The following is a 542,912-nucleotide window of genomic DNA, read 5'->3' on the forward strand; positions in this document are numbered from 1 at the left end:
TGTGGGCCCCGTTTGGGTAAATTGGTACATCAACTGTCCGGGGTTGTAACTTTGGCATACGATCTCTGTTTGGCTATCATAATACCTCGTTTCGAAGATCACGAAGAGAAGGCCGAAAATAAATTGTTCAATTGATTTGGGACTTTTCCAATCTCTCTATTTTACCTAAAAATGTCTTTTAGTCCCTCAAAACGGCTTTGGATGTTTAAGACCTGAAAAACTGTCAAAGTAGTAAGTTGTGCTACAATTAAGGAAACTAAAAAGAAACAACAATGGGGGTCCAAGTGGAATAAGCGGGTGGCCACCACTATCCACCTAGATCAACTTTGACAGGTTTCAATACAATTTTTATATTTCTTTTGGCTAAAATATTGGAAATGAGATTAGTGGTCCATTTTATATAAGGGAGAGAGACCATCCTAACAGGAGGAGATGAATCAGGATGGTTAGACTTAGACTCCGAAGTGGCTTGAAAGACTTTATTAATTTGGGAGGAGTAAACATTAGCTTTAAATGCTTGGATTAGATGGGCATTTTCGTTAGAAAGGAATTAGGGAGTAGAGATTTTTAGGGTGCATGAAATAAGAGTTTTTAAGACAACTGACATTTGGGAAGGGTGGTGGTGGGAATGGGCGTGAAGATATTAGTCAGTGTGGGTCTTTTTTCTATAGCCCTGATGGGTTAGGGATACATCAGGGAGGCAAGACATTGGTACATCAAGAAAGGTAAGGGAATTATTAGATTCAGTTTCCATGGTGAATTGAATGCCTAGAGAGATACTATTAAGATGGGTAAGAAAGGCACTGAGAGTGGGAAGGCCATGTTTTCAACAATATGATAAACTGTGAAAGTCTACATTAACTCACAACAAATAAATTTTATATATATATATATATATATATATATATATAAAGCAAAATTTACTTCTTATGTAGTATGGTAAAAAATTAAAAACATATACCAAAAAACAAATAAATTATTCAACAGAAGTACAAAGAATCAAAAGACATTAAAACAATGTTTACTTAACGTGTAGTGTGGTTAAAAATTAAATACACGGTGTAGCAAACAGAAAACAAATTATTCAAGAGAGTACAACGACAAATAATTATTCAAGTACAAAGTATTGTTTAAAGCAAATTTTACTCTATATATTATTAAAGGAGTTAAAGTTTCTAAAGTCGTTTGTATAACACACTTGTTCTATGTTGATGACATTCTTATCATTGTTGATGTTCAGTCTCAGAGTGGGAAGTATTCAATGGTGTTTTTCCTACATTTTGTTCTATTATACGCATGGTGGTAAGTCAGTGCAAATCTTTCTTTCTTCAGCATAATATGATGGACCAAACCATTGCTTCCATCATCTCTTTTCTGCCATAAAAACTGGCTCAATTAGCCAAGGTTTTAAATATTTAGGATTTTCCCTGAAGCCAAATTGTTGCCTTGTGGAGGATTGGTCTTGGCTTCACAAGTGTATTAAGCACCACATCAGTAATCGGTGCTACAGATGGCTCTCTCTTGGAGGGAGGATCACTTTGGTAAAGTCAATTCTTGAAAGTATTCTTATTTATTGGCTCAGTATTTCTAAGGCTGCTAAATCCACCATTAATAAGATCGGACAATGCATGTTTCACTTTCTCTAGGGGATTAAGAAAAATAATAGAGTCTCACTTCGTTAGATGGGAGGTGTTTTCCCAACCAAAAAGCTATGGAAGCTGGGGTTTTAAGAATATTCAATGGTTTGGGCTAGCACTGACTATGAAAAGTCTATGAAGGGTTTTAACTCGCTTATGTATATGAAGCAAGCTCATTGCTAATAAGTATCTAAACCATCATCCTTTTAATGAATGGTCATGGTTTATCCAGCCTCAAAAATACACTGTGGAATCAAATGTTTGGCGTGGTTTGTTGACTTCCCTTCCTTGGATTACATCCAGGATGGCCTAGAAGGTGGGTAAAGGAAATCATGCTTATACTATGGAAAGACCCTTTCATTTGGGGGTCATCTTTCTATATTTTATCTGTGGAGCTCATTGCATAGCTTAATGCATGTGGAGTATATAGGCTTCGTGAAGTTTTCAGTCCCTGTTTAAATGATATATTCAATGGTACGTGGAAGCATTCCTCTTATCTAGGGCTGCAGGACCTGCTAACGTATGAATGGGATGGATTTGTATCCAAATTAAATATCAGTGGTCTTACATTATTTGAGTAGGAAGTCACTATTGTGTGGTTAGGAAATTCCTTATCTGGCCAAGTAATTTCCACTCTTGCTTATGATGAGATGAATGCTACTTTTATTCAGTCCGGGAACAAATAGTGGTTCCAAAATACTTAACAGTGGCCCATTCCTCCTAAGCTCATATGTTTCATCTGGTTGTCTTTGGACAACAAAATCTTGACTTGGGATAACTTTATTCATCATGGTTTTATTGGCCCCAATGTCTACGTCCTGTGTTTGAAAGTCCAAATTTGACTAATCATCTCTTTTTCTACTGCGATTTCGCACAAGATCTGTAGTAGAATTCTCTTTCCACACCCAATATTTTAGATGGTGGTTCGATTATTTTTTTGGAAACTTGTCTCCAATGGTGGTATCATAGAATGGGCAAGTTTAAAGCTCTGCCTATTTTTGTTGCTTGGGTTATATGGAAGACTTGCAATAAGCTACTTTTTGAGGGTATGTTCCTCAATATCCCTCAAATTTTTCCTCATATCCTTGGCTTTTTCTTTGAACACATTTATTCTCAAAAGTCAAGGAAGCCTCGTCACCTTTCCTATCCCCTAGGCTCCATGTTAGACAGTGTTGGTTTCTTTTATGGAGCACAACAGGGTGGCTCCTATGGTGTTGGGGCATATATTATGCTACAAGGAAATATCTCTTATTACATTTGGTTGCATATTGGGGAAGGATCTAACTCGAAAGCTAAAGCCATTGCTTGTTGGGCTCTCTTATTTGTTGTTGCCTCCATTAAAATCGCTTCTTTGCGGGTCTATGGGGACTCGAAGTGTGTTATTCATTGGTTGAATGGGAGAAACCAACTTCAATCTCTCAACTTATAGTGTTCTTTCTAAGAAAAGTTTCATTACAGAGGAATGCTTCATCTTTTATGAAATGAGTTAGGGCACTCAGCTTATGAATAGGGGGAGATTTCATTTTTAGGCCATCAGATTCAATCTTGTTTATCACTACAACACTCATGTCTTTTCTGAATTCTTCCTTTTCCCTTTTATGCTTGGGAGATACGATTGGCAGATATATTTTGTTAGCCTGTGGACTTCTTTGTTGCTATCCATTTTCTTCTCATTTTTCTCACTTCTCTTATTGGTCAATGATAGTCTCTTTTGGACATTTTGTCTGGCTTAGTTTCTCAGAGCATTACTATCCCTGTCACGACAGTGGATATACGTATTCAATTTTTTACTGACTGGCCATTAATTTGTTTGACCAAAAATTAAATAGTAAAGTGTAATGTTAACATTATAAACTCAAAAACATTTTTTTTTAATATTTTAATCTCTTTTTTTAAGTTGTGATTGGCTAATTTAGGTTGGTTCTTATTTGGCAATGATGCCTATGTATTATGGAAAACTGTCAAAGCTGTCATCTGAATTACAAGTTTGTATGTGGCAATAGCTTCATGGTTGTCGTGCCATGGGTTTCAGGATGTATTTGATGGCCTACATAAAATTTTCCCTATCAGATTTGACGTCTCTTTAATATTTTCACCCTGTCAAACTGACATTTGATTTCATATTTAAACCATCAAAAATTATGATATCTCTGTTGTATGAGGGATTCCACTTAGCATAAGTTTAAATACAACTAGTCTACCACACTCTCAATCTCTCCAGCATGCCCGTATTAAATCCACAACCCCGCTATAAAGAAAAATTGCATTGAACATTTATAGAGGGGCATCCATGTTTCCAACAACTACTCTGCACCCTTAAGCTCTCTCGCGTGCCCTTATTAACTCCAATACGGTGAAATCTTATTAATGAATATTTAATGCCATATCACAATAATTTAGTGCACCCAAATTGTGTTCCAATGTAATATTTATAAAATATAGTCCTGCGGAAACTGGGTTCCCCAATCCCCATCTTCAACTATGCATCGCACCTTTCCCATGGGATTCTGGCACCACTACGACTCCATCTCATGCCGGGAAATTCTGTTTTGGCTGCAGGAATCGTTTCACGAGCCTTTGGATTGCAATCTACATAGTAAGTGTATATCACAACGTACCATCGAGCTTAGGTATATACACACAACATTTATGTGCTAATTCGTTGTTCATATGGAGGCAAATTTTGGCGAGGACGACGTGGGGGACTCCCTCGCCCTCCTCTACCATGGCCAAATGGAAGAGCAACAATTGGAGAGGTTTTTAGTATTGTCTGGACAAATCTACTTGCCACAAATTCGGTAGATGGTTTGGGCTTGCCATGTTGCAGGCCATTTATGTTGGGAGGGATTTTTTCATAGAGGGGTTTTACATAGTCTCTTATAGAGTGGGAATTTATATAATGAATTTATTGATAGGGTCATGGAGGGTCAATGGATGTTTACCAAACAGTCCGACCAATTCAGGCCGTGCATTCGGCACCTACCTGAGTTTAAATTCTGGTACTCTATAACAATGGCATTTTGTATTGCTTTCATAATTACATTCTTCTAGATATTTGACGTGCTGGTATTTTGGCCAATACTATTGTTCTATTGGATTGTGTTTTTCATGCTAACGATGAAGCAGTAGATATTGCACACGATCAAATACAAATATGTACCATTTATAATTGTGGAAACTCAGAAGTTTGAAGAAGACATAACCTTCCCTTTTAAATATGACATGCAATCTGTTTAAATGTCAACTAAATCTCCCTCCATGCTAGCAGGTTTTGTATTGATTGATTTTTCACTTTGTTATCTATATGTGAAGGTGCTCACTGATGTTGTTCACATTGTGGGTTTTGCAGATTTATGTTGTTCGCATCGTGGGTATTGCTGATTGAGATCTCTAAAAAGCCTCTTATGCTCGGCCCAATGTTTTTGGTGTTGTGGGTACTGTGTAGAAATGGAACGAGAGGAGGATATGACACCATTTTTTAAAATTGAGGTATGCCACCATTGTCAAAACATGATTTATTTTGTTAATGCAAATTGAAAATTAACGAGCTTGGTTTATTATGAATTGTTCAAATGGTTTTGTGAGTGGATTCATATCAATCCTTGTTCAAATATTTAAATATTATTAAGTACGTGAGCATCACTTCATTATCATAATCTTATGTTTCCAAACAGGATCACAGTTATCCCTTTCTAATGTTTTCTCTTTGAATTTTTCATCTTTCAAGTCAATTTTAATAATACAATATGTGGTCTAACATTTTACCATACTTTTTTACATACTTTTTTTGGAACACTAATAAAATTTTTGGTAAAATATTTCTATTCTTAGAAACCGGAATGCAATTGATCTTTTATCAAGATGATTCATGTCAATTTGTTGTGTAATTCAATGTCGTATAACACCCATAATTATTTCTAGTTAGAATTTGTATGTTTATAACTAGATTGGTTAAAGGTTCAAATTTTGTACAATCCCAATAGCCAAATTGTTGCCTCAACTAAAAACTTTATGGGATAATCCCTTAAGGAGGAAAACATATAATTATAAGTTTTAAAAATGGTTATTATATAATAACATGGTTGGTGAATATATCAAGTTCCAAATTTGATATGTTGTTTATTTGTGTGAACTTGTCATATGCATTTTAAAACTTCACATATCCATATTTAGATGGGTTGAGATAGCGTCCATACTAATTGTACTGAATGCACCCTAAACTTTGGATTTAGAGAATGCCCCTAAATTTTAGATTTATTGACGTAAGTGTGTTTATGCACTTCCTCAAGAGTTGATAGGCTATCTTGATCCCACTCCCACTCGCACTCCCAACTAGGCTTTAAAATGTCTATAGTTTACTTAGTTGTTATCGGTGCAGTAAAGCACTGAAGTATTTTGAGGTGTTTTTGACTTATGAAAGAAATGCTAGGATTTACTCCCAATGGGTTTGTACATTTGATTGAGCTAGCCAACTTTATGATTGTACATGGTTGAAGGCTAATGAAAATTTAGTTGTTTCATCCAGTGGTGGCAGCAGTGTCAAAATTTGAGATATAGCACTTTGACCTATAGAAAATCAATTTTGAAGGTTGGAAGAGTGTGCACCTGAGGGTGAGGTTGGACGTGTTTGTTATAACTTTTTTTTATCAAAATACTATTGTATTCTTTTTAAAATAATTTAATTTTTTTTAGGTTTAATGTTGATTTAATTAGTCCTAATATATTTTTGGTTGTTATATAAATTAATACTTGTATTGATTAAATGAAATTTAAGTTCAATTTAATAAAATTATAACACATAATTATTAAATAAGAGGTAAGGATTAGTTGTTTTTGCTTATAATTTCAAATAGTTTGTTTTCGTGTCAATGAATTAGATACCTTCTTTAAAAAAATGGAAATTCATTAAAAATAAATAAATATGACTTCAATCTCATAATCTTTTATACAAATGGAGTAACACTTGGGGCTGCAAAATCTGAGGAATCTATAATGCTTTGTATAAGTAAGAATCAGAATAAATCATGAATATCTCATTATTATAGATCTCTTAACCAAAAGCATTCAGTATAAGTCTTAGTAGTTTCTTTCTTCATCAATTCACACACACATATATACTAAATTAGAATCATATAAAATTTAAAGATACAAAATCAATGGAATTAAGATTTAATTATTTTTCATTATATAAATAGAAAGTTATCATATGAATAACAAAATATATATCCTTAAATCCACTTTGAAAATGAAAATAGTTTTTAATGTTGAAAATATTTTATAACATAAAATAAAATTGAGAATAAAATAACTTATTCTTTTAATTTGAAAATAAGAAAAAATAAATAAATAATAATAAATTAAACTGAAATAAAATAAAATTGCAATCAAACTATTTTACTTTTGGTAATTTTCGGTAAACAAATTTTGGTTAACTGTTTTTTTTAAATCCTAAATAAATAAATTCAGCATCATAAAAGTCTATCCAAATTATTCCAACTCCTAAATAAAGGGGATCTATTGTCCATTTCAATAATAAATTATACTTGAAAATATGACGATTTGTCGGATCTAACTAACTTTATACTGATACTGATACCATAGAACTGTTTTCCTATAGTCATATGTACTCTCAGATTCATTGTTTTCTTTGACAGTGAATCACAAGAAAAAACAACGTATTACAACCAAATTATCTTGATAAATCAAAAAAAAAGAATCCAACTTGACGTTGACAACGAGATGGCGCTGCACGATCAGCGACTTTCACAACTAATAGGTCCATGGCACTTATCAGTTAAAGGCACGACATGATTCCGTCATTTGCACGCAACTTGAAAGATGGAGAAGCCATGTTTTTGTCATTATTTACTCTACCTTTTTTAATCCAAGGGCAATAGAGTGCAATAATAATCCCGAAACATTCGCTTTATTCTTTATCTCTGCTCTTTCTTTCCTCTTAACTTCCTAGCACGATGAGGAACTGTAATTGACGTTTAAAGCTCTAGTTTCTCGTCGTTTCTTTCATCATTCTTCGTAATTGTTAATAATCTGATCAAGTAATGTCATCAAACTGCAACGCTGAGGGCAATTGTATTTTGTAAACATGCGACTAATGTCAGATGCTAGCACATGATGGCTTCACGTTTTTTTTTCAGCAAGAAAAAAGCCATATATATATATATATATATATATATATAATATATATATTTATAATGGATTAAATTATATATAGGATGATTCTAAAGTCTATATCAGATATAATATATTAATTCTGAGCTAGATTTCGCTACTCATTAAATTAAATTCATACATCATATAAATCTAACAGTTTCAGTTGAGATGGCCTAGAAAGTTTGGCCACAATATACAGTGAACAAAAAATATGTAACAATTATGAAGCCTGTTTTGTTTCACATGAGGGAAAAGCATATGTTCTACATACTCCATAATATAAACATCAATGCCACAGTAGTAAGAAAAAGACCAGGGATATGTACAAACATATATAAGATAAGCATATAATGTCAAAAATATCAAAAAACATAACAGCAATAGTCACCTAGGGAATGGAAACACTCCCGCGTCGAATGTAGTGTCTCCCATCTTGACCATAACCCTCCTTTGACAATCATTGACAATCGATCAGCTTGTTGATTGAATTCCCTACCTATATGCATAATCGAGGAATTCCAGAATAAAGTCCATAGATTGTCAATTTTCCTGAGCCATCCCCAAAGTGTATGTTGTTCAATTTTAGCATCACCCAGAACATGCTGAACAATGATTTTTGAGTCACCAAATATATGTATTTCAGGGATATTGAGAAGTGTGAAAACCATAACAGACCCCATAGAGCCATTGCTTCTGCCTTTGTATTCGAACCAGTGCCTGCCTGCCAATGTACACAAAATTCATGTTCTTTGGATATCCCAATCCAAAATCCACATCCACATGTATTCTTCTGTGTCGCCCCATCAAAAAAAAAGTGTGAAAGCCAACCGCCATTATCATGAGAAAAACCCATAGCATGTGAAGAGATAGTTCGTTCATAAACCAAACTAAAGTTGTCTTGTGAGTTCTCAAAAATATTTCTATTTCTCCATTTCTAGATCATCCAAAATATAGTAGGAGGAATACTTCTCCAATAAAGTTTCTGAGAACTCCACCATATCATGCAAGTCTCGACATTGGCAAAACTGATATATGGAAAACTAATTGTATGTGCCAATTTTTGTCATACCTGTTCGGTGTAGGGGCATTTGAGAAACAAATGAACATGATTCTCCTATGCATTACAGATGCTAGTGTCGTGCCAATAATCATTATCACTATTATGTTATTTTATTAATCTCGGGTTCCTATTTTATTAATATGAAAAAAATGCACCACATAATGATATACAAAAGAAAAAAAGTTATATACATAAATAAAAATAATTTAATTTGTCCATTTCAAAGTTCAATAATCATACTAAAAAATTGTATACATAAACAAATTTATTGTGAATTTCAAAGTTCAATAATCAAACTAAGTGACAAAAAACGCTAGTTATGCAACTATGTTTAATTTTTCAAATACATATATTATACCTCCTGATTTTCTAAAAATATTATTTAATTTTTCAAACCTCCTATTTTATCCTCTATTTATCATGTACTATTTTTTATTAAAACAAACAAACAAACATCAATTCTTTTGAAAAATGAATACCATGAATAAAATATTACTACAATCGACAACTTTCAATTGAGTGCGGGAGGCAGCGTAGCCGGAGCCGGAGTAGCCACACGAAACGATGACAAAGACTCTCTTGCGCAGGTGGCCAGAATTATCTATTTGGTTACGCCGGAGTAGCCACACGAAACGATGACAAAGACTCTCTTGCGCAGGTGGCCAGAATTATCTATTTGGTTACTTTCGGGTATTTCTAGTGGCATAACATCTGGCCATGCCTTACTCTTATTGTGGTCCTTTTCCGGGTGAGATTCCCTACAGTTGGCTGTAAACTAGATTCCTTCAAATTTGGAAAAGGGGGCAACTTGGAGTTCTCTTCTTATCCCCGTCCTCATTCTGTGGACTGCAGGCCTTCTCTAAATACACGAATCAGCTCACCCCAAATCAGTTCAGTTTTTAACCGTTGCCTTGCCCTTCATTATATTGCCTGTAGCGCTGTCCTAACACTATCGCGTTTGCCTGGGGTAGCCATGGCTGTTATCATTACATAGCTTTTCAACTATCTTTGTTGCTTAAATTTATAGTGGGTTGGGTTTGGATCAGATATTTGCAGACAGAAATAAGGATGGAAACCTTGCAGGTTTGCCAGCGCCAGACTGTTATTCTGCCTGTTTCTGTGAGTAAGAATAAAGTTACTCCATTTGTCGGAACTGACGCTAAGCTTGAATCCTCTAATCTATGGGGGCGTCTGCCCGGCTCGTCATGTAAAAAGAGATATTTAGGGAGAATCCGGGCAAAGTGTGTGCAATCTGAAGCTGGGTCGGATCCTGTTCCGGATGTCTTAGAGTGGAGAAGCGCTTCAGATGACAACCCAATGGCTGATGTGGTTGAGATTCGGCGGCAACAGAGCTTTGGGGGCTATGGGGATGGCGATTACGATGATGTATTGAGAGAAGAATGTGGTGTGGTCGGGATTTATGGAGATGACGAGGCCAGCCGATTATGCTACCTTGCAATTCATGCCCTTCAACACAGAGGGCAGGAAGGTGCAGGGATCGTGACTGCTCGTAGCGGGGTATTGAAAGCCGAGACGGGGATAGGGCTCGTTTCTGATGTATTTAATGAAGCGAAGTTGAGTCAGTTGAAGGGGGCCCTGGCGATTGGGCATGTCAGGTACGCCACGGCTGGGGCCTCCGAGGCGCGGAACGTGCAGCCTTTCGTGGCGGGGTATCGATTCGGTTCCGTGGCCGTGGCGCATAACGGAAATCTGGTGAATTATAAGGCCCTCCGTTCTGTGTTGGAGGAGAACGGTTCGATCTTCAATACGTCGTCGGATACTGAAGTCGTTCTGCACCTCATTGCTACTTCCACCGCCAGGCCGTTCATCTCGCGGCTCGTGGATGCGTGCGAGCAGCTGGAGGGAGCTTATTCGCTGGTCTTCTTGACAGAGGATAAGCTGGTAGCCGTCCGTGACCCGCACGGATTCCGCCCGCTCGTGATGGGGAGACGGTCGAACGGGGCCGTGGTGTTCGCGTCTGAGACCTGCGCGCTGGATCTGATTGAGGCCGAATACGAGCGCGAAGTGAATCCGGGCGAGGTCGTTGTGGTGGACAAAGACGGCATGAGCAGCCTGTGCCTGTTGCCGCAGAAGCAACGAAAAACCTGCGTGTTCGAGCACATATACTTCGCCTTGCCCAGTTCGGTCGTCTTCGGGCGCTCCGTCTACGAGTCCCGCTACGAGTTCGGGCAGATAATGGCGGAGGATGCGCCCGCGGACTGCGATGTCGTGATCGCGGTGCCCGACTCCGGCGTCGTGGCTGCGCTGGGTTACGCCGCCAAGGCCCGGCTGCCGTTTCAGCAGGGACTCATCCGTTCGCACTACGTGGGCAGGACCTTCATCGAGCCTTCCCAGAAAATACGGGACTTCGGCGTGAAGCTGAAGCTGTCGCCTGTTCATGCCGTACTGGAGGGAAAACGCGTCGTGGTCGTGGACGACTCCATTGTCAGAGGCACCACGTCTTCCAAGATTGTGAGACTGATCAAGGACGCCGGCGCGACAGAAGTGCATGTGAGAATAGCCAGTCCTCCCATCATCGGCTCCTGCTATTACGGCGTGGACACGCCCAGCAAAGAGCAGCTGATATCTTACAACATGACCGTCGAGCAGACCCGGAAGTTCATAGGAGCCGACTCTCTTGCCTTCCTTCCTCTGGTGAGGCTGAGAGGGATGCTGGGAGAAGAGGCGCCCTCCTACTGTGATGCCTGCTTTTCTGGCATCTACGCCGTTCCCCCTCGTGACGTCCTGTCCGCTGAAATGGCAGGGGCCGGACTTTCAGACGAGACCGTCAAGCTACCGAAGGCATTGAATGCCATTCCGGGGTCCTTAGATCCTTCAACTCCCCCGAGAGGAATCATTAATTCACATCCGAGAGAAGCTGCTTCTCTAACATGACTTCCCAACACTTACCTATAGCCAAAACCCAAAGCCTTTTGCTATGGGAATTGTATTCGATCAATCAAATAGATGACCCCAACAGCTAATTCCAGAACTCGAGTAATTACATCATTTATTTACTTTGAATTTGTTTAAGTTATTTGACACCTCATATAAGGTGTCAAGCCGCGAATCTTCGAGGTTGTACAAAGTATCAAATTATAAAATTTTGAATTTGTTTTAGTTTTGTATTAAAGTATCTATGCTTGGTTTACCTGGTTAGTGAGGAAAGTTGCGTTATGGTATCAAATCATAAAATTTTTGAATCTGTTTTAGTTTTGTATTAAACTATCTATGCTTGGTTTACATGGTTAGTAACATTTATATGTAATTGTGTTTTGAGCTAAATATTAGCGATTAAGGTGTAAATAGAGGTTTATACCATTGTCTTAAAAGTGTAAAAAGATGTTTATAGGATTATTAATTGTGTAAAAGGATGTTTATAAGACTATTAAATTGTTGTTGAATTGGAAAATTTGAATTTTGATTTGAAATAATAATTATTGTATTAGATTTAGGTTGTTTTGTGTTTTTTTGTTAAGTTGATAGTACACAATTAAAATAATAATTGAAATACTGAAATGATGAAGGTTGACCTTGATATAATCTACCACTTATTTTACCAATGAAAAATTTAAAACCACTATGAAGAAATATTTTTTTTTTAAATGAGCAATTTCTACTAAGAGAAAACCCCAAGTACAAAATACTTTTGCCTCATTTTAAACATACTATGTCATTTGATGAAGGACATTCAACAACTTGTTTTGTCATGTCGTTTGATGAAGGGAATTCAATAATTTGTTTCAATGCCCATGTTGATATGGTGGCATTTAAATTGTATGTCATATTCAAATTTCCATTTATATTCTCTATTATTGGTGATTATCTCATTTAGGAAATTATCTATATTTGTTGTAAATCAAAACAATATATTATTACCCCCGATCGGGGTGTGAGCTGGAGGGCAACCCCATTAAGACAGACTTAATGACAAGTACGTCAAGGTATACCACTGCCACCCCCCACACGCTCGAGGTGATGGGTGCGGTGGCTCCCGGCATGTATAAGGATATCAACACAGTGGAAGGTGGCAGAGTTATTATGTTACTGCTTTAGTTTGGTGGCAAGTGTTCCGAGACGTCTGTAGGTTGTTTTCACGCTCAAACGATTGTAGTGTAGCGATTCTGGAGGAGGGACTCCGCGAACAGTGAAGCGCAGCAATTCCAGAAGAGATGGTGGACTCTTTAGCTCCAGGTGAGGGTAATTCAGTATGTAAATTGTTTTTCTCCCCCTCCTCCATGCATCTAAGTGTTTGGTTTTGGGATTGGATTTTGCATGGGGAAAATTTGTCTGCGGGTGGGGGTAAATTAGGCTGGTGGAAGTGTCGGGCACCGGTAGTCTGGCAATTTGGGATCTAGGACAGGGGTGTCAACCTTGGGGAATTTTTTGTCTGGCTTGGTTTGACGACTAGGGGATCTGAGATTGTGTTGTTGTCAATTTTATATTTCCGGTATGCTTTACTGGTTTTCATGGGATTGAATGGGAGCTTGTATCCCTGCATAATTGGTGGTACCAGCATGGTAATGACTTGGTTGGCTGGTTTTCTTGGCTTTGCACCCATGGCCTCTATGATGAAGAGGAAAATTGCCCTAAGGCAATATCCCTTTCATTTCCAAAATATCGATCGTGGACATGTGGGTTATGGGCCCATGTTTCTATCAGAAGCGTTAATTGGCGCTTTTGCCTTAAAGACCAGGACAACAACAATCAGTGCAAATACACAGAAACACATGGAAACCCGACCATGAATGCTTAAGGTTAGATCTCAAATAGAATAAACTCGCATCCATAAACTTCTTGGGTCCGCTCTTTTCCAAGCCTTTCTGTTGTTCTTCAATCCCCATCGTTGATCAACTTCACGATCCAACGGTCGATGCTTTATCGCACGAGAAACTTGCGCGACGTTTAGCCTTCACGGACCTGATCAGAATTATCAGTCCTCGATCTATAAATGTTCGGGTCCAGTTTCTGGATTAACTTTCGTGCCTATTCCAACCCGATATCTGTCCGATCGTCCAACCAACGAACAGTCGATCATCCCCGGATCTCAACTGGATTATATTCCAGTTCAAGCATCCATCGGGTCCGTCTTTTGAAAAACCATTTACAGCCCTTAGGCCGCCCGATGAACCGCTTTCCTGTTGCAAAACTGCTTTCAATGATCTAACGACTCTTCTTCTGCACTTCTTCACATATGATGGAATCTACATCAACACTTAATTAACTCTGCCATTTCTACTCGACTTCTTTAACTTTGAATTGCCATTGATCCTCACAATGATCGATGGTCGATCAATAAACCCGTAACACATAAATTAACTCAACAACGCATATATACACAACATAACTTGAAAAGGCATAAGTACACAGATACACGGAATTCACACACACACGCAGATTTATATTATACAGAACTTGATTACATTCTAAGGCATTTCAGCCTTAGTCACACTTTCCCCTCTCGACTACATTGAATCCACACCTTGTTTACACAAATCTCTATCTGTCGCTCTATATCCTCACCTCCTTACACAGACTCTCTTATATAAGAAGTTACAAAAGGGAGGGATCGTTTACGATCCATGAATTTCTCCCACAATCGCTCAACAAACCCCTAAATCTCTCTATACGCATACATGGCAGATTAAATTACATTAAATAAGTCTTCTAGAGACTTTATCCATTCCATCATTTTAGCCCTGTTTTAACAGAATTTGCCTCCTGGTTTGCACGTTTGTCCACGTCTCCTCCTCAACTTTGGATTCCTCTTTTAATGAAGAGTGCTCGGATGCTCCTACATCAGACTCCTGAGGCACAAAAATTTATGACCTCCTGGTCATATGCTTCTCCTTAATCCCATAGCAATTCTACCCACTTCCTTAGTGGAACTGCCTTCATGATCTTCTGTGAGCTGCAACCAAACCTTTGCAGTAACAATCTTCTCTGCTACATGATACCTCACCAAGCTTTCTCCTCTGAGCTTAGTCTTTCAGCATCCTTCTGGTTCTCTCCTCTGAAACCAATTGAACACTCCTTGCTCTAGGTTGCTACAAGTCTTCTCACCTTCTGTTGTCGCTATCTGTACGACAGTAAAGACCATAAACTCGCCAAGCTTTAACACAACTATACCTCCTTCTCTTTCTGCTTGCACTCCTTCTTCTACATGAAATCTCTTTTATGCAGGAAAACCTTTCCCTGCTCTGATACCACTTGGTGAAGAGGAAAATTGCCCTAAGGCAATATCCCTTTCATTTCCAAAATATCAGTCATGGACTTGTGGGTTATGGGCCCATGTTTTTGTCGGAAGCGTTAATTGGCGCTTTTTGCCTTGAAAACCGAGACAACAACAGTCAGTGCAAATACACAAAAACACATGGAAACCCGACGATGAACGCCTAAGGCCAGATCTCAAATAGAATAAACTTGCATCCATAAACTTCTTGGGTCCGCTCTTTTCCAAGCCTTTCCGTTGTTCTTCAATCCCTGCCGTTAATCAGCGTCACAATCCAACGGTCGATGCTTCATCGCATGAGAAACTTATGTGATGTTTAGTGCCTTCACGGACCCGATGAGAATTATCAGTGCTCGATTTATAAATGTTTGGGTCCAGTTTCTGGATAAACTTCCGTGCCTATTCCAGCCTGGTATCTATCCGATCGTCCAACCAACGAACGGTTTGATCACCTCCGGATCTCAACTAGATTATATTCCAGTTCAAGCATCCATTGGGTCCGTCTTTTGAAAAACCATTTATATCCCTTAGGTTGCCCGGTGAACCGCCTTCCTGTTGCAAAACCGCCTTCAATGATCTAACAGCTCTTCTTCTGCACTTCTTCACATATGATGGAATCTACATCAACACTTAATTAACTCTGTCATTTCTACTCGACACTTCACACAACAATTGACTTCTTTAACTTTGAATCGCCATCGATCCTCACAGTGATCGATGGTCGATCAATAAACCCGTAACACAGAAATTAACTCAACAACGCATATATACATAGCATAACTTGAAAAGGCATAAATACACAGATACACGGAATTCACACACACACACACAGATTTATATTATACAGAACTTGATTACATTCTAAGGCATTTCAGCCTTAGTCACACTTTCCCCTCTCGACTACATTGAATCCACACCTTGTTTACACAAATCTCTATCTGTCGCTCTATATCCCTCACCTCCTTACACAAACTCTCTTATATAAGAAGTTACAAAAGGGAGGGATCATTTACGATCCATGAACTTCTCCCACAATCGCTCAACAAACCCCTAAATCTCTTTATATGCATACATGGCATATTAAATTACATTAAATAAGTCTTGTAGAGACTTTATCCATTCCATCATTTTAGCCCTGTTTTGACAAAATTTGCCTCCCGGTTTGCACGTTTGTCCACATCTCCTCCTTCTCAGCTTTAGATTCCTCTTTTAATGAAGAGTGCTTGGATGCTCTTGCATCACTTTGTCATATCGTCTGCGGGGTCACTTGTTGAAGTGTTGCGTCGCCCCTGGGTCTGGGAATTATTATAATGTTGTTGAAGTTGGCTATGATGGGCTCGCAAATTTTGTTTCTAGTTGTTATGCAAATGGGCTTGGGGGTCACGAGATTGGATGTCTGGGTGGGTTGGAGGACTTCGATTGGCTACAAGGTCTACAAGTGGCAGAGAAACAAAGTTTAATTTTAAGTCAATTACGGTTTCTTTCTCCCATGGCAGGTGCGCAAAGAGGTAGGTTCTCCTAGGTGCAAAGGGCTTCTGGGCTCGCACCCTCACCTGCACAGGGACCTGCCAACACCCATTTCGTTACCAAGCACCGAGATTGTGTTGTAATGGCAAGGGCAGTGAAGGTTAGGGGTTGAGGTAGAAGGCCTTAGGCAATTGAACAGAAGGAAGAGCCCAGTGCCTTAGGTGGGAGAGGTGGAAGGAAACCGGTTTCCAACCTCATTAATGAAGCAACCAATGTATACCGAGAGGGGACCAGTGAAAATATTAGAAGTTTGATTGAGGAATGGGAAGCTGACCTGAACCGCCAAGCAAGCGCGACAGAGATAGAGATGGAGGATTGATGCACGATGGTGTTGGACCCTGGGCATACTCGAGGGTGAGTGACCCAGTTCAAATAGACCCTGTATCTGTATTGGATTATGAAAAGCCTCCTGGGAAAGGCCCTGGAGAAAATTTCAGTGAGCATGGCGACAAAGGTGCAGGACTTCTCTGATTACAAACAGGGTTTTTAGAAGCTAAAATTCCAAATGCAAAAACATGATGGATGCCTCGATTGCATCGAGAAACACTTTCCATGTCTTTACTCACAGACAGTGTTTCCTCATTCCAATGCCAAGGATCTGGATCCGGTTGAATCTGCCTATGTTGAGCAAGATGATTATAATGTTAGCTAGTTTTTAATTTTTTATTAGTACTTATGCGGATAGCTTTTACTTTTCAGTTTGAAGTCATATATGTTTATAGGCAAATAGAGTATGGGCAAGGACATGATATACAAACTTATATAGCTTGGGTAGAAAGACTTATCATTTTTTTCTATTGGATGGCTTATCATGCAGTTAGGTGGCCAATAGACTTGGTTTCCCGTTGGGCAAGTTGAGGCCACCTAACCAGTTACAACCACATAAAACTGGTTAGGTGGCCTCAACTTGCCCAGCGGGAAACCAAATCTATTGGCCATATATATATATATATATATATATATGTATCAAGTTGAATTCAGCCCAAAAGCTTCCAAGTTTAGTCTAGGTTCCAAAAATCATTATGTTAGCAATACCTAAAACAGAATTGTGAAGGCATCTAGTCCTATCTAAAGATCCCCAAATGTGCTACATTTTATAAGTTGAAGATTTGTGACTGGCATAACTAATATGTCAACAAGTCGAGTTTCTCAAAAGCATTATACATAAAGCGCAACAATTTTCTCTTTGTTTAGGTTTTCTTTTAAGAAGGATTTGTGTAAATTTTGAAATCCATTGCTTTTAGTTATGGGGATTCTTTAAATTGGAATATAACTTGGTAAATCAGGTTAATAAATTAATTAACTCAGCGAAAGTTGATAGCAAACTTAGAAACCATTCTCCAAAACCAAAAGTCTACAAAAGAAACAATAGGGAAAATTATAAAAGGACAAAATTAGATTGTCAATTTTCTCTTTGTTTAAGTATTCTTCTGAGAAGGATTTGTGTAAATTTTGAAATTCATTACTTTCTAGCTACAGGGATTTTTAACTTGAGGAATATAACTTGCTAAATCAGGTTAATAAATTAATTAACTCAACAAAAGTTGATAGTAAACTTATAAATCAATGTCCAAAACTAGAAGTCTACAAAAGAAACACTAGGGAAAATTACCAAAGAACAAAATTAGTTTGTGTAATAAATCTTAAACCTTTTTTTGGATATATATATAACACACTTTCAACTCTTTTTTGGATATAATATAAATAATACTTTCAGTAGAAACTAAATATCCAATTTACCACTAGATTGCACTAGCTTTTTACTTAGTGTAACCAGAGAAGATAAAAGTCAGAATTAAATTAAAACATTCCTTACCTGAAATAGGGAAGTAGAGGTCTGAAGCATTTGCAGGCCTCTCTCTATTACAATAAAGACTAAAAAGACATGACAAAAACAACAAGAATGAGCATTGACAAACTTAATCTCATGATCAAGGTCAATTGGATGTCTCGTCAATAAAAAAATTGTCAATAACCTCTTGCAAGCAAAGATTACAAAAAAGCCCAAAAGAACTAAAAAGGAAGCAGAATTTGGAACCCAAAAACAACGACAACATGGGGTTTGTTTGCTTCCAATCCGTGAGCTAAGGTCTCATACAAGGCCGCCAACAGCAGCTTGGAGAGAGCTCTAAGACCAAAATCATATCTATGACAAAGTCCCATGGATACCTGGCACACAGTCCACCCCAGTCAATCCCCAATACCCTAATAACACCTGGTCTTTTTCGATTGTCTCGCATCGCCTTATTCATCGTCGTCAACAGACATTTGTTGTTATTGCAATGGATTTGGTAGATCATGAGATGCATGGGGATAAAGATGTCGGTTTCACCACCCGTGATGAGATAATCTGCAGTCTTAAACATCATTTCAAGCACATCTGCAACACCCTGTGGAGCAATGCCTGGGAAAGACAAAATCACAATCACAATATGGTTTCTCTAATAAGCAATTCTATCCATCTTGAGCACCTTCTTCCAGGGTTGAGTCGACAGAAGCACCAGGTCCCTCTCCTCCAAGACCTCAAAGCCGACACTGCTTGCTATCTCGAAAATCTACTTATAGTTCTAGATCTCGGCCAACACATCGTCGTGCTCGATGTCATGAATGATCTCATTTAAACCATAGTTACCAAGTTCGACCGAACAGGAAAATTTGAAAATATGCCAGTACGGTTCTGTTCGCATTAAAGTTCAATAATTCGAGTTCGATACAGATGATTACGAATTTAAATTTTAATATTTAAAAAAAATAAAAAGCAAAATTAAACTACAATGTAATTTGGTAAAGAATTTTGTTAATATAAAATTTAATATTTAAAAAATAAAAATAAAAATTTTCTACATTAAAATTTAAAAATATATATATAATTTTCATTTCATTGGGTAGATAATTTAGTTAATAAAAATTTAATATTAAAAATTTAAAAACTGAAACTTCTATATTAAAAAAGTATAATAAATAGTAAATTGCATACTAAAAAATTACATTGTGAAAAATAGTATATAAGAGATATTAAGTTTATAGTTGTTGAAAATAAGAAATTTTTATAAACAAAGAATAATAATTGAGAACCATAAATTAAGATTTGGGTGTGCTTCCCTCCTCTTGTCTATTTTGGGTTGAGTAAAATATGCACCCTTTAATTGTATGAATAATGTGCACTTTCAACGGGATGGAGAGACAAAATCTACAATGAGATATTTAGTTTTTAGGTATTAACTAATAATGAAGTCATTAATTATATTAAGATTTATGATTTAAGGTTTTTACGCGTTTCTAAAAATGATACAAATTTATGGTTTTTTTAATTAAATTATATAATATTAGATATATGTGTAATATTATTAATTGTTTTAATTTATAAATAATTAGTTAAGAAGATTCAAAGTAAAAATATATACTAATTTTTTAAATTTAAAAAAAAAAAAAAAAAAAAAAGAAGAAGAAGAAGTTTTGTAATATCTATACTTCTGATTTTTTCCCGTATTGAATTTTAGGTAGTCGATTTTTTTTTCTTTGCCATATTGAATCGAATTCGGATGTGGTAACTATGGCTTAAACTTGGCGTAGTCACCCATTCATAGGTAACATAGAGAAAATGATCATTTGAGAAAATTAGATTTCCTTAATACAAATCTCCAAAGAAAAAAAAAATCCTCAAAGTTATAAAGGAGACTCAACAGTCTACCTGCTCCCCCTGCGTAGCTAGACGTCATTCAAACTCTTCCATTACTTTCGCTAATATAGATTTCACACGCAGATAGAAAACCTTAGGAGTATTAAAGGAGATTAGTGAACATCACAGATATGCAAAGGCAATAGAAGTGAACAACTTGTTATATTAAAGAAGATCAATGAACATCACAGATATGCAGAGGTAATAGAAGTGAACAACTTGTTATTTTCAAAGTGTTGGCTTGTTGGGGCCTGACCCAGGTTCAGAAGTGATTTAGCCAAACAAATCCCGAAACGACCGGCCCTTTCGGCAACAGTCTGCGCTGCGTAGACTGAGGTCTCACCCGAGGTAGTATGGGAGGGTGTCGGAACCAGGTTTTCGCACCCTAGGGATGTCTTGATGAAGTCTAAGAAGTTCGCAAACCGAACATGCGCGCTTGCGCTGCTCCGCAAAGCCGTTTGTCCTTCGCAACTTGTGCGACTACTTCCGCGCAGCTCTGTAAAGAGCGCGAAGAGGTGTTGTCTAGATCCTTTATCCTTACTGTGCTTTTATTACAAATCTTGACTTAATTGTGTGGGCCCAATATTCTCATTAATCATTCAACATTCATAACAAGTGCACGCAATCATAAAACTGTAAAGAGATGCATAAATATAACAGAAGCATAAACACACAGTATTTCAAAATCAACTTATCTTTTATTAATCCTCTATTCAAGTACAATCCCAACTCCACCCTGCGCACTCAGCTGCAGGGATCTGCACACATAGCTGCGGACTCGACCAGGCCTCTGCGCACATAGCTGCAGATCCTCTTCCTACTACTACAACCCAAGACTCGAACTTACAGACTCAGAGCTAATTCATCATGCAAAAGAACATGTTATTTCTCCAAAACTAAGACTGCCTTTACACTTAGAGCCTCGCTCTATTTATACAATCCCATGGTCCGCAAACCATGGGTAGGTTGACCTTACAACATATTAATTTATATTTTCAAGGGCGAACAACCCTTTGACTTGACCATTTACTTCACGCTCCGCGCCCGCATTTCGCAGTGTCTTTACATTATACTTGACCAAAATCCGGGCTTCGAGCCCCAAAAACCCTCTATGGGGGGATCCACTGCCCAACACAAAGCATAAATCTAAGAAAAAATTGAAGAGCTTACTGTAGGCACTTCTAGTTTTTTTGTCAGACAGAATTCGCATAATAAGTTGATTAAGTGGTTGTAATGAAGGATCCTACTCAACATAATTCCCAAACATTTTCTCAGTGCGAACAAAAATAATGGTGCACATCATTACAAATCCTCTTAAGAGAACAAAATAAAAAGACATATTAATAAGGGATTCTCTTAAATACCATCCCATTTGAATTCAGGGGTTGATCCTGATTCAAATTCTCCCTCGCGAGATATCCTTCTGGTAAGTTTAAACCAAGATTATTTAGTAGAGTTCTTGAATCTGCAGGTGGCTGATAATTCTTCAATATAGACTGGATGAATGGATCACAATTTCTCCCCAGTTTAATGGGCGGTTTTCCCACACTAGGTGGCTTCAAGTTACCCTCACACTTCCAAAAAGCATTTCCACCAGTTTGCTTCCAATCACTGTATGATTTCAAAGATAAAAATGCAGTTCACAACTTTCGCCGATGATCCTGCCTAAAAGAAAGTTCAAGATAAGTGTATAAAGGATAAACCAAGGCAATCGGTTCATTACTTGCAAGATTTAGGCCTTCTTCCAACTGATTGTTTAAGATAAAATCATAGTAAAGGTGTGTAAGGTGACTGATTTGATCAAATTTTCCCCTTAACATTATGGTGTGCAGAAAGCAGCCGTGTTTATTCACTTGTAACAACTCTTACCTTTTCCAAGTTAGAGGCTTCGAAGGTTGGGAGGTTTAGTTCTTGAACTGCAATAAGGAAGTTCCTCACATTTTCAAAATACTGATAAGACAAGAGAGGAGCTCCGTCAAAAGAAGGTAATGTAAGAGTGAAACTCTCTACCACTTGGTACGAAAAACAGAAGCACATCCACATCATTTCACACCGAAAAATATTACTGATTGAAAATTAACAAAGGAATTGTTGATTTGGCTTACTGTTCAGGCTCTTCTGCTTTTCGATTTTCTACGAAGGTTATGTACAGAGGTTACATTGTGTGTTATATTTTGTAAACTCACTATTGAATTTTAAGCATCGACTTTAAGGCAAGATCAAACCTCCTCTTATGTAACTTTAATTCTAATAAATAAATATTTTCCTTTACGGTGAAAGTGTCAAAAATAATGGCAAGAATTACAGAGATCAAATTGTTGTGTTAATGCATCACCAAACTCCATCATGTTGTCGATAATTGGACTAATAACATAAATGTTACTGGTAACAAGTCAGAATAGTGATAAGATTGTTAGGATATTCTGACACATAGGAAATAATTAAGTATAACTTGGTCTAGTGTATAGTTAGGTAAAGTGTGTTCCTTTAATATATACTTTTTGTAACTTACAATCTGATGGTCACAATATGTTCTAGACATGAAGTGATCATGGTTCATTTTCTCCTCGGTATGACCGATACTTGATTCGTGGCTTAACACCCGATTAGTCCATGATCTCTATTTAAAGTGAGTGGAGGATCCTTTGTTTGTGACCGTTTATGAGAAAATCTTATGTAAATTTTCTTTTTTTATTAATAATATTGCCTGAAGTGGCCGTGATGGCTCAAGCTGTGGACTGTTTCCCTCTTTGAGGGTTTTAACCACGTGAATAATATTAGTGTATTGATCTGTGATCTGTTTATGAGCGGTGTCATTTGACGTTCAATCTAAGGAACTTACCTTGTAAATTCCTACATGGTATCAGAGCCATTTGAGGGTTGCATCTATTGATGAACCAAATCCGAAGCCAGCACAACTGCATCCGACTGTCGTTTCCTAGATCTATTGTTTTCGACCACTTTCGGGCCGAGAGGAATGCTCTATTGTGTTAGGAGCATCTGTTCCATTGAGGAACCTCTTTTGTTTCACACGAAAAGATTTTTGGCAGCCCTAGCTACATCATTTTTAATATCTAGAGGTATATAGTCTTTATTTGCAGTTATAGTTATTTATCTTTCTGTTTATTTTGGTTTATAGTCATCTATAAATTTTCTATTACCAAATCTATACCTTTCATTTATGTGTATGCTCCTTGCCATGCGACTCTTTGCAATCTGGGCAAACCAGAAACAGAAAGAAAGGATTTTCTTATGCTCTTTTCCACCGTGCCTTAGTGTGATCTTGGAAAATCAAAAACATTGAGAAAAATATCTAGTTTCTAACCCCAAATCTAACTTTAAGCCATAAGGCTTGCATAATTTTGATTGTTTGTTTGGTTTGTGTAGTTTTTTTTTTTGTTTTGTAGGCAAAAAGGGGTTTTTCAAGTAAGCACGCATCCCAAAGCCCCAAAGCTTCATCCTTCGTCATTTCCAACAATTACTATGTCTTTTAACTAGCTCACTTCGTCTAAAGTTACTTTATGAAAATAGAGGTCTTGGGTTCAAGTCTTTCTTTTTTGAGTTTTTTATCAAAAAGCACATGTAACTTATGTTTTAAAGTTACTTTATGTAAAAGTGTTTTCAACCATTATAAAAAGTGAGTCACTTATAATGTAAAAGTCACTTTATGTTTTTATTTAAGTTACAATTTAGTGAATAGTTCATAAAATACCATTCTAAAAGTGACTCTCACTTATTTATAAAAGTGGGTCACATAAAATAATATTTCTTTAAAGGTGAACTAATTAGATTAAGTTTGGAAAGAGGAGGGATTTTTTTAATATTATTATCAACTTCCAAACATTCACATGGTTTTTTAGCATCTTCAACAACTTTTTTAAAAAAATGCATAACTTTTTCATTTGGAAGCCATTTTTTTTTAATCAACCTAATTTTTCAAGATATTTCCATTAGAAAACTTAGTTTCAACATCTACAGCTTCAGTTTCTTTTAAAATGGAAAGTCCATGCCTAGTTATTCTTAACAACACCAACTACTTCCAATGGTTATCCTACAAGGTGGATTTACTTAGAAGTAAAGGTATTTATAGAATAACCTCAGGTCAAAAGTCTAAACCTAAAGATGAAGATAAGTTAGCCAAATGGGAAAATAAGCAAGATCAAACACATGGGTTGATAGGGATGTCTGTTTCCCCAAAACTTAGATTCCATATCGTAGAAATTGATACCCTCGATGAAGCAATGAAAAGCTCAATATCGTTTTTGGAATTAAAAATGAAATTAGAGCCCATCAACTCGAAAATGAGTTGCTTAGTTTGGACCCCAATAATTTTTTTTCCATTGAATATTTTTTGTCTAAGTTCAAGACCTTTAGACTTCTCTTGGAAGGTGTTGAAGTTAAGAAGGAAGTTGGTAGCCTTATCTATTCCATTCTTACCAAGTTAGGACCAACCTACTCTATGTTTATTTCCACCTTCTATTCCACTAGAGAAGCCTTTATTTCTCAAGTAAAAGACTACAAGTCCCCCTCTTTTGATGCCTTTTATGTTTATTTAATAAGAGAACAAGAAAAAATCTTACATATTGGTCTTCTTAATACTGAAAACTCTTATAAGAAAACCTTAGCAACCCAACAACAACCAAATTCAAATAATCCTAAGGAGCAACATCCTAAAAAGAATGGTCCTAAACCAAACAAGGGTCTTAAGCAATTTCAGTCTCAAAATGAAAAATCAACTCAACAAAATGATAAGGAAAATAAAAACAAAGGGAAGAAGATTGATAGACATTGCAACTTTTGTAATCGTGATGGCCACTTAGAATCCAAATGCTTTAAGAAGATGGAAGCTTTGGAAGCAGCAATGAAGAAGCATAACATCCATTTGGATCACTCTTCAACTTCAACTTCAACTTCATGAATAACACTTTCTGCATGTGGTTGTCAACCATCTCGTTCTGGTTATGCACTAAATGTATCTTCTTCTTCTCATTCTCATGAGTGGCTCATTGATTCTAAATCTTCTTATCACATGGAAAAAAACAAAGCCATGTTTTCTTCTTTAAATGATTGTAACACCAAAAATATATATGTTAGTGATGATAGATCTCTTAGTGTTGTAGGGTCTGGAACTATTCATCTAGACAATGGTTAATTTAATGATGTATTATGTGTTCCTACCTTATCCTGAAACCTTCTATCTGTATATCAGATAACTTATTCAGGTGAAGATAAAACCGTCAAATTTTCACCTCACGATGTTGTAATTAAGGACCTAAGAGATCCTAGACAGATTTTAGCTACTGACATTGTTGATGATTCTACAAGGTTGTATAAGTTTGACAACTTTGGGTCATCAACTCTTCCCTTGGTATTTGTTTTTCATAATGATGAAGTGAGAAAACTTTGGCATGAGTGATTTGGTCACTTAAACTATCGCTCCCTTCAAAATCTATGTAAAGAAAATATGGTGACAGGTCTTCCTATGGTATCTTGCAGAAATGGTGTTTGTTTTGGATGTGTATTCGGAAAACATCGTCGGGATAGTTTTGAAAATTGTACCTCTTGGCACGCTTGATGCAGGAGCATGAGGCTTGAAGATAAAAGGCTTCAAATTTTATTCCAAAAAATAAAAAAAAAAAGTTTACAAGCAAAGGAGTGGGATCCTTTAGCTGTCACTTTACAAAGCTTTCTAGATAGGATTTCAGCTAGAATTTAGGGATTTGGATTACCTTGTAATAAATTTAAGTAGTTAGGTTTAGTTGAGATTCTTGAGGAAAATATCATGCAGATTAGATAGGATTAGGAAGCTTCGATCCATTGATTGAGGATTTGGTTGTTGTATGTAATGGTATTTATGTAAGTTTTGAATTAATGTAAAAGGATTTGGCTGTGGAGGATTAGACTGTAAAATTTGAAGTCTCTTTGTATTTCTGTGTATTCTGTGCATGAATGGTCAATCTCGGAGGTTTTAAATTTCCTTTGAAATATTTTTGAGTGTTGTTGATTTCCAGTTTCGCCTTTAAAACTAGATTTTATATAATCTTATGTTATCGTGTTTAAATCTTCGTTCATTGTGTATTGAGTTAATCGGGATGTATTTCAAACCCATATAGTTTAGTTAGAGATATCCTGAATATAACTTAGACATAAGTTAAACTTGGCGGAAGCGCAAAAAACCTTGGCAGAATGAGGAAAACTTGATAAATTCGCAAGAAACCCAGGAAAAAGGTTTGAACCGTTCAATCGAAAGATCCAATAGATCTAACAGGTATCGCGTGCTAACAAGTGCAAAAGTTAAACAGAACAGAAAAGCGGTCTTCAAAGGTGAAAGTTATTTCTCACGCGGTCTCAAGGTGGTAAATTGTATTTTGAAAATTCACGCGATTCCACTTAGCGACCGACATGTAGCATGGGAAAACTTATTTTCTCGCGTGCTATCGGCTCGTTAAAATTCGCACAAGAATCCACGCGAGATTACGCGTCAACCATTGGATCAAGTGGGATTGATCAACAGTGGAGATCATCCGGCTAGTTTGCAAGCGGGGAAATCAATAATCGTCGGATTGAGTGTTGAGATCGACGACGAAGAATTAATGCGATAAAGGTTTATGGAATGACGGACACGACAAGGTTATAAACCAAAGTTTTAGTTCTTTTTTATTTCGTGGGAAAAGTGAAGGTTTTCCTTATTTAGGGTAAATTCAGCAATTCTGTTGTTTTAACAAAATATCTAAATTTAGAGGTTGATGACTAATATTCCAAAGGAAACCCGAGAAGAAGTCCCGCCTGAACTAGAAGAGATTGTTTCTGGTTTTGAATGATTATCCTTAACACCTGCAACTAGCCCACCATTAGTGGTATTAGAGCAGCTTATTGACACTGATCAGGATCTCAAAGATCAGAGAAAGAAGTCTAACATGGATTTCAGAGTTGGAGGAAGACGTGGTCAAAGAAGAGGAAGACCAGTTGCAAATGCTGAAGTGTTGGAAGCTATGCAAGAGATGCAAGCTAGACTAAAAGCAGTGGTAATGGGAAATCAAGGAGATGCAGATGTTGGAGATGTCAGCGAGCCTAAAGTTGAAGCTGCAGAAGAAGAGGAACATGTAGAAATTACTCCTGAAATGAGATTCTTTAAGTCAGTGTTAGGATCCACATCTAAACTCAGACTTGAGGGTACAGTTTATACAGGAGGTTTGAACCCTGAGGAGTTGATAGATTGGATTAATGACATGGATAAATTCTTTGATTGTGAAGAAATGGAAGAAGGAAAGAGAGTGAAATTTGTTGTCACACAATTGAAAGGACATGCAGCACTTTGGTGGGATGGAGTGCAGGCAAAAAGAAAAAGACTTGGTAAGCAACCAATAAAAAAATGGAACTGGATGGTGGCAAAGTTGAGAAGTAAGTTTTTGCCAAGTGATTATCAACGGTCATTATTTAGACAGATGCAGAATCCTAGACAAAGGTCTTTGACAATGAAAGAATACATAGAGGAATTTTACAAAGTGAGCATAAGAGCTGGACAAATTCAAGATACAGATGAGAAGGTTGCAAGATACATAAATGGTCTCAGAATGGAGATCCAAGATGAGATAAATTTGTTGTCTCCTAAAACAGTAGAAGAGGCTTATTAGATGGTATTGAAGGCTGAATATAAACTCACGACGAAGCAATTTGCCAAAAGTAAAGGTACTTTTCGAGGAAGGGGAAGTGAAGGTGGTAGAAGAAGATCTACAACACTTAGAGATTGAGCTAGCAGCAACTCAAGTCAGCAAGTGGCAAGTGGCAAAAGGATTTTTTTTCAGAGGAAGAGGAGGCAGAGGAAGAGAAATCAGATGTTACATATGTAATAAGCTGGGACACAGAGCCTATGAGTGCCCAGAGAACATAGGAACAAATCAGAGAAATGTAATTGTTGCTAAGACTGAAGAGGAAGCAACAAAGGTTCAAAAGAAGAAAATGTACCAGAGAAAGGGGAATCTTTGGTAGTTAACAAATTTTTGTTAAAGCCAACAAAGGAAGTTGTTGAGCTTGCACAAAGAAAGACTTTTTTGAGGACTGTGTACAAGGTTCAAGGAAAATGTTGTCAAATGATAATTGATAGTGGTAGTACTGGTAATTTGGTCTCTACAGAAGTGGTGGAAAAGTTGAAATTAAAGACAAAGAAACATCCAACACCTTACAAGGTGTCGTGGCTTCAAAAAGGACATCAGTTGTTAGTGAAGGAACAATGTGAAGTGGAGTTGTAGTTTGGTAGATACAAAGACAAAATTCTGTGTGATGTGATGCCTATGGATGTGTGTCACATATTGCTGGGAAGACCTTGGCAGTATGACAGAGGAGCTATGCATGATGGGAAAAAGAACACATACAAATTTGGTAAAGATGGTGTTAATCATACATTGCTGCCTATGGAAGAAGAGGATGCATCAAGAAAAATTGATCCAAAGACCTTATTGCTGAGTGGAAAAGAATACTTGCAGCAGATTGAAGAGGATGACGTAAAATTTGCATTGATTTGCAAACCCAAGGTAATAATGATTTCCACTAAAATTTCTGATTTTCCAATTGAAATTCAAGAGATGCTAGAGAATTATTGTGATATCATTGTAGATGATTTGCCTAATGAGTTACCACCCATTAGAAAAATCAGTCATCATATAGATTTAATTCCAGGGGCAAATCTACCAAATAAAGTAGCTTACAGTATGACTCCCATAGAAAATGAAGAAACCAGGAAACATGTTCAAGAATTGTTAGATAAAGGACTGGTTAGAGAGAGTTTGAGTCCTTGTGCAGTGCCAACTGTGCTGAGTCCAAAGAAAGATGGAGGGTGGAGAATGTGCACTGATTCAAGAGCAATCAACAAAATAACAATCAGCTACAAATTTCCTTTACTTAGAATTGAAGATTTGATGGATTGTTTAAGTGGAGCAAGATATTTTACAAAGCTGGATTTAAAAAGTGGGTATCATCAAATAAGGATTAGAGAAGGTGATGAATGGAAAACTGATTTTAAACAAATGAAGGACTGTATGAATGGATGGTAATGCCTTTTGGGTTATCAAATGCTCCTAGTACATTTATGAGGCTTATGAATAAAGTGTTGAAAGAATTTATTGATAAATTTATAATAGTATATCTGCATGATATATTAGTTTACAGCATATCTAAAGAGGAACATATGAGACATCTGAGTTATGTCTTACAGAAGTTGCAACAAGACAAGTTACTGATAAATTTAAAGAAATGTTCATCCATGAAGGAAGAGTTGGTATATTTGGGCTTTGTTGTTTTTGTTGATGGATTAAACATGGATCCAGAGAAGATAAATGAAATCATAGAGTGGCCTTCACCGAAAAGTGTTTTTGAGGTAAGAAGTTTTCATGGTCTTGCTAGTTTTTATAGAAAATTCATAAGGAATTTTAGTAAGATCAATGCTTCTATTATTGATACTATAAAGAAGGATAAACAACCATTTAAATGGACTGTTGAAGCAGAAAAGAACTTTCAGCTATTGAAAAGGAAGATCACTGAGAAACCTATTTTAATTTTGCCTGATTTTAATAAACCTTTTCAAGTGAAATGTGATGCTAGTGGAGAAGCTATTGGCGGTGTTTTAAGTCAGGAGGACAGACCTGTAGCTTATTTCAGTGAAAAACTGAATGAATCAAAGAAGAAATATTCTTCTTATGATAAGGAATTTTATGCAGTTGTACAGTCATTAAAGAAGTGGAGACATTACTTGATGTCTAAAGAGTTTATACTTTATTCAGACAATCATGCATTGTAGTACATTATACAACAACGAAAGCATAGTCAGAAACATGCAAAATGGGTAGAATATCTTTAAAGTTTTAATTTTGTATTAAAACATATAAATGGCCAATCAAACAAGGTAGCATATGCCTTAAGCAGAAAAAGTATTTTAGTTCAGGAAAGTCAAATTCAAGTGTTGGGTTTTGATTTTCTTAAGGAATTATATGAGAAAGATTTAGATTTTAAAGAGGCATTTGAAGCTTGTAAAAATCATGTTTTGTTAGACAGAAGTAAGTGGCTGGATTTTTTCTTGCAAGAAGGATTGTTGTTTAAAAGAAATCAGTTGTGCATACCAAATTGTTCTATGAGAGAAAATTTAATCAAGGAGAAACATAGTGGTGGACTTGGAGGACATTTTGGTGCAGACAAGACTTATGAGCAGTTGAACCGGTTTTATTTCTGGCCAAAGATGAGATCTGAAGTGGAAAAGTATGTGAGAAATTGTAAAGTCTGTCAGTATGCAAAGGGAAGGAGCCAAAACACAGGTTTGTATGTTCCATTACTTATTCTAGATAGACCTTGGGATATGGTAAGTATGGATTTTGTTTTGGGTTTACCAAAAACTCAAAGAGGAAATGATTCAATTTATGTTGTGGTAGACAAATTTTCTAAAATGGCAAATTTTATTCCATGTTATAAAACTAGTGATGCTACTGACATTGCTAATCTATTTTTTAAGAAGATTGTAAGATTGCATGGGTTACCTAAGAACATTGTTTTAGACAGAGACACCAGATTTGTTGGTCATTTCTGGAGGACCTTGTGGAAGAAACTTGGTACTAAACTTAGTTCCAGTCCAGTTTATCATCCTCAGACTAATGGATAGACTGAAGTTGTAAACAAAAGCTTGGGTAATCTTCTGAGAAGTCTTGCAAGTGAACATCCAAAACAGTGGGATCAAATTTTGGCACAGGTTGAATATGTTTATAATGATTCTCCTGATAGGAGTACAGGGCAGGGTCCATTCCATATAGTTTATGGAATGCACCCAAGAGGAGTGTCTGAATTAAGAGACTTGGGAAAATCTAAAATGAGAAGTGCTAAAGGAGAATATTTTGCTTCAGAGATTCAAGTAGTACATGAACAGGTAAAACCACAGTTACAGGATAGCAACATAAATTACGAGAGCAGAGCAGACTTGAGGAAGAGAGAAGTTAATTTTGAGGTTGGAGATTTGGTTTTAGCACACCTGAGGAAGGAAAGATTTCCAAAAAGGGAGTATAACAAGTTAAAATTTAAGAAAATTGGACCATGAAAAGTCTTGAGGAAATTTTATGCAAATGCATATGAAATTGAATTACCCCCTGATAATGAAATATCTCCAGATTTCATTGTTGTTGATTTGTACAAGTATGAAAGTGGAAATGCAGATGATACAATAGAAGATAAGGAAGAACAAGGGGTTGATTGGGTAAAACAGTTACCAACAGCAAAAGCATTGTAGCCAGAATAGATTTTAGACAAGAGACTGCTTAAAAGGACAAGGGGACATGAGTATTTTCAGTATTTGGTCAAGTGGAAGGATCAACCAATTGTTGATGCTACCTGGATGACAGATGCCATGTTACAGAAGTTGGATAGTTCTGTAGAAGAGCTCATGGACAAGAGCCCATGAATAAATTTGTCCTCGGGAGTCTGATGCAGGAGCATGAGGTTTGAAGACAAAAGGCTTCGAATTTTATTCCAAAAATACAAAAAAAAGTTTACAAGCAAAAGAGTGGGATCCTTTAGCTGTCACTTTACAAAGCTTTCTAGATAGGATTTGAGCTAGAATTCAAGGATCTGGATTATCTTGTAATAAATTCAAGTAGTTAGGGTTAGTTGAGATTCTCGAGGAGAATATCATGCATATTAGATAGGATTAGGCAGTTTCGATCCATTGATTGAGGATCTGATTGCCGTATGGAATGGTATTTATGTAAGTTTTGAATTAATGTAAAAGGATTTGGCTGTGGAGGATTAGACTGTGAAATTTGAAGTCTCTCTATGTTTCTGTGTATTCTGCGCATGAATACCCGGAGGTTTTAAATTTCCTTTGAAATATTTCTGAGCGTTGTTGATTTCTAGTTTGGCCTTTAAAACTAGATTTTATATAATCTTGTGTTATCGCATTTAAATCTTCGTTCATTGTGTATTGAGTTAATTGGGATGTATTTCGAACCCATAGAATTTAGTTAGTGATATCCTGAATATAACTTAGACATAAGTTAAACTTGGCGGAATGAGGAAAACTTGATAAATTCGCAAGAAACCTAGGAAAAAAGTCTAAATCGTTCGATCAACAGATCCAATAGATCTAACGGGTATCGCGTGCTAACAAGCACGAAAGTTAAATATAATAAAAAAGCGGTCTTCGAAGGTGAAAGTTGTTTCTCACGCGGTCTCAAGGTGGTAAGTTGTATTTTGAAAATTCACGCGATTGCACTTAGCGGCTGACACGTAGCATGGGAAAACTGCTTTTCTCGACACGTTAAACATTATGCAAGAATCCACGTGAGATTACGTGTCAATCGTTGGATCAAGCGGGATTGATCAACGGTGGAGATCATCCAGCTAGTTTGTGAGTGGGGAAAGCGATAACCATCGAATTGAGTGTGGAGATCGATGGCGAAGAATTAACGCGATAAAGGTTTATGGAATGACGGACACGGCAAGGTTATAAACCAAAGTTTTAATTCTTTTTGATTCTGTGGGAAAAGTGAAGGTTTGCCTTATTTCAGGTAAATTCAACGATTCCGTTGTTTTAGCAGAATATCTAAATTTAGAGGTTGATGACTGATATTCCAAAGGAAACCCGAGAAGAAATCCCACCTAAACTAGAAGAGATCGTTTTTTGTTTTGAACAATTTTCCTTAACACGTGCAACCAACCCACCGACGCCTCAGCCCCTTTACATCTTGTGCATAGTGATTTATGTGGTCCACTTCCAGTTGTTTCATTCTCTGGCTACAAGTATTTCTTAACTTTCATTGATAATTTCTCCAAACGCACTTGGTTATACTTCTTAAAACTCAGGAGTGAAGTCTTTAACATGTTCTTGGCCTTTAAAGCTTTTGTTGAGAAATAATATGGACATCAAATTCTTAAGCTAAGATCTGATAATGACGGAGAATATGTTAACAACAAATTCATAAACTTTTGCACTGAGCATGGAATACAATTGCAACATATTGTTTCATATACTCCACAGCAAAATGTTGTAGTTGAAAGGAAGAATCACACCTCAAAGGACATGGCTAATCGTATGCTTCAATCTAAAGGACTTAGTCTTAATTTTTGGGCAGAAGAAATTGATTGTGCAAATTACATAGTAAATCGCACTCCTACTAAGGTTTTAAAGAATATCACTTCAAAAGAAGCATGGAACTCAATTAAACCAGATGTAAGTCACTTTCGTGTTTTTGGAAGTGAAGCGTGGGCCCATATTCCAGATGAGAAACATAAAGCCTTAGAACCTGAGAGTGAAAAATGTATTTTTGTTGGATATTCTGAAGATGTCAAAGGATATAGACTTCTTCAACCTAACTCCAAAAATATTATCATTAGAAGAGATGTAAAGTTTGATATAAATATATCGGCCTACGAGCCTAGTTCGGCGGATGTGCCACCTCTCTCTATCTCTTTTACTTTTGAAAATATTCCTTCTTCAGATGATGATAGCAAGGATCTTCTCGAGATCTTCCTTAAGCTCCTCAACTTCCAAAATGGGTCCGCGCTACTCGGGATGCAGCAAGTGCTCTTGCAGGTGATCCTACTGATCAACGTCGTACACGTTCTAAATTCGATAGAGCCTATTCTTTATTGGCTCAAGTTTCAACGAATTATGATCCTGACACCTTTGCAGAAGCTACAGGCCATCTAGATTGGGACGCAGCTATGAATGAAGAATATCGTTCATTATTGGAAAATGATACATGAGGCCTTGTTCCTCTTCCAAAGGGATGAAAACTTGTTAGATGCAAATGGGTTTACAACACCAAGTTTGGACCAGATGGAAAAGTTGATAAACATAAAGGTCGTTTTGTTGCTAAGGGTTTTTCATAGGTTGAAGGCATTGACTATACCGAAACATTCTCCCTTATTGCCAAAATGAACTTTATCCACCTTGTTCTTTCCCATGTTGCCTCTTTCAAACAAGAAGTCCATCATATGGGTGTTAAATCTACATTCTTGCAAGGGGACTTGCATGAAGAAATCTATATGGAACAACCTCTTAGCTTTATACAAAAAGACTCTAGCCTCGTATGTCGGCTTAAGAAATCCATTTATGGTCTCAAACAAGCCCCTTGGGCTTGGTATGCCAAAATGGATAGCTTTCTTTTAGATATTGTCTTTTCTAGGTGTCATTCTGACAATACTGTCTACACCAAGAAAGTGGGTAAGTCCTTCATCATTCTTATTCTTTATGTTGATGATCTTATCATTACTAGTAATGATCCCAACCTTATAAGCCATGTAAATTCTAGCCTTAAAAAGAAGTTTGAAATGACAGACTTAGGACACTTGCAGTATTTTCTTGGTCTTCAAGTCTTGCAATCCAAAGAAGGTATTTCACTTTTTCACTCCAAGTATGCCTGTGATCTTCTATGCCACTTTCACATGGAAGACTGTAAGCCAACCCCTTCTCCCTTTTAGTCTGGAAACAAACTTTCAATAATTTGTACTTCCCATGAAGTTGATGCTACCTTATACCTTCAGCTTGTTGGAAAACTTTTGTATTTGACTCATACTCGTCCTGACCTTTCCTTTGTTGTTGGCCTTGTTGCTTGGTTTATGCACAAACCACATGAAAGTCATTGGAAAGCAACTAAAATAATACTTCATTATGTTCGAGGTACGGTTCAGTTTGGGATTCATTACAGTGCAGGAGCATCTCCTCTGTTGGTTAGTTTCTCTGATTTTGATTGGGGCGATGACCCTGATGATCAGAAGTCTACTGCAAGTTATGTTTTCATTCTTGGTTCCAGACCTATTACATGGGCTTGCAAGAAACAAAGTGCCATTTCTATTTCTTCAGCAGAAGCAGAGTATCGTGGCGGCGTTGATGCTAGTAAGAAAGTCCTATGGCTTCATCAGATCTTGTGAGAGTTTGGTTTTCAACAGTAACATCCGACTACACTTTGGTGTGATAATCAAAGTTCCATTCAACTATGCAAAGAGCCAGTCCAACATTAGCGCAACAAACACATTGAACTGTACATGCACTTCATTGGAAAGCTCATTCATGACCGTGTTATTGAAGTGCAATATTGTTCAACCGATGATCAAGTTGCAGACATCTTTACAAAGGCTCTCATAGAGGCGAAGTTTACTAAACTTCAATTTATGGTTGGAGTTCAGGAAGTTGTCATTACGGGGGGATAGGCTCTAATGCATCCTTCATTATCCTATTGTGTCATCTTTGTACATTCTTCAATCCTATCCAAAGTTGTTCTTACGGGGGGGTGTTAGGATATTCCGACACATAAGAAATAATTAAGTATAACTTGGTTTAGTGTATAGTTACGTAAAGTATTTTTCTTTAGTATGTACTTTTTGTAACTTACAATTCGACAGTCACGATATGTTCTAGACATGAAGTGATCCGACGGGTCATTTTCTCCTCGGCATTACCGATACTTGATCCGTGGCTTAACACCAGATTGGTCCATGATCTCTATTTAAAAAACATGGAAGTCACTTGTATGTGACAGTTTATGAGAGAAGTTTATGTAAATTTTCTTATTTTATTAATAATATTGCCTAAATTGGCCACGTTGGCTCAAGCCATGGATTGTTTCCCACTTTGAGGGTTTTAACCACGTCAAGAATACTGGTGTACTGATCTATGATCTGTTTATGAGTAGTGTCCTTTGGTGTTCAATCTAAAAAACTTACCCTGTAAATTTCTACAAAGATGCATCATTATGGATACATTTATCTCATTTTTATGCCTATGAATGATTAAGGTAAGGAATTTAATGGATTTGATGGCGTAATGAGAATTGATTTTTGTTTGTATACCTTTGGAACAGAACCTGGATGAATTTTGTTAATAACATCGCATAGAAGGATTTCATTTCAAAAGCCAATGCAAAATTCCTCCTCTGACGACTCGTTCGGTATATCCTTTGACGCAACCACTCCAACCATCCTCCTCAACCATCATGCGGCTTGGTATCTTCGAGACACTGCAAAAAAAAATCTGAATTAAACATGAAAAAACAAATCCGCAAGTGAAGCCCTGTCTAATATGTAAATTTCACAATAGAGCATTTAAGTTAAACGTAAAACAAAACCGAGTGAGAATCTTTATGTTATTCTTTGAATCAGCACCATTAATCAACCAATTGTGCTAGTATCAGGAGAAAGCAATTAATTATACACTTAAAGCCGAATGAATATTGCAATTTAAAGGTGAATAAAAAATAAACAATGCTATATACAGAGGCCGAGGATTCAATGTAGACGATATTAAGTAAATCTCAACTTGCTTCTTCGTCTCTCCTAGTTGCCAAATCCATATCATTATGTCTAACCGTCCCTTGCTTGTAGGCCGACATCGTCAATTACCCTGCCAACGTCCGCATAAATAGAAGAAGAATAATAATTGGTGCTGGAATTCAATGTCAGTACCAAGGCAACAAGACTCTTTCTCATAGCCATTAGAGGCTCAATCTCGGGACCTCTTAATGAGCTAATTCCTAGCCTCTATACAATTTGGTCGGAAGCAAATAGAGCTTCGGGGGCATGACAAGTGGCATCAATGGAACAGACAATGTCGACGCCCAAGTGCACTGAGATGGCCCACATTGGCCCACCGCCGCCACACGCAGTGTCAAGAACAATGTTGCTTGGGAGCGGGAGTGGGAGTGACCATTTTCAGAAGCTCCCGGTTTGGGAGCAAATCCGGAGCGATTTTTTAAATATATATATATATATATATATATATATATATATATATATTTTTTTTTTTTTTTTTTTTAATTTTTGATACATATATGTCAACAAAAACATGTAGAATGATGAATTAGACATAAAAAACATAAAAAAATTAAAAACATAGATTGATCTTTGAACTATACCACATCAATCATCTAGAAATTATAATCGTCATCAAGTTCATCAACCATGTCCACAAGTTAGTAAAATACATATTACAACTGCAACATATTGAGTCTCGTGAATCATGATTCATCAAATTCAATCTTAAAGTTTCAACTTCAAGCTTTCAAAATTGAAAATTCAATAACATTTATCATCATTGATCACCAAAGTTGTACTTGTAAGCTAAGTTTAACCATTACAAGAAGTAACATCTTAGATATTTCTAAGTCCTAACTTCTAACTGTTAACATGATATGAAATGTTATAAATTTATAAAATGAAACATGAATAATGAAATGAAATGAAACAACTTTAGTCTTTCATGAAGCATCATATTCATAATTCGCAATCATTACCAATGAGTTATAATTGCCAAGGCCCAACTTCAAACTTCAAATTTTCATTGTCACAGTGATATATTGTTTACAAAAAATATCATTATGATATGAAAGAGTCAAGGGTCAAGAGTCAAGGACTCAAAACTCAATAGTTATGAAAACTAAAGTCTAATAGAAACTAAAAAAGACAAGTAAATTGTAAATCTACATGTGGCCCTTGCCACGAGAGTCTCCAGGAGTATAAGCAGGTCGTGGTGGTCTTCTAGGAGTCTCCCGCACAGACCGACGACCAGAACTAGAACCTCCACGTGAGGGTGTAGATGGAGGTGGCGACAACAAAGGAACAAGACTCGGACTTTGCACTGCTACTGGATGGTGGAGGTGGAGGTGGCATGGCTGGTGCAGCTGCTTCATCTTCATCCCTTACAAGTTCCTCTTCCAGTTCTTCAAGATGTACAATGCCATCCTCCAAATTGTCATCATCTAGGTGATTGTCCCAAATTTTATATGTGGGATCCTCATAAGCCCGATCACAGTAATGACTCAACAACCTCAAGTTGTAGTGCACATAAACCAAGCTTTATGCTCGGTTTTCATTGAGTCTGTTTCTTTTCACATTATGTATGTAGCTGTAGGTGCTCCAACACCTCTCTGCAGAAGAAGTATTTACAACCTGTGAAAGAACTTTTTTTGCCAATTTTGGCAAAAGTCCCTGGCCGCCATATGTTTCCCACCATGTGAGAGTATCAAATTTATCTCTGTCGTCCATTGCATGGAAGTTACCATACAAACTAGTGCCACTGAAGTATCTGCCTATTTCAAGGCGCACAACTGCACATTCCTCCCTGTCAGGTATCAACTTTTCTAATGCTTCCAAATATCCTCTAGTTACCTCTGCATCTAAATGGGGTTTGGTCCTAATCCCACCCCCTTGTGTAGGTTGGCCCAACCAAGATGTAGAGTAGTATTTTGGCGTAAGGATATACGCCAAGCAATGTAGTGGAAGATTAAGTCTATTCCACCGTTCACACACATAATCGTGAATCAGGTTGTACAAGTCGGGATCTCTGTTATGAACAATATCTTTTATTTGCCCCAACATGGTATCCATCTGCTCATACACCTCGCCAATCACTGGTTTGTCTGTATCTGCAAACCGAATCATGTGATAAATGGGCTTGGTGAAATCCAATACTTGCCTCACACTTGTCCAAAACTGACCATCAAGAGCGGCCTCCTCCACTAGTTCAAAACCTCGCCTGTCAGCTGCATTTGTAGCCCTTTCCTTTAATACCTGCCAATGTGGACTTGATACCATGCTAGCCAATGACTCTCTTACCTTCAAAGGTGCCTGAAGGTGAGGTAATAGCTACCAAATCTAGTCTTCGCAATCTTCAACAACTCCAATCTCGAGTGATTGCAGAAAAGGCCATGGTATTGCTATGATTTGTAATAAATTTTATCATTTGTTTGCCTTTCTTGTACAAATCACCAATCCATTGGTATTGTGCATTTTTGTTTTTGACAACATCATGCATCAGAAGGTTCAATGTGTGAACCAAACATGCAGACCAAAATATGTTGGGGTATTTATCCTCAATAATTATTCTCGCTGCCTTACAATTAGGAGAATTATCTGTGATGACTTGGATGACATTGTATGGCCCAATACAGTCAATTGTTTCAAGTAATGCTTTTGCAATGTTGATGGCGGTCCTGAACTTGTCTGAGTAATCATGTGCAGTTAGAAAGATGGGACCACTAACAGACACAGCAATAACACTTATCAATGGCTTGCCTTTTACATTTTTCCATCCATCAGATACAATGGACACCCCATGGTCAATCCAAGAACTTTTCATTCTATTCAAAGAATGTGATATTTTTGCTTTTTCATGATCAAGGCCAACGGTTCTTGCCTTGTCATACCCAGGGCTCTTGTATCCTTTAGGGGCATCATTTATGGCAGAAACCATTTCGTGCCAATAAGGTGAGTGAAGAACATTGAATGGTATCCCACATGCATAGAGAAACCTGTAAACCTTTGAATCCACATCATTCCTACACCCCTCATCAAGGAAATCTGATATGGTTCTACGCCTTAAAGCTGATGAACCTGTGCCTCCATATCCACTACCTTGGGAGGATGCTGAAGGAGTTCTTTGTGATTGTGAGCTTGGTTCAAAGAAACCCCTTGATTTTTTTGATTTGTATTGGGCTTCCTCCTCTTCCCTTATGTATTTGCCTCTATTCGCTGCTGACACCGCTGGACAAGTTTTGATTCCTATTTGTTTGTCTCCATCCCATGGCCTTTTCCGGCAGAGGTGTCTTCTAGCACGGGTGTATGAACCTGTGTAATCATTGTTGCATGGGGCAATGAAATTTAGTGGTTCCACCCCCTCTCCCTGTTTCAGCCCTATTAACATATTTCCACAATGGGGTTTGGTCTTGTTTAGTTTTTTGAGGGTCATGTTCACCCTCCTCCAGCTCCTCCTCACCGGGGTTTTCATCAATTCAACTTTCTTCAGCTTCTTCATCCCCCTCTTCAGTTTGGCCCCTCTGTTTCCTACTCTCCAGCACCATAATAACCATAAAAGGGACCAAGAAGAGGAAAATGCCAAGAAATATAGCCATGTCCATGGTGTTTGATATTTGCAGGCTTTTGAATCTGCAAATTAATTTAATTTATTTAGATTAATAAATTTAATTTAGATTCATGATTTTTAAACTAAATAAGGTTAATAAACTAAATAAATAAAATTAAACTAACTATATTACTACCTATCTAAATTAAACTAACTAAACTAACTAAATTACTAAGTTACTTACCTCTTTGCAGGCTTGCTCCTTGCTCCTCGGTGCTTGCTCCTCGCTCCTTTGCTCTTGCTCTCCAGCTCTTCTCAACTCATTCAAGTGATAATGAAATGTTTTTTGGCCCATTGGGCTTTTAAAACATTTTTTATTATTTATTTATTTTATTTATTTTATTTTATTTTTTATTTTTATTTTTTTTTATTTTTTCGTCGGAACGCTCCCGGCTTCTGGCGCAGCCCGATTCGCTCCTGGAGCGATTTTTTAAAGGTCGGGAGTGATCACTCTCGGGCTTTTAATTTTGCTTCGGGAGCGACGCTCCCAACAACGCTCCCAAAATTGGCAGGGAGCGAATTTTTTTTAGTCGGGAGCGATTTCGTAAGCGTGCTCCCTAGCCGCTCTCGCCCGGAGCGCGGTTCAGGAGCGGGTTCAAGGGGGGGGGTGGCGCTCCCCCGCAACTCTGGTCAAGAACCTATTCCTCAAGCTTCATGCTCAACAGATATGCGACATGCTCCTCATGTAAGGAACTACCCTTCTGAAAATGCAGTGAGTGTAAATGTCAGTTGTAACTGCTTAAATAATTTGGACTGTGGACAAATGTCATGTGTGGAAGAAAAAGTAGACTGAGGTTGGCCTGACTATTTTCTAGAAGAGTTGCCTATTAGTGTAATTAATAAAATTAAAATTTGTAAATAGTTTTTTTATATATTTTTTATAATAAAATAATAAATATCATATAATTGGAAATGAATATGGTATATATTTCAAATCATATATATATATATAATATTAATTATTTTGTTAATAAATATACATGCTTTCTTAGGGCATTAACGACTTTTCAGGGTATTGAATTTATTTATGCATTCAAAAATATATTTTAAATAACAAAAAAGTCAAATTATATCATAAGATTCTAATGAAAAAACCATTTCATTTATAAGTTAAATTAAAATTTATTTTTATAAAAAATTAATAAAAATGATTTAAATTTTATCTTAAACTTTTATTTTATATTTTAAAATTCAATTTCACATTATAATTTTTTAATATTAAATGTTTTGTTATCCAACTACAACATTTATTGTAAATTATCTAACAAAAATTTAAATAAATAATATTATACTAGTATAATATATGTATTTATAAACCAATATATATATATATAAGTTTTCACAATTAAATATTTTGTTATCCAATTACAACATCTCTTCAAAGTTTATCCAACAAAAATTGAAATAAATAATATTATACTAGTATAATATATGCATTTATAAATGAAAATAGAGGTATAAAAAATATAAGATTAAAAATAATAATAACTACTATTAATTAATATATATTTATTTTAAAGAAGATTAGTTACATGTATTTTGAGATTAGTTACATGTATTTTGTATAAATTGGTTGGGAGAATTTGGTATTTGGGTAAATGAAAATAAAGGTATAAAAAAATATAAGATTAAAAATAATAATAATAACTATTAATTAATATATATTTATTTTAAAGAAGATTAGTTATATGTATTTTGTATAAATTGGTTGGGAGAATTTGGTATTTGGGTAGAATTCTTATGTTAGGTGTAAAGTTTATGATCATGAATATGGGCTAATTATAATATTTGAACAAGGTGGGTGGTGTTAATATTAGTCCCAACCATTTGGGAAACCTGCACAGGGATTTCATATCATTGACCAATATCTTACCATGTTCATTTATAAAAGGGGTTTAAAATTGTGTAAAATAAAGTTAATATATTGTAGGTATTGGGGGGTTGGCGAAGGAGGAGATGTAGGGTACCAAGGGGATTACAGGTATTGAGAGACATAAAAAAGAGTATCTAGTAAAAACAAGTGATCCATGGTAGCATAGTCCCTACCACATAAGTTTGAAATTCTTTTGTATGAATAATTTTATAATGGGTACATAGAATATATTTAATTAGGTTGAATGAGTATGTAACAGTTACATGCACGATTGGATTTGGGGATTATTTGGGGATTGTCTTCCTGTATACGTTGGTTGAATGGTCCAAAAGAAGATCCCATAATAAAGTGAGCTTAATTAGTCAAAGGGAAAATCGATTGTTGTAGTCTTGCTTTGATAGGGACTAATAAAGTAGATGTTCATTAAAATATTTGTTTTTTTTTTGTTTTTTGCCAAAGAAATGGATATGAAGATTTATATTAAAAAAGGGGGCCTGCGATCTGGACCAGAACCATTACAGTTCTTCAGAGTTGTCAATATCCCTTGAGGGTTTGAGAAGTTGAGCACATTGACTCAAACCAAACCCTCAAGCGAGTACTTCATATAAGACAAAAATTATATTCCCTTTCAAGCTAAAGATTTTCCAAAACACTACCAAAATCCAAATACATTTACATTCCATATCTTATTGCTTATCGATATGGATTTAATTGACTTCCCGTTTTCCTTTGTGAGAGGTTTTTGCCCTTTTTTCCAACTTGGATCCAACCCATGTTTTGTATTGACTTCGAGGATCATTTAAGTTGCCATTGTCGCTTTTTGAAGATTCTTCCTCATCTACCTAATCAACTAGAGAAATTTCATTTCCAATCTTGCTTCCTATGAATTCATAGGAGGATCCAATATTCGCAAGGGATTGATGAACATGGGCCTCCTTTGTAACTGATCTAATGGATCCTCTTTGACATGCACTTCTTCCTAACTGTCTTTTTCTTCCTTCAGTGGATCCTCTTTGACGTTCACTTCTTCCTTCAGTGGATCCTCTTTGACATGCACTTCTTCCTATTTGTTGTTTGCTTCCTCCTTATCTCTTGTCTTTTCTTCCTTGTATACAGTATATGTTCTCTTTGAGCACCTTCCCACCATTTGGGTCTTCGAATATTTTTCCGGACTCTATTGTTCTAAAATTGCTTGGGGCACTTTTTAATTACATGCCCTATTTCATAGCATGCTCGACAAAAAAATGAAACATTTTAATAATCAAGCTTCTGGACCCATACATGATCCAGAGCTGATAAGTTTATCTCAATAGGAAACCCTTTATTAAAATTCATCTCCACGCGTATTCGAGCATATGTAGGCTTAAGATAATGTTTAGTTTTTAAAATATGGTAGTCAAATTTCCCTATTGCATTTCCAATAGAAGTTAATAAAGAGACGTTCCAAAGATGCAGGGGAAGGTTCAAGAGCCTTACCCAAATAGGAGTCCAAGAGATCCATGCCAAAACTGAATCAAAAGAAGGAGATCGGGGCTGCATGAAGAGACCGACACTACCCCAGAACCAAGGTTTGGAATCACAAGCCAAACTTAGATTTGCAAAATATTTTTCACTGCTAATTAATTCATCCCCCAAGGGAACATTAAAGGTAGGAGCTTCTTGAACTATCAGAAGAGCAGATCCATATTTCAACATGGCATTGTAAGAAGCCTTAACTTATGCTACCTAAGAAGCAGATCTTGCAGAACTAACTGCCATTCCTTCAAGAGAAATTGTATTCTTAGTTGAATCATAGGAATTAACCATTATTCGTTAGGAAACTGCGCAATAGAGGAAGGGGCGACTAGCTAGGGTGAAATCCTAGTCGTCGCAGGGGGTTTACAAAGCCCAATCCATTAAGTTTTATAAATATTTGAATTTGTTAAGACTACACAATTTTGTAATTTCTTGAATTTTACAAAAAAAATTGTACATTACAGGATATGCACATTTGAATTTGTTAATATTACAAAGTCCTGTACATTGAAGAATGTGGCCATTAAACTATTTAATTTTGTTACATGGCATTGGTGTAAAAGATGAAGTTTGAAATTAGATATAGGTGGAAATTATATATTAATATTGTACCATACCACCTCACTCACAATTATAATTGTGACATTGATCATGAATGAGATTGATAAAAAAATTCCAATTTCAATGAGGAAATATGTGCATGCTAATTATGAAAAACACATTGTTCCAAATAATTCCATACTTATTTGATTTCATAACCATTCTTGGTTTCAAAAGAATTCATTTGATGGTGCTTACATTAATTCCAAAAAATAGAAAAGGTTACTTTGTTTGAGAGAACTGACGCAAAATGAAGAAATAGATTGTTCTTGGACATGTTTAATAATATAATCAACTATATTCTTTGAATTATAAATGTTCTATAATAGTATGTAGTGTTATTAGAAAAGGAAAATTTATACATGTCCATGTAAATTGGAAAATATTTTAAGTTAGTAAGACAAAATTATTCTTTGAAAAAATAACAAGGGGTAAAAAGAAACAACATGATCATAGCTCCGATAAGAGAGATTCCAAGTGTAGTTGCTCTGTTCCATTTTAACTAAGGTATAAAGAGTCCTTATAGGATCTCTTTGGCTTTAGGTTTTGCATATGCTAGCTCTCTAGAGTAATAACCAAACATTAAAAGTACGAGAAGTGCAATGAACAATTCCAATCTTCTGATCTAAAATGTCATAAATGATAGGATATGTATAATTTAGAAAACAAGCGAAAGATTAAAAAGCAAGAATAATTCACAATGTCAATGAAAATTCTAAAATATTATATAGAATGCCATGAATATAATTAGGTGGAAACAATAAAGCACCCCATATCTTTGCATTTCAAGGTGAAAAATTGTACCGAGTACAATTGGGAGAACACCGACCCATATAGGTATATGGAACAACATATTAAGAGTAGATGCACTACCTATTATTGTCATGAATACAATGAAGAAGAAACGGGAAATTACTGTTTAAATTAGATTAATATATTTTAAATTAACAAATCAAAATATAAACGATGTCATTCATATAAACTGCGAACCTTTGGGAATATTTGATGCTATAATAATCCATTTTGTTAGCACATAAGATGTAATTTATTTTCCTTTGGTGCTCTTTGCTCAGTTAGTGAAAGTCTGAACAAATTCATGGGTGGGCATCGTACTTGACAAAAATACTAATTCATTCCCATAATTGTTAAACAGAAGAAACATAGACGACATTGACCTGTGGTGACTCCAAAACTCACCACAAGGGATTGAATAATAAAGCCAAAGATTGATGCCACAAGAATTATCCATAGTAGCTACAAAGGATAATCTAAGTGCAACATCTCAGAGAAAAACAATTTATCATGATAAATTCTTGATTTCAATGAAGACCTAATCGACAATAATCTACATCACATATTTGTACTACGTGCCTAACTGCAAATTAGTCTCACTGAGATACATTGTGATATTACTTCAGGTAAATTCGATATGAATATATAGATAAAATTTATGAGTCATCTCTTTGAATAATAATTTATATTGCAATCCTTGTTCACCAAGGAAGACAAATTAGAGAGTTTAATTCACAAAGGTATTTGGACTAGGGAGTAGACTTTACACATGATTTCTAGGATCAAGATAGGCTATGCACACCATAAATCCAAGTTGGACATAAGCTAGAAATTTCTTCCACCCTGCCTTCGATAATATTTGATAGACACATTAAAAAGGCTAGATAATTGACTTTCCTTCTACTTTCATGCCATTTACTTCATACCTATAATATAGGTTATACTAAAAAATATGTTGAAAGTTAAAAACTTATAATTCAACAAGCTCAAAATGATAAGAATTCAAATAGAAGTTGAGTAAAAAAACTATAATGTTAAAGGTCACAAAACGTTTTCGTGGTAAGAGGCAATTACACTTAACAATCCTTTATTAATCCCTAACAACCTGGTGTAGTTGATAAGAATTAAGATATGAAACACTCAACCCCGTGGCAAGAATATTGAAATAGGCAATAATGCCACCTTTGACCTTGCTCGTAACTAGCGTCGACATCACAACATTTATGGATGAGGTTGGTATACAGATGTATAAATGACGTTATATCTTGGCAAGGCTATAATAAGACATTGAATTTATTGTTTAATCAGGTTTAAAAAAATAACTTTTAAAATTTCTTTAAAATATATTATTTATTTCTAAAGTTTAACATGATATTTTGTATAAGTCAAAGTTAAACTAATAATAGTCAAAGGGTAAATCGATTGCTAGGGGGTTTAAAAAAAGGGATCATGGGAGGTATTTATCAATACCAGACGAACTTAGAGATATTCTTTAATACTCCAAGAACCCACGTGACACGTCACAAGTTCGTCGAGTGAAGACCCCATGCTCCCTGTTGACTATAAATATTATATTGTATTTTATAAAAGTATTTAAATTTTGTAAAATATATAGGTAATAAGATTTTATCAAGGAAAAAGAAATAGTTGGCAATAACTTTTTATTTTTATTTTTTAAATAGGTAAAAATGAGAAAAAATATATTTACTAAGCTTCATGAGAATTCCTAAGAGGATCCTCAAGCTACATGTATGGAGGTTCACTTAAAGTTAATTAAGAACGAGGGCCATACACACAACATTTACCCAAATACATTTTAAGTGTCTAATGATAATAACCCATTGGAAATATTTCACTAGATTTTATTTGACCATAATGTTTCCCTAATCATGTTAGGTAATGGGTACTCCAACCAACCAAAAGCAATTTCACATCTTCCTCCAGGAAGAAAAAAAATGAAATGGAGATTGTGCCCCACAATAGTTTGATACTTTGTGGTTATTACACCTTCTTGAGTACTTTACCCTCTGCTTTACCAACTAACACCTCCTTAGAATCCCCTTAACTAAGAGAAAGGAAACTTCAACAAACCTCACAATTTGTGGCCCACCACTCTCATGACCCTAATTATGCAAGTTTTCACAGTTAATCATCGTGTTGTTAATGTGATTCTTTTGGAAGTCAATTGTGTAGGGTTTCTTGCAAAATTTTTGTTGTCCTCGATGATGGCTGGAGTGTACACTTGAAATGTTGGGCATTTTAGAAACCCTACATAATTGACTTCCAAAAGAATTGCATCAACCTCAATCTCATGATCCTTTTAATCACAAGAGGGAGCAAGCTTCAACTCTTGCAAATATACCCTGGGCACAACTCCTTGTTAGTCAAAATCAATCAAATAACAATTTATTGACCAAAAATAGTTTGGTTGAAGAGGGACGGGGGTATTTGGATAGTATTTTCCCAAAGATTGAATATAAAATAGAAAAATTATTAACACATTTGCTAATAGCTATACACTTAGTGTTTCTTTTTTTTTTGTGTAAGTGAGAAGATTATATTATATAACAAGTATAATACAAAAAGCTGCCGAAGCAGTGCGAGCAGGGATGTACAATATTCCTGGGCGAATCGCCTGCTCAGAGGAAGTGATACATATGGACCAAAAGAAAGCCCACCACGCAGGGTGGCGAGGAGCAGAGCAAAACATTACTATAACACTGGTACTACCGAAACTAGACAAGAGAAGTAACAACAAGCCAACAGACAAACACTAAGGCCGAGATAGCATAGTGAAAAAAAAACAGGGATAGCAAAAACCGAGACAGTAAGAGAGCCACCAGCATGTCCTTAGATGTATTTTCCCATCAGGCCGATGGTATCCAATCCTATGTCCTGGACGTGGCGATCAACCTTCGCCTGCATTTCTTCCAGGGAAGCAGGCTGGTTCGCAGCAGAAGTGGCTGGCTGAGCAGTAGGAGCTGTGTTGATGGAGTCTTTTAGTAGCCGGATGAGCAGCATTAGCATTCGGTTGAGGGTTTTGACAGCCTCATTCACAGAAGTAATCTTGCTGTCCAGGGCACTGTTGTAGTCTATAATCTTAGCCATTTGTTCTTCAGTGAGATTTACCTCTGTAACGATATGTTGCCTTTCCTTGTCAATGGAGTCCAGAGCCTTTGCAATCAGGGTTTTAGTGCGCCAGCTCTCCGCCTGGGTTCTCACGAATTGAGTAGCCCTCTTCGAGGGTGTGCCGGGGTCAGTCAACCAGTCGACCTCTGCAGCAATCTCCATATCCGTTCTGCCGCCCTCCTCATGCTTAGCCTGAGCTTCTAATTCTGCCATCTTGCGTTTTAATTTGGTAGCAGTCCTAGTCTCGTAACCACCTCTGGCTTCCTGAAGGTCACGGTTTGCTGCCTCGCAGCGACTGCCTCCCGCTTCCATAGCCAACCTCTCGTAACTTGCCCGAATTAAGCCAAACTTGTAAACAGAACCACTCTCAACGCACACTCGAAGAGCAATGAGGGGAACAGGGCAATAGCCCAAGCCTTTATAATGAAAACCTTGATGCTTCCTCATGAGAATGGAGTAAGTGCCTTTGAAGGTGGAGGTACTTTGCTGTTGAGTGTGCTGGAGAATCGCACAAGCGAGGCTGTCGCTGGTCGAATCGGAGCACATGATGTTACTTCCAGGCTGACGAGCCAGGCGCCAGGTGTGTGGTGAATTCCTTCTGATGGGGTGGTGGTGCGTGAAGATTGATATGCCCCGTATGCTGGCATGCTTGGTTCTGTTCCTTCGAGCCTTGTTCCACCTCCTTCCACTCAGAATTGCCATTAATGGCAATGAAATCTTGCTATACGGACCCTCACCATACGTACTGATAGGACGGTATCTGATGTAATGGATCCCGTCTCTTGAATCGTGATGATCGCCCATCTGCGAGAGCAGCTGCCGCCAGGAGCTCCACCTTTTCATATGTCCAATCATCCCATAGAGAGACTTGGGCTGATAATCCCTGCCGATTTCCTTGCGATTCCGAGACCGGGGCCAAGTGCCTTCCCCGATTAAGGTTGGGTAGCCTGGATTAAATCCTTCGCTGCCAGCTGTTCGCATGCTTCCTTTATGATTGGGTCGTCAATCTCCCGCCAGCACCTGTCCATGGCAATGTTTGGGTTGTCTGCTCCATAGTTTGCCAAATGGTCAGCTAGACCATTCGCCTTTCTCCTGATTGTCTGGAAGGTTAAACCTTTCATCTCCGTAATGAGCTCTGCTATGTTTTCCGTAGCTTTGGCGAGCCTCCAATGCTTGGTGGCTTTGCTGATGGGCGTTCCTGTCTGTAGGCGTTTAGCCGCCAATACACTTAGTGTTTCATATTCCATAATATATTTAAATAACTTATGTTCTTAACAGAGACCAATTGGTTCCATCCTACGTGACAACCAACCTATGCCCACGATTCAAAGCACAAGGAGGCTAATAGTAGTCACACACACACACACACACACATATATATAATTTTTTTTTTTTTAATTGGTTCCATCCTAAGTGACAACCAACCTATGCCCACGGTTCAAAGCATAAGGAGGCTAATAGTAGTCTCTCACACACACACACACACACATATATAAATTATTATTATTTTTTAATAGATTAGTCACATGCCTTTGCATTGCATAGCACTGGTTGCCAATGTAGAAAAATATACATACACACAATCATATTTTACAACTTTATTGTAGTATTGCCGAGGAGATGAAGAGATAAAAAAAATAAGGCGATGATTCATTACGATGAGATTTTCACACTTTGTAGTTGTGCACTTTTCTAATATACTTTTCATGTTAGCTCACTTGGTAACACTAGCTTCTTATAAACCTTTGATTTTTGGGAAGTTGTAGGTATCAATCAACTCTTGTTATATACTTCACCACTAAAAAGTGGTTAAGAGATTTTGACTTTCATATGGATATGGGTTAGGTTATAAAGACATGTTAGAGGATGTATACTTCACCACTAAAAAGTGATTAAGAGATTTTGACTTTCATATAAGTATGCGTTAGGTTATAAAGACACATTAGAGGATGTAGACCTTAACCAAGGGTTAAGTGGAAATTAAAATCTTAATTATAAATAAAAATAAATAATTAAAACCTTAAATTGTAAATAATAATGAATAAAGCACTTATATACATTTACTTTTATTATTCATCATATACCATGCTAAATTATATACTTATATTTAAGAAATTCTTGAAATAAATTATCATTAATACAATTCATTACCATTCCTTTAATCATAAACTTTGTTAACCTTTAACTTTCTTTATCAAGAATTAAGAATTTTAAGTTATTATTATTATTTTTTATTAAATTTTATAAATAAAGTATCAAATCCATTATATATATATATATGTATTTTTATGTATCTTTTTTTTTGATCAAGTAAGAGTGTAACCTTCTATTAATCAAGAGAAAATACATATTGTACAACACCAATACTAGCTATGTGAACCACTCAACAGACAACTGGGTTGACTAATCAAAACTACATAAGGACTATCTAACCGTCCTCAGAGTGGCACACGAAACCTTAAGCTCTTGATGTCAAAAATCTCGCTTATCACATAAACCTGCTAATCGCGCTATATTTCTATTATAATCCGTTTATAATAGAAATAACCACAAACACTCAATAACTAACCTTTTCGCCCTTTTCCTCGGTCCTTGCCAGACTTCAAAAAAAAAACCCGCGTTAATAACTTCATAGGGTCTGCTCCATTGCTATCGGTGCATCGCTTAACAACATTCCAACGCACCTTCACTTAACCTTCCTCCAATCGCCAATTAAACCGATCTCTACCATCTATTTCTTTCCGCAATCCAATGGTCAATAGCTTTTCCCGCTCAATCAAACTGCACGACACTCCTCCGTCGTTGATCTGCGCTTAATGGATCCGACGGTCCATAACGATTTCGGGTCGACAAACGTCACGGAGAAAACCCGCCTGAAAAGTGGTTTTATTATTTTCCTCTGCTGCTACATGTCGCTGGATTAATAGAATCAGGCGAATACCCAACAAAACCACTTACCATCCCACCTCCGCATATCTTCTTTTATTTATCTAAAAGTTAAACCTTTTCTTTATTTTAAAATATGGACTTTAATAATATAAATTTAGATTGGGAAAAAATTATCACTTAATTGTACTTTTAAAATTTTTCTAATTTAATTAATCTTCTTCGATGGAAGAACTTGCTACCTACACAATAGCAAGCTAATAAAAAGCTTTTAGTTATGTGCATCAAAACTTATCAATGCAAAATCAACAAAGATCTAAAATAGATTTAGATCTTATGCATATAAAGAATGCAGTATTAAATCCCCCATTTATTTGTTTTTGTGCCTTATTTATCTACCCAGTGATGTGTTGGTTTGCCTTGCTAATAATGCCAAAGTAATAATTAAAAATACTTTCATGTTGAAAAGACAATGAAATGGAAATCATCTCATGGGGTAAATGTAGATTTAAATCTTATGCATATAAAGAATGCAGTATTAAATTTCCCATTTATTGATTTTTGTGCCTTATTTATCTATTTATCTACCAAGTGATGTGTTGGTTTGCCTGGCTAATAATGCCAAAGTAATAATTAAAATACTTTCAAATTGAAAAAAGAAAATGAAAGTGGAAATCACCTCATGGGGTAAATACGCTATTTGACTTCTATTAATTAGAAAAAGTACACCAGTTTATTCAGTCATTTCACCCCTGTCATGGTCATGGTATTTGAAGGGTGCAATCAAATCCTGCGCTATTTGATCCCGCGAAACGATCCGTGTTTTTGGGAGCGGAGAGCAACGGGGAGTGGTCTTTCATGGGTTTTGAGCAGACGAGAGGAGGCGGAGGAGGAGGTGCGAAGATGACGCAGCATCAGGTGGTAACTACGGAATTGGTACGGCAGGCAACTGAGCGCTTACGAAAGCTTTGCAGGACGGGAGTCAAAGTCGAACTCAGAGATTTTTTCCAACTCTGCATCGTGCTCGCCAAGTAAGCAAGTTGATTTAATTCCGCCATTTCGAATGCCTTAATTATTATAAGAATGTATGGCTGGAACCAGAACTTGAAGTTGCAAATTTTTTGTTCTCAATTTGTTATTCAATTTTATTCTTAAAACATAGGCCTTCATATTTTTCCTTTTGCGCGAAGCATGGGCGGCATGAATTCATTGTTGATATATTCAGAAGGTTCACCTTGATGGTTGTTCTGCAAGAACCATAACGACCATGAAAATGGCTGAGAGAGAGAAAATAAATAACGTGCAGCCTACGCATGAACTTATCAATGAATTGGTCTTCGGGTCTTGTGACATTCATTACGATAGTGAACTATCTCCTAGGGTTTCGAACTTGTCACTTGCCTTGGCAAAACTCCCCTGCATAGTGTGAATTTGCAAAACTCAACAAAATTAGGGCTTAATGTGAAATTGTAAAGGTCGACTAAACCTCTTGAAGCTAACTGTTGGAAATTAGTGTATTTGATAGTACACTCTCTGACATTAGTTGGAAACTGTTAATGTTTTTCCAAAGGCTTTCGATACAAGTCCTATGTGAACTCTCTCAGGCCTCAACTTTCATATGCAAAAGAGGAATACGAGACCGACCATGCAATCTATATGCTGTCCAGGGAGCTGGGGTCTGTTTCTTGAGCTTTGAGTATTATAGTTAGGGCGTGTTAATCTCCAGAGGTCGAGGGAATGTGCAGAAGAGGAGATAATCAGATAGTTTGCTTCTGAGATAGTTCTCGGAATTGGATATCTGTTTTACTTATGAGGACAGAAATATAAAATTAAAATTTAATATCCTCTTGGTTCTGGTTTCGTAGAAATTATAAGGGAAAATAACTTATCGAGTGGATCTCGTTTAGTGGAGTGGATTGTCCAAATTTTTGCTGCACATATCTACTTCTTGCCTATTTCACATGCCTCTTCTCGTATCCTATTTCTGTTAAAATGTTTTAACTTTAGTCACTACGTTCACCAAAATTTCCCCCCAAAAAAGTCAAAATTCTAAACTTAAGCACCGGTGAATTTAATGACAGATTTAATAATAAGTTTTGAATCTAATGGTGAATTTTGAATTTTTTTCCATATCCTATTTCTGTTAAAATGTTATAACATTAGTCACCACGTTCAGCAAAATTTTCCCCAAAAAAAGTCAAAATTCCAATCTTAAGCACCGGTGAATTTAGTGACAGACTTAATAATAAGTTTTGAATCTAATGGTGAATTTTGAATTTTTTTTCCATGGAATTCATACCAATGTTATTTTGATCCACTTTTTTTCATTAAACAGAGAAAGAGAGAGAGATTTGAGCTATTCATTACGTTTAACAAGCCTTCAAGAAGTTATAACAAAAATTAATTAATTCTCTTGGCCTAAGTTAATGATGAATTTTCTTCATTGTTTTGCACTGGTGATTTTTTTACAAATTTCATTGTTGTCAAATTTGAACATGATCATGGATCACGTGACTTAGGTTTCAACTCTGTGATGCATTAGTTGATGATAATTCAAATTCCGTCTGTGAAAGTCGTTTCACAAGGAACATACAATTTATTTTATTAGAAAAGAAATCTGAGATAGGATCTGGCAAATTGACTTGCAAATAAAGGGAATGAAATTTGAAAAAATGCTAAACCTAACTGATAATAGCGAAATAATAGCAGCATATAGATCTACTACAGTGGTGTCACGAGCATTTACACCAAAATGCGTAATTGGGGGCACACAAATACCCAATGATGGAATGCACATGCAACTCCAGAAGCTAGGAAGCACTCCCCATTATGAGATTTGTATTAAGTGTGAATAGTAATAGTTTTTTTCTCGGTAAAGACTAAATCTATTAAGAAAAATCAATATAGTACAAACAGGAAAGGCAAAAGACCGTCAGACCGGAAATGATGGACACATCAACCTCGGTCCCGGAAGAGAGAAACAATCCCAGAGCTACAGGAAAGACAAAAGACCGACAGACCGGCAATGATAGAATCATCAACCTCGGTCTCGGAAGGAGGATAACAAACTCATCTACATCAGAAGAATTGATAGCAAATACTAACTGTCAAGCTGTTACCCCAGCGGGACAGTGATTTCACCACAATGTTTTTTCCCTTTCTTTTTGTTAACTTTTGTCCAGCCCTCATGAGGAGGATGGGCAAGAACAACTTGGAGACTGGAGTTCTCTATCATTGGGGACTCCTTCTCTGAATCAGAGGAAGAAGTCTCATGGGGACGTTTCTGGGAACTTGCTGTAACATGGGTGTGCTCCATATTGTTCATGGGCGGATCCATCGTCTGCGGCGTCTGATCTGGTTCTGACTCTCTTTCCTCCTTTTCCATGCTTGGATCCTTTTCCATACCAGGTGGGCAGGAGCTTCCGGATGGCGGCGGTGGGCAGGGGGCCCAACGCTTGGGCTTGGTATGAGAAAAGAGGCCCTTTTTTGCTCTTGCAGACAGAGATGGGCAAGAGTGATGCAGGTGCCCTGTTTGGTGACAATGGCGGCATCTGAAGGCAGTGTTCTCGTATTCTAGAAACTGGGTCCAAATGGCGTCCTTGATCTTGAGATTGATGAACTCTGGCAATCCCTTGCTTAAATCTAGCTCCACACAAACTCTGGCGTATGTATAGAGACCCTGCATCTCTCTCTTGTAATCTCCCTTCAGGAAGCTGCCCAAGGCATTGCCAATTTGCCTGTATACTTCTGTACGCCACAGGTGAATGGGGAGATTAGGCAGCCTGATCCATACCGGAGCCTTGGTGATGACTGCTGTAGCTGGGTCAAAGTCGGAGAACCAAGGAGTTAGGAAGAGACCAGCTGAACCCATGAACCAAGGGCCTTCGTCTAGGGCGAAGTAGCAATGCTCTAGGTCCTCGAACAGTACTATGAAATATCCTTTTGCGCAGAAATAGACCTTACATCGATCAGTCCAGTTGTCTTTGATCCATTCATAAAGATCCTGTGAGCGCGGCCAGAGTCCATTGAATCTGCAGATGATGGCTCTTTCAGCAAATTTCTGGGTTTCGTCTTCAAGATCAGGGTAGGAGATTTCAACAGATGGGATCTCCTCCACTTTGTCAACCAAAAAAGGCTTAGGAGAAGTCTGCATTGGTGGCTCTGTCTTTTCAGTCTGCTTGCCATGGACTGCATCTTTGTACGAAAAATCCTTAGCTGAGGAAGGCTTTCCCACAGCACCTCCTCTAAGACGAAGGGAAAGGATAATGGATGCATCTTTCTCAATGCCATAAAAAGAAATAGGAAAGAGATCCTCAAGATGTTTACCTTGGTAGAGAAGCCGTTGTTCGGCCGAGGGGATCCCCAGTTTAATGTCCAATGCATGCTTGAGATTCCTCACTGGATCCTCCTGGCAGACCCATTGAAGCATAGTTTTGCCTGAAAGGAGCCTGATTTGAATCTGGAAGGCTGCGGATGATTCTGAAGTCCTTTTTCCCCAACCGAACTGAGGAGCGGGAAGGCAAATGCCTTGAGAGAGATTCGAGTCCGGCTTTGGTCTAGCGAGCAGGGGCGGCATGCAACTGAATAGTGCCGTTCCTTCTTTTCTGGAAGGGCTGGTTCGAGGATAGGCTAAGGGAGCCGCCCATATTTCCTTGTTCACTGCTTCCGAAATCAGAAGGGAGCTACTCCGTCGCGCTGTGAATGCAGGGGAACGGGGCCATGCTTTCTCGAAGCTCTCCGATAAGAGGGTAGCAGGCACTACACCTCCTGAGATCTTGGCATGGAGATCTTGTATACCTGCCGTTGAGAGAAGACCCCATGATCTTTGCCCTGAACTTTTTAATCCCTTCGCGGCCGGAGCATTTTGTGACTCAACGGTCGCCTGGGGTCTGGAAGCGTCAAAGCTGGGGTACGAGCCAGTGCAAATGGCGTGAATTTGTTGCTGATCTGCAGCAGAGAGACTGCCCTGGAGTCTATGCGCAGGTCTCTCAAACCCTATCTTACCCAGCGCAGTCCAGGAGCCGACGGCGGCCGAGGGCAAGGAGATGGGGGAGCTAGGGTTCGCCATCTTTCAATCTTTCCCTTGTAATTTATTTAAAAAGGTAGTGGGCTTGGCCCGGTTTAGACTAACTACTCGCACGACGAGCTACGACCTTGCTCGGGATTGAACACAAGACCGGTCCGTCATGACGAGGCCGACTTTACCACTACGCCGCCTCCACGACCTTAAAAGGTAGTGGGCTTGGCCCGGTTTAGACTAACTACTCGCACGACGAGCTACGACCTTGCTCGGGATTGAACACAAGACCGATCCGTCATGACGAGGCCGACTTTACCACTACGCCGCCTTCACGACCTTGTGTGAATAGTAATAGTTGAGATACAAAGTTGGGGAATATCCCTATTTATACATGAGGAGGGGTGAAACGCTTTCATAGGGCTCAAGCAACCATTAATCCCCTTTTTACTTTAATAATGATAATAATGTACCTTATGATGCCCTTAGGCCTTAATAAAATATATTTGACATTTACGAAATCACATAGAATATTGGATCAGAGATCTTGATCCATGATACAAAATAACCAACTATTACAGATTTGTTTTTTGTTCAAGGGCACAACATGTCCTCCTCCTTAAGGGAGTTTTGCTTGAAAAGAATCAAATGGTTACCTTTTCCATGTCGCTTCTTTGCTATTGGTTATAGTGTTGAAACTATAGCTCGGTAGGTGATTCTGCATTGGTCAAGTGCCATGACATGCAGTGAATCACCAAAATTCTCTCACAACAAAATTATTTAATTATTTCCTAAGTTTGGACCTTAGGCATAAAGTCACTAATTAATTTTTTGACTTTATTGGCCAACTTTTATAAAGTTAAAAAGGTTAACAAAAGATTATATTGTGATTGTAGATCTCAAGTGTGGAGATGCAATCTCAACCCTCCATCACTTTGGAGATTAGGTCAGAAATTATAAAGAGGGAAATACGCTGTTGGAGAGGCATATCGATTTGGCACAAGTGACTAGGCTTTCAGCTAAGAAACAAGAGGTCAAACTGACAGCAAGAGAATACAACGAACATGTCAAGTTTCAGGGGCAACAAACAGACCAAGTTTGGATAGCAAGTAGACTGAGTTTATTTGTGTTAAAATTGGCAACTAGGGCCAAACTCCATGTGGGTCATCTTATTTATGGCAACTGATATTTTTTTTTGGATTCTTCTCTTCGAGAGGTGTTGTTATGAAACCAGCTCACAAAAAGATAGAAAAGATAGATCAACGACTTAAAAATCAGCCCCTTCGAGGGGGCAACCTCTTTTACATTACACAAATGAACAATTCTTGGATGATACAAATGACAAAACCTCCTTTTTATATATAGGAGTCTAAGGGGTCCCAATACAATCAGAGCTTACATAACAATAATATTGTAGGGACACAACAATAACAATAGTGGGCTTCTATGGGGCATAATAATAACAACATGGGGACTATATGGGCACAATAATACAATAAGGGGGTTGCACTAATAACAATAAGGGGTTACACTAATAGTATAGGGACCTAACACGCCCCTCCTTCAAAAAGTGTTGTCCTCAATGCTTGAGTAGTTCTGGATGTTTCTGTATAAAATTCTCATCCTCCCATGTGGAATCTTCAGCGGGTAAGTTCTTCCACTTGATGAGATACTCTAAAATTGATCGATTCCATAGCTGTCGATTTCTTGTTTTTGTGACTACTTCCGGTTCCAATATGATTTTTCCTTCCTCGTCAAGTTCTGACAATATTGTTTGAACTGGGATCTTCTCACCTATAACCTTCGTTAAGCATGAAACATGGAAAACTGGGTGCACTCGAGAAGATGCAGGAAGCTCCAATTTGTATGCCATAGTAACAATCTTTTGTAACACCTTGTATGGACCATAATACTTTGGTGATAATTTATTATCCTTCTTAGCTTGCTTGAGGGACATTTGTTTGTATGGTTGTAGTCGTAGAAATACCCAGTCACCTACATCAAAACTTCTTTCGCTGCAATGTTGATTTGCCTGTTGTTTCATTTTATTCTGCGCCAAAGTGAGGTTATCCTTTAAGAGTTTGAGAACTTGTTTTTGATGCTTGATGTGATCTTCCACTGCTTGAAAGTTAGAGTTTTCTTTTAAAGATGATGTGATGGACGGTGGATGATATCCATAAAGTGCCATAAATGGGGTCATTTTTGCTGCGGTATGGAAGGAAGTGTTACACCACTATTCAGCAAGAGGCAACCACTTGACCCATTGTATCTGTTTATCAGATACAAAGCAACGAAGATATCCTTCCAAACATTTTTTCACTATCTCAGTTTGCCCATCAGATTGAAGATGATAAGATGAGCTACGAGCTAACTGAGTACCCAAATATTCCACCTCTTGTACTCCCAAGAAACATTTGGAACTTTTTGCATATAATTGTTTCTCCTCCAATAGTTTGAGCGCCTTGTCAACATGTTGAACGTGATCCTTCCACGACTTGTTGTAGATTAGTCTATCATCAAAAAATACCAACACAAATTTTCTAAGGAAGGGTTTGAAAATGGAATTCATCAAACCTTGAAATGTAGAAGGTGCATTGGTAAGGCCAAAATGCATGACCAAAAATTCATAATGGCCCTCATGAGTTCTAAATGCTGTTTTTGGAATGTCTTCAGTCTTCATTCTGATTTGATGATATCCCGAACGAAGATCCAACTTGGTTATGTAAATTGCTCCATGTAATTCATCAATGACAGGAATGGGAAATTTATCGTTAATAGTAAGCTTGTTGAGCTCCCTATAATCCGGACACATCTGCCATGATCCATCCTTCTTGTGTACCAATACTACTGGAGCAGAGAAAGAACTTTGACTAGGTTGAATAGCATTTCTGCAACCATATGTTCAACTTCACTCTTTTAGGAATATGGATATCTGTAAGGCTTGATGTTTGGGGGAACACATCCTGGAATCAAATGAATAGCATGATCATGATTACGAATAGGTGGGAGGCCTTTGGGAGTCTCAAATACTTTGGAATGGTTGTCCAAAATGTTTTGGAGATCTAGAGAAATAGATGATTTCGATGTGGGAACCTATAGTGAACATAATTGTGCAATTACACCCCGTTGTTATTTCTTTAGAAGCTTTGTCATGCTGTTAGAGCTGATTATCTTTCTCGGTTTCCCTTCGATACCCCTTAATTCAACTTCCTTTCCTTCCCAATTTTTTTTTCAAGAAAAGTTCTTGAAAATTAAAAGCTATCGTACCCAAAGATTGTAGCCATTGGACTCCTAGTACAATATCTGCACCACCCATTGGAATGGAAAGCATTGGACTATTCAAGACATATTCTCCCATGGATAGCTTGATATTATGGCACTTTCCAGAGCAATTTATGGTTCCTCCATTTGCAACCATTACTTGACATTCTGGTGCTGGATATAGGAAGCAATTCAATTCCTTGGCTATCTTATACTGAATAAAGTTATGGGTACTACTTGAATCAATCAACACTATTACCTTTTTCTTCTTGATATGCCCTTCTATCTTGAGAGTTTGAGGAGTGGTAATTCCTGTCAATGCATTACAAGATATGGTCAGATTCATTTCTTCTTTCTCTGGGATTGGTTCCTGGTGTATATCCTCTTCTTTTGACATTTCTTGTTCATTTTCTTGCTCCTCTTCCCCATCTATGTAAATTAATTTCTTCTCAGCACACTTATGACCTTTAGTGTATTTTCTATCACAATTGTAACAAAGCCCTTTTGCTCTTTTTTCTTCCAATTGTTGTGGTGTCAACCTTGTAGGTGGTGAAAGGCTAGGAGAAACAACACTTCCATCTTTATAGTTGTGAGTGGTAGGCTTCTTTGTTTCCATAATTTTGCTTTTCATTTTTCTTGCCAACCTGAATGCCTTTTCCAATAAATTTGGTTCCCAAAGGCGAAACTCATGTTGAATGTTATCCTTTAAAGTCCCTATGAAGACATCAATCCTATGCTTCTCTGGAATATCATTTACCCTTATATTCAATTTTTGGAAGTCCTCAATGTGCTCTACCATTGAACCCTTTTGTTTGAGATTTATCAATTGGCTAAAGAAGGTGTTGCTCTTTGTATCCTCATAATGTGCTATCATTTCCTCCGTGAAAATTGACCAAGTGACAAGTGGTTTACGAGAACAAATCCCTTTATACCATAAAAATTGATTCGGTTCTAAATATAAAGATGCAATACGTACCTTTTGTAATAGTTGCACATCATGTAGATCAAAATATTTCTCCATCTATAGTATCCATGTTATGGGATCCTTGCCATCAAACTTCGTCATATCGATCTTTGGAATATGGTGGGTCTTCAATCCAATGTTAGATTCACGAAATCATGATTAACATTTATTTTTTCCTCATCATGAGTTTCCTTTGCTACCTTTTCGTCATTAGGAGGCCTCTCTTGTAGCAACTTTGTCCCAGCTTCCTTCAAACCGTACATGTCTTTCTTCAAATCTTCCATGCCTTTCTTCAAATCTTCTTCCATACCATCGATATTAGCTTCCATGGCACATATAAAACTATTTATCTTAGCTTCGATCGCATTCTTCAAATCATCCATCCAATTTTGCTTACTAGGTGTTTCTATTTTCTTGATTCGAGTCATTATTTTTCTTGCTTTTAGGAGCTCGATATTTAAACAACTGTAACTCTGTAATTTTAGATCTTCAAGTTCTAAAATTTTGGCTTGTGGTAGCCCTTTGAGTCCTCTTTCTAACCCCACCAGTCTGATCAATATTGGATTCTTCAATAAAGAGTTATGTCAAATCTCCTACGATGACCTGATTATAGACTGGTTCAATAGAGCAAACTTGTACGACCTACCACGTGTCACTGTTTCGACCTTCGGACTTGAAACAAATACATAGAAAAGTACAGTCCGTTCTCTTTCTGTAACTTCTTACGAAATTTCAATATGATGCTCAGAGAGAAAGTTATGACGATTTTCCCAAGGTCACCTGTTTGGAATGTAATTCAGGAGTCTGCAAAAACCCTAAATGTCTTGGATCGTATCTTCGAAAATATAGTGAAACAAGATTTGAAATTTGGGCTTGAGCTTCACCAAGATTTTGGCTCAAACGGGTTTTAATTTTAGAGTCTGAACCTTTGTAGAACAGAAATATATAGAGAAAATGCCACGATGACCTGTTTGAGATGGAATTATGGATCTTGCGAAAACCCTAACTTCCTCGGATCATATCTCCGAAAATATAGTGAGACAAGATCTGAAATTTGGATCCGAGGTTCAGAACGATTTCGGCTCAAATGAGGTTTTTTTTTAGCTTCTGAAACTTCATAGGGAAAAAGTTATAGCGAAAATGCCACGATAACCTGTTTGGAGTAGCGAAACCCTAGAATTCAAAGCTCTGATACCAAATATTATGAAACCAACTCACAAAAAGATAGAAAAGATAGATAAACGATTAAAAATCAGCCTCTTCGAGGGGGAAACCTCCTTTACATTAAACAAATGAACAATTCTTGGATGATACAAATGACAAGGCCTCCTTTCTATATATAGGAGTTTAAGGGGTCCCAATACAATCAGAGCCTACATAACAATAATATTGTAAGGGAACAACAATAACAATTGTGGGCTTCTATGAGGCATAATAATAACAACATGGGGACTATATGGGCACAATAATACAATAAGAGGGTTGCACTAATAATAATAAGGTGTTACACTAGTAGTATAGGGACCTAACAGGTGTAGGATTGATCTAAAGATTATCCGATTCCGACATGTATTTATGGAGATATGAATTTATTTATATTATTTTGACAATTTTTCAAGGTCGGCCAGCAAGCAAATTATCCCCAGCGCATCCTCAATGTTGCATTTAAATAGAGGAGACCTCAAGTCATTTGTGACACACATCACTCTTGATTTCTCTCTCCACTCGTTTGGGTTGTCCTCTCACAAAGAGGACGTGGTGGAAAGAAAGGTCAAGAGAGAAACCTAGTTGCAGTCTTAAAGGAGACATAGCCGCAGTCATAAAGGTGCCCTAGCTGCAGTTAAAGGTACCCTAGCCGGAGTCAAGGAGGAGGCTTGATCAGCAGTCAAGTGCAAGCCCTATACGCAGTCATGAAGGAGATCTGGCCACAGATCTAAAAGCCCCTATACGCAGTTAGAGGAGGAGCCCTAGCCGCAGTCAGTAGGAGCTCTAATACGTAGCAAGAGGAGGCCCTTATTCACAACAAGAGGGAGGCCCTAAGCCGCAGCAAGAGGAGCCTTATTTGCAGCAAAAGAAGAGCCCTATCCGCAACAAGATGAGCCCTAGCCGCAGTCAAGAGGGAGCCTTAACATAAGCTGAAGAAGCCTAGATGGACAGCGTGAAAATCTATGTGTTGTAGGTGACAGCGTGGCAAATGAGGCTGTTCCTAGGCATGCCTTAAGGACTGTTAGCAAGGTTTTGAATCCACAGTCATAAGGAGAAGTAGTATGTTGAAGAAGACTGCCCTCAAGACTTAGATCAGATCAACATAGGGCTAGATACATATGCGGATTGGGTGCTAACATTAAGCCGAGTTCTTGTAGTCTAATATCGCTGCGTTGATGATGTTTGTATAACTGTTTTGAGGACATTTGCTACAGGAGTTGCTATGTGCTAGGCCGCAGGCCATAGCACCATAGCAAGGGCTGCATAGGGCAGTCTAGAATGTGCCACAGTTTCACAGCAAAGGGAGGACTTACTCAAGCATATGCTGCAACTCTCTTAGGATTGTTTTGGGATCAACAAATCAACACTGTCAAGGGAGTTTAGGGCTGTTGCAAGTGCCCTAACCAGAACAACAATCTACTGCAGAATGAAATCAGAATTATGAGCAGTGTTTGGGCTGATTGTGTTTACAGTTGAAGGCCGAAGATCATTGGACTTGTCCAAGCCACTTAGAGAAAGATTTCCATCCAGTTTGACCAACATTGACTTCTCTGGTCAAGGCTTTACTACTGCTATTATGAAACACCAGATTTGTATATTTGTACTATCTCCATCTCTCTGTTGAACTATTGAAGAATATAAGAAGAATTGATCAAGGGTTTCGCCACATTGGGGTTTGTCCCTGGCTGGTGCCACATCTTGTGTCCTCTTATCTTGGCTTGTCTTCTACTATTTATGTTTATGTTCTATCTGCATTTTACTATCATGCAAATGTGATTGCTAAACTGGACATTAATATTGGGCTAACCAGAAAATTGAAGTAAATTTCTTAAGCATAGAACATACCAAAAGTAACATGGTATCAAAGCTAAGGTGAAGACAAAGCCCAAGCAAGAGTGAAAGAGCAATCACCAAAGACAGTTGGAAAGGACAAAAGGCTCAATGGTTTCCTCATCCCACTTCCTGGTTGAAGACAAGCTTCGTGAAAAGTCTGACTATCACGGATGGAAGATGTCCATTGATCTGACATTGGAAGAATAAGAAGTGCTAGATTACGTGAAGGGTAAAATCCTTGAGCCTTCATCAAATGCACCGATTGCTATAAAGAGCAATTACACCAAGGGTGAAGTCAAAGCGAAGAAGATTATCAGAGATTCCATTGACAAGCATTTGGTGGCCTACATCTTCGATTTGAACACCTCTAAGGAGATCTACGACAGATTGGTAAGCATGTTCAAGGTTAGTGATGCAAATCAAATTTTATTTCTCAAAAATAAGCTGAAGGATATTAAGAAGGGAAAAGACAAGGATATTCAATCCTACTTCTTAAGGGTCACTAAGATCAAGAATGATCTTCTATGGATTGGAGAAATCATATCTGACAGGAAAGTTACTATCACTACCCTTGGAGGGCTCCCACCCGAGTGGTATATATTTAGAACCATTATTCTCAATAATGATCGAATTCCGAGATATGAAGAATTGATGTCAAGATGCATTCAAGAAGAACTAATAACGATGGAGCAGAAATGCCTTCTAATAGAGACAACCCCACTGCTTTCTCCGCTTATGCCAAGAGGAGAAATAATGCAGGGTCTAAAGGTCACTTTAATGGAAAGCCCAGATCTAAGGGTGGAAGGAAGGGCAAGTGTTTTGTTTGCAATAAGTTTGGCCATTATGCGAGGGAGTGTCCAAATAGAAGGGACACATCACATGATGATGATCACAATCATTCCAGGGGAAACTTCAACAACAATGATTGAAGGAATGACAGGTACAATGGCGAAGGAAAAAGAAATGCGGGACATCAAGGAAATGGTCGACCTCCAAGAAAGCAAGGAACTCCAGGTATGAAGAATCAAATGTTGTTAACAATAAGCAAAAGGAGTATTATCTTATATCGATCCTCTCTACTACCTCTCCTCCGGGAACTTTGGGGAATTGGCTTATTGATAGTGGTGCTTCAAGGTGCTTCACTGGATTCAAGGAAGCTTTCTCTAATCTGATAGAGAAGGAAACAAACTTGGAGATTATTCTTGGAGACGATGCCACCTATCCTGTAAAGGGTATAGGGAATGTTACCCTTCAATTGAATCAGGGTAACACGATTCATTTACAAGAAGTTCTATATGTACCTGATCTCAAGAAGAACTCGGTGTCCATTTTGGCAATGGAAGACAAAGGTTACAAGGTGGCATTCATCGATGGAAAGGTACCTGTTTGGAAAAGTGATCCGAATCGGATCCACAAAAGACTGTCAAGAACCTTGACTGTATCGAGTTGAACAAATCCTTGAAAGTTCCAAAATAGTGATTGAAAACACCCTAAACCAGTGGCCATGGCAGCCGACGTGGAACGACGAGGACCTCGGTCAAAGCGCGCTGACCGAGGCCCATGGAGACTGCGCGGGATGCCAAAATAGTCCTTGGGAGCCCCAGATCGGAAAAAGGAGCTTATTTTCGATGCGCGATGGGTGAACAGGGCCAAAATGGAAAACCCTGAGCACTCGGTCGCGCGGGGGGGGGGGGACCAGAGGACCGCGGGCAGAGAAACGAAAAGCGCCAACGTACGAAGGTGGGACCCACAAGCTGGAAACCGGCGGTTTTGATTGGGGCACCCTTGAACAGTAAGAGGTTTTGGAGGAGAGCGGAGCGATCCCACTCAGCGATCGACGCGTGGCAACGGAGGTGAGAGAAAAAACCGCCGTGATTGCGCGCTATCGGTCGAGCAAGTCAACCGCGCTCGACGTGCATATGACGTTGGATTTGTAGGAGCCCAGATCGAACAACTGAGATTGCGCCCGATGGAGGAAGCGGAATCGACAGGGGATTAAGCCGCGTTCTAAAGGGATTTGGAGTGCGTTTGACCGCCACGGTGGAGAAAGAACGCATACTCGGCGTAACGGAAGAAATGAATTGACGAGCAGGCTGGCGCTGTTCCGATGGGGACACGTGGCTACTTCCCGAGCGTTCATGCTGACGCCGAACAGGGAACTCCAAGCGCAGCTGCAGTAGGCGAATCAACGTAGGCGGGAGAGGAACCGAACATGCATAGGGATCGAATGACTAAAGCCATGAACAGAGACAGTCGAATTCAGATTCAGAGAGGAGGAATAGAGAGGAGTCCAAGCGACCAAGAGAGACAGTGAACAATGAACCCTGAGAGGAACACTGAACACAGAGAACAGTAAAGCCAAGCAGAGGAGATAGAGGGCCGAGCTGACCACAGACAGCGTCAAGCACCAAAGAGCTTGAAGATTCAAGCCTTTCCTTGGAGGAACCTGTCCGGACTGAGTATCACATTTGGATCTTTCCACTGTAGACCGAGGGTCACAGAGCTGGTAGGAAGAAAAAGAGTCTGTGAACTCCGAGTGGCTTGGGGAATCCAAGAACCACCCTACCAAGCAAAATCTGCTTCAGGAGAACTCACATTGAGTCCCTGTATTGTAATTTCTCTGCTGTAAGACACAATAAAACAAGGCCACCACTGAAGCTGGACCGGAGACGTAGCCCTGGAGAATAGGGTGAACTCCTTATTAAAAACTGTTTGTGTCTTTGTGTTGTTTACTGTATTTCTCTGCTGTCTTTCCATTTATTTTCTGTGTATTGGCAATCTGATTGATCCGTTGCTTAAATAACACAGAACACACACCATCACATGAGTCTGTAATACCTTTTGTTTAATAAATCTTTAACTGAGGTCACTCATAGGGTGATTATCAGATCAAGTGGTATTAGAGCTCTAGGCTGTAAGGTTAGACAAGCTTGTGTTGGTTTAGCTGTGAATGCTCACTAGATCAAAGCTCAAATTAGGAGAAGGAGAGTTGGTGGAAACTAATCCTGAAATTGGGAGAGTCTATTCTCGGAAGACAATGTCAGAGGAAGGTTCTATAGGGCCAGACCCTCAATTCATAGAAAGTTTCCTAGCTATAAAGTCTATGGTAGAAGAAATGTATAGGGACTTTAGAAAGCATAAGGATGAAGATTCATGAGGCTCTAAGCAAGATAAAGAAGAAGATGAATCTCATTCCCATGACCACTCCAAAGGGAAGGGGAAAGAGAAAAGCTTTCTCACACCTCCTAATAGCCCTGTGCATAATAAGAAAGCATCTTTGATTAAGTTAGATGTTAAATTTGATTTGCCTATATATGATGGAGAGCTAAATGCTGAAAATTTGGACAATTGGATAAGACAAATTGATGTGTATTGCAGGGTACAAAACATAGACTTAGACAAGAGTAAGATTCAACTGGCAAGCCTACGCCTAGGAGGCACTGCCTTGGTTTGGTGGGAAGGCAGAACCCAAGCTGATATGAAGAAACATGGTAAGACCATCTCTGTCTGGAGTGAATTTTTTGCTGCAATCAAAAAGCAGTTCTATCCATTGGCCTACATGCAACAAGCCATGATGAGTTGGCAAACTCTTCGGCAGTTGAAAGGGCAAAGTGTACAAGGGTATACTCAAGAATTCAGAAAGAGAACATTGATGTTGGGTATCTCATTAGACTCACCAGAGACTCTTTTGAAGTACATTGGTGGTCTACACAGCTACATGAGGCATACCATCCTCATGTTTAATCCCACTAGTATAGATGAGGTATCTGTACAAGCTACTCATCTAGAAGCCAAAGGAAAGAATGGAAATCCAGAAGTTGGGGGACCATCCCAACCCACTGTAAGCAAGAGCAAGGAGAAAAAGAAGCAGAAGTGGAAAGCGAGGAAGGCTAACACTACACAAAAAGGCAAAGCTTCATGCACTCACTGTAAAAAGGAGGGGCATGATGATGAGCACTGTTGGATTCTGCATCCAGAGCTGAGACCTAAGAAGTCCGAGGGCAAGAAGAAGAAGACTGCTGCAGCTATTCAGAAAGATTTGGGGTCAGACTCGGCAGATGAAACAATCATTGCAACCATAGGTATAAAAGGTTATTTGCTTTAGAGAATGCTGAAATCAAGAAGCAGGTGCAGGACTTGCTCGAGAAAGGGTTCATCAGGCCTAGCACATCACCATGTGGGTCACCAATCGTTTTAGTGAGAAAGAAAGATGGCTCGTGGAGAATGTGCATTGACTACCAAGCACTAAATAAGATAACAATAAAAAATCGTTATCCCCTTCCTGGCATAGATGATCTTTTAGACCAATTGAAGGAAGCTGTTTATTTCACCAAGTTGGATTTGCACAGTGGATACCATCAGGTCAGAGTTGCTGAGCAAGATGCATGGAAGACTGCTTTCAAAACAAAGCAGGGATTGTATGAATGGCTGGTTATGCCTTTTGGCCTAACTAATGCTCCTGCTACTTTCATGAGATTAATGAATGATGTACTTAGACCTTTTCTTGATGATTTTGTTATTGTGTATATGGATGACATTCTGATTTTTAGTAAAATGCGGGAAGAACATTTAAAGCATGTTAAGCAAACATTAGATGTTTTGAAAAGAGAAAAACTTTATGTTAAACTCTCCAAATGTGAATTTGGCAAAACCTCTCTAAATTATTTGGGTCATATAGTAGGGGGAGGTGAATTGAAAATAGATCCCTCTAAAGTGGCAGTCATTGTAAACTGGCCTAAACCCAAGTCTGCTACAGAAGTGAGAAGCTTCTTAGGAGCAGCACAATATTGGAGGAAGTTCATTTCAAATTTTTCCTCAATTACAGCTCCCTTACATGCTTTGACAGGATTGAACAAGGTGTGTCAGTGGGGAGGCAAACAACAAAAAGCCTTCGACACCTTGAAAGAAAAAATTAGTACAACACTTGTACTAGCACTGCCAGATCTACAAAGACCATTTGAGATCCAAACTGATGCCAGTGACTATGCCATGGGAGCAGTGTTAACACAGCATGGTAAACCCATATGTTATCATTCTAAGACTTTTAATCTTGCAGTAGTTAACTATCCTACCTATGATAAAGAATTGTATGCATTAGTTCAGAGTGTGAAAAAGTGGAAACATTACTTAATGGGCAAAGAAACAATAATATATACTGATCATCGGCCACTTCAATATCTACACTCCCAAACTAAGTTGCAACAATCAAGACATTACAGATGGATGGGTTTTCTACAACAGTTTCATTTAGTCATTAGATATAAAAAGGGCATACATAACAAGGTTGCAGATATGTTATCTAGACCCATTATAAATGCATCTACCATACCTAAGCATAATTTTGTGCTGCATGAAAGCTACATAGAAGAGTATGCTTAGGATATGGACTTTAAGGATGTATATGCAACTTTGAGTCAAGGCAAAAGAGTAGAAGAATTGGACTATCATGTGAAGGACCGACTCTTATATCATTGTGGGAAACTTTGCATTCCACAAACTGAGAGAGTAAAGATAATTAGGGAAGCACATACTTCTCTGATATCAGGGCACTTTGGGGTAAGTAAAACAGTTTCACAACTGCAAAGGTTCTGCTATTGGCCGAAAATGAATGAAACAATTTCTAGATATGTGAAGGGATGTGCTATGTGTGCTAAAAGCAAGCCCAACAACAGAAAACTAGGGTTATACACTCCATTACCAGTTCCTTCTCACCCTTGGGAAAGCATTTCCATGGATTTTGTTGGAGGACTACCCAGATCTAGGAAAGGTCATGATTATTTGTATGTTGTTGTGGATAGGTTCAGCAAAATGTGTATTTTGGTACCCTGTACTAAACAGATTACAGCTGAACAAACTGCAAAATTATTCTTTGAACATGTATGGGTTTATTTTGGAATCTTGGATTACCCACTTATATTATATCTGATCGAAACACCCGATTTGTGGGAAAGTTTTGGTCCAGTTTGTGGGAACTAATGGACACCAAATTAAAGAAAAGCACAGCGTTTCATCCACAAACAGATGGCCAGACAGAAGTAGTTAACAGGACAGTGATCCAGTTACTGAGAGGATATTGCAGCAAACATTCTAAGCTTTGGGATGAGCACTTGTGCTATGTGCAGCATGCTTATAATAGAGCCAAACACTCTTCTACACAGAGATCTCCTTTTGAGGCCTGATTTGGTTTCATACCAAGGTCTCCTTTGGATTTTGTCTTTGGTAAAGATACCATGGTTGATAGACACAGTGATGTGGACAAGGCAACTAGGTTCATTGAACAGATCCAGGAGATCCACCAGGCAGTACAGGAACAACTGGAAAAGAGCCAGGCCAAGTACAAGGCTAGGCATGATAAGCATCGGATGGAGCATAGTTTTCAAGTTGGAGACCAAGTCTGGCTGTATATCAGCAAGGACAGGATGCAAGGTGAAGGTAAAAAGCTAAAACCTATCAGGTATGGACCCTTCAGGATACTTGAGAAGATTGGTGAAAATTCTTTTCACCTTGATCTGCCAGCTTACATGCACATCTACTCAGTCGTGAACGCAGATTGCTTGAGGTTGTTTGAACCTTCAATGATTGAGGACCTTGAAGAGTAGAGTCAATTACCTTCTGTTGATGACCTGCTACCTGAATATCTTAATGAGTTACGGGAAGACATAGTGCTGGACAGGAAGGTAAGGATGACGCGTAGTGGACAAGTGGAATACCTCAGGATTGGGCTTAAAGGTTCGAAGCCGAGCAACGCGAAGTGGATTGAGATTGGATAAGTGAGACAACAGTTTCCTCACTTAGTCCATGCTTAAAGAAAACCAACTTTTGGTGGTCCAAAAGCTTTTTCAGTAGGGAAGCCGTGATCCAAATTGGATCCACAAAAGACTATCAAGAACCTTGACTGTATCGAGTTGAACAAATCCTTGAAAATTCCAAAACAGCGATCGAAAACACCCTGAACGAGTGGCCATGGCAGCGGCGTGGAACGACGAACGCGCTGATCGAGGCCCATGGATACTGCGTGGGATGCCAAAATAGCCCTTGGGAGCCCCGGATCGGGAGAAGGCGCTGATTTTCGATGCGCGATTAGCGGCGCATTGCTGGGCGAACAAGGCCAAAATGGGAAAGCCTGAGCACCCGGTTGCGTGGGGGGGAGACCAGAGGACCGCGGACGGAGAAACGAAAAGCGCCAACGTACGAAGGTGGGACCCACGCCCTGGAAACCAACGGTGTTGATCGGGGCACCCTTGAACGGTAAGAGGTTTTGGAGGAGAGCGGAGTGATCCCACTTAGCGATCGATGCGTGGCAGCGGAGGTGAGAGAAAAAACCGCTGTGATCGCGCGCTATCGGTCGAGCAAGTCAACCACGCTCTACGTGCGTATGACGTTGGATCTGGAGGAGCCCAGATCGGACGGCTGAGATTGCGCCCGATGGAGGAAGCGGAATCGACAAGGGATTAAGCCGCGTTCTAAAGGGATTTGAAGTCCGTTTGACCGCCAGGGTGGAGAATGAACGCATACCTGGCGTAACGGAAGAAACGAATCGACGAGCAGGCTGGCACTGTTTCGATGGGGACGCGTGGCTACTTCCCGAGCATTCATGCTGACGCCGAACAAGGAACTCCAAACGCAGCTGCAGTAGGCGAATCGACATAGGCGGGAGAGGAACCGAATAGGGATAGGGATCGAATGACTAAAACCATGAATAGAGACAGTCGAATTCAGATTCAGGGAGGAGGAATAGAGAGGAGTCCAAGCGACCAAGAGAGAGAGTGAACAGTGAACACTGAGAAGAGGACTGAACACAGAGAACAGTAAAGCCAAGCAGAGGAGACAGAGGGCCGAGCTGATCACAGGCAGCGTCGAGCACCAGAGAGCTTGAAGATTCAAGCCTTTCCCTAGAGGAATATGTCCGAACTGAGCATCACATTTGGCTCTTTCCACTGTAGACCAAGGGTCACAGAGCTGGTAGGAAGAAAAAGAGTCTGTGAACTCCGAGTGGCTTGGGGAATCCAAGAACCACCCTACCAAGCAAAATTTGCTTCAGGAGAACTCACATTGAGTCCCTGTATTGTAATTTCTCTGTTGTAAGACACAACAAAACAAGGCCACCACTGAAGCTGGACCGAAGATGTAGCCCTGGAGAATAGGGTGAACTCCTTATTAAAAACTGTTTGTGTCTTTGTGTTGCTTACTGTATTTCTCTGCTGTCTTTCCACTTATTTTCTGTGTATTGGCAATCTGATCGATCCGTTGCTTAAATAACACAGAACACACACCATCACATGAGTCTGTAATACCTTTTGTTTAATGAATTTTTAACTGAGGTCACTCATAGGGTGATTATCAGATTAAAAGGGAATTTTAAAGATGCTTTTACTCTTGGGTTCAGGGTTGGCACTTTATATCAAGTTGCTGGAAGTCCATTGGGGACCATGTCTTGCCCATCTTCATTTCAAGGCCCTACCCGATATGAGATAGATGGTGACAGGGATGCCTGAGTTCAAAGAAGAGCATGAAGGTATATGTCCGGGATGTACCGAGGGAAAGCTTACAAGAGGACCATCCCCTCATGTAATAGCAAGACCACAAATGTGGAACAACCCGAGGGGTTTGAGGTTCATGACCAGGAATCTCATATATGTAGGTTGAAGAAAGCTCTCTATGGTTTGAAGCAAGCACCTCGGGTGTGGTATGAGAGGTTCGATAGCTATCTGATGAAGCTGGGATTCACTAGGAGTGAAGCTGATCCGAACCTTCACTTTAAGGTTGAAGATGATAGACCTCTCATACTGGTGCTTTATATGGATGATCTCTTTCTGACAGGTGCAGACCTTCTCATTTACAAACTTAAGAGGGAGTTGGATTTCAAATTTGAGATGAAGGACCTAGGACTAATGCACTACTTCCTAGGGTTGGAGATTTGGCAAAAGCCAGGAGAAATTTTCCTATCTCAAGGAAAATATGTTGTGAAGATATTGGAAAGATTTGGGATGTTGGACTGCAAGCATGTGACTACTTTGATGGAACTTAACTTGAAGAAGTTATGTGGTAGTGTTGCCGGACCCATATTGGGAAATGCCTCCAAGTATCGTCAACTCATAGGAGCACTGATGTTCTTGGTGAACTCCCATCCAGATATATGTTTTGCAGTTAATACGTTGAGCCAATATATGGTTGAACCTCATCGCACACATTAGATTGGTGCCAAAATTCTTCTGAGATATCTTCGGGGCACAATCACTCATGAACTGAGATACACTGCTGGAGATGTAAGGTGGCATGGTTATTCTGATGCTGATTGGGCAGGCAATATGGTGGATCGCAAAAGCACTTCTGTGTGTTGTTTCTCTTTGGGTTCTACTTCGATATCCTGGATGAGTAGGAAGCAAAAGTTGGTTTCTTTGAGCACTGCTGAGGCCAAATACATAGCTGCAAGTATGGCCTCCTGTGAAGCTATCTGGTTGAGGAAGCTCTTCAGTGAGTTGTTTGGACATACGCTGGATACCACCATGATCCTTTGTGACAACCAGAGTGGGATCCGATTACTAGAGAATCTCGTAATTCATGATCGCTCCAAGCACATAAACAATCAGGTACCACTTTATTCAGGATATGGTACAACAAGGAGCAATAAGGCTCCATCACATTGGGACTGATGTGCAGGTCGGCGATATTTTGACGAAGCCCTTGGGAAAGGTCAAATTCTTGACTTTTCGAGAATGACTAGGAATCATGGAGAGACCCTCTCTTGAGTGTCCTGTATGATATGGATATTGAGCTCTGGGAGCTTCAGGGGGCTTGGGGTACTTCTTGGAGCGATGAGCAACCATAGGGTGAGTGGTTCAGCCTTCCCCTAGTGGTTTGCTATGTAGGTAGGATGAGTGGTTCATCCTTCTCCTGTCGAGACACTATCATAGGGTGAGTGGTTCAACCTTCACCTAGTGATTTGTTGTGTACAGGGTGAGTCGTTTAGCCTTCCCCTGGGATACCCTATGGCGACATGTAGCTAATATGAGTGGTTCATCCTTCTCCTGCTTTGTAGCTAAGATGAGTGGTTCATCCTTCTCCTGCTGAGACATCCTACCCATGAAGCCTGGGACTCATGGGAAGTACATCTCATCTGGCCAATGAGTAGGGAAATGAGGATAGGGACCATAGTACTAATGATGGATGCATCATATACTATCGTACTCCCTATGCTAGGATGACTGATATTGATCTGGGATCAATTGGAACTGACTTCAGGTCAGTAAGAGTGGTATGAGACACTCTCTTTATTTGGAACTAATTTCAGATCAGTAAGAGTGGTATGAGGCACTCTCTTTATTTGGGACTGACTTCGGGTCAATAGAGAATGGTATGATACATTCTCGATCACTTCATCTTCTTCATAGTTCAGTAGAGCAGAGCAGTGCATTGATGGCAAAGATAGTACCGACTGACAGATGGATTAGCAGATGGAGTTCTCCCTAATTGGGAGGGAGTGTTAAAATTGGCGACTAGGGCCAAACTCCATTTGGGTCACCTTATTTATGGCAGTTAATATTTTTCTTGGATTCCTCTCTTCGAGTGGTGTAGGATTGATCTAAAGATCATCCGATTTCGACATTTATTTATGGAGATATGAATTTATTTATATTATTGACAATTTGTCAAGGTCAGCCAACAAGCAAATTACCCCCAGCTCAACCTCAACGTTGCATTTAAATAGAGGAGACCTCAAGTCATTTGTGACACACATCACTCTTGATTTCTCTCTCCACTCGTTTGGGTTTGTCCTCTCACAAAGAGTATGTGGTGGAAAGAAAGGTCAAGAGGGAAACCTAGCTGTAGTCTTAAAGGAGACATAGCCTCAATCATAAAGGTGCCCTAGCTGCAGTCAAGGAGGAGGCTTGATCAACAGTGAAGTGCAAGCCCTATACGCAATCATGAAGGAGATCTGGCCGCAAATCTAAGGAGCCCCTATACATAGTTAGAGCAGGAGCCCTAGCCGCAGTCAACAGGAGCTCCAATACACAACAGGAGGAGGCCCTTATCCGCAACAAGAGGAAGGCCCTAAGCTGCAACAAGAGGAGCCTTATCCGCAACACAAGAAGAGCCCTATCCGCAGCAAGATGCGCCCTATTCGCAGTCAAGAGGAAGCCTTAACATAAGCGTGAAGAAGCCTAGATGGACAATGTGAAAATCTATGTGTCCTGTAGGTGACAGCGTGGCAAATGAGGCTGTTCCTAGGCATGCCTTAAGGATTGTTAGCAAGGTTTTGAATCCGTATTCATAAGGAGAAGCAGTACGTTGAAGAAGACTTCCCTCAAGACTTAGATGAAATCAACGTAGGGCTAGTTACATATGCAGTTTGGGTGCTAACATTAAGCCGAGTTCTTGTAGTCTAATACTTCTGCGTTGATGATGTTTGTATAATTGTTTTCAGGACATTTGCTACAAGAGTTGCCATGTGCTAGGCCGCAGACCATAGCACCATAGCAAGGGCTGCATAGGGCAGTCTAGAATGTGCCACAGTTTTACAACAAAGTTAGGACTTACTCAAGCATATGCCGCAACTCTCTTAGGACTTTTTTGGGATCAACAAATCAACACTGTCAAGGGAGTTTAGGGCTGCGACAAGTGCCCTAACCAGAACATCAATCGACTGTAGAATGAAATTAGAATTATGAGCAGTGTTTGGGCTGATTATGTTTATAGTTGAAAGCCGAAGATCATTGGACTTTTCTAAGCCACTTAGAGAAAGATTTCCATCCAGTTTGACCAGTATTGACTTCTCTGGTCAAGGCTTTACTATTGCTGTCATAAAACACCAGATTTGTATATTTGTATTATTTCGATTCTCCATATCTCTGCTGAACTATTGAAGAATATAAGAAGAATTGATCAAGGGTTTCCCCACATTGGGGTTTGTCCTTGGTTGGTGCCACATCTTGTGTCCTCTTGTCTTGGCTTGTTTTCTACTGTTTATGTTTATGTTCTGTCTGCATTTTACTATCATGCTAATGTGATTGCTAAACTGGACATTGATATTGGGCTAACCAAAAAATTGAAGTAAATTGCTCTTAAGCATAGAACATACCAAAATTAATAGTTTGGGTTGTACAGACCGAAATTACTAGGGCCGTACATGCTGAAATAGCTGGGCCATATTTCTTGAAGCCGTACAACAGTATTTTCTAGGTTGAATAGGCTGGATAGAGCAGGCCGTGATAGGGAAATTGCCGAGTATTTTTGCTACCATAATTTTCTGAATTGTACACTTGTAATAAAAATTTCCAAGCTGAATAGAAGCTGAAACTTTGCTGGCTTTCCCCACATTGGGGTTTTTGGGGTAAAACTGTATCAAAACTTTTCTTATATGCTTGGTTTTTCTAGCTATTTTTTTCAATGTTCCACCAAGACTCTGGAACCGGGAGATGCGGGTGCGGGGAGACGCACAAGGGGGACGTGTGGGAGTACCCTCAAATTTTATTGAAATTTAGGGGGGACGTCGGGGTATATAATTTTTTTCATATATATATATATATTTCAAATTCATATTCAATAATGAAAGCATAAATAGAATGATACATGCATAATTGAATTAAATAATGAAATACATTGATCCATACTTGTCATCCTTACTAATAAATACATGATTCATCCATAAACCACAAAATTCAATAATGAAATACTCTGATCCATATTCATTATTCATTATTCACCATTCTAGAATCTACATTGATTTAAAAATTAAATTAAGCATTCATCATTCATCATTCTAGATTCTAAATTGATTTAAAATTAAAATTCATCATTCTAGAATCTAATTAGTACTAAGCAAAATATGACTATAATAGACATTGAAATAATAAATTGATATAACTAAAACTCAAAAACAATGGAGTGATGAGTTTAAAAGTCACTCTAAAGTACACAGAGGGCTTGGTGCTCTTAATTAAATACTAATTCCATACCCTTGTACATGACAAAATGCAATGGAAACATTACAATCCATCGAATCTTAAATTCTGAAAAACTGTTAAGTCTGCTGGATTTTGGGTGAGATCTAAAATTCTACTTTCTCCATATGAAATCCAATGAGGTCAAAACCACTCTCAAACATCCTGAGTCATTTCATGGTAATGTTAAAAATTTAAGTAAAAAGATGAAATGAAAGATAAAGGAGAATGTCACTTTTATTTTAAGAATTTAACATTACCATGAATTGCATAGCATTAATAGGGAAATATGCTCAAATACTAGGTTTTCCTTGTCATAAATCATTGTTTACAAGCAAATTTAAGGGGGGACACATAGCCCATTTTGAGGGGGGACGCCTAGGCATCCCCCTTTTTGGGAGTCACATCCCCCACATTGGGGAAACGTCCCCCCTGCGTCTCCCCAAAAGGGGGACGTGGGGAAATGTTCCCCAGACGTCCCCTCATCCCGGGTGTGTGGGGGGCGAGGGGTGCGCGCACCTGACCCTAGGAGACGCGTCCCCGTGGAAAACTGATTTTTTTTTGGCTATGCATGTTGAGTTATGAGCCCAATGTATTTGGTGTCATAAAATTCAAATCTGAAAGTTAATTTTTATTTTTGTTCTGAGTATAATTTTATTGGGCATAAAATTTGACCTGGGTTCAAGAAATCTAACATGGTATCAAAGCAATAGTCTCTGAGTATGAAAACCAAGGGCATTTGACATAGGTACTAGCTCAAAGGAGTTGAAGCTTTCAACAAACAAGTGATTCAAAGGTTTAATCCACCATGGCTACCAACATTCGATATGAAGACAAACTAGAAGGGTCCTTGAACTATCTTTAGTGGAGGGTTCAAATCACAACTGTTCTCAAGGAGAATAAACTGTGGAACTTTGTCAACACCACAATAGTTCCACCAATTTCAGATTCAATTGCCCTAGACCTTCATGAGGTGAAAGAAGCAAGGGCACAAAGGATTATTCTGGATGGGGTTAAAGGCCACTTGATTCCACATATGTCCAAGAAGAAGACAACTAAAGAAATGTGGGATGTGATCACCAAGTTGTTCCAAAGAAACTTCCAAAGTTGAAAAATGGTACTAAGGGACTAGTTACATAGCGTAAGAATGTCCAAGGGACCAGTTACATAGCGTAAGAATGTCCAAGGGTGAGGGTGTAGCTTCCTACTTGACCAGGATCAATCAACTACGAGATGAGATGGTGCTTATAGGGGAGAATAATCCTTGAACGAGAACTGGTGTGTATAACCTTAAATGGCTTTAAGAAACTGTGGAATGTGTTTGTGAAATGCATCATGGGTTGAGAGCACCTTCCCACTTGGGAAAGAATGTGGGATGACTTCATACAAGAAGAGATTAGAGAAGGAGCTCAACGCGGTGACAAGAAGAAGTTTGAGGAGGAAGAAAATCTCGCTCTAGGTGGTAAGGGCAAACTAAGGGAAAAGAAAAGGCCAAGTGATGGGTCAACTTCTAAAGGACAGAAGAATAAAGACTGTAGCAACATAAAATGTTATGCTTGTCACCAGTTAGGACACTTTGCCAGCCATTGCCCTAACAAGAAAAGGGGCAAACAAAATAAGAAGGTTGCTGAAATAGCTGAAATGGATGAATTTGCAGCCAAATTTGAAATGATTTTTCACTCATTTCCTATCTCTCGAGTTTAATAACCACTAGCATGTGGTACAATGATAGTGGGGCTTTTTTGCCACATGATGGGAGTTAAGGAGTATTTCACCAGTCTGAAAAAGAAGGAAATAGACTTCTATATAGAACTTGGGGACAATGCCAAGTACAAGGCAGTTGGAATTGGCACTGTCAAGTTTTAGAGGGAGTTTGGTAAGCCCTTGGTAGTGGAAGATATCTTGTATGTGCTACGAATGACCAAAAATTTGATTTTTGTTGTAACCTAGGGTTACGTTGTGATGACAAGGTGTACATTTTGCCTAAAGATTCTGGGACAACCAAGGTGATAGGAGTTAGAAAGGGTAATTTATTCATACTTCAGTTTGAGTTAGCGTAGGTATCGGTGGGTTGCAGCCGAGAGTTGGGGGAGTTATGGCATAGGATGATGGTCCATCTGCATCATGGAGCAATTAATGTGCTCAACGAGATTGTGATAGGACTGCTAGAGTTCAAGGTTGAGTAGCATGGCGTGTGCAAGGAATGCGCATTGGGCAAGTATGTCAAGACCACCTTTCTGAGTAGCAATATTAGGGCCAAGGGCATTTTGGACCTAATTCATTCAGATGTGTGTGGGCCCATGTTAGTAGTGTCCTTAAGTGGATACCATTATTATGTGACCTTCATAGATGACTTCTCTAGGAAGACTTGGATATACTTCATGAAGAATAAGGACGAGGTTTTTTGTTGGTTTAAGGAGTTCAAAACCCTCGTAGAAAACCAGATCGGGAGAAAGATCAAGACACTCAGGTTCGATAATGGAGGCAAGTGACCCGCAAATGCTTTCAAGAACTTTTGTGCAAGTGAGGGTATCAGAAAAGAGTTGACAGTTCCTTACAACCCTCAATAGAATGGGGTTGCAAAACGAAAGAATAGGGCCATTATTGGAGTGGCCAAGGCTATGCTACACGACTAGGAATTGCCTATGTTTTTATGGGTAGAGGCTTGCAACACTACTGTTTATTTGTAGAATAGAAGTCCACATATGTTGTTGGGCAGATTGACACCTTAGGAAGCTTTCACAGGAAAGAAACCAGATTTGGCACACATCCGCATCTTCAGGTGTTTGATATACTACCATGTTCCATCAGAAACATAGTTTTAAAAATTGGAACTGGGTTTTGAACCAACCACCCATGTAAGGGATTCAAACTAAAACCAGATCAAATCGGATCAAACTGAATTCAATAAACTGGAGATGAAAAAAATACATAAAATATTTAATTTTAATGAAAAAATTATTTTAAGATTTCAAACCATGATTCCAAACCATTAGAGACAAAATATGCAAAGTTTTCTCATCTATATACCATGTAAGGGTGAATATATCAAAATGGCACAGAGTGCAATACATATCAACAACAAAATACATAATCAATGAGGCTCTAAGTGGCCTTTAGAGTCCAAAAATAATGCTACAAGTTATTGGGCCAATGACCTACTACATCAAGGTACAAAAAGGACTTCATGCTCTTGATCAATGCCAATCCCATACCCGCACACATGACAAAATCAAAAGGAAACATTACAATCCCCCAAATTGTGAAATTTGAAAACTATTAAGTCTGCTAGATTTTGAGTGAGATCTAAAATTTGAGTTTCTCGATATGAAATCCAATGAGGTCGGAACCACTCTCAAACATCTCGAATCAATTCATGGTAACATTAAAAATTTAAGTAAAAGGATGGAAAAGATAAAGGAAATGCCACTTTTACTTTGAGAATTTAACGTTACCATTTATTGCTAGTATTGCTAGGGTTGAGTTAGGTTTTTTGTTGAGGTTTAGGGTTTAGTAGGAGTAGGGTTGGTTTTATGGCCAAGGGGGGGTGTTTTGGAAGGAAAACAACCCCAAGTTTCCTTCAAAACCACCTAAAAAACCACCATCGGTGGTCCTAGACTCCCCCACAAATGTGAGATCTAATCGGGTCGGTTAGGGTTGGAACTAGCTGGTTAGGGTTGATTTCTACTGATTAGGTACCAAACCAGCCTTCTAATCGAGTTTTTGTATCGGTTTGTTACTTGGGCCTATTTGACCGGCCGGTTTGACTGATTTTCGGTTTAGACTGGCTAGTTTTCAAAACTATGATCAGAAAAGAGGACAAAGCTAGAACCTATTGTAGAGAAGGGGATTCTTGTGGAATACAATGAGACCTCGAAAGCCTACAGAATTTACATTCTTGCAGTAAGGAAAATAGTGATATGCAGGGATGTGAGATTTGAGGAGCAAAGGGCTCTTAGGAGGTCTTGTAACACATATCCTTCCATAATGGAGGTTTAGGAGCAAGAGACACTGAAGATAGAAGCAGTGCAAACACCTCAGGATACTGTGACACAAAGTGGTGAGCAGAATGAGTAGGCCAAGTAGGAGGAACAAGACGAGGGGCAGAGGGATCCTCTCACTCAGGCTCAGACTCCCAACACATGGAGGAAGAGGGCCAAGTGAGCAAAGCAGACATTCATAGATGCTCAGTAGTATGTGGGTACTCCTAGATATCCATTTAGACAAAGCAAGGCAGCACAACGATATTCCAACTATATGGTGTTGATGAGTGAGTTGATTGAGGCCTAGCCTTCCAACGTTCGGGAAGCATCCGAGCATCAAGTTTGGATGGATGCTATGGTGGAAGAGTACTCTTCCATCATGAAAAATAGTGTCTAGGAGGTTGTACGTTGACCAAAGTTCAAATGTGTGGTTGGATCTATATGGGTTTACAAGATTAAGCATGCTGCTGATGGTAGTGTGGATAAGTTCAAAGTCTGATTTGTGGCTAAGGGGTTTTCTTAGAAGGAGGGGATTGACCATGATGAGACCTTCGCCCCAGTAGCCAAATACTCATCCATTAGGGCAGTAATTTCTGGTGTAGCGTAGATGGGTTGGAGGATTCACCAAATGGACGTGAAGCCAACCTTCCTCAATGGTGTGGTTGAAGAAGAGATTTACATTGAGCAACTAGAGGGATTTAAGATGCATGGGAGGGATCTCCATGTTGAAAATCTAGGGAATCTTCTATACAAATAATTGCTTCTTATGATTTTCATTAGTTTAGTCCTTTTTAGTTGAGAAAAGGTACCAAGGAGGTGTTTCCTAGTGATTTTGCCTTTTGCCTAGGAAAGCACATGAAAACAACTTTTTATTAAGTGACTTTATCAGTTATTATAGTCGCATGACTTAAAAATCACTTTATGAGGTACTTTAGTACTATGTAGAATGTACTTTATATTATTAAAGTCATTTTATGTTTTTAAGGTGACTTTATGAGAAAAAGGTACAAGATAAACTTAAAGTTATAAAGTGACCAGGGAACTCATTAATGAGGGGGGACACATGAAAAAGTGGGTCAAGTGAAGATTAGATCTCCACCATTGATCTATGACAGTTGAGATATAATCTCAGCCATAAACCAAAAGGGTTAGGGTTTTTCGTCATTATGTGAGACTGAAAAGGCAAAAAGGCAAAGGAGCTCTTTATTTTTCATGTGCATTTGAAGAGAAGAGCAAGGAGAGCAAGGAGAAGAGAAGGAGATTTGCTGAAGGAGAAGAGAACTCGCAGCAAGGAGAAGTCACCCATCAGGCTTGAATTTTCAGGCAAGGAAACAAGCACGCAGTCCAAGGTGAAGGCAGAGGTTAAGTGCAAATTTCTAGGCTAGATTCTAGTGCGGTTCAAGGAGATTTTAGACCTGAATTTAAGGTCTGATAGCAGAGAAACAAACCCGAGTTATAAGGTTTGTTTCTGCTCTAAATTTAAAGGAATATCAGGCATGAAATTTAAGGAGGAGAAGGGTTTGACAGGCACACAGTACAAGGCTAAGTTAGTTGACTGCAAGGACGATTTCGCAGGTGCATATATTGCAATGGAGTGGCCCGAATTCTAAGGAGGGTTTTCTGGGTTGTGGCATGAAAATCAGAGCTGTTAATTGCTGGAAAGTGTCACGCTGTTCAAAGAATAGAGATTGCAGAACAATGGCTCAATTTTCTAGCGAGCTGGGTGCATTTTCCAAGGGAGAGATAAGTATATTTAATGCTGTGTAAATTTCCCGAGAAAAACATAATGAAAATCCTCTTCTAGACTGGTTTTCCCCTTGTGGGTTTTTCCAGGGTCAAAGATTGACCAAAAATATTGTCTGTAAATTTGTGCATGTGCTTATTATTTTTTCTATCAGCTGAAAAGTGAATGTGTAGAGGTAGCCTAGCAATGTTTTTGTTCTAATGCATATGAAGCTTATATATCAGCCATCAATATGTTGGTTTGTGGGCATTAAACTATATACAAACAAACTGAAACTGGGGAGGGCTACAAGAAACCAAAAATTTCTACTTTTTCCTGTGATCCTTTTAATCATAAAGCAATTACATAGAGGAGCTCAACAGTAAAAACAAAATGCCATAAAGATCGTAAAGAGACAACCACACAATAACACAAGAGTTTACCTTGGGAAAGCCCACATGGGGGGAAAACCTAGCAATCCTTTCCTTATAGAATTAATTCAACAAGAGAGACATCAAAGTCAGGACTGTGGACAAACTAACTAGCAAGGTTGACCACCAAGTGTCCAAGTCAGCCCTCCTCAATATGCCCGCAATAGAGAGAATTCAGGCCTCTTTCCACAGAGTGAATGCCACAAAACTTTGGCCTATAACCACAGAGATAAATCACAAAATCTTGGCCCCTTTCCGCAGTGATGAGTCACAGAATCCTCAGTCCCTTTCCTCAAAAATTAGCCACAGAGTCTCGACCTTCTTGCATAGAGATAAATCACAAAAGTTCGACCTTCTTGTACAAAGATAAACCACAGATAAACTTGGCCCTTTCCAAGAGATTCAACTTGCCTTTGATCTTCGTTCTGCTCATTTACTTGCTTCGTATGGCTAGAAGTTATTACTTGTTCCTCAGATCAAATGGTGATGGAGATGAGGATGAGTGGCACCAATATATAGAGATCCATTGGACGAATGGGTGCCTTGAATAGCTGGGCCAACTTGAAGAGTAGAGAGCCGACTTGGACAACTTGTGCCGCTAAAACAAAAATTCAAAATTCAAAATTCTTCTTTTGCAAATGTCATGAAGAACATGCCTTTCATATTTTCTTTTGATAAAATAATGAGCATTAAGAACATGCTTACAATAAATACGTAATGATGAAAAATGTACATTTGTGAAGACCTACAATAGTTACAAAATTCAACACCCCATGTGTGCAAATTGAAGAGAGCGCCATATGGACTCAAGTAGGCTCCCAAGACATGATATGCCAGGATTGGCAGTTACTTGCAGGGCAGACTCAAACCTGTACTACATTTAGGTTAGGGGAGTGTTATTTTTTCTCATAGGGCTATATTGTTCTTTGCTTTGATAATTGCATTCCATCATTTACACATTGAATTCACCCCATAAAATTATAACATCATTACTTCACATGCAATTATGTAGAAAGAACAACATCATCAGAAATGCAATGGAACATAAAGAAACAACTGCAAAAAAGCAAGTACTCTTAGAGACACCAAGGTTGGTCGGAGACCAGGATAAAGGAACAACAGCAGAAAAGCAAGTACTCTTAGAGACACCAAGGTTGGTCGGAGACCAAGGCAAAACCCCACAAGGAAGAAAACCCTCAATCAATTCTTCTTCTTCTATTAGATTTCATCAATAGTTCAACTGAGATACAAAGTACATCCTTAATAAGATTCATCAATTACATCAGGCCACCTATGGCCAACCTAGGTCAGTTCACAGCTTCGATTGTGAACTGACATCCGATAAACAAATAAGATCAAGACAACTGCTGCCATAATACTGTCATACAAAATCATATCTGATAAAGAGATATTGTCACATTTGTCAACCATTATTACTGCAGTGCCGGGGTCACTGTTACATGGTTATTGTTAACAAAGGATTCCTTTCATATCCATCAAGATCATGGTTATTAAGTAAGCAAGGTCATTGCATCAAGAAAACTCCCACAAGAGAATTGTTGAATACAACAAATGGTGTCATATAAGAGCAAGATCCATGTCACTCATTACTGAAGTATTAGGGTTACTACATCATCCAAGATCCTAATGCAAACTATTGTAGAATGGATTCATCTTTAAGGTCACTGATATGTATATATAGGGTTTCAATTATCTAGATAACAAAGTCTCAAGGTCACCAAAGGTTGTCATCATCTCACTAACATCATAATAGAATGATAGCAAGGGTACTACCACTATAAGGGTTACTAGTTAATTCAAGATATTGCACCAACCAAGATTGAGAACGAATCACGGAAATCATGTCAAACAACCAACTGAGATGCAATATATATTAGACACTCTAAAGGATAACCACCTGAATGAAAAGTGCGGGCCACTAGTTTACAAAAATTCAATCCTTTGAAATATAATTATCTGTGATGAGGACTGCAGAACTAACATCAAGCTATAAGTTGCGATCTCCAGAATTGTAAGAATGAGCCTCTGTATTTGAGTATATACGAACAGATGTACGAGCTACCGAATACAAGAGAGCTACAGGAGCAAGATATGAGCCATGGTCGTATCTTGCGAGCCATGGTCAGCCAAGAGCCACCATAAAACATATATTGCGAGCCACTTGAAATAGTGAGCTCCTTGAGGCAGCCATAATGCATAGCGAGCCACCAAAATCAAAGCCAAACTTCTGATATTTGATGAGAGCCACAAATAAATAAGACAAGCAAGCCATTACTCTAAGTCATGGTGCTTCATATGAACTTGTGCGAGCCACATCATAATTGAACCTCAGAATCATCGACACATCTCTTTTGGATGAATGATAATAATTTATATTTGACTTTGGTTGTGAAAGGACACGTCCAATAGAAGAAGCTGACATGAGCAAATTTGAATTTTTGAATTAATTTTTTTTCCCTCCAAATTGAGGACCAATAAAATTCCTTTTATTTTGATACTTGAAGCATACTTAAATTGTGGGCTAGGGAATTTCTCCTTAGCTACCCAATTTAACACACCCTCTCAACTAGGGAGGAATTTCCATCAACATCATAAGCCTTATTTCATCTTTGCTCTGCTTGGCTTCTTTTCAGAATAATTTCATCTCATAGAAGAAGAATAATGCACAATCAAAGGTAGGGAGATCAATCCTCAAACCCTACTAGACTTCAAGTCAAATGACATGACCTGCAACTCAGCTATATCAACAAAATATCCACCTCATCTTGTTCTTTGATCATCAGCTGAACAATCTCGATCTAAAGAAGAAGAAGAATATGATCATCTCAACCCACATCATCATCATAGGGGAGCATTCGACTTCCACCCTATATACAATAATCCATACGATTATCTGAAGTAGAATCATCATCGTCATCAAGTCATATCTTGTCTCAACTCATCTCTGCTCTTCTCCAACTGCTGAACAATCTTGAATCTGAAGAAGAATGTGACATCACAGGGGAACGAAAGCTAGCACCCTCTACCCACCCATTGGGGAGCTATTGCTACCACCTAGAATCGTTGTTGTTGGGGAGCCACTACTACCACCCGGACTCACTGCTAGCGAGGAGCCAATGCTTCAACCTGGAATCTCGTCATCAGGGGGCCAATGCTACCACCCAGAATCCACAGACAATAGGAGGGATGCCACTTATCTTATGAGGTAAGGATCGCTCCTATCCCACTGCCTGGTGATAATAGGAGGGATACCACTTACTATAAATGGTAAGGATCGTGCCTATCCTATTATCTACTAATCTTCCCAACATGACCCTCAAGAGTCAGTGGTAGAACACCTGCATCTGTAGCTTGAGCAGGTTGCCACTTACCATGAATGGTAAGGATCGCGCCTAACTCAAGTAGCCAACACCGATTGGCGAGATGAGTGAGAAAGACAGATGCCAACTAGGGTATACTCTATCAAATCTAGAGGTCCTTCAACCCCAGGAGCTCTAAGGCTTAATCCCTCACCCTGGGAGCTCAAACAAGGGGGAAGTGCATAGCTTAGTCTACTCGATCAACCTAGAGCCTTACCTAGGAGGGTCACATCCATCAATCCATGCTACTCTCTAAAGATTAGAGACATATTAGAGTACTCATATCCAGTACCGGATTAAACAACTCACTAAGGAGTTCAATCACACTGCCTCATGCATTATCAAGAGCAACAATCCTCTGTTTTCCTGTTCATATAGGATATCAAGTGTTAGAGCAAATATATGACCTAAAGAAAAGAATACCTTATTCATCTTTTTTCCCTCTTATGGAGGGAGGTAGTAACCACAAGCCTAAGCTTGTCTCATATAGCAGCATCATCTCAATCCATGAAGATGTCTTTGTCCCAGCTATATACGATCAGACTCTGTCTGGCTTAGAGTGCATACAAGGGTACTGCCATGCATCAACAAAACTGTCAAATCACAAAGTTAAACTATATTAGGTTCTCATACATATGTAATTCATGGTCATGACAAGTCATAATCAGCTGCTTCAATGTCACATATGTGAATGTCATTAAACATCCAACAAAGGCTAATTCACTTCATCACTATACAGATATTTCATCAGAGTCCTATCATCAAGTTAGGGTATCCATTTGTCACATTGTTAAATTTGTTAGGACATTATAGCAGTTACAACTTATCAAGGCCTTATCAAGATCAACAAGAAAATGGTCAGTAGATCAATCTTACAATCACACTATTGCCATCAAGGTCACCATACTCATCATTGACAATAGTATCTAGTACCGCACATCAAGTCAAAGTTTCTAGCCAGCTTTATAAAATCAGAAAATTCACCATGATCACATGATAGGTATTATCTAATATACTTAAATGTGAGATACTTGCCAAATATAGATAATTATATTTCAAAGGATCAGATGGTTAGTATTATAAGTTTGTGTTTCAATCTTTTTCAAAAAAATATTAGGGATTTAATGTAGAAAATCTTATTATCTTTTCATGTGTATGTGCTCTAATAAGCCTACATGATCCACATAAATGTTCAAAATTGTTTGTAGTGAAGAACATGACATTTATCGCATTTATCAATGAACAACTAAGTAACTTGACACGAGGATTCGGGATTCGTAGGATACGGGATTTGAGTGTCAGATTCAGACACGTTGACCCCCGGGAACAGGGCACGTAGGATTCATTATATATTTTATTAATATATATATATATATATATATATATATTAAAAAATAGATATTTCTTACACAAATTCTCATTAATGATACAAATTCATTGATTTCAGACATAGATCTTCATCTAGATGTAAGTTTTACTGTTTACAATGTAAGTTAGTAACATTATAGCATGCATAGTATGATAGTACATACAAAATTCAAATACATGTCACATAAATAATAAATGATAAATCAATGAATCATAAATTCTAAATTCATAAATGATAATACATATTCAATTCGTCAATGATCCAATAGGAGAAAGACAAGATAGTAAGATAAAGACACTGACAGCTGTAGTTTTCTCATTAAGTTATCAAATCAAAAATGTGTTACATAGGTAGTGCAATGCCAATGGCAAATAGAAATAGAAAATACAAAACAACTACAGGCATACAAGCCTCAAGGTAGTAGGTAGCCCATGACTCATGAGTCATCAATCCTCATAGTCATCACAGAATCAACATCATTGTCCTTATCATCATGGTCATCACTGCTCTCCTCTGCATCCTTCTCCTCCCCTGCATCCTAAGTCACCAGGTTCGAGTTCGAGTTCGAGTTCGAGGACCATGAAATTCGAATAAAGTTCGGCAACTCAAATTTTGTCGATAAAATTCGACATATAGAAATTCGAAAAAAAAATGTATATTAAAGATAGATATATCAATCAAGGCATGAAAAACAAGCCAAACCATCTTCCTATTATTTAGATATACTATTAAGCTACCTAATTGTTCTCGCATAAAAATAGTGATCCAATCCCTCTCACCTCCATCAAATCCTCCATCAAATTATTAATCATCTCCATCCTAAAAATACTAAAATATTTTTAAATATATTTCTTATAAAATAATATACTTAATTTCTCCAAATTTTTTAAAATTATAATTTTATTATTTTTTTTTCACATTAATATTAAAATTTAAAATCTAACTGTAAACCCATTAAAAAGGTGAATTCATAGCCATTAAATTTATTATTATATGACCTTTTCTTTTTATACGTGATATCTATATAGAACATATATTACAATCTTTTCGATTCTAAGAATGCAATATATAAATTACATATGCAATCTTTTCGATAATACACTTCATTCGATCTTAGATTCTGGAATACGGTTTATTATTTTTATTTCTATTACATTATATATTTTGGTGAAATGTTTATAATTATATATTTTTAACAAGTTTATAAAACGAAAACATTAAAACGCTACTATCCTTTGCTGCAAAGCGCGGGGAATATCTGTGGAAAAAGTGCTCGCTGCAAAGCGCGGGGACCATCTGTGGAAAAAGTGCTCTAACAATTTTATTTAAGTAACCTTAATAAGATTAGGGCAATGAAAAGATTGGATTTGATCGTGAAATTTAGATAAAATAATTGACATATTAAATATGTTTTATTTGAAAAATGGATATACGTTGCTGCAGAACGTGGCGGGCAAGTGGAAACACGACTGATACTTTGAACCAATAAACAAATAGGTTCGCCATTTGATTCACGCTACGCAGCAACAAAAGCCCACGGTTTATGGATTGAATGTGGGCGAACATATGCAGGAACGCATCAAATACTATACACTCTCGCGGGCGTTCTGCCAGACGTACTCGCAGATTTAAGTAACACTCATATGTCCTACTGCAAATTGTATCCATAATATCATTGCCCTCGGTTTTTGCGAACACATGGAGAAGGCCCACTGGTTTTGGGTTCTTTAGTTACACCTCACGCCTATTTCTATCGTGAAACAATGAAACCCGAGTCAATGAAACAGTCAATGAAACCTAAAACTAAAACCCGCGGGCGAAAAAAAAACGAATTTAATCATCAGCAGTCGAATTTCAACGTATTCAAACGAATTTAATGGCGATTTTATTCGTCTCAAATTCGAATTCGACATGAAATTCGAATTCGCCGAATTTAATGGCGAACTCGAACGAATATGTTCGTTTGGCCTTCAAATTCGCCGAATTTCGAATTTTATGGATAAAAAACGGCGAATCCGGTGACTAAGCCTGTATCCATAGTCGCCTCTGCATCTGTTGGTGTGGAGGATGACCCCTCTACAATATCACCGTCATCAAATCTAATAGGCTCTAGCACTGGATCATTGAGATCCATGTTGGCCAATGCCAACTCAACACTGCTGCCCAGACCCATATCACCAGGAAAGACATCCCACATCTTTGTCTTTCCCTTCAACCACTCTTCCCTCTGCCTGTAAATAAGACGAAGGTTGGTGTGCACATACACCATTGTCTCTGCCCTAGACTGCTCAAGCCTACTCTTCTTCACACTATACAAATTCCCATATGTGCTCCAATTCCTCTCGCAACAAGAGGATGAAGTCACCTGAGAGAGGAGCCTCATGGCTAACTGTTGAAGAGGAGGGCTGGTTGCCTCATGATTTTCCCACCAAGGATAGGGCTTCTTAGCCCCCCTGTCTCTATTCACGTCATATCTTGCAAATCGACCAGTGCCAGTGGAAAACTTTGCAAAGGCATCCTCCACCTCACCAAGCAATGCTCTATCCTCAAAAACCCACCTGGATGCATCTTTCCTCTCCCTGAGATTTCACCATCCATGTGAGGAGGGAATCTGCGGGAAGGTCCACCATTCAGCCACTCATGGCTGTAGTATTTTGGGTTCAATGAGTGAGCCAAACAATGTAAAGGTGTGCAATTCATGTCCCATCTGCTGACAAGAATATTGTTATGCTCTTAACCTGCAAAATGATACCCAAATAAAGAATATGCGAAGAGAAGATACCCATAACACAGAACAACAATGATTTTATTATTCAGAGAGTAATGTTCACTTGCCTCTTCGAGGGGGCAACCTCCGATAGAGCAGAGCTCGATTACAAAATAAGACACGATGCTCCTCGCAGGGAGTCTCTATCCTTTATATATGACTCATACATGCAATACCACGGATCAATACCGTGGGTTTTATTAATACCATCTATCTAATACTACGACCCATTTGCAACTAACTGTGGTCCCGTCATTAATTGCGGGTTAACCACTTACAATTATTAATATGGGCTTTATTGACTCTTGACTATGACGTGATCCCATTACATAAATAAGGGGGTTAGGGTGGGACCCTAACATGCCCTCCCCCTTAAGACTAGCCTTGTCCTCAAGGCTGAAGCTGCGGAAACTGCTGAAGAATAGTGGCTGGTTCCCAGGTTGTATCTTCCGGAGAGGTGTCTTTCCATTTGACGAGGACTTCCTTAATCATGCAGCCACGCAGTTGCTTGTCTCGTGTGTCTAGGACCTGTTCGGGTTGAAGCCAGATGGACCCTTCTTCGTCCAATTCAGGTAAACTGGGCTGAATTCTGCAATTGTTCCCAATCACTTTCTTGAGGCATGAGACATGGAAAACTAGATGGATTTTTGCAGTAGGTGGCAAGGCCAACTTGTAAGCTACTGCTCCAAATGCGCTGAAGTACTTGATATGGTTCGTAGAATTTGGGAGATAGTTTCTGACACCCCTTGTCTTTGAGTGATGTTTGCTTATATGGTTGTAGCCGTAAAAAGACCTGATCCCCTTCTTGAAATTGGCGCTCTGAGCGATGCTGGTCTACCTGTTGCTTCATGTGGTTCTGAGCTTGATGAAGATTCTCTCTAAGATGGGCGAGCATGGTTGCGCGGTGTTGTAGGAGTTGATCCACTGCTTGTACTTTTGAGCACCCCTTGAGATACGAAGTAGGTGAAGGCGGGAGTTGACCATATACTGCTTCATAGGGAGTCATTTTGGTGGTGGCATGATAGTTGGTGTTATACCACCATTCAGCCAGAGGTAACCACTGTACCCAAAGGTGTTGCTTTTCTGAAGTGAAACACCTAAGGTAGGTTTCTAGACATTTGTTGACTGCTTCGGTTTGACCATCCGTTTGCGGATGATAGGAAGTACTGAGTTTTAGTTGAGTGCCTTGTATCCTGAAGAGTTCCTGCCAAAAATTACTGGTGAAGATCGGGTCGCGGTCGGACACAATAGAAGTGGGCATGCCATGCAATTTGAAGATCTGATCCATGAAAGATCGAGCGACCAAAGTTGGTGTAAACGGGTGGGGTAGGGCGCAGAAATGAACATACTTCGACAGTCGGTCCACAACCACCACGATGACTGACTTGTTCCCTGACTTTGGAAGACTTGTAATGAAATCCATAGAAACCTCCGTCCAAATTGATACCGGAATGGGCAATGGTTGTAATGTGCCTGGTGTGTTGACGGTTTCCCCTTTGTGGCGTTGACAGACATCGCATTCTGCTACGAAAGTAAGGATGTCCTTTTTCATGCCTGTCCAAAAAAATGATCTTCTGGTGCGAGCATACATCTTCTGAAAGCCCGAATGTCTTGCAATGGGAGATGAGTGCAATTCTGCCAAAATGCGACTTTTGAGGGTGGATGTTGGTGATATTACGACTCTGTCCCTGTAGCGAAGAATATCATCCTGCCACGAGTAGCCCTTGGTGGAATTTGGATCTACCTGCAATTGAGAAATGAGTTGGGAGAGCCCAGGGTGTGAAAACCATTCCCTGCGAGCCTCTTCAATCCATTCTGGAATGGGGAGGGAAATTGCTAGCAGAGTACTTTCCTCCTCAAATTGGCGAGATAATGCATCTGCTACACTATTGTCTTTCCCTTTCTTGTAAATGATCTCATAATCATATCCTAGCATTTTGGCGACCCATTTATTTTGTTGTGGGGAGGATAGGCGTTGCTCCAAAAGATATTTAAGACTGTGATGATCTGTGCGGATTTGGAAACGTCGCCCCAATAAGTAAGGTCGCCAGGTCTCGACTGCATGTAAGATGGCCATCATTTCTTTTTCGTAGGTAGATTGGCCCAGATTCCTCCCACTTAGTTGTTGGATTGTGAAGGCCAAAGGTCGCACTTCCTGCATTAAGACCGCCCTGATACCTGTACCCGAAGCATCACATTCAATGACAAAAGATTTGGTGAAGTCAGGTAGTGCTAAGACTGGAGTGGAACACATGGCATTTTTTAGAGCTCTAAAGGCCTGTTGTGCTTCCTCATTCCAGAAGAATGAATTTTTCTTTAGGAGTTGGGTGAGGGGCTTCGCTATGCGACCATAGTTGCAGACAAATTTACGATAATAGCCTGTGAGACCCAAAAATCCTCTCAAGCTCTTCAAGGTCTTAGGTTGAGGCCATTCCTGCATTGCCTGGATCTTTTTGGGGTCCACCTTGACACCTTCACGCCCCACAATGTGGCCCAAATACTCTACTTCTGCCATGCCAAACGAACACTTGGACAACTTGACAAATAATTTATGCTTGTGGAGCAGTTGCAAGAGTAGATCTACATGCTGAAGATGTGCGGCCCAAGTGCAACTATAGATGAGGATGTCATCGAAGAAGACAAGGACAAATTTCTTGAGATATGGTTTGAGAATGTGGTTCATAAGGCTCTGAAAAGTAGAGGGGGCATTACAAAGACCAAATGGTATGACCAGGAACTCATAATGGCCTTCATGAGTTCTGAAAGCAGTCTTGGGAATGTTGACTTCCTTCATGCGAATTTGGTGGTAGCCTGAGTGAAGATCCAGCTTAGTGAAGAATTGAGCCCCATTGAGTTCATCCAGCAAATCATCAACCACCGGGATGGGAAATTTATCTTTGACTGTCAACTTATTGAGGGCCCTGAAGTCAGGACACATCCACCACTCCCCATCTTTCTTGAGCACCATGACCACTGGGGATGAATAAGGACTAATGCTGGGACGAATGACACCTGCTTCCAAAAGTTCCTTGATTATTTTTTCTATTTCATTCTTTTGGGTGAACGGATATCTGTATGGGCGCACATTTGGGGGTTGGGCCCCTGGAACCAAGGTGATGCTATGATCATGTTCCCCTCGCGAGGGTGGAAGCTCATGAGGCTTGTCAAAGACCGGCAGATGGTTATTTAAAATCTGTTGCATCTTAGGATGAATTGGCAGAGGCTTGGTTTCGACTGCCTGGATGGCATTAAATTGAGCTACAACTCCATGATTGCCCTTTTTTAACAAGTTTTCCATCCTATGCGAGTTGATGATAGAGGGGGCTCTCGCCTGGAGTCCACGAAGGGTATGTGGGTAGTTGTTCTGCTTAAAACTCATATATAACTCCTGGAAATCCATTGTGATTGGCCCAAGGGTGCGGAGCCATTCAGCGGCGAGGACAATGTCGCAACCCCCCATGTGTATGGCAAACATGTGGGTTTTCAACTGATAATCCCCCATTTGAAGTTTGACATTTTCACAGCGGCCTTCACATTTCATTGTGCCTCCATCTGCAATTTGGACTTGGAAGTTAGAAACTGCTCCTACAAAACAATGCACTGCTTCTGCGGCTTTTTGATGGATGAAATTATGTGTACTTCCACTATCAATCAAGACTACTACTGGGCGATGTTTAATAAAACCTCTGATTTTGAGAGTTTGAGGGGAGGAAATCCCTGCCAAAGCATGCAACGAAATAACTGGTTCGTCAGAGACATTGTCCTTTTGGTTGTCTTCTTCTAGCGGCTCATGTTCCTCAAGTGGTGGATCTTCCTCTGTTGAGCTGTAGTCAGTGGCATCAATTTGAAAAAATTTGGGCTCCTTGCATTTATGACTTGGGGAGTATTTTTCATCACAATAGTAACATAGGCCTTGCTTTCTTCTTTCGGCCATTTCCGCAGGTGACACCTTTTGGACCTTAAGTGTTTGAGTCGTGTTGTGAGCCTGTGGGGGGCGACCTTTAGCGGAGAAATTTGGGCGACTGTATTGGGCTGCTAATGCACGTTCCACATTACGAGCTACCTTGCAAGCCTCCGTCCATGTGGGAGGGTGGTGCAGTAGGACTTGGGCTTTGATAGCTTCTTTAAGACCGCTGATAAAACATTCTGTGTAGAACACATCTGAGAGACCCCAAGTGCGGAAGGCTAAGGCTTCAAAAGCTGTAATATATTCATCCACTGTACCAGTCTGTCGGAGCTTAGTAAGACGACCCAAAAAAGAAGATTCCTGGTCAAAGCGGTCTTGAAGAGCTTTTGTGAATTTGGTCCAAGTCCTAAAAGGTCCATTGCAACGTTGATGCCATTCCCACCATTGCCACCTTTCATTGTCCAAGTACATGCTCCCCACCATAAGCTGAGTCTCATCATCTAAGATGTGATTCAGATTGAAATACTGCTCCATTTGGGCTATCCATGCCGATGGGTGAGAACCGTCAAATTTATGCATATCCAACTTGGGAGGTCGCTGACGGGGTTGTTGGTGGGTGTGCCAGACGTGAGGAGAGTGGCTAGACTCACCCTCATTGTGTCCATTGCCATTATACACCTCCTCGTGGGCTTGCTCCTTGCCCTTCTGGATCATGCCCTCGACCAGGCTACTTAGTCGGTTAAGCTGAACGTGGACGGTTTGCATGGATTCTTCAAGTTTGTCCATCCTTTCATTGGCCATCGCTTGAGCTCTAGTTTCTACCATACACCAACCTGATTTTTTTGAAAGTTGGGACCGCCTAAAAAATTTTCACTAAGAATTGAATGGTACCACTGTGCTCAGCTCGTCGTCCTGATTCTGATGGGCTAGATCACCAATAAGCGCCCCGGAAGATCTCAGACTTTTTTTTTTTTTGAAAACTCCTAACGGAGTTTTACTCCTTCCTTATCAATACTGCAGTTGCCAATTCCTCAAAATGTCAATGCGGCCAAAAGTCCTGCGAAAATTATACCCCGGTATAGGAACCCTTCACAACGATTCCGATCTGGTGGATCTGAGATATCTGAATGGCGGATCGGATAGCTCTGGGCGGCGGAACAGACTGCTGCTGCTGATCTGATGGATCTAATAGATCAGAATGGCTGATCTGCGAACTCGAGACTGCGGGACTGATGTCTGCTGCTGCTGCACCCCTTTGCACAAGCAGATCTGGAAGAGATGATGTGTGATCCCCTGATAGAAAAGGGAACTATGGTCTTGAGGAGTGTCAGGTGCTACAGATCGCAATATACATAAGGGTCTGGCAGTAGTACTCGGCCCAATGTTTTAGGGCTCTAACTAAGGAGGATCGACCGTACCCTTAGTCGTACAACCCGACTACCCTATCGTACGGGTGAGTAATCTCTCTGAGTGCTGTTCTTGGTGTATTGTAGCCGCAAGACGGCTGACGGTTTATCTATGGCGAGGTTTCAAGGGAGCCTAGGGGGCTTCCGATATACCCAGAGGGTACGTGGAAGACAGTCCGTGCGCGGTTCTGTCTAATGCGCTACTACTCGAAGGGGTACCCACAGGGGTTACAAGGGAGTCCAACAGACGTGACCACCTCTTGTATTTCTTGCATGCATGCCTCCCCAAATCCGCAGGTTTATGCGCTCAACGACAGATCCCGTGGTTTAAAGACGCCGGAACACGTCTCTAGCCAAATTTTTTTTTTGCTAAGAAATGGAGATCCCACCGGCCCTGGAAAGTGCTCTGATACCACTTGTTATGCTCTTAACCTGCAAAACGATACCCAAATACAGAATATGCGAAGAGAAGATACCCAGAACACAGAACAGCAATGATTTTATTATTCAGAGATTAATGTTCACTTGCCTCTTCGAGGGGGCAACCTCCGATAGAGTAGAGCTCGATTACAAAATAAGACACAATGCTCCTCGCAGGGAGTCTCTATACTTTATATATGACTCATACATGCAATACCACAGATCAATACCGTGGGTTTTATTAATACCATCTATCTAATACTACGGCCAATTTGCAACTAACTGTGGTCCCGTCATTAATTGCGGGTTAACCACTTACAATTATTAATATGGGCTTTATTGACTCTTGACTATGACGTGATCCCATTACATAAATAAGGGGGTTAGGGTGGGACCCTAACAAATATCTTGTATGGTACCACAGAAGGCCTTTAGTGATGTCTCATACTCGGGGCACTCACTCTGTAGAATAATGCTCCTCACAGACTCAATCATGGAATCCCATCCCTCATAAACCTCTCCTAGGATGGGTTGTCTGTATTTGCAAATCGAAGCAAAGAAATGATAGGGTCCATGATCTGAATAATTAGATGTACCCTCTCCCACCAAGCATCATCTAGCACTGTGTTTTTCACTCTTTTAGATGTTAGTTGGTCTGTCTTTCTCCAAAGAGACCAAAACTCAGAAATAACCATGGCCCCAAGAGCGGTCTTGACCTCCCTCAACCTCTTCAACATGATGAATGAAGAGCCAAACCGTGTATCAACAATCTGCAACAATGATAGATTGTTGTACTCCTTGTAGATAGTGAGGGCTTTTGTATGATTTTGCACAAAGTTACGGATATTTCGAGCATCCTCAATAATGTTACCAATCCAAAGCACATCAGAAGCAATGGATTTCAGTGCTAAGTTCAATGAATGGACAATGCAAGGTGTCCAAAACACTCGTGGATATTTAGCTTCTACAATAATGCTAGCAACCTTGCAAATAGGTGCATTATCTGTAATGATTTGCACACAAGAATCAACACCTATATCTTCAATAACTTTAATAAACAACTCACCAATAAGTTGTGCATCCTTGTATTCTCTAAGTGTATCCACTGCTTTCAAGAAAACTGGACCATTCAAGGAAGACACCATGAAGTTGATGAATGAGTGTCATGCTGGATCTGTCCATCCATCAGAAATAATGCTAACCCCAGATGTTGGCCATGATGCTTTAATAGGCTCAAGCATTTTTTGCACCTCTTTTTTTGCCTTCGTCAACAATGTGGTTCTAAGCTTCTTTGAACCAGGAGGCACATACCATGATGGAGACCCATGAGTTAGAGCTCGACACATCTCAATAAATAGAGTTGAGCATGCAACATTAAAGGGTATGAAGTTTTGATAGAAAAAAAGGCAATGGTGAAATCAAGCTCTTCCTGTTTCTCTTTTTGAAAAATCTTGTCCATTGGACCAAGTGAAATTGCTTTTCTTTTTGCTGCTTGTCTCCCAATAGAACTCTCAAATGGAAATTTGGTGGTGTCTTTCCTAAAAAATGGAAGGGGGTCATCATTCTTGGTTTTTCTTGATTTTGTAACCACATTTGCCATACCAACATTGAACTCTTTTTCCATTTCTTTCCTCTTTTGTAAAGGAACTTGTGTACAATTTCTAACTCCACAACCTAGTAAAGCTAGCAAATGGCTTTTCACACGAAAATATGTGCTTGTGAAAGTACCGTGGCAAAAGTTGCATCTCCAATGCACATTGCCTTCTCCCTTCCCCTTGCTGCTTGGTCCAACCTCTCTTGTGACATATTTCCACAAGGGATATTTCTCAATGTTACCTTTAGGAGGGAGTTTTGCTTCAACATTACTTGCAACAGACTCTGATGATATTGTGGGAGGAGGGGCATCTTCAATGGGGACATTCTTCCCCTTCCTTTGCCCCCTATCTGCTGCCCTTGATTGAGCCATGAATACTAAAAAAAAAAAAAACAAAACATGCACAAATTTGTAAAAGAAATGCATATACAAATTGCTGTAATACAAATGCAAAAAAATAGAGATGAAATGCACTTACCTGGAGCTTGAATCTCTTTGAAAGCGCTCCAAACCCTTGGCTCCTTGCTCCAAACTTCTAATAGCAAACCCACAACTCACTATTTGCAAAAGCAATGAGAGAAAATGGTAAAGAAAAATAGGAATGCACCCTTTTTAATGGCCCGCGGGTTCCTTTTCGCCGGATTCGAATCCGGTTTTCGGGACACAATGTGTCCTAACGAGACACTATCCGGATTCGATTGTGTCCCGTTAGGACACGTCGTGTCCCGAAAATTGGATTCGAATTAGGTCGAATCGAATCTGATTTGTAAGATTCAAACACTTGGGGAAAAATCAACGAATCCGGTTTCATAGATGAACAGTAAAGAAGATTCATCAGAGGGAAGATGATATTCATCAAAAGGAATTCTAAAGAAGTTATCGTCATCATGCTAAACGATTCATTTCTTTGCATATTTAAAAGTAATTTCAATGATTTCTTTTTGCTTCTCTTCCTTTCCCTCATTTAGCATTTCCTTGTGTCATTCATCAAATTTATTGTCTAGATCCAACTACTATTGAAAAGTGTAGCTCAAGCAGGAACTTTTTGCACAAGTTCAGTGTGAACGTGCAGGTGTGGTTCGAGACATTTTATTACTGACCACTTAGGAAAAGTGGTAAATTTTGTTTTTCTTGTAATTTCACTTTAAAATAAAAGAAAAGTGCATGCCTATTGTTTTGAAGTGCTAGAACATTAGTGACTTAGATTAGGATTTAATCTTACCCATACATCTCATGATTGAGATAGGTGGCAGCTAGAATTGAGGAGATTAATTGCTAGGATTAAGGAGATTAGTTATCTTCTCTCAAAGCATAATTAGGATAGGATAGGAGAGGCCAAAACCACACATGAGAAGACACTAAGAGAGCTAGAAGAGGGCAGAGAATATTCAAGGAGAAAAAGAGCAGTAGATTGTTGGAAGGATCAACGAGTACAACAGGCCATATAGGCTGTACCAATGTTGCAGCTGTCCCCTTTTCATATGTACGCCATACACTATTGTTTGAGGTGATTTACCACTAGTTTCAAAGCAGGTTGCAGAGGACACTTTGAAAGCTTTGATCAAAGGAATGCAAAGTTGATTAGAAGGAGAAATCTTTTCTTTTTTCGAGGGAAATCACCTTCTCTCTCAGACCGAGGGTGAGAGAGTGAGGATACAACAATATTCATAGGCGCATAGTCATTACAACAATATTTCTCTTCATCATGTCACTCATAGGGAATTGAACCTTGGGGGGGGGGGATAACAACCATTTTGCCCAACCACCCGAGATAACCCCAATTGACTAGAAGGAGAAATCCTTGTTTATGTATGTGTTTCATTTTTATTTTTGCTGTTCATTTTTCAACTGTTCTGTGACTGATGCAATGTTCAAAAATTTAATTTTCTGCCTTTAAATAAATTTTGTTTTGAGTTATTTAATGAGAGAACATTAGGACTGTGACCCAGCAATGTGGGGCAACTTTGGAAAAACATGGAATCAATCTGTGAGACAGGAATGGCATTTACTGACTGGTGTAAATTTGGAGATCTTAATGCACACTGCAAATGTCAGAGGTGCATCAGTGTTTACATTTATAACTTATCTTGAACGCTGAACTGCTGATACACATAGCAGACATTGACCTCATCACTGTGTCCTAAAGCTACAAATTTGGATAGGACTATCAATGTGTTGTCGAGATAAGGATCAAACAATGTGTTTTAAAACCAGATGGTTGAGGTTCAAGCTGAAGCTATTGCAACTGTGGTGTTTGGCATGGTTTTTCTGGAGTAGCTTTGGGATAATCTAGTCATTATATAGTAGATCTGAAGCTGGACTACAGGTAATTATTAGTGGATTGTAGCACTGTTGATAAAACCGCCGATTTTTCAGCGATGTGCCAAAAAATCATGTTTTCTTTGGCCGGCCGATTTTTCGTTCTGAAAAAATCTCGATTTTTTCCATCAATTACTTTCCAATTTTTTCCGATTTTTTCCAATTTTGAAAAACTGCATATATTTTGTATTTTTTTATTGTTTGTTGCGGTTTGCTAATTTTTGCAGAAGTTGCTGAGAAGATGTTTTCTGCACCTTGTTGAAAATGTAGCGAGTAAAGGTCTTCTGGCTTGTGCCTTAGCCAATGAAGACTTCAATTTGTCTTTCTCTCAGTATGAGTGCGAGCTCATGAGTTAGACTTTAGTTAGGATGAGTATCTTTTCAGTTTATCGGAATGATCATCAAGATGACGTGCGTAGAGTTGGAGCTTCAGTTATGTGGAGTCTTCTTCAGATTGACTACAGAACGAAGTGGCAGTTACAAGTTCAGTTAGAGCGAGTTAGTCTTCAGTCTTGATTGAAGGAAGAATGGGTTAAGACTTGAAGTGTTGATTGGAGAGAGAAAGAGTATCACTCTCAGTTAACTCGCTATCAGAACTCAACTTCTAAAATTGAACTAGGGCTTCCTTGCATGCTCAAATTGGGTCTATAAAGAGGAGGACAAAGGCACATAATTTACACAAGGTTGTGAGATCATCTTTGATTGTGGAGAGCGCAAAATTGAGAGATTGTGTCCTAAGAAATAGGAGATCACAAGTGCGCAAGGATTTGGGAGATTGTGCATACATTTAAGAAGCTTGTATCTTAAGAAATAGGAAGTCACAAGTGCGCAAGAGAATAGGAGCCACAAGTGCGCTAAGAAATAGGAGACTTGTGTGCTAGAAAATAGGAGATTTGTGCAAGAGAATAGGGGCTGATGTGCGCTAGGAAATGGGGACCTAGTGCACAAGGATTAAGGAGTTTTCAGTGAGCAAAGATCAAGGAGTAGGGATTAGGGATTTGCAGGGCGAGTCAGGCTAGTTCATTACGGGATCAATTGTGTGTTAGAGGTGTTGACCTCTACTGGTCAACTTCCCATGCAGTACACCCTCTTTTCTTGGCAGAAAGGGGTAGCACCTGAACGACGTGTCCGTGCCAGCCTACAGTCATCAGCAGCTTGATCATTTCAATTGTAAACCCAGTCTGCATGTATGAATTGTAAATAATCTAAGCAGATCAGAGTCATGTATGTAAAATTGCCTAGGTGGACCTAACTTTCTATGATAATCTATATGTCCCGGAAGGTTTTTTCGTCTCACCGATCCATGGATCGGCAGAGTTTTCCTTCAAACCTAACCCCAAAGCCGGATGGATTTTGTCATTAGAACTTTAGGAGAATCCTAGTGTGTTAATCTGCTAGATTATAGTTGTGTCGCAGAACTGGGTGATTTATGAGGGTCTGTGTTAAGTGGGCTTGTCCCCTTGAGATGTAAGTTGTAAAAGTCATCATGAAATGTGTCTTGAGGGTTGAAAATGTTTTAAATCCCCTCGTGAGTCCTAAGTCCTAGGTCCTAGGTGATGTTTCCAAAGGCTTAGTTCGATGATCCATTTAAAAAAATGAAATAAAATAATAAAATAAATAAAAATTTAAAAATTTTAAAAATAATAATAAAAATTTTAAAAATTTAAAAAATAATAATAAAAAATTTTAAAATTTTAAAATTTTAAAAATAATAATAAAAATTTTAAAATTTTAAAATTTAAAAAATAATAAAAATAAAATAATAAAATAAATAAAAATTAAGAAATTTAAAAAAATATATATAATAAAAAATTTAAAAATTTAAAAAATAATAATAAAAAATTTAAAAATTTAAAAAATAATAATAAAAAATTTAAAAATTTAAAAAATAAAATAAAATAATAAATAATAAAAAATAAAAAAAATTTAAGGGAATAAATCGACGGATGAGATCAAGAGATGTCTTGATCCTCATCAACGGTCGAGATCATTTCTACATGGATCAATCGAACTAGCCGTTGGAGTCATTTCCTTTAAATAGGGTGCTAGGAGTCATTGTCGATTCATTCGATCTGTGAGTCTAAGACTGAAGAAGCTCTCTTGTAAATCTGTTTCTGGTAATAAAGGAAGACTTTGGGGTCCATATCTTGCTGGTGTTACTCTCTTGGAATGCTGTGAGATCATTTCATTTTTTGCATATGTTATTTTCAGCCATTAATATTAGCTTCTTATAGAGTATTGTGAGCACAGGTATCTTGTTCACTTGCTGGGGTTTGGGTGTTGTTAGGGTTTCTGAAGTAATGGCAGGTATCTCCATTACTGTTTGAGATCTAGCAACATTTTTGCCCTCTTTGTTGACGGTTGTTTTGAGCTGTGCAGAAAACATTTTCTGAAGGAATTTTGTGGGCGTTCGGGGAAGTTCTCGGCTGAACCAGCCAACTCCCGCAAGCATTTTTTGCTGAGCCCAGTTGGATTTGATCCTGGGTCTATCATTCGGTTTATTTATTTGATTTGCATGAGAAATTTTCTGAAGTTCTTCACAGTGACAAATCTGAAATTTTCGTTTCGTTAAAATATTTCCGTTCTTATTGCTGAATCTGGCTGTTAAGGGGCCAAATCTGTAAATTAATTAGCTGATCTAGGGTTTTAATTTTTGCTTTATGCAGTTTTTTATTAGGGTTTAGGGTTTTTTTTTTTTTTTGGTTTCATTTTAGCACATTCATCTTTTCGAAGTTTTTTTTAATCGCTGGATATCGTTTTGGTCATGTGATTTAGCTGATGATAGATGGTTGCTGTCCATGGTCCATGTTCCTATATCATTTAACAAGTAATCATTTCTACATCAATCTCTTAAGGCACTGGTCTGCTCAATTAATCAAATCCATCGCGTCCTTTTTATAGCGTATCTCGTGTCTCCCAACCAACTGGTCGACAGTTGGTCTCATCATCTCACAGGGACTACCCCCCTTAGCCGTGGGAGACAGGCTTAAACGGAGGGATCGGGGATCAGAGTGACAGCCCCCGGTCTGAGCGTTGTCGTGTCAATCCGCGCGACAACATTTTTTGGCGCCGTTGCCGGGGATAGAGTTTTTCTGTCCTTGGTGTTTCAACGACTTTTCATCATTCATCGTTCATCTTTTTATCATTCATTTGAGCCGGCAACGCCAACATTTTTTTGGCGCCGTTGCCGGGGATAGAGTTTTTCTGTTCCTGGAGTTTCATCGACATTCACCTTATCATCTTTCTCATCTCTCATTTTGAGCTGGCAAATTCAACCTTTTGGGTTATCATTTGGATCTTTTATTGCTTTATTTTTCGCCATATCAGTAGCATCTCTTCGGTCTGTTTTTTGTTTGGGTGGCGACTCCACTTTCTCATTTTTCCCAGACAAGAAGCTTTCCTCATATCTGCTTGTGGTTACTTTTTGGATCCTAGAATCAGATTTATTGTTCAAGTGGCGACTCCACTTCTCTCATCTCTTAATTTTCTTGAGCAGAAATCTCTTTCTATCATCCATTTGATCCTTCATTGTTCATCATGGATTATTCATTTAAACCATGTCATTTTACTGATAATCTCCATGATCTTCCGAAAGAGGCCGTTGGTAAATTATTTAAGTTCTCGGGTGGTGATTCGGTCACTGTTGAACAACATTTAAACAGGTTTACTTGTGTAATGATCTTATATTGTAGATTTCCTCAATATAATCATGAAGATTTCAAGATGCGTCTATTTGTCCATTCTTTAGAGGGTGATGCCTTGAATTGGTTTAATAATTTTCCTAATGATTTTTCACTTCTTTACAAGACATTCTCAATGCTTTTAAAGATAGATATGATAGTCCAAACAGCTTGCCTTCTGCCTCTAAAATTGTGCAACAGAATGAAAGTAATTTGATAAGAGGTCCAGCTGAAAGATCCCAAGATGATTCATCATGTCAGAACGTGTCATCCACCGAAATATTGCAGATCAAGTTCATGATAGTGAAAAATCAGGGACAAATGACAATGAAAGGGAAGAGAAAAAGCAAATTTTACGAAATCTAATGATGCTGGTAAGGAATATGGAAATCAACCAAACTAATTATGTCAATGATGTGAAAACTTTATGCGCCCACCTGGAAAAACGTAATAGGGAGATTGAGGTCACACAAAGTCAACATGCTAAAGAAATTGAGGCCATGAAAACTAAATATGAAACAGAAATTGGAAACATGCGTAGCAAGATGTCAGTCTTAGAAGAGAATATGGTGACCATTAAAGCTGATCATGATAGGGAAATTGACTCTATGCAAAACAATTTATTAACTATGGATGAGGAAATGACTATCATAACGTTCAATCATAACAATCAAGTGGCTGACATGCAAGCGAATCATAAAGAAGAAATAAATTTTATGCAGCATTGCTTGATGGACATAAAGGAAAAGAATGTTAAAGTAATAAAGGACATGCAGGAACACCATGCCAGACAAATGAATGCTTTGAAAGTTGAACACTCTAGTCGGATGGATGCCATTAGAATACAGGTTCAAAGGTTTCAGCAATTGGAAAATGAGAGAAACCAGGGAACATCAACAGACCAGGAGCCTTCTCATTTGTTGCAACAAGCTTCATCTTATTATGAGGAGGTTATTGATTCGATTGAAAGATGGTTAATTGAAGGTGACCCGGATAAATTTAAGAATGATAAAGATCAGATGCGGGCTAAAGAAAGACATATCACGCATACTTCATCTGATAGTTTTGAAACAGAAAGTTCCAGGTCATCAGTAATTCAACCTTCCAGAAAGAAAAAACGTAAGAGAAAGAAAATAAGAAGAAGATTTGATGCATCAGACGGCCGTGAGCAGCTTGATTTTCGGATAGGAAAGAGTCCTACCATATGCAAAATTGGACATGGAACATCCGACAAGCAGCTGACAGATTTGCCTGAAAGCAGGCAAATGCTCAGTATGCACTATATTGAACACATCTGATGCCGTAGGGCATCCTTTGTATCGTATTTCTAACCCTACTCCTTGTTTTTTCCCGCATTTTCGTTTCTGCTTTAGATAGTTAATAAATGAAGAGCTTGTATCTTTATTGTGCTTAATGTATATGATGATTTTGGATGGACGCTACTTATTTTTGTGTTGTATGGATGCAGATTCTGGATTCTCACATTCCTGCAAGCAGCAACGTGTCCCCAAGTAGAGCCAGATGTTGACCTCTACTGGTCAACTTCCCATGCAGTACACCCTCTTTTCTTGGCAGAAAGGGGTAGCACCTGAACGACGTGTCCGTGCCAGCCTACAATCATCAGCAGCTTGATCATTTCAATTGTAAACCCAGTCTGCATGTATGAATTGTAAATAATCTAAGCAGATCAGAGTCATGTATGTAAAATTGCCTAGGTGGACCTAACTTTCTATGATAATCTATGTCCCGGAAGGTTTTTCGTCTCACCGATCCATGGATCGGCAGAGTTTTCCTTCAAACCTAACCCCAAAGCCGGGATGGATTTTGTCATTAGAACTTTAGGAGAATCCTAGTGTGTTAATCTGCTAGATTATAGTTGTGTCGCAGAACTGGGTGATTTATGAGGGTCTGTGTTAAGTGGGCTTGTCCCCTTGAGATGTAAGTTGTAAAAGTCATCATGAAATGTGTCTTGAGGGTTGAAAATGTTTTAAATCCCCTCGTGAGTCCTAAGTCCTAGGTCCTAGGTGATGTTTCCAAAGGCTTAGTTCGATGATCCATTTAAAAAAATGAAATAAAATAATAAAATAAAAAAAATTTAAAAATTTTAAAAATAATAATAAAAATTTTAAAAATTTAAAAAATAATAATAAAAAATTTTAAAATTTTAAAATTTAAAAATAATAATAAAAATTTTTTAAATTTTAAAAATTTAAAAAATAATAATAAAATAATAAAATAAATAAAAATTAAGAAATTTAAAAAAATATATATAATAAAAAATTTAAAAATTTAAAAAATAATAATAAAAAATTTAAAAATTTAAAAAATAATAATAAAAAATTTAAAAATTTAAAAAATAAAATAAAATAATAAATAATAAAAAATTAAAAAAAATTTAAGGGAATAAATCGACGGATGAGATCAAGAGATGTCTTGATCCTCATCAACGGTCGAGATCATTTCTACATGGATCAATCGAACTAGCCGTTGGAGTCATTTCCTTTAAATAGGGTGCTAGGAGTCATTGTCGATTCATTCGATCTGTGAGTCTAAGACTGAAGAAGCTCTCTTGTAAATCTGTTTCTGGTTAATAAAGGAAGACTTTGGGGTCCATATCTTGCTGGTGTTACTCTCTTGGAATGCTGTGAGATCATTTCATTTTTTGCATATGTTATTTTCAGCCATTAATATTAGCTTCTTATAGAGTATTGTGAGCACAGGTATCTTGTTCACTTGCTGGGGTTTGGGTGTTGTTAGGGTTTCTGAAGTAATGGAAGGTATCTCCATTACTGTTTGAGATCTAGCAACATTTTTGCCCTCTTTGTTGACGGTTGTTTTGAGCTATGCAGAAAACATTTTCTGAAGGAATTTTGTGGGCGTTCGGGAAGTTCTCGGCTGAACCAGCCAACTCCCGCAAGCATTTTTTGCTGAGCCCAGTTGGATTTGATCCTGGGTCTATCATTCGGTTTATTTATTTGATTTGCATGAGAAATTTTCTGAAGTTCTTCACAGTGACAAATCTGAAATTTTCGTTTCGTTAAAATGTTTTACGTGCTTATTGCTGAATCTGGCTGTTAAGGGGCCAAATCTGTAAATTAATTAGCTGATCTAGGGTTTTAATTTTTGCTTTATGCAGTTTTTTATTAGGGTTTAGGTTTTTTTTTTTTTTTGGTTTCATTTTAGCACATTCATCTTTTCGAAGTTTTTTTTTAATCGCTGGATATCGTTTTGGTCATGTGATTTAGCTGATGATAGATGGTTGCTGTCCATGGTCCATGTTCCTATATCATTTAACAAGTAATCGTTTCTACATCAATCTCTTAAGGCACTGGTCTGCTCAATTAATCAAATCCATCGCGTCCTTTTTATAGCGTATCTCGTGTCTCCCAACCAACTGGTCGACAGTTGGTCTCATCATCTCACAGGGACTACCCCCCTTAGCCGCGGGAGACAGGCTTAAACGGAGGGATCGGGGATCAGAGTGACAGCCCCCGGTCTGAGCGTTGTCGTGTCAATCCGCGCGACAACATTTTTTGGCGCCGTTGCCGGGGATAGAGTTTTTCTGTCCTTGGTGTTTCAACGACTTTTCATCATTCATCGTTCATCTTTTTATCATTCATTTGAGCCGGCAACGCCAACATTTTTTGGCGCCGTTGCCGGGGATAGAGTTTTTCTGTTCCTGGAGTTTCATCGACATTCACCTTATCATCTTTCTCATCTCTCATTTTGAGCTGGCAAATTCAACCTTTTGGGTTATCATTTGGATCTTTTATTGCTTTATTTTTCGCCATATCAGTAGCATCTCTTCGGTCTGTTTTTTGTTTGGGTGGCGACTCCACTTTCTCATTTTTCCCAGACAAGAAGCTTTCCTCATATCTGCTTGTGGTTACTTTTTGGATCCTAGAATCAGATTCATTGTTCAAGTGGCGACTCCACTTCTCTCATCTCTTAATTTTCTTGAGCAGAAATCTCTTTCTATCATCCATTTGATCCTTCATTGTTCATCATGGATTATTCATTTAAACCATGTCATTTTACTGATAATCTCCATGATCTTCCGAAAGAGGCCGTTGGTAAATTATTTAAGTTCTCGGGTGGTGATTCGGTCACTGTTGAACAGCATTTAAACAGGTTTACTTGTGTAATGATCTTATATTGTAGATTTCCTCAATATAATCATGAAGATTTCAAGATGCGTCTATTTGTCCATTCTTTAGAGGGTGATGCCTTGAATTGGTTTAATAATTTTCCTAATGATTTTTTCACTTCTTTACAAGACATTCTCAATGCTTTTAAAGATAGATATGATAGTCCAAACAGCTTGCCTTCTGCCTCTAAAATTGTGCAACAGAATGAAAGTAATTTGATAAGAGGTCCAGCTGAAAGATCCCAAATGATTCATCATGTCAGAACGTGTCATCCACCGGAAATATTGCAGATCAAGTTCATGATAGTGAAAAATCAGGGACAAATGACAATGAAAGGGAAGAGAAAAAGCAAATTTTACGAAATCTAATGATGCTGGTAAGGAATATGGAAATCAACCAAACTAATTATGTCAATGATGTGAAAACTTTATGCGCCCACCTGGAAAAACGTAATAGGGAGATTGAGGTCACACAAAGTCAACATGCTAAAGAAATTGAGGCCATGAAAACTAAATATGAAACAGAAATTGGAAACATGCGTAGCAAGATGTCAGTCTTAGAAGAGAATATGGTGACCATTAAAGCTGATCATGATAGGGAAATTGACTCTATGCAAAACAATTTATTAACTATGGATGAGGAAATGACTATCATAACGTTCAATCATAACAATCAAGTGGCTGACATGCAAGCGAATCATAAAGAAGAAATAAATTTTATGCAGCATTGCTTGATGGACATAAAGGAAAAGAATGTTAAAGTAATAAAGGACATGCAGGAACACCATGCCAGACAAATGAATGCTTAAAGTTGAACACTCTAGTCGGATGGATGCCATTAGAATACAGGTTCAAAGGTTTCAGCAATTGGAAAATGAGAGAAACCAGGGAACATCAACAGACCAGGAGCCTTCTCATTTGTTGCAACAAGCTTCATCTTATTATGAGGAGGTTATTGATTCGATTGAAAGATGGTTAATTGAAGGTGACCCGGATAAATTAAGAATGATAAAGATCAGATGCGGGCTAAAGAAAGACATATCACGCATACTTCATCTGATAGTTTTTGAAACAGAAAGTTCCAGGTCATCAGTAATTCAACCTTCCAGAAAGAAAAAACGTAAGAGAAAAGAAAATAAGAAGAAGATTTGATGCATCAGACGGCCGTGAGCAGCTTGATTTTCGGATAGGAAAGAGTCCTACCATATGCAAAATTGGACATGGAACATCCGACAAGCAGCTGACAGATTTGCCTGAAAGCAGGCAAATGCTCAGTATGCACTATATTGAACACATCTGATGCCGTAGGGCATCCTTTGTATCGTATTTCTAACCCTACTCCTTGTTTTTTCCGCATTTTCGTTTCTGCTTTAGATAGTTAATAAATGAAGAGCTTGTATCTTTATTGTGCTTAATGTATATGATGATTTTGGATGGACGCTACTTATTTTTGTGTTGTATGGATGCAGATTCTGGATTCTCACATTCCTGCAAGCAGCAACGTGTCCCCAAGTAGAGCCAGATGTTGACCTCTACTGGTCAACTTCCCATGCAGTACACCCTCTTTTCTTGGCAGAAAGGGTAGCACCTGAACGACGTGTCCGTGCCAGCCTACAATCATCAGCAGCTTGATCATTTCAATTGTAAACCCAGTCTGCATGTATGAATTGTAAATAATCTAAGCAGATCAGAGTCATGTATGTAAAATTGCCTAGGTGGACCTAACTTTCTATGATAATCTATGTCCCGGAAGGTTTTTCGTCTCACCGATCCATGGATCGGCAGAGTTTTCCTTCAAACCTAACCCCAAAGCCGGGATGGATTTTGTCATTAGAACTTTAGGAGAATCCTAGTGTGTTAATCTGCTAGATTATAGTTGTGTCGCAGAACTGGGTGATTTATGAGGGTCTGTGTTAAGTGGGGCTTGTCCCCTTGAGATGTAAGTTGTAAAAGTCATCATGAAATGTGTCTTGAGGGTTGAAAATGTTTTAAATCCCCTCGTGAGTCCTAAGTCCTAGGTCCTAGGTGATGTTTCCAAAGGCTTAGTTCGATGATCCATTTAAAAAAATGAAATAAAATAATAAAATAAATAAAAATTTAAAAATTTTAAAAATAATAAATAAAATTTTAAAAATTTAAAAAATAATAATAAAAATTTTAAAATTTTAAAAAATTTTAAAAATAATAATAAAAATTTTTAAAATTTTAAAAATTTAAAAAATAATAATAAAATAATAAAATAAATAAAAATTAAGAAATTTAAAAAAATATATATATAAAAAATTTAAAAATTTAAAAAATAATAATAAAAAATTTAAAAATTTAAAAAATAATAATAAAAAATTTAAAAAATTAAAAAATAAAATAAAATAATAAATAATAAAAAATTAAAAAAAATTTAAGGGAATAAATCGACGGATGAGATCAAGAGATGTCTTGATCCTCATCAACGGTCGAGATCATTTCTACATGGATCAATCGAACTAGCCGTTGGAGTCATTTCCTTTAAATAGGGTGCTAGGAGTCATTGTCGATTCATTCGATCTGTGAGTCTAAGACTGAAGAAGCTCTCTTGTAAATCTGTTTCTGGTTAATAAAGGAAGACTTTGGGGTCCATATCTTGCTGGTGTTACTCTCTTGGAATGCTGTGAGATCATTTCATTTTTTGCATATGTTATTTTCAGCCATTAATATTAGCTTCTTATAGAGTATTGTGAGCACAGGTATCTTGTTCACTTGCTGGGGTTTGGGTGTTGTTAGGGTTTCTGAAGTAATGGAAGGTATCTCCATTACTGTTTGAGATCTAGCAACATTTTTGCCCTCTTTGTTGACGGTTGTTTTGAGCTATGCAGAAAACATTTTCTGAAGGAATTTTGTGGGCGTTCGGGGAAGTTCTCGGCTGAACCAGCCAACTCCCGCAAGCATTTTTTGCTGAGCCCAGTTGGATTTGATCCTGGGTCTATCATTCGGTTTATTTATTTGATTTGCATGAGAAATTTTCTGAAGTTCTTCACAGTGACAAATCTGAAATTTTCGTTTCGTTAAAATGTTTTACGTGCTTATTGCTGAATCTGGCTGTTAAGGGGCCAAATCTGTAAATTAATTAGCTGATCTAGGGTTTTAATTTTTGCTTTATGCAGTTTTTTATTAGGGTTTAGGGTTTTTTTTTTTTTTGTTTTCATTTTAGCACATTCATCTTTTCGAAGTTTTTTTTTAATCGCTGGATATCGTTTTGGTCATGTGATTTAGCTGATGATAGATGGTTGCTGTCCATGGTCCATGTTCCTATATCATTTAACAAGTAATCGTTTCTACATCAATCTCTTAAGGCACTGGTCTGCTCAATTAATCAAATCCATCGCGTCCTTTTTATAGCGTATCTCGTGTCTCCCAACCAACTGGTCGACAGTTGGTCTCATCACCTGAGAGGGTCTACCCCCTTAGCCGCGGGAGACAGGCTTAAACGGAGGGATCGGGGATCAGAGTGACAGCCCCCGGTCTGAGCGTTGTCGTGTCAATCCGCGCGACAACATTTTTTGGCGCCGTTGCCGGGGATATTGTTTTCTCGGCGTTTCAACGACAATCATCCTTCTCTTTTCATCTGGCCCGGCAACGCCAACATTTTTTGGCGCCGTTGCCGGGGATAGAGTTTTTCTGTCCTTGGTGTTTCAACGACTTTTCATCATTCATCGTTCATCTTTTTATCATTCATTTGAGCCGGCAACGCCAACATTTTTTGGCGCCGTTGCCGGGGACAGAGTTTTTCTGTTCCTGGAGTTTCATCGACATTCACCTTATCATCTTTCTCATCTCTCATTTTGAGCTGGCAAATTCAACCTTTTGGGTTATCATTTGGATCTTTTATTGCTTTATTTTTCGCCATATCAGTAGCATCTCTTCGGTCTGTTTTTTGTTTGGGTGGCGACTCCACTTTCTCATTTTTCCCAGACAAGAAGCTTTCCTCATATCTGCTTGTGGTTACTTTTGGATCCTAGAATCAGATTTATTGTTCAAGTGGCGACTCCACTTCTCTCATCTCTTAATTTTCTTGAGCAGAAATCTCTTTCTATCATCCATTTGATCCTTCATTGTTCATCATGGATTATTCATTTAAACCATGTCATTTTACTGATAATCTCCATGATCTTCCGAAAGAGGCCGTTGGTAAATTATTTAAGTTCTCGGTGGTGATTCGGTCACTGTTGAACAGCATTTAAACAGGTTTACTTGTGTAATGATCTTATATTGTAGATTTCCTCAATATAATCATGAAGATTTCAAGATGCGTCTATTTGTCCATTCTTTAGAGGGTGATGCCTTGAATTGGTTTAATAATTTTCCTAATGATTTTTTCACTTCTTTACAAGACATTCTCAATGCTTTTAAAGATAGATATGATAGTCCAAACAGCTTGCCTTCTGCCTCTAAAATTGTGCAACAGAATGAAAGTAATTTGATAAGAGGTCCAGCTGAAAGATCCCAAGATGATTCATCATGTCAGAACGTGTCATCCACCGGAAATATTGCAGATCAAGTTCATGATAGTGAAAAATCAGGGACAAATGACAATGAAAGGGAAGAGAAAAAGCAAATTTTACGAAATCTAATGATGCTGGTAAGGAATATGGAAATCAACCAAACTAATTATGTCAATGATGTGAAAACTTTATGCGCCCACCTGGAAAAACGTAATAGGGAGATTGAGGTCACACAAAGTCAACATGCTAAAGAAATTGAGGCCATGAAAACTAAATATGAAACAGAAATTGGAAACATGCGTAGCAAGATGTCAGTCTTAGAAGAGAATATGGTGACCATTAAAGCTGATCATGATAGGGAAATTGACTCTATGCAAAACAATTTATTAACTATGGATGAGGAAATGACTATCATAACGTTCAATCATAACAATCAAGTGGCTGACATGCAAGCGAATCATAAAGAAGAAATAAATTTTATGCAGCATTGCTTGATGGACATAAAGGAAAAGAATGTTAAAGTAATAAAGGACATGCAGGAACACCATGCCAGACAAATGAATGCTTTGAAAGTTGAACACTCTAGTCGGATGGATGCCATTAGAATACAGGTTCAAAGGTTTCAGCAATTGGAAAATGAGAGAAACCAGGGAACATCAACAGACCAGGAGCCTTCTCATTTGTTGCAACAAGCTTCATCTTATTATGAGGAGGTTATTGATTCGATTGAAAGATGGTTAATTGAAGGTGACCCGGATAGATTTAAGAATGATAAAGATCAGATGCGGGCTAAAGAAAGACATATCACGCATACTTCATCTGATAGTTTTGAAACAGAAAGTTCCAGGTCATCAGTAATTCAACCTTCCAGAAAGAAAAAACGTAAGAGAAAGAAAATAAGAAGAAGATTTGATGCATCAGACGGCCGTGAGCAGCTTGATTTTCGGATAGGAAAGAGTCCTACCATATGCAAAATTGGACATGGAACATCCGACAAGCAGCTGACAGATTTGCCTGAAAGCAGGCAAATGCTCAGTATGCACTATATTGAACACATCTGATGCCGTAGGGCATCCTTTGTATCGTATTTCTAACCCTACTCCTTGTTTTTTTTCCGCATTTTCGTTTCTGCTTTAGATAGTTAATAAATGAAGAGCTTTTATCTTTATTGTGCTTAATGTATATGATGATTTTGGATGGACGCTACTTATTTTTGTGTTGTATGGATGCAGATTCTGGATTCTCACATTCCTGCAAGCAGCAACGTGTCCCCAAGTAGAGCCAGATGTTGACTTCTACTGGTCAACTTCCCATGCAGTACACCCTCTTTTCTTGGCAGAAAGGGGTAGCACCTGAACGACGTGTCCGTGCCAGCCTACAATCATCAGCAGCTTGATCATTTCAATTGTAAACCCAGTCTGCATGTATGAATTGTAAATAATCTAAGCAGATCAGAGTCATGTATGTAAAATTGCCTAGGTGGACCTAACTTTCTATGATAATCTATGTCCCGGAAGGTTTTTCGTCTCACCGATCCATGGATCGGCAGAGTTTTCCTTCAAACCTGACCCCAAAGCCGGGATGGATTTTGTCATTAGAACTTTAGGAGAATCCTAGTGTGTTAATCTGCTAGATTATAGTTGTGTCGCAGAACTGGGTGATTTATGAGGGTCTGTGTTAAGTGGGCTTGTCCCCTTGAGATGTAAGTTGTAAAAGTCATCATGAAATGTGTCTTGAGGGTTGAAAATGTTTTAAATCCCCTCGTGAGTCCTAAGTCCTAGGTCCTAGGTGATGTTTCCAAAGGCTTAGTTCGATGATCCATTTAAAAAATGAAATAAAATAATAAAATAAATAAAAATTTAAAAATTTTAAAAATAATAATAAAAATTTTAAAAATTTAAAAAATAATAATAAAAAATTTTAAAATTTTAAATTTTAAAAATAATAATAAAAATTTTTAAAATTTTAAAAATTTAAAAAATAATAATAAAATAATAAAATAAATAAAAATTAAGAAATTTAAAAAAATATATATGATAAAAAATTTAAAAATTTAAAAAATAATAATAAAAAATTTAAAAATTTAAAAAATAATAATAAAAAAATTTAAAAATTTAAAAAATAAAATAAAATAATAAATAATAAAAAATTAAAAAAAATTAAGGGAATAAATCGACGGATGAGATCAAGAGATGTCTTGATCCTCATCAACGGTCGAGATCATTTCTACATGGATCAATCGAACTAGCCGTTGGAGTCATTTCCTTTAAATAGGGTGCTAGGAGTCATTGTCGATTCATTCGATCTGTGAGTCTAAGACTGAAGAAGCTCTCTTGTAAATCTGTTTCTGGTTAATAAAGGAAGACTTTGGGGTCCATATCTTGCTGGTGTTACTCTCTTGGAATGCTGTGAGATCATTTCATTTTTTGCATATGTTATTTTCAGCCATTAATATTAGCTTCTTATAGAGTATTGTGAGCACAGGTATCTTGTTCACTTGCTGGGGTTTGGGTGTTGTTAGGGTTTCTGAAGTAATGGAAGGTATCTCCATTACTGTTTGAGATCTAGCAACATTTTTGCCCTCTTTGTTGACGGTTGTTTTGAGCTATGCAGAAAACATTTTCTGAAGGAATTTTGTGGGCGTTCGGGGAAGTTCTCGGCTGAACCAGCCAACTCCCGCAAGCATTTTTTGCTGAGCCCAGTTGGATTTGATCCTGGGTCTATCATTCGGTTTATTTATTTGATTTGCATGAGAAATTTTCTGAAGTTCTTCACAGTGACAAATCTGAAATTTTCGTTTCGTTAAAATGTTTTACGTGCTTATTGCTGAATCTGGCTGTTAAGGGGCCAAATCTGTAAATTAATTAGCTGATCTAGGGTTTTAATTTTTGCTTTATGCAGTTTTTTATTAGGGTTTAGGTTTTTTTTTTTTTTTTGTTTCATTTTAGCACATTCATCTTTTCGAAGTTTTTTTTAATCGCTGGATATCGTTTTGGTCATGTGATTTAGCTGATGATAGATGGTTGCTGTCCATGGTCCATGTTCCTATATCATTTAACAAGTAATCATTTCTACATCAATCTCTTAAGGCACTGGTCTGCTCAATTAATCAAATCCATCGCGTCCTTTTTATAGCGTATCTCGTGTCTCCCAACCAACTGGTCGACAGTTGGTCTCATCATCTCACAGGGACTACCCCCCTTAGCCGTGGGAGACAGGCTTAAACGGAGGGATCGGGGATCAGAGTGACAGCCCCCGGTCTGAGCGTTGTCGTGTCAATCCGCGCGACAACATTTTTTGGCGCCGTTGCTGGGGATATTGTTTTCTCGGCGTTTCAACGACAATCATCCTTCTCTTTTCATCTGGCCCGGCAACGCCAACATTTTTTGGCGCCGTTGCCGGGGATAGAGTTTTTCTGTCCTTGGTGTTTCAACGACTTTTCATCATTCATCGTTCATCTTTTTATCATTCATTTGAGCCGGCAACGCCAACATTTTTTGGCGCCGTTGCCGGGGATAGAGTTTTTCTGTTCCTGGAGTTTCATCGACATTCACCTTATCATCTTTCTCATCTCTCATTTTGAGCTGGCAAATTCAACCTTTTGGGTTATCATTTGGATCTTTTATTGCTTTATTTTTCGCCATATCAGTAGCATCTCTTCGGTCTGTTTTTTGTTTGGGTGGCGACTCCACTTTCTCATTTTTCCCAGACAAGAAGCTTTCCTCATATCTGCTTGTGGTTACTTTTTGGATCCTAGAATCAGATTTATTGTTCAAGTGGCGACTCCACTTCTCTCATCTCTTAATTTTCTTGAGCAGAAATCTCTTTCTATCATCCATTTGATCCTTCATTGTTCATCATGGATTATTCATTTAAACCATGTCATTTTACTGATAATCTCCATGATCTTCCGAAAGAGGCCGTTGGTAAATTATTTAAGTTCTCGGGTGGTGATTCGGTCACTGTTGAACAGCATTTAAACAGGTTTACTTGTGTAATGATCTTATATTGTAGATTTCCTCAATATAATCATGAAGATTTCAAGATGCGTCTATTTGTCCATTCTTTAGAGGGTGATGCCTTGAATTGGTTTAATAATTTTCCTAATGATTTTTTCACTTCTTTACAAGACATTCTCAATGCTTTTAAAGATAGATATGATAGTCCAAACAGCTTGCCTTCTGCCTCTAAAATTGTGCAACAGAATGAAAGTAATTTGATAAGAGGTCCAGCTGAAAGATCCCAAGATGATTCATCATGTCAGAACGTGTCATCCACCGGAAATATTGCAGATCAAGTTCATGATAGTGAAAAATCAGGGACAAATGACAATGAAAGGGAAGAGAAAAAGCAAATTTTACGAAATCTAATGATGCTGGTAAGGAATATGGAAATCAACCAAACTAATTATGTCAATGATGTGAAAACTTTATGCGCCCACCTGGAAAAACGTAATAGGGAGATTGAGGTCACACAAAGTCAACATGCTAAAGAAATTGAGGCCATGAAAACTAAATATGAAACAGAAATTGGAAACATGCGTAGCAAGATGTCAGTCTTAGAAGAGAATATGGTGACCATTAAAGCTGATCATGATAGGGAAATTGACTCTATGCAAAACAATTTATTAACTATGGATGAGGAAATGACTATCATAACGTTCAATCATAACAATCAAGTGGCTGACATGCAAGCGAATCATAAAGAAGAAATAAATTTTATGCAGCATTGCTTGATGGACATAAAGGAAAAGAATGTTAAAGTAATAAAGGACATGCAGGAACACCATGCCAGACAAATGAATGCTTTGAAAGTTGAACACTCTAGTCGGATGGATGCCATTAGAATACAGGTTCAAAGGTTTCAGCAATTGGAAAATGAGAGAAACCAGGGAACATCAACAGACCAGGAGCCTTCTCATTTGTTGCAACAAGCTTCATCTTATTATGAGGAGGTTATTGATTCGATTGAAAGATGGTTAATTGAAGGTGACCCGGATAGATTTAAGAATGATAAAGATCAGATGCGGGCTAAAGAAAGACATATCACGCATACTTCATCTGATAGTTTTGAAACAGAAAGTTCCAGGTCATCAGTAATTCAACCTTCCAGAAAGAAAGAACGTAAGAGAAAGAAAATAAGAAGAAGATTTGATGCATCAGACGGCCGTGAGCAGCTTGATTTTCGGATAGGAAAGAGTCCTACCATATGCAAAATTGGACATGGAACATCCGACAAGCAGCTGACAGATTTGCCTGAAAGCAGGCAAATGCTCAGTATGCACTATATTGAACACATCTGATGCCGTAGGGCATCCTTTGTATCGTATTTCTAACCCTACTCCTTGTTTTTTCCGCATTTTCGTTTCTGCTTTAGATAGTTAATAAATGAAGAGCTTGTATCTTTATTGTGCTTAATGTATATGATGATTTTGGATGGACGCTACTTATTTTTGTGTTGTATGGATGCAGATTCTGGATTCTCACATTCCTGCAAGCAGCAACGTGTCCCCAAGTAGAGCCAGATGTTGACCTCTACTGGTCAACTTCCCATGCAGTACACCCTCTTTTCTTGGCAGAAAGGGGTAGCACCTGAACGACGTGTCCGTGCCAGCCTACAATCATCAGCAGCTTGATCATTTCAATTGTAAACCCAGTCTGCATGTATGAATTGTAAATAATCTAAGCAGATCAGAGTCATGTATGTAAAATTGCCTAGGTGGACCTAACTTTCTATGATAATCTATGTCCCGGAAGGTTTTTCGTCTCACCGATCCATGGATCGGCAGAGTTTTCCTTCAAACCTAACCCCAAAGCCGGGATGGATTTTGTCATTAGAACTTTAGGAGAATCCTAGTGTGTTAATCTGCTAGATTATAGTTGTGTCGCAGAACTGGGTGATTTATGAGGGTCTGTGTTAAGTGGGCTTGTCCCCTTGAGATGTAAGTTGTAAAAGTCATCATGAAATGTGTCTTGAGGGTTGAAAATGTTTTAAATCCCCTCGTGAGTCCTAAGTCCTAGGTCCTAGGTGATGTTTCCAAAGGCTTAGTTCGATGATCCATTTAAAAAAATGAAATAAAATAATAAAATAAATAAAAATTTAAAAATTTAAAAATAATAATAAAAAATTTAAAAATTTTAAAAAATAATAATAAAAATTTTTAAAAATAATAATAAAAATTTTAAAAATTTTAAAAATTTAAAAAATAATAATAAAAAATTTAAAAATTTAAAAAATAATAATAAAAAATTTAAAAATTTAAAAAATAAAATAAAATAATAAATAATAAAAAATTAAAAAAAATTTAAGGGAATAAATCGACGGATGAGATCAAGAGATGTCTTGATCCTCATCAACGGTCGAGATCATTTCTACATGGATCAATCGAACTAGCCGTTGGAGTCATTTCCTTTAAATAGGGTGCTAGGAGTCATTGTCGATTCATTCGATCTGTGAGTCTAAGACTGAAGAAGCTCTCTTGTAAATCTGTTTCTGGTTAATAAAGGAAGACTTTGGGGTCCATATCTTGCTGGTGTTACTCTCTTGGAATGCTGTGAGATCATTTCATTTTTTGCATATGTTATTTTCAGCCATTAATATTAGCTTCTTATAGAGTATTGTGAGCACAGGTATCTTGTTCACTTGCTGGGGTTTGGGTGTTGTTAGGGTTTCTGAAGTAATGGAAGGTATCTCCATTACTGTTTGAGATCTAGCAACATTTTTGCCCTCTTTGTTGACGGTTGTTTTGAGCTATGCAGAAAACATTTTCTGAAGGAATTTTGTGGGCGTTTGGGGAAGTTCTCGGCTGAACCAGCCAACTCCCGCAAGCATTTTTTGCTGAGTCCCAGTTGGATTTGATCCTGGGTCTATCATTCGGTTTATTTATTTGATTTGCATGAGAAATTTTCTGAAGTTCTTCACAGTGACAAATCTGAAATTTTCGTTTCGTTAAAATGTTTTACGTGCTTATTGCTGAATCTGGCTGTTAAGGGGCCAAATCTGTAAATTAATTAGCTGATCTAGGGTTTTAATTTTTGCTTTATGCAGTTTTTTATTAGGGTTTAGGGTTTTTTTTTTTTTTGGTTTCATTTTAGCACATTCATCTTTTCGAAGTTTTTTTTTAATCGCTGGATATCGTTTTGGTCATGTGATTTAGCTGATGATAGATGGTTGCTGTCCATGGTCCATGTTCCTATATCATTTAACAAGTAATCATTTCTACATCAATCTCTTAAGGCACTGGTCTGCTCAATTAATCAAATCCATCGCGTCCTTTTTATAGCGTATCTCGTGTCTCCCAACCAACTGGTCGACAGTTGGTCTCATCATCTCACAGGGACTACCCCCCTTAGCCGTGGGAGACAGGCTTAAACGGAGGGATCGGGGATCAGAGTGACAGCCCCCGGTCTGAGCGTTGTCGTGTCAATCCGCGCGACAACATTTTTTGGCGCCGTTGCCGGGGATATTGTTTTCTCGGCGTTTCAACGACAATCATCCTTCTCTTTTCATCTGGCCCGGCAACGCCAACATTTTTTGGCGCCGTTGCCGGGGATAGAGTTTTTCTGTTCCTGGAGTTTCATCGACATTCACCTTATCATCTTTCTCATCTCTCATTTTGAGCTGGCAAATTCAACCTTTTGGGTTATCATTTGGATCTTTTATTGCTTTATTTTTCGCCATATCAGTAGCATCTCTTCGGTCTGTCTTTTGTTTGGGTGGCGACTCCACTTTCTCATTTTTCCCAGACAAGAAGCTTTCCTCATATCTGCTTGTGGTTACTTTTTGGATCCTAGAATCAGATTTATTGTTCAAGTGGCGACTCCACTTCTCTCATCTCTTAATTTTCTTGAGCAGAAATCTCTTTCTATCATCCATTTGATCCTTCATTGTTCATCATGGATTATTCATTTAAACCATGTCATTTTACTGATAATCTCCATGATCTTCCGAAAGAGGCCGTTGGTAAATTATTTAAGTTCTCGGGTGGTGATTCGGTCACTGTTGAACAGCATTTAAACAGGTTTACTTGTGTAATGATCTTATATTGTAGATTTCCTCAATATAATCATGAAGATTTCAAGATGCGTCTATTTGTCCATTCTTTAGAGGGTGATGCCTTGAATTGGTTTAATAATTTTCCTAATGATTTTTTCACTTCTTTACAAGACATTCTCAATGCTTTTAAAGATAGATATGATAGTCCAAACAGCTTGCCTTCTGCCTCTAAAATTGTGCAACAGAATGAAAGTAATTTGATAAGAGGTCCAGCTGAAAGATCCCAAGATGATTCATCATGTCAGAACGTGTCATCCACCGGAAATATTGCAGATCAAGTTCATGATAGTGAAAAATCAGGGACAAATGACAATGAAAGGGAAGAGAAAAAACAAATTTTACGAAATCTAATGATGCTGGTAAGGAATATGGAAATCAACCAAACTAATTATGTCAATGATGTGAAAACTTTATGCGCCCACCTGGAAAAACGTAATAGGGAGATTGAGGTCACACAAAGTCAACATGCTACAGAAATTGAGGCCATGAAAACTAAATATGAAACAGAAATTGGAAACATGCATAGCAAGATGTCAGTCTTAGAAGAGAATATGGTGACCATTAAAGCTGATCATGATAGGGAAATTGACTCTATGCAAAACAATTTATTAACTATGGATGAGGAAATGACTATCATAACGTTCAATCATAACAATCAAGTGGCTGACATGCAAGCGAATCATAAAGAAGAAATAAATTTTATGCAGCATTGCTTGATGGACATAAAGGGAGGGAACAATAAAGTGATAAAAGACATGGAAGAACACCATGCCAGACAAATCAATGCTTTGAAAGTTGAACACTCTAGTCGGATGGATGCCATTAGAATACAGGTTCAAAGGTTTCAGCAATTGGAAAATGAGAGAAACCAGGGAACATCAACAGACCAGGAGCCTTCTCATTTGTTGCAACAAGCTCCATCTTATTATGAGGAGGTTATTGATTCGATTGAAAGATGGTTAATTGAAGGTGATCCGGATAGATTTAAGAATGATAAAGATCAGATGCGGGCTAAAGAAAGACATATCACGCATACTTCATCTGATAGTTTTGAAACAGAAAGTTCCAGGTCATCAGTAATTCAACCTGCCAGAAAGAAAAAACGTAAGAGAAAGAAAATAAGAAGAAGATTTGATGCATCAGACGGCCGTGAGCAGCTTGATTTTCGGATAGGAAAGAGTCCTACCATATGCAAAATTGGACATGGTACATCCGACAAGCAGCCGACAGATTTGCCTGAAAGCAGGCAAATGCTCAGTATGCACTATATTGAACACATCTGATGCCGTAGGGCATCCTTTGTATCGTATTTCTAACCCTACTCCTTGTTTTTTCCGCATTTTCGTTTCTGCTTTAGATAGTTAATAAATGAAGAGCTTGTATCTTTATTGTGCTTAATGTATATGATGATTTTGGATGGACGCTACTTATTTTTGTGTTGTATGGATGCAGATTCTGGATTCTCACATTCCTGCAAGCAGCAACGTGTCCCCAAGTAGAGCCAGATGTTGACCTCTACTGGTCAACTCCCCATGCAGTACACCCTCTTTTCTTGGCAGAAAGGGGTAGCACCTGAACGACGTGTCCGTGCCAGCCTACAGTCATCAGCAGCTTGATCATTTCAATTGTAAACCCAGTCTGCATGTATGAATTGTAAATAATCTAAGCAGATCAGAGTCATGTATGTAAAATTGCCTAGGTGGACCTAACTTTCTATGATAATCTATGTCCCGGAAGGTTTTTCGTCTCACCGATCCATGGATCGGCAGAGTTTTCCTTCAAACCTAACCCCAAATCCGGGATGGATTTTGTCATTAGAACTTTAGGAGAATCCTAGTGTGTTAATCTGCTAGATTATAGTTGTGTCGCAGAACTGGGTGATTTATGAGGGTCTGTGTTAAGTGGGCTTGTCCCCTTGAGATGTAAGTTGTAAAAGTCATCATGAAATGTGTCTTGAGGGTTGAAAATGTTTTAAATCCCCTCGTGAGTCCTAAGTCCTAGGTCCTAGGTGATGTTTCCAAAGGCTTAGTTCGATGATCCATTTAAAAAAATGAAATAAAATAATAAAATAAATAAAAATTTAAAAATTTTAAAAATAATAATAAAAAATTTAAAAATTTAAAAAATAATAATAAAAAATTTTAAAATTTTAAAAATAATAATAAAAAATTTTAAAATTTTAAAAATTTAAAAAATAATAATAAAATAATAAAATAAATAAAAATTAAGAAATTTAAAAAAATATATATAATAAAAAATTTAAAAATTTAAAAAATAATAATAAAAAATTTAAAAATTTAAAAAATAATAATAAAAAATTTAAAAATTTAAAAAATAAAATAAAATAATAAATAATAAAAAATTAAAAAAAATTTAAGGGAATAAATCGACGGATGAGATCAAGAGATGTCTTGATCCTCATCAACGGTCGAGATCATTTCTACATGGATCAATCGAACTAGCCGTTGGAGTCATTTCCTTTAAATAGGGTGCTAGGAGTCATTGTCGATTCATTCGATCTGTGAGTCTAAGACTGAAGAAGCTCTCTTGTAAATCTGTTTCTGGTTAATAAAGGAAGACTTTGGGGTCCATATCTTGCTGGTGTTACTCTCTTGGAATGCTGTGAGATCATTTCATTTTTTGCATATGTTATTTTCAGCCATTAATATTAGCTTCTTATAGAGTATTGTGAGCACAGGTATCTTGTTCACTTGCTGGGGTTTGGGTGTTGTTAGGGTTTCTGAAGTAATGGAAGGTATCTCCATTACTGTTTGAGATCTAGCAACATTTTTGCCCTCTTTGTTGACGGTTGTTTTGAGCTATGCAGAAAACATTTTCTGAAGGAATTTTGTGGGCGTTCGGGGAAGTTCTCGGCTGAACCAGCCAACTCCCGCAAGCATTTTTTGCTGAGCCCAGTTGGATTTGATCCTGGGTCTATCATTCGGTTTATTTATTTGATTTGCATGAGAAATTTTCTGAAGTTCTTCACAGTGACAAATCTGAAATTTTCGTTTCGTTAAAATGTTTTACGTGCTTATTGCTGAATCTGGCTGTTAAGGGGCCAAATCTGTAAATTAATTAGCTGATCTAGGGTTTTAATTTTTGCTTTATGCAGTTTTTTATTAGGGTTTAGGGTTTTTTTTTTTTTGGTTTCATTTTAGCACATTCATCTTTTCGAAGTTTTTTTTTAATCGCTGGATATCGTTTTGGTCATGTGATTTAGCTGATGATAGATGGTTGCTGTCCATGGTCCATGTTCCTATATCATTTAACAAGTAATCATTTCTACATCAATCTCTTAAGGCACTGGTCTGCTCAATTAATCAAATCCATCGCGTCCTTTTTATAGCGTATCTCGTGTCTCCCAACCAACTGGTCGACAGTTGGTCTCATCATCTCACAGGGACTACCCCCCTTAGCCGTGGGAGACAGGCTTAAACAGAGGGATCGGGGATCAGAGTGACAGCCCCCGGTCTGAGCGTTGTCGTGTCAATCCGCGCGACAACATTTTTTGGCGCCGTTGCCGGGGATATTGTTTTCTCGGCGTTTCAACGACAATCATCCTTCTCTTTTCATCTGGCCCGCAACGCCAACATTTTTTGGCGCCGTTGCCGGGGATAGAGTTTTTCTGTTCCTGGAGTTTCATCGACATTCACCTTATCATCTTTCTCATCTCTCATTTTGAGCTGGCAAATTCAACCTTTTGGGTTATCATTTGGATCTTTTATTGCTTTATTTTTCGCCATATCAGTAGCATCTCTTCGGTCTGTTTTTTGTTTGGGTGGCGACTCCACTTTCTCATTTTTCCCAGACAGGAAGCTTTCCTCATATCTGCTTGTGGTTACTTTTTGGATCCTAGAATCAGATTTATTGTTCAAGTGGCGACTCCACTTCTCTCATCTCTTAATTTTCTTGAGCAGAAATCTCTTTCTATCATCCATTTGATCCTTCATTGTTCATCATGGATTATTCATTTAAACCATGTCATTTTACTGATAATCTCCATGATCTTCCGAAAGAGGCCGTTGGTAAATTATTTAAGTTCTCGGGTGGTGATTCGGTCACTGTTGAACAGCATTTAAACAGGTTTACTTGTGTAATGATCTTATATTGTAGATTTCCTCAATATAATCATGAAGATTTCAAGATGCGTCTATTTGTCCATTCTTTAGAGGGTGATGCCTTGAATTGGTTTAATAATTTTCCTAATGATTTTTTCACTTCTTTACAAGACATTCTCAATGCTTTTAAAGATAGATATGATAGTCCAAACAGCTTGCCTTCTGCCTCTAAAATTGTGCAACAGAATGAAAGTAATTTGATAAGAGGTCCAGCTGAAAGATCCCAAGATGATTCATCATGTCAGAACGTGTCATCCACCGGAAATATTGCAGATCAAGTTCATGATAGTGAAAAATCAGGGACAAATGACAATGAAAGGGAAGAGAAAAAGCAAATTTTACGAAATCTAATGATGCTGGTAAGGAATATGGAAATCAACCAAACTAATTATGTCAATGATGTGAAAACTTTATGCGCCCACCTGGAAAAACGTAATAGGGAGATTGAGGTCACACAAAGTCAACATGCTAAAGAAATTGAGGCCATGAAAACTAAATATGAAACAGAAATTGGAAACATGCATAGCAAGATGTCAGTCTTAGAAGAGAATATGGTGACCATTAAAGCTGATCATGATAGGGAAATTGACTCTATGCAAAACAATTTATTAACTATGGATGAGGAAATGACTATCATAACGTTCAATCATAACAATCAAGTGGCTGACATGCAAGCGAATCATAAAGAAGAAATAAATTTTATGCAGCATTGCTTGATGGACATAAAGGAAAAGAATGTTAAAGTAATAAAGGACATGCAGGAACACCATGCTAGACAAATGAATGCTTTGAAAGTTGAACACTCTAGTCGGATGGATGCCATTAGAATACAGGTTCAAAGGTTTCAGCAATTGGAAAATGAGAGAAACCAGGGAACATCAACAGACCAGGAGCCTTCTCATTTGTTGCAACAAGCTTCATCTTATTATGAGGAGGTTATTGATTCGATTGAAAGATGGTTAATTGAAGGTGACCCGGATAGATTTAAGAATGATAAAGATCAGATGCGGGCTAAAGAAAGACATATCACGCATACTTCATCTGATAGTTTTGAAACAGAAAGTTCCAGGTCATCAGTAATTCAACCTTCCAGAAAGAAAAAACGTAAGAGAAAGAAAATAAGAAGAAGATTTGATGCATCAGACGGCCGTGAGCAGCTTGATTTTCGGATAGGAAAGAGTCCTACCATATGCAAAATTGGACATGGAACATCCGACAAGCAGCCGACAGATTTGCCTGAAAGCAGGCAAATGCTCAGTATGCACTATATTGAACACATCTGATGCCGTAGGGCATCCTTTGTATCGTATTTCTAACCCTACTCCTTGTTTTTTCCGCATTTTCGTTTCTGCTTTAGATAGTTAATAAATGAAGAGCTTGTATCTTTATTGTGCTTAATGTATATGATGATTTTGGATGGACGCTACTTATTTTTGTGTTGTATGGATGCAGATTCTGGATTCTCACATTCCTGGAAGCAGCAACGTGTCCCCAAGTAGAGCCAGATGTTGACCTCTACTGGTCAACTTCCCATGCAGTACACCCTCTTTTCTTGGCAGAAAGGGGTAGCACCTGAACGACGTGTCCGTGCCAGCCTACAGTCATGAGCAGCTTGATCATTTCAATTGTAAACCCAGTCTGCATGTATGAATTGTAAATAATCTAAGCAAATCAGAGTCATGTATGTAAAATTGCCGAGGTGGACCTAACTTTCTATGATAATCTATGTCCCGGAAGGTTTTTCGTCTCACCGATCCATGGATCGGCAGAGTTTTCCTTCAAACCTAACCCCAAAGCCGGGATGGATTTTGTCATTAGAACTTTAGGAGAATCCTAGTGTGTTAATCTGCTAGATTATAGTTGTGTCGCAGAACTGGGTGATTTATGAGGGTCTGTGTTAAGTGGGCTTGTCCCCTTGAGATGTAAGTTGTAAAAGTCATCATGAAATGTGTCTTGAGGGTTGAAAATGTTTTAAATCCCCTCGTGAGTCCTAAGTCCTAGGTCCTAGGTGATGTTTCCAAAGGCTTAGTTCGATGATCCATTTAAAAAAATGAAATAAAATAATAAAATAAATAAAAATTTAAAAATTTTAAAAATAATAATAAAAAATTTAAAAATTTAAAAAATAATAATAAAAAATTTTAAAATTTTAAAAATAATAATAAAAAATTTTAAAATTTTAAAAATTTAAAAAATAATAATAAAATAATAAAATAAATAAAAATTAAGAAATTTAAAAAAATATATATAATAAAAAATTTAAAAATTTAAAAAATAATAATAAAAAATTTAAAAATTTAAAAAATAATAATAAAAAATTTAAAAAATAAAATAAAATAATAAATAATAAAAAATTAAAAAAAATTTAAGGGAATAAATCGACGGATGAGATCAAGAGATGTCTTGATCCTCATCAACGGTCGAGATCATTTCTACATGGATCAATCGAACTAGCCGTTGGAGTCATTTCCTTTAAATAGGGTGCTAGGAGTCATTGTCGATTCATTCGATTTGTGAGTCTAAGACTGAAGAAGCTCTCTTGTAAATCTGTTTCTGGTTAATAAAGGAAGACTTTGGGGTCCATATCTTGCTGGTGTTACTCTCTTGGAATGCTGTGAGATCATTTCATTTTTTGCATATGTTATTTTCAGCCATTAATATTAGCTTCTTATAGAGTATTGTGAGCACAGGTATCTTGTTCACTTGCTGGGGTTTGGGTGTTGTTAGGGTTTCTAAATTAATGGAAGGTATCTCCATTACTGTTTGAGATCTAGCAACATTTTTGCCCTCTTTGTTGACGGTTGTTTTGAGCTATGCAGAAAACATTTTCTGAAGGAATTTTGTGGGCGTTCGGGGAAGTTCTCGGCTGAACCAGCCAACTCCCGCAAGCATTTTTTGCTGAGTCCAGTTGGATTTGATCCTGGGTCTATCATTCGGTTTATTTATTTGATTTGCATGAGAAATTTTCTGAAGTTCTTCACAGTGACAAATATGAAATTTTCGTTTCGTTAAAATGTTTTACGTGCTTATTGCTGAATCTGGCTGTTAAGGGGCCAAATCTGTAAATTAATTAGTTGATCTAGGGTTTTAATTTTTGCTTTATGCAGTTTTTTATTAGTTTTTTATTAGGGTTTTTTTTTTTTTTTTTTTTTGGTTTCATTTTAGCACATTCATCTTTTCGAAGTTTTTTTTTAATCGCTGGATATCGTTTTGGTCATGTGATTTAGCTGATGATAGATGGTTGCTGTCCATGGTCCATGTTCCTATATCATTTAACAAGTAATCATTTCTACATCAATCTCTTAAGGCACTGGTCTGCTCAATTAATCAAATCCATCGCGTCCTTTTTATAGCGTATCTCGTGTCTCCCAACCAACTGGTCGACAGTTGGTCTCATCATCTCACAGGGACTACCCCCCTTAGCCGTGGGAGACAGGCTTAAACGGAGGGATCGGGGATCAGAGTGACAGCCCCCGGTCTGAGCGTTGTCGTGTCAATCCGCGCGACAACAAGAGGGTCGAGATCAAGCGGTGATCAAGGCAGGCAAAGATCAATTGTATCAGCTGAGATTAGTAAGAAGAAGAAGAACGCTTTCTCAGAGACAAATTGCTTTGTAATAGTTCCAATTGCTCAAGAACAATCAATAAAATACCACAACAAAGATAGTAGGTTTTCTAGTTTGGGTTTCCTAAGTAAACAAGCATGTCAATATTTGTGTGAATGTGTTTTTATCTCTTGATTATTTTTTGATGCTTATAAATTGTTAAGGAACTCTGTATCTTGGGTAAATTTGGTTTCAGTTTTAGTTGCCTTGTTTTCAGTAATTCATCTAAGTAGTTATAGAGTTTCAAGGAAATTTAACAGATCCTTGCCGATCCTATATATGGGATTGTGGTTCAAACTTGACGATGTGGCATTTTAGGCCACCCATGAAGGTTTAGTTTCCCTAGAGATAGGAATAAGTGAATGGTGCTAGGTGCAAGTCTTGGGTTATTTTTATGGAAGAGCATTATAATGTTGTGATAATCTAGTTGAACGAAAATGCTTACGTTTAATGGTTCACTCTTTGAAGATTGTTTTGCTCATGCTAGGGCTGCTTGACCTTTTAGGGTAGTTGTAATGTTTCTCTTTGTGTGTATAGAAGCTCTTTGAAAAGATATAGCTTTGATTTTCTTTATGAGCATAGAGTTCATATTGAGGGTTTGAAGCTAAATTCAAATAAGTATCATTTTGATAAAAACTACATATTATAATATGCCAAAAATGTCAATTATATTTGTGTTTTAACTTGCAAAATTGACTCTTGATTTGTTTGCCCCAATTTGACAATTTGTTCTTTCCCATTAGGGTTTGAGGTTGATTTTGATGGTTAACTTTAATATGATAGATATGTCCCATCACTGGGCTTTAGGTGTTGACATTTTAAGGACAAGGGGGATTTCCTTCTTTCAAATATTTGAAGTCCCAGTTTATTTGTATATATGAGCGAACGTAATGGGTCTTTTCCCACAAACTTTTGAATTTATTTGCCATACAAGATTTGATTGGAAATCGAATATGAGGCAATTGTAACTAAGTAATTGTGGTTTCAAATGACCTTAAATTTTGGTTGTCATTTCTAGAGAATGTCCTCTCTTTGTCCAAACCAACAACTGTGCCTTTTTCTCTAATGGATATCAAAATTCACAATGAACAAGACCAAAATAGTAGGTCATCGGAAAGCTTAGGAAATCTGTTTTCTAATGCAACCAAACAACACCTTTTCATTTTGAAACCCCAAAAAACACTTAAAAAGACCTTTAACTTCATCAAAAACCACATTGATTTACTCCAACGATAGGGAGTTTGGGAGAACCCCTATCCCTATGGAGTGCCCTACATTGGCCAAATAGGCTATTCCATCCAAATTGGCTGAAATAACTTTTGGGTGATACTAGCCATAATCGTTTCACCAAGTTTGCCATTGTTGAACTATCCCATTATTCCAAACACCACGTTTCTTTGACAAAACTAAAATGCTTGCCAAAACCCAGCATTACATCTACTAGAGGTAATTAGAGAAATCGAAATTGAAAGGAACACTAACAATATGAACAAAGAAGATTGTCTAAAACATAGTCACAACTGGGCTCATCAACCTAAATTGCAAATACCATACTTATCCTTTCCTTAAACATCAATTATTTGGTACAATATCGATATTTCCCCTCTTTCTCTTTCATTGTATTTCCTCCCCACCCTTGCACCTAACCTCTGCTTCACTTTTCCTTAATTGTAGCTTCAATATTGACATTCCCCTTTTCTCTAATTTAAACTTAATGAATCGAATTATAACATCTCTCTTTCTTACCCTCCTATTTTCTCTGAGATCCTAATTGAAACTCTAAATACTTTCAAAACATTGAATTCACTTCAAATTAACTCCCTTATTCTTCTATATCTCCCCCCATTTAAACTCAAAACTTTTAATTGTAATAAATTTTTAGAAAACAATGAATTCTCAACAACCCATTCAATAATTTAACACCTTCACTTGAAGCCAACCTACCAATCTAATAAAAGTTTAATAAAATTTCCTCTTTAAATAATTATATATTTGCTTTTAGATTTGCAACACTTCATCTCATTATCAATTCGTTTCAATTTCCCCTAATGGTGGGTAATGATATTATCCAAAATGCTAGAACTCAATTAACATAATGCAGTTCCACTTAAAAAAAACTAAAATTGACAGCAAGATAATTCGTGTTAAGTGATCCAATTTCAATGTTATAATGGTTAGTTGCATAAATATTGGGTGTGTGTTCAACAGGGGTTTCCCTGTTTGGTGAAAATAAGGTGTTATCAATGCCCTCGATTGGGGTTTAAGTCTCCCTAGTGGCATGTTTGGCCCTTGTGGGTCACTCATGCTTATTTTGATGGTTGGGTTTAGGTGTAGATCTTGGGCAACTTTTGCAGAATACGTAACCCTCACTTGGGGCTTCTTATTGCCCAATTTAGCGGTCTTGACAAGATCCTTTAAGGCGCTAAGTTACTACAATATAGAATAAATGTCCACTGTCACTTCAGCATGAATGCCCACTATTTAATCCAATTTCTACAAAAGCCAAGGGAGGCTTTCCTAACCTAAACATACACAACTTCACCAAAGATAAGTATACCAATGCCTAAATGTAATGTCTATGGCAAAGGTAGGAGTTAATTAGTTATTTTATCTGAAAATGAAAATGTAATGTTTATGGTGAAGGAAGAAGTTAATTAGTTATTTTATCTGAAAATGGAAATGTAATGGTTATGGTGAAGGTAGAAGTTAATTAGTTATTTTATCTGAAAATGAAAATATATTACATAAAATGACAGGTGAACAAGCTAAAAATCACTCAAACCTTGAAATACTTTGTTGTAATAATAACAAAAGGGTGAGTGATGGATGTCCTTATGAAATGATAGATGGATTCCTTGCTTTACCATTTAATAAGTGGTCGAAAGTGATCGAAAGGGACAATTGTGTTGTTGTCCTGCACTTTTCAGACATGCAAAAAATGGAAACAATACAGAAAACCAGCAAGCAAAAGTGCCCTTTGAGGCCATCTGGGAGTGTAGAAGCACACTAGATCAATAGAACTATGGGTGGTGAAACTTGGGCAGCAAGTTAGTGATGAAAAAAACAGCCCAACACTTGAGATATGCAAGTAAAATGAAGTTTATAACAATATGGAAACTACTTGCAGTAAAATAAGGGTTGATCCCCTCTAGGGTCAATAACTAGAAATTTATTCCAGCAACAATATTCGATTTCTAGGGGTTAGAAAATGTATTTTTACCCTAGAAATTTGATAATAAGTGAAGAAAACCATATCTGGAATAAAATAATGGTTCCTAATTGAGACTTATGTACTTCATCAAACCTTGAATGAGGGTTTTGCCAGATCCTTTGAATAATTGTTGTAGCAACCTATGAATCTGCAGAACTCCTATAGAATACTCTCATGAAATATACTTTAAATGAAGAAAACAGATGGCAAAAAAATCTCCTTGGATAAAATGTTAGATCTAAAATCAAAACTCCAAGGATCTACCAGCTTTTTCAAGATAAAGTTTAAACATAAACTAGGAAATATTTTTTTGTAATTTTTATTTTTATGAATGCGGAAAGAAAACTTAGTTGGGTAAAAATAGTTTATGAGATGTTACTTACCCTAGACATGATTTTACCTTTAAGGACGTGGAGTCAAGATCACAACCCTCTCTTTGTCGATTATGCGATCTGGCCCTGAAAAGTAAGTTGGCGTCTAGGCGATGATCAAACCTTGATCTAGTAAAAATTATTGATATGACTTCCAAATTTCGCTGGGGGAGTTCTCTCTATGGATGTAGTGGTTTATACATTTCAATTCTTTAGATGGATAAAACACTAAGGAGAAAATATTGTCGATGTTGTGGTTTTGGTATAAAAACTACTGCAAAAGTAATGATAATATTGTAGCTTTTTCAATTATGGCTCAACAATTCATGGAGTTAAAAAATCACTACCTTTGGAACTTTGAAGTCTCTAGCCACCGGGTTCATTTACGGCAAAAAAATGAGAGTGTCTCCCTTGTTGAAGAAACTCCCTGTAAGGGTTAGTCTAGCTATGAGATTTGATAACCCCCTTTCATCGACAAAGGAAAGATGGAGAATAGTGCCTGACCTCTCCTTCCATGTGACAATATTGATCCTCAATGGATTAACCCTAGTAGCCCTGCAATAAATCAGAAAAAACTCGTTCCCATTCTTCAATTCTTTTATGGCATAAATCAAGAAGAAAAGGAATAGAAAGTCGACACAACAAATTGCACTAAAAAATAAATATCATTATAGCATATGATCTGATAGTTCAACAACCTCCTAGGTGGGAGGAGGGTTTAACCTTATATGGATTCCCTTTGTAATGACTAGTTTATCCCTCTCCCAAAATAATATTTCTTAGACTTGTCATCTACTAGTCATTTTTTAGAAGATGATTTTTTTTTACAAAAATAAATTTCATCCACTAGGGGTTGACTTGGCTCAAGAGGCAACAGTTCACTTGGAAAATCCATTGTTTGGCTTGAAGAGGCAACGACTAGTTGACCATGGTTCAACATTCCACTTTTTGACCTCAACTTTCGCTTAACAGTGGCTTGATCTTGGAAACGGTGCCCAGCAACTAGGAAGAGGCACTCAACTTGCATGTGGAGACACACATTCACCCAAATGGCAATACCTTGCTTGGTTGATGGAGCGTTTTGTTTGGAGAGGATAACATTCATCTTGGAGAAGCCAACATTTCACTTTTTACCATCTTTGACTTGGGGAGTTACACCTTGGCCACCTTACTGTTCCCACGTGTTGGCTTGAAGGGGTCGATTTGGCTTGCATGGGCTTGAGAACTCCAACATTGGTCTTCTTTTGGGATGTAGAAGGTATGCATATGTTATAGAAGTCTCCATGCACCACATGCAACATCCGATATGGCACATGCAATGTAGATTGGTTTTGCCACCTTTTTTTTCACAATATAGATGCCCATGGCCCCCATTGGAAGCTGAATTTTGCTCGAAATATCCGCTTTTTGCCAAAAACTCAACATGGCATGTCAAGTATGCCTCTTGTTGATTACATTGAGCACTTGTTGAATTTTGGAGTGGGGACCCTGTGCATTGGGATCTATGAAGTGCCTCAGGAAATGTGATATGCTGTGAACTGTAAGACACGGAAGTGCATACTGACTCCATAAACATGACTATGTGGGAAAGACATAGGTGCACGTAAAACCATGGGCTTGCTAACCCTCACAAAATGTGATCACCTTTACATACCAAACAAGTGGTTCTCATAAACGATGTATCCCAGTAGATCCATCTCAAGGCCTCTAATCCTATCCGTGATGAAGGGGAATAAAGGGACCAGGAATGAACGACCATTAGAATGGCCTAAGATGCTACATACATAATCATCCATAGGGTCTGCAGGGATTTGGGACTATGCACACCTTTCTGGTCTTACAGTGGTGTTGTTCATGGAAAAAATATAGGGTACCTGCTGGGAGGTAATATGGCCTCTTAGATGAAATATTTTGGTTCAAATGGTGCAAGTTGGCTATATTAATTGTAAAACTTTCAAAGTGGGAAGGGTGAACTTGTCACACTGGGATAAAAGGAAGCTGGTAAGAAAAGTGTGTGTGACTGGTTTTGGACCAAATTGACAAAAATGCCTAAAACAGACACACAGGTAGTGAAAGTAAAATATAAGTAAAAGGTAATCATCAACATTACAAGTGAAGTAAAAAATAGTGAAATTAAAATATAAGTAAAGGTAAATATCAACGTTATTACCTATGTTTTACTTTTATTAACATATGTTTTAAAATTAAAAGTTGAATTGGGACACCCAGTTCAAGATGTTTGGCGTTTTCCAGCTTTCAGGAATCAGCACACATTTTTTTTTCCAGAATTTCATGTTTATTCAGAATAACATCCTGTACCCCTTGAGCTGAATTGTGGTATTTTAAGATTCAAACATTGAGAGGGAATAGGTTGCTCAATTGTGCCAACTGATTGAAACCTATATGGGTGCTGATGCTACCAACTGATTGAAACCTATATGATCCCTAATGCTACCAACTGATTGAAACCTACATGGTTCCCAATGCTACCAACTGATTTTACAAGTAGCAGTTTTTGTGAAACCATTCACCAAGGGAAAGCAAATGTCAGATGCATGGCCTCGATTGAAGCAGAGTAGTGAACCAGACTTTGGCTGAGATATGCACTCAGTTGATTATAGCATGATGATTTTTGGACTGATGAGGCCATTTAGAGCCTTGATGTTCATGTATTTCCTCTTAGAGCTTTAGTTATTCATATCTCAAATTGTTTTGATGTAATTTTTCTAGTTGCACCCCTTACATGCAATATAAATGAGCAAAATTTGCATATTTGGTGTCTTATGATTTGGATTTACATTGATGCACATGAGTGAATATATTTGTATGTACGTATGAATTTTATGTATTTTTTATTTGACTGGTTTTTATACCAAGTTTTTGGTCATGTTCCTTTCCAGTTTGCGATTTTGGAATTTCCGGTTTGGGTCCTGACTACTTCAATGGGAATAGTGAATGACTTCTTACATTTAATAAACGTTTCTATTGTTCTCACCGCGGTTACCTATGTGTGTGCTAGCATCATCTCATAGATAATATGTTGTCAGACCCATGCTGGTCTAGAGATGAGCTTCTAGCATTCGAGTCATTGGTTTGCATAAGAGGACTTCCAGTTTGCAAAGAGAGAGGCAAGTTAAAATTTTATGATGAATAGATCTTAACATTAGAGAAGTTTTAAGTTTTTGGACGTTAAAGTTTTACAGATTGAAGAAATGCCCAAGACTGTCAAATACGTGAAGATGACCCGCACAATAGCTAGGGCATTGGTGAGGATTGTACCTGATAAATAAGAAACAACTATCACTCAAGGTGTCCCTTCAGTTTGGATATGCATGACTGTATGGAGATGCATATATGGATCCGTAGAACTCTAAGGATCCATACTGTCAGGTCAGGCTTGGTAACTCCACAAATTGTTGATTGCCATTAAAAAAAATCATTAATATATAAAAGGAGAGGGATACGCTTGGAATTGATATTCCAGTGTCCCTTCATCTTCTTTATTCTCATTTTTGCAATATTTTCCTAATCCCTAAAGATTAGGTGTCAACATTCCCCCCTTTAATCTGAAGGGATGTTGATGAGTCCAAGCATAATTCTGTATCTTTCAAACTTTTCTCTTCCAAGCGCTTTGGTGAAGATGTCTGCAATCTGCACATTTGTGGAACAATGGCGTAGGTGAATAGTCTTGGCCTCAACAAGATGTCGAATCAAATGATACTTTGTATTGATATGCATAGTTCGATCATGGAACTTTGGATTCTTGGCCAATTTTATTGCAGAAGTATTGGATCCATATTGTCAGGCTAAGCTTGTTAACTCCACAAATTGTTGATTGCCATTAAGAAAAATCATTAATATATAAAAGGAGAGGGAGACCCTTGGAATTGATATTCTAGTGTCCCTTCGTCTTCTTTATTCTCATATTTGCAATATTTTCTTAATCCCTAAAGATTAGGTGTCAACATTCCCCCCCTTAATCTGAAGGGATGTTGATGAGTCCAAGCATAATTCTGAATCTTTCAAACTTTTCTCTTCCAAGCGCTTTGGTGAAGATGTCTGCAATCTGCTCATTTGTGGAACAATGGCGTAGGTGAATAGTCTTGGCCTCAACATGATGTCGAATCAAATGATACTTTGTATTGATATGCTTAGTTCGATCATGGAACTTTGGATTCTTGGCCAATTTTATTGTAGAAGTATTGTCAATCAAAAGAGGAGTAGAATGCACTTGTTTCTCCTGCAAATCTTCAAGAATTTTCCTGAGCCACACAATTTCTTTCATTGCTTTAGCAACTGCCGCATATTCTGATTTTGTTGTTGAATTCGCTGGAACTGTCTGTTTGCGTGACCTCCAGGGTCTAGGAGACATCTCTTGATCCAATACTCATAACATAACCTGAAGTAGATACTCCATTTTCTTTATCTCCATCAAAATTTGAATCAGAGTATCCAATCAAGCTAAAGTCATCCACCTGTATATATTTGAGTCCAAAGTCTCGAGTTCCCTTCAAGTACCATAGAACTCTTTTTGTGGTAGACCAATGACCCTCACAAGGTTTTTACATAAACTTGGAAGAGATTCCAACAACAAACAAAATGTCCGGTTTGGTACTAGTGAGGTGGTCAAGACTTCCAACGAGCTGTGTGTACTTTGTTGCATCCTCAAATTCATTTCCTTCCTTGGATGTGAGCGTTAAATTTTGTTCCATTGGAGTGGTCAAAGAATTGCATTTAACCATGCCAAATTTGTTGAACAAATCTCCAATGAACTTCTTTCGAGAGAGGAATATAAATTTAATATGTTGGGTTATTTCAATACCCAAATAGTAGTGAACATATCCCAAATCTGTCATCTCAAAACCTTTGCTCAATTCTTTCTTTATGGATACAATGTAATTTTCACTGTTCCCTGTCATCAGTGGAACATATACATACTGTTGAATGGTGTTGTCATTGATGCCAACATATGCTATTGAATGCTCTTAATATTGTCTAATTTGCCATCAATTGGAAGCTCCATTGGTCAAAGCCCTTGGAAAACCCTAGAAGACCCACATTGGTTGAAGATTTTGAAGATGCAGGTCACTGAATTTACCTCAGAAACCCTTGCCATTGGATTCTCCTCGTCATGCTGATTCCATTGATATATGGAGTGCCATGAGAGCCTTCACGGTTTGAGAGATATGCTTGGTTGAAGTTGATGACCCCACCTTGTGGTCAAAAGCCCCAAAGGGTGCTGCTGTGGTAGCTTCTCCTTGGCTAAACTAAAACTCAAAACCATAAGGTCCTTGTTATGAATTAAATTAAAAATTTAATCATGGCAGAAATCTCATGGAAGCTTTATAAAACCTTAAATGAAAATTAATTGCATGTTGGGTTTTTTTGACACCAAAACTTTTGGCTCCAAAACAATTTAAAAATTGAATTTTATCTTAATCTCCCTCCCAAAATGTGGATCGGATCCCTCAAATAATTTCCTCTCAAAACTATATAAAGGTCTCAATTCCTCTCATCAAAATATGATTGAACGCAAATCTTGATCTGATGTCTTCGAACAGTAACTAAGATCAAAAGAGAAAGCCAGTTTTGGAAAGGTTTAGAAGGGGTTCTGACTGTAATTGGGCTTAAGGGTCTCGCTGGGTTTTAAGGTTCACTTTGCAGGTGATTCTTTGCAGATTTGAAGCAACAAGGTTCTGTGAATAATTGAAGACTGGCTAGGGTTTTTGGGCTTGATTTTATGTATGGTTATTTGCTGGAGAATGGTACACATTCCGAATTTTTCGGCCTCCCTTTTGAGGCATATTTCAGAACTGTTCTATGACTAAAACCTAAGAAGCTACAGTCTCCTTCCAGAACATCTGCATCTATATGTTGAGCCTTCGTTGAAATTTCTAAAGGTTTTGTTGAAGTGATATCACCAACATTAGTAAAATTTTATGACATTGCAAACCCTTGATTAAAAGTTGGTTAATATGGCCTTAATCAGAAGTCATTTGATGGAAGCCGAAATTTGCATGAAATTTAAGTCTAGATTTGATATAATAATGTGCAATAAATCACTCCACACAAATCTCATACATTTGACATGGTTGACGTTGTGTAAAAGGTCTGATTAATCAACGTTTTTGAAAGTCACATCTATGAACCTGCTGAATGATTGACAACTGAATATGTAGACTGGATTGCATGGTTGGGCACATAATTCCAATTGAGAGGGCAGTATTGTAAGCTACAATCCACAGCGTAGTGGCAAGGCATGCACATACTGTATAAGTTCAACTCGTTACTGTATAAGTTCAACTCCCAACGAAAATGGTTAGTCCATTATTTTATTTTTGGTCAAATGCCAAGATACATAGATCTGTTACAGCGATGGTGGAGTAGAGTGACTTTGACGTTTTTTAGAACAATGAACTTTGACCGGAGCATACTACCATGAAACAACGTGGACAATCTTACTAATCTCTGTACAATTTGCGTATATTGTGCTTTGGTGAAATTGTGCCTGTGTGTTACTGGTATGGAGCATGATCTATAATTGTGAACCTTCAATGTGCCATTAACCATTTCATTATGTTCGAGAAACATCATATGTGACTTGGAGGATATCTCTTTAAATCATTTGTTTTGCTGATACACGACAAAATTTGACATCACATTTTATTCGCTGCCATTTTTGATTCATTATGGATAGACTTGTATTGATCTCCTTTATGAATATAAATCTGAGGCATATTAACAATGCAATCAACCTCATTTCCAGCTATGAAACAATCATCGCTTGATTCTTGATTGATGATGGGAAATCACTTTTTGGTTAATCACAGATATCTAAAATCCTCTCAGTCCTTTGTGATGAATGTTGTATATGCACTATGGTAACATTCTTGGCTGAGATTTATTGAAGAACAGTCCAACACTGAAGGGCATAAGTATTAATACTGTATCTAAGACATGTTACTTCAAGGAGTATCTTCTCTGAAGGGCAGATTCATTCAAGGGCAAAAGGGAGAAAAGAATCATTCTCAGGATAACGTTTAGAAAATGTTTCAGATCTATATTCATCTCCAGAGACATCCTAAGAAGCAGCATTTGTTGGGGTAGTTTTTGTAGCAGAATTCTCAGTGTCATTTTCTACATCAAAGGTATTTATATGCATCGCCAGAATTAAGGCAAGGGCAGCAGGCTTAAGAGCATCTATAGTGGCATATTGATCAGAGGGCTAAGGATTCTGTCACAGTTTATCAGGTTTATGGCGAAATGACAGTTGTTGATATCTACTGAACAAAAGATCAGACTGTCATGACATTATTGTGTTTGCTGGAGTTCATACTGGTTGTCATGTTGGTGTAATACCTAAGCTAGGGTTTTGCACTTTCATGTCTATTGTTATGTAAAAAATTAGTTAACTTAGGTTTATTATTTAATTTTAATTTTAATTAGATGAAAGGGCACGATCATAAGATCATGCCCTTTCCCAAAGGGTGCCATGGCGGTATATAAGCCAGAAACCCCATTGTAATCAATCATCATCTGTAGTTCATCCTTTTAATAAAATATTTCTATATATATTTCTGTCTCTCCAGAAGTTTTTCACTTCATCTGGTATCAGAGCATACGATCCTCGGTTGCTCTGCTATTGCACAGATCCAGCACAGGTCCAATTGCCATTCACTTCCGCCATTTTGTTCTTTTTCTACCGCCATCCGACTGTGCCACTCGCTGTTTTGTCGGTCTCGGTCGTCCCTTGTCACTCCGCTTTCCGCTTCCCATTCTACGCCCATAGCCCAATCATTTTAATCATTCTAATAGCCCTTCGGCTATAAAATTTCCGTGTGGAACCAGAATTAATTTGGGATTTGTGCGGGGCTTCTTTAAAAATGCGATTGAATTGAAAAAAAAAGAGCACAAAGTAGATTATAAAATTATTGTAAAACCCCTGATTTCAGAAACCCTCGCCAGACGTCGAGATAAATTGCTCTGTGCAGTTCAAAATTGTTGCATAGGAACCCCCATCACTTCGCTCCAGCTCCGACATCCATCATCGACACTCTACTCACCCAAAACGATTGCCTGCGACTACATGGAATAATCTTTGCGGGGGTCCGTGTGACTTAACCTGCGGTGATAAACACTGAAATTCCGACGTTCTTTTTTCTGCGGTGACAGCACTGAGGTTCCCATTTCCTTTTCTGCGTTATTATCCTTGCCCCGACTGACCGAAACGTGACATTTTCGTTTGGACGTGACTGTCCATTACGTGACTATCCATTCAATCATTAAAATAATTATAGAGTAATACGTCCATATAAAACACATATATAATATATCTTATATAATATATATGATATATATAAGTTATATATAATATATATTATAAATTATATAACATATAACTTTAATTTAGTTGTAAGTTATCTATATATATATATATATATATATATATATATATATATATATATATCAAAAGTTAATTTAATTAATTAAAATTATTTTAATTAATTAAAAAGTTATATATATAATTTAATTAATTAAATTTATCTTAATTAATTAAAAGTTATATATATAAGTTAATTTAATTAATTAAATTTATTTTTAATTAATTAAAAGTTATATGTATAAAATTTATTTTAGCTAATTTAAAAAAAAAGAGAGGAAAAATAATTTAGCTGGCAAATAAATATACGCCCCCGCAAACCCGCTCAATGTCGACAATGACAATGGCGGATTTCCAAAAAAAATTGTTGGATGCAGAGCATAAGATAAATAACAACCACGACGAGGTCAATAAAAGATTAAATGAATTCCAGATCAAGCTTGGGGAGCAAGCTGATGAAATCAAAAATCTTCACGATACGACAAATCGAATAGAAATAAAGATGGAAAATTACCATGTTCAGGTAGAAGCAGGCATCAGAGAGGTCTTAACAATGCTGAAAAATTCTGTGTAAAAGGTCGAATTGTACACCCAAACAACTACTAAAAGAAGGTGAAGAGAATCAAGAACACATCTCGTCAGATTCAACTAAGTCCATAGACTCTCATGAAAAAGTTGAATCCCCAAAAAAATCAGCGACACCCCACCAAGAAGCGAGTAACACAGCCTTTACAAACAAGAAACTCTGGATAACTTTACCAATCAACACCCTTTTTTCGCTCAACCAGTAGCAACATACCAGCGAAGGGCAAAAGTCGAGATGGCTAAATTCGATGGAAACGAAAAAAACAATGTTGCATGGATAAATAAAGCAGAAGAATACTTTGAGATATATGACATCAACGACGATGATGAAAAACTCAGGCATGCATCCATGAAAATGGAAGGAGAAGCATATAAGTGGTATATGTGGTGGAAAAAGACAACACACGTCATTAGCTGGAGAAAATTTAAAGATGCATTCTTCAAAAGATTCCAAGGTGTAAAGGAAGAAGAATTCTTTTCAAAACTCATCAAATTACGACAAAAAGGAAGTATGGATGAATACACTCAAGAATGGGAGACCTTAGTAACACGAGTACCTGGGTTATCAGAATCTCGTTTAATTCAGTCATACATCTCGGGACTCAAAACCCATTTACAAGCAGAACTTGAGATGCATGACATTACATCTATAGAAGTAGCAAGACGAAAAGCAAAAACAGCCGAAAAGAAATCCGAACCAATATTTTGGTCAAAAGCGGAAAAAACTTATGCAAGACGAAGGATACCCCACTATGTGGACTCAAATAATACAAGATATGTTCCACCACATCGTCGTGAAGATGAAAAATCTAATGTGGAAATGCAAAGGATAAAAGAGGGAAAATGTAAGCGCTGTGGTGAGAAGTGGGACCCCAAACATAGATGTGCTAAAGGAAAAGAACCAAAGAACCTATATAATTGTGAAGCAACCAATGATTCAAACAGTGAAGATTATGACATAGAAGACACAGAAGACACCCCAGAATTCTCACCAGAATTAGATGACGGAAGTATTCCGCAAGTGTCATTATCAGCTATGACAGGTATATCACAACCTCAGACTTTAAAGTTAAAAGGACACATAAAGAAGAACAACGTAGTGGTTCTCGTCGACTCTGGAAGCACACACAATTTTTTAGATGCAACCGTGGCAAAGAGACTCAATATCTTTTCATTTCCCTTACCAAACATGAAAGTGATGGTAGCTAATGGTAAGAAGATTGAAAAGGTAGGGAAATGCCATAAGGTCAATTTGTAGTTTCAAGACTTTAATCTAGAGTCTCCATTCTTCACGGTACCGTTAGGAGGAGTAGATGTAGTCTTAGGTATTCAATGGCTACGAACTTTAGGTACTTATGCCGCCAACCATCAAGTACAATTTATAAAATTCAAATGGGGAGGTCAGAAGTACAAACTACACGGATTCCAAGCACGAGAAAATCAATTTGTATCATCATCTCAGATGATGAAGCTGAGTCGAAGAAGAGCACCTGCTTATGCAATACAATGTCACCAATTAGAAATGTTATCTGCAAATATGACCAGAGAAGAGTCACCAGAGATACAAGATCTGATTCGGAAGCATGAAAAAGTATTTCAAGACCTACCTATGAAGATGCCGCCTAATAGAGAAATTGAGCATACAATAGAAGTCAAGGCAGGGTCAGACCCTGTCAACATCAAGCCATACCGATATCCACATCACCAAAAAATAGAACTTGAGAGATTAATCCAAGACCTTTTAAAGTGTGCGACCTTGATCATCTTGGAATATCTGATCAAGTGGAAGGACTTACCCGAAGAAGACGCTTTCTGGGAGAATGAATCATTCTTCAACAACATCCGTTGTTACTTATGCTTTCAGGACAAAGCATTCTTTCGAGAGGAAGGCAATGTTATGTAAAAAATTAGTTAACTTAGGTTTATTATTTAATTTTAATTTTAACTAGACGAAAGGGCACGATCATAAGATCATGCCCTTTCCCAAAGGGTGCCATGGCGGTATATAAGCCAGAAACCCCATTGTAATCAATCATCATCTGTAATTCATCCTTTTAATAAAATATTTCTATATATATTTTTGTCTCTCCAGAAGTTTTTCACTTCATCTATGTTGATTTGTGAGCAGAGGATTGATTATATAAGTATTCAGAACAGTATTCAGAGCTTGTATATGATCAGAAGTTATAAAGGGTGATGCCAGGATTTGATATCTTGAGCTGAAGCAGCATTGACAGATTTGATTGTGACAGGGTACTTGGAAGAGTTGGGTTTGGTATAGCAGCAGGAGTGGTAGTAAGAGTTGACAGTTGTGCAGCAATCAAATTGATTATTGAGATTGAGTGAGTTGAGCAGTGAGGCTGCTAGGATCTGACATTGATATACATACTAAGCAGAAGCAACAAAGATTGTATTGCAGTTCTTTTGTATTGATTTTGAGCACAGGTGGATCTAGTCTAAAAATTGTGACACATGGTCTGCTTGCTGATCAATGTGGTAGGGTGGTGCAAGGTAGAAGAGTGGAGTCTCCTTCAGGTTGGAGCCTAAGAACACTTCAGGGTGGTGCTAGGGTAGGTTGAGCTTGAACAGGGCATTGGAGCATCCGTCCAGTTGCAGCTGGTAAATAGGGTGTTGGAGCATCCTTTAGATTGGAGCTTGTAAACTAGGGCGTTGGAACACCCTCCCAGTTGCAGTTGGTAAACAAGGCGTTGGAGCATCCTACAGGTTGGAGGCTCCCACAGTGGGAGCATCCTGCAGGTTGGAGGCTCCCACAGTTGGAGTTGAAAACATTGATGTACATTTATTGAAAAACAAATATTAAGAAACGCTTAGTGGTTTTTGTCCCGGAGGGGTTTCCACCTAAAATTCTCTGTGTCTATTGTCTTTATTATTGTGCATTTTTGAATGATGTTAATGTTTATATTTATATGATGCTAATAACAATTAAATACCCCGTAAAGTTTAAAATATACTAATTGATAAGAAATACCGATTCACCCCCCTCTCAGTATTTCTAACACATACACCACAAGATATACAATAGTTTTACCAACTTCCTTGACAAATAAAGTTGCATCATTAAGATCATAGTGTTTGAAATTTAGTTTCAGAAGATGCTCAGTGAATTTCTCTTACCAGGTTTGTGATGCTTGTTTGAAGCTATACAAGGATTTGATAAGCTTGCATACTTTGTGCTCTTGTCTCTTCACAACAAATCCTTCTGGTTGAGACATAAAAATATTTTCTTTCAAATCTCCATTCAAGAAAGCATTTTTTACATTTATTTGATGGACTTTCCAACCATTTTAAGCTGCCAAGGGAAAGAGAGTCCGGATGGTAGCCCATTTTGTTGCGGGGCCAAAAGTCTCCTCATAATCGACCCCTTCTTTCTGTGCAAAACTTTTTGCCACGAGCCTTGCATTATGCTTGTTTAGTGAACCATTTGCTTTATACTTGTTCTTGAAGACCCACTTGCAACCAATTGGTTTGGTTCTGAATGGAGGGTCCACCAACGTCCAGGTTCCATTCTTTATCAGAGCATCATACTATTTCTGCATTGCTTCTTTCCATTCATTATGAGAAGCAACTTCTTTAAAGAAAGTTGGCTTGAAATCTATAGATAAATTTAATTCACAATCCTAAGAAACATCCATATCAACAGTTGAATCAAAATTGTCTACATCACCTCCATTTTGTCTAGTAGAACTTCTCGTTCCTGTCTTTCCAACCTCATCAGGATGAACACTTTCAAGTGTCTTAATGAGCCATTTTGGAGGACCTTTCTAAGATGGCTCAGGCTATTCAGTTGACTGAGATGGGTTTGAATCAAGATTTAGCCTTCCAAGTCTCTCAATCACATTACTCAAAGTTTCTTCTTGATCAGTGGCTGGAGCTTCATGAGGGGGAGATAGTGCTTGAGAAGGAGATTCCATAGATTGTCATGATATGGATCCCCCCTTCAAGATGTGGAATCTCATTATTAAATTCTTGAAAATATTTTGCATGCCCGAATCTGCCCAAGTGATCAAGTTGCCGCTCAACAACATTGTCAGTCTTGGAAGATTCAAGAAAAATCACATCTCTAAACAATATAAATTTCTTATTCACTTCACCATAGAGATGATATGCTTTGGAGGTATTTGAATACCCCAAGAAGATACATTTTCGACCCCTTGTACCAAGTTTGTTTCTTTGTTCCTTAGGTATCTCGGCATAATAGGTGGAACCAAAAACCCTGAGATGCTTCATTGAAGGAATGTGGCCATACCACATTTCATAGGGAGTCTTTTTTTTGAGAACATGAGATGGACACTAGTTTTTAATATACATTGCACATAGAACTGCATCAACCTAGAACATCAACTTTACATTTTGAAAAGCATCATTGAAGGTACCATATTTAAGATTGTCCTATTCATTCTTTTAGCTAGATAGTTTTGTTGAGGATTATAAGGCACAATTGTTTGATGTTGAATCCCAAGCTGGTGAAGATAGTTTTCAAATTCATTTGAAGTATATTCTTTTCCATTATCACTACGAATAGAGAATGAAAGTTTTTGAAAGTTTCAAAAGCTTCAGATTTGTTCTTCAATAGATATACCCAACACATTCTGGTATAGTCATCAATAAAAGTCATCATGTATTTATTTCCATTTGCAGAAGGAACATGCATAGGGCCACACAAGTCAGAATGAATCAGTTCAAGCTTTCTATGTGCTTTGGAATGATAATCATGAAATCACTGTTTGCTGTGTTTTCCTAAGATACAAACATCACATTGCTTAAGTATATTAGGAATGGTTGGCAAAGCAGTAACACCTTTTCTCTTCAATAAACGAAGACTGTCATAGCTCAAATGTCCAAATCTAGCATGCCATAAGACATTGGATGGTAGTGTACCTTCATCATACTGAGAATTGTATGCAAAGTTCTGTGCATGAGCAGAGGTTCCTTGCGGCTTCAAGTGTCTTTCTTCTTCTATCCCAGTGACGACAAGTGAGTTATCTGATGCTTTTCTCACCACAACATTGCCATCAAACATGTGAATGGAGTGTCCTTGTTGGCGGATGTGAACCAAGGACAACAAGTTTCTCCACAACTCTGGGAGGTAGATAACATCATGTAGAAGAAAATCAAGGAGTCCAAAGAATTTGAGCCTGATGGTGCCTAGTCCAGATGGCTTGAGTTTTGATTTGTTTGCAAAGTAGACTATGCCATCTACATTGTAATTGAATTCTTCAAAGAAATCTTTTGAAAGGTCACGTGGAAGGTTGCTCTTGAATCAAGCAACCATGTATCTTTCCACGAAGCAAGTGAAGCATTGAACAAGTCTTCAATTACTCCAATATTGCAATGTGCCACAATAATGAGTGGATTTGGGTGCTTTACCTTTCCCTGGATTTGGTTATTTGCCTCTCTTCATTTCTTTCTTGTCTAATTCTGTCCCAAGAGAAGCTTGCATGTGGAAGCATCATGTCCATTTCTTTTGCAACATATACAATGAAGATCAAGTATTCCTCTATGGTAATGTTTGGCCCCCCTGCCTCTGTTATTCTTCTTTCCACGTCCTCTTCTGCCACCTCTTCCTCTAGAAGAATCCCGTGTCTGATTCTTATCTTTCTGTGCAAGACACACAACTTGTTGAATGGTGCTGTCATCGATGCCAACATTCATTAATGAACACTCTTATATTTGTCTGCGTTACATCAAGTTGGAAGCTCCATTGAAGGATGACTGGAAACCTTAGCTTTAGGGTTTGGATTCATTGGGTGATGGACATACCCTGCACTTGTTGAAGGTTTTTGAAGAAGCAAATCATTGAATTTGCCTTGGAGATCCTCACCATTGGATTCTCCTCGTCTAGCTGGTTCCTGTGGTATGTGGCACATCTCGAGAGGCTGCTTGGTTTGTGAGATATTTGTGTTTGAAGTTGAAGACCCTTGTTTGGGAACAAAATCCCCACAGGGTGTTGATGTGGCAATCCTCCATTGGCTAGCACATTAATTTGCATCAAGGGTGTTGGGCATTCCCTAAATTTAAGGATTAACTTATCTCTTGAAGGACCTTAAAGATTATTTGACATTTCTTTCAAGAGGTGTTGGTTTTTAAGAAAACTATAATTGAATTCTAAAAGGGTCGTGGGCTTACTTTAAAATTTAAAATTCAAAATTAAATACATTTACCTCCTTAAGTCTCTGCAACGGTTTTCTATTAGAAGCCCCTCTCACTCATATGGAAATCTATAAAAGGTCATGTACCCTTCCTCCAAATGTATAAAAAAAATTGCAACAATCTTGTGACACTTGTTCTGAAATGACCTCAGCCTTCTAAGAGAGCAAAGATTAGAAGTAAGGTCCTTTTTGGTTTGGATTTCGTTGGGGAAGTCTATGGCATTTTCTTTTTGTTTTGGGGTTTGGTGATCCATTGGGTTTATTGTAGGTTTTGAAGAGCACTCTTACCTAAAGTTTGTTCCCTCTTTTGCGGCCTAAAACAATCTAAAATTAGGGCACAAAACCACTGTCCAACCATAGAAGATCTCAAGGTCTGGAAGCTTAAGCACCTCATCTCTCTAGGGCATTCTAAACCCAAAGTGTATCTCTCTTGATGCAGCCTAACCTCTAGTTCTTCTCCAAAAAGTCTCAAACCTAAGGGACAGAGCTTGTATCACTTGCATATTCGAAAGTTGATCCGAAGCATGTACTTGGTGTACAAGCCACCTTATATGAAACTGTAAAACTCTATTGGCCACCGAAGACTTGAGACGGTGATTAGATACCTTGTGGCCTACATTAAAGAAATCAATAATTTGTAGACAAATTAGATATGAACAATTAAGGTTGCCTTCTGCATTGCGACCTCTTAAGGTTGTCTCCTATACAGATCTGTGGTGCCCTTGGCCTAGGGTCTCCACAATCATTATTAATGTGATAGGGGGGGGGGGCATTTCATAGAGTGGCCATATGATCTTAATGGCAAGCAATACTTGAACTCCTATAGTAATCTCTGCTGCAATAATATGTATATATGCTTTTGGTGACAGTTACCTTATGACTTTTGATGACCGTCTTGATACCATGACAATGAGGGTTTAGTCAACTCAAAGAACAAGTTCTATTGTGAGAGTACAAGTGACCTAGCAACAGTTACACTAACAATATTTCTCCATCTATAACATGATCAAAGGATAGGGTTGGCAACAACAACAAAGTTAGGGTGTTGAAGCACTGCTAAAGGTTGATGCTTAAGCAAGGAAAATTACATAAAACTGACATGACTTGCCATGACAATTTCTCTTTTAATGGGACAACGTTTCCTTGACAATGATCTTGTGATAATTAAATTTTTGACTGTCCCTTCTTGATAATGACATCCTATAGTGACATATGATTGTGGGCTTATTACACAACTAATTCTACAAGATACAATAATCTTATATGCTATAGTGATCTTCTATGTGATATGACAACACACTTGATTTGTTACATTGAATATCAATGGTTATAATACTAGTGACACTTCCCTTGATAGCCTATTAGGGTTTGCACTATCTATACCTCTTGATGACAGTGATGACTACAACAATGATGTGATAGAAGTGATTGACAATAATCTAATAGTGTTATGATAGTGATCTACATAAGAGTGGTGTGTTGTCGCACAAAATGTCTAGTCACCACAACAACAACTCAGAGCGAGGGGCTGTCACATTGATTCCCAATCACTCTGTTTGAGTTGTCTCCCAATAGCAGACTAAGGGGGGTAGACCCTATGGAAATGGAAAAATGAAAGATTAGTTGGGAACTAACCAACCTGGGAGACACAGTTAAGCAACCAATACTTGTTTTAGATTGCGCAAGGTTTTAAGGATTCAAAATGATTTGAAAAAAGTGATACTAGTGCCTTGTGGAGTCAACTATCTTGCGAAGAAAATAAGGTTCAAGTAAAGGATGGGAAACTGCCGTTGAAAAGACGCAACTGTCTCATATGCAAATGCAAAACTTAAAACTGTGTGAAATGCACGGACTTAGTTAATTTTGGTTAAATGAGGGCCTAAAATTATTTCTGAAATATGTCTTAAATGTTGTTTAACTTAAGGCTCAGAAAGGTGGTGATCTAAATGTGAAAGCATGTACTTACATTAGCACTGTAAAATGTAAAATCTGCACAAATAATTACTGAAATGCACAATGGACTGAAATGTAAAATGTTGGAAATAAAACACTTTTAAATTCAAAAATTCATTTATATGAAGTGTTCAATCAAGATCATTAGATGCATAAGTAAAACTAGATTAGTCCTACTTGTATAAGCTTGTAAAAAACAAATGAACTTCAGAAATTAAACTAAATGTTTTAAACTTAGATCACATTAATGAAATATCAGTCTAGTAATCTGCTCTTACATCAAATGTTAAAACCAACAATATATTCTAAAACAACAATCCTGTAACCATGCAATATTAAGAAATTTCTATGTATAACAACAAAATTTTTTAAATGACAAACTGATAACTATAATTCAGAAAATTTCTGAATTTAATTCTTTCTGATCTATTGATGTATTTGATCTAAAAAACTTAGAAATAAATTACTGAACAACAGTAAAACAATTTTCAGAAATTTGTTTGCAAAAGTTACTGAAGTTAACTTCTATTTCTGCAATTATACAACAGTAAAAATGTAAATTAAATCGAACTATGTGACATATAATCGTCCCTCTCCTGCAATGACTGACTGCAAATCGCATACCGACTGCAAATCGCTTCAGAACCCTAACCACTAGTCGCCTCTGACGGCTTACGCCCTAGCCGCCGCCGGACTCCTGCTGGAAGCCTGCAATGGCAAAGTCTGCAGGAGGGGAGAGCTCCGCCTCCCCTCCATTGGTTACTCCAATCTCTGACAAGGAACAGCATAAAAGACCTCTGAACCCCTCTGGCGCAGTCCCTGAAGCTGGGCAGGAAGGACACAGGACGAACGAAGAAGAGGTACCCACAACACAGAATGAAAAGGAAAACACAGAAAAGGAGGCGCACCACAACACTGCGTCGTCACAGCCAAAGGCGACCTCGGCCACCTGTATCCCGAAGGCTGCAGAGCGTATCAAGGTCGATCTGCCAAGCCACCGCATCAACGGTGAGATCCAATTCATGCAGGATCATGCACTAATAGGGAAGTTTCTGGGATTCTGGCCTACTGAAAAGGCCTTACAAGGCTGGATAGCCTCAAAATGGAAGCCCAAAGGACAAGTCACCCTGCAGCTTGGACCGAAAGGCTTCTTCACAGCCATCTTTCATTGTGTGGAGGACAAAGCGCGGATATTCGAAGGCGGCCCATACTTCTTCAACTCTTCAGGTCTCTATCTCACAGAATGGAAACCAAGATTTAACCCTGATAAAGAGGATTTCAGCTGGGCTCCGGTCTGGATAAGAATGTATTCCCTCCCAGTGGAATATTGGAAAGAAGAAACGCTGGCAGATATTGGCAACAAACTTGGAACCTTCATCAAAGTTGCGACTGAAACAAGAACCCGCAAATACACTTCGTATGCCAGGATCTGCGTCCAGATGCACCTAACCAAAGCTTTAGCTGATTCGATAAGTCTCTTTCACGATGACTTTGAATGGATACAGCCTTTAGATTATGAGCATATCCCCTTCCGCTGTCGCAAATGTCATGAGCATGGCCACCTCTTCCGAGACTGTCCATTAAATTCGCAGTCCAAAGCCACATCTGATGTCTCTGACAAAGACTCGAAAGGTTATACCAAAGTTCCCAACCGCCGCAGGCATGCCAAGAAAAGCTAGGTAGTCTCGGACAATGCCTTCAAAGCCGACTCCCAGAACAGATTTTCGGTTCTCGCTTCGCAAGTTATGCAAGACCAACGCAGCTCTGACCCCCTAAAGAAGCCTCTTATGCCTTCATCCTCCCACATCCCCTCAGGCCCCATGCAGTCTTCAGATCCCGCCTCTTCTCACCTCACCCCTAACCCTTCTTTGGAAAATGCAAAATTGGTTTCAGATCTTAGTCCCTTAACCTCCTCACAGGGGAAATCTATATTGGATGATAAACAACAAGACTCAGATATGGAACTAGATGCAACTCTAGCTCTCAGTCTACATGAAGAAGCAGATGAGGAAGAACAGAGCTCTCCTATTGTTATGGAGGAAGATCAGGTGGATGTCAACCTAGATGGTCTTGACATCTTCAAACTTGAAACGGCATGCAAGCAAAAGGAATACAATACAATTCCCCCCTGGCAGATAGACAGACTTGAAGGAGTCCTGACCAAAGTGCAGCATAATAAAAGTCTTGGCATACAAGGAGGCAGCCCCTGGGACGGAAAAAAGGTGCTCAAAGAAACCAAGAAAAGGGGGAGAAAAACAGACCTTCAGCGGACCATAATAGTAGGTGAAATACTTATGGAATCGGGGCGATTCCCTAAGTTGACTAAGTTCTATAAACCTAAACCTCAGTTTACATGAAGCTCATCTCCTGGAATGTGAGAGGACTCAACAGTCCCTCAAAACATAGAATGATCAAAAACCTGATTCAACAAGAAAAACCATCCATAGTTTTTCTTCAAGAAACTAAAAGCAGCAACGAAGCTATTGAAAGAATTCGAAACAAGATCTGGGCCGGAAGCAGCTCTATTGCAGTAGACGCCTCTGGAGCCTCAGGCGGTCTGGCCATTCTGTGGAACCCGCAGATTATTTCATTATATGACTTCCATGCCACCCTTCATCTTATCCAAGCATCCTTCCACCTTACAGGCACCAATATCCATGGGCATCTCTCTAATGTATATTTTCCGCAGACTATTCAGCAAAAACTGGACCTTCTGGAAACGATCTCCATCCTCAATGAAAATAGGCAATTTCCCCTCTGGATCGGCGGTGGCGACTTCAACATAATAACATCCATGGAGGAGAAACAAGGAGGCCGAATCAGGCTTGATAGTGACAGCAATGGCCTCAGACAATTCATTCAAACCAATCAACTTATGGATATTCCAACCTCCAATGGTATTTTCACTTGGACTAATAAGCGTCGAGGTATTCACCATATTGCCTCCAGGCTCGATAGATTCTTCATCTCTGATAATGCAATCCACCTGGGAGGGGACTTCAATGCTTCCATTATTCCCCAAGGAGGATCAGATCACTGGCCAATTTTGCTACAATGGTCCAGGCCAGGTAACTGTTGCAATAGACCTTTTCGATTCGAAGCCTTCTGGCTCACAAATACCAATTTTAAGGCAGTGGTCAACGAAGCATGGACATCCTATATTCCGCCAGAGGGAGCCAAGATGTATCAATTCCAACAAAAGCTGAAAAACTTGAAACAAGTTCTTAAAGTTTGGAATCGCACACATTTTGGTAATATACAGGCAAATCGCCAAAGATTGGAGCAGCAAATGCAAGTACTTCAGCAAACTTTCATTCTAGGAGGCAGAACAGATGAACAAACTCAACAGGAGCAGATACTCTGGAACCAAATTGAAGAGCGCCGAAAACAAGAGGAAATTCTCTGGCGGCAAAAGTCCCGAATCAATTGGCTAAAAGAGGGGGAGAAGAATACAAAATTCTTCTATAAAACCACAATCCAAAGGTGAATGCACAATAACATTACCTTCATCAACAATCAACAAGGTGAAAGAATCGAAGCACATGAAGACATGGAGAGGGAATTCACAGGATATTTTAAGGATATTCTTAAAGAACCCATAGACAACAGGGATGAAGCAATCAGAGCCATCACGCAGCACATTCCTCGCATCATAACTGAGGATCACAATAACAAACTGCTTCAGCCCACGTCACTGCAGGAAGTTGAAGAAGCCATGGCTCAGCTCAAAGATGGAAAGGCTCCTGGGCCTGATGGATTCACCGCCAATTTCTTTCATGAATTTTGGGAGCTCATCAAAGTTGAGGTTTGGGAACTCATTGAGGAATCCAGAATCATGCACTGGATCCTACCGGCCCTTAATACCACCTTCTTAGCACTGGTTCCCAAGGGAGAAGAGCCAAACAGGCCGGAAAAATACAGACCAATCGCGTTATGCAATGTGATCTACAAACTTATCTCAAAGGTCATCGCGAACAGGCTCAAACCGCTCCTTCCCCTACTCATCTCTCCAGAACAGACGGGATATGTAGAAGGCAGGCAGATTATGGATGGAATAATCCTATCAAATGAGGTAATTCACTCATTAAAGATTCTCAAAAAACCAGGTATGATTCTAAAACTAGACCTTTCTAAAGCTTTCGATAAGCTCAGTTGGAATTTCATTCACAAAATGCTTTTAGCTTTTGGCTTTAGTGCAACTTGGACAAGATGGATCATGAACCTTATCACCTCTCCCAGCTTCTCTGTCTTGCTGAATGGTTCTCCCTCATCTCCTTTTCGTCCCTCTCGCGGCATCAGGCAGGGGGATCCACTTTCACCTTTCCTCTTTGTTTTAATGGCAGAAGGACTAAGCAGGCTTCTCAAATCCGTTGTCTCCTCTCAAGCTCTTAAAGGCATCTCCATTCATGGCCTCAATCCTCTGTCCCATCAGCAGTTCGTTGATGATACCATGTTATTCGGACATCCATCCTCGAGAGAAGCCTCTGTTTTCAAATCTTTACTTTCCCTCTTCTCCGATGCCTCTGGCACTACCATTAACGCCTCGAAATCTCAACTCTTCTTCTTCAATACCCCCCCCTCAACGCAAAGGAACATTGCCAGAATTTTGGGGTTCACCATCTCCCACTTGCCATCCAAATACCTTGGAGCTCCCCTTTCTGATTCAGCCATCAAACATGCTTCTTGGAGGTCTCTCCTTGATAAACTAGAATCAAAGCTTTCATCTTGGACTTTCCGTGCTCTAAATATGGCAGGCAGACTTGTATTAATCAAATCGGTCTTACAAGCAATGCCATTGTATCTCTTTTCCATCATGGCAGCACCAAAATGGGTCCTTAAAGCCATTCGCAACCTTCAGCGCAACTTCCTATGGGGCTCCACTGGACTGAATCGAAAATGGGCTCTTGTTAATTGGAAAGAAGTTTGCAAAATCAAATCAGAGGGAGGACTAGGATTACGGGATCCGCTTCAAAGCAACAATACAATGGGAGCACGAATGTGGTGGAACTGGATCTCCAAACCTCACTCACCATGGGCTAGATTATGGCAAGCAAAATATGCCCCGGGAAGTCAATGGAGCGATCTCATAAGAATCAGCTCCACAACCCAAGGATCACCCATCTGGAACACTGCAAAGATGCACAGCAACTTCATTCAAGAACACAGCTTCTGGGAAATCCACTCAGGCACGACAGCAAGGTTTTGGGAGGATTCGTGGCAGCAACTCCCTAAACTCGCAAATTTATTTCAAAAGCCTCTCTGGCAAACACATATGCAGCAAGCGAACCTCACACATGTTCACCAATTCTGGCAACAATCCACGCATCATGACTACCAAACATGGAAACCAGCGAGCATCTGGCAGAGGGATTGGCAGGGAGAAACGTATTCTGATATCGATCAGGAACTCACATACCGAAGAATTCGTTACTCCAACCAGCAGGACAAACTCAGATGGGGTCACACACCCAAAGGCACATTCACCACTAAAGAAGCCCATCAACTGCGCTATTCAGACCTCCAAGCGGACAAAGATCAAATATGGGGACAAGTTTGGCTTCCTGGGCTATGGCCCAAGATCTCTACTTTCCTTTGGCTGCTAAGTAAAAGACGCATTCTTACATGGGACAATTTGATAAAACGGGGATTCATTGGGCCATCAAGATGCCCAAATTGCAATCTCAACTCTGAGACCATCAGTCATTTAATGGAAACATGTCCGCTAGCGAAGCAACTTTGGGAGAAAGTTGAGAAATGCAACATGAGAAGGGAACCAAGGATGGAGGATATAACGGAAAATATCAGGAAATGGACCAAGAACCCGTTCAAAAGCCAGCTTCTCAACTCTTTATGGAGTCTCATACCAGGCTTTTTGTACTGGATTCTCTGGAAGGAGCGAAATTACAGAATCTTCAACAACACATACCGGTCAATAGATGCTCTGTGGCTCATCTTCAAAAAAAACATACAGGAAACCTTAGCCATAAGAACCTGGTATGATACAGACATGCCAGAATCTCAGCAGGAGCGTAATATATTGATAGCATGGAATCTAGACCTTTCCGCCTTAGCCAAGGTCATCACCCGTCCCCCAATCAGCTCCACCTCCCCGTCATCCTGGTCCCCACCAGCAACCAACTCATACAAGCTGAACTTTGATGGGGCGGCTAAAGGAAATCCTGGACCTGCCGGATTTGGAGGAGTCTTCAGAAGCCACACAGGAGCATTACTGCACATCTACTATGGTTCAATAGGCAAAGACACTAACAATGTAGCAGAACTGGAAGGACTCTGGGAAGGGATTTGTCTAGCAGAACAAAAGCACTTCTTCCCTCTCGAGGTCGAAGGAGATTCTCTCATCCTTATAGCAGCGGCTAAAAGAATACAGGCTGGGGCTACTGCAGTCAAGATCGCAACAAGTTGGAGACTGCTCAGTAGATTGGAATCCCTGGAGGAAAAGCTAAAAAATCCCCAAAGTATAACCTTCCAGCATGTAAGACGAACAGCAAACCAGGTAGCAGATAGAATGGCTAACCAAGGTGTTTCTCAGCTATTACCATACTTCTCAGGCTCACTGGATATGGCAGATGATGATCAACTCAAAAAGGACTGCATCTCTTTGGTGCAAAAAGACCTCTCCCTCCCGGATGCGGGTGTCTCATACGCGTAGCAGCCCAAAGGCTCGTCACATGGGCAAGTGTCAGCCCGGACGAGCCACGCAGTACCTGGTAGATGGTTTCTTAAGGGTGACGGCGGTCGATCCTCAGCGAAATTTAATTCCAGTCCTTTCAGTCTTAATGGTTCTCCTGCGAATTGGTGAGATGGCGCTACATAGGCCAGAAACCTCTGTCATTTTCCCGCATTCTTTCATAAAGTTTGGGCACTCAGCGGCAACACTGGAAAATCCTCTGGTTCTGTGGGGGACTGCGCAGGGACTTTCCTGCTCTTTGGCAAATTTGATAATGCAGCGCGAGCGTCCGAGAATGAGCAGCCGTCGAGGAAGCTCAAGGGGTCGAGCTTCTGCTCAGAGGTCGGCAATTTCTCCCTCTTCCTCAGTTGAGGTCACTTCGGACCATCACCGCTCCTCGGGTCGGGCAGCAGGCCGTGGCAGGGCACCTGGGTATGGCGAAATCATGGAATGTGGTCACACAGCGCATCCCACTGTCAGGTGCCTACTATCGATCTGCAACGCCCAATCAAGGAAAGCTCTTCCCCAGACTCTCAGGCTGCCCTTGCGGGCCCAAGCGAATTGGCTCAGAGGATCCTGCTCTCTGATTCGGACGACCCCAAGCACTTCAGGGGCAAAGTGGAGGACGAGCCGCATACCACCGACGATGAATAATTCAACCAACAGTTCGCTCACAGTGGCCGGGAAGGGAAAGCTTATCTCTGTTTTCGCTCATCGTTATCTGTATGTGTTTGGTTTCAGTCCAGATTTCAAAATCTATGTGTTGGCTATCCATATGTTCTATGTGTCGGCCATAAGCAATGTCATGTGTCGTAATGTTAGTCTGTCATCGCCCCAATTTTTGTACCTGTTCAATTTCGGATATGTCTAAACTTGGGCAAACTGTCAATCTCTCGATAGGAGTTACAGGGCTAAGACCCTGTTGTAATACTGATGTAATTTTTGACTTTTTGTAATATAATAGATTAGCCTGATTCAGAAAAAAAAAAATGTAAATTCAATCTACCGCTAAACTCCAGCGAATTGCAAATCTATGCCAGTATTAACCTTGTTTTCAAAATGGAATGAGGAAAGGTTAGAGAGTATACCAGTCAACCCTTAGGGGCTTGAAGCCACTTGGAGTTATGCTGCCCGAATCACTAGAGATCCTCCAATTCCAAATACCAAGCTTTAGAAAATATTTTGGAATTTTTTTTTAAAGAGATTTTTTAGAAAAAAATTTAGGAACAAATTTTTTGGTGAGGAGGGAAGACTTGAGGGTGGAATGATGGAGCTGAAGGGAGGCCGAGAGGAGGGGAAATAGGGAGGCTGAAAGTGGAGGCCGTAAGGCTGGAGGGATAAGGAGGAGGGGCTGCCATAAAGGAGCGAGGAGGGACGAGGGAGAGAGGGACAGGCAGACCGAGAAGGGAGAGGGAGAAGAGGGATAAGGGAGCAGGCCGAGGATGAGGGGGCCGTGAAGCTGGAGGGATAAGGAGGATGGGCTATGAGGAGATGAGGGAGAAGAGGAAGCCGAGAGCAAAGGAGCCGCGAAGAGGGAGGCCAAAAATGAGAGGAGGGCCTCATGGCCCTAAAAAATTTTGCCCACGATCCTTCCGAAATTTCTCCTCAACCTGCAAACAAAATGGAGATGCCCTCCAAGGCTTGAATCTCTCTCTGGAATCCACAAAAATCACCTGCAATCTTCAGAAGTTGTTCCTACACAAACAAAAGATAAAAATATAGAGCATGTATATGCAAAAATATGAAATACCCAGAACCCCAATGAATTAGAAATTTGCTATTTACAAATCTACAATAATATTCTATAGATCTAGTAGATCTGCATATCAAAGCCCTCTATTAGCAGATTTAAACAAATTTTGCACAATATTTAGAAATATATTTGAAAATTTAAAGAGGCACAAGCCCAAGAAAAACCCTGCAAGTAAAATATTCTATAAAATGACTTCAGAAATTAAAAAGACAGTGGGCTCTTTAGATTCTGTAAACTGAGAGTCAGTTGGTCCAGTTGAGGACTTCCCAAAACGCCCAAATCTTGAATGATAACTTTTGCACGCTTAAATCTGATTGTTAGATTAATAGAGATTCAAAATGATCATAAAATCATCAAGAAATAGAGATACCTGCTACTATAAAATCAAAATGATATTTTTAAAACCCAGAAATCTCTGTAAGATACCTGTACACAGATCAATCCTCAAAGGCTATTATCCAACAAATACAAATATAAATGGCAGAGTATTAAGAGCAATATTACCACATAAATCTGAAAGAGGAGCACCATGGTCTGAAACCCCACTTTTGAGCAGCCTACAACGTGAACCAGACTTTGATTTCATGTTGGAAAATTGATAAAGGTAACATTTTAAATTTAACATTTTCCTTGCATGACATTTACTTGTGATATTAAGTTCTTCTTGCCATTATTATGTTTCTCGTCATCAAATAAATGTTAGAACAATAAAGGTCACATGAACACAAGATATGGTCTCCAAGCCAGTGCAAAACCCCTCCAAGGGGAAAACCCAAAATAACTTTCTCTTCTTATAGAATAAATTCAAAAGAGACATACAAGACCCAAAAACAAGACCCTTAGCTTCCTACAAGATAACTTGCTAGATAACCCAAGAGATCTTCAAGAGCAACGATCTAGGAAATTTCCATGAAAATGGACTTTTAGTCATCTAGGACCTGAGGTAACCCTAGGTCCCTTCGTAAGACAGATAGATCCTTTCACCTTCGCATGCCCTTGACTCTCTTCTTATAGACCTTCGCTCCTCCAAACCGCAGGCCTTAAACTTAGATTTGCAAGCTTGTTGTCTTTTAAATAAGGTCGAATTCATTCCTTTATATAACCTTTTCACGTGGCTTTTCAAGCCTACCCAAGGCCGACATTTGACTGGCAACTGACTTGATCTTTTGGAGTATCTAGATACTTTTTAAGTACGAAATAATATTTTTCGTCTTTGATACATGTGCCCATAAGCGTCTTTTACAATATAGCAATGAACTGACTCATGACAAATGCTATAAGCATACAATGGATGCTTTGACCTATTGACCATTGACCTAAGCATGAAACCCATGCTTTATAAATAATTTTCTTTTACAAGTTTCTTTCTTCTTTTGATCAATACATATAAATTACATCATTACATGAGTGAAATGATAATTATGAAGACTGAAACTAGTTACATTCTTCAACACTCCCTCTTAACTAGGGAGGTATTCGTAATAGTTCAATCGGTGCAAGGACAATACTCCCTTTGAAAAGTTCTTATAAGAAGAGCCGGATTGATAAACCATCTTGTAAGCATCAACGTTATGATGGACCAACATTGTCTCTGAGGCCTAACTAGACAAACTCTACTTCATTCAAGAGCATTATGTTGGGAGGCTTTACGTGCGATACCACACTACCTCTGTAAGGCACATACCCCATTCGAATGTTCATAAGGTATGTCCTTTTAGGACTATTCTTATCTTGGATTCCAAAGCCTTGAATCCTCAAAGAATATTCATCGTCTTTGCCACTTCTTATCTTGGATACCTGTCCCATCCTCAAAGAGTGTCGGTCCCTTTCATTTCTTGGACGTTATATCCTCAAGGAAACCACAAATGTTTATCCCATCCTCCACCATTCTTTCTTCAAGGCCTTCACTTAGACTTACAGTGGTTAGTCTTGGTCAAGTGCTTGACACATGAAGACAAGAATGTACAAGTGATGTCTAACGTAACTCCCTCTCAACCAGAGAGGATATCTTTATTACCTTAGGGGAATAGATCCTTGCTCCTTCCCAAGGAGACTCCTTTGCGCCTTCTCAAATCCAGAGGAGATCCTAGACTTCCTTTCGAGTTGGGAAGTCATCACCGATTCACCACAAGCCTATAGCTTGTTTCCTTAAGAGTATCAACCTTTTGATCTACATAATTGTATGTCTCCCTCTTTCCTCCACATCTCTTCGTATCAAGCATGCTTCCTTTCTTCAAGGTATCATGGAGCCATTCTCTTCTTTTGGTCTTGTGACAAGTTCCAGGTCATTAATGTTGCACGTCACTTTCATCTTGTGATCATCAATGTTGGCATTATATCGATCTTGTCCATTCTTTTGGTAGATCATTGCTTCTTTATGAAAGTGAACCCTTCTTGACCTTCAGGTTATCTTCTCACACTGCTACCTTTTGATTCCAAGATGAGCACATCTTGCCTTCATAGTTTCCAGGTACTAGATATTGAGCTTCCCTCAACATCTTTTCATACATTTCATCCGTACAGTTGAACATGCCTCAACTGTCAACCTGTATTCCTGCAACAACCTTCCAGGTTGCAAAACAATATGTTATCAAGATAACCAAAAATGAAATAACATTATACTTACTTGATCGTGACATCTTTCTCATCAAGCCATTAACACCCTCATGATCCATCTCCACACTAATCTTCCTTCTTACATCAGAGTACCCAAGGATCCAACTTGATTACCAAGTTACCATTTTTCTTCCAGAGATTATGCTATATGTTGAGTATACAAGTTCTAACGAGAAAGTCTCAATATTCTATCCTTGCTAAAGTCAAATTCATCTTCCTTGGCATGATATCATATACCAAGCATATTCCATGTCCAACTTCTTTTCAACGATTCTGTACATGAATCTTTATCCAAAAGAATAGTTTCTTAAATATGCATTCCGATGTTTTTTTACCATCATCCAGCTGTATGCCCTAAAATGAGTCTTCACCTTATATCTTAAGAGAGAACATTTTGACCTATGGCATTCATTCATCCCTAGCCTTGTCATAATGCTTCTTCCAAGGACCTTCCCAAGATGATGATCCCAATAGGATCATTATGATCCATCTAAGCAAAATGACCACCTCCAACATAATGTTAGACAATGCATGGATGAATAATATGCACAAGGTCCTAATCTTCTCAAAAATAGAAAGACTAGATGACTCTTGTAAATACATCAACTAGGTAGATTTTTAAATAAGCTACTATCACGTGATGCCATACTTAATCAAGATAGTTCCAAAACATAATAGTGCATGCTTACTCCTTTAATGAAATTTCCAGGATCCTTACAGTTCCCTTCTTCCAACATGCTCACCAAAGCACAAGGGCTGCACTGCTTCTTATTTTGCTTCCTTCACCTGCATTATCCATTGACAAGTACCACCAAGCAAAATATACAACAAGAGCATGAAGACAAATCTCCCAATCTAGGGTTTCCTCGTGGAATCTTAGAGCATGAATTCCTAGGGTTTTCAAGTACAAACCCTACCATCTCTAGGGACATGGTGTCATAACCGAGAATTCATTTAATTCCATCCTCGCTATATACCATAAACTACCTACTAACCCTAGAAATCAAGAGTTAGGTTTTCTATGGGGGAGCAAGCAAAATAGGGTTAAGGTTTCCATACAACTAGGGTTTCCAAATACCATCTAGGATTAACAATCCCTAGTTACCAATATCCTTCAATACGATGCAAATTATAAACCCTAGAATCAAACATGTCAGAAAACCCTTAAACAATTCATGTTAGATCCTTTATGCATAAAAACGATGGCACATACCTTACAGTCAAGAATTATATACCTTAGTCCTTCATGATCATTGGAAATCTGCTCCAAAGCTTTCTTCTAGATGCCATGATCAAAGGTGCCAAATGTTGCTTTCAAATGTACTACAACTTCCGTTGATGTCACGAGAAAAGCCAACTAAAGATGCTTTTCTTAAGGTGACTCACTGCTTCAAGTTCAATTTCAACACTTCTTCTAGCTCTAGTATTACAAGTTCTGAATTTATTGACTTCAACAATAGGTCTGGTACCTATTTTAGACTAAGGAGCTCTTGAAGTGATTACTTATCTTGAAACTTCAGTCTTTCAAATTTTGTAGATCTTACACCAATTTATGTTGACCTTCTAGCGTTTTCTCTTATCACAGTGACTGAAATACTTTGAGACAAGCCTTTACCTCTTACAAACTTGTATCATTTTCACATTGACTGTCTCCTATATGACCCTCTAAAGTAGACACTTCAGGGACTTCGCCACTTAAACTAGGTATTCACATATCCTTAATAAGTTTGCAATGCTTCCCACACTAGTCGGCCTAGTCTCCTCTACTAGATGTTTCTTCTTTCTGACTAGAATGAGTATTTATATCAATAATTGTTCTTTGTTGCAAAACCTTAGTCTTCTCTTACAGGACCCTCTAGACTAGACCTCTTATTCTGCCTCTCGGATTCCTGAAGATGATGATAAAGCTATCTTTGTGGCCTCTTCTTCACTTCACAGGACCTGTGACCCTTTATTCACAGTTCAGTCCAATGTTACAGAGGTTTCAACCTCTCTTTCTTATCATGGTGAAGTTGTTACAGGGTTGTCGACCCTTTTATTTTAACTAGTGAGCAAGATAAGGCATGTACATTGTAGACTTCTTTTGACTTCTAAAATAACCTTTTCAGTGGCTTTAAATATTGTCTCCAGACCACTGATGGGTCCCGATCATTCTTTGATTAGGTCTTGTTACAGACTGACAATCCTCCTTAGGCTCGACCTTAAAGCAAAAAACTTTGGCCTAAATGCCATGCCTTTTTTTCCTTGCCCTTTCTAATTCCTCGACCTTCTAGTACAAATTTGTGGTCTTTGAATAGACATCTTATATGCCTCGGAGCCTTCCATAGATTCTTCTTTTTGTCCTCCTCAAGTCTCACTGGACAACTAGCCCATAACAGTTCAGATCTTGTTCTAGGAGGATCAAACTTACAAGGAGTCCTTCCTGTACTGAGACAAAGATAAATCCTTATGCTAGTGATCCTTCAGCTCTCTACAACGTGAACCAAGCTTTGATTCCATGTTGGAAAATTGATAAAGGCAACATTTTATATTTAACATTTTCCTTGCATGACATTTACTTGTGACATTAAGTTCTTCTTGCCATTATTATGTTTCTCTGTCTCATCATCAAATAAATGCCAGAACAATAAAGATCATATGAACACAAGATATAGGCTCCAAGCCAGGGCAAAACCCCTCCAAGGGGAAAACCCAAAAGAAATTTCTCTTCTTATCGAATAAATTCAAAGGAAACTTCCAAGACCCAAAAACAAGATCCTTAGGTTCCTATAAGATAACTTTCCAGATAACCCAAGAGATCTTCAAGAGCAACGATCTAGGAGTTTTCCATGAAAATGGACTTTTAGTCATAACGGACCTGAGGTAACCCTAGGTCGTTTGAGAAGACAGATCCTTCCACCTTCGCATGCCCTTGAATCTCTTCTTACAGACCTTCGCTCCTCCTGCAAAGCGCAAACCATAAACTCAGATATGTGAGATTGCTGTCTTATAAAGGAGTTCGAATTCATGCCTTTATATAGCTTTTTCATGTGGATTTTCAAGCCTACCCAAGGTTGACTTTTAACTGGCAACCGGCTTGATCTTTTGGAGTATCTAGATACTAATTAAGTACAAAACAATATTTTTCTTCTTTGATACATGTGCCCATAAGGGTCTTTTTCAATGTAACAATGACCATTGACTCGTGAAAAACCTTATAAGCATACAATGGTATTAGAATAATGCTATTTCAGTGTTTAATACTCATCTGTGATCTGTGATCTTATTTAGTAGTTTCTTATTAGAAACTTGCTGTTTCTATTTTCTTAGTAGAAAATTGTTGTTTCTATTTTCTTAGTAGAAAATTGTTGTTTCTATTTTCTTAGTAGAAAATTGTTGTTTCTATTTTCTTAGTAGAAACTTGTTGTTTCTGTAAATACAGTTGTACTATTTATTGAGCTTCATTGCTTATTTAAATCAATTCATTCCTTGAAATCCATATGCGTGTTTTCACATTGTTTTATGGTATCAGAGCTCAGGTATTTTTTTTGAAATTTATTCATTGTTTGAAAATTTTCGTGCTTCATTTCAAAATTGCTGGGCGTCACAATGTCTGTTGGAGTTTCGGCGTTTGCCCTTGTGATTATTTCGAGTTAGGATTTGGGGTTTTCTCTGGTTGATGCAATTTCACCAGTCTGGGTAACTGTAGGGGTAAACGCAGACAGTTTTTTGGCGCGGGACATTGCGTTCGAGAATACTGCGGGGCTGGAGATGCATTAGGCTATCACCCTTAGAGTCGATAGTGATCTCTCAGCATTCGAGAGGTGTGCCTTTCTCGGACACCAGGACACACTATACGCGCACGCCCTCTGCCAGTTTTATCGGAAGTGCAAGATCTAAGGCAACGTCAACTTCAAATTTGGAAACGCATTCTCGTCCGCCCTCGACAGAGGACGCTTTGGCTGTAGTGGAGAGCTTTGAGACTGGTTTGCTTGTTCGAAGACTTTTTGTTGCAGCATTGGATGGTTTGCGGACTAATTTTCCTGCATTTTCAACTACCGAACTCGCAGTTTCGTCTTTTGCCATCTGATCGGTAAGTAAATCGTGCTTCTTTTTTGTCGCTATTCCCTGCTGTTGGCTCTTTCACATAAAGAAAACCAGAACCGTTTTCTTCTTCTGCTGTGATTTGCGTTGTCCAAGCCTCCTTTTTTGCATTTCTTTCCTGATCTACCATGTCTCACTTCACGTTGACCTCCAGAGTTTTGTGAAATACCAGAATCCTGAGATTGCAAGCGCTGCTCCTGTGATTGATAATAAGCCTGTTTCTGCCGAAATTCTGGACTTGTTTGACTTTCATCGCCCATTTGTTCTCCATCATGAGCACCTATAAGTTTATCTTTATCCTGTTGCTCTGATTTCTCTTCATCAGAAACTGCATTGCTAGGAATCTCACCATCAAGGAAGAAAGAGTGCAATATTGACACAACCTTCTCACGTATTTTCATCCATACCTCTTCACTGTAATCAGCACTGCGTGGAAGAATCAACACATTTGGCATTTCTCCCTGCCTAAGCTTCTCAGAACGATTGTTGGTTCTATTTCATATTACACTAGCACCTGTCAGATTTTGTCTGGACCAGCCGGCATCTGCATTGAAATCCGTGCCGGACTCCTTTGTTGTTTTCTGTGTCTTGGGAAATGTGCAGATGGCCTCGCTAACCAACCTGATGTTGGAAGGCAGTTAGTGCTTTAATGGCACCAATTATAACATCTGGAAACAAAGAATGTTGACCATTTTTGAATATAGGCATCTTGACCATCTTGTTCTAGGCAAAGAATTCAATCCTGGTACACCTGGTGCAGATCAAGATAAGTTTGATGATCGAAATAGAGAGACTGTTATGCTTCTCAAACTCTTTGTGATTGATGATCAGTTACCGCAGATTCCTTCCGGCAAAACAAGTGCCGAAATCTGGCAACAGTTGAAGGAATTGCACGAGACATCCGACAAGAGTAGAGCTTTCTTTCTAAAGAATCAGTTGTTCTCCATCATGATGGACGAACGAATGTCTTTACAGGAACATCTTAACAAAATTAAAGACATTTGAGATCAACTCGAAGCCATTGGTCGGACCATGGAGGAAGAAAATATGGTAGTCATCACTCTGAAAAGTCTACCAAAACCTTATGAGCACTTCATAGAAACGCTCAACATTACCTCCACTAATGTTGATCTGAAGTTTTCGGAGTTATGCACCAAACTCCTGCAGTAGGATCGTTGGAAACAACAGTTTGGTAGTGGTGCTTCATCAGCTTCCTCAAAAAATGCTTTTGCTGCCAAATATCAGTCCTCTCAATGCTTTCAGCAGAAAGGTTCTTCTCAGCCTTCTGATCCTGTTAAGAAGAAAAATGTGCAGTTTAATTACTGTCACAAGTTCGACCACATGAAGAAAGATTGCCGACAGAGGATTGCTTCTGAACAGAAGAAGCGGGAGAGTCTCATCAGCAAGCGAATGTTGCAGAACATTCCGAGCAGAAGGAATCTGCCTTTTACGCCTTTATGGCTAAGAGGTCCTCAGATCATGTCCCGTCTTCTGCCTAGTACATTGACTCTGGTGCATCACGTCATTTTTCTCACAGGCGTGATTGGTTTATTGACTTCTCATCTTTCAGTGATTCCGTGGTATTCGACGGAGGTGAAGAGTACACATTGGTTGGCAAAGGTACAATTCATATCCAATCTAATGGGTGCACACTCATCTTCCTGAATGTGTACTATGTTCCTGGTATGGAAATTAATTTGCTGTCTGTCAGCCAGATTATGAGGAACTCTCCTCTGCTTGATGTGGTGTTCAGTGCACACAAGTGCTCCATTATTGACAGGGAAACTCGTCTTACGGTTATTGTTGGCCTAGAGGATCATGGTCTATACAAGCTTCTTGACACTGGCGATTCTCCAGAAGCGGCTCTAGCAGCTCGTGTTTCTCCCATCAGCACTCTATGGCATCAGAGATATGGGCATCTAAACATTCAATATCTCTCTCAGCTATCTCGGGAGGGACTTGTGATAGGGTTACCTGATATTCAAACTCAACAGTTGGGAGTGTGCGGCGCCTGTCAAGCTGGCAAGCAACATCGGTCTTCATTCAAGGATGGAGAATCTTGGCGCGCATCTAAGGTACTCCAGTTAATTCATGCTGATATTTGTGGTCCTATGAATACATCTTCAGTTACTGGTTGCAAATATTTTCTGCTTATTGTAGATGATTTCAATAGAAAGATGTGGGTGTACTTTCCAAAACATAAATATGATGTATTTAGTATCTTTTAGAAGTTTAAGTCCTTAGTTGAAAAAGAGTCTGGCTGTAATATCATAACTCTTAGGACATATAACGGGGGGGAATTTTGTTCTTCTGCTTTCTCCAACTTTTGTGATACCCATGGCATCAAACACCAGTTAACTACACCCTACACTCCTCAGCAGAACAGTGTTGTCGAACGTCGCAACCATACGGTTGTTGAAATGGCTCATTCCATGTTACAACACAGGAGTGTTTCGAACATATTTTGCCTGAAGCAGTGTTTACTGCTGTCTATCTCCTTAACCGATCACCTACCCAGGCTGTTAAGGGGAAGACTCCAGAAGAGGTTTGGTCTGGCCGTAAGCCTAAGATCAATCACATCAGAGTGTTTGGCTTGGTTGCATATGTTTGGATTCCAGCTACTAAGTGCTCTAAGTTGGATTCCAAAAGCCAGAAATTCATGATGACAGGGTACAATGATCACCACAAGGCCTATAGGCTGATAGATTTAGACACTGATTGTCTTATATTCAGTTGGGCCGTAGTATTTGATGAAGACAAAGGGTTCTTTCAGTCCCCTCCTTCTGAGCAGTGTTCTGAGGATCAACCTCCTAGTGTTCTTCTTTCGTTAGGTCCACTTGATGGGAGGGATGATGTAGCATCAGTATTTGATGATGCACTACCTGAATTCCCTCCGGAAAATAATCCTCCTCTCGCTACTCCTGTTGTTCTTGAACCTCCTCCACCTACTACAGATATTGGTTCTTCTACTCTTCGGCCTAAATGGTGAGCTAAAACTATTGGTGATCTCCGAGATAATGAACTCCTTGAAGGTAGAACTTCCAGAAATAAGAGCAAACAACAGCCTACAGTAAATTTTGCTCTTATGGCTAACCTTCATGGTTTTTTTGAGCCTCAAACCTATTCAGAGGCTAAGGGTATACCTGAGTGGGAATAGGCTATGGAAGCTGAATTGCAGAGTCTTCAGAAGAATCACACTTGGACCCTCTCTGATCTTCCTGCAGGGAAGAAGCCCATTAGCTGCAAATGGGTGTATAAAGTGAAATACAAAGCTAACGGAACACTAGACAAGTATAAGGCTCGCCTTGTTACTCGAGGCTTCTCACAGAAGGAAGGCATCGACTATGAGGAGACCTTTGCTCCTACAGCCAAGATGAGTACCATATGGCTCGTCCTTGCCTTAGCAGCTCAGTTCAGTTGGAAAGTCCATCAGATGGATGTAAAGAGTGCTTTTCTGAATGGTGACTTACAGGAAGAAGTCTACATGACGCAACCTCCAGGATTCAAGCTTACCAGTCAAGAACAGAAAGTCTGTAGATTAGTTAAAGCACTCTATGGTCTGAAACAAGCCCCTCGGGCTTGGTACATGAAAATTGATAAGTACCTAATAGATCATGGCTTTCAGTGGAGTCCGTCTGATGCAAACCTGTATATCAAACATACTGGTGATGATATTCTGTTTGTGGTTGTCTATGTGGATGACCTTATCATTACTGGCAGTTCAACAGATTTGATCCATGGGATCAAACAGGATTTGTGCAGCACTTTTGATATGACAGATTTAGGACTTCTTCATTACTGCTTGGGGGTTGAAGTCTGGCAGACTGAGAACAACATCTTTCTCTCTCAGTCCAAGTATGCCAGAAGTCTTGTGGATAGGTTCAGAATGCAGGATTGCAAACCTGCCACGACTCCTATGGAACTAGGGCTCAAACTTTCAGCTCAGTCATCCTCACCACTTGTGGATGAATCTTTATTCAGGAAATTAGTGGGCAGCCTCAACTATCTTACTGCCACTAGACCTGATATCAGTTTTGCAGTGAGCTATATTTCACGCTTCATGATAGCTCCTAAAGCTGATCATTAGATAGCAGCGAAGTGTGTGCTACGTTATGTGAGTGGCACTCATGATTATGGACTTTTGTAAACTCGGAGTTCAGATCCTACACTCAATGGTTACACAGATTCCGACTGGACAGGTTTGGTTGATGACCGTAAATCTACAGCTGGGTATGTGTTTAGTCTGGTATCCGGTGCTGTTACATGGACTAGTAAGAAGCAGCAGGCAGTGGCTCTCTCGTTGATAGAAGCTAAATATTGGGGAGCAGTTAAGGCATCTTGTGAGGCAGTTTGGCTTCGACGAATGCTTGCAGATATGCATGTTTCCCAGCAGGTCCTACTCCCTTGTTCTGTGATAATCAAGGAGTGCTCAAACTCACCAAGAATCCAGTATTCCATGAACGAACAAAGTATGTGGAAACCCATTGTCACTACATTCGATAGCTTGTTGAAGACAGATCTATTCAGTTGCTGTATGTTCCCACCACAGAGCAACCATCAGACATCTTCACCAATCCCCATGGTCCTGATAAGTTTGTAAAATCCAGAGGGTCTATAGGTGTTGTAAATAGATTGAGCATTAAGGGAGGGTATTAGAATAATGTTATTTCAGTGTTTAATGCTCATCTGTGATCTTATTTAGCAGTTTCTTATTAGAAACTTGCTGTTTCTATTTTCTTAGTAGAAACTTGTTGTTTCCGTAAATACAGTTGTACTATTTATTGAGCTTCATTGCTCATTGTAAATCAATTCATTCCTTGAAATCCATATGCGTGTTTTCGCACTGTTTTAAATGGATGCTTTGACCTCTTAACCATTGACCTAAGCATGAAACTCGTGCTTTATAAATAATTTTATTTTACACTTTTCTTTCTTCTTTTGATCAATACATGGAAATTACATCATTACATGAGTCAAATGAAGATTATGAAGACCAAAACTAGTTACATTCTTCAACAATAAATTCTATTAATAAGAAACATTTGCTCCACTTTTGTACACATCGAATGGGTCTTGTGCATCTCTGATGCATCGAAATTAAAAGGAGGGCCGTGTTGAGAAATCTATAGGGCAATGATTATAGTGATGTCTCTTTACTTGATAACTACTTGTGCTGTCTTTTTACTTATTAGCTTTTGTTACTTATTATTATATGTGTGTATAATCAAACAACTACCAAAAACAAGAAGAACAAGAACACAAAATATAGGGTGCAAGCCAGGGCCAAAACCTCTCCACTTGAGAGGAAAACCTGCAAATCTCTTCTCTTCCTTATGGATTCTTCAATTGACGAATTCGAACACCTTAAGACTGACTTCAGAACCCTCCAAGACCAACACCAACCTCTCCGGAGGATGTGCTAACCTTGATCCAGTCAAACCAGTCAATTCTCTTCCATTCGCATTTCTTCGACCTCCAGCTGCAGAATTTCGGCCTCCATTGCAGATTTGAAATTCGCCCCCCATCAATCGCTGCTACCACACGTGTGAGCTTCGATTTGCCTTCTGAGCCTTCCCTTGATCTTTGCTTGCCTTTCCCTCACTTTTAGAGCTTGAGGATGACCCTTGGTGACCTTTGCTTGACCTAGTTTCCTTCTTTTCTCCAAGATCGGACTTGTAGATAGAAAATCTAGACCTGTTGCAAAAACCCTAGTTCTCCTTAGCGAGTGTGAGAGAGAAATAATCCAAACAAATATCTTCTTCATCCTCTTCCTTCACTAGAATGAGAGGAGTGAATGTGTCTCAAGGAGGACGAGTTCCCTCCTATATATAGGCTCTTCAAGGTGGACGTGGCTCTTCCTTTAGGCCGACTTTCCAGCTCCCAGGCCGACTTGGTCTTGGAGGGTATCTGGACACTTTTTAAGACAAAAATAATTTTCTTTACAAGTTACAATGTGTCCGATGGGGTCTTCAACTTATGACAATGACTCTTTTGACTTCTTGACCTAGGACGAACCCTAGAATAACTCAATGGGTGCTTGACCTTCTGGATGTCTTCGGGCACCTTAGAAGCACTCAATGGGTGCTAGATGCCTTCGTGTACACCGTGTTCTGAAAATTATTTCAGAGTATGAACTTTGTTTGTAACATTGGTATCAGCGCTGTTCGATCCTCTGGCTGCTCAACCGCTGCACAGAGCCAGTCTGATCCGGACTTTGGCCATCAACCTACCAACTTTGTTGTTGTCGTGATTCAAGCGTTTTGCTATATAGTTTTGGAGATTCTCCATTTACCCATTAGGCCTTTGGCCATTTTAAAAAAAATATGGCCCCTGGCCATTAACAAAAAAAAAAGTCGTCAAAATACAAAAAGTAAAAGAGGAGCATATATATTTGAAAAAAGGAAAGAAAAAGAGTTGACAATATATATATATATATATATATATATATATATATATATATATATATATATATATATATATATCTTATATATATATAAGGAGAGAAAGAAAGAAAATAATAATAATAATAATAAAACATTACCAGGAAAAAAAAATAAAAAAAAAATCGAAGAAGGCACAACGAATTTTAGCGGCCACTTTGACCCTCTGCCGTTGGCTAGTCAGCTGACCGACAACGACGAGCCACTGTCAAGCAGACAACGTCTAGGACTGCACGAATCTGGCGATTTGCAGTGATCATTGCCCCATTCAAGTTGTTGTTGCACATCCTGGTTGCCGATCAAACACATTGCCGCCGATTAGACGAGGCTGTTGCACGTTTCTGCAGCCAACCAAAAGCGCACACTCTTAACCATATGTTTCCATACTCGCCACTTGCTAGCTATCGATGTACCTAACCATCTCCGGAATTGTATAACACTTAAATTTGGGCTTCTAAATTCAGACTTCTGTGTAGAGAAGAATCAATTTCAAAAAAACATACATCCATAACTCAATTCGTGAACACAAAATATGACAACCTTTAGAAGTCATGGCTATACATTAACGATTTATTAAGTCATCACTATTCATAAGGATATATTATAAAAAAGTTATATTATCTAAAGCAATTTGAAGAATATTCATTATATATACAAGGTGAAACGATATAAAGCTAAAAGGAAAAAATGATAATAAATATTAATATTTTATAAATTCAAATATTTATATAAAAGGTGATATATTATAAAACTTGAAAAAGGGATTATTAAGTATCAACATTGAGTAAGATACTTATTATAAGGTACTTTTATAAGCTCACTCCAAAAAAGAAAAAAAATGGAAACCAACAGTGGAAGATTTTTGGAAACTATATTTAATTGCGTTCCAGTGCTATTTAAAATTAAGGGGACTCTTGTAGGGAAAAATGTCATTATTTCTATCTCACCAGTCGAAGGTAAAAATTATATAAACCCTAAAATCACAAACCAATTAGTGATTCCCGAGTCAAATATAATTGAAAAATTGCGTTGTTTTAACCAAAAACAATGACAACCGATTTACAGTTAAACATTGGGGATTATACATTTATATCAAAATTCTTAGTTCAATCCCTATGGAGCAATCAAAGTGACATTATTTTGGGGTCACCCTGGATGGAAACTCTAGGGTCTTTTATCCTAAATATAAAAAAATAAGTTTTTAACATTTTCATACAAAAAGAAAAAAATAATACTATGTTACATTGAAGCCAAATTCAGTAACACCATAAGACAGACAAGATATTTCAAAAGTAATTTTTCAAGAAGGTAAAAATGTACTATAAAATATGCAAAGAAAAGTTGACAAAATCACCTTTGACAAAAATGAAGAAGTTTCTTGTCTTAAAGTCCATAGTGAAAAATTATTAAACACAGACTAAGAAACTTAAGAAGGACAATAAGTCATTGGAAAACAAGGTGCAACAACTTATCGAGAACGAAGCGTCGAAATCTTCAAATGTAAAAATTCAAGTTGAAGAAAAAGGAACGAAAATCAATCTAGTCAAGACCATAACTCAACAAGATGACAAACTAGTTGAAGAAAAAACATACTCAGATATTGTAGTTCAGACGATGACAATTTTAGGTAAAAATTCTGTAACCAACTCAACAACATCAACTCCTGAAGTAAATTAGGACATTGCCACACTTGATAAGGGAAATTCAAACCAAAAGAACTCCTTATCGACATCTGAATCACAAGAGTAGACAACTAAATCGATCTACGTATCTGTATCAATTAGAACATAAACAACAAATTTTTGTTCCGAAGAATACTGAAGTTTGCACAATTCAGTCTGGTGAAAACAATTCATTACAGATTTCCAGTAATTGAAAGATTCCACATAAGATTGATTAAGGATGATCAGATCCCTTCTCCGTGTGAAAATTTTATTTATCACATAGAGTATCATGTTGAAATATGTAACTAGGTTTGGTCTTCACAAATATGAAATGTACTCTTGATTCTTGTATATTGTGAAAAGAAAGAAAAAATATTATTGTTATTTTTTGTAGCATGGGTTTCATGCTCAAGGTCATTTAATTAGAGGTCATGCACCCATTGAGTGCTTCTAGGGTTTGTCATAGAGTCAAGAAGTAAATAGAGTTATTGTCATATGAAAAAGACCCCATTGGGCATATTGTAACATGTCAACATAATTATTTCTGTATTTAAAGTGTCAAAATACCCCTCCAAGACCAAGTCGGCCTTGCAGCTAAGAAGTCGGCCTCATTAGGGCATGTTGTCCTCCTTGAAAGCCTATATGTAGGAGAGAACTCGACCTCCTATGGATACTCACTCATTCCTTATCATGCAAGCGAAGAAGAGGTAGAAGAAAGGCAAGCAAAGAAGGATAGAAGGAAGGACGAAGTTTGTGTGTTATTTCTCTCTCTCTCTCTCTCTCTCTCTCACACGCACATGAGAAGATAAGGCTAGGGTTTTGCAACTACAAGGTCGAAGTTGTCAAGTTGTAGAAAGAAGGTCGAAGAAAAGACTTTTAGGTCACCAACTAGCCCTAGAAGGAGAAGCAATGCAAACAAAGGAGCAAGGAAGCCTTGGAAGTCCTAATTTCCCTCACACTTGTCGAAGCAACAACTGTTGTAGGGGCCGAAAATTTCAGACCTGCAGTGGAGGCCAAAATTCTATAGCTGGGGGACAAAATTGTGCAGCTGGAAGAGATTTGACTGGGTTTGACTTAGATAGAAGAAGTGCATCATCAAGAAGGTTTGACTTGGTCTTGGAAGGGTATTGGTCTTGGTCTAGAGGTCTTGGAATTCGTCATTTGAAGAATCTATAAGAAGAGGAGATTTGTGGGTTTTCCTCTCAAGAGGAGATAGCACTGGCTTGCAGCCTACATCCTATGTTCTTGTGTACTATTGATCTTCATGTTTTTGGTAGTTGTTTGATGACAAGAACAACATAATAATGAGTGAAGAAGCTAATAATCAATAAAAAGTAAAAATACATCACAGGCAGTTATCAAGAATAAAAGAAATCATCTTAATTATAGCCCTATCGATTTCTCAACATGGTATTGGAGCTAAGGTTGACAAAGGGCATGATGAAGATCATTACATCTTTGAAGAAGTCATTAAAGCAATTTTCTATGATGGCAAGTCATCTCAAGCAAGACATCAAATCATTTTGGAATCTCCTAAGAATCATATGACCAAGACGTCTACTACAAAAGACAAAGGGTTATTCTCAACACTTAAAGGTATGTTTGAAGATGATAATATATGGGTAACTGAAAGTGGAGCATCCAGAGATATGACAGGTGAGCACAAACAACTAAAGACCCTATCAAGAGGAAAATCTTCATATTCTGTTGAACTTGGAGACAAGAAGAGCTATCCTGTAAGAGGAATTGGATCTACATCATCGGAGATGGAAAATGGAGGAAACATACATGTCAACAACATTCTATTTGTACTGGGTTTGCAAAAGAATTTACTTTCTATTTCATGTCTAGAAGATAAGGGAGATAAAGTCGCTTTTATAGATGGAAAAGTTATGGTATGGGATAAAAGCTCTAGCATCAACAAAGCAAAAATCATTGGGATTCGTGAAGGAAGACTTTACAGGTTACTTACACCTCTCTCTCAAGCCTTGGTTCACATTGAAGTTAGCCCATGTGAGCTTTGGCATAGAAGGTTTGGACACACTCACTATGAAAGCTTACCAACTCTAAAGACAATGGTGAATGGCATCCCTGAACTTAAGGAGGATCATGAAGGAGTTTGCAAGGGATGTGTATTAGGTAAAAATGTTAAGAAACCGTTTGGAAGCAGTGCTTCAAGATCAAAAGAAATCCTAGATCTTATTCACTCTGATGTCTGTTGTCCTTTGTCTTCAAAGTCTCGTGGAGGTCATATATACTATGTAACTTTCATTGATGGCCACTCAAGGAAAACTTGGATCTATTTGTTGAAGTCCAAGGATGAATTATTCGAAAAATTTCAAGAATTCAAAGTGGAAGTAGAAAATCTTACAGAAAGAAGGATAAAAGTACTGAGATCTGACAATGGAGGAGAATACATATCTAAGCAGCTCATAGCTTTCTATAAGGAGGTTGGAATTAAGAGAGAGCTGATAGTTCCATATAATCTAGAGAACAATGGAGTAGCAGAACAAAAGAATTGCTCGATTGAAGAAAGTGTTAGAGCTATGTTACACGATCAAGACTTATCTCAATTTTTGTGGGTTGAAATCTAAAACAACTGTCTACATTCAAAATCAAGGTCCTCACAGATCACTTGACAACATGACTCCTTAAGAAGTATTCACTGGGAAGAAACCATGTGTAGACCATCTCCGAATATTTGGTTATCCTGTTTATGTTCACATTCCAAAGATTAAAGGAAAGAAGTTGGATCCTACAAGCATCAAAGGCATATTTGTTGGCTATAGTAACACTTCAAAGGCATATATGATGTACATAAAAGAAGGGCACTGAATTGAAGTAAGCCGAGATGTGATCTTCGATGAAAGTGTTGCATATAAGAAATCTAAAGATCTCCTGATTGATTCTGATGATGAAGAACTACTAAGATTTAAAGAATGTTCTGGGGAGGAATAGGATTCCAATCATGAAGAAGAAGGTCCCAGTGAAGCTATGCAGCAAGTCATCATTCCTAAAAGTAGAAAGAGACCTGATTGGTTAAAGTCTACTCTTCAAGATGCAGAAGGACTTGCAACAACTAAGGGTATATTTGGGGAAAACAAGAAGCCTAAAAGATATTAAGGTGTTAATTTTTCATCAATTTGTTCTACGCTACAATTATCACTTCAACAATATCCAATAACATCCAAATTAACAATTTTAATTCTTCAACTATCCAATGACAATAGAGCAATAGTAGATAGAACAATTAAACAAATGCCCAATGAAAAACAACTAAGAGACAAGAGACACAATATTTGGTCAATGACCAGGGAAAAACCCCACTAGGGGGAAAACCCTTGCAAATCTTCTTCTATTTGATTGTCTTCAAATGTTTCGCAGAGAGAGTACATCATGCAAGAGTCAAAGTCAAGCTTTGACTAACCAATATCCAATGTCAATATCCAATATCAAACAACTATCCAAACCAGAGACAAATAGATAAAGTCAACAATGGTCAAATCTGATCTTCCTGTAATATGGCCAAGTCAATAGCAGTCAATAACAGTGCAATCAACTCTAACTAGTTTGCAGTCAACGGTCAACATAGTCCTTTAGGTGCTCGGTCAACTTCAGTCAAACTTGGCCTCGAATGCTGGTCAAAACAAACCCAAAACAATCTTCAAAACCTTAGTCAAACTCAGTCAAAAGAGAGAGAAAGTATACTGTCATAGTCTGCAATTTTCCGCGGTCAAACTAGAAAGTCAACACTAGTCAAACTGCTCAAAATTCCTCGTTTTGTGTGTCCTCCGATGCGGCCTAGAAAAAATTGAACCTTTTCACCCAAAAACGTAGTCAATTGAGGTCAACTTCACCCTGGTCAATGCTGGTCAACACCTTGTAAGAGTCCTGCAACTGTCCTACCACTTGGCCCAATCAGAAGTGTCCTCTATCCTTCACATGTGTGAGAGGGATCCTTCCAAATCTACGTTGTACAAACCAATTGGAAGAAAAGAGAGAAGATATGTTGTGTGATGATGAAGTGCCAAATGAGGGTGGAGGTCTCTTGTATTTATATGAATCAATGAGGGTGAAAGACATGTCGATGGGGCTTCATGAGCCTACTTGATGTTGAAGCCAACCTTGAAAATTTGCACTATGTGGGCTTTAATTCAAAAACACACTTCTTCTTGTCTGATTTGAGTGATCTTTAGGTCGATTATGGTCCTTTCAAAAAGAGGAATTCATTGCAATAATTATCTTCATCAAATGAGCTGTCCAAAGTGGAATTTGACCCTAGTTGCATAATTTAACAATCCCTCTCAACTAGGAAGAATTCCACCTATCAATATCTGTTTGTCGATCATCATGTCAACCTGTCATCATGTGCCATCGTTGCTTATCTCATGTTGAACATTCTCGAATCTAAAGAAGAAGAAATGCTGCAGGGGAGATCCAGCTACGAGTCACGACCCTATCTCTATCACCATTGGGGAGACTCAACTACCATTCGAAATCATCGTCATCATCATCATCATCGTCGTTGGGGAGCCATGGCTACCGCCTAGAACCAAAGACAATGGGTGAGACCAACCTATCGCAAGCGTAGGGATCACACTCTATCCCAAAGTCCTTGACAATAGGTGAGATCAACCCTATTGTCCCTGATCATCCATCTTAACCCTGAAGAGTTAGATGGTAGAACACATGCATCCACCAACTTGGGCGAGATCCACCTACTGCAAGGGGTAGGGATCACACTCTATCCCAAGTCCCTCAACCCATTGGCCAGATGGGAGAGGTTATCCCACAGAGTGGGCAGGACGCTAACTGGGGCATACTCTGACTAGGGGAGATCCCAGGTCTCAACATCCTATCAGTTAGAGGTCTCTCATCCCTAGGAGCCCTATAACTCCATTCCACACCTTGGGAGCTCAACTAGGGGGGAAGAGCACTGCTCAGTGTTCTTGATTAGCCCGGACCCTTATTCGAAAGGGTCATCTCAACCAGTCCAAGCTGCTCTCTGAAGACCAAGAACTTCCCTTTCGACAAAGCCTTGGTGAGGATATCAGCTATCTGCTCATCTGTCGAAATGTGGAGTCTCACGACTCCTCTTTACACCATATCTTGGATGAAATGATATCTGATCTCTATATGCTTGGACTTGTCGTGGAAAACAAGATTCTCTGACAAACGAATCCCACTCTTCTTGTCGCAATAGATAACTGTCGTGTCCAGAACCTGCTCAAATAGCTCTCCAAAGATCATTCTCGACCAAACTGCTTCACAACTCGCAAGGCTAGCTGCAATATACTCGGCCTCAATAGTGCTAAGGGCTACAAATTTCTGCTTCCTGTTCATCCATGATATCATGGCAGATCCCATACTAAAACATCTGGAAGTACTCTCCCTGTCGATAACATTGCTAGCCCAATCTGCATTTGTATATCCATGTAGTCTAACGTCTCTAGTGGCATATCTCAGGAGTTAATCCAAGGTTAATAGTCCCATGTAGATATCTTAATACATGCTTGGTAGCAACCCAATGTACATGGTGAGGCTCGTTCATAAACTAGCTCAAGGTGTTAACTGCAAAACATATGTCGGGGCGAGTATTCACGAGAAACATTAGAGCACCAACCTATTGTCTATACTCAAAAAGGTTTGTTAGGTCCGACCCAGTAGTTGCTCCACACAATGTCTTGAAATTCATCTCCATAGGTGTAGGCAAGGACTTGCACTCCACCATGTTAAATCTCTCTAAAAGTTTCACAACATATTTTCCTTGTGAAAGGAAAATCTCGCTCGACTTTTGCCATACTTCTAGTCCCAGGAAATAGTGCATCAAACCAAGGTCTTTCATCCCGACTTTGGAAACCAACCTCCTCTTACATTCTCGAATGAGAGGGTTTGCACCTGTCATGAATAAGTCATCGACATATAATACCAAAATGAGAGGCATACCTTGGATTGTTTTGAAGTACAAGTTTGGATCAACATTGCTCCTTGTGAATGTTAGTTTTTGTAGCATTGAATGTGTTCTAGCCTTGGAATTTTGTGGAGAGGCTAGAATACATGAGATATCGAAAACCCAGAGATCGTTTTTGGAAATTCCACCTAGAAATGACTTAATTAGATTATTAATCAATTTTTAAATATTTCCTAAGTTTAAACTTAGAGAATATGACGAATTAATCAGAATTAATTAAGTCAAAGTGTGAATGTTCTAGAAACTCACACGAATCGACTTCAAGTTAATCCTAGCCATCAATTAAGATCTAATCTTAGCCTTTGAAGTCTCAATAGAGGATTATAGGAAGTCGATGGGGCTTGGAGAAATCACTTGGAGAGTTTGATTTCCAGATTAGCAGTGGCTAGTTGTTGGAGAGAGAGCTAGTGAGATCGAATCAATGAGAGAGGGGCAAGGATAGTGAAGTCGGAGGAAGGATTCCATATCCAGTGAGTGCATTTGCAGATAGGTAGAGGAGCCACAGTGAGGTTGATGCAGAGCAACGCAGTAGCCTTTAGAGGCAATTGCGTATTTGCTGGGGAAAGCCGAGTTTCAATGCTAGAAGCTGGACAGAGGTTCCAGAGGCCAGGAGAGACATTTTCCTAGACAACAATAGACCATACGGCTTGAGGAGAAGTTGGTTCGAGTTGTGTGTAGAAGTGACTGTGCTAGGGTGATGCAGTAGCTTCGCAAAGCCAGTTTAGATGACTCCACTTGAGTTGAGGTCAGAGCCCGGATTTGCCCGTGGAGTGAGGAAATTTCCTCACTAGATTTTTCTTACCAATTTTTCTCTGTAGGATTGCCAGTTACAACATCCAATTGTACTCAGATTATTTCACTGCTGCTTAATAATAAAACCCTTAGCTGCTGCACTGATTTTTCCCAAGTTGGGTTCTTCCAACGTTTATTTCTTCCGCAGTTTATTTGTGTAGGTTGCAGTGTGATTGATTCAATATTTGCTCTAGCAAACATTAAATAAATTGTTAAAATTAATTTAACAATTAGGAGAATTATTTCCAGTTGCTGCATTAGGATTCGGGTTTCCGAATTCTCACAGTGAATCCCAACTTTATCAAGTAACTGTCGATATGAACATACCAAGCATGGGGGGCTTGCTTCAATCCATAGAGATCTTTCTTCAATCGGCATACATGGGTCTTCCTATCATGAACTTCAAATCTTGGAGGTTGTTCAATGTACACTTCTTGCAACAAACCATGTAAGAAAGCGATCTTCACATCCATTTGATGGAGAGACTGTCCCTGACTTGCAACAAGGGCTACTATCAAACGAATGGTTGTATATCAGGCCATAAGAGCAAATATATCATCGTAATCTTCTCCCTCTTTTTGAGAGAGTCCACAGGCTACGAACCTTTCCTTGTATTTTTCGATGCTTCCATCAGCCCCCTGCTTGATCTTGTAGAGCCATTTGGAGGTTACCACAAATCTTCCCTTTGGTCTCGACACAATATCCCTACATCATTTTTCATAATAGACTCATATTCTTCGGCCATTGCATCCTTCCAGACTTGTTCCTTCACGACTTCTTCAAAGGTACTAGGTTTAGCTTGAATCATATTGCTCATAGCTACAATATATGCTTGGTACTTGCATGGCTTCTTGCTTTCCCTGAAAGTTCCATGAGCAACAACATGTTTTTCGGCATCTTGTAGTGTGTCTTTGAGCCAAATTGGTATTTTCCTGGTAGGAGGATCACTTGGAGGAGGATCCAAGGGGTCCATAGGCTCCATGGGATCATCAATGATGTCTTTCTTGGATTCAAGTACAAAGGACCTTCTAGAATATCCATAGCATCACTCTTGTCTTTAGGAGGAGGTAGAGGGAGGTCCCTTGCTTTTCTAAGAGCAACATCTTCATCGAATGTTACATCCCTCTTAACTTCAACCTTCCTTTGACAAAAAGTATATATTCTAAATGCTTTGGAATCTTCACTATATCCAACAAATGTACCTTTCCTTCCTGTAGCTTCTAGCTTGTTTCTTTTGTCCTTCGACACATGAAGATATATGGGGTAGCCAAAACTCTAGTTATGACCAACATCGGGCTTGACACCTGAGAATACTTCCTCGGAAGTCTTGTTGTCCAAAGCTTGATGAGGCAACCTGTTTTGAACATATATTAGAGTGAATGAGATGAAGGATGTCTTCCGTCTTGTTTTTGCTAGAGGGGAATCGTCCCCTTGTCTTCTTTCCACTAGCACACCCAAGGTATACTCCATCATGTTGAGCTTGAACATCGGAAATCCCAGAGACCAACTTATTCAATTTTGAAAGAGCATCATAATGTAGATGGGCTAGCATTCGGTGCCACAACTCGCTTTGAAGATTTGTATTATGGACCATAGCTAGAAGAGGTATTCCAATGACTTTAGAAAGTCCTTCAAACCTAGATCCCAATGTGAAGGCATTTCTCATGTAGGATTCAACAACCCAAGTAAGTACTTTTCCTTTAATGAGTGCAACTTTCATTCTTTTATCCTCCAAAGCAGATATCGAAACCAAATTCTTCTTTAATCCCGACACATATAATATATCATGAAGCAAGATGGATTCCCTAGAGTTCAAATGAAATTTGACAAAAACAAAGCCCTTTATGGGATGAGTGGTATTGTCACCAAGAATAATGTTCAAATTGGTCTCCCTCTCTACCAAATTAGAGAGAACCTCCTTATATCTAGAGAAGTGATGAGAGGCCCCACTATCAACCAACCAACTATCCCAAGAATTCGGAGGAGATGAACTAGATAATGTGGAAATAAGAATATATTTAGATTGATTAGTAGCATTGCCTTCATACCTGGAGTTCCTTGACCTCTTTGGAGGATGATAGCTATCTTCACAATCATCGAGGGAGTCTCTTCTTCTTCCATTCCTTCTTCTATTGTCTCTTCTTTCATATGACCTGTTGTTGTTGAAGCCACAATTATTGTTGTAGGACCTTGAAGAGTTTCTTCTTGGAGCATCTCTCTTTTCGGGACAATCTCGAGCATAGTGACCCTTTCGATGACAATTGTAGCACTCAACATCTCTATCTCGCCTTCTTGAATCCTTGGAATCTTGATTAGATTGAGGAGGTCTTCTTGATTTAGATGGCTTTCCCTTTCCTTTCTTTGCATTCTTTTTCTTTCCTTGAGCAATGTAGGCAATGGGCTCTCCTTCATTTGATCCTTGAATTCTTCCTCTAGATATCATCCTTGATTCTTCTTGAGTGAGCTTTCCAACAAGCTCATCAAATGACGGGAAGTTATTGTTGTTGCTTATAGTAGTAATGAAGGTTTCCCAAATGGGAGGGAGACCTCTAAGAGTTACAATCACCAATTCCTTGTCAGGTGTGGTTTCCCCAATTCTTTGCAATTGATCTCTAAGACGAGATATCCTCATAATGTATGATTGCACAAATTCTCCTTTGTTCATCTTCGTGTCTTTGAGTTGATCTTTCAAAGAGATGATTTCATTCAAATTGTTGACTTCATACATGCCAACTATCTTATCATACATGTCCTTAAACCTTCTCAAATTTCCCACATACTCAAGTTGATTATCTTGTAAACCATCAACTATAATTTGCTTTGCTTTTAACTCACCTTTCTTATGCTTGTTTTTGACAGCAACGAAAGCATTTTTTGGAGGCTCAGGTACTCTTCCTTGAATGAAGTCCAAAACATCATTGTTGTCAGCTATGATTTCCAACCTGACTTTCCATGCAACAAAGTTAGATGAGTCACCCAACTTCTCATGCTCCTTGAAGAAAGAGGAAGACATTTTTACCAAAATATTTTTCCCTTTTTCGATCAGCTGCTAGAAAATGGATGCTCTTGCTCTATGTCTCTTGGGCTTGTCTTCACCTTAGCTCTGATACCATGTTAATTTTTCATCAATTTGTTCTATGCTGCAACTATCATTTCAGCAATATCCAATAGCATCCAAATTAACAATTTTACTTCTTTAATTATCCAATGACAGTAGAGCAATAATAGATAGAACATTTAAACAAATGCACAATGGAAGACAACCAAGAGACAAGAGACACAATATTTGGTCAATGACCAGGGAAAAACCCCACTAGGGGGTAAAACCTTGTAAATTTTCTTTTATTAGATTGTCTTCAAATGTTTAGTAGAGAGAGTCAAAGTCAAACTTTGACTATCCAATATCCAATGTCAATATCCAATATCAAAACAACTATCCAAACCAGAGACAGAGATGAAGTCAACAATGGTAAAATTTGATCTTCTTGTAATCTGCCCAATCCAATAGCAGTGCACAATAGTGCAGTCGACCCTAACCAGTCTGCGGTCAACGATCAACACAGTGCTTTAGGAGCTCAGTCAACTTCAGTCAAACTTGACCTCAAATGCTGGTCAAAATCAACCCAAAACAGTCTTCAAAACCTTAGTCAAACTCGATCAAAAGAGAGAGAAAGTCCGTGGTCACAGTCTGCAATTTTCTACGGTGAAACCAGAAAGTCAACACCCGTCAACTACTCAGAATTCCTTGTTTTGTGTGTCCTCCAATGCAGCCTAGAAAAATCGAACTTTTCCACCCAAAAACATAGTCAAATGAGGTCAACTTCACCCTGGTCAACATTGGTGAACGACCTGCAACTGTCTCGCAACTCAGCCCAATCAGAAGTGTCTTTTGTGCTTTACACGTGTGAGAGGAGTCCTTCCAAATCTGAGCTGTACGAACCAACAGGAAGAAGATAGAGAAGATATGTTGTGTGATGATGAAGTGCCAAAAGAGGGTGAAGGTCTTTTGTATTTATATGAATCTATGAGGGTGAAAAGACACGTCGATTGGGCTTTATGAGCCTACATGATGTTGAAGCCGACCTTGATAATTTGCACATGTGTGGGCTTTAATTCAAAAACACACTACTCCTTGTCCGATTTGAGTGATCTTTAGGTTGATTTTGGTCCTCTCAAAAAGAGGAATTCAATGCAATAATTATCTTCATCAAATGATTTGTCCAAAGTGGAATTTGACCCTAGTTGCATAATTTAATAGTATGCAACCTATATGACAAAGTTGATTAAAGCAAAATTATCCGCCTTTGAAGAAGTTGTTAATCATCGTGAATGGAAAGATGCTATGAATGAAGAATATCAATGAATAAGGAAGAATGGAGTTTGGTAAATCGTTCCTAGACTGAAAGACAAATCTGTGGTGATTTCCAAGTGGCTCTACAAGATTAAGCATGCATCAGATGGAAGTATTGATAAATATAAAGCAAGGTTTGTGGCTAGGGGTTTCTCCCAACAAGAAGGCATCGATTATGATGAGACATTTGCACCTACAACTAGATACACAACTATACGATCGTTGGTCTCTTTGGCAACATCTATGGGATGGAACATCCATCAAATGGATGTCTACTATTGATGAAGAAGTCTATATTGAACAACCCTTGGGATTTGAAGCAAAGGATACATGTTTGCAGGTTGAAGAAGGCACTTTATGGCCTTGAGCAAGCTGCAAGGGCTTGGTATGTAAGGATGGGCACATATCTACAAAGATTGGGCTTCTCAAAAAGTTTTGTTGATCCGAATCTCTATATCAAAGTGGTGAAGGATGAACCCGCAATCATTCTTCTATATGTGGATGATCTTCTCATGATAGGTGTGGAAGGTCATATTCAAGAGTCCAAGAAACAATTGGCAGAAGAATTCGATATGAAGGATCTAAGACTGATGCATTATTACTTGGGGTTGGAAGTTTGGCAAAGACCTTGTGAGATATATGTAGGTTAGGGAAAATATGTGATTAAGATGCTGCAGAGGTTTGGCATGATGGATTGCAAACTTATGATTGTTGAGAAATCTATAGGGCAATGATTGTAGTGATTTCTCTTTACTTGATAACTACTTGTGATGTCTTTTTCCTTATTAGCTTTGTTACTTATTATTATATTTGTGTATCATCAAACAGCTACCAAAAACAATAAGAACAAGAACATAGAATATAGGCTGCAAGCTAGGGCCAAAACCTTTCCACTTGAGAGGAAAATCCGCAAATCTTTTCTCTTCCTCATAGATTCTTCAATTGATGAATTCCAAGACCTTAAGACTGACTTTAGAACCCTCCAATACCAAGACCAACTTCCCCGGATGATGTGCTATCCTTGATCCAGTCAAACCCAGTCAAATCTCTTCCAGTAGTACTTCTTCGATGTCCAACTGCAAAATTTTGGTCTCCACTGCAAATCTAAAATTTTGCCCCCCATAGCAGTTGCTGTTGCCACACGTGAGGGATCTGCCTCTGGAGCCCTCCTTTGACCTTCACTTGCCTTTCCCTCACTTCTGGAGCTTGAGGATTACCCTTGGTGACCTCCGCTTGACCTACTTGCCTTCTTTTCTCCAAGATCGAACTTGTAGATAGAAACACTAGATCTGTTGCAGAAACCCAAACAAAGATCTTCTTCGTCCTCTTCCTTTCTCACTGCCTTCTTCTTCGCTAGAATGAGAGATGAGTGAATGTGTCTCAAGGAGGACGAGTTCCCTCCTATATATTGGCTCTTCAAGTTGGACGTGGCTCTTCCTTTTAGGCCGACTTGCCGCTACCAAGCCGATTTGATCTTGGAGGGTATCTGGACAATTTTTAAGACAAAAATAATTTTCTTTACAAGTTACAATGTGCTTGATGGGGTCTTCAACTTATGACAATGACTCTTTTGACTTTTTGACCTAGAACAAACCCAAGAAGCACTCAATGTGTAACTGGCCTATAAAATAAAAGACTTTGAGCATGAAATCCATGCTCCAAAAATAATATTAATAATTTTCTTTCATTTTACACTTTACAAGAATCAAAAGTACATTTCATCTTTATGAAGACTGAACCTAGTTACACATTTTTCAACACTCCCTCTTAACTAGGGAGGTATTCATATATGGTACATGGACATTCTCAATCTGAAGAGATCTCATAAGAACAGTCAGATTAGTAACCCATCTGTTTTAGCATCATACCAGCCAACATTGTCACATAGCAAGGCCTTGATTAACAACTCTATCTCTCCACAAGATCAGAGCACAATGCTCGCGATACCAATAATTTATAAACACCATCATCATTGTCTCTGAAGGTACATACTCCACCCGGGTGTTCACAAAGTATGGCATTCTTTGGACTATTCTTATCTTGGATAGCCAATGCTCAAAGAATATCGGTCCATGACTACTCTCATCTTAGATGCCCTATCACATCCTCATAGAGTATTAGGTGCCACATGCTTACCCAATCGTCCATTCTGTCTTCCTAAGTGAAGACAAGAATGATGTGCCTATCTCTCCCTCTCAACTAGGGAGGGTATATTAACCAAGCTTGTCTCTCAAATACACAAGCTTCTTATTAGGAATAAATTTTGTCAATATGTCAGCTACCTGCTCACCAATGGAGATACACTGTAGCTGCAATACACCATCTTGTATTGGTTTTCGAATATAGTGATACTTCTTGTTGATATGCTTTGTCTTTCCATGAAATACTGGGTCTTCAGACAATCGTATACAACTAGTGTTATCACAATGTATCACTGTAGGGTCCATAGGTCCTGCAAATAGGTCGGATAGCAACTTCCTTAAGCAGACCGCTTCTCTGCTTTCTTCACTAGCTGCAATATATTCAACCTCAGCACTTCTCAAAGCAACTCTATCTTGCTTTCTGCTCATCCATGAGACCATGGAGGATCCTAAACTGAAACATCCTCCTATAGTGCTCCTTCCATATTGCTCACTGCCTCCCCAGTTGGAATCTGTATATCCAATCAGGTGGACATCATTCCTTCTATCATACTTTAGGCAGTAGTGGATGTTTCCTCACAGATATCTCAGAATATGTTTTGCTGCTATCCAATGATCATGCTTCGGCTCCACTTGGAATTGACTGAGAACGTTTACTGCAAAGCATATGGTTGGTGGAGTATTCACCAAGTACATCAGTGAGCCAATCAGTGGTCTATACTTGGAAGGATCCATTGGGCTTGATTCAGATCTCTTTAGCCTTTTCAAGTTTGTGATCATCGGAGTTGTCATTGGTTTGCAATCCATCATGTCAAACCTCTTCAACATCTTGATCACATACTTCTCTTGACGCAGATAAATCTCATCTGGTCCTTGCCAGGATTCTAGTCCCAAATAGTAATGCATCAGCCCTAGATCCTTCATATCAAATTCCGCTACTAATTGCTTCTTACATCCTTCAATCTGACGTTATACACATGTCAAGAGAAGATTATCTACATACAAAAGAATGCTTATTAGTTCTCCCTTCACAACCTTAATATAAAGGTTCAGATCAGTAGAGCTCTTTGTGAAGTCTAATCTCTGAAGTTATGTATCCATCCTAGCATACCATGCCCTTGGTGTTTGTTTGAGGCCATATAATGCTTTCTTCAATCTGCAAACGTATGCTTGTCTTTAACTTCAAATCCCAAGGGTTGCTCTATATAGACTTCCTCATCAATTGTGCCATTCAGAAATGCAGTCTTGACATCCATTTGGTGGATGTTCCATCCCGTCGGTGCTACCAAAGAGACCAACGAATGTATAGTTGTATACCTTGTTGTCAGAGCAAATGTCTCTTCATAGTCCATGCCTTCAAGTTGAGAGAAACCCCTAGCCACAAATCTTGCCTTAGATTTGTCAATACTTCCATCTGCTACATGTTTGATTTTATAGATCTATTTGGAAGTTACCACAAATTTGTCATCAGGGCTAGGCACTGTGGATTTGGGATAGCATCGGATGTGCTCTAGGCCTCAAATTTTGCATGGAGGCTTGGGCACATGTATTCCAAAGAACCCAGAAACCGTTTTGGGAAATTCCACCCAGAGGCGATTATATTAAAAGAATTAATATTTTTAATGGGGTTCCTAAGTCTAAACTTAGGAAAATTAAAATATTAATGGGTATTAATCTAATTGTGGGTGAATCTTCTAGATAAAGACGGAGATTAAGTCAAAACGATCTCAGCCTTTGATTAGGAGTTAATCTAAGCTGTTGGTTGTCCAACAGGTAGATATAAGAAGGGGCTTGAGGATAATTTGGAAATCATACCAGACGCAGATATTCAGTTACCCGAGTAAGATCGATTTTCTCACTGGTCGAAGTTCGGCAAGAGAAAATCGATTCAGAGGGAGAGTTGCAGGTGAGACAGAGAGAGAGGGTATCCACACATTCAGAGAGTGCAAGGCAACAAGACGTAGAGCAGGAACATGTTGATGCAGAAAGAGGCAGCACAGAGGCAGTTTGACGCAGAGCCTGCGTAGGCAACGTAACGTTGAGCCTGGAAGAGCAGTTTGACGCAGAGAGGATCAAAAGGACTCCAGGGAAGGAGAAGTGCTTCATCTGGGGTAGAAATTGGTCAAGAAGTGTCTGTAACATTTCTCATTCCTATTTTGCTGGCTGTAATTTTGTACAAAGAGAATTTGCTGAAGAATAATAAAACCCTCATTTGCTGCACCGGTTTTCCCACATTGGGTTTTTCCGAGGACGATTGTCCAAAAATAACTGTGTCATTTGGATTATATTTGTGCCAGTGTATTTCCTTACTTTTACTTTCTACAATGTTTTAATTGTGAAGGCTGTAGTAGAATATATTTCAATATTTGCTGTAAGAATACTGTAGATAACTTATTTATGAGGTAATAAGTAGAAGAAATAATATTAATCACTGCAGTAGGATTTGTAGTTAGAAATTCTCACATGGTATCAGAGCAATAGGGAAGTAGAAGACAGAAGTCGAAGGACCCAACCTTGAAAGGAGAAGGGAATTCGAAATTCCTGCAGGGGCAGAAATTCGAATCTCCTAGAGAATTGCCCAGTTCAAGCCAAGGAGGCTGGATTTCGTGGGAAAACTCTCTCTGAGTGAGTCGATAGAGAGGTAAGTCTTTCCAATCAAAATTTATCAGTGGTAGAAGGTACAACACAACAAAAGATTCAGCAAAGATGGTTATCTCAGGTGGGGCGCAATTTTTCCTACAACAGTTGCTGGGATGGGTTAGTTTCAGAAATTGGTACAATATGGATACTTAAAGTGTCTCAGATTTATCTACCAGATTAGATGAATAATTCACATGCCTAGCAAATTTAGCATCAGCGGATGTTTGGTACATTGATAGCGGGGATTCAACTCATATGATTGGAGTACGAGAACATTTCTTGAGCTATCAAGAAGAACAAATGGGTTTCCAATTAACTATGCGAAACATAATGAAATGTACTCCAGTAGGGAGAGGCACCATAACTTTTCAAACGGAAGCAGGGACCAACATCAGAGCCACCAATGTTTTGCATGTGCTAGGATTAGGAATGAACTTAATTTCAGTGTTCCAGTTACAGGGCAAGGGATATGATGTATACTTCATAGGAAAGAAAGTACATGTCAAGCATCCAAGTTGGAAGAAGAAATAACAAATTGGGGTTCGAAGCAACAAGCTGTACAGGTTGCAGCTCGAATCGCCAATGGCACTGATAGGTAGCAACTGTAATGGTGAGAAGGAGTGAAATGAATTATGGCATAGGTGAATGGGGCACTTACACCATGGAGCACTGAGGATGCTCAGAGAGACTGTTACAAGGGTACCAATCTTTAGTAGTGAACAAGATGACTTGTATAGAGGATGTGTGCTAGGAAAATTCGCTAAAGCAACTTTTTCCAGAAGTAAGAATAGAGCAGAGTGTGTATTAGGATTAATACACTCAGATATCTGCGTTCCTATGTCCATAAGGGCTCTTAGTGGTGGCGAATACTTCGTCACTTTTATCAATGATCACTCTAGAAAGACTTGGATCTATTTCTTAAAGACCAAGCATGAGGTCTTTGATCGTTTTCGAGAGTTTTAGGCTCTTGTTGAAAATATGATAGGGAAAAAGATAAAGGTATTGCGTTCAGATAATGGTGGAGAATATACAGACAAAGACTTCATAGATTTCTGCACAAAGGAGGGCATCAAAAGAGAGTGGACAAATCCATATAATCTAGAGCAAAATGGAGTGGCAGAACAAAAGAACATAACTATTGTTGGGGCAGCCAAAACCATGTTGTATGATCAGGATATACCTAGGTATCTATGGGCAAATGCTTGCAACACAACAATATATATCCAGAATAGAACTCCTCATAGAGCATTGGGGAAGAGAACGTCCGAAGGAGTTTTCACAGGGAAGAAGCTGGAAGTTAGTCATCTCAGGATATTCGGAAGCGTGGCTTATTGTCACATTCCAGACGAGAAGAGCAACAAACCGGATTAGACTGCAGAAAAGGGGTATCTCGTGGGATACAACGAGACCTCAAAGGCATATAGAATCTACATTCTTGGCAGCAGGAAGATTGTAGTAAGACGGAATGCAAAGTTCATGGAAGATAGAGCTTTCAGGAAATCTCGTGACATGCCTGCAGAAGATCAGTTAGGAGATGTTCCATTAGTCCAAGAGTAGCAGGGGCAGCAAGAAGGACAGGCAGGAGGGTATACACCTGGATTGAGTATAGTGACCAGTGCCAGTATCTCCTCAGAAGGAGGAAATGTAGATGATTCTCAACGGACGGAACGAGGATCAGGAGGAAGAGTTGGTTGAGCCTCCCACCACCAGTGGTAGACCTAGCAGAGAAGTGCGATAGACACTGAGGGACGCAGAGGACTTTGTTGGAGCTCCTAGAGCCGTGAAGAGGCAGCATAGACAACTAGATATATCCAAGCATTGGTAGCTCAGGTTGAAGAACCCTCTAGCTTTTAGGAAGCTGTTCAACACCAAGTATGGGTGGATGCCATGGTGGAAGAATACAACTCCATCATGACGAATGATGTTTGGGAAGTAGTACATAGACCAAAAGATAGATTAGTTGTAGGATCACGATGGATCTACAAGATCAAGTATGCTGTGGACGACAACATAGAGAAGTACAAGGCAAGGTTCGTGGCAAAGGGGTATGCTCAGAAAGAATGAATAGACTATGAAGAGACCTTCGCTCTAGTTGCTTGATACACCTCTATCAGATTTGTTATATCCCTAGTAGCTCAAATGGGAAGGGAGATTCACCAGATGGATGTCAAGACAACATTCTTGAACGAAGTGATAGAAGAGGAGGTGTATATAGAACAACCCGAAGGCTTCGAAACTCATGAGAAGAAAACTCATGTTTGCAGGTTAATGAAAGTTCTGTACGGGCTCAAGCAGGCACCTAGAGCATGGTACGGTCAGATTGATAGTTACTTGCAACAATTGGGATTTATCAAGAGTGATGCTGATCCCAATCTCTACTATTTGTTGGTAGAGAATGATCCACTTATTCTGGTACTATATGTAGATTATGTGTTCCTAATTGGGTCATCTAGGCTCATCTAGGACTACAAGAAGAATCTTGAAGCCGAATTTGACATGAAGGACTTGGGCTTGATGCATTATTTTCTAGGGTTGGAAGTTTGGCAGAAGAATGGGGATATCTTCCTTGGACAAGGAAGGTATGCTACAAAAATTCTGAAGAGATTCAGAATGCAGGATTGTCGACCCATGGCTACTCTTATGATCACCAACTGGAAGAAAATAGATGCATCGAAGGACAAAGAAGTGGATCTCACCTTGTAAAGACAACTCATTGGGTCGCTTATGTATCTGGTCAACACTAGGCCAGACATTTGTTTTGCATTCAACACTCTTAGTCAGTTCATGGTGGAACCAAAAAGGATGCACTAGGCAGCGACATGACACATTCTTAGGTATGTATGTGGAACAATCAAATATGGGTTGAAGTACTGCAGAGGGGAGGATGTTAGTTTGAATGGGTTCACTGATTCAGATTGGGCAGGTAATTTAGTAGACGAAAAAGTACCTCAGGGTACTGTTTCAGTGTTGGATCAGGGATTATATCTTGGTGCAACAGGAAGCAAAAATTGGTAGCATTGAGTTCAACAGAAGCAGAATATATGGCAGCCAACACAGCTACATGCAAAGCCATATGGCTTAGAAAATTGCTTGTGAGCTTATTCAGAAAAAGGATGGAAGTGACCAAGGTTTACTGTGATAACCAGAGTTGTATGAAACTCCTCTGAGAATCCAGTATTTCATGATTGGTCGAAACATATAGATATCCGTTGTCACTTTATCAGAAGCTGTGTTTAGCGTGGGGCAGTATAGCTACAGTATGTTCCCACAAGAGAGCAGGTGGTTGATATACTCACAAAGGCTCTCAGAAGAGCTACGTTCACTCAGTTTAGAGAGCAGATGGGTATGGTTGAAAATCTGTTTCAGTACCAGCAACAATTATCACTGCAGGGGCAGTTGGTAGTGGCAGTGCCAACATCAAACAACCCAAATGTAGAAATTCAAAGGAAGTTGTAGTACAAATGTAGCATTGGCAGTGCCGGTGTCAAAGTCAGCAGTACAGTTACAACAATAGCACAATAGATGGTGGACAACATGTCAGACATTAGCGACAAGGAGAACGATGCTTCAAAGTCAAAGCAGTATGCAATAGCAGTGTATTGCTAGAGCACATTCCTCGCTAAGGAGTGTTGATTTGGGATAGCATCAGATGTGCTCTAGCCTCTAGGCCTCAAATATTGTGGGGAGGCTTGGGCACATGCATTCCAAAGAACCCAGAAACCGTTTTGGGAAATTCCACCCAAAGACCATTATATTACAATAATTAATATTTTTAATGGGGTTCCTAAGTCTAAACTTAGGAAAATTAAAATATTAATGGGTATTAATCTAATTGTGGGTGAATCTTCTAGATAAAGATGAAGATCAAGTCAAAACAATATGAGCCTTTGATTAGGAGTTAATCTAGGCCATTGGTTGTCCAACAGGTAGATATAAGAAGGGGCTTGAGGGTCATTTGGAAATCACACCAGAGGCAGATACTCAGTTACTTGAGTAAGATCGATTTTCTCACTGGTCGAAGTTCGGCAAGAGAAAATCAATTCAGAGGGAGAGTTGCAGGTGAGACAGAGAGAGAGGGTATCAACACATTCAGAGAGTGCAAGGCAGCAAAATGCAGAGCAGGAACAGGGTGATGTAGAAAGATGCAACACAGAGGCAGTTTGACGCAGTGCCTGTGTAGGCAGATTGACGTTGAGCTTGGAAGAGCAGTTTGACACAGAGAGGATGAAAAGGACTCCAGGGAAGGAGAAGTGCTTCATCTAGGGTAGAAATTAGTCAAGAAGTGTGTATAATTTCTCATTCCTTTTTACTAGCTATAATTTTGTACAAAGAGAATTTGCTGAAGAATAATAAAACCCTCATCTGCTGCACTTTCCCACATTGGGTTTTTCTGGGGACGATTGTCCAAAAATAACCATGTCATTGTGATGGTATTTGTGCCAGTGTATTTCCTTACATTTACTTTCTGCAATGTTTTAATTGTGAAGGCTGCAGTAGAATATATTTCGATATTTGCCGTAAGAATACCATAGATAACTTATTTCTGAGGTAATAAGTAGAGGAAATAATATTAATCACTGCAATAGGATTTATATTTAGAAATTCTCACAGGCACGATCTCCCAAACTCCATTCTTCATTATAGATTGATATTCTTCATTCATGGCATCCTTCCATTCTTGATGATTGACAACTCCTTCAAAGGTAGATAACTCTGCTTCTATTGGTTTTGTCATGTAGGCTGCGTACCTAGAATATTGTTTTGACTTCTTGCTTTCCCTGAATGTGCCCTAGGTTGTTCCATGACCTTTTGCATCAAGTAGTGTTGACTTCAAACAATTAGGTCTCTTTCTTGATAAAGGGATGACCACAGGTTGAATAGGTTCACTGGGACCTTCATCTTCATGGGATTCTTCTTCTTCCTTGTTCGCTTCTTCAAATACTGGAAGTTCTTCATCGTCAGAGTCCATGGGAAGTTCCTTTGATTTCTTGAATGCAATACTTTCATCAAATATAACATCTCGTTTGACTTCTATACATTGTCCTTCCTTTATGTAGATTCTATAGGCCTTAGAGGAGTTGTTGTATCCAACAAATGTACCTCTCATGCCTAATGGATCCAACTTCTTTCTTTTGTCCTTCGGTATACGAATAACCAAATATTCGAAGATGATCTACAATTGGTTTCTTCCCAGTGAATGCTTCTTCAGGAGTTCTGTTATCCAGTGACCTGTGGGGACTTCGATTTTGAATATGTAAAACTGTCTTCGTGGCTTCTCCTCACAAAAAATTCGGTAGATCTTGATCATGCAACATTGCTTTTACACTTTCTTCAATGGATTAGTTCTTTCGCTCTGCAACTCCATTTTGTTTTGGATTATATGGGACTATCAACTGCCTCTTAATCCCATACTCTTTACAGAAAGCTATAATTTCCTTGGATGTATACTCTCCAACATTATCAGATCTTAGTATCTTGATTTTGTTTTCTGTAAGGTTCTGAACTTCAACTTTGAATTCTTGAAATTTTGTGAATACTTCGTCCTTGGATTTCATCAAGTAAACCCAAGCTTTTCTTGAATGATCATCTATAAATGTGACATAATATAGATGACCTCCAAGTTATTTAGGAGTCATAGGACTACATACATCAAAATGAATAAGATCCAAGATTTCCTTTGACCGTGAAGCACTGCTTCCAAATGGTCTCTTGGTATTCTTACCCAATGCACATCGTTTGCATACTCCTTCATGATCTTCTTTCAATTCGGGGGTTCCTTCTACTATAGAACTTAGAGTTGGAAGGATTTTGAAATGAAGATGGCCAAATTTTCTATGATAGAGTTCACATTGGCTGATTTCAATGTGAACCAAAGCTTGTGCAAGACGAGATATCAACCCATAAAGTGTTTCTTCATGAATACCAATTACTCTAGCATTCTCTATGCTTGAGTTCTTACTCCATACTACAACTCTTCCATCAATGAAAGCTACTCTGTCACCCTTATCTTCCAAACTTGAAATAGAAAGTAAGTTCTTATGCAAACCTGGAACAAATAGGATGTTGAGATGGATATTACTTCCATTTTCCAGCTCTATGGAGGTTGATCCAATTCCTCTTACAAGATAGCTCTCAATATCTCCAAGTTCCACTGAGTAAGAAGTTTTACCTTTTGATAATGTCTTCAGTTGTTGGTGATGACCAGTCATGTGTCTAGATGCACCATTATCAATTACCCAAATGTTCTCGTCTTGGAATTTGCTAGTGAGTGTTGAGAAGAGTCCTTCATCTGTTATCCTGGTTGCTTCCTTCTTTGTAGTGAATAGAAGATTCCATGCTTCCTTGATGCCTTTCTTGAGATGGCTTGCTACCTTTGAACACTTCTTGAAGATCTTCCTCAATGTAGTATAGATCTTCATAATGCCCTTAGCCAACCTTAGCTCTGAAACCATTTTGAGAAATTTATAGGGCAATGGTTATAGTGATTTCTCTTTACTTGATAATTGCTTGTGATGTCTTTTTCCTTATTAGCTTTTGTTACTTATTATTATATGTGTGTATCATCAAACAACTACCAAAAACAAGAAGAACAAGAACACAAAATATAGGCTTCAAGCCAGGGCCAAAACCTCTCTACTTGAGAGGAAAACCTGCAAATCTCTTCTCTTCCTTATAGGTTCTTCAATTGAAGAATTCCAAGACCTTAAGACTGACTTCAGAACCCCCCAAGACCAAGACCAACCTCTCCGGATGATGTGCTAACCTTGATCTAGCCAAACCCAGTCAAATCTCTTCTAGTAACACTTTTTCGACCTCCAGCTACAGAATTTCAACCTCCACTATAGATCTGAAATTTCGGCCCCCCAACAGTTGTTGCTGCCACACGTGTGAGCTTCGATCTACCTTTTGAGCCTTCCCTTGATCTTTGCTTGCCTTTCCGTCACTTTTGGAGCTTGAGGATGACCCTTGGTGACCTTCGCTTGATCTACTTGCCTTCTTTTCTCCAAGATCAAACTTGTAGATAGAAACCCTATATCTGTTGCAAAACCCCTAGTTCTCCTTAGCACGTGTGAGAGAGAAATAGCCCAAACACAAATCTTTTTTATCCTCTTCCTTCTTCGCTGCCTTCTTCTTCCTTCTTCTTCACTAGAATTAGAGATGAGTGAATATGTCTCAAGGAGGATGAGTTCCCTCCTATATATATGCTCTTCCGTTTAGGTCAACTTGCTAGCTACCATGCCGACTTGGTTTTGGAGGGCATCTGGACACTTTTTAAGACAAAAATAATTTTCTTTACAAGTTACAATGTGCTCAATGGGGTCTTCAACTTATGATAATGACTCTTTAGACTTTTTGACCTAGGAACCCTATAAGCACTCAATGGGTACTTGACCTATAAAATAAAAGAGCTTGAGCATGAAACCCATGCTCCAAAAATAATAATAATATTTTTCTTTCATTTTATACTTTACAAGAATCAAAAGTACATTTCATCTTTATGAAGACCGAACCTAGTTACACATTTTTCAATAGGGCGAAATTTCAAGAGGAGGCTGAAATTTCAGGGAGGGCCAAAATTTCAGGAACTTGTTTTTTCGACATGTCACTTGATCATGATCTTGGTTACTGGTTTGGCTATTATTTTTGCTATGATTATTCTCAGTGTTCCATGAGGACGCGTCCCCCAGGGTTGGGTGCACGCACCACTCGCACCCCATGCACCTGGGATGGGGAGTCTACTGGGGGTGCGTTTCCCCACGCACCCTTTTTGGGGAGTCTTGGGGAGATGCAAGGGGGTGCATTTCCCCAGTGTGGGGGACGAGACTCCCCAAAAGGGGTGTGTCTAGGCATCCCCCCCAAAACTTCAGTATCTAGTATATAGTATATGGTAATATACTAGTATGTTTTGCTTTCAATTTAGATTCTAGAATGATGAATGATGAATTTAATTTTTAAATCAATGTAGATTGTAGAATGATGAATGATGAATGATATGGATCAATGTATTTGAATATTTCATTATTGAATCTCATGGTATGGATGAATAATGAGTATGTCATATGAATGATGTATGTATCAAAATGAATGATGAGGATGGATCAATATATGTCATTATTTAATTAAATTATGAATTTAAATTTTATGTGTGATCAAATTTCAATTTTCAACATATTGGTATCCATATTACTATTTAGTATTAGTCTATTTAATATTTATGCTTTCAGTATTGAACAATGAATATGAACTTGAATGATATATATATATATATAATTAAAAATTATATACCTCGACGTCCCCCTGCATCCCCAAAATTTCCCTAAATTTTGAGAGTACTCCCACATGTCCTCCCTGTGCGTCTCGCCCCACCCGCGTCTTCCCACACCAGAGTCTTGGTGGAACATTGATTATTTTATATGTATTGATGAATTTGGAACTCTCTCTTGCGTAAGGGAAGATTTATGGGTTTTTCCCTGGCCCTTAGGCCTAAATTTTTGTGTCCCTTGTCTTATTGTCTTATGGTTATATTTACTGCTCTTTCATGTTTTATGGTTGAACTTTTTAATTTATTTTTATTTTTTATTTTAAATTATGTGTAATTGCTTAATGATAATATGTGGAATTAGTGCAAATTTGAATCATTAGAAGTAGCTATCGTACTAAAGATAATTGTTTCTACTGTGTGTCCTAGAAAAATCAACACCTTGAACCTAAATTGTGCCTTTCTTGTAGAAACCTTTATCGTGTCACCTTATTCTCTAATCTTAGAATATGCATTAGGTGACCTTCTCACATACCGAGACTCCTCCCATCGGTGAAAATTTGTAAAGAGCTGGGGGTTTTGGTTGTGGTGATAGTGGGCCACTACCCCATTGTTGTCTCTTGGTCTAGTTTTAGCCTTGTAGTGTGCCCCTCTCCAAGGTTTGCTAGAGTTTGCGGCAACAAGACCCTTTAATTAAAGTAATTTGCTAAGGTTAAAAGTCTCCTTGGACGACTTACACGTCTAGACACTGAGACCTGTGTGGAAGTACTTGTCTGATGCTACTATCATCAACAAGGGCATTATGATACATTGATAACTAAGGGTTTGGAAGGGGGATATTGTTTCCTCCTTTTGATTCCGTGCCCATCCGCCTTGCCGCCCCCCCCGCCGTGCTCAGGCTTTAAGGCTTCTTCCACCTTTATTTATTTATTTTTCAATATTGTAAATTATATAACTTCAAATAAATACCATAGTGACAATCTATAGAGATAAAATTTACAACACATAAATATGAAGGCTAACATACTAGCTTGTGCTCCATGGGGCAAGTTCTACATTCTTCTAGGACACATCAATTTTAGTGTTGGCATGGAGTGCTCAATTATTTTTAAACTCTAAACCCTCCCAACTATAGGTGGGAATTGTTTCCTTGAAAAGTTGTGCATTGTCTTTTCAAAAGGAAAGCAAACAAACAATCACATTATATGCATGGAACTTTGCAACAATCCCTGATCATCCAAGCATTCACCAGGTGGGCTCCTCTCTGAACTAGGAGGCTATGAATAAGTAACTGTATTTTGCTCGAAATGCTGCCCAGAATATGTTACCAATTTGGACACCATCGAAAGAGACGCCCCATTAATTATTCTTTTCAACAGATAGCACAAAGTGAATCAGAGATGTTTTCTTTATTGAGTCTTTCTTTAACCACCGGACCTTGATGGAGCACCAACTAACCCAAAATTTTATCTTTGAATGACCTCCACACATGTGAAAGAGTTTAGCATCAAGTTTGCCACCTCTCCTCAAAGTCATCAATTCTCCTCTTCCCATTGAAGTGTGGAGTAGCATGGTTCTCATGTCTCAATGTATTGTACAAATCCTTGGTGTCATAATTGAAAGACTTCCCATGTCTGTCTGCAATTTCCTGTAATATGGCCCCACATATTGAATATTGACTTTGAAGCAATGACAGTCAGGGATCGTTTTGCACAATTGTAGAAGGGTTGCTTTGTCAGCTTCATTGAATTGTTGAGCTTCATTTAAATCTCTGCATGTATGCCATATGTCTTGTGCCTTATTCCAAGGATCTCCCTAGCAGAAGAAGCCTTTACTGGCAAACCTCATCCAAAGATACCCTGGTAATAGACTGAGTTGACTCTAGGCGGATGGAGAGGTCCAGATGCGCATGTATGCCAAATCCAGGATGCTCGAATTCTGTATGAAGAACTGTTTTAGTGTACAACTGATTGCCGATCACCCCAGGGTTCTTTAATCATTGGTGTGCTCGATCTTTTGAAGGCCTTTGCATTTCCCAGGGATTTTGCAAAGATTGAACCAGGCCCTGATGCCTTGAATATGTTGGCTTGACAGCGCACAGTGCCTGACTAAAGCATGCCATGGGGTCTTTCCAACTGCAATCATGATCATCAACTTGCCTGCAAGGATTGTTATCTTTAACTCGGAATTCAGTATTTGGATGTGCTGGAAGTAGTTAATAATTCTATGATGTGTAGTTGTGTTTTATTTTTTATTTAGACATTGATGATTGTATAATAAGAGATACAGTGATTCTCCTATTTTGAGTAATGATTTCCAAATTGTGCAATTGGATAATCGATATTGCTGCATTAATTGTATAAATTTGTGATTAGTATGCATACAGACAACTTTATTGTTCTTGATATTTTTGAAGCTTCTATAATATTTTACATTGTGTAATTGCTGATTGGAATATGGATGTCAAAGGGGATTTCAGGGTCCCTGAAATTTTGTGGAACGTGGAACATAATCTTTTGTTAATATGGTGACAAGATTTGCTCGACTTCAGTATCAGTTTTGGTGAATTTCACTGGAGATCAATTACTGTTGGAATATGATGTTTTAATCCCCAAAACGTTTCCACTGCTTTTGATTATTAAAAAGATATGTACTGTTAGCATACAAAATGCCTATTCTTTGTACACATTTGTCAAGAGATCATTGACAATATCCAGCCACATATAATTTTCACAACCATCATGGTACAGTAAAATTAAAATTTCCTTTGCAACCTTTACCAGCTGAGAAAAATGAACTGACGTTTGTTATGCATTCATTGTTTGGTCCACTCCAAGACACATGGAGCTTGAGTGATGAAGCACTGGAAACGAAGAGAGATGTTGTCATTTCTAGCCATTTTGTTTTTAATTGCAGTGTTTTCTTCTTGGGTTGTACTTTAGCATGTTTGAAAAAGAGTGTAAACTTCTATGCAAATTTTTAATTTATTGAGAGTACACTCAGAATATTTTCTTCAAGAACTAACTAATTGTAACGAACAAAGTTTGTTATAGCAGGTTAAACATTCCAGAAGACTTGGAATATGCAGATCTCCATTGAAGATAAAATAATATATATTAAAATATATGAATGAGAATGTGATGTTACAAATGAGAGTGAGAGCCTGATTATATACCCCAGGAAGGTGTCCCTTTATGAACGGTCATGTCCTTAGGGACATACCTCTTCATTAACTAATTACTAATTAATCATTATTTATGATGCGCTATTATTATTTATATTTATATTATCTACATCTATATTTTATTCATAACACTAATGGAGACTTAACATAACAGGCTTGAACCCAAATTATATTCATTTTGACGTTAGAAAATATTTTCATGTTTTTGAAGTGAATATTTTGGAACAACCATGTAGCCATCTCTGTTCTGGGCTGGAACAGACAACAAGGCTAACAATTGTATATGGCATCTTCTCTAATTTTGCGGCATATGAGTCAATTTGTTTGGAAGAAAAGGGATTGTAATTAGATTTTCCAAGTTATGTTTTTTTCTTTTTTTTGCTACAGACTGAGGTTCCAACTTCCAAGCATTTCTTTTAAATTTGAATATGAACCTGGCGACTTCGATTATATATTTATAGAAGGAAAAGATGAAACATATTTAGAAGGTTTTCTCCTTCGGCTTTTCTTCTAAATGTTTAACCGTTTTTTTGTTGTGGATGTGTTTGAATGTATGATTTGGTTATGAAGTTGAGAGTTTTGAGTATACTTGAGTAGACAACATTGGAGTTTCGTAGGACTTATTTGACCATTCACACTTTTATTTGCTACTTTGATTTAGTGGTAATCTTATAATATTAGGAGAATTTATGTTGATTCGTTTTCCTATCGAGATAACTTCTTGGATTGTTAGATAGTTGATGTCACAGTTTTATAAATGCAGGTCAATTGATTCTGCAGTTGTATATAACCAAATTCCAACTATGGTACATGAGTTGCCACAATTAGTGAGACAGGTATTGTGCTTGTCATTGCTAAGTAAAGTCACTTCCTTTTTGCTTTCCTATGTACGCAATTTTTTCTGAACACAAGTATGAAGGTTGTTTTCATGTTTAAGATATAGTGACATACTTCAGAGTTATTATAGAATGTTGACCATATGTATGGTTTTAGGTTTTTGATTTTTGGATGATTTTTTTGATAAATCTTATCATACGCAAGTGAAAAAACATGCATTTAATACAAAAAGTGCTGTAAAAACAACCACCATGAGCTAAGGCTGCGAGGAAAAATCACCCTAGCCTATCAAAAGCTGCCATGAAAGTCATTGACTCATTAAAATTAAAGAGCCATTCAAGTCCACATAACATGGTGTAGAAATCAATTAACAGAAGACATGCAAACCAGCTAGAGATAATGAGAAGATCAAGCTGCGGTTGGAACCAAACCCATTGCAAGAGGTGGGTCTTTGCCCATTGGTGAAGGCTCCCATCACTCAGTTGTAGGTTCCATCTGTTCTTGCACTGCATGGTGTCTTCGAAAAACTTTGATTCAGATATGGCCAATAGAGCAATCGGAAGGTTACCAAATTGTGGGTCCTCTAGGGTCTTCGCAAAGTGCCAACTCCTTTGCGTTTCTTGACACTCTCTCATCACTTGGCTCATCTCATGTTGTGACTGTTTGCCACATGAAGCTCGAGTATGTAGAATGAGGAGGGGAGTGCCCTTCAGCAGGCACTCTACTCTTGGTACACCATGCATTAGTCAAATAAGATATGCAACTTCCATTTCCATCTTCCTCACAGCATTTGAATATTTAATATGGACACATATTAGAGAGCCATTTTGCCATGTAAAATTTGAGTTGTTTTCTGCATCTGTGGAAAGACATTCATTTTTTGTTTTCTAGAGATGTTATAAAATATCAATTCTATTCAATTGCCATATTGTGTGAAATTCCACAACCCAAGGGAGAGAATGTCCTAGAAGTGTTGATTTATAAGTAATTCTAAGAGGATATGATGACACAGCTTGCAAGTCCATTTATAGGCAAAATGGGCATATTTACAATACCAAAACAAATGCTTTAGGTATTTATTCTTGCCATATAATGGACATTTATGCTGGGTGAACACTAAGTATTTCAGACAATGGCCAACAGATAGGCCTCCTTGTTAATTTTTAAAATGCCAGTTTCAAATTTAATGTCTCATGCAGTTATTTTACCCTTAGAAATTTTTTTACCGAGTATAGAATTTTTTTTGCAGTATATAAAATTTGAAAACTACAAACCGAAAATTCTCTGGCACTTTAACTCAGCAAATAGCAGTGAAAAATATTCAGAAAATAACCCAGGAAAAATCAGACAGGAACAACAATTATTTTATCCCTTTAATCTCTCTTCATTAAATTTTCTTAGAGAAATTACGGGTTCTCTTCCCAGGGAAAATCACCCTCTGAAAATACATAGAAAATACAACTAATGAAACTTGGCAAAATCAGCCCCTAGAAATTCATCCTGCACTTTGCTGGCTGTCTTTCACAAGTTAGGCTCTCTTGAAGCTGCTTGTCTCCTCCAATAGTGCGGCCTCAACCTTCTTGGCCTCCCCAAACATACAACACCATTCCACAAACTTGGCTTTGACCTTCTCGCACTCTCCAAGCTTGTGGCACACCTCAGCCTCATCCTCAAGCGAATCTCGGCCCTCCTCTTGTATGCTCCACCTATAAAATTGTGCCGAGTCAAACTCCCAGCAGCACACTTTTCTGATTTCTTCAATCCGTGAATCTCTAACTCACCAAATCTGCACTATGACTTATGCAAATTCTTCAGAAAATCTCTCTCTAGATTTCTCGTGTTGTGTCTTCATCCTCTCCCTTAGGCTGCTTTTATAATTCTCCATAGGCCAAATCCCTAATCTCCAAAGTGATTGAGGGCTAGGATTAAATCCTAGTTTTCTTTGATCAACGATGGAGATTAGATCTAAGTCACTTAAATAATTAATTATTTATCCTTAGAAAAACATTAGCCCAAAGTCTACATTAATCAAATAATTAATCAATGTACTTTTCCTAAGTTAAAACTTAGGAAGGAGACCATATTAACTGGTCCTCTCGAACAATTACCTAAAGAGGACTTCTTTTCCTGCATGCAATGCAACAGCTTATACATAAGACCTTATGAAGCTAGAAAAATCAACATTTCATGAATCAAAGAATAAGAAAAGTAGGTTATTTTAGCTTTAGGGCACATCTTCTAGAGAAGATAAAATTTAGTTGATACTATTGTGTTTTCTCTTTCGATTTAACCCTTTGGAACTTTTTTAGTGTGGCAACAACCTTGACCTAGAACATGACCAATGGTACCCATCACTGAACTTATATTTATTGAACCCTTTTTTTTGGTTGCACCTCCAATCCTTCCTCTAGGTTTGGGGTCTTGAGAGATCCAACTTTAGAAGAAGGTTGTCTAGAATTAAATTCTATACCTTATCTAGGATAATTTGATCAGTCAAGAAAAGATTGAACTCTCCTTTTAGAGTTTCCTAATTCTTCCAATTTTTGTTTTGATTGTTGTACAAGTTTTTGAGGAATTGAATGTCATTGTTGTATAGCCTCAAATTTGAGAACCAAGAGGTATATGCAAAGGGTTTATTGTCCCACAACATCGCTATCGACCACCTTAAGAAATGATCATTAAAAAAAAGATCGACTATTGGATAATTACTCTTCTATGTAGAAATTTTGAATAATTTAACACATATTCAACAGAGATTATCCTGATCATGTACTATTGCGGAATACATACACAATACATAAGCTCCTCTACGTTGATCATCAATATAGCAGCATCAATAACAATAAAACATCAAGAGCATTCACACATTAACACAGTATGTAACCCAGGGAAAGCATCTTGCTAAAAACCCCACACTATCTGTATATTAATGATTGAGACCATGTAACATTACAAAGTACAATGCTTATCACAAGCAATCCAGTACCAGCTCCACCTGTTACACACAATACAGCTAAGATCTGATCTCCAAATCTATTCCACTGCTTGCCTGCCTCCACTGCTCAATACCTGCTCAAGAATGAATGAGAATGGTCTACCAAACTCGTATTTCACCTCCAAAGAATCACTCACAATGTGTGAGACGTGAGCAGAAGCTACAAACTGGGCAAATACATGAGCAAACTCATTGGCATACTCAATCCCTTGATTGTGCAAGATCTGATGCACAACTATAGTCACAACTGATAGTAGTCTGATTCTCTAACACCTGTCCTTGCTGAACTGAACATGCACTGACATGCAACTGAGCTAACTGATGTATTCTATAGTTGTATTATGAGTTAATAATTAGTTTAACAACTCATCATTAGTCTATTTGCAGTTAGACTAACTACAACTAGTTTAACCAAGTCAAACTGAACACAACTCCATCAACTCCACAATCAACTCCACCAAACTCAACTGATTGAGTTCTAAGTGAAGTCATGCATGCAACAACTCAACTGACTCATAAGAAAAGCGACTTCCTTCTGACAGCTGCATGGGCCACATCTGTAGCTCAAACTGAAGTGCTCCAAGAGAATAAGATCAAGTTTATAGTCCAAATATTATTATGAGACAATAATATTTGACTTTTCTATTTTTGACAGCCAGTCTAAAAATAGACTTTGATCACCCACACTGTGGTCACCCACACTTTGGTCACCCACATTGTGATCACTCACACTGTGATCACTCACACTGTGGTCACCCACACTGTGATCATCCACACTGTGATCAAAAATAGAACTTGCGCCATAATTTGCCTGTGGGCCCACTTAGTGAAGGCGACTCTTTTCACTAAGCTCCATCATCTTGTTGCAATCTCAACATTCTAGACCAACTTGTGCTTGATGGTCTCCCAAGCTTGCCATTTGCACTATACCTAAAATTCCCTCTGATTTTAATAGGGGTGGAGTGATTAGGAGGTTCATGAAACTTAGATTGCTTTAGGCCATGTTACCACAAGGGGCCCTCAAGGTGATACAATGTCTTAGCATGCTTTTGCAGGCTTGCTTGATCTCAATGGCTTTAATGACCCATTTGGCATATAAGGCCTTAGATTTATGTAAGAATCCACATTTCTCCTTTATATATAGGGGTGCAACACAAACCCCCATAGGCTTTATGAAGCCTTTGTTTCCACCAAAGTTGGTCAACCTAAAATTTTTAAGAAGCTTCCTAGTTGGTCGTGTTACCACAAGCTGTAGCACCTTAGTGCAAAGCCTCTCTAAGTACTCTATATCAAGGGCAACATTGGTAGCGACCATCACTCTTATCATAGTAGTTGCTCCCTTGTTGTTCTATGGATGGATGTTATCCCCAAAAGTAGGCTTCCCCAATAGATCTCAGAGATTAAATAATCCAAGAATGCTCAGGTTAAATATCCTCCAAGGATTTTGCTAAATAATCATCTTAGGATAATATTCAATAAGGTAGGACTTCTTGTGCGATGAGGCAAGGAGTTCAAAGTACCTAAGGCTAAGTCTAGAGGACCAAGATGGTCCTGGAAATGCTCAAATAGACCCCAAACACATGATGCCTCTCATTTAATGATTGTTGTTATAAATTAGGATTTATAATAAGCACAATTTATAGCATGCAAAGTCGAACCTGAAGGGTAGGAGGTTCAAGGTATTTTATGCTGTTTAAGGCATATTTTGTTGTAACTTAAACTTTAATTTACTTTATAAAACATAAAAGAAATGGAAAATGTTTTTATTTAAAAGATTGACACACGAAAGACTAGTGCCTTTGTCAATATTGGGTATATGGAGTAAGAAAGGGCGAGGTCAATGGTGGAAGACCTTGGTTGGAGCGAGTTAAGGGAGAGAGAGTGAACCTTTGAATCTAAACCCTAGTGGTTTTTAATCAATTGGAGAGTTAAGCCTTAATGTCAAGGAATGCTATACCAAGTTTCCTTGATGCATACTTGGTAACAAATTTTGCAAAGAAGATGTTGGAGCCATAAAAACTCAATATATCAAGATTAAGCGCTCATAGAAATCCTAATTCTACAACATTTGCAAAATGGAAGAAGATACTTGCAATACAATAGCACAACCCACCACAGAATCACTTCATCAATCCAAGAGAAAATCCCTCCAAGCAATAATATCCTCCCGAAGATGTTTCGCTACCTTAGTGTTCCATTGCATCCAAGAGACAAGAAGACTAGTAGGCACTCTATCTAGATGAGTAAAAAATGAGTGTGCCAATGATCTTCTCCAAATCGACTTCCCTCGATTTATATGATTACAAGTTAAGTAGGTCAGAAGTCAACCTAAAAGATACTCATATCAATGATAAAACATAACAAAAGGTCTCCATTTAGCCCATATGTGTAAGAAAAATATCTTCTAAGGGTGATATCATCCTCTAATGGTAAAGATCATCAACATGTGCCATGGATTGGTAAAAAGATTGCTCCTCAGTGAAAAGCGATCTACTCATCAACAAGGTGTCCTATTCATCAAGCAAAACCTTCCTCATTAGTTGTCATCATCAACCAAGCGACACCATCACTCCAAGCCTCGTGAGGGTGACATTGCAAGGCTAGGGTATAATGCCATCATCTAGAAGTGTGTACCATCCCTTCCACAGGGATCTCAAGCCATCATCATTGTTAAACTAGTCCAAGAGTAGGGAAACGTCCAACAAGAAAGTAGAATGCTAGCCTGGGGATGTCCAATGGTCTTTGGGGTGTGTATATATATATATATAGAAGTATAAAGGTGGGAGGCAGGCTGTCGCCATCCCTAATCCACTGTCTGATGCCCAACACATGTTGCAGTTTGGTTGTGTTAGTTATTACTTGGTGGTTTCCAACAAATGCCATTGGATCCTTGCATCCTCGGTGTAGTCTTGGTCCCCCTTCGCGATTTGTTCACTAAGGCCACTAATTATAGACGTTTTAATTGATGGTTCATTAGAGGGTCACACATCAAATTGCGGCTTAATGCTTTGTGTGATTATCTCTTGGTCGACGGTGTTCAATACAAGGTAGTTTTGTAGATTCGAGGAATGGGGCAACATCTCTGGCCATGTGGTCGTTGCACAAGACCCATATTTAGCTGTTTCAAGATTGCTCAGCCATTTAATCGGATGCTTGAAGAGGACTTTCTATTCCTGGTCTCTGTCTATTCAAGCCTAATGTTTTGGTTTTTAGGCTAGAAAAGTTGACATGATGGAGTGTTTTCCCTAGTCACTCTAGGCTTTTCCAATCCTAGCTACTGGTGGGGGTCGGTTTCCACAATCGGGGCAAGCCTTGGAGAAGGGTTGCCAAGCAAGCTGTTTTTACAACCTCCTATTGTTCACGGAGCTAGCTCTTGTAATATACTTTGCTTTGGCTCCTCTCTGCTCAGGTTTGAATCCACTGTCTCTTCTCCTTGATTTAATTTTATTCTAATACTCTATCTTGTGTCTACTAGCTACTCAGGTGCTAATGTAGCTTCGGGTGGTTCTCTCTCTCACTCCCCTTCGAAGTCAGGGGGTTTGCTTTTATCAACACAATTTGTCAAGCTTCCTCTTCTGGGTAAGGCCCCTCACAAGGTCACTATCACTTGTTGAGAAATCTATAGGGCAATGATTAGAGTGATTTCTCTTTTCTTGATAATTGCTTGTGATGTCTTTTTACTTTTTCTTATTTATTAGCTTCTTTACTTATTATTATGTTTGTATATCATCAAACAACTACCAAAAACAAGAAGAATAAGAACACAAAATATAGGCTGCAAGCTAGGGCCAAAACCTCTCCACTTGAGAGGAAAACCCACAAATCTCTTCTCTTCCTTATAGATTCTTCAATTGACGAATTCCAAGACCTCTAGACCAAGACCAATACCCTCCAAGACCAAGTCCAACCTTTTCGGATGATGTGCTTTCCTTGTCCAAGTCAAACCCAGTCAAATCTCTTCCAATAGCACAACTTTGACTCCTAGCTGTAGAATTTCGGCCTTCATTGCAGACCTGAAATTTTCAGCCCTCCAGCAGTTGCTACTGCCACACCTGTCAGCTTCTTTTAGCTTCCCAAGGCTTCTTCAGACCTTCTCTTCGCTTTCTCTTTCTTTTGGAGCTTGAGGATGTCTTCTTGTGACCTTTGCTTAACCTTCTTTCCTTTCCTTATTCAAGATCAAACCTGTAGAAGAAAACCCTAGATCAAGTGCAAAAACCCTAGCCTTCCTTCACACGTGTGAAGGAGAAATAGCCCAAAGATAAGTCTCCTTCGTCCTCTTCTTTCTTTTCTGCCTTCTTCCTCCTCCGCTTGAATGATTGAGTGATGAATGTGATCCAAGGAGCTCAAGTTTCCTCCTTTATGTAGGCTTCTCAAGGTGGACGTTGCTCCTCAAATTAGGCCAGCTTGCGAGCTGCCAGGTCGACTTGGTCTTGAAGGATATTTTGACACTTTTAAGGACAAAAATAATTTTCTTTGCAAGTTACAATGTGCTTGATGGGGTCTTCAACTTATGACAACGACTCTTTTGACTTCTTGACCTAGGATCAGTCCTAGAAGCACTCAATGGGTGCTTGACCTATAAAATAAAAGATCTTGAGCATGAAACCCATGCTCCAAAAATAATAATAGTAATTTTCTTTCATTTTATGATTTACAATAATCAAAAGTACATTTCATATTTATGAAGACTGAACCTAGTTACACATTTTTCAACACTACTCACTTTTGGCTCTTCTCTTCTCATGTCTTTCCCATTCCCGGGGCTCTTTCATTCATACTTGGAAAGGTTCTGTTAAACACACACAAATTTGATCGGCAAATTTAGATAAACTCATGTGATTACATTCTATTCACAAGATGCGCACATTACTACATAGTTTATGACCCTTGGTTTTCATCTTCCAAGAGGTCGCTTGGACTTCAATGACTGTTGAAATTCCTCCACACCAACCCTAATAGATTAGGTGTCCAACATCCCCCCCTAATCTAAAGGGGTGTATGTGAGTCCAACATGAGAGTTGAAATCGAAAAGTGCATGGAAACCAATGGTTGAATGTGTTCTTTGAAATGGTGGTTTAAGGAAGACCACAAAGCAAATGAGGTATAAGAACCCGATGATTCCACTGGTAGTGGTTTAAGGTTGACCACGAACGTTGGAACTAAGCTCAAAGCAGTTCTTGGAACAATTCCGAATCTAGCTAGAAGGTGAAGTCTTCTGCGAAGTGGAAGTGCTCCTTGATGATGGTTTGAAGATGACTACAAATTGATGTAGCATAAATCGAATTCTTCTACTGATGGTGGTTTAAGGATGGCCACCAACCAAAATATGCTCATGGAGCATGCTACTGAAGCTGACTATGGTTGACTCTGGCTCTAGGATTTGGCATCTGGATTTGGTTCAGGATGTGGCTCAGGGTCACTTGATATTTCTTTGAAGCAAGTAGCTGACCATCAGTCCCCCCCTTGTTAGATACAAGGTGAGAAGATGAAGATATCACCGCTGTAAGACATGTCAATACTCGAGAATGAACTCTGAGTATGACTGATATATCTTCTTGGCTGTTGAAGGCCATTGCCAAGAAGTGATCCATCCAAGTTGAGTCTTCGTTCTTGCAAGAATCTTGGTTTTGGAACACCTGTCTGAATGATGAGTATGTTTACCACAATGCTCAAAAGGGTGACGATCAAAACAATGATCTTTCACATGGCCAACCTAATCACAATGTTGTCATTTGACAATCTGACTTAGTGATTGTGGAGCAGGTGAAGATGAACCATCGTGAAGAAACCCAACACTATGAAACTAGATTGGTTTGGAATACTCTGGAATGTGAGAGGACACATCCTTTTCATATCCAAGATCAGTTCTGTTCTGGTTGCTGATAACTTCTTCCCAAGGTTCGATGATGGGCTTGGGAAGTGCAACTTGAACCTTTGCGTCTTAATGCAAATCTGCTCCTGAAAGACCTCATTGATCTGATCAATCTTTGGTTGCTAATGGGAGTCAATTTCAAATAAAGCATTGCTTTGAACAAAGAGCAGCTCAGAATGATGACTCTTCTGTTGTAGCTCATCTTGTTGTACCTGTGACCCAGGTTGGAGAAACTCAATCTTCTCCTGTGCATGTTGTAGACATATTTTAATATCAACAAGAGTGGCTTTACTGGTTTTAACTGTGTTGTCAGGAGTAGATAGAAATAGAGTGCTCAATAACTCTAATAATCCATCAAATCACTAAGAGATGTGTCATGAAGATAAGTGCTTGGAAAGGAGTATAGCTTATTGAACTTGTGCTTTCATCCAGAGGAGGGTGGATGGGTTCTAAATTTTCTTGATATCGAGGCTCTCATCATATTCTTGTGTTTTAATCATTTCCTGGTTGTTGATGAAACAACGAGATTCTTCTTTTAATTCTGCCACTTGGTCTTCTTCAATAAGATGGGATTCTTCATTACGCTTGTCTTCTTGAGGACACATATACAATTATACTACAAGGTTTTGTTGATTTTCTTCAATCTTGTGATGAATGTACTCACTCTTTTGATTTCCTTATTCAATAAGATTTTTTTTATCATTGTTCTCAAGGTCATGCAATAAAGGTTCATGAGAAGGGGATGAAGGTCGAGCCTATTCTTGGTGATCTTCTTTATTGACTTCCCCAAAAAGACTAGCGCCCTCCCCTATAGTTATTTGTTCCAAATATAGTCTATCTATTTCTTGGATAATGGGAAGCAAACTCTTTGAATCTCGATCACATCTTGCACAGAAAGCCTAAATTTTTTTTGCAAAGGATGGAAACATGCCTTTGCAAAGGCTTTTGTACCAAACCATTGCAAATCCTTCCAAACTTATAGTTAATTGACACATCATGGCATCCTCATAGAGGAAGTCGTTTTTCTTAAAATGTTTGATATAAGCAGAGAGGTGATTTACAACTGAATCCCCATAACCATGAAACATAGGTCTATCATGTGATCTAATTTTATAATCATGGAGAAAAATCTTCATATCTGAGAAGTCAACCCGATCATACCATGGTGCTAACCATGGAGGTAGCTCCATCTTGTTGCTAGATATAAAGCTTGGGTAGTTAGGCTAAATTGAAAATATAAGATGAAGAATATCAATGAAAATACCACAACAGAGTCGCTAAAGAAACCTTAGAAAATAAAAGTAATTTACTTTAGTGCTTATGTTTTAATCTCAATTGTCAATCTCAAGTGAGGCGAGATCTAATCTTGGTCGTCAATCACTTTGGAGATTAGTGTTAGGGATTCAACTCAATGTAAAGTTATAAAAGCAAGGCAAAGGAGGGGAGAAACACTGTTATGCTCTTAATCCTGCAAAATGATACCCAATACAGAATATGCGAAGAAAAGATACCCACAACACAGAATAGTAATGATTTTATTATTCAAAGAGTAATGTTCACTTGCCTCTTCGAGGGGGCAACCTCCGATAGAGCAGAGCTGGATTACAAATAAGACACGATACTCCTCGCAGGGAGTCTCTATCCTTTATATATGACTCATACATGCAATACCACGGGCCAATACCGTGGGTTTTATTAATACCATCTATCTAATACTACGACCCATTTGCAACTAACTGTGGTCCCATCATTAATTGTGGGTTAACCACTTACAAATATTAATATGGGCTTTATTGACTCTTGACTATGACGTGATCCCATGACATAAATAAGGGGGTTAGGTTGGGACCCTAACATGGCCTCCCCCTTAAGACTAGCCTTGTCCTCAAGGCTGAACCTGCGGAAACTGCTGAAGAATAGTGGCTGGTTCCCAAGTTGCATCTTCCGGAGAGGTGTCTTTCCATTTGACGAGGACTTCCTTAATCATGCGGCCGCGCTGGTGTTTGTCTCTTGTGTCTAGAACCTGTTCGGGTTGAAGCCAGATTGACCCTTCTTCGTCCAATTCAGGTAGACTGGTTTGAACTCGACAATTGTTCCCGATCAATTTCTTGAGGCACGATACATGGAAAACTAGATGGATTTTTGCAGTAGGTGGCAAAGCCAACTTGTAAGCCACTTCTCCAATGCACTGAAGTACTTGGTATGGTGCGTAGAATTTTGGAGATAGCTTCTGACAACCCTTGTCTTTGAGTGATGTTTGCTTATATGGTTGTAGCCTCAAAAAGACCTGATCCCCTTTTTGAAATTGGCGCTCTGAGCGATGCTGGTCTACCTGTTGCTTCATGCAGTTCTGAGCTTGATGAAGATTCTCTCTAAGATGGGCGAGCATGGTTGCGCGGTGTTGTAGGAGTTGATCCACTGCTTGTACTTTGGAGCACCCTTTGAGATAAGAGGTAGGGGAAGGCGGAAGTTGACCATATACTGCTTCATAGGGAGTCATTTTGGTGGTGGCATGATAGTTGGTGTTATACCACCATTTAGCCAGAGGTAACCACTGTACCCAAAGGTGTTGCTTTTCTGAAGTGAAACACCTAAGGTAGGTTTCTAGACATTTGTTGACGGCTTCAGTTTGACCATCCGTTTGCGGATGATAGGAAGTACTGAGTTTTAGTTGAGTGCCTTGTACCTGAAGAGTTCCTGCCAAAAATTACTGGTGAAGATCGGGTCGCGATCAGACACAATAGAAGTGGGCATGCCATGCAATTTGAAAGTCTGATCCATGAAATATTGAGCGACCAAAGTTGGTGTAAATGGGTGGGGTAGGGCGTAGAAATGAGCATACTTCGATAGTCGGTCCACAACCACCATGATGACTGACTTGTTCCCGGACTTTGGAAGACCTGTAATGAAATCCATAGAAACTTCCGTCCAAATTGACGTCGGAATGGGCAATGGTTGTAATGTGCCTGGAGTGTTGACGGTTTCCCCTTTGTGGTGTTGACAGACATCGCATTCTGCTACAAAAGTAAGGATGTCCTTTTTCATGCCTGTCCAAAAAAATTATCTTCTGGTGCGAGCATACGTCTTCTGAAAGCCTGAATGTCCTGCAATGGGCGATGAGTGCAATTCTGCCAAAATGCGACCTTTGAGTGTGGATGTTGGGGATATTACGACTCTGTCCTTGTAGCGAAGAATATCATCCTGCCACGAGTAGCCCTTGGTGGAATTTGGATCTACCTGCAATTGAGAAATGAGTTGGGATAGCCCGGGGTGTGAAAACCATTCCTTGCGAGCCTCTTCAATCCATTCTGGAATGGGGAGGGAAATTGCTAGCAGAGTACTTTCTTCCTCAAATTGGCGAGATAATGCATCTGCTACACTATTTTCTTTCCCTTTCTTGTAAATGATCTCATAATCATATCCCAGCATTTTGGCGAGCCATTTATTTTGTTGTGGGGAGGATAGGCGTTGCTCCAAAAAATATTTAAGACTGTGATGATCTGTGCGGATTTGGAAACATCGCCCCAATAAGTAAGGTCGCCAGGTCTCGACTGCATGTAAGATGGCCATCATTTCTTTTTCGTAGGTAGATTGGCCCAGATTCCTCCCACTTAGTTGTTGGCTTGTGAAGGCCAAAGGTCGCCCTTCCTGCATTAAGACCGCCCCAATACCGGTCCCCGAAGCATCACATTCAATGACAAAGGATTTGGTGAAGTCAGGTAGTGCTAAGACTGGAGTGGAACACATGGCGTTTTTGAGAGCGGTAAATGCCTGTTGTGCTTCCTCATTCCAGAAGAAGGAATTTTTCTTTAGGAGTTGAGTGAGGGGCTTCGCTATGCGGCCATAGTTGCGGACAAATTTACGATAATAGCCTATGAGACCCAAAAATCCTCTCAAGCTCTTCAAGGTCTTAGGTTGAGGCCATTCTTGCATTGCCTGGATCTTTTTGGGGTCCACCTTGACACCTTCACGCCCCACAATGTGGCCCAAATACTCAACTTCTTCCATGCCAAACGAACACTTGGACATCTTGACAAATAATTTATGCTTGCGGAGCAGGTGTAAAAGTAGATCTACATGCTGAAGATGTGTAGTCCAAGTGCCACTATAGATGAGGATGTCATCGAAGAAGACAAGGACAAATTTCCTGAGATAGGGTTTGAGAATGTGATTCATAAGACTCTGAAAAGTAGAGGGGGCATTACAAAGACCAAATGGCATGACCAGGAACTCATAATGTCCTTCATGAGTTCGGAAAGCAGTCTTGGGAATGTCGACTTCCTTCATGCGAATTTGGTGGTAGCCTGAGCGAAGATCCAGCTTAGTGAAGAATTGAGCCCCATTGAGTTCGTCTAGCAAATCGTCAACCACCGGAATGGGAAATTTATCTTTGACTGTCAACTTATTGAGGGCCCTGAAGTCGGGACACATCTGCCACTCCCCATCTTTCTTGAGCACCATGACCACTGGGGATGAATAAGGACTAATGCTGGGACGAATGACACCTGCTTCCAAAAGTTCCTTGATGATTTTTTCTATTTCATTCTTTTGGGTGAACGGATATCTGTATGGCCGCACATTTGGGGGTTGGGCCCCTGGAACCAAGGTGATGCTATGATCATCTTCCCCTCGCGAGGGTGGAAGCTCATGAGGCTTGTCAAAGACCGGCAGATGGTTATTTAAAATTTGTTGCATCTCAGGATGAATTGGTAGAGACTTGGTTTCGACGACCTGGATGGCATTAAATTGAGCTACCACTCCATGATTGCCCTTTTTTAACAACTTTTCCATTCGATGCAAGCTGATGATAGAGGGGGCTCCCGCCTGGAGTCCACGGAGGGTATGTGTGTAGTTGTTCTGCTTAAAACTCATATATAACTCCTGAAAATCCATTGTGATTGGCCCAAGAGTGCGGAGCCATTTAGCGCCGAGGACAATGTCGCAACCCCCCATGTGTATGGCAAACATGTGGGTTTTCAACTGATAATCCCCCATTTGAAGTTTGACATTTTCACAACGTCCTTCACATTTCATTGTGCCTCCATCCGCAATTTGGACTTGGAAGTTAGAAACTGCTCGTACAAAACAATGCACTGCTTTTGCGATTTTTTTATGGATGAAATTATGGGTACTTCCACTATCAATCAAGACTACTACTGGGCGATGTTTAAGAAAACCCCTGGTTTTGAGAGTTTGAGGGGAAGAAATCCCTGCCAACGCATGCAGCGAAATAACTGGTTCATCAGAGACATTCTCCTTTGGGTTGTCTTCTTCTAGCGCCTCATGTTCCTCAAGTGGTGGATCTTCCTATGTTGAGCTGTAGTCAGTGGCATTTATTTGAAAAAATTTGGGCTCCTTGCATTTATGACCTGGGGAGTATTTTTCATCACAGTAGTAACATAGTCCTTGCTTCCTTCTTTCGCCCATTTCCGCAGGTGACACCTTTTGGACCTTAAGTGTTTGAGTCGTGTTGTGAGCCTGTGGGGGACGACCTTTAGCGGGGAAATTTGGGCGACTGTATTGGGTTGCTAATGCACGTTCCACGTTACGGGCTACCTTGCAAGCCTCTGTCCAAGTGGGAGGGTGGTGCAGTAAGACTTGAGCTTTGATGGTTTCTTTAAGACCACTGATAAAACATTCCGTGTAGAACACATTTGAGAGACCCCAAGTGCAGAAGGCTAAGGCTTCAAAAGCTGTAATATATTCATCCACTGTACCTGTTTGTCGGAGCTTAGTAAGACGACCCAAAAAAGAGTCCTCCTGTTCAAAGCGGTCTCGAAGAGCTTTGGTAAATTGGGTCCAAGTCTTAAAAGGTCCATTGCAACGTTGATGCCATTCCCACCATTGCCACCGTTCATTGTCCAAGTACATGCTCCCCAACATAAGCTTAGTCGCATCATCTAAGATATGATTCAGTTTGAAACACTGCTCCATTTGTGCTATCCATGCGGACGGGTGAGAACCGTCAAATTTATGCATATCCAACTTGGGAGGTCGCTGACTGGGTGGTGGGTGGGTGTGCCAGACGTGAGGAGAGTGGCTAGACTCACCCTCATTGTATTCATTGTCATTATACTCCTCCTCTTGGGCTTGCTCCTTGTCCTTCGGGATTAATTGCTGGACCTGGAGACATAGTCCGGTAAGCTGCTTATTGATGGATTGGACGGATTTTTCAAGTTCGTCCATTCTTTCATTGGCCATTGCTTGAGCTCTAGTTTCTACCATACACCAACTTGATGAAAAATTGGGACCGCCTAAAAATTTTCACTAATAATTGAATGGTACCACCGTGCTCAGCTCGTCGTCCTGATTCTGATGGGCTAGATCACCAATAAGCGCCCTGGAAGATCTTAGACTCTTTTTTTTTTTTGAAAACTCCTAACGGAGTTTTACTCCTTCCTGATCAATACTGCAGTCGCCAAATCCTCAAAATGTCAATGCGGCCAAAAGTCCTGCGAAAATTATACCTCGGTTTAGGAACCCTTCACAACAACTCCTATCTGGTGGATCTGAGAGATCTGAATGGCGGATCGGATAGCTCTGGGCGGCGGAATAGACTGCTGCTGCGGATCGGCTGGCTCTAATAGATCAGAATGACTGATCTGCGAACTCGAGACTGCGGGACTGATGTCGGCTGCTGCTGCACCCCGTTGCACCAGCGGATCTGGAATAGATGATGTGCGATCCCCCGATAGAAAAGGGAACTATGGTCTTAAGGAGTGTCAGGTGCTACAAATCGCAATATACATAAGGGTCTGGCAGTAGTACTCGGCCCAATGTTTCAGGGCTCTAACTAAGGAGGATCGACCGTACCCTTAGCCATACAACCCGACTACCCTATTGTACGGGCGAGTAATCTCTCCGAGTGCTGTTCTCGGTGTACTATAGCCACAAGACGGCCGACGGTTTATCTATGGCGAGGTTTCAAGGGAGCCTAGGGGCTTTCGATATACCCAGAGGGTACGTGGAAGACAGTCCATGCGCGGTTTTGTCTAATGCCCTACTACTCGAAGGGGTACCCACAGGGGTTACAAGGGAGTCCAACAGACGTGACCACCTCTTGTATTTCCTGCGTGCATGCCTCCCTAAATCCGCAGGTTTATGCGCTCAACGACAAATCCCGTGGTTTAAAGACGCCAGAACACGTCTCTAGCCAAAATTTTTTTTGCTAAGAATTGGAGATCCCACCGGCCCTGGAAAGTGCTCTGATACCACTTGTTATGCTCTTAATCATGCAAAATGATACCCAATACAGAATATGCGAAGAAAAGATACCCAGAACACAGAATAGCAATGATTTTATTATTCAAAGAGTAATGTTCACTTGCCTCTTCGAGGGGGCAACCTCCGATAGAGCAGAGCTCGATTACAAATAAGATACGATACTCCTCGCAGGGAGTCTCTATCCTTTATATATGACTCATACATGCAATACCACGGGCCAATACCGTGGGTTTTATTAATACCATCTATCTAATACTACGGCCCATTTGCAACTAACTGTGGTCCCGTCATTAATTGCGGGTTAACCACTTAAAAATATTAATATGGGCTTTATTGACTCTTGACTATGACGTGATGCCATGACATAAATAAGGGGGTTAGGGTGGGACCCTAACAAAGACACTATACAACAACACAAGTCATTGAGAGAGGCATCTCAGCGCTGAGTGGACAAGGATTTCCATTCCAGTTTGTTGGGTTCGAGGAAGGTGCAGAAGTGAAACATTGAAGATCTAGGTCATTAAAGGAGATCAAGGATAGATCTAAGGCCTGATCAACTGGATCAGATTCAAGATATGTTGTAACTGTAAGTTTCTTAGTTGGGCCATTATTCTTGGACAAGAGCCCAAGTAGGTTTTGGTTTAATGATGAACTGATTTGATTGGGTAGATTTGTATCAATGTTATGGGGAACAGAACTGGGGATCAAAGCGGAAATCCCTTTGAACCGGGAACCAGTTTGAACCAGATTGAAACCAATAAAAAAACTAGAACATAAAAACCAGTGGACCAAAAACACAAAATATTCAAATTCTAAAGAAAAACATATATATTCATGTGCATCCATTTGAATCATACACAATATGCAAAACTTCTCATTTATATAGCAAATAAGAGTGCCTATAACCAAAATATCACCTATTGCAATACATTTTTGTACCAAGAATACATCAACAAAGGCTCTAGATGGCCTCTAGTGTAAAAAAAATTCATGCCACAACAAATACCTACATATCATCAAAATCAGTGCCTATATTGGCATCTTCATCTTCAATATAACCCTTTAAACATTAAAATAAGATAGAAAAAGCTTCACATGTCAAATCGAGTTTTTGTTTGAGTGATGGGTACATTACTACATTGTTACTAGGATCATGATAGAGGACTTCAACAGTGAATGCCACTAACACCAAGGTACATAGAGGGCTTGGTGCTCTTGAATAAATGATAGTTCCATACCCTCGTACAACATAATCCAATGGAAACGTTGCAATCCCCCAATCCTGAAATTCTGAAAACTGTTAAGTTTGCTGGATTTTGAATGAGATCTAATATTCTACTTTCTCCATATGAAATCTAATGAAGTTAAAACGACTCTCAAACATCTAGAGTAAATTAATGGTAATGTTAAAAATTTAAGTAAAAGGATGAAAATGAAAGATAAAGGAGAATGCCATTTTTACTTTTAAGAATTTAACATTAACATTAATTGCATAGCAATAGTAGGGCCATAGGCTTGAATATTAGCTTGCCCCACTAAAAAATTCTTGTTTTTTTTTTCAAATTGCTTTTGGAACGTCCTTGGTCACACTGTATGGAACTAATAGGTTAAGTAAAAATGCGCTGGTTTGGTATCGAATCGGCCAGTTCCATTACAAATTCGATCGGTCCAGTTTTAGACCTCGGACCAAACTGGTTTGATCCCTAAACCAGTCAGACTGACCAGTTCCACTAGTTCCAGTCTAGTTTCGATAACATTGATCTGTATGTGTCACATGTAATTGATATCGATTATAATTTTGTTTCCGCTGAATAATTGTGTTAAGAACCTAGTTATATATTTATTCAGTAGATCTGTGATAAATCTGCGAGGAGCTAATTATCGAGTGCTAGGTTCAATAAATTAATGTGGTGTCAGAGCAAAAACTCAGTGAAGCTGATCTCAAGGTGTTAGGTTCATATAGGTGTTGCAAGGGTTAGGTTCGGTTGCAATCATAGGTGGCACATATTTTTTTTAATATTTTTTTTGTAGGGTCAGAGACGCATGTATCAAATTTGTATTCTAAACGACATGTGTATTTGTGGTTGAGAAATTAAGCCAATTGTTGAGTAAAGCTGCGCAAAGGGGTTGAATGTTGAAAATAAAATTAAAGAAAAAAGAAGTGGTTGGCGACTGTGGTGGCAAACAGTGGTAGAACCACTGCCAACCAATCGAGAGATGTCAGGCGACCTGACTAGTTTCCAAGAGAGTTTGTGAAGGCACTGTTGAATATCAAGGAAAAAATGATGGGATAATACAGGTGTAAAGGTTTGAGCCAGTCGACAGAGTAGGTAATAGGTCGGGGCGACAGAGCAAGAGTTTGCAAGATGCAAGGCTGAGGTGCAACTCTTAGGCAAGCTTCAACTGCAACCATAGTCAACAGACCTGCACAACAACCGTTGGGACTTGTCAATGGAGCCAACAAGGCGGAGGCCCCATAGAGGTGGGTTGAGATGTGGAACAAGTCGCATGAAATAGTTGTAGTCTTGTGCACAAGGGGTTGAGGAAGACTTTGCAGTTGACAGGCCGAACATGAGGAAGTTGCAAAGGTTGACACAACTAGTTGATAAAAGAGTTGAAGTTAGTAAATGTTGTGGTGTCGGGCGATTGAGCCTGTACAATAAAGGTCAGACAACACAAAGGATTGTGTTGCAGGCACAGTGCCATGCTAGGCATCATCGAGTAGCTGTGAGATGTAGTGGCTAGCGAGGGATCATGCGTGGAGTTATTAAACATGGTGCAAAGTCATTGGGAAAAGGATTTGTCACAATAGGCATGAGTCGATAGTGGCTAGCAGAGTTGGAAGCTGTTGGTAGGGTCAGCCAACAGATGTCATAGTGAATGCACGTGTTTCACATGTTTGCCAACGTGATTGGCGGAGGTTACCCCTCAGAAGGAGAGAGGGAGATTGTACCAGTTGAGGGATTGGTAGTAGTTTATTTTTGTGGGTGTCTCAAAGGACTGTCACAAATTGACAAGGAAGATATTTGCAGATCTATAAACCAACATGTTTCTTATGTGTGCTAGAAGGATGTAGCACAAAGGGCCACAAGGGGGAGCATAAGAGTTGTTTGACAACATAACCAAGTGGGACTTAGAATTGCATGTGGACTTTGGTGTTGATACCAAACATGCAGTACATAATATCCTTTATTATTATTTTACTGAAATATCAAGGATTTGCTTCAAAAATTTATGGCATGAATTTTTATTCCAAAAACACCATAAAATTTTCACAATTTCATACAACAGAAATCACCAACAAATTAAATAAGAATTTGTAACCTAGAAATTAAACGTACTACTGCAATTTCGGCAATATTTTGTTAATGGAATTCTTAGAGGAAATTTACATAAATCTTCGAGACATAACTTGATTGATGAACTCCTGAAAATGCCTTCTCTTGTTAACCCCTTCTAATTCGGCCTCTCAAGTAGAGAAATTGACCCTCTCACAACAGGCAATTCAACCCACAAGTAAAAATCAATTCGAAACTCCTTGGAGATGTAAATCAACCTGCTATTGGATCAATCACTGAGGTGCATTTCAACCTCCCAAATTCCTGAGAATTTGCGATCATTGGAATTAATTATTTATCTTATTTTATTCGGATGTGGCTCAACCTCCATGCTAGGGTTTTGTTTGGTCTCTGCAATATAATGTGGCCTCCTAAGATACCGGATTCGTCCAAAACCCTTGACGAATCGCGAATCGAGCGAATCCGACACGATTCTCTGCGGATTCGTGTCCAAACTTCAGGACACGTCGTGTCCTTTTATGACACGTCGTGTCCGGTAACGTGTCTTGAATTTCCAGTGCGTGTCGCGATTTTTATGACGTGTCCTGTTTTTCGGACTCGTTTCCAGGACTCGGAACTGCTGCTAGGTTAAAGGGGCGTGTCTGCTCGGTTGACGGCTCATTTTGCAAGTCAGTTGGCAAGGGATTGTGCTGTTGCAGCGAGGAGCGGACTCTCAGCAAGGAGAATCGACCACCCAACGTCCACAGTCCACCAGTTCTAACTTCTGAGGTAAGTAGTCCACCAGATAACGCAGTTCTGAGTTTAATAGTTTATACCAGCAATGAAGGCTCCAGCGTCCTATCTCTTTGTATCAGCGGTGCCGGTTATACTGGTTATTTGGGCTACTGAGTGGTAGTTTGCCTCGTGCCTACAATTGTTGGGAGGCCCTTTCATAACTCTCTTTGACCACTGGTGTTTACCATGTATGAGAAACGTTATCAGATCCAAAACTTATCTTGAAGGTGGTGCTATGCATTTCTATGCTGAGGATGGACACAATCACTGCTAAATTGCTAATATATATATCACTGCTAATATATTAGAGCTCGGCACAATCACTGCGAATTTCCAGTGCGTGTCAAGAATCACTGCTAAAGTTATTTTCCTAGTGTACTTTTAGTCTAGTTTTCGTTTAGGTGCTAGGAAGCTATTCTAACTTTTTGTCTCACTGCTTTAATGTTTAACTTAGAAGCGGTCAAACTAGCTTGTATTGTGAACTCAGCTTATAACATTGTGTAACCCTGTAATTCATCAGTTAATGAATCCATGTTTCATATAAAAATAAATAGAATCGATTGCATTGTGTAACCCTGTAATTTATCAGTTACACGAATCCATGTTTCATATAAAAAAAGATTCGATATCTTTTGATAGTGACTAATTAGTAGGTTGTCAATTGTACATTCGTGTACATAGAATCGATTGCATTGTGTAACCCTGTATCATTATAGTGATAACTGCACAAAAATAAAAATGCTGAGCAGCCTGCTAGAAGGCAAGTTCGAGAAAGGCTTGACTACTATAACGAAAAAGTAGCCGTGCAGGAACAACACCAACTACAAAATTCCAATGAGATTGCAATTTTATTGAATGACAGATGTTTGTACAAGCCATAAGTTCACCTGCTTGAAAATTATAAAATCTATTAAAATAACTTATCAATGTTTTTAAATATATATTATATATATATATATATATATATATATTTTAATAAAATAATATATAACGTGTCCTAACGTGTCCTGTTCCGGGGGGTCAGCGTGTCCCGAATCCGACACCACGAATCCCGAATCCTACGTGTCCCGAATCCCCGTGTCAGGTGACTCAGGTGGCCTCCTTTAATAGCTAGAGATTCACTCCTCCAATGAAGATAATAAATCCTCCAGAGATCCAATAATTCAAACCACACAACCTTATTGACTTTGCTCCCAGGGATTCACTCCTCTAGATTCGCTTTGGTTCTTTAAGGTAAATTCAACCTTCAACACTTGATAATTTCAGCCTTTCTCTCTAGACCAATACACTCTCTGAAAGATGATAGCTCCCACCAATAAAAGAATTTGACGTGTACAATCATCTCCCAACAAATTGTAGAACTCGACCTTTTTGTGTTGAATTTTCTAAGTCTATCTGTTAGAAAATTAATCTGTATTCTGTTGGTTTATTTCTTCTACTTTTAAATTCTGAACAAGTTGTTTAAAACGTTTAAATACCAAAATAAACACAATACAATCACAACATCTACAGATCATTAGCTGAAAGAAATCAAACGCACAAGTGACACCGTTATTTTTGGACAAATGTCCCCGGAAAAACCCAATGCGGGAAAACCAGTGCAGCTACTCTGAGGGATTATTATTATGCAGTATTTCCTTGAGTACAACTGGGTGCCTAATCGGCTCACCCGACAAAGAAAAATACACGGCAGCAATACCTCTATATTCGGAAACAGGTATTCAGAAAACCTGTCACACGAAACCCTCTCCGGTGACTCTGAAGCTCAGCGCTGGCCCTTTTGGCCTCTGTGTCAACCCTCTGAGGCACTACGCAGCCTCTGGGACCCTTTGTGTCACTCCAGCAGCCTCTGCGTGGATGACACAGTCCCTCTGGCCTTTGCGTTGTCTCTACTGGGCTCTGCGTGGTTTGAACTGGTTGTTGCTCTCGTTCTCTCTGCATCTGTGTTGTTCTCTCAGTACTGTCTCTGCCTCTCTGCCTCGTACTCACTGTCCCTCGCTGCTGATCACTGATTCAAATTTGCTTAGCAACCCCGCTCTAGCAAAATGAATGACTAATCACTCTGGTGTGTTCTCCAACAGACCCTCAAGCCTCTTCTTATACTTTTCCTTTTGGTCCTTCAACGACTGAGATTAAATCTCTAATCAACGGCTAAGATTAGATATGGCTTGATCCATGACTTTTGGAACCTTCTAACCCAATTTTATATTAATACCCATTAATATTTTATTTTCCTAAGTTTAGACTTAGGAACTCCATTAAAAATATTAATTATTTTAATATCTCCCAATCCGAGTACAATCTGTCCAAACCATTTCTGGGTCTTGGAGATCTCATGTGCTTTAGCGTCTCCACCAATTTTCATGGCTATAGCACATCTGATGCTACCCCAAATCAACACTCCCTCTTAGCGAGGACCGTGCTCTAGTAATACTCCTCACTGAGCATCACTCTGATTATTCGGCACTGGTACCTGTGCTGATGCTAGGCCTCCCCGCCCAACATCCTCTGCACTGTTGCATCCTATACAGCTGCCCATGGCCCTGCCACTGCTGCATCCGTACAACAGCTCCCTCGACATCCGCGCTGTTGCTGGTCCATCCTCCCAACACTGTATCTGCACTGCATTCCGCTCTCATCATGCTGCATCGTGCTACTGCCAACTTCTAATGCACTGCAACTCAGTTACTGAGAAGTAAGTAACTGATCCACCCAACTTTTGACATCCTTGTCAGGCTAGAAACACTCCTGATGCTGAAGCTCTCTCTGCCGCTAACAAGTTCTCCCTCTACTGACCTCTGCGCTGCTGCAACAACTCCTTGCATCTCGCACCTTTGCAAACTTCTCTGTGCCATCCTGCACTGTTGCAACACTCTCCGTGCCTCTTGCACTGTTGCAGCTTGCTAGCCTCGCGTTGCCCGGGGACTCCTGCACTGTAGCACTCTCAGCCGCTTCATCTGCATCCGTCTCCACCGACATTCGCCAGTCCTGCTACTCCTTTTCGGGGTAGTAAGGTATAATCCAAGAGATTGGCTACCTTAAGGATCCTGACCCTCATTGCCTGTAGTCCTCCTGACTACAACTTGATGTCTCCCCACTTCTTCTCAAGTGGCAGATGAGCACTCTGTCCTCTCTAGCGCTGCCTTCGAGTCAGAAGCCTCTCCCTTACTTTTCTTCCTCGAACACTGGTTTGCATAGTGACCTAGTTCCCCACAATGGAAGCACTTGACCTTGGAGAGGTCCTTCTTCTTCCTCTTCTCCTGCTTTCCCGCAGATGTTAGAGCCGCATCCTCTTCCTTTTCATTCTTGATCCTGACCACTTTGCAGCTACTCCCCGCCTTGGTCAACCTTCTGATCTCTTCTTGATGAAGAGCTGCCCACAATTCTTCCCAATCAGGAAGATTCGCCCTGCCCAGTATACTCTGGACAAATGTCTCCCACTCCTTGGAGATTGCGTTAAGTGCAGTCCTCACCATCAACTCCTAATTCGACGTGGCCCTTATGGAAGTCAGTTGGTCACGGATCCCCTTCAACCAACTGAGGAAGACATCTATTTGCTCTCCCTTCTGCATCTGGTATGACCTTAGCTGATTCTCCAGGAGCATCTTCCTCTGCATGGAAGTATGCTGGTATAATGTCTTCAAAGTGTCCCACATCTCCTTTGCTGTTTCCTTCTCGGCAATACGTGGAACCACGTGATCCTTGACCCCATCAAAGATGATGCACTTTGCTTTAGCCATTGCCTCCTCGTACCTTTCATTAGCTACAGGGTCAACTGGGATTGCCATTACTCTCAAGGCGAAGCCTTTGATACGATGTCTATCTAGAATGGACAAGATCTTGGCCTTCCAAACCACAAAGTTGGACGCTCCATCTAGCCTGTCCTGATCTCTCAGCCCATTCACGACCATCTCTCTGCTCTTCTCTGTTGACTCCTCCGAGTCTCTCTACTTCCCGCCTAGAAGTTCTCAGTTCGACTCCTGATGAGTCTCTCTACTTCTCGTCTCGAAGTTCTTGGTTCGACTCCTCTGAGTCTCTCTACTTCCCGTCTGGAAGTTCTCTTCTTGACTCCCTCTGAGTCCCGATTTCCTTCCTAGAAATCCTTTTGCCAATCATCAAGTTGCCCCTCTCCAATTGTTTGTGCAGCTGCAACACTGATCCAGATTCCTTGGCTAGAAATCCTCCTCGGCAGCAACTTCCTCTACCTTGGTTTTTCCTTGTTAGGTACTGTTCTGACCACAGTACCCCACCAGCTTCGCTCTCGCAAACTGCCCACAGCTTCCTTTGCCCCAACAACTGAAGGATTGAGCCTCTTGGCTCTATGCAATCCCGACACCAGCAAAACAACTCCCTCAGCCAACTGCGGCAGGCCTTCTCGCCTCTGTGTGGCTCTGCGTGAGCTTGTTTCTGCCTTCCTTAGCCTCTCTCAGGCCCAGATTGATGACGCAGTTCCTTTGCGTCAACCCTTCCTTTCTCGCTTTTGCAAGGATCAGCCACTCTCACTCGGGACGGTTGATTTTGCTGCAAATGCTCTGCTTAGCTAATGCCTTCAACTCTCCTGTGATTTGCAACCACGCTTTGATACCATGTTGAATTTCCTAAGTCTATCCGTTCGAAAATTAATCTGTATTCTGCTGGTTTATTTCTTCTACTTGTAAATTCTGAACAAGTTATTTAAAAATTTAAACATAATACAGTCACAACATCTACAGATCATTAGCTAAAAGAAAACAAACACACAAGTGACACCGTTATTTTTAGACAAATGTCCTTGGAAAAACCCAATGCGGGAAAACTGGTGCAGCGATTTTGAGGGTTTATTATTATGCAGTATTTCCTTGAGTACAACTAGGTGCCTAACCGACTCACTCGACAAAGAAAAATACATGGCAACAATACCTCTATATTCGGAAACAGGTATTCAAAAAACCTGTCCCACGAAACCCTCTCCGGTGACTAAAGCTTAGCGCTGGCCCTTTTGGCCTCTGCGTCAGCCTCCTGCTGACCTGCGTCAGCCCTCTGAGGCACTGCGTAGCCTCTGGGACCCTCTGCGTCACTCCAACAGCCTTTGCGTGGATGACCCAGACCCTTTGGCCTCTGCGCTGTCTCTGCTAGGCTCTGTGTGGTCTGAACTGGCTGCTGCTCTTGCTCTCTCTGCTTCTGCGTTGGTCTCTCAGTACTGTTTCTGCTTCTCTCCCTCATACTCATTGCCCCTCGCCGCTGATCATTGATTCAACTTTGCTTAGCAACCCCCCTCTAGCCAAATGAATGACTGATCACTCTGGTGTGTTCTCACACTGACCCTCAAGCCTCTTCTTATACTTTTCCTGTTGGTCCTTCAATGACTGAGATTAAATCTCTAATCAACGGCTAAAATTAGATTTGGCTTGATCCATGACTTTTGGAACCTTCTAACCCAGTTTTATATTAATACCCATTAATATTTTATTTTTCCTAATTTTAGACTTAGGAACTCCATTAAAAATATTAATTATTTTAATATCTCCCAAACCGGGTACAATCTGTCCAAACATTTCTGGGCCTTGGAGATCTCATGTGCTTTAGCCTCTCCACCAATTTTCATGGCTAGAGCACATACGATGCTACCCCAAATCAACGTTTCCAATCTGTTTGGCATGATGAGTTTCCAACTTGCTCCTTTTTCTATCAAATCAATTTCTGTGATTCAATCTGCAAGAGCACAAATTGGCTAGGGTGGCTTTGCAACCATCGAAACCAATGGCACCAGCTAGGTTGTGTATCCCAACATTGAAACTGGGAACCAAGCAAGGGTTCCCACCTTTGTTAGTAAGCCACCTAAACTCCTTAACAAATTCACCAATATTCTTCACATGCCCCTTCTTCCCCCTCATTCTACCTTTAATAACATTTTCCTCCTTCGAAAACCATGGGTCACTTTATTTTTTTGAAGTGACTTTTTACCACCCCTTTATTTAATTATTATTTATTTTATTATGGTGACCCCTTCATTTTTTTGTCAATAAGCAATGGGATTTGGATAGGCTATGACACAACCCTTTTTGCCTCTAAGGATTGGAAAGGGACATCACACTGTAGGGGGAGTTGGAACAATGATATTTTAGCTTGAGTCAGGAGGCAGATTGGAACTCGAGTGGAGTTTCTTCTCAGTCTTTATGACAGAGAAGAAGGGGTTTTGTATAACGTTCCAGGATATACATGCATTGATCAAACACATGGGATTTAGCTTAGATGATGGCCATGTCATTTGTGTTGGAGATGGCAACTTGTATAGGCTAAAGGGCTAGCCTATTTGAGCGATGACAAGAAGCAAAATAGTGACAAAGAACAAGGAGCAAGAAGATCCGAAGGTTGAGCAGTTTAGAGGGAGTCAACCTTCAAGTTTAGTTAGGAGGAGCAATCAACATATCCTTTGAAGTATATCAAGAAGGTCTCTTGGTATGAGATAGGGTGTTCAAGAGCAGGACGCTTCTAGGAACAAGTCTAAAGAGAGCAGGTCTTCGAGGATGATTGCGACCTAGTGGTAGGGTAGGATTTTCACAGGTATGCCTGAGGTTAACATGAATCATGAAGGTGTTTGTCAGGGTTGTGCAATTGGAAAACTTCAAAGGTACCATTCCCTTCTAGTGAAAGCAAGACCACCGATATTCTTCAGTTGGTCCATTCCGATCTATTTGGTATGTTGCCCTTAACATCGTTGGGAGGATACTTATGTTATGTAATCTTTGTGGATGACTATTCTTGCAAAACTTGGATCTATTTCTTGAAGAGGAAGGATGAAGTCTTCAAATGGTTCCGTTCTTTCAAAGCATTGGTGGAAAAACAAACAGAGAAGAAAATCAAGATATTGAGGACTAACAATGGAACCGAATATGAATCAAATGAATTCAATGACTTTTGCAGAGAGGCTGGCATTAAAAGGGAGACAACTATCCCATACACTCCTGAGCAAAATGTCATTGTTGAAAGAAAAAATCGAAGAATCATGGAAGCCACCTGTGCCATGCTCCATGATCAAGGTCTACTGAAATTCTTATGGGGAGATGCTGCCAACACTGCAGTATATGTTCAAAATAGGAGCCCGCATCAAGCGTTGGATTTGAAGACACCCAAAGAAGTCTTCATTGGTAATAAACCTATTGTTTCTCACATTAGAATCTTTGGTTGTCCTGTATACTTTCATGTGCCTAAAGAGAAAAGAAACAAGTTGGAAGCATGTGGGAAGAAAGGTATATTCGTTGGCTACAGTGAAAATGCGAAAGCATATAGAATCTATGTGCTTGGTCGAAGAGATGTAAGCTGTGATGTCACCTTTGATGAAGACACTGCCCTTGGGAGGGACGATGATGTTGCTATCGAAAAACGGGATGAACCTCCGACAGATGAGCCTATGCTCGATGTTGATGGTCTGATGGATCTTATTGATGCACCTCCTAGTGATTCCTTTACCTCTAAGAAGAGACCACTATGGCTCAAAGATACTCTCAAAGATGCTGAAAGACATACTGCTCCAAGAGGGACATTTCGCGAAAGTAAGAAGCCAAACATGTATCAAGGGTACTTGGCTGCCATGAGTACTATCATTCAAGTTGAACCATGCATGTTCGAAGAAGCTGTAAAACACCAAGTATGGAAGGATGCGATGAATGAGGAATATGAATCTATCATGAAGAATGATGTCTGGGACGTGGTGCCTAGACCCAAGGACAAGTCTGTGGTCACCTCAAAATGGCTTTACAAAATTAAACATGGAGCTGATCTGAGTGTTGAAAAATATAAGGCCAAGTTCGTTGCTTGAGGCTTCTCTCAAAAGGAAGGAGTAGACTATGACGAGATATTTACACCGGCCACTCGATATACCACTATCTGACCTATTATTGCTCTCGCTGCCAACCAAGGATGGAACCTACATCAAATGGACGTCAGGACTGCTTTCTTGCATGGCTCACTTAAGGAGGAAGTCTACCTAGAACAACCTCAGGGGTTCGAAGTACAAGATCGAAGGACACATGTATGTAGGTTGAAGAAAGCCCTCTATGGGTTTTGCAAGCCTCTAGGGCTTGCTATGAGAGGATTGACAATTATCTTGTGAAGTTGGGATTTACAAGGGGCTTTGCTAATCCTAACCTATACTTCAATGTTGAAAAGGACTTGCCTCTTATTTTGGTGCTTTATGTTGATGATCTCTTTCTGTGTTATGCAACCAACTCACATATAGATAGATCAACGACTTAAAAATTATTCTTTTCGAGGTGAAACTTCATTTACATTACATAAATGAACAATTCTTGGATGATTCAAATGACAAAAATGCATTGCTATATATAGGAGTCTAAGCGGTCACAATATAATCAGAGCCTACATAACAATAATAATGCAAGGGCACAATAATAACAATATTGGGCTTCTATGGGGCACAATAACAATAATATGGGGACTGCATGGGCACAACAATAACAATAAGAGGGCTACACTAACAATAACAATAAGGGGCTACACTAGTATTATAGGGACCTAACATGCCCCTCCTTCAAAAAAGTGTTTTCCTCAACGCTTGAGTAGTTTTGGATGCTTTTGTATAAAATTATCATCTTCCCATGTGGAACTTGTTGACCACTACATGTCAACGACCCATAGCAGTACACCCCTTTTTTTTTGCAAAAGGGATAACACTTGATCGATATGTCCATGCCGTCCAACTATCATCATCAACTTGACTTCCAAGATGTTATGTAAACTCATTCTGCATGTGTATAATGTAAATAATCTTAGTAGACTCGTGTCATGTATGTAACGACTTAGGTAAACCTACCTTTCTAGTGACGATCTCCATTCTAGGAGGTTTTTCGTCTCACCGATTCATTTTCGGATGATCGACAAAGTTTTTCCCTCCAGTCTTACCCCAAAGCTAGAATGGATTTTGTCGCTAGGATCTTAGGCAAGTCCTAGTGTTCTAGATCGAGTCTATGTAAAAGTAATTTGGGAATAATCCTAACTATTTGGTTAGATTATTTTATTACAAATTACTTGGTCTGTTGGATTATACTTGTGTCGCAGAAATGGATAATTTGTGAGGGTCTATTACAGATGGGTGCCTTGAGGGTTGGAAAAATAATTTATCCCCTCATAGGTTAATTAATTAAATTTTCTGGCCCAAAATTAATTAAAATCCTAAGCCAAAATAGGTAAATTTAAATTCTCTAAAGGCAAAATTCGTCGGTCCTAAAAAATTAAATTTTAAAAGGTCTTGGGACTAAGGTAAATTAATTATTTTGATAAATTTTAAACCTTTGATCCCTGGGGGTTAAGTCAAAGTCAATTTTTTGGGGAAATTAACTCAAAATTTCTATTTTTGAGTTAATTAAAATGTATTTAAATAAAAATTTCGAATTTCTTCAAAATTTAAATATTTTGATGGATGAGATTAAAAGAAATTTTGATCTTCATCAACGGTCGAGATTATTTTGACGAGGATCACTCGAACTAGCCGTTGGATGATTTATCTTTAAATAGGAGGTCATTTGTCAGTCGATTTATTCGATCTTTGAGTCTTGTGCCTAGCAAGAAGCTCTAATGTAATCTTTTTTTATTTTTTTATTATCTGGATAACAAAGAAAGACTTTGGGGTTAAATTCTGCTAGTGTTACTCTTCATGGTAATGCTGTAAGATGTTTTATTTCATGCATAATTTTTTCTAAGGCCATTGATGATAGCTTCTGAAGAGTGATTTGAGTACAGGTATCTTGCTCAATTGCTGGGGTTTGAATAATAATTTAAATTTTGAACGTAATAGCATGTATTCTATTTGTCTGAATTTAATTATTATTTTCTCGCTCTATTTTTAATGGCTGGATCTGTAGTATCCATGTTACCTGTTCCTTGCCATCAAACTTCCTCATATCGATTTTTGGAATATGGTGGGGTTTCAATCCAATGTTAAGAGTCTATGAAATCATGATTAACATTTATTTTGTTATCATGATGAGTTTTGTTTGATACTTTTTCGCCATTAGGAAACATTTCTTGTAGCAACTTTGGCAAATCTTCCATGTCTGCTTTTAAACCATTCTTCCAATCTTCCAGGTTTGATTTTAAACCATTCTTCAAACCATCCATCTTAGCTTTCATTTCATTTTGGTTACTCTTTGAGAGAGCGAAATTTGTTGCACTTGGTCTTGTATTTTTGATATATCATGTTGCATTTCTTCCTCTGCTTCATGTGTCATAGAATAGCTTTCTGGTTGCTTACTAGGTGTGTCCATTTTTTTGTTTTGAGGCATTTTAAATCAAACAATGATATCTATGCTTCACTATGCCCTTTGAATCACTTCAAACTGATTTTTCCAACAAAAGTTATGCAAATTTAAAAAATACACACCTTTTTCTTGCGTTTTACGAGCTAGATATTGCAGCTGCTGTATCTCTGTAATTGCGAATCTCTAAGATCTGAAATTCCGTCTTGTAGTAGCTCTCTGAGTTTTCTTTCAAACCAAACAAGCCAGATGAAGATTGGATTCTTCAAGAAAGAGTTATGTCGAATGACAATCTCCCACGATGACCTGATTATAGACTGGTTCAGTAGAGCGAACTTGTACGGAGTGCCACGTGTCACTGTTTCGACCTTTGGCCTTGAAAATTATACCCAAACTACAATCCGTCCTCTTTCCGTCACTTTTTAAGAAATTGAAATCTGATGTTCAGAGAGAAAGTTATGATGATTTCTATAGGGCACCTGTTTGAGATGGAATTCTGGAGCCTACAAAAACCCTATCTTCCTCTGATCATAGCTTTGAAAATATAGTGAGAAAAGATTTGAAATTCGTACACGAAGTTCACCAAAATTTCGGCTCCACGTGGTTGCAATTTCAGCATCTGAAACTTCGTAGAAAAAAGTTATAGTGAAAATGCCACAATGGCCAGTTTGAAGCGGTGAAACCTTAGAATCCAAAGCTTTGATAACAAATGTTATGCAACCAACTCACAAATAGATAGATCAATGACTTAAAAATTATTCTCTTCGAGGGGAAACCTCCTTTACATTACATAAATGAATAATTCTTGGATGATTCAAATGAAAAGACCTTCTTTCTATATATAGGAGGCTAAGGGGTCACAATATAATCAGAGCCTACATAACAATAATAATGTAAAGGCACAATAAGCACAATAGTGGGCTTTTAGGGGGCACAATAATAACAATATGGGGACTACATGGGCACAACAATAACAATAAGGAGGCTACACTAACAATAACAATAAGGGTCTACACTAGTATTATAGTGACCTAACATTTTCACTGGTGCAGACCCTCTCATTTATCAATGCAAGAGGAGTTGACTTCCGATTTCGAGATGAAGGACCTAGGTCTAATGCATTAATTTCTAGGCTTGGAGGTCTGGCAAAAGCCAGGCGATATTTTCCTTTCTCAAGGAAAATACATTGTGAAGTTGCTAGAGAGATGTGGGATGGTGGATTTCAAGTCTTTGTCTACTCCCATGGAATTCAACTTCAAGAAGCTATGTGGAAGTGCTGCTGGGCCAGAATTGGCGAACCCTTTCGAGTATCGACAACTTTTGGGGGGCTTGATGTTCTTGGTAAACTCCTGTCCGGACATATGCTTTGCTGTGAATATATTGAGTCAGTTTATAGCTGACCCTCATCACATAAATTGGATTGCTGCTAAGAATCTCTTGACATATCTTCGTGGCACGATCAACTATGGGCTGAGATACACAACCAAAATTTGGGGCTACAGGGATATTTTGATGCTGACTAGGCTGGTAGTGTGGTGGATAGAAAGAGCACGTTAGGATGTTGCTTCTCATTGGGATCTGGTTCGATTTCTTGGATGAGCAGGAAGTAGAAATCAGTTACTCTAAGCACTGCCAAGGCCGAATACATTGCAACTAGTATGGCTTGTTGTGAAGCTATTTGGTTGAGGAAGCTCTTCAATGAGCTATTTGAGCACGTGCTAGATACCACCGTGATCTATTACGACAACCAAAGTGGGATTTGCCTTTCAGAGAATCCTGTGTTCCACCACTTTTATTTGTGATATGGTACAACGGGGAGCAATAAGGTTCTGTCACATCAAGACTGATGAGAAGGTTGCAGACATCCTCACGAAGCCCTTGGGGAAGGTCAAATTCTTAGCCTTTCGAGAGAGACTTGGAGTCGTGGAAGGACCCTCCCATGAGGGCCCCGCTTGAGTTGGACACTGAGCTTTGGGAGCTCCTGGGGGCTTGGGGTAATTCTTAGAGCTATGAGCGACTATAGGGTGAGTGGTTCACCTTCCCCTACGATTGATGACATGTGTGTAGGGTGAGTGGTTCACCTTCCTCTACGATTGATGATATATGCATAGGATGAGTGGTTCACCTTCTTCTATGGCATATGAGCAGGATGAGTGGTTCACCTTCTCATGCGGATGCCCTGACATACATACTACCCATGTAGTCCGGGACTCATGGGAAGTACCTCTCATCTAGAGAATGAGTTTGGAAGTGGATAAGGACTATAAGACTACAAATGGATGCATTGTGTACTGCCATACTCCCTATGTCTAGGATGCATGGTGTTCAACAACTTGATCCGGGATCAAGTCTAATTGGGGTTCTACTCCTGGACTGACTTTTGTCAGTGGAGAGTAGTAAGGTATTGTCACTCACTGTTGATCAATTCTTCTTCATTATCTATATTAGTGTTCATCAGAGTAGAGATGAGATGCAAAGATGGTACATGATGATGGATGGATTGGTAGGTGGAGTTCTCCCTAGTTGAGAATGAGTGTTAAAATTGGAAACTAGGGCCAAATTCCACTTTGGAGAGCTCATTTGATGGAAATGATTATTGCATTGAATTTCTCTTTTTGAGAGGACCAAAATCGGGCTAAAGATCAACAAATTTAGATAAGCAGAAATTGTCAAGGTCGGTCACATCTTCATGTAGGCTCATGAAGCCCAAGAGACATGTCACTTCACCCTCAACAATTTGTATAATTAAGAGAGACCTCCAACTGAATTTGGCATCATCTCATCTCACACATTCTTCTCTCTCCTCATTTGATTGGTTCGTACAACTATTGGGTAGCTAGATTGTTAAAATTGGCAACTAGGGCCAAACTCCATGTGGGTCATTTTATTTATGGCAGCTGATATTTTTCTTGGATCCCTCTCATCGAGAGGTGTAGGATTGATCTAAAGATCATCTGATTCCGATAAGTATTCATGGAGTTATGAATTTAATTGTGTTATAAGACAATTTGACAAGGTCGACCAGCAACCAAACTGCCCCCATTCGTGCTCAACGTTTTAGTATAAATAGAGGTGGCCTTCAAGTCATTTTCACACTCACACTCTTGTGATCTCTCTCTTCATTCTGTTTTGGGTTTTGATGAAGGAGAGATCTAGAGGGAGTGCCCTAGGCTCTACGCTGCCCTAATGAAGAAGCCCTAACATAGTCAATGAAGAAGCCTTAATGCAGTCATGGAGGAGACTTCTATAGCGCAGCAAGGAGAAGTTCTAACTACCCTAAATGCAGGTCTAGAAGAGACCCTAAGTAGTTGTCCTTAAAAGCCCTAAACGTTGTCCTAGGAAAAGACATCTAACCACAAAGAAAGGAGGGTCATGTTGTGCCCTAGACACAGAGAATAAAGGACTAACGCAGCACTATAAATGCAAATGAATGATGTATAAAGGAGGCCTCAACGTGCCCTAGTCGCCGCCAAGGATGAGGCCTAATTAGACGTGGAAGACAGGCCCTAAACGTCGATGTATGAGGCTAAATCCGCAGTTCAGTTTGTGCCCTAGTCACTGTCCAGGCGTGCCCTAACTGCAGGCTTTACTTCGTAGCAAAAAGAGGACTAGATGCTGCCCTACATCACTGTTGAAGAAGGATCCTATATGCTGTATAGAGGAAGCCCAATCATGTGTTCAACACTGTTTTGGGACAACAGATTGCACAGGAAGGAGTGCAAGGTTAGAACCTTAATCTACGTTCTGGATGGATAATTTGTGTTGGGCTAGTATTGAGAGCCCTTGGTCAATGAAGTGTCAAGTCAAGAAATTACCATGTGGGGGCAACTATCGTCAATATAAGGTTATGACTGTGTTGTATGTTATCTTGTGAACACATGATAGTGATATCTTCAGTCTGATGTATGGCATGTCAGATATATACATGCTGTAATAAAAGGACAGAGATTCAATGATGATTGATCAGAGATCCTAGTGTTTAATAATGTTCTTACTACAGTGGTATTTGGGTTTATGATTATATGAAACAACAGTGCCATGATGCCATATCTTGTGATGACAAGTGAAGGACAGTCCTGTGGAAGGCAGAGATAGCCTTCCCTTAGAGGACAACTGCAGACAAATCTGGGCAGATTTTGTGACTGTTAGTTGACTGCACTTTAGACTTGTTGAAGGAGTCTAGCTGCTCTGCTAGGCTATAAGCCATAGCAAGCAACTAAGATTGGTGAGTGTAAATGGTTGCAACATATTGGATGCAGTGATGGATGCAACATGATGGGTGTAGCATGGGGTGCAGCTCAGTGTTGGGAGCATCACAGTGATAAGTGCAGCTCAGTGATGGGAGCAGCACAATGATGAGAGCAGCTCAATGATCGGGAGCAACATAGTGACAGGTATAGCAGTATGAAGTGTACAACATGGTCCTGAGGTCCAGCATTGTGATGATGGGTGCAACATGGTGCAACACGGTGAGGTGCAACATGATGACAAGATGCAACACAATGAGAGGTGAAGGAGTCACCTTGGAGAATCAGTTGAAGCAACATGTCTTCAACTGATCTCATGTATCATCTTCTTAGAGATGATCTCTGCTCTTATCTAGATAAGTCAAAGTGTTGACTTTTGTTGTGAATGTACTATCTCTCTCTCTCTCTCTCTGTGCTGAACTATTGAAGAACATATAAAAAGAATTTATCAAGGGTTTCCCCACATTGGGGTTTGTCCCTGGCTAGTGCCACATCTTGTGTCATCTTGTCTTGGCTTGTTTTCTGTGATTTATGTTTATGTTCTATCTGTAGTTTAATTTAATGCTAATGTGATTGCTAATCTGGAAAAGATATTGAGCTAACTGTGAAAATTGAAATAAATTGCTCTAAGCATAGAACATACCTAAAATTAACATGGTATCAGAGTTGAGGTGAAGACAAAGCCCAAGCAAGAGTGAAAGAGCAATTGCCAAAGATAGTTGGGAAAGGACAATAGGATCAATGGATTCCTCATCCCTCTTCAAATTCACCAAGGGTGAAGTTGAAGCAGAGTATATTATCAGAATGGCGCAATGGAAGCTTCTGATGGCCTACCTAAAAATCACTTCAATGGGAAGTCTGGATGTAAGGGTGGAAGGAAAGGAAGATGCCTTGCTTGCAATAAGTTCGACCATTATGCTAAGGAGTGTTCGAATGGCAGGGACACATCTCTTGATGAAGATAACAATCATTCCAGGGACATCTTCAATGCTTGGAGGAATGACAGGTAATGTAGGTCATCAAGGAAATGACCGACTCTGCAAAGAAAGCAAGGAACCCTAGGTATGAAGAATCAAATGTTGTTGCTGATAAGATAAAGAAGCGTTACCTTGTATTGGCCCTCTCCTTCAGATTCTGTGGGAATCTGGCTTATTGATTGTAGTGCTTCAAGGCACTTCATCGGATAGAAGGGTGATCTATCTAATGTAGTAGAGATGGAAAGAATCGTGGGATTATAGTTGGAGCCGATGCCACCTATCCCGGAAAGGGTGTAGGGAATGTTACCCCTCAATTGAATGAGGGTAACTCGATTCATTTACGAAAATCTCTTTATGTGCCTGATCGCAAGAAGAACTTGGTGTCCATTTCGGCAATGGAAGTCAAAGGTTTCAGGGTGGCATTCATCGATGGAAAGGTACGTGTTTGAAAATGAAATTTTCTAGGATGCTTTTACTCATGGATTCAGGGTTTTTGCAATTTGTATCAAGTTGCAGGATGGTCCATTGGGGATCATGTCAGTTGACATATCTCATCTATAGCACCGGAGGTCTACTTATTATAGGACCTTACCCGATGTGAGTCAGATGGTGACTAGGATGCCTGAATTCAAAAAGAGCATGAAGGTACATGTCTGAGATGTACCGCGGGAAAATCTTACAAGGGTACCATTCCCCTCATGTAGCAGGCCCACAGGTTTGGAACAACCCGAGGGGTTTGAGATTCATGATCGGGAATCTCATGTATGCATGTGGAAGAAAGCCCTCTATGGCTTGAAGCAAAACACCTCGGGCATAGTATGAGAGGATTGATAGCTGTCTGATGAAGCTGAGATTCACTAGGAGTGAAGCCGATCCAAACCATTGCTTGAAGGTTGTGGATAATAGACCTCTCATACCGGCACCTTCTAAGGATGACCTTTTTCTAACAGGTGCAGACCCTCTCATTTGCAGAAGTAAGAGGGGGTTGGATTCCGGATTTGGAATGGTGAACTGCAAGCCTATGACTACCTCGATGGAGCTTAACTTTCAGAAGTTATGTGGTAGTGATGCCGGACCAGATGTTCTTGTTGAACTTCCATCCGGACATATGTTTTGCAGTTAGCATGATGAGCTCATATATGGTTGAGCCTCACTGGATTGGTGCCAAGAATCTTCTGAGATATCTTCAGGGCACAATCCCTCATGGATTGAGATACACTGTCAAAATGTGAAGCTGCCTAATTATTCTGATACTAACTGGGCAGGAAGTGTAGAGGATCGTAAGAGCACTTCTGAGTGCTGGTTCACTTTGGGTTTTGTTCGATATCTTGGATGAGCAGGAAGCAAAAGTCGGTTGCTATAAGCACTATTGGGACCGAATACATAGCTATGAGTATGATCTCGTGTTAAGCTGCCTGGTTGTGGAAGCTCTTCAATGAGCTGTTTGTACACATGATGGATACCACCGGGATCTTCTATGTCAACCAAGGGGGGATTTGATTGTTGAGGAATCCCGTACTCTATGATTGTTCTAGCATATAGACATTAGATGCTACCTTATCTGGGATATGGTACGTCGATGAGCGAGGAGGCTCTATCGCATTGAAACTGATGTAAAGGTCGCAGACATTTTGTCAAAGGCTCGAGGAAAGGTTAAATTTGTGACTTTCTCGAACGACTTGGAGTTGTTGAGAGACCTTCTTATAAAGGTCCTGCATGATGCATGCATTGAGCTCTGGGAGCTTTGGGGGGCTTGGGGTACTGCTTGGAGCAACAAGCAACCATAGGGCGACTCACCCTCCCCTAATGGTGCGCTGTGTACAGGGTGAATGGCTCAGCCTTCCCCTGTGATACCCCGAGGCGACTTAGGGACAGGATGAATGGTTCTCCTGTCGAGGCATCCTACCCATGCAGTCTGGGACTCATGGGAAGTACCTCTCATCTGGCTAATGAGCAGGGAAATGCGGTTAGGGACCATAGTAGTACTATCGATGGACGCATTGTTGTATCTACCATACTCCCTATGCTAGGATGACGTCCATTGATCTGGGATCAATATGAGTGATTTGAGACACTCTCTTGTGATATTGATCTGGGATCAATAAAACTGACTTTGGGTCAGTAGAGAATGGTATGAGACATTCTCAATCAATTCTTCTTCTTCATGGTTCAGTAGAGCAGTGCAGGGTACTGATGGCAGAGATAGTACGGTCAGACATATGGATCAACGGATGGAGTTCTCCCTAGTTGAGAGGGAGTGTTAAAATTGGCAACTAGGGCCAAACTCCATGTGGGTCATCTTATTTATGGCAGCTGATATTTTTCTTGGATCCCTCTCATCGATAGGTGTAGGATTGATCTAAAGATCATTCGATTCCAATAAGTATTCATGGAGTTATGAATTTAATTGTGTTATAAGACAATTCGACAAGGTTGACCAACAACCAAACTGCCCCCACTTGTGCTCAACGTTTTAGTATAAATAGAGGTGGCCTTCAAGTCATTTTCACATTCACACTCTTGTGATCTCTCTCTTCATTCTGTTTTGGGTTTTGATGAAGGAGAGATCTAGAGGGAGTGCCCTAAGCTCTACGCTGCCCTAATGAAGAAGCCCTAACGCAGTCAATGAAGAAGCCTTAACGCAGTCATGGAGGAGACTTCTATAGCGCAGCAAGGAGAAGTTCTAACTGCCCTAAACGCAGGTCTAGAAGAGACCCTAAGCAGCTGTCCTTAAAAGCCCTAAACGTTGTCCTAGGAAAAGACATCTAATTGCAGAGAAAGGAGGGTCATGTTGTGCCCTAGCCGCAGAGAATAGAAGGTCTAAAATAGCACTATAGATGTAGATGAATGATGTATAATGGAGGCCTCAACGTGCCATAGTTGCAGCCAAGGATGAGGTCTAATTAGACGTGGAAGATAGGCACTAAATGCTTATGTATGTGGCTAAATCCGCAGTTTAGTTTGTGTCCTAGTCACTGTCCAGGTGTGCCCTAACTGCAGGCCTTACTCCGTAGCAAAAGAAGGACTAGATGCTGCCCTACATCCGCTGTTGAAGAAGGCTCCTATACGCTGTATAGAGGAAGCCCAGTCATGTGTTCAACATTGTTTTGGGACAACGGATTGCACAGGAAGGAGTGCAAGGTCAGAACCTTAATCTAAGTTCTGGATGGATAGTTTGTGTTGGGCTAGTACTGAGAGCCCTTGGTCAATGAAGTGTCAAGTAAAGAAATTACCATGTGTGGGCAACTATCTTCAGTATAAGGTTATGACTGTGTTGTATGTTATCTTGTGAACACATGATAGTGATATCTTCAGTCTGATGTATGGCATGTCAGATATATACATGCTGTAATGAATGGACAGAGATTCAGTGATGATTGATCAGAGATCCTAGTGTTTAATAATGTTCTTACTACAGTGGTATTTGGGTTTATGACTGTATGAAACAACAGTGCCATGATGCCATATCCTGTGATGACAAGTGAAGGACAATCTTGTGGAAGGCAGAGACAACCTTCCCTTAGAGGACAATTGCAGACAAATCTGGGCAGATTTTGTGACTGTTAGTTGACTGCACTTTGGACCTATTGAAGGAGTCTAGTTGCTCTGCTAGGCTGTAAGCCATAGCAAGCAGTTAAGACTGGTGAGTGTAAATGGTTGCAACATATTGGATGCAGCATTGGGTGCAACTCAGTGATGGGAGCAACACAATGATGAGTGCAGCTCATTGATGGGAGCAACACAGTGATGAGAGCAACTCAGTGATTGGGAGCAACACAGTGACAGGTGCAATAGTATGAAGTGTACAACATGGTCATGAGGTACAACATTGTGATGATGGGTGCAACATGGTGCAGCACGGTGAGGTGCAACATGATGACGAGATGCATCACAATGAGAGGTGAAGGAGTCACCTTGGAGAATCAGTTGAAGCAGCATGTCTTCAACTGATCTCATGTATCATCTTCTTAGAGATGATCTCTTCTCTTTCTTAGATAAGTCAAAGTGTTGACTTTTGTTGTAAATGTATTATCTCTCTCTCTCTCTGCTGAACTATTGAAGAACATATAAGAAGAATTGATCAAGGGTTTCCCCACATTGGTGTTTGTCCCTGGCTAGTGCCACATCTTGTGTCCTCTTGTCTTGGCTTGTCTTCTGTGATTTATGTTTATGTTCTATCTGCAATTTAATTTAATGCTGATGTGATTGTTAATCTGGAAAAGACATTGAGCTAACTATGAAAATTGAAATAAATTGCTCTAAGCATAGAACATACCTAAAATTAACATAGATTCTCTCACACGTGTGGCAATAGAAGGACGAATTGCAGGGCCGAAATTTCAGAGTCTATTGCTGGTTTGACCAGCATTGACCAGGGGTGTTTTTCCCACATTTGACTGTGATTTTTGTGTCAGAATTTCGTTTTTGGCAGGCCAAATTTATTGCACAGGAATTGAGGCATTCTGTTGACTTCAACTGCAGACCAATTGCAGGGTTGACTACTGGCTTGACTACAGAGTTGACCACATAGTTTGACCAAATTTGACCACTGTTTTCATGACTGTTTTGGCTGACTTTGACCAGCAAAGAAGGCCAAGTTTGACTGCGTTTGAACAAGCTGTATAAAAGACTGTTTCTTGCTGCGTTGACCAGTGTTGACTTTCTGGTTGGGGTAGAATTTGACTGCTGTTGACTTCAGATTTGATAGGGCTATTTTGACTATCATTTGGCAAGTCAATGTTGACTTTATTGTACTCTCTCTCTTTGTTGAACATTTGATATAATAATAAGAAGAAGAATTGATCAAGGGTTTTCATCTTGGGGTTTTTCCCTGGCATCCACTAAATCTGGTGTCCCCTTGTCTTGGCTTGTCTTCTGCATTTTGTTATTCATGTTCTATCTACAATTACCATCAATGTGATTTATGGTTAATGTGATTGCTAATGTAAAACTAAATTGGAAATTGTCATTGGGCTGCTAAAAGGACATTGAAGTAATTGTGCTAAGCATAGAACATACCATTGTTAACTAAAATTAACAAAGGGGCTATTTCCATATTCCATAACATGTGTTTCAAGATCTCATCCAGCTTTAGAAATTGACATCTATTTAGAAACCAACAAGATGAGTAGAAAACACGGCCAACTTGTCTGATCTTGGAGGTAATCTTAAGTTTACCAGAAAATGGTAATTCTCTGTAGTTTACCATTTAAAAAGGCCTTCCTTTGATTTGAAGGTAGTTTTCCAACATCTATGGGCTCTACTGGAACCTCGCGATAAGCAGACTTCATATAAATCTTGCTGAAACATGTGCCCCCCTTGAGCTACTCCAAAAGGTCATCAATCCATGGGAATGGATACCTATTTCTGACAGTGATTTTGTTTAGTACTCGATAATCAATGTAGAGCCTCGAGGTCCCATCCTTCTTCTGTACAAGTAGGAATGGGCTTCCTCAAGGTTAGGAACTTGGTCAGCTATGCCCTTTTTGCAGCAACTTCTGGATCTATCACTTTATCTCTTCATTTTATAGAATGGTGTGACATTATATCGGCCCATTGGGTAGAGGTGCTCTGGGGATTAGATCGATTGAATTATTGACTTCACTGTGCAAGGGTACCCCTCTGGGTGAGGAGAAGATGTACCCGTATTCTTCCATGACCTTATCCACCTGCTTTTGCTGCATGGAGGAACCCTTCCTAGCGGCCATGGATGTGGCCGCGCTCTTCCCCTTACCTTGAGAGCGAATCGGAAAGAAAAAAAAATATCGTTCTAGGAGATGATCTTACTACATTTCTTAGCAGAGACCAAAGAGATGGCAATAGGAAGGGCTACCTCCATTATTTTGTACAACTTATTACCAAAAGAAATAATAACAGTGTGAGCCCTCCATTCATACACATCATGATGCATCCATAAGTATTGTTGGCCTAATAATACATCAAAAACTTCAAGAGGAGCAACATCACACAATACCTCATCCATGAAGGGTTTGATGTAGTAGGGAAGACGACATTGTTGGATGACACGAAGATCTCATACATGGTGCAACCCTCCCCATGGTGTATGGTTGTGAGTGTGGTGTCGTTGGTAGCCTCCGCCACTTAATGGCGCCACCTGAGATGAGGTTCTTTTGGCTCCCACTGTCGACAATGAATTGCATCCCTTGCACCCACATCTATGAGTGGAATAGATGTTCCCCTTCCTCTCAATATTTGTGCTCAATCTTTTGGATATTGGTTGTGACAAAGATGGTGTTGGGCTTCGCATCGATAATATAATTCCCTTTGTTAGGTTTTGGCTTAGAGTCAGAACATGCATCTGAATTTGAAGCCTTCAGCTTTGCCATGAGCGACTACTTGGCTCGACAATCACTTGTGTTGTGAGTGTGGCTGTTATGGATCTCACACCAATTTTCTATGTCCTTCTTTGCCTTTGTGGTGTTGTTCTTTTCTTGTGGCTTTGACTGGTTGTACTCGGTCACCATGCCTTGCCTTCTTCCTTTGTTCTGCGATTTGGGGGCACCTTTCCCTTGCTTGAGATTCGTAGATCCGAAGCCTCACTTCTTCCTTTTAAATTTTGGCTCGATCTTGAGAGTGTATTGATAGGTGGCACCAAGAAAGGACATGTCCAAGAACTCCATCTTGTCCTGGTTTTATTTGTGTAGTTATTCATAGTACTTGAGTACCATATTCCACTTAGAATCCTTGATACCCAACTTCATGCGAAGGGTATGAATAATATTTGTGAACTTTGCCACGTCTTGGTCCCCTCCCTCCCGTAGTGTGGTCCAATTTATGTACTTATATCCATAGCTTGTGGTAGGGTAATAATTTTCCTTTATGGTGTGTCAGAAAGAATTCTAGTTGGGTGTGATTGAAAATAGTGAGGGTTCCTTCTCATCCTTGTGCTCACAGTGGATTTCCCACTAGTCCTTGACGTGGGGGGGAAATTTGAGGAGTGAAAAAGTAATCTTCTTCCTGTTGGAAAAATCATGAATCAAAAAATATCCTTCAAACAAATTTAACAATTTATCTATTGCATCTGCATGTTTCTAGCCTTCAAATATGGGAATGTCAAAGTTGACTTGTACCTTAAAGTGAGTGGTGCCTCTAGGGTGGCTGCTGGATGAAGATGTGTCTCATGTGGGTATTCGCTAAAGGATCTGGGCAAAGTTGTTCATCATCGTGTTCCTTTGTTGATCAAGGGATTCTTCCAGAAATGTTTTGAATTATCTCCTACTCCCTCATCTTTCTTTTCTTTTGCCATGGGAGACCTTCGGGGGTTTGCAAGGCTAGTCTTGCAAAGGTTCAAGTAATTCAAGCCCTAACTCCTTATTCCTTGACTTCATTGGGGACATGCATAGAAAAATAGAGAAAGAGAAGATTGCTCTAAGAACAATGATCAAGATTTATGAAAGAATAAAATGAAATACATATATAAATAGAAACGCAGAGATAGAATGACAATAAAACTCCAATTCATTAGTAACAAAGTACTTAAAACTATTTACATGCATAATGGAAATAAACTAGATTAGGTGATGGTACTTTATCTCTAAGAAGAGATGTGGTGCCTATATGCCTTTTGAACTATGTTACAATGAGGTTCGAATTCCTCTTTATTATTGAGAAACAATGGAAAACCCTAAACATCCAAAAACCTAACCCTATGAGAGGAAGTGCCAAAATTTTGCGTGCTATGTTGGTGTAAATCTGTACATCAACTTCCTAAGGTCATAACTTTGGCATATGATCTTTTTTTGACGTGAATGATACCTCGATTGAAGTATATATTCAAGGACTATAACTTTTGATTACAAACCCCTTTTATATGTTGATGGTTTGCTCGTTTTCTAAAAAAACATCATTTAGGGCATCAAAATGGTTTCAGAAGTTCGAGACCTAAGAAATTGCCAAAAATATTAAATTATGTTATAATTAAGTAAAATAAAAGAAACAATGGTGGGGTTCCAAGTGGAATAGGTGGGTGGCCACCAATATCCATGTGGATCGCCCTAAACCTTTACCCTTCTTCCTTAACCGTTGACTCCTAAACCCTTAGACCTCTTAACTCTTAAAACTCGTAAGCCTTTCTCTCAACCATGAGTTCTCCAAAACTAATCCTCTTCGTCAGATTAGGCTTTGGTTCACGAATCCCTCCAAATATAACCTCCAAGCACTACTAAGGTCCTGTAAGAAAAAAAGCCACATGGTCCCCAAATATGATCTACATTTTCTGGATATTCACATTTCCCCCAAGTATACTTCACATATTTTCTTTGAAATGGTAGTAATATGGTTTTTTAATGTCCACAAATGCATATACATTTATAGGAATCAAGTAAGGTTCATCACCATGTATGGACTAAACAAGTAAGGTTCATTTCCATGTATGGACTAAACATAATTCATGTCCACTTAAAAGGAAAAGAGGATTTAAGGTTGTCCCTTTAACTTTGGATCCCTCCCTTACGAAATATATGGGTAAAATCATATAAAGGTCTACAATATTTCTCAAAGGTTCATGATCAAAACATTATTTTAATTCCCTTAGTCTCCTCCAAACCTATTTGAAATTGACCAAGCAATCCTTAATGACATGGACGATACATGCAATATTCAAGTTATCCATATCTAGGTTCATCCCCCTTTAACAACCTTTTTTGTGCTTTCAATACAAATGTAACCAACGTCATCTTACAAATAGGTCCCCTTTTTGGATCAAGTGAGATTACAACCCTATTAATAGGAAGGGTTTTCTTCTAAATAGAATTTTGCTAATACTGACATATACGACGCTAGAAGATATATCAAGTAGAGAAAACATAGGTCAAACTTAACATTCTTATCAAACATAGGTCAAACATACATAAAAAAATTATATAGTATACACATGTAATTCTTACATTGTTGGTTGGTTTTGGATAAACTCCACCATTTTATTTCCACCTCCATGGTAGCTTTATGTTCCATTTATTATTCAAGACTTGCTCTCATTTTTCTAAGTTCCTTGTCTCTTGCTCTCAATTTCTTTTTTGTATCATGCAATTGCAATTGATAAGGGAACCCCCAATAATTGTGATAAGGGGATTAGGGGCTCCGTTATACACAACCCATAAGCCCTAATGCATTTAATTTTATAACATCCATATGTCTTGCCTTTTTAGACATTGGTTATTTCTAGACTTTTGAACTATTATTGGGTTTAATGCCTATGGAAACCAGAACAGCAACTATGTGATGATGTAGATATTTTTATTATTATGAATTAATAAATAAATTGTTTGGAAATATTGAGGACATAGCACTAAAGTTTATAAGACTTCTTTCCATCTTAAAAAAAGTATTGGTGGTCAAGTCCACATGATGGACCTTCCCAAAAAGTCTCCTAAAAAACTTTAGAAAAAAATAAAAAATTAAATTAACATAATGGGAGAGGGATTATGATAATCAATTAGTTGGAGAGAAATAGTCAGTGGGGTGGAATAAATCATTGAGAGAAATAAATTCTTGAAAGGATTTTTTTTCGAAAAAAAAAAAAAACAAAAAGGCCTAGAAAAAGGCTCTGAGACCTTACACTGCTCAAAATCTATTGGGAATAAATCTATAGAAAAACACCTAGGAATAAAAAGGGGGGGATTCAGGAAGGAAATAATATCTTAGATCACTGGGAACTATTGGAGATAGTTCATGGTTGGGTGGAGGATGTTATGTTCTTGAGTATTCCCAACGAATATTAGAGTTAGATGAAATTCTATTCTTATCTTATTGTTGACTCTAAATTGTTTATTGCTATTGATTGAGAGAACAAAGAAATTACTACAATATGCATGCATAGGCTATTTTTGTTAACTATGTTACTGTCTTATGTTACTAAATTTTTGTATGCTTGTATAGAAGAAATGATGCACATTTATATCTAGTTATAGGCATGATAGTTCTACATCACAGTTTAATTGTTTCACTACATTATCTTATACAAAATTTTGAGGTGTGTGCATGGAAAACAAAAAAATGATTGTTGGAAGAAATTGTTTAATACATATATAAGGTAGAAGTCACATTGTTGATTTCTCCTAGCAAAAAAAAGAACAAAGAAAGGGGGGTGGATAAATGTTTCTAGTTTATATGTTGTGTATCCCTACTAGTGGTAGTGAATATGAAAGCTACAGGGTCTATAAAATAGGACTGTATTATTGTGGTAGATTGCATGTTCGACCTTAATATTATACTAAGTTCTGTATAAATTTTCTTCTGAACAAAATATCTGTATAATAGAATAGTGGCTTATTTCTTGTGGCAAGAAAATATTCTATTCCTATTGTTCACACAAAAAAGTTAAAAAATTATATTGAGACAGAAAGATAATTAATTGTGTCTTGATTTTTGCATGCACTTGTGATAACCTCTAACCTTACTTCATGTTATATTAGACATAACTCCAAATTAATGATTAAAGGCATTACCATAATTTAAGAAGATGCTAGAAGTGTAATAGAGAGATAATATATGAATTTCGAGATGGAGGTCAAGTCATAAATACACCACATGACCCTAAGCTAGATAGTTCAAGTCACATATCTTCATGAAAAAATATAATCTACAAATTCAAATTAAATTACCTTTGGTGGCAAAGAACAATGGAATACCATTTGTATTCCAGTGGGGAAAGATAAAAACTATTTCCCTTATGAATGGGATTCTAATTTCAAAAGGAGTGAGTCTTTTACATATATGAGTCATACAACTATAATTGATTATTAGAGGGGGATAATTGAACAATTAAATTATTAGAACCTGGAATGTCTTAGGTAGATAAAAGGGGAGACAAGGGTTTAATATACTAGAGGTACAACCACCTACCAGAGAGTCTAGATAAAATGATAATTTATCATGGAAATAGAAAGAACAAACTTATGCAAACATTAATGACCTAGTTCTTCATTGAAAAAATAATATCAATTATGACAAACAACTGTAATAGTGATATCATAGTAATTGTTGAAATCACAAGAGCTAAATACATATATGACATAAAGAAAAAATTACTTTAAATGCAAGCAAATTAAGAAAAAGAGATCGTAACCATATATATTTATAACACAACTAGAGGTGCTCCAATAGAAAGAAATCTCTATAGTCTCGATGTTATAGGAGAAAGGGAGTAAAAGAATTAAGAAAGATTAATAATTTCCCATTCATTGACATGAAAATAAAAAATAGACATATTTGAATTGCCAGTGCTACATATTAGATAAAGAGGTTGGGGAACCAATGATTCCTTTTAAAAACACAAGGCAATACAAATGTTACTAAAATTTAAACTAATAAGTCATTTCGGCCTTCATTATTGTGGTCCATATAAATGATTCAAGCCCTAACAATGTCAAAGCCATAGAAACCCTGGGCATCAAACCCAGAAATACACGTGGTCATCCACAAGGATACTGAGGGAAATAGGAATTTCCAACCTGGAGAGAAGAGCTTGTTAGTTTCAATTTAACTGGAAGGGATAAGGTGAGAATTGATTGGCATAAGGAATTATAAATTTCAAAAATCGTACCTGTCATGGCAGTCAAAGTAATCATACGAAATTAAACGAAGGAGTTATCAGGAAACCAAGAAATAAAAAAATTAATAAAATATAATAAGGTGTTATCTTAAGGGGATTCCCATTGAGCCTACTTTGAAACTTTATAAGTAAGACATTAGATGGTAGGGTATCTTGAAAAAAAAAGTTTTCTAGAAAGGAAATCTATAGAATCAGAATACGTTAAGCATTCATATTAATACCATGCTGGGTCCTAGATAGAAATTTAAATAACTAGACAAGGTATCACAAGGGCCAGGAGAGAAAGAAACAATTTACATCCAAATATAATTAGAAATATACTTACTCGTCTTCATAAGGTTTAACCTTTGAGATACTTCCGGATTCAGGGAAGACTTCAAATCTACATACATCTCTTAAGACTTACATAACAACCCTGCCGAGAGGCTCTAGATACTGAAAGGAAAATTATACCTTGTGTATCAGATAAAAATGACTCAACAATGCACCACTTCTAAAATAATTTGATTTCTCTTGTATTGTAAAAAGGAAATAAAGAAAATTAAAGAAAAATCATATTTATAATAGCGACGTTGGAAGTAACAACTATTGAATTCATAAGGAACTAGGAAAGTATGACCCGAGAGAAGCAGGAAATATAGAATGCATCTCTAAAATTTCACTTGGAAGATGGGAGGAGAACCCTTGAAATATTTTTCCATCGCCTCTGTAGAACTATGACAAAAGAAATATATAAGAAGTTATACACCTGATAAAAAGAAATAACGAACAAGAATTATTTGGTACAGGGAAATACTTTAAAATTATTGAAGAGAGGAGTAAGATGAAACTCCATAATACTAGAATAGACTTTGCAATGTATTTGTAGTGGAATTATATAGATAAATCAACTAGAAGAAACCCCACTTTGATAAAAGGTGTCGTGGTGTTCGACTCATAGAGAAAAACTTTTTTTTAGGGGAATGAGAAAAAAGTAGGGTTAGTCTTCTTACAAACCTAAACCTCTTGTACCATTGGATGACCATGTGAAATCGAAACTGTTGATAGTGCACTTCCAAGGCACCATGTGAACATTAGGTGGGTGTGTTTGTTGTGGCATTTGTTACGATTTCAAAGTATGCAAGAAGGCTATGTTTTTTCAACCATCCCACATTCAATATATTTAAGGCAAATACTAGCGCTTATTAAACGCTAATCCAATATATTTTTATCTAAGTTGCAAGAAATGTTGGAGAAGTGTCCATTTCCGGCCGGAAACAAAACGGAAACGAGGAATTTCGTACCGTACGGCCTGGAAACACGTTTCCGGCTGTACTAGCTCGTTTCTCGAGGAGGAAACATGGCCAGTAAGGCCGGAAATGAGTTTCTAGGCCGTATGGCGGAGTTTTCTCTTCTAACTTGACTTTTTCTTGTATTTTTTTTTAATTTTTTCGCTTCTAATTTTTTATTGGGCGACTAAAATATCTTTTGGATGCTTCTAGATGCCTCTCAAGTTATAAAAAGAGGATTTTTTTGAGTGGGGCAGCCTAATGTTCAAGCCTATGGCCCTAGTGTTGATATGCATTTCATGGTAATTGACTCAGGATGTTTGAGAGTGGTTTCGCCCTCATTGGATTTCATATGGAGAAAGTAGAATTTTAGATCTCACTCAAAATCCAACAGACTTATCTATTTTTCAGGATTTCAGGATTGGGGGGATTGCAATGTTTCCATTGGAGTTTGTCATGTACTAGGGTATGGAACTTGTATTTAATCAAGAGAACCAAGCCATCTATGCAGGGGAGACTCCCAATAATCAAGAGCACGTAGGGTACTAGGGTATGGAACTTGTATTTAATCAAGAGAACCAAGCCATCTATGCAGGGGAGACTCCCAATAATAAAGAGCACGTAGGGTACTAGGGTATGGAACTTGTATTTAATCAAGAGCACTAAGGTCGTTCGACTATGTAGGAGGAGACTCCCAATCAAGCACGAGACAAGAAATTAGAAATTTCTCATGGCTGATTTTTGATATTGCTATTTTCATTATGTGATCATTCATGAGTAAATGTGATATAAATTTAGAGACTTACAGAGTACAGTTTATGCATTGACAATTGACAATTTAATCATAATGTAATAAATTATAATGTATCATATATGCTTTATGATTGCACATATTTCTTAAATGTCCTAATATCTATATATATATATATGCGTTTCCCCATTTCCAAAATTTGGGGGGGGGGGGGTGGTCACGTTTTGTACCCGTGCCCTTTTCGGAAACTCGTACCTGTTTCCCCGGTTCGTGCAACTTAGATTTTTATATGAATATTTCGAAGGAAGGAACAATGGACTCTTAATGATCTATATACACACAAGGGATTGGATATATTTCATACCATGTAATGGGTCTAACCCATCATTGTGGGTAATTAAATGAAAAGATACAAAATAAGAGAGTACATAAAAGGTTATATCTATATAATCATGGACTAGGAGACGTCAACCAACCATAACTATGAGAAACCAAATTATTAGTATAAGGGAGGAAGAAGAATTGAGAATCTTGAGAATCCAAGCACCAGTCTCACATGGCAGAAATGGAGAGGCCACCCGCAAAAGGTATGCCTAGATACCTCACAATCTCTCTTGCTTTTACTCTCTTCCAACTTTATGTTATCCAATATGGGTATCCTCTGAGACAATATGCCAAAACTAAGATTTGTGAATGTTGATAATGGCTCTAGAAGCTGTGCAAAATGTCTGTAAACAGATCAATATCTCTCAACACTGATTGTGGTCCTAGGAATAGAGATGACATCAGATCATCTCGAAAATGATTGTTGATAACTTCGTTGTCCACATTATTTCAAATTCCTCGATTTTTGTTGTGCATGTTTGCTTATTCCAGTAGATATCCAAGTGCACCAACTGTTATCTCATAAAAAACAAGAGTCAAGGGGTAGCCCTGCCAGTTAGATTTATGAAGAAAAATGTGATCACATGGGACCCCATTGATTGCAGCAAAAACTGAAGCTTCTGTAAAATGAGTGCCAACCATCCTCATTTTGAATTGAGACCTAGATCCAAGCCATTGACCATATCTATTATAATTCTTTAATCTACCCCATCATAAGCCTTATCAGAGCCAATCATCAGGAAAAGGGAATCTTGCTTGTTCTCCCTAGCCCACTCCATGCAGTACCATACCATGATCACTGTATCTAGAGTTAATTTTCTTTGAGCAAATGCCATTTTCTTATATTTGACAATACTGGCTGCAACTTTCTGCAGCCTTAGAGCCAATGCTTTAGCGATGATTTTATATGAAACATTCAAACGGTTAATGGGAGGCCTAGCATTTATAGATTGTCTTGCAACATTCTCAAGAATAAGTTTAACTAACCCCTGATTTAAAAATTCATTACGCCTATCCACCATCCATTTCCAATTATCATTCTACTTCAAATGCTTCAAGAGCTAAGAATGTCAATGTATTCTTATAATATCACTCTCTCGTGTTTCTTTATGGACTACCTTTATGACAACTTTCCAATCTTCTCTAGACTGGTTATTGGTGATAAACTACAACTGAACTTTTCTCTCCAGGAGGAAGCTATACTCTGTCAACATTCCAATGTTAATTTTTTTTTAATTAATTCCTTGTGATCATTCAAGTGAATATCATCAAGTTAGTCGGCTATTAATTGTTACCTTATATATTTATTATCAGGTTTTTGAACGCAAAGATGATATTCGACTTCAACCAGCAATCATGGTTCTTATGCTCTCTGTGAAGGTAAACATATTTCTCAAAGTCAAAATTGATAATGTCTCAATTTCTTTTGATTTTGTGGAGAGGATTGGCATGACTGCTGGGGAGAGAAATTTGTTTCATGCATGTTTAAGTGGTCTAAAGAATGTGGAAAACCAGAATCCGTTTTCTCTTTATGCCCTGAATGTTTGTTTGCGAGTTGCAAACTTCCATGATTCACTTTGTTTGCAAGTGATATCTAATTTATGCCGATTGCATTCTTTGTAAGTATGCTGTTAAAAGATTGGGCCATTTTGAATTTGCTAGTATAAATATATTCCTTGTGGACATTGGCAGAATGCTTGTCGAAGTGGTTGGTTTCGTGTCACAGACACAGATGAACTGCTAACCATGTCAAAGGAGGTATGGGTAACTAATCCAAACAGGTTGAGATTTGTCTTTTTATTTATTGGCACTTGTAATGTTTTGGTGGGAGTCATTCCTTAATTAGGCAACCTTCATTAATTATGAAAATTATGTTTTTTGTGAAATTTTATAGCTATCAAGTCGCTTTACGAGTACGGGGGAGCTTTCATCACCTGAAACGCACAATGCTACGCATATAATTTCTGGAATTATTCCTCGGTAATTCACATTTACAACTTGCTGTTGTATAGCATTGATTAAGAATGCTTGTTCCTTTGTATAATTTTATGTCATTTTCTGTTTCTGTAAACCAATAGTCAAAACCAATGTTGCAAAAGTCGGATTCGGTAATAAATCGGCAAGGGTCTAAAAACTGAAAAATTCATAAAAGTTGGGAAAACATCGAAAAACTCGACAAAAACTCGGCAAAATAAAAAAAAAAAATACAAAATTTTTCATTTTTTTTAGCATCTAAAGTATCCATATTATCAGATAAATGCATTGCCACATGAATATGAAAATAAAACAAATATATAAGAAGTCTAGTGCTACATCACATATCAACAGTGATTCAAGTTCTGAATCTTGAGTCCTGACTCAGCCTCAGGAGTCAAAATATCAACAAAAAATATAAAAAATGTATCTCATCATCATGAGTCATGTACATGACATAAACTAGTGAGCATTGCGTTCCTCTGCCCCTTTTATAGGAAAAATTTATGGCTTTCCCTCCAGACGAAGAAGGCCTTGGGGCTAGAAATGGACTTTGACGTCGTCTAGAATAAAAAATAGGAGGTAGCCTTTGTATTCTTCCAGTGACAATGCTAGGTGGTGTCACCTCCTCTTGCTGCTGCTCCATGTCCTGCTCCTCCTCTACCCCTCTCTCCCCAGCGGCCGCACCCTCCTCCAATGCGTCCACCTCTAACCAATCAGGAATCAATTCCATGATAGGCCTCTCAGTCTCAACCCTTCATGCAACAATTGTGTCATTATGATCCAATGAGATGGCTTCCACGTCAGGGGCTTTTTGATGTCCGCTTAATTCAGAATATGGTAAAGTAGCTCCTGGATGGTAGACCATGTCATTAAGACGGTGGGACTCCAACCTATATTAGGGTCATGAAATATAAATTAGTAATTATAAAATTCAAAGGGCTATTTAATACTTCAAATGAGACATCCCTTCCAAAATTAGGGCCTTGAACTCGCAATGGTGTTTCTTCCTTAGGTAGGATTGAATAAAGGACAACTCTATTAGGTGTTTCCAGCCCCGAAGCAGAAGTAACATTTCCTCAATCGACCCTTTAATTGATAGGTGTTAGTGAATAATGATGGTACAGAGGGGAGAGGACTTCATGGCCAAGTGCCATGGTCAAAGGGACTAGCATGATGGTGATCCACATCTTGAGTGTATAGATGTGAGGAGGGAGCAGTCATGGATGCATGAGTTACCAACTCGGCCTTTGTTTTTCCACTCCTCTTAGGTGCTTTTTACTTTTTCTTGATTTTTCATTGTATTACTACTTGTAGAACAAAGGGTTAGAGCTTGCTTTGTATGGTGTGTAGCAGCTGTATCACCCCTTAATGATGACAGAGTTCATTGCCCATTGGGGTTGGGACATGCAAGGGTTCCTTTTTATGATGTAATAGAGCAACATGTGCTCAAGAACTAGGTGATGGGTGTTGAAGAATGTAACTAGTGTCGGTCCTCATAATCATATTTGAGTCATGATGTAATGTATTTGTGAAAAGAAAGAAAAGGAAAATTTATTTATAAAAAGAAAATTATTATTAAGCATGCGTTTCATGCTTTGTTTGTTTCTAGGTCAAAAGCCTCCATTGAAGGCTTCTAGGTTTGTGTCAAAAGTCAAAGTCATGTTCATTATGTAAAGGTGCTTTCTTGGGTTCCTCATGTTAAAGAAGAAAATATGTTTTTATATTTAATAAACCCCCATTTACCAAGTCGGCTCCATCTTCTACTTTTTGGCCTCATTGAAGGGACACGTCCTCACACAGGAAGAGTATATATACAAGTGCTATTTGACCTATTAGAGAAGCTACATATACATTAAGTCAATTTGCAATTCTCAAGTGAAGGAGGAGGTACAAAGGTGTCCAAGATAGAAGTTTTTTATCATTACAAGGAAAGGAATTGTCATAGAAAAGGAAGTAATCTTTGGAAACCGAGATTCTACTACAAGTGTAAGAGAAACAAGACATGTTGCAGGACCAAAGGTACAAACCAAGCCTGAGGAATGCAGAGCAGACCAAAAGTCTTGTTGAAGCGCAGACTTACGTTAACAAGTGAAGGATGGAGCTAGAAAGTTGATTTGGTCACATGGAGGTTGACTTGGTGGATGGAGGGAGTCTATGGTCCTGGTTGTCTCAATTGGATTTGAATCTACTAGTGGAAGAGTTTGACTGGGTTTCCCCTTCATAGGGGTTTTGTTGTCGCTGAGTGGCTACATCTGGTGACCTTTTGTCTTTAATGATCTTCATGTTTTGGTAGCTGTTTGATGAACAAGAACATAATAATAATAATAAGAAGAAGAATCTAATAAGAATGTCTCAAGCAACTATCAAAGCTAAGGGAAATCAAATTAAATAAGCCCTAACTAAGCTGCCCTAGAGTTCTCAACATGGTATCAGAGCTAAGCAAAAAAGCATGAGGGCAGCCTGAAGATCACAGATGTATGAAGAAAGTTGATTTGGTCACATGGAGGTTGACTTGGTGGATGGAGGGAGTCTATGGTCCTGGTTGTCTCAATTTGATTTGAATCTACTAGTGGAAGAGTTTGACTGGGTTTCCCCTTCATAGGGATTTTGCTGTGGCTGAATGCCTACATCTGGTGACCTTTTGTCTTTAATGATATTCATGTTTTGGTAGCTGTTTGATGAACAAGAACATAATAATAATAATAATAATAATAATAAGAAGAAGAAGAAGAAGAAGAAGAAGAAGAATCTAATAGGAATGTCTCAAGCAACTATCAAAGTTAAGGGAAATCAAATGAAATAAGCCCTAACTAAGCTGCCCTAGATTTCTCAACATGGTATCAGAGCTAAGGACAAAAGCATGAGGGCAGCCTGAAGATCACAGATGTATGAAGAAAGAAGAATTATTTGCATTAATCCCTAAAGCCGAACTTTTTAGAAGAAGTGTCGAGCATTCTGAGCAACTTTGTAAGACAAACACCTCTGCAATTAGGCCACAGACCTGGGCCTATAAAGGAAACTGAGTAGCATCATTTTAGGAATTCAAAAAGATGGTCTATATGCCTAGACAAGCGGAGTATCCTATAAAGGAGATTGAAGTTATGTGTCATCTCAAAATTTCAAAAGTTCTGTGCATAATTAGGATGACCTAATCCTGAAGTCACAAGGTATCTTTTATGGACTAAAAATAGTCCTAATACCCAACGAAGAGTCTACTTATAAAAAGGAACCAAGACCGAACTGAATAAAGGCAATATTTAGATCATTTAAAAGAAGTTGCAAATTACAGTTCTGTATTTCGAAGTTGCAAGCATATGACTGTGATTCGAAATTGCAGTTCTGTGACAAGTAATCCAAAGTCGAAATTGAAGTCCAGTCATCAATCAAATTTGAAGTTGTGTCAAAGGTATTGCAAGGGACTAGGACCGAGTTATTTAAAAAGCATTGTAGGCCTGTTATAAATCCACATCTCCACAGAAGTCAAGGAATAAAAGAGGGCCGAGTTGTTTAGAGGCTATGGAGTTCTACTTAAGAGAACTATTACAAAGTTACAGTCACCTGAAAAAAGAGCTGAGGCTCCTGTAAAAGGATGCAGATCTGTGCATATATATATATATATATATATATATATATATATATATAGGAAGGCTGAGTTACCACAATAGCCGACTCAAAGAATCAAAAGAAATATCAGTGTTTGCCTACTCCAGTCCTGTAACAACTTTTACATCCTACAACAACTATTGAGAAGCAGCCTATATCAGTGAAAGGAGAAGTCTATTTAAAGACTTGTAGCAGCTCACTCGAGAAAGCATCTAGCATTTTTGGAATGGAACAAGAAGTAAGTATCAATATTATTCTTTATGTTTTTGTCATCTAATAATATGTTTTCAGTTTGCAAAAAAGAATGACAAGCTCAATTGAACATCAAAAACAAAGGTATGTAATCTTGAGGTATGTCTAGCATGTTTATTTAAAAGTCTAACATGAAATATTTAATTGCTTAGGTTGGCAAGTTCTCATTGTGTTAAAGGTTGTGAATATCTAGAATTATAAAACCTAGATAGTATATATATGAAAACCTCATTCGCTTGTTATTTCTTAGAGACTCTATCTCATAATATCTAGGGTTTATAAATAGTCCAAGATATATGGCAAACTTAGTAAGAATGAAATTGATTGATGTCTAGGTTTTGACATCATATCCCTAGAGCTAGTTAGGGCTCAAAATCCCTTGGAATTCATTCTCTAAAAGGCAATAAAAACCCTAGATAATCTTTGTGTTATTATACTTGTATATTTTGGTTGTGCTTATCAATAAATATTGCAGATATATATTAAGAATGGTGACTTTGTAAACCAAGTTGGATCCTTGGGCACAAGTTGACTTACAAGGAAATGAACCATGAAGATGCTGTCATAATTCAGAGGGAGCCCTTCAATAAGGTTTGTAAAAGGAGCAACTGAAGGTATGTCTGAGACCACAAGAATTTTAAGGTACGATTATTTTGAAATTTGCCTTGTATTACTAACTATCTTATGTTTAGGGTTTTATAAAGATTCTTGTTAGGATGATTAATCTCTTGATATAATCTACCCTCGTCTTACTATTGTTTGTTTACTTTGATAAAACCCTAACCTTTAGGGTTCACTGTGAAACTCTAACCTTTTGATGCTTAGGGTATGTTGACGATAATGATAAAACCCTATTCTACTTATAGTTTGCTAATAAAGAAATCCTAATCTCTTAATGTATGAAACCCTAGCCTTTTAGGGTTTGTTGTTGATTTCTAGATTAATGATGAAACCCTAGATTTTTAGGCTTTGGTGAATTAGGGTTTATGGAGAAACCCTTGTAATAATGAAAGATCCTAGGAATGAAATCCTAGATATATGTGCTTCCGTATATTTGAAACCCTATCTTGGTCGAATTGTTGTATATCTAACATTGAAGTCTTGATGTTTGTGTCTAGGGTTTACGACAAAATCCTAGTAAAGATTGATATAAGTTTCTAGGGCATGATGATGAAACCCTAGATGTAAAATGATTTTGTTATGATTGTAATTCTAACCTAATATTGATATCTAAAGCTTTAGTCTTTAATAGAAACTAGGGTTTGTGACAAAACCCTAGAATAAATTACTATCAAAAGTCTAGGGTATGAAAGATGTAACCCTTGATTGTCAACCTAACTAGGTTTAGGTTTTGGATATCTAAAAATTTAATTATTTTGATGCTTCCATTATAATAACATGCTAATTCCTATATATTTGTACTTGGTTGAACTTATTAAAGACTTGCAGGTACATAGTCTTCAAGGTGTTGAAGATGCTTTCCTACATCACACTTGTTGATGAATTAATAATGATGATTGAGCATGATGGAAAGAGGGAGTTGTAAGAATCTTGAAGTATACATTATTGATAATCTTGTTGCCAAGTATGAATAGAAGGAATGATGTTCTAGAAGGTTGAAGTTCTCCGATGAAATGATGATGCGAAAGAAAGAGTCTGTGTGGCTGGAAGAATAAAATTGTTGATGGACTTATTCCCTAATTATGAAGAAACTTGGATAAATGAAAAATGTATATTACCCTAGTTGAGAGGGAGCTTGGTCTAAAAGATAAACTCCTTTAGTTGATAACTTGATATAAAGATCGTAAGGATGATTGAGATCAGAGAATAACTAAAGCACTACAGAAGGATATTCATGATTAATGAACAAGACTTGGATGTTTTTGGAAAAAATTGCAGAGGATGAGTTTGGTGCTGTTGTAGAAGTTAAAGAAGAAAGCTTTTGACGAAGATGTGTTTGGGTAATATGATGATGATCTAAGCAACATCAAAATATTTGAAGACCCTGAAGGTTTGTGTTATATATATATATTGAAAGTTTATTTCTAATTGGGGTTGTGATTATGTGGGATCTCTCCATAAGAAGGTTGAACACTTTTCAAGCATGCTTGGACTGGTGGATATATTTGATTTAGTTGATAACGAGAGATGAAGCATCTTGCGGCGAGAAGATGCTTGGGAGGATATTTGGCTGACCTGTGATGATGTCTAGATCCCAAAGTAGGGAGGGTATCGTTGGTCTTGTGGAGCTCTGACCTTGGATATGATACCTAGATCCCTGGGTTGGTGTTAGCATTGAAGTCTAATGGTACCTATAGTGGCTAAATCTTGGAACACACCTTAGTCCCAACCGGTTAGATACCTTGGTCAAGTATCTAATCTGTAGCACTGTGTGTGTTGTGAATCTTCGTAGAACATATCATTTTGAGTTCATCTATGTACATGTCTACATATGTATAATTATGGCCTCCCTAGTTAAGAGCGAGCGTTGAAGAATGTAACTAGTGTCGGTCTTCATAATTATATTCGAGTCATGATGTAATGTATTTGTTAAAAGAAAGAAAAAGAAAATTATTATTAAGCATGGGTTTCATGTTTTGTTTGTTTCTAGGTCAAAAGCCTCCTTTGAAGGCTTCTAGGTTTGTGTCAAAATTCAAAGTCATATTCATTATGTAAATGAGCTTTCTTGGGTTTCTCATGTTAAAGAAGAAAATATGTTTTTATATTTAATAAACCTCCATCTACCAAGTCGACTCCATCTTCTTGTAGTCCACCTCATTGAAGGGACACGTCCTCACACAAGAAGAGTATATATACAAGTGCTATTCGACCTATTAGAGAAGCTGCACATACATGAAGTCAATCTGCAATTCTCAAGTGAAGAAGGTGGTACAAAGGTGTCCAAGTTAAAAGTTTTTCATAGTTACAAGGAAAGGAATTGTAATAGAAAAGGAAGTAATGTTTGGAAACTGAGATTCTGTTACAAGTGTAAGACAAGCAAGACATGTTGCAGGAATGAAGGTACAAATCAAGCCTTAGGAATGCAGAGAAGACCAAAATTCTTGTTGAAGAGCAGACTTATGTTGACAAGTGAAGGAAGGAGCTAGAAAGTTGATTCAGTTACATGGAGTCTGACTTGGTGGATGTAGGGAGTCTATGGTCTTGGTTGCCTCAATTGGATTTGAATCTCCCAGTGGAAGAGTTTGACTGGGTTTTCCCCTTCATAGGGGTTTTACCTTGGTTGAGTGCCTACATCTGGTGTCCATTTGTCCTTGATGATCTTCATGTTTTGGTAGCTATTTAATGAACAAGAACATAATAATAATAATAATAAGAATCTAATAAGAATGTCACAAGCAACTATCAATGTTAAGAGAAATCAAATTAAATAAGCCCTAACTAAGCTTCCCTAGATTTCTCAACAATGGGCATAATGAGTGAGGTAGAGCTCATGCTAGGCTTTTGCCCACATGCTAATGTGTATGTCTCGACCATCTTTTGCATTTTGATATTTTTTGTTTTATTTTGGTTGTGTCCATTTTATGCTCTTTCCTATTCTTTTAGCTGCATCAACCTCCTAAGGCAAAGTTTCGAGCCCTACCCAAGTTTGTGTATGTATGGGTGCCAAATCCTAGAGAACTAATGGTCAGTTGAACCCGAAGAATGGAGGTGGAACAAGGGTTTATAATGTAAGATGGAAGTGGTAAGTATGGAATAGGGATAGATGGAACACACTATCTTAATCAAGGTTTCCCCAGTAGTGCCCTTCTTATACACATTGGGCCATTAGGTGATGTCCCTTTGGATTAGGGTTGAAGATTAACCCCCTATTTAAGGTGAGGGAACAAGATCACATTCAAAAACCCTCCTTCTTCTAGGTCACCCCATAATCGATATCAAAAGGCCAAATATAAACAAGCACAAGCACAAGCACCCGATTGCAAAATGAATAAAATACCTTTTGATTGGAAGCCCACCTTCGTCCATGTGCTCTTGTCGGATGGGGGAGAAGGTACGCGGAGATAGAATGACACGTCATCATCGGATCGTGGTGGCTGTTAGGGGTTGCTGGTTGGCTGGTTCAATGCGATGTGTGGGAGAAAAAGTTTCTCCTATAGGGTCACCATTTGGAGGGCAACAATGCCATTTCAACATGACCATACTATTGATACATGGCAGTCTGCAGATGATGTGGCACCCTAGTTGTATGTGTCATCCCTAGAGTGATGTTGAGTGAGCACCAAGGCCAGTTAGCCCTGCCATGTCATCCACTGGTTCTAATTAAAATTACTTTACGTTTAATCAATTGATAAGTGTTAGTGAATAATGATGGTACAAAGGGAAAAAAACTTCATGGCCAAGTGCCATGGTCAAAGGGACCAGCATGAGTTATCAACTCGACCTTTGTTTTTCCACCCCTCTTGGGTGCCTTTTACTTTTGCTTGATTTTTCTTTGTATCACTGCTCATAGCTCAAAGGGTTAGAGCTTGCTTTGTATGATATGTAGCAATTTTATTACCCCTTAATGATGATGCAGATCATTGCCCATTGGGGTTGGGACATGCAATGGTTCCTTTTTATGATTTAATAGAGTAACATGTGCTCAGGAACTGGGTGATGGGCATAATGAGTTAGGTAGAGCTCATGCTAGGCTTTTGGTCACATGCTAATGTGTATGTTCTGACCACCTTTGCATTTTGATACTCTTTCTTTTATTTTTCTTGTGGCCATCTTATGGTCTTTCTTTTTTCTTTTAGTTGCATCAACCTCCTAGGGAAAAGTTCCGGTCCCTACCCAGGTATGTGGATGTATGGGTGTCAAATCCCAGAGATCCAATGGTCAGCTGAACGTGAAGAATGGAGGTGGAACATGGTGCTTGTAATGTAAGATGGAAAGTGGTAAGTATGGAATAAGGATAGATGGAACATGTTATCTCAATGAAGGCTTCACGAGTAGTGCCCCTCCTATTTAAGGTGATGGAACAAGATCACGGTCAAAACTTGTCCTTCTTCGAGGTCACCCCATAATCCATATCAAAAGCCCAAATATAAACATGCATAAGCACCCAAGTGTAAAATGAATAAAATACCTTTTGATCGGAAGCCCACCTACGTCCATGTGCTCTTCTCGGATGGGTGAGAAGGTATACGACTAATGTAGGTGGCATAGATAGAATGGCATGTTGTCATCGACTAGTGGTGGTTATGAGGGGTTGTTGGCTGGTTAACTGGATGTGAAGTGTGGGAGAAAATTTTTGGAGAAAAAATTTCTCCTAGAGGGTCACCCACTTTTGTGTGTAACAATGTTGTTTCAACATGACCATACTTGTCGTAACATTTTTTGACCCCTTTGAAGTGTTACAATTTTTTTTTTGAAATTTTCCAGTTTGCCCTGGCAGACTTTGGGACATTTGCAAAATTTTATAAATTTTAACAATTTTGTGCAAAAATGTGGTTTTTTCAAGGCTATATGTGGTCTTTGGTCTGAAGGCAGAGTTACCATTCTTTATTAAAAGAAATATTGGGCAGATGCCCAATCTCCAAGGTAATATCCAAGTTCAACGAGGGTCGAAAGTCGTAGGCCAAGTTGGAGCTCGATATACAAGTGCCCAGCCGAAGGGAGGAGCCCACAAGGGGTGATATAATTGCAGATCAACATCAACTCACTATTTCTAGATTTCAAGTCTTTCATTGAATGGTCAAAGGAAGATTTTTGCCACTGTGAAAGAAGACAACGTTAGATGTTTAATTGGAGTGACCAAAACCAATTCCCAGTGAGTGGATTTTAGAAGTGGAATGCACAAGTCACGCGCTGCAATGAAGCCCCAGGCTTTGTGTAAATTTCTTCAAAGTCATTTTCTGCCACTTTCAAGGAGATGATGCTCAATAATTTATTAGAATATTTCTTCCAAAAATGTTCAAATATGTAACTAGGTTCAGTCTTCATAATGACATGTGTAATCATGATTTTATGTAATTGATGTAAAGAAGAAAAATAAAATTATTTATGTTATGCTTGAGTCATGGGTTTTGTGCTCAAGGAATTTTATTTTTATAGATCCAACTCCCATTGTGAGCTCTCAGGATTGGTCATTAAGTCATAAAGTAAAATACGTCTTTGTCATCTATGACAAACCCTTCTTGGGCATGTTACATATGTATTTGAGTCATTATAAGAGTCAAATGACCCTCCAAGACCTTGTCAGAAGTACTCAAACAAGTCGGCCTTCCAAAGAAGATATAGATTGTTCTAGATGGAGATGTTGGGCTAGGCATAATGACAAGTCAACTTATTTTCAGGAGCAAATCACGATATAAAGGAGGACTTGGCCTCACTTGGAGAGCATTCATTCAAGCATTCGAAATAGAGGAAGTGTGAAAATTCCTTAAACCCAGAAATTCCTACTGCAACGCTGATGATATTTCTTCTACTTGTTAGATTTACATGAACAAGTTATTTGCAGTTTCTTACGACAAACATCGAAATACATACACTACAACCTACACCATTTAAATAATATGCCGAAACAAGAAATTGAACAATAGAGAGATACACACAAATGACACAGTTGTTTTTGGACAAATGTCCTCGGAAAAACCCAATGTGGCAAAACTGGTGCAACAGATCTGAGGGTTTTATTATAAAGTATAAGTATTTTTTAATACAATTGCTGGATGCCCTCCCAACAATCCAGTTACAGAGAAAATCAGTTGGCAAAAGAAATTGGTGAGATTACCTCACTCTACATTGCAAATCTCGGCTGATCCGACCGCTGAACCATGAGTTCCCCGACTACTTCTGCGCTGCTCCTACGTCAGCCTCTAAGGCCCTGCATCAGCTCAACTGGGAATCGATTTGTCCTTAGAAGTCTATTCCAGCCCTCTCGGCTCAGAAACGTCTGCGTCCGCAGCAACCTCGGACTTTTGCGCTGCTTTGTGTGGGGCCTGCGTGAGCCCTTCTTGGCTCTGTGTCACCCTCTCTACCTTCTGCATTGCCTTGGCTGTGTGTCTCTCTGCCTCGCTGCTAAGTATTCTTGGCTCTGGAGAAGATCCTCCAGCCAAAACTCTCTCTGCCCCTTTCTGCACGATCACTACAAATCACTGTGCTATGTCTAGCTTCAGCAATTCGATCTGACTGATCAACTCTTTGTGTGTTTTCCAAATGACCCTCAAGCTTCCTTAAATAATCTCCTCGTTGACATTCAACGACCTAGATTAGAAGCTAATCAATGGCTAAGATCATTTCTTCTTGATCCTCGTCTTCTTCTAGAAGTTACACCCATAGTTAGATTACTACTCATTAATTATTTTATTTTCCCAAGTTTAGACTTAGGGTCCCATTAAAAATAAATAATAATATTATTGAAACAATTTTTGGGTGGAATTTCCCAAAACGCTTTCTGGGTTCTTTGGAATATATGTGCCCAAGCCTCCCTGCAAAATTTGAGACTTAGAACACATTTGATGCTACCGGAAATCAACACTCCCTCTTAGCGAGGAATGTGCTCTAGCAATGCCTCCCATTGAAGCATCACCCTGACTTCATAACATCGTCCTTTGCGTTGTTGATGTTTGACATGTTGTCCACCAACTACTGCGCAAATGCTGCATCTGTACTACTGCTGACCCTGCCACTGTCAACACTGCATCCATACTGCAACTCTCTCTGAATTTCTGGATCGCTGCTGCTGGCACTGGCACTGCCAATTGCCCCTACCAGTGTTGCGGGGGAGCGCCCCCCCCCCCCCCTCGCTCCCGCTCCCGATCCGCGCTCCGGGCGGGAGCGACTCGGGAGCGGGTCGGGAGCGCGCTCCCGAAATCGCTCCCGAAAAAGCGATTTCGGGAGCGCGCTCCCTAAAAAAAATTTCGCTCCCTGCCTTTTCGGGAGCGTTTTGCCTTTTTTGCATTTTTTTTTTTGTAGTAATGTTCGAAATGCAATTTTTTTTGAAAGAAACAAATAGTTTTTGAGTGGGGCAACTTAATGATCAAGTCTAGGTCCTAGTATTGATATGCTATTCATGGTAATGTTAAATTCTTAAAGTAAAAGTGACATTTTCTTTAATTTTCATTTTCATCCTTTTACTTAAATTTTTAACATTACCATGAAATGACTCAGGATGTTTGAGAGTGGTTTCGTCCTCATTGGATTTCATATGGAGAAAGTAGAATTTTAGATTTCATTCAAAATCCAGCAGACTTATCAGTTTTTCAGGATTTCAGGATTGGGGGATTGCAATGTTTCCATTGAATTTTGTCATGTATTAGGGTATGGAACTCATATTTAATCAAGAGTACCAATCCCTCTATGTACCTTGATGTTAGTGACATTGGTTGTCGAACTCCTCTATCATGACCCTTCTAAAAATGTACGCATCACTCAAACAAAATCTTGACTTGACATGCTATGCTTTTTCTATCTTATGTTAATGCTTAGAGGGTGATATTAATGACAAAGATCCCTATACAGATACAAAGGTAATGACAAAGATACCTCTGGATATTAATGCTTGGAGGGTGATATTAATGACAAAGATCCTGATTTTGCAACAAGACTAAAAAATTAGACATTTCTCGTGGTGGCAAGAGGCCCAAGCATAAGAAATAGATAATAGATTTACTTCTCTTTTCTAGTTTCTAGTAGCTTTTATAACTATTGACTCTTTCATATTTATTATGATATTTTTTTAAACAATATATGACAATTTAAGTTTGAAGTTGGCAATTATAACTCATTAGTAATGAATTATGAATATGATGCTTCATGAAAGTTGAAAGTTGTTTCATTTCATTTCATTTTATAACATTTCATTTCATGTTAGATATTATTTGTTGTAATGGTTACACTTAGCTTACAAGTACAACTTTGGTGATCAATGATGATAAATGTTATATATTGAATTTTGAAAGCTTGAAACTTTAAGATTGATGAATCACGAGACTCAATATGTTGTATGTTACTATGTTACTAACTTGCGGACGTGGTTGATGAAGATTATAACTTCTAGATGATTGTTGTTATATGGTTCAATCTATGCTTTTTTATGTTTTTTATATCTAATTCATCATTCTACATGTTTTTGTTGACATATATGTATCAAAAATTAAAAAATATAAAAAATATATATATTTTTAAAAAATCGCTCCGGGATTCGCTCCCAAACCAGGAGCTTCTGAAAATGGTCGCTCCCGCTCCCGCTTCCGCTCCCGCTCCCCGCTTCCGCTCCCGCTCCCAAGTAACATTGGCCCCTACACTGCAAACGGCTGCTGCTACTACATTAGCAATGGAAAAACATCCTAAATTACTTAACAAGTGTTCAACATAGATGCATCTCGATGCTAAAGATCTGATTGCTGCTAGTCCCACACTATCCCTCTGAAGCCACTGCGTTGCTGCTGCTACTACACTGTGCCACCTTGCTCTGTTGCAACTCTGCACTATGTTGCCCACACTTGGCATTCTAGCCACTGCACCTGTCGCTTCAACACTCATCTTCACCATCTGACACTTCGGCCATCTTGCTACTACTAATCTGGGCTCCTGTAGCAAGGTATTGATCTGAGAGGTGGACTCCTCAAGGATCCTGCCCATCTGTAGCTCTTTCAAACTATAGCTCCAAATCAGCCCACCTCCCTCGTGGAGGTATCTTAGTTGTCATGGGAAACTCCTTCTCGATCTCTGCGAGTGCAACCTTTGGATCGTACTTCTCATCTTTGTCCTTCTTCCTGAGAGGACACTGTATTGCGTAGTGACCCATTTCACCACACCTGAAGCATTTAATCTTCGAGACATCCTTCTTCTGCCTTCGCTGCTTTTGCTGCCCCTTCGATGCAAGGGCTGCATTTTCATCCTCCTCCTTGGGCTTCGACCCATTGCTGCTACTTCTGTCAAGTTTACACTTGACCAAGTCTCTCCTCAACTCCTCTTGCTTGAGCGTTGCCAACATACTATCCTAGTCTGGCAAAGCTTCCCTGCCGAAGATGCTTTGGACGAAGACTTGCCACTCCTCTGGCACTGAGTTTAGGGCCAGTCTCACCATCTCGGAACCTTGAGGTGTAGACCCCACAACTGCTAATTCATCACAGATCTCCTGAAGCTTCATGAGGAACGGATCTATGCACTCCCCCTTCTGCATCTCCGCAGATCTCAGTTTCTTCTCTAAGTACATCTTCCGCTGCCCGAAAGATCCCTGTTACAACGTAGACAACACATCCCACATCTCCTTAGTAATCCCTTTACTAGTGATGTGACAGACTACATGATCCTTCACTCCGTCGAGGATCATTCTCTTTGCCTTCACCATTTCTGCCTTGTACTTCTTCAACGGATCTGGATTTGTAGGCTCAGCCAGCACGCTGTCGACATAGGTCTTGAGAGCATGCTCATCTAGACGAAATGACATTCTTGCCTTCCAGATGACGTAGTTGGATGCTCCATCCAACCTGTCCCGATCTCTCAGCCCACTGGTTGCTATCTTTGCCACGAAAATGTCGAATTGCTCCTCTTTGCTTCTTACTGCTGCTGCTCAGCCAATAAGAAAACAAACTTCTTGGCAGGAAGTCTCTTGAGGAATAATTCCCTCACTGTGCTTCTCCTCTCTCTTCTGACATCTTTCAGCCCAGTAATCTGCCTGCTGAAAATCTGCGTCCCACCAACCTTTTCTCATGCTGAGGCTCATCGCTGCTCCCTCTGCACGTCAAGATTTCGATCTAGAAGCCCTTCTCTCTATCGACTCACTCACAGAGAGATTGCCTCGAAATTCAGCCCTTCGGCTTGGACTGCGCAAACCCCTCTGGGTGTTTGAACTGCTACCTTTTGCAGCTATTTCGATCTCCTTTCCTGGTCAGCGCTGGGTTCTCCGGCACTGTTCTTCTTGCTTCACCCGCATTGCCTTGATACCATGTGAAAGTTCCTTAAACCCAGAAATTCCTACTGCAACACTAATGATATTTCTTCTACTTCTCAGATTTACAACAAGTTATTTGCAGTTTCCTACGGAAAACATCAAAATACATACACTGCAGCCTACACCATTTAAATAATATGCCGAAACAAGAAACTGAACAATAGAGAAAGATACACACAAATGACAGTTGTTTTTGGACAAACGTCCCCACAAAAACCCAATGCGGGAAAGCTGGTGCAACAAATCAGAGGATTTTATTATTAAGCATAAGTATTTCCTGAATGCAATTGCTGGATGCCCACCCGACAATCCAGTTACAGAGAAAATCACTTGGCAGAAGAAATAAATGAGATTATCTCACTCTACACTGCAAGTCCCGGCTGATCCGGGAGCTAAACCACAAGTTCCTCGACTACTTTTGCGCTGCCCCTGCGTGGACCTTGCGTCAGCTCATCTGGGAATCGGTTTTCCCTTAGAAGCCTATTCCAGCCCTCTCGGTTTAGAAACGTCAGCTTCCCCAGCAACCTCGGATTTCTGCGTTGGAAGCTACTGCGCTGCTCTGCGTGATCCCTTCTTGTGCATCACCCTCTCTGCTATTTGTGCTGCCTCCTCTGTGTGTCTCTCTGCCTCTTTGCTGAGTATTCTTGGCTCCGGAGAAGATCCTCCAGGTAAAACTCTCTATGCCCCTCTCTGCGTGGTCACTACAAATTACTGCGCTGCCTCTAGCTTCAGCAATTCGATTTAACTGATCAACTCTATGTGTGTTTTCCAAATGACCCTCAAGGTTCCTTAAATAATCTCCTCGTTGACATTCAACGACCCAGGTTAGAAGCTAATCAATGGCTAAGATCATTTTTGCTTGATCCTCGTCTTCTTCTAGAAGTTACACCCATAGTTAGATTAATACTCATTAATTATTTTATTTTCCTAAGTTTAGACTTAGGGTCCCATTAAAAATAATTAATTATTTTAATAAAATTTCTTTTGGGTGGAACTTTCCAAAACGCTTTTTGGGTTCTTTGGAATACATGTGCCCAAGCCTCCTTGCAAAATTTGAGACTTAGAGCACATCCGATGCTACCAGAAATCAAGTCTCTCAGTTTCCCTTTCATTAGAACATAATCGAAGTCAAAATTTGAGACTTAGAGCACATCCGATGCTACCAGATTTGACTTCGATTATGTTCTCAGTTTGTCTTTCATGTGACATCTTCATAGGAAGATCTTGGAACACCTTTTTGTGTTTTTGGATCAATTCTTGAACTTTAGGTGGTAGTTTTTGAACTTCAGGCGTTTCTTCACTTATCAATCTTGAAGCCAAAATCTCCATCTAATGACACTACACTACATATGCTGGTGCTCCCGTCTGAATCAACTTCATCATCTTGTACAATGATACAATTTGATTCCGAGGAGGTTGGAACCCATATAACTTGTATTTTTGCTCGTCCCATCTAAACTTTATAAATTGCTTTTGATGGTTGGCAGTGTAAGTGCCTAGGGTTTGTAGCCACTGGATACTTAGGACCACATCCACTCATCCTAATGGTATAGTGTAGAACAAAGATTCTAGATTGTAGTCCTGAATCTGTAATTTGAATTTATGGCATTTCCCTACCTTTTCAATTTTCTTTCCATCAACTACCATCACTTACATGTTGGGCATGGGATACGCAAAAATGTTGAGCCTTTTCGCCATATTTGAGTCCAAAATATTGTGGGTGCTTCCTGTATCTTTTAGAACCATTACATTGCTCTTTTTGATATGTCCTTCTAACTTTAATGTCTGGGGTTGAGATATAGCTGTCATTGCTGATAATGACATTTACGAAATATTCTTGTTATCTGATTCTGGAGAAAATTGTGGAGAATCTTCAACTTCTTCTACTTCTGATTCTTCACTGTCTAAATCATTAGTTGCTTCACATCTATACAGGTTCTTGGTCTCTTTTCCCTTAGCACATTTATGTTTAGAATCCCATTTTTTGGCACCACGTTTGCACTTACCCTCTTACATTCTTTGCATTTCCAAATTAGTTTTTTTATCCTTCATGTAGATGTGGTGGAACATATTTCGTATTATCCACGTTAGCAGTTTGGGGAAATCTTCGTCTCGAATATACTCTTTCAACTTTTGACCATTGTATCTTTTTGAGCTTTTTTTTTGTAACTTTTGCTTTTTATCTTGCTTCTTCTATAGAAGTGATGTCATGAAGCTTAAGCTCATCCTGGAGATGTGGTTTAAATCCCGTGATGTATGATTGAATAAGATGGGTCTCTGATAACCCATGTACTCATGTAGCTAGAGTTTCCCATTCTCTAGTGTATTCAACCACATCTCCTTTTGTTGCAACCTGATGAGTGCTGCGAAGAACTCTTCTTCTTTGACACCTTGGAACCTCCTAAAGAATGCATTTTTGAATTTCTTCCAACTGATAACGTGTGTTGTTTTTTTCCACCACATATACCAACTATATGCTTCGCCTTCCATTTGCATGAATGCATGCTTGATCTTTTCATCATCATTGTCAATATCGTAAATTTCGAAATAATCTTCTGTGTTATTGAACCATGCAAAACTGTATTTCTCGTTACCATCAAATTTGGAGAGCTCAAGTTTTGCTCTTTGTTGATATGAAGCAATTGGTGGAGTGAAGAAGGGGTATTAATTCAAGAACTAGATATTTGAGTATTGATTCCAAAGCTGCATATTTTGAAAATTCGTGTTACTATTTTGTTGATTGGGCATGGACGATGCTTTTGGAGACTCAGGGATTTGATGTGACTCTGATGAGTTTGATGTATCCGAAGAATTTGGATGTTGAATAGCTTCGTTATTCTGGGGTATTTGATCAGGTGTAATTTTCAACTTGTCACAAATACAGGTCAACATCGCCATTGCTTGATCATGAGCTATTGATGCTGCATTATGATTTCGATCCACCTTATTTGAAAGGATTGCATGATCCTTTTTAAATTCGTTATGATTCTGCTCGAGTTGATTCTCTATTCTCTTCATTGTATCCTAGAGCTCCTTGATTTCATTAGAATGTCCAGTAACCTTATTCTCAAGATCTATCAATTTTTTACTAAAATCAGTGATCATCATAGATGCAAACATTGATCGGGTATGTGGTGGTGTATATTTATCCAACTTAACCTTCTTCCTTAAATTGATACTATTTTTTATTTCTTTTCCTTTTTTTTTAATTATTAATTTATTATAATATAATAATAATACTATTTTTTTTTAATCAAAAGATATATATATATATATATATATTTTTTTTTTTTTAAATTTTATTTTTTAAATATAATTATGTAATAAAATTATATCATTGTATACTTATTAACTAAAATTATATAACCATACAATATATATCAATTATGTATAACTATTTAGTTGAATTAAATAGTGGCGGGGGACATGACTGTTAGAGAGGCAGGAACATTGGTCAACAGGACATGACTATCAGGAAAGGGACGACTATCGAGGGTAACGATGGACGTGGTGTCAGTTGGCAATGGAGAAAATTGTGTTGACACAACGAGAAGAGCGACGGTGTGGAAAAATGATCGGTCAAAAGTTGAATAGGAATGTAGATAGGATAGGGATGTGGACACGATCGAAGGAAAGTGACTAGGACGTGGACAGAACAAACACGAGGAAAACAATGACACCTAGGGAACACACAGGAAGTGACACGACGAAAACGACGTAGCGGATGGAGTGGTACTGAGTACTTAGCGATTCCGAAACAGGGAAGAGTGGTGGAACACAACAGAATTGAACGATAGTGGACATGACGGTCACGACAATGTGCAGGTAGCAGTGGAGATAAGTGACACGCTGAGGTTGAGCAGAAGTGGGCTGTGTGATGTCAGGCAGAGAATCAGTGGCTCTGATACCAGATGGAGCATAGATGCTCAATAATTGATATATATATATATATATATATATATATATATATATAGATATATATTGTTAAATAACTGAATGTTGATGTTACATAGGAGGGCCCCTGGCTTATATACCATCTGGGTGCCTCTTGGTGAAAGGGCATGATCTTTTGATCGTGCCCTTTTGCGTAATTAACCTATAATTACAAGGTTATTAAATTTTCACATAATGTTGGTTGAGTTGGTTTCTCGGCGTAGTTTCTCAACCAATAGACTGCCTTCCAGAAACAGATACAACATTTGGCACCGTTGTCGGGAAGCGTAGTAAAAAAGATATCTTTCCCTGGAGAATGATCAAGACTAAATGTATTCTTTGCTGGTGAACAAGGACTAGACAATTGATATTGTTTGCATTTCTTTCACCTAGTGGCTTCACTTTGTTTTTTCGGCGATTCCATGGGTTCCAGACTCCTTTGGTTCGAGATGTCAACTACATTCACTAATGTGTTCGGTCAAGGTCTTATAATGATTGCTTTTAGCAATATATCTTTCTTCCCCTTGGTGGTGATCAAAAGTGTTAGACATCAACAAAGGTTGCAGTCTCCAGAATTTGGTTGTAAGTATAAGCAGCTCATGGAATTTAATGTTCACATTGTATATTCTCGTCATGTTATCGGCTTGCATGCAAGGTGCTCTGTCAGCTAATCCATTTCTCACGTGGTTACATTGAAAGTCAGACTACACTTAACAAGTTAACACTGTACAGTTTCAGCTCAGTTAGGTAAAGGTGTATGGGATTGAATAAGTTTATTTTCAGATTTCAGTATGCAGTAGGGATTAGTTTCTTGTTGCTTCAACAAATGTAGTATTACAGTGTGTGATTTGATAAAAGTACGAAGGTTTCAGATTTCAACAATTTAAATATTTTTACTTGACTTCTTCTAAGTTTTTCAAGTATTCCTAGTTTCCAAATCATGAAATATAGATTGACAAGCAAATCTGCCAAAATTCAAAGATGAATAAGAAGATGATGTTGTCATTCATGTGATCAAGTTTCATGCGTATGCACATAAGCTGGGAATTTCTCATGAAGATTGCCTCATGAAAATGTCACGACTACCATGCACGGTGTGGTAGCTCTCAATGGATGCAGAGGATGCAGTTTCAGGTTGGGAAAAGGCCAAGGCAAAGGCAGTTGTTTTTCAAAAAACAAGAATTATATATGGCACTCCAACAGAGGTATGCAAGTGAAGATTATATTTCTCATTTGAATTCAGCACTAATGAATCCATGCAACATCTACGATTTGTTTGAAAATCACAAGACTGATAATGCAGCTATTCATGATGTTGTCATGAAGATTGTTGTAAGCACATTTGAAGACTGTTGCAAGCACAAATATGCTAGCTATAAATATCAGAATGTTTTCCTCATAAATGGATTATGATAATGATGAATAACATGCAGTTTTGGAGCAGCGGTTTCATAAATTCGTTGGATAAATGTATGACAATTATGAACCAGATTCCATGAAGGGGACTGGAGCAAATTTTATAGATCAGTTTGAGTTTGCAGTGGTTACAGTTTTCAGGTTATGTGTCAGATGGCAGATTACAAGTTGAGTTACAGTGATTGAAGGTTTGGCATGACTCCATTACCCAACGGAAAGGCACAGGTCTACGAGTTATCTGCGTCCCACAGAGGAAAGCAGTTCCCTGTCAGAGCCGATGTTGTAACATTTTTTGAACCCTTTGAAGTGTTACGATTTTTTTTTGAAAATTTCCATGTTAAGGCTAGACTTTGGGACGTTTGCAAAGTTTTATAAATTTTAACAATTTCGAGCAAAAATGTGGTTTTTTCAAGGCCATATCTGATCTAAGGTCCGAAGGTAGGGTTACCATTCTTTATTAAAAAAAATATTGGGTATATGCCCAATCTCCAAGGTAATATCCAAGTTCAACGAGGGTTGAAAGTCACAAGCCAAGTCAGAGCTCGATATACAAGCGCCAAGCCCAAGGGAGGAGCCCACAAGGGGCGTTATAATTGCACAATGTGTCGAGAGGCATTGTGGGCAAAGCACATATAAAGAATTATTATTATATTGATTTCACAAATGTGGGATATATATCCTATGCAAATAAAATATATGAATGTGCAGTTAAAGTGCCTTCCCCGAAGAACGTTAAAGTGTCAGGATTGCAAGAGGAATGCCAAGTATTGTGTCGAATTCTGATGAAGGAGACAACCACGGGAAGTCATGAATTTGCCAGCCAAATATCCAACTGTTGAATGAAGGGTTTTCATAAAATTCAATTGCCAATTGTCAGGTTAAACCCAAATGTAATCAAATCCAATCAATGCCAAGATTTTTTGAGGTTTTGGTTGACCGAGTTTTACATATTAAAACACTTCCATACCACAATGACATCTCAAAATGTCACAAATCAACAAATACAGTTGAGCTGCAGAATTTTGGTGAAATTGATGGTGGAAGCATAGAGAATAAAGCCCTTGTAGTTTTCAACGGAGGGTGTTGGCGGCCAGAAATCAAATGTCATTATTCAATTGCGCACCCCCCTATTGGCTCGAAGTTTAACAAAGGGAGGGGGTCTGCAATTAGCTATTTCTCCAAACAACTTTTGTTGATGTGGCAGTGTTTCGTGAATTGTGCACCCCCTAGCTCAAAAACATTTACATCCAGGGACCCCCTCTGTATTTCCGTTAATGGTTTCAACAAAACCATTGTACAATGTCAAGCAAGATATGAAGTGCTAAGACTACTTCTGCAGAATAGTTGGTTAAAGGCTTATCGATTCCACTAGCAGATCAACATCAAATGACTATTTCTAGATTTCAAGTCTTTCATTGAATGGTTAGAGGAAGATTTTTGCCACTGTGAAAGAAGACAACATTAGATGATTAATTGGAGTGACCAAAACCAATTCCCAGTGAGTGGATTTTAGAAATGGAATGCACAAGTCATGTGCTACAATGAACCCCTAGGCTCTGTGTAAATTTCTTTAAAGTCATTTTCCGCAACTTTCAAGGAGATGATGCTTAGTAATTTATTAGAATATTTCTTCTAAAATTCGAGTTGGCAATGAGAAGTTCACCAAGTTTTAGATGGAGCATGTTTATGGGACAGATTAGAGAAATTACCCATTTAGAAATATTTTTATTAAATCCATATTTGAATTGAAGACGTGAATGTGGACAACAAAAGGCAGAGAATTGCAATTGGGAGTTTATATTATTATTACACAAAGGGGTGTGTTGTTGCTCAAATTGTACAGGCATGGTTGGACAACGACTTAGGTCAGGGGCTGTCACCTTGATCCCTGACCTCTCCGTTCTAGGTGTCTCCCAACAACATGATATGGGGGGTAGTCGCTATGGAAGATATAAATGCAAGACAAGTTGGCAACCAACGAGTTCGGGAGACACGATTGAATGGCCTAGCCACTTGATTGATTTAGCAAGATTTAGATGTGGGACCAGTGCCTTATGAAGTCAATTTCTTACTTTATATCGATTAAAGACCAAGTAAGCAGATGAACAATCGCTGCTCGAATGCTTAACTATCCTATATGCTATGTAAATCCTGAGTCTTAGGTGTGATGCAAGAATCTTGGTTACTTTTAATTAGAAACCTATTTTAGGTGCATCCTTCCTCTTAAGTATTTTGAAGCTAGTCTCTAGAGTAGGTTATGAGAAAGAGGCCAAGGGGAAACAAGCAAAGGCTTGATTAACAATACATCCCCTTAGGTACTAACCACTCAGTGCCTTCGACATTGCAGAGACTCTAGGTCTGACGACTGCAAGGTCACTGTGTTAACCACTAAAGAGGTGCTAGGCTCCTCAAGCTAGGTGAGAAAGGTTGTCCTTTTCTCTATCAACCAAGCTTATGCTTGGAGGTAAGTTATTAAATGCAAGACTAGCTTAGGATGAGATGCAAGATGAATGAGTGATTGTTTATGTTAAGTACTATAGTTATGATTAAACTTCAATTATGACAATAAGTACTTATTAATGGAAACTAAGAGACAATCTTAATCACAAGAGTATGTGCCAAATAAACAAGTGCCAACATGATACAATAGACACCCACAAGATGCGATTTGTCAAGAATAAGAGAGATGCTTTTCACAATGATTCATCAATATAGAGTTCACAATAGATATCCACTTAAAACATGAACTATGAATGACAATTAGGACACTTATCCACTTAGAACAATTAGTCAATGATCCTCAATACAAGATGCCAATAAATTAGAAATCTTCCAAGATATTTCAACAAGGTAAATGCCAATGAGGATTTCAGAACAAAATTATCAATGATCTTATGCCAATATTACTCAAAGCCAATTATCAAGAGATGCTCAATTATATTATAAGCCTTCAAGTAAAGAACACTTAGAGTCTAATGCTAATGTGAGATTATCATTTACAAATAGATAGAAGCAGTGAAACAAGAATGACAATATGAGATCACTATTTGCCAAAGTTCTATCGCAATTATGAAAACAAAAGATCACCCAAGAGATTAAATCTTTTCATACAATTAGCATTTAACCAATGATACAACTCTCAAGAAGATAACAATATTCAATGAGATCTCTTAAAAATTCACTTAGGTGATCCAGATTATTAGATTATGATATAAATGTGCTTTGGAGAGTGAGCTTATTAGATGTGAATTATGAACTCACAAGGAAAACACAATGTTAGCTCAATGTTCTTCACAATAGCACATAAACCATGAAATAAACCTTTTCGACACTTAGCTATTAGAACAATGAAAAATAGATGACTTATGTTAGATATTCAATGAACCACAATTGATTTTATAACAATAGATAAACCACTTTAGAGCCTCCTAGATGCAAAATGCAAGATGCATATGCTTGCCAAATATGAGAAATATGAACCCAAGTGTTAAACCAAGTTTGCCAATATGAAATTATGAGTTGATTAGCCCTTTTATGATGCAAATACCATTGTTATATCAGAATTCAAAGAGAGTGACCAAAACTCATAGATTCATGCCAAATTATGATTGCCCAACTTATGCAATTTATTCCTTGATGTGTCAAGCAACTTATGAATTAATTTTAGGCCAATTTAAATTGTCTTTTACCACTTATGAATTTGAATTCTTGCTGAAGCAAAACATTCAAACAAGAAAGGTTAGGAGATCAAAGTTTCAAACCCCTAGGCCCTAGGTCTTGAAGTTCACTTGCCCAACTTGCCCAAAATTTTCCAAAGAGTGGAACACGTGCAAACACCAAAAAGTATGTCAAACACTTCTGCAAAACACACCAATACTCAGTCCCAAAATTAAATTCCCAAACAAAGATGGAAGGAGGGCAAGAAAGGCCCAAATTAGTGGTTGTTATGCGCAATCATAAAGCATACATGATACATTATTATTTATTACATTATGATTGAATTGTCCAATGTCAATGCATAAACTATAAGTCTTTAAATTTACATCACATTTACTCATGAATGATCACATAATGAAAATAACAATATCATAATATCCAAAATCAACCTTTATTATATATATGAGGTTGCAAGTACAATAAAGACTATGAGGCTGCAAGTACTATAAAGACTAAAGACTAATCATCATCATCATAATCCTCATAAAAAATAGAAGCAGAAGCATGCTCAATAGTGGATGGTGAAGCTGAAGAAGACGATTGTCTAATTCCACTTCCAGGCTCCCGGTCCTCAATATTTAGGGCAATAAGAGATAGCTCCAAATAGGACTTTCTGGATCCACATCCCATTCTTTAGAAGGACCACTGCTATATTCTGGACCCCTACAAGATGCAAGGCGAAGGTTGGAAGTGCATATAAACAAGATCCTTTGCCTGTTGTGAGCCCAACCTGTTGTGCTTCACAAAATGAATGAAACCATAGGTGCTCCAATTCCTTTCTACTGATGAAGAGCTTGCCACTTGTGAAAGAACACGAATGGCAAGGTTTTGCAAATGTACACCATTTGCTCCATTACATATCCACCACCTAACTAGATTCATGGTGCTTCTCTCCTCCAAAGCTGATATATCTGAATAATCATGTAATCCTGCAACAAAACTCGCAGATTCTTCCTTCACCTTCGAGTGTAGATGAGTTGGAAACATTCTCATAAGGGATTTTTTCACCCCATTAGCCACCTCTCTATCCTCATGGGGTGCCTTCCTCTTCCCATTGCTTTGAGCAATAATCTCCTCATAATAAAAATTGGGGTTCAAGGCATGTGCTAAAGTGTTCAATGCAGTGTTGAAATTGTTCCACCTATCAACAATGGTTTTCTCAACTAAATCAACAAAATGATCATCAAGAAATAAAAGTTTTGGAGACTCTTGTGAAATGATTTCCATAGTTTTCTCAACCATGGTATCCATGTCTTCATATACCTATCCTAAGAAAGGTTGGTCAGTGTCAACATTCCGAAGAAGCTCAAATGCAAGGGTTGTGAACTTTAGCAAGAAATCTATCTTGCTCCACCACTCCTCATCAAGGCACAATCTACACACCATATATCCCTGCTCTGAATTTGATTGTCTCCACTCAACCTAGAGTTGACTCACTTCCATAGAAACTAATGGTTGCTTAACCTCAACAAGATGGTGCAACATTAGGAATTTTGAGGCATATCTTATCTCAACAAATTTTAACAACTCTAATTTGGAGTACTCTTGAAATATTGCTTGAGATTGGTGGTGGTTGGTGATGAATTTAACAATCTCCCTTGCTCCCCCTGTGATTTCCTTTATCCATGGAACTTTATTGTTGATCTCCTCTAAGATCAGATTCAGATTATGGACAATGCAGGGTGTCCAAAAGATGTGGTCATACCTGCCCTCAATAATTAAACCTACAACTTTGCAAACTGGTGCATTATCTGTGATAACTTGCACCACCCTGTTAGGTCCTATTTGTTCAATATATTTTATAATAACATCAACAATGAACTGTGCGTCTTTTACCTCTCCTGAGAAGTCTTCCACCTTTAAAAACATTGCTCCTTTTGGTGAAATGGCAATGATATTTATCAATGGCCTGCGCCTTGTATCTGTCCATCCATTTGAGACTATGGTAACCCAAAAGCTACTCTAGGAAGAACGAATTGGTTATAAGATATCCTCCACAAGCTCCTACTCATTTTTGAGAAGCTAAGTTCTAACTTTCTCATAGTTGGGCCCCTTGTACCTTGTGGGAGCTTTGTTAACTGCCCTTATCTATCTTGCCAATAAGGAGAGCGAACAACATTGAATGGGATAACACATGCATAGTGCACCTAGCCACTTTGGAATCAACTTCTTCTCTCGCTTGCACATTCACCAATTTAGCAATTTTACAATCTTGAACTGAAGCGGATGTGCCTTTTGTATTTTTGGATGGTGGTTTTCTTGTTGTTGAGTGGCTCTCCTCTTCCTTGTTTCAACCAAAATCCTTGGCTCAATGTTTGGTGGAGTAGCTTGAGTAAGCTCTTCATGCCTTCTTTTAATTCCCTCTGCCTCATCTTGCTCTCTTTGATATACCCTCCTTACCAATGGGTCTGTTGTTTTTGTGCAACTTGCAATCCCTTGTCCTCCCCCATGTAAAAGATGTGCCTTCACTCTTGGGTAGGAGCCTTTGTACTAATTACCGCAAAGATTACATCGCCATTCCCATGAACCACCACCTACAAATCTTTGAAGCTTTTGAACATGCTTCCAAAGAGGATAATATTCAACCCTCGGGTTGGACTTGGGGGTTGAACTTGCATCTTGGTTGGAAGCCATTGCCGCAAAAAAAGATAAAAAACAAAAATCTATAAAGAAAAAACGTTTTTCAAATATTTGGAAGCATAAACCCTCGAAAAATAGAAGAAATAGTGGGAAGAAACTAAGAAAATGAGCACTTCTTACCCAAATTGTTTTTTGGTAGTTGAAGCTACCCGAAAATGCCACCAAAGATGAGAAATATGGCTGTAGGTGAGCCAAAAACCAAGAATGGTGTAGCCGGAAACTCCCCACTCGAAATCTGCTTGTGAAATCTCTTTCTCTTGCCGCTGAAATCTCCTTTTCTCATAGTTGAAAACGCCCTAGCTGAAACTACTGCTCTCTTCCTCTTTTCTCCTTGCTAAAATCGTCTGTCTCCAAGTGAAACAACTTACTCAATTCGTGTGATGAGGGAATGAGGTAAGAGTCTTTTTATAACTTGCGATAGCCATCTAGAAGCATCAAAAAAATATTTTATTTGCCAAATAAAATAATAAAAACGAAAAAAGCGAAAAAAAACACTTAAACGCTATAACGTGACCGTACAACTTGGAAACGCATTTTAGGCCGTACTGGGCCATGTTTCACCCACGTGAAATGTGGCAGTACGGCCTGAAATTCGTTTCTAGGTCGTACCAAATGTGTTTTAGTGTTTCCATACCGTTTTTGCCTAGAAACAAGCTCTGGCCCAATAATTCCTGCAACATAGAACTTTCTATGTTTTATCATTGAGATAGCCATCTTTGGCGGTCGGCTTGTGACGTATGTAACTTAACTTGCGATCATGTTTTATATTATTTTTGGGCCTTTTAGTATAATTTAAGGTAAAATTGACTTGGTTGCCCTCATATCAATAGAGGGAAGTCGATTTGCCTTAGGATCATTGTAACACTCACACTTGAGAGAGTGTGCACTAGCTTGTGTCTTTTCTCTTGGTCGATATGGAGCATTAAATGGGCAAATTGTCTTGGGGAGGATATTATGATTAGATAGTTCTTTCTCTTGGATGATGAATGGTGATTATGTCGTGATTTTATGCAAATTTATTGTAAGTATCTTCTTTCATCTTATATTTGTTGTATAATTAGGGTCTCATTGTATTTTTTACCAAAGTGTTGAATTTTTTTATGGCTTTAACATCTCCTCAACAAGATTATCATCAAGTTTCTATTGAGGAGCATAATTATAGCTTCTTTCCATTTTATCTCCAATTTGATTGAAAGATCCTTGGGTTTGAGTTGAGAGGCATCTTTGTAGCTTTTTGTATTTCCCTTAAATTACTTCCATCAGTCCTCTTCCAGATATTTTTTCCTTAGCCTCCATTGGAATTTGATTAAGAAAGCTACTAGTTCACTCTTGTGGCAATCCTATAAAATAAAACATTTTTTTAAAATGTTTTTTAGGGTAATGTAGTGTCAGGTTATGGAAAAATCTGTAATTTTTAGCATTATATACCTTGAAACTTATAATGCTACGGTTAGACTTGGCATGCACTTAATTGGAAAAGTATATGAAACATAAAAACTGATAGCTTGTAGGCTTGAATGTAAAATACACAAGAGTGTTTAATAATAATAATTGATTAATATAAAAAAAATGTATAAGTGATGAATGTTACAATGAGGACCCGCATTTATATACCTAAGCAGGTGTCCTTTTGTGAAAAAAGACATGCCTTTTCACTTAACTTAATGACTATTTACCCTAATTAATATTTATATTTATTTACTTGTTATGAATTATATTCATAACATAGCCCCTTCCTTCAGAAGCTTTGTCCACAAAGCTATATTGCTGGCAATTGTCTTTGCTGTTGTCATCTCGACATATGGAAGGTGGAAGGTCTCCGTCACTGGTGGCTCGCTAGTAACTCTATTTTGAGTCCAAGGTTGTCTTCCTTTTTTTTATTTAAGATTTTTTTTTTTTCTTTAAATAAGTTTTTTTTTTAATTAAAATTTTTATCTAATAATAATTTAATTAATTAAAATATATTAATTAATTAATTATAATTACAATATATTAATTATAAATATAACTTTATAATAGTTATAAATATAACACTATATCTATATATATATATATATACGTATTATCATATATATAACCACACCATATATTATATAGCTTTCATTTAATTAACGTTGTTTTAATTTGATTGCGTAGGTGTTGACGCTGTGATGGTTCACTGACTGGACACGACAGTTTGCCCACAACGCTTTGGGTCGATAACCTGCTGGATGGTTTGACGGCTAACCTCGATGCTTGATGGCCTGTATGCTCCTGCTCCCACACCAACAGACACTCGATCGGTGGACTGTAACGACATGGTTATGGCAGATGGACTCCCTAAGCCTGCAGATGCCTTCCATGCCTTTGATCCACGGAAAAAAAGTCTACAGATGTCAGGATTGCCTCTCACGCATAGACAACGAATGGGCTTACACGACAGAGGGGTGTCCAGAGGTGCCGATGGGCACAACCGACGTGGCAGAGGACCTCGATGCTTGATGGCCTGTACGCTCCCGCTCCCACACCAACAGACACTCGATCGGTGGATTGTAACGGCACGGTTATGGCAGATGGACTCCCCGAGCCCGCAGATGCCTTCCACGCCTCTGATCCACAGAAAAAATCCGCAGATGTCAGGATTGCCTCTCACGCACAAACAACGAATGGGCTTACATGACAGAGGGGTGTCCAGAGGTGCCGATGGGCACAACCGACGTGGCAGAGGACAGGTCTGAAACATAAAAACTGATATAATTACGGACAACAACGACACAACTGGTCGTGAAGCCATTGATTTAATTAACGGAAATAATTTTGCAGCGACAGGGCTTGCAAGGTAAACTAAAGGCAAGTTTTTTCCCTTCCCCATCACACGTGTTCCTAATAAGGAGAAAATTTCTGAAAGTAGATCCATGTGTTGCTTGCTTTCTAGTGATGCACCATCTCCAGCTAGCTACATGATTTTTAGTGAATCTGCTTGGGATTGATCACTAAAGGCATGGAACAAGCTAGGATTCAAAGTGGAGATATTTGATAAAATTTCAATAATATGGTTCTCCAACTCCTGCATCAAACTCTTAGGATAATTGGGAAGCGACTTAACATTCACAGGCAAGTTGTTGATGAAAACATATGACCCATTTTCTTTTATAGTGCTCTTATCTATGAAATTGACATAATTGGGACTTGGGACAGTGGCTGGACATTGAGCTAAAATTGGTACAACCTTACTCATCACAAGAGACGATCCTTGGATTGCAGCGGTGGACAGTGCTGCATTTTGTTTAATAAATGAAGCATATGACTCTTTATGTGCTTGGACCTCAACTGGAGCTCTTTGAGGAGGATGAGGTGGCAATTCCTTATGAGCATGATTAATTTTTGATCCTTTTTGGCCAGTTGAGGCTTCAGGGACTTCCCTCTGCTGCATGAGATTTTTATGTACCTCCTCAACAACATGAATAAGCTCCTCCTTTATTGTTGTGGATTGTTCAATCACACCATTCTGCACTGCTTGTTTAGGCCTGACAATTGTTTCTGAGAAAGGAAAAGCTTTGTCGTCTTCTTCTAAAAGATTTTGCTTTTGTTTCTACCTGTCCCTTAATTGGGCAAGCACATCATCACATTCATATTTATCATCTTTTATAGCTGTTGTAAATGCAGATTCATCATTATTTGGTTTTTCATAGTCATCTCTATTTTTAAAATAATCTTCATTCCAATCATAATCTAAAATTGACATCACCTCTTTCTGATCTTCTGCAGAATGTGGTGATTTTTCTAAATGCTGAAATGCTTCTTGAATTTTACTAAACTGTTCAACACATTCAGGATGTGAACATAATGGCACATTGTGCGGTGAACAACGTTCAAAGACCCGCATCATTATATTGTGCGCCATGGCTTTCTTACCACTGAAGCATAAAAACTGATAGCTTGTAGGCTTGAATGTAAAATACACAAGAGGTATTTAATAATAATAATTTATTAATATATAAAAAAATGTATAAGTGATGAATGTTACAATGAGGACCTGCATTTATATACATAAGCAGGTGTCCTTTCGTGAATGGGCATGTCTTTTAGACATGCCTTTTCACTTAACTTAATGACTATTTAGCCTAATTAATATTTGATTATTTAATATTAATATTTATTTTATTTATTTACTTGTTATGAATTATATTCATAACAGTATAAATATAATTTTTCATGCATTTCTTAGCCATTTATTAGGGCTGACATTTAGGATTTTTCTTGTTGTTTTATGTGTTTTTGACCATCTAAAATTGTTGTAATATATCTTCTGGTTTAGTCATTAAATAGACTTTGTTTCTCACTTGTCTACTATCAATTTTAGGTTATTCTGTTATTTTTGTTATAATATTTGTATGTTGTAATTGTATTAACTATCAACCCTTATTTTTAACAACAATTTGCAATTTATAGATAACATGCATTTGGGAACATATTTGAGTTTCTCCACAATTGCAAAGGTCTTTAGATTTACCCATAGGGTCCTTTGAACTTGTCTTAGAATTACATCTAATCTCACTTGGAACTCTAATTATTTAACATTTATCCTTGGTTGTTTATAGTAGAACCCTTGGGGGTATTTAGCTTGGAAATACCTGGGTTGTCTAATTCTTAAGATTTGTTGGAGAAGCCTCCCTTGTGGGGATAATATTTGACCATAGAATTGCTAAGATGACTAATCACATTGTTTCTTTTAACCTAGATTGCTTAGTGAGGTTTTGCACTAAGATGCTAGATTTTGCAGTAATAGGGCCATACCAAATGGCTCCAAGGCTGGCCAGTCTTGAAACATAATTGTAGACAAGACCCTTGAGACTTCTGGATCCCCAATTCAAACTAAATTTTAGTTGTATAAAAACTATATCTATTCCCATAAAAGTATTTCACGGTAAGTAGCATGTTAAGAAGGTTCTAAGACCTTCAATTGAATCCTTCAAATAGATTATAGTAGATCATATGTTCATTAAAGAAATGTTAATAATTGACTCGAAGATTCTGTGATGACCTTTGTTATTTAGTATTTATCATAAGGGATTCAAAATTAACTCTTGTGACTAGAACGCTAAACCTACTTGGTTAGCTTTCCCTTGAGCAACACATCTAGGTCTCCTTTGGTATGGTTGGCACAAAACCAACATTTGAATTTTGAGACCCACTAGGGTCTCCTTTTTCAAGGCAACCATCAAGGCTATTCAAGAGGCTGAGAGACAAAAATTTTCCCTGTCCTTCTAGCCTTATATTCTCATTCAAGAGGTTTGTTACAACCTTGTCTCCAAAGAAAACATGTGGATAGGACACCTATAGGTGCTATTGTCGTTCGAATTAGTAGTGTTGCTAAGGTCCTGGCAACCTACTAGATGGACACACACAGGGCAATGTTGAAATTCGAGTGAAAGCTAAAATTTCTGAACATGATAATTGCTCATGAAAAGTCAGCTCCCCCTTAATCTTAGACTCCTTGCATTCATCTTGCAACTTCATTATCCTTGTCCTAAACACCAACATGAAGTTATATCTTCCTTGCATAGACTAGGGTTTCTTCTTCTTTCAATTGAGGCAATCAAATCTAGGGTACAAACTCTAGCTCTTTCTTGTTCAAACCCTCGCTAGGGTTTATAGACCAACAAACTGATTGTAGCTTGATAAGATTTTTCCTTTCAGCCTCTTCTTAACTTGCTAGGGTTTTTGTAAACTCTAGACTCTCTAACTGCAAGTGCCCAAATGCCAAGACCCTAGATTCTTTACGTCGTCTATTAATCAATAGTTAACCTTGACTTCATCAAGCCAAGCAACCTCGCTTCTTAGAATCGTTGTATTTCATCATGGTAGATCTTCAATACCCAAGCACTTATGGCTTTAATACTTTAGAAGATTAGATCCCTTTATTCCAACGTCCTTGGCCTGTTAACACTAGATCTCACACGTCAGACTTCAGATTGTATTGCATTTTGGATTTCTTTGCCAAATCAATCAAAAAGGTCTTTGTCACAAAAAGGGTCATCCTTCAAAGATGTCCTGCAACAAGTTCAAGAAACATCCTCCAAGACTTTGCCTTGCTATTAATAAATTGGCCCTGCTGAGAAAGAGGAACACAACCTTTTATACTATGCATTTACAGACCCTTTTTGTAATACATCAGATGTCAACAATATTTTCAATGTAGCATAAGATTATTAGCTCACACTTCAATTACTTATCTTGCTTTGATAAAGTGATTCCTTCATAACATATTGGGTCTAGCATTGCATACTATGTGTCATGAAATTGACGTAGCCTTCTAAGAGCTAGGAATCATTGGTTCCAAAAAGGACTTTGAAGTGGACTTCTAACGAAGCTCTTGAGATATAAGAACAAAGAGACTATGCATACCTCATACTGATAGACTTTAGATTTTAATAGTCCATTATTGATCTCTTGCATGTCCAATTTTGTAATTGTTGCCCTTTACTTGTCATTAACTTTGGTACCATCAAATATTTCTTTGAGCTGCTTTATCAGGTCGTCTTCTTTGCAATGTATATTTTGACTAGGTCTCATCTCTATTATGTATAAATCAGAGATCCTTGAAGGATAGCATCAGATTTGGCTTTATCAGAGACATAAAGGAGACTTGATTTCTTTTCTGAGGTTTTCAGAACAAGCCTTAGTATTTGTGGACTTCTGAGGTGAAGATCTTCAGTGGTCTGAGGTATCCTTTTTCTCGGTCTCTATGTAGCAGTACGAATCACAGTGAAACAAGACTCTTTAATCTCCTTCGTGACTGTAATAATCCTTCAGAGAATCTTGGGTCTAAAGTGTATAGTCATATTTTATATCAGAATTGTTCCTTTTTGCAATCGAGGATACAGTAGTATTTTGACCTACTGTGTCATGGTTCTTTTTCACTTATTCCTTTCATTGGATGAACAGACTTTGTTAGTGACACAACTTTCTTGCTGGGGACACGCATTGTTACTAAGCAATGAACAATGCTTATTCACATAAGAGGGCAGATCTTTTGAGATTAGATAACAAATGACATCTGTTCAAGAGCAGCTCCATGTATTCAGTCTGACATTTTCTTCATTATGACACCTTCCAGATTAGAAAAATAATTAACCCTTATTAAACAAATGATGATCTCTGTAGTGAAGGCTTCTTCAGATTATTGCACCATCACTGAGTAGGCTTGGACTTTTACCACATGAATGGACTTAGATCATGCTCTTATGCCACAGAGACTTGCCATTCATACTTTCGCTCTTCTTGGAAGCTCCAATTTTCTCCTAAGTGAGATTGATCTTAGACATTGAATTCAGGGCTTGAAGATTTCATAACTTTGACCTTTTTACAACAGAGAAGCTAGGGCACCTTGTTGGCTTCCAATTCCAAGACTTTGAATTAGGGCAAATAATTTAACTTCAAGGCTTCCCTCTAACCTACGCTCTGAAACCATGTTGAAATTCGAGAGAAAGCTAGAATTTCTGAACATGATAATTACTTGTGATATATATATGTTTTCCTTTTATCATTCACTTCCTTTAGTCATGTCATCAAACAATTATACATTTAAATATGCAAGTAGAGATCACAATGCACAAAGAAACGAGACACTAGAAATTAGGCCAGTGGCTAGTGCAAAACCCACAAGGGGAAAGCACAACAATCCTTTCCTTATAGAATATTTGTCAACAAGAGAGATATCCAAGTCATATACAAACTAACCAGTGTCTTCCCAAGTGCCAAGTCAACCCTCCATAACAAGCAATAGTCTTCATGAAGTCTGTCACAAGGTTGTCCTCAAGCTGCCACAAAGTTCTGCCCATAAGACTGTTCATAAATCAGAGATAAGCTGCCTCAAGAGCTCGCATCACCACAGAGGTACACTGCCTTAGAAACTCACGTCAACACAGAAATAAACTGCCTCAAAAGCTAAGTTACCAGGATTCGGATCCGGATACGGATACGGATCTGGATTCGGATACGGATCCGCCAGTTTTTTGAAAACCCAGGATCCGGAAACGACAAAGAAACGGCAAGTACAAGCAAATATAAAATATTTTATAATTTTTAAAATTGAAATTTATATAAATATAAAAATAAAAACCAAATTTATACAAATATAAAAATAAAAACATATGCTAATTTTTTAATATATAATCTTTACATACTATAAATAATTATTATATATATAATTCTTAATGTATCATTTATAAATATTAATTAAATATTAATTAAACGCTGATAAATTAAAAAGCACTTACATTAGTTTAATTAAAAGCACTAATCATCATTAAAAAGCACTGGTCATCTTTAAACTAATGTAAACGCTGATAAATTAAAAAAAATTAGCACGGCTGTGTAAACCCGGAATCGTTACAATTGTTTTATCTTTTCGCTTTTTCGGTTTTAAGTTCTGCGGGTTCCGGCGTTTGACATTCCGAGTAGTAAGGCAGCAGTAACACTCCGAGAAGTAAGGCAGCAGTAACATGGTAACACTCCGAGCAGTAAGGCAGCCGAGCAGTAACATTCCGTAAGGCAGCCGAGCAGATCGGGGTTCCGTCGAGAGAATCCGAGGTTTCGGTCGTTCTGAGCCGACACAATAATAGCAATAGTATTCGAAAACCCTCAGCGTTGCAGAGGATTTTGTTGTAGCTCTGTGGGGAAGATTATTTCAGAACCCCACTCAGGAATTCTGTGAGCCGGCTCATCCATTCTCATTGCATGCAGGAAGTCATTCTCTGCATTCGACCACATTTTATACGTTTCCGGGAAGGACGAGCCGTTTCAAAAATATGCCATCCGCCACGTGCCGTTTTTTATACGTATTTCTCCGTATCCGGATCCGTATCAGATCCGAGGATACGGAGATCTCTGACCAGCGGCTGCCGGATCCGGTAACATAGCTCAAAAGCTCGCATCAATACAGAAACCATGCTTGACGAAGCTGTAACTAGCCACTAGATGCTCGAATCAGGAAAATTCCATGTGGCATGGAATCCTCTCATCATGCTCTACAATATGAGACTGGTTTGACCTTTTGACCTTGAAGACCACTTTGCATTGGGAACCATGAACTACCTCAGGAAACGTGAAAGATATTTGAATGACACTGCTATGTTCTAAGAGTTGTTTTGAGGAATATTGTAGCAAGGCCAAGATCACATAGAGACTTGATAGACTCTAACCATGTGGTATGACACTATGTCACAGGGTTCTCTGACCTAAATGTTGAGGTTCGAATTAGGCGAACTTCAAAAAATTTATTAAGATTTGTTTAGGTTTGAGCAGGTTCGACTTCAAGTTCTTTGTGTTTAGGTTTCGTAATAATGAATGTTTTATAGACAGGTGTAAGGGTCGGGGAAAATGACCTCCATATCTTGCGACGATGAAAGTTTTGTTTTCTTTGCTTCTTGGATCGACACGCTTGCTATGCTTCCATTGGCACAAAATTTCTAAGTGGATTTGTGGGATGGTTAACGAGTGATCCAACCTCGACAAAAACTGATGCGTTCATTGGTTCTACGTCAACCTGACCCTTTAAAAAATGATACATAGGGTATAATCCATATGTAATAATATTATGAAAAGTTTAGAAACTTAACTTATTTTATTTATAAAATTATTATATATAAATATAAATATAAATTAATATTTTTTAAATAGTAGATATTTAAAATAATCACGTTAATATATTTTAAATTATATATAATTAAAAGAATTAAGATTTTATGATTATAAATATTATAAATTAATATAACTTATATTTATAAAAAAATTATAAATTTATTGATATAATATATGATATTAATTATAAATGAATATAAAAAATATCTATAATTTTAAATATTTTTAAAATTTCGAATATGTATATGAATGAACTTAATGGCAAACCACATAGAAACCTTGCCGGAAAATTCAAATTCCAATCGAACTTAATTGTAGCCGAACTTGAATTCGAACTTGAACCATGTGACATTGGTATAGCACAGGTGCACCTTGACGCGGGCTGGACTGGCCCATACATCGGTGATCAACCCTACAAATGCAGGATCCCATAAAACCATGAGTCATCAAGAGGGTACACCAGAAAGCCCTCCAATCCGATTAGGAAAGAAAGTGACTTGGGTGAAACTTTCAAGGGACAGGGCATGGTTCGACTAAATAATTGGATACAGACTCGAAAACAAGACATAGGTCTAGGATACCTAATACAAGGCCTCACATGACCTTTGACTTGTGACCTTTGGCTTACAATGGCAATGAATGCTGCACTGAAAAATATATGTACAGCAAAGGAGAGCGACTAGGATAAAACACCATGGGAAAATATGGGAGTTGGAGCAGTGTTTACATGAGTTGGAAAGCAACCTGTGATTAGTGTAAGACAAGAACAAATTATCATAGACTGCTAACACGATAAGGTCTCATGTTTTGTAGTGTAGTAGTGAGGTATCCTCCTCTTCAGCATGATAATTGGTATCTTCTAATCTGCTTTCCCCAGTGTTTAGTACATTGTCTTCCGTAGGACTCTTCTCCCAGTCATCTTTAGGCATTAGTCCTGTTCCAATGTTGTATTTTATTTGCAGCCAATCCTCCCTTGTTTGCTTCTTCCCCTGCTGTCAGTCATTCAGTGGCTGTGCTAGTTTTATCTCCAACTCAGACAATTGCCTTGACAGTAGCATGTTTGATGTCATCGCCACCTGCTTCTGAGTTTCCAGTGTCTTCTCAGTTGGATGCTATAGTTGTTCTTACTTCTATTGTTGATGTTCCTATTACTACTAAATTACTAATATTTTCCCTTCTTCCTCTGGTGAAGATTTTGTACTTCAATTGTAATTTGAGTGAGGTGTTCAAATCCTAAAGTGGGAATACATGTTGGGAATACTTTTATATAGAACATAATTAGAGTAGAGAGGAGATAACATGTACTAAGTATTTGATTTGGTTACGCCATTTTCCCATGGGAAGTTGTCTGCATGGCTGTCTTTGATGTACTTGCCTAACTCGCAACAATCACCATTAGAGTATAAAAAGTGTGAAAGTTATGCAGGGTGGTCATTCTCTGTGAGGCTAAGTGTAGGTTTTGACTTCAGTGGAGTCAATAATGGGATGTTTCTCTGTACGTATTCTATGATAGAATCATAATGCTTACTCATTTTGCTGCTAGTTATGATTGTGTCCATGTTTGTGTATATGTAGTTATATGTGTGCATGTTATGTTCCTCTCTCTTTGCTCTCTCTAGCTTTTTCTGAAGTATTGCAACCGAGGAATTATTCTGTTAGGTTCACTCTGTTAGGGGCAATTGCCTAGTCTATAGTTTAACTGATCATATAACATCTGTAACGGTGGTTGCCTGTACTTATGTATGAAAGGCATCTAGAATGACCTGCTATGGTATATTCTCTTTTGTCCAACACCCTGTTGCTGCTAGTTATGATTGTGTCCATATTTGTGTATATGTAGTTATATGTGTGCATGTTATCTTCCTCTCTCTTTGCTCTCTCTAGCTTTTTCTGAAGTATTGCAACTGAGGAATTATTCTGTTAGGTTCACTCTGTTAGGGGCAATTGCCTAGTCTATAGTTTAACTGATCGTATAACATATGTAACAGTGGTTGCCAGTACTTATGTATGAAAGGCATCTAGAATGACCTGCTATGGTATATTCTTTTTTCTCCAACACCCTGCCATCTTTATCTATTTACTGTTCCATTTCTATGCCATTTTGGCAGCCTGCATTGAGATCTGGATGCTTGAGGCATCTTCCCTAAGTCGTTTCTGTGATTGCTCCTTATTGTCACGTAAGTCCTTTCAATAATAGTTGATTTTTTTCACAGTGATTACTACGGAATTTGAAATATAATATAGAACCAACGGATTGATAAAATTTGCACAAGAACTGCAGGGTTGAATGGTTAACCAAACATTCTCTACCAGAGTTGAATACTGCATCTGGTATTTTTGTTTTGGAATGTTTGCCAATGCTGTTTTCTTTAATTAGATGTATTGATTTGTTACTCAATTAATGGTTCAAAGCTTCCTGTTGTGCAGGTTTTACCCACGATTGAGCCTGGCGGCTCTTCTAGTTTCTCTTGAAGCTAAGGTTCTTTTACAAATATATCACTCTTGAATGAGTTGTTGAAACTGTTGAGGCATGCTGTGTGTCAGATAGTGGTTTGCATGATTTGATTATCGATCTAGATATTCATCGACTAGGTTGAACATGACTAGCATTATACCATTGTCAATATTTCACTATTTGGGCTTTTGGACTGTACCTGGGCATAATTAGTTGCCAATTCACCTGAGCAATGGGTATGTGTGCTTGTGTTACAGCCAGGTTATGAAGTTCTTGTGGTGGATTTTCATATTGCTAAAAAGCCTGCTTCTCATGAAAAAATAGTAAGCATGTACTTCAAAATCATTTTAGTGTGGTATACTTATTAATGCTGTTGATCTGTTGCTGTGTATTCTACTTTGAAAATAAATTGTTGAAGCACTTTAAGGTAGATTTCTAATGTTTTTTGATTTCTTATTGAAATATTTTGAACCATTGGAAAAAAATTTGAGGTCCATTTTCCGAAGTGTATAATGTTTCATTATTCATATTGCTAATTTTGCAGAAGAAAACATGATTATGTAGCTACTCTGACACATGGTTAGCAGTGTAATCTGTTATCATAGTTTAAAGTGGACTATTGACTTCCTCGCGGTACAAAAAAAGTTAACACTTATTGTTTATATTAGTGCTTTACTGTAGATGTGGGTTTGTATTACAAATTTACAACTCAGTTTTTGACTTACATTACAATTTACAAATAGCTAAATCTGGAGCAGGCAAAACAAGATATGAATACCAATGTGGTACAGTTCCTGCTGATGTTTGTAGCTTGGGCAGGTACTTCTGCACAGACCTAAGGCACATATTCCAAGACATCATTTTCATCCAAAGTCACATCCAACCTTGTTCTCCAAACTGCATAGGTAGATGGGTCATCCAGCTTCTCTTCAATCTTGAAGTATGAGGTAGACATCTTGACGAGGTCAGATAAGCTCTTTCAAATAAGATTCCTTCAAAGGTGATTGCTCTTGTCTCCTTGGGTTTGTCTTCACCTCAGCTCTGATCCCATGTTAATTTTCTAGTGTTCTATGCGATAACAATCACTTATAACAATTTCTTCTTCCAAGAGCAGTCAATTATCCAATTCAATTTCAATTATCCAGTGACAGTAAGCAATTGTAGTAGAACAGTAAACCATATGCACAATAGAAGACAACCAAGAATAATAGAGACACAGTATTTGGTCAAATACCAGGGAAAAACCTCACAAGAGGGAAAACCCTTTCCAAATTCTTCTATTAGATTGTCATCAAATGTTCAGCAGAAAGCTATAAAGTTCAAGTACATCAATAGGAAGTCAAAGGTCAAAGCCTTGACTATCTAAATAGCAATCCAATATCCAATCAAAGATGATTCCAAAAAGTCAACTCTAGTCAAAGGTCAAATATGCAAATTTTGGTCAAAGTTAACAGCAGTAACAGCAACCCTAACCAGTCTACAGTCAATGGTCAAAGTCAACTCCAAAAGATTTGGTCAACCTGCCAAAAGATGTGGCCTCCTTTCTTCAGTCAAAATCAGTTAAAACATTTCCAAAAATCTGCCCATAAAATCTAGTCAATGTCAACTTTTGATCTTTGAAAACCCTAGCTGAAATTCTGCAGTCAATGCTGATCAAACAAGCCAGAGAATCTCGGTCAATGTGCCAGTCAACTTGGTCTTCCAAACATATCCAAAATCCAAAGTCAAACAATGGTCAAAATTCCAAAAGTCAATGCTGGTCAAAGGCCCAAAATAGAAGTCAAACTCGGTCAACAGAAAAAGACTCTCTTGGTCCATTTCAGAGCTGTACGTATAATGAACCAATCAAGAGAAGATGTGATGTGTGAATGATGCCTCCAAGTGATCTGACATGAGGTGTATTTATATGTGGCCTAGGAGGACGGATTTCCTTGCCTAGGACGACTTGTACTTTTGTGCACATGTGGTTTCACATTAAAATTAATATTTTACCTTGAGCAAATTAAATTCTTCCAAGGGCAGGAGTGGTCTCTAGAGGACGAAGAAGGCCTCCCAAAGGAGGGAATTTCTCCCTGAGCTGCCAAATTTCAACAAGTGCCTTGGGAGGTGAGCTTGTAATCAACCCGTGTGTGATTTCTCAAGCTATTTTGCTGTTCAAAGCTCTTCTTTCTATAAACCCAAAACCTTTTTCTTGTTTGTAATAATAGTGACTTTATCCTTGTATTGATTGAAGTCTGAATTTGTAAAAGATCTAAGCTCCGTAAGGTTTCTAGATTATAATCCATACTTAGTTGAAGTTCCATTGTCCTGTGAAAGTCCGCAACGCTTCTATTACCCTTGCTCAAAGCTTGAAGGAGTGTGAAACTTATCCGAGGATGTACATTACTGATTCAAGTTTATTGAGGTATGTATATAATGCAACATTGCATATTACAATGATGAGATGGATTTGTGTTCTAGAAAGTATTTAGTACTTGAAAACCTAAGGATTGTACAATCACATATAATGATTTCATTTGAAAAGGTCACCCTTAAATCTCAGGGAAAAGGGGATGTCTGTCAATATGATGTTGTCCTTCAAACCATGTTCACTAACAATCTTTTGATTATTGATGGATCTTGTCCTAACAATTTGATATTTGACCAAGACCTAGTTCTCTAGAAGCTATAGGCTTAATCATGTCGAAGTGTGGAAATCTAATAGTAGGTTACTAATTTGGAAATGTGACCTCTCATCTAGGTTGGCCAAAAATGAGCTCAACTCATTGTGACTAAAGGACTGAGACTTGATTACAATATTTGATTTATTTTGGTTAGTGATCTAAGAGGATCAACCTCTCATAAGCTGGAAATGAATACTGTTGTAGTGGGGTTTAAAATTTCTAGGGTTTTGATATGATAATGATGCTAAACCGAAAACCATAGTAGGGTTTGAAATATTACATATAGGAATTGATTGATTGAAAGATTTGAGGAATTGTTTCGGGGTTTTGTTCAAATCCTAGCTAAGAGAATTAAATTTTCTATTCAGCGAAACCCTAACCATATGATTATGGCCTGTTGGTAGTAAATGTGCGAATTGATTGATCTAATACTTGTGCATAAGTGCTTGCTGATGTGTAGGTTATTACCTCGAGGAACAAGAAAGGTGCTATATTGCAAATCGTGAGTCTTGACCTTATGGCAGCTCTAAAGGTTTGAAAGTTGTGGGTATTGATTTGTTTTGAAGTTTACTTATTCCAAAATCATTGTTAAGAAAGCGTCACTTTTGATGTTTCCCTAGCATTCTTGATGGGTCCTGATGACCAAGCCAAGTTGCACATTGATTGCATTCACAAGTGTATTTGATGCCTGCTAGGGTTTTGAGTAAAAGTTGGAGTTCGATATATATTTGATGTCCTGTCTAGATAAAATGTTACAGATGATTCTGGGTATGGTAAATGTATTGATGATTCTCGCTGTGGAAGGATAGAATATTATTGACTAAAACATTGTTAAGTTTTGTTGTTAAGGGACTTGTATGCAACTAAAGCTTACGGACAAGGTCTGAGACTAATTGCTTCTGCTAAAATAGGAAACCCTAGCCCCTTGATGTTGATGATGTGAAACTTAAAATTCACTAGTGATAAGGTTGATATGGCTCCTTAATAATGTCAACTCCTTGATGATGATGAGATGGACAAAGATTAACTCCTTGTTGAGTTGATTGGTCAATAGGGCGCTAGCACATTCTCTAAAGGATAAGTACTTTCTTGATTCTTTCGTGTTTATAACTATTGTTGCCAATTTTATGATTAGTCTCTTGTCTTGGTATATCTTGCTTGGTTGGGTTTGTTCTTCCATTGCTTAGTGAAAATCGCAGATACACAATGAAGACTACCAAGGTTGTGGTAGAAGATGAAGAAGGATGGAAGAACAAGGACAAGTAGACTTGTGAGTGAAGGAGTAAGAGGGAGCAAACAAGATCAAGCTTGATTGAAGTCTGTTGCGATGAAGATTGAAGGAGTTTGATGTTGATTTAATTCTACAAAAAAGGAGTCTTTTATAGACAATAGTTGAGGACCTCTATGCCTAGCGAAAGATGGAGCTATATGAAGAGTCGTGGAAGTATAAAACATCCTTGTTGAAGATTTAACATGATTTGAAGCTACTGGGCTTGTTGAATTATTTGATGCATGGACTCATTGACTTGAAGCACTTTTGGATGCTGTGGTAGTGTTGTAGCGGCTACAACCACCCTCCAAAATTTTGGCTCGCATGAAAATTTTGGAGACTACTTTGGATCCTGCGATCGATCATCCTTGGTCACTTGTTGGTAAGCAGACGATCTCAAGCTTCCCCTCCTTGATGTTAAGAGTTGTCCGTGTTCTCATCTTTATGCAGCATGTGTCACCTTTGGGCATAGGGGTTGTTGTTTGGCATGCAAAGGGAATGTTGTTTTGCTTCAAGGGAATTGTGTGCGTATGAGTTGTTATCATCACATAGACATGTTTCACACTCACTTCACGCACTCTTGTCACGAAGGTTGTTGCATCAAGCAAAGTATGTCTTATGCATTCTGGATGGTCTACGTTGCATCACTAAGTGTCTGTGTGCGATCACAGTCAAGTCCTATCACTGTTTACGTGTGTGTCAATGATCTCACTCTTAGCCATTTCCCAAGCAACCTAGCCTCATCTAGCTTTCCGGAATTGTGCACTTTGCTTCTGCAACCTTCAAGCTTCCTCCCTTGCCTGTTGAAATCCCGCAGTGCGCAGAGACCCCAACATCCCTTGGCATCGAAAATTGCGCAGTGGTTTCCTTCAGTGTCCTTCCCTAGCCGGGACCCACTGTCGTCAGAAATTGCGTAGTATTGTCCCTCAATTGCTTAGTTTGCCTTGCATCCAGAAACTGTGTAGTATTGCCTCTCAGCTGCTTGGGTTGCACTGCACTCAAAAATTGCACAGAGGTGTCCTCCGAGGACCCACCATCCCGCAACAGTGTCCAGTGCCTAAAAAATGCACAGTATTGTCCAAGCTGCCTTATCTGTATTGCATTCAGAAACTGTGCAAATGGGCCTCCCATGGCCTCATCTCAACAACAGTCACTTCCCACTGAAACCACACTGATCCATCGCTCAGTGACTACATGAAAAGGTGACATGCTGAGATCACTCCCAAGGAGTTGAGGAGAAGGACCAAGAGACCAAGTAATGGAAAAAGATCAAGACCGCATGCAAACTCCGCCCAATGCATGACCATCTCTAGGGTAAGTATGGTAAGTAAAGAACACCTTTTGAAGTACATATCTTAGTTGAGTTTACAAGACTGCTTGTCATTGTCATATCATCATGTCTTCAGTAACATGCTTGTGTGCAAACACCAAAAAGTCATTTCATGTGTTTCTTCTACACATCTTGCTTCCTTTTCGCTTGTTTGACCAATTGTTGTCTTCGACATGTTGATCGCTATGTCATGCTTGCGACCTTGTTCTGATGATGTTGAAGGTTTGTGTATGAGTTGTGTTCGCTATGTAAACATCTATCACACTCACACACGATGTTGTAAGCATTGTCGCGCAAGTGTTAACACTGTTGTTCGAAGGTCTATCTGAAGTGTCGCACTTGTCGCTTTCACCATTAGACAATCCCGTAGTCAGTTACATTGAGACATGTTGTCTTGTTGGTTTGAGGTGTCTTATCGTCGAGTCATGTTGAGTGTGTGTTCGCAAAGTCATGTATTCACGAGTTCACTCACTGATAAGCTTAACCATTTTTTTTGCGAAAGTTTGTCAATTGGACTACCCTCCATTAGTCGGACCTCCACTGAGTTGCACTACGCAGTCTCAACCCTCAGCGACCAAGCATTGTTGCCCAGAATTGCGCAAAGCTTGAAGTTGCTCTCTAGGCAATTTGCACTGCGCAATTCTGGAATCAACCTGATTGACTGTGACCTAGAACAACACGAAAGTTGCCCAAGAAGCTACCCCAATTTGCGTTGCCCGCAAACCTATCCATCAAGCCTGTCGCTGGTCAACTAGAGAATTTGATTGGGCAATCAACCCGGGCTTCACTCCTCCCAAAAATTGCGTAGAAGTTGTCAACATGCCTGCCTCCATTGACTGAAGAAATTGCACAGACATGAGGGACAGGCACTCGCTGTCTGTCATTGCACTGTCTCGGAAAATTGCGCAGTTCTGTCAGTCAGTCCCCCTATCGGCTGGCCTGCTCCTCCTCCTGAAAATTGCACAGTTTTCTTGGACTGTCCACTAGCTGCCCGACACCCCTCTCATCTCGGAAACTGCGTAGACATCTCCTGCATGACTGCCTTCCAGATCTGCACAGTTTTGGCCAGCAAGCTCCTGCAGCCTTCCCGGTCTCCTCTGAAAATCTATGCAGTTTTCAGTGACAGTGCCTCCTACTACCTGCACTGCCTTCCCCGAAAAAATTGTGCAGTTCTGCTTCCCAGTTGAGCCAGATCACGCAGATGTCACTGCTGTCCCAGACTGCTCAACCCAACCTCTCAGTGACCTTTGCGTAGCTTTTCCCAACAATGTCTCGAAGCCTCGCATCTCGGGCTGATATGTGCTCTAAGTTGTTTCAGAGCCTTGTCCTCTCTCCCGGTCACCTGCACTGGGAAACGAAAGATAATGCATAATGGTAGACTAGGGGATTTCCGGATTTGATGTCGTCTCGTCATGAGTGATTGCAAAAACAGGTACATGGATGAGACATGGTGCGATGACGAACAGGATGAACAGGGAGCGCATTCTAGAAGACTTGCTCGCGGTTGGACGAACACACGAAGCATAACAAGTAGCAAGTGAAGGAGACATGTGAACATGCATGAACCATCAAGCAAACACCAAGACCATTGAAGACTTCGTGCACTTTGCCATGCAGAGGTGAATCTATGGTACACCATGGGCACACTCATCACTCAGCAGCACAACAGCTCGACATGGACGTCACAACCAACATGTGCATACCTACAGCGTCATGTCGAGTTGTGTCATGAGTCGCCTCAACCACATCATTACTTTGGGTCATAAATGTGTAATCAATGTAATGTAATGTGGAAGTCCAAGAGACCCACGAATGAAGTCAAAGAGTCATGTAAATCAAACAGTCACGAGGGAAGTCGAATAGTCACAAGGGTCAGTTTCACCCTTTGCTATATATACCTGTAATTTGTACATGTAAGGGACTTTTCACCTTGGCTCCTCCCACATAGCCTTGAGAGTCTGTAGCCTTTTCTTTGAGGAGTGAGCAGTGGCTCCAACGCCCCGCTATCAAAGTTAGTGATGTACGGTGTGCGGATGTGTCTTGGAACTTTCGCTTAATTCAAAAGCCTGTTAACATGCCATCACGTTTTCATACATGTATTGTATTCGTTTGTAAGACTATTCTTTGGATGCTTGTAATGCATGTTGCTTTAACTTGTACTTAGATAATTGAACTATTTCGGTTGTTTTAGTGCATATGTTGTTGAAAATGTGTTGTATCTGTTGTTAACACTGTCTCGCCTGTGTGGACTACTCCGCGGGACACTTGACAGATTCATTCTTGTAAACTTGTTATAACGACCGTCGCACTCGTGTGGACTATTCCGCTGGGTGTTGTACGTGCTGTCTGTTCACTTTGTTTGTGACTGCAGCGTCCATGTGGATTAGTCTGCTAGAAGCTGTGCATGTCCTGCTGTGTTGTGTGTCTCTAACTGAGTTGGGACTATTCCCTTTCGACTCGAGACTCACTCTCACCCTCTCCCTCTGCAATGAAAGAACTTAGACACAAGTTACACTAAGCACTCACCAGGCACACAAACCTCGCTATTTGAAGACTAAATATACCACTCTCATGTGCTGACAAGCAAGAGCTAAGGCATATCTTTAAGATAATGGCAACTAGGCCATCATACTAGATGGGACTCCTACACCAAACAGTGTGAGGTCTAGTTGGGACTTCATACCGGGGAGATCCCTTGAATGTTGGCGGGTCCAGCACCGTCAACATTTTTGGCTTTAGGAGGGTCAGATGACAAGCTGAGCCCTCTCAATCTGTTTTGAATCTTCGCACATCTATCATGGAGTTTGTTATAGTCCACCCTCTGAAATGTTTGTCCAACGGACATATCTTTCACGTCGAGAGGGAGTTCTGGGATGACTTGTCAGAAATCACGTATGATGGTGAAGGCGAAGTGGCCTGGCTTGAGCACTTAGATGACTTCCATGTGCTCATGGAGAACATGGAAGGTTTTAATGAAACAGAGGTCTGTACGCTGCTCGCACACAAACTTCGCGACTACCCATTGCTATGGTGTAGCACACTGCCTCATAACTCCATGGACTCATTCAAGCTGTTCAGTGATCTAATAGAAGCCGTTTTTCACCATTTTGATCTTGAAGCACTTGATAAAAAAATGTTAAAACAACGAAAATCCTCGCATGAATCTCTATAGAGGAATTTTGGGGGTGCTTCCGTCAACTCTCTTTTGAAGCTCCGAAAAGTCAGATGAAGTTCCAATATCTTATTGAAAGATATGAGTATATATGTTACAAATCGCTCTATCCAAAAGTGAAGAAAAGGCTTAAACCTCGCTCAATATACTTTGGTGATGGAGCTGCACAATATCAAACGGACACAGTCAATGTTACAAGTGACCGTCTGCCTTCTCCTCATCAAACAACTCCACCCCCGCAGAGTGATGTGGGAGAGCATTCACACAAGTTTGTTCAACTGTCACATCCTCCCACCCTCACTACTCTCAATTTTTGCGTAGATTTGGTTGGGAAGCCCATGGGTTGTCATATGCATTTGTTACCTTAACCTCCGTACCTGCATTCTGCTGATCTTTTGGATTGTGCTGTCTTGTTTTCTTCCGTTATGGACTCCACACTTGTTGTGAACGAGGATCAAGCTATCGACGGAGTTGATGTTGCACAACGAACCTGCCTTGTCATTTATGAAGAGTGTGACTGGGAATTTGAGCATGAACTCGCGGTGAAGGATGACCTCCTTTTGTTCACGCCTCCTTTGCTTTTTCCTGACATCTTTGATGATTCTGTTATCTCTGATTTTCCTTGTGTAAATCCATCCACGGATGCATCTACTTCTGATCATTTGCAAAACACACTCGATGTTAGTCCATCATTTGATAGCGGAGAGGACAAATCTTTCATTGAGAATCCACTTGAATTTTCATCTACTTTTTCCGGAAACGCAGAGGGTGAACATTCTTGCTTCTCATCTACCCCTTTGTATGATTCATCAAATCATGAGGATGCCAACAAACATCCCAAATTTTTTGATCATGGTTGTTGTGATCTCTGTACTTCTTCATTTGATCACGATGTTGATTCACTCACTGTTAATCTTTCTAAGCCACTGGTCTCCGATGATCTATCTATTGACGAAGTGGAAACCTGTAGGCTATCGAGGCACTTTAGCTTGAGCTGATGGTTATGTTAGGCCCTCGCTATCCCGAGGGTACTTCCATTTCTGATCAGAAAATTTGTGAAACACCCATGGCTCCTCATCACTCATTTATATGCATTGAAGATCAATCCAACACACAGATTTCGCTTCCTCCACCAGAATCACATGATCCCATCGCTTATGCACTGGAGGAATCATACACAGCAAGCACACTTTTAAAGCGTAAGTTGTATCTCTTTCTCATGTTTGCTTGTTTGTTGCAGTCAAAAGAGTACGCATGCTTATCATTTGCACGTAGTGTGTCACAACACCATGTTAAGTTTTCAAAATGCTTGTCTTGCACTTTCACTCTTTTCTTTTCTGTGGACGCGTTTAAACTCAGAGTGTGTTGGTCTTCATTGTTAAATCTTTCTTGTTCACTAGTTTACATGTATATCTTTCTTGTTTACCATGCCTTCGCCAACATGGGCCAACCAATGCGCTGGTGGCTGCATTGGAAATATCACTTCACGTGAGTAGGCCCATGCACTGTTTAGCGTAGGAGTAGGAGTAGTGTTTGCTTTCTTGCTTTGCTTTGCTTCCTGGTTTTCATGTTTTCTTTTCTTGCTTACTTGGTTTGGTTTGCTTGCTTGCTTGCTTTGCTTACTTGTTTTGCTTTCGCTTTACTTCTGCTTTTTGCTTTTTGCTTTCTTTGCTTGCTTGCACTCGTAGGTTAGCCTCTCATGAAACCGTGTTTGGCTCTTGAGACAAGCCGGACAAATCTAAGAGGACTTGTACAACTATCAACATCTAGTTATCTGTTGTCCTCTCTCTTTATGAAGAAATTGTTATCTTCATTCGATGATGCCTTAATGGAAAATACGTTCTGTTCAGAGTGAGTCTTGGTGAAAACACAACACTTGCACTGTTAACTAGTACCGCCTACTCTATTCGGTCCTTTGCCTTAACCCTTGTCAGCTCAGTCAAGTAGAGTAAGGTGAGGGGGAAAACCTTAACAAGTATGTCAGAGGTATATATAACATACTTCTCTGAAGGAACAACCTCTTCCGCTTTCAATAAGTCGGGATCCCTCTTTCGCCTTTGAAATAAATAAGTGCCTATGCACAGTTCTTTGAAAAATAAAAAAGATGAAAAATGAAAAAGGCGAAAGAAGAGAAAGGCTTCCTGCGCAGAGAGGTGATACAAGTAACTCCGCCGGGGTACTGGATAGGCTTGTTGGCAGCGGAGCGATGCTTGTGTTTCTGCGTGACTTTGCTGGGTACTGTCCAAGCTTGCTGGCAGCGGAGCAACACCAGAGATGAAACTTAAACTTTGACAATTATATTGCTTGTGCATCCATATTCTTCTCATTCCCCATCGAAACAACTAAGTTGACTTGGCTTGGAACGTGTGCTGACCGATCAAGAGAATGGCAAGAACTACATCTTTCACACAAGCTAGTGCGGAAGCCATCACGATCAAAGAATCGAACAATACTTTCGGAAGGGTTAGACTCGCTTTTCACGAAACAAGGTCCATACAAAGAGTTGGAGTTCTACTAGTTTGTCGCCAATGTTGTAGCGACTACAACTATCCTCCAAAATTTTGGCTCGCATGCAAATTTCAGATCCTACCTTGGATCCTGCGATCGATCATCCTTGGTCACTTGTTGGTAAGCTGATGATCTCAAGCTTCCCCCCCTTGATGTTAAGAGTTTTCTGTGTTCTCATCTTTATGCAGCATGTGTCACCTTTGGGCATAGGGGTTGTTGTTTGGCATGCAAAGGGAATGTTGTTTTACTTCAAGGGAATTGTATGTATGAGTTGTTATCATCACATAGACATGTTTCACAGTCACTTCACGCACTCTTGTCACGAAGGTTGTTGCATCAACCAAAGTATGTCTTATGCATTTTGGATGGTCTACGTTGCGTCACTAACTATCTGTGTGCGATCATAGTCAAGTCCTATCACTGTTTACATCTGTGTCACTGATCTCACACTTAACCATTTACCAAGCAACCTAGCCTCATCCAGCTTCCTGGAACTGTGCACTTTGCTTCTGCAACCATCAAGGTTCCTCCCTTGCTTGCTAAAACCTCGCAGTGCGCAGAGAACCCAACATCCCTTGGCATCCAAAACTGCGCAATGGTTTCCTTCAGTGTCCTTCCCTAATCAGAACCCACTATCATCATAAATTGCATAGTATTATCCCTCAGCTTCTCAGTTTGCCTTGCATCCAGAAACTGCACAGTATTGCCTCTCAGTTGCCTGGGCTTCACTGCACTCGGAAATTGTGCAGAGGTGTCCTCCCAGAACCCCCATCCCACAACAGTGTCCTGTGCCTCAAAAATGCGCAATATTGTCCAAGCTGCCCTGTCTGTATTGCATTCAGAAACTGCACAAATGGGCCTCCCATGGCCTCATCCCGACATCGGTCACTTCCTGCTGAAACCGCGCTGATCCATCGCTCAGTGACTGCAAAAAATATGACATGTTGAGATCACTCCCAAGGAGTTGAGGAGAAGGACCAAGAGACCAAGTAATGGAAAAAGATCAAGACCGCATGGAAACTCTGTCGGATGCATGATCATCTCGAGGGTAAGTATGGTAAGTAAATAACACCTTTCGAAGTACACCTCTTAGTTGAGTTTGCAAGACTGCTTGTCATTGTCATATATCATGTCTTCAGTAACATGCTTGTGTGAAAACAACAAAAAGTCATTTCATGTGTTTCCTCTACACGTCTTGCTTCCTTTTCGCTTGTTTGACCAACTTTCGTCTTCAGCATGTTGATCGCTATGTCATGCTTGCGACCTTATTTTGGTGATGTTGAAGGTTTGTGTATGAGTTGTGTTTGCTATGTAAACATCTATCACACTCACACATGATGTTGTAACCACTGTCACGCATGTGTCAACACGGTCGTTTGAAGGTCTATCCAAAGTGTCGCACTTGTCGCTTTCACCATTAGACAGTCTCGTAGTCAGTCACACTGAGACATGTTGTCTTGTTGGTTTGAGGTGTCTTGTCATCGAGTCATGTTGAGTGTGTGTTCGCAAGGTCATGTATTCACGAGTTCACTCGCTCACACACTTAGCCATTTTTTTATGAAAGTCTGTCGATCGGACCACCCTCCATCAACCGGACCTCCACTGAGTTGCATTCTGCAGTATCAACCCTCAGTGACTAGGCATTGTTACCCAGCAGAGCTTGAAGCTGCCCTCCAGGCAGTCTGCACTACGCAATTCTGGAATCAACCCGGCTGATTGTCACCTAGAACAACGCAGAAGTTGCCCAAGAAGCTATCCCAATTTGGACTGCCCACAAACCTATCCATTAAGCCTCCCATTGGTCAACTGGAGAATTTGACTGGGCAATCACCCCGAGCTTCACTCCTCCCAAAAATTGCGCAGAAGATGTCAACATGCCTGCCTCCATTGACTGAAGAAATTGCACAAACATGAGGGATAGGCACTCGCTGCCTGTCACCGCACTGTCTCAGAAAATTGTGCAATTCTGTCAGTCAGTGCCCCTGCTAGCCGACCTGCTGCTCTTGAAAATTGCGCAGTTTTCTTGGACTATCCACCAGTTACCTGACACCTCGCTTAGCCCAGAAACCATGCAGACATGTCTTGCATGACTCCCTCCCAGATCTGTGCAGTTTTGGCCAGCAAGCTCTCGCAGCTCGCTCCAGGCCTCCTATGAAAATCTGCACAGTTTTCACTGCCAGTGCTTCATGCTGCCTGCACTACCTTCCCCGGAAAAATTGCGCAGTTCTGCCTCCCAGCTGAGCCAGATACCGCAGATGTCACTATTGTCCCGGACTGCTTAAACCAGCCTCCTAGTGACCTCTTCGCAATTTTTCCCAATAGTGTCTCAAAGCCTCGCATCTTGACTTGATATGTGCTCTGCGATGTTTCAGGGCCTTGTCCTCTCTCTTGGTTACCTGAACCTGGAAACAAAAGATAATGCATCACGGTAGACTAGGGGATTTCTGGATTTGATGTCGTCTCGTCATGAGTGATTGTAGAAACAGGTACATGGATGAGACATGGTGCAATGACGAATGGGATGAACAAGGAGTGCATGCTAGAAGACTTGTTCGCGATTTGATGAACACACGAAGCATACCAAGTAGCAAGCGAAGGAGACACATTCACATGCATGAAGCATCAAGCGAACACCAAGAACATTGAAGACTCCACGAACTTTGCCATGCGGATGTGAAGCTATGGTACACCATAGGCACACTCATCACTCAGCAACACACCAACTCAACACGAACATCACAAATAGCATGTGCACACCTACAGTGTCATGTCAAGTTGTGTCATGAGTCACCTCAGCGAGATCACTACTTTGGGTCATAACTGTGTAATCAATGTAATGTAACGTGGAAGTCCAAGATGTTGAAGGAAATGTAACTATGTTCGGTCTTCATAAATGTACTTTTGATATTTGTGTTTATTCAAGAAAAGAAATATTATTTTTATAATATATGTCAATGAGTTTCTTGCTCATTGAAATAGGTCTAGCACAAGTTAAAGTGCTATAGGTAAATCAAAAGGTCAAAAGAATTATGGTAAAGACCTTAAGGCTATGTTATATTGTGTATAAGAGTCAAAGAAGTCACCTCCAAGCAAAGTCAAGTCTGTTCCTAGCAAAGACACCATCAAAAGAAGCAATGGCACCATTAAAGGCACCCATCGCAGCAAAGGAAGTCAAGTCGGCCTCAAAACAACAAGTTGGCGTAAAGGAGGGACAATCCTCTATATATAGAGGTTGTCCACTCCTCCAAAGATAACGAAGATCATCTTTGAAATCAATGAGCAAGTGCAGTCAAATAAAAGGTGGAAAAGTCGAGTTTAAGGGAGCCTCTAGAGCAGCGAAGGAGGAAATATAACCGAAGTATAAAGGATTGTTTTAGGGTGAATTGCAGCCACACGTGCGAGGAATAGAAGGGCTGACTGTGGTCACTACAGCAACAACATTAAAGTTTCTCATCTATCATTGTTTGGGCTTCAAACTAGGCCTACTAGGCCTCCTATACAAGCGAAGAAGGAAGGACCTCAAGCAAAGGAAAAAGGAACCATAGAACATCAACAAGAACTCTCACACATGCGAGTATTAGGGCTGCAATGCTGTCACACTAAGCCTACCATTATACATCAAGAAGGGACTCAGTTGATCAAGAGAAGGAAGGAGTATTCTTAGTTAAAGGATATCACTAAAGATAAGTATCTCTTCTAGAAAGACTACTAATAGTGGAAGGAAGAACGAAGTGCTGGAAGGAGGACAAAGTGCTGGAAGAAGGTGGACAAAGTGCCGGGAAGACATAGTGCAGAGAAAAGGAAGGACTTGACTTGTACTTGGAGGATCTTCTAGTGAAGGGTCTAGGGTTTGGCATTTATCAAGAAAGAAGCTTCAATAAGAGAAAACTTATCGAAGGGTTTTCCTCTCAAGAGAAGAGAGGTTTTAGCCTTGGCAAAGAGGCAACATATTGTGTTGTTGTTTTTATGTTTTTGGTAGCAGTTTGATGAAGTACACACACATACATTAATAATAAGAAGAAGAAGATTAAGCTAACAAGAAAAGTAAAAATACTCCACAAATTGTTATCAAGTCAAGAAGAATCACATTACACCTAATTGCCCCAGGTTCTTCAACACAAGAGACCCACAAATGAAGTCAAAGAGTCATGTAAGTCTAACAGTCATGAGGGAAGTCAAAATAGTCACAAGGGTCAGTTTCACCCTTGGCTATATATACCCCTCATTTGTGCATGCAAGGGACTTTCCACCTTGGCTCTTCCCACATTGCCTTGAGAGTCTGTCGTCTTTTCTTTGAGGAGCGAGCAGTGGCTCCAATGCCCTGCTATCAAGGTTAGTGATGTACGTGTGGTGATGTGTCTTGGAACTTTCACTTAATTCAGAAGCTTGTTAACAGGCCAACACGTTTTCATACATGTATTGTATTTGTTTGTAAGACTATTCTTTGGAGGCTTGTAATGTGTGTTGTTTTAACCTGTACTAAAATAGTTGAACTATTTCGGTTGTTTTAGTGCATATGCTGTTGAAAATGTGTTGTATCAATTATTAACGATGTCTATCCCATGTGGACTACTCCGCTAGACACTTGACAGATCCATTCTTATAAACTTGTTATAACAACCATTGCACTCGTGTGGACTATTCCACTGGGTGTTGTACATGCTATCTGTTCACTTTGTTTGTGACTGCAACATCCATGTGGACTACTCCGCCGGAAGTTGCGCATGTCTTGCTGTGTTGTGTGTTTCTAACTGAGTTGGGACTATTCCCTTTCGAATTGAGACTCACTCTCACCCTCTCCCTCTGTAGTGAAAGAACTTAGACACAAGTTACACTAAGCACTCACTAGGCACACAAACCTCACTGTTTGAAGACTAAGTATACCACTCTCATGTGTTGACAAGCAAGAGCTAAGCCATATCTTTAAGATAGATGGGACTCCTACACCAAATAGTGTGAGTTCTAGTTGGGACTTCATACCGGGGAGATCCCCTGATTGTTGGCGAGTCCAGCACTGTCAACAGGTAGTTTGGATGACTTGGATGGTTCTGTTGCATAGCTTGTTGAAAATTGGCAGCTTAGGGATGGATTTCCTTGAATAAAATCTCATTTTTGACAATTCTAGAGTGATTTTAGAAAGTCATGTGTAGCATTTCAAGTATGACTTTCTAAAAATAATAAATCACCTTGCATCAATTGGTAATCAAGTAGAGTTGAAGAAAAATCACTTAACTTATCATTAAACAGTCCTAATAGTTCAATCTTGTCTTAATCATCAATATTATTAATATTATTGTTATTATCCTTTATGATACTATGATATTATTATTAAAAGGAATTACAAGTCACTTTACCTTCATCACCTCAATCACTTCACACCTCTCTCCTTGATGTCTCACATGACACTGTTAGTTTTGTAGCATTAGAGAGGTGTTCTAGTCTTGACTTTGGTCAGAGAGGCTAAGAAATAGAAGTCCTCTAAAACCCAGAAAAGGTTTTGGGAGAAAACACTTAGAGACAACTCAATTAAATTAATTGATCGATATTTAAAAATACCTAAGTCTAACTTAGGGAAATTAATTAATTAAAGGGAATTATTTGGGAAAAGTGAGAATGCGCTGGAAACTCACATGGATTGAGTTTGAGATGATCTTAGTTGTTGATGGAGAACTAATCATGGTTGTTGGTTCACCAACGAGAATTTATAAGAGCAACTCGATGGGTAGAGGGGAAGATACACTTGAACATATTAGGAATACTGTATAGATAAAATGTTGCAGATGATTTTGGGTATGGTAAATGTACCGATGATTCTAGCTGTGGAAGGATAGAATATTATTGACTAAAACATTGTTAAGTTTTGTTGTTAAGAGACTTGTATGCAGCTAAAGCTTATGGAGAAAGTTCAAGACAAATTGCTTTCGCTAAAATAGTATATCCTAGCCCCTTGATGATGATGATGTGAAACTTAAAATTCACTAGTGATAAGGTGGATATGGCTCCTTAGTAATGTCAACTCCTTGATGAGGATGAGATGGACACAGATTATCCTTGTTGAGTTGATTGGTCAAGAGGGAGCTGACACATTCTCTAAAGGATAAGTACTTTCTTGATTGTTTTGTGTTTATTACTGTTGTTGCCAATTTTATGATCAGTCCCTTGTCTTGGTATATCTTGTTTGGTTGGGTTTGTTCTTCCATTGCTTCTTAGTGAAAATTGCAGGTACATAATGAAGACTGCCAGGGCTGTGGTAGCAGATGAAGAAGGATGGAAGAACAAGGACAAGTAGACTTGTGAGTGAAGGAGTAAGAGGGAGCAAACAAGATCAAGCCTAATTGAAGTCTGTTGCGATGAAGATTGAAAAAGTTTGATGCTGATATAATTTTGCAATAAAAAGAGCTTGCTATACACAAGAGTTGAGGACCTCTATGCCTAGCGAAAGATGGAGATATATGAAGAGTCATGGAAGTATAAAACATCCCTGTTGAAGATTTAACATGATTTGAGGCTATTGGGTTTTTTGAATTATCTAATGCATGGACTTGTTGATTTGAAGCACTTCTGGATGTTGTGGTAGCCTGGATGACTTGGATGGTTCTGTTGCATAACTTGTTGAAAATTAGCAGATTAGGGATGGATTTCCTTAAAATTTCATTTTTGACAATTATAGTGACTTTAGAAAGTGATGTGTAGCATTTCAAGTATGACTTTCCAAAAATAGTAAATCACCTTGCATTAATTGGTAATCAAGTATAGTTGAAGGAAATTCACTTAACTTATCATTAAACAATCATAATAGTTCAATATTGTCTTAATCATCAATATTATTAATATTATTGTTATTATCCTTTATGATACTATGATATTATTATTAAAAGGAATTACAAGTCACTTTACCTTCATCACCTCAATCACTTCGCACCACTCTCCTTGATGTCTCACATGACACTCTTAGTTTTCGTAGCATCAGAGAGGTGTTCTAGTCTCGATTTTGGTCAGAGAGGCTAAGAAACAAAAGGCCTCCAAAACCCAGAAAAGGTTTTGGGAGAAAACACATAGAGACAACTCAATTAAATTAATTAATCGATAATTAAAAATGCCCAAGTCTAACTTAGGATAATTGATTAATTAAAGGGAATTATTTGAGAGAAGTGAGAATGCTTTGGAAATTCACATGGATTGAGTTTGAGATGATCTTAGTCGTTGATGGAGAACTAATCATGGTTGTTGGTTCACCAACGAGAGATTATAAGAGCAACTCGATGGGTGGAGGGGAAGATACACTTGAACATATTAGGAAATTGAGTTCCTTGGTAGATTGAGCTGTCTAGTTGCAGAGGTTGAGCAAGGAAGAAGAGTTCGAACCATAAGGGATGCAGAGGCAAGAGGGAGTAGAGATAGTGATTTCAGTGGAGATTTCTATTTTCAGAGAGTCAACAACAAGAGGGTTGAGTTTTCCTCAATGAGGTTGCGCAGGGGGTTGATTCAATTGTTGGTAGTTGGGAAAAATTCCAGAAGGCCAAGTGAGTCATTCTCAAAGGCAAAGTTGGGTAGAGCGACAACATCAGAGTAGTTCCATAGGCAATACGAATTGGCATGTGCAAAGGCTGATGTAGGGGTGTTCGAGCAACTAGTTTGAGCTAGTTTCAGAGCTAAGATCAGTGTCAGGTGAGACGAATATTGTCTCACTAATTTTTGGCCATATTATTTTCCTGAGGATTGCTAGTTTGGCATCTAGATTTTTGTACTCAGATTTCACTGGTGCATAATAATTAAATATACCCTCATCTGCTGCACCAGTCTTCCCACATTGGTTTTTTTCTGGGACATCTGTCTAAAAATAACCCTTTAAAATTTGTTGTGTTCACACTATTTTCTCAGTTCTAGTTTTATTTCCGTAGTGCATTTTATTTTTGGTGAAAATTAGTTATGATTTTATTTGTTGTTTGCCATAATAGAAAACAAATTACATATAATTATATTCAATTAGAAGAATAATTTCCAGTTGCTGCAATAGAGTTGAAAATTTGACATAACTCTCTCTCTCTTAATGATACGTTACACTCTCTCTTACGCACTCATTAAAGACATGGCATATTCCTCTTGCACTCTTTAAAGGCATGTCAGAAAAGAATTCTCTTACGCTTACACTCTCCTTAACTAAGGCATGCATATCTCTATTAATGGCATAAGTTACTAAGGCATGCATTGCTCTCTTAATGCATAAGGCATGCGTACCTCTCCTTAATGGCATAAGTTACTAAGACATGCATTTCTCTCCTTAATGGCATGAGTTACATTCCCCTAAATGGCATATGTTGCTCTTCCTCAAAGCATGTGTATTACTTCTCCTTTATGACAAGAATTCGTTGCTCCTCCTTTTTATGTGTCTCATGTCTTCTCACCTGACTACTACTTCTTGTGCATTGTGAAAGAAGAATTCGAATTTGAGAGAGAGAGATGGAGAGACTTGAAGAAGATTGTGAGAGAGAGAGACTTGAAAAGTAAGAGCAGAACATGGTGAGCCAAGGTTGATTCAATGCTTCTATGTTTCAGTGTTGATTCTATTGAAGGGAAGGTTGATTCAGTGTTTGCATCCATTGCTGCTACGAGTGAGCTTCATGCTACAACTTTTTTAGATTTGAGTGAACTTACTCATTCTCTTGATCTGTCATTGTGCTTAGTATCTTTGCTGAACAATTGATATCTAATAGAAGAAGAATCTGGTTGGGTTTTCCCCTTGTGGATTTTGCCCTGGCCATTAGACCTAAATTCTCTGGGTCTCGTTTTGTTCTTGGTTGTCTTCTATTGTGCATTTGGCTTATGTTCTATCTACAATTGCATAACTAATATTGCAACAGAAAGAATCTTTTTGGAATAAGTAATTGTTTAAACATAGAACATCAGAATTTCAACATAGCTAAATTGTGAAGTTGTTGACATTGTTTTGCTGGCTCGTGTGATCTAGTAGTGGATGTTACCAACAGAAAGAGCACATCAGGGTGTTGTTTTAGTTTGCTATGATTTCCTCTATGAGCAAGAAGCCGAGATTTGTTGCTCTTAGTACAACTGAGGCAGAGCATATTGCTACTAACATGGCTAGTTGTGAGGTAGTTTGGTTGCGAAAGCTCTTTGGAGAGTTGTTTGAGTATGTGCTAGATACATCTGTGATAATTTGCGACAACCAGAGTGGGATTTGACTTTGATAAAATCCCTTGTTTCATGATAAGTCAAAGCACTTCGAGATTAGTTATCATCATATCATTGTATCCGAGATATAGTTTAGCGAGAAGCAGTGAGGCTCCAACACATCTCGAACGATGAGTAGGTTGCTGACATTCTCACCAAGCCTTTGCCAAAAGGGAATTTCTTGGTCTTCAGAGAGCAGCTTGGAGTTGTGGAGAAAGTATCCCTTCTAGGAAGGAATCTTGGTTGATCACAAACACTGAGCTGTAGGAGCTACTAGGGGCATGGGGTATCCCTTGGAGCTATAGGGTTCGGAGGATCTTTATCATTTTGATAAGTTGATCTCCCCTAGTCAAGTCCAGGGACTTGACAGAATGCATACCCCAACATGCATCCTACCCACAAGTCGGGTTTGTTGGGATTGCTACTCATCTGGCCAATGAGTGAGGAGACTTAGGTATGGAGGATCTTTACCTATGGTGGACCCGTCTGGTAAGTCTGGGATGCATGGTGTTCAACCACTTGAGCACTGAGGATCATGTTGGATATGACATAGGGTATGGAGGATCCTTACCACTTTTGCTAAATCTATCTCCCCTATGGTTGATGAGGATCAATCGATGGATATAGGGTTTGGAGGATCTTTACCCTAGTGGTAAATTGATCCCTACTGTGATGATTCTTCTTCTTTAGATCGGGACATCATTGTTCAACAAAGATGAGTAGAGACAAGATGAGATGAGATGATATGGATGATCTGTTGATGCAGTCGTGATGGTTCAACTTTCTTTATGATGAGACATGTACATCTAAGATTAGGTCATGGAGTCTGACTTAGAGACTAATAAGATGTGTCTGATCCTTACCAGGAATGGTAAGTGTGTATCTCCCCTATTGTAGTTGAGAATCAAGACATCATTGTTCAACTGAGAAGAGATCTATGGTGCAACTGAAAGTATGCCTCCCTGGTTGAATGGGAGTTGGATTGTGATGTTGATTGCTTTCCTTATGTTGAGTTATGTACATATGAGAGAAAATGAAAATACCTCCCTGGCTAAGAGGGAGAATTGAAAATTGTAGCCATGGTCGACATTTTCATCAATAATTTAAAAGGAAGAAAAAGGAATTAAAACTTGAATTTATTTAGCCCACAAATGTCAAGTTGGCTCCACCATGTGTACAAGTTGGTTGGGCCCCTTGGAGGTACCCATTCGACCCTTATTGATTGCTATATATATGAGAGACTGTGCCCCTCATTTGCACATCCAATTTTTTCACAGATCTTTGTTTTAGCCACAAAAAGGATGGAAAGGACGAATCTAAGGGGGAGAGGCTTGGCATTTGCGAGGACATATCTATTTGGTCAAATCTTTCTTGTTTCTCTGTTCTGGCTGATGTACTTGATGAACTGGATATTCTCATAAGGAATGCATTTTCTGGGTTTTTCGCCTTTATGTTGTTTTGCTCTGGCCTTAGGCCTAACTCCTGTGTCTATTGCATCATTGTTTGCTCTATTACTCTTATTGCTCTTTTAAAATTTCATTGGTTAATGTTATTATGTGTGAATGCTAAATAATGTCGAAATATGATATTGATAATTAAATAATGTTGTTTCCAAAGATATTGGTAATGTCACCACGTGGGACTTCCCTGTTTGCCGCAAGACATTAAAAAGACAAGCCATTGATTGACTTGTAGCAACCACCACCACCATCAACGCTGTCGCCACTACTACTATCGACCCTGTAGCAACCGACGCTGCCATCAACACTGTAGCCACTATCGCCATGCAATGTACCAACAATTCAATTGCGGCAGGAATCTATTAAATAATTTTTCATGCAAATCAATTGAATTCGAAGGTTTGCTTATAGCTGCATCCTTCAGAACATTTGTTAAATAAAAAAATGTGGTCGAACTCAACCACCAAGGCGAAATTTTAGGTGATACATTAGAAACCCCAGGTAGATCGCTCCAATCGCCATTGATAGTGACAAGGGATGTCACAACCGATCACCATACCGCTTCAAATACAACGTAAACTAAGGATTAAGAAGTAAGGCATATACCCCTTCTAAATCACATCTTTGTATAAATAAGCAACTCACCTTATAAAGTCTATATATAAAAAGGTGATTAGTTTAAAAATGCCTTTTATGAGTACTTTTAATAAAAGATTATTTTTTATTAAAGTGGAAAAAATACAAAGGAGGGAAAAATCATAAAAAAGTAAAAGTATAACTTCAAGGAATACTAAGTCAATATTTTTTATAAAAAAATAAATAAATTTTGTAGAGATATATTAACTTTATAAAGTAAAAAAGCAATTCTACTCAAGGAAAAGGTTATAAAAAGTATATTCCTTGATTTGAAAAAAGAAAGAGATTAAAAAAAAGAAAGAAAGAAAAAAATGTTATAAAATAAAAATAAAAATAATTAAATAGATAAAATTTCAAAGTGCGATCGAACGTGGTTATAGGTGGAAGTAATAGTAGTATAAAAAGTGGTATTCATAATAATATTTTTTCTGTACACTATTAAAAATAAAATAAGGGAGTTGAAGAATAGGTGAAACTATGAATTATGTTAAATTGTGGGGAAGGTTCAGGAAGAATTTCCTTTGATTGCCAAAGATGAAATTCAAAATTAATTGGCATAGTTTTGCATTTTAAAATTATGAATTAAAGTCACTAAGTGTCTCTTGCCCTTAATATTTCAAGTCGGCTTAAAGTTATTGGAGGGAAATTATTTATTTTCGAAATTCAAATTTAAAATTGAATGTTGGCTTCAAGGTCGGCCCATCCAAGGGTTGTGACCCTTCACCCATGGCAAACAACTATAAATAGGCCATCAAGTTGATCTTCAATAGGGAAAAAAATTCAGCAAGCAAAATCACTCTCAGATTTTCGCTTGGACAACACAGGGTCTTCGCTTGCCATTAGTCTCTTGTCTTCTCTTAGCACATATGTCACAATGACTCTAATCTCCGCACTTTGCATAGTATGTCACAGTGACTTGGATCTTTGATTTTTGTACTTGAGGCAACATGACAAGTCTCTGTTCTGAAGCTCACATTAGCTAGGTATCTCTTGCATTGTCTCTGTTATAAAGCTCGCATGGCAAGTCTCTATTCTGAGGCTTGCATGGCCTAGTATCTTTGACTCTCGCATGCTATAACATCTCTACCACACATGGCATGGTATCTCTCTGTCTCACATGGTATGGCATCACTATGACTTTCGCCCTATACTTGGAAGTTCATATATCTTGGCATAATAATCTTGGTTTAGAATCTATGGCACATCTCTTGCATTAGCTCAGTAGTCTCAGTAGATATTATATTTGGTTCAGTAGTCTTTCATATTATCACAACAGTCTTGACATCCTCACTGTGGTATCTTTGTGTACGCTCTATGGTAGCTCTGTAGCATCTCTGTAGTTCACTCTATGACATCACAATTGTGTTACGTTTCAATTGGCCTCACAGTTGTATAGATATTTGTTGGCATCTTGATGGCACCTGAGGCAACAAAACCTGTAACTTGTTGTGCTTTAATTGTAAAATACACGATGTATTGTAAATACTGTTTTTATTAATAAGATGAATGAACAAGGATTGAATGAATGTTACAATGAGGGCCCACTTATATACCTAGGCAGGTGCCCTTTCAATGAATGGACACGTCCCTTCGAAACATGCCTCTTCATTAACTAATCATTAATTAACTATAATTATGTTTACTATTTATTCATTTATATTTATTTTATTTTATATAATTTATATTCGTAACATTGCCCCTCCTCAAAAAGGTTTGTCCTTAAAGCTTAATCACTAACAATTTCTTCAATTGTCCACAACATTTTGGCATGTGTAAGTCGTCACTAGTGTTGTCTTGGAATCATGGTTTTTGCATTTCTCCTTCATTTTTTTAAAATTAAATAATATATATATATATATTTTCTTGAAATAATATATATATATATATATATATTATTTCAAGAAAATATATATATATATATATATATAATTTATATAAATATCTATATATATATATATATATATATTTTTCAAGAATATATATATATATATATATATATATATATATATATAATTTATATATATATATATATTGATTGTTATATAACAATTATATAACTAATTATTATTAATATATTAATTATATAAGGGTTATATAACAATGTAATTAACAATATATCACTTGTACTATGTGAACAATTGAATTATTGGGGGACAAGTTTGATATGACCGTTGCGACTCTCAAGGCAACCTTCGATTTGGTGGTAGACGTTGGAAGAGAGCGGTTGACAAAGGGACAAAAGGGTGACGGTAGATGAACAAATGGACAGGGAAAAGGGTCGTAGTTGAGCGTTGAAGATAGGTGGCTGTGTGTTGGAGTATACAACAAACGCTGGTGAATTTGAGTGCACACACAGGGGATCGGGGAACGAGGGTAGTAGGCACTGGTGTAGTGAAATTATCGGATGTAGGGGTGTTAGGAACAGGCAGAAGGTGTATGAACATGACGGTAGTTGATTGTCGGACACGGGGAGGCGGTGGAAATAGTCGGTTTCAAGGAAATAACACAAAGGATCGAATAGAGATTGGATCCCAGAGTTGCACGGAGAACAATAGAGTTGGGTTGAGACAGACAAAAGAAGTGCAGATAAAGTCAGTGGAGTTTGTAGTAGAAAAGAATGTGCAGCAAGGGACAATGGCGGTAGGCTTGGCACAGTCGGGAAGAGGTCGCAATGGACGGGGCAAAAAGTGAGCGTGAGGTTATCAACCGGTCGTTGGGTTTGTCAAATTGACGCGGAGATGAACGATAGTTGGGTGTGAGGCCGTCATTGTTGTTTATACTTTCATTATTAACAGCGGTGGTAGGGGTAGTGGTTACTCCTATTGGTCGTAGATCGTTGATACCTATATTGGATGACCACATAAGAGGAGGTTGCTGCTACTGAATGGGGGGATTGTTACTTCTGTTTGTTGGTGGGCATCAAGATTTGTTAGAATTAGCGGCAACACTTTCGGTATTCGCTAGTCGCTGCTGCCGTTGCAAGTTATTGCTGTTGTACTTTGTAGTTGCATATGGTGGACGTGATGATATGTTAGAATTTCCACCAACACTTCTAGAAATACCCGCTTGCTGTTGCTCGTTGGGGAATCGTAACCCTCGCTCGCTTGCGTTGTTGGGGTTCCAGTTTCAATGCTTCCTTTTGTGAGACACAGTGGCCTCCCTAGGCCGAATGATGGATCCATTCAGTTCGAGGAGGCTGTCCAAATCTGAAAACTCCACGAAAGCATAGTCTTGTGGGTTCCCGAACTCGTCTGTAGGAATTGTGAAGCGGTTCATTGGCTCGCAGGACTCAAAATTTGTTTTCAGTTATTGTGTTGTTTACCAATAGTCCACATTATCTACGTAAACTGAATACTCTTCTATTCTTTGCCTCCTCTACCCTACATTATTGCTTCTCATTGTTTTATAGGTATCGCCTCTTCTTGAAATTGAACCAAATTCCCCAATTTTCCAGAATTCAAATTATTTATTGTTGTTTTCCTTTCGCTTTTATCATCCCTCTTGAGAATTTCTTTATTAAATTTCTGTAGGTTCAAAATTACAATCAACTACCTCAGTATCAATAGGCAACAAATGATTTGTGTCATTGAAAGTATCCACCAATGGTTTGACACCAACTAGAATTTGCACCTTCTGTATATTCTGTTTATTTGACTTGTCTTCTATTTGATTCCTTGTGTTTGGAGAAGTATCTAACTCCATCATTTCCTGTTTTGCAGTGTCAATTTTATCATCTTCAATAATTTTCCAACTAGTAGACTCATCTATATCATCTTCTTCAACAATTTTTCTACTAGCAATCTCATCTTTAGCTACTTCAACTTCATTCTCATCATAATTTGAAATTGACATAACCTCTTCCCGATCTTCTGTAGAATGTAGTGATTCTTAATGAATAATTTCTGTAAATTCATTTTTTCCTCCCTATTTTCATCCTCAGCTGTCATATTTTTCTCTGTCAAAACTCTTGGCTCAAACTCCTCCTCTTTGACATTAATGTTAGCTTCTATTGTAGGTGTTGAATCTGGTTTTTTGAAAGCCTTTAATGATTTTGTAAATGATTTTTTTATTTGTTGCATTTGTTGTAATGCTTGTCCAATTTCATTTAACAATTTAGATCTATGATATTCACTTAATTTCATGATTTCAGGACTTAAACTTAATGGTAGATTGTGCAGCGGATAACGTCCAAAGGCTTGAATGGCTTTGATACCACTGAAGCGACAAAACCTGTAGCTTGTATTGCTTTAATTGTAAAATACACAATGTATTGTAAATAATATTTTTATTAATAAGATGAATGAACAAAGATTGAATGAATGTTACAATCAGGGCTCGTTTATATACCTAGGCAGGTGCTCTTTCAATGAATGGACATGTCCCTTAGAAACATGCCTCTTCATTAACTAATCATTAATTAACTATAATTATGTTTACTATTTGTTCATTTATATTTATTTTATTTTATATAATTTTTATTCGTAACAACACCTCTACATTGTATTTGGCATATAGTCATCTCGGTATCACAATTATGTGGGTTTCACAGTTATGCTTGGCACTTGAATCTCAGCGGTATTCACAGTTATGTTTGGCACTTGGATCACAGTTTGTTTGGCTCTTGAATCTCAGTGGTATTCACAACTATGTTTGGCACTTGGATCACAATTGTGTTTGGCAGTGGGCATCTCAGCAATATTATATGGCACTACTGTTGTATGGCATCACAGAAACCCTAATCATTATACATGAAGAGATGGGACAATTATGGTATGATTCACAATATTGATCTTGGCACTCTAGCAATATCTTGGCATCTTTACAATACAAAAGCAGTGATGGCATCTACTTGTTGTAGCCTCGATTTTAATATGATAGGTTATTGATGATAGTATTGCATGGTAGTTCTGACAATAAGATTTGTTCACAAGCGAAGTTGTTCACAAGTCAAGTATAGGTCCTAGCTAAACTGATGTGTAGGACTATATCTCATGATATCGATACTTTGAATATCAATTGAACTATTGATGAAATCTAATAGAAGAAGAAGAAAGAATTCCAGGTTTTCCCCCTTGTGGGATTTTGCCCTGGTCTCTGACCAATCTTGGTGTCTCTATGTGTGTGCTTTTCTTCTAATGTTCCTTTTATTTCCGTTGCAATGTTGATGATGTTGTTCTTTCTATATAATTGCATATGTTTTTAATGATGTTATGGGGTGAATGAATATGAAATTGGTGAAAAATATATAAATGCAATTATCAAAGCAAAGAACAATTCAACCCTCAGAAAAATTAACATATTATGAGTTCCATAAATAAGTCAACATTTTGAACTAAATGTCCATTTTGTGAAATGAAATTTGAGTATCATTGGGTTTTAAAAAATTGCAAAACATGTGGAAAAATATTGATTATGGAAGAATATCAAGGTAATGCGCAGATGCAAATAAATAGATTAAAATGTGAATTCGTAGAACATTAACATAAAAACGAGGTGTCAGAAAAGAAACATAAAGATTTCGAAGATACGTTTTACAAGGAGTCAAAAGAAAAGGACGAGGAAAATTTTCATCTAAGGGATCATCGTAAACAATTTCTTGCGAAGGTCAAAAAGTCAAAGGCTACAAAGCATAAATTAGAACAAGAAAAGGAATGTTTCAAGAAAAAATTCAACGAGGATCTATTAGAGAAGGAAGAAGAAAATTCACACTTAAAAAACCTAAATCAAAGGTTATTAGAACAAAATAAGAGATTTAAAAGATGAGAGGTTTGTGTTGATTTGGGGTAGCATCGGATGTGCTCTAGCCATGAAAATTGGTGGAGAGGCTAAAGCACATGAGATCTCCAAGACATAGAAATGGTTTGGACAGATTGTACCTGGTTTGGGAGATACTAAAACAATTAATATTTTTAATGGAGTTCCTAAGTCTAAACTTAGGAAAAGGAAAAATAAAATATTAATGGGTATTAATATAAAACTGGGTTAGAAGGTTCTAAAAGTCATGGATCAAGCCAAATCTAATCTTAGCTGTTGATTAGAGATTTAATCTCGGCCGTTGAAGGACCAACGAAAAAAGTATAAGAGGAGGCTTGAGGGTCAGTTGGAGAACACACACCAAAGTGATCAGTCATTCATTTTTGCTAGAGCGGGGTTGCTAAGAAAAATTGAGTCAGTGATCAACAACGAGGGGCAATGAGTACGAGGCAGAGAGGCAGGGACAATATTGGGAGACCAACACAGAAGCGGAGAGAGCCAGAGCAGTAGTTAGTCCAGGCTACGCAAAGCCCAGTAGAGGCAGCGCAGAGCCCAAAGAGACTACATCATCCACGCAGAGGGTAGAGGGCAGAGGGAGTGACGCAGAGGCTCCCAGAGGCTGCGTAGTGCCTCACAGGGCTGACGCAGAGAGTCCTGGGCTGACGCAGAGCCCAGAAGGGCCAACGCTGAGCTTCAGTTGTGCCGGAGAGGGTTTCCTGGGACAGGTTTTCTGAATACCTGTTTCCGGATATAGAGGTATTGCTGCTGTATATTTTTCTTTGTCAAGTGAGCCGGTTTAGGCATCCAGTTGTACTCTGATAAACTGCATAATAATATAACCCTCTGAATAACTGCACCAATTTTCCTGCATTGGGTTTTTCCGGGGACATTGGTCCAAAAATAACGGTGTCACTTGTGAGCTTGTTTTCTTTCAGTTGATGATCTGTAGATGTTGATAATGTACTTGTGTTTATTTTCAATATTTACATTGTAAATAACTTGTTAAGTAATTAAACAAGTAGGAGAAATAAACTAGATAATACAGAAAATTTTTCTAACGGGTTAGACTTAGAAATTTCAACAGTTTGAATATCAAAATAAAGTTGAATAAGAAGTTGAAGAACTCTTACATCTCAGAAATCATAATCAAAATATACTCATGCAAATCAAGAAGCTTAAAGGTGATAAGAAATCATTGAAGAACAAGTTCAAAGAACTTATTGCAAAAGAAGCATCGAATTATTTAGATGCAAGTCCAAGTTGAAGAAAAGGGAACAAACACTGATCCAGGTAATATCATGATTCAAAGAGATCCCAATCCAATTGTAGTGGAGATGCACTCAGAGGTTGCAGTTCAAATGATGAAAATTTCAAGTGAAGATCCAACGATTAACCAAGTGACTTCCGTACGTGGAGGAAATCAGATACCTCAAAGCAGATCAAGTAATAACCACAAACGGGAGAAGGGGAAATCAGATCACAAGAACTCCTTACTGACACCCAAATTAAAAAAGCATACATTTCAACCAGTCTACATATCTATATCACTTAAACCACAAACAAGTGACTTATGTTCCAAAGAAAACCGATATCACCATAATTCAATCTTATGATAAAAATTCATCCCAAGTTTCCAGTGATCGCAAGATTCCACAAAAGATTAATTTGGGATAGTTAGATCATGTCATAGTGCGAAAATTCTATACCACGCTTATAAGTTCATATCGTCTTGTATCATTGAAGATGACAATTCCGAGAATTGACGAGAAAACATTACAAGACATAAAAATATATCAAGCTTTTTCATCTATAAGCTTTGAGGACAAAGATTTTCTAAAGGGGAAGGCAATTTTATGAATATAATTATATATAAAATAACATAAATAATAATTAACAAGTATAATTAGTTATAAAAGGGCTTGCTTCAAAAGGCACGACTCCTTATGAAGGGCACCTGTCTAGGTATAAGGGTGCCTGTATAGGTATATAAACATGTTCCTCATTTGTAAGCACAACATATCCTATCTCTTGTACATTCAACATTCTTATATATACATATTACGCGTCCTATAATTGATAATTTCATATTCCAGATATTTTGAATATTCGTGATTATACAAACTTTGTTTGTTACAGATTCCATTAGATGTGGGTCAAGTTGCCAACTCACAAGAAAAAATATAAAAACTAAAAAATTGATTTTTGGCATTTTTGTTGTGTCGTACAAACATGTACGAAACTAGTTGGTTCAATATTGAACTAACTGGTTTGGTAATAAGGGCTGAACATTTTTGGTTTCAAACCCCGAATTGGACTGGTTTGTGTCCCAAACTGATCAGACTAGCCGATTCCACCAATTCCAATAAAATTAGCTGCAAATTGATCACTCAGATCCCTTCTCAGTTCGACTATTTTCTTTATCACTTAGAGGATCTTATCGTTTTGTGTCAATGAAGATAGCTCAAAGAATTCCAAAAGATGCGAATAGATTACAAAGACAAAACAAATGCTACACCTTATGAACAATAAAGCTTTGAGGACAAAGGATTTTGAAGAGGAAGGCAATGTTATGAATAAAAAATAATATAAATAATAGTAAGACTGGATAATGATTAATTAACTAATAATTAGTATTGAAGAGGTATGTCTCTATGGACATGGTTGTTCATGAAAAGGTACTTGCCTAGCTATATATATAGGACCCTCAGTTGTAATTATCATCATCTCATATCAATTCTTTATATAATATTCAATATATATTTTATCCTCAATGGATGTCTTTGTGTACCAAGCCTTTTGAAGATTAATGCAAAGTATGAACTTTGTTCGTTACAGAGATGGTTCTCATACATATCAGATGCAAGATTTTTCAGTTGTGCTGAATTCAGAGTCAAAGGCACAACCATTTTCATTAGTTTTGGAGGAGAGTGTTATTTTTAGTGACCTTCCTACTTTTTGGTAGTTAAAGGTCAAAGGGTTACATGTTAGAAGTGATGGCATATTCGAGATCCTTGCTTGTTCACGATTCCAATGAGCTAATTCTGGAAGATATGCGAGTAACCGCTATTTTTAGTTGTTGAGGTTCTGGGTTCACATGACGATTCATTGCAGAAAACTGAATTCGATGAGCCTAATTTCATTGAAATGCGAATACTTCTTATTTTTAGCAATGGCTATTTTTAGGTGTGATATATTTAGCAGGGTTCCTCTAGTAGTTTGAGATATTGTTCATTGTTCCTTATGTTTTAGGGGGGCTGCTATTTTTGGCATGTCTATTTATACTAGGTGGTCGCCATGCAGGTTGACATGTGGTAGTAGGAGGATGCGCCACATGGAAATGACATGGAAGTGACATGGTAGTGATGTGGCACATGTGCCATCCCATCTTAGAGTGCCTTGTTGGATTGGAGTTGGCTCGACCTCACTTCAATTTAGTTCAGTTCAATTCGGTTTAGTTGACCTTTGTCTAGTTCATATTAGTATAGTTCAGTTTAGTGCACAATAGTTTGCATGAGGTTGCCTTGTTGAGTTATCCTTAGTTAAGTGGAGAAAACACACAGCTCATGGCCACCTCACTACACCTCACTCAAGTGCATGGGGAGTTGAATTATTACTAAACACATGAGGTCACCTCTCGTCATTCCACCTTACTTAAGGACATGGGAGATGTTGACTTGGTCTTGTTCAAGTCCACTCCACTGCTCACCACTTTAAGCTAGGTGCATTGGTTAAGTGCATGAAAACTTCTCCACTTCCATTCACTTTGCCATAAGTTACACGAGGTATATTGCATAAGAGTCGGGCTTGCGCTTTCTTTGGGAGGAATAGAATTCTGTAAAGAGGGTTCAAATGGCTATTATTTGGCAGAGTTTTTGTGAGTGTAGTTAGTAGAGCTTCTTTCCCATCATTTCTTTCTTCCTTTCTTTTTATCTATACTCTATGCAGGACATTTTTATAACGATCTATTTTGTATCTTGTCTCTATGATGTAACCAATCTTTTGACTAGTACAAAAACAGAGTTTGACATGCTTTTCTTCTAGCTTCTTGGCTCGTGGATGTGATATTTCATGTTCTATACGGTGATATAGCTAGTTTTACCTCTACTTTGATTTTATCAGTCACTTAGAGTGCATTCTCTTCTTCCTTTCTTTCATAATTTGATGTTTATTGATTAACATTCTCACATTTATTTCTGATTAATCAACCATTTTTATCCTTGGATGTTTGATTGCATGCCCCATGCACATTGTAAATACTTTTGGAGTGACTGCTGACCCCAAAAGTTAATAAATTGCCCCATAACCATTGAATACCCAATATTTTTGAGGCATTCTACTTCGTCTCCAAGATTAAAGCCAGCCAGCCAGCCATGCACTAGGATGTGGAATGCAGGAAAATACCCTAACACTAGTAACCATTCTCTGTCCATCCAGATCTGAAGAAATTTCTCTGCTAATTGTCTGCTAAATCTCTCTCCACGATTTTGACCTCCTCTCCTAATACCAAACTCAGTACTTGTCTTTTTCTTACACACTTCCCTCCTCTCTTGCCAAGCCCAGGCTGAGATCTCCCTCCCGTGATACCAGCCTTTGCCCCAAATATTTTCTATAGGTCATGGAAAGACCTTTACTTTCCTTACATAAACCTTTCAACTCACTCAACGACGATAGACCTTCTTTGGGAACTTCTCTTAACCTCCAGAATGATAGATCCTTCACAAATCCTCATTCTTCCTCAAATTTGGTTCATACTAGCTCAGATGAGGAAGACGAATCTGGACAGACCTGCTTCAAAGCAGAGTTACCACTGATCCATCCAAAGTTTTGTCGCTGTACTCCCCCGCTATTGAGTTAATGATGCTTTTGCCATGACATATATTCCGTACCAAGGAATATTTGGCTGTGGGCTTCACTCTGTTGGTAGCATGAGTAGGTATGTTGGCTGAAAACCCAAAATTTTGTCCAGAAAGAGATTTCCCTCATAGGTGATTGACTCCCCATGATGCCATAGGGATGAAAAATTAAAATGGCCCATAGGAAATATGTAGATCCCATCTAGAGGACAACAAGTAAGTCCAATTGTTTCTCATCCAGACCCATTGACTGCAGGTTAAACCTTGTCTAACATCCCCGTGAAACCCTAGCTCAATTCCTTTGTGTATGAGATTCTGTAGCTAATGCACGATTAAGTTTTTTTAATACCAATTGGTAACTTGTTATCCGTCTGTGATCTATTTCCATATGAATGACGCTGTACATTTTCTCAATCATCTTCTCACTGCTTTGTGAATTAGGTTATTGCCTTTCTCTTTCTTTACTTCGTTCAATGCTAAGAGTTCTGAACATTTCCTTTTCCTTTTCCTTTCCCTTTTTTCTAAATGCAATTCAGCCTCGGATGCTGTTAATTTATCATCGCTATTGCAGATTGAGCGATTCTTCAATTTAATTGTCACATTCTGGTTTATCATCGTATTACAAGCAAGGATTCTTATTAGTTATTACTTTTTGCATGGGAAAGAAGGCATTCTGATGTTGGGGCAGAGGGAAGCAAGGTTTCAAGTTGCAACTGAAGGCTTGCTTGACTACAAAGATCTGATCTTAAAAAATATGCAATCCAAGCAGTTGGTAACGCAAATGCCATTTGTTTCTGTTATAATGGGAAGGGTGTGATCTTATGATATGTCGGAGAAATGTTGGTCTCATACAATATTGTAGATATCATTTAGCATTTATCCTTGGAGGATTAGTAATCTGATGTAGTATTTCGGAGACATCAAAATTCCACTAAAACATAAATGATGCAGAAATGACATCTGTAGTTATATGTTTTGTGCACACCATTGCTCTCTAAAACTAATTTTGACATTCTTTTTTCTGACTTTTATTTTGACTTTTATGTGATTGAAATGATTTATCGCATTTTAAAGTATTGATTTTAGGAATATTTTGGGGCTATTCTCTTTGTTGATTTCTTAAAAGAGTGGTATTAGAATCTGAGTTTTGTTATCCGTACATCAAACCCTGAAATAGTATTATTCTGGCAGAAGAAGTTAATTGATTGACTTCCTAATATTTTTTCAAATTTTAAAGAAACATTTTGAACTGCTGCAGCATCTGTTTATTGCACGTACAGATAATATGGAGACATCTGCTTGTCTTGTAACTCCACCTCAAGTCAAGTACGTTGCTTTATGTTTTGATTTAATCGACTTGGAAATTTATGCATGATTTATCTGGAAATTATTCTAACGAAATTGTCTGTTCTTTGCAGTTTCCTGCTAAATGGCAGGGGTGTGGAAAAAAGAAGTATTGTCTCAATGGTTTGTGGGCTGATGGTTGTTATAATGTGATCCAAAATTATTATAGCATATAATATTATGGTATCAATGGTGACAAAGATTGTCCCATTCCATTCCTTTTCAAGCATTACTAATATGCAATGCTATATTAACAGGATACAGGTCCACAAATGCCAACAGATGTGACAGGCATGTTGAAAATTGGTACAAATCTTTTGCAGGCAATTGGTGAATTCAATGGTATTAATCTCACTCCTGGAACTTAGTGTGTCTTACACTGGGTATTTGCTTTAATGAAGGCATTTTTGAAGGCTGATCTTTGCATTTTTCTTGTTTAGGTAATTATATAATCGCTATAACTATCATGAGTGCTTGTCCATCTGCTTCACCAGCTTCAAAGCTGTTTGATTACGTACCGCCTGCCGCTTCATCATTTTCACAAGGTAGCGCTTATTATTATTTTACTTATGTTGGTGATTATTTCAATTTTGTTTTATTTGCAGTAGAACCTTTATGTCAAGAGATAGTTTAAAAGTAGTGAATTCATTTTCCTCCCTTCGACATTGTTAAAATCTGATGTTCTATGCTGTAACAATCACTTATTACAAAACTTCTTTATGCTGCAATATTAGTTAAACAATTGTAGATAGAACATAAACCAAATGCACAATGGAAGACAACCAAGAAAAGAATGAGACAGAATTTAGGTCCAATGACCAGGGCAAAACCCAACCAGATTCTTCTTCTATTAGATATCAATTGTTCAACAGAGATACAAAGTACAATGAGAGATCAAGAGAATGAGTAAGTTCACCCAAATCTGAACAAGCTGTAGCATGAAGATCACTGATAGCAGCAACTGATGCAAACACTGAATCAACCTTCAAGTTCTGCTCTTACTCTCCAAGTCTCTCTTCTTACAATCTTCTTCAAGTCTCTCCAATTCTCTCTTTCAATTTCGAATTCTTCTTTCACAGTGCACAAGTAGTGAGGGGAGAATATATGAGGCACATATATATAGAAGGAGCAATGAATTTATGCCATAAAGGAGGAGCATGCCTTAGAGTAACTCGTATGCCAAATAGGGAAGAGTAACTTAAGCCATTATGGAGCTAGGCAACACATGCCTTCAATGGAGGAATTTTGCATGCCTTGAGGAGTATAACTCATGCCCTTTTAGGAAGTGTAACTCATCCCATTTAAGTAGAGGTACACATGCCTTTATAACTTATGCATTTAAGAGAGTCTAACATATGCTTTAAAGAGTGCGTAAGAGGAATATTTTATGACATGCCTTCAATGAGTGTGTAAGTGGAATATGGCAAGTCTTGAATGAGAGAGTAAGAGAGTGTAACGTAGAGTCTTGTGAGACATTGAGAGGGTTGTGAAGTATGAAGGTAAGGTGACTTGAATTTCTTCTTGATAATAACATCATAGTATCATAAGGATAATGATCATAGTAATGATAATATTGATAATTAATTCAAAAGTGAACTATTTGGATTGATTAATGATAAGTTGAGTGATTTTCCATGAACTATACTTGATTACCAATTGATACAAGGTGATTTACTATTTTTGGAAAGTCATACTTGAGATGCTAGACTTGAATTTCTATTTTTAGAAGGTCACTCCAGAATTGTCAAAAATGAAATTTTATTTAAGGAAATTCATTCCCGAGCTGCCAATTTTCAACGCTCATCAGCTAGGGAGGAATTTCCTTCTGCAACAAAGATCTCTACTCTCTCTGTCATCATTGTTCATCTCTGCTCCGGAACAATGATGTCTCAATCTAATGAAGAAGAATCATCACAGGGGAGATTCGTCTATCAACCTATATCCATTGATCTTCCCATCTTGACACAAGCTTGGAGGGATTACCACTTGTCAACACATGACAAGGATTGTGCACAACCAAGTCTCACCTCTACTTGGGGGGGTTACCACTTGTGAACACATGACAAGGATCATTCTCAACCAAGCTTTACCATAAGAGTCAAGTGGTAGAATACCTACATCCATAGATGTTGGAGGGATTACTACTTGTCAACACAAGGATCTCGCACAACCAAGTCTCATCTCTTCTTGGGGGGATTACCACTTGTCAACACATGACAAGGATCGTGCACAACCAAGCTACGCCCATTGGCCAGATGGGTGATAATCCCTACAAGCCCGACTTGTGGGTAAGATGCATACTTGGGTATACCCTTGGCAAGTCCCAGACTTGATGGTAAGGGGGATTACCACTTGTCAACGTATGACAAGAATCATGCAATCCTATAGTCAAGAGTTCTCTCAACCCCAAGAGCTCTACTGGCTCCATTCCCAACTTGTGAGCTCAAACAAGAGGGAAGAGCATAATTTAGTGTTCTCATCATCCATGACCACCCCCACTAGCAAGGGTCACTTCCGTCAGAACAAGCTGCTCTTTGAATACCAAGAACTTCCCTTTCGGCGAAGACTTGGTAAGAATGTCAGTTATTTGATCATTAGTTGCAATATGATAGAGCCTCACTGCTCCTCTCTGCACTAGATCCCGAATATAGTGATATTTGATCTCAATGTGTTTGGACTTGTCATAGAACACAAGATTTTCTGCAAGTTGAATCCCACTCTTACTGTCACAATATATTATTGTCGTATCTAGTGCATGCTCAAACAACTCTCCAAAGAGCTTCCTCAACCATATTGCCTCACAGCTAGCTATGCTAGCAGCAATGTACTCGGCTTCAGTTGTGCTAAGAGATACAAACTTTTGTTTCCTTCTCATCCAAGATATCATGGCAGATCCCAATCTAAAGCAAGACCCAGATGTGCTATTTTTGTCAGCAGAGTTACCATCCCAATCGACATCAAAATACGCATGTAGTCTCACATCTCTAGCAATATATCTCAATCCAAGATTGATGGTCCCATGCAGGTATCTCAACACATGCTTTGCAACAACCCATTGTGCATGTGATGGATTAATCATATATTGACTCAAAGTATTGAACGCAAAACATATGTTTGGTCTAATGTTCACTAAGAACATTAGTGCCCCAATCAATTGTCGATACTCAAAAGGCTTAGCCAAATCAAGTCTAGCAGCTTCACCACATAACTTTTAGAAATTCATTTCCATTGGTGTATTCATGGACTTACATTCTATCATACCAAAGCTTTCCAAAAGCTTGACAACATGTTTTCCTTGAGAAAGGAAAATCTCACTAGGTCTCTACCATACTTCTAGGCCCAGAAAGTAGTGCATCAGGTGAAGATGTTTCATTTCAAATTTAGAAGCTAACTCCCTCTTACACGGGAGAATAAGAGGTTCTCCACCTGTCAAGAATAAGTTGTCAACATATAATGTCAGTTTTGTAGCATCGGGTGTGTTCTAGCTTCAAAATTTGGTGTAGAGGCAAGAATACATGAGATCTCCAAAACCCATAAATCATTTATGGGATTTGCGTCTCTTAACAAATCCCATCTGTTGCAAGTAATTGTCAATCCGACCATACCATGCCCTGGGAGCCTGCTTAAGTCCGAATAGAGCTTTCTTCAGTTTGCACACATGAGTACGCCTCTCATGAGTCTCGAAGCCCTTTGGTTGTTCTATGTACGCCTCTTCCTCTATCACCCCGTTCAAGAAAGTTGCCTTGATGTTTATCTGGTGAATATACCATCCCATTTGAGTTGCTAGGGATATAACTGATTGGATAGAGGTATATCTGGAAACGGGGGTGAAGGTCTCTTCATAATCTATCCCTTCTTTCTGTGCATACCCCCTTGCCATGAACCTAGCCTTGTACTTTTCAACACTGCCTTCTGCACGATACTTCATCTTGTAGATCCATCTAGAATATACAACTGACCTATCTACAGGTCTTGGTACCACCTCCCAAACACCATTCGTCATGATAGAGCTATACTCTTCTACCATGGCATCTACCCATACCTGATGCTGTGTGGCCTCTTGAAAGTTGGACGGTTCTACAACCTAAGCCACCAATGCTTGGTACTTGTCAGGCTATCTGCGTTGTCTTTTGTTCATCCTAGGAGTTCCAATAAAATTCCCCTGCATCTCTCAATGTCTAGCGAACCTCCATGCCGACTCGACCACTAATGGTGGGAGGCTCAACCAACTCCTCCTCATCCCACTTTTACTGCTCTGTCTGCTAAGAACTCCTTGGATCTCCTACACCTGAGGAAATACTGGTACTAGTCACTGTACTTGATCCCTGTGAAAGTGCCCCTGTCGGTCCCACTAACTGTCCTTGTGGCTACCCCTACTGTTGGACCAAAGGAGCTTCTGCTGACTGATTCTAATCATCTGCAGGCATCTCGTGAGATCATATGAAAGCTCGGTCCTCCATGAACTTCACGTCTCGTCTCACCACATTCTTTGTATTGCTAGGAATGTAGATCTTGCATGCCTTTGAGGTTTCTCTATACCCAACAAGAAACCCTTCTCTGCAGTCTGATCAAATTTGGTACGCTTTTCATCTGGCATGAGGAAATAAGCAACACTGCCAAAGATCGCGAAGTGACTGACTTCTGGCTTCTTCCTTGTGAAGACCCCTTTTGGCATTTTCTTCCCTAAAGCTGTATGAGGAGTCCTATTCTGGATATACATTGTTGTGTTACATGCCTTTGCCCATGAAAATCTAGGCAAATCCTGGTCATATAACATAGCTTTTGCGGCCCCAACTATGGTTCTGTTTTTCCGCTCTGCTACCCCATTCTGCTGTTGCTTACATGGAGCTGTCCATTCTCTTCTGATGCTTTCCTTCGTGCAAAAATCTGTGAAATCTTTATTAATATATTCTCCACCATTATCTGAGTGAAGCACCTTGATCTTCTTCCCTGTCACATTCTCCACAGGAGCCTTAAACTCTCTGTAACGAACAAGGTTCGTATATGTAGCAGAAATATTTAAAATACTTCAAAGACGTAAATGTCCATTGTAAGACATGTAATTGTATATTGAATATTTTATAAGAATTGATATGAGATATTACAAATGAGAATGAGGCCCTGCTTATATACCCTAGGCAAGTTCCCTTTCATGAATGGTCATGTCTCTAAGACATGCCTCTTCATTACTAACTAACCAACCATTAGTTAATTAATTATCAATTATTATATTTATATTTATATTTATTATCAATTAGACTGATCTTTGAGATCTTTATATTTCCTCTGATGCTTCGTTCTTTTCGTGAAGTTTTGCGATTTCTTCCTTTAATCGTTTTATTTGTATCTGCGCATTGTCTTGATGTTCTTCTATACTAAATAATCTTTCACACCTTGGACAACATAAATTGCACTTTTTTTGAATATATGTATATCCAATTTTTCCTAGACAACTTGGACATTTAGTCCAAAATAGTGATTGTTGTGTTGGACTCATCTTGACTACTTCCTTCATTATTTTCGAATTAGGCTCCATTTTTTTTGACTTGATAACCTTCCTTGGTAATATATATATATATATATATATATATATCTCAACAATTGTTTTTATTTTTTTCTTAAACTCTTATTTTTCTTATAATTTTTTTTAACTTTTTTTTTTTTTTTTTATTTATGTTTTATTTTTTTTATATAAACTTTATTTTTTCCATATATATTTATAATCTTTTTTCTTTTTTTCTTTTTGAAAAGTTACAACGCTAGTGAAACGTGGCTATTCACCTCTTTGGGGTATAATATAAATATATGTCCACTTATGTGCCTTTGACTTGGTTAATTTTCTCCACTTAAAAATAAAACTTACCATTCACATAAAGAGATTTTGTATTCTTTTTCTTCTTCTTTTACCTTGAAAAAACCATGTGCAATTACCATGGGTTACTAAAACCACGAGCTTGTAAACTACTTAATGAAGAATGAAAATAATCTTATGTAGTCTTCCTTCTCTTACGTATAATTTTAAATATATTTGCAAAGATTCCCTTTTGACTTTATCATCCACTTTTTATAAATAATGTAGAACCTTTTTATATATATGAATGTTCTCCTTCAAAATTTACATCAGACTATATTTTTTTTACTAGAATAATTGAAATGTCAACGGCCAAAAGCCTTATTTTTTATTTTTTTATTTTTTTGAGGCCAAAGGCCTAAATGGCGATATGGAGAATCTCCAAACTCTAAGTGAAACGCTTCAATTACACAACAACAAGGTTGACGGGAGGTTGATGGCCAAAGGCCTGGTGATCAGCGAATGTGGCTTTGATACCAGTGTAACTAACAAGGTTCGCATATGCAGCGGAAACCTTTAAAATATTTCAAAGATGTAAATGTCCATTGTAAAACATGTAACTGTATATTGAATATTGTATAAGAATTTATATGAGATATGAGATATTACAAATGAGAATGAGGGCCTACTTATATACCCTAGGCAAGTGCTCTTCATGAATGGTCATGTCTCTATGACTTGCCTCTTCATTACTAACTAACTAACCATTAGTTAATTAATTATTAATTATTATAGTTATATTTATTATTTTTATATGAATTATATCCATAACACTCTGAAATGATTGAAGACTTCATCTTTGGTTCTCAAGAAGTAAATCCAGGTTTTCTTGGAATGGTCATCAATAAAGGTGATGAACTATTCGACACCACTGAGAGCTCTAGTGGACATGGGGCCACAAATATCTGAGTGTATAAGTCGTAACACACCATCTGCTCTGTTGTCACTTCTTGGGAATGTTGCCTTAGCATATTTCCCAAGTACACATCGCTTGCACACATCATCATGTTCTGTGCCAAGTTCTGGAACCCCTGCTATTGTTTCTCTAAGCATCTTAAGTGCTCCATGGTGTAGATGTCCCATTCTCCTATGCCATAACTTATTCAGCTGCTTCCCACTGTTACTGTCACTGCCTATTAGTGCCATTGGGGAGTTGAGCTGCAACCTGTACAATCTGTTGCTTCGAACTCCAATCTGTCTTACCTTCTTCCAGCTTGAGTGTTTGACATACACTTTCTTCCCTACGAAGTGGATATCATACCCATCATCCTGTAACTGGGATACTGAAATCGGGTTCATACCCAATCCTGCACATTCAATACATTTGCAGCACTGGTGCTTTTTCCTGACTCCCTCTGAAAATCTATGGTACCTCTCCCTATTGGAGTACATTTCGTTTTGTTTCCCTTAGTAATCTGGAAGTCCATCTGCTCCTCCTTGTAGCTAGAGAAATATTCTTCGACCACTGTCATATGAGCTGATGCTCCATTGTCTATGTACCAGACACCATGTGAAGCTGATCCTGATAAGAAAGCAAATTCATCCTCCAACTTGGAAGACAAATCTAAAGCTTCCTAAATGGTAATTCTATCCATGGTCATGCTGAAGAATTTAATGTGTGCTACTCCCCTTTCCTCCCAATGCTGATTCTACAATTTCAAATTGCTGCAAAACTCTTTGCGTTCAACCAAGGAGTTTGCTTAGCGACAAATTGAGTTGTAGCTGCTCGCTCTAACTATTGAATCACTAATCTAGGAAACTCGACTTTTCTGCCAACCAACTATTGAAAATCAAACTGCTGCCCTCAACAATTTTGGCCTATCTATTAAGGATCTACGCTGCCTCAAGAATTTCAGCCTGCTGTTGTTATTGAACAACGAAATTCTCTCTTCCGCTTCTAAGCTTCCTAGCTAATCGTTTATGCTCTGATATCATTTGAAATGTCATCTATTGCAACAATTGGAAATTATTCTTCTAAATGTTAATTTAATTATGCAGTTTATTTGCTACAACAAACAACGAATAAAATCACAACTGCAATTTTCCCCATAAAAATACCACGGAAAATAAAAATACTGAAAATTGAGAAATTCTAGCACACACATAAGAATTTTAACATAGTTATTTTTGGACAATTGTCCTCGGTAAAATCCGATGCGGGAAAACCGATGCAACAGATGAGGGTTTTATTATTATTCTTTAGTAGCAAATCTGAGTACAATAATTTAGATGCTCTACTGGGAATCTAATTTGAGGAAAATACTGACAAAATTATTGTGATATTTTTCTCTCACTCCACCGCTAATTTCTGCGCCCCGAGATTGACTTTTTAGCCTCACGCTAGAGCTTTTGCGTCACTTTCTGCGCAAAGTCTCTGTGGAATTCGGCCTTCCTCTCATTGCCTCTTCCTAGAACTGAAAAACTTACTCTTGGAATGTTGCTACCCTTCTCAAGCACCTGCTACTCACCCTCTAGCTCTGTATTCTCTGCTGAATCACTGCCATTGAGAAAATCGAACTACTTGGGCCACTGAGTATTTGCACTGGTGTTTTCTCCATCACTACACTGATCCCTTCTTATATCTTCCTGTTGGGACTCCAACGACCAAGATTAAATCTTAATCAATGACTGATATCCTTTCTGGATCTATCCATGTGAGTTTTTAGATGATTCTCACCTTATCTCAATTAATATTGATTAATTAACCATATTACCTAAGTTTAGACTTGGGAAATATTTAAAAAATTAGTTAATAATCTAATTGAGACACTTCTAGGTGGAATTTCCAGAGGCTCTGCACAACAACTGTGCAAAAAGTGACGCAAAAGCTCCAACGTGAGGCTAGAAAGTCAATCTCGAGGGCAAAAATTAGCGGTGGAGTGAGAAAAATCTCACAATAATTTTGCCAGTATTTTCTTCAGATTAGATTGCCAGTAGAGCATCTAAATTATTTTACTCAGGTTTGTTGCTGAATAATAATAATAAAACCATCCTCTGCTACACCGGTTTTCCCGCATTGGGTTTTTCCGGGGACAATTGTCCAAAAAACACCGTGTTAAAATTCTTGTGTGTGTGCTAGAATTTCTCAATTTCTAGTATTTTTATAGTGACAATTACAATTGTGATTTTATTCATTAATTGACGTAGAAAATAAACTGCATAATTAAATTTACAGCTAAAAGAATAATTTCGAGCGGCAATAGATGAAATTTCACATATAATATCAAAATCAAAGGCATACCTTGGAAGTAGAGATTTGGATCAACATTGGTTCTAGTAAAACCAAGCTTCATCAAGAAGCTATGAATGTGAGCATATCGGGTTCTTGGGGCTTGCTTCAATCCATAGAGAGCTTTCTTCAGTCTACACACTTGAGTTTTCTTGTCATGTACTTCAAAGCCGTGTGGTTGTTCCACAAATACTTCTTCCTTGAGGAGGCCATGCAAAAAAGTAGTATCCACATCCATTTGGTGAAGAGTCCATCCCTGGCTAGCAGCTAGAGAAACAATAGATTAGATGGTAGTATATCGAGCAACAGGTGCAAAAATCTCATCATAGTCTATTCCCTCTTTCTGAGAGAAACCTCTATCCACAAATCTAGCTTTATATTTTTTAATACTTCCATGCGCACCATGTTTAATTTTGAACAAACATTTAGAAGTCACAACAGACTTACCATCGGGGCCTTGGAACTACTTCCCATACATCATTATGTATGATGGACTCATATTATTCAACTGTTGTATCTTTCCATACTTGATTTTGCACTGCTTCTTCAAAAGTGCATGGTTTAGGCTTAATATTGTTGCTCATGGCTACAACGTATCCCTAGAACCAACATCGTTTCTTGCTTTCTCTAAAGGTTCCTCTAGGGGCAACATGCCTATCAACATCTTGTAGAGTGTCACAGAGCCATAATGGTCTCTTTGTAGTAGGAGGATCACATGGAGAAGGATCCAAGGGGCCCATGGGCTCATCAGCAAGATCAGGCTTAGGCTCAGGATCTTCTTGAGTATGCAAGGCATCATCCTGAATTTCAACATTAGCAGGAGGAGGAGGAGTGTCTCTTGCCTTTCCAAGAGCTACATCTTTATTAAATGTTACATCCTTGCTAACCTCTATAGTTCTTTGACCATACACGTATATTCAGTAAGCTTTAGAATTTTCATTATAACTGACAAATGTACTTTTCTTACCTGAAGCTTCCAACTTGTTCCTTTTTTCCTTTGGCACATGAAAGTAGATAGGGCAGCCAAAGATCCTCAAGTGCCCAACCTCGGGCTTTTCACCAATGAAGACTTATTTAGGAGTCTTGTTGTTTAAGGCTCGGTGTGGAGATCTATTTTGGACATAGACAACAATGTTAGCAACTTTGGTAGCTCCTGATCATGCAACATAGCTTTGACCGCTTCCATGATAGTTCTATTCCTTCTTTCGGCCACACCATTTTGTTCTAGGCTATATGGTATGGTGGTTTCTTCCCTGATTCCAGCATCTTTGTAGAAGTCAATGAAATCATTTGAAGTGAACTCTCCTCCATTGTCAGATTCTAAAGATTTTGATTTGCTTTTCAATTTGTTTTTCTACTAGAGTTTTGAAGTCTTTGAACATGTTAAATGTTTAACTTTTGTTTTTCAAAAAGAAAATCCACGTTTTGCGAGAAAAATCATCCACAAAGATTATCTAATATAAGTAGCTACCAAGAGAAGTTATAAGCATAGGTCCACATAAATCAGAATGCATAAGATGAAATACCTGACTAGTTTTGCTTTTGATTAAAGGGGATGGTCCCTTTAATTACTTTCCACTTGCGCACCCTTGGCAGAGCCCATCATGATCCACTCTAATCTCCGACATTGCAGAAACCATCTTTCTCACACGAGGAAATGCTTTATAGTGTTTGAGTGAACCTTCAGTGCCAAAATTCACATTGATGATTGTTGTCATGAATCAATGCATGGATTGGTCTTCCATTGACTTTATAAGGACCTTCAAATCTCGATCCCAAAGTGAAAGGATCTCTCACTGGCCAAGTGAGAACTTTTCCATTTATGAAAGCAACTTTCATTCCTTTATCTTCTAAGGCAGATATAGATACAAGATTCTTTTTCAAACCAGGTAGATACAAAACTTTTTGAAGAGATATAGTTTTACTTAATCTAGATGAAAATAAACGGAACCAGATCCCTTTATAGGATATGTATAGTTATATCCAAGTATAATTTTCAGATTTTTCTCCCTCTCAACCATATTTGAGAGAACTTTTTTATAACCAGTAAAGTGTCTCGAAGCACCACTATCAACCAACCAGCTATCACAAGAATCTGCAAGAGAGGAACTAGAAAGAGAAAAAACAAGAAATTATTCTGATTGTGTTTCAGCTACATTATTATCATACCTTGGGTTCTTTGAAGTCTTGGAAGAACAATAGTTTTCTTTACGAGCGACATGTGCTTCTCTTCTTCTTCTATAATTAGATCTGAAGTTGATGCAACGATTGTTGTAGTTGGATCTTTGTGCTCTTATTCTTTGTAGATAGTCATGAGCATAGTGGCCATGCTTATGGTAGTTGTAGCATTGAAGTTTTGATAAGTCCCTACTCCATTTATAGGAGCTTTTGGATCTGGGAGTAGGCTTTCTTGAAAAGTGATGACCTCTTCTCCCTTTCTGCTTCTTGTCCTGGAAAACAAATGTTGAAATGTGTAACTAGGTTCAGTGTTCATATGTCTAATGTAATCATGATTTTAGTTGATGATAATAGATAAAGGAATTTTATCATTATTTTGAAGCATGGGTTTCATTCACAAGGTTATTTTATTTATAGGTCAAACACCCATTGAGTGCTTCTAGGTTTTATCAGAGTCAAAAAGTCAAAAGAGTCATTGTAATATGTGTAAGATCCATTTGGGCATCATGTGTCATGTCAAGAAAATTTAGTCGAGTCAAAAATAGAGTCAAAGACCCCCTCCAAGTGAAGTCGACCTACATTAAGAGTAGTTAACCTTCACAGTGACAAGTCGGCCTATTAGGGCTCTCAAGAAGCTTATAAATTAGAAGCACTAAGCCTCATTTGAAGGCATTCACAAAATAACAATCAAGTTTGATCAAGGAAGATAAGAAGGCTTAAAAAGGGAGCGAAGAACAAGCAGAAGCAAGGACACCAAAATCTAAAGTTTTTGGGCTACAATTCCTTCCACACGTGTGAAAGGTTAGGGGATCAATCTGTTGTAGGTAAACCAAATTGTAGTCACTACAAGAAGTCGAAATTTGGTGTTACATCAACCTAGTATACAAGCCGAATTGCCAAGAAAGGAGAATTAATCTTAGCGAAGGAAAAATAAGGAAGAATTCACCATATTCTCACTCACATGTATGGCCTAGGGTTTCTGCAGTAAGGTCGAGTTGCAATCAAGAAGTTGCAAGTCCAAAATATTGGTCAAAGGAGAAGTTGTATGTGTTGTGTGGCAAGTTTGACTTAGGTTGAAGAAAGTGCATCAAGGAGCAGTTTGACTTGGTCTTGGAGGGGTCTTTGACAAGGATCTTAGGTCTTGAAATTCGTCATCTAACATTCTATAAGAAGAGGAATTCTTGTGGGTTTTCCTTTCAAGAGGAGAGGTTTTGGCCTTTGCTAGTAGCCTACATTTTGTGTCCTCTTGTCTTATTGAATTTCATTGTTTGGTAGTTGTTTGATGATAAATAACACAATAATAATTAAGTAAAATAACATCACAAGCATTTATCAAAGTAAGAAAAATCACCCTACTTCGCTGCCCCTATATTTCTCAACAACAAAGGCAGTAGGTTCTCCCTCTTCATGCTTGGAAATTCTTCCTCTGGAGATCATTCTGGCCTTTTCTTTACTGCACTTTACTCATCAAATGTGGGAAACCTATCATTGTTCTTGATGGTAGTAATAAAGGGTTCCTAAGTTGGAGAAAGACCTCCAAGCGTAATCAACACCAACTCTTTATCAGATATAATTTCACCAACTGTTGACAACTAATCCTTGAGTTTTGATATCTTCATGAAGTATGTTTGAATTGTTTCTCCTTTGTTCATTTTACTGTCTTTGAGTTGATTCTTGAAAGTAAGGATTTGACTCAAGTTGTTTACTTGATTCATTCCAATCAGTGTGTCATACATATCCTTAAATTTCTTCAAGTTGGAGACATAGGTGTTAAAATTTGACAGCTTAGGGATGAATTTCACCTAGAAGAAATCATATCTTTCAATTCTGTTTGAACCAGTGTGGAAAAAGTCTGCAAAAAATCCCGATTTAATCCTAAAAACGCGATTTTTTGAACTAAACGATTTAATCCCCCGACTTTTTGGCGACTTTTTCACAAAGGAAAAAATCACGATTTTTTCCTTATACTCCTGATTTAATCGGGAGTCGACCCAAAAAGTCTTCCTCCCTTCCTAGGTCGTGGATAAAGAGGCCGCAAAGGTGAAAAAACTATAAATTGAAGCTTCCATCCATGCATTTTCAAGTTATTGCATTGTATTGTTTGTCATACTTCTTGTGAGCATAGCAGTCTCATTTGTACTCTATTAATTTTGAGGTTAAGATATGTTTTTGTTTTCCAAGGAAAAGCAAATCTTTATACTTCATATTTCTAGTTAGAAAGCAAAGTATACATTGGCTAAGCCTCCAGGCTTTCAGTGATCCAGACTTTAACAGCCACTGCCCCTTCAAAAGATTACAAAAGTACCAAAAGGACAAGCATACAACAGTCTTCCGTAGAAAGAACCCCACACCATCAAAATCATTGTTACAGTTGTTGAATGCTTCCAAGAGAAACAACAAAGAGGAGGTCATGAAGATCAAATAGCAACAACCTGTCCAAAAAAGACAAAACCAATGCCTCAAAAAAGAACCCATTTTTCAGACAGGAACAAAGTACCTGTGAAATCTTGTGACAGCAAAGATCCTTCCTGCAATGAGAGCACGTTTTGAAAGGGAATCTTCTTTACTGGTGAATTCCCTGTAAATGTGGGGAAAGGTTATGTATCAGAAGTGGATTTTACCTCCAAGAGTTTTTGACTAATAGATGCCAAGGCTAGGTTAATAATCTAACATCTACTATTTTCTCAGGAAATAAGCAGCTTGGATTCACCAAGCGTTAATTTTCACATCTACTGTGATACTCACTGTTAATTCTCATTGGACTTACCACCTGACACCTTATTACCCAAGCAGATTACAATCTACTGAATAAATGCATGATTTATTTCTTAATGCAATTAGCGGGAACAAAAATTAAAAGGGGAAGAAGATCTGAGTAACTGATTACTTGATGACTTTTAAATGACTCATGATATACATTTGTTATATTTTTTGTTGATATTTTGACTCGAACAGGACTCAAAATTCAGGAGTTGATTCACTATTTTGATATGTGATGTAGCATTAGACTTCATATACATATTTTATATTAGCTTTCTTTACATGTTTATGTGGAAATGCATTTATTTGATGTTGTGGATACTCTAGATGTTAAAAAAAATAATAATAAAAAATGAATAGTTTTGTGTTTTTTTAATTTTGCCGACTTTTTCAAAAAACTCTTGACTTTGACGAGTTTTTCAACTTTTGGACCCTTGCCGAATTAATCCCGACTTCGACTTTTTCCACATTGGTTTGAACCATCTATAATAAAATTTCAACTTTAACAATTCTAATATTTTCCAAAACTAATAAGTCACATCTCAATTTGGAAGTGACTTTCCAAAAATAGAAAGTCATGTCTAAATGATCAAGGATGATCTCGATATATGGAATCCACTTTAAAATCAAATCAATTATGATTATGCAAGCCAAGAATTAATATTTTTATCCTTACTAGTATTATTATTATTATTATGATACTGTTATTTATAAAATAGTCTAAAGTCATTCACCTTTAATTGATTAATAAAAACAAATTCTCTCATGGAATAAGTAAATTAAATTGAGAATCTCTTACTTGGGAAATCGAACCTCTTTCTTGGAATAAAATAGTAATTCTTGAGAGAATGTAACTCTCTTTCTCTAATTCAATGTATGGGAAAAGTGTAACTCCTCCTCATTAAATGTACTTGTAACTCCCTCATTCAATTTGTTTGCAACTCTCACCAAATATTCTCTCATGTTTAAGTGCAACTCTCTCTCTCCCTAATTCGAATTGTAACTCCTCAAGACTAGTGTACCTCTCTCTCTATTCTTGGGATGAGTTACACTCCTCAAATAACTCTTCCCTCATGGAATTCGATTGTCTTATTATTGGCTCAAGGCATGAATTCATTTTGTAGCTCCTCTCCTTTCTTATCTATTTAAGCAAGAGCATGTGAGAGTTGAGAATAGCATGTCCATTGTGAAAAAAGAGAGCTAGTGTTGAGAGTACGCAAGAGAAGTGTGAGAGCAAGTGAGAGTAAGAGCATGGGAAGAGCTAGATCAAGTGTGAAGGACAAGATTTAATCAAGAAAATGAGATCTTCAAGCAAAGAGCAAGAGCATTTCAGCGGCAAGTTGATTAGTCATTGGTGACTTTATTTATTCTCATTCTCTCTCTCTCTCTGTATTCTTTTGAACAATTGAAGAAATCCAATAGAAGAAGAATCATTTGGGTTTTCCCCTTGTGGGTTTTGCCTTGGGCATTCGACTTAACTTTCTGTGTTTTATATTTGTGCTTGGTTGTCTTCATATGATTCTTAAGTTTATGTTTTATCTACAATTGTTGATTTGAAAAGTTTTTGAAAAAGAAATCCGCATTCTAAGTAATTGCAACAACATAGAAAATTTAGTTTTCTGCAAAGTAAATTTAGTTTTTTGCAAAGTACATTTAGTTTTTTGTGAAGTACATTCAACTTTCTGCAAAGTACGTTCAACTCTATTCAATTTTCTGCAAAGTACATTCAATTTTTTGCTTAGAACTTGCAAGTTTCTGCAAAGAATTTTAAAATTTTTGCATATAACTTTCAGATTTTAACATGGTATCAGAACCTTAGTGAAGACAATTTCAATGAGACCAGAGATCACCTGAAGAGACCCCACTTGCTGCCAAAGTTTTTGTGATCAAGATTACTTCGTCCTACTTCAAGGCAGAGGAGAAGCTGAATGATGCTTCAAACTTTGGTCCATGGAAAACAAAGCTAGATATCACTCTTGAAGAACATGAAGTTTTGGAGTATGTTTCAGCACAGTATCTGATCCACTAGAGAATTCAAGTGTTACTACCAAATCCAAACATAAAAAGGGTGAAATCAAAAGCTAGGAAAATGTAATATTTCTAATTAGCCATGGCTAATTGGAATATTCGATTTTGTCCAGATTTTGCCTTTTATAGTTACTTGTAAATAAAAAAGTGAGGAAGGGGGACATAACTCACTTTTAGAATAAAAAGTCACTTCCTAGTAGCACAACATTGTGACTTAAAGGGGAGCCAAAGGGGCCAAAGGGAGACGCAGAAAAGGAGCCCACGCAGACACATGGAGTGACTGCGCAGGAGGGAAGACACACATGGCAAGAGGGGAATCACGCAGGAGGAGGTGAGCCTTGGGATTGAGAGAGGCAAAGGATGTAAATGAGAGAGGAACCCCCTTATTTTGATCATTCTGTTATGAGCATTTGTGATAATCATTTCGACTTAGAGCATGCTGGTTGTTTAGCTAGTTTGCAGCACTGTTTAGTGCATTGAGTGTCTCTGTTCGGAGATCTCACCCTTAGCCCCAGGGGACTTCGAGTGCCTACTCGGGCAAGGTATTCCCATTGGTATTTCAGCAGTATTTTCATCAGCCTTTTTGCAGCAATAGTGACAACGTTTTGGACGACTGCGCAACACTGAGAGGAGGACGCAGTTCCTTCTGGCAGGAGTCTGGGTTGAGGATTTGCAGGAGGTTTTGTGCTGAGAGGTAGAGCAAGGGATCAACCCTTGCATATTGGGGAGTTTTGGCAGGGGTTTCAGGCAAGTTTCTGGAGTATCTAATTTAGTGGTAGCACAGAGCAGTGAGGAACTGCGCAAAATCCCAAGGGGGTGATTTTCAGGGGTCGGCCATTCCACGAGAGCTTTATGGGTTTTTTTGGGTTTCTCGAGTAGAGTCCGATTCCAAAGTTTCAGCTTTTTCTGAGTAGGGGAGCAACCCCAAATCCTCGTTTGATTTCTAGCAGCAGTAGTGGCACAACAGTTTCCCAGCAACTTGGACGCAGATCAGAGAAGGGCCATTCCTTTGCTATTTTGAGTGTATTTCTTCATTTGCCTTATGGAAGTAGAGGTGCCATCTTCCTGATCACCTCCTGTACTCATTTTATTACTCAGTATAATAAAATGGCTTAGCATTCTCTCTGCATTTCTTGTGTATCTGCTTATGGTTTATTTGATATATATCGTATCACTCTTATTTGTATCTCTTTGAGCATTCTCGGCTTTTATACCACTTGTGTGTTTTTATTATACTCTTAGACACAGTCTGGAAAGGGCCAGGTAGCCTCCGGATCTCATCCTCTTTTTAGAGGCGACATATCTGGTAAATGCCCTCCTAGCCCATCTCTGGTTGGAGTTTGCTTATGTTTGGGGTATATTCCTGATAAGGGATATTACAGTGGTATCAGAGCATAGATCTGGCTTAGCCTGTGGAGCTAGCAATCTATGACACCGGGGGAAAAACCCTATATCTGTTACAGAGGTCGGAGATACAGAGACTCTGGGCGTAGGTTGGAGAACACTTACGGAGAGGGAGACTGTGTTCTGGTAGTAGACGTAGAATAGGAGGAGCCTGTAGTGGATGCAGAGCAGAGGGAGCCTGTGGTGGACGTAGAGCAGGAGGCTCCGATGGCAGATGATGACAGGAAGAGATTTGCAGATATGCTCCTCAAATCAGTGCAGGATCTGTCGAGGCAGATTGAGGTGATGGGGCAGAGATTCACAGCAGTAGAGGCTAGACAATGTGAGAGCCCACAGGTTTTCCAGGTTGGTGAGGGATTGGGCGCATCCCACCATTTGCCAAAGCAGCGTGGTATTGCGCAGCAGGTGGCCTCACATGCCCCTACACGCTCTACCATGCCCACTTTCTTAGGAGCAGACATGGGGGCAGTAGCCCAGCAGGAGGCAGAGCCCGAACATATGGGCGATTATTTTGCAAAGTACCAGGTCTATGGGCAGGAGTTCAGGGACGCCCTCTCATTCAAAGATTTTGTTCAGCTCCAGCGGGATAGCAGACCCCGCGACCATCACAGGGGGTACCGGCATTACCATGATGGTGACACCCACCGTGCAGCGAGTAGATTCCACTTGCCTATGTTTGATGGTTCATCAAATAGTTCGACAAAGTCTTGGGTGGAGAAGCTAGACATTTATTTCCAGCTTAACCAGATGTCGAAGACAGAGGCCATCAAGGTGGCAACATTGCATTTGGATGGTGAGGCCTAGGATTGGTGGTTTCATGGGAATGGTTACACTCGGGCATTCTACAGTGACAACATATGTTGAGTTTACCAGGAGATTGATGGAGCGATTTGACCGGAGGGATCCAGAGCACCATGTTGTTGAGTTGACGAGGCTCAAATAGACAGGGAGCCTAGAGACCTACATTGCAGATTTCTTGAGGGTCTCCATGATGGTGCCATACCTATGCACAACGCGGAGGGTCTATATGTATGTTGAGGGGTTAGTAGAGCCACTTCGGGGTCTAGTTCAATCCACTAGACCAGCCACACTCCAGGACGCTATCAGCAGGACCTGGGACTTACAGGATGTCTTACCTAGGACTTGGATGCCTTACCCCAAGAGACAAACTTTCCAGTCTAAGGGGAAGGGCGTGAGGATTCCACCTCCAAAGGGGAATCCAGGACGAGTACAGCTTGATGATGATGCCAAGAGAGAGTTGAAGAAGAAGCGGTTGTGCTTCACATATCAAGAGCCGTGGGCACCAGGACATAGATGTGCTGCTGGTAAAGCACATTTCATTGAAGTCTTCTCTGAGAGTAGTGGAGAAGAGGATGACGAGGATGATGGGGAGGTAGGATATAGCCATGCCATACAGGGACCTTTACCACCTCTACCACCAGCAGAAGGAGGTGTATCATTTGCACCCATTGGAGGGGCCCTTGCAGCATTGTGAGGAGTTCCCAAGTATCTGACACTACGCGTATGAGGGACAGTACGTGGTCAGCGAGTATCAGTTTTGGTTGACAATGGGGCAACCCACAACTTCATCGATGCACAGATGGTTGAGCGGAGAGGTATACAGACAGAGAGCTTCGATGGGTTTTCAGTCTTGGTCCCAGGAGATCAGACCATGACGTGTGCTCGTTATGTTCCATAACTTTTAGTGACGATGGGCACCTACACATTGACTGACCACTTTTTCGTGGTCGATATTCCGGACACCAACATGATATTGGGTGTTCAGTGGCTTATCACTCTAGGGAAGGTCACGACGGATTGGAAGACCCTAGAGATGGAGTGGGATGATGAGAAGACAGGGAGGCATGAGAAGATACGGGGACAGCACACTTATCCGCCTCAGACTATATCGGCTCATCGGATGGAGGCAGTCTTCCGGAAGGGAGACATAAAGTGGGCAGTGGAGCTACATGCATCAGAGGCAGGGACTACAGGGCAGTCAGTACATCCAGAGATACAATCCATCCTTGATCCGTATGCCATAGTGTTTGGGGAGATCCCACCAGGACAACCTCCAGATCGGGGGTTTGAGCACACCATCAAGCTAGAGCAGGGCATACAGGCAGTGATCACCACCCCCTATAGGCACCCCAAGGCCTATCGGGACGAGATTGAGAGGGCTATCCAGGAGTTGCTAGCTCTTGGGCACATTCGACTGAGCACGAGTCCTTTTGCTTCTTCTGTGGTGTTGGTGAAGAAGAAGGACGGTACGCTGAGGATGTGCATTGACTATAGGGCCTTGAACAAGAAGACCCTGAAGAACAAGTACCCCATACCCAGGATCAATGAGTTGATGGACGAGTTGAGAGGGGCACGTTTCTTCTCAAAGATTGATTTGAGATCGGGGTACCACCAGATTCGCGTGAGGGAGCAGAACATTCCCAAGACCACCTTCAGGTGTCACTATGGGCACTTTGAGTTCTTGGTGATGCCTTTTGGGCTAACCGACGCCCCAGCTACATTTCAGTCTTGCATGAATCATATCTTCCGTAGTCACTTGAGGAAGTTTGTGTTGGTATTCTTCGATGATATTGTCATTTACAGCAGGACTTGGGAGGAGCATCTCCAGCACATTGAGACATTATTGCGTATCTTACAGGAGCAACAGTTCTATGCCAAACTCTCCAAGTGTGAATTTGGGTTGACGAAGATGTTATATCTGGGACACATTATAGGGGTGGACGGAGTGAGAGTCCACGAGGAGAAGATCAGGGCCATCAAAGAATGGCCGGAGCCGAGAAACGTGACGGAACTTAGAGGATTAATTGGCATTTGTACGTACTACTAAAAGTTCGTCAAAGGTTTCTCACAGCTTTGTGCACCCCTGACAGACTTGACGAGGAAGGGGGCATTCAGTTGGTCGGACACAACGTAGCGAGCCTTTGACAGGCTCAAAGAGGTTATGAGCAACTGCCTAATGCTTGCATTGCTAGATTTTACGCAGCCATTTGTTTTGGAGTGTGATGTGTCGGGAGAGGGGATTGGCGCAATATTGATGCAGGGAGGTCACCCTATAGCCTTTGAGATCCGGAAGCTCCTTTTGCACGAGAGGTTGTATTCTATATTACGACAAGGAGATGCTGACCATCATGCATGCATTGGCTAAGTACCGACAATATTTGGTGGGTAACAGGTTCAGGGTGAGGACTGATCACAACAGCCTCAAGTTCTTTTTGGAGCAGAAGCAGCTACAGGAGAGGCAGCAAAAGTGGATCAGTAAGATCCAAGCATATGACTTTGACATTGAGTATGTCAAGGGTAAGAACAACGTGGTAGCAGATGCCCTTTCTCGTAGACCAGCCACGTTGTCTCTTATGAGCTTGGATACAGACTGGAGGGCTCGACTCTTAGTAGAGTACTCCAAGGATAGGTTTGCATGTGAGATTCTGGATGGGCAGGTGGCAGATGACAGGTACAGGGTGATTGATAAGATCATCTATTACAGGGATCAGATATTCTTGACTGAGGGGTCTCAGCTTAAGAAGAAGATACTCCAGGCATCACATGACTCACCATTGGCAGGCCATCAAGGGTTTACCAAAACCTATAGGCCATTAGGGAGAGGTTCTCATGGAAAGGCCTCAAGGAGGACGTGCTCCAGCATATCAGGGAGTGTGATGTTTGTCAGAGGAACAAGGGGGAGATGAGCCATCCCGCGGGATTATTGCAGCCTCTTTCCATTCCGGAGGGGAAATGGGAGAGTATTTCGATGGACTTCATCACAAGATTGCCCATGGTACAGGGCAAGGATTGTATTTTTGTCATCGTTGATCGATTGACAAAGTACGCACATTTTTTTGCCATCTCCGCACACTATACAGCAGCACAGGTGGCCAAGGTGTTCTTCAAGCTACATGGTCTTCCTAAGACCATCGTCAGTGATAGGGACAACCGTTTCATAGGCGGGTTTTGGTAAGAGCTTTTCCGGTTGGTGGGGACGGAATTGACACCAAGTACTAGTTATCACCCACAAACAGATGGGCAGACAAAGATAGTTAACAAGTGGTTGGAGGGCTACTTGCGTAACTATGTCAGCGGGCAGCAGCGATCATGGCTAAAGTGGCTGCATCTGGGGGAGTACTGCTACAATACTTCACATCACATGTCCATTGGTATGTCACCATTCTATCCCTTGTATGGGTATCATCCTTTATCTTTTGTTGACGTGATGTTTGGTGATAGCAGGGCTCCTAGAGCCAAGATTTGGATCCAAGAGAGTTAGGATATCTTCCGAGCTCTCAAGGACAATATGGCTACAACACAGAATCAGCAGAAGCTATATGCCGACAGGGGTCGGGTGGAGAGACAGTTCGAGGTAGGGGACATGGTCTACCTACGATTACAGCCATACCGACAATCGTCACTGAAGCAGAAGGGGGTTGAGAAGCTCAAGCCCTGCTTTTATGGGCCATACAGGGTGATACGCAGGATTGGACATGTTGCATATGAGTTGGAGCTGCCCCAAGGCAGCAAGATTCATAACATTTTTCATGTATCATGCCTGAAAAAGGCATTGGGGCAGCAGGTGATGGTGACAGATGAGCTACCACCCATGGATGACGAGGGGCATTTGGTATTGCAGCCGGAGGCTATCATTGATACCAGGGAGAGGCAGCTGCGGAGCAGGATGGTCCAGGAATTCTTGGTGAGGTGGAAGAATTTGCCGGATGAGGATGCCACTTGGGAGAGTGAGAAGATCTTACAGCATCCATCACTTCAGTTGCTTGAGGACAAGCAACATTTTGCCGGGGGAGACTGTAATATTCCTAATTAGCCATGGCTAATTGGAATATTCGATTTTGTCCAGATTTTGCCTTCTATAGTTACTTGTAAATCAAAAAGTGAGGGAGGGGGACATGACTCACTTTTAGAATAAAAAGTCACTTCCTAGTAGCACAACGTTGTGACTTAAAGGGGAGCCAAAGGGGCCAAACGGGGAAGCAAAAATGGAGCCCATGCAGACACATGGAGGCACTGCGCAGGAGGGAAGACACACATGGCAAGAGGGGAATCACGCAGGAGGAGGTGAGCCTTGGGATTGAGAGAGGCAAAGGCTATAAATGAGAGAGGAACCCCCTCATTTTGATCATTCTGTTATGAGCATTTGTGATAGTCATTTCGACTTTATAGCATGCTGGCTGTTTAGCTAGTCTGCAACACTGTTTAGTGCATTGAGTGTCTTCATTCGGAGATCTCATCCTTAGTCCCAGGGAACTTCGAGTGCCTGCTCGGGCAAGGTATGCCCATTGGTATTTCATCAGTAGTTTCATTAGCCTTTTTGCAGAAGTAGTGGCACCGTTTTGGAGGACTGCGCAACACTGAGATGAGGGAGCAGTTCTTTCTAGCAGGAGTCTGGGTTGAGGATTTGCAGGAGGTTTTGTGTTGAGAGGTAGAGCAGGGGATCAGCCCTTGCATATTGGGGAGTTTTGGCAGGGGTTTCAGGCAGGTTTCTGGAGTATCTCATTTAGTGGCAGCGCAGAGCAGTGAGGAACTGCGCAGAACCCCAAGGGGGTGATTTTCAGGGGTCGGCCATTCCATGAGAGCTTTCTGGGTTTTTCTGGGTTTCTCGAGTAGAGTCCGATTCCAGAGTTTCAGCTTTTTCTGAGGAGGGGAGCAACCCCAAATCCTCGTTTGATTTCTAGCAGCAGCAGTAGCACAACAGTTTCCCAGCAGCTTGGACGCAGATCAGAGAAGGGCCATTCCTTTGCTATTCTGAGTGTATTTCTTCACTTGCCTTGTGCAAGTAGAGGTGCCATCTTCCTGATCACCTCCTGTACTCATTTTATTACTCAGTATAATAAAATGGTTTAGCATGCTCTTTGCATATCTTGTGTATCTGCTTATGGTTTATTTGATATATATCGTATCACTGTTATTTGTATCTCTTTGAGCATTCTCGACTATTATACCACTTGTGTGTTTTTATTATACTCTTAGACAAAGTCTGGAAAGGGCCAGGTAGCCTCCGGATCTCGTCCTCTTTTTAGACGCGACATATCTAGTAAATGCCCTCCCAATCCATCTTTGGTAGTAGTGGTGATGAGTTTGATCATGTTGATCTCTGATATTAATATGTAGGCTTGTAGTCTTGTAGTAGGCCAATGACCCCATAGCTTGTTGCATTGTTTTTGGACTTTATAGTGTTAGTTTGGCGGCTCAGGGATAAATTCCCTCCTTTGGACAACCTTCCTCATCCAGAGAAGACCCTCTTTGCCCTTTGAAGAATTTAATTTGGTTAAGGAAAAATATACTTTTAATATAAAAACCCACATGTGCACAAAAGTTTAGGTCGGCCTAAAGGACAGATTGTGTTTCCAAGTAAGCATATAAATACAAGACAAGTCAACCCCATTCAACTCATCCATTCTTCTCTCTCTCCTCTTGCGATTGGTTCGTACATGTGAAATTATAGGTCTCTCTCTCACACGTGCAAAGGAAAGGAAGGACAATATGAAATTTGCGTTGACTTTTTCTACTGGGATAGTTTGACCACCTTTGACATGGCATTTTGACTTGGTTTGACCAAATTCTTTGGCATAGAGATCAAGGTGTTCTGGGCAGTTTGACTACATTTGACTACAAACTTTTGACCACAGGAAATATGAGCTTAACCGTTGACTTTCTCTCTCCTCTGACCATGAATTATGGGACTATTTCGACTGATCTTTGACTAGCTTGGAAGGTCACATTCACTAGCAGTCTGACTGAGACTTTTGGAGGGTTATTGACCATTGACTTGAGGACTAGTTAGGGCATCATTTGTTGTTGTTGACTTTGACCAGATTTGACTATTGGCTCATCATTTGGATATTGGTTGGTTGATTTTGTTGGATAGTCAAAGGATTGACTTTGACTCTTGATTGATGAATTGGAATATTGTACTCTCTCTGCTGAACATTTTATGACAATCTAATAAGAAGAAGAATTTGAAAGGGTTTTCCCCCTTGTGGGGTTTTTCCCTGGTCTTTGACCAAATTTGGTGTCTCTTGTTATTGCTCTTGATTGTCTTTTATTGTCATTGCATTTACTATTCTATCTACAATTGTTATTTATCATTGGAAGATTAAATTTGATTGCTAATTAAATATAAGATTGGGCTAAAGTGATTGTAACAACATAGAACAGTGAAAAATTAACATGGTATCAAAGCCAAGGTGAAGACAAGCCCAAGGAGACAAGAGACAAGAGAAATCATCTTTGGAAGAAGCTGAAGGAGTCTATTTGACTTGGTCAAGATGTCTACCTCTTACTTCAAGGATTTTGAGAAGTTGGGTGGCTCATCTAACTTTGTTGCTTGGAAGATAAAGTTGGAAGTGATATTGGATGAAAATAATGTCTTAGAATATGTGGAAGGAAAAGTTTTTGTACCTCTGGAAAATGCTCGTGCTGCTGCGAAATCCAAGTACAAGAGAGGTAAGTTCATAGCCAAGAAAATTCTCATTGATGGTTTATAAGATCATTTACTTGTTTATGTTGGAAGCTTGAAGAAGTCTAAAGAAATCTATGATAAGTTGGTTGGGATGTATGAGGTCAGCAAGTTGAATCCTATCCTCTCCTTGAAGAATAAACTCAAGGAATTGAAGATGAACAAGGGGCAATCTATGGAGTTGTATGTCATGAGAGTATCCTAACCAAGGGATCAATTGCAAACTGTTGGTGAACACATCTCTGATAGAGACTTGGTGATGGTCACTCTTCAAGGTCTCCCTCCTATTTGGGAAACCTTCATTACTACTATAAGCAATAATAATGTAGTCCTGACATTTGATGAGCTTGTTGGTAAATGTATGTTGGAATTTCTAAGTTTAACCCGTTAGAAATTCTACCTGTACTATCTGATTTATTTCTTCCTACTTGTCCAACTACTAAACAGGTTATTTACTATGTAAATACTGAAAATAAATACAAGTACAATATCAAGATCTAAAGATCATCAACTGAAAGTAAACAAGCACACAAGTGACACCGTTATTTTTGGACGAATGTCCCCAGAAAAACCCAATGCGAGAAAACCAGTGCAGCTATTCAGAGGGTTTTATTATTATGTAGTTTCCAGAATACAACTAGGGTGCCAGAAATGGCTCTCCCCACAAAGAATGCCCTCGACAGTAGTACCTCTCCTCGTAGACAAATATTCCGGCTGATTAATCACCGGATGAACGATCCCACAGCAACAATTGTAGCTTCCACTGCTCTGCGTCACTTTGTAGGGATTGCGTCACCCTTCCCGGATCACCAGCACCCAGTCTGCCCCACGAAAATCCTCCCAGCGCTACCTCTTGGCCCTGCGTCAGCTCTTCTAGCCTCTGTGCAGCGACTGAAGCTCCTGTGTCAACCCTCAGACCCTCTGCGTTACCCATGCTGGCCTCTTCTAGCTCTACGTAGCTCCCAGCTATCTCTACGTAGCACCCAACTACCTCTACGTCAACCTCTCCAAGCTCTGCGCTGTCTCTCTGGTACTGACTTTGCCTCTCTGCTATGTATTCACTACCCCTTGCTGTTGATCACTGATTCACTTTTGCTTAGCAACCTCGCTCTAGCAAAATGAATGACTGATCACTGTGGTGTATTCTCCAACTGACCCTCAAGCCTCCTCTTATACTTTTGTCGTTGGTCCATCAACGGTCGGGATTAAATCTTTAATCAACGGCTAAGATTAGCTTTGGCTTGATCCATGACTTTTCGAACCTTCTAACCCAGTGTTATATTAATACCAATTAATATTTTATTTTTTCTAAGTTTAGACTTAGGAACTCCATTAAAAATATTAATTATTTTAATATCTCCCAAATCAATTAGAATCTACCCAAACCATTTCTGGGTCTTGGAGATCTCATGTGCTTTAGCCTCTCCACCAATTTTCATGGCTAGAGCACATCTGATGCTACTCAAAATCAACACTCCCTCTAGTAATGCTCCATATTGAGCATCACCTTGATTATCCAACATCGGTCCTTGTGCTAATGCCAGGCCTCCCCGACCAACATCCTCTGCACTGCTGCATCCTGTACTGCTGCCCATGGCCCTGCGACTTCCACTGCTGCATCTGTACGACAACTCCCTTTGCATTCATGCTGCAGCTGGTCCATCCTCCCACCACTGCATCTGCACTGCATCCCCTCTCATCATGCTGCATCGTGCTATTGCATATTGCTACTGCACTGCAACTCAGTTACTAAGAAGTAAGTCACTGATCCACCCAACTTTTGACATCCCTGTCAAGCTAGAAACACTCCCGATGTTGAAGCTCCCTATGCCGCTAAGAAGTGCTCCCTCTACTGACCTCTGCGCTGCTGCAACAACTCCTTGCATCTTGCACTGTTGCACACCTCTCGGTGCCATCCTGCACTCGTGAAACACCTCGTGCCTCTCGCATTGTTGCAGCCTGCTAGCCTCACGCTGTCCCAGGATTCCTGCACTATAGCACTGTCTGCCGCTCCATCCGCATCTGTCTCTACCGACATCCGCCAGTCGTGCTACTCCTCTTCGGGGTTCCTATAGCAAGGTATAATCCAAGAGGTTGGGTACCTCAAGGATCTTGCCCCTCATCGCCTGTCGTCTTCCTTACTACCGCTGGATGTCTCCCCATTTCTTCTCAAGTGGCATATGAGCACTCATAGCACAATTGTTATCCTCCTCGACTTCTTTTTCCGCCCTCACTGGCGCTGCCTTGGTCTCAGAAGCCTCTCCCTTGCTCTTCTTTCTAGGACACTGGTTCACAAAATGACCCAATTCCCCACAATGGAAGCACTTGACCTTGGAGAGGTCCTTCTTCTTTCTCTTCTTTTGTTTTCCTGCAGATGCAAGAGCCGCATCTTCTTCTTCCTCTTTCTTGATTCTGACCCCTTTGCCGCTATTCCGCACCCTAGTCACTTGCTTGATCTCTTCTTCACGAAGAGCTGCCCATAGTTCCTCCCAATCCGAAAGGCTCGACCTGCCCAGTATGCTCTGGACAAATACCTCCCAATCCTCTGAGACTGCGTTCAATGCGGCCCTCACCATCAATTCCTGATCCGGCATGGCCCCTATGGAAGTTAGTTGGTCCCAGATCTCCTTCAATCGACCGAGGAAGACATCTATCTGCTCTCCCTTCTGCATCTGGTATGACCACAACTGATTTTCTAGTAACATCTTCCTTTGCACGGAACTATGCTTGTACAATTTCTTTAGGGCGTCCCACATCTCATTTGTCGTGTCCTCGAAAATATGTGGCACCACATGATCCTTGACCCCATCAAGGATGATGCACTTCGCCCTGACAATTGCCTCCTCGTACTTCTCATTTTCAGCTGGGTCAATTGGGATCACTATTGTTTTCAAGGCAAAGTCCTTGATGCGATATCTGTCTAGAATGGACAAGATCCTAGCCTTCCAGACCACGAAGTTGGATGCTCCCTCCAACCTATCTTGATCTATTAGTCCATTCACAGCCATTACGTTGCTCTTCTTCCGACTCCTCCGAGTCTCTCTACTTCCCTCTTGGAAGTCCTTGGTTCGACTCCCTCTGAGTCTCGATTTTCCCTTCTGGAAATCCCTCCTCCTTGGTCTTGCCCTGTTAGGTACTATTCTGACCACAGTACCCCACTAGCTTCGCTCCTCAAATTATCCACAGCCTCCTATACCCCAACAACTTGAAGGATTGAGCCTCTAGGCTTTGTGCAATCCCGGCACCAGCAAAATCTGCACCCCCTGGCCACAACGTTGATCCTTCCTGATTGAGAAAGATGACTGGGCACTGCGTAGGTCAGGTCTGCTACAATCTGCCTCTGCACTGATCCTCCTCCTGGCTTGAACTGATGACGTAGGCCCTCTGCGTCACCCCTTCCTTGCTTCTTTCTGCTAGGAACAACTTTTGTCACTCGGGGCAGTTGTTTCTGCTACTACTACTCTTTTCGGTTGATGCTTTCAGTTATCCTGTGATCTGCAACCATGCTCTGATACCATGTTGGAATTTCTAAGTTTAACCTGTTAAAAATTCTTCCCTACTATCTGATTTATTTTGTTCCTACTTATTCAATTACTTAACAAGTTATTTACTCTGTAAATACTGAAAATAAATACAAGTACAGTATCAACATCTACATATCATCAACTGAAAGTAAACAAGCACATAAGTGACACCGTTATTTTTGGACTAGTGTCCCCGGAAAAACCCAATGCAGGAAAACCGGTGCACCTATTCAGAGGGTTTTATTATTATGTTGTTTTTAGAATACAACTAGAGTGCCAGAAATGGCTCTCCCAACAGAGAATGCCCTTGACAGTAGTACCTCTCCTCGGAGACGGATATTTCGGTTGATTAATCACTGGATGAACGATCCCACAACAACAATTGCAGCTTTGACTGCTCTGTGTCACTCTGTAGGGATTGCGTCACCCTTCCCGGATCACCAGCACCCGGTTTGCCCCGCGAAAATCCTCCCAGCACTGCCTCTTGGCCCTGCGTCAGCTCTGCTAGCCTTTGTGCAGCTAGTGAAGCTCCTGTATCAACCCTCAGATCCTCTGCGTCACCCACGATGGCCTCTTCTGGCTCTGCGCAGCTCCCAGCTGCCTCTGCATAGCACCCAACTGCCTCTGCGTCAACCTCTCTAGGCTCTGCGCTATCTCTCTGGTACTAACTCTGCCACTCTACTTAGTACTATGTATTCACTGCCCCTTGTTGCTGATCATTGATTTACTTTTGCTTAGCAACCCCGCTATAGCAAAATGAATGACTGATCACTCTGGTGTATTCTCCAACTGACCCTCAAGCCTCCTCTTATACTTCTCTCGTTGGTCCGTCAACGACCGAGATTAAATCTCTAATCAACGAATAAGATTAGATTTGGCTTGATCCATGACTTTTGGAACCTTCTAACCTAGTTTTATATTAATACCAATTAATATTTTAGTTTTCCTAAGTTTAGACTTAGGAACTCCATTAAAAATATTAATTATTTTAATATCTCCCAAACCAGTTAAAATTTGCCCAAACCATTTATGGGTCTTGGAGATCATGTTCTTTAGCCTCTCCACCAATATTCATGGGTAGAGCACATCCGAGGCTATCCCAAATCAACACTCCCTCTTAGCGAGGATTGTGCTCTAGTAATACTCCATATTGAGCATCACCCTGATTGTCTACCATTGGTCCTTGTGCTAATGCTAGGCCTGCCCGACCAATATCCTCTGCACTGCTGCATCCTGTACTCTTTCCCATGGCCCTGCCATTGCCACTGCTACATCGGTATGAAACCTCCCTCTGCATCCGTGTTGCTGCTGGTCCATCCTCCCAGCACTACATCCCCTCTCATCATGCTGCATCGTGCTACTGCACTGCAACTCAGTTAATGAGAAGTAAGTAACTGATCCACCCAGATTCTGACATCCCTGTCAAGCTAGAAACACTCCCGATGTTGAAGCTCCCTCTGCCGCTAACAAGTGATCCCTCTACTAACCTCTACGTTGCTGCAACAACTCCCTGCATCTCGCACCATTGCACACCTCTTTGTGCCATCCTACACTAGTGCAACACTCCCATGCCTCGCACTGTTGCAGCCTGCTAGTCTCGCGCTATCCCGATACTCTTGCACTGTGGCACTCTCTGCCGCTCCATCCACATCTGTGACTACTGACATCTGCCAGTCTTGCTACTCCTCTTCAGGGCTCCCGTAGCAAGGTATAATCCAAGAGGTTGGGTACCTCAAGGATTCTACCCCTCATCGCTTGTAGTCTTCCTGACTACAACTTGATGTCTCCCTACTTCTTCTCAAATGGCACATGAGTACTCATGGCACAATCGTCATCGTCCTCGACTTCTTTTTTTGCCCTCGCTGGCGCTGATTTGGTCTAGAAGCCTCTCCCTTGCTCTTCTTCCTAGGACACTGGTTCGCAAAATGACCCAGTTCCCCACAATGGAAGCACTTGACCTTGGAGAGATCCTTCTTCTTTCTCTTCTCCTGCTTTCTCGCAAATGCGAGTCGCATCTTCTTCTTCCTCTTTCTTGATTCTGACCCCTTTGCCACTATTCCCTGTGTTGGTCACCCATTTGATCTCTTCTTGACGAAGAGTCGCCCACAGTTCTTCCCAATCCGCAAGGCTCGACCTGCCCAGTATGCTATGGAGAAAATACCTCCCAATCCTCTGAGACTACGTTCAATGCGGTCATCACCATCAATTCCTGATCCGGCGTGGCCCCTATGGAAGTTAGTTGGTCCCGCATCTCCTTCAATCGACCAAGGAAGACATCTATTTGCTCTCCCTTCTGCATCTAGTATGACCGCAGCTGATTTTCAACTAACATCTTCCTTTGCACAGAAGTATGCTGGTACAATTTCTTCAGGGCATCCCACATCTCATTTGTCGTGTCCTTCTCAGAAATATGCGGCACCACATGATCCTTGACCCCATCAAGGATGATGCACTTTGCCCTGGCCATTGCCTCCTCGTACTTCTTATTTTCAGCTGGGTCAACTGGGATCGCTACTGTTTTCAAGGCGAAGTCCTTGATGCGATATCTGTCTAGAATGGACAAGATCCTGGCCTTCCAGACCGCGATGTTGGATGCTCCATCCAACCTATCCTGATCTCTTAGTCCATTCACGGCCATTATGTTGCTCTTCTTAGAGACTCCCTGAGTCTCTCTACTTCCCTCCTGGAAGCCCTTGGTTCGACTCCCTTTGGGTCTCGATTTCCCTTCTGGAAATCCCTCCTCCTTGGTCTTGCCCTGTTAGGTATTGTTCTGACCGCAGTACCCCACCAGCTCTGCTTCGCAAATTATTTGCAGCCTCCTAACCCAAGCAACTTGAAGGATTGAGCCTCTAGGCTCTGCACAATCCCGACACCGGCAAACTCTGCACCTTCTGGCCACAGTGTCGATCCTTCCTGACTGAGAAAGATGACTGGGCACTGCGTAGGTCAAGTCTGCTCCTTTTTGTCTATGCGTTGATCTTCCTCCTGGTTCGAACTGATGACGTAGGCCCTTTATGTCATCCCTTCCTTGCTGCTTTCTACTAGGAACAACTTTTGTCACTCGGGACAGCTGTTTCTGCTGCTACTGCTCTGCTCGGTTGATGCCTTCAGTTATCCTGCGATTTGCAACCACGCTCTGATACCATGTTGGAATTTCTAAGTTTAACCCGTTAGAAATTACTATCTGATTTATTTCTTCCTACTTGTTCAATTATTTAACAAGTTATTTACTATGTAAATACTAAAAATAAATACAAGTACAATATCAACATCTATAGATCATCAACCAAAAGTAAACAAGCACACAAGTGACACCGTTATTTTTGGACCAATGTCCCCAGAAAAACCCAATTCGGGAAAACCGATGCAGCTATTCAGAGGGTGTTATTATTATGCAGTTTTCAGAATACAACTAGGGTGCTAGAAATGGCTCTCCCAACAGAGAATGTTCTCAGCAGTAGTACCTCTCCTCAGAGACAGATATTCCTGCTGATTAATCAGTGAATGAACGATCCCACAACAACATTTGCAGCTTCCACTGTTCTGTGTCACTCTGTAGGGACTGCATCACCCTTCCCAGATCACTAGCACCCATTTTGCCCCATGAAAATCCTCCCAGCGCTGCCTCTTGCCCCTGTGTCAACTCTGCTAGCCTCTGTGCAGCTGCTGAAGCTCCTGCATCAACCCTCAGACCCTCTGCGTCACCCACGTTGGCCTCTTCTGGCTCTGCGGAGCTCCCAACTGCCTCTCCGTAGCACCCAACTGCCTCTGCGTCAACCTCTCCAGGCTCTGCACTGTGTCTCTAGTACTAACTCTGCCTCTATGCTATGTATTCACTGCCCCTTGCTGCTGATCACTGATTCACTTTTGCTTAACAACCCCGCTCTAGCAAAATGAATGATTGATCACTCTAGTGTATTCTCCAACTAATCCTCAAGCGTCCTCTTATACTTTTCTCTTTGGTCCATCAACATCTGAGATTAGATTTGGCTTGATCCATGACTTTTGGAACCTTCTAACCTAGTTTTATATTAATAATTTAATACCTATTAATATTTTATTTTTCTTAAGTTTAGACTTAGGAACACCATTAAAAATATGAATTATTTTAATATCTCCCAAACCGGTTAGAATCTGCCCAAACCATTTCTGAGTCTTGGAGATCTCATGTGTTTTAGCCTCTCCACCAATTTTCATGGCTAGAGAACATCTGATGCTACCCCAAATCAACAATGTATTGAAGAGGAGACCAGGATGATTGCGAGAGGGAGGATTCAAAAACATGAAGAGGGAGAGCCCTCTGCATTTGTTGCTCAAGACAAGAGGAGAAAAGGAAGAGGAAGACCATCTGGTTCAAGAAGGCCTCCCCCTGAATCAAAGGACTCTAATAGAAGATTAAGGGACATTGAATGCTACAATTGTCACAAGCATGGTCACTATGCCCTAGACTGCCTGAAGAAGAGAAATGCTCCAAGGTCCAACCGAGGCTTATACAACAACAGGTTTAATGATTGAAGTGGTGATGCTAGGAGAAGGAGGGATGATAGAAGAAGAGATGCCCCTAATGATCGATAAGAAGGCTATCGTCCTCAAAGAGGTCAAGGAATTCCAGGTATGAAAATAATGTTGTTGCTAGTGAATCTGAATATATTCTTATTTATGCTCCTTCTATTTCTTCCCCTCCGAATTTGTATGATAGCTGGTTGGTAGATAGTAGGGCTTCTAGACATTTCTCTGGATATCGGGAAGTCCTCTCAAACCTGGTTGAGAGGGAGACTATTTGAAAATCATCCTTGGAGACAACTCTACTCATCTTGTGAAGGGTTTTGGTTTTGTCAAATTTCATTTGAATCCGTTCTTCTTCATGATGTTATGTATGTTCTGAGATTAAAGAACTTGGTATCTATATCTACCTTGGAAGATAAAGGGATGTGAGTAGCCTTCATAAGAGGAAAAGTCTTCAACTAGCCCATGGAGTCTCGCATGAGTGATGCTTTCACCTTGGGATCTAGAATTGAAGGACTCTATAGAGTCAATGGAAGACCTCTGCTAGCAATAGTCCATGTCATCAACCATCAAAGTGAGCTATGACACCGAAGGTTGGCACATCTACATCATGAAGCCCTGCCGAAATTAAAGAAGTTGGTTTGTACCTTATAATCCCGAGTACAATGGTGTGGCCAAAAGAAATAACAGGTCCATAGTGGAAGCTCCTGGAGCTATGCTGCATGATCAGAAGTTGCCTAAGTTCCTCTGGAGAGAAGCTACAAATACAATGGTCTATGTTCAAAACAAGGTTCCTCATTGAGTTCTGGATAACAGGACTCCCGAAGTAGTGTTTACAGGTGTGAAGCTCGATATTGGTCATCTAAGGATATCTGGCTGCCCCGTGTACCTTCATGTGCTGACGGACAAAAGGAACAAGCTAGAAGCCACCAGAAGGAAAGGTACGTTTGTTGGATATTGTGAAAACTCTAAAGCATTTAGAATATATATATCTGGTCAAAGGAAAATTGAGTTTAGCAAGGGACCTTCCTCCGCCTCCTCCTGAGAAGAAAGATGATGACATGGATTTACTAGATTGCCTGAGGCCGAGAAAGATGTTGATGATGATCCCATGGAGCCTATGGATCCCTTGGATGCTCCTCCAAGTTGTAAAAATTTCACCATCGAAAATCCATTACAACAACTGGAATTAATTCTTCTAACTGATAAATTAATTATTCAGTTTATTGCTACGAAAACAACGCATTAATCACACTTTAATCTTCACAAATAAAAAAATACTACGTAAGATAAACTGGAAACTGAGAAAATACCAACACACATAAAGATTGACACTGTTATTTTTGGACAAAAGTCCCCAGAAAAAACCCAATGTGAGAAAATTGGTGCAACAACTAAGGGTTATTATTATTAAGCAACAGTGAGAAAATTCTGAGTACAATAAATCAATGTTGCACGAAACGGGAGCGAAGCAGAAGCGTCATTTTCCAAAAATCTAGGAAGCAAAGCATCCGCGAAACCGTCTGCTATATATATATATATATATATTTATATTTTCATATTTTTTTGCATGTATACTCAAAACAAACATCCCAAATAGCAAATTAATTGTAGAAGACATGAAAACATGCATATTTTTGCATAAATCAAGATAGATATGGCATCCATGATTCCATTGTAGTTACGAGTATGTACAACAATCATCTATATTCTAGCTATTACAAACATACATCAAATTTTTAAGCATATTATAAAACATAAAACATTTAAGCATATTATAAAACATAAAACATAGAACATATTATGATTTATCTAGCAAGTGAGCAACTGTCAACATTTGTCATGTCCAAAATTCAAATAATAATGTTTAGAAAATATGTCACTTGGTCACCGCCAAGACAAAAAAGGTTCAAAATTCAAATTCACAAGCCTACAAGTCTAATGAGTAATCTATGACAAAAAGTAGTAGACTGTGAATATATCTACTAATCTCTCCTCCTTCCACCACGAACAAAACGTGTCGGCGGGCGGGGGCCTCCACGTGGTGGCAATGAAGAAGATGGTGCCGGTGGAAGTTGTGGAAGTGGCACTGAAACTGATGAAGAAGAACCCCCTGCTGTTGGTGTTGAACCATGGAACCTAGGAACCAAGGGACCAGATGGGGGTGGGGGTGGCATATCAACATGATCATCATCATCCTGGAATCGCTCAAAAAATTCATGCAAAAAAAAAAACACTAGTTAACAAAAAAATTAAAAACATGAATTAGAGAAATGCTTTATAAGGAAAAACTGGAAAATTCATACCACAATGGACATACCTGGATAAGAGCATCCTCTAATTGCTCTAATCGCAACACTCCATCCTCCAAATTGGGCTCCTCTGGATTCTTGTCCCAAATCAACAACTCTTTATTAGACTTTGCATCTTCACAGTAATGGGACAACAATCACAAGTTGTAATGAACATAAACCAAGCTCTCTGCCCGGTCTAAACTCAACCTGTTCCTTTTAACACTGTGGATGAAAGAATAAGAGCTCCAACACCTCTCTGCAGAAGAAGTGTTTACCACCTGTGATAGCACCTGCAATGCCAAAGCCTGTAGAAGTGGAGTACCCCCTCCATGCATGTTCCACCACTTGAGAGAAGAAAAAGTCTCTTGATCTTTAATTGCATGCATGCTCCCAAATGGACCAGTGTTAATCGTATAGTTGCTCACCTGTCTCCGTACCAATGCAGCCTCCTCCTCATCAGGGATTAATTTACTCAATGCAGCCATATATTTTTTGTGAACCTCTTGATCTTGGTGTGGTTTTCTCCTGCTTCCCCCCCCAGGTTCTGGTGTTGAAAGCCATGATGGATGATAGTATTTAGGTGTCAAATCATATGCTAATGCATGCAATGGAGCATTTAGCATTTCCCATCGGTTTTGCACCTCTACACGAATATAATTGTACAAGGTGGTATCTCTAGGCTCATCAATGTCTTTAATCTGCCCCAACATGCTATCCATTTGCTCATACACCTCCCCAATTACTGGTCAATCTGAATCTGCAAACTTGATCATGTAATAATTGGTTTGGTGAATTGCAAAACATATTTAACCTGTGACCAAAAGTAACTGTCAAGAACAGTGTCCTTGACTGCATTAGCACCATCTATGTCAGTGTTAATTTCATCCCATGTTTCAGCACACACCATATTAGTTAAAGCTTGTCTCACCTTCACTAGCCACCTAAAGGTGAGGTAATAACTAGCAAATCTGGTCTTTGCAATTTTAAGCAACTGCAACTTGGAGTAAGTGCCATAGTAGTTTACCCTTGTATGCCCTATGATGAATTTAATGAGCTGCTTCCCTCTCCTATAAAGCTCAGTAATCCACCCACATTCTTTGTGCTTCACAATAACATGGATCAAAAGGTTCAATGTGTGAACCAGGCACCCAGACCAAAAGATGTGTGGATGAGTACGCTCAATAATTTTTCCTGCTGCCTTACAATTCGCATTATCTGTGATCACTTGAACCAGTGTGATCCATAAAATCACCCCAAAACGCGATTTTTTCAAGAAAAGGATTCGGCCGATGCCGACTTTAAGAAACGTCTGGATTAAATCGAAAAAGTATTAAATCGGACTTTTCCAAAAAATCGTGGTATTTCTTTAATGATTTCTGAAAAATCGATTTTATTGCTGGATTTTATTGAGTCATTTGACCATTTTTTTGAATGTATGCCGACTTTTCGAACTCCGACTTTGCCGATTTTCAATTTGGACCCTTGCCGAATTAACCCGACTTCGACTTTTCCACATTGACTGAAGCACATCTTTGATTGATTTCAATAGGAGATCTGCAATGTTTTGTGCAGATGCAATGATGGAGGAGTCATGATATGTAATAAATACTGCACCACTAGAAGAAACACTAAGAACATTTATCAAATGTTGGTTTCTAATATTTGTCCACCCATCTGATACAATGGATACCCCAGAATCTACCCACTCATTTGTAAAACGTGTCAAAGCTCTTTGAACCTTAGCTTTTTCTCTTTCTAATAACACTGTTCTAGCTTTCTCATAGTTGGGGGCCTTGTATCCTTTTGGGGCTTCATTGATAGCCTTGGCCCTTTACCATTTCATGCCAATAGGGAGAGCAAAGCACATTGAATGGTACACCTCAAGCACAAAGAAAACGGACTATCTTTCCATCCACATCATCCCTCCCAGCAACATTAAGGAAATCCCCTATTGTTCTTCTACCTCAGAGCTTGCAGAAGTACCGTGAGGAGATGAGCAGCTACCAAATTTAGGGTTGCACTTGATTCAGAATGAGTTCTTTGTTTCTTGTTTTTTTGTTGTGCAGCCATCTCTATTTCGATGTATTTTCTTCTTTCTTCAGCTGAAATGTTTGGGCAAATTTGTACCCCCATGGACCCTTTTTTTCATCACTGTCCAGCACCCCACAAAGATGCCTCCTCAAACAAGTATATGAACCACAATATGGTTTTCCTTCATGACAACCATGAGGGCACACAAATTTGTAAGATCCACCACCCTTTCCCCCATCAAGTTTGGTCATATAGTTCCACAAGGGTGTTGATGTAGCTTTCCCATCTTGTGTTTCAGTGTCCTCTTCAGGTTCATCCCCTTCCTCCTCATCATACATTGGGTCACTCATATTGGGACCATTGTCCTCTTGTGTTTCATCCCTTCTATTTCTATTCCCCCTTGCCATCATTAAAACCAAGAGTGGAATGATACATAGAAGCCAAAAGAATACCATCTTAGAATAAGGATATAGGTGGTGGACAACCTGTAAGTAAAGGAGCAAGTAGAAACAATGGGAAAGAGTAGGAGAGGGAGGAGAAAAATACAAAAAAATTGTCAAAAAAATAAGGGAGTTTGGGGTTTGAACTTACTTCTTTAGCTCTTGTAGATGAAGTCCTCCAAGCTCTTGCTCCAAGCTCCTCCTCCTCCTCCTAGCTCCTCCAAGCTCTCCTCTCTTCTCCTCTCCTTTCCTCTCTTCTCTTCTCCTCTCTTCTCTTCTCCAACTCTCATAAACTCAAAGTGAGAAAATGAGGAATGAATGGAGGCTTTATTCTTTTCATTCCTCACCTTAATCTCACTCTAACCTCACCCTAACCCACCCCCTTTATGTTAAGTTAACATAAATTAAAAAAAAAATCGTTTTTTTGCCTTGCGTGCGGCCTCCTTTCCGAAGCGTACGGGAAGCATACGCTTCCTCCTCTGAAGCGCCACGCTTCTGAGGCCCGAAGCGCCGTACGAAGTGTGCTTCTGAGGCCTGGAAGCGGTGCTTCTGTACCGTGCTTCCAAAATTCCAGGAAGCAGCTAAAAAACAGGAAGCGGCGCTTCCGAATTCGGAAGCATCGCTTTGGACCACGCTTCCTAGGCGCTTCCGTACGGGACGCGCTTCGGGGCTTGGATCCGCCGGGGGGGGGGGGGGGTGGTTCGTGCAACATTGCAATAAATACTGGCAAATCTATCCAAGAGAAATATTGGCGAAAATTCTCTGAGGGAAATTACCCTCTCTCTGAGCAATCTCGACATTGTCTAACCTCTGAAAGGCTAGCCGTCAGAGTGGTCTGCACATGCTCAACATCACCCTAGTGCTGCCTATGAAATGCACTACCTGAAGCAACTGCCAGTCTAGTCGTCCTGCCTGTTGCTGGCTAGGAAACTGTCTTGGTGACACTTTGGAAACACTTCTCAACCTTTGGAATTGAAAACAAGCTTCTCTCCAACAAAATTGAATTTCCCTCTTAAGGCTTTGTGTTGCTTCTACGCAGCCTCCTGGAGAAAATTTTGGCCTCCTCTTTCTGACTCTCCGAAACTGGAAAAATTCCTACGGACTCACTGTCTTTGCCCCTCTTTGTCTCTGCTTCCCTTCTCTGGCTCGAACTCTTTCAACAAGCCACTGCTACTCTCTAGAAAATTGAACTGCCCAAGGAAATTGATCTCAAGTGGGTTCCTCCATCTACCCATCAACTTCTTCTTATAATCTCTAGTTGGGACTCCAATGACCAAGATTAAATCTTAATAAATCGTTGAGATTATTTCCTAGTCGATGTGTTTGAGTTGCTAGCGAAATCTCACCTTCCTCAGTTAATTCCTATTTTTAATCACCCTATGTTAGACTTAGGAAAAATTTAATTACTGATTAATTAACTTAATTAAGGTATTTCTAGGTGGATTTTCCTTAAACCTTTTCTGGGTTATTGAGTCCTAGTGTTTCGTAGCCTCTCTGATAACTGTTGAGACTAGAACACAATCTGATGCTACAAAAACTAACACTCCCTCTCAGTGAGGAAGGCGTTCTAGTGCTAAACTGCTCCAACACCCTGTCTCTGCCTCATCTCTATATACGTTGTTGATGTTTGTCTATTGTGATTGTCTGCCACTGCCCACTAATCACTGCGCAACTCTGATGCCGCATCTCTATTGCTATTGACACTGCTATATTGTTGCCAACTCTGCATTTGCACTGCAACTCCCTCTCAACTATTGTTATTGCTACTGCAACTAAGAAATATCTGAAATACTAAATCGACTACCTCTTTGTGCCACTTCTGTCTCTTGAGCATATGATTGCTACTATCTTCTGCATTGTCCACTAAGGAATTTGTGTTGTTGCTGACTCTGCTACAGAGTCTCTTGCTCTGCTGTCAACACCACTCTACGCTTCTCAGCACCTGACTGCAACTGTCACTCTGGAATCTGACTACATCAGTGACACCGATTCATCCTACTACTAAATATTGTGGGTCCATGTAGCAAGGTAATGATCCATGAAGAAGACACCCCAATGTACCGTGCCCAACCTCTACACAACTCTGGGACTATAGCTCCATATCGCCCACCTCACTCTTGGAGGTATAGCTGCAAACATAGCAAAATCTTCCTCCATTCTACATGACAACTTCTCTATCTTCGCAGATGTTGCCGCCTAGTCCCACTTCTCCTGCTTGTCGTTCCTGAGAGGAGACTAAGTACTGTAATGGCCAAACTCGCCACACCTGAAGCACTTAACCTTAGATAGGTCCTTCTTTTTCTTCTTCTCCCACTGTCCCTAATTGGGACCATTTGATGCAAGGGCCACATTCTCCTTTTCCTTCTCACCCTTCAAAGCCTTACCGCTACTTCCGCTGATGGAGCTCTTTACTAAACCTCACCTCATCTCCTGTTGCTGCAGGTCTGACCATATCTTGTCCCACCCTGGTAATGTGTCTCGTCCTAAACTGCTCTTCACAAATACTTGCCATTCCTTTGAGACATTGTTTAGGGCCATATGTATAAGCTCTGTAGGTTGAGGCGCTGCCCCTACGGTTGCAAGTTGATCCCAGATTTCCTGAATTCTGGTTAGGAAGGGATCTATGTATTCACCCTTTTGCATCCTGATGTTTCTCAGCTTCTCTTGTAGGAACATCTTCCGCTACTTGTAAGGATTCTGATATAGCTGAGCGAGAGCATCCCACATCGCCTTGGTCGTATTCTTGGCCGATATATGCGAGACTATATGGTCCCAAACTCCATCCAAGATCATTTGCTTCGCCTTTGTCGTCTCTTTCCTGTATTCTTTCAATTGATCTGCATCGGTGGGTACTGCCACGACATTATCTGCATAGGTCTTCAGGCCAAATTCATTTAACAAGGACATCCCAGCCTTCCAGATGACATAGTTGGAGGCTTCCTCCATACTATCCTGATTTCTAAGCCCAGTTGTGGCCATCTCTGAAACTGAGCAGGAGAACTCCCTCTCACCTACTTGGCTATTGAATCTGTTATTCGCACTCCCTTTTTGAGTGAGGCAATCTGCTTACAGCTATTGCCGACTACAAGTGGAAATTTGGATTTCTAGGATAGAAACCTTCTAAGAGAAATTTCCCTCTGTGTGTGCACTCTCTTCCACCCGGTGTTGATTCTGCTCTAGCAATTGCTGCAAAACTCTTTTGCGACCAAACAAGTCAACGAAAATACTGAGTTGTTGCTCCCTCTACCTGCTAGAATCACTTAATTTGGCAAGTCAAATTTTTCTGCAACCCTGCATGAAAAATCAAATTGCTCAAGCAATTCGCATTTGCCTGGCTAGGTATTGCACATCCCCCCAAAAAAAAAAAAAATCTTGCTGCTCCTCATAAACAATGAATTTTTCTGCTTTCGCTTTTGAGCTTCCCGATCTGATCAAAATCGCTCTGATACCATGCAAAAATTTCACCACTGAAATTCTGTTACAACAACTGGAATTAATTATTCTAACAGATAAATTAATTATTCAGTTTATTGCTACGACAACAACGAATTAATCACATTGCAATCTTTGGAATTTAAAAAATATTGCGTAAGGTAAACTGGAAATTGAGAAAACACTGGCGCACACATAAAAATTGACATTGTTATTTTTGGACAAAAGTTCTTGGAAAAAACCCAATGTGGGAAAATTGGTGTAGCCGTTGAGGGTTTTTATTATTAAACATCAGTGAGAAAATTCTGTGTACAATAAATATCGCCAAACTGGCAAATCTGTCTAAGAGAAATATTGGCGAAAATTCTCTGAGGGAAATTACCCTCTCTTCGAGCAATCTCGACACTGTCTAGCCTCTGAAAGGCTAGTCGTCCAAGTGGTCTGTGCAAGCTTTGCGTCACCCTAGTGTTGCCTGTCAAACACACTGCCTGAAGCAATTGCCAATCTAGCTGTCGTGCCTGCTGCTAGCTGAGAAACTCTCTCCAACACTCTGGAAACACTTCCCAGCCGCAGGAATTGAAAACAAGCTTCTCTCCAGCAAAATCGAATTTCCCTCTTGAGGCTCTACGTTGCCTTTGCGCAACCTCTTGGAGAAAATTTTGGCCTCCTCTTTATGACTCTCTGGCATTGGAAAAATTCCTCCGGGCTCACTGCCTCTGCCTCTCTTTGTCTCTGCTTCCCTTCTCTAGCTCGAACTCTTTCGGCAAGTTGTTGTTGCTCTCTGGAAAATCGAACTACCCAAGGAAATCGATTTTAAATATGTTTCTCCATCTACCCATCAACTTCTTATAATCTCCAGTTGGGACTCCAACGACCAAGATTAAATCTTAATCAATGGTTGAGATTATTTCCTAGTCGATCCGTGTGAGTTTCTAGAGAAATCTCACCTTCCTCATTAATTTCTTGCTAATTAATATTTTTTTCTAAGTTAGACTTAGGAAAAAATTAATCACTGTTTAATTAACTTAATTAAGACATTTCTAGGTGGATTTTCTTGAAAGCTTTTCTACACCATCCAATGCTACAAAAACTAACACAAGTGATCCCCCTGCTAGGAAGAGACCACTTTGGCTTCGTGATACATTACAGGATGCTGAGAGACATGTCCCTGCCAAAGGTACCTTTAGAGAAAACAAGAAGATGCTGGTACCAGGGATATGTTGTAGCTATGAGCTCCATCGTACGAGCTAAACCTCCCACTTTTGAAGAAGCAATGAAAGAGCAGGTTTGGAAGGATGCCATGGCCGAAGAATATGAGTTTATAATGAAGAATGATGTATGGGATGTTATTCCGAGACTTAAATGAAAGTCTGTCGTGACTTCGAAGTAGTTGTACAAAATCAAGCATGGAGCTAATGGAAGGATTGAGAAGTATAAAGTGAGGTTTGTGGCCCAAGTTTTCTCCTAGAAAGAGAGATAAGACAATGATGACATTTTCGCACTGGTTGACCGTCACACTACTATTTGATTTATTTTTGCCCTTGCGTTTATTCAAGGATGGACCTTTCACCAAATGGATGTGAAGATTGTGTTTCTTCATGGCATACTACAAAAAGAAGTATATGTTGAGCAGCCTAAGGGATTTGAAGTGAAGGACAAAAAGTCTCATGTTTGCAGGTTGAAGAAAGCTCTATATGGCTTGAAGCAAGCCCACATAGCTTGGTATGCCCGCATTGGCAGTTACCTGGTGAAGCTTGGATTCACAAGAAGCAGTGTTGACCTGAACCTCTACTTCAAAGTGGTCTAAGGTATGCCTTTGATTTTGGTTTTATATGTTGATGATTTATTCTTCAGAGGTAGTGAGCCTTGGATGTTTGAATGTAAGAGGGAGTTGGCCTCTAAGTTTGAGATGGGTGATCATGGCTTGATGCATTACTTTTTTGGATTAGAGGTGTGGCAAAGACCTAGTGAGATTTTCCTTTCCTAAGGAAAGTATGTCGTGAAGTTGTTGGAAAAATTTGGAATGGTAGAATGCAAGTCCTTGGCTACAATAATGGAGATGATCTTCAAGAAGTTATGCGGAGATGTTGCTAGACTTGATTTGGTGAATCCTTTTGAATACCGACATTTGACTGGGGCATTGATGTTCCTCACGAACACTCGTCCAGACATATGTTTTGCGGCCAACACTTTGAATCAATTCATGACTAAGCCCCATCATGCACACTAGGTTGCTGCCAAGGATTTGCTGAGATATTTGCATGGGACAACTAATCTTGGTCTGAGATACACTACCAAAGATGTAAGACTGCATGGATACACTGATGATGACTGGGCTGGAAATGTAATTGACGGAAAGAGCACAATCAGGGTGCTTCTTTAGCTTGGGATCTACGATGATATATTGGATGAGCAGGAAGCAGAAGTTTGTAGCTTTGAGTACGACAAAGGCATAATATATTGCTGCTAGCATGGCTAGTTGCGAGGTAGTTTGGTTGAGGAAGCTCTTTGGAAAGTTGTTTAAGCAGGTCTTGGATACGACAGTGATATTTATGACAAGAGTGGGGTCCGATTGGCAGAGAATATTATATTTCATGGCAAGTCCAAGCACATTGAGATCAAGTTTCACTATATGCGAGACATGGTGCGGAGAGGAGTCATGGGACTCCATCACATTTCAATTGATGACTAGATAGCAAATATACTCAGGAAGGCTTTGCCGAAAGGGAAGTTCTTGGTCTTTAGAGAGAAGCTTGGACTGATGGATGTGACCCTCCTGGGTAAGGGTCCTGTTACCCACCACCTGTGGGTAGTTATGCATAGGAGAAAGTTTTTCTCCTAGATGGTCCTCAGTCAACAGCTGGCAGCCCCTTGCAAACCCTAGATAGCTCGATGTGCCATTTTCTCCGCCACTTGAACCAGCCATGTGGTCCCTCGCCCATATGTTATGAATGTATGTTTGAAGGTGGGCCTCTCGACCCCAAAGTTATGGCTTTTCATTGGTATATTTGAGTAATTTTTCTTACTTGTCATGGGCGCTTTTGGGCATGGCTTGGTGGGGGGATTTGGCGGAAACAGTGGGTTAGGTCAGTATTCTTGTCTTCATTGTCCAATTTCGTGGTTACCCTCATATCCCAATCCCGTGGGAACTCCTTTACTGGCCATTAACTTTAGGGATTGCACTACATGGGCAATCCTGATTTTGGTTGCGTGATCCCATTTCCTGATACCACCTACATTACTCCCTTACCACTCATTTTAGTTGTATTCATCTTTCTTCCCATTCGGGTTCACATGTGTCCACTAGGTCCATAAATGGTTAGCATCCCCCTCCCCCTATCCACACCTTGGGTCAAGCCTAGATCGATGCCCCAGAGGTTGATGAAGCTAAAAAGAAAATAAAAAGCATAATTTGGCCACTCTCAATAGGAAATGTACCACAGAATGCAAAAGATGGCCAGACACAAATTTAGCACGTGGCCAAAATCCAAACATGAGCTCTACGCTTTATCCATGGCCATCACCCTGGTTCCTATGAGTCCTAGATGAGGCCCTTTCATCAGTAAGGAACCCATGATTGTCCCAACCTCTGGTGGGCGATGAACTGCCCCACCTCAAGGGGGTATCCACTACTACATATTACGCATCGTGCTCTCCATCTGCTGGAGCCTCGAGCAGTTATAAAGAAAAATCAATCAAAGGCAAAAGGCAGAAGGGTGGAAAAACAAAGGTCGGGTAACTCATGTACCATGGTTTGCTCCCTCCTACATTCATACACCCAGGTGTGGGTTTCCCTTATTATAACTACCCTTGCACCTTGACATGTGGTTTAGATGATTCCCCTGATCCCCATTCCATTCCATTATTATATCATTTGCCACCTACCACTTAGGGATGTACCATGGACATGTCACACCATTTAGAGGTTGAAACCACCTAATAGGTTCCTTGGTTAACTCCCTATTGAGCTTGGAGACACTTGTACATGCCAAATCCCACTATGGAAAGGCATGCCACCATGAAGTGCCCCATTGATCCCATGACTTGTAAGCTTTATTACTTGATTATTCTAATGACTTGTTGTATTGGAGGGCAAGGGGACATATTGGATCTTATGCAGGATTGTAGGTGGATCTTTATTTGGGGCTTAGTCTCCTTATACGGGGTCCTAGCCCTCCAGAGGGCCACATTGGCACTTGTAAGGTGAGCATTGAGAGCCATGTGCCTCCACCATAGCAAAGATTACTTCTAGATCCCTAACACCGATCATTGATTGCTCATGTTCCACCTTTTAAATGACGATGATGTACCTGATTCACCATGCCCAGCTGGCTCCACACTTGCACCATACACTTGGCAGATGTTCTAGGGTCTAGAGGATGTTTCCCGCTATAGAGGGAGGGCTTACATCACCATCCTAGCCTTTACAAATAGTGTACAGGCATTATTGATCCACTTGGAGACCCATGAGGATGTCCTTGTGCCCCCACACCCACTTGAGAGCACCATAGGTTTTTGCTTGGAAGACAAAGGGCCAACCCCTTGTCCACTATGTTTGGGGCCCATTTCTACATCATGGCACCCTTTGGACTTCATTAGGTCTCCTCAAAGGCCCAATGACTCACTCTATTGATCATTAGACCCTCTTGAGAGGCTGATTCTTATGTTATTGAGCTATTCGGTGGTTTTTTCACCAAAAGTATTGTTATTATGCACATTATTTTATCTTAGGGGCTCAATTAGGCCAATTTAGCTAAATCAAATTCATTAGAGAGTATAAATAGAAGTGAGATGATTCATTTTGATCATCATCACTTGGATTGGGTATTTATCTCTTGTGACGGTTTTCGCTATTCCTTTTGGAGGAGGATTTTTAAATGTAATGGATGAATTTTGATGTTTGGTTTTATCTCTCTTTTCTTGGATCTTCATTATTGGCATAGTTTGGTGATTGGATATACTCTTTTATACATGTAAGTATTCTTTTAATGCTTATTCTTGTCATTTACTTTTGTCACATGAATGTTGTTGGGATTTTCGCTATACAAATTTTAAATTTATTGCTGCTCTATATGAAACTGTGGGAATCTTTGTTCTTTATAGCATTATATCACATGTGAATAGGTGAATGTTCCTAGAGATAATTTATGTTAGATACATCTCGATAAGTCATCATTTATTGCAAACTGAAGTATAAAGTCCTTGCAACAGTTGCTCTCATGCTCCAAATGCCATGCGAAGTTTTTGAAGGCCTCCTTGATTGGGTGAATTCTTCCCAAACCGTAAATTCTCTTAGACTCCATCTCTCCTAAAGGACAAGGCACTAATCTTCCATTGGTGATCATTTTCAACACTTATTCTTTTCACCTCCCTCCTTTTTTAGGCCTCGCCTACATAGGTCACCTAGGGTATCAATTATCTTACAATCTAGCCATTGAAACACTTTGATTTTTGGCCCACAACTGTGTTGAGGTTTGCTCTCGAGGCCCTCCAAATTTGAAGCAAATTTGACTGTGGGATCTCGAGATATAGCAAGCCCTAGCTCAAGGACCATTTCTTGCCCTAGTTTTCTCTTGGCTAGTGTCTCATTAGGATCATTGAATTCAAATCTCAAAGAAATTTTTTCTTTTGATCCTCTTCTCCTCCCTAATTAGGTCAAGCCCCTCTTTGGTCAATCAACCCCTTGACCTAGTTTGGGTCCACCTGGGTTGCCTATAGTCCTGCAACATTATAACTCAAATTCCACAAGGACTACATAGAATGCATTTCTCCATAAGGATCCTTAAGTCTAGGAAGACCCTTGTCAAGGCATATCCTCCAACCCTAGGCCAAGGTATCCTCATAACCCTTCTTAGAGAGCCCATCACGTTACTTCTCAAGCAAGCTATTTAATTGAGTCTCTCTTGTGATAGGCTTTAGGAATCACTCCCTATCCACTCATTGATCTATTCATCATTGTAATTACTCTTATACCGGGTCTCCCTCCATCAATGAAAATCCATAAAGAGCGGGGAGCCTTGGCTGAGGTGACATTGGGCTATCACTCCATTTTTTGCCCTTTGATCTAGTAGTTTCTCTATAGGATCCCCTCCTAGAACCCCTACTAGTTTGAGCGGTAACATTTTGGCACCATTGTCAAGAACACGAGACGTTCTTGCTTCTCATGCGACATTATTGACATATCATTTTGGTGACTCACTTGGAAGAACGAAGCCCTAGTTGTTCATTGAACCTAAAAGTCAACGCTTGTAGGGTGAAGCAAGCATTTGTTAAGGGAAGTCCTGGTTACCGGGTGCAAGCCCCGGAACTGACGATTGACGCTATGTGATTTATTTCACTAGTTTCAATCCCACTTCTTCACCCCTGTGAGCATCACCCGATGCAATGAGTGCTAAGTGAACTATTCAAATCATGAGAAATTAGTCACTTACGACTACCTCTCATGGAAATGGTCATACGTGAATGACTTACTTAACGCCGTTGAATCCCAAAAATGATATCTAATATAATGCACTGCGTAAACCCCCTTATACTTAAAGGCAATTTTAGTTCACCTTGGTGATTCCCATGATATCAATATATAAAGATCAATAGCTTTTAAAAGGCTTCATGTGTGGTTTCCTGCGTTGGATATCACATGGTTTCCAAGAATACCCAAATGCCCTAGATTGGAAGTTCATGCAAAATATGCCACAATTTGAGGGTGATCCATCCACAACAATTGACCACATAGCAAAACTTATCAAGCATGCTTCTGAGGTTAATGTGGTTCATCTAAACAGCCTCACGAAGTTTTTTATTGCTTATATTAAATACAAGCACCAAGGTTGACTTGTGTGAACTTGAAAGCATTTCATCTTTTATTGAGTTGATCAACACATTCGTGGAGTATATGGGACTGAAATTCCAATCTAATGAAGTTTTTTGTGAGAGCCTAGAGGCAGCCCTCCGAAGGGAAGGTCTCATCAGTGAAGATGAAGAGGATGGAGATAACCTTGAGGATCTAACTGATGAGCAAGAAGATGAGACCTCATTGGGTCCACATCATGGAAAGGATGATTTTGAGAACATGTGTTGGGAAGGATGAGTGTATGGAAATTGAAGTTGAGAGTAACCTTACCTTTCTCAAGGATATTACTTTCGATGATTTACATATCGAGGATCTAACTGATGAGCATGACGAAGATGAGACCTCATTGGGTCCACATCACGGAAAAGATGATTTTGAGAACACATGTGTTGGGAAGGATGAGTGAATGGAAAGTGAAGTTGAGACTAACCTTACCTTGCCGGCGTATTTATATTGATTTGAGATATGTTGGTTGCATTGGCTTTATGATTACACTTAGTATGTGTATTACACTATATGCATGTTAGTGTAAGATGCATTACATGCTCATTTTCTCATTAGAACTAACATCATATGATATTTTTCATGATAGATTAGTTGCATTTAGATTAAACTTGCATTTTACTTTCTTGTTGATTTTTACGGACTAATATTAAGCAAGGGTAATCACAAGACACCACAAAAAACATATTGCCCCGTGTGCTTGGTCTTTGATATGTGCAAGGATCAGGTCTACAGTACCAAGAGATTGTTGGTGTTCTCATGACCTCTCGTTCGAGTGGCTTTACGCACTTTCTCGAGAGCTCATGTCCTTGTTGGAGCTAGATGTTACCCACCACCTGTGAGTAGTATGCATAGGAGGAAATTTTCCTCCTAAATGGTCTCCAGCTAACAACCAATAGCCCCTTGTAGACCCTAGATAGCTCGTTGTGCCATTTTCTCTGTCACCTGAGCCAGCCATGTGGTCCTTCATCCATATGTTATGAATGTATGTTTGAAAGTGGGCCACCCAACCCCAAAGGTATGGCTTTTCATTGGTATAGTTGAGTAATTTCTCTTACCTGTCATGGGCACTTTTGGGTATTTATTGGTGAGGGGATTCGGCTGAAAGAGTGTGTTAGGTTTGTTTTTTTGTCTCCATTGTCCAATTTCATGGTTACCCTCATATCCCAGTCCTGTGGGATCTCCTTTACTGGCCATTAGCTTTAGGGATGGCACTACATGGGAAATTTTGATTTTGGTTGTGTGGTCCTGCTTCCCGATACCGCCTACATTACTCCCCTACCACTCATTTTACCCCTATTCGTCTTTCTTCCCATTCGGGTCCACATCTGTCCACTAGGTCCACATAGGGTTAGCCTCCCCCTCCCTCTATCCACACCTTGGGTCGGGCCTGGAATGATGCCTCAGAGGTTGATGTAGCTAAAATGAAAATAAAAGGCATAATTTGGCCACTCTCAATAGGAAATGTACCACAAAATGCAGATGATGGCCGAGACACACAAATTTAGCATGTGGGCAAAATCCAAACATGAGATCTGCCCCTTAACCATGGCCATCACCCTGGTTCTTATGGGCCCTAGATATGTCCCCTTCATCATTAAGGAACCCATAGTTGTCCCAACCCTTGGTGGGCGATGAACTGCCCCACCTCAAGGGGGTATCCACTACTACATATTACATGTCATGCTCTCGATCCCCTGGAGCCTCGAGAATTATGAAGAAAAATCAATCAAAGGAAAAGGAATATGAAGAAGGGTGGAAAAACAAAGGTTGGGTTAACTCATGTATCACGCTTTGCTCCCTCCTACACTCGTATACCCAGGTGTGGGTTTCCCTTATTAAGTTATTATAGCTACCCTTGCACCTTGACACGTGGTCTAGATTATTCCTCTGATCCCCACTCCATTCCATTATTATATCATTTTCCACCTAACACTTAAGGGATGTAACATGGACATGTCACCCCCTTTAGAGGGTGAAACCACCTAATAAAGTCCTTGGTTAACCCCCTATTGAGTTTGGAGACACTTGTACATGCCAAAGCCCACTATGGAAGGGCATGCCACCATGAAGTGCCCCATTGATCCCATGACTTGTAACCTTTATTAATTGATTATTCTAATGACTTGTATTGGAGGGCAAGGGGGTGCATTGGATCTTATGCAGGATTGCATGTGGATCTTCATTTGGGGCTTGGTCTCCCTATACGAGGTCCTAGCCCTCCAGAGGGCCACATTCGCACTTGTAGTGTGAGCGTTGAAAGCCATGGACTTCCACCATATGAGAGATTATTTCATGGATCCCCAACATTGGTCATTGATTTCTCATGTTCCACCTTTTGGATGAGGATGATGCACCTAGCTCACCATGCCCAACCAACTCCACACTTGCACCATACACTTGGCAGATGTTCAAGGGTCTAGAGGATATCTACTGCTACAGAGGGAGGACATACATCACCATCCTAGCCCTTATAGATGGTCTACAGACACTTTTGATCCACTTGGAGACCCATGAGGATATCCTTGTGCACCCACACCCACTTGGGAGCACCACAGGGTCTTCCTTGGAAAACAAAGGGCCAACCCCTTGTTCACTATGTTTGGAGTCCATTTCTATATCATGGCACCCCTTGGATTTCATTAGGACTCTTCAAAGGCCCAACGACTCAATCTATTGATCGTTAGACCCTCTTGAGAGGCTTATTCTTATGTTATTGAGCTATTTGGTGGGCTTGTCACCAAAAGTATTGTTATTATGCACATTATTTTATTTTAGGGGCTCCATTAGGCCAATTTAGCTAAATCAAATTCATTAGTGTATAAATAGAAGTGAGATGATTCATTTTGATCATCATCACTTGGATTGGGTTCTTATCTCTTGTGAGATTTTCGCTATTCCTTTTGGAAGAGGAGCTTAGATGCTATGGATGAATTTCGATGTTTGCATATCTCTCTCTTTTCTTGGAGCTTCATTATTGGCATAATTTGGTGATTGGATATACTCTTTATGCATGTAAGTACTCTTTTAATGATTATTCCTTTCATTTACTTTTGTCACATGAATGTTGCTAGGATTTTCGCTATACAAGTCTGAAATTTACTAATGCTCTATATGAAACTATGGGAATTTTTGTTTTTTATAGCGTTGGAACATGTCATGGGCCATGTATGAATGGGTGAATGTTCCTAGAGATAATTTATGTTAAATACATCTCGATAAGTCTTCATTTATTGCAAACTAAAGTATAAAGTCCTTGCAACAGTTATTCTCATGCTCTAAATGCCATGTGAAGTTATTGAAGGCCTCCTTGATTGGGTGAATTCTTCCCAAACCATAAATTCTTCTTGATTCAATCTCTCCCAAAGGACAAGGCATTAATCCTCCATTGCTGATCATTTTCATCGCTTACTCTTTTCCCCTCCCTCCTTTTCTAGGTCTAGCCTACATAGGTCACCTGGGACATCAATTGTCGAGGTTTGCTCTAGAGGCCCTCCAAATTTGAAGCAAATCCAACGGTGGGATCTCGAGATATAGCAAGCCCTAGCTCAAGGACTATTTCTTGCCCTAGATTTCCCTTGGATAGTGTCCTCATTAGGATCATTGAATTCAAATCTTAAAGAAAATTTTTCCTTTGATCCTCTTCTCCTCCGTAATTAGGTCAAGCCACTCTTTGGTCGATCAACTCCATACCCTTGACCTAGTTTTGGTCCACTTGGGTTCCCTATGGTCTTGCAACTTTATAACTCAAATTCCACAAGGACTACATAGAAGCCATTTCTCCATAAAGATGTTAAGTCTAGGAAACCCCTTGTCAAGGCATATCCTCCAACCCAAGGCTAAGGTATCCTCATAACCCTTCGTAGAGAGCTCATTACCTTGCTTCTCAAGCAAGTAAGCTATTTAATTGAGTCTCTCTTGTGAATATGCTTTAGGAATCACTCCGTATCCAATCATTGATCCATACATCATTGTGATTCCTCTTATATCGGGTCTCCTCCCGTCGGCGAAAATCCATAAAGAGCAGGGAGCCTTAGTTGAGGTGACATTGGGCTATCTCTCCATTGTTGACCCTTGACCTAGTAGTTTCTCTATAGGATCCCCTTGTAGGACCCTTGCTAGTTTGAGCAGTAACAGGTCCCAGTTGATCGAGGACACTGAGCTATTCTCTTCCCCCCTGTCTTAGCTCTTAGGGTGTGGAATTGATCCAAAGAGCTCTTGGGTTGAGGGAATTGTAGACAATAGGATAGTCTGTGATCGTTACCTCTTGTTAAGTTATATCTTGCCTATTGTCGAGCAATAAGATAGTTTGTGATCTTTACTCCACGGTAAATCGTGTCCTGCCTATTGTCTCTCTTTGGTCTTAACAGAGTAAACCCCAATTGGCATCCTACCCACAAGTTGGGCTTGTTGGGATTGGTTCCCACCCATCTGGCCAATGGGTGTTGGCTACTTGAGTCTATTGCAACACTTACGATTTATGGTAAGTGTTATCCTGCTCAAGTTATGGGATGCAGGTGCTCTACCATTGACTCTTAAGGGTCAAGTAAGATCAACACAAAATAGGATAGTCTGTGATTCTTGCCTTACGGTAAGCGACATCTTGCCTATTGTCACAAGTCAATAGGATAGAGTGTGATCCTTACCTCTCGGTAAGTGGTATCTTGCCTATTGTCCTTGGATAGAGGGTAGTAGCTTGAGCTCCCTTATGATGTCAAATTCTTCTTCTTTTAGATTCGAGAGTGTTCAGTAGATGAGCATAGATGAGTAGAGATGACATTTGACTTGATGATGACAAGACATTTCAGATGGGACATATGAAGCAGTCGGAAATTTCTCCCTACTTGATAGGAGTGTTAATTTGGCAGCTCGGGGATAAATTTACTCCTTTGGACAACCTTCCTCATTTGGAGAAGACCCTCTTTGCCCTTGGAAGAATTTAATTTTGTTAAGGAAAAATATATTTTTAATATAAAAACCCACATGTGCACAAAAGTTCAAGTCAGTCTAAAAGACAAACTGGGTCTCTAAGGAAGCATATAAATACAAGACAATTCAACCTCATTTGGCATCACATCAACTCATCCATTCTTCTCTCTCCTCTTGTGATTGGTTCATACATCTGAAATTGCAGGTCTCTCTCCCACACGTGCGAAGGAAAGGAAGGACAATCTAAAATCTGCATTGACTTTTTCTACTGCAACGGTTTGACCATCCGTTGACCACCTTTGACTTGCATAATTCTGATTTTTGGAGGCCGAATTCTTTGGCACAAAGATCGAGGTGTTCTGGGCAATTTGACTATAGTTGACCCCAAAATTTTGACCACAGGAAATTTGAGTTTGAAGGTGTGGCATGTATTTTTTCTCCTTTGACCATGGATTTTGGGACTATTTTGACTGATCTTTAACCAGCTTGGAAGGCTGCATTGACTGACACTTTGACCAAGACTTTTGTAGGGTTGTTGACCGTTGACTTGAGGACTAGTTAGGGCTTCATTTATTGCTGTTGACTTTGACCATATTTTACTTGGAACAAATTTGACTATTGGCTCATCATTTGGATATTGGTTGGTTTATTTTGTTGGATAGTCAAAGGATTGACTTTGTCTCTTGATTGATGAATTGGAATATTGTACTCTCTACTGAAAATTTTATGACAATCTAATAAGAAGAATAATTTGAAGGGGTTTTCCCCCTTGTGGGGTTTTCACAGCGTTTTTGTGAAGAATTTCAAAAGTGAATTTATCATTATTTGTTGTAAAGTTAATTTACAGAAGACAAATAAACTGCATATGTTAGGAGATAAATATCCAGTTACTGCATTTTTGGAAATTTCACAGGAGAGACATGCCTTTTGATGATGACATCACCTTTGGGAGGCATTTTTACTGACATGTATGGGTTATTTGCAATGTTCCACCAAGGTTCAGGAACGAGGGGGCGAGGGAGCGAGGGGGTGCGAGAGCAGCCTATGCAAAAGCTCCCTACCATTTTTTAGGAAACGTGGGGGAGCGTCAGGGTCTTAAAAATTTATAAATATAAAATATAATTTATTAATTGAGTCCACTATGACAATTTGGTTTGAATTGAAAAGCTGCAAAGCATGATCATTGATATGAATATCATTTGACATTATCCAAATTTATAATATCATATAAAATAATAAATTTAAAATTCTAATTCAGCTTGGTCAAATTCTAATTTAGATTTTGGTCAGACAGAGGGAGAGCTTCAGCTTGATAAGGTAGCCACTGAATTCTGTGAAAAGGTAAATGAACAGATCAGGAACACTGCATTGGCAATAGAAGGGGCAACTACAATGGGTTGTCCAGCTGTATTCGATCCAACAGCTAGAAAGTTTGTTATATTATATATAATATAGATAGTACACCATATGCTGAAAGAAGAGTTTTAGTTCTAGGAGAGATGAGAAGATCACATGAAAGAGTTTCAGACAGTTTACTATCAAATGACATTGACTGCAGGATGACCATCTGCAAACCAACTTGGGTGACCAACGATGGCATGGATAATTTGTCTACCTTATTAGAGCAATGCCATGCAGTTCAAACTTCAAACTAGCAGTGTATTTCAGGGGTGAAAATAATTTTCAGACCTGAGAATTCAAGCTGAGCAACTGTGGTCTGTGTAAATTTTGTAACTGTATAAATTCATATATAACGACAGTTCCTGAGATTTCTTGCTGCCCATAGTATTTTGTCATGCTTGCAGTAAACGCATGTTAGTCTATAGTCCACCCAATTTTTTCCCACATGACATAGGTGCTGCTTCCATAGTTTGTATGTCAAATGTCATGTAAATTAAAAACACAAATTGAAAGTCTCATATTCTTTGCCTGTCACTCCAGTTATCTCCCCACTGTAATCCAGCCATCACTTGAGAAAAAAATGAGAAGTTTTAAAAGGGAAAATTCATGTACGTGCTATATGGTCCAACAAATTTCCATGATACTGACCCTCTAAAATAACGCTTGTTGAAACCAAAAGACAGCACAAGACGTTATCCCCATACAGAACATGCGTAGCTTTGTACCACTTTAGGTCTATTAAATCATAAACTATAAGCAAGGCCATTTTTTTGGGAGCGTGGGGAAACGTCCCCTCAGGGAAGGGAAACGTTTCCCTAGCACATCCCCCTAAGTTTCCTCCATTTTGGGAGCGTGGGGAAACGTCCCCTACTCGTCCCCAAGTCCCCGGAGCGCGGGGGAGCGAGGAAACTAGACCCCTAAGGGGGGGGGGGGGGGGGGGGGGGGGGGGGGGGCGAGTCCCCGTGGAACACTGGTTATTTGAGGTATTTTTCATGTTCATTCATTATATAATCTATCTTTGGGGGTCAACATGATGATCTATCTACTTTGTATCATGGTTTTGTACTTCTAGGGGCTTGGTATCCCTCATATATATAGGGGAAAGATTTACTTCCTAGATCATTGCCACACACCTAGAGATCAATTGTATTTGCTAGTGCTACTTGTGTTTTCTCTCGTGTGCTATGGAGCACTAGTTGAACAATTTTTCTCTTGGGAGATTCTTTGTGGATGGTTCTCTTTTCATGGATGAATATTGGTGATTTTTGATGATATATACTATGCTATGTAGGTTATCTTCTTCCAATCTTGTTTTCTCTTGAGGTGACCGAGGTTTTGCTCCCTCCCTTTATTTGTCCAAGAAGATAGGAGGATGCTAGCATTAGAGGATTAAGGGACATTAGTGTGTCTCCCTTAACTTCTTTTAATCCACATCCATCTTTTTCTTCCAAATATTATTATTCCTAGACTCCATTACCCCTAGATTGAGAAAGTCACTTGTCTTATCTCGTGTCAATTTTTAAAACCCTAAAAAATCTTTTTTTTACTTTTTCTAGTGTAAGTTAGGGTTAATTTACATCAAAATCTATATTTTCAGCATTAATTGTCTTGGATGTTATTGTCCCGAGGTTAGGGTTTTTGTTGTAATTAATTGAAGAAATATTTACATGTACTTTCCAGCCCTAATTTAGGGCTGATGTCTGGGGTTTATGGTGCTGTTATATATCTTTTAATCACAAAATTTGTTGTAATTTATTCTCTTTTTTGCTCATAATTGTAGCCATCGTTTTACATATTTTTTGTTATAGATTCAGGGGCTAGTTTTATGTCTGTTAATTTATGCTTTAAAAGGCTATTTTATGACAGCAAAGTGTAATTTCTAGATCTGTTATGTTTGCAAATCTATTTGTGCCTCTATTTGGTTGACCTAACCCTTTAGGTTGAGCCATAGGAACCTTTGAACTCTAATCTCGAAGTTGCTCTTCTAACCACTCTAAAACCTAATTACTATTTTTATTGAGTGAAATTTAATGTAGAACCCAGTGTTGCGGGGGAGCACCCCGCCCCCCTCGATCCCGCTCCCAATCCGTGCTCCAGGCGGAAGCGACTTTGGAGCGGGTCGGAAGCGCGCTCCCGAAATTTTTTTTCGCTCCCTGCCTTTTCGGGAGCGTTTTGCCTTTTTTGCAATTTTTTTTGTAGTAATGTTCAAAATGCAATTTTTTTTTAAAGAAACAAATAATTTTTGAGTGAGGCAGCTTAATGATCAAGTCTATGTCCCATTACTATGAAATGACTCAGGATGTTTGAGAGTGGTTCCGGCCTCATTGGATTTCATATGGAGAAAGTAGAATTTTAGATTTCATTCAAAATCTAGCAGACTTGTCAGTTTTTCAGGATTTCAAAATTGCAATGTTTCCATTGAATTTTGTCATGTATTAGGGTATGGAACTTGTATTTAATCAAGAGCACCAATCCCTCTATGTACCTTGATGTTAGTGACATTGGTTGTCGAACTCCTCTATCATGACCCTCCTAAAAATGTACACATCACTCAAACAAAATCTTGACTTGACATGCTATGCTTTTTCTATCTTATGTTAATGCTTAGAGGGTGATATTAATGACAAAGATCCCTATACAGATACAGAGGTAATGACAAAGATACCTATGGATATTAATGCTTAGAGGGTGATATTAATGACAAAGATCTTGATTTTCCAACAAGATTAAAAAATTAGACATTTCTCGTGGTGGCAAGAGGCCCAAGCATAATAAATAGATAATAGATTTACTTCTCTTTCCTAGTTTCTAGTAGTTTTTATAACTATTGACTCTTTCATATTTATTATGATATTTTTTTAAACAATATATGACAATTTAAGTTTGAAGTTGGCAATTATAACTCATTAGTAATGAATTATGAATATGATGCTTCATGAAAGTTGAAAGTTGTTTCATTTCATTTCATTTTATAACATTTCATTTCATGTTAGATATTAATTTTTGTGATGGTTACACTTAGCTTACAAGTACAACTTTGGTGATCAATGATGATAAATGTTATATATTGAATTTTGAAAGTTTGAAACTTTAAGATTGATGAATCATGAGACTCAATATGTTGTATGTTACTAACTTGTGGACGTGGTTGATGAAGATTATAACTTCTAGATGATTGTTGTTATATGGTTCAATCTATGTTTTTTTATGTTTTTTATATCTAATTCATTATTCTACATGTTTTTGTTGACATATATGTATCAAAATATAAAAAATATATATATTATATAAAAAACGCTCCGGGATTCGCTCTCGCTCCCGTTTTCGCTCCCGCTCCCAAGTAACATTGGTAGAACCCTTAGAAGACATCTAAGTTAAGGTAATTGGGTTATTTGATTTCTAGGATCTATGTAGGGAAGCCTTCCTTGTGTTGCATCGTGTCCATCACTAAAACGAGGGGAGTTGTTATTGAGGTGACAGTTGTAACACTTCCATTGTTGCACTCAATTTAATTTGCCCAGTGAGGATCTGCACTACGGTGTTAGATTTTGCTTTAACAAGGCTCGCATTCATATATCTGTTTATTTTATTCAAACTAGAACATTCAAATATCGATCTGCATTTATGTTGCAGAATTCAATGTGATTATATATGTTTTTATGTGCAATGTTTTGTTGAGAGAGGTGTCTTGTTGATTGAACACTTTGTCTTTAGTTATTGAAGGTTTTATTGGTTTTGCCAATTTAAGATTATAGAAATTTACAGGAAATGTTCTAGATTTTCCATTGTATTTCTATAACAATTCACTTTATTATGTAAATTTATGTACTGTTTTTGTTCCAAAACAAGGTGGTAACTTCATATAATTTGTAACCTCTGTGTATTTGTTGGTCAATGCAGATGATGAGATAATTGAAGGACCATCAAAGATATCGCTTCACTGTCCAATAAGGTTTGTTGATTACCGTGTATCTCAGACAACAGAATGGTTTTTTTCACTTCTTCTGTTCAATCTTGTTAGCAATACTAAATTGGCTTCTTGTCTACACTCTTTTCAGAAAATTATATGGCAGTGTTTGATGAATAATTTTGTCAGACTCCAGAATCCCTTTCAGATGAAAGAATAATTATTGACTGTTAAATGTTAGTGTTAAAAATTAATGAATAGTATCAGAACCTTCAAATGCAAGACCTTACATGGTGGACACTTTTCAGGACAGGGAGAATGGGATCTTTTTTAAGGACAGAAATGGCTGAGACTATGCCTGATCGTTAGTTAGTTACACTCTTGAGTAATTTGTGGATTAAGTACTCTATCATCACATTGTTGCTGTGTATCCTTTTCTTAGATCATGTTTTGAAGGATACCTGTGAGAAAGGCCATGGAGCATCCATGGAGAAAGCATAGTTGTGATAAGATCTTGAGGCAAAAGTTATGCAATAGAGGTGGATATCGGATATATATGGCAACATACCAGCTGACAGAATTCGTAAGGATATGTTATGATAGTAAAGCAGGCACTTCCTGTACCTACAGTGAATCTATTTCATGTGCTTCTGTCTTTTCTTTCACATTTGAACATCAATGCGATAATAAACACAATAAAATCATTTTTTTCTTAAATACCTATAATTTTATATCATCCACATAAGATGCAACCCACAACTTAGTTTGTAAATGACTAACAGGTGGAATCTAGATGTGGAATTATAGTTTGTACTATGTTACCGGATCCGGCAGCCGCTGGTCAGAGATCTCCGTATCCTCGGATCTGATACGGATCCGGATCCGGATACGGAGAAATACGTATAAAAAACGGCACGTGGCGGATGGCATATTTTTGAAACGGCTCGTCCTTCCCGGAAACGTATAAAATGTGGTCGAATGCAGAGAATGACTTCCTGCATGCAATGAGAATGGATGAGCCGGCTCACAGAATTCCTGCGTGGGGTTCTGAAATAATCTTCCCCACAGAGCTACAACAAAATCCTCTGCAACGCTGAGGGTTTTCGAATACTATTGCTATTATTGTGTCGGCTCAGAACGACCGAAACCTCGGATTCTCTCGACGGAACCCCGATCTGCTCGGCTGCCTTACGGAATGTTACTGCTCGGCTGCCTTACTGCTCGGAGTGTTACCATGTTACTGCTGCCTTACTTCTCGGAGTGTTACTGCTGCCTTACTGCTCGGAATGTCAAATGCCGGAACCCGCAGAACTTAAAACCGAAAAAGCGAAAAGATAAAACAATTGTAACGATTCCGGGTTTACACAGCCGTGCTAATTTTTTTTAATTTATCAGCGTTTACATTAGTTTAAAGATGACCAGTGCTTTTTAATGATGATTAGTGCTTTTAATTAAACTAATGTAAGTGCTTTTTAATTTATCAGCGTTTAATTAATATTTAATTAATATTTATAAATGATACATTAAGAATTATATATATAATAATTATTTATTGTATGTAAAAATTATATATTAAAAAATTAGCATATGTTTTTATTTTTATATTTGTATAAATTTAGTTTTTATTTTTATATTTATATAAATTTTAATTTTAAAAATTATAAAATATTTTATATTTGCTTGTACTTGCCGTTTCTTTGCCGTTTCCGGATCCTGGGTTTTCAAAAAACTGGCGGATCCGTATCCGAATCCGGATCCGTATCCGTATCCGGATCCGAATCCTGGTAACTTAGAGTTTGTATCATAGTTTTCTTCGCTTCCAACAATCCTTTCTTCTGTGGGCAAACTTCACACTTTGTAATAATTAGACACTAAAGCTGCACACATGCAGATCACGTGCATGTATTTTTCCTTGCACGATTTGTTTTTGGACCGTTATACAACTCTATTATACATTACAAAAATATATGTTTTACTTTCTGCAAATTGTCAATCTTTCATGTGTTTGCAAAGTCTATGTGTAATATCCCCAAGGGAAATTTACAATGATAAACAAAGCATACATAGAAAAAACACACACAAATTTCACACAATATTAAACACCCAGAAAATGCCAAAATATGCGCTGAGTTGAGCCATTTTATTAAGATAAATGATGGGGTACAATATGAGATCAGAAGGCATGCACCTGGGCTTGCCCAAGGCAAGCTAACATGACCCAAGTGATGAAATCAGCTGCACAAACACTAGGTAGCTGTCCCCAACAAAGCTCAGCGCTGGCCCTCAGGAACTACACTGCTGGCTGCAAGAAATGGCTGCTAGGACCTGCTCTGGTGCTCAGAAAATCAGGGGAATTAACCCCGACCTCTCCTCCAAGAACCCACTAAAACTCAACAAGGGTTTGGCCATATGTTGACCTCGGAATTTCAGCCCAATTTCTCCTAGCTCCCCTAGCTGCTGGGTATTTCGACCCACCTGTAAATGTCACTATTGAAGCCTTCCAAAGGGCTGAGATATTCAGCAAATCCCCTTCTGGAACTCCTGCAGAAGTCTCAACCCCAGGGCCCAAACGCTTCTTCCTCCCAATGCCCCACATGTGTCACGAAAAGGTATTGTGCAGGCTCACACAGTCCCTGCTGATGAATGCTTGGCCCAACCAATTCTCTCCCTACTGATATATGTTTTACTTACTGCAAATTTTCAATCTCTCATGTGTTTGCAAAGTCTATGTGTAATATCTTCAAGGGAAATTTACAATGATAAACAAAGCATACATAGCAAAAACACATACAGAAATTTCACACGATATTAAACACCCAAAAAACCCCAAAATATGCGCTGAGTTGAGCCATTTTATGAAGATAAATGATGGGATACAATATGAGATCAGAAGGCATGCACCGATGCTTGCCCAGGGCAAGTTAACAAGGCCCAGGTGATGAAATCAGATGCACAAACACTAGGTAGTTGTCCCCAACAAAGCTTGGCGTTGGCCCTCAGGAACTACACTGCTGGCTGTAAGAAATGGCTGCTAGGACCTCCACTGGTGCTCAGAAAATCAGTGGAATTAACCCCGACCTCTCCTCCAATAACCCACCAAAACCCAACAAGGGTTTGGCCATATGTTGACCTCGGAATTTCGACCCAATTTCTCCTAGCTTCCCTAGTTGTTGGGTATTTCGACCCACCTATAAATGTCACTGTTGAAGGCTCCCAAAATGGCTGAGATATTCAACAAATCCCCTTCTAGAACTCCTCCACAAGTCTCAGCCCCAAACTCCTCTTCCTCCCAATGCCCCACGTGTGGCACGAAAAGGTAATGCACAGGGTCCCGCAGTCCCTGCTGATGAATGCTTGGCCCAACCAATTCTCTCCAAAATGAGGCCCTAGAATTTCTCTAAATCTTCAACAAATGATGTCCCTTGGTTATCCTCGAGACCCAACAAATCACTTGCCCCACAACAGTTCCTCCAATGGCTGCGTATTTTTCCTTCTTGCGTCCCACCTACTGAACCAGCTCCACAAATACGTTGAAAAGACTCCCAAATCAGATTGAAGGTGATGAAGACTCTCTCCTAGGGCTAACACTTGAGGTCCACCGAAGCAAGGGTGAGATTCTCGCCTGAAAATCTCTTGTGCTCAACAACACATGCAGACTTGGCTTCCAACTCAAGCGTGCTAGTCAAGGTGAATGTTCAAATGATAAAGATGCCTGAAAATGAGTGCCTCCTCCTATTTTGTCATCGTGCCTCCAATTTTCTCATGTGGGACCCAACCATCGATTCCCTTCATCATTTCCCTCCAAGAGTGCATATTTCCAAAAGGGGAGCATGTGGCCCCCACCATCCACTAACCATTCAATTTTTCCCGTTCTCTTATGTTGGGCCCTTGCCTTAGCTCCAAAACTTCAAGTGGGGTCCCGCAACCCACTTTTCCTAAGTGAAAGTACAAAATATGACAAAATTGGAAAAGTTAATATTTCTGAAGCAACAAAACTTGTAGCTTGTTGACTTAAATGTAAAAATACACCAGAGGTATTTTGTAATCATAATTTATTATATAAAAATGTATAAGTGATGTCGAATGTTATAATGAGGACCCACATATATACTAAGCAGGTGTCTTTTCGTGATTGGGCATGTCTTGTAGACATGCCTTTTCACTTAACTTAATGACTATTTAACATAATCAACAGTTGCTTATTTTATTATTTACATTATTTATATTCACTTTATTTTATGTAATTCATATTCATGACATTGCCATTTCCTTCAGAAGCTTTGTCCTCAAAGTTTGTAGCTGACGATTTTCTTCACATTGGTGTAGGTCGTCTTTGTTTCGTCTTTGTCCTTAACATGTAGAATTCTCTGGTAATTTTTCTTGAACTAAGGTTTTTTTTCTTTTAATTTAATTTAAATAATAATAATAATTTTATTATTATTATTATTATTATAATAATATATATTTATTTATTTATTAATATATATAACTATATAATATAGTATATATATTGGATCATATGTTGATTAATTATGGGAGAAGGAACGTGATCAAATTCCACGAAAAATCGTGATGGTTGGGCCTGCCTTAACGCAGCAGTGTTTGAAGTCATCCACCGCAATGTTTGAGTTGTCGGGAATGAGGAGTGGACGCTGCAAGTTCGAAGCCTGTCAGAGCCCAATGAACACTGCGGAGACCAGTCATTGTTTAGTAGAGTTGACACAGACTGAGGATTGGTTTTATGCCGGGTGCGGAGTCGGATGGGGAGGGGTTCGTGGGTAGGCTCAAGCGTCAAATTGTGCAACAATGTGGATGTCGGTTGGACTGAATGTTGGTTGACCTGAATGTAGGTGACTCGGCTCAGCATTTGCAGGGAACCAATGACTGAGTGCAACATGGATGCGGAACAGGGAGGATCGATAATTATTGACGGCACAAAGGGGAAGGACAAGATAGGCTTCGGGGCATGGTTCGATGGTGTATGAAGACAGATCAAAGCGGAAAGCAATGGGGTTTACGTGGGAAGCACGGGACGGACAGGGACATAGTAGGTGGACGACGGATCGATACACTATAAGGAGCTAGTCCTTCTATATGAAGAGAAGATTTGATGTTTGCAACTGGAAGTGCTCCGGGTAGTTCCCAGGATGTTAGACTTCTTTGAAGTGGAGCATTGTTTATTGCTAAAACAATTTGATTGCTTTTATCAACATCAAGAATCTGGACACTAGATTTTACAAATGTCAACATTTCCCTTAAATCTCCCTTGTAGATGCAATAAACTTGGTTAGATGAGGGGTGATGGGTATATCTGGTTTCCTGCATATATAAATCGATTGTGGTTTCTCCAATAGTTCTGCTTGTACTGTGAAAAATCCCAACTTGCAATTTTTCATTGTGGGTATTGTCTGAATCAAACATGGAATTTTCCTTCGCCACATTATCAGTGACTCTCCTTGCATGTTGCAGGAATTCATATGTCAACTGCATTTCAGCTTATGGATCACCAATAAACACTAGACAAAAGAAACTCTGGTTTTTTTTCTTAAGTGGTAATGTCCTTCAAGCATCTCTTTATATGCAAAGTATTAGTCATATTCATGTTGTGGACCCAACAAGGACGTGACAGTAATGTCTTGAGCGAAAACATGGTGCTGGTTGAAAACATGAAGACCTTCCCACAAAACTCTAGGTCACTAAACCATGGTGCTGGTATCGAAGAATGCATAACCATATTTGCTAGCATCAAAATTTTCAAAGTGTGACTATACATTTGATTGACCCCCTAATTGTCGATCCCAGGGCAGATGCTTTTCTCCACCATCCATCAGTTTTGAGATATATTTTCTGAAATCTCCAAGATGATGTCGAAATTTAATGAACAACTTCATCTGTTCCCCATTATTTTTAGCATCCTCTTCATCTACCCCTAAACCAAGAAGCTCTTTATCGAATTTGTCAAGAAGTCTCTCAAGAGCCACACTTGTTTCGAGGAACCCCTCTTTTGTTTGGATGAAACAATAGCCATCTCTATAGTATAACCATGTTAAAAAAATTTCAACCACCTTGTCAGACCATTGAATATCATTGTTATGAAGTTTCTCTGCTAGGGTTTTGGGAGGACATGTGTGAGGTATGTGATGTGCTATTATTTTGGCCCATTTCTTATGGGCTTCTATCACTGCCTGTTCTCATCGAGACTCTGGTCTCCATATATAGAATTTCTCATCCTCATCTCTAAAATTTTCCATATTCATATCAGTTCCTTCATTGGAAGCATTTTCTTCTACTTCTTTGATCACATTTTCTTCTTCATCATCATCATTTTCTTCTTCAACATTTTCCTCATTGTTATGATATTTCTCATCTTCTTGTTTCTCAAGATAGTCCTCATCCACCTCATCTTCATCCTCATTATCATCATTCTGATCAAAGTCTTCTTCTCTTGCTTCACCTTGTTCCGTTTCTTCAATGTCGCTATCATCTTCCTTATTATCGATTTCCTTTAGATGTGCCTTAAATTTTGCATATGGTTTTTCCCATTGTTGAACCTTTTCTTGAATTTTACTAAATTGCTCAACGCATTTAGGGCGAAAACTTAATGGTATATTGTGCGGTGAACTACGTTAAAAGACTTGCATGATTATATTGTGCGCTGAACTACGTTCAAAGACTCGCATGATTATATTGTTCGCCATGGCTCTGATACCATTGAAGAAACAAAACTTGTAGCTTGTTGACTTAAATGTAAAAATACACAAGGGGTATTTTGTAATAATAATTTCTTATATATAAAAATGTATAAGTGATGCCGAATGTTATAATGAGGACACGCATATATAATAGGCAGGTGCCTTTTCGCGATTGGGCATGTCTTGTAGACATGCCTTTTCACTTAACTTAATGACTATTTAACATAATCAAGATTTGATTATTTACATTATTTATATTCACTTTATTTTATGTAATTTATATTTGTACTCAATGCCCCTCAGCTGCAACTCCTGATCACTAATTCTATCTCTCTTAGCAAACCCCGCTCTAGAGAATAGAATGACTGATCACTCTAGTGTGTTCTCCAAGTGACCCTCAAGCCTCCTCTTATACTTTTCTCGTTGACATATCAACGGCCGAGATTAAGTCCCTAATCAACGGCTAAGATTAGATCTAGCCCGATCCATGTCTTTTGGACCATTCTAACACAATTTCATATTAATACACATTAATATTTTATTTTCCCTAAGTTTAAAATTAGGGACTCCATTAAAAATATTAATTATTTTAATATCTCCTGAACTGTTTAGAATCTACCCAAACCCTTTATGGGTATTGGAGATCTCATGTGCCCTAACCTCTCCACCAAATTTCGTGGCTAGAGCACATCCGATGCTACCCCAAATCAACATTTGGGGCCCGACTATCTCCAATCATCATATCAGCGAAAGTCAATGCATCATAACCATACAAAACTCGAAATGGGGACATACCTATGGACTTGTGGTACGTTGTGTTGTAGCAGTACTCGCCCAAATGCAACCACCGTATTCATGCACATTGTTGGCCCATCACATAGTTGCGTAAATAGCCCTTCAGCCACTTGTTTACAATCTTCGTTTTCCCATAGGTCTGGGGGTGATATCTAGTGCTCGGGGTGAGCTCAGTATCCACCAATCAAAATAACTCCTGCCAAAATCCTCCCATGAACCTATTGTCCCAGTCACTAACAATAGTCTTTGGAAGACCATGAAGTCAAAACACCTCCCTGAAAAATAGTTCAGCCACCTGTGAGGCCGAAGACCGGGCAGAAATAGCGAAGAAGTGGGCAAATTTGGTTAATTTGTCTACCACCACATAGATGCAGTCCTTGCCTTGGACTGTAGGCAACCCGGTGATAAAATCCATCGAAATACTCTCCCATTTCCCCTCAAGGATAGGAAGAGGTTGTAACAATCCAACAGGGTGTGTTTGCTCACCCTTGTTCCTTTGGCACGTATCACACTTACAGACATGCCTCAGAACATCACCCTTAAGGCCCTTCCATGCAAAACGCTCCCTGATAGCCCTATATGTTTTGGTGAACCCCTGATGCCCTACTAACGGTGAATCGTGGGCAGCTTGCATAATCTTCTCCCTCAATTGGGAGTTGGGCACTAAATAAATCCGGTCCTTATAGTAGATCACCTCATTCATCACCCTGTATCAGTCATCCGTAACTGTGCCATCAAGGACCTCACATGCAAATCAGTCCTTAGAATACTCCACTAGCAACTGCGCCTTCCAATCTGGTGCAATGCTCATCAGCGAAATAGTGGCCGGCCTCTTGGACAATGCATCAGCTACCACTTTGTGTCGACCCTTGACATACTCAATGTCAAAGTCGTACACCTGAATTTTGCTCACCCAAAATGAGTCTGAGGCTATTGTGATCATGTTTTCACTCGGAACCTGTTGCCCACCAAGTATTGTCTAAACTTGGCCAGCGCATGCATGATGGCTAGCATCTCTTTGTCATATATGAAGTATAGCTACTTGTGGGGAAGTTGCTTTCGACTCTCAAAAGTTATCGAGCGCCCCCTTGCATCAGGACCGCTCCTATGCCCTCCCCTGATGCATTGCACTCAAGCATAAAGGGCTGTGTGAAATCTGGAAGTGCCAACACTAGGCACTCAAAAGCCTCTTGTGCTCCATCAATCCACTCAACTGCCCCCTTCTTAGTCAAATCAATGAGGGGGGTTGCCAATTGGGAGAAGCCCTTCACAAACTTCCTGTAGTAGGTGCATATACTCACGAAACCCCTCAACTCCGTCACATTCTAGGGTACTGGCTAGTCCCAGATGGCCCTAATCTTCTCCTCATGCATTCTCATGCCATCCTCCCTAATAATATGCACCAAAGGGAGCATCTTTGTCAATCCGAACTCACACTTGGACAACTTGGCGTAGAATTGCTGCTCCTCTAAAATGCGCAACACCACCTCCAAGTGCTGCAAATGCTCCTCCCAGGTCTAGCTATAGATCAGAATGTTGTCAAAAAATACCAATACGAATCTCCGCAACTGCCCACGGAACACATGGTTCATGCAGGACTGGAAGGTGGCAGGTGCGTTGGTTAGTCCGAAAGGCATAACCAGAAACTCGAAGTGCCCATAGTGACACTTGAAAGTCGTCTTGGGGATGTCCTCATCCCTCACTTTAATATGGTGGTACCCCAAACACAAGTCTATCTTGGAGAAGTACTTGGCTCCTCTCAGCTCATCCATCAGCTCATCTATGCGTGGAATGGGGTAGCAGTTCTTCAGGGTCTTTTTGTTGAGTGCCCAATAATCTATGCACATGTGTAACGTCCCATCCTTCTTCTTCACCAGGACAACTGATGAAGTGAAGGGGCTAGAGCTAGGCCTAATATGCCCAAGTGCCAACAACTCCTGAATGGCTCACTCAATCTCATCCTTGTAGGCCTTGGGATGTCTGTATGGAGTGGTAATAATAGCCTAGCTCAAATCCCCTGGTAGGTGGCTTCCCTGGCGGTATGTCCCCAAACACTACCAGGTATCTGTCTAGGATGGCTTGTATGTCCGCGTGTGGTGGCTTGGGTTGACCCCCAACCTCAGAAATCCTCAACTCCACCGCCCACTCAATGTCACCATGCCTCAGGTCAGCCTCCATCCTGTGTGCTGAGACTGTCTGTGGAGGGTAAGAATGCATGCCCCGTAGAACAACCAATTTTCCATCCAGCCCTGTAAACTCCATCTCCAACTTCCTCTAATTAGTAGTGGCCCGACCAAAAGAATAAAGCCATTGGACACACATCACCACATTAGTGTCTGGTACATCCACCACGAAGAAATGGTCCATCATTGAATAGTTCCCCATGGTCACTGTCAAAGTCAGAACATATCGCGTACACTGCATGGTCCTATCCCCTAGCACAAGGATTGAGAAGACCTCAAACTCCTCAGTCATGATACCCCTCGTCTGGACCATTTGTGCATCGATGAAATTGTGGGTGGCCCCACAGTCCACCAAAATGGAGACATGGTGCCTCTCATCCTTAAAGTCAAAAATTTGGGTACACGTAAGGATGCAAGGACCCCTCCTGTTGGTGCGAAAGGGGCTCCCCCTAGTGGTGGAGGTGGTGGTGGTCCCCTCTCCACATGTGCCACGCTGTCATCTCCGCCCATCTCCAACTCTACGTCATCCTCCTGGTCACTGTCAGAGAAGACCTCAATGTAATGGGCCTTGCCCGCTGTGCATCTATGGCTTGGTGCCCAAGGTTCCTGACAAGTGAAGCATAGCTTCCTCCTCCGTAGGTCTCTCCTGGTCTCCTCATCCAACTGTCCATGCCCCTGGTTGGCTCTCGGTGGTGGAGCCCTAGTGTCTCTCCCCCTCTGTTGGAACACTTGTCTGGGTGGTATCTGCGTTTTGGCCCTGGGTAGAGCATCCTGCAAGTCTCGGGCTCTACCAACTGTGTCCTGCAAAGTGGTGGGCCTGTTGGACCTCACCAAACCCCTCAGTGGCTCTACTAGCCCCTCCAAGAACATGAAAACCCTCTTGGCCTCTGATAAATCGGGCACCATCACTGACAATCTCAGGAACTCGGAGATATAGGCCTCAACACTCCCAGTCTACTTGAGTCGTGTCAGCTCTCCAAAGTGCTCCTCCAGATCTCTCCTCTCAAAACGCTCCAATACCCTCCAGGTGAAATCCTCATAGGTCGTGACTCCCGCATGTCCCATAGTGGTTAATCCATGGAACCACCAATCATGGGCTTCCCCCTCTAAGTGCAGCGTGGCAATTTTGATTGCCTCCACCTCTATCATCTGGTTGAGGTAAAAATAAACGTCTAACTTCTCAACCCATGCCCTGGCTAAGCTCTTGGTCGAGCCATCAAAAGTTGGGAGGAATAATCTCCCCATCGTACATTGAAGGTCAGTGCCATGTGTAGCCTACTCCACTCTGCCCCTTGCTCCTATTGTTGTCCTTGAGTTGGTAGAAGTCCCTGAAGGTGATGGCCTCTCTGAAATTGGGCCCATAGGACTGACACTCCACAAAATAGTCCCCAATGGACATCTCCTCCTGCCCTTGCGGCCCTCCAGCACTAGATGTTAGAAATGTGGGAATGGTAGATCTGGGCGGTGTGCTGGAAATAAGTGGTGCGTTGGGTGGATTTGTTGCCTGATGGTGTGAAGTGCCTGAGCCTTCACCCAAATGGATTTCTCCCTAAATCCCTTTGCCCTTGTTGTTGTTGCAATTTTGCTTCCACAACTCATCAATGCCCTTAGACAGATCGTTGATGGCCTTCAAAAGATGTTGGGCAAACTCCTCTTCTTTACTCATCTTGTCTCCCCCATTATCCCCCATGTCTGGCCTCTCAACCTCCGGTTCAATGGTCACTGGATCAGGAGTGATTTGTAGCTGCCTTTCCTTGCTTCTATACTTGTACCTCCTATAAGTGACGTTTTGCTTATCCTCTGGTGTCATAGACTAAGTTGCTCCCACAGGCTGAGCCAAGACTATGAGCTCTGATACCACTGTAATATCCCTAAGGGATATTTACAATGATAAACAAAGCATACATAGCAAAAACACACACACAAATTTCACACAATATTAAACACCAAGAAAATGCCAAAATCTGCACTGAGCTGAGCCATTTTATTAAGATTAATGATAGGATATAATATGAGATTTGAAGGCATGCACCTGGGCCTACGTGATGAAATCAGCTGCACAAACACTAGGTAGTTGTCCCCAACAAAGCTTTGCACTGTTGGTTGCAAGAAATGGTTGCTAGGACCTCCTCTGGTGCTCAAAAAATTCTGGGGAATTAACCTTGGCCTCTCCTCCAATAACCCACCAAAACCTAACGAGTGTTTGGCCAAATGTTGACCTCGGAATTTCGGGCCAATTTCTCCTATCTCCCCTAGCTATTGGTTATTTTGACCCACCTATAAATGTCACTGTTGAAGGCTTCCAAAATGGTTGAGATATTCAGCAAATCCCCTTCCGGAACTCCTCCACAACTCTCAGCCCCAAACTCCTCTTCCTCCCAATGCCCCACGCGTGGCACAAAAAGGTACTGCGCAGGCCCGCGCAGTCCCTACTGATGAATGCTTGGCCCAGCCAATTCTCTCCAAAATGAGGCCCTAGAATTTCCTTAAATCTTAGCCCGGAGACCCAACAAATCTCTTGCCCCGCAACAACTCCTCCAATGACTGCATATTTTTCCTTCTTGCGTCCCACCTATTGAACCAGCTCCACAAATACGCTGAAAAGTCTACCAGATCAGATTGAAGGTGATGAAGGCTCCATCCTAGTGTTAGCACTCGAGGGCCACCGAAGCAAGGGTGAGATTATAACCTGAAAATCTCTTATGCTCAACAACATTTGTAGACTTGGCTTCCAGCTCAAGCGTGTTAGTCAAGGTGAATGTTCAAATAATCAAAGATGCTCCAAACTGAGTGCCTCCTATTTTGTCATTGTGCCTCCAATTTGCTCATGTGGGACCCAACCATTGATTCCCTTCATCCTTTCCTTCCAAGAGTGCGTATTTCCAAGAGGGGAGCGTATTCCCTCTTTGGTGTGGCGCCCACCATCCACTAACCATTCGATTTTTCCCTTTCTCCTATGTTGGGCTCTTGCCTTAGCTCCAAAACTTCAAGTGGGGTCCTGCAACCCACTTTTCCTAAGTGGAAGTATAAAATATGACAAAACTGGTAAAATTGATATTTCCCTTAGCAATATTGCTAAGTGGGAATATCACACTATGTACATCTTTATCTGCACATTCTTTGTCTGGTCATTGAGATTTTATGAATGTTTGCTAAAATATGATCAACATCTCTTTTGGCCTAAACCTTATAATGATCTTTTCTACGGAGTTGTCTTTGTTTGTAATCTTTCAGTTACTCATGTTTCAAACCGCACACCAACCTGAGCTTGCTACTTAAGCTATTGCTGTATAATTTCAAATTTCTTTCCGCTGAATCTTTTCATCATTCTTTTTACATTCATTTGAAGCTAAAGTTATTCTTTCTATCGATGCAACTTTGCAAGTGATGTCCCCAAATTTATGGCTGAATTTGTTCGATTACTTGCCAATAAAGGTTAAATGTTGGTAGCTGCGGTCTGTATTCTTCAATTATAATAGCCCACAAAATTAAAGAGAATGAAAATTCCAATTTGGATTTAAGTCAACTCAAAAATATAAAAGAGGGAAATTTTAAAATCTGAACTTATTTTGCCTCCAAAAGAAAAGTCAGCCCTCCAAGAAGTACAAGTCAGCTCAACAAAAAGACACTCCAATCACTAAATATTGCCATTCGTCCTCACCCATTTAGTGCAATTCAGATCAACAAAATTCATCTTTTTTTGTTCACACGTGGGAAGGAGAGAGAGAGCAAAAGGATGAAGTTTGACCTGCGTTAACCACCTAATCTTCTGGGCAGCAGACCAAATCTTTCTAGGCAGACTTCTGGGCAGCAGACCGAATTTTTCTGAGGCAGTTGCAGGAGGCCGAAATTTGGCCTATGTCTGAGTAGTTGACCACAGGTTGACTAAGGGTATTTGTGGGCAGTTTGACCATGTTTGACCTGTGTTAATTTGCTGGTCAGTTTGACCTAGTTTGACTGGAAAAATCAGATTGTATCTCTTGTTGAATTGGAAAATTTCTCTAAGAAAAGGTTGTTGGGTTTTTCCCTAGTTAGGGTTTTCCCAGGGTAAAAATTTGTGTCTCTTGTGTTTGGCTGTCTCTTCATGATCCTACTGCCATTATTGTTTTACAGTTAAGATTTTCTATGTATAATTGCTTAATGATGAATGTAACACAAGAAGAATTAATTAAGAAATCATTGGAAGTAATTGTCATATTAGAAGATCATGAAAAATCAACATGGGATCACAGCAAGGATAAGGGATCAACCATGAAACGGCCAAGGGTTCTGTTTGGATCTGTTTTAGGGCAAATCTGGAACAATTTTGATCCTGCTCTTGAGGCTTAATTTGATCTAAAGAGGATCTTATTCTTGAGGCAACAGATGTGAAGTCTCCTTTTAGGGCATCTTTGTGGCAGGCATATATGCCCTAGTTGTGGCATGCAAAGGACTATGAGAAGATCTTTTGTACAGGCTGAGCCCTAAAAGTTATCTGAAGCAAAGCTTGGATTATTGGCTATCTAATACAGACATTGCTATGAAGTTGCCTCATTGACAGTTTTGGTAAGATTTCTTAAGCCTGTTTCTACCTTTTGTTTGAAGCATTGGTGAACAAATTTTTCGAGACCTTTATTTGAAGAAAATTTATGGACCTGTTCTGAAGCTCTATATGAATTTGACTGAGGCCAAGTTCAGCCCTGGTTAGGGCAGACCTGAAGCCACCTTCAAAGGTCATCTTGAGATCACTCTATGGGTTATTTCGAGCTTGTCTACTTAGGGCAAATTTGAGGTAGATCTTAAAGTTGATCTTGTGGACCTTGACTTTATTCTTGTAAAACATTGGAACAAGATTTTGAAGTTATCTTTATAGAAGTCTGAAGATGACTATAATATCAGTCCTGTAGAAATTTGAAGCAGCCCTTCGAGGTCGCTTGTTGAGGCAGAATGGACATTGGATACACTTGTTTCAAGTTTTATGAACTGCTAGGGCATATTGATGATTGAATACATGCCCTCTCCACTAGCTTCATGATTTGAATTTGGAAGCAAGAGAATTCATGTTTTGATGTTTATCTCTGTGCTATGTTGATCATGCACAGGGGCAAAGTTCATTTTCTTATTGACAGTTGAGATTCTGGGGTTCTCTAATGTCCCCAAGAAGGACAAATTGTTGCTATTGCTACTATGTTTTTGAGGAGGCCGGGCTACTTGGTTTCCTAAGATCTGCCAAGTATTTTGTTTATGCCCTAAAAAAGGGTCGAAACCTCTAATCTGTGAACAAAACTTGTGCAAAAAAATTGCTAATGACTCTTCTGTAAAGGAAGTCTAGATCATGCTCGTGCCACGTGAAGATTGTTACTTTCTCATTTATTAAGGGTTGGTTGATGGAGCAAGTTCTCTTGTAAGATGCTATAGAGGACATTGGAATGCCATAGTCCTATTCCCTCCTTTGAAAACACCTTACTTTCATGAAGTATTCTTTGGAGATTTGTAGCTATGGCTTGACCTGCAATATTTTTTTGTTGTTGATGATAGTTGGAGGGTGTTGTTTCTTTACAGTGCTAGTTAATAAAGAAGTAGAATACAAGCCCTACAAAAGCTATAATGGATCATTAATCTTGATACATTTGCTTGGACTGATACCAAGATGGAACATCCTTGATTGATTGATGACATGATGGATTTCATCACATATGCAAAGCCAAATGGACTCTATGGCACATTCTTTTCCACTTCTGGTTTTGGACATTTGGACATGAAATTGATGAATTATCCCATCTATATTGGCTACAGCAAAAAAATTTGCACATGACAAAGTTTGTTGGATTTACAAAAGGTGTAGATGAAATTTGGAAATCTTAGGGTTTGTAAACCTTAGAAGACTAGAAGTCTTGGATGAGAAATCCCTAGAGTTTGTGGATAAAACCCTAGAGCTAGACCTAGATCGATGTTTCCGTTGAAAGAAAAAACCCCATCTCATGCCAGAAAGGAAAGAAAAGCAACATGCTGATGATGAGGACAAAGGATGGGCATTTCTAGCTAGATGAGATTGCAAATAGATTTCAATGGTTTCTACAAGAAGGCAAGGATCAAAAGGGATTTGTCAAATCCCTTCAATCCTTAGAACAAAAGATAAGTACTCTATATCTCTCTCTTCCTTGATTATATTTTCTTTATTATTAGTTAGACTCTTGTCTTTGTAGTATTTGCTTGGTTTTAATTGTTTCTTCCATGACCTCCTAGTGAGAATTGCAGGTACATTGTAAAGGCTTCGAAGGCTTTGGCAGTAGATGAAAACATTGGGAAGAACGAAGAAAAGCTTGTGACAAGAGGATTCTCCCATAGTGATTTGTGTTCAAGAGGGAGAAATTGTACAGACATCTAGAATTATGCCTGATGACTGGAAGAACTCCTAGTTCAAAGGGAGCATGAAGACCAACAAGTTTGAAGGATGTTGTTATGAATATAATTCATATAAAATAATAAATGTAAATATAAATATAATAATAATTAATTAACTAATATTTAGTTAGTTAGTAATGAAGAGGCATGTCTTAGAGACATGACCATTCATGAAAGGGCACCTCCCTAGGTATATAAGCGGGCCTTCATTGTAATCATTTCACACATCTTTTATACATTCAATAATTATTATACACAATCGCTACTTGTCCTACAATGGATACTTACATATTCCAGTTCCTTTGAATTATTTTGTTGCGTATACGAACTTTGTTCGTTACATTGGTATCAGAACCACATTCTCCGATCTTGGCCATTAGCCATTAAAGTTTTCATCAAATTTATTGTCGTGCAATTGAAGCATTTTGCTACACATTTGTTGGGGCTTCTTGAATTTACCGATTAGGCCTTTGGCCATTAAAAAAAAATAGAAAAAAAAATAAAAAGAAAAAAAAGTTACAAAAAATGGGGAAAAAAATAAAAATAAAAAATAGAAGTTATATTAAAAAAATTTAATAAAACAAAAGAAATATTATAAAAAAAAGAGGGAGGTCAACATACCTACAACCACAACATCGTCCAACAAACCTTCCACCACAGAATGTAGTTGCAACCTCCGCTTTGGTCCCCATAGCTCAACCAATGTTGCTGCCGAAATCTCCACCTTTGCCTTTCACAATCATGCAACTATCGTCAATTCCTTCTTCCAAACAACACTCCTGCGCTGTTGTTCTTTCCAATGTCGATGCCAATCCCTGGTCCTTTGCTACATCATCCTTTCCCATCGACACTCAGTCGATAATCGCTATCATCCATGCCATCCAGACCGCGATAATGACTTAGCTATTGCTGCCACTGCCATCAGAAAACGCCCTACTCATTGTCGCACATCTGATGCGTTATAGATCGCCTGACTAGTGGCTGACGCTGCAAACCTGCTGCGCTGCTATTTGCTGCCACACCAAAACAATCCAACAGCTAAACCGAGTTCGTTCGCAGCACGCGCCATTTGTTCGTCTGCCCTGCTGAAGCTACGACCACTAGCATACTTGTGAACCCCACCATTTGTCATCACTCACCTCGACAGTTGTGTTCATTCCCTGGACCGTCACGTTGTGAGCCACGTCCTACTCCCTCGTTGATTCGTTACATATCAAATTAAATCTAATCCCTCGTCAATTCCTTACATATCAAATTAACTCCAAAGTTTCCTCATTAAGAAAACAATAGTATTTTATTTGTTGACAAGTTAAAGTGCCATTGAAGCATTGAAGCTTATTATTGCTTGGAGCTTATTATTGTTGGTGAATAGAGACATAAAAGATATACTAATTGGTGCTCAAAAAAAAAATATATTAAAAAGGTCCAAATACAAGTGTTTGCTAAAATTTTAGAAGTTCTATATATTTTTATAAAAGTACTATATATATATATATATAAAGGAGTTTGAAGTACCAAAAAAAATTAATAAAAATTAAAAATTAAAAGGGTTATTGTTGACATAGAAATATCGACAAAACAAAGAAAGAAGGGAAGATGAATTCCACACAACAATCATTATTTGGACTAAATGCCCATTTTGTATAAACGAAATTGGATATACATATATTCAAAAAAATTGCAAATTAAGCTGCCCAACGTTTGGAAGATTATTTAGTACCGAAGAGTGTCAAGGTAATACATGGATACAGATAAAAAGATTAAAGAATTCACAAAGCTTGATCAAAAAAACAATGTTTCAGAAAAGAAATATAAATATCTCAAAGACATATTTTATAATAAGTCAAAAGAAAAGGACGAGGAAATTTTGCACCTAAGGGACCATAATAAAAATTACTTGAATAGATCAAGAAGTCCAAGGTTAAGAAGCAAAAATTAAAGCAAGAAAATGAAAGTTCTAAGAAAAAATTCAATGAGGATCTATCGAAGAAGGAAGAAGAAAATTTGCACTCAAAAACCCTTAACCAAAGGTTATTAGAACAAATTAAAAGTTTAAAACATGAGAAGGATACTAAGAACAAAGTCAACAATCCAAAAAGCGACCAACTTTTATGTCTAAGGTATCGTAACCAAAACATCCTTACGCAAATAAAGAAGCTTAAAAGTGACAAGAAGTCACTGAATGACAATTTAGAACAACTTACTCAAGAAGAAGTATTGAAGTCTCCACTCATAACAGTCCAAGTCGAAGATAAAGGAACAAATATTGATCCAGTCAATATCACATCTCAAGAAGAGGATAAATCAGTTAAGGTGAAGACGTACTCAGAAGTTGTAGTCCAAACAACAAAAAATTCAAGTGAAGATCTCACAATTAATCAAGCAATTTCTGAACCTGAAAAAAATCAGATGCCCCCAATAAAACAAGAAATCACCATGAACAGATTAGGGAAAAATCAAACCGCAAGAACTCCTTATCGACATCTGAATCACAAGAGTAGACTACTAAGTCAGTCTACACAATTGAACCATTCAAAACGGAAACAACAAATTTATGTTCCAAGGGATACTGAAGTTTGCAGAATCCAGTCCTATGATAATAATTCATTACAAATTTTCTGCGATTGGAAAATTCCACAGAGGATTAATCTTGGATGGTCAAATCCATTCTCAATCCAACAATTTGTTTTATCACTTAGAGGATCATATTGTCTTGTATCAATGAAGATTAAAATTTTGAGATGATAAGATATTCAAAACGGAAAAAGAGATCCAACCTTTTCATCAATAAGCTTTGAGGACAAAGCTTTTTTTATGAGGGGCAATGTTATGAATATAATTCATATAAAATAATAAATGTAAATATAAATATAATAATAATTAATTAACTAATAGTTAGTTAGTTAGTTAGTAATGAAAAGACATGTCTTAGAGACATCACCATTCATGAAAGGGCACCTACCTAGGTATATAAGCAGGCCCTCATTGTAATCATTTCACTCTTCTTTGGTACATTCAACAATTTTTATATACAATTACTACTTGTCCTATGATGGACACTGACATATTCAGTTCTTCTGAATTTTTCTGTTGTGTATACGAACTTTGTTCGTTACAAATGCCATGATGGAGAAAATTGTGCCCAAAAGAAGTCAGTGGTGACTTCCAAGTGGATCTACAAGTAGATGGCAACAGAGAGAAGTACGAAGCAAGATTCATGAGGATTCTCTTGGAAAAAGGGAGAGGACTATGAGGATACATTTGCTCCAGTTGTTAGGTACACTTATATTAGAACTATTATTGTTGTTGCTTTTATTATGGGTTGGAAATTACATTAGGTGGATGTGGAGACCACTTTCCTCAATGTTGTAATTGAGGAAGAGGAAGTGTACATAGAGCTACCTCAGGGCTTTCTGGTACATGAGAGGGAATCTCATGTCTGCAGATTGAAGAAAGCTTTGTACAGACCTCAGGCATGGTATTCTTGGATTAATGAATATTTGATGAATCTTGGTTGATCTTGTTATTATATGACTTGTTTCTGAAGGGAGCAGCAGTGGTAGGAGGATTTGCTTCTGTCACAGAGGGAGCAATCATGCCATGTTTCAATGTCAGAGGGAGTTGACCTCTAAGTTCTAGATGAAGGATCTTGGTTGAATACATTACTTCTTGGGACTAGAAGTATGGTAGAAGTCGGGTGAGATCTTCCTTATTCAAAGGAAGCATATTATTACAATCCTTTAGAGATTTGGGATGATGGATAGCCAGTCCATGGTCGCTCCCATGGTAACTAATATGAAGAAGCTAAGTGGCAGAGGGAGCAACCAAGATTGCAACAACAAGATTTGTTTGTGTGAAGCAGTTGTGGTGATGGATTCAGTGAAGGAGACCGGTTAGTTTATAGTTGAGTTAAGGCATGCGGCACATGTGTTGAGGTATTGACATGGTACATGTCTCAAGTGATGAAGTACACTTGTAGGCATATATAGATTCCGATTAGGTGGAGAGTGCCGAAGATAAGGAGAGCACATCAAGATGATGATTCAATTTGGATTATGCTTGGGCAAGAAGCATACATTTGTCACACTTAGGACTGCAGATGCCAAGTATATTGCAACTAGTTTGGCGAGTTGTGAAGCAATGTGGCTTCGGAAGCTGCTCGCGAGATTGCTTGATTAGATGTTGGAGACGACTTGATGACAGGTTGAAGCACATTGAGATCATGGTACCACCACATTCAGGGCATGGTACAAAAGGGAGCAGTGAGGCTCCAATGCATTTCTATGGATGAGCAGGTTGCTGACATTCTCACAAAGCCTCTATCCCAGGATGAAGTTTGTATACTTCAGGGACAAGCTTGGAGTGGTTGAGAATGCTTCCCTTGGTTAAAGGGAGTGTTGATGTTGTAGCATCAAGGGGTGGAGATTCTCCCTAGGTCAAAGGTATTGACTAAGGCATGGGTAGTCACTGAGCACCATGTAATGTGGCTAGGGAGATTGGCCCAATGAGCATCAAGGCCAGAGTGCTCCCTCGGTTACCTGACCATATTGCCAAGGGTTACTTGGCTAGTGGGTTGAGTGAGTGCCTCATAGCATCAGGCAAGTATTTTTACCATTCAATAACATGTGACGACATGTGGGAATGGTAAATGGGCCCAAGGTTTCACCATTTGTCAGGGGTTACCTGACATGGTTCCAAGTGACAACTTGGTGGGTTGGTGAAACAAGGACTTGTCTTGTGTCAGGGGTACCTGACTTGCCAATGGGCAATTGGCTTGTTGGTGACCAGATCCTTTGCAAAGGAGATGTGACTAGTGGGTAACTAGATCCCTTTGCATGATGCTAATGCGGGATGCTTTCCATGTGGTTATGGAATGGAACATGAGTGGATTTATACATAAATATAGCTAGTGTTGATTTTTATAGGGTCTTCTATACTGATAATTACTTCCAATGATTTATATTTATTTTCACTTTCTTATCCATTATTTCATCATTAAGCAATTACACAGAAGACAATAATATAATATTTATGACAGTAGGATCATGAAGAGACAACCACACTAAGAACACAAGATTTATATCCTTGGAAAACCCAAATGGGGGAAAACCCAACAACCTTTTCCTTAGAGAAATCATTAAGTTCAATAGAGATACATCAGTCAAACACAAGGTCAAACATACCAACAATATAGCTAGGTCAAACCTAGACCAACTGCCTCCTAGTTAAGTCGAGCCTGATCACAATTTCAATTTGCTTCTTTATCCATGAATTTTGGTCTTGTAGATTGATTAGACTTCAGAGATTCAGTCCCACAACCCATCCATTTTCACCCAGGATTTCAATCCTGCAACTCGTCCTTCTTTACGAAAGATACGTCCTTTTCAATAGAAAGTGTGCCTCAAATAAGCTTCCTTTTAACCTTAGATCCGTCTCTTTCTTAGCCTCAGATTAGACTTCCTTTTCTACCTTAGACTCATCTTATCGTGTTGCCTCAGGATATATGAATTCCTTGCCTCATGAGAAGATCGAATGGCATACACACACACATAATCATGCAAGCTGAATGGGTGCCTCTACGCTCGGGTTGACTTGACTAGGAGGAAGGCCGACTTGGCTTTTTAGAGCCAAAAATACAAATTTCCTCCCTTTAAGAATCGACATGAAGAACATGTCATCTATTTTTCTCTTTTGTCAAGGTCATGAAGAACATGCCTTATTTATTATTTCAAATACATCAAGTTAAAACATTAATTATTGAAGGCTGACCATAGCTGCAAAATTCAACACTCCCTCTAGCTAAGGAGGTATTCCTAGTGACTATCTAGATGTTCTCATGTTGACAAATTTCTCTAAGAAAAGTTTATAACGAATCATCATCACTTTTCAATCACCATAATCGGTTCAACAACTGTGACACATGGTAAATCAATAGCATCAACCAATTACCATAATCTGGTCAAACATCTTTGACACATGGTAATTCAACAACATCAAGTTACCATAATTCAGGTCAGCCTATGGTATACCCCCACCATAATCCGGGTCGGTACTTCAGACACATGGTACATCCTCACCATAATTCAGGTCAATACATCAGACCTATGGTATATCCTCACCATGATTCGGGTCAGTACTTCAAACACATGGTACATCATTTACCATCACCTAGTCACCATAATTCGGGTCGGTATCTGACACATGGTATCCAGACTAGTCTTGACCCACCATCATTTAAGTCGATATCTTTGACACATGATGAATCTCCAAAGGCCACACTCTCACTGAGTAATTCGGGGCCTGATGCTAAACAAACCTGATGCTCCAAGACCATTCTTTCTCATTTGGGTCAATATACTAGACACAGGAAAAATGACTGTCCTCTGCTGGACCATTTTCCCTAATTCGGCTCAACATAGTTGACACATGGTGAATGTCAATTCATGATTTTATCAGCGCTCCCTCTCTATGAGAGAGGCATTTTCAATAAGTACAAGCTTGTTCTTGAAGTATATTTAGACTTCATCCAATGTGGGGATCTAGGCAGTAAATTGTTTTCCAGATGCCGGGAATCAGTTTTGAAAGGAAGAGCGAGCTTCTAGTGCGAGTGCAGGATCACCAAAGGAGTGCAAGATCAGTCAGCTCGAGATCCAGTCAACCAGTGCACATTTCCAGTCATCAGTGCGCAAAGCAGAAGGGAGTGTGAATTACTGGGGGGAGGCTGAGTTGGGTTTTTCAGTGGAAACAGTGAGTTTCCAGGTCAATCTGCCAGTTGAAGTAGTGGAGATAATTTTCCGGAACTTTGCAAGTGTTTGGAAAGTATATCATTGTACTCTCCATATTTGCTGGAGAATAATAAAATAAACCCTCAAATGCTGCACTGGTTTTCCTTTCAGGGTTTTTTCCGGGGACATTTAGGCCAAAATAATTGTGTCAAATTTTTATGCGTGTACATCTATTTCTCAGTTCCTGATTTTACCTCCGCAGCGTATTTCATTTGTGAAGAATGGATCAGTGAGTTATTTGTTATTTGCGATAGACAAATAAACTGCTAATCAGTTAAGAGAATAATTTCCAGTTGGTGCATTTAAGGAAATTTCACACATGCTTCACTTCTGTTGTTAGTGGAGGATAGGATATAGCAAAACCAATCAATTGAAAATTGACAGTTGGAGGAGGCCTTGATGGAAGAGGTGCCAAAACCATGAATTTAAGGTGCAGACACTGAAAGATATCTCTGGCTGGTTGGACCATATGTTCTTGTATCTTGTCTACCATGCATATTGAAAGTGACAATATACATTATCCTATGAATAGCTTCACCTTAAGATATTTGGGGTGTTTAAACTTAACAACTCTGAAGAATTGGCCATAGCAATTTTCTATTGATCAATAGAAAATTGACAGTTGCAGGAGGCCTTAATGGAAGAAGTTGTAAATGCCAAAGCCATGCATTTAAAGTGCAGACGCTGAAAAATATCTCTGGCTGGTTGGACTATATGTTCTAGTATGTATTCTGCATTGTATCTTGTCTGTTACACATTGAAAGTGACAATATACATTATCATATGAATAGCTTAACCTTAAAATATTTGGGGTGTCTAAACTTGCAAACAACTTTGAAGAAGTGATCATAGCAATATATATATATATATATATAATTCGAATGCGAAGAAAGAAAGCTGAGTCGTTGTTACAAGCTTTAAGATTTATCCTATAAATAGGTTACCCACAACATTTACTAGTACAAGTTATCAAACTTCCAAACTATTTCGATGGATAAAGTTTGAAAATATTTATCGTATATTGGAATGAGTTCAGAGATCTGCCTAAGAATCTCCTTAAATACGTAATTTTTAGGAATGCATACATCGTATCATCTAATTATGATTGCTGAAAACATGGATGTCAACCTAACATTTTAAGTACTGCCAAATCTAACGAGAGTTCTTTACTGGATATTTCCATCCTTGGAATTGGCAGTTATCGACGCATTGTCACACCTGTTAAGGGATCCATGTGCAGACATCACCAGGTACTTCCATTCATTTTATCGAATTCTGTTCACATGTATGATTTTTTGGTTTAAGAACACGATATTGGCAGCATTAACTGTTGAAAAATTTCCTTTCAGTGTTTTGACTATGAGAATTTCATGGAAATTAATTCAAGACGGCCTTCATGGCGTTGCCCTTATTGCAATAGATCTATAAGCTGCCCAGATCTGCGGATTGACCAAAAGATGTTAAAGGTATCATTCTCTGTTTTCTATTGTTATGGAACAAGGAACTGCCAGCTTAACTTTGGTTAGCATCTGACTTTAGTATCATCTAACAATTATTCTTCGAAAATTGTTCAGGTGTTGAAGGAGGTTGGTGAAAATGCCTTAGATGTGCTGATATCTGGAGATGGATCTTGGAAGGCTATAACTACAAGTGATACCATGAAAGATCTGTCATGCGAGGACAATGATATGGATACAAATGACACTCTGGTTAGCAGGGACTCTGAAGGAAAAGGGAGCATTGTGAATAATATTGTTGACTTAACAATTGAGGGGAGTGAAAGCCATGGGGATGATATTTTGGGGCATTCCTTTGCTTCACAGGGTTCTGCTAGTATCTCTTATGCTGGGCGTAAGGGCAGAGATATCAGTGACACAGAGGAAAGGAAACCTGATCCTGAAACCTTGAGGAGGATTTGCATTGGTGATCCACTGCCTAATAGTTTATTGGGCAATACCAACGCACAGCCAAGCAGCAGATTCAATCCACAAGTTGTGGGAGATGCCCTGGCAAGGGAGAGAAGTCAGTTTTCTATGTCTAGTGGAGTCAGCATGAACTCCATGCCTAGGCGGGAGCGCCTTCGTACTGGGGTTACTGATAGTTCATTTGCCCCTGTACTAACTGATGCAGTTACTCCTGCACTTAATAGAGCACCTGTTGATTCCCAGGATTTGACTCAAGCCGGGAATCTATTACAAAGTTTGTCTTCGACGAGACATTTTTTGCCTGCTGAAAATCGTGATTTGCAATTGGCGCATTCTATGCATGGGACTTCATCTGTTAGCACTGAAGCTGAGAGACACCCAAACAGATTTGTAAGTAGAGCACCAATTGCAATTCAGGCTTTGCCAGCACAAACTCAAGTTGCAAATTCATTTACAAGGCCAAGAAGCAATCCGCTCCGACCAAATTCTGCAACACAAGTTGGAGGCTCTTCAAATAATATTCAACAAGTTGCTCCATTGGCATCCTTGAATACGACCTTTGATACAGCATTTCAGGCTGACCTGGAAAGACAACAGTTGCTTTCAAGACAGCATCCAAATCTGCAGTCCATTTTAGAGCTTCCGGCATCTCCACCAATACCCTTCCAGTCACAGTCGCAGGTATATTTATTTTATAAGAATTTCTGACCTATGAAAAACAGAAGCCTGATATATATAGTGAATCACATCTGATACCTTAGTATTTGTTATTGCTACTTGTGCCCTCTCTCTCTCTCTCTCTCTCTCTCTCTCTATATATATATATATATATATATATATGATTTGCTTGTGATATCTTTACATTTATGTCACTTGACACATATTGGTGGACTTTTAAGTGATGGTCAATAGCAGTCAAGTCTATTCATGAAAGACCTGGATGCTTATAAAAAATAGCCGGATTTTTAGAATCTCCAAGAATTGTATAGATTTTGTTATCAACCCAAAGGGTTCATAACACCATTCATTACGAACTAATCAAGTTGCCTTTGGGGTGGAACTTGAATTCAAGGAACAGCTAAAAATTGGTCAGTCTGCCTACCTACAAATTTCAACTTGAAGCCTAAGCCACCAAAATGTAAAGAAAACTTGAAAAGTAATGCCCAGTGTGCTACCTCCCTAACCTATATTTCAAATGTTACAAAGTCCTTTAAGAAAGTGCAACCCTAGGGGCTTTTAGGAAAATTGTCTAATGTCACTACAATAATACTCCCTCTTGCATTAGGCTGGTTCTTTTTTGGCATAAAGGAGGAAACCTAGAAAATATTGCTTTTGATGTTTTCTTGAATGAGATGGATGATGGAATTTATAGAGACTAGTACCTATTAGCTTTTGGATACATAGGATACATATTGAAATGAGTACAACAACAATTATGAAGTCCGAAACTAGTTACATTTTCAACACTTCCTCTTGACTAGGGAGGTATTCATAATTATATAACTAGTACAAAATTAGATCTCAAACTGAAGAGTTCTCACAAGAAGAGTTGGATTGATAAGCCATACTGTAAGCATCATCATTATGACCAGCACTGTCTCTGAGGCCTAACTAGACAAGCTCTTCTTTAATCAAGAGCATTATTCTGGGAGGCTTTACGTGTGATACTGCACTACCTCTACAAGGTACATACCCCATCCGGATGTCTACAAGGTATGTCCTTTTAGGACTATTCTTATCTTGGATCTCCAATCCTGAGTCCTCAAAGAATATCAGTCCTCTTCGACCACTCTTCTCTTGGATACCTGTCACATCCTCAAAGAGTGTCGGTACCTTTCCTTTCTTGGATGTTTTATCCTCAAGGAAACCACAGATGCTTATCCAATCCTCTATCATTCTCTCTTCATCACCTAAAGAGGAGAATGCACATGTGATGTCCAACATCACTCCCTCTCAACTAGAGAGGACATCCCTATTCTCCTTTAATCTTGAGAATAGAACCTTGCTCCTATACAAGGAGACTCCTTTACTCCCTCTCAAAATCAAAGATCTAGACTTCCTTTCTATTTGGGAAGTCACCATCACAAGCCTTACAACTTGTCTTCACAAGAGCATTAGCTACTAGTTCTTCATAGTTGCTTGGCTCTCTCTTTTCTCTGCATCATCGAGCTTTCTTTCATTCAAGGTATCATGGAGCCACTTCTCTCTTCAATCTTGTGATAGGATCCAGGTCACCTTTCTTGCTTATCACTTTCATCTTTAACATAAAGGCATTGCACTGAGCCTTCCTAAACTACAAGCTGACCATGGGTTCCTTATGAAAGTGATCTTCTTTGACCTTCAGGTTATCTTCTCGCACAGCTACCTTTCAATCCCAGGATGGACATATCTTGAATTCATAGTTGCCTGGTACCAGATATTGAGCTTCCCTCAATATTCTTCATACATTTCATCCATACAATTGAACTTGCCTCAACTGTCATCACGAATTCTTGCAACATACTTCCAGGTAGCAAAATAATATGTTAATCAGATAACCAAATCATAAAAAAATAGACTTACCTCACCATGGTGACCTTCTCATCAACCACCTCCACTTGAAATTTCCTTCATGCATCAGAGTGCCCAAGGATCGAACTTGATTACCAGGTTACAACTTTTCTTTTGGAGACTATACTGGATGTTAATCATTATCTTACATATTCTAGAGAATGTCTTAATCTTTTGTACATCCTTAAGTAATTCAAATTCTATTTTTTCTCCAACATCATAGATACTCAAGCATAATTTTATAACTAACTTTCTTCCATAAGATTTTTGTACATATGAATCTTATCCAAAGTTTATCATGCATTCCTATGCTTTTATCCAATCACCTAGCTATATGACCCTGCAACCTGACCCATTGCATTCCTTCATCCCTTCAACAGTATTGATTCCACATTACATGGAATGTCTACTTTCCTTGTCATGATGCTTTTCCCAAGGACCTTTTATAATGAAGGTCCTTCCAGGATCATGATGATCCAATTAGGCAATATGACAACTTCTAACATGATGTTAGATAATCCTTGGATGAACATTATGCAAAATGGTTTATCTATCTATCTAGATTATTTCTATAAAGCAACTCAATCATGTAAATTTCAAAATATGCCACTATCATATGCTTTCTTTCTATGATGCAAAACACACTATCCTAAAAGAAAGATTAATTTTCATAAAGAACCTGACAATCTGTGAACCTTCTTCTGTCAGAAAATCAAGAAGGCAAAAATATTTTCTTAGTTAGATAATTACCTGTGATTCATTTATATTTATGTTCTTCTTTTATCTTTTAGTTCATCAAGCAATTACCAAAACAATAACATAAGGACAACAAATGTAGGTGGACAGCGAGGGCAAAACCCCTATCTAGGGGAAGCCCAGTCAACAATTCTTCCTTCAATAGTTTCTTGAGATAATCCAAGGCTCTAGACCCAGACAAAGACTCCCTCCACACCAAGTCAGCCCTCAATCCTTCTTGCAGATGACAACCCTTCACAAGCAACTTCAACCTACCAGCAGCAGCTTCTACCATACTTGGAGAACTTCAATCTCCCTTGATACACCTCGGAACTGAGTGAGAGTTGTCCCAAAATTTCGACCTTGAGGTCTTTAATCTTCCTCCAGAAACTCGCACTCCTTTCCAGCCCTTTCTCAACTTCGTACTTTTCCAGCTTCCAGCTTCAAAAATTGAACTATGTGAGAGATATTGAGATAATCCAAATGAATTCGAACTACCTTTTATTTATAGCCTTCTAGGGAGGTCGAATTACTTGTCTTGAGGCCGACTTGGTGTGGAGGAGACTAAATTCATTTTTTACTCAAAAATAATTCTTTTTACATGATTTGAAAGCCCAAGAAGGGTCTCTTTTAATGTACAATGACTCTAATGACTCAGAATAAATCCTAAAAGTCCTCAATGGGACTTTGACTTAAAACATGATGACCCAAGCATGAAACCCATGCTTTAATAAGTCATAGAAATAATAATAAAAATGTTTTCTTCATTCTTTTGATAAGTACATCTCAAATACATTTATGAAGACCGAACCTAGTTACAAATTTCAACACTCCCTCTTAACTAGGGAGGTATTCATTAGTACAAGTACAAGGAAAATCTCAGAACACATGAACAATGAAGAATTTTAGGCACCACAATGCCATGGACTAGATTCTTGACCAAGGCAATCTATCCAGGTGGGAGTAAGATGGACTAAAGCTTTCAGCCTCTCTAGGTACCATCAGGCTTACTTATTAACCATCAACCCAAGGATTTAGGAGCGTATTTGAGGTTAGAGCTCCATGACCAACACCACCCTCCCTACTTCGGGAACTAGACATCAACACAAAGTGTCGGCCAGATGTCCTCCTATGCAATGTCTCACACACAAATTCTTGACTTCTCGATTATTCCAATCGGTAACAAATGCTCCCCAATTAAACAGGTCGGCAACAAATCTCTACAATCAAACTAATCAACAACCCTAAGCATGTAAAACATGCTATCCAACCTTTGAGAGATTTGCATGTTCAAACACAACCCTAATTAGTAACAAACCTTCAAATGTACATAAATAGATACAAACCTTTGGGGTCTTCTAGACAACTTGATGTTGCTTCTCAACTTTCCACGGTAGGACTTAGAGCTTTCCAAATTAATCTTGACAGAAGATTCCTCAACCACACAGCTTCCTTTCCTACTTTTCATGCAGCAACATATTCTACAAATAGATCTGACTCTTCTTATTTCAACAACCCTTCAAAATTCATTCTCCAATTTCTTCTTTCAAGGTATCCATCATGACTATGATATGACCTCCCTCTCAATTAGGGAGATCCCTTTTGTCCATGCTCCTTCTTAACATAGGGAGATTTCTTTCATTCATGCTCCCTTTTTAACATAGGGGACTCAACTTCTTTTCTACGACATCGGAGAATATTTCATGGCTTCCATTCTTCTTATCAGAGTTATCATGATCATCATGATTCTCATCATGCTTATCATATCAACTTACTTTAAGAACCTGTTCACCATCTTGAAGATTATGTACCTGCACAACTTAGATAACAAGTACAACCAAATCTATAGAAACATGAAGTTAACCATATCAAAATCATGGAAGCATTCAACTTTATATATCAGATTCCCAAACTCAATTACAAACAAGATATACATACACTTTAACTTCTTGCTAGGGTTTTTTTCATAAACCATAGACTACTTCATCAAGACTTTGAGTTTGAGCATAAAAACTTTCATTACATATAGGGTTTCAATGTTTCTGTCAGAGGTGTCACATACCCTATTATAACATATTTCAAACCCGAGAAACAAGTCAAACAAATATAGATCGACAATGTATCTAACAACTTTTAGAATTCATATGTTAGACTTCCTACTAAGATTTCATACAAACCCTAGATTTCATACATGAGATTCAACAATCAAAACCAATCACAGCGTAATCAACAACATGACTAGCTTCTACTAGGATTTGTTGTAAACCATAGATTTTACGTATTCCCAATCAACCATAACTCAAATTCAGATTTCAACAATCTCCTACAAATATTATCACATTGTCATCATATACCAAATATTTGGACTTCTACTAAGGTTTAATTACAAAACCCTAGAATTCACAAATACTATTGTCCTAGAGAATCAAACTTCGACTAAGGCTTAGATCCAAACCCTAGGACTCATGACCATCAACAATTAGGTCAACTCATACATCTAGGATTCCATCATCATGCACAAGCATATCATAACATGTGTTAGTCAAACCCAACTACACAAATATTAATAAGAGTTAGACATATAACAAACTTGATTAGACTAGGGTTTGATCGGACAAACACATACATGCCAAGGATTTCATTTCTAGGACATTATAAGGTCTTGCTTATACACCCTACCAAACCCTAATGATCTAGGGTTTCAATACAAGACATAGCAAACCCTAAATTACCAATACTTCAAAGGTTCGGGATTTCAGACATTACCATTCAACCCTAACAAGTTAGGGTTTCCATAACCATACCAAAACCCCAAACATGACTTCATCAAAACATCAAACATTTTCTTTCAACAATAACCCTAAGCAGGTTAGGGTTTCACACATAATCATCGACATACCCTTAAGTTAGGGTTTTTCACAATGAACCTTTCTAGGGTTCCACAAGAGTAATCAAAGATATGAGGAGGGTAGATTTATCTAATGATGAATCACCCAATCAAGAATCTTTAAGATTCAAGAAAGCTAGACAAAAAGATGTTAGTAATAGTTTATCAAGAATGAATATGGAGAGAGCAAAACTTGTAATTCAAAACATACCTCTTGTTTCTTAACAAACCTTGTAATTCCAATGCTTTGTTTTTGTGAGGCCTTCTTCCTTGAGTCTTCAACAAGTTTTCCTAAACAAGGAAAATAAGAGTAGAAATGTGATTAGTATTTAATGCAAACAAAACTAGATAAGTAAGGAAAACTAAAAATGAAAATGGTAATAAGATACTTATCTTTGGAGGTTGATGATGTGAAAATTCTATCACTGCAACAACTGATTTATTTTTCCTACTTATTTCCCAATAAGTTATTTATGAAAATCCTTCAGTAAACACTAAAATAAATTTTGCTGCAGATATCACACCATAATACAGAAACAAATACATGCACAAGAATTAACACATCGACACAATATTTTGGACAATCAGTGCCCGGAAAAACCCCATGTGGGAAAACGGTGCAGCAAGGGAGGATTTCATTATTCAGCAATTCTTCAGTACCACTAGGTGCCAAACTAGCTTACCCAACAGAGAGAAAATTCTTCAGCACTTCCCCCAGTCTCAGCGTCAGCCTGGCTGACATTTGTGCAGCTCCTAGATCCTCTGTGTCAGCCCCTACCTCTTTGTGTTAGCACTGGGCCTCTCTGCGTCACCCACGCAGGCCCTCCAGTGGTTGCGCAGTCTGCAGCCTCTGCGTCTGCCTCTTCAACCTCTGCATTGTTCCCCTGGTGTTGTTCCTGACTCGTTCTGTACTTGCTGCCTCTTGCTGCTCTCCAAACCACTAGTTCGAATTTCTCAGCTAACCCCGTCCAGAAATCGAACTGACTGGTCTCCCTCAGTGTGTTCTCCAACTGACCCTCAAGCCTCTTCTTATACTTTTCCTGTTGGTCCTTCAACAGCCGAAATTAAATCTTTAATCAATGGCTAAGATTAGATTTGGCTTGATCCATGACTTTTGGAATCTTCTAACCCAGTTTTATATTAATACCCATTAATATTTTACTTTTCCTAAGTTTAGACTTAGGAACTCCATTAAAATTATTAATTATTTTAATATCTCCCAAACCAATTAGAATCTGGCCAAACCATTTCTGGGTCTTGGAGATCTCATGTGCTTTAGCCTCTCCACCAATTTAATAGCTAGAGCACATCTGATGCTACCCCAAATCAACAGTCCCTCTTAGCGAGGACTGTGCTCTAGTAATACTCCACACTGAGCATTACTCTGATCATACGGCATCGGTACCTGTGCTAATGCTAAGCCTCCCTGCCTAACATCCTCTGCACTGTTGCATCCTATATTGTTGCCCATGGCTCTATCACTGCCACTACTACATCTGTACGGCAGCTCCCTCTGCATCTGTGCTCCTGCTGGTCCATCTTCCCAACACTGCATATGCACTGCAAACTCCTTCTCATAATGTTGCATCATGTTGCTGCTAACTGCTACTGTACTACAACATCATACCCATTTCTGCTACTGAAATGGATTCTTTATCATCCCCATCTTCTCCCTGAAATAATCAAACTTGGTTCTTCCAAGGGCCTTGGTAAGGATATCTGCCACATGTTCTCCTATAGGAGCGTAGCTCAACTGTACAGCTCTGTATTGGACACAGTCTCTGACAAAGTGACACCGGATATCAATATGCTTTGACTGATCATGAAACACTGGATTCTCAGAGAGCTTGATGCAACTCTGATTAACACACATGATCCTGGTCGCCTCCATCTTTCTTCTGAATAGGTTCACAAGCATTTTTCTAAGCCATATAGCCTCGCATGAAGCTGTGCTTGTGGCCATATATTCTGCCTCAGCTGAGCTCAAAGCCACGGACTTTTGTTTCCTACTGCACCAGGAGGTCATTCCTGATCCAATGTTGAAACAGTATCGAGAGGTACTTTTCTGATCCACTAAACTTCCTGCCCAATGTGCATCAGTAAACCCACTCAATCTGATATTCTTACTCCTGGTGTACAAAATTCCATAATCGACTGTTCCCTATAAATACCTGAGAACATGTTTGGTTGCTGCCCAGTACGCCCTCTTTGGCTCCACCATGAACTGACTGAGGGTGTTGACAGCGTAGCAAATGTCTGGCCTGGTATTGACTAGATACATCGGGGACCCTATGAGTTGCTTGTATAAGGTGGGATCAACATCTTTGTCTTCTGATGCATCAATCTTCTTCCAGTTGGTTATCATTGGAGTAGCCATGGGTCTACAGTCCTCCATCCTGAATCTCTTCAGGATTTTTGTAGCATATCTCCCTTGCCCAAGGAAGATCTCCCCCTTTTGCTTGCCAAACTTCCAACCCTAGGAAATAATGCATTCATCCCAAATTCTTCATGTCGAACTTCGTGGCTAGATTCTTCTTGCAGTCCCCTATGAGCCTGGATGATCCTGTCAGGAAGAGATCATCCACATATAATACTAAGATTAGAGGCTCATTCTCTACAACCAGATAGTAGAGATTTGGATCTGCGTCGCTCTTGACAAATCCCATTTTCTGCAAGTAGCCATTGATTTGCCCATACCACGCTCTAGGTACCTGTTTCAGCCCATACAAGGCTTTCTTCAATCTGCATACATGTGACTTCTTCTAATGTGTCTCAAAGCCCTCTGGTTATTCAATGTATACTTCTTCAATCACACCATTCAGAAATGTCATTTTGACATCCATCTAATGAATCTCCCACCCCATCTGCGCTGCAAGAGATATCACTGTTCTAATCGATGTATACCTGGCTACCGGGGTGAAGGTCTCTTCGTAGTCAACTCCTTCCTTCTGAGCATACCCCTTAGCCACAAACTTGGCTTTGTATTTCTCAACATTGTCGTCTGCAGCGTATTTAATCTTGTAGATCCATCTCGAACCTACCACTGATCTGTCTTGAGGCCTTGGCACTACCTCCCAGACATCGTTCACCATTATGGAGTTGTACTCCTCTACCATCGCATCTAGCCAAACCTAATGTTGAGTTGCCTCCTGAAAACTGGCAGGCTCCCCATCCTGAGCTACTAATGCCTGATATCTATCTGGTTGTTTTTGCTCCCTCTTATTGTTCCTTGGTGCATCGATGAAGTCCTCTGCATCTCGCAGAATCTGACGAAGTTCCCTGCTCGTTCTTCCTCTACCAGCAGGTGCTTTTGTTAGCTCCTCCTCATCCTGTGATTTTTCCTAACCCAGGAAGAATTCTTTTCTTCCATTGGTTGAAGAGGTTTGACCAACGGTTCCTCTTTTGACTGCTCCTCGGAAGGCATTTCTCGAGATTTTCTAAAATCCCTATCTTCCATGAACTTCACATCTCGTCGAACTACTACCTTCTTGCTCCTTGTAAGATAGATTATGTATGCCTTAGTGTTCTCTCTATATCCCACTAGATATCATTTCTCTGCAGTTTGATCCAGCGTCTTCCTCTTTTCCTTGTGTATGCGGCAATACGTTAAGCTCCCAAATAGACTATTGTGTTGCACGCTTCTACCCACAGGAATTTTGGCATATCCTGATCATACATCATGGCCCTAGCTGCTTCTACAATAGCCCTGTTCTTTCTTTCTACTACTCCATTCTGCTCCGGATTGTACGGAGCTGTCCACTCTCTTCTAATGCCCTCCTTAGTGCAAAAATCAGTGAAGTCCTTATCGACATACTCTCCACCATTATTTGAGCACAAAACTTTTATTTTCTTCCTAGTCAAATTCTCCACCAGAGCCTTGAACTCTTTGAATCGATCAAAAACCTTGTCCTTGGTTTTCAGAAAATAAAGCCAAGTTTTCCTTGAGTGGTCATCAATGAAGGTAAGGAAGTACTCGGCACCACTAAGAGCTTTAGTGGAAATGGGTCCGCAGATACCTGAGTGTATCAATCCTAGTACACTCTTGGCCCTATTTTTACTTCTAAGAAATGCTGCCTTGCATACTTTCCTAGAGCACATCCTCTGCATACATCATCTTGTTCCGTACTAAGATCCGGAACTCCTATTACAGTGCTCCTAAGAATTCTCAGAGCCCCATGGTGCAAATGTCCCATTCTTCTGTGCCATAGTTCGTTCAAATTCTTGTCTCCATGATTGCCTATTAGTGCCATTGGTGATTCTAGTTGTAGTTTGTACAACCTGTTACTTTTGATCCTGATCTGCACATTCTTTTTCCAGTTCGGGTGTTTGACATATACTTTCTCCTTGATGAAGAAAATGTCATAGCCTTTGCTTTGAAATTGCGACACGGAAAGTAAGTTCATCCCCAATCCTGGTACATGCAGCACATTGGTAGCACGGAACTGCACTCCCGTTTCTGTTTGAAAAGCTATGGTACCCCCCCCCTACTGGAGTACATTTTTCCTTGTTCCCCATGGTGATCCGAAAGTTCATCTTCTCCTCCCGATAATCAGAGAAACATTCTCAGATTCCCGTCATCTGCCAAGAGGCCCCACTATCTATATACCATACCTTTGATGATGCAGAGCTAGCCACACAAGCCACTTCTTCTTCCAGCTTGGAAGCCAACATAGAGAAATTGAAATCACTTTCCCTTGTGCAATTTTCTGAAAATTTGTGCAAGTCTCCTGACGTAGATGCCTCTGCATCATGGTCTCAACCCATAATTGATTTTCCCTTCCTGTATCTGATTACTTCCTTTGATACCATGTGAAAATTCTATCACTGCAACAACTAATTTACTTTTCCTACTTATTTATCGATAAGTTATTTATGAAAATCCTTCAGTAAACATTAAAATAAATTCTGCTGCAGATATCAAACCATAATACAGAAACAAACACATGCACAAGAATTAACACATCGACACAAATATTTTGGACAATTAGTCCCCGGCAAAACCCAATGTGGGAAAACCGATGTAGCAAGGGAGGATTTTATTATTCAGCAATTTTTTAGTACAACTGGGTGCCAAACTGGCTTACCCAACAGAAAGAAAATTCTTCAACACTTCCCCTAGTCTCAGCGTCAACCTGGCTGACATTTGCGTAGCTCCCAGACCTTCTGCGTCAGCCCCTGCCTCTCTGTGTCAACACTGGGCCTCTTTGCGTCACCCATGCAAGCCCTCTAGTAACTGCGCAGTCTGTAGCCTTTGCGTCTGCCTCTCCAACCTTTGCGTTGTTCCCCTGGTGTTGTTCCCAACTCTCTGTTCCGTACTTGCTGCCTCCTGCTTCTCTCCAGACCAAGAGTTCAAATTTCTCAGCTAACCCCATCTCCAACTAACCCTCAAGCCTCTTCTTATACTTTTCCTGTTGGTCCTTCAACGGCCGAGATTAAATCTCTAATCAACAACTATGATTAGATTTGGCTTGATCCGTGACGTTTGGAATCTTCTAACCCAGTTTTATATTAATACCCATTAATATTTTACTTTTCCTAAGTTTAGACTTAGGAACTCCATTAAAAATATTAATTATTTTAATATCGCCCAAACCAGTTAGAATCTGCCCAAACCATTTCTAGGTCTTGGAGATCTCATGTGCTTTAGCCTCTCCACCAATTTTCATGGCTAGAGCACATCTGATGCTACCCCAAATCAACAGATGATGGCTCCCTCCAAGCTTGAGGGATACCTATAACTTTAAGAACAAATAAAAATGTTTTTCCACAATGTGTTAAACCTACAAATACTAGAAATCAAAAATAAAATAACTAAAGCTTAGATCAAAGGACTTAGTGGTGTAAGTCCCTTAAATCCAATTCTTCGGGCTTAATCTTCTTTGGAGATCCTTCTGCAGCTACATTGGCTTGATCCTTGCTTCTTTTCTTGTTTTTTGGATTGTCGGGACAGTCACTTCTATAGTGGACCCATCTTGTGGCATTGGTAGCATTCTATTTTGGACACATCAACCTTCTTTCTTGGCCCTTTTGACTTCTTGGAGTGTCCTTTCATGTGAGAAGCGGAGTATGCATTTGAGACTTTCTCTTCTTCGTTGTTGGATGCTAATGAAATTCTCATTTCTTCTTGGGTGCAAGTATTCCATAATATTTCAAAGGTGGGAGCTTCTTTCCAACTATTGAGACCGGAAGCAAAAGAACTCCAAGTAGATGGTAATCCCAATAGTGCAGTGATTACTAGCTCTTTCTCCAGTGCTATTACATCTATGGCTTGAAGTTAATCTCTAATCCTTGATATACTTACAAAGAAGGAAGCCAGAGTATCATCCTTTGTCATATTTGTAGTCCTCAACTCATTCTTCAAGCTTGCTACTTGACCGATGTTCCTGATAGTGAATAATTTTGTCAATGCTTCATACATTTCTTGAGCATGGTCTATATTGGAAATGTATAGGGCTTTCTACCCGTAGAGTCATAGCCAATATTATGAAAATTTATGAATTGAACAAGTCAAAAATCCTACTGCAGAAAATTGATTTACATCACCTACTTGTATTCTTCATTTAACAAGTTAATTTCATAAATGTTCAGAAAATATTAATGTAAATACATTGCAGCCTACACCACTATATAGATCAAGTACTAAAAAATAAATAAGACAATCATGCAAAGGACACACTTATTTTTGGACTAAATGTCCCCGAAAAAACCCAATGCAGGAAAACCGGTGCAGCAGCTCTAAGGGTTTTCTGTTATTAAGCAGAAGTTTGGAATACAAATGTTGGTTGCCCTCCTAGAAAACGAGTGAAAGAGAAATACAATGGCAGAGAACCTAAGTGAGTTTTACCTCACTTCACCTGGCAAAATCCAAGTTGATCCAGCAGCAAAACTGGCTGGCCCCGGCTATAACTCGCTGCCCCTTCGCAATAACTGCGTTGGCTTGTGTGGAGGTCTCTAAGGCTCTACGTCAGCTCTGCGTTAGCACTTCTGCCCACTGCACCACTTTCCCATTTGTTGTAGCAGTTTTCAGCAGCTCCCTGGCTTTCTGTGTGGAAGGCAGCTCCTCCTCTATGTTGGCCCTCCTGGCTCTACATCAAGGTTGCATGGGCCTAGACTAGACCAACGTCAGCTCTCCCGGCTTCTGCGCTGCCTCCACAAGTTTCTCTCTGCCTCTCTGTCTGTATTCCCGAACTATCACTGCCCCTCAGCTGCAAGATCTCCCCAATCGATTTCCCTCCTGAGAACTTCTCACCTTAGAAAATCGATTTCGTCAATCTTTCTGTGTATTTTCTCCAACTGACTCCAAGCTTCCATTTATACTTTTCCTGTTGAGAAATCAACGACCGAGATTAAGTCTCTAATCAACGGCTAAGACTAAATTAGACTTGATCCTTGTCTCTTAGAAGCTTCTCACCCATATTTCATTAATACCCATTAATATTTTAAATTTCCTAAGTTTAGACTTAGGAACCCCATTAAAAATATTAATTATTTTAATAAAATACAAGTTGGGTGGAATTTCTCCAAACAATTTATGGGTCTTGGAGATCTCATGTGTTCTAGCCCCTCCACAAAATTTTGGAGCTAGAGCATATCAGATGCTACCCAAAAATCAACACTCCCTCTTAGCAAGGAATGTGCTCTAGCAATACTTCCCAGCAGAAGTATCACACTGATCCATGAAATTGGTCCTTTGCGTTGTTGATGCTCGGCCTGATGCCCTTCATCCATCGCTACAATCTGTACTTCGCTGCCCATGACACTACCATTGTCTTCCTTGCCCTTCCTCCAAAGGCACTGAGTGGCAAAATGACCCAGTTCTCCACATCTGAAGCATCTGACTTTGGATATATCTTTCTTTTTCCTCTTTTGTTGCCCTTGTTGTCTCGCTGATGCGAGAGTTGCATCCTCCTCTTCCTCCTTCTTGGCTCTGATCCCTTTGCCGCTGCTTCCCGCCTTGGTCAACCATCTAATCTCTTCTTGTCGAAGAGCTGCCCACATCTCCTCCCTACTGGGGAGAGAAGCCCTGCCCAAGATGCTCTTGACAAAGGTTTCCCAGTCTTCAGTGACTGCATTTAGGGCAGTCCTCACCATAAATTCAGGATCTGGTGTAGCCTCTACAGAAGTTAGCTGGTCACGAATCGTTTGCAACCTGAGAAGGAAGGGATTTATTTCTTCTCCCTTCTGCATCTAAAACTGTCTCAGCTGACTCTAAAGCAACATCTTCCGTTGAACAGAAGTTCCCTCGTACAAAGTGGTCAAGGCCTCCCACATTTCCCTTGTTATGTCTTTCTCAGCAATATGTGGGATCACATGATCCTTGACCCTGTCCAAGATCATGCACTTTGCTTTTGCCTAAGCCTCCTCATACTTCTTGAGAGGATCAACATCAACGGAATAGCAATCGTCTCCAAGGCATAATCCTTGATGCGATTTTTATCCAAAACTGCCAGGATCCTGGCCTTCCAGATGACGAAGTTGAATGCTCCATCCAACCTGTCCTAATCCCTTAGTCCATTAACTGCCATCTCTGCTCAAATGAGTGTCGAACAGGTTCTCTTCTCCCTCTTTCACTATTGCCCTAGCAAAACTCGAATCTGGATTTCTTTGGTGCTAGAAACCCTTTAAGGAACAAGCTCCCTCTGAAATTTGATTTCCTTCACTGAAATCCTTCTACGAACAATTATTGAACCACTCCTGTCTGATCTCTCTTTGTTGTTGCTCAGCACTAAATCTAGATTTCTTGGCAAGAAATCTTTTGAGGAAATGATTCCCTCTACATTGCTTCTTCCCCACTAGGTACTGTTCTGCACCAATAGAATCAACACCCCACCAGCAACTCTAGATGAAATTTGCGCTGCACCTCTAGCCCCAACAACTGAAAAATCGAGACTCAACAGTCTTTGTGCTAGCCTAGGAACCATTGCGCTGCCCTCTACAACAACAACGTTACACAAACAAGTTGACGCAGGCTCTGTGTGAGCCTCCCTTGGTGACTGCGTCAACCCTCCTCTGCTTTCTCGACCAGAAATTGTGTTGTCTCTAGGGACAGTTGTCTTCAATACAAATTTTCCTATGTCCTTTCATCGATGGCTTCAGTCCTCCTTGATTTGCAATCCCTCTGATACCATTTGAAAATTTATGAAACGAACAAGTCAGAAATCCTACTGCAGAAAACTGATTTACATCACCTACTTGTATTCTTCATTTAACAAGTTATTTTCAGAAATGTTCAAAAAATATTAATGTAAATACACTGCAGCCTACACCACTATACAGATCAAGTACTGAAAAATAAATGAGACAATCATGCAAAGGACACTTATTTTTGGACTAAACGTCCCCGGAAAAACCCAATGCGGGAAAACCAGTGCAGCAGCTCTGAGGGTTTTCTATTATTAAGCAGAAGTTCTGAATACAAATGTTGGTTGCCCTCCCGACAAACCAGTGACAGAGAAATACAATGGCGGAGAACCTAAGTGAGTTTTACCTCACTTCACCTGGCAAAATTCAGTTGATCCGGCAGCAAAACTGGTTGGCCCCAGCCACAACTTCGTTGCCCCTTCCCAGTAACTGCATGGAGCTCTCTGAGGGTCTGCGTCGGCTATGCGTTAGTACTTCTGCCCACTACTTCAGCTTTCCCAGCTGTTGCGGCAGTTTCCGGCAGCTCCTCAACTTTCTGTGTGGAAAGCAGATCTTCCTCTACGCTAGCCCTCCTGGCTCTGCGTCAAGGTTGCATGGGCGCAGACTTGCCCAGCGTCAGCTCTCTCGGCTACTGCGCTGCCTCCACAAGTTTCTCTCTGCCTCTCTATCTGTATTCTCGAACTATCACTACCCCTCAGCTGCAAGATCTCCCCAATCGATTTCCCTCCTAAGAACTTCTCACCTCAGAAAATCGATTTCCTCAATCTCTCTGTGTATTTTCTCCAACTAACCCCAAGCCTCCATTTATAATTTTCTTGTTGAGAAATCAACGGTCGAGATTAAGTCTCTAATCAACAGCTAAGGATAAATTAGACTTTATCTTCGTCTCTTAGAAGCTTCTCACCCATATTTTCATCAATACCCATCAATAATTTAATTTTCCTAAGTTTAGACTTAGGAACCCCATTAAAAATATTAATTATTTTATTAAAATACAATTCAGGTGGAATTTCTCCAACCGATTTATGGGTCTTGGAGTTCTTATGTGTTCTAGCCCCTCCACAAAATTTCGGAGCTAGAGCACATCTGATGCTACCCAAAAGTCAACAAATATCTCCAATTCTTTATGCTTCACCTTGTTTGCATCACTGAATTCTTCGGTAGGTTTCTTCACCTTTCCTCTGACCACTTCCAAGACCTTGTTCTTTTCGAGAATGAGGTCAATTCTCTTCTAACAAGGTCTGTAGTTTGATGTTCCTTCCAATTTTTTCTCACTCTTTAATGTGTTAGACATTGTCCTTGAAGACAATGAGTTTCTTCTCTTATAAGATCTCCTTATATGATTGCTAGGTCAATCCTTTAGATCCCTTCTAGTAGGTACTCAAGACTGCCTTTTTCCTTCTTCACCTTAGCTCTGAAACCATGTTAGAAATTCAGAAAGGCAGAAATATTTTCTTAGATAGGTAATTACTTGTGATTCTTTTATGTTTATGTTCTTCTTTTACCTTTTAGTTCATCAAGCAATTACCAAAACAATACCACAAGGACAACAGATGTAGGCAGACATCCAAGGCAAAACCCCTATCTAGGGGAAAACCCAATCAACAATTCTTCCTTCTATAGTTTCTTGAGATAATCCAAGACTCTAGACCCAGACAGAGACTCCCTCCACACCAAGTCAGCGCTCAATCCTTGCAGATGACAACCCTTCACAAGCAACTTCAACCTACCAGCTTTCGTAGTAGCTTTGACCTCCCTTGATACACCTCAGAACTGAGTGAGATTTGTCCCAAAATTTCGATCTTGAGGTCTTCTATCTTCCTCCAAAAACTCGCACTTCTTTCTAGCCGTTCCTCAACTTCACACTTTTCCAGCTTCCAGCTTCAGAAATCGAACTATGTGAGTGATCCGGATTTAAACAGGAACGCAACAAATTGCAAATATAACCATAAATACAAAGATGCAGTAGAAATAACACTTCATTTCATTAATATCAAATACTAAAATATGCTTACAAACACAATGGAAATAAGATTAGCTCGGGCGATGGTAGCTTATCTCTCAAAAGAGATGTAGTGGCTACATGCCTCTGAACTGCGTTACAATGTGGCTCAAGGGCCTTTTTATTATTGAACAATAAGAGCAAACCCTAAACAGTCAAAACCCTAACCTGAGGAGATGTATCACCAAGAGTTTATGGGCCCTGTTGGGGTTAGTTGGACAGCCATCTTCCTGGGGTTGCGACTTTGTCATATTATCTCTGTTTGATGCACATGATACCCCGTTGGAAAGATCTCTCCGAGGACTACGACAGAAAAGACGATTTTAGACAAAAAATCATTAGTACAAGATTGCCAAAAAAACATCGTTTAGTGCCTGAAAACGGCTCCAAAAGTTTAGGACCCGAAAAACTGCTAAAAATAGTAAATTGTGCTATAATTAAGGAAATTGAAAAACTGAAAGAAACAATGGTGGGGGTCCAAGTGGAATTGGCAGGTGGCCACCAATATCCACCTGGATCATTCCTCCCCCCTTAGGAAACTATGGTCCCCATTGCGTCGAGTTCCTCCATGAGATGAGGAAACTTCTGCTGAACTTGGTCCCTAGTGAGCCACTTGCGCTGGTGAAGGAGTTGGCCTGCTTTGACAACTTGATATAGTTTGATCTTTTGTTGGCGAGTGTGCTTGATCTGCGTGTCCATGATTCGATCAATTGCAGCTTGTTCCATGCAATCTGGATTTAACTCTGTTGGTGTGAGTTGTTCTACAATGTCGAATGTGTCTAGTAATGGTGGAAAGTACGACCGAAGGCGGTCCACACTAAGCACTGTGTGCAGGCCAAGGAATGGGGGAATGTTGAGCTTAAATGCATTGTCTCCCACAGCCTTTGTAATGGTGTAAGGACCATATCGAAGTGGTCTGAGTTTCCGATAGGCTCCATAAGGCATTCCTTTTGCAAATGCAACCAGACTTTGTCGCCCACCTGAAACTTGTGTGGCACCTGATGTTGATCATGTCGTTGCTTGTACTTGGCATTTGATTTCTCCAGAATGTCATGGACCTGTTGGCGGATATGTTGGATGTGCTCAATGAAGTTGTTTGCCTTATCGATTTCGGACTGGACATGAGCCGAATCTGCCTGAGTAGCTGCAAATGGCATGGCCACATCAATGGGACATAGTGGCTAGAATCCCAAGCCCACCTGAAAAAGGTTGTGGCCATTTGAGCTGTGGAGAGCCCGGTTATAGCTGTGTTGAACATAAGGGAGGCTCTCATCCCATGTGCGTGGATGCTTTGAGTTGTACATGTGCAGAATGTGTACGATCATCCTGTTGATGACCTTTGTTTGGCCATCAGTTTGGGGATGGAAAGCTGTGGACTTAGTGAGTTTGGTGTCCAACATTGACAAGAGGCTGGACCAAAATGTACTGAGGAACCTGTTGTCCCGATCTAAGATGATAGACTGTGGGATGCCAAAGTGTACCCACACTCGTTCATAGAAAGAGTTTTGCAGTGGTTTCTGCTGTGATATTCTTCTTGGAGGTCGCGATAATGTCCATCTTCGAGAATCTGTTGACAATCACAAAAACACAGTCATTTCCATGCTTAGTAGAAGGAAGGTCTGACATGTAATCCATGGAGATGGATTCCCAAGGTCGACTAGGGGTAGGCAACAGAGTATAGAGACCTTGCTTCTTGATGGTCATTTTGGCAATGGCGCAGGTGCAGGATTTGATGTACTTCCCGACATCTTGTCGAAGATTCGGCCAATAGAAATACTTCTACAGTTCTGCCACCGTTTTCTCGACCCCGAAATGCCCAACAGCCTGACTGTAGTGCGCTTCCCAAATCATCTTGGCACGCTCGCTAGAAGGAACACAAAGGTGACCCAGGTGGCATAACAGGGTATCCTGGAGGTGAAAATCTGGAACATGTTGACCCTCCAAGAGCGTCTGGTATGTGTGGCCGAATTTTGGGTCGCTTTTGTAGAGAAGTGGCCAATCAGAGGTCTCGTGCCCACAAGAGTTGAGCACAGTGGTTAACGCCATGATCGGTGGTCGACTAAGGCAATTTGCAACATTATTGGTGCTGGGCTTCTTATACTTGATATTCAAGTGGAACTGTTGCAAGTATGTGGGCCACTTCAGATGGCGATCATTCGGAAACTTCCCTTGCGTCTGTATGAACTGTAAGGATTGGTGGTCTGTGTGGATGACCGTTTCCTTCCCCAAAATGTAATGCTTCCATTGTCGGCAGGCCTGCACAATGGAATACATCTCTTTGTCATAAGTGGGATACTTCCAGACTGTGTCTGAAAGTGTCTCACTGTGCTATGCCACTGGATGCCCGTGTTGAGTAAAGACTGCCCCAATAGCATAGTCAGAGGCATCTGTCTCGATCTCAAATGGTTGTTGCAAGTCTGGTAGTGCGAGCACTAGTTCCGAGCAGAGGCGATATTTCAACTCTGTGAATGCCTTCTCTTGAGATTCAGACCAAAAGAATTTTTCTTTCGCTCCTCCCTTGGTGACTTAACTCAAGGGCCAAGTGATATGATAGAATCCCAACACGAACCTGCGATAGAAATTGGCAAGACCTAGAAAGCTACAGAGCTCTGTCAAAGTGGTTGGAGCTGGCCAATCCTGAATGACTTGGATCTTGGCTGGATCCACATGCACCCCCTGTTCATCACTAATGTATCCCAAATACTGAACCTGGGTCATGCCAAAAGTGCATTTCTCCAAATTGGCACATAGCTTGTGTTGCCGTAGTGTTTGGAGAGCCTATTAGATGTGGTGGAAATGCTCTTCCCAACTCTGGCTGAAGATTAGGATGTCATCCAAGTATACCACTACAAATGAGTTGGTGAATGGCCGCAAGATGTCATCCATCAGCCTCATGAAGGTTGCAAGAGCATTCGTCAACCCGAAAGGCATAACTAACCATTCGAAAAGGCCCTCCTTGGCTTTGAAGGCAGTGTTCCACACATCGGAGGGTTCGATTGGTTCCTGGTGATATCCTGATTTCAAGTCGATCTTGCTCAAATATTTTGCCCCCTTCAATTGGTTTAGAAGGTCATTAATCCGTGGGATCGGGTACCTGTTCCAGACGGTGATCTTGTTCAGCGCCTGATAGTCAATACAAAGTCTCTAAGTCCCATCCTTCTTCTGTACCAACATGATCGAGCTCCCACAAGGCAATGAACTCGGACGGATGTGACCTTTCTGTAGCAGCTCCTGAATCTGCCTCTTGATTTCTTCGTTCTCCAGAACGAAGCGCCGATAGATTGGTCCATTGGACAGTGGCACACCTGGGGTTAGATCGATGGAGTGCTTGACTTGACAGTGCAGAGGCACCCCTACGGGGGAGGTGAAGATATCCTCGTACTCCTCCACGACCTTGTCCATCTGTTGTTGTCGTGCGGAGGGGCCCTGTCTGGAGGTTGTGGCCACCGTCTTCTTCTTTCCTTGAGGGCCTATCATCAGGAAAACAAATTTCCCAAGAGATGGCGGTAGGTGGTGCTACCTCCGGTATCCTGTACAATTTACTTCCCAAAGTAACAATAATAGCACGAGGCCTTGACTCATACATAGCATGTCGCTTCCATAAGTATGGTTGGCCTAATAATACATCACAAACATCAAGGGGAGCAACATCACATAATGCCTCATCCGTGAAGGGCTTGATGTTGTATGGAAAGCAGCACTGCAAGCTCACACGAAGATCCCGTCCTTGGTGAAGCCATCCGATGGTGTATGGTTGTGGATGTGTTGTGGTTGGTAAGCCCAACCACTTCACAACCTTTGCCGAAATGAGGTTCTTTTGGCTCCCGCTATTGACAATGAACTGTAGCGGGGAACCCCTTACCCACATCTGGTAGTGGAAGAGGCGTTCCTCCTCCTCTGGATCTTCGAGTTCCTCCTTTTGGATATTCGTGGTGGCAACGATGGCGTTCGGCTCCACATCGATAATCTGCTTCCCTTTGTCATTCCCCTTGTCGGGTTCTAACTCAGAGTCGGAACATGCATCTGATTTCGAAGCCTTTAGCTCGACCACCAGTCACTGCGTGGCCCAACACTCACTTGTGTTGTGAGTGGAGCTCTTATGGAACTCACGCCACTTTCCCATGTCCTTTTTCAGCTTCGCGGCGTTGTTCTTTGCTTGCGACTTTGGCGGGTTGTCCTGTGCCACCCCGCCTTGGCTTTGTCCTTTGTTCTGCAGTTTGAGGGCACCTTTCCTTTGCTTCGGATTCGCAGATCCAAAATCTCGCTTCTTCTGTTTAAACTTCTGCTCGATCTTGAAGGCATATCGGTATGTCGTGCCATGCGAGGAGATGTCCAGTGATTCCATCTCATCCTGGATGTACCTGTGCAGGCAGCCACGGTACTTGAGAACCAAATTCTTCTCAGAATCCTTGATACCGAACTTCGTGCAAAGGGTATGAAAAAGATTGGTAAACTCCAGCACATCTTGGTCCTTTCTCTATTACAGCGTTGTCCACTTTATGTATTTATCCTCATAGCTCCCGACAGGGTAGTACTGCTCCTTGATGGCATCCCGGAACGAGTTCCAAGTGGGTGTGGTTAAAAACAGTGAGTTTGTACTTTCATCCTTCTACTCACAGTAGGCTTCCCATCGGTCCTTGATGTGGGGGGCTGTTTTAAGAACTGTAAAAGTGATCTTTTCCTGGCTCGAAAAATCATGAACGAAAAAATACCCTTCTAGCAGATTTAACCATTTATCTACAGCGTTTGCATCTATCCGACCCTCAAATATGGGAATGTCAAAGTTAACTTGTACCTTAAAAGGTGTGGTGCTTCTAGAGTCGCTGCCAGAAGTAGATCCGTCGCCCTTGGGTAACCACTGAAAGCTCTGGGCAAAGTTGTCCATCATCACATTCCTTTGTCACTCAAGGGCTTCTTCGAGCAAGATTTTGATAGGATCTCCTACCCCTTCGTCTTTCTTTTCATCCGCCATGGGAGGCCGTCGGGATTTGCAAGGTTGGTCTTGCAAAGGTTCGACCAATTCAAGCCTTAACTCCTTATATCTCGACCTCATTGGGGGCATGCAAAGAAAAACAGAGAAAGAGCAAACCCTTCTGATACCACTGATCCGGATTTAAACAAGAACGCAACAAATTACAGATATAACCATAAATACAAAGATGCAGTAGAAATAACACCTCATTTCATTGAAATATCAAAGACTGAAATATGCTTACGAACATAATGGAAATAAGACTAGCTCGGGCGATGGTAGCTTATCTCTGAGAAGAGATGTGACGGCTACATGCTTCTGAATTGCGTTACAATGTGGCTCAAGGGCCTTTTTATTATTGAACAATAAGAGAAAACCCTAAACAACCAAAACCCTAACCCGAGGAGATGTAACACCAATGGTTTATGGGCCCCGTTGGGGTTAGTTGGACAGCCAACTTCCCGGGGTCGCGACTTGGTCATATTATCTCCGTTTGACGCGCATGATACCCCGTTGGAAAGATCTCTCCGAGGACTACAACGAAAAAAACAATTTTAGGTAGAAAATCGTTGGTACAAGATTGCCAAAAAAGCGTCGTTTAGGGCCTCAAAACGGCTCCTGAAGTTTAGGACCCAAAAAATTGCTAAAATTAGTAAATTGTGCTATAATTAAGGAAACTAAAAGAAACAATTGTGGGGATCCAAGTGGAATTGGTGGGTGGCCACCAATATCCACCTAGATCACTGAGAGAGATTGAGATACTCCAAATGAATTCGAATTGCCTTGTATTTATAGCCTTTCGGGGAGGTCGAATTACTTGTCTTGAGGTCGACTTGCTGTGGAGGAGACTAAATTCATTTTTGACTCAAAAATAATTCTTTTTACATGATTCGAAAGCCCAAGAAGGGTCTCTTTTAATGTACAATGACTAATGACTCAGAATAAATCCTAGAAGTCCTCAATGGGGACTTTGACCTAAAACATGATGACCCAAGCATGAAACCCGTGCTTTAATAAGTCATAGAAATAATAATAAAAATATTTTCTTCATTCTTTTGATAAGTACATCTCAAATACATTTATGAAGACCGAACCTAGTTACAAATTTCAACATCTTTAGTTGTAAAGATCCTTCACTTCTTCCTTCTTTGCCTTCTTCTCAGGTTCTCCCACCGATTCGGCTACATGAGCTTCACTCCTTTCCTTTCTCTTGTTTTGTTGGTTTGGACAATCCCTTTTAAATTGTCCAAACTCATTGCGCTTGAAGCATTGAACCTTGGACATGTCGTTCTTCTTGGACTTACCAAACTCTCCCTTCTTTAGCTTCTTGATTCGGGCTAGAAAGGCTTGAGATTGCTCATCTGATCCAATATCATTTGATTCTTCCAATATGCTCTGAGCGCACAACTCATCAAAGGGAGTTGAATCCTTCTTGTACTAGATGTTTGTTGTAAAGCTGCTCCATTCTGGTGGCAATGCATTTAGTACACAGATGGTTACTTTAGAATCAGTAATTGGTTCCTTAAGTCCTTGCAGATGGTCTCTTAGTTGAGAGACTCTCATGAAAAAGGATGCCACATCCTCATCCTTTGATTTCTTCATTTTATATAACTTGTTCCGCAAAGACATCTTTTGTCATGTTGTACTTACAAAGTACAAATTGACTAGCTTCTCATGCATAGCCTTGGAAGTTTTCAAGTTTGCAACAAATGGAACCAGAGAATCCTTAATTGGTTCAACTATGATCCTTTGAGCCCTTACTTCCCCTTTCTTGTACTTTGCTAGTTCTTGTGTCTTGTCCTTGCTTGGTTTAGTGATTTCCCTAGTAACATATTCTATTACTTCTTGTTTTGTGAGTATCAAGTCAATTCTTTTCTTCTATGCTAGATAGTTTGACGCCCCAATGACCTTATTGCTTTCCTTGCAGAAAGAACTCATATGACTTGAAGATTCAGACATGATGTAATAATATGATACTTACTTGAGATCAAGATAACCCTTGATGATGTCATCAAGATCCTTGAAGAGTTTTCAACAATGTCTTTGAAAAACAGCGTCCAAGACCCTTGATGCCTTCTTCAAAGATGCCTTCCATATAGATTTTCTTTCAAGAGAGAACAACAACTTTCTTGTACTTTTCTTTTGATGTAGTCGTGATTTTCTTCAGTAGAAACCCTCCTTCTAGTTCTTCTACCAATGAGTCTTCAATCCTTCTTGAAGTCTTCTTCTTCAATCTTTCCTTGAGAGTTTCCTTTTCCCTTCCCCTTGACAAGTAATTCCTTCTAGTGTCCTTCCAGTTGCCTTCCTTGCTCACCTTAGCTTTGATACCATGTTGGAAAATGGATAGTGGCAACTATTAATCTTATTTTCCTTAACCTTGATATTTGCTTGTGAATCTTATTTATCTTCTTTATGTTCTTTAGTTAGATCTTTTCATCAAACAATATCAAGAACAATAATAACAATAGAGGACATAGATATTAGGCTCTCAGCCAGGGCAAAACCCCTCCAAGGGGAAAACCCCAAAAATTTTCTCTTAGAATCTGCTTCAAATGAGATACAAAGACCCAAACCCCTAGACCACCAAGTCAACGCTGCTTCAATTTCTTCCTTGATTCTACACCAAACAGCTACACACTGCAACTTCGACTTGCCAGCTTCGATACTGCTACTCAGCCTGCAACTTTGACCCTACAATTTTGGTCTTGCAGCTTCCAAGGAAACCCTAGATCAGCCTCCTCTTGAGACCTTCCTGGAGCAAGACAGCTCCTCCTAAGGTCAAAAAGGTCTAGATAAAGTATCCTTCCTTATAGCTACAAGATGTTGCACTTCGTCCTACTGCAGCTCGGTCTTGTAATTTTGGCCTCTCCCTACAGCCCAGAAATGCTAGAATTTCGCACATGTGTGATAGATAGAGCCAAAAAACAAGAAAATTTCGTCCTTCCTTTTCTTCCTTGGCTTTTGCTCTCCTTTTTTCTCTTCCCAGCTACAAATCGAACTTGTGATATCGAACTTGTGGAGTGAGTGAGTTCAAATAAATTCGAACTGCTTCTCAAGGGGTCGAATTCCCTCCTTTAGGCCGACTTGATGTTGCTAGGGTCGACTTGTGCTTTTGCAGCTTCCAGGACTTTCTAGACTCAAAAATATAATTCTTTTTACAAATATATTTTTCTCGGAAGGGTCTTATAAACATTATGTTGACTCCTTTGACTCATGACAATAAATCCTAAGACCTAACAAACCCTAGAAGCACGAAGAACGTGCTTTTACCTAGAATACCATTAGTAATGCACGAAGAACATGCTTTTACCTAGAAGACCATCAGTAATGAGCATGAAACCCATGCTTTGATAATAATAATTTTTCTTTTCTTTTCTTGTTTGTTACATAGGATACATATTGAAATGAGTACAACAACAATTATGAACACTGAAACTAGTTACATTTTAAACACTAAATAGATATCATCATGATTCATATCTGTAGATGTTCTAATTTCTAAAAAAAATGGATCAGGCACTATGTTTCAATAATTTTCATATATATATATATATATATATATATATATATACATGTCTCTCGTGCTTTGTTTCCGGGGCCGCTGTGTCTCATGTCGAATACTCGTATTTACGTGTCCTCTGTGTCTCATGTCCCTAATTTAATATATATTTTTAAGGTATATATCACCTTGCCTTGTCATTGTATATCCTACCATCGACTGCCTGTGTCATATCTTTTTGCTGCCAAATTTTGGTTGTTGCTATACTCCAAACTGTTGCAAAAACTTCTTGTCATTGCCATAGCTCGTTGAACTATAATTCTTGATCTCTATTTGTTCTCTGTTACCGCTTCCTCCCATCAACCAGCTGCCTTTCTGTTTGAATCATGATTTCCCCGTCTCGTTTTTTTCATATGAATTTTCTGTTTGCATCTGATGCTGCTGCCATGTGTTTAAACTGCATAAGTTCTAGTAGCCTCTTTCCAGTCACCCATCATTGGCTCTCCAATTTGGTTTGTTGCATTTTTTGTGCTGTCAAGACGATTGCCACCAAACCTATTGACTGTTGGACTACGTTGTTGGTTGACTATGTCTTACTCTGCCCCATTTTAATAAAAAGAATCCATGTTTTCGTAAGTACTCAATCTTATGGTTTCTATTAATATATGCATTTTTCAATATGTTCATTAAATAAATTAGATGCCATAAGCCATGCTTTATTTTTTAATTTTCCAGGATTATTTTTTTTGTCTGCATTACTTGATGCCAATCTGACTTTATCCCTCACAAAAATTGCTCCCATGTATCATGATCCCTGGTCACCCTTGTGTTAATGTACCCACATCAACTTTTAATCCTCACATTTACTCAAACGTCCATGTGCCAGACTTTGACCTCCCAGATGCCAATTGACCTTGGCTCTCACACCATATTAAATTGTGTAAATACACAATAAAGTTAGAGTGAGAGTATTATCCAAGTGGTCGTAATCAATACATCTACAATGATATGTCTCATGTGAGTGATGTAAGTCGGTTAACCACCATTAAGTTACCAAAAATAACATGTGACTTAATTAATCACTCAAGTCAGTTTAACTCCTAAAATCAAAGTTCTATGTTAAATATATTACACTATTATATGACCATCGTAAAACATAAACTCTACTCTATCATCTCACTCGTATGACAGGAGGAAACACACCCGATGGCGCAAATCAACTTAAATAACAGCCATTAATTGATATGCCTGCACTCAAGAATGCTTTTTACCCTACAAATGTTAATTGAATGTCAGCCTTTCTCATTAAAAGGTGCATCAGTTTTGTCTTTGGTGAGATGTAATCATCACTGAATCCTTGTATGGCTTCTCCTTTGCATATATGATTTTTCCTCCAAGGACATCAATTATATAATTATAATGTTACTGTATCCTGTAATGGACTTTCAATTGTTGTTCTGGCCTCTTTCCAGGCATTCATCTTAAGTCAAAGGTCTGTACTTTCAGGATATTTTCGAAGGAAAAGCTTGCAGGGAAACACTGGGGATGCTTCCTTGTATTTGTGGATGGCATCCCTAGTAAATCCGTTGATGTAGACTAGTTCGCCTTACCTAGGGGGATACGAACCAAGCACCTGCTGGCATGGAACTAGCCAAATGCTCACCAACATTGGTGACCACTGACAACCGGTTGAGATAAACCTTTGTGGTTTTGTACATTCCTTATATATTTGCACGTGGATGTTATTTAGTCGTTATGGCTGTTGCTACCATCTAGGTTAATTGCCAGATATGTCTAAGTAAATATCAAATATGACCTTTCATTTTCACATGTGATTGGTTTTCATTATTAGTATAGTTCCAATTTCGTAACTATTAAATTCGTTTTTCTACTAGTTTCTTTCATCACATCATGGGGACTTTAATGATTTTTTATCAGTAATACACATTTGTTAGACATATCAAGTACAACACCAAATAAATATCATCTTATTGCCTAAACTACATTGGAGTTTGTCTGTCATTCATCTTGTTTAATGAGTTTTCAATAAATAATATTGAAATATGTCCTCTACTCCATTCTGTTTCTTTTCCAGAATCGGGAGCTTCAGGACCGTCCACAGCGGATAATTCAGAGTTTTCCACCAGCTATGACCATGCAGTTACCGACACAAAGTGGGGGAAGAAATAATTTAGATCAACAACGCTTATCAGCTAGCAGGAGCTCTTTTCAGCTATCTCAAGAACAGCAAAATCAGCAGCAGCAGCTACTTAATCAATGGATACAGCAGGCTTCAGTCCAACATGATTCTAGCCTTCGACATCACCAAAGGGTTCCTCAGTTTCAGCAAGTTCCACATTCTAACCTAGGGTCCTCGTCCAATGTTTCTGATGCCTCTGGTTTTGCACCATTACCTGTGCTGAATCAGCATCCTCACCCATCCCAAAGAACCTTGCCAAATGCAAGACCGCCTTCAGTGCAATTTTCAAGAACTTTATCTGCTACAAATGTAGCCTTTCAAAGAGGCAACCCTTCACAAAATGTTGATCATTCAAGACTAACAGTGGGGGACCAAAGGTGGAATTCATCAACATCATCTCTCATGTCACGGCCAGAAGGGTCCAAAGAAGGAGGAATAGAACAAGCTTGGAGGCCTACAGGAAGGATGCGAGGGAGTATTGTTGGTGCAGGACGTCTTGGAAACACCACTACAAACCCTTACATAAATCAGCAAATTGCATCAGGCAATACAAGGGCATTTATTGGGTCATCCCAGTCTGCTGGTCAAGCAAGTTTAGTAGGGTCAACCCATTCCAATATGATGCAAAGGCCTCCAATGAATGCATGGAATCCCGATTTAGTAAATTCTGGTTCACATTGGACACCTAATGATGTGACACTCCTAAGATCTGCTGGAAGTAATGTAGCCACACAAATGCAAGGTCATGATCAGAACAATAACACAACAATCCTGGCAGGCAATGATTCTGAGTGGTTGGGATTACTAGATTTGCAAATGCCACAAACGGATACTTAACAGATGCTGGACTGAGAAGCAAAGTACCTAATGAGGCCCTCCAGGTCGTTTTGTTGTTTTAGATTTGTGTTAAAAGTGACTTTTGGTCTGTCCAAGATAGCATGAATGGAATTTCTTGATCCTCTAACAATACCGTGGACTACATTGTTGTGGTTAAACTTGTATTGAATCTCCATAAAAGGAATGGTTTATTGATGCTATTTGGTTTCAAGTTTCAACATAAGCAAGGTATACATACAGCAGAATTAAGCTTGTAAATATGTTTGAATTGAGCATGGTGGAGGCAGTTAGAACTTAGCATTCTGTATTTAAAGTTTGTATCGATGTTGTATTTGGTTCAAGTGCATTTGTTTTATTTGGAACCTGGAGGTGGTATGAAGTTATTTATGCTGAAAGTGCAGAATGCATAGAAATGAAAGACTCTTCCAATTTTAGTATTTACCATCATTTTCTTTATTTGTCATCTTGTCAGCGTATGTAAATCAAGAATAGTTTCATCCTTCTTTTAGAGTAATTGAAGAAATGTGTATATAAAGTTAGCTTTAGAGGAATGTATTTCTGCTGGAGAGCTTGCAAATAATAATATCTTATTCTTTTCTAAGATATCCACTACAAGCCTTAAATACTTTTATGTATTTTCTATTTAGCGATACTGGGTCTCCACCATTTACCAAACTGATCTTTTGCTTGGTAGGTCCATCTACTTGCCTTGTTTTCAACATTTGATGGTCTGCTGAAATCATAGTTTTAAAAACCAGAACTGGTCTTTGAACCAGCCACCTATCAAACCGGGTTTCAAACCAGATTCAGTGAACTGGTTTTTAAATACAAAATAATTTATTTTTAATGGAAATTTTATTTTTAAGATTCCCAACTAGCAGAGACCAAATATGCAAAGTTTTCTCATTTGTATAGCATGCAAGGGTGAATATATCAAAATAGCAACAAGTGCAATACATATTAGCAACAAAATACATAATCAATGAGGCACTAAATAGCATCTAGAGTCCAAAAATCATGCTACAAGCTACTGGGCCACTAGTCTGCTACAAACCATTGATCAACATGATCACTCATAAAACTCATCACACTATTAGAAATGGGATCATTAAAAGAGCTACATAAACGTTATCTGGCTCAAAGTCTTCACACCTCAGATTCCTCAACCTTATAATTTGGTAGAAATTGGAAAAGCTCAACATGTCTAACCAATGATTTTGGTATGAGTGAATCTAGATTCATCTCCTCAACCTTATAGTATGGTAGAAAAAGCTTAACATGCCTAACCAATTATTTTGGTTTGAGGGAAGGGTATGCTTTTGTTAAGGCAATGGTAAAGGAGTTCAACAATCAATACCACAAACATCAGAGGAGTTCAACAATCAATAGCGCCAACATCAAGGTACATAAAGGGTTTCATGCTCTTGATTAAATACCAACTGACAACCGCATATCCTTAAATGTTGCAATCCTACCAATCCTAAAATCCTGAAAATTGTTAAGTCCACTGAATTTTGAGTGGTATATGAAATTCTACTTTCTCCATATGAAGTCCAATAAGGTTGGAACCACTCTCAAACTTCCTGTAACAATTAATAGTAAGGTTAAAAAACATTACCATTAATTGCCAGCATTGCTAAGATTGAGTTAGATTTTTTGTTTGGATTTAGGGTTTAGGAGGGAGAGGGTTGGTTTTATAGCCAAAGGGGGATTGGATTGGGAGGGAAACAGCCCCTGGAGGAACATTTAGGAGGGGGAGGGTTGGTTTTATAGCCAAAGGGGGATTGTTTTGGGAGGGAAACAGCCCCTGGAGGAACATTTAGGAGGGGGAGGGTTGGTTTTATAGCCAAAGGGGGATTGTTTTGGGAGGGAAACAGCCCCTGGATTCCTCAAAAACCACCACCGTGGGTCTCGGACTCCCTCCGCATGTGAGATCTGACCAGTTGGTGAGGGCTGGTTTGTACTGGTTAGGTACCAAACCAGCCCTCTGGTCCAGTCAGCTGGCCGGTTCAATAAGGCGCTCAGTCCAACTGGCTGATTCCACTTCAGACTGGGCTGTTTTTTAAAACGGTAATTGAACTTAATGCTGTTTTTGAATTCATTTTGAACATTATGCAAGTTTAGATTTTATATACTAAACAGATACGGTACTTGCAGAGTGTGGTTATTCAATAGGAATCAAGTATTTTTTTTTATGCGATCATGTTGCCATGCTCGGCTAATTGGGGTGATAATTCTGTTTCAATTTACTGTATTCATTATTTGGCAAGGGTCTTCATTTTGCGTGTTCACCTCTTTCTTGATTTTCTGCATCCTTCCTCTTCATTACGTATCGTTCTTTTATTAGAGGATTTCTTTTCAAATATAATTGCTTCTATATTCAAATTCTGCTTGTTTGTAGTTATTGTTTCTTCTCAGTTTTCATCTTAGAATTTTCTCTTGGCAAAGTAATTGCTTCTATATTCAAATTCCGCTTCTTTGTAGTTATTGTTTCTTCTCGTTTTTCATCTTAGCTTTTTCTTTTGCCAAGACAAAAGAGATTATGTTAATCGTGCCCAAGGAAAGTTTTACATACGTACAAAAATGTGAGGGGATATGATCCTGTAGATTGAAGCACACCAACTCACGAAACTCGGAAACTGTAAGCTATCCATAGAAGACATCTAACACTTCTCTTTTTATATTACATGCCAAAATATTCAAGACTGTTACTGATATAACCAATGCCACGCGAAGAATAAATAAAAGCTCTCTGAAGCATGCTTTCATTCCCAATCCAGTACAGTGAGCTAAGAAAGCTGGTTAGACACTAGTTATTGTAGAAGAGGTGTTGTTTTCCACCTCATGTAGACAGGTTTGTAAATTATCTCTTGCAGCAACATGTCCAGCTTCCCTTGAAGGTGGCTATCCAGCCCTTCGAATGATAGCCTTCAATGCCCTTCTTATAGTTGGAAACAAGAAGATGCAATGCCTCGAGTTTGACTCCCAAGTCTTTCATGTCACTTGCTATGATGCTCAAGATTTCCACATTTCTTTAATCCTTGTGTATAATACGCCATCCAACCAGCGATTGGTATTGATGTTCTTCTTTATTGATATTATTGGGTGCAGTAGAGCCAGAGACATCAACTCCAAGGTCCAGATCAAATAATACGGCCCCCATGTCCCCTAGGCAAATTTCTTGTAATCTTCCTACCTCCACTCCACTCCAAACTGACATTTTTCCCCTCAGCATGATTGCTGACAAACCTCTCCACCAGAAAGATTAAAAAACCCCGGAATCCCTTAGTAGTTCGACTATGATAAGCTTTCTTTGGGATTGAACAATTCTTGTTGCCAATTTTAGTCCCCAACTATTCCTCAACATTTTCTGCTTTCTGGTTGAAGGGTAAGAATTCATTGCGTAGTCAGTGTTGGTATCATTCTCGCCTTCCTCTCCTCAAGCCCATGTGTCCAACCTACTAATAATGGGATCATATCTCATTGGGATGGGCATTGCATTGCAGCTTAGAAATGTTAATATCAGTGACTGATTTGATGGGACAACCCCGTTAATACCTCTCCCCCATCTTGGTTATTGTTAATTAAATCCTTCAACAAAAGCTGCCCATATGTGAGGTGAATATGTCAATTTTCCTGCCGCACTCTTTCTCAATGGTAGGTTTTGCCATTAGGTCTGCAACGTCTATGTATCTTCTTCACACGTGTTGGAACATGACTAGCCTAAATTTGTTAACATCTTCAAAGTATCCAATTTAGTGGGCTTTCCTTATGCCACACTGTAATATGTATACTTAGACAAAATATTCATCACTTTAGATACCCTAAAAGTATTTACCCGTTGGATGTTTAATTCGAGACAATCCTAAACCAACCTTGTTCACTACATGCATTGTTTGATTCTTAGTTGCCATTGCCTCTTTTCTCCCCTTAGTACTCTGCGGGTTACATTTTGCAGCCCCATTCAAGTTGATTTCAATCGGACCATTATCAAGCGGATACCAAGTCTGCTAGGAATGGTTGTCCTTTAAAAGGTTTTCAATCAAACCTATAACTAGTGGATACTAATGGGATCACCCCTCCCTAATGGTTGTCCTTTAAAAGGATCATCTTAAGCTTTTATTCCCTAATGTCTCTTTGCTGATACAATAGTTCACGGAGCTTAATTATTTAATTGTTTAATGTACCTAAAACTCCATAGAGAGAAAAATGGTAATGATTTCAAATCAATCATGTGTCTATATATATGACAAAATTTGAAAATCATGATCATTGTATTAAAAAAATCATCTTCTCATAATAGAGTACGAAAGGGGACAAAATTTGTCTATTTGATTTTTAGTCATATTGTAAAGGATATAATGGTGTCGTCAAAAAACAACACATTATGTGAAAGTTGGATGGAGAGGTTTACAAATTCTCTTATGTGAAGAAAAAGAGGTAAAGGTTAGGTTTAATGCAAAAACATTAAGTGGCAAAGGTTTGAGTTGTACTCGGATTGTTTGTTTCATGTATATTACTTAGTAGTCAAGTTTGGATTGCAATTTAAGAGTTGCTATTAAATTGAGTAATCATGTTGTGGTTGGAGTTTAAAAGATGATGTTTTATCTTTAAATTTTATATTTGTTATATTATCTATTGATTTAATATGAATAAATAAATATAAGCAAATAGAAGTTAAATCTTGTGTTGGTTACCTGAGATGTGCAATTAATTGGAGTTGTGGTTGGAGTTTAAAAGATGATGTTTTATCTTTAAATTTTATATTTGTTATATTATCTATTGATTGAATATGAATAAATAAATATAAGCAAATAGAAGTTAAATCTTGTGTTGGTTACCTGAGATGTGCAATTAATTGGAGTGTTGTTTTAGGAATTAGTTTATTATAATATTCTATTTTGACTTTCAATGAATAAAGTAGCTATGAATAAAAGTTCGTTGTGCATAAAAGATGCATAAAATAAATAGGGATCATTAAGGTTAAATATTCAAACAAAAAAAATGTTATTATGATCTATAGTTGTAATAGAGGGGCAAAAGCTTATAGATATTTAAAAAATATTGAAATAAAATGGTAGAATTGGAAGGAAAATATGTATGGCAGTGTGATAAATTTGAAAATTGAAAGCAAACTTATTTATATAAAATAAATGGGGACCATTAGAGAAGGTTAAATATTCAAAATCAATTTTTAAATATTATGATCTAAAGCTATAATAAAAGAGAAAAAGCTTATGAGATATTTAAACAGTATTGAAATAAAATGGTAGAATTGGAAGGAAAATATGTGTGGCAGTGTGATAAATTTGAAATTTGAAAGCAAACTTATTTATATAGAATAAATGGGGATCATTAGAGAAGGTAAAATATTCAAAATCATTTTTTAAATATATGATCTAAAGCTATAATAAAAGAGAAAAAGCTTATGAGATATTAACAAAATGGTAGAATTGGAAGGAAAATATATGGGGCAATGTGTGATAAATTTGAAGGAAAACTTATCTATGAAATAGGCTATTGGAAAGTGGAAAGGATTTAATTTCTTGGTCATTACTATTTTTGGTTTGACATCCCATTTCATTATTCCCATTTGGGCTATTGGTGGTATCACACTTTGTTGGTAGCATTCTTAGATGATAAGCTTTTACATAAATGAGTGATGATTTTGAAGGTTGTTGGTTCAATCTTTTTAGTTGAGGATGACTAGAAAGGGATGAAGCAAAGGAATTCATTGATACAACAGGCATTACTTTCAATCTTCGTTGTCTTTGTGGCTGGCAAATAGGGATCATAACTTTGAATCAATTTAGGTTTTCAAGGTGCTCGCGTTACTATGGGTATGTCTTCTTTTAGGTTGACTAAAGTTGTAATTGTTCTAGTTTGTTTTGGTTACTTCTAGTAGGATTTTGGTTTAGCATAACATTTCCTTTGATCTACTTAGGTGTAGCAAGGGGTTTGAATTTCATTGTTGTACATTAAATTATGATGTTTGTTTATGCTTTTACTTGTAAAGTAGATGCCTTGTAACATGTTTCCCCTATTAGTGCAGTGGTGGCTTTGTTAGAGGACGTCTATCACTACATGGTAAAATATTCCTTGAGAAATTGTTATTATTGATGCTTGAAGATTGTACTGTTATGGATTGAATTTATATGGTTGTTGTTTGAGGAACTTTTGAGGTTTTATAGAAAGTTATAATATTTTAATCTTTGTTTTGGTTCTATTACTTAGTGTCCATAAATAATACATGTGTAGAAGCATGGACAATTCATGGTTTCTTATTCAATTTTTCATATTGAAGAATTGGAAACATACATCCTACTCATATAGTTTTTTTGTTATATTAAATGCTAAATGGAGAACTCGAGAAGAAACAAAATATTTGCCACCTTGTTCTAAAGTAATTACTGTGTGCATTATAGTGTGGTATCAAAGTTTTGGGTTGAACTTAGTGGCCTAGGAAAAACTTGGACACTTACCTATCAAGGTGCCTAGAATTCCATGAACTAAGAAAACATATAAAACAAGCCATTTATTAAGAGGAGCTTCACCCAAATTCCAATAATGAAGAGCAAAGGTTGTTAAAGTCAGTTCCTCATGAGGAATTGGTTCACAATGAGAAGCGTGCAAGATCAAATTCATGTGTCTAACGTTGATAATGATCACATGCTCCATGTTGAAGGAGAAACACCAAATTAATGATTAGATTCTTCTAGGAAATGGACTAGAAAATCACAAAGAAAATATATATCTTCCATCTCAAAAGAAAAGAAATCCATTTTATATGGTATACCATTTCTTAGCCTGCTATAGACACCTTGCATGAGAAGGGATGAGGAAAATACTCTATAAGATTTCCAAAAATAAAAGGCACACATCTTTGATGAGGGCTAGGTGACATGGGTTTTTAAGGGTCAAATATTTTAAATTTAATGAATTCTTATGCAACATTAAGGCTCATGTTGTCATTTACACATTGGCATGAAATACATCCCTATAAAAGAAATAGAGTTGAAGTTGAAGAAGATATGAGTGAAAGATATATGTCAAAACAAGTTTAAGTGATGCCTCAAATAAAAGTACATGTATAAACATTAATTATTGTAAAGAAACTATTAATGAATTTCAATACCTTTGGTAGGGATTATACGATTAAAAAAAATAACAGTGTTCCTAGAAGTTAAGAAGTATCTTCTTACCAGAATTACTGCAAACAATATTACACTTAGCAATATTAAGCACAAACATGACAATGCACAATCAAAATCTTTGTTACACACAATGTTATGGTTATGGAGAAATTATTTGAGCAATAACACTATAGACAATAATTCATAGGAAAACATACATTATTGACATGATAAATTGCAAGAAAGCATCAATTTTTGGCATTCCATTAACATAAATAAATACATCATGATTAAAAACAACATTAAGCTTTCAAGCTAACAATGTGTAATGTCCAACCTAATTATATTGAAGGATGGAATATAAATAATATTAATACAATGTAAGGGAATGCAGAGAAGCAAAACAATGTGCATCTCATATGTTCATATCTTGATCTTAGTTCTACATATTTGGAAGATTAATAGGTAAAGAGAAAAATGTGGTGATTCTTGGTGTCAAGTGAGCTTCTTGGTAACAATCTTGTGCAATCTTTTTTCCCTAGTTCTATGTAATATATACAATTTGCATGGTTGCACTTGATCTTATGTGTAGTATTTACACCTACATGGTATCAAACTCCTATGCAATACTAACTATAAAGTAATACAACTTATTATGTACTCCAATCAATGTCCATAATAGCTACTATCATGTACATGCTTGTGTGCTTAGACAAGACTTTAGGTTGAATATTTCTCCTACACCACTGATCCATCCAAACTTCGTGAATTTTTTTCTTATTATATGTTTCAAAACTCCCTACTTAGGAGTTGTTGGTCTCTAACTTGTATCCTTCCAATGGAGAAAACTTAATGTGAATCTACTATAAGTTGTACCACTTGCCAACTTGGAGCAAGAGCCATTTAGTCCAATCCATTATATTTATAAAGCTCATTGTTTGGTAGCTTGATCTTTGGGCTTGAGCCTTTTCTCTTTCAAGCTCTACACCAATTTATAAAACCAACTCTTCATAAGCAAACACAACAATTTTTTCTTCATCAATAGCATCCAACATGGATATTTTGTAGAGCTTTAGGTGATCTACATTGACTAGATAAATAGCCATGCACACTTGTAAATGCAACTTGAATGCATTCTCTCTAATATGCTCTTGAATGTCATAAAGGCCATATCTAAGGAACTTATGTTCATGTCTTTCTCCTTGTAGTGTGCCTTCTAAAGATAAACCCAAACCATCTCCTATACAAAATTGATGCTTTGCACATGCTTTGCACTTCCACTAATTTTTGTGCAAAGTCTGTTGAATGTTAGTTTGTGTAACATCGAAGGTGTTCTAGTCTCGAAACTTTGTGGACATGCTAGAAATAGGAGTTCTCCATAACCCATAAATCATTTTTGGAAATTCCACCTAGAAGTGTCTCAATTAAATTATTAACCTATTTTTTAATGTTTCCTAAGTCTAAAATTAGGAAAAGTGGTTAATTAATCAGTATTAATTAAGATAAGGTGTGAATCATCTAGAAACTCCCACGGGTCGACAGGGAACTAATTTGGGCCTTTGATTAAGTTTTAATATTGGTCATTGGAGGTCCAACAAAGGATTATAAGAAGAAGTTGATGGGTAGATGGAGAACACACGCTTGAACATACTTGTGAAAACCACAGAGAGATTGATTTCCTTGGAGATTTTGATTTTCCATAGAGCCAACAATGCTGAAAGAGTTTGAGCTTCAGTAGGGAAGCAGAGACAGAGAGGCCAAACGAAGTTCTCCAAATCCGGTGAAGTGCATTGTAGAGAAAGGTCGAAATTTATTGAGTAAGCGACACAAAGGCAATGTAGGAGCTTCATTGGGTAGTTCGATTTGTTGAGGAAGGAAGACATGTTGTAGTTCTAGAGGTCAGGCAGAGGTTCTAGAGTGCCAGAGAATTGTTTTCCTAGTCAGCAACAGGCAAGATGGCTTTATTAGCAGATGATTCAAAAAGAACGTGTGGCAGACAACTTTAGGTTAACACATAGCCTGCGCAGGCCCGGTTGGATGGCTTGCTTTTTAGTGGTGGTCAAATGTCAAGCTTGCTCAGAGTCAGGCTAGCTTCCCTCAAGATATTTTTTCCAGTATTTTCTCTGCAGGATAACCAATATTTGACATCCAAATTGTACTAAGAATTTCTCATTGCTGCATAATAATAAAACCCTCAGTTGTTGCACCGGTTTTCCCAAGTAGGGTTTTTCCGACGACATTTGTCCAAAAATAACTGTGTTGATTTTTATGTGTGCGTGTTAGAATTTTCTCAGTTTCCAATGCTATTTTCTTCCGTAGTTTTATTTGCGAAGGTTTCAATGCGAATTATTTGGTATTTTTCGTAGCAGATAAATTATTAAATTAATTAATAATTAGAAAATTAATTTCCAATTGATAGCAATGGGATTTCAAGTTTGAAATTTTCACAATGAACTTCTTAATGAATATTTCAAATGTGGTCTATATGTTGAAGAATCTAGGGCAAGTGCAGTTAATGAGATTCTTCTTAGCATCATAACTATTTGTGAGGTTTTTCTTATTAGTACAATCTTTCCCTATTATTAGAGTGTGTCTTATTTAGTTCATCAAATAGCTACCAAAATACAAGAGACAAGAACACAAAATGTTGGCTTTCTGCTAGGGCCAAAACCTCTCCCTCTTGGAGAGGAAAACCAGCAAAAAATTCTTCTTATAGAGATTCCAATTAAATAATACCAAGTCCATGACCCTTGACCTACTATGCCACTCCAAGACCAAGACACCAATCCTCTTCTTCATCATTGCTGAGATCATCATCATTACTTCTGCTTCACCGAGGTTATCATTACTGCACCTTCATTGAGATATTCATCATAACAGTGAGATCATTACTGTTGCACCATAGCTCCATCTTCACTTAGATAATTGTTGCACTCTTACTGAGATCATCACCATGTCAACAAGGTATCGACACTGCATGAGAGCTACACTGAGATATGGATCATGACCTTGTCTTCACTATGATATAGGTCATGATTGTTATTTTACTGAGATCATGTGTTACGAATAAAATATATATAAATAATATAAATATAAATAATGAGGATAATTGTAATAATGATTAAGTTAATTAGTAATTAGTACTAAAGAGGCATGTCTAAATGGGACATGACCTTCCACGAAAAGGCATTGCCTAGTATATAAGCAGGCCCCTCATTCTCATTTGTAGCATCATTCTTATTTATACATTTAATATATAATCTTGTATCTCAATGGAGATCTACATATTCCAAGTCTTCTGGAGTATTTAACTTGAAGAATGAACTTTTTTCGCTTCATTTGGTATCAGAGTCGTTCGATCCTCTAGCAAGCTCAACCGCTGCGCAAGAGCCTCATTCTTTGACCCATGTCTTTGGCCATAAAAATCGTCAACCTTGTTTTCGTTGTGACTAAAGCATTCGCTATACAAATTGGAGTTTCTCCATCGTCGCCAATAGGCCCTTGGCCATTTAAAAAATATATATAGGAAAATATTATATATTAAAAATAAAAATAAAAATAAAAAATTAAGGTCAAGATATATATATATATATATATATAAACAAAATATATTTAACAACGTACCTATCGAGCCTCCATAAACACTGACGACGATGCACCCACCATAAACGCTGAGGACGACGCCCGAATGGTCGCTAGCATGTTCGTCTGCACCCACGTCAATAGTCGTCGACCATTGAAGCCTCATGTCGACTGCACATCAACGCTACTTGCAATCACCTATGCCCCATCAACGACACGCCAATGACACCCTTTCAATCACCTTGACTTGCCTTTCGACTTCTCGCGGCGTTGCCACTGCATTACCCTTTGAACTATGCCCCATCCACAGCTCGCATCTACAGCCTAGACGTAACCATACACAGTCGCAACACTATTTTAGCCATTGAGAACACCCAACCGGACCGCCTTCCTAGCTTCATGAAATTCTTCCCTCTGTTGTCGTTATCTGTTCACGCCACACCCTCCGACAATTCCTATCCATCGTTGACCTATCCCCTCCCGCCAAAACCGCCGCTATCAACTGTTCCTGACGACCGTTGGTCATTGCCTGCTTCATCACTCTATCCTCCATTGTCTTGTTTCTTCCTAGTTGCCCCTTTCCAACCGTCGCATATCTTCGTTGACTGGTTAATTAATGCATCAGTATATATATAGTTATATTTATTGTTATATAGTTGTAATATTGATTGTTATATAATTTATAATTATATCACTAATTAATATTTAATTATATATATACATATGTTTAATTAACTTATAATTATTATATTATAATATATATATATATATATATAGAGAGAGAGAGAGAGAGAGAGAGAGAGAGAGAGGACTTCAAAAAAATTATATTAAAAAAAAAAACTAAGTCCACTCGATAAACACAAATGGAGTCTAATTTGGAATTGAAGGAAGGAAGATTTCTGAAAACCTCACGTAATTGTGCTTCAATGCTATTTAGAATTAAAGGGTCCATTGCAGGAAAAGATGTCACTATTGTTATCTCACCCGCCGAAGATAAAAATTATATAACGCCTAAAATCGCAAACCAATTAGTGATCCTGGATTCAAATATAATCGAAAAATTAGACTATTTTGGCAACAAAAAATATGACCTAACCAATTTAAAGTGAAACATTGAGGATTATACATTTATATCACACTTCTTAGTTCAAAACCTATGGGGCAATCAAGGTGACATTATTTTGGGTTCACCCTGGATGGAAACCCTTGGTTCCTTCATCCTAAATATGAAAAAGAAGTTTTAACATTTTCTTACAAAAAGAAAAAAATAACGCTACAAGATCTTACAGTGAAGCCGAATTCAGTAATACCAGAAGATAGAGAAGATATTTCAAAAGCAATTTTTCAAGAAGGTAAAAAAGTACTACAAATTTGCAAAATAAAAATTACAAAATCAATGTTGATAGAGATGAAGAAGTTTTGCAACTTAAGGATCATAGCGAAAAATTACTAACACAAATTAAAAAGCTTAAGAAGGACAAGAAGTTGTTAAAAGACAAGTTAGAACATTGTATTCAAGAGGAAGTATCGAAGTCGTCAGTTGTAACATCCCCAGTTGAAGATAAAGAAACAAATACTTAACTAATCAATAGCAGAACTCAAGAAGAGGATCAATCAGTTGAAAGAAAAACACACTCACATGTTACAATCCAGATGATGAAAATTCCAGATGAAGATTGTGTACCCAACTCAACAACCGTAGTACCATAATTAAATCAGAAAATTTCCACAAAGAGTTCCCTATCGACATCTAAATCATGAGAGTAGACAACTAAACCAAGTTACGTATCAAGATCATTGAAAACAAAAACAACAAATTGATGTTCCAAAGAATATTGATGTAAACTCAATCTAGTCCTATGATGACAATTCGTTACAAAATTCCAGTGATTAGAATATTCCACAGAAAATTAATCTAGGATGGTCTAATCCCTTCTTAGTGCAACCGTTTTGTTTGTCACTTAAAAGATCATATCAACTTGTATCAATAAAGATGATAGTGTTGAGACAAGAAGACAATCAAAACCGAAAAGGAGATCAAGCCTTTTGCATCAACAAGCTTTGAGGAAAAAAAAATTTGAGGAGGAAGGCAATGTTACAAATAAAATATATATATAAATAATATAGATATAAATAATGAGGATAATTGTAATAATGATTAGTTAATTAGTAATTAGTAATGGAGAGGCATGTCTAAATGGGACATGACCTTCCATGAAGAGGCACTGCCTAATATATAAGTAGGCCCCTCATTCTCATTTGCAGCATCATTCTTATTTATACATTTAATATATAATCTTGTATCTCAATGGATATCTACATATTCCTAGTTTTTTGGAGTATTTAACTTGATGAACGAACTTTGTTTGCTTCATCGTGATTGTGTACTGAGATGCTGAGACTGTACCTATGTCTAGAGAGAAATGCCAAGTGTGTATGACTGAGATTTCGTTGCACCAAAATCTTCATCACCAATTATGCTGAGACTGTTTGTCCTATAATGGGATCCTTGAGATCATCTTCATCACTAAACTATGGCTATGATTCATCCTTCACTGAGATTAGTATCATCAAACTACCATTGAGGAGGAGACTGTGATTTCTGGAGACCATAATTACATTGCACTGAGATCTCTGCCATCGAGGAGGAGATCTTGTAATTACTTACTATCATCACCACCGAGATTACAGATGTATCTGAGATCCTGTACCCATCCGAAGTTGTAGAGATACTTGTCCAAAATTCTATCTTTATTTGATGACCCTAGCCGAAAATAAATAGAAGTCAGCCCTGTATATAAGCTGACATGACAGAGTGAAGTGTTGTGTCTCCTTTTTGCAAGCTGACATGACTTCTTTAGCTATTTAATTCATTTTTGCAGGCCGACATGACGAAGAGGATTGTGCTTGTTGTTTGGAGGGCTACTTGACATTGTTGGTGACTCAAATACATTTGATATATACCCAAGAAGGGTTCTTCAACATTTTCTTTGACTCTTTGACTTTCCTATAGCACTTCAACATGTGCTAGACCTATGCAATGAAAGAAACTCATTTTTACAATTTACAAAAATAATATTTCTTTTCTTTTACAAGTACAAAGATCAAAATTACATTTATGAAGACTGAACCTAGTTACACTTTCTTCAACACTCCCTCTTAACTAGGGAGGTATTCATAATGGTACTAGGTCATTCTCAATCTAAATAATTTCTCATAAGAAGAATCGGATTAGTAACCCCTCTGTATAGCATCATAGTAACCAGCATTGTTTCCACAGCAAGGCCTTGACTCATAGATCTATCACTTATTAGATCATAGAACAATGCTGGTGAGACCAATGACTATAGACACCTTCATCATTGTCTCTCAAGGTACATACCCACCTGGGTGTTCATTGAGAATGAACTTCTAGGACTATTCTTATCTTTGGTTCCCAGCCTTCAAATAATATTGATCCTCTTTCCTACTCTTGTCTTGGATTCCCTACACATCCTCAAAGAGAATCAGATGCCATATGATTACCCAATCCTTCATTCTTTCTTCCAAAGTGAATACAAGAATGTTGTGTCTATCTCTCCCTCTCAACTGGGGAAGATATTCCCATTCCTTGAAGGAATGTACCCAACCTCCCTCTGGTCAGGAACTTTCCCAAGCTCCCTTTTAATCGGGAACTTGCAGAGCTCCCTCTTAGCTAGGGACTCTTCTACACATCATCAACTTATTCTTCATGGGTCCTTCAGTTGCTTGATCAACTTCTCTCCTTGATGTCATGAAATCCAGTTGAGCTTATTCCTTGTAGGGAAATATACGTTGATCACTTTCCTCCTTATTTCATCATGTCATCCCTTTCTTCATGGAAAGTGGCCTTATTCATATCTGGAAACTTCGTCATATGACTACTTCTTTCTCATCATGCTTCTTCTATCCACCATTTGAATGCTAGTTGCACTTGTATTTACAACTCTTGTTTGAGTAGCCGTGCATGAACTTATCTAGATGTTATTCAAGAAATCAAAACATCATATTAAATCAAATCATACCTTACAATATGGCTCTTCATCATGACATCTTCCTATAGGTATCATCATCTTGCATACATGTTGACATATCTCCCATAGATGTCCATTGTTAAGGGTCTTCATCTTTTCCATCAGAGTCTTCCTATTTTTCCAGGGGATTTTCTAGTTAAGTCTTCTTAGTCTTTTGGATGTTAATCACCTTCATCAGGGTTGCATATCTCATGTTATCTTCCTTCTTCACACATTCCATTCCCAGGTGCTTTCAATCAGAGTTTATTAATTCTGGTCAACCACCTCATACTTCACATGAGGGCATATTATGTTGATTTCATCTAGTGTGTCTTATGCCTTCCTACATCCTTTCAGAGGAGGAGATATTATTTCTCTTGATCATGCTTCTTAAGATATAATTAATGATACATGTTACCTGCAACCATATGACATGACATTATAATATTAAGGACAATCATACATACCTTATTTTTTCCTTAGGTCATCTAGGCTTCTTCCAGCAACTTCCTTGATTGAAGTGTCTTCAACCCCTTGATCTTTTTCTTCTCTTATGTCACCGTAACATCATCCATGAATTCCACAAGTTGGAGCTTTTGATGAAACACTTGCTTTCTCTCTAGATTAGTGAACCCTCCGATGAGGACTCCATCAGAGAATATTGAGGATATTGTATATCCCCTATCTGGCATATTTTTCCTTTTTTACTTGATGTATGATGAGCCTTGTCCTGGATGACTCTTTCCTTTCCTTCAATTTCCACAGAGGTTCCCAAGAGTTATATCCTTTGTGTTAGACTGCCATGGATTTTTCCCTTCATGATTCCTATGGTGATGTCATGAGTTCTAATAATTCCATGATGCCATAATGCATCTTATTATCTTGGTCATATCTATAACACAAGATTTAGGAGCTTATGATAGGACCCTTTTGAGAGGGATACCATCTTACTCATAGAAGAGATTTGTTACTCCCCCTTTCCTTGGCCCCTTTTCGTCATCTTCCTCCATCTTTCTAGTGATATGAGCTTCTTTATATAATCTTTCCATAGCATTGAACCTTAGCTATATGTATTATGTCTTGCTTGAGGACCAAACTTGCCTTTCCTTTCTGCACATGTTTGATTTCTTTTAACCTTCAATACTTTTTCCATCAACTTGTCTTACTCTATTTAGCATAGAGACCATAAGTTGTTGAATGAGGTAACTTTCTTATCCCATGGATATATCTTACCTTGATTGCTAGTGAATTATGAATCAATGATGGTTATCTTCCTTCCTAGATCTTATAGATGAGACCTTGTGAAGTTATCCTACATCCTTTGATACCTTTACTTCCATGTAGGTCAGATTTCATGTGACCTTATTCATTGCACCTTCAGAGAATGAGTTTATCTCTTTTATGTCTCCAATATGCTATATAAGGGGATATTTCATATGTATCCCTTTTCATGAATTCAAAGGAGACCTTTTGATATGTTCAATGACTTCAGCGATTTAGAGTACTATGTTTATCCTCCTTCTTCATGCAAGGAACCTTGATGACCCATCCAACCTATAGATTTCCTTGCAATATGAATTGATTTAACCAAACTTGATTATAGAATGAAAAGATACTTACTTTTCATGTGAAGATGAAATCTTCACCTTGATTTCTTTGATGATGGTTGAAGAATATATATTGGAGCTTCTTCTTGGATGACTTTCTTACAAATGAGAGAGTCTTTCCTCAATAGAAAAGGTCTCTCCTTTTGATGAGTATGATTTTTTGTTTCCTTTGATGATCTTCTTCTAGAGAAAGGAAATGATCCTTTGAAGATGTTCCATGCCTTATTGCCTTCAATTTGCCTTCTTTTTTAGTTTAGACCATGACTGCTTCTAGGACTTCGACCTTCTTCGAGATGATGCAGTCTTTGATTTTGAGGTCCTTTGAGCTTCATTGTTGTGTAGATAGATTGATGAGAGTCTTGGTGGCCTTTTGATGATAATTGTGGAGATAAAAGATCTTGTTGTTGTAGATTATCTCCTTTATTGCATAGACAAAAACCCTTGCTGATGTAGACTATTGTTTTAGACTGATTCTCCAATTTTGACAACGCCCTTCAACTTGCTTTGATGCCCTTCTTGAAGTTGATCCTTGAATGTCTCTTTTTGTTGCCCTTCCTTTGACTTCAACACCTTAGCTCTGATACCATGTTGAAGAATCTAAGACAAGTGCAATTAATGAGATTCTTCTTAGCATGATAACTATTTGTGAGGTTTTTCTTATTAGTACAATCTTCCCCTATTATTAGAGTGTGTCTTCTTTAGTTCATCAAATAGTTATCAAAATACAAGAGACAAGAACACAAAATGTTGGCTTTCTACCAAGGCCAAAAACTCTCCCTCTTGGAGAGGAAAACCTGCACAAAATTACTCTTATAGAGATTCCAATTGACGAATACCAATACCATGACCCTTGACCTATTATGCCACTCGAACACCAAGACACCAATCCTCTTCTTCGTCACTGCTGATATCATCATCATTACTGTTGCTTCACCGAGATCATCATTACTGCACCTTCATTGATATATTCATCATAACAGTGAGATCATTACTACTACACCATAGCTCCATCTTCACTTAGATAATTGTTGCAATCTTACTAAGATAATCACCATGTCAACGAGGTCTCTATACTGCATGACAGTTTCATCGAGATATGGATCATGACATTGTCTTCATTATGACCGAGATCATGACTATGTACTGAGATGCCGAGATTGTACCTATGTCTAGAGAAAAATGTCAAGTGTGTATGACTGAGAGTTCCTTGCACCAAGATCTTCATCACCAATTATGCAGAGATTGTTTGTGCTACAGTGGGATCCCTGAGATCATCTTCATCAACGAAACTATGACTGTGATTTCATCCTTCACCGAGATCAGTATCATCAAACTACCACCGAGGAGAACATTGTGATTTCTGGAGACTGTAATTACCTTGCACTAAGATCTGTACCACTGAGGAGGAGATCTTGTAATTACTTATTGTCATCACCACCGAGATTATAGAGGTATCTGACATCCTGTACCCATCCGAAGTTGCAGAGATACTTGTCTGAAATTCTATCTTTCTGTGATGACCCTAGCCACATATAAATAGTAGTCAACCTTGTATATAAGTGGACATGACAAAGTGAAGTGTTGTATCTCCTTTTTGCAAGCTGACATGACTTCTTTAGCTACTTAATTCATTTTTGCAGGCCTACATGACAGAGAGGATTGTGCTTGTCATTTGGAGGGCTACTTGGCATTGTTGGTGACTCAAATACATTTGATATATACCCAAGAAGGGTTATTCAACATTTTCTTTGATTCTTTGACTTTCCTATAGCACTTCAACACGTGTTAGACCTATGCAATGAGAAAGAAACATATTTTTACAATTTACAAAGATAATATTTCTTTTCTTTTGCAAGTACAAAGATCAAAATTACATTTATGAATACCGAACCTAGTTACACTTTCTTCAACACTATAAACCCTACAACACGCCGATGTGTGGGAGCTTTCATCCATGAATATTCCTTGTGTATTATACCTCAAACAACTAATGAATCCTATGGAAAAAAATATAAGTCGCACTTCAATGGATAAAGTGCCTAGCATGTGATGTAGTGTGTGGTAATTACTATGTTGTATTTATAGGATGTTAGTACCCCAAGTCTTTTTATCGTCATGATTAAAGATGTGTAAGTGTGATTTATTAACTCTATCTAGCCATTTGTCTTAGGGTGTTATGAAATACTTATCTTTAGCTTAGCATCCATTATAACCCACATTGTTTTCCAAAAGTAACCAAGGAATCTATTTTCATGGTCAAAAATAATTGATGATGGTAAGCCAAGATGACCATGCATTTTCAAAGAATATTGTGTTTATTTTTAAGATGAAACCATCTTCTTGCATGGTAACATCACATACATATTGGTGAATCAATCTGTTACTACCATGAGATATCCATTGCCCTTATTGATTTTTGATAATCTTCCAATAATCTACTTGGGACTAGAAATGGGGTGTACTTGCCTAGCATCTAATTGATTGGCCTGGATATGCAACAAATTGTTCAACTCATCACAAATTTTGCCACCATCAACGTTATCTTTGGCCAATAGAAGTACCACTACAAATTGGTTATTTTCTTCTCCAATCCAAAGTGACTTGATATCTTGAAATGGTGTGCTTCAAGCAACAATTGTAAGTCTATAACATCCTTGAGGAAAAAAATTGGTATTCAAGTTTTAGATCATTCCATCCTTTAGTATATAATGATGGAATTCTTCCTTTGGGAAGTTCAACGTAGAATTATATAGCACTACATGGATGCACACAAAGTCTAGATCATGTGCATAAATTTTCTTGGAAACTTTGAATCCACACTATTGCAACCACGTAGACATGATCAATCCAATTACTAGAGATACTGAAAGGCAATTTGAAACCTTGTTTGTGTTTTCCTTTTAGTATTTACTTTGAGTCTTATTGCTACAAAGAAGTGATCCACTTCATGTGTCACGCGTGATGCGCAGAAACCCTAATTCAACTAGGTTCAGGGGTCTCATCGGGAACGTGGGAACCTAACATAACCATCAGCGAAAGCTGAAGTGCCTCAACTTCTTGATGAGTCCCTAAACATTGGAAAGGTGGGTCATCAAATTCTAGGGGCTCTGTAGGATCGACAACCAGATAAGTAGGAAAATCACCAGAGGCGTGAGTGAATATATTTCTGGAAAAATTAGGATTGCTGAAAAAGGGATCAATGAGAGATTTAGCTTGAGTTGGGCGAGATGCAGGGCGCTCTTCCTCACTTGTTAAAGGCTGCAAGTGGCAAAGATCTGGCATAAGGGATTTAGACTTTGCATCCCTTGACTGTGAAACCTCGCCCCCATGCACATGATTGCAATCAATGCGAGCGAGATAAGGATATGAATGATCTGAAGGAACCGCCAGTGCAGTAGACCCATAGACTAAATCAAGGTAGGATGGATGTACAAGGTCAGATGAAGGAACACCGATCAGACTCGGACTCACATCTTGCCCATTTACGTTGTCCAAAGAGAAAGACGAATTTAAAGGCCTGATATTCTCCGTGGATTTGATAAGACAATCAACATTACTTGAGACAAGACCAATGCCATCATGCACAGTTGAATGAGATCCCGGGATATAGTATGACATATGTTGAATGGACTCGATTAGAACAGATGTTATGTGATTTTCAGATTCCAAACCAAAAGAATGTATGAGGGATTTAACGATGAGACCATCAGATCTGTTTCCCTAAAAGCATTGTTCATCACTTGAACCATTTACGGTCACAATATTATTATGTAACAAGTCAGGAGGAGGATGATAAATTCCAAAAACAGTAATCTCTTCGACCAGGATTTGAGGTTGTTCCATATTCAAAGAAATAGGCCAAACAAAATTATGGGAAGAATCTAGACACTTTGTAATATTCAATTATGATTATACTCATGCGGAACATGACTTGTTTCTAATTGAAAATGTTGTAAAGAAATGAGAACCAATCGCTGAAAAATTATATTCAAATACACCTAGTCAATATCACTTTCAGGAAATTCAAAACAAAGATGCACAAATCTAAAAGCAAAACCCTCTAAATATTCCTCAGGTTTCATCCTAAGCTCATTTATCCTCTTTAACACATCTTGAAAGTCATACCTGTCAAATGCTTGTTGGAGCTTACCGACGAGTTGCTCGAACAAATGAATGGACACCGCTGGCAATGTGTGGCACCATTGCTTGGCATGACCTTCAAGGGTGAGGTAGAGAAATGCACAAGCAAACTCTTCATCGTGGATCTCAAAAAATTCACAAAACTCGAGAAAATCAGAAATGTGCTCGTTTAAGGTTGTTCCATCCTCACCATAAAACTTTAACTCAGACAAGTGATGGAACTGCTCCTGGGGAATGGAAAATTGAAAAATAGACAAACCAGATAAACACCCTAGGAGCAAGATTTTGGTCGGAGCCATTAACAGATATGAGACTAAACTGCAGGCTCCAAGGGCTTAGCTTGTCAACTAGCCCTCCTTCTAGCACCAAATCTATTGACGGGCTGGAATTCTCCGCCAATAGCAAGGGGGACATCCTCGATGTAAGTTCCCAACTAGGGCCTGCGCCGTTTGTGATAGGGGTCCCTTTCGGTATGTAGGCCCGGCTGCTGTTCAGTTTTGTTGAGCTTTCTTCAGAAGGAGGCGAAATATAAACTCAATTGAAAGCATGTACCTCAATAAATACAAGGAAATAATTGAAAAATATTTTATGCCACATCAACCATGAATAGCTAGACTATAAAAAACATAAATCTTATGTAAAGTTACTGTTAGCAGGCTTCAAATAAGACTCATGCTTGCCTAGATAAAATGCTTAGTAATTGTAAATTAGTTCACAATGATCAAACATTTATGAGCATAAACAAAGGTGCAGTCAAACAGATTATACCAATACCAAAGAAATAGTTCACTGGCATGAGCATAGAGTTAGTGAATCAAATACCATTCATACGAAGCAACACAAAGTTTGGAGTATGAGACAGCATATGAGGAAACTGCACGTCAAAGAGCTTTTAGGAACATCCAATCCATCAAGTGAAGAAAATACTCATGGCATTAGAACATAAAAGCTCTGAAGAGTCCAATAGTGGAAACGTACAAATACTCCTCGTATCAATTAGAAGGACATAAATTTTCTTAAGTAATGTATATATATCTCCAAAAGAGTCCTTCTCAAAAGCCCCCCTCTCTTTTACAAATGAGGCATGAGGGTATATTTATAGGGTGAGAGTGACTCTTGGCCTACCCTTGACAATTGAACTTCCTCATGACTTTTCATCTACCTGTTGACTTTTGGTATTCCACATGACCTTTCATATTCACAAACATGTTCTATGCTACTGCAGAAGATGGCGATATCTCTCTACCTTCCTTCTGCCTTGGAGCTAGCTTGATTTCAATATCTGTTGTTGACCAAGATCATGCATTTCCGCAACAACGATCCTTTGGATCATTTTAGCAACAAATAGGCTGAATTATTTGCATAAATGACAGGGACTTGCCTTCGCCAATTCAACCCTACACATGTACAAAATCATAAATTAATCATCAAGAAAAAATGTACTTTGATGAAATATAAGATATAAATATCACAATTAATACGAGCCAGAATTCGTAGCCTTGACATCTCTTGCAATTTCATGGTCACAAATCTATGCGTTGATACGTTCCATGTCTTGGCATCAACTGTTTCTTTCCTTGAGTGGTTATATTATCATTTTTATATCACCTTTCACACTCCTTTTCATCCTCGTCGTACATGTTGGGCATTGTTGCATTGTGTTGTTTTTAAACATTTGCAAAGGTACTAAGTAAATGGTCAGTTGAGGCCTATATTTATAGTCTTAGGTCGTGCATGTGGGGTCGCATGGGTCACAGGGCCTAATATAGGTTAGTGTGCGACCTTTGTGACCCATGAGACCTATGCAACCTGTGAAACCTTTGTGACCTATGCTATCTATGCCACCTATGCGACCTTTGCGACCTGTGCGACTTGTGCGACCTTTGCGAGCCGCGGAGTCGCATAGTCGCACGAGGGACTGACGGTAATGAAGACGACTTTGCGACTTTGTGACTCGGAAGGTCGCAGGATCGCAGGGTTGCATGGTAGTTGAGCTGTTGGAGGTGCAACTATGCGACCTATGCGACTTGCGACCTATGCGGCCTTTGCAAGTCACAGAGTCGCATAGTCGCATGAGGGACTGATGGTAATGAAGGAAACTTTGCGACTTTGTGACTTTGCGACTTCACGACTCAGAAGGTTGCGGGGTTGCAGGGTCGCATGATAGTTGAGCAGTTGGAGGTGCGACTATGTGACCTTGTGACTATTGCGACCTATGCGACCTATGACTTATGTGACCTACGACCTTCGACCTATGCGACCTTGCGACCTGTGCGATCTTTGCGACCTATGCAACCTGCGACCTATGCGACGTATGACCTATGCGACCTATGTTACCTACGACCTATGCGACCTATGCGACCTGCGACCTATGTGACCTGTGACCTATGTGACCTTGCGACCTGTGTGACCTGTGTGATCTTTGTGACCTATGCGACCTGTGACCTATGCGACGTACGACCTATGTGACCTATGCGACCTGCGACCTATGTGACCTGTGACCTATGCGACCTATGCGACTTGCGACCTATGCGACCTGCGACCTGTGTGACCTGTGTGATCTTTGCGTCCTATGCGACTTGCGACCTATGCGGCCTGCGACCCATGTGGCCTGTGACCTATGCGACCTGCGACCTATGCGACTTGTGTGACCTTTGGGACCTATGCGACTTTGCAACTTGGTTTGGCTTATGAAAGAGACGTGAATCTTTTCTAGACCTTTATGGGGTTTCGTGGCTTTTGAATAGACTCTAAGGATGGGTGGTAGCTACGGAAAAGGTGGAGGGGCTCCAAAATTTAGAAGAGTTTGAAAATTTTAGAGGGGTTGTTGCAACGGCTAAAACAATTCACGATTCACTGGTGGAATTTAGCATCTAGGCCCACATCCCTATAATACCTTGAGTCTAGATAACGATGCAAGGGAATATTGAACAGTTACTATGGGTACCTATTTCCTTGACCTTTATAGATATGCCTTCTCTTTGTGTCTCATCCAGGTCCTATTAGTCAGTAAACATCTAATTAGGAGTTCACACGTGCCAATAGTCGATGATGATGCAAAGCATGAGGTAGAGGGCTTATTATATTCAGAATTTTAAAATAAGTTTCTAGTGTTGCTCCACTGCTAACAGGCCTAGACAGTACCCTGGTGGAGACACTCCAAGAAATCACAAATGTTGCTCCACTGCTAGCGAACCTAGACAGTACCCCGGCGAAGTCGTTCCATTACCTCTCTGTGCAGGAAGCCTTTCTCAATCCTTTACCCTTTATTTAACTTCATTTTATTTTATGTGTAAATTTACACTTATTACTGGGCATTCATTGCGCTAGGGCAGACGAGGGATCCCGACTTATTTTATGAGCAAGAGAGGTTGTTTCTTGTTTGACAGAAACTAAAAGGTATCCTAATTTAGGTTTGCCTTCATGTCAAGCTTTCTGATCTCATCTCCAGTTAACAAGTGAACAAACAATACAAGTCATTGAAACAGTCACGACCATGGTGAGCACAAGGTTCAGGTTAAGGGTATAGGTCATTCAAACTTATTAGGGTTCCCCACGAACAATATGTTCTTATCTTCCTTGTAAGTAAATTAGACTCGTAGGAAAGATATCCAGGAGGCAACTTTGATGGCTGGTTCTAAGAGAAGCTACCCATTGGCGTGACCATCACAACTTCACACAATCATTAGGGCTCAAGTTTTAATTCTAGGGTTTTTGATGACTAGGGAAACTCTCCTAGGGTTTCAACATGTGCGAAGAGGTCGAAGTAACGCAGTTTAAGGTTTGAGAAAGTGCAAGAAAAGGCGTGAAAAATATATTCACAGTACCAAAGGTTCGAAAGCTTTAGGCTCATGGAGGCTCAATCAAGTGGTATGCGAAATAGAGGGAATTTCCAGGTTAGGTCCAAGGCAAGTGTTTGTTAAGCAAGAAAAGATGTATGATGTAATGCAGCGGATAGGGCTTATGATGCAAGGTAATGATATGTACAGAAGAGATAAGCTAATTGCAATTAAAAATACCAATGCAATGCATATGCATAGGTTTCACAGATTCCATGTAATAATAAGCAAATGCAAGGACATGAGTGCAAAATAAACATGCAGAGAACTAACTACCTATAGTAAAGAAAATGAAGCATGAAAAATTTCAATCATAAAGCAAATTCCAATCAGCCAACTAATAAGCAAAACTAAAACCTAGCTAGTCTAAAACCCTAATCCTAATTGAACCAAAGTATAGGTCAGGTTATGTGAAATCAAACTTCCAATGCAGCCACCACAGCAGTTCCCAACCTACAAAAACAAAGATGACATCAATTATAATTTGTGGAAAGAGTTGTGCAAAACATAACATGTTTAACTCTAAAACATGCACAACACCAAGAACATCTCATCCACCTACAGGGAAATATGTCAAAGAAGACCTTTCAAGGCGAACTACCACCCAATCCTGATAAACTAAACCACAAGCATGAATTTTATAGTCATCCAGCCATAACATACACACGTTTATGCCTAACCCTAAATCCAATGGAAGTAAGGCAAGATGTTGCTGGCTAGTAAAGGCATCTACCATATTGATCTGATCAACGACCCTATCATGATGTAGATGATGACCAATTTGATAACCTTGAAAAGAGGGGCCATTTTCGGCTGTAACTGAGATCCCTAAGGATTCAAACACAGAAACCCAAATTTCAGAAACCCTAGTTTGAAATTGTTCATGGACTTCATCAAGGACGGGAGGACTTGACATAACCATCAGTAGGCGTTGAAGTGCCTCATTATCCTGGCCAACTTTTGAACCTTCAAATGACACGCCATCCAATATTGGTAGCTTCGCAAGATTAATATGTGAGTTCATACGGTTATCATTGATTGTGACCGAACAACTATCAGTGAAAATATTTTGGATTGGATCCATTGACTAAACATTAATAGAATGGTAGCCCGACAAATGAGATTCTTTAGATTTCAGAGAATGAACTGAATCAACCGCAAGAGTATCAAATGAAGGGGAGATCAGGCGATTGGCACCCTCCCATCTAGGATTTTGTAAGGTATCATTTGATTGCGTATGTTGATAGACTGTATTGGCTGGGAGACAATAAAAAATATTCAAGACAATGGCAAGAGCACTCCCTTTAGCAAACAAAATAGGATAAAGAGCTTGATGCGCCTCAGTTGAAAGGTGATGGAAATATTTTCTCAAAGAGACATTGCTCCAATGAGAGGTCTTCCAAGATGAGCTTGCATCCAGTGAGAAACTGTTGTGAGCAGTGTGATGTGCAGAAACCCTAATTCGACTAGGTTCAGGGGTCTCATCGGGAACGTGGGAACCTGACATAACCATCAGCGAAAGCTGAAGTGCCTCGACTTCCTGATGAATCACTAAACATTTGAAAAGTGGGTCATCAAATTTTGGGGGCTTTGTAGGATCAACAGCCGGATAAGTAGGAAAATCACCAGAGGCATGAGTGAATATATTTCCGGAAAAATTAGGATTGCTGAAAAAGGGATCAATGAGAGACCCAGCTTGAGTTGGGCGAGATGCAGGACCCTCTTCCTCACTTGTTAAAGGCTGCAAGTGGTAAAGATCCGGCATAAGGGATTTAGACTCTGCATCCCTTGAATGTGAAAGCTCACCCCCATGCACATGATTGCAATCAGTACGAGCGAGATAAGGATATGAATGATCTTAAGGAACCGCGAGTGCAGTAGACCCATACACTAAATCAGGGTAGGATGGATGTACAGGGTCAGATGAAGGAACACCAAATGGACCTAGACTCACATCCTGCCCAACTACATTCTCCAAAGAGAAAGACAAATTTAAAGGCATGATATTCTCTATGGATTTGATAAGACAGTGAACATTACTTGAGACAAGACCAACACCATCATGCACAGTTGAATGAGATCCCAAGATATAGTGCAACATATGTTGAATGGACTCGATCGGAACAGATGTTATGTGATTTTCATATTCCAAACCAAAAGAATGTATGAGGGATTTAGAGACGATAACATCAGATCCGTTTCCCAGAAAGCATTGTTCATCGCTTGAACCATTTACGATCACAATATTATTATGTAACAAGTCAAGAGGAGGATGAGAAATCCCACAAACAGTGATCTCTTCCACGATGGTTTGAGGTTGTTCCATATTCAAAGAGATAAGCCAATCAAAATTATGGGAAGAATCTGGACACTTTGTAATATGCAAATTATGATGATACTCATGCGGAATAGGACTTGTTTCTAATTGAAAATGTTGTAAAGAAACGAGAACCAATCGCTGAAAATTTATATTCAAATACACCCAGGCAATATCACTTTTAGGAAATTCAAAACAAATATGCACAAATATGAAAGAAAAACCCTCTAAAGATTCCTCGGGTTTCATCCTAAGCTCATTTATCCTCTTTAACACATCTTGAAAGTCGTACCTGTCAAATGCTTTTTGGAGCTTACCAACGAGTTGCTTGAACGAATAAATGGACGTCGTTGGCAACGTGTGGCACCATTGCTTGGCACGACCTTCAAGGGTGAGGGAGAGAAATGCACAAGTAAACTCTTCATCGTCGATCTCAAAATATTCACAAAACTCGAGAAAATCAGAAATGTGCTCATTTAAGGTTGTTCCATCCTCACCATCAAATTTTAACTCAGACAAGTGATGGAGCTGCTCCTGGGGAATGGAAAATCGGAAAATAGACAAACCTGATAAATACCCTGGGAGAAAGATTTTAGTCGGAGCCATTAACAATATGAGACTAAACTATAAGCTCCAAGGGCTTAGCTTGTAAACTAGCCCTCCTTCTAGCGCCAAATCTGTTGACCAGCTAGAATTCTCCGCCAACAGTAAGGGGGACCTCCCCGATGTAAGTTCTGAACTAGAGCCTACACTATTTGTGATAGGGATCCCTTCCGGTATGTAGGCCCAACTACCGTTGAGTTTTGTTGAGCTTTCTTCAGAAGGAGGCAAAATATAAACTCAATTGAAAGCATGTACCTAAATAAATACAAGGAAATAATTGAAAAATATTTTATTCCACATAAACCATGAATAGCTAGACTATAAAGAACATAAATCTTATGTAAATTTACTGTTAGCAAGCTTCAAATAAGACTCATGTTTGCCCAGATAAAATGCTTAGTAATTATAAATTCGTTCACAATGATCAAACATTTATGAGCATAAACAAAGGTGCAATCAAACAGATTATACCAATACCAAAGAAATAGTTCACCGACATGAGCATAGAGTTAGTGAATCAAATACCATTCATATGAAGCAACACAAAGTTTGGAGTATGAGACAACATATGAGGAAACCGCACGTCAAAGATCTTTTAGGAACATCCGATCCATCAAGTGAAGAAAATACTCATGGCATTAGAACATAAAAGATCTGAAGAATCCAATAGTGGAAACGTACAAATACTCCTTGTATCAATTAGAAGGACATAAATTCTCTTAAGTAACGTATATATATCTCCAAAAGAGTCCTTCTCAAAAGCCCCCTCCTTTACAAATGAGGCATGAGCGTATATTTATAAGGTGAGAGTGACTCTTGGCCTACCCTTGACACTTGAACTTCCTCATGACTTTTCATCTACCTTGTGACTTTTCGTATTCCACATGACCTTTCATATTCACAAACATGTTATATGCTACTGCAAAAGATGGCGATATCTCTCTACCTTTCTTCTGCCTTAGAGCTAGCTTGACTTCAATATCTGTTGTTGACCAAGATCATGCATTTCCACAATAACAAACCTTTGGGTCATTTTAGCAACAAATAGGCTGAATTGTCTGCATAAATGATAGGGACTTTCCTTCACCACTTCAATCCTCCACATGTACAAAATCATAAATTAATCATCAAGAAAAAATGTACTTTGATGAAATATAAGATATAAATATCACAATTAATACGAGCCAGAATTTTTAGCCTTGACATCTCTTGCAATTTCATGGTCACAAATCTATGCGTTGATACATTCCATGTCTTGGCATCAATCGTTTCTTTCCTTGAGTGGTTAGATTATCATTGTTATATCACCTTTCACACTCCTTTTCATCCTCATCGTACATGCTGGGCATTGTTGCATTGTGTTGTTTTTAAACATTTGCAAAGGTACTAAGTAAATGGCCAGTTGAGGCCTATATTTATAGTCTTAGGTCGTGCATGTGGGGTCACATGGGTCGCAGGGCCTGATATAGGTTAGTGTGCGACCTTTGTGACCCATGCGACCTATGCGACCTATGAAACCTTTGCGACCTATGCTATCTGTGCCACCTATGCGACCTTTGCGACCTGTGCGACCTTGCGACTTGTGTGACCTATGCGACCTTTGCAAGTCGCGGAGTCGCATAGTCGCACGAGGGACTAATAATAATGAAGGAAACTTTGCGACTTTGCAACTCGAAAGGTCGCGGGATCGCGAGGTCGCATGATAGTTGAGTGGTTGGAGGTGCAACTACGCGACCTTGCGACCTATGTGACCTGCGACCTATGCGACCTTTGCTAGTCGTGGAGTCGCATAGTGGCATGAGGGACTGACGGTAATGAAGGTGACTTTGCGACGTTGCGACTTTACGATTTTGTGACTCGGAAGATCACGGGGTTGCTGGGTCCGTGATAGTTGAGCAGTTGGAGGTGTGACTATGCGACCTTGCGACCTATGCAACCTGCGACCTATGCGACCTGTGACCTATGCGATCTTTGCGACCTATGCTACCTGTGCGATCTTTGCGACCTATGCGACCTGTGACCTATGCGACCTACGACATATGCGACCGACCTGCGACCTATGCGACCTATGTGACCTGCAACCTGCGACCTACGACCTATGCGACCTTGCGACCTATGCAACCTGTGACCTATGCGACCTACGACCTATGTGACCTTGTGACCTGTGCGACCTGTGCGTTATTTGCATCCTATGCAACCTGCAACCTATGCGACCTGCGACCTATGTGACCTATGCGACCTATGCGACCTATGTGACCTGCGACCTGCGACCTACGTGACTTATGCGACCTTTGGGACCTGTGCGACTTTGCGACTTGTGCGGCTTGGTTTGGCTTATGAAAGAGACGTGAGTCTTTTCTAGACCTTTTTGGGGTTTCCCAGCTTCCGAATAGACTCTAAGGATGGGCGGTAGCTACCAAAAGGTGGAGGGGCTCCAAAATTTAGAAGAGTTTGAAAATTTTGGAGGGATTGTTGCAGTGGCTACAACATGTTCCTTAGTAAAAATTTGTCTACATTATGGATACACTAGTTTATTATGTTATTTTAAGTAATGGATTCATAAAAATCGGTATGAGAGTGGATGATTCATGGCTTGGATGCCTTGTACTATTTTCTCTATGACTTTTGGTAAGGAACTCTAGATCAAGCAAGACTTAAAGGGTTGGAAAGAGGAAAAATCAAACTATATTTGCTCCAAATATTAGTAGTAAAAGTGTGGGAATTTTGAACATACAATTTGTACATGTTAATGCTTATGTTTAGTCATAAAAAAATTGGATAAAAGTAGTATGGTTCACTAAAAGGATAATATTTTGAGATTTTTGGGTCCAATTGAACATTGAAACTAGAACCATTGGAAAAGGAGAAAGGCTTGGATATTACAAGTCCAAAAATTAAGGTTTATGGTTGCGAAATTGGCATAGTTATTATTCATATAACTCTCTCTAGATAAGGGTGAAAATGAACAAGTTTAGAAAGAATGGCCATAACTTTTGATTGGAAATCCCAACTTGCATGAGACTTATGGGGTTGTGAATAACATATTAAAATGTTACAGATTGAATTTCCATATTTAGTGTCATAAAACATTTTGAGATACCTTAGTCACATGTTTTCTTTGTAGATCATTCCTCAAATAAGGGTTTATAAAGGCATTCTTACTTAAACTTAACAAACTTTTGATTGAAGTGTCTACTTGAGGTGATTCAAAAGTTGCTAGAAAGTAGAGATACGATATATATTGGTAAAAGTATTGGGAAATAAATCGACGAAATTGTGAAGATAATGAAGTTAAGGGATTTGCCTAAACCTAAAGTGTTTAAGACAAGAACATATGGAACTACCAATTTTTAATGGACATTAAGACATGATTGATCCAAAAAGATGGTTGGCATTGCAAAGGAAACTAGTAATGATATTTTATCTTCAAGTACTTATTTGGAAGGTGAAATTAAGGACTAGGAGAATAGTCTTGATAGGGACACCAAATCTCCAAGTGGGAAGAACTTGCAAAGGAATTTTAAGACAGGTTTTTAAATGATGCAAATATAAAGGAAATATAATTATACATATCAAAATATCCAGGATGAATTGAAGGAACAAAAGAAGAGCCCACAAAGAAAGTTGATGAGTTGTTCAAAGATGAAACCCTCAATGGAGCACTTATTAAGGAGGTTAATAGCTTAAAACAAGATCAGATGAGTGTTGAAGTAGAACTTTTGATGCTTCTCACAAAAGCATCTCAATCCTTGTTAGGCTAAGTGAGATAGATGAAAATGTTACCCTAGGTTTATAGCCTATTAATTTTACAACCAAATTTCAAGAAGCTATTGCCTGAAATTTGAAATTTATTTCAGATTATAGAATTTTATATTCTTACTTATATCAACACAATAATGAAACATGTCAACTTATAAATGTGAAATTTAAAAAATATGTTGAAAATAATGTATAAAATGGACAACAATATCAAGTCAAAACCAAAATATTCCAATAAGAAAAGTTTGAGAAAGCAGTCAGGAAACTAACTTTATTTAAGACCAATCTAAATTACAAAACTATTTTTTCAAATCCCTGTGAGGATCAAGACCAAAGATTACCTTAGAAGTCTAATATGTAATAAATAATCATACAAAGAAAACCCAGTGTCATAGGAAAGAGATAGAAGAATAAGATCTGATATAGACCACTTCAAGAGATGTAAATAACATCAGCAAATATTTGCAAAATTTACATTAATTAGCATTGAATCAAGTCATAACTTCTAAATAGTGCAAATAGAGTATAATGAAAATAAATAATCTTAAAGAACACCATAGTTTAGTGTTACTTAGTCTTTCCTTGTGATTTTTCGAGATATCCCTATTATCAACAAGACATTTTAGTCCTCAAGAAATTCTTAATGGAACAAATAAGAATAATGAAACCACTCTAAAAGCTTGGGCATTCCTTCACACAATTTTTCCTTTCCAATTTGTGACTTCTCTTCTCTTTCAAACTTGTAAAAATTAGTTAGTTAGTTCAACCACTTTTTAATAATTTTCCTAATCTTTTATTTTATATGAGAGTAAATATGTTTGAAGAAAAACATCATGAATATTTAAAAATACTTAACTAAAAGTAGATGAGGTCTCATTAAACTCTTTTTCACTAAACTTTATCTCATGAAATTGAAATAAACTCCAATAATAGATATAATTAGAATATATGGAAAAAATGTAACAATTAGTGCATTGTCACCATCATAGCACTTGTCCATCCCTTAATAAAAAATATATGATATTTTGAGTTTTCAAAATTAAATATCATATAACCGTTGTATCTCAAAATTCAATGTCTGTAATGTTTAGAATGTAAACATTGGAATAAAATAGAAATCATAAAAGCTCAGGCTACATATCCTTAAACGAAATCTCTCTTTTTACTTCATCCCTTGTCTTCATTGATTATACTTTTGTGTGTGCAAAAGTGGGTTGAGAAGACTCGATGTTATGAAATTCAATAGGTTCCTTTCGTTTATCTTCAGGAAGCACAGGAATAGGTTTTCTATCATTTCTTCGGGGGAAGCGGGAAAAATAAGTATCTAAAGTGACCATGGGTTCAAAAAAAACTTGCAAAGGTGGATTTCTTGGTCTAGAAGGCCAATGAAATATGTCAAAGTGAGATCTAGTAGGATTTTTTTCCTAATCTTCATCCATAGGCTAAGGAGTAGCCTCTGGAACATCCATAATGCTAAGATGAGGTTGCAAGGTTATCAAGAGGGGAAAGTGGTTGGCGCAGGGTTGGATCTCCACCAAATTCCAAATGACCAGTTTCGATCAATTGGTAGAACTAGTTAAAATTGGCATCAAAGTGTATATAGAACCTTATTATTTTATTTCTTTCTTCTTGCCACACCACATTAAGTCTTTTTCCCTTCCCTCTTTTATTTCCTCTACTCCCCCTGCTAAAGAAACTCATCTAAGCAATCCCTAAAATCCATTAATATTATGAAGTAAAATGCAATATGCAGTAAAAACATAACTCACTAAAATTTTGTTAAATATGCTTAATAAGACCCAGGGTACAACATAGAAATACTAAGCATACAAGAGGGAAATGGAAGATTAAATAATAAATGAAACAAGGAAAACTCATGCATAATCTATTTTACACCCCAGAGATATCCAATCCATATAATAAGTATAAAACAATCTCATCATTTTAGTGGGGGTAGGTGGAAATATGAGAGAAAACATATTCTCATTTTTTCTTTTAAAATGACATATCAATCTCAACATAATATTTAATTCTTGTACCAAAATCCCTCAACAATAAGTAACGATATGGGGGTATATTTCATAGGGAATAAGAATGATATGAATGAATAGAACCAAAAACAATTACATGTCAAGCACAGTGTTCCATAACTTATAGATTTTGTGCTAAAATAATTTCATCTATAAACATAATATAAGTTTGATTTTATATGAGTCGTTGTAGTATTAACAAACAGAAAATACCCAAGTTTATCAATTGGTCTTCAAATGTAATAATGTATGGAAAGTTATAGTATATATGATTAATGAGAAAAATTGTAAGTTATAGTGTAGTAAAAAATATTAGCCTATGTTCTTAATCCAACACCATTCTTAATTTGTAATTTTATTATATATGAAATAAAATCTAAAAGAGATTTCAAACTTTTATAATAATCTTATACAAAAAAGGCCAAAACCCTTTTCTTTCTCATCATTCCACAAAATTCTCAAGTCTTAGGATTTATTCATTGCATATACAAAGGAAAGTCTGTAACGAAGCAAGAACAATCCCATTTCATCATATTGTATGCGGAGCAGGTCAAAATTTAACAAATGTTTATATAACATAACAAACCCTTTTTTATTGTCACCCATGATCTAGGTTATCATTAAAATACTACAGAAAGGCCCTATAACAAATCACGATAATGTCTGAGTAAATGATTGAATACGATATATGGCTAACCAAGCCATTTTATTTCTCTCTCTTTAATCAAATACCATTCATTCAAACTCATAAACACTCTTCAAAACCCTAATGTAGATACAAAGTTAAGAAGTTGTGTAAGCAATGTACAATTAAAACTTTATTTTTTCAACTTCTAGTTCGAAACTCAACTCGAATACAATATTTTGATGTATGGTACAAGGTTTATATATAGATATATATATACCAAAAAACAACTGAATTTAAAAACCCTCATGATGTTATCACATATTTCATTCTAAAACCATTTGAATATGAAAAGTAAAAACCATTTTTACTTCCATCTTTTATATATATATATATATATATATATATATATATACTATACAACAACTGAATTTAAAAACCCTTATGACGGTATCACATATTTCATTCTAAAACCATTTGAATATGACATGTAAAAACCATTTTTACTTCCATCTTATACACATAGCTCATAAGACTTCTTTATGTTTTTCTTTAACATATAATCTATAGCCATCGGTCAAGTACACAATAGACCTCCACATTCAACAATCATGCACTTTATCACCAAGTCTTCAAAACAAAGTGTGCAAGAATGAAATGATAACATGAATGAGAGGAAGCCCAAAAGGGTCCACCAATGATTCACAGTGAGCTCATTATCATAATCTCAAGTACCACAAGATATTGTATAATAAAATATTTTGAATACAAGAAATTTTACTAGAAGTAGGTAATAATATCATATATTTTAACTTCACGATAAGGCATGAAAGCAAGGGAAAATGAGTATTTTCTAAATACGGAGGGGATAAATGAAAACATACTCAAAAACTAGCTAGATCGGGGCCAAGTTATTATGTTTATTAACAAAACTTAGATATTGTAATGCATTAATTCACCTAAGGTACTCATCTTGACCAAGGTTGTCATTTGCCCAGAGTCTAAACTTAGATATCCACTAAAATTGAAAAACTATTGCATCTCTAATTTAGTTCCAAGTTTTAACACAGAGCCAAGAATGCAGCTATAAACTTTTCCAAATGACCAAAGAGAAAAATGAGCAGAGTACATGCCTTTTGGTTTCCCCTAATGTAGATATTATTATGTACAATTTTCATTCTAAATAATTATGAAAAATATAAAAATGATTGGACTAGTGAAGGACGTGGATTCAAAGCTGTGAGGAGGAGAAGTTGCTTTAGAAACTGATGCAGACATTGAAGTGATGGCCCAATATTTTCCTTATCACGTGGGTCATGTTGAAAAATTCAACATGTAAGAGAGAGATGTGAAGAAGAAGAAGGAACAGGGAAGGGGTGGAAGGTTGTTATTGGCAGAAGAAAACATTCCAACTTTGACAAGGAGTGATTGGGAAGAAAGAGAGCCCATGAGTGTTAGTTTTCCCCATGACGTGATGGGAATTTGGGTTGTTGCATGTGATAGAAAGTGGTGCAAAGTGAAGGATATGCACAGGATTGGGAGTGCTTTTCTTTGGAGAAGGAGAGTGTATGATCAAAAGGGAAATGGATAACCAAAAAGAGAGCAAAGCACACACATGCAGGGGAGATTCACTCAGTTGCATAAGAACTAGCTGACGAAGTCTATTACAATAGCAAGAAAAAAGCTTGAGAGAAATCAGGAGAATGCTTAGGCACTAGGTCAATGGCATGCAAGTGTGCATGACAGAAGGAAAAAAAAAACAAGTGGTTGTTTAGTAGGAGGAGCCATAGTGGGTTCAAGAAAATCCTATTGGTTTTGCAAGTGGAACCACATTGTGATACATGGATCCTTGTGTGGCTTTATTGACTGGTTAACATATATTTCTCTTGAGCACTTCACTCCTCAAGATTTGAATCTACCTCGTGGGTGGTTAGCTACAAGAAAGATTGCAGTGCAGTTGGCCTACTGTTGGGTGGAGAGTTGAAGTCCCTCCCTCAGTTATCAATCATTCCAAAATTAATAAGATAAGTATTTATTCTTGTATATATGGTTCCATGGATGACTAATGAGTAATCCTGAAATATCTAGGTAAGAATGTCTTATTTATTATATATTTATGGTTGATCAACTAACTTGTGTATCCATGGTGGATATGAGCTACCTAAGCTATGTGGTTGCAACCTTATCAATTTATTTGTAGGTTTCTTAATATGTCTATTATGGATGGTTTGGAAACCATTAGTAATTAACTTGTGATTTCATATGTTTCAACGTTTTATTTATTCCTAAGTTAGGTAACTCACTGTTATAACCTTGCTTGTGGACCATCTCTTTAGTATCTTAGATTATGTGTTGGGTGTATGGATTAGTCCCACCTCTAGAATATTGTTGAGATCTCTATTTGATTATAGTGAGTTCTTTCTTTATATGCCTTCATGATCATGATGAAGTTATGGACCTATGGACCTATGTGCAATTGTTATCCTAATTGTTTACAATGTTATTACATGAGTATGCATAGTTTCTTAATATGCCTCAACTAACTAGTTATGGTATTAGGTTTTTCTAATGTACCATGTTACAAATATCATGGTTCGTTACTTTGTTGAAGATTGCAGAATCTCTTTGATAGGAGAAAGTAATCAGATGTATGGGATGCTTTATGTGTTTATTTCTCATGGTTGTGAGGGATTGTGGATCCTTATCTTGCTAATATTCACTTGAGCTGCAAAATTAATGATAAGCTTATATCTGGTTATTTAAATGAACAATTGGTTGTTAATGTTGGTGGTTTCATTATATGATGTGCATGAATATCTTCAATTGTTGTTGCTTAAAATTTTATGAAGGTCTGTGGTTAATATTGTGTATGAATGTTTTATAAACCCAGTAAGTTTTTGTGGCTTGTGTAATTCCATGGTTCTATATTATAACTACCAAGGAGTCTTTGTGACTAAGGATTGATTAGTTATTATTTAAGTGTTGTGGATGTCTTGTCAGAGGTTTAACATGAAACTTTGTTTCATATAGCTGCTTATTGAGTCCTTAATCATGGCTTAATGGAGGAGTGAAGGTATTATGTTTGTGTTTGTGTGTGTCAAAGGATTAATGATGCCTGATGAGCTCATTAGGAAAATAACGGGATATTGTGTGTCTACATGTTTACCATGAAGTCTCAGTTATCGTATTACTAAGTTATGTGCATGTTGGAGGCACATCAATAATGTTAATTCCCTTATTGAGGTTGAATTTGATGCTTGGAATGATCGTGTCAGCATGAAGGATTCAATTCAACATCAATAATGGTACTAAGCAATGATTAAGATTGATAAAGTCTTATCAAATCCACGTAAGTCTCTAATACCTCTAAGCCTAAGATTATAGAGTGTTGGGTTCATAATCAGGCCGAATAAACCTTGTTCAATTTGTAAAAGAAATTCAGAGTAATTCACGAAACTGTTGAATTTTCATAGGTATTTTAAGTTATTAATTACTTCTAATTATTTAATCCTTCTCATACTTTTCATTCATCATCAAGCAATTACACAAAAGACACCAATAGTAACATTTATGATAGTAGGATCATAAAGAGATAGCCAAACAATAGACACCAATATTTTACCCTGGGAAAACCCATATGGGGGAAAAACCCATAAACCTTTTCATTACAGAAATTACTTAGTTCAACAAAGATTAATCTGATTCTTTAAGTCAAACATAAATTCAAAATGAGTAGTAACACATCCTTGGTCAAACCTGGTCAAACTACCCTCTTGACAAGTCAATTTGTTTCCTAAACAAATTTTCCTAGTCTGATATGCTAGTGTTTAAATTTGGCATACTTATGCACCCTAAAATATCGGTTCTTCTACTCTAGTATGCTCAAAAAATCTGCCTCAAATCTATCCTTACTTTGCCTCAAATTCGTCCTTTTTTCTACGTCATATTCATCCTATGCTCTACCTCAAATTTCATCCTCTTCTTGCCTTATATTTGACCTCAGACTTTTCCTTGTGTCGATCTGAATTATGCCTCAAAAGTGATATGAATTCATGCTCTACTCAGGAGGATGAATCGCCTATATGATATGCATTTCAAGAGCTCGAATGGGTGCCCTTCACTGGGCTAACTTGATAAATGGAGACGAATTATGTACAATTGTCATTGTAAATAATTATGAAAATTATAAAAATGATTGGCCTGAGGAAGGACACATATTCAAACCTTTGAGGAGGAGAAGTTGCTTTAGAAACAGCTAAACTCAAAATTCCACATTTATTTTTTTGCCTATCTTCCTATTGAATTAATGGTATATTGGTGCATAGATTGAAGTGCATATGGGTTGTTTGTAGCAAAGGATCCGGCCATATTGTCCTTAATCACGTGGGACGTGTTAAAAAATTCAACATGTAAGAGAGAGATGTGAAGAAAAAGGAATGATGAAGGGGTGGAAGGTTGTTATTGGCAGAAGAAAACATTCCAACATTGGCAAGGAGTGATTGGGAAGAAAGAGAGCCCATGATTTTTAGTTGTCCCCATGACGTGAGGGGAAGTTGGGTTGTTGCATGCAAGAGAAAGTGGTGAAAAGTGAAGGATATGCACAGGAGTGGGAGTAATTTTCTTTGGAGATGAAGAGAATATGCTCAAAAAGGAAGTGGATACCCAAAATAGAATAGAGCACACACATGCAGGGGAGATTCACTCAGTTGCATAAGAACTAGTTATCTAAGTCTATTGCAACAATAAGGAAAATCCTTGAGAGAAATCAAGATAACGCTCAGGCACTGGGTCAATGGCACACAAGTGTGCATGACATAAGGAAAAAGAAACAAGTGGTTGTTTAGTAGGAGGAGCCATAGTGGATTCAAAAAAATCCTATTGGTTTTGTAGGTGGAACCACATTGTGATATATGGATCCTTGTGTGGCTTTATTTACTGGTTAGCATATATTTCCCTTGATCACTTCACTCCTCAAGCTTTGAATCTACCTTAGGGGTGGTTGGCTGAAAGAAATATTGTAGTGCAGTTGGCCTACTGTTGGGTGGAGAGTTGAAGCCCCTCCCTCAGTTATCAATCATTACAACATTAATAAGATAAGTATTTATTCCTGTATATATGGTTCCATGGATGACTAATGAGTAATCCTGAAATATATAGGTAAGAATGTCTGATTTGTTATATATTTACGGTTGATCAACTAACTTGTGTATCCATGGTGGATATGAGTTGCCTAAGCTATGTGGTTGCAACAACCTTATCAATTTTTTGCAAGTTTCTTAATATGTCTATGTTGGATGGTTTGGAAACCATTAGTAATTAAGTTGTGATTTCATATGTTTCAACATTTTATTTATTCCTAAGTTGGGTAACTGACTGTTATAACCTTGCTTGTGGGTTATCTCTTTAGTATCTCAGATTATGTGTTGGGTTTTTGGATTAGTCCCACCTCTGGAATATTGTTGAGATCTATATATGATTATAGTGAGTGCTTGTTTTATATACCTTCATGATCATGGTGAAGTTATGGACCTATGTGCAATTGTTATCCTAATCGTTTACAATGTTATTACATGAATATGCATAGTTGCTTAATATGCCTCAACTAACCAGTTATGTTATTAGGTTTTTGTAATGTACCATGATACAAATATTATGTTTAATTACCTTGTTGAAGGTTGTAGAATCTCTTTGAGAGGAGAAAGTAGTCAGATGTATGAGATGCTTTATGTGTTTATTTCGCATGGTTGTGAGGGATTGTCAATCCTTGTGTTGTTGATATTCTCCTAAGCTGCAAAGTTAATGATATGCTTACATCTCGTTATTGACATGAACAATCGGTTGTTAATGTTGGTGGTTTCATTATATGATGTGCATGAATATCTTGAATTGTTGTTTCTTAAAGGTTGTTAAAGGTCCGTGGTTAATATTGTGTATGAATGTTTTATAAACCCAGTAAGTTGTTCTGGCTTGTGTAATTCCATGGTTGTATATTATAACTACCAAGGATTCTTTGTGACTAAGGATTGATGAGTTATTATTTAAGTGTTGTCGATGTCTTGTCAGAGGTTTAACATGAAACTTTGTTTCATATAAATTCTTATTGAGTCCTTAATCATGGCTCAATGGAGCAATGAATGTATTGTGTTTGTGTGTGTGTGTGTGTCAAAGGATTAATGATGCATGATGAGATCATTAGGAAAATAATGGGATATTGTGTATCTACGTTTACCATGAAGTCTCAGTTATGGTATTACTGAGTTATGTGGCTATTGGAGGCACGTCAATAATGTTAATTCCCTTATTGAGGTTGCTTTTGATGCTTGGAATGATTGTGTCAGCATGAAGGATTCAATTCAGTAACAATAATAGTACTAAGCAATGATTAAGATCGATTAAGATTCTATCTCATAATCGTCCTATGCTCTTCCTCAAATTTCATCCTCTTCTTGCCTCATATTTGACCTCAGACTCGTCTTGTGGTGATCTGAATTATGCCTCAAAAGTGATATGAATTCATGCTCTATTGAGGAGGATGAATGTCCTATATGATAGGCATTTCAAGATCTCCAATGGGTGTCCCTTCACTGGGGTCGACTTGATAAATGGAGACGGATTTACATTTTGGAGGAAAATTCATGTTTAGAAATTCAAAATTCTCTCTCTCTTGAAATGACATGAAGAACATGTCTTACATATATTTAAAGGGATAAAACATTTAATTTTTAAGACCAACCATAACTACAAAATTCATCACTCCCTCTTAGCTAGGGAGGTATTCATAATGACTATCCAGATGTTCTCTTGTTAACAAAATTATCTAATAAAAGGTTAAAAAAACATCATCAGCATCAACATTATCAAATTACCATAATCTTGGTCAACAACTTTGACCTATGGTAAAATACATAACATCAACTTGGTACCATAATTATAATTAGCATCTCTAACCCATGGCACATCATTAGCATCAACTAGTCACCATGATGATGGTCAGTGCCTCTGACCCATGGTATGCATAGTAGTCTTGGTTCACCATCATCTTGGTCAATCACTTTGACCCATGGTGAAACCCTAGGGACACTCTCAATCCATTTGAGTAATCCTGATCCCAAATCCAAGGGACTCATTCTACGCCATGATGCTAAATGGGCCCACTCAACATATCTGGAGAGTAATCATGAGCCTGATGCTAAAAGGAACCTACTAAACTAAGTAATTTTGGGCCTTTAGGACTATTCTTCCAAATTCTAGTCAACATACTTGACCCAGGAATAATGATTATCCTTTGTCAGGAAATTCTCCCTAATCCTAGTTAACCTGACCTAGGGAGAATGACTATCCCTGATGTTGTCACATCAACACTCTAAACCATTCTTCCTAATCTTGGTCAACTTGACCTAGGGAGAATGATTGTCCTTGATACATCAACATTAAAACTCTCCCTTACTGAGAGAAGCGTACTCAACCATTTGAAGCTTGTCCTCTAAGTATACAAACTTCATCCTGGAATAGAAGCTTTGTCAACAACCTACTTGTTTGTAGAATAGTACTAGATCCAAACTGCTTCATTTTGTACAATGTCTCGATACTATATCTCGCTGTGCTTTGACCTGTCATCATGTTCGTCATTAGCACTTGATCAAACAATCTTGCAAGTAGTTCCTAAATTCATATTGGTTGTCAACTTGCCAACCTAGATGTAATATACTGGGCTTATGCAATAATGAGTGTAACAAATTTTTGCTTCCTGCTCATCCTAGGAATCATAACAGAGCCCAAACTAAAGTAACATCCTGATGAACTCTTTTTGTCTTGTGTACTCTATTTAATCTTAATATGTGTGTCCTTGCAATTGTACTTCACTATTTGAGACATATCTCAAACCATAATTGGTTGTGCCATAGCAAATTGTACCTTGTTGATACTTCAACGCATTTTGAGCTACATGCCTTGGCTCAACCATAAGTTGATCAACTACTTTTTGGTTACCCTAACTAGGTTCTCTTTCTGAAACAAATCATGTTGTGGCAATCCTAGTTGTTGCCTCTTCCGCTGCAACTTTCTAATTACTATAACATATCAACTATCTAGTTTCACAATCTCAATTATAGTCCATCATCCCAAAAATCTTTGATGGATATCAATAGTATGCTTATTTTGATCAAGAAGGTAATGTTTCAAATCTAGGTCCTTCATCTCAAACTCAGAGGTCAACTCCCTCTGAAACTAAAATAAGGTTTCCTAAGGAAGCCCTAACTTCTCCGTCTGTCACATGAGTCCTTATTCTTTTTTTAGTAACAATTCATATGATAACAAGATCGACCATGATCCAATAAATCAATAATATCAAGTCCAAAATGCTTGTACAAAGTCTTTTTTTGTTTGTAAGCAAGAGATTCCTTCATGTACCTCAAAAACTTGAGGTATCTCTGCGTAAAGTTCTCCTTCAATTAATTCACCAATGAAAAGAACATTCTTTACATCCATCTAATGTAACCTTTAGTAGAAACCATAGGTATAATAATTCCAACAAAGTGATTCTTTCTATGAGTCTTGTTGTGAGTGTACCTGACAACTGGTGCATGCTCTTCTCCCTCTTACTAGGAGAAACCTCTTGCCATCAGTTTTGATTTATGTTGCATGCTAGATCTTGTAGATTCACTTGGAATTCACCATAGACTTATCTTCAAGTCTTTAGTATACTTTCCTTCATCATGACATCATTCAACCTTGATATCTTTTCTACTTCCTTTGAACTGGAAGATCTTCTAGTTATCTAACATGATTATAGATGTCTTAATCCATTTCTCCCTCTTGAACACAAATCACTCAAGCTAAGTTTGTGCTTTGTCCTAGGAGAATCCTCTTGCCATAGAATTTTATATGGTCTTCCTCGTGTTTCCATTTTATACCTTCACAATGTAGTTGTAAACATTATTAGGAAACCATAGAAGAACGATTATAACCTAGTAAAAGAAACAAATACAAGAGGTTGAATTTAATAGTGAAACAACAACAATAATTAAGGAAGAGAGATATAAGTTACTTATATTTTAAGGATTAAAGGGAATTGTTAGCTCCCTCTTGATCCTAGCCTTCTTACATCCATTTTGTAAATTTATCAATCTCGTCCTCATCATTAGCATGATGTCATTCCTTCCTTGCATCATCTAGGTTTTCTTATTTTAGTGGATACATTGATTTAGGTCTAGCTCTAGAATTTTATCCACAAACCCTAGGACCTTATAGACTACTGGGGTTTACAAACCCTGGAATTTTCATTTACATCCTTTGTAAGTCCACCATATTTTTCAATCCAAGTATCTTATCCTTCATCATAGCAATAGACACCTCCAGTTCTGCATATGATTTATTTTTCTCAAGAGGACTTTGATATCCAAACTTGAAGAGGAACTTGGCCTCTTCTTCATTGTAAGCTTGTCATGTCAAGACACTTCATTAAGGCATTCCAATGTCCTTCTTTGCTTCCTCTAATTATAAGTAACTTTCTTCTATAAAATCAAACTAATCATATATCATATGCTTAGAAACAGCCAGAATCAATCATAAGAATTAGCAATGTGTCTCATCTAATGCAATCATAATTACAATAGTATAATGCAAGGCGTCATACTTTAAAAGAATCCTTACTCAGGCATACAAGATATTTTTCATAGTAGTATAATATATGGCATTAACACTTTGTTCTTGAACTTACACGAGTCCAAACCTAAACCTCAATCAATATATCATGTTTGAAGATGTCAAACGTGTTGGCCACAGGATCACATATTTTCCTTAGCATCTTTTGAATCATAATTAAATTCTTAAAAATATGATGATATTGGTTTATATTCTATTAGATCTTATAGGGTTTACAAACCCTAAGCCCAAAAATTTATGTCCAAATTATCTTTTTGTATATAAGTATCAAAACCAAGAGAGAATGTAGAATAGGATTTATGTGCCTCCATATAGCAAGGGAATCACCATTCCAATTATCATGTCAAAAAAGTGAAGGTAAGATATCTTCATAGGATGAGATCATGGCATTCCAATGCCCTCCATAAGGAAATAACAACCTTCAGGAATTTTAAAATTGAATGGACTTTAAATTTATTTTTGTTATAACCTTAACCATGATATTTTTCAATAACTAGTATGAAAGGGTGCTTTATGTAGTATTTTTTGGTCATTTGACCCTTAGTATAATCCACCCAATGCTTTGTTCTATGATTCCTCTTGAATGAAAGATAGTGACCATAAGGCAATATTGAGGGATCATTTAAGAATCCTTCTTAGCAAACCTGACTCAAAACAATTTCCTTATATTCTAATACTGACAAGGAATTAATAGTTGGCTTCAGTAAATCACAATGAAGAGACCATACCCTAGTCAACTCAATCAGAGTTTGTGGTCTTTACTTGCAGCTTTCCAAAGAGAAATGGATGGTTCTCTCATAAAATTAAAGGTTTCCATTGTAGGTATCCCAAAATCACTCAGCATTTGATAGACATGAATTTGAAATCTTTCATGTTTAAGTATTGTAATGAACAATTAGCTCGATAGGAAATCATGCCTTGCACACTGTTTAGTCTTGACTTAATCCTTAGCCTATCAAAAAAAAATTCTCCCAACTACCTTCTAAGGCCTCTCATATCTATTTCAGGAGATTTAGGTTTCTTGGGCCTTTTTTAGAGCCACGATAGTGACAGGTACAAGGATACTTCTAGTTATGAGGTATCTTGAGATTTCAAAGAGAATTTAGGCCTTCTCATAATATTGTCGTGATCACGCTCTCAAATCGACTTCAAAATTAAACTTGACTCCCACAGATAAATGAAATTTCTTCTTGAGGTCATTCGGTCCATATGAGATTAGGTTTGATGGAATTCAGACTTAAACTAAGGCTTCGGCCTTATTCAATCTTTCTGAGGAAAATCCTAAGACTCTCTCCCTCCTGCACCTATCTTCTGACACCTCTTCGGCCTACTTAAGATTCAAACAAAGGCCTCTCAACCCTCTGATAATTTTGGCCCTATTGTGACTCCTCCTACCTAGGGTTTTTCAATGAAATATAAACTCAAATTTAAGGTGCCTTGGATTACTTCTAGGGCAAGCTTATTTTCTTAACGTAAAGATTAGTTTACTATGGATTCCTTTTCAAAGATCTTGGTTTTCTTCAATACTTGACAAGGTTGCTTTGATACCATGTTGATTTTTCATAGGTCTTATAAATTGATAATTACTTCTAATGATTTAATCCTTTTCATATTTTCATTCATCATTAGGTAATTACACAGAAGACATTCAATAGTAGCATTTATGACAGAAAATCATAAAGAGACAACAATATTTTACCTTAGGAAAACCCAACAACCTTTTCCTTAGATAAATTATTCAATTCAACAGAGATACATCTAATTCTTCAAGTCAAATTGACTAGTAACACAACCCTGGTCACACCTAGTCAAACTGCCCTCTAGACAAATCAAACTGCTTCCCAAAAAATTCAACCTAGTTTGATCTACTAGGGCAAAAATTTGGCCTACTTTTGGACCCAAAAATCTCGGTCTTGCTACTCTAGTATGCCCAGAAACTATGCCTTAGATTTGTCCTTACTCTGCCTCAAATTCGCCCTTTTCTCTGCCTCAAATTCTTCCTACGCTCTGCCTCATATTTCATTCGATTTTTGCCTCAGATTCAACCTCAGACTTGTCCTTGTGATGATATTAATTTTTCCTTGGATTCTTCCTATGCTCTGCCTTAGATTTCATCCTCTTCTTGCCTCATATTCAACCTCAAACTTGTCCTTGTGATGATATGAATTTTTCCTTAGAAGTGATATGAATTCATGCTCTGTTGAGGAGGATGAATGGCCTATATATAGGAATTTCAAGAGCCTGAATGGGTGTGTCCCTTCAATGGGGCCGACTTGACAAATGGAGGAGATGACTTTACATTTTGGAGGCAAAATTGATGTTTAGAAATTCAAAATTCCCCCTCTTTTGAATCTCACACGAAGAACATGTCTTAAATATATTTGAAGGGCTAAAACATTTAATTATGAAGACCAACCATAGCTATAAAATTCAACACAAATGTGGAGGAAGTTGTGGATTTGCTTAATCGTGAACTAATCCTAACTTAACTTGTTTAATTGTCGAGCTTAACCTACTAATTAAGAGTTATTCTCGGATTAGTGTTAATATCATGTCACGCTTAATCGTTGGGCATTGATTTCATTAGAGTAGCGCTATGATAGAGAGTGTGTGATGGAGTGACCTTCTATCACATGATGGGGAGATTCTCGTCGCACTGCACCCAATTTGGTGAGGAACCTCCCTCGCACCCCGATGTTATGGCGTGATGGTGCATTAATATGAAGGCAATGTGGAGTTGATTAGCATGGGGCCATTGAAAACTTGTATAATGTAATTTTATTGTTTTACATGGAGGATCGGGACCTAGTGGGACCCCTGGCTTAGGTTGATGTGGACAAGTCACATGGAAAGACTATTGATGTGGTATTTATGTGGCATGACATGTGGTAGGCATAATTAGCCTTGTTGGATGGCCAAGTGACTAGTTTTTCGATGACACATGGCACCCTCAAAGGATTCCCCATGGAATGATGATATCATCATGACATCAATGTGATGTTAGCAGGGCAAGTTAGGTGAGGAGTGACTAAAGATGTGACATCAATTTTTGGTGTTGACAAATGAAGAAATAATTGTTGTGCCTTACTACTAGCACCAATAATCCATTGTGGTTTTCTAGGGTAGTGAGCGCGCTTAAAAGAAAGAAAATAATGTAGGATCATTTTGTCAATTAACAAGGGTTGTACCTTTCATCTGGCACTAGGCTCTGTCGTACCCTTCCCGAATTTGAGCGTAATGGTGCTAGCATACTGACAAGGGTAGGTGCATACTAATGTGGTGTGCGATGAGGCATTGCTCCTTATGCCATTTTGTAGTCCATGTGGAGGACATGCTGATGTGGCAAGGAAGGTTAAATGGCCATAACTTTTGATCTGGGCATCAGATCAAGACAAAATTTATATCACCGAAAATCCCTCGATGAGCATGATCCAACAATGGTATTAGAATTTTATTTTGAGACATTTTGTAATTAAGGATTTTTTATAACCCCATCTTCATAATGACACCATGGAGGTCGGATTAATTGAAAGTAACACCTCCCACTAATCCTAGATGAATCTAATGGGGTGGGAAGGAGTGTTACATAAACGCCCAAAGTGTGCCACTAGTGATTGACAGTTGGCTCATTATCATGAACTCAGGTAACACAAGATATTGTATAATTAAATCTTTTGAATACAAGAAAGTTTACTAGAAGTAGGTAATAATATCATATATTTTAACTTCATGATAAGGCATGCACACAAGGTAGAATGATTGTTTTCTAAACAGTGGGGGGTGTTAGAGTCGGTCTAGTAGCCCTCCATCAGCGATCAAAACTCTTTGCATTTGCATAAGTAGGTGTCTCATCAGTGTAAATTTTTGCATCCCATTAGGCATGCCATAACCCTGATGGAGGAGCTGGTGTCTTTGTCCCCCTCTTGGCATTGCTGGATCAAAGTCATTTCAGTCCTTAATCTCTTTCAGGTTTGTCTTGTCTTGTCTTGAGGTCAAATTCCTAGGTCTAGGGTTTTGGTCAAGTTTGTTTACAAGGTCATGTCTCTGAAGGTCAATAAGTGCTCAGCAAGCCAGAGGGATGATTTTCAAAATGTTTCTTCGCAAATTTCTATCTTGTACAGTTAATTTTCACCTTGGATTTAAAAACCCTGTTTTTAAAGCCAAGGTCATTTTTCAAATTTTTGTATAAAGTGATGAAATTTAAAAAAGCTTCCAAGGACAACATGTAACCCTGGCTCCCTTGCCAAGATCCCTCAGATGATATCCCTGCAAAAAGTATCGAGCAAAAGCATTAAATGAGTCAATTTCAGGACAAAGGAAGCCAAAATGGTCAATTTTATAAAGTGTCAAAAAAAAACATTATAAAGTGGGTTTGGGCATGAAATTATTTCAAATCAAAGTTATAAAAGCCCACTCTCCCTCCATTTACCCTCATTGTGCATCTAACTCACTTGCAAGAGAGATTGGGCGAGGGTTGGAGCGAAATTGTGAGTAGACCAGGCGCGCGACCCGTCAAGCGCCTTCCAGCAGTGTTATTTTCTAACGGGCGCGACCCGTTGGGTGAGGCGCGCGACCCGTCAGCGCCCTCCTTATCAAATCACCTGCAAATTCATCCAAGGAGCCAACAAAATTGCTAAATTGCCTAAGGTAGGCCCTCCAACTTACAAATTGCTGCTTGTTATGGTTAAAGACATCATGAATACATGTTTTAAAGATCTCATTGTGCAAGAGAAAAAGCTCTATATGGCTGTGGTTTAAAATTGTAAAATATGCCTAGGGTTTTATGCTGTTTTAAGGTTTTTCCCTTGTAAATCATTTTTCCCATTTCCCATGTCATTTTCCTTGTCTTTCTATATAAATTTCCCTTTTAAATTTGTAAAGAAAACCTAAACCCTACCCCTTTTCCCTAAAAAATGAAGAATCAAGCCCTAACCCTACCTCTCATTATACCCATGTAAACAATGTATATAATGATGCATATGCAATGATTTTTGCAATGTTTTTTCCCTTAAATCCCTGTTTTATATATTTATTCCCATTTTCCCTTTAAAGGTGTCCCTCCCCTAACATTCCCCTCGTGCTCCTTGTCCCCTTGAAACAGCATATAAATCAGCATTTTACAAGGTAGAAACAACAGTACATTTTGGCCACTCTGCTCCTTAAACAATGTCAGAAACCGAAACCTATGAGCAGAGTGATGACCAGGCATCAGCTTCAGAGATTGAGGTACAGAGGAGGCCTCATAAGGGTGGAAAGGGCGGTCATCATAGGCGAGAGGAGCCCACCTCTTTGACAGATTTACAAGCTTGTCCTATGGCAGTCTCATGTTTCCAGTACATGTCTTGCTATGAGTTTTGCGAGAGGATCTCTCGGATTCAGCACCACAGAGAGTTGGCTCGCCTATTTGTTTTACACTTGCATGATGGACATGTCAACCTTGCCGGGGTGGACTTTACATTGACACCCGAGATGATTGCACAGGCCACAGGGATACCTAATGTCGGAGAGGTATGGAATAAGCGCAAGGTGTTGGACAGTGTTCATTTTGAACCTTTCGTTAGACCAGCACTCATGAGACACTTGACAGGAGTGTTTCCCTTCAGATTTCTCAGGAATGAGTATGCTCCCATGATGAGGCTCATCATGCTCTATTTTACCTGTGAGGGCAGATTTTCACAGGTATATTCATACCATATTCGCCTATTGATGCACTTCACACGGGTACGGATGATGAACATCCCTATTTTCTTCTATCAGAACATTGAGAGGATGGTGTCCATGATGCAGAGGAAGAGCCCGGCTCAGCAGTATAGGAGCCTTTACCATTATGGTTTGATTCAGCTTGTGGTGTTACATCAGTTGGCTCAGCAGGGCATCTCATGGGAGGAGTTCATCTCTCGTGAGCTTTTCACAACACCACCACCGCCACATCCTGAGGTTATTCATGAGGAGGGAGGACCATCACAGCAGCATGACATCCCCGTCACTAGACATGTCAGCTCCTCACCTTTGGTTACTTATCAGAGAGGCCAGAGGGCCTTATTTGCAGCAGCTCGGCGAGTACTTTCTCCACAGCATGTGGAAGGGGTCTCGCCTTCTTCATCAGCTCAGTGAGTGTTATCTCCACAGCAGGTGGAAGGGGCCTCGCTTTCTTCAGCAGCACAGGCAACACAGAGGGGCAAGCAGCCCAAGATTGATGAGGGGCCATCAGGTGTTCCAACTATCGAGCTTATTGATCTTGATGTCAGTTCTCCTAGCCTAGAGTCGAAAGAGATCATTCAGCACCTTAGAGCTGAAAATGATGCATTGCAGAGGAGATTAGAGGGGGCACAATGGACAATCTCATATCTAGAGCAGCGCAACAAACAGTTGGAGGATGAGCAAGCTCTTGATGAGTTGTGGAGGATCCGTAGTGACCGCAACTTGAATCGAAGAAGACCCGGTGATCCATTGCCCGCTGAGCGAGAGTCCATGCTTATCCAGCTCAATGCTCACTTGGAGAGGTTGTTGGCTAAGGCCAACCAAGATAAAAAATTGTTGAGAAACATGAAGAACCATTATTGGGCGAGAATGCACGTGTGCAAGGCAAAGATGAAGATGTTCCAAAGGCGGTTGGCCAAGGCACAAAAAAGGAGAAAGAGGCCCGATCCCCTCCATATCTTGGCCGAGGCCTCACTGAAGGACCAAGGCACTAAATAGCCTAGCCACAACACAAATCCCAAGAAATTTTGAGCATTTTTGGTAAATTTTGGTTTTTTCAGGCAATTTACAGGTTTTCTCCATTAACGGGTCTCACCCCCCGCGCGACCCTTCATCCTGGCAACTCCATTTTGCAAAAACTCAGCATTTCCAGATTTTTCATGAGAAGTTACATATGCTCATCCATGGCCAAGAGATTTTATGAAGTTTTGGGCCTCCAGAAAGTCAAAAAACAAGCAAAAAATGACTTTCTGCCACATTTTTGAGACACAGAAAGCAGTCTTGGGAGATTGCAATTTTGGAGGGGTAAATGACCACCAAATTCAGAAATTCCAGTTGGGTTGGAAATTAGACTCACAGACCTTTCCAACAAGCCTACTCTTGCTCAATTTGGACACCTGGAAGTGCCCCAAAAGTGGTCCCAAAGGCGCGCGACCCGTCAGGCAGAGGCGCGCGACCCGTCAGGCAAATTTCTCCAAATTTCAGTGTACAGCTCATAAAAACGCAGTTTGACCCTGTTTGACTTTTTGGGGTGGATTATTATCCTCTTTGATGTAATTAATGTACTTTTATGACACTTTTACACTTATGTACCTCTTCTAGAAGATTCATTCATGAAATAGGTGAAAATTAAATGAATGAATTGTTTTCCTAGCTTATAGAGGCAAGTTGTTTTGACTGCCTAGTTTTCAGTGCTTAGTTTAGAAGTGGTTGAAACAGCTCCTAGGATAGTGAGCTCGACCCATGGAGGCAGGGAAAGAGGTTAGATGATCTATATTATGTACTTTCTTGCTCATTTTCATGGTTGGACTCTTGAGGGAAAAGCTATCATTGTATTATTCACTGTATCTCTGCAATTTTTGGCTAAGGAAGACCAGGGTTTTGCAGTCTTTTTTGGGATTCTTGTGGTTACATGTATTGATGGTGTGTTTCTCTATGTACTTGTAAGTGTGTTATGTGAATCATTTCCTTACTTTTCCTTCTACACATTAAACAAACGAAGTGTTAAAGTAGAATTCATGACTGTCATGCTCTGCTTTTAAGTTTGTTTAATTTCAATGTTTTCTGTTGTTTAAGGAGAATTCAAAGTTATTGTTTGCTCTCCTTAACTCCTCATCTGTCTTTCTCATCCATTCACCTCAATCTAAGGCATCAATACTGTATCCTATCTCGCCCCAAAGAACCCCCTGCAGAAACTGTGTCCTATCCCCGCACCCAAAATTGCCACTCCTCAATTTGCCACCAAAAACCCAAAAAATTCCAAATCAACCCTTTTGATCAGTTTACTAGCCTAAAATCAGTGTTACCCTATTGGTTATCTCGCCCATTGAAGATATTTATCGAGATAGACCGGAGAGAGCCCTCTCCCGCCCCGTAGGGCTAGCTACGAGGCTAAGTGGTTTGATGTTGCCTTGAGGTTTACCTTTCTCAGCCTGAGGTGAAATTTCAAGCGCTAACAGGGGGGAAATGAAAACACACTCAAAAACTATCTAAATCAAGGCCAAGTTATTACATTTATTAAAAAAACTTAGCTATTGTAATGCATTAAAGCACCTAAGGTACTCATCTCAATCAAGGTTTCCCTTTGTACAGATTCTAAGATTAGGTATCCATTGAAGTCAATTGAAAAATTATTGGCTCTCCAATTTAGTTCCAAGTTTTAACACAGATCCAAAAATGCAGCGATAAATTTTTCCAAATGATCAAAGACAAAAATGAGCAGAGTACAAACAAACCCTAATGGATTCCAAGAATGGTAAGCTTTTGATTTGGTGGCATTAGTTCCCCACTCTTTGCACAATTAATACATGTCTTTTACATATGTGCTACCTTTCAAACACTCACCACCACCAACCATTTCAAATGTCACAACATTGGTGTATGTCATGTCCAACTATACAGTGTTTACCATTTTACCATTATTCAATTACCTCGAAATATGTTACCATATGTTATAACATATAAACAAAAATTGGTGCCATACCAAAACCAAACCCTTGAATATAACCATTATGTGTCATACCTATGATAACATAATCCTTGCATAATGTATCATATGATACCATGTCTTTTTTATATATAATGTTTTCAAATGCTAATTGGAGGTTGAGAACATGTGGCAGTGACATTTTTACAGCAAAACTCAATATATAAACCTTTTACCTTATACAAGTGTTATTATGAGCTTCAAACCTTATTCCAATCCTTTTCTTATAATGGATATTTTCAATGATGTTATGTTTATATTTATTCAACCTTTCAAGTGTAATAAATAATAATATACATGTGAATCAAATTTGCATTATAAATCACCAAATGTAGAAATACACTTCTAAAATCTCTCAAAATTGAAACAATATTCATAAATAAGGATAATAAATCATCAAAGATGTTAATGTGAACATAGAAACATGTGACATATAGTGATATATTGAAATCAATCAAATGTAATACTTTTACCATGGGACCCCACCTACTTTAGTTTGAGCATAAAACATGGATACTAAGCATTGTAACACTTTGCAAGATTTTATAACACACGTGGGCCATATATGGTTCAATACATGGCAACTCCACAAGGTGATCTACTTTGAGTAGACGAGAACTTGGATCTTTGGCATTATGTGTGATTAGTCTTTTCAAATTGTCGATTGTATATTTATTTTAGATAAATATGCTTAGAAGCAAAAAAATATCACATCAAAACATTAATGTATGTTAATATAATATTGGTGGAATAAAGCAAGGCAAAGAAAAAAAATTGAGAAGGACTTGGCACATTCAAGCTTTAGCAACGTATCACTTTAACAAGTTAATATCTATTTGAAAAAATAACACCATGAACAAAATACAAAATTCATTCATCCTTGTTGTTTACATTCATCAACATCATATCAAATTAGTAATAGCTTTATAGACTACATGTAAATCACAAAAATTCACTAGTTTGTATACTAAAACTTCTTCGAAAGTAATTAGAATTCAAACAAAGAAAAAAAAGGTGAATTATAATAACAAAGAAAAGTTGAAAAACAATAAAACTAAATCAAAAGTGCATGAAAACACTTAATACTTATTTTTTACTTCATTTTTGGTTCAACTAGTGTTTCCAATTGAACGATTTGTGCTATAAGAAAATAAATTTCCATCTTCATCTTTGAGAAGATACAAATTGTTTTTGATGATATATGCAACAATATATGACCTTAACTATAACTTTTGAAACTCAATATGTTTACTTTTATCTACATGAGAAGAATCCCATAATAAGAACTTTGAGTGTAGCTATCTTTTCCCTTTTATCAAATAACTTTTTGACAGTTTGTTTTCTACGCTTCAAATTTTTCAAAGAAAAAATGTGCTCCTCCTAGGCCAAGAGGGCATGAACTCTTTGACGAATTCTAGTTGAATTCAACTCTTATGTTTGTAATGTTAATCTCAAAGAGGTGATCTCAAACTCAACTGGCATAATATCCCCCTATCCATAAAATAAATGAAAGAAATCAAACATGTGTTGGTCTTGGTGGTAATACGATCTACCCATAAGGAAAATATCAATGAAGTGTGCCACTGTCAAAGCTTATCATTAATGATTTTCTTTAAAATTTTGGTTAGATTTTTATTTGTAAACTCATTTTGCCCATTCCCTTGAGGGTAGTAAGTTGAAAAAGTGATATGTTTCACCCCATATTTATGGAAGAATTGAGTCAACTTACTAGATGTGAAGGTTGGTCCATTATTAGAATTTAACTAAATAGAAAATTCAATTCTAGAAAAAGTAACAGATTCCAAGAAATTTATTATGTGTTCATATTTAACATACTTGAGAGGAATTTCGTTTACCCACATAGTAAAGTTTTCAATAGTAGTTAAAATAAATAAATGAATTGTGGATGAAGGTGGATTAATGGGTCCAATGAAATATAATCACCACTTTAAAAATGGAAGAAGCTGGATTAATAGTTCTAATGAAATCTAATTCCCATATTGGAAAAGTAAAATCCAATATTGTTAGTTGCAAAGGCATGGCAGAAAACTTCTCTCTACCTATTTCTATTTGACATTCATTGCAAGACTATGTGTATTTGTACAAATCTCTAAAAATTGATGGCCATTAGTAACCAATCCTTAGAACCTTGTGCATAATGGATTTCTCTAAAGTGTCCACCAATGTTGGTATCAAAATCTATTGATCCATGAAGCGTTTTCAAGGTCATCTAGGCTAATATAATATCATCAATACTTTGTACTTATATTCCATTAGCAGATCTAAAGAAAAGTGAAGTATTTAAGATCATATATTTGGAAGCTTCAAGGTGAAGCCTCCTCCACTCATGATTTTTCTAGATTATCGGGACATCTCTCGTGTTGCAAATAATAGATGATATTTCGATACCAAGAATGCCCTGCTAGATCAATATTTTCATATTTAACTATAATTAAAGAAGTAAATAAAATTCATCATTTTCAGAATAATAGTCTAGCTCAAGATGTTGATCCATGTGTAAAGCTAAATCACATCCCTCTGTTATATTGGAACTTGTTATCGTGAAATCATCTTGTACCCTAGTAAGCCAATCTACAAATTTCCCTGATAATTGTGTTTGTGATATAAAAAACTTGACTATAGATAAAGGTACTTATCCTGAGTATGATTACCAAGTATGAAATGATGAAATTTTTCAATAGCCTTAACAACATAAAATGTATGTTTTTTTCAATTAAATAATAATTTAATGTATCATTAGATAAACTTTGGAGCATGTTAGGTCCATATACTATAGTGTAGCCCCTTATTGTTATTAGAACAACCCCCTTATTGTATTGTTGTACCCATGTAGTCCCCATACTGTTATTATTGTGTCCCATAGAAGCCCATTATTGTTATTGTTGTGCCCTTACATTATTATTGTTATGTCGGCTCTGATTATATTATGACCCCTTAAACTCCTATACATAGAAATGAGGTATTGTGATTTGTATCATCAAATAATTGTTCATTTGTATAATGTAAAGGAGGTTTCCCCCTAGAATAGGCTTATTTTTAATTCTTTGATTTATCTCTTCTTCTATTTTGTGAGTTGGTTGCATAACATTTGGTATCAAAGCTTTGGATTCTAGGGTTTCGCTGCTTCAAACAGGCCATCGTGGAATTTTTGCTATAAAATTGTTTCTACGACGTTTCAGAAGCTGAAATTAAAACCCATTTGAGATAAACTATTTCTTAACCTTTTTCATGAATTTCAGATCTTGTCTCACTATATTTTTAGACATATGAGATGAGGAAGTTAGGGCTTTTGCAGGATCTAGAATTCCATCTCAAACAGGTCATCGAATAATTTTCACTATAACCTTTTTATACGAATATTTGGAAGGTGAAATTAAAATCCATTTGAGACACAATCATGCTTCAGCTATTGTATTAATTTTAGAAATTTTTTCTCTATATTTTCGGAGATATGATCCAAGTAAGTTAAGGTTTCTGCAAGCTCTCGAATTCCATCTCAAACAGGTGACCTTGGGAAAATTGTCATAACTTTATCTCTAAGCATCGGATTCAAATTTAGTAAAAAGTGGTAGTAAGAGGATGGACTGTAGTTTGTTGGCTATCATTTTTAGGGATGAAGTTTGAAACAGTGAGACGTGGCACTTCATACAATTTTGTTCTACTGAACCAGTCTATAATCAAGCCATTATAGGAAATTGGGTATAACTCTTTCTTGAAGAATCCAATATCTATCAAACCTATGGGGTTGGAAAGAGGACTCAGAGGGATACCACAATACATAATTTCATAACTTGAAGATCCTAAATTACATAGTTACAGTCGTTTCAAGATCAAATGTCTAAAAGGAAGAAAAAGAGATATGAGGAAGTTTGATGGCAAGGATCCAATAACTTGGATACTATAGATGGAGAAATATTTCGATCTACATGATATGAAACTATTACAAAAGGTATGTATTGCATCTTTATATTTAGAACCGAATCAGCTTATATGGTATAGAGGGCTTTGTTCTCGTAAACCACTTGTAGCCTGATCAATTTTCACGAAGGAAATGATAGCACATTATGAGGATACAAAGAGAAACACCTTCTTTAGCCAATTGATAAATCTCAAACAAAAGGGTTCCATGGAAGAGCACATTGAGGACTTCCAAAAATTGAATATCAAGGTAAATGATATTCCAGAGAATCATAGGATCAAAATCTTCATAGGGACTTTAAAGGATAACATCCAACATGAGGTTCGCCTTTGGGAACCTGATTCATTGGACAAGGAATTCAGGTTGGCAAGAAAAATTGAAATAAAAATTATGGCAACAAGGAAGCCAACCACTCATAACTATAAATAGGGAAGTGTTGTTTCCCCTAGCCTTCCACAACCTACAAGGTTGACACCACAAAAATTGGAAGAAAAAAGAGCAAAAGGGTGGCGTTACAGTTGTGATAGGAAATACACTAAAGGTCATAAGTGTGCTGAGAAGAAATTATTTTACATAGATTATGAAGAGGAGGAAGAAAAGGATCAAGAAACGTCAAAAGAAGAGGATATACACCAGGAACCAACCTCGGGGAAAGAAGAAATGAATCTGACCATATCTTGTATTGCATTGGCAGGAATTACCACTCCTCAAACTCTCAAGATGGAAGGAAATATCAAGAAGAAAAATGTTCAAGCAGTGAAAGATCACATCGAGCATCAAGAAATGAATCCAGACATATCTTGTAATGCATTGGCAGGAATTACCACTCCTCAAACTCTCAAGATAGAAGGACACATCAAGAAGAAAAAGGTTCAAGCAATGGAGGATCACATCGAGCATCAACAACAAGGTCTCCAACTCTTAAAGGATAACCTCACTTTAGCAAAGAATCGAATGAAACAACATGCAGATCAACATCGCATCGAAAGAAGTTTTGATGTAGGTGATTGGGTATTTTTACGGCTGCAACCATACTAAAAAAATTCCCTCAAGAAAGCTAAGAAGGATAAGAAATTATCACCAAAGTATTATGGTTCTTACAAGGTGTTGCAAATTATTGGTACTATGGAATACAAATTGGAGCTTCCTGCATCTTCCCCATTGCACCTAGTTCTCCATGTTTCATGCTTAAATAAGGTTATAGGTGACAAGATCCTAGTTCAAACAATATTGTCGGAACTTAACGAGGAAGGAAAAAATCATATTGGAACCTGAAGCAATCACGGAATCAAGAACCTCCCAAATACGAAATCTATAATTTCAGAGTATCCCATCAAGTGGAAGAACTTACTTGTTTAATTTGATACAGAAGCATCCAGAACTACTCAAGCATTGAGGACAACACTTTTTGAAGGAGAGGGGCATGTTAGATCCCTATATTGCTAGTGTAGCCCCTTATTATTATTAGTGCAACCTCCTTATTGTGTTGTTGTGCCCATGTAGTCCCCATATTTTTATTATTGTGCCCCATAGAAGCCCACTATTGTTACTATTGTTCCTTACATTATTATTGTTATGTTGACTCTGATTATCTTGTGACCCCTTAGACTCCTATATATAAAAAGGAGGTCTTGTCATTTGTATCATCAAAGAATTATTCAATTTGTGTAATGTAAAGGAGGTTACCAACTCAAAAAGGCTAATTTTGAATTCCAAATGTTATTAACCAAAGTACTATGGTCCTTACAAGTTGTTGCAAAAGGTTAGTACTATGGCATACAAATTGGAGCTTCCTTCATCTTCCCGAGTGCACCCAGTTTTCCTTGTTTCATGCTTAAACAAGGTTATAGGTGACAAGCTCCCAGTTCAAACAATATTGTCGGAACTTGATGAGAAAGGAAAAATAATATTAGAACCTGAAGCATTCATGGAAATAAGAACCGACAGCTACGAAATCGATCAATTTCAGAGTATCTCATTAAGTGGAATAACTTAACCACTGAAGATTCTACATGGGAGGATGAGAATTTTATACAAAAGCATCCATAACTCCTCAAGCATTGAGTACAACACTTTTTGAAGGAGAGGGGAATTTTAGGTCCCTATACTACTAGTGTAGCCCCTTATTGTTATTAGAGCAACCCCCTTATCGTATTGTTGTGTCCATGTAGTCCCCATATTGTTATTATTGTGCCCCATAGAAGCCCACTATTGTTATTGTTGTGATCTTACATTATTATTGTTATGTCGTCTCTTATTATATTATGACCCCTTAGACTCCTATATATAGAAAGGAGGTATTTTCATTTGTGTCATCAAATAATTGTTTATTTGTGTAATGTAAAGGAGGTTTCCCCCTCAAAGAGGCTTATTTTGAAGTTGTTGATCTATCTCTTCTTCTATTTTGTGAGATGGTTGCATAACAGATCATGTTAGTTATTGGATGTTCATTTTTTTTTGACTGTAACGGTTAATTTTTGATTGGCGGCAAAACAGCTGCCGCATACTTTTTACATCTGGAAGAGATTTCTCAAAATTCATATTTCTCAGCTTTCTTGTTACAAAATGTCTCCCTTTGGGGAGATGTTCACCGAATCCTTGCCTTATTGGTTCTGAGATATGCCAGACTATTCCAGTTTGCCAGTTAGGTTCTGGTTGATCGGCCATTTAAAAGTTTATGCTGTCCGATTTGGTTCTCTGTCTCGCAATAAGGAACAATGCCTTTTCCTCCTCTTTCCCTGGATGCACGAACTATTGAGGATCCCTCCGCTTTCTAGATGGAATGAATAAGGGCGATCTTAGTCAATGCTGCTCCGCTTCTTGCTTCTACCCTCCTGGCAACTGCAACAACGGATCCTTGGCATTCAACCCAAAGCGATGTTTTCAGCTGCGGAAGTGATTCTAAACTTTACCTCCATCAACATTAATGATTGAAAATGCGCCCCAGATCTGATTATAGCCACTCGACCTCAGTTCCGGGAAGCTGCACACCTGTAACTCGCTGGTACAAGTCTCCACGCGATCTCACATTATCCAAGCCGACACAGGGGATTCCGTCTTTCAGTTTGGGGATTCACGAATGGAAACGATTCAGATGCTGCCCAATGAATCCTTACTTTTCCCATGCAGTACCCTTCCTGTTATAAGATCGCCTCTGCTTTTGTTTACTTAAAATCAGTTATTCATCCTCAGGTTCCTGTTTCTGCTGAGTATTAAAGAGTCTGCCAGGGACAGAGAATCTGAGCATCAAAGTTTTTGAATGCCCTCCTTTGGAGCTTGAAGATTTGACTCAGGAACCGGTGAATTGGTAACTAGCTAAGCATAGCCTGAAGCATATCCAGAGTTACTGGTTCAGAAGCTGAACCCCCATTCATCCGATAGAACAGTTTTCTTGGAAGGCGATTAAGGTATGATGCATTGAGAATCTTCAGAGTTGACTGTAAGGGTTCGATGGCTACTGGCTGAGCCAAGATTGGCTTCCAAATCAGCTTGTTGATTCAACTGCCTCAATATGTGGTAGAAGGAAATTTTTTGAAATTTGACCAGCATGGATCTAACTTTCTTGAGAATGCGGCCTAAGTGGATCTGCATCGGGTTCGAGAAAGAGTTCATTGCTTGAATGATGAGGCGAGAGTCTCCAAAGACCGTCAGGGATTGGATGTTCCGTTTGAGAGCCAGTTTCAGCCCCTGCCACAAAGCTAGAGCCTCAGCTCTATTGTTTGATTCGATTCCCAGACCCCAATGATACCTGAGAACTATAGTGCCATCTGGATTCAGCAGTATTCCACCTCCTCCCGTAGCTCCAGGATTGCCTTTAGAGGCCCCGTCGAAAAATAGACAGTGGTCATCTAGGGCCGATCTCCACTTTAGAAATTCTTGTTCTTCCAGACGTATTTCCCACATAGCATGGCAAGAGGCTGGCAAAACAGGGATGATTTGATTATTTGGAACAATATCTTTCAGCCAAAGCTCCTCCTCGCTGTCCAGGCTCACTTCGTTCCTTAAAGCCGTCTTAGCTTCCAATGTCTCTCCCAGCATAGCTTTAATTTTGGATATAACCTTGTTAGCTGTGCAGATTTCTCCTCTGAATATTCTGCTATTCCTTTCCAGCCATAACTTCTAGCAGATGAATTTTGGGATCCACATCCATGCAGTTTTTAGCAGGTTTTTTTTTTTATTGAAAGAGAACGGAGCTAGCTTGGCCCACTCGTGAAGCAGATTTGGCACATTTCTTGGCATCTCAATCTTGTCCGCCCTTGAGCTCAGAACCCCGTTCCACACAGCCTTGGCAAAGGGGCACAACAACAACAGGTGATCAGTTGTTTCTTCCTCTGAAATACATAATGGGCATCTGGAAGGCCCTTCCATTCCACGTTTTCTCAGATTATCTCCAGTGAGAATACTGTTATGAGCAAGCGTCCAACAGAAGAAATCTATTTTAGGGAGAGAAGGGAAGTTTCATATGAATTTCCATTGCGTTGGGTCTGGAGGAACATTCGGAACAACTATCAAACTTTTGTATCCTTCAGCAACCGAGAAGGAGCCAGTATGGGAGCCCCATCCTCTTTTTTCCTTGGTTGTTGCTGACAAGGGGGATTTTCCTTGGAGTTTGTCTAAGAGTAATGAAGCTTCAGATTTCAACCGGTGAGGCACCTCTCCTAGATTCCAGCTCTCCCATCTTCTACCATCATCCTCCGTCCATTTGGATATGTCCCAGAGGGTTTCTTTGTTGTTGGATTGCAGCCATGATTTAATATTTGCCAGGCCTTCTATATGGTGTAGCGGCTGGTCTCCAAGAATCTGATCTTCCCAAATTCTGATTTTTTTCCCATTACCTGGAATCCAGTACAGCTTGGAGCTGAAATTCTCCAGAGCCGCGATGCAGAGCTTGGATATTGGGGAACCTTTGGCGGTTTTTGGTGGAAGGTCAAAACATCTCAATCGTTGACCTTGAAAGTATTTCTTCCACAGTACTTTCTTGCTCCAGCTTGTTTTCCCAGCCACAATATTCCACAGAATTTTTGAGCCTAGAGCGAGATTTTGAGCAGCCAACTCTCTCATTTGTAGACCTCCTTCCATGAATGGTCTCTTAATGGTATCCCAATTTACAAGATGAAGTCTTCTTTCATTGTTTTTCCCCCCTTCCCACAGGAATCTCCTCAGCATACCATCCATTTTACTGAGAAAGGTTTTGGGGGCAAGGAGAATGGAATGCTGAAAGAGAGGCATGCTTGTTAGGACAGATTTTATAAGAATTATTTTCCCAACAGTGTTCAGCCAGGAGGCTCCCCAGGCTTGAATTTTGAGTTTAAGCTTATCCAATAGGGGCATCCAATGGGTGACTTTAGGAATGGATCTGAAAATTGGGATCCCAAGGTATTTGAATGATTCCCAGTCCTGACATATTTTCATCTCAAGAAGCCTAGCTATATCAGCCAGATTTTTGGCTGAGCAGTTCCAGCCATAGATTGTGCTTTTTGAGTAGTTTATCTTGCTACCGGAGGCTTCCTTATAAATATCCAGTTCCTTTTTAAAATATATGGCCGAGTTAATGCTCGCTCCACCTAGAAGCAGCGTATCGTCGGCAAATTGGGCATGGTTTATGTCTTTGACTTTATGCACCATTCTGAGTCCTAGCAAAATTTGAACTTGCTGACAGAAGTCGAGCTGGAAACTAAGCACTGAGGCTTGAATAGCATAGAGAAGCGGTGACAGCGGACAGCCTTGTCTTAATCCCCTGGAAGCTTTAAAAAATTCAGTCGAACGGCCATTTACCAACGGTGCAATCCAAGGAGAGGCGATGCAGGCTTTCACCCAATTTATGAATTTTATTGAGAAGCCCATTTTCATCATGACAGGAAACAGAAAGTCATGCCTCACCCTGTCAAAGGCATTAGCCAAATCGAGTTTTATTACCATTCCTCTCTCTTTCCTCTGGCCACTTGAGTGAACTGCCTCTTGTACCAGCATAATATTATCGAGTATCTTTCTCCCTTTAATGAAGCCTCCTTAGTTCTCCGGGATGATGTCCGGCAGAATATTCTTGAGGCGAATGGATATTATTTTGGTAATCAGTTTATAACTAGTATTACACAGTGAAATGGGTCGAAATCTACTGAAATCTGAAGCTCCTTTTTCTTTCGGTATTAGTGCCAGGAAGGCTGAATTGGTACTGCCTCCTATATTTGCGCAGTATTGGGACTTCCTGACCATTCTCAGAAGGTATTTATTGATAGTTGACCAGCAAGCCTAAAGGAACCTAGCAGTGAACCCATCAGGCCCTGGCGCCTTATCCGGTTCCATGCAATCCAAGGCTTTCTTGAGCTCATCCATGCTGATCGGAGCAGTCAGCATATTATTGACAGGGTCTTGCACACAGAGGGGAATTAGATTATACGGATAGGCTTGAGGATTTATAGGCTGGTCATCCGGCGCTGAATAGAGATCTTTGAAGTAAGAGAAGGCTGCTCTTTTGATGCCTTCAAAGTCTTTAACCACTTCATCATGGGAGCGAATTTCAGAAACATTTTTGAATTGCTTTCGGGCTTCGGCATGCTTGTGGAAGAAACTAGTATTTTTGTCGCTGGCTTGCAACCATAAGTTTCTGGATTTTTGTCTCCAATACTCCTCTTCGTCTCTACTGGCTTTATGAAGGGATTTTTGCAACTCAATTTCTTTTTGGAGCAGACTTTGGGTAATAATTGAATTCTCCATTGATGTTTGGAGGACAACAAGATTTTCTTCAGACTCTTTTCTCTTGGCAGCAGGAGTTTTCAAAGCTTTAGCCCACTCCTTGAGTCTTCTCTTAAGAGCCCGCAACTTTTCTTCCCACACGAAGAAAGGGGATCCCTGTATTTTCTGGTTCCAGACTTCAGAAACCACTTCATTGAAATCCTCTTGCTGAATCCACAACGGGCTAAATCTAAAAGGAATGGGGCCGAGAAACCCACCCATGGAGAGCTCGAGACTTATGGGTTTATGATCGGAGGTTCAGTTGGGCAGAATTTTGGATGAGGCCATTAGACCGCTAGTAAGGAAGGAGGCTTGGATTAGGAATCTGTCCAAACAAGCAGCTATATGGCTGGGGCCTAATCTTTTATTAGACCAGGTGTATTTCCCAGCTGAAGGTTTGATGTCCTCCAGATCCCAGCCAATCATTATATCTTCTACCCATTCTCTAGCTGGATCCCTTACAGGGGAACCACCTTTTTTCTCTTCAGCGCCTTGAGTAACGTTCAGATCCCCTGCAATAATGATGTTTTCTGGATTTTGCAGTAAAAGAAAGGACTGCAGCGAGTCCCAACAAAATTTTTTCTCTGATGGGGAGACCGGAGCATAAAGATTAAACATACTTACTTGTTGACCAGAGTCTTTGTGTAGGAGCTGAGTGAATATCCAGTGCTGGAAACTTTCTTCTTGAATCAAGTCGTATTTGGAGCTGTCCCAGAAGGAGGCAATCCCACCAAAGGCATCTCTAGCACTGACTGCTCTACCAGGGCCTTTGCGCCAAAATGTTTTGCTGGAGTGGAGGAGAAGAGTGTCCTCCAGCTTTGTCTCCTGGATGAGAAGGATTTCAGGCACATGCAACCTCACAATGTCTTTCAGGGCCTCTTCTTTCAGCCTGCTACCTAATCCTCTGCAATTCCAGGAGACGTATTTCATTATTTATTGGATTGGGGAGGAGTGGCTCCTTTTGGAGCCTTGTTATTCTTGCGCCCAGATCTGGTGTTCATCATTCCCTTTAGAGTTTTCTGGGAGCCTTGGAGAACATCCATGTAGGTTTTCTCCTCTCTCTGTTTCTTCTTGGATTTCCGGCCCCTTGTTGATTTGATAGGAGATATTTGTGAGCTGTCTGACTCGGATTCTCTTTCTTCTGTTTCTTCCCCTGAGTCAGATGCAAGACTAATGTGCTCGTTGTTGCCTGCTTTTTCTCCTTGATCTGCTTTGGCTGGGTGGGCATTTGATTCTTCTTCGGAATCTTTCCTTATCTTCGGCTGATCTTGAGGTTCTTCTTGGTTCTCTAAGGCCTCCACCTTTTCACCTGAGGATGTGCCTTCGTTTGAGACTGGTTTGGACTTGTCATTGGGCTGATGATTCCCATTTGGTCCTGTCTGCTTCTTCTCGTTTGGCTTTGAGACTACCTTTCCCTTTTTTATTTCCTTCCAACCTTCTTCTTCCTCTTTGTCCCCTGATGGTGCTTTGGGGCAGTTTCTTTGAAAATGGCCATGCTCAAGACAGATTCTGCATTTAAAGGGCAATTGCTCGTAATCCAGCTTCTGGAAGTGGTGCAAATCTCCCACTGTAAGCTTGATGGCTTCCGGTAGTCCAGCTTCGAGGTCAACTTCCACGCAGATTCTGGCGCAGGTGTATTGGCCCTTGTTATCACCTTTGTCGATGAATCTACCCAGTCTGTTTCCTATCTTTTGCAGAGATTGATAGCTCCAGCAGTGTATTGGCAGATTGGGCAACCGAACCCAAACAGGGACCTCCTTTGGAACATCGACTGAGGGGTCAAAATCGAGTGTCCATTTGTTCAGAAAGAGACCTTGATTTCCCATGAAATATGGGCCATTTCTGAACACCAGATCTCGGTCTTCCTTGGTAGTGAATTCGAATATGAAAAATCCCCTTCCAACCGCGTAACTGATCACATTGTTGGGCAGCAGGGGTCTCCAGTTTCGTTGAACCCATTCATCAGTCGACTTTGTGGTTGGCCACCGACCCATAAATTGCCCCACTAAGCCTCTGTCAGCCAAGGCAAGGGCGATTTTGATCGTTTGGTCTTCTGGTAAAGCGATTTCTGGAATTTCGTCCAGCTTTTTGATAAACTTCGGGACTTCAGGGTGAGATCATTTTTTTCCCCTCTGCGTTAGAATACTTCGGAAGGCTTCTGCAGGTGTTAGCGGAGGGGTGGGAGAGGGCTCCGCACCCCCTGGAGCAGCCATGGCGGCGGCAGTCGTTCGCAGACCTAGCTTGGTCTCGTATCAGAGCGCGCGCGATTTAGTTATTGGATGTTCATTACTATTGTCATCCTTTTAAAAATAATTGCAGAGATAATGAAATATTTACAAACAAAATTAGGATTTTCCAAGATGGGAGGAGAAGTAATTGCATTTTTGTATTCACATTTTTTTTCCACTAGTATCATTCTAGGAAAATGCTTGATTTTGTTTTAACAAATTGTGAATGGGTTTAACCATTCTAGAAAAATTAGGTATGAATCTCCTTACAAAATAAATCTTTCCCATGAATGATTGTATTTCTTTCTTTGAAGTTGGGACTGTGAGATTTTGAATAGAAATAACTCTTTCTAGATAAATATTGATTTCAAAATCTGATACAATATGTGTGAGTATATTTCCTCCAGTACACCAAAAATAGATTTTGTTGGTTTTGATGACATTCCAAATTTTCTATAGTAAATAAAGACTATTTAAAATTATTAAAATGATCTTCTTGGATTCTAGAATAGCCAGTTTGATCATCAAGACAAATTTGAATAATCCTACCAATCGGATCATCAAAAGTTAGTTGCATAGCTTGTTTAAATGTGGCACCTACATTGATTAGTCCATAAGGCATGCATTTGTAAGCAAAGGTTCCCATTTAGGTGGCAAAGGTAGTTTTTTATTTTTCAACTCTATTGGAACGTATTTGGTTATATCCAAAGAAGCCATCAAGGAGTGATATGATTTGAGAACCCACAAACTTCTTGTAAAATTAATTTTTTATTAGGAAGTGGGAAGCTATCTTTCACACTTTCCTCATTTAGAGAACGAAAATAAACTCATAATATAATATATCCTCTATTTTTCCACACAAGAATAAGGTTTGATGCCCAATATGGATATTTAATAGGGAAATCATTTCAGCGGCTAGAAGCTTATCAACATCCTTCCTAATAATTGCTTCAAGTGCAAAGTTAATGAGTCTGTGTATCTATCTTTGTCTCACTGGCCTCACATAGTCTTTAACGGGTATTCCATGTTGAATTACACTTGGATCAAAACCATGCAAAGGCATCATGAAATTCAGAACAAATCAATGAAATTTTGATTATCATGTTTTAACATTGGGATTCAATATTCAAAATACTTGGATCCTCATGAGTCTCAATAATCGTGGGAATAGTTTTGCCTATTTTTATTTTAGAATCATCTTTAGAGTTTTTCTTATAATTATGTATGTCACTTGATGAAAATGAGATTTCCAAAGAATTTAATTCTTTAGGAAATTTATTATCTTCCAAAGAAATATTTGTTTTCTTATTGAGGGGCTCATTTTGCAAGAAGGCACATATGTCTTCATCATCAAAAAAAACTTGCCAAGATTAAATGTTTTCAAGAAAGGGAGGATTATACAAATAGTGGAAAGTACAATTTGGTATTTCAGGAAGCAATGATCTTTTAGGATTAGCTATAAAGACAATTATAAACCTATCTGATATTAAATTTAATTCCTTCAGATATGAGTAAAGTTGAAAGACATTAAATTAGATATTAACTACAAAACCACTTGTGTATATATTTTTAAAACCTTATTTGATGGGGTGTAAATTATCTTAACCAAAGCAACAATAATATTTGAATCTCCAAAAATGGAAAGATGAAAACACCCTAGGTTAAAGGCATTTTCGATTCCCAACATTAGGGCTTCAAACTTTGTCACATTGTTTGCTTGTGTGAACTCAATCCTATAATATTTTTGCCTAGAGGAGAGTATAATACAATACCTACTCCATTGTTTTCACTTGAACATGCACCATCAAAGTGCATATTCCAAATATTATCATTAATATCAAAATACTATGTGACAATATTTTCATCCTTTTCTAAAAATATAGAATATACACCAAATTCTTATTCTACAAAATTTACATGTGATTATGGGACACTTTCAATATATAGTGAAATTTGTCCTTCACAAAGCACAAGAATATTTTTTCCAGCCTTTGTAAGAGTCATGTGGGTTCCATCCATTGACATGTACCTACTAGTTAGAGCCTACGAATCTCTTCCTAGAATAATAGAATAATTCCTTACTAGTGTTAGTGTCGGTCTTGAGCCCTCCATCGGTGATCAAAAGCTCTTTGCATATGCATAGGTAGGTGTCTCATCAGTTTCAGTTTTGCATCCCGTTAGGCATGCCATAAAACTGATGGAGGAGCTGGTCCTTGTCCCCTTCTTGGCTTTGCTGGATCAGGTCATGTCAGGTATTAAGCTTGTGTCATATTTGTTTTGTTTTGTCTTGAAGTCCCAAGTCTTAGGTCTAGGGTTTTGGTCAAAAATCACTGCAAGGTCATGAGTCAAAGGTCCATGAGTGCCCAACAAGCCAGAAGGAGGTATGTACATATGTTCCATTGATATTTTTCATCAGGTACAGCTCATTTATACCTTGGATTTAAAAACCTTGTTTTTAAACCCAAGGTCATGTAATATTTGTAGAAAATAAGGAAAATTTCAAAAGTCTTCAAAATGCCGGCAATAACCCTGGTCTCCTCGCCAGAGTCTATCAGATGGTCAACCTGCAAAAAGAATGAAGTTAAAGCGCCTCAAAAGCTAAATTCAGGACAAAGCAACTCAAAAAGCAGTGTTAAAAGTGAATGTCAAAATAGAACATTAGAGAGTGGGTTTTGTAAATTAATTTTTTCAAATTGAACCTACAAGAGGTAAATTTCCCTCTAAACATCTTCATTATGCCTCTATGAGCTAGCAAAGAAGAGCAAGAGGGCGGAAAGAGAGAAAGAGGGCGAATTGCAGAAAAATTAAGGAGATTTCTGGTGCGCGACCACTCGGGCAGTGTGCGCGACCACCTGGGCGGTGCGCGACCACTCGGCGCCTCCTCCACAGTTCAAATTTCTAACGCGCGCGACCACTCGGGGTGTGCGCGGACCACTCGGAGCCTGCGCGCGACCACTCGGGCTCCCACTCACAGAACCTTCCTAAATCCACTCAAATCGCGTTTTGGTTTGCTAATTGCTCGAGGTAGGCCTCTCTAATGTATTGAATGTTTGAAACATGGATGATGAGCTTGTGTTCATGCATTTTTACCATCAAAAATATGAAGAGAAATAGGTTTAGTGATTGTTTGTTCATGTAGGCAATTTTGCTAAGGTTGGTGTTTGCTTTCAAGGTTTTTAATTCCTCTTTATTCCCTCCATTACTCCTATTAGATTTACAATTGTCATAATGTGTCTCTATCTCATCACATTTGCAATGAATATCAATTCCCCATTCCCTATACCTAAAACCCTAATCCCTCTCATATGCATCCCTTAAACCCTAATTCCTTCCCCACAGCAATATTATAAAAAATATATATATAAAAACACAGCAAGAATCAAAATAGTGATGTGTAAAAGGAAAGAGCAATTGCAATGGTAAAAATAATAAAACAAAAAAGACAAAAAACAGAGGAAAAGATTACTATGTGTAGCCAAGCCATTGCAAGAACAAAAGAAACTTATTGTTGTGCATAGTCCTCACAAATACAGTGAAAAGAAGGTTGTGTTATTCAAAGCAAAAATAAAGCAAATACAGCTGTACATATTTATTAAAGGACATGCTGCTCTGAAATACTATTTGCAAAAGAATGTTGCTGTGTCTCCAAAACCAAACCCTACGCATCCTTTTCCCTTCTATCCCCCTAATACCCTTGATGCAATGCATCTCCTTTCTCTTTTGAATTTGTTAAGTAAAGCCCTCCTCCCCTTATGACAAATGTAAATTAATTCCTTATTTCCCCTTAGCATCAAAAGTACATCAATCCCTTGGAAAAACAGAGTATGCCTAATAATGTACAGTCAAAGGACAAAATCTAAGAGCTATCTGTTGATGCTAGTAATCAGTGCTGCCCCATCTCCTGTATTACATGCTACCCTTACCCCCTGTTGAAAAATGTATTGTCCTTTCCCTTGGTGACCTTATTACATGTCTTCCCTGATAAAGATATTTCTTTGCAAATGATTTCCCGATGATGAGAGATGAGATAACATGTTTGACATTTTGTGAATTATTCCTTAAAAGTTCCCTGTTTTTATATATTTTCCCATTCCTTATGAAAAAGTCCCTCCCCTAACATTTCCCTCATGATTTTTTCCCCTTGAAAACAGCATACTTCTCAGCATTTTGCAGGCATGGCAGCAGTCAACTTTGTCTATTTTCTCCACCTTGCTCAATAACACCATGTCAACCACTGAAACTAATGAGCAAGGTGATGACCGGTCTTCTTCTACGGAGGTTGAGGCACAGCAGAGGCCTCGTAGGGGTGGCAAAGGTGGTCATCATAGGAGAGAAGAGCCCACATCTTTAGCAGAATTACAGGCTTGCCCATTGGCAGTGACTTGTTTCCAGTACATGTCATGTTTCCAGTTTTGCGAGAGGCTTGCCCAGATTCAGCACCACAGGGAGTTGGCCCGGCTATTTGTTTTGCGCCTTCATGATGGGCAGGTTACTCTTGCAGGGGTGAATTTTGTGTTTTCTCCTGAGATGATTTCAGAGGCTACCGGGATACCCAATGTGGGTGAGGTGTGGCCAAAGCGCAAATGGCTGGATTTTGTTTATTTTGAGCCATATGTAAGGCCAGCATTCGTACATCACTTGTCAGGGAACTTTCCTTTCAGATTCCTCCGAGAGGAGTATGCTCCGATCATGCGGCTTATCATGCATTACTTCACATGTGAGGGAAGGTTTTCACGAGTCTTTGCTTGTCACATTCGACTGTTGATGCACTTTACCCGAGTGAGGATGATGAACATCCCGGTTTACTTCTTCCAGGACATTCAGAGGATGGTGTCCGTGTTTCAGAGGCAGTCCCCAGCTCAGCAGCATAGGAGTTTGTGCCATCATGGTCTCATCCAGCTCATTGTTTCCCATCAGTTGAGTCAGCAGGGCATTCCATGGGCAGACTTCATTTCTCATGAGTTCTTTACAGTGCCACCACAGCCACAACCAGAGCCAGAGGCCATTCATGAGGCGGGAGGTCCATCACACCAGCCCGAGATTATTGTTCCGAGACATGTTGCTTCCCCACCGCAGCTTACATATCAGAGGGGTCATAGGACCTTATTTGCAGCAGCTCGACGAGTGTTATCTCCACACCAGGTGGAAGGGGCCTCGCATTATTCATCAGCAGAGGCAGCACGGGAAGGCAAGCAGCCCATGGTTGAGGATGAGAGAGCTGGCGATACACATCATGATTTCATTGACCTTGACGCTCACTCTCCTTCTTCAGATTTTTATGAGCTTATCAGACAGAGAGAGGAGGAGAAACTCGTGTTGCAGCAGAAGCTCGAAATGGCTCAATGGACCATCACTTATCTGGAGCAGCGCAACAGACAATTAGAGGCGGAGAAAGAACTTGATGAGCTATGGAGGATCCGCGGTAATAGAGGCTTGAACCGTAGGAGGCCTGGGGACCCATTGCCTGCTGACCGGGAGTCTTTGCTCATTCAGGCAAATGCTCACTTGGAGAGACTGTTGGAGAAAGCCAACCAAGACAAAAGGCTGCTACGGAACATGAAAACTCATTATTGGGCGAGAATGCATGTTTGCAAGGCAAAAATGAAGATACTCCAAAGGAAGTTGTACGAGGCCCGCAAGAGGAGGAAGAAGACCAACCCGCTCCGTATCTTGGCTGAGGCCTCTCTTACTCACCATGATACTCATTAGCCTCCTCCTGGCAGCAAACTCAAGAAATTTTGAGAGTTTTGAGGCATTTTTGGCATTTTTGAGAATTTTACAAGTTTTGGCCATTGGAGTGGTCTCACCCCGCACGCGACCACTCGTGGAGACAGCTCAGAACGGGGAAAACTCTACATTTTTGGATTTTTCATGCAAAAATACACTTGCCTATGGATGGACTTCAAATTTTATGGAGATTTGGACTTCCAAAAGCTCAAAATACATGCAAATTTTGACTTTCTGCCCCTTTTTTGAGTTGCAGAAAGCTGCCTTGGGAGAAATGACTTTTGAGGGGTCAAATCAACTCCAAATTCAGAAATTCCAGTGGGGTTGGAAAGTAGACTCATAGACCTTTCCAACAAGCTATCTTGCACCTGATTTGGACACCAGGAAGGCCCTCAAACACAGCTTCCAATGAGCGCGACCACTCAGGGAAATTTCACCATTTTGACTATTTCGGCCTGCAAAACATTGTTTTTACTTTGGTTGACTTTTGATGTATGTAAATGATGGATTGTTGGGTAATTTTCATGGCACATGGATACATTTACTCTCCTTTAACACTTCTAGAAGTTTCCTTGATGTAAATAGTGAATATTTAATGCATGGATAGATTACCTAAGTTTTAGAGGCAAGTTGTTTTGACTGCCTATTATCTAGTGCTCAGTTTAGAATTAGTTCAAACTGCTCCTAGGAAGCTGAGCTCGACCCCTAGAGGTGGGGAAAGGAGTTAGATGATCTATATTATGCCTTCTCTTGCTCATTTTCATGGTTGGACTCTTGAGGGAGAAGCTCTATTGTATATTTTACTTGTATCTCTGCAATTTGAGGAAAAGGAAGGCCAAGGTTTTGCAGACATCATTGTGGATTATTGTGTTGATGGTGTGTTTCCTACTTGTCATTGTAAGTTTGTTTATGTGTTCCATCTCTTATTCTATTGCTGCTAATTAAACAAAAGAAATGATAAAGTTTGAATTCATGCATGCCATGCTCAGCTTTCAATTTTGTTTAATATTTATGTTTTCCACTGTCTAAAGAGGATTCAAAGTCATTGTTTGCCCTCTTTAGCTCCCTCTCTTTCTTCCTTGATCATCCATCTCAGCTTAAGGCATCAGCACAAACTCCTTCCTTGCCCCAAAGACCCACCTGCAAAAACTGAGCTCAATCCCCACACCCTGAATTGCACTCCCTCCAATTGCCACCAAAAACCCCAAAAAACTTTAAATCAACCCTCCTCATCAGTTTACTAGCCTAATATCTTTGATCCTAATTGGTCTGCTCACCCCATTGAGAAAATACCTTGAGTCTGACCGGAGAGAGCCTTCTCCTTCCTCGTAGGGCTAGCTACGAGGTGTAATGGTTTGATGTAGCCTTGAGATTTGTCTATCTCAGCCTAGGTGAAATTTCAAGCGCTAACATAGTGGCGACCATACTGGGGAGAACAAACTTGTTTGTGTGTTGATGTGTGTGTTTCGCAAGTCTTAGACGGAGCCTGAAGTTACGCCAGGTAGCCTTTGAACACGCTCTTGTTTTACATCAGCGTTAGTAGATAAACGCTGCTTCAGTCAATCTCCGTGAGCTTCTGAAACCCTCACTTCAGTGACATCTTTATCCCAGTATCATTATGGACTCTAAGCTTCGGATGATAGGCTAAGAGTTTCCATACGGCTGAGCGGTTTTTCCTTTCCTAGTCTATTCGCGAAAACAAGCTGGCTACTGATCCAAGACCAATTGTCAGATCTAATTCATGCCCAGCTATTTTTGAGTATCTTGAAGATCTTGATTTCGATGAAAGTTTCGAGTTGTCCTTGTTCAAAACTAAATCTGAAAGTGCACTTGCTACTCTAGTTCATAATCCTGATTTTGCAGCTGCTATTGAATTTGAGAGGCATAATAAATTAGTTGAAAATTTCATTTTGAGGAATCTCCAGACACGTGTACAAGCTACAACTCTTGCTGATTTCCTTGAAAATATCTCTGGTCATATTGGATCTTCTATCACGGCGCATGAACAGGCAAATCCCCCTTATATTGCCATCACTCCCATAGTTACTCATCCCCCATCTACAGTTGTTTCGCCTTCGGTTTCACATACTACTTCTCCTCCTCTTACTCCTCATACTGCCACACCTACCCCGCCTGCTACTCCAAGATCTACCTTACCTAGAAAAATGGCAGCCCAGTTTGCCCCACTTGTATTGCCTGCTAATCTTCATGATATGCCTGCTGATTATCAAAGCAAAATTCCCATGTTTGATGGCACTCCACAAAGTATTACAGCACAGCAACATATCGATAAAATGTCCACTTTCTTTGATCTATATGAGTTAGATGAAGAAGATGTTACCATGCGGTTGTTCGTGCAAACATTTGTCGGAGAAGTAAGAAAATGGTTCAGAGGGTTGGCAGCTAACAGCATCACCACCTTAGAAGCACTCGAGAATCAATTCTTGGACCGATGGGAAATAAGGAAAGACCCGCTGCAAATCAATGCCGAGTACAACAACCTCAAGCGAAATCCGGGTGAGTCGGTTCAAGATTATATCATCAGATTTAATTCAGTGTATAACGCTATACCCGATGATTTGAAACCATCAAGAAAGTCCGCATTGCTTAAGTTCCCGGATGGTTTCGATCCGGAGATGGCCTACTCACTGCGGGACCGAGATCCTCCTACCTTGGAGGAAATGCAGAAAATTGCAGTCAGTGTGGAGGCTAATTTGAATGACAAAAGGGCAAGAATGAAAGCGGAGAAGAAGGTCACAATCAAAGAAGAGGCAGCATCCACTTCTCAGGTTCTTCGTACAGTTGAGGAGATGAAAAAGGCACTCCAAAATCTTAGTCTTGGCAAACCGGAACCACAAGTTCGAAACCCAAATTTCAGAGGTCAACAACAGCAGCCCCAATATAGAATCAAACAGCGGGAAACACGAGCACAAGAGGTTGTCGTGCAGCAGCCAATCCAACCCCCATTTCAGCAAAACTATGTCACTCAAGAATCAGAAGATGAAGGTGAAGGTCTTGGTGAAGAGAATCATTTTTTCACTCCTGATGATCTGCCCACATACATCACGGAAGAAGAAGAGCTGGTAAGTAATGCTTATACACCTCAAGATGAGCATTACATTCTATCTAATGATGTTGTACTTCAAGAAGAGTCGGAAGAGTATCAACGAGGTTACTTACACGCTTTATCAGCTCAGCAAGGCCAGCAGAGACAATTGAGAAACCGGACAATTCCCATACATCCGATTCAAAAAAGGGCAGAAAACTTGGCAAAAAATGGTGCTGCTGTTCCACAGAGAAAAGGTAAAGAAGTCATGGATCCTTCATCAACTCAAACAGTTCCAACAAACAAGATGGATCAGCCATCAAATGTACCCAAAGATAGAGCAGAAAAACGAGACAACGGCAAAGGAAGGTGAAAAGAGTCAAGCATTCAGCATTGAGAATGAAGTTGCAAAATTGAAATTGACCATTCCATTGACAGAAGTCATGAAGAACAGTACATATCGTGCACAAATTTCTAAAGTGTTCAACATTGACCCAATGTTAGATGTGGTGAACGTAGAGGATGACCAGCCGGAATTGATCTTTGGACCAGCTCTAAATGGTGAGTCCCCCGAGAGTGAGGTTCCCCCATTCTATATCAGCTTGAGAATTCATGATTATGTGCTTCATAATGCTATGTTCGATTCGGGAGCGTCACATAATTTAATGCCCAAGGCAATTATGGAGAAGTTGGGGCTTGATATTACTCGAAAGTACCATGACCTATATTCATTTGATTCCAGCCGGGTTAGATGTATTGGCTTAATTAAAGATTTGGTTGTTAGTCTAGATCAAATTCCCGCAAAGAATCTATTGATGGATGTGGTAGTGGCGGACATTCCTCCACGATTTGGCATGCTCCTCTCAAGGTCATGGGGATCCAAGATTAAAGGTACTCTTCAGCTGGATTTTTCATATGCTACTATTCCGGTGTTTGGACAAATGAGGAAAGTGTATCGAGAGCAAAAGATGAAGTATATGATTACTAGCAAGGAAAAGCCAGTAAATCATCCTGTAAATTATGTACAAACAGATTTAGAATCTTTTGTTTTGTTTGCGGAAAATTTAAATGATATAGATAGTCAGCTAGTTCAGGTAGAAGATATCCCAGGCATTGCAGAAAATTTCAGAGAAGTATTGAGAACGGAAAGTGAAGAAAGGACTGTTGTCATAAGGTCAATCGCTGAAACAAATGGGCAACAAATCGCCACTGCAACAACATCAGATTTTCAGCACCTAGAAGATGATGAAGAGGGTCTTTGGACTATGGATTTTGATGGTGCAGTGGGCAGCGATGGTGCTGGTATCGGTGTGTGGATTCGAAGTCCATTCTCAGCCCAAGATCGAGTTCCAAGCAAGGTACGAGTATGTTCTTATAAATTAGCATTTGATTGCTCGAATAATGAGGCAGAATATGAAGCTCTTATTGCTGGTTTGAAAATCCTCCTGAAGTTAAAGGCAAAGAAAATAGCAGTATATGGCGACTCCGAACTAGTTATCAAACAAGTCAAAGGTGAATTTCAGGCCAAACACCCACGTATGAGAGCTTATAGAAATGTTGTTTTAGATATCCTGAAAAGATTTTCTGAACATACTTTGACATGTGTGTCCCGGATTCAAAATGGTGTTGCGGATGCATTGGCAAAAGCAGCAAGTAATTTGAAAATACCAATGAATTCAAGCAACAAGTTCGAAATCTATGTGAAGCATCGCCCTACAATCCCGGATAATCAAAGGTGTTGGCAAGTCTTCCAAGATGACGAAGAAATCAAAGACTTCTTGCATGGAGAAGGTAAATTCGAAGAAATCTCAATAGACATGGAGCCTGAAGGAGTAAATCAAATGGATGTTTTGCAGCTGAAAGACAATTATATTCCTAAAGGGTTAATTCCTTTAGAGGAACTTTTTGATCAAGATGATGTGGCCCGCAAGCCAACTTTGATGCCAACAGAAGAAGGTGTGGAAGATGTGAATCTTGGGACAGCCGAGAATCCAAAGATGGTGAAATTATCAAAAGCATTGCCGCTCAAGGTAAAGAATCAATACATTAGATTATTGTCATCATTTTCTGATGTGTTTGCTTGGGATTATTCAGATTTAAGGACCTATGATACAAGCATTATTCAACATACTATCCCCATAAAGCCAAATCAAAAGCCTTTTCGACAAAAGTTGCGGAGGATCAATCCCAAGTTGTTGCCTTTGATTGAGAAGGAAGTCAATAGGCTCTACAAGTCCGGAATTATAGTTCCTATTCGCTTTTCTGATTGGATCTCCAATCTAGTGCCTGTGAGAAAGAAGACCGGTGAAATACGCTTATGCATAGACTTCAGAAATTTGAACAAAGTATCTCTCAAGGACAACTATCCGCTGCCCAAAATGGACCACATATTGCAGCGGGTAGTGGGTGCCTCAAGGATGTCATTGCTAGATGGATACTCCGGCTACAATCAGATTTTAGTGCACGAAGATGATCGTGACAAGACAGCCTTCACCACACCGTGGGGAACGTTTCACTATGCCAAAATGCCATTTGGGTTGAAGAATGCCGGTGCTACATTTCAACGAGCTATGGATATGGCCTTTGCCAATGAAAAGGATATATTCTTAGTTGTTTATCTTGATGACTTAACCGTATTTTCCAAATCAGATGAGGAGCATTTATTTCATTTGACGAAAGTTTTCCAAAAATGCAGAAAATATGGCATTTCTTTAAATCCAAAAAAGAGTCTTTTTGCCATGGGTGAAGGCAAGTTGCTGGGACATATCATTTCCAAAGACGGCATACGAATCGACCCCGCACGGGTGGAGGCAATTCAGCAGCTAGAGCAGCCCCGGAACAAGAAGGAAATACAGTCTTTTAATGGCAAATTAAATTTTCTGCGCCGCTTCATTCCTAACCTTGCAGAGCACCTTAGAGAGATAACCAATATGCTTCGGAAGGACAGCGAGATCAAATGGACCGAGGAGGCGGTCAAATCTTTCAATTTAATCAAGGTAATCTTGTCTTCAGCCCCAACCTTGATCAGCCCCGATTATACTCAGGATTTCATTTTGTTTTCTTTTGCTTCTGAGCATACATTGGCAGCCGTATTAATGCAAAAGAGAGAAGGAGTTGAGAGGCCAATTGCATTTTTCAGCCGAATCATAAGAGATGGGGCGCTAAATTATAACATCATTGAGAAACAAGCGTTGGCGCTGATTAAGGCTTTGAAAGATTTCCGGGTATATATTCTTAACTCTCATGTATTAGCATATGTCCCTAGTGCAGCCGTAAAAGATGTCTTGGTACAAACGGAGCCGGAAGGTAGGAGGGGTAAGTGGATTGCTGCTCTTTTGGAATATGATGTTGAAATCAAGCCTACCAAGTTGATTAAAGGCCAAGGTCTCGCAAAATTGATGGCTGAAACAAACCTCCATGCCCTTGATATCAACTTGATTGCTGCCTTATCCGATGATGGGGAAGAAAATTCAGTGGTTCAGGTATCGGATATTTTTATTACTTCTCCTTGGTATGCTGATATAGTTTATGTGCTTCAGCATGTATCCGCACCTCCTGGAATGTCAAGAAACAAAGCAAGGACATTGAAGCTAAAGGCTGCTAAGTTTTGCATTATGAAATCAGCACTGTATTGGAAAGATCCCGGGGGCATCTTGCTGAATTGTTTGGTTGAAGAGGAAGCAAAGGCAACAGTAGAGGATTTCCATAAAGGCGACTGTGGAGGTCATTTGTTTTGGAAAACTACAGCCAATAAAATCTTGCGAGCTGGTTTCTATTGGCCTTCCCTATTTTCTGATGTATACAAAGCAGTGAAAAGCTGCCATGAATGCCAAATATTCCAAGGGAAGCAAAGGTTGCAACCATTGCCTCTCAAACCGGTGGAAATCAGTGCACCATTTCAGCAGTGGGGCCTAGACTTCATTGGCGAAATCCACCCAGCATCATCCGGGCAGCATCGATGGATCTTAACTGCCACTGATTACTTCACAAAGTGGATAGAGGCAATTCCCACTCGGCAGGCCACAGATTCGGTAATCATCTCTTTTCTTGAAAATAATATCTTGTCACGTTTTGGCTGTCCATTCAAATTAATCACAGATAATGCAGCAGCTTTTAAGTCCAATAAGATGGTTGATTTTTGCTATAAGTATAACATCATCTTGGGGCACTCCACCGCTTATCATCCGCAAGGCAATGGGCTGGCCGAATCATCAAACAAGTCACTAGTCAACATTATCAAGAAGATGCTGGAAATTAACAAGAAAAGTTGGCACAAGAAGTTGGTAAATGCATTATGGGCTGATCAGGTAAGTCAAAAGAAGTCTATTGGCATGTCGCCATTTGAGATTGTTTATGGAATTGATGCAGTTTTTCCAACATCACTTAGTGTACCGGTCGCGAGATTGCTTCAAGAAGCGGGAGAGGATCCGAATCCAATGCAAAGGCGAATCAATCAAATGGTTCACTTACAGCAAAAGAGGGAAGAGGTTCTCCAAAATTCTTTAAGGTTGCAAGAGCGTATCAAGAAAATCTATGACAAGAAGGCAAAGTCAGAAAACTTTCAGCTGGAGGATGTTGTTTTAAGGTGGGATGCCCGAAATGAGGACAAAGGTAAGCACGGTAAATTTGATAATTTGTGGAAAGGTCCTTATAAGATTGTTGCATATCGTGGTCCCAATGCTTTCATTCTCAAAGAGTTGAATGGGGATGAATGTCCCGGTGGGTCGGTGAATGGCCGGCTTCTGAAAAGATATCATGCTTGAGCAATGCTGCTCTAATCATCCTCATTGTAATTACCGTTTTCCTTTCATTACAGCAAGTGTGAACTAATCTCTCATCCTTAGTTTGGGGCCCGCGGTGAAGGCTATAATTCTGAGGATGGGGATTGGTTGGTGTGAAGTTTTCAGATTGTTTATTTTCTGCAAAAGTTAGTTTGTTTGAGTCAAAGTCCTTTGAAAATTTCAGTTTATAGTCCAAGTCAAATAAAGTCATTTCGAGTATGGTCACGTTTGTACAAGTTGACTCCATTGCCCAATGAATAAAGCACTGGTCTGCTCTCCCAGAGGTCTAAGGTTCTTGGCACCTCCAAGGAGCTACCATCCCCATTGGAGCCAATGTTAGTGTCGGTCTTGAGCCCTCCATCGGTGATCAAAAGCTCTTTGCATATGCATAGGTAGGTGTCTCATCAGTGTCAGTTTTGCATCCCGTTAGGCATGCCATAAAACTGATGGAGGAGCTGGTCCTTGTCCCCTTCTTGGCTTTGCTGGATCAGGTCATGTCAGGTATTAAGCTTGTGTCATATTTTTTTTGTTTTGTCTTGAAGTCCCAAGTCTTAAGTCTAGGGTTTTGGTCAAAAATCACTGCAAGGTCATGAGTCAAAGGTCCATGAGTGCCCAGCAAGCCAGAAGGAGGTATGTACATATGTTCCATTGATATTTTTCATCAGGTACAGCTCATTTATACCTTGGATTTAAAAACCCTGTTTTTAAACCCAAGGTCATGTAATATTTGTAGAAAATAAGGAAAATTTCAAAAGTCTTCAAAATGCCGGCAATAACCCTGGTCTCCTCGCCAGAGTCTATCAGATGGTCAACCTGCAAAAAGAATGAAGTTAAAGCGCCTCAAAAGCTAAATTCAGGACAAAGCAACTCAAAAAGCAGTGTTAAAAGTGAATGTCAAAATAGAACATTAGAGAGTGGGTTTTGTAAATTAATTTTTTCAAATTGAACCTACAAGAGGTAAATTTCCCTCTAAACATCTTCATTATGCCTCTATGAGCTAGCAAAGAAGAGCAAGAGGGCGGAAAGAGAGAAAGAGGGCGAATTGCAGAAAAATTAAGGAGATTTCTGGTGCGCGACCACTCGGGCAGTGTGCGCGACCACCTGGGCGGTGCGCGACCACTCGGCGCCTCCTCCACAGTTCAAATTTCTAACGCGCGCGACCACTCGGGGTGTGCGCGACCACTCGGGCTCCCACTCACAGAACCTTCCTAAATCCACTCAAATCGCGTTTTGGTTTGCTAATTGCTCGAGGTAGGCCTCTCTAATGTATTGAATGTTTGAAACATGGATGATGAGCTTGTGTTCATGCATTTTTACCATCAAAAATATGAAGAGAAATAGGTTTAGTGATTGTTTGTTCATGTAGGCAATTTTGCTAAGGTTGGTGTTTGCTTTCAAGGTTTTTAATTCCTCTTTATTCCCTCCATTACTCCTATTAGATTTACAATTGTCATAATGTGTCTCTATCTCATCACATTTGCAATGAATATCAATTCCCCATTCCCTATACCTAAAACCCTAATCCCTCTCATATGCATCCCTTAAACCCTAATTCCTTCCCCACAGCAATATTATAAAAAATATATATATAAAAACACAGCAAGAATCAAAATAGTGATGTGTAAAAGGAAAGAGCAATTGCAATGGTAAAAATAATAAAACAAAAAAGACAAAAAACAGAGGAAAAGATTACTATGTGTAGCCAAGCCATTGCAAGAACAAAAGAAACTTATTGCTGTGCATAGTCCTCACAAATACAGTGAAAAGAAGGTTGTGTTATTCAAAGCAAAAATAAAGCAAATACAGCTGTACATATTTATTAAAGGACATGCTGCTCTGAAATACTGTTTGCAAAAGAATGTTGCTGTGTCTCCAAAACCAAACCCTACGCATCCTTTTCCCTTCTATCCCCCTAATACCCTTGATGCAATGCATCTCCTTTCTCTTTTGAATTTGTTAAGTAAAGCCCTCCTCCCCTTATGACAAATGTAAATTAATTCCTTATTTCCCCTTAGCATCAAAAGTACATCAATCCCTTGGAAAAACAGAGTATGCCTAATAATGTACAGTCAAAGGACAAAATCTAAGAGCTATCTGTTGATGCTAGTAATCAGTGCTGCCCCATCTCCTGTATTACATGCTACCCCTTACCCCCTGTTGAAAAATGTATTGTCCTTTCCCTTGGTGACCTTATTACATGTCTTCCCTGATAAAGATATTTCTTTGCAAATGATTTCCCGATGATGAGAGATGAGATAACATGTTTGACATTTTGTGAATTATTCCTTAAAAGTTCCCTGTTTTTATATATTTTCCCATTCCTTATGAAAAAGTCCCTCCCTAACATTTCCCTCATGATTTTTTCCCCTTGAAAACAGCATACTTCTCAGCATTTTGCAGGCAGGGCAGCAGTCAACTTTGTCTATTTTCTCCACCTTGCTCAATAACACCATGTCAACCACTGAAACTAATGAGCAAGGTGATGACCGGTCTTCTTCTACGGAGGTTGAGGCACAGCAGAGGCCTCGTAGGGGTGGCAAAGGTGGTCATCATAGGAGAGAAGAGCCCACATCTTTAGCAGAATTACAGGCTTGCCCATTGGCAGTGACTTGTTTCCAGTACATGTCATGTTTCCAGTTTTGCGAGAGGCTTGCCCAGATTCAGCACCACAGGGAGTTGGCCCGGCTATTTGTTTTGCGCCTTCATGATGGGCAGGTTACTCTTGCAGGGGTGAATTTTGTGTTTTCTCCTGAGATGATTTCAGAGGCTACCGGGATACCCAATGTGGGTGAGGTGTGGCCAAAGCGCAAATGGCTGGATTTTGTTTATTTTGAGCCATATGTAAGGCCAGCATTCGTACATCACTTGTCAGGGAACTTTCCTTTCAGATTCCTCCGAGAGGAGTATGCTCCGATCATGCGGCTTATCATGCATTACTTCACATGTGAGGGAAGGTTTTCACGAGTCTTTGCTTGTCACATTCGCCTGTTGATGCACTTTACCCGAGTGAGGATGATGAACATCCCGGTTTACTTCTTCCAGGACATTCAGAGGATGGTGTCCGTGTTTCAGAGGCAGTCCCCAGCTCAGCAGCATAGGAGTTTGTGCCATCATGGTCTCATCCAGCTCATTGTTTCCCATCAGTTGAGTCAGCAGGGCATTCCATGGGCAGACTTCATTTCTCATGAGTTCTTTACAGTGCCACCACAGCCACAACCAGAGCCAGAGGCCATTCATGAGGCGGGAGGTCCATCACACCAGCCCGAGATTATTGTTCCGAGACATGTTGCTTCCCCACCGCAGCTTACATATCAGAGGGGTCATAGGACCTTATTTGCAGCAGCTCGACGAGTGTTATCTCCACACCAGGTGGAAGGGGCCTCGCATTCTTCATCAGCAGAGGCAGTACGGGAAGGCAAGCAGCCCATGGTTGAGGATGAGAGAGCTGGCGATACACATCATGATTTCATTGACCTTGACGCTCACTCTCCTTCTTCAGATTTTTATGAGCTTATCAGACAGAGAGAGGAGGAGAACCTCGTGTTGCAGCAGAAGCTCGAAATGGCTCAATGGACCATCACTTATCTGGAGCAGCGCAACAGACAATTAGAGGCGGAGAAAGAACTTGATGAGCTATGGAGGATCCGCGGTAATAGAGGCTTGAACCGTAGGAGGCCTGGGGACCCATTGCCTGCTGACCGGGAGTCTTTGCTCATTCAGGCAAATGCTCGCTTGGAGAGACTGTTGGAGAAAGCCAACCAAGACAAAAGGCTGCTACGGAACATGAAAACTCATTATTGGGCGAGAATGCATGTTTGCAAGGCAAAAATGAAGATACTCCAAAGGAAGTTGTCCGAGGCCCGCAAGAGGAGGAAGAAGACCAACCCGCTCCGTATCTTGGCTGAGGCCTCTCTTACTCACCATGATACTCATTAGCCTCCTCCTGGCAGCAAACTCAAGAAATTTTGAGAGTTTTGAGGCATTTTTGGCATTTTTGAGAATTTTACAGGTTTTGGCCATTGGAGTGGTCTCACCCCGCGCGCGACCACTCGTGGAGACAGCTCAGAACGGGGAAAACTCTACATTTTTGGAATTTTCATGCAAAAATACACTTGCCTATGGATGGACTTCAAATTTTATGGAGATTTGGACTTCCAAAAGCTCAAAATACATGCAAATTTTGACTTTCTGCCCCTTTTTTGAGTTGCAGAAAGCTGCCTTGGGAGAAATGACTTTTGAGGGGTCAAATCAACTCCAAATTCAGAAATTCCAGTGGGGTTGGAAAGTAGACTCATAGACCTTTCCAACAAGCTATCTTGCACCTGATTTGGACACCAGGAAGGCCCTCAAACACAGCTTCCAATGAGCGCGACCACTCCAAAGGAGGGGCGCGACCACTCAGGGAAATTTCACCATTTTGACTATTTCGGCCTGCAAAACACTGTTTTTACTTTGGTTGACTTTTGATGTATGTAAATGATGGATTGTTGGGTAATTTTCATGGCACATGGATACATTTACTCTCCTTTAACACTTCTAGAAGTTTCCTTGATGTAAATAGTGAATATTTAATGCATGGATAGATTACCTAAGTTTTAGAGGCAAGTTGTTTTGACTGCCTATTATCTAGTGCTCAGTTTAGAATTAGTTCAAACTGCTCCTAGGAAGCTGAGCTCGACCCCTAGAGGTGGGGAAAGGAGTTAGATGATCTATATTATGCCTTCTCTTGCTCATTTTCATGGTTGGACTCTTGAGGGAGAAGCTCTATTGTATATTTTACTTGTATCTCTGCAATTTGAGGAAAAGGAAGGCCAAGGTTTTGCAGACATCATTGTGGATGTGATTATTGTGTTGATGGTGTGTTTCCTACTTGTCATTGTAAGTGTGTTTATGTGTTCCATCTCTTATTCTATTGCTGCTAATTAAACAAAAGAAATGATAAAGTTTGAATTCATGCATGCCATGCTCAGCTTTCAATTTTGTTTAATATTTATGTTTTCCACTGTCTAAAGAGGATTCAAAGTCATTGTTTGCCCTCTTTAGCTCCCTCTCTTTCTTCCTTGATCATCCATCTCAGCTTAAGGCATCAGCACAAACTCCTTCCTTGCCCCAAAGACCCACCTGCAAAAACTGAGCTCAATCCCCACACCCTGAATTGCACTCCCTCCAATTGCCACCAAAAACCCCAAAAAACTTTAAATCAACCCTCCTCATCAGTTTACTAGCCTAATATCTTTGATCCTAATTGGTCTGCTCACCCCATTGAGAAAATACCTTGAGTCTGACCGGAGAGAGCCTTCTCCTTCCTCGTAGGGCTAGCTACGAGGTGTAATGGTTTGATGTAGCCTTGAGATTTGTCTATCTCAGCCTAGGTGAAATTTCAAGCGCTAACAACTGGCATATCTACGACTTGAATATTACAGGTGGTCTTGATTTCCATATGTGTATGTAATATTAAGGTTACATATTTAATTTCACCAATCACAATTTATTGTTTATTATTGTATGCTAGCATACTTTGGAATTCTTATTTTTGTAGGAAAGAACTAATTCTTCCATTATGATTCTTGACATCACATAAGGATCGGATCCACCATCAATCAAACAATAATGAGCAAGTTTGTCCATGATTTTCATTGAAAAATAAAAGGGAGAATACTTAACCATATTTCAAAAGTTATATGCACCAAACATATTTGTACAAATTATTATTTATCCTCATTCTCAATAAAACTAAAAATAATGTAATTCTTACCTTCCATAAAACTTTACGATGCTTATGTTGCTCGGGAATAATCACCATATCTAGTAATGAAGCATATGCTTTAATATTAGTCATTTGTTTTAAGATATTATACTTAGATAAAGATGAAGAAGAGGGAGTTGGGCTTACCTTAGTTTTTTTAGTAACTCTAGTGGCTTGACTACTTGGATTACAAGCATTTCGAGAACCAGTTGATCGACAAGAAGAATTTTTGAGCAAAAGTGGTTTTTTGAGGGTCACCTTTGTTCCTATTTTGATAATTATTTTTCCTTGTTTCAACCAACATTATGTCATCTTTAGGATCCCAATCTAAGTGGCATTCGTGGAATATTTTTTTTCCAAAAAATTGTTATTTAGCAGTCTTTCATACTTCACACGTGTTTTCATCATGGTTCTTTTCATAGAAATTAAACTATGATCTCGAAAGTATTGTTCTAGGCTGAAATTTTTTAGATTGATTTCTTGAAGCAACTTGTCTAGAAGTCTCTATATAGGTTGAAACAACACCCTTTCTCTCAAAATCAACCATCTTATTGCTCATATCCTATACAAGATTCAATCCAATTGATATATTAGTTTGTGTAGTTAGATCTTCAACAGGAAGTCTTGTCCTTGTCAATTGTTCTTCATACTCTAAACACATTTGCATATTTGATCCCAAAATATTTGCATTATTTTCTTCTAATTTGTTTTGATAAGAAGGTATACATTAAAGCAACTTGAATATGAGGTCTAATGAACTCAAAGATTTTATTATACAGTTTCATTACATGTAAATTAAATGACTTGATAGTTACACCTTTATTATAAATAAGATTATTATAATTTCTCAACAAATCCATTGGACTCTAAGGTTGTCCATATATGAATTTAAACCAATAGCATGATTCGATCCAAGTTAATACAACTTTAGGCAACAATTCAAAAAAAATAGCTACAAATTTCACTTCTAGAGAATTAAGAAATAATATCATGCATATGTCAATATTATTTTTCCCTATATTATGACATGCATTCAAGAAAGTAGCTAAACGTTCATTGGCATAAATAGTTCCATTGCTAAAGAATTTGGGCAAATGATCTGTGAAATTTGAAAGAGAATTAGTCATCGGATTTAAATTCAAAGGAGAAGATGCATTCCAAGGAGTAGCATTAGCATCATCTTCTAATTGGAATAAACCATATTGTTTAATTACCATAGCAGGATTTGTTGTTGATTGAACACGATTAAATTGGTTGTACATTCTTCCTATAAGAGAAGAGGTAGAAGCCTAATATGTTGAGGTTATGCTTGAACCATTTAAAGAAGTCATTGTGACTTTATTAGGAGAAAATGTTCTAGATAAACTTGTAACTTCGGTTTCAAAATCAGAATATGATTATTGAAGTCCATTTTGCAAACTTTCTAAGATTTTATTTCTCCTTCCAATTTCAACCAAAGGATCAAACTTAGGTAAATCATCTCTCATTTTTCATGAGGCATGAGATTTGGAGGAAATAACATAACATATTGATGCGTAGGGAAATTATAATTTTGTCTTTCAATGGCTTCTCTTTGTTTTTGAATCTTAATATCATGAGCAATAATGTCCCAAGAATGTTCAAGTTGTTCACAAGGCACAACAATCTCTAAAATAAACTCAAAAAAACTTGAAGCAATACTTCTCTAATAAAGAAATGAAATCCCATATCGAGTTGTTGATGGGTAGGCAAAGTCATTAAAATCAAAATAAAAGAAAAATAACCAAAGAGTAAAATCACTCCCCAGTATGGATGCAAAAAATATGTGATGGAGAAGTTTTGATGCTTCTCACAAAAACATATTGAATGTAATTAGGCTAAGTGAGATAGAAGAGAATGTTAATCTATTTTTTTAGCCTATTAATTTTATAATCCAAATTCAGGAAATTAATTCGTGGAATCTAAAATATATTTTCATATTATAAAACTTTTCTACTTTCACTTATATCAACAAAAGGATGAAATTCGTCAGCGTATAAATGTGATTTTTTCAAAATGTGTTGAAGATAATATATAATATGAATAGTATTCAGAACCAAAATATTCCAGTAAGCCAAAATTGCAAAAGAAATCAGAAAATGAAGTATATTTAAGACTGATAGGAATTACATAACTATATTTTCACATCACTGCGAGGATCAGGACCAAAGATGTCCTTAGATTCCTAAGATGTAATGAAGACTCATACAAATGGAACTAAGTGCCATAAGAAAGAGACTAAAGAATGAGATCTAATCTGGACTCGTTCAAGAGACACAAAAAACATTCGCAAACCTTTGCAAAATTTACACTAATTAGCACTAAATCAGGTTAGAACTTCTAAATAGTGTAAACAGAATATAATAATAATAATAATAATAATAATAATAAACTTGAAGAACACCATAATTTATTGTTACACATTCTTTCCTTGTCATTTTTCAAGATATTCATACTATCAACAAGACAATTGAGTCCTCAAGAAATTTAAATAAGAATAATGAAAACACCTTCAAATATTCACATAGTTTTTCCTCTCCCCAATTCATAGCTTCTCTCCTCTTTTAAATGTATAAATTAGTTAGGCAGTTCAACCAATGTTTAATCATTTCCTTAATATTTTATTTTATGTGAGAGTAAAGATGTTTTAAGAAAAAGGTCACTAATGTTTTAAAACACTTAACTAAAAGTAGGTGAGGTCACACTAGACTTTTTCATAAAACTTTATCACATATATAAAAATATGTCCTTGTGATTCCCATAATAAATATAATTAGCATATATTATAGAAATATATCAATAAATGCACTATTATCATCATCATCATCATAACACCTGTGCCTGGGCCTTAGTAAAAAAATATATGATCCTTGTTTGCAAGTTTTTGTGGTAGTCAAAATTTGAATAATTTTTTTCCAGATTTGTATCCACGGTGAACATTTTAATCGATGTTCCAAGTCAAAACCAGGACCCATCATCGGGAGGAATTGATGAGAGAAGGAGGAGAGGTGATAAGATATAAAAATAAAAGAAGAAAATAAGTCAATTGTTTTGATATCCTATAATCATTACAACCCAAAATTTATTTCCCCCGATGTCTATAATGTAAAACATCATCATAAAACATAAAATCACAAAAACTCAAGGTGCATATCCTTAATTGAAATTTATTTTTCCCTTATCCCCTATCTTCATTGATTGCATTTTTTAGTATACAAAAGTGCACTAAGAAGACTTAAAGCTCTAAACTTCAATAATTTTCTTCCTTTATCTTCATGAAGCACATGAAGAGGTTATTTATCATTTATTGGGGAGAGTAGGAAAAAGAAGCAATTGAAGTGACCATGGTTACAAAAATAGGTGGAAAAGGTGGACTTCTTAGACTAATAGGCCCAATGAACTATACTAGAGGGAGGTCTAGCATAAATGTTTTCCCAACATTCATCCATATGCTAAGGAGAAGGTTCTAGAACATCCATAATGCTTGATTAAGGATTCAAAGGTGTATTGAGAGGGGAAAATGAATGGGGCAGCATTGGTTGTCCACCTAGGTCGAGGCATCCAATTTGGATTAGTTGGTTGAACTTGTCAAAATTGGGATCAACGTGTATAAATAACCTTATTCTTTTATTTCTTTCTTCTTGACCCACCACATTAGGTCTTCTACCTTGCCCTCTTTTGTTTCCTCTACTCTTACTTCTAAAGAAACTCATCTATGCAATTCCATAAAATCAATTAATATTCTGAAGTAAAATACAATATGTAGCAAAAACATAATTCACTAAAATTTTCTTAAATATGCTTAATAAAGCCCAAGTTATAGAAAAGAAAGAATAAGCATGCAAGATGGAAAAGGAAGAGGAAATAATAAATGAAGCAAGGAAAACTCATGCATATTGTATTTTACACCCAAGAGTTATCCAATCCATATCACAAATATAAGTCAATATCATCATTTATGTCTCAAATCTTGTATTTTAAAATGTCACATCAGTATCGGCATAATCTTCAATTCTCATATAAGTAATAAGATAGGGGTATAGTTTACAGGGAATGAAAAATGATATGTATGAATACAACCAGAAATAATCACATTTCAAGTGCACTCTTCCATAGCATATCAATTTTGTGCTATAATAATTTCATATATAATTGGAATATTAAACTTATGTGAGTCGCTATAGTAATAACAAACAGTGAATACTCAAGCTTATTAGTTTATCTCATATGTAATAATGTACAAAAAGTGATATTATGTATGATGAATGAGAAGAACTATAAGTTATAGTGTATTCAACAATAATAGTTTAGGTTATTTGCAAAATCCTAGTGAATCCCTCTATGAAACCCTAGCTAATATCCAATGGCAACAGGCTCGAAGGGGCCTCCCCCCCTCCCCTGTGTTGTCCTTTGTAGACAGTCCTAGGCTAAGGGACTATGCTAAATCATCTAAAGTAATTTTTTTAATTTTGAATGGATGACCAATGCCATGGAAGGAAGAACGGTGAGACAAAACCACGAAACGTGTCAGACAACACAACAAAAGGTTACCTCGAGAAACACCTTCTACCTCAACTTAGGGTATAGATCTTATCTAACCAGACCATAAGGGATGACTAGAAGGGACATTGCAATCATTGAATTACCTCATGCAAATCCTAAGTATTTCTAAGAGAACAGAAAGGTTGATTCGTCATTCTTAACATAATTAAGCTTTAAAAAATGATAAGGAAAGCAAAATTTAAGAAGATATATAATTCCTTAATATTCAAATTGAACATCTAATTTCTTATATATAGCATATGCGTATAGAAGTTTTCTATGGCCAAATAGTACATGTGCAAGAGATGATAGAAGGCAACAATTTAAAATTTTAGAGGAATTAACTAAGACGAATAGTTTCAGTTAATTAATCTCTTTAAATAATGATAACTTTGCAAGAGCTTTCCGAGAGATTGATATTCAATCTATTCTTATCCAGACTTGTATGTTACCTTGAACATGTGCATAGAAACATAAAATGAATACATAATTGAATAACAAAAAGAACTTACGCAGATAGACAAGCTTCTCAGAATGAATCCAAAATCCTTCTATTAACTTTAGAAATATCTCATAAAGTTACAAGCATGTTCACTGGTTCATCACAAGGGTTCAACCCTTTCTTCTTTGAATTACAAAATATTTATAGAGTTCGACTTCAAACATATCTAAACTGGAATCAAAATTTATTACAAAATATAATATCATCCAAAATAGTTGGGATATTACAAAAATAGAACTGAAAAATAGTAGATTTGAACTAATTTGAACACTCTGCACATATTTTGAGGGTTGTTGTTGATGACTGTAGCTAGAAATATGATTTTTTGTTCACTGCCCCTGAAATTTTATTGTTTGCTCCTAAAAATTTTTTGTCTACTCCTGAAATTTAGTATTTTTTTCATATTCGATGAGCTCACACAGTTTATCCCATCTATTTTCATCAAGGATAGAAAATTTTAACAATTTTCTATATGACTCATCAACTTCAGTATATTTTTCAAAAGTGGGCCTAGTTAAAAACAAATGCTTAATTTCATGCTGAATTAACAAATCATAACTTAAACCTTCAATGAAGGCTTTCCCAGTAATAATTCCTCTGATTTTGGAAAATTTGGTCTTGTCCACTGCTATATCATGTAACCTTTGTTGATAATCTTCAAGTGGAATCAATTTTCCACCTCTATCCTGCAAACCTAGAAGTCCTTTCTGATGTAAAGTATTAAATTTCTTGTGAAATTTCTTGATCTGAACCTCCAAATTCTGGCACTTGTTCTCAAGTTGTAGCATCAAATTCCTCTTGGTTAGAACCTTTCTCACCTCCAAGACAACTTCAGTTCTATCTTCAATGTCGAATTCTTCAAGTTCATCTTTTGTCTTGGAGTTTAGGACCTTAATTATCGTTGTGGCATCTCCTAGTTTGTGGTCCAAGTCCTTCTTTATTTCTGCTACTGATTCTTGTGAACTTTGAATAAATCTTCCTGCTCAAAAAAAATTCAATTGAAGGCCATAAATCAGTCATTGATACATTAATGTCTATCCAAATATTTTCTTTGGCCTAAGCAATAGTTTGTGCAATTAAAGATTCATTTTCATAAGCTTCTAATTACTTAGTTAACTTGTAATTCTTTTGAATATCAACCAAATAAGCATTATCAAACTTAATCTTCTGTTCTTGAATCTTTTGGAGCTACATTTTGAGTTTTTCATTTTCTTGATCCTTTAAAGATAAGTCTCCCATGGCCTTTGACAGTTGTTTTGTTGAATCAATAGATTTTACTTCTACTATGATGGATGTTGTTGTAGATGTCCATGCTACTGAAGTACCTGTTGTAGAATTTGTAACTATAGGAATGGCAATTGAAATACTGAGTTTCTTCTCTTTTTCTTTTAAGAGTGATTCCATTTCAGCTTCCATTTAATAATGTAAACTTTGAAACATGAACTTATACGATTACCCGTTTTTTGAGGTAGCAAAAAAAGCATATTATTCTGAAAAATGTTGATTCAGAATACACTTTTTTTTCGGAGAATATTTTTGACACTTTAAATTTTCTTATGTATCAAATATAAATATTTTTTTTAAATGTTAGTGATTTCCATGCTGATTTTGAAACGTGTTGATGCAGCATCAACCCCTTTTTTTAGAGGGCTTATTTTTTACACTATATATTTTCTAATGTATTAACTGTGAATATTTTTTTTAAATGTTACATTATTTGACACTTTGAAATTTTTTATGTCCAATTGTTTTTTAAATGTTGATTACTTAACAAATTTTCTAGTTGTCTTATTTCTCTCTTTTTAAATGTTGATTACTTAAAAAAACAAATATATATATATAACAAGATAAAAAGATACATAGTATATGCCGGAGCATTCAGTTTGCTGTATGATTGAGAATCATAGAGCTCTGCAAAAAGGGACTGCCCTTCCTGTCCAAAACTGCAAGAAATAGAAATCCCTGAAACCGTGAGCCTCCTCATGTCAAGGAAAACAGCTCCTGTTTCTAGAAACAGTCACAAAATACGGTCCATGTATTGATCCATGAAGAGATCCAAGCCATACATCTATTTCCCGGGTCTCCTCATAGAGGAAAACAACCCAAATAGAAAATAGATACGAAAGATCTAGAAAAAACAATTTATCAAAAAATGACCATAGCAACTGTAAACAAAACCAGATATAAACGGATATGAGCAGCCTGCAGAGACTTCAAAAGATATGACAAGACTACGTGTGAGGAGGTTGATTTGACACACAGATCTGTCCATGGTCCTCCTCTGCTATTCTCCAGCTGCCCAAATCTTGTTGCAAACCCTCCTTAGAAAGCCTGTCTGTTGTATCATTACGTTCCCTGTAGATATGGCATAGGGAGAAAACATTAAAAGTAAGCTTTAAATTCTGAATCTCTTCTAATAAAGGTCTCAAAATATAATTTTGACATCTACTTTGACCATTAACCCATTTTATAACATTTAATGAATCCCCAAAAATCTGAACTGTGAAGATGTTCCTGTGGATAAGCCAGCATAGAAGCAACTTTAAGGCAGACATTTCTGCGAAGTTATTTGTTCCAGTGCCTAATCCCACTGATGCTTTTAGAATCTGGTTTTCATTTAGGTGAATGATCAATCCTGCTCCTGCTTTATTGTTCTGAGAAGCCCCATCAAAATAAGCCCATGGGACTCCTTCCTTGATTTGTTCTTCTCTTATATATATATATATATATATATATATATATATATATATAAAACAAAAAAGACAAAAAAAACATAAAAAAATGTAATTAAAATAATTATCTCGTATAAAAAAAAACAAACAAACAAACAAACAAAAACAAAAAAATTAAAACGATCTTAAATAATTTAAAAACAAAATTAAAACCAAACCAAAAAAAATTAAAAACTATTAAAATTAATAAAATATAGATATATATATATATATATATATATATATATATATATATATATATATATATATATATATATATAAATATATATAAAAAAAAAAAAAAAGAAGAAAAAGACATAATTAATTAAAAAATTTAGAACATTAATACTAAAATCTAAAAAAAAAAAATTAGATCCAGCCCCGCATTGGGCCCCTAGGCGGGGCTAAGATCCGATATCACGCAGCTCTGCCCGCCCAGGGTCGCGCCCCCCAAGGGCCCTTTGGCAGGCTGCCTCCATTTTTTTTGTTAATAAATTATTATTTTTTAGTTTTGTTAATAAAAAAAAAAAAAAAAAAAATTAATATTAATGTTCTAAAATTTTTATTTAATTATGTTTTTTTTTTTTTTTTTTTTTTTTTCTTTTATATTTATTATATTTTTTAATGCTTTTTAAAAACTTTTAATTTAATTTTAATAGTTTTTAATTTTTGTTGGTTTGTTTTTATTTTTGTTTTTAAATTATTTAAAATTGTTTTAATTTTTTTTTTAATTTTCTAGGTTTTTTTTTGGTTAGTTCTTTTAAATTGTTGTATTTTTATTTAATTTTTTTTATAGTTTTATTTTAAAAAAATGATGGTTTACAAAATAAAATAAAATAAAAATTATGTTCTTTATGTTTTTTTTAAAAACATGTTTTTGTTATTATTTATTTCTTTATATTTTTATATTTTTATTTTATTTTTTAATTCTTATCTTTTATAGGTTAATTTTGTTTTCCTTTTTTAACATTTTTATGATTGATTTTTTTTTTACTTTTTAAGTTAATTATTTTTATTTTTATTTATTTTATTTTTTTGTCTTTTTATATATTTGATTTTTTTGTCATTTTTTTAATTTTATGTTTTTTGTATATATATATATATATATATATATATATATATATTGTTTTTTTTTGTTTTTTTTCTTTGTTTTTATTTTTAAATTTATGTTTTCATTATTCTTTTGAAATTTTAATGTTTTTTGAGTCATGATAAAATCTTTTATGCCATTTTTCAAAACGTTGAAAACTTATCCTAAAAAAATGGGGGTGTTATTTCAACATCAATACATCAACACTTTTCATTTTCAAGGTGTTTTTTGCACAAAAAATTGGTTTTCACTGCCATTTTTAAAACATGTTGAAAATTTACCCTAAAAAAAAGGTGTAATTCCAGCATCAACACTTTTAATTTTCGAGTTGATTTTTCATGTTTTTGGGGGATTTTTTTGCTAGAGTTCACGTTTTGAGTTTATAGTTCCCGTTTCAAAGTTTACATTGTTATTTTCTTAATTTGAACATTTTGTTCAACTATCAACTTGAACATATTTTCTTTTTTCTTTTCAAGTTGACCAACTTTCTTAGCTTGTGGATGTTCAGTAGTATGAATTTTAAGCTGCTTACTCAATGCTTGAATGTCAACATTCTTATTATTTATCATCTCTTCTACTACTTTGATATTACTAGGATCATATCATAGTTTGATCACCAAATCTTCAAGAGCTTTGATTCTGTTATCTTTAGCCAAAGATGTCATTCTCTCCATTTTTAATTGTGTATAAATATTGTTCAAGGAAGCTTGCAGTTTAGAGGTTTCCATAGTTGAACTTCTCAATGTGGAATATATCATTTCAACAGTGTGCTTATGCAGGTCATTTTGATCAATGGAATGAATCTGCTTGGTGTCAAAAGCAAAAATGGATGTTTTGTAATTTTCTACACTTTTAGGGACTAGAACTTTAGGTTCCAAGAAAGCTAATTCACACTGTCCCTTTTCAGTATCAAGTGCAGACAAAATTCTATGTTGCGCAATGGAAGATGCTTCCAAAATTCTGAATAGGTATTGGCCTTTAATGCTTCATTCTTCCTTTTAATTTCTTTATATCTAGCAAAATTATTTCGTTGCATTGTATCATGAGAAATAGAAAACATAGTTGAATCTGTGATTTCTTCAATCTGTGGAAAATAAGTGGTGGGAAAACCTGACAGCACCATTATGGCTTGCTCCTGTGAACTCTTGTCCTCTGAGGACTCTTGATTAGTGTTTGTCTTCTTTCTCCTTTTGAAAATTGTGAAACCTGTAGCTTGAGTTTCTGAGTCTGTAGGAGACAAACTTTCTCTTGGTCTTTTGGTTTCTTTTTCTTGAGGAATCAGAGTCTGTGAAGATGTCTGACTAACAATTTGTTCCTCAGCTTCCTGTAATGTATTTTCCTGCCATTCTTCTTGATTTGCATATTGTTCTATCTCTAGCCTGGTTGTATGTACATATGGTGTTGTTTTCTGCTCAACTCTCAACTTTGAAATAATTCCTAAGGGATCATAGGACCAGGTAAAACTCAACTTGAATTTCATCTTCTTTAACAAATTATTTTCTTCCTTTGTTGTTTCTCTGGTATTGACAATGAAAGCGCCAATATGTGCTTTCACCCTTAATTGTGCTTTCTGCTTCCTCGATACAAAATGCAAATCGTCCATGTTCATCGTTTGCCTGATGTATTCTAAGGAAAAGATCATGATTGGCACAAATATTGGTAACCTGTAGGGAGGGAGTTCACATCCATATATTATGATCTTTGTATAATTATGGTAGAGGTACCAGTCTCCCATTTTGACTTGCTTAGGAAGGTGCAGAATTCTTCTGATTTCAAATGAAATCCTTGGTATAACATCACTATTGAAAAGACTTAAGGACATATGCAAAAATCGGTTTAGATAGTCACTGAAGGAATACTCTTCTATGTTCTTCCTTACCAAGGAAATCCAGTGAATGACTAACTGAGGCGTTCCTTGTGCATATAACTTCTACAATGGGAACTTAAACTATCGGCTTGATGAAATAAAAGTAAATACACAAGAATTGATTAATGTTTAAAACCACCTTCAGTAGAAAACATTAGAAACTGATCATGAATATTGTCTGCCAAAAACTTACTGTAGTTGAAAATCAGTGAGGGCTTATTTGATCCGGATTTAAACAGGAACGCAACAAATTACAGATATAACCATACATATAGATATGCAGCGGAAATAATACTTCATTTCATTAATGTAAAATACTGAAATATGCTTACAAATAGAAATGGAAATAAACCAGTTGGGGCAATGGTAGCTTATCTCTGAGAAGAGATGTGGAGGCTACATGCCTCTGAACTGTGTTACAATGAGGCTCGAAGGCCTATTTATTGTTGAGAAACAATGGAAAACCCTAAACATCCAAAAACCTAACCCTAGGAGATGAAATGTCAAATTGTGGGCCCCGTTTTGGGTAAATTGGTACATCAACTTCCCGGGGTCGTAACTTTGACAAACGATCTCCGTTTGACGCGCACAATAGCTCGTTAGAAATATCTATCTGAGGACTACAACTTTTGGAAGAGAAACATCAATCCATGACCCATGTTGCTCTCGTTTTTCCCAAAAAACATCGTTTAGGGCCTCAAAACGGCTCCAAAAGTTCAGGACCCAAAAAACTGCTAAAAGCAGTAAATTGTGCTACAATTAAGGAAACTGAAAAACTGAAAGAGACAGTTGTGGGGGTCCAAGTGGGATAGGTGGGTGGCCAACAACATCCACCTGGATCACTCATCCCACCTCAGGAAGCAATGGTCCCCATTGCGTTGAGTTCATCCCTAAGATGAGGAAGCTTCTGCTGAGCTGGGTCCCTGGTGAGTTGTTCTGCAACCTCTGATGTGTCCAGTAATGGTGGGAAGCATGGTCGAGGGCGATCCACATTGAACACTCGATGCAAGTGAAGGAATGGGGGAATGTTGTGCTCCAAAGCATTATTTCCCACATCCTTGGTAATGGTGTAAGGACCATGTCGGAGTGGTCGGAGCTTCTGATGGGCTCTTGTAAGGCGTTCTTTCTGCATATGCAACTAGACATTGTTGCCCACCTGAAGCTTGTGTGGTAAACTTGTGGGTGAGGAGAAGTTGTTCCTGTGTTCTTTCATGACCGTATCCCTCTGCTATTGTTGCTGCGTGGAGGAACCCTTCGCGGGGGTCATGGATGTGGCGACGATCTTCCCCTTACTTTGGGAGTGAACCAGACAAAAAATGAATTTCCCTGTCTGGGAGATGAACTTGATGTATTTCTTAGCAGTGATCAATTAAGTGGCGGTAGTTGGGGCTACCTCCGGTATCCTGTATAATGAATTACAAAAAGAAATAATGACTGCGCGAGGCCTTGACTCATACACAGCATGTTTCCTCCATAACTATGATTGGCCTAATAGTACATAACAAACATCAAGAGGTGCAACATCACACAATACCTGATCTGTAAATGGCTTGATGTTGTAAGGAAGGCGGCACTGCTGGCGGACTCGGAGATCTCGTCCTTGGTGAAGCCACCCGATACTGTACAGTTGCGGGTGTGGTGTAGTCGGTAGGCCCAACTGCTTCACAACCTCTGCTGAAATGAGGTTCTTTTGGCTCCCACTGTCAACAATGAATTGCAGCGATGAACCCTTCACCCACATCTGTGAGTGGAAAAGGCGCTCCCCCTCCTCTGGATCTTCGAGCTCATTATTCTGGATCTTAGCTGTGGCAACAGTGGCACTGGGCTCCGCGTCAATGATCTGCTTTGCTTTTCCATTCCCCTTGTCGGGTTCTGACTCAGGGTCGAAACATGCATCTGATTCTGAAGCCTTCAACTCGGCCACCAACGACTGCTTGGTCTGACACTCACTTGTGTTGTGAGTGGGGCTCTTATGGAACTCACACCACTTTCCTGTGTCCTTCTTTGACTTTGTGGTGTTGTTCTTTTCTTGTAGCTTCGACGAGTTGTCTTGGGTTGCCCCGTCTTGGCTTTGTCCTTGGTTCTGCAATTTGGGGAAGCCTTTCCCTTGCTTCGGATTCACAGATCCAAAGTCTCTCTTCTTCTGTTTAAACTTTTGCTTGATTTTGACAGCGTATCAGTACACCATGCCGAGCGACTAGATGTTCAGGAACTCCATCTCTTCCTGGATGTATCTGTGTAGGTAGTCGCAGTATTTGAGTACCAAATGCAGCTCAGAATCTTTGATATCCAACTGTGTGCGAAGGGTATGAAAAATGTTTGTGAACTCCAGCACATCTTGGTCCCTTCCCTGCCACAGCGTGGTCCACTTTATGTATTTTTCCTCATAGCTTTTGACAGGTAATATTGCTCCTTGATGGCATCTCAGAATGAATTCCAAGTGGGTGTGGCTGAAAACAGTGAGCCCGTACTTTCATCCTTCTGTTCACAGTAGGCTTCCCACCAGTCCTTGACGTGGGGGGCTGCTTTGAGAAGAGCGAAAATAATCTTTTCCCGACTGGAAAAATCATGATTAGAAAAATACCCTTCTAGTAGATTTAACCATTTATCTACGGCATCTGCATCTATTTGACCCTTGAATATGGGGATTTAGAAATTAACTTGTACCTTAAAGGGTGTGGCGTTTCTAGAGCAGCTGTTGGAAGCAAATGCATCGCCTCTACGTAGCTGCTGAAGGATCTGGTTAAAGTTGTCCATCATCGTGTTCCTTTGCTGCTCGAGGGCTTCTTCGAGCAAGATTTTGATAGGATCTCTTGCCCCCTCATCTTTCTTCTCATCCGCCATGGGAGGTCGTCAAGATTTGCGAGGCTAGTCTTACAAAGGTTCGACCAGTTCAAGCCCTAACTCCTTATATCTCGACCTCGTTGGGGACATGCAAAGAAAAATAGAGAAAAAGCAGACCGCTCTGATACCACTGATCCGGATTTAAACAGGAATGCAAAAAATTACAAATATAATCATACATATAGATATGCAGTGGAAATAATACTTCATTTCATTAATGTAAATTACTTAAATATGCTTACAAACAGAAATGGAAATAAACCAACTAGGGTAATGGTAGCTTATCTCTGAGAAGAGATGTGGCGGCTACATGCCTATGAACTGTGTTATAATGAGGCTCGAAGTCCTATTTATTGTTGAGAAACAATGTAAAACCCTAAACATCCAAAAACCTAACCCTAAGAGATGAAATGCCAAACTGTGGGCCCCGTTTTGGGCAAATTGGTACATCAACTTCCCGGGGTCGTAACTTTGGCAAACGATCTTCGTTTGACGCGCACAATAGCTCGTTAGAAATATATATCCGAGGACTACAACTTTGGGAAGAGCACCATTGTTCTAGAACCAATGTTGCTCCCAGTTTTCCCGAAAAGCGTCTTTTAGGGCCTCAAAACGGCTCCGGAAGTTTAGGACTCGAAAAACTACTAAAAATAGTAAATTGTGCTACAATTAAGGAAACTAAAAAACTGAAAGAGACAGTTGTGGGGGTCCAAGTGGGATAGGTGGGTGGCCACTAACATCCACCTGGATCGTTATTACCCATAGAGAACACTGATAAAAATCCCAATATTACTTCATCGGCCCACTGATCAGTAGGGTAACCTAGCAGATAGGCGACCATGGATATAACATGCCTTGAAATTTCTGGAAAAATTGAAGTAGAATAGGGCGGATTAGTTCTAGGCAACTCAAAATTCTCAGGTAAGAATGACTCAAAGATACGGGCTCGTTGAGGAAATGTGAGTTTTTGATAGATCTCCATGAGGGAATCAGTAGAAAAAGGGTGCAGAGGAGCTGGGAGATTGATTTGGAGTGCTTGGAAGATGGATTCAGGTGTAATGGAAAATAAAACTTCATTGTTTTGGGCAATTACAGCCCTCTGACTAGGAAGATACCTAAGATGGCACCATGTGACAAATTTTGGGAAGATATGAGTTTGGGGAAAGACAAATTGGGGTAGGAAAGACTCCCAAATACTCAATTCATCACTAACATCTAGAAATTTCTAGTTTTCCCAGTTGTGGAGTTCATAAAAATCAAAATCACATTGGGTTTTTGAGATCTTGTACTGCGTATCTACCAAAGGGAGATCGTCTAGGTTAATTACAGAGGGAAATGTAGGGCTTTCTACAACTAATTTCAACTTGCCTTTGTGAGAAGACATTGTGAAATACAAAATTACTAGCTAAGGTGGTGAATTAACAAACAAATGGCAATCACTAGCGTATGAAAGATGGTTGCGTGATTATGGAATTCAGAACTACACTTGGACTGTTGAAAGAAGGATTGGCGAAAGAAGAGGATGTATGGTAATGCATGGTTTTTAAAAGAGGGGATTTGAATGTGTAACCATTTTTGGGTGCGTCTCATTAATGAATTTAGACATTGCCACGAAGGATTAACAATAAAATGGGTACATAACCATTTGGCGGGAGAAATTAAATCATGTATAATAGCTATTTGATTGGAGCAAATAGAAGAGGGACAAGTGGTGAGGTATGAGCGGGCGCAGAAGTTGAGCGGGAAGAAGAAAGTGGTTTTCGGAGGGGGGTGGGTGGTTTGTGGTTTAGGAGAGGGGGGTCCCAAACTCAACCTGGAGGTGCCACATATGAGCGGGCGGTTTCGGGGAACCAACTTTTCGAACCCCCCCCCCCCCCCCCAACCAACCCCATTAAACTCCAAAAGTGTAGGGGGTCGCGAACTCATCCTTCGTCGTTGATCCGGGCTAGGATGATCTCGTCCATTGGTTGCCAATCTTGCTTTATTGCAAAGCGACAAAATTGGCATATCAACTTTTATTTACAAAATAAAATATTCATTCTTTTCTTTTGATATTTTATTTATTTATTTATTTTTCTCTTTTTTTCATTTCTTTCTTCCTTTCTTCCTTTCTTATTTTTCTTCTCTTTTCTATATTTTTTTTTTATTTTTCTTTTTTCAACATAAAGGAAAAAGTGAAAAACAACTAGGGTAAAAATAAGTTACAACATTGGCTCCATTAGGGGATTGCTTCCCCCTGCGGGATGCAGAGAACTTGCAGATTCATGTGCCTTCTCCTTGGTCTATCGAGTCTTTGTTGTGAAAATCACACTTTGATGCTAAAATTTAAAGAAAACCAAAAATTTACAATGAAGATGGTTGCAAGCATCTAATACTGAATATAGTGTTTGAGGTATTGTCCATTGACTGGAAATGAAGAATATTGTCCTTCCAGGTTGCACAGAATGAAAGTGTTGTTGCCCTTTACTTCTACAATGCTGAATGGTCCTAACCACAAATTATCAAATTTTCCATGCTTGCTTCTTTCTTCTCTTCTGGCATCCCATCTTAAAACTAGATCACCTTGTCTAAAATCTCTTTCTCTAGCCTTCCTGTCAAATAAACTTTTCATTTTGTTTTGATATTAATGAAGTTTATGTTGAACTTCATCTCTGTCTTGGTTTAGCTCAATGATCTGATTGATTCTCCTTGAAAAATCATCAGGTTCCTCATATGATTCATGTAAAATTTAATCACTGGGAATGCTGGTTGTGTGGGGAAAATTGCTTCGATTCCATATACAAGTTGGAAAGGGGAGTTTCTAGTAGATCTTTTGGGTGATACTCTGTTTGCCGAAACTGCATATTTGAGATGACTATCCCAACTTCTTTTGTGATCTGCCAATACTTTCTTGATAACCTTAACCATACTCTTATCTGATTATTCTACTAACCCATTACCTTGTGACTAATATGGTGTAGAATGATGCAATGAAATCTGATATTTCTGACAAAACTCTATCATTTTAATGTTGTTGAAAGCTTGTGCATTATCTGTAACTATTTGTTTTGGGAAACCAAATCTTGACAGTATATTATCTTCAATGAATTTGATGACCATTGTATCGGTTTCATTCTTAACAGGTATTTCTTCTACCCACTTGGTGAAGTAATCAGCGACAGTTAATATCCATCTATGTTGGTTGCTTAAAGTTGAAACTATTTCACCTATGAAATCTAATCCCAATTGTAAAAATGGATCTTCAATTAAAACTGGGACAAGGGGAAGTGTTGCTACCCTCTATTTGGCAACAAATATCTAACATTGGATACAACTTCTTACCTTTGCTCCAACCTGTGCAAACAATTTGGGCCAATAGAAACCTGCTCTCATAATTTTTTATGTAGTTTCCTTCCAAGCATAATGTCCTCCACAAATGCCTTCATGAAATTGTTCAATGACTCCTTCGGTTTCACTTTCAGTCAAACATAATAAAATGATATTCAAAGGATCCTTCCAATACAAATTGGCATTTATGATACAATATTTCATAGCTTTGAGTCTAAGAGATCTATATTGATTCTTTGTAAATTCAAGAGGATACTTTAAATATTGAAGAAAATTCACTGTCTTTATTACCATATGAAAGTAAAAAAATTATCATCAATATGTAGAGCAAGAAAAACAGGATCTGAACTGGAATAAGGTTCTTGTGGATTCTTCTCAGTTGACATTTGAGAAGGTTCTTGTGGATTCTTCTCTGCTGAAATCTGAGAAGGTTCTTGTGGATTTTTCTTTGCTAAAATTTGAGAAGGTTCTTGTGGATTCTTCTCACTTGAAATCTGCAAAATGGTGTTGTTACCAAGAATCTTACAATTTGATTTAGCCAAAAATTTAGCTAAACCCTGCCCTTTCAATAGTTTGGTAGGCTTGATATCTAGATCAAACTCAAGTATCTTGGCAATCCATCTTGCCCTCTTTCCATCAGTATCAGGTTGTGTTAAAATTATTTTCACTGCATTGTTGGAGACGTAAGAAATAACAAGAGAATGTAAGACATAAATCCTAAATGCTTTTAAAGCTTGGACAGGGGCATAGGCTTGCTTCTCTATGATGTCATATCTCAGTTCAGCATCTCTCATCACCTTACTGAAAAAGGAAATTGGCTGCTCATATCCATCATCATTTCTTTGTAGTAAAACAACTGCTATGGTAGTGTCAGAGGCAAAGGAGAAGATACTAAAATGTTTTGAGTAATCTAGACTAGCTAGTACTAGGGCTTCTAAAATGGATTTCTTAATCTGTGAAAAAGAATATCTAGCATGTACTATCCATTTGACTTCATGATCCTTTTTAAGCATATCAATAATATCTTTCACAATCTCAGCATAATTAGGTACAAATTTTCCTAAGAAAATTATTTTTCTTAAAAATGGTTGAATTTCCTTTTTGTTTCTAGGTAAATTGATTACCTGAATTGCTAAGACTCTTTTTGGATAAATAACACCTCCTTCCTTTTAAATTATATGTCCCAATAGATTCCTTCTTTAATGGCAAAAAGTGACTTTTTGGGATTAAAAGAAATCCCATATTTCCTGCATCTTTCAAAAACTTTTCTCAATTGTTTCAAGTGTTTCTCATCAGAATCAGAAAATACAGTTAAATCATGAAGATAAATAACAATAAATTTATTTATCTTACCAACGAATGCTAGATCCATTGCTCTTTGAAATGTTGCTCCAATGTTAATTAAACCAAATGGAATCTTGGCATATATGAATGTACCCCATGGAGTGTTAAATGTTGTCTTTTATCTGTCTTCTGGACTAGCCAAAACCTTGTTATATCCAGAAAATCCATCTACAATTGAAATCCTATTTGAACCTGAAACGCTCTGGAGTAATTGATCTAATTTTTGGTAATGGATAATTATCCTTTAAAGACAATTTATTCAGATTCCTAAAGTCAATGCCCAGTCTTATTTCACCATTTTTCTTCCTAATAGGTACTATGTTTGCTATCATTTAGAATATCTTAAGGGAATAATTATTTTTGCATCCAATAGATTTTTAATTTCTTTCTAAATGATTGGGAGCAAGACTGGGTTTATTCTTCTTAATTTCTATTGAAATGGCTTAGCTTCAGGTTTGAGAGGAATTTTATGTTCAATAATGGTTGTGTCATAGGTTTTTAATTCTTCATATGACCATGCAAATACATCTCTATAATGTTTGAAAAGATTGATATATTTGTCTTTGATTTCTTGAGGCAATGATGCTGAAATTTTAACATTTTTTATTTCTTTAGAAGTACCAATATTACAGTCATGGACATCTTCTTGCTGTGAATTTAACAACGAAGTTTTTGACACATCATTATGATCAAACAGTGTTTCAAGGGGAACTAATCCTTTTGGAATGTAATTATTTGATAACTTAATGATATCGTGATCAGTAATTTTTTGTTCTAAATGTGAATTTTGATCATCCTCATTTGATTTAATTTCATCAATGTGTTCTTCTTCAACATGTAAAGAAAAAAATCATCTATTGCTTGTAAAAAGAAATTGTTCATCATCTTCAAAAACGTGTCAGTGTTGGATATTGTCAGGAATGGAAGGTCTGTATTTTAATTCGATCTGATAATGCAATTGCAAAGGATCGGGAATTTTAAAAGAACTAACAGAAATTGCCAAAGCATCAGCATGAATATTGTCTTCTCTTGGAATTGATGTGATATTGAAGGCTTAAAAATAATTATCTACACAGTACCAAACTTTGTTCCTATAATCTCTTAGCCTAGGATGCTTAGTTTGACAAAGGTTTCTAATTTTTTTTACAATCAACATGTAGACAGCCAAGTTTTCAACTTTTAGACTCTTAGCTAACTCCAATCCTAAAATTAAGGCTTCATATTCTGCCACATTGTTTGTGACCTCAAAATCTTATTTAAAAGATTGGGTTATATTTTTCTTATCACGAGAGATAAGCACAATTCCAGCCCCGACCCCATCAAAAGACAATTTCCAAATGTCAATGTTTACAATTCGAGTGGCATTGATAGTTTCTTGAATGTTGAATTGAGGATTTGGAAGATCATTCGCAACTAAAGTAAAGCATCCAAAATCTTAGTCGATTGCATAAATAGGATGATTAATTTCTTGTTTTATTTACAAACTGTATTGATGAATCTTACGTCTTTGTATAGTCTTAGATGTCCACCTCCATAAATTGGGATTGTAGCATAGGACATGTCCATTTACGAACTTCCCCCTAACTTGGCACAACAATATTTGGATAATAACATTCCAAAGTTTGCAAGGATATCTGTCACAACAATGTCCAAGACTATATTCTTGACAGGGATCTGAGCATGTTACAACTAAATCCTTAATTAATCTTAGGCAAGGTACTTTCTTAGAATCAAAAGTATACATATCATTATATGGTCTAGTGATTTGAAATTGAAGTCGGTCCATGATTACTTTAGGCATTAAATTACGAGAAGCACCAGAATATAACATGCAATTATATAAAAGGTAATCATGAATTTTCAAGGTGACATAAAAGGGAGGTACACTTTCATCAATCATATCAGAGCTAGGAAAAAAACAACTTGAGATTTTTCATCCTATAAACTAATGACATCCCCTTTGCATCAACACTTAAAGATTGAATCCATTTAGATACTTGATGTTTATAACCTGTATTTTTGGAGAGTTCAGATAATGGAATTGGAATTTTAACTCTCTCTAATTCTTTTTCAACATTAAAAACAGTTGGAACAGATTTTTCAACAATATTTTGTTCTTCTAACTAATTATCTGGTTGAATTAATGGTGTTTGTGTTTTAGATGGTTTTACTTGAGGTTCATCAAAGATAACCTTTTTGACTAGTCTACCAGGTTCTAGTCTTGGTCAAAGGTCATACCTTCTATTTAATTCAGCAACGAGAAATTCAGAAAAAGCTTGATACTTGGAAATTTGAGAGCTTTCTTCATTTTGAATTAAAGATTGACCTTGAGTGATTGGAACAATAGCATTCTATGATGATGGATCTTCAAGATAATTGATATCATTTGTATTAACAGGAACAATTTCTTTAGGATCTTGATCATCAATCATTAAGGGAGGTTGAATTTGTTGATCAATGTTTGGTCTTTGCCTAATTTTAGGTTGAAAAGGTCTTCTATATTGAACTTGTGGTCTATTTGCAACTTGTTGGGTTACTCTAGGTTGAGTTTCCATTCTTGAGATTCTGTTAGAGAGATTTCTAAGTAGAGAGGTTATTTCATCAATTTTATGATCTTCATCTTTAGTTTTTGATGAGGTACCTTCTTCTCTAGCTTTCATCCTCTTTTCTACCTTTTCTGCCTTAGCTTTCAATTTAGCAGATGTTGATTTATTAGCTTCAACTTCGATTGCATTAGTTTCCATGTCTGCTAAAGTTTCTGATTTTCTCTCCCTAAGAATTACAGAAAAGTCATATTCAAATGCTTTGGAAAACCTAACCTTAGCAACAATTACTAGAGGTTTACAATAAGGAGGCATTTTGTTATAGAGTTTATTGAATCTTTTAATGAAATTAGCTACAGGTTCACCATGGTTCCTTTTTTAGTCTTCAAATTCTGTTAAGTAGTAAATAGCATCCGTGTTAATCCCCCATTGATTTTTGAAAATATTAACTAGTTCAACCCATGAATTAATGGAATTAGCTTGAAGTTTTCTTAACCATATCCTAACATTTCCTTCAAGTAATTGAACAAAGAGCCTTGTGTAGACATATTCATGTTCAATATTCATGTTATCAGCAAAGTCTAGGAATGAAGTTAAGTGATCTTCAACAAATGGCCTTGTCTCTCCATTAAATCTAGGTAAATGTTTTAAATACCCATCAAGAAAAGCATGAAGTTGGGTTGCAGGTAGAAGAACTAAGGTTGCATAATGTGCTGCCACAATTGGTTGAATACCATCCATTTAATGTTGTGACGAAGTTGTATTTTTAGGAGAAACAACTTTACTAGAAGAAGGAGGTGATGAAGGTTTGGATTTCTGGAAGAATTGAGGATTAATAACTAATTTATGAACTTTAGGAAGAACCTTTTCAAGGTCCTGAAAAGTTAGAGGATTAGTATAAATACTAAGTTCATCTTCATATTTAGTAGAAGTGGATGGATAAGTATGTACAAAAGAAGATTTAAAATCAAGTGGTTTATACTCAGAAAGAGAAAGTTTAAGATATTCTTCATTGTCAGCATGTTCCAAATGGGAATAAGGAAGTTAAAAAGCCTCAAGCTCTTGGACTAAAAGTTCAGTTTGAAGATATACTCCTCTAGAAAGGAGTTATAAAAATTATGGAGGAAGATCTCATAATTCAACAGCTATTGGAGTTGATTGTGAAGGTACTTCATATAGAACAGAGGCAAAATTAGCAAGAGAAGCTTCTAACCTACATCTAATTGATGAAATTTTAACTAATCTCTCTAGATTTGATAAAGGAGAGAATAGTTATGGATTTAACTTTGATCTGGCATGCCTGCATGAAGCTAGATTTAATATGTAGAGTCGCCAGGTGAAGGATTTTAGCATAGTGACCTCTTATTCACTATTAAGAGGTAAGTATAATCGTTGTCCCAGGGAAACAAGATTCAATCATCATTCCCTAGCAACAGCACCAATATGATGGTGTCCTTTGTAGACATTCTTAGGCTAAGGGATTGTACCAAAGCATCTAAAGTAATGTTTTTAATTTTTAATGGATGAGCAATGCTTGAAATTTTAAACAGAATAAAATCCTAAGTATTTCTGAGAGAACATAAGGGTTGATTCTTCATTCTTAACGGAATTAAGCTTTAAAAACTGATATGTGAAAGCATAATTTAAGAATATATATAATTCCTTAAATATTCAGATTGAACATATAATTTCTTATATATAGCAGATGCATATAGAAGTTTTCTATAGCCAAACAGTGCATGTGCAAGAGATGACAGAAGGCAACGATTTAAAAATTTAGAGGAATTAATTAAGACAGACGGTTTCAGTTAATTAATCTCTTTAAATAATGATAAATTTGCATGAGCTTTCAGAGAGATTGATATTCAATCTATTCTTACCCAAACTTATAAGTTACCTTGAACATGTGCATAGAAAAATAAAATGAATACATAATTAAATAACTAGAATAACTCACAAAGATACACAAGTTGCTCATAATGAATCTAGAAACCTTCTATTAACTTCAGAAATATCTCAGAAAGTTACAAGCATGTTCATTGGTTCATCACAAGGGTTAAACACTTTCTT

At 38.8% G+C, this 542,912-nt stretch overlaps 2 protein-coding genes and 2 pseudogenes across 5 annotated transcripts; 3 read left to right on the forward strand and 1 right to left on the reverse strand.

The window, feature by feature from the left end:
• Positions 1 to 4,168: 4,168 nt before the first annotated feature.
• Positions 4,169 to 5,022, forward strand: LOC149158599 (protein RER1B pseudogene; annotated as a pseudogene).
• Positions 5,023 to 9,645: 4,623 nt separating this feature from the next.
• LOC149158600 (amidophosphoribosyltransferase, chloroplastic pseudogene) lies at positions 9,646 to 11,972 on the forward strand (annotated as a pseudogene).
• Positions 11,973 to 51,750: 39,778 nt separating this feature from the next.
• Positions 51,751 to 436,280, forward strand: LOC149158601 (uncharacterized). 4 transcript variants are annotated; one of them, XM_089436264.1, is made up of 17 exons: positions 51,751 to 52,020; positions 199,611 to 199,683; positions 250,615 to 250,680; positions 250,993 to 251,058; positions 251,195 to 251,280; positions 271,072 to 271,173; positions 289,793 to 289,844; positions 290,078 to 290,143; positions 323,914 to 323,981; positions 324,074 to 324,137; positions 324,257 to 324,341; positions 324,440 to 324,544; positions 382,246 to 382,297; positions 406,290 to 406,341; positions 406,441 to 406,557; positions 406,666 to 407,697; positions 434,898 to 436,280. In XM_089436264.1, the coding sequence occupies exons 1-17, from the start codon at positions 51,848 to 51,850 to the stop codon at positions 435,837 to 435,839; spliced, it is 3,201 nt and encodes a 1,066-aa protein (XP_089292390.1). In that variant the 5' UTR covers positions 51,751 to 51,847; the 3' UTR covers positions 435,840 to 436,280. The 4 variants fall into 4 exon arrangements, with proteins under 4 accessions (XP_089292390.1, XP_089292391.1, XP_089292392.1 ...); XM_089436265.1 differs by having other exon boundaries at positions 51,752 to 52,020; positions 324,074 to 324,122; XM_089436266.1 differs by lacking the exon at positions 271,072 to 271,173 and having other exon boundaries at positions 51,752 to 52,020.
• Positions 436,281 to 498,043: 61,763 nt separating this feature from the next.
• Positions 498,044 to 498,748, reverse strand: LOC149158602 (uncharacterized). The gene has a single exon (XM_089434045.1). The coding sequence runs from the start codon at positions 498,746 to 498,748 to the stop codon at positions 498,044 to 498,046; it is 705 nt and encodes a 234-aa protein (XP_089290171.1).
• Between the last annotated feature and the right edge of the window lie 44,164 nt (positions 498,749 to 542,912).

The sequence above is a fragment of the Pinus tabuliformis genome, chromosome 5_2 (genome assembly GCF_031772625.1).
Source record: "Pinus tabuliformis cultivar Carrire ecotype Pingquan chromosome 5_2, CPIR1, whole genome shotgun sequence".
Lineage (NCBI taxonomy): Eukaryota > Viridiplantae > Streptophyta > Pinopsida > Pinales > Pinaceae > Pinus > Pinus tabuliformis.

What these genes read in the sequence shown, in the direction of transcription:
- LOC149158601 (XM_089436264.1), top strand. Translation starts at nt 51,848, where the DNA reads ATGGGTTTTGAGCAGACGAGAGGAGGCGGAGGAGGAGGTGCGAAGATG. An exon ending in GTAACTCCACCTCAAGTCAA is followed by an intron (nt 323,982 to 324,073) that starts GTACGTTGCTTT and finishes TGTTCTTTGCAG; the next exon opens with TTTCCTGCTAAATGGCAGGG. An exon ending in TCGCTTCACTGTCCAATAAG is followed by an intron (nt 382,298 to 406,289) that starts GTTTGTTGATTA and finishes TGGAATTGGCAG; the next exon opens with TTATCGACGCATTGTCACAC.
- LOC149158602 (XM_089434045.1), bottom strand. Translation starts at nt 498,748, where the DNA reads ATGGGTGGGTTTCTCGGCCCCATTCCTTTTAGATTTAGCCCGTTGTGG.